Below are 487,587 nucleotides of genomic sequence, written 5' to 3'. Positions count from 1 at the left end.
AACACTCGTTTACTTAGCACTTTCCATCTCGACGGTCTCAATGACTGTTGATATGAGATGTGGGCGACTTACAACACTCACGAGGTCACTATGAGTTAATAAGTGGCAAGTATTGTTTGTAAAGTTATGTATAATATGTGTGTAGTTATGTTTAATGATTATCTTTGTAAATGTTTGATTTGTGGAAACTTTCGTTTGGGGATATAGCTCCAAGTAGGTATGTGGTAGAGTTGACCGCTTGCTATAAGTATATTCCATATCTATTGAACAATTATGTATTTTAAAAATATTATAGAAATAATAATAATAAAAAGTAGTATTAATATACACATACTCGACAGCTTTATAAGCTTTTCAGTACGATGTACAAGAGACGTTGATGTCTTTTTTAAAGACATAATTCGTCTAGACTCTATATTATATTAATAGTTCGACATATTCCCCTACTGCCTCTGAAGAGAAGATAATTCTTATGTAGTAAGTATTACAATAAAAAAGACTTATTTTCTAGGTCACTTTTTCTATCTCCATACTTAATCATAGCGTGACTCTACCATCTGTGAATCACGATTTAAAAACATTTAAGAGAGTGAAAGTCACGTGAAAATTATTATTAAATTTCCCGTATAGAAAACACTTGTTAAATTTGTTAACAATACTTTGAATAGAAATGCTTTGAGGAAAAAAAACTTTTATTTTTGTATAAATTGACGTGCAATATCAAATAGAAAAATTATGTACATAATATTATTATGTATTATTCATTTAACACACGAGGGTTAAATAAAATATAATTTTAATGAAATATAATATCATAGGTATTTATTTTAAAATTTATAATTACATGAATTTTTAAATTAAAAATGTTCGTATTACATTTTTATAAACATCTTAATATTTTAAAACATAAAATTCGAATAATTATTTCTGTAAATTTATTCTATATTAAAAAGCAGTTGGATCAATTTGAGTATCAATCTTAGAATAATTTATGTAGTATTTAATTTTAAAACATACTTTTTTATTGATGGCTCTACATTGCCCCTATTTAATTATTCTACAGGTATATAATATGATATAAATCGTAAATAAATCACTACAAATTAGCCATCCTACAATACAGATACAAAAATTAAGGTCTGGTACTGACTACTGAGTATGTCACCCACTTCGGCGCGGTGGGCAGACAGGTGCGTGTGCGCAAACTAGCGCGATATCCGAAGCCGCTCGCACGTTCCGCGGCTCATCCTCGCGTGTGATACTAATATCGACTTTATAGCCAAGGGCTTAAAGATTAGTTTACTATACCTATTCGAATTTTACACGATTCATTTTTCGACTTTTCTGTGATTTTTCAGTGTGTGTTGTGTGCTGTTTTCTGTGTGTATATTTTTTATAAGGTAAGTTTTTGGTGACTGATTTTTGTGTTACATAAGATAAAATTTATTGAAAACATAACATGAAAATTAAAATAATCTATATTTAGAATTTTTCGTCAAATTTAATAAAAACAATATTTTTTATTAATTAGTTGCGATATTTACAAGAGATAGAGCTCGTAATTAACTTCCGACTTTTTACAGTATTTTTAGATTTTAATTATTTATTAAATGTAGATTCTTTCCCTTTACCTTTTCTTTAATTCATAACTTTTTTATGAACGAGAATTAAACGATAAATTAAATTGATAAATAGAGTAGATCAAATGAATAAAAAAGCTAAGTAAATTAACGTAGAGCCTCATATACAAAATGACATATTATATATATTCGTGTTATAAACACATTATATACAATTATTTTTGTCATAAATTACAAACACACCTATCTCCCAATTGAAAGAAACCTGTTTTGGTTTAAAAACCTTTTTACACTCTTTGGGAACGTATCCACAGTACATTTACAGACATCATAATTTTTTATATCAGTGAAACTAAAATTTGTGAAAATTTTCTTTACGAACACGATTATATTTTATAGCATAAAAAACTTTCCCTTGACCCATCAAAAACCGGCCCTAACATTATAATATTTGTTTGGAATTCCTTAATGTAGGTCAAACATCAAATCATTTTATCTTATTTAAAATTTACATTTTACTTTATTTTCTCTAGTTAAAAAGTCATTAAATTTATCTCGGGAACTTCTGGTCCGATTTAAAAATTCTTTCGGTGTTAGATAGCCCATTTATCGAGGAAGGCTATAATAGGTATATTATCACGCTAAGACCAACAATAGCGATCCACGGGGGTGAAACCGAGGGGGCAGCTAGTTAAAAATAATGATGAGCCCACCTAGCCACTTGATTATGCATTTTAATTATACAAGTTATAAAAGTAAAACAAGACATTATGTGTAGGTAGATACTAAGTTCTTTGTAAGGTGAAATTGCATTTACACGCATTAAAAAAATGTAAAAAGAAGCAAATTGTCTCCTGCTTTGTGACAAAAAATAACAAGGAAGACATTCAGAGATGCGGAAGGACCAACATTTCTCACTTACATAGAAGCATCGACTAACATCTATGCAAATCATCATTATATACGATATTTACATAGAAACATGAAGATGTACTAATACAGAAGGTTGGTTGTTGTGTATGGTAAAAAAATTAAAATTTATTGAGGCCACCTGGCACAGAAATTATAAAAATACCTAGATAGTCCATTGAATAAAAAGTTCTAGAGTGCGTGAGTTAGTAACGTAAGATGTTTCTTCGGAAACATGTCAAGAGTCCCTAGGTAATAAACATACTAAAACCCCGGGCCACTAGGAGGAGCCCCGGAGTGGGGGGAGGGGGGAAATGGGTCCATTTTTTCATTTTTCGCTTAAATCTCAAAAACGGTACATGTTAGAGAAAAACTTTCAATGAAAAGTTGAAAGGCCATAAAATTATCTACAAGTTATACCTTATTCATTTTTTCCTATATCCTACCGTTTCTGAGTTATACGCAGTAAAACATGATTTTGGCTCAAACAATTTCCACATCAATCGATCAAAAAATATTTATTTCTTCCAAAAAACTCAAATGTGCAACTTGTGACCGGTACTGATAGATTTAGGTCTATAATTGGTAAAATAAACACATTCCTCCATGGAAGCCTTTAGGAGGAATCGATTGTCAAAATATTATATTATGGTAGTTTGAGTTACTGAACTTGATCTTTTTATTTTTTTCTTCCAAAAAACTCAAAAGTGCAACTTGTAACCGGTACATATAGATTGCTCATAATTGGGTCTATCATTGATAAAAATACCAGATTCCACCACGGAGGCGTTTACGGGGAATTGAATTTTATTAGGGTAGTTACGATACTTGAACTTTTTATTTTTTTTCTCCAAAAAAACTCAAAAGTGCAACTTGTGACCGATACTGATAGATTGCTCTTAATTAGGTCTATAATTGGTAAAATAAACACATTCCTCCATGGAAGCCTTTAGGAGGAATCGATTGTCAAACTACTATATTAGGGTAGTTTGAGTTACTGAACTTGATCTTTTTATTTTTTTCTTCCAAAAAACTCAAAAGTGCAACTTGTGACCGGTACTGTTAGATTGCTCTTAATTAGGTCTATAATTGGTAAAATAAACACATTCCTCCATGGAAGCCTTTAGGAGGAATCGATTGTCAAAATACTATATTAGGGTAGTTTGAGTTACTGAACTTGATCTTTTTATTTTTTTCTTCCAAAAATCTCAAAAGTGCAACTTGTGACCGGTACAGATAGATTGCTCATAATAAGGTCTATCATTGATAAAAATACTAGATTCCACCACGGAGGCGTTTACGGGGAATTGAATTTTATTAGGGTAGATACGATACTTGAACTTTTTATTTTTTTTCTTCCAAAAAAACTCAAAAGTGCAACTTGTGACTGGTACCGATAGATTGCTCATAATTAGGTCTATCATTGATAAAAAAACCAGATTCCACCATGGAGGCGTTTAGGACGTATTGAATTTTATTAGGGTAGTTACGATACATGAACTTTTTAACTAACTACCCTAATAAAATTCAATTCCCCGTAAACGCCTCCATGGTGGAATCTGGTATTTTTATCAATGATAGACCTTATTATGAGCAATCTATCTGTACCGGTCACAAGTTGCACTTTTGAGCTTTTTGGAAGAAAAAAAATAAAAAGTTCATGTATCGTAACTACCCTGATAAAATTCAATTCCCCGTAAACGCCTCCGTGGTGGAGTCTGGTATTTTTAGCAATGATAGACCTAATTATGAGCAATCTATCTGTACCGGTCACAAGTTGCACCTTTGAGTTTTTTGGAAGAAAAAAATAAAAAGATCAAGTTCAGTAACTCAAACTGCCCTAATATAATATTTTGACAATCGATTCCTCCTAAAGGCTTCCATTGAGGAATGTGTTTATTTTACCAATTATAGACCTAATTAAGAGCAATCTATCAGTACTGGTCAGAAGTTGGACATTTGAGTTTTTTGGAAGAAAGAAATATTTTTTGATCGATTGATGTGGAAATTGTTTGAGCCAAAATCATGTTTTACTGCGTATAACTCAGAAACGGTAGGATATAGGAAATAATGATTCAGGTACAACTTGTAGATAATTTTATGGCCTTTCAATTTTTCCTTGAAAGTTTTTCTCTAACATGTACCGTTTTTAAGATTTAAGCGAAAAATGAAAAAATGGACCCATTTCCCCCCTCCCCCCACTCCGGGGCTCCTCCTAGTGGCCCGGGGTTTTAGTATGTTTATTACCTAGGGACTCTTGACATGTTTCCGAAGAAACATCTTACGTTACTAACTCACGCACTCTAGACCCCCCTTGGAGGGACTCATTCAATGGACTATAGACTCGGTATAGTGAGGTTCTCATCTCCAATCACTATGTCCTTTTATAGATTTAGATCGTCTCTTTGGTATAATGATTAAAGAATCGTCGTAGGATCTAGCTATGTTTGCTAAAGATATCAACGCGAATAAATGGTCCTTATACATAAGAAAATTTATCAATGAAAGAGATGAACATTGCACTTTTTCCCTACATCACAAGGGGATATAGGACTTACAAGATAGTACCACATTATTACAATATTTCGTTTTATGGATATTGTAATACTGTGATATTACAAATATGAATAATAATTAGTTTAATTCATATATATTGTGCTAAAGAACTCTCACTCTTATTAGTCACAGTGCTGTTGAGCTATTTATCGCAAAAATCCATCATTACAACAGATTGATTGCACTATTTAATCCCCACTTATAGGAACCGGGAAGATATTATATTTGTCTTTACGGAATTTTCAACGTAACAGACGAATGACGATTCCTAGAAACACGGCAAAAGGAGCATGAAATTGCATGTGTACAGCATAACTTTCTTTGAATTAAAGTACTTACATATATCTGCGATGAACTATGATTGGCGGTAATTCGAAGAATGGTCAAGTACAATAAGAATTAAGATACATAAGTAAAGAAAGCATAGCGCATCATTACATATATATTTTGTATTAAGGTGATCTACATAAATATCATAATTTTTAGGATAACAAAACAACATTTGAATATTTTCCTTTGTTTTATACAAAAAGAAAATAACATTTTAGCGAATGTATGTATTTATTATTCCGACGGTAACTTTAACCCGATAGACGTGACCTCTAAACCAAATCCGCTTGATGTCACGGCAAATTATTTATCCATATAAAAACTTTTGATATAAAATTTATTTGATATTTATTGGTTCTTTATGAGTATGTAAGATGACTCACATGTAAGTTTTAACTTTTATATATTTGAAAGGTCAATATCAAAAGATTTGAAATATTTACATAATTTGTGATTTATTATTTTACAATTTAGCTTATCTTTTTATACTGTATTGCTCATCTCTATATAAAATACTTATTTATTAGTTTTTATCAGTTCATAACTATTCATTTTTCATTACTATGGCCAAATTAATTAATGCCATAAAGTAAGCTTTGAGCTACACGATAAGGTAAATCATCAAATCACGTAAATATATTTTGTTTAGTAATATTGAGACACATTATAAAATCACATATAGGTGAATGACACACGAGGAAAAAGACTATGATTTTATAATGTTTCCAACAGAAAGAACATCACAACTAATTTAATGAAAAATTGTTCTACATATTATGTAGAATTCAGGTTAATAATTACATATGCTTCCATAATATGATATAAAATGTAAATGTATTATGCAACTATCACTGAATGAATTACAAAATTCAGTGCGGAATTCCGTAGGAAGTAACACTAAAATATTAACTTATTTTAGTTATTTCAGAGAAAGTCAGTTAGATGAATTATATTAATTGTATAATTAGGTAACAGCTTTCTTTACATTTGTTTTATTTTTAAAACGTGTGTGATTTACGCTTATAACTTCGTCACGACATGCTTTTATTACTATTATTCTGTGGCAAAATATTATGTGCTTAATTTTATATTGCTAAATGTAATATTTATTTTAATATGCATAGACAAGATAATTAGCGACTTTCTTTTGAGTTAAATTATAATTTATTTGTGCATAATAAAGCAATAACACATTATCACTACTATACAAACAAAATCGTTGTCGCTGTCCGTCTGTCTCTATGTATGCTTAAATCTTTAAAACTACGCAACGGATTTTGATTAAGTTTCTTTCATTAGATAGAGTGGTTCTTGAGGAAGGTTTAAGTATGTATAATGTATATACTTTGTCAAGTTTTTTTCGAAGCGGGGAAAGCCATGCGCAAGAAGCTGCATCGTTGTTTTACTTATCTACTTAAATATACACTTATTGAATACATATAAGTTATATTTTATACTTTTCACATAATATTTTATGTTTATGTTAAAAGAAGCAATATAAAATGTTATGATTTATGTAAATTACTATATATGTGATGACACTGTTACACAATTTTGTGATAATTTTAATATATTTTATGAATTTAGAGACCGGAAAAGTGATCTCAATCTTCCAATTAATATGTGAAATATGTAATTTATCTGCATTTTATTTCCCAATATTGCTGCAATTTTCGACAAGAGGATGTTAACTTTAGTTTACTTTAGTATATTTTTTTTAATTAGTTTTGTTACACACCTATCTAATGTGATAGCGGCATTTAGTACATTTTGTAACCTAATATATTTTTAAATCGTAACTTAAAAGAACAGAGATGTTCGATTTAGGTTTTCACAGTGTGAATTGCTAATTTGCATGAGATGAAACACAATTCGAATGAGAGTTTTCTAAACTGAAATATATGTAAGTGGGATATTGTAATGAGAGACGGTCACGCTCAAGCGTTCCATGTTTATCATGTGTATTTAATAACGCACCTGTATACAGGGTGGTGTAATTAATATATGGTAAATTCAAGTAGTATTGTGACGGTTGAGAAAAATACATTTTGTGTTATAAGAGTCCCTCGGTTATCGAGATATTCGACATTTTGTGGCGGTCAGAAAAATACACTTTGTGTTGGGAAAAGTCCCTCGGTTTTCGAGATAGGTATTCGACATTTTTGAATTGAAAACATTTACAGCTTTTGCCACTCTTCCTATAAACCCTAAATAAAGTAAAATTTTAATTGTATTTTGCCATAGTATTTCTGGACTGCATAATCTGGCAAATGCAAGTAGAGGATATTGTAGCGGTTGAGAAAAGTTATTTTCTATTGGGATAAGTCCCTCGGTTTTCGAGATATTCGAAATTTTCGTAAGTTCAAAACAATTACTGCCTTTGCCACTCTTTCTAGTGGTAAAAGTTCAAATGAAGGAATATTTCGATCTGTTTGTGGCATAATATTTCTGGATGGATGTGCTATCGGCTATTGAATATTAAAGCATAACTAAATACAAAATATATTTTTCTCAATCGCCACAACGTCCGCTACCCGCTGCAGTATAAGTATCTATAATGTTCATCACGGCACACCCTGTATAAGTATTACTACTCAATTACGAGTATGATCCACTTTCAAGAAAAACGCTTACGTAAGGGAAATTAGCTGTTAATTATTTTGTTTTGGTTTGATTATTGTACCAAATTGGTGTGGTTAATTGAGTATGGTTAACTTGTAACGTTTCTGTTTCTTCGATACGAATTTATCAGGGTGTAGAATTTACACTAAATACCTCACTTTATAATATTATACATTGAAATAAATTATTTTTTTGTCTTTAAATTAATTAAATATATTCCAGGCTTTCTCTATGAATGAACATTTAATATTAGATTGCGTTGGCTTGGATAAAAGGGATTTTCAAATTTTGACCGAATTTTTCATATTAATAGTCGTTCTAGAGATTACATAGATAAAATTAAACGTTTATTATTTTGTCCTCCTTCCTCATTAGAAAAGATTTAAAAATTAATAACTGTCATATAAGCAAGCTATGTAGCTATACAATATAAAAAGCAAACAATGTCGAAGTGGTGAAACCAACTGGTTAACTCCACCTTTGGCAAACAGACTAGAGTTTAATGTTTAGAAATCAAGGTTAAGCTAAGATGTGATTTTGCTAATAGACTTGTGAAGTGACACGTTTATACGTTTATTTTTGACGTGACAACGTCTTATAATTCGATTGAGCCGGCTGCACGCACGAAAAAACATGACTCATGCGGCGTTACCTCGCTCTGAGGCGTTCCATGTAAGGCTTGAAGTGCAAGCGAGAGCGCGGAACGAGCGACAAAGAAGCACAATCGGACGTTGTCACGTCCAACTATCGTCAGTAAACAGACTTTACAGACAACCAATTTTTTTTTTATATGAAAGAAGAGTGAAACAAGTTTTATTATATTGTTAAAAAAAGGCTTCCATGGTCCATGATGCTTCCATGAAAACTATTGTTTTCGTTAATTTTCTAAAAATTTTACATACGTTGTACCTATTTCGCATACTTCATATCGTAAATATTGTTGTAAGTAAGTATGTTTAAAATTTTTAATCAACTAGATAATAATACTGATTTTATTTTATTATCTTAACAGTAAAATAACTCACCTTCAGAAATAATTGAATAATACAAATCATATTCAATATACATTTTCTCTTCACATTTAAACATAATATCTAACCAATTAGGGTGCACTCACACACATCAGTCACCGTCAAGTCACCGATGACTGATCGGTGACGGTTTGTGTACGTATCCACAAACACCAGTCACCGTCATGTTGTCCGTCAGTCACGTCGCCGGTTTGACTGAATCATTGAACACATACATCAGGTTAGTCAGTGATTAGACGTGTGTCACGCTAGAGAACAATCATGTCAATTGACGGTAGCACGACGCTGACTGAACTGAGACGTGACGGCACCGGGTGAGTGGGGATAAAAGTATGATACATGTATGGAAAGATTATTTGACGTGCCTGACCGGGGACGTCACTGATAGATTTCGTGCCGGCGACTGTCGTGTGGGAACAGAGTCATACTAGAACTATTGATACATATTTTTTTTTAATCCTGTCCGGTGACGTGCCGTGACGGTGACTGATGTGTGTGAGTGCACCCTTAAACATCGTCATTTTTACAATTACATAGAAGTGTTATAACTGTAAACATCGTTAATTCTTACTTAGTTTAAGGAAGTGTTAAATAAACCGTATACACATGATACCGTTTCTATAAGGTTTGATGAACACCATCACGAATATTGACCAAGGGTAATTTTCTTGATCGCTCGGAATCCCGTTTGGCGGGAATTGCGCAACGACATCGAAAGTGACCAACGGGAATTTGTAGCGTCAGCAGAAATGATAAAATATTTAAAAGCAAATGATAATATGTGCCGCTCATTATTAGGTGACACGAATAAGTATCATTTTCAGATTAAATTATTTTTAAAATAAAATTTGGCTTTTTATTTCTAATAATATTATGTTTGTGATAAATAAAATATAATCGTGTATTCTGTGTCGTGTATTCTTATTATCTCAACAATACATAATTTATTCTTGTTTGTCAAACGAGCTTAATATGCCAAAAGAAAGGATCTAAAATACATTGGTATTGTTCATTAGGAGTCCATCTCTTATAGTTTATTGTTGTGTTTATAACAATTTACCTTTAAACTTCCATTGCGAGATGCAGGATTGGGGTCGATACATACATATCGACATACTGCAATCATATTTGACGTATTTTTATTGATCTGACGCAATAGTGCGTAGGTAAGATCGTATGGGAACATCTGATTCAAAGATAGTGACGTAATTTGGATGTAATGCAATTGTATCGAGCTCATAATATGTAAAAAATATTGTTCATTTGTTTTTTGGACTTTCATTTGTATTAAATAACTATCTACGTTGGTTCTTACATTTTATTTATACTTTCAGACTTCAGTGGTAAATACTGCACATCCTTCTTTAAGAGATTGAGGTTTAAAAAAAATAGTATTTGTAATAATTTATATACCACTAAACTTAATTTTTGTTAGTGATTCCTTTAACCGACAGCTTTTATTTCTCTTTTAATTTCTGTAATGAATTTTGTACATCTTTTTTGCAATCAGTACATTGAAGTAATGAAATCGTAATTTGACGAGACCGTAGCGATTTATTTGCCATATGGGCATTGTTGGTTCTCTGCATGTGATATTTCGAAAGCAAAAATAAATTGCATCAATAATGCAAAATAGGACGCATTCATATATGTACATATAAATAATTCGCTTGTTTTACTTTTGTTAAAGTTTATCTTCAAAATAGATGGTAATAAAAATATGTACAAGATGATTGATGATTGATGCAATAATATTTTATCAGTACCTACTGCATTTTTACGAAGAATATCACTTTTTAGTAGAGCCATTCATGATTAAGGGAGTTTTCATTAAATTATTGTGCCTACATAAATCAGATAAAAATGTATGAATATAAATTGAAAACTAAACCGATTTTGTATTTCTGGTCTATTGTAGAGCCTCAAATAGGTTGCATATCAGATAAATAATACATACTTATAATTACTGTAACTGTAATACACTGTAAATACTTATAATTAAATTAATAAATAACCTAAGAAAACGAAAACTCAATTCCTAAACTTCTAGCCAAGTAAACTCGACCTACTTCCTACAAATTATAAAACGATCATTAAGCAGCCAATGAATTTCCTTTCTGAAGTACGTTAATTCGTCTCTCTCTCCTTCAGAGGATATAATTATAAATCGTGGACCGACGTTGTGTAATCGTGAAACGTAATAATCCTTATAAAATTATCATCACTTATTTCCCTTCGTGATGCAACGATGCGTCCAATATAAAATGAACTGTAAACGGAATTAATGTTTGCGGCTCTTAGTCTATAATTACCCCTTATAATAGCTCATTCTAAACTGGTTATCACTGGTTATAGATTATTGGTATTCTATCAGTGTGTAGGATTTTGTCACGCACTTCGAATGCTAATTGCGACATACAAAAATGTCCTTATTGGTGGGCACGCGTCACGATACAAAGAAATAAACTGTTTATTATTTCATTATTATAATATGGCCATTCATTTTTGGTCAATGACCTTTTTAGTAAGTTGTATATTGTTTTATGGTCAATAAAGGAGGTTGAAGATATATGGAGGATGTATTTGGTATGTTTGTTTGGAGTAACATAATAAATTGTGATATATTGCCAAAATTATTTAAAAGTATGCCAGTGTGGTACGGGAGCCAGGTGCAAATTTGGTTAATTATTTCCTCTCAAGAGATAATTCGTCAGATGCCTCAGAGTATAGTATTATAAAGCCTCGTGAACGTCAGCTGGCGCTCGGTTGGGGGGGTGAGCGGTTGTAGCCTCCCACGCACGTAGGAAAAAAAATACATTCATTCATTCATTTCCTCTCAGCTAAAAATTTGTCAAATTGTAGCTAACCCAATATCTCAACGAAAAAAAATAATCAGCTGGTTACAACATGGTGTATTATACGTCAGCTGGTATTGTTGATGCATTTTACTAATTACCGCTTGAGAGGAACTTGGTCATAAAATCTGTTCCTGGCTCCCGTACCAGTGGGTTAAGGGGACTAATAGTATTGTATGCTTGTTCTGTAGGTGGTGCAGATAAGTCAAATATTTAATAGGATTATGATGGAAAAAACGTGTAATTACGTTTAGCCTGTAGCGGTTTTAATGCAATTAACAATTTTACGTAATAATGCTTACTTACGTTCATCAAAAATTTCATATAAGACAAGCTGTGCCCCATGGTTTTCCCCGGATGGATCCGCTCCTGTTGGCCTTAGCGTGATGATATAATATAGCCTATAGCGTTCCTCGATAAATGGGCTATCTAACACCGAAATATTTTTTCAAATCGGGCCAGTAGTTTCTGAGATTAGAGCGTTCAAACAAACTCTTCAGCTTTATAATATTAGTATTGATTAACAAATACAATATTTCAAATATTATATTATTAATCCGTACCTACATGTCTGTGCTACTATCTTCATACTAGTGAGGTATGTATACTGTGCCAAGACCACGCAGTAGTCCTTATTTTTACAAAAGTTGTCGATCACGTTATGCATTCAACCTTGCTACTGTGTCAGTTCCTTGGAGATGTTACAAAACATATTAGTCACCCGGTGTTACGTGATTCCTCGAGCAAATGCACGCAAATTTTGTAATAATTGTGCAAAAATGTTCAAGATGAACACGTCATAAATATTGGGATTTTTCATGAGTATGGAGATAATTGTAGTAGCGTGAAAGTTAAATGATGCAATGACATGGAACAGCTATCCTACTTAATATATTAAGTACTAGCTTACCGCCCGCGGCTTCGCCCGCTTTGTCTAAAGCCTAATATATATAAATAAATTATATACTAAAACCTTCCTCTTGAATGACTCGTTCTATTAAAAAAAACCGCATCAAAATCCGTTGCGTAGTTTTAAAGATTTAAGCATACATAAGGACATATAGGGACAGAGAAAACGGCTTTGTTTTATACTATGTAGTGATGATGATACCCAAATGACCAAATGTAAAAATATGTAAGTATGGATGGAATTTTCTTATCCTTTTACGTAAAAACTAAGTACTTACTGCTCGAAGCTGTAAGGTTTAGGTAGATTATTATTTGTAGTAGCGTATTAGCTTCAGAAAAGCTACTAGTAGGCTACATTTTACACACGAGTGATGCCGCGGGCTGCACTCTGCAATTTTTATTAAACATGTAACATAGTTTAAAAAATATGTATCTACAAAAAAAATAAAGCAAATGATTTTAGTGTTCAGTAAATATTATAGTTCTATAAAAAATGGTTAATAGAAGATATCATACAGCAATGAGCAAACTAATTAAAATTCTCATTAATACGATGTTAGGTAAACAAAGATTTATGTTCAATAGATTTTTAAACGTGTACAGAGGTATTGAATTTCGAATCATGAATTGATTAAATGATTAGTTGTTTGCCATTTGTCAAATATCGATACATTAATTGTTTACCACTAGCTTCCGCCCGTGGCTTCGCCCGCGCGGTGTTTTGATAAAAGCCTATGTTCTTTCTCAGGGTCTAAATATTGTCTGTGCCAAATTTCATCAAAATCGGTTGAGAGGTGTAACAGACAGACATACAGAGTTACTTTCGCATTTATAATATTAGTAGGGATTTGCTGGATTCTTGTCATTTGTGTATATACCTGTATATAACAATTTAATAATTAATTATCCGAGTAATTACTTGAAATATTTTCAGAAAACATTATACAATTAAAGTAATTAAATACTTCAGTGATTGGTAACTAATAGCAGCTATGTGTTAACGAGTATTCGATACAAAATGAACATAATCGTTGTAAATCTTTACCAATTTTGTTTTCTAAATAGTTCATAACCGAATAACATGACATGCTTCAGCGGTCGATAAAAATGTGTTATTAATACTTTGAAAATAAATAATATGGATAATATCTTAATAATATAGGTAAAATATCTAAACCTTATTTTGTAAATGAAAATATAGAAAGTAAGGAGAATATTATTATTTATTTATTTAATCAATATTTTCGGAAAGGTACTCTATAGAGTCTCTATAAAGCATATTCAATACAATAGTTGGATAGAACCATTCAAATTTTAATTATTCAATAATTATGACAAATTGTTCTATTAAAAACCTCTTTTTTAGTTTTAATTACAGTTATAATTAATTAATTATTAAAATTTTAATAACGCCCATATAAAGTAATGATTTATGGTCAAATGGAGGTCAACTCTAGGTGCGCAATGTTTACCAGTTTGGTGAGATTTATTGCGCAAAATCTAAGGATTTGATAGTATTTGGAAATACAATCGATTTAAGGCCAAATATATTTGCAGTTTCTTCATACGCAAGATTATAATTTGATGCTCACGAGTTCTATCGATATCATAAGTTTTTATGTCAAATAAAATTTTTAGACGGACTAAGCTCTGGCTGTGGCCTTCATCATGTTGAACAGGATAGATACAAAACAGTTTTTCTTATATATATACTAAAATTATAAAGCTTAAGAGTTTATTTGTTTGCTCGAACACGCTAATTTCAGGAGCTACGGGTCCAATTTGAAAAATTATTTCACTGTAAGTTAGATAGACTATTTATCGAGGAAGGCTATAGGCTATATATTATCACGTCATCAAGATAAGACCAATAAGAGCCTAGCAATTCTGGTAAAAACTCGGGGCACAGCTAGTCAGGAATAAAAATGAAATACAATAAAGGCAAAATAATTGAACCTTGTCTTGGCTGGCACCCATCTCTATGAATGAATGCAGACATATTCCACTGTACAGTACCAAGGGACTTCAGTCAAACATAGTAAATTAATATTTATGACATGTCCGTTCAGTCACGCCGCAGCCAATTCATCGTGGTGTGAATGGGAACTTTCGTCCGGTGAATAGATTCACCTGTCACCAAGAGCGCAGATAATATATAATATATACCTTATATCACCGTGTGTGACGCACTTTATGCTATGCTAATGATTTGTAGCCACAAAACTAATAGTACCGAAATCATTGATAGATGCAGTAAATTATTAATGTAAGTGGTTATCCACTTGGATGATCCAATGGATGAATTTGAAAAAAGCAATATTAAAATAATATTTTAAATAAATTTTGTTTGTACATGTACATACATGTAATGAGGTGATCGGTGTTCCCAAAAACTTCATACTTATTTAGTTTGCATTTTATTTGGCTGTGTGCCATTAGAGTCTCTTTTCTATTGAAATTACTCTGTATGACTTAAATTTTGATACCCTTGGTCCTAGTTCATTTCATAAATCCTAAATCCTAAAAATAGTACATTCATGCGTGATCCATCATTTAAAATTTAACAAGCACGACTTTATTAAATCGACACAAAAATAAATAATGCATGAGCGAAAAGCGAAAACATTTTGCGCTGACATTTATTTGCATTTAATTGTTAGGAAGGAGTCATTAACACCTCGTCTTGATTACAATACATATTTATAAGTAGATTATTTAATATATATTTATGTATGAATTTTACAATTATGTAATATATTGTATCCCCATAGAAATTCATATGGGGATACAATAGATTCGTTTGTCATCATTTTATATTGATAAAGAGGAAATGAGAATTGTTACATCGTATTTCTATATTTCATATTTAAGATAGTCTAAGTGGCACTCATATTTAAAATAAAGATAAAGATTGCATAATTTTTTAAATTCGAATTTATTTTAGTAGATTATGTAAATTTTAAGACACGATAAAATAATAATTACATAAACAATAAATCACAAACGTAACACAAATAATCTCCCAAATTCAAACAGTTTTGCAATATCAAAGAAATCTGAAATACGGTTACATTTCATCAAAATCATGGACCATGAAAACAAAATGATCATTTGGTTTCGTTTATTCGGCGTTAATAAGAAAATTAACATGTTTAGTTTGTATATTTATCTCTAAAATTTCATACAAAGAATTTGTAACTTGCACAATATGAAGGGGAAAGATCATTAGCGGCTAAAAACATTTTATACACTAGTTTCCAAATACAACAAGCTTATATAAATGTGATGTAAGTTATAGAATTGGTTCATATGGAATGCAATAGGTTATTAAGATTGTATATTGTTATTATTAGATAATATCTACCATAAGTTTGTCAACTTTTTGCTGTCAAGTTTAGAAAGCAATAATTTAAATTGTTTCTAATGTTTATTTGATTTCTGATATTTACCTTAATTCTGCTCTGCTGTTTAGCATACTAAATAACAAAGAATATAAATAATCATTTGCCTCGTCTAGTCTAATCAAGTTTAGTAAATAAATACGTATATATCCTACGAGCAAATCATTTACAAAAAACATTGTGAATGAAAGTAGGAAGATAATCAATTTTCACCTAAGGTCGTCGCTCGATCGTCTTCCAGGATGGGTGATTAACCTCAGCCAACATTTTGTGTTTAATTGCTTTTTACTCGCGTGTATAGAGAAAGTATTACTTACACTTTTAAACTGAGAAAATGAAAGCGATTTGCTAAATTGACTCCATCCTATTCGAAATTGATTGGTTTGTTATTTATTTACTTAGGTCTTAGAATATGTTATCTAAATAGTGAATACAAAAGAATTTAAAGGCTTGTTTTTTTTTAAAGATTGAGGAACATGATTTATCCCTACATTTCAACAAACACTTACGCTATTGTCACTACATAGTATAAAACAAAGTCGCTTTTTCTGTCCCTATGTCCCTATGTATGCTTAAATCTTTAAAACTACGCAACGGATTTTGATGCGGTTTTTTTTAATAGAACGAGATATTCAAGAGGAAGGTTTTAGTATATAATATATTAGGCTTTAGACAAAGCGGGCGAAGCCGCGGGCGGTAAGCTAGTTATTTATAAACAAACTGATACCTTTTCAGTAAATTTAATTTCGCAAAACGTTGTTTATTTCGCATTACATTGCTGTTATCTATAACGGACGTATAGAGGACTAGATCGCTGGGTATTTATTTTTGATAACGGTAATAGTAATTGGAGGCTCACCGGTGTTAGTTAGAGCGTGTCTTTTACAATGCCGCTTGACCACTAAGTCTTCAATGAGTCACGAAGTGCAGAATGCGTTTGAATTGGTAGTTGAATGCGTTTTGGGATGGATTTAAGATTGACTACATATTCCTACGACGAAGCAAAATCTACTAAAACTATTATTTCTTAGGCGGGTCCACAGAGAGCCTCGCGAAGCAATTGCTGCGCGAAGCACGAGGCCGAGGAAAGCGAGTGTGGTATCGCTTACGTGTACATGTAAGCTGGTCGTTCTTCATGAACCCGCCTATTTCCTCAAGTGCGTAGTGTCCTATATCTTTAGGTCTGCCCAAACAGTTGTCAAAATTGATCAAACTATTTGAAGGATGTATGACTGCTGAAATATAAAAATCTTTTCCAAGCTAAGCCATTACACTGTAATAAAACACATATAGGGCACCCATTAAGAATCTGATTAGACCTTTAGTTGCTTACTAGCAGCTGTGCCCCGCGGTTTCACCCGCATTTCTCTGCTCCTGCTGCTCTTAGTGAGATTATATATAGTCTATATCCTTCCTCGATAAATAGGCTATCTAACACCGAAATAATTTTTCAAATCGGACCAGTAGTTCTTGAGATTAGCGCGTTCAAACAAACAAACAAACTCTTCAGCTTTATAATATTAGTATAGATTATACCCGTAAATTATTAAACCGAAGTTTAAGGCAACTATCACCAAGAAAGTTAAACGTATAAGCAATATAGAGTCGAATTATTTATTGGTTAGTGTGTCATTGAACCGGTATAATCGCATCTATCGTGGCTACTATCACTGCCCTACTGGCGTTGACACTTATACAAATTGATAGATGGTTTAAAGGAATTTGTTTAGCATTATTAATTGTTCTGCTTAATGCATAGCTTAATTGGACATAGAAATTACTGATTTGGATACTTTCCATTTTTGAGGTTGACCTACGAGTGTTGGGTAAATAAGTAGGTAGCAATCTCAATGTACATTCCATAGCGAATTTGGAAAATTCATATTTAAAAATTTACTGAAAAGGAAAATTAATATTATCATATTAGGTACTAAGGTGATAATATTAATTTTCACCTTTGTATATTTTTTAATACCGCAGTGTACCTATTAAGTAGGTACACTGCGGTATTATAATAAGTTTAAATTCCTTGACCTATTTTATTGCCAATTTTCTACCCATTTATAACATCTACTTATAATTCCTGACGGTAAGAATTTATTTTAAACATATAATACATATAACAGTGTAGTATATATTAATTAATAAATTTTGATTTACAGTTAAACATTTTTTAAACAAGAAATTGCTTCATTCGATAATAAGCAATACAGGCTATTAAAAGGTGGATGCTTTCATAATTAAATTTTAATTATATATATTCAGTATATTTCATACAATGGTCTCTAGATAGAGATACAATACAGTGAAATATATACTGACAGTGTATAAGATCAAATTTAACCGTAATTTTACTTTGAAAATAATTAGTTAAACATTTGGAGGGCACTGTTATCGATACAGAGCATACATCTCAATTTAAAGAAACTGTCTCTTTTTGTATCTTAAAATGTTGATAGGTTGGTGAAACACGCCGAAACTACTTTCGAAACGATTTTATATGAAACCTCATATATTTTAAGTATAATATACTTTGGCATTCTACCCACAGTGATTCTACCCGTCTAGGGTAGAATCACTGTGGGTAGAATGCTAAACTAATAGGAAATTCACACAGCATTTGAATTTTACTGTGAATTCCCAAAACAAGACAACACTAAAGAGGGGTTAGGTGTTACGAATTATCATTAATGCCTTTTAATATTATTCTACTTCTACTGGTTTAGTATACTAACCACAGTTGTATTATTCGTTGCAACTAAGATTATTGTAGAGGGGAGTTATTACATTTTACTATAGTTCTTTTAAAACTTTGGCCGCTTAGGACTTAAGTAGGTACCTATTGTTTTAGCAACAGTTAATTAGTAATTACAATTAATAAAAATGGAAAGGCTCTATAATAAAAGCTCTTAGAAAAAAGGCGAATATACCCATAATACAAATTCAATAAATTTATTAAATGAAAATAAAATTTTTTGCAGGTCCACGCACGTGATTCTTCAAGTGCATGTGTTAGTGTTACTGTGTAAGTGTGAAGTGATTGTGTGTGTCCAAGATGATGACCCTATACCGGACCATTAAGGGGACGAGCACGACAAAACGGAAAAGGCGGGAACGAAGGTGAGTTTTCGTAATAAAAATATTTTTTAAATTTTAATATTTTCGAATTTAATAGAGTTGAAGTTTTGTATGATATGCAGGTTTGAGGTGCTATAACTTTTTTGTTATTATAATAGCTATATAATATGGCGAAAGCTAACTGCGGTATTCTGTTCGTTCGTTTCTGAGTCTCTGAGAATTCAATTTATTATTTACAAGCTCTAGTACGATGCAAACTCATGATTTAATAAGAATTAATTATTATCTTATCTTATAAATAAATGCTCCAACATATTTTAAAGAAATCGCATAGAGAAATTGTATTTTGTATCAACTTCAACACCCGAGAAAAACCACTTTTAATACTGCTACCTAATGATTTTTGGTTTCGCATAAAAGATGCAATAATTTCATAAAATAAAGAATAGAATTCATAAATCAATCACTAGATATTTGTTTGATAAAATATCCTTTAGTTACCTTATATGACTGACAAAGTGGGTTTGAATCTTTTGTATGCAAGATTAACATAATTAGATGCAAATATGAAGGAAGAAGTTTTGTGTTTTTATCGAGTGTATAACGTTGCTATTACAACGGGTCACCATGAAATTTGACTTTGATTGCAAAGCATTAAATTTCGTAGTTTAGGTCGTAATTAGACGGAAAAAAAATATATGGCATGAAAAACTTTGCTTTTGTGTTTAGAAGACTGATTGAAGGAAATTTTTAAAAATCTCGGATTTTAATTTTTTATTGAAAATAAAACTATTGAAATAAAAATGTTTATTATTTTTATTAAGTTTTACTATCAAATTAGCTTACAGAGAAGTGGAAAATAACTTAAAAGTGCACACTTTTACTTTTTCTTTTATGTTCATAGCTACTTTCTCTCTATAAACCCCAAATATAGTCGCCCATCATGTTTTCATTGTATTGGCCTTGATAGCGTTGTTCAAAATTCATGATGTCCTGATGGAAACGTTCTCTTTGCTCTTCGGAATAGGCTCCCATATTGTTTTTAAATTTATCCAAATGAGCATGCAGCTTATGTACTTTTAATGACATCCTGCAGCCCATGGCCTTAAAATTTGTAATTGGAATTTGCCTTTCCTTCCAAACACCTTTTACAATATCTACAAGCAACATGTGGAGCCCATGGCTTATCTTGATTCCGTACAGGACAGTCAAAATATGCTTCATAGGCTTCACAGAGAACGTGAGATGTCTTTAGTTCATATTTCACGTCTCGAACTTTAATAAATTGACCACATATAAAACAAAATGCATCAGCATCGTATTTGCACTTTCGTGACGACATTTTAAGTTATTCTGGGCTTGTAAATAATACCTGATGGTTGTTTATCACTCGGGTGCCATCTAGCGGCACAGTGTAAACGTTAATATCCCACTCTCACCGCGCGGTCTTTTTAAAAATATTAAAATCAATTAAAATTTATGAAAAAATTGAAAAATTAGTATTATTATTATAACTATCACAAAAGCAAACTTTATACCGAAAAAAGGTATTTTCTTTTCGTTTTTGTGCATAACTAACTGGAAAATAATAGTATAAACTTTAGGACAAAGAACGAAAATTTTTTTGTCGAGTCGTGTTATTGATACTTATATCATACTAAGTTAAGTTTTTAGGATGGAGGTTATTTAGCAGATAGTTACCTTTAATTCTTTGTTATTTATTACACCTAAAATAGAAAATCGAGCAAAAGAGTCATCTGATCTGTAGGATAGTTGAGAATTTCACCCACATGCAAAACTATTTTGGAAGAAATATTGGTTTACAAAGTTATTAACGGTATTACTAAACTGTATTTGAAAAGAATGCAGTTCTTCCATAAGAAGTTTTCTTAGCCATGAGGCCAGCTAGTCACAGCGTATTTCTAACAGTATAAAACAGAAATCTTAATCTTAATACTATTATAAAGGCGAAAGTTTGTATGGATGTATGGATGTATGGATGTTTGTTACTCTTTCACGTAAAAACTTCTGAATCGATTACAATGAAATTTAGCACACATATAGAGGGTAACTTGAATTAACACATAGGATAGGTTTTATCCCGGAAATCCCACGGGAACAGGAACTATGCGGGTTTTCCTTTGAAAACGCGGGCGAAGCCGCGGGCGGAAATCTAGTAACATATATTTTCAATCTCACTTTAAACGAGTAACATTGTTTTAAAATTAGCTTCCCAACCGGACCTTAGGTATTTAGAGAATCATAGGTGTATTAAAATATACTGAAACGTTATTGACAGTAAATAAGTATTTAATAATTGTAATATAGATATGATTATATTTTTATCTATTCAGTGTGTTGTTTTTACATCATTACAGATTTTAATAGAAAGTATTATACATACAGTCAGTCATATATCATGTTGCGAATTAATTAAAAATCATTGACTAGTCATCACTAATTGGATTGCGCTAGCGATAATTAGATACACGCGTGACGGTGTAGTGTTTAATTAATTTTACAAGTATACAAGCTATTTAACCTTGTTTTTCTTCAGTTTTTTTACGCTAGCTATAAGTAAGTCAAAAGTTTAAATCAAAAATACAAGCCGCTTTTCGTGGTGTCGCCCTGTTTTCCCGGATACAAGAAAATGTACATTATGTTACTTGCTAAGGATGTTATCATATACACCTTTCATCGTCGTAAACAGATAATCGTGTTTATTCTTTGTTGAACATTTATTAGACTTAGAACATTAAACAATAACAATTTTAATGACTTTCATCACCATCTTCACCCAGAGCTGATATAGGAACACTAGTATTTGGTTCAAATTCAAAATCAAGTTTATGTGTGCGTACAATTTCTTTGTACACATAGGCTGATTTCCTAGGTGTGCGTGTCCGATTAGGGCATGTGTAGTCGACTTCGTATAGGCCAAATCTAATACTGAAAATAAAGTTAATTCGTTAGACTAGGTATAGCTTAGTTAAAGGCAATCGATATAATATTTAAAAGAAAAAGAACAAAACCTAGACAGTGCAAGACGTATCAAAGAAACTACGTCGTATAATGAATAACATAAAATTAATAACACCAATTAATTATTGAAAGATAGCATTATAGCTTCTCCATTTGCATGACTAAGATAAAGACACGAGAGGTCAAGTTCACACACAGTTCCTTTTTACTATTTTAACATAATATTTATCTATACTATACTTTAGGTGTTAATATTATAAAGCTGAAGAGTTTGTTTATTTGTTTGAACGCACTAATCTCAGGAACTACTAGTCCAATTTGAAAAATTCTTTCGCTGTTAGACAGCCCATTTATCGAGGAAGGCGGCTATTTAATATCATCTCGCTAAAACCAACAAGACCGGACTGCGGGTAAAACCGTGGAGAACAGCTAGTTACCTATATCCCTGATTCCACTCAAAATTGTCCATAAGACTCCAAGCAGTATATCCTCTTATGTCAGAACCGTTTTCAATAGCGTCAAGTAAAACAGATAAATAAAGTCTATAGTAGGTGACGCGGTCATTGTCCTCGAGGCCAGTGCTTCCACCAAATCCATTTTCAGTCACAAATATTGGCGGATTGTCGAATTGCTCCTTGATATATGTCAACAGTTTGTGAAATCCCCAGGGTACGGCCTGAAAGATAAAAAAAACTTATTCAATTCAGTGGAAGATTCATTATTTTAATTTTGTTATTAGTTTAACATAAGGGTTTAAGGGTTTATCCATGTCTCATTTCTTTGTCATCATCATGATCATCAGATTTTGTTTTAAATTAAGATGATATACCAAAACGCTATAGTCTCATAATAACATTTAGATTATAGTATATCTTACCTTAGTAATACTTGAATTACTGAGAAGCCATTTATCTAATTGATATATGAGAACCCCAGTATCATCGTACATTGAAGGTATTTTGTAAAAACCCTTCACTGACTCGTTTCTATATATCAATTGGGTGCTATAATGGTTGAGTCCATAGAGATCAGAAGTTCCTCGCACATATTCAATTTCTTCAGGAGTAAACTCAGGTAGTCTTGATCGTAGAAAGCCTTGTTCTTTACTTTTAGCTGCTATAATTTTCTTTATACTGGATGGAAAGTCACCGGATTTTGAAAATATGGGATAAGCGTATTGCATTATCTGCAACATTAATAAGTAATAGTAAAAATATCTTAATACAAAGCAGTTGTTCAATAGAGCTTTCACGAAGAAAATTACAAAACCTTACAAAGAATTGGTTTGCATCATCAGCTGCTTCAACATTATCGTCACCATCTGGTTCATTCCAACGAGCATTTATAGATATGAAAATCTTTCCACCTTGTGTTGGTCTGAATTCTTCATCATATATGTGATATGCTTTAGCATGAGCGACGAGAACATTTTTTGCGCACAAATATTCAGCTATTCCTGTAACATTAACCTGTGGTGCCATTATATCTGCTCCATACCCTTCATAACATATATAGTATGGTTCGTTTATAGTCACCCAGTATTTTACTCTGTCACCAAAGAGTTTGAACACAATCTGTGAAAAGTCTCCAAACCAATCTACGATGTGAGGGTTGCTCCAGCCCCCAAGTTTCTGAAGAGTTTGAGGTAAATCAAAGTGGTATATGGTTACCATTGGTATTATATCGTTTTTAACCAATTCGTTAATTAAATTATTGTAATATTGGACGCCTGCCTCATTGATAATATGTGGGAAACCAGTGGGAAGTATCCTTGACCAGGAAAGTGAGAATCTGTAGAAGTCGAGGCCCAATTCTCTTATCATTTCTACATCACGTTTGTACAGGTGATAGGAATCATCCCCAATGTCACCGGTGTCGCAGTGTTTTATTGAGCAAGGTAATTGATGGCTCATGTGATCCCAAATGCTTTCGGATTTTCCTGTAACAGAAAGGTTTTCATTATTTCTCTTCTTAATATTTATGACAATTAATATTTCAACTAATATATCCGTGAGAATATAATATAAAAATTACACATTTACAAATTGTTTTTTCAACAATTTTTAACTTTTCAGCTTAGTAATAGAAATATAGTATATTTTTGAAATTAAACTTCTTAATTTTAAAAAATACGTACCATCTTCATTCCAAGCACCTTCAGTTTGATAAGATGCTGTAGAAGTACCAAATAGAAATCCTTCGGGGAATTTTCTAACGTGACGATTGCCATTACAACGATATAATAATATACACGCTAATGCTAACCTAAAATTATCAAAATAATATATTAAGGTATGACATATCGATTGAAATAATTAAATTTAAAATAACTATTGCATTATTCAATTTGATTTATTATTTAACTTATATTATTTAAAGAGATAGAAGTAAATTTTGCAATAAATGTTATAATATATGACTCGAGTACAGTACATCAAACGATTGGTAGTCAGTAGCAATTATTGCACGCCTCATAAGCGAAGCGTTGAGGTGGGTACTACTGTCACTTCGCGCAAAACATCTGATTTTTCAAACTTAAAATGTCTTTATGTATCATACATTGCACTTGTAAGATAATACATACACACACATATTAAGAAAAAACACTATTTTTAACGTTCATGATATTTTTGATGCCATTTTTGTTATTTAAACTAGTTAAAAAACAGTTTAAAAAAGTTCTGTCTTGGACGTCCGTGTGTCTGTATGTGCGGATCCTTTTTCTTGTTAACACGATAGCGACCGAAATACTTTACTAATCGAGTCTTTTTTTAGGGTTCCGTAGCCAAAATGGCAAAAACGGAACCCTTATAGTTTCGTCATGTCCGTCTGTCCGTCTGTCCGTCTGTCCGTCTGTCACAGCCGATTTACTCGGAAACTATAAGTACTACAGTGATGAAATTTGATGGGAATATGTGTTGTATGAACCGCTACAAAAATATGACACTAAATAGTAAAAAAAAGAATTGGGGGTGGGGCCCCCCATACATGTAACTGAGGGATGAAATTTTTTTTTTCGATGTACATACCCGTGTGGGGTATCAATGGAAAGGTCTTTTAAAATGATATAAAGTTTTCTAAAAAACATTTTTCTTAAAGTGAACGGTTTTTGAGATATCAGCTCTCAAAGTCGTAAAAAGTATGTCCCCCCCCCTCTATTTTTATAACTACGGGGTATAAAATTCTAAAAAAAATAGAGGTGATGCATGCTAATTAACTCTTTCAACGATTTTTGGTTTGATCAAAGTATCTCTTATAGTTTTTGAGATAGGTTGATTTAACTGTAATTTATTATATTTGCTGCTACGGAACCCTTTGTGCGCGAGCCCGACTCGCACTTGGCCGGTTTTTTTCTCTTACGCTTGAGTATGCTCAGGAATAGAACCCTTTCATTTTTCAGGGTCTGATTCGATGTGGTTTAATTGTTATTAAATAAACAAAAATAATAATTAATAAATATTTATTAAAAAAAAATTATGAGGCGTGCACTTTTGGATTTTCCAAATTATTATTTAATAATTAATTTTGTACAATACCATAGAAATGCTTAAAATTGAACTGTTCTACATTAATAAACGTACACATAATTTAGCTATTATTTAAGAAAATCTCACCATAATTTAAAAGACATGTTTAACCATTATATACCACCAGTAATAGTAAAACTAAAAGAGGAAATATATGTGCAATATTAATGTGAAAGCATCAGGATGGGAGTGCATGAACGGTAATAACTCATAATTTTACCCCAAGAATTAATATAAACCTTACACACGACGATCGAAGAGTCATATTCGCATAAAAGCTATGTGTATTGAAATCAGTGTAGGACAAGAGTCAAGGGCAAAGATAACATAATTATTGCAGAAAAATGCATGTTACTTGGTTAATAACGTAATGGAGCAAGGTTTTTGGTTCGATCCTGGGGAACAAAGATTCGGTCTATAATAAAGCTCTAAAGTTTCACACCGAACTCTACATATTTTGATCGCATTAGATTCTTAAAATTAAACGAATTACCTCACGTAAAAATTACCTTAAATTATACCATAGAGTTTACAAATAAAAATTGATTTGATTTTGATTTGATTTGAAAAACTGTAGGTACTTAAGATTCTCTATGTTTTTGAGCTATCAACGTTAAAAATATTTTTTCAAAAGTGACTGTAAGTTTCAGCGATTGTTATAATGTATTACCTTCCACTTATGCAGTAATAATAATTCGTTTAGCACGTAATACTTTACTTAATAAAATGCACATTTTCTTCTTTTTCAGTTTCGGTTTGTCAATATACAATTTTTGCTTCATTAGTCATCCCAGTCTATTGTGTCCTAAGCTATCTAAAATTTGTTTTAGCTTACTCATTACTACCCATTTATCTTATTGCGAATTTATTTCCTTAATTAACTGGAGCACTTTCGTAACCAAGTCTTGTTATTGTCAATGTTGGACCGGATTCTTAGAACATTATGCCGATTCGTTGATGATAATAGAAATTTGTTACTCATAGAACAAGTTCTGTATTATCAGGTGTAGCCCTTAGCTCCATAAGGAGTGGAAAAATGCAGGTAAAACCACGGGGCACAGCTAGTAAATAATATTTTCTGAACTAGAGATCACAGATAATAATATTATAGTCCTATGCAATTTAGTGAAATAATAAAAAATGCATAAGTTAATTTCAATTTATACGAACCACTAAATATTCTTAACATATTTTATTTTACTATGGAAAAAAAATCTAATAAAAAAGGTATGCACTGCATATCTTTAGATGACTTATTTTCAATATCAGAGTAATTTGATTTCGTTAGTAAAAGCACATTTGCATTAATTTTAATCTAAAATGGGCATGCAATTTCAAATTTATTTAAATTAGTGCTTAGAACATATTATTGTATGGGTAATGGGTATCATGCGTGTGAAGAAAAAAGAATGACGACAGCAGCGCCACTCATATCCAACGGCAATTCACGTAAACTATACAATATACATAACTTCATAATATTATGCGCATGATTGTGAATGTCTTGAACTAGTATATAAGTTTTGTAATAGATGGCGTTGTCGCGTATAGTAATGTGTATGACTTTCATATAAAATACTAGCAATGCCCTGCGGTTTCACCCGCATAGATAGCGATATCGTTACAGTGAAAAGTCTACTATAGGTCGGACTATAGGTTTAATTTTTAATCACATGAAAATCACCTTTACCCCGTCCCGCACTACGGCCTTTTTTTTTGTTTTAGTGGGGAAATCTTTCATAGATACCCACGGCCTCCGGGGTCGTGGGTTATGTCGGATTCCTACTGACCAAAACCCCACTGTGTTCCGTCAAGACGCATATTGGTAGAATTCATAGTAGAATTCCTCCGTGACCCCCGCACTACGGCCTGCTCGATTTTCTGTAGATTGACACTTTTAAAAATTCGTTATATCTTTTGAATGGAATATCCAATTCTTTTCATTTAAAAAGTATTTTGCTGGTATTGAAACAGTCTATAATAAAACATCATTTAATGGGATAAGGATTAATATATGTGTATGGATAACATGGTTTGATTACTGTCGGCACTTCTATTTACTTTGAAAACATAAAAAAGTTGTTGTAGTAACATAACTACTGAAGATGGACATATGGTATCGCGGACTTTCTTGTAGATATTGATCCATTCTATAATACCGTAGAACATTTTTTTGTTCTATCTTCAATAGATTCCGCAGCACACGCGATGACAGAAGTTTTATTGAGGATTTTTTTACACCTTGGGTTACATTATTGCATTTTTGGTAAGGATCTCTAATTTTTTTGAAAATGCAATATAGCCTATGTTGCTCAGTAAAGATGCAGCTTTCTAATGGTGAAAGAATTTTTGAAATCGGTGCAGTAGTTTATGCGTGAAAACCATACATACATACATACATACGTACTTACAAACTTTTCCTCTTTATAATATTAGTATAGATTATGAGCAAATACGTGAAGTAGTGCATTCACTATTTGTTTTTATATATGTAATTTATAGTGAACATTCTTTGTGATTTTACATCGCTTAGTTTTAAGCGATGTAAAAATTTTTCTGTGAGAAGCAAGTTTGGTCCCTTACCTTTTTTTTTCATTTTCACATCGAAAATTTTAAAATCATATAACCTTCTAAATAGCTTGGCTACATAGATTACCAATGGCATTCCTTCCTAAAGTAAAATACCTACTCTTGCTACAGAGCCTAAAAATATGAACTCTATAGGTGCTGGTTCTTTATTTGGTGCGTGCCTTACTAGACTGTTGGTAGGTATTATATCATAACAAGCACATAATTATAGCCTTATTTATCTCGTAAAAACAAAAGCATTTTCTTATATCCATTTCATTGTTGACGTCTTATCAAGATGTTAACTGATTGACAGGAGTAATGGGTTCCACGCAAAAAAATATAATTGAGTAATTAAATTTATGTGTTTTCTAATTAAGACGATGACTTCAGACAGTTAGGATCGATTAGTAAGAGCTAGGCTTACATATATTTTTTGTACGAATTCTTCTTTGTTATTAGTAGCTACTCAGGTAGGTCTGCCAAGTTAGGCTATAGGTACAAAATATGTTTAAGAATGATAGATGGCTTAATATATTAGTATCAGATTTATATTTTTTGTCGTTTTAACTAGACTGATTAATTTATTAGGAAATAGTTTTGACTGCTTGTTCTATGACTATTATCCATACTAATATTATAAATGCGAAAGTAACTCTATCTGTCTGTCTGGTACTCAATCACGCCTTAACTACTGAACCAATTTGCATGAAATTTGGTATAGAGATATTTTGATACCCGAGAAAGGACATAGGATAGGTTTTATCCCGGAAATCCTACGGGAACGGGTTTTTCTTTGAAAACGCGGGCGAAGCCGCGGGCGGAAACCTAGTATTTTTATACATATTATCTTATACTATTATATTATTATCGTATAAACAGAGCAACATAATCCATTTTAGATAAAATCTATTGGGATTATGGTTTAATTAGTTTCATTATGATTTAGTATTATGTCCTTAATTAGATCAACATGTTAATGGTATCACAAGGTCTTTCAATGTTAAGAGATTGGTGTTGTTGATTATTATGTTTTGTTTAATAACTTCCATCAAATGTATAGCATTGTGTGCAATTTTTTGTATTTGTCTATAGAAGCTTGATAAGGAATAAAAAATAAAAAATGGTACACAATATATTATTAGGAATATATTATTAGGAACACTCGACGTTTCAGGCTCCCCGTGACCACGCTCGCTGTAAAGTGTTCGAAACGTCGGGAAAATAATATAATGAATAAATCGCGATTAAAATCCGTTAAAAAGTACTTAATTTCTAAATCTATACAAATATTATAAAGAGGAAAGGTTTGATTTTTTGTTTGTTTGTTTGTTTGTATGAATTGAATAGGCTCCGAAACTACTTGGCAGATTTGAAAAATTCTTTCACTGTTGGAAAGCTACATCATTTCTGAGTGACATAGGCTAGGTTTTATCCCGGAAATCCCACGAGAACGGGAACTATGCGGGTTTTTTTTTAAAACGCGGGCGAAGCCGCAGGCGGAAAGCTAGTTTATAATACTCGCGTAAAATCAAACACTAGAAAATACTATATATTTTCTTTACAATAGCAAAAAAAATGTAATTTTTCTTACCACTAAATTGCATTAAGGCAAGCGAAAGAGTAGGTAATGTTCAAAATACCTTTTACTATGGGACATGCACAGCTTTAAAACACACTATAATTCTAAATAAATCGAGCATTCTACGAGACTATAATTTAAAATGTATTTCGCATACAAAACGAAAGTGAGACGATCAGTTTTACATTACTAACCTTTTAGTTAATCGGAATATCGTCGTGTATTTATTGCTAGAACAAATTTTTAATTGCCACCTCTTATCTGATAGATAAGCCAACAATACAGTCGAGATAAGTGTGAGTTAAGTGAGAACTTATGTTTTATTAACGTTTTTAAATTATGCCTTTAAAATTCCGCGCGTTTGTATTGGTGTGCTTTGTTTGATTTGAATTATAACTTTAGCCCTTGGTCTTCTAGTAGAGCAGCTATGGAGTTAGAAAATTTAATTTTTCTTTTAGGTTCTAAAATTAGGTAAACAACCATTTATATGTTCTGTGTAAACAACTATCATTGTTTTTAAATACCTCTGAGAACCTAAAATGAAATAGTTAGAATTTTTTATTGTTAAGCGTAAATTATGAATCATAGTGATAATATATTTGTTGGGTTAAAATGTTATCTTCTTCACCGTTTTGTGTCATTGGTTTTCCTGCTTCATACCTCAAAAATTGGAATTCCAACGTTAGTTGATGGAGTGGTTATGTTTTATCGAGTCATATGGAAAAAATGATTCAAGTAATTATTGATTATTTGTTTGGAGACTGGCATTGATACAATTTTGCGTATAGAATTTACACACTATTGTAAATGGTAAACTATGTTCTGGCGATTCAAATGTACTTTTAGAACAAATCGTTTTGCACGCCTCATAAGCGAAGCGTTGAGGTGGGTACTACTGTCACTTCGCGCAAAACATCTGATTTTTCAAACTTAAAATGTCTTTATGTATCATACATTGCACTTGTAAGATAATACATACACACACATATTAAGAAAAAACACTATTTTTAACGTTCATGATATTTTTGATGTCATTTTTGTTATTTAAACTAGTTAAAAAACAGTTTAAAAAAGTTCGGTCTTGGACGTCCGTGTGTCTGTATGTGCGGATCCTTTTTCTTGTTAACACGATAGCGACCGAAATACTTTACTAATCGAGTCTTTTTTGCACGCCTCATAAGCGAAGCGTTGAGGTGGGTACTACTGTCACTTCGCGCAAAACATCTGATTTTTCAAACTTAAAATGTCTTTATGTATCATACATTGCACTTGTAAGATAATACATACACACACATATTAAGAAAAAACACTATTTTTAACGTTCATGATATTTTTGATGTCATTTTTGTTATTTAAACTAGTTAAAAAACAGTTTAAAAAAGTTCTGTCTTGGACGTCCGTGTGTCTGTATGTGCGGATCCTTTTTCTTGTTAACACGATAGCGACCGAAATACTTTACTAATCGAGTCTTTTTTTTTTCTCTTACGCTTGAGTATGCTCAGGAATAGAACCCTTTCATTTTTCAGGGTCTGATTCGATGTGGTTTAATTGTTATTAAATAAACAAAAATAATAATTAATAAATATTTATTAAAAAAAAATTATGAGGCGTGCACTTTTGGATTTTCAAAATTATTTTTTTCTCTTACGCTTGAGTATGCTCAGGAATAGAACCCTTTCATTTTTCAGGGTCTGATTCGATGTGGTTTAATTGTTATTAAATAAACAAAAATAATAATTAATAAATATTTATTAAAAAAAATTATGAGGCGTGCACTTTTGGATTTTCCAAATTATTTGTATTTGGATTCAGTTGATCGATATTAAATCATAATAATTTATTACTTATTAGGCATACAAGTTCAAGGTTAGTTGAGACGCTTAATACTGAGAAATGTGTATGAATTATATTTATTCACAAGCAACTAGTAATTGTATCCCGCAGTTTTAATCGCTTTGCTCCGCTTATGTCTATTGGTTTTAGCGTGATAGTATATCTATAGCCTTCCTCGATAAATGGACAACCTAACCGCGAAATATTTTTTTCGGACCCGAGTTTCCTGATATTATCACGTTCAAACAAAGAAACTTCAGCTTTACAATATTAACATCGTAATTAATTTACCACACGTGTGTAATACTGTTCTGTATTTTGTACGGCAAAGAGCAAAAAAATGCGAAGAGAAACGTATCGTGAATAATGTGCTCAATTGTTATTCTATTTCTTCGTGAGAGAATGCGCTTTATAGAAAATTCACTCATCACTTATAATTGTTATATAACAGTAACCGAATATGTTCCTATTAATAACTGTATTGGAAATTGTATGCATATTGCACATTAGATGGAAGTAAGATTTGAGGATTACTTGTGATTATTTTTCCGACCCAAATATCAACCAATAGAATTGCACCATTCGACGTCACGTGGTACAACCTACATGGTATTATACTGATAATTTTTTGAAAATTTTCTCTGGTCGTTGACGTCAAACTGACAGGTTCAATTCAATTGTGAAATTATTGGCCGACATTGGATGGAAAAATAATCTCCCGAATACCACACGAACTTCAAAATTATCTGGCATTTCCCTCAAGGTTCCCTGCAAACAAATAAAGTCGTCAAGTTTTTCAGGAAAAATCACTCGCGCTTCGCGCTCGTGATTTTTTAACCTTGACTAAAAACTTGACTCCTTCATTTGTTTGCAACGAACCTATCGCGAAAATACCCGATAATTTTGTAGCTCTTGTGGTATTATAAGTGATAATTAATATAAGGCATGATACATGTGTTTTTAAATTTTTTATATTAGGTATCTACTTATGTTACCTTGTGATATAGAAAAAAAATCGTAATGGCATTTTGTCAATTTTTTTAATACTTTTCAAACAATATAATAATTATAATTGCTCAACAGATTTAGATGTACCTACGAAGTATATTTTAGAAATTTGAACTACGCATTTATTAAAGTCGTCATTTGTTTTCGTATTTTGTAATTCCAAAAAAGAAACTGGTTTTACTTATTTCTGTACCTAATCTACAGCAAACGAGCGTCCTCATAAACGTCCGAAACCATGTGTTACTGTATCTAGAGGATTTCCCGCAATAGTTAGTATTCTAGTACTGTGCTGAGATACTATCTTATTTGTATCCTAAAATTTAATCAGTTTATAACGGTATCTGTACAAAGTTTAAGGTGACGATGTGCATACTTTTGTCATAATCAAATCTGAAATGGTTGGTAAAGTTTATAACACAGTAATGTTGCGGGGATGAATATAGAAAAAAAGTCTTGATTGTACAGTTATTTGTAGGAATATTGTAAAGGTCAAAAGTAATTTTTTGTGAATGCGCTAATCTCAAGTTATCTCAAGCTCATGTCATCATAGCCCATTTATTGAGGAAAGCTCTACACTAGCATCAACTGAAGAAGCATAATTGAATAAAGTTTCTAATAAGAATTTTACACGAGCGAAGTCACAGCTACTGGTATAAAAAATATCCGCACGGGTTTCATCCATCGCATTTAACAAAGCTTAAATTTTTACTCACTGAAAAATGAAAATAATATTACTGCAGTTAAACATGGAATCAGTCATTACAGTCTCAACAGTGTTATTAGGTCACTTAATGTAATCAACTCTTATAATCGACGGTACATTCAAAATATATTGTTTGTGATTTGCAACCATTTGTTAATATCACACCGAAATGAATGCAATTTGTGCCGTAAAAGAATTTGCGGAGCCGCACGTAATTGAGGTCAGATAAAAGGAAAAAATCTGGCCAAAGAACGCGGGTTGATAAGTCAAGGCTGGCGTTAGGGAATTTTATCAATACAATGCAGTATAAGTGGGCATTATTCGATATCTATACAAATAATAAAATTTGGGTGTCTGTTTGCAATATTTAAATTGTCGCTTTTTACAAAATGCGCATGGATCTATACACGGTACTTATATCAAAATAGTAGTTTTTTTTAATTTTTATCCGTATTTTTTTCGGCTTATCTATGGAACGGCTGAACCGATTTTGATGGCACTTTCACAAACATATAGCCGATGAATTAAGGAATAATTTAGGCTACTTTTTATTCTGATATTCCCACAGGAACATTAAGATTATAAGGGAGAAACTCGTTTACCCGGGTGAAACGGCGGGACGCAGCTAGTATTATTATAAAAGGTCAGCAGGTAAAGTTATTATAGAATTATTTGTTTATTATAGTTGTTATAACATGAGTGACAAACGAGGATTCACATGTGTGGATGTGATGCGAGCTTTTTATAAGCTTCGATCATGACACCAGTCGCAGTTGCATACTGAAATCTATACATAACATTCTAGGGACAAAAATCTTTGACCTATATGAAATGTAATCTTTATTTCTATGAACATAATATCATCTTGAAAGAAGAAAATAGTTCGTTCCAATATTTAGAATACATCCAGAAACATTTCTGAAGATAAACTAATAGTTTTTTTTCTAACAGAATTTAACTAACAGCGTTTTCCAAACTGTGCCTAGGGTCTAGGACCATTGCTGTTTTTACTTACTACCGTCATAGACACATATAACACCAAAAGTAATCCACACATCTACACATAAAACCCCACAAAACCAGATACAGTTACATAATCATGTAATCCATTTAATCGTATCGCCATATTATCGTTATCTCAACATATACCGTTCATTTGAGACAAACATGGTTCATTTGCCAAATGTACCGTTATTCATACGAAATAGCGCCAGTGCAGGGCTAATTGAAGTTATTTAAAGCTGCATTCGACGATATTATTTGCAAGGTTGCAATGAGCTTTATTTATTATCAACGTAAAGATTTTGATGCAAGATTTTTTGGGTGAATAAATGAATGTTATGAAATGTAGTGTACAGACAAGTTTTTATGCTTAAATACATATAATAAATAGCTAGTATGTCAGATATTATAATATGATTTTAGAAAACAATAAAGAGCTCTATGTATGCAGTTCAATTTCATTCATAAAAAGCTTCCTAGGGTTTGTGGGATTATTATTTCCAAAAATAAATTAGTTCGTCAGATCAGATGTCAGTTGCACATCTGCTATATATAGGAATTATCTAATGATTAGATTAGCACCAGTGATCAGCTTTCCATGATCGAAAAAATTTTGACAAAAAAAAATATCAGTCGTGGTAATTATTGCTGCATAAAATTATCTATATGAATAAAAATATAATACATTTATATTATACCACAAACCGAGGAACAACAAAATACACATTTTGTGGATTTTTTGAGGATTTATGTCGCGTCAAATATTTGAATCAGTGAAGCCTTCTTAGAAGCAGACATCTGTTTGCTGCATTTTTCAAGAACAGTACAATTTATTTTATATCACAAAATTCGACTTTAATCTCAGTGAAATACAAGCGTTTTTGAATTGAAATAATATATAGCCCTAATAAAGTGCAAATGCACATCAAAGTCTTTATTCGAGCTTAACTTTCAAATTTAATGGTTTTTATCGTCCATAAAACGGGTAACATATCTACTTAATAGTCAGAAATCTCGGAATTAAATTGGTTTACATAATATGGCACAAAGGGCTTTGAGGTTTTGTTCTAAAAATGTACTATTTTAATAGTTCGTAGATTTTTTTTATTTGAATTAAAGAGTAATTTGGTTGGCAGTCCTTATAAATGTTTATATCTGTAGAACGTATAAATATCTATTTTGATTATATAACAAAATATACGAAACCATGCAATTTAAAACGATGTTCAAATAAATAACTGTCATATAGTTATGATTGAATGGCATAATAAAGCAACCAAAATGACATAGTTCAAGGATCAATTAGACTTTACAGTAAGGTAAAGGTCAACTAATTCGATAAATAACATGATTAATTTTGAAATGTAAAAATAAGGAAGTTGCGTAAATGATACAGTTTATATAATTAATGTTTTAATCAACGGCTTGTCAAGGTTTTTTGTTTGTGTGATATATTGATGATGCGTGAATTGAGTTTTGTATTTTTTTATTTATTTGTATGATATTTTTGTGTATGATTTTTTGGATGATGTAAGAGATAATTACTATTTTATTGACTTGTTTACATTTATTTATATTGTGTTAACAAACGCCTTGATTAGTAATCTGTTAAAGTTATGCTTTATTTTTGTATGGGAGCACGTAAATGTATGTTCATTATTGACTCAATGCATTATTTTATATACATGATTTCTAAATTGTATTAAAAATATTGAAAATTTAATTACTAGGAAGTGAAATACCATTATGTTTTAAGAATAATGAAAAACCCATTACTAAAGAGATTACACAAGGCAAAAAATAAAGAATATTGGAATAATTTCTTTTCCTACTTAATAAAAATTAAAAGAATTTTTTTAAAAGTTCTCTATCTATAAAAAAAATATTATGTATGCTTCTGTCACATTTCGAGTCGACTGCAGTAGCCTTAATTAATAAATCAATGCGAACTTAACAGTTCAATCATACACATTCTCAAAATTTAAACAACATTCATAACCTGTATCTCCCAGTCTTATAAACCATTTCTGAAAGCTCCACTTTGAGCTTTATTTCAAATGGATAGAGTTCATTTTACGAACTTCAAGTTTAGGTCGTGACTAATTTCATTACCACGCGGCTCGTGCGGCGCCTGCGTTGTGAAATAGGAACACCCTCTAGTTGAGATATGTCGGCGAATTTTAGATATAGGCAAAGCGATTGTAATAAATCAGCTGTGAATTTAATGTTGATAACGAGGTGCCGAATATAATGTAAGGCATTTGGAGTTAATTCGGTTTATAATGTCTGGCAGTTGTTGTTATTTTATAATATGTTTTGATTGGTAAACGTGTACCTATATGATATCATTCAATTAACAAGACAGACATAGAAGAATTGATGTAGGTAAAGTACAATTGAAATTGAGAATTATAAGATTTTATTCATTTATATTAAAAGCGATTTGTAAAAAACATCAGCTACCTAAAATTGCATTAAAAAGTTCATCCATACAATAGCTTTTAAACTGTAAAAGCTATTTCAATATATTTACAGAACCACAAATCAGCCATACACAGTATAGCTTTTCGTAAATCTCCCAGTAGATACACGTAGATACAATTCAATCGTAACTTGTCAGAACAAATCTATATTGAATGTACTGTGGCGGTTTTCACATCAAAGCGGCAAAACCTTTAAGTTTAACAATTATTCCGTTTGTAAACCGATATTGTGATATTGTTCGACACACAAGGGCAGGGCATTGGTCTAAATCACTGAAGTTTATTGGTTCAGGCGTATTCAAAGCATTATTTTGTTCAGGAAAACCGATATGTTTTGGTGTTTCGAGAACATTCTCGAAGTTTCTAAAATGTTTTGCAGTCGATATGATGGGATTCATATTCAAGAGCCTTGCATTAAATTTTTAATATGTTCGTTTTGGATAATAATTAGAACTGTGAAATTAGATATTAATATAAGAAGTTTAATTAGCTTTTATGTAGTAGGTACTGTTTAGAAATAAAATATATAATTAAAAATTTATAATAAATTTAATAAGGATGCGTGATGCGTGAAGATTCGTAGAACTAAATTTGCAAAACATAAAATAATGCAGATTTTCGATTATAGATTCGACGAGAGAATTCTCTCATATATTTATGCAAATAGTCTAATTATAATATTAAATGTTGTGCCTTAATTAATATTCAATAACAGCATAGAAGATTAAGATCATAATATCGGTTTTAATCTAGTTATAAAATCAATCCTATCCTTGTAGATTAATGAAAAAATCATCACATTATAAACTTTTGAAAATGTATAGGTATATCACAGATGTATAAAATCAAATAAACTTTTAGTCAACAGATTGTGGATATATTTTTAAGTCAAAACAAACAGAGTGAACACTTTTTTACTTCCAAATAAACGAAGAACGATATAATGCACCGAATAAGGCCATTGCAGGCGGTAGGTTACAGGCAACAGACTACTGAACATTGTGTCCAAAATGGCAATAAATTAAATAGATTGTATGCGAATAAAGCCGTATTATTTATAGAGAGACGAACAAACCGACAGATTGTGGCGGACACGTAGTCTCTTTGACACGATAATAGAGTTGCCGACTGCCCTTTATTTCCCCCTTTTTTTATGTGTTACTAGCTTTACCCCGCGGTTTTGCTCCAGGTTTACGTTTTAGCGCAAAATCCTGATCACAAATCATTTTTTATAGTTTTCAGGATTGAAAGAATGCTATATAGTTCGTTTAGGTATAATATATTTGTATAATATGAAAATTACCTATTTACAAAAGATTCCATCTATCTCTACATAAAAAGTCATGCCAATTCGTTGAGCGGTTATGGTCTTATACAAAACAAACAGACAAAGTTACTCAGATATATTAGTATGCAGTTAAAGGTACATGGCAGGTACAGATGAATGGAGATCGATTGACACTGATGGCTAAATTGTAGTGATCATGTAAGAGATAATAAAATAGATATTAAAAGAAACGTTGATTTAAGGTTTGTTCTTTCAATTTATAATGTCTCGTGTTGGATCTGTCATTCATGCATTGATAGAGTTGTTACTGAATAGTATGCATAAGGCAGGTATTTAAGTTAAGAATTTTTTATGAAAGTTTAGTAATGTAGCTTATCACGAAGAAAACTATATAAAAAAGTTACATATTATTATGAAGTATGAAAGTAATTAAGAAGACCGAAAAAAAATTAGAAATCATTTAAAAGGACACATAAAATATAATGAAATTATATTCTCAGCGAATTGCGCAAATTCTTATGAACTCGCATTTACCTATATTAAATTCGATTCAATTAGTTTTTTTAACATGAAATGTAGGTCCAGTCTCTAAAACAATATTAGATTATAACTGTCTATTTGTGTAAACTACTAATAATAAGTGTAGCAAAAAATAAAAAAAAGCTCAAACTAGAGAGCTTTTAGTATATCTAATAATATGGTAAAAGAAAAACTTTGATCTGAAACCTTCCTTTACTGAAAGTGTCGGTTAAACTACATAATTATGGACTTATAGATATACCTTTACCGATTTTATTTTAACTTATATACTATCATATATATATATTGACCCGTAGACAGAAATATATCATGGGTCTACAAAAAATTTCATTGTCGATCAGCTATGAATGTTGAGCGCGTGACAACGCAATGCGTATTGTATTCAGGTATTGAACTGCCGCCATAAGGATGTGTGGAGTACGGACGGAGTTTTCAGTAGTGTGTTACATACTCGACCAGTTTTTGAGAAGTTTAAGATATTTTTAGGGATTTATTTGATATAAGAAATATGGTAAGCTGAAGTAAATGAACACAATTGCGGGTATTTAATATTTGAATCAAAATTTACAATTTGGAATTCTTTCGACATTTTTGGACACACTAAAAATTTTAAGCAACTGTTAAACTAGAATTAATAAAGGAATAGGTATCTGTTTTATTCAATCACCTAGAGCCTTCACACAATTGAACTCGCGTTACAATAACATAATATTTTTCCCGTTTGCAATATTTTAACTAAGTATATTTCTTCTAATTTGAACCAGTATCTAAGCTAAACTCGTTCAAACTAACTATTCAACCCTACCCTACCATGATATAATAACAGGCGAATATGGACAACACCATGACGGCGAAATGTTCAAAGAATGTACGGACAATATAGCTCTTGTAACCGTCTAATGTTCAACTGTAACCATTGCCTTTTAGCTACCGACGTACAACATGAGCCCTAAAGGAGAACATTTTGTCTCTGTACCAAAGACAATTGACTCAGTACTGTTGTTGACTAGCTTTATTTGCGTAGTAGCGTATACATGGTTTGTATGTTAGGGAAAATAACGGAGGTTTTACTAGTTTAAAATTAAGAAGCGTTATAGCAATATGCTATTTGAAATACTAGAAAAGGAAAGTGCGATATGAAATGTTGTTTCTTTGAATGAATTTCGAGTCTAGTGCTATGTTTTTGATTAGTAACAAATATAAAGAAAGAAAGACAGTAATTCTGATAATTCGCTCTATGCTTTTCGTTGTAATTAATTCTAGGAAACCGATATTTAAAATATAATAATGATACATACTAGTAATTAACTCAAATAACTTTCAAATGTTTTAGTCATATCATTTATATCTATTTACATAATTTATAACTTGATATTAACATACACACACAAAAAACAAGACTACAAAGCGTTTGTAGTATCGGAATGCACATATCATAAACAGTACATTCTCCTACCTAACACGATTACAAGTAGAGCTTGTCGATAAATACAAATCAGATAAAGGTGTCGAAGAGCCGGGGCATATGTCAAAAAAGGGGATCATGCATCACTAGTAACATTGACAATGTATATGCCGTAAATATGATATGTCATCGCACGGCGCCAAGCGGCGAGATTTGATACCCTTTGTGGTGCCATAAATAAGAGGGTGGATATGATAGTATTTAGGGTGGACGTTCGGGAATCTTGGGAATGTTTTATGGAAAGTAAACCTTGGGTGCAAGATATGTCTATGTTAAATGTATTGATTTTTCAGTACTAAATATTGTTTGTTTTAAAAATTATGTTCATAAACGACACGAATCTCGTACATAAAACTTATCTACTCAATAGGAATTTATTGTCATAATAAGTACAATCTAAGGTAAATTTTAGTTTTTGTAACCTTCTCATAAAGACGCTAAAAGGTGAGCACGAGTCACGATGATTAATATTATAAATTCGCAATTAAACCAAATGTGCCATAAAAATATTTGACCTAGTTAATTAATTGATCCATAAAAATTGCCACATTCCATAATTAGTACGATGTCACGATTTTTATTAAATATCTTTAATATTTGTATGTTAATTGTTTACTATTTCAACATCCTTTTGGTATTTTGCTGCAGTTACTAAAAATAAAAAATTAAGATATTGCATAGAAAAAGTGACATATTTCTGAATTGATATTGACATATTATATATCAGATATGAATTGAGGCTCATGATGTACATATTATTAATAAATATTTAACAATAATATTCATAATAAAATATTTCAAATCTTAAAACAAAAGAAAATTATATCGTAGTAGATTACGTCTGCTCTTATGATACCTTAACATCCATATTAATTGAGGTATATGTAAATAAAAAACATCATAAAATTGATAAGTAATTCATAAATCTAAACCTGACCCAAAGTTAGCAACAATATGGTCACACTACAAAAAACGTAACACCTACTTACGCTCTGTTGAAATGCGTTTAAACAACAAAACTCGGCCCATAAACGCAACAATAAAGCATGATATATTCTGCAGCTTCTGGTACTGGCCACGTGAGAACTTTTATGGCCCTGTAAGGTCGTGTCAAAGTCACTTGTTACGGATTCTTGAGATGCACAGAACAATAAAATGGAACCTGTTGTTTTGATGTTTATTTGAGGTCGTATAATAATAGGTGACGCAGCAGTGATGGCTCTGTGGTGAGGACGATTTCAAAATATAAGTCGGGCGTTCGAAACCAGGAGACGTGAAGCAAAAAGATTGATTTTTCAATTTATCTGTGTGTTACAACATCACCACTGCGCGAACGGTGAAATAAAAACATCGTGAGCAAACCAAAATGTCGAATAATCAAAAGTTCGACGAGATGTGACATTCGCCAACCCTGCACCCCTTATAGGAGGCCCTGGGCTGATGATGATGATGATGATGAATAATAAGCTTTGGCTAGGTAGTTAATTGTAGTATAAATTAATTATTAAGCATGTAAATTTGCAATTTAATGCAAGGGAAAGATAAATATTTAAAATGGTTTTCTTTTATGTTAAGTAAAAAATTAGAATTTTCTCTTCTATATATCAAGTTCTAACCTGCATGACCAATTAATGCGTTAAAAGACATTAAATAGATTTAACAAAATTGTACATGTGCCCACTTTCCACAGTTAATTTTCTTATTTATTTTGACCCGGATCCGATAAAAATCTTAAAGTGAATAGAAAGTTTGGTCTAAAGAACAATATGAAACATAATAATGATAAAATTAATAGCACCTATCCCTAAAATACGCCTAATGGTAAGCTACCATTATTAGTAAGCTACAGTTCATAACAAAGCCTCAAAGCTAAGCTTTTGCCTATAATATTATCTTGTCATTTGGTTTAGGGTGAGGTTTACACATTACACTTCTTTATGTAGAAATGAAGAATCTTTCCCATTTTTCGATTGATCTCGATCTTTTCAAATCACCAGTTAAAATATTACATGCATTCTATAATTAAAGTTCATCCTCCTTATAATTTTAATCACAAAAATTGCACCGAAAAGCTCCTCCTCTTTTTACAAAAGTTATCAAGCAGTTCCCGAGAATCTCACTCCAGCAATCATTAAGCCTCTGAATTATGAATTGAACACCGTATCATATACTTCGAGCTGCCAAATAAATCGACACCATGACATTGAGTTTAAATATATGGTGATAAATATTAACAGTATCTTGGTTACGTTTCGCTTTAAATCTTTATTTATTCTTATGTGATACAAAGGTAACGGGATAAGTAATTACTCTTACTAGATTATTGTTCATAGCATGTTTATGAGGTTGAGGCATTGTAAAAGAGTGTATATGGGCTCTATAGTATATTGTCTTATGATAACCGGTATTAAAAACAGTGCTGAAAAGACGATAGTTCCTATGCATAATCAAGTAATTAATTGTTTAAACAACAATACATATAACAAATATAATTATTGTTTATTATATCTTCCAATTATAGTATAAGTAGTGCTTCAAGCGTCGCGTGGTTTCGCCCTTTTATATAGAAAAAAACTACTCTATCTATTTAAAGAGCCTCATCGAAATCCGTTCCGTTGTTTATAAGATTTAAACATACATAGGGACGGACAAACAGCAGTTTTGACTTTGTTTTATACTATGTAGTGAAGATGCACTAAAGTTAACAAACTAACAAAATCCTTAAACGTTAAACGATATTTCTAAAATGCCAATTATCCAATTGGTTAGGGAGCCAGGTGCAAATTTGGTTCATTATTTCCTCTCAAGAGATAATTCGTCAGACGCATGAGAGTATAGTATTATAAAGCCTCGTGAACGTCAGCTGGCGCTCGGTTGGGGGGGGTGAGCGGTTGTAGCCTCCCACGCACATAGGAAAAAAAATACATTCATTCATTCATTTCCTCTCAGCTAAAAATTTGTCAAATTGTAGCTAACCCAATATCTCAACGAAAAAAAATAGTCAGCTGGTTACAACATGGTGTATTATACGTCAGCTGGTGTCTCGAACATGAAAGTTAAATTTAAAGAAAAATTTATTTTCCGTTATTTCCTCTCAAACAAAAATTTACCTGATGATAGCTTATATGTAACTGTGGATAAATATATATGTCAGCTGGCTGTATCTTGGTGGAAAAACCGTCAGCTGATACGGGAGGCTACAACCGCTCTTCCCCCCAACCGAGCTCCAGCTGACGTTCACGAGGCTTCATAATACTATACTTTGATGCATTTTACTAATTACCGCTTGAGAGGAACTTGGTCATAAAATCTGCTGCTGGCTCCCGGACCAAATTAACTACTATTTGAATGTTTGATTACCATCCTCCTTTTGCGTTGGTGTTTATTCGAAAACATTACTGGAACTCCCGAATATGTCCTTCAAGACCTTCAGACTAATGCCAGGTCATTTCTTTAATACTACAACCTAATTAAGGAAAGCTAAAATGTGGATGGAGATAAAATCACTTATTTGGCTGTACTCGTATATGGGAGGAAGGTACAGCATGCATATATTAAGAAAACCTTTAATTGATAAGTCTTAAGGTGTTGGGATAATTAAGAATTACGGGGTATTTAAAATGTGTTTGACTTTTATTTTTATTCTACCCTCAATAAGAAATGTACTTCGGTTACGGATTTTAAAATTAAAATAAGCCTCGGCTGTTGTAATTAAGTATCTAATAAAATATACGTACGATAAGTGTGTAAACTCTGTGAAATATTAATTCTCTTTCTGATAGCGGGCTTTTAAAATCTATAATGATTATTCAACATAAATATGGACATTTTTATGTAATAAAATATTAAAATGTATTCACAAACTACCTTTAAATATATAAATTGGATCCCGTTGCAATGTAGGTTACACTCGAAGAATATATATGACAGGTTCGAATCCTTCCGGTCAGTGGAATTATGTACGTCAAGGATGACCTAAAATTGTACCAAATTAAAAGTATTCATTTCAATGAATTTTATGACTCATCAATAAAATATCTTCGATATTATTGAGTATTTTAATTAACTAGGAAATAGGAAAAAATTATAAGAATTAATTATTTACTATATTAATCGATATACATAGATCAAGGCTTAAAAAATATAAATTAAGTGAAATAGATGATGTCTTATGTGTTTAATTTAAATGTACGTATATTTGTTATTAAATACAGAAAAAATAATAAAAATTGTTTAAAATATGACCTTTTTCCATTTTACATAATACAACTTCACACTTGCACCTTTGGAAAATTTGAAAAAGGTAATCGTATAACTTTTATGATAATTTTTTATTGTTGTTTGTAAAATATAGTACGAAATTAAAAAGTTTTAATGTCTGTGATCGCGAGTGACTATAAACAAATTCCGCACATTAAAATTAACATCAATGGCGTCTTAAATCTGAATCACACCAACCTTAATTCAATTACATCACATTATAAGACGATAAAAGAGAGACAAGTCGGTCAAGCAAGTGTGTCATGCCTCCCGCGGCTCGAAATATGATCCTGTAAGGATTTCGGCTTCCTTGAACGTAACTGTACCGCACAATGTCGAGGCCGAACAATACATTCGTAATATCTTAAATTGGGACACGGGAATTTTGTTTTTTGGAAAGATATCGCTGTGTAAAAATACTACTAGGGTTTAAATGTGTTGTGTGTATGCTTAGCATCTGAAAGGATTATGTGTAATATGTTATTTCACTTACTACTAGGATTAAGCTGTTATTATGAATTAATCTCGTTCCAATTTGACAAAATCAATGCAAAAATGGCTATTGTAAATTTCAAGTGTTAAGGCTGTATTAAGTTAAATAATGTTTTTACTATTTTTATTAAAACCTATGAATATTTCGGTATAAGATGGATAACTAGTAAAACATGAAACTACTTACTATGACTACTCAAATTGACTTCTAAAATAAGTCCATTTGAATTTTTAATATTTGAGTTGAAGGTCCTCACTAGGTCTATTGTTTACGTCAATATTTTCAAGAAAATAACAAACTGAATATGGAAACTAGAAAGCACTTAAGATCAAGCCATAAAACACCATAATCCAAAACATTAACGGTAATCCCAAAAATAAAATAGCATAGAATCACTTACGGTGTAGCGTGTAGCAGAATACTGTGTTACCATATAAAAGAAGTTAAATAACAATGACAAAATTAAACACAGCATCACTGTTATTCAAATTTTAACCTAACTGTTATAGTATTAAGGACTAAATAAATAGCAAGAAAGTTTTCAAGGTTCATAAAAATGCGCCACCTACGTTTTGCCGCCAAAAAATGTTTTTGTCCTGTCCATTAAACATTGAACAATGAACCGTTAAGTATACAATGATGGCCTCTTTTTACGCAATACATGTGCGAAAAGGACATATTACTGTGAGCTTTTTGATAAGCAAAAGAAACGGTTTTACGATGAAAAATTGACTTATAAATAGCTCTGATAAAGGAGCGAGCTTTTGTTGCATGATTTTTCTCATGAGAATTTAAGGTTTTATACCAACTGATTTTTTGTACAAATGTTAAATGTTACCTTTAGAATCTGTCACTTAAGTAGGTATTTTATCTTTTTTATGTTCCTCATACTAAAAGATAAGTGAATTTTTTTGAGCTGGCAATACGAAGCAATATACCCTCCATGTCCATACAACCTCCATACTGAGCAAGACGGTAGGTACTATTTTGACGGTAGGTACAACAATTATGACAAACAGACGTTTTGATCGTATCTATTTACTGTTATCTTTTCAAAATCGGCTATTTTCAGGATGAACTGATTTGTACTAAAACATCCGCTCCTCAAAGAGGATGAATATAAATTACCCAAATAGTAATTATAATCAAATAAAACAAAAACGTATCAATATTGAAACGATATAATATCAATTGGATCTCTTTTCGGCAAGATCTGCGATTCTAAGAAGCCGTTTATAATTTGTTCTGGTTCCTGCATCGACACGAATTACGTTAGGGCTGACACTTATAAGATAATTAAATTCAATTTTTTGATAATACTAAATGACCAGTTTCGGGGTCTTCTTATTAGTCATCTCATAATGTAGGATCTTTAGGATGAGAGGGGCTAATGACTCAACACCCGAGATCCTTCAGATAATTTCAAACTTCGTTGTGGTCATGGAACATGGAGAATTTGAGAACTATAGATCTTTAGATATTCTCCAAATATATAACAAAAAGCAATCAGTCTCCAAATAAGCAATCAGTTTTTCATACGCATTGAATAATGGTAATAATTTATTAAGGTTTTCACGAGATCCTGCAACACTTGACGACTTCCGCACTACCTACAAATAAGTTACAAAACTCTAAAGAAAATTTTTTGTGTATTTCAACATCTATTTTTATTTTATTAAGCTCATTGAGAACTAGAGACTACTAAAGAGAGAAAAAAATAATTATTAAGTTGGCAGCCCTAAAAGTGCGTGTGCAGAGGAAGATAGATAGTCCTCCAAAGACAAGTTGGTCATGTTTGCCCCACAAGTGATTTATATAGCCGGCACTCGGCGCCGCGAGCGATCTCCACAGATATACACAAATTTCATTTAAATTTCAATTATTGCATGATACATTTTTAATTTCCGCCTTGATCGATAATTGGTTTATTCGAAAATAATTGAGTGCCAATTTGTGTGTGATTAAACTGCTGTATTGCAGGGTATATTTTATTTGATTACCTACCTATTAAACTAGGTTTGTACAATATATTTTATTCATTCACGTGTAATATATATAGTGTTTACAATCATAAAACAAGGACCTCATGGAAACAAATTTTAGAGAAGACATATTATGAAGTAACAAAGCTTTGCATAGCTAGCCTTATAAGGTTTCATGTTCCTTAATTTTATACAAAATATTAATAATTCATGAAGCTGAAACAGCTACCTATAGATTAATTTAGATACACAGAATGAATTATTCCATATTGCTTATATGACCTCGCTATTAGTTCATATTTTATTCATCCATTTAGTTGAGATTAGATTTATTATTTGACTTGTTAGTAAGAAGCTTAATAAATTGCTACTGTCATCAATCAACAGTCTCATCTGATTATATGTTTTTTAAACTTCTAACGATCAGATGTAATCTTAAATTATTCATTTGCAAATAATGCCTGTATGAATAACCATCACGTTAAGAACCGTTTAAAAAACCGTTTGATATTTTACCACCCATATGTTTATAATCTTAAATCTCATAAAAAAGCTTCCTTACTTATTACTAGCTGTGCCCGCGGTTTCACCCGCATTGCTCCGCTCCTGTTGGTCTTATCGTGATGATATATAGCCTATAGCCTTCCTCAACAAATGGGCTATCTAACATCGAAAGAATTTTTCTTATCGAACCAGTAGTTCCTGAGATTAGCGCGTTCAAACAAACAAACAAACTCTTCGGCTTTATAATATTAGTATAGATTTGTATCAGTTGAATGATTTATCCATTCAATAGTGAAGATATCTTCTTGATAATTTTCAGATTATGAAATTAAATTTCATGAAAAATAGATTTAAAAATCCCTCTCATACGTATATACCTATCAAGGATTGTGGAAGCATTAATAAATTGCCAATTTACATATTAATGTTTATTGTGCGTGTAAGGAGTTATTGATTATTAAATTGTTTGCATATTGATTTGATAATCATCGCTTTTAAAATACAATTTGTGAAGATATATTTTATTTAATTCAGAAGTTAAATGAGTTAGAGAATAGAATTGTTACCGTTTATAGAGGCGTTTTCTTTTACAAATATTTTATGAAAGAGCAATAGACATGAAAATGTTTTCAGTAGTTAAATATAACACGAGAGATGAGGAATTTTTCTATGCCTACGTTATATCTGGCGACACACGCATCATAGAACGTGACAAAAATAACAAACGACATAATTAAGCTTGCAAAATAATTTAAATATCTTGTACATGCTTGTATCTTTCCAGAGAAAAACAATATGGGTTTTTTTATGAGAATCAGGAGGCACTTTCTAGGTATACGTGACTTACCACCGTAGACATCGTTACCACTTTTCACAGAGGACTGTGGTCCAACGTCAGCCTATCTATGTAAAAAAAAAACAGAGATATATATATATATATAAAAATGAAACCCGTTTTCCTTGGTCACGGCATCACGCGTGAACGGGTGGACCGATTTCGATAATTCTTTTTTATTATATTTCTTGAAGTAGCACGGGCGAAGCCGGGGCGGACCGCCCATATAAGTTAAAAAGTGTTTGATAAATGTCTTCAAAATTAAAGTAAAGAATTTTAAGTTAATTATTTTGCAAACTCAGCGTACGTACAGTTATGATGTAAACGTAATAAAAGCCTGTTAAAAAGACAAAGAAGTTAAAATTTGCGAGTGTTGAACAAATCGATAATATTTGAATATCAAACAAAACCCGTGGGGGGTCTACGGGAAGCATACTTTTTACTAATTGCGAACCGCAGACGCCACGCTTTGTTTTCATATGTTTATTAGTGTGATAAATTAAGATAACGCCTCTGAGAATGATGTCATGAACTCATAAAAGGAAAAATTATATCTAACCGGTGGGTCAATGAACTAGCTAACAGCCTTAAAAGGGACAACTCATTCAATTCTTAGCGGAAATTAAACATGCGCTAAAATGCGCTGTTTGTTTGTTCAAGTGTGTTTCGCAGTGAGTTATGAAAATTTGTCCTCGCAAATTTTTAAGTTGTAAATTTTGAAGTTATTTCTTTTGTCTTTGATTGTTACTTTTGTCACGTATTCACAAAAGTACTAGAATATGAAATAAAATGAATTTAGAACAAAGTTGGGACATCCAACTGTCATTATAGTACTTATAAGTATGAAAATATCTGTCTATCTTCAACACCCTGAACGAATTTTGATAAAAAAATTCTAGGTTAACATTGATTAGGAGATATTCTGTTCTGGTGGGTTTTTTTAAAAAAAAGGCACCCGCCATCACAGGGTGTTCGCGCCACCTCTGGAATATTGTCCAGAGACGTTATTTTCATTTTTTTTTTTTATTTATTTACAATCACAATTTATATCCACATAATAAATTAAAAATAGAATTATTACAAAATAAAAATATTACAAATACAAAATTAAATATTAAAATACTGGTAAATAAAATAAATAAAATAAATTCTACAACAATTGAAACTATCCCTAATATCACAGAATCACATCACACCCCATTATTTCGCTTATTGACTACTTCTACAATATATTTACAATATTTAAAGAAAGTATCCCTAAACTTATCCCCCAGGGCGGAAGGTAGATTCTCACCCGTCATCGCCATGCCTAATTTTTGTTCAATAGCATATCTATTGCTTGCAAAAATAGGGCACTCGAGTAACAGGTGAGGAACCGTCTCCTCTACTCCGGGCTGACATAGACACGACGGATTCTCCTTCAGCTTGAATCTGTTCAAGTAGAAGGCGAATCCGCCGTGACCAGTCAGTACTTGTGTGATGTGGTGTGTGATGTCTATTTTTCCGACTACTTTGTATGCAGCAGCAGCGCTTGGGAAAAAGAGCTTCGTGACTCCGGCCGTTCCTCCTACTTCGTATCTCCTATCCCATTCGCCAATCGTATCCTGTCTCAAGATACGCTTGACGAATGAAACAGGACGTTCTGGTGGGTTCTAAGTGGTTACTTATTAGTACATCTAATTAGTGAATCATATAAATAGTATATTTTGTTGTTGTTAAAATATGTACAAAAGATAATAAAATAATAAATACAATTATCATTAAAAAGCCGCATATAATTCACGTAAATAATCACCACCAATTCGTTGTATTTGCAATACATAATGTAGTTTTCAATGAATATATTATATAATTAGATTAAGATACCGCATAAATATTAATGAATTCCGATACATTAGTGATTGAATTCCGTTTAAACAATAGGTTGTGAAGTGATATATCAAAATGACCTTTTAATATTGTGCGGAATTTTCTTCATTTAAATTAGTTAATTTATGAGGAATATTAACAAAGTAGTTTAATATTGATGTTATTTTATTGATGAGATAAAATCAGTCAGTATTAATACTGTTATAGGCGCGATGTTAAGTTATACTACCTATTTTGACGAAAAATCGATACTTAATATTATAAAGCTGAAGAGTTTGTTTGTTTGTTTGAACGCGCTAATCTCAGGAACTACTGGTCCGATTTCAAAAATGATTTCAGTGTTAGATAGCCCATTTATCGAGGAAGGCTATAGAGTATAGGGCATAGACTATAATATATCAATTATATCATCACGCTAAGACCAACATGAGCGTAGCCACGCGGGTGAAACCGCGGGGCGCAGCTATTTATAAATAATTCTTATTTATACTAAGTTTAAAATAGTACTGCAGACTATAAATAATTATAAGGATACAACTATAGATAACAATAAAATAATTAGTCAATCAACTAATTTACTTATTTTTACGTTTCCGCACCCAAAATATAAAACAGAACGCTGAAGCTAATATAAAATAATCGTTTATTTGTATTTCACATAATTTATTAAAAACATAGGTACTATTTCAATAAATGGAAAACCTGGTTATTATTCATGCCTTAATTAAGATTACATTCTCTAAACTGCATCATAACACCAAGGTCGTTTTTGATTTCGTGCTCAATAAATGATAACTTTAATACCCAGCAATAAGGTTGACAATATCAATACAAATTTCACCGGGGATTGCCCACATCACAAGGATCTATGACTAAAAATAAAATTGAGATGATTGTATCTTTCAAAATTAAAGAAGAACCGATGACTGGTTAGTATTGGTACCTGATATAACCTTCTTTTATGACTTTGGTGGTAGGAAATTGCTTGGGATATCACTTTTTTTATAGTTCTGAAAAATATTGCTTACGAGAAATAAGATGACTCTTTATTTTAACCACGATCGAACGATCAACCTGGTTGGAATGGCAACACTTTCATTATTTACGTATGACCCATATCTCCAATAATCTGCTTACATTTTCACATTTGTACAATTTACTATACAGTCTTTACGTAAAAGTGAGAGATAAACTCCGACCTAGGTACATATTTATAATATCATTATATGGTCATGGGAATGTAACTGACCATAAAAAAGAATGTAGCCTATTTATACGTAGCCCACGTATGAACTTGCAATAACTACTTAAAAATCTAAACTGAAATTTTAAAACGCACTTAGAATAAATATATGAAGCTTGCACATTATTACATATTTATTTCATAATATTACTGAGCAAGAAATAATAATAATTCACATTCACTCTTTCAAAACATTAAATTGGTTAATTTTAATGGTTTTAGTACCGTTGTGGAACACTTTTTTTGACAAATGGTAAATTATGAAATAATTAGAGTATGTTAAAAAGCAGAAATAAAAATAAATAAGTAGGTAGTATTATTATGTGACTATTCTCGAAATTCGTAGAAATAATAAATGAAGTTACTAAGTAAAATTGTAGAGTGCTAAAAATAAATCCATATCCATATTAATCCATACTAATATTATAAATGCGAAAGTAACTCTGTCTGTCTGTCTGTTACTCAATCACGCCTATACTACTGAACCAATTTGCATGAAATTTGGTATGGAGATATTTTGATACCCGAGAAAGGACATAGGTTACTTTTTATCCCGGGAAAATGACAGAATCCCGGAAATCCCACGGGAACGGGAACTATGCGGGTTTTTCTTTGACTGCGCGGGCGAAGCCGCGGGCGGAAACCTAGTATGGTATATATGTAGAATCAAAAGAAGTTAAAAAAATGATCATAATATTAGCAAATTAATAAAGAGAGTTTATTTCATTACAGCATGTAAAATAATATCCTAGGCGATATTTAGCATACAAACGCTAAAGCATATCTTCAAATGTCCATACAGGCTAAAACATAATTACATACAAGCCTAAACAAACACGTCCATCTAAATTCAATAATGCTAGGGGTGTAACTAGTTAATTACACGCAAAAACTCATATTCGTCACCTCTGTTGTAATCGAATATTGAATTGCATCTAGGCCATTGCCACATGTTGACACGATCACATGGCATAAGGCCGTCTATACAAGAATGTGATTCATTTTTAAATACATATTTCATGCAAAGGCTAAGGTCGTTGAGATGCGTTTCCCAAAATCCTTACTCAAGCTTTGAGAGTGGTATGCGGTAATTGGTAAAATAGTTCGTGACGTCACAACGCTTTGGCCTGATCTTTAGCCTATAACCTAGCAATGAATTATTAATACGTCTATATATTGGGAGATTAGCAATTGTTTTAATCGTATTATAAATTTAATGGGTCTTTAATGTTAATTAGGGTGCCAGATTTCAATTTTTTAATGATTTAAATACGTAGTCGCATGTATAAAATTGGATAGGTAATATTTTATTGTTTTAATACTCAAATATTCAAATTCTAGATTTGAGATAAAATAATAATGAAAAAATTATCGACCATATACATTTAAATTTCACATTATTTTTTAATTTATTATATATATAGGAAAATACGAGATAGAAATTAAAATACTGTCCAAGTTTTTATAAGATTTGTAGATTATTTTATCCTATTATATGATTTGAGAATCTTCTTCATTCATAAAAAGACTCAATTTTTCTTTTAGTTTATATGAAAGCGGTTCCCAGCTCCGTATATAATGAGCCTTGCGTCAAATCACACTTGTCGTGAAGCTTGACACAACGCCAGTGTAAATATCTGGTGTCTATAATTGCTGTGGAGTCGTGGGACGAGCCAGGGTCGATCGATGTACAGACATACGTGGTTTTAGGAAGTTATAGTATGGGATAGTTTTAAATTTGATACTGTTATTGTTTCTTGGATTTTATTTTACGTAATACATAAAATAAAAGCTTATGGAAGTTATGATAAATCAGTTCATATAGCTTAGGCTTTTTTATATTACATGGATATAGATACAGGATACGAACTTGTGATTTGAGCTTTATCGTAGCGAAGCTACGCCGTACACAACTTCGCCTACAGACAAATTCCAGAATTCAACAGGGAATTATTCTTTTGAAAGTGCATATAAATATATATTTTATAAATATTTAGAAAGAAAGAAAAATTAAAATTTTTATCTGGATCATCATTTATACATTATACAACTAATTTGAACACACTATCACGGAGCTACGAACACCAAATGCGATACGACACATAATATTTATCTTTTACATAAATTAAAAATTGAAGAAATCCTTTTTTCTTAAATGACTTATTTATTTACTTGGTTTTGTCAAATCATTTAGATATGTTTCCATATTTTATCAGCAGGGATAAAGCTGGTGAGTAGGTTTTTTGATTAAGAAAAAAATCTCTAGTGACTCGAGTTAGATTTCTTTTATAAAGATATCTATTTCCACAGTTTACAAACAATGTTTTTACCTTTAAATAGTATTTGTATAGCCTTGTTGAGAAAACAAGTTTTTATAGTAAATCCTTCTTGGTAAAAAAAGGTAAAAAAATACATTGACTCGTAACGTATTACAGTCACAAGAGTGTTTTTCAAGGATTAAGTTCCGGAAAGGTTTTATGAGGCACTGTGACGTCACAGATCGATTTTAGTTGGGTCACTTTTTGACCTTTGCAGTGCGAGAGAAATGACAAACGTCATTAAGATCCGTGACATACCTATGAGCTGTGGTGTAAGTTAGAAGCTATGAGCGATTATTAAGTTCAGAGGTGAACAAAAGAACATTAAATATTTATTATTTTTATATTTTTGGTTTTTTTTTTGAAATAATGATGAGATTAACACTGGGAACTGGAAGGTCAATCAATGTCTTTCTTCGAAAATTAAAGAGACCTGTATTATGTAGATCACAAACGCTTTGTTCTGTTTAAAGTACCTTAAAAAAATTATTCTATTTCAAAAATGTAATAATTGAACTTCATATCTGGTATAGGCGGCGTTGAAAAAAAATTATCATTCATAGAATATCAACTTGGAAATAATTTTAACGAAATATTTTAGTATGCCTCAATTAACGTAGTTTCAGAACATTCTATGGCCCTAAAACTAAATTCTACAACCAGTGTTCTAGTAGTCGCTTCATCTCATCACTTACGTCCCAATCACCGTCGATAGCAAGGTGATTAGTATTTCGGGCGCGAATGGTGGGAGCGCGCAGTCTCTTGCCGCCAGTCGATCCGTGCGCCCGTCGCCACTGCGCGCACCACACTGACGCGCGTCCCCAACTAACCCATTTTCAAAAATAGAACACTGTGATTTTTTTCCTCTAAATTCTGTGTTTGTGATGTGCCAGTGACGTTTGCGAATAGCTACGTACCATTTCACTTTCACCACCAAAGAGTTTTTGCAAACGGTAAGTTTTACAATTTTCATCCCAATACGCGGAAGTAAATAAGGAACTGAAAATTAGTTACGCGTAAACCACGGAACTGGATTTGAATGATGCTTAGTGGTTAACAAATTGCATGTTAATTAACAAACTTGAGGAATGTTATACAATGTGGTTAAAATTGTAGTTTTAATTATTATATTGTTCATTGTAATGGCGGAAACTGTTGTCATTCTTAGCATAAAAAGACTTCAACGTGCGAACGTAGCTCGTTGAAGTCTTTTCTATGCGTGCGCTCAACGCAAGTTACTGGTTTGCGACAAATAATTATGTTTTACAGCTTTAATTTTATACAACTACCCTTATATATTTATTATTATTTTTTGTGAATATATCCTGTATTGTATTTGTACATATATTATAATATTTGTGAAAGTATGAACTGTAAATAAAAATGTGACGCAAAATAAGCAAACATTTTAAAATTTCTCCTCGATAACGCACGGCCAAATCGTGTAATCTTTAGCAAGAGGAAACTTATTGGGCGTATTATAATAATTTATTTATTTATAGTTTGCATTATTGTCAGTTGATGATATAATCGGAAAAATTTGCAGTTTCCTAATACCTGTCCAGCATGTTTCGTAATCGCCTTGAGAGCCTCGCGACGTGTAATTTGTGTATCTTGAATAATATTAATTTTGAATAATGAATAATTATTCGAACCGCTTCTGTTGTGTAATCGAATGTTTTTAAATAATCTCAAGGACTCTGTAGTGATTTGATCGAATAGTGCCTAGGTAAGGACGACTCAACTTGTTTGGGGATCGATGTTGCAAACAACTTGTAAACTGTTTTTTTTTAATTAAGTATTGCTTTATACAAGTATCAATAACCAAAAAAAAAAATAATAATAAGAAGAAGGCACTTCATATTTTATATATTGAATTACCATCTTGATATTAACCGTTTTAACCTAGAAATCAAAACCCCATATTATATTCATACACATACATTTACTTATCATATTATATCGGTACCCTTCAGTGCAAACAGACTTTCAAAAGTGGGTCATAATCAACTTTTCATACACTTGACGGACGTGCTCGGTTAATTAAAATCTTGGACGTATTTTATAATTTACAATTATCTTGTACATATTATTAAATACATTGAATATATATTAATTGTTTATAAGGCCCATCGCCTCAGGTAACATAATACCTACATGTATATATAAATAGATCAGAAACAATCATATTTAAAAAATATTTTCATTTGTATCCAGTGAAAAAATTTATTGGTTAAATAACTCCTTACAATTTAATTGATGCCTAATTTTACTATCTTTCAATTCAACCCATTGAATTAATCGGCTTAATTGCTATTGATGTAATATTAAAGAATTATACATCTTGTGATATTATACCTATGTACATAACATTATACCTAAGTCGGTATATAAATCTGAAACAGAACGTCGGTCTTGAATCTAGACCAACAATACCTTCAAGTTATTTAATACTAGTTCAAGTCATGCTCCAATAACTATATAACTATTGAACAATGGCACACATAGTATAAACCTTTCCAAAACATTCACATAGAAAATACGCAGTTAGCGAATCGAAAGTCCCACGATAAACCCATCAATATAATTTCATCACACATCACTACCATTCAATGCACATCACTATAATAATACACGTATTATAAGGTATTAAAGTCGATATTTGTGCATCAATCGAATAAAGGATTAACAAAAGAAAGCTAATGGTCCGGGTAACCGTAATGTCTGCTGCATATTGTTGTCAAAAGCTATTTATATTGTTAGCTGTGTTGGTAGTTGGATATGCGTTTTGAACTATGGCAAGGTATGGCATTACAACTATGTGGTAAAGGTTGTAAAATATTGAAATATATAGTTAGATATTTTTTAACGTATACAGTCACCAAACTCTCTTTATGGTACACAAAATTATACCATATAATTCAAGCCTCTATAATCCAACCTATGGTTTAATCATTACAACATTAACACTAAGACAGAGTTACTTCTACATTAATATTAAAAGTATATAAACGTTAGATACGGCTATAACGTTAAATTATAATTCCGTCACTTTTCACTTCCCGATGCAGAAAAAAAGTTAATGAAACACACACGTAAAAACGATAATTTATTCAACGCTACATACATGCGAGTATGAATTCAATTTATTCAAATTGAGGTAAAGCGTTCACATGCTGGTTCGTACGTTTCCGAGTTTTAAGGTCGTCGGAAGAGAATAATTTTAGTAGGTATACTTTATAACAGTAACCATTATCAGTTTAACGATTTGTGTTTGTATCAGATTGTCTTAATCTGATTTGTACTTTATTCACATAAAAATAGGGCCGATTTCTCTGCGTGTTTTGCATATATCCGGCACTTTCAATTTTCCAAATTATCATAAGGTAGTCGTGCACTTAGTTCGCTTCTGTGAATTGAATGCGTTAGACCTCATTCGCACGAGAGTTAAAAAAGCGTTGCGTTAAAACCCGGCGTTGGCGCTTTTTAAACGTTCTCTCTGTGGTTGTTCATACTAACGCTTTAAAATCACTCATGTCTCGTCTCTGGCTTCAGTAAGACGTGGAAATGGTTTCTGATAAAATAATTACGTAATGTCAGTTGCGTAATATCTTTATTATATTTAAATTATTATATTTGCTTAGAATTCCTCGGAAAGTTTGTTCTTAATAAACCACTTGTAGGTACCTACTTAGGTATTTGTTCAAACTCGTCATCGATAAACATGTTTTAAAGGAATATGATAAAAATACCTACTGTTTTAATTTTTATATGTTAGGTATATTTGAAAGAAAGAAAGAAAGAAAGATTGGCACTAGCGATTTGTGTTATTAAAAGACGAAAAAGAAAACAAAAGGCATTCTGGGTACATCCTCTGAATGAACAGAGATACTTAAAGGGCAGTTTGTGACACTGTACGAAGAGTTAAGGCAATACCCCGGAATTTTTTTAATTATTTTCAAATGTCTATAACGATTTTGAATACAGGAACGGACGAGACTCCACATCTATAATTAATAGTTCGGGATCAACAATCCACGACATCGTATCGATTTTCTGATGATTATAAGCACAACAAACACGTGCTACCGCTGAGCGAGCGTGCGGCATACTGAACGCAGCGCCGGCGCTTTTTTAGCGCTCGTCTGAATAATAGTAAGAAGTTTCCTATGGTCTATTTTATTTAACGCCCAACGCCGAGCGTTGAAAATAGAACACTGCGCGATAAAAAAGCGTCGCGCTTTAAAAGCGCTGACGTGTGAACATATACTTGGGAATGCATTTGTTCTATTTGGACGCTTTTTTAACGGACGTTAAAAAAGCTCTCGTGCGAATGAGGTCTTATTGAATTTACTTAAATCGTTGTCTATTATAATGGTTAAAAATGAGATTAGTTTATTTTAGAATTTAGCTGCACATATTAAAGTTTGATACGTAGGTGTTGTAAATGGTTAAGATATGAATAACACGATGTAATATTATGTATAAATAAATATATATGGGTATATTTTGAGTATATTTATATATTTGCACACACTTTATGTGAAGTGAAGTAAAAGCTATTCTTAATCTACCAAAATTTTAATCTTACAAAGTAAAACTAATAATTTGTGTTAGTTTGAAAAAGAAATTGTTTAAATTTAAATTTGTATTGCTACTAGTACATTAACTTTTTTTACTTGAAAATAAACGTGAGTAAAAGTGGTACAAACTAAATCAAACATTCATTGGGCTTAGTATTCGGTAGGTGTATAACCAGTTGCGAAACTTGGATATCTGTTACAACATTTACCAAGTAAAGTAACATGACCTATCAGGCTATAGATACTAGCCACTGGCCCTGGCTTTACTCGTCTATTTTAACCTATCAAATCTATACTAACATTATAAAACTGATGAGTTTGTTTGTTTGTTTGAACGCGCTATTCTCAGGAACTACTGGTCCGATTTGATAAATTATTTTGGTGTGATATAGCCCATATCGAGGAAGGCTACAGGCTATATCATCACGCTAAAACCAACAGGAGCGGAGCACTGGGGGTAAAACCGCGAAGCACAGCTAGTTGTTTATAAATTACACGTGTTATATTTTAGTATTAAAGGTATTAAATAAATTGGATAATAAAACTATTAAAAGCCAAACTAATAGTCTATAAATTTAGTAAAATTACTCGTAATGTGTGATTACGTCATACAATTATCGTAATCTATTGTCATTATTATTTGTAATTAGCTTAACGTTTTGAATAAGTCGTGAATCGTTTATGATACTATGTTTTATTCTAAACTCGTATATAATATTTTACCATAATTTTTAGTAGGTATGTTTTCAAATAAAAACTTGTCAAGCTGGTTACAAGACTATATGATTTTCGTAACATATGCTATATAGCACGTAAACACGATCCAAAATTAATAAATGCTTATTTTTCGTTCACCTTATAATCTTTGTTCAAAAGTGTATGTTATAAAGTAAGGCCAAGCCCATACTAATTTTAGTATTATACTTTAATATAGCCTCAGGATTAAATTTAGGTCTAACCAAAACCGATTTAATGTATATTATCAAATTAAAATTGCAAGATTAAAAATAATCAAATTTAACCAACAAGGTCGTGTGAAATGACCCTAATTTAAAATTAATGTCCATAGTCTTTACAATGTACACTTATGTAACATTTTTTGTGCATTACCTAATATTTACAGAACACGTATGTCACTGAAAGGTGGCAATTTTGTCGATTGTGTCATCAATTGTTCACCTTAAAGAATAGAGAAGACAATGTTTGCTATTATCACAACCTTTAGCCTTCATTGAATCAATAATATGAACCGTATTGTAAAAAAATACTTAATCAACTACTTGGCATTTTGGTACGATCTACTGTCGAAACAAAAATATGCACAGAAGGTACGTATAGGAAATATCGGGGAAGATATGAAATGCATCATAGCAATCTGTACATTACAAGATTTTTGCCCAAAACAATTTAATAGAAAGAACATTAAATATTCATCAACACAAACTTTTAAATCCAAGATATTAGTAGAAATAATAATAAGATATCATACGTCATTATTTTTTACATTTAATTACTTAGTTGCGCGTGGAAAAGGAAATAGATATTAGTGTAATAGTGGTAAAAGAAAATGAATAAAAACAAAAATAAATGGAGACTTTAATTGTAGTCATAAGACATATTATTATATCCTTGACCTTAAGGTGACCGTATAAACTTCAAAAAACACTAAAACGAAGATGTTAGTATGATATATGGTAATAGGCCATTTTGAAAACATAATGAGGACCAATGAACAATATGAGAGAAATAACAATTTATTTCGCAGTCTCCTACATTTTAAATTAATTTAAATGAGCCGGCCGGATCTTTGGGACCAGTTTCTGATTGAGTTTCTTGATTCTGATCGGATTGAAATATTTTCATTCATATTATATTATTGATAGTCTGATTTCGTTATTGATAAAGTCATCATGATTTGAAGTGATATTTCTAAGCTGTATATATGAACAATGTTGTTCAAGGATTAGAAAATGCAACAGTTGAAAACAAAGAATATTTAAATTGATAATAACATAAAACATTTAGGCTCGGTTCGAGCCGTTATAATGATTCGAGTTCAATATAGTTTAAATTTAAGTTCATCTGCCTATTTCGCCTACTACAGATCTCTACTTAGCCTATACTGTACAGGTAGTCTCGACACATTAGTCGACATCGATCTCGACCGAAATCGGTCGGTAACTAACGATTTTCAGTAACTATAGTATAGACCTAAAAAATTTAGTGTTGTTTTTCCAAGAAATTTACCTTGATATTATGTAATATATAGTAAATTAAAATTAGTTACATAAATTTTTCGCACTATTACAAATACAATTGCATATGAAAAAAGCACATGTTATGCACAAAAAACATGGCAGTTAATTTAATTTTAATCACATTCGATATTTTTTTATATCAATCGTTTAATTAATGTTCTATTTATTACATATTCATGGAATCCAAAATTCCATATATGGCAATCTCCTTATTTACTTTTTTGACATTTGACATCAATCAATCAAAATAATATTTCTATCAAAATAAATATAAATTTTGTGTTTTCAAGAGGATAATTTATATAAAAATCCTATAAATCTATTGGATAACAAATATCCTAAGAAAATATCAATCTGCGTTATGTTTTTATATAGTTAAAGCTATTAGTTTTAGTTTAGTAATATTTTGTTGTTTGTGAAGTGCAATAAAATTCTAATCAAAAGACTCTAAAAGCTCTACAAGATAATTCTGCTCAATTCGAAGCCTTTCGAGAAATCTTTAAGACATCATAGAAATTGACGGAACTAAAACTAAGGACGGAACGGATAATTTGTATCACTTGTATTTTTAGCTTGTATTATTATATTATATTATGTGCATCATTGTATATTTTATTACAGTTAATAAGCAAAAGATGAATATATGCAATTGATTTAGCGGTTCACGGGTAATTATTTATGTAATAAATATAAATATTTATCTATAAATTTTATAATTTACAGATGAACAAGTTACTAGAATTATGTTGATGAGAGATGATGGTTTTGAGCCAACTACGCTATTATAAACTGTTAAATTAAATTTTTCTAATAATTTTTTTTCTTAATTCGATCGTTTTTTATTTGTATTCATCTGTATAATTTTATTATCCTAGAAGTTCAGAAAGAAATTAATCGAATATGAATGCAATAATTTAGGCTGAATAAATGCAGACAGCAGTACACTACATATTTTAATATTTATTTAATATAATATAAGAGGCTTCTTAACATTTTCAATAAAATTTTGAAACCATCTTAAAAATAAAACATTATTTGTTTATTTTATTTTAATTGCAATAACATTAAATAAGAGAAAACAATATTGCGTTAAATCGTGTAGCATCGGAAGTGTGAAATATCTTTTTTATTATAAAATTATAATAATCTTTAATTTTTCCGACATTATCAACCGTATCTACACAAAACCCACACAAACCGTAAGGCCCTTCTCCCATTACGATACTTCTAGAATACGATACTCGAGTAGAATACTAGTTAGATATTTGCTCGCTGCCCGATGCTCGCATATTATGCGACTGAAAAATGACTAAATTCATCATTATTGTGCCTCGTTTTTGTAGACGGACGCTATGTCGAACGATTCCAGTGACGACGTAAAAGTAGGAAGTAGGTACTGGATTCATCCATATATTGAAAGAAACATAAATTGTAATAAGATTTTTTTATCTTTCTACCAAAGAGATACGCCCGAAACGCGACGCAAAAGCGACCAATTAAACTAGTCGCGGACGTGTAGGATACCGGTAGCGTAATGGGAGAAGGGCCTTCGAGATCTTGTCGAGATCAAACGTCGGTATCATAACGATTGACAATGTCAAAGAATAATTTGTTTTGACAATATTCGAATGTGTTGCAAAGAAATGATTTTCCAAATCCATGAAATCTATATTTTATTTATTTTTCATATATCTACGGATTTGAAATAATGATGTTATTAATTTAGATAAAAATACATTAATACAAGGCTATTATTATATAAATATTTTGACACATTACGGAAAGTTTTGTGAAGAATAAAAATTATAAACAAATATGTATCCATTGTATACTTCCATCAAATTAGGGAGAGGTATTAAGCGACATCATTTTCATTGCTGAAGACGGGACTATAAATTAGTTGTCGATAATTACCGACTAATGTGTCGAGACTACGCCTACTGGAAACCAGATTAAGGTCTTTACTGTATAGGCGTTTCACCACGCAATGCTAGCCAAAATTTATTGGATAGCTGTCACATGTCAGCACACTTTTTAGTTCTATGACATGCCTGTTTATTCACCATTTTTCCTTATCCGAATTGTTTAGTCGACTGTTGAACGAAGCCTTTACCGTTAAGGCACTATTCAACGAGTAAATATCTGTTATTTTTTAACTGATTCTTCAAAATCAAATGTATGCCAAAGAAAAATATATGAATAAAGTAGAACACAATGCTATTTCTGCAGTATTTTTGTAATATAGTTGCTTAAGGAAAATTAAAATTTTCTTAATATGTATAATGCATATAATAATAAGCAATGTATCGTGAAGCAATAACGACATCCTGTCGTGGAATATTTGTTAATCTGGTTTACATTGAAAGGTCGTTTGCTTATTTTTTATCATTTTATGAAGATGATATCAAGTGCTAAGTATTTTTAATAAAATCTCGGAAATATTTTTTGATCTGGATTTGGGCTTAATTTTAATGCAGGTTTTACATTTGATGTTTAAGTGCATGTTTATGAAAGATACAACAAAGGTGAAATGGAAAAAGTTGAAAACAAATTATCGTATTCCATATTAAAAATGCGATAAAAATATCCAAACATAGTCAGAACGAGTTACTACTTCAATATTTTCTTATGCTTGTTATGTTATAGGTAGATAGTTATTAACCAAATATGTCCAACTGCCTCGGGGCACAATAATTCATATTTTAATTAAAATTAAACTTACACCAGTAGCCTTGAGACAAAGACATGTGCAGGAAACATTTTTCAATATTTTGAAAGTAATACATATATGTATTTATTTGTATTATTTTGACTAGACGTTACCTTCGATGTCGTTTAAGTTTTGATATTTTTTACAGGAAGCTAAAACCTAGGTTAAATTCCGGTCTACAAAGTTAAGATACCAAAAATTGATCAAGATTGAGAATTCTAATGAAACTTCACAAACAAGATTATTTAAAATTTCTTTGATATGCTAATTCAAAAAACTTATTTATTATATATGCGAGAAAAACAACTTCGAGGATATATTAATATTCAAGAATTTTTTTAATTTTACTTTGATAAAAAGCTATCAACAACCTTAATATACTCTTTTTGTGTTTTTAAAGTATAACTATTCTATCTTATCTTCTATATTTTAATATACCTATAGGCTAAGACTAAGCCTACAAAAGTTATTAATGTTTGAATATTGGTATGTATGTATCTCAATAGATGATATGCTGCAACAGAAAAACAAATTCGATTTCATCAGATTAATAAATGTCTTATACGTCAGTTATTTGACGTACGCATATTGGCTGTTAAAAGTACTGTGAAGTCATTTCACAGCAGTAAAACTTTATAAACTTATAAAGATAATGAGATACCGATCGAACAATTCGATCGTGAAAAAGCTATTCTATGCCTTTGATATAAGGCTCTTTTTGCAATTTAAATATGTTTAAAAAAATAAAAATAAAAATAAAAATCATTTATTGATCAATTTGTGGGTTAGGTACAAACATGTAACATTTGGACCCCAAACTAGGACAGCCTGTATTTTGGGGTCCACCTTCCTTAATGACACAATAATAACAGAACTATAACATAATATTAACTTAAATAATGATTTAGGTAATTTAGCTATTTTTATACAAAATTATACAAAATAAAATTTAAATTATACATTTTTTTACTCAAGTTTAGTAGATATACTCATATGTTGTGCGTGCGTGTTTGAATGAGTGCGCGTGTTTGTATGCATGTGTGAGCGTGTCTGTATGTATGAGTGTGTGTGTGTGTGTGTGTGAATGTATGTGTGTATGAGTGTGTTAGCGCGTGAGTGGATGTAGTGGCCATAGATAGAGGTTTGCTAAATTTTTATTTGAACTATGTATTGTTCAGTATCTGAATAATTCTGGGTCAGCAACCACTCTGTAACCTTCTTTTTACATTTTACTAAGGTAAGACTGTGTATAGAAAGGCTTTTATTGACCTTTTTATATAAAAATATACTCATGTATGAAGATTGGCGACGAAGGAAACCAGTACGCGGAATAAGGTTAGAGCATACCAGGTCATTTCTTCTCTTACCAGAAGAGACAGCACAAAGAGGTGTTATTTTATGTTGTCTAAGTGTTATTTGCAATATATATGTCTGCCTTACATTCAGAATTTTAGCTTCCCTATACAGCTGGTCAGTTGGATATCTAAAAGGTTTATGAAGAATGACCTTGAGAATGCCTCTTTGTGCTCTCTCTAGAATTATTAACGACGTTTTGAAAGTGCCACCCCATACCGAAATGCAATATTGGATAATTGAGTGGCAAAGAGCTTTGTAAACCATAAATATGATATTGTGTTCCAGTAATACCCTAAGTCTTTTAAAAATCCACGACAGTTTCCGAACTCTAGTGGTTATAAGTTCAATATGTTGCTTCCATTTACAAAGGTTATCGATTATAACTCCTAGGTATTTAATGTGTGGAACCATTTTTATAGCAGAACAATTGCATAATATATTCGAATTTAATGTATCACAGTTGTGAACTTTTAATATAAAATCATTAGGTGGTTGAGAAGAATTAGTGGGACTAAACGCAATAAAATTAGTTTTTTCCAGATTTAAGGTGAGTAGACTATTTCGCAACCAATTTGAAACAGTTCTAATGCCGTTCTCCGCGTGGAGGCACGCCTCAGCCCAACTCTCTCCATGAAAGATAAGTGAAGTATCATCTGCAAAACTAATAATTGAGCCATTGGCAAGATTTAAGTTACAGAGAGAGTTTATATATATTAAGAAGAGAGTTGGGCCGAGCACACTTCCCTGCGGTACACCGAATAACATAGGACAGTCATCACTAAGATGATCATTTATTTTAACACACTGAAATCTATTTTCGAGGTAGTTTTTAAAAATTTTTAACGGAACATCACGAATACCATACCTTTCCATCCTCTCCAAAAGTATCGGAACAGAAACTGTGTCGAATGCTTTTTTTAAGTCTAAAAAGATACCTAGGACCTTTTGTTTTTTATCGACATGATTACCTATTTGATTAACCAAGTGATTAACTGCATCTTCTGTGCACCTGCCCTTTCGAAAACCAAATTGGAAGTTTGAGAGTAGATTATATTTCTCCAAGAAGTTAACAAGTTGTTTATTAAGAATTTTTTCTAATATTTTCGAAAGGACAGGGAGCACAGAGATAGGTCTATAATTATTAGCATCTTTTCTGTCCCCACTCTTATAAACAGGATGAATAAGCGACTTCTTGAAAACATTAGGAAATATGCCTTTAGCTATACATGAATTGAATATATTAGTTAAATAAGGAATTATTATGTGTTTCGCCTTTTTAATGAACTTGGTTGGGATACCATCCCAACCACATGCACTACTATCTTTTAAATTACTTATAATACCATCGATTTCCAAGTCATTTGTTTCCAAGAGAACCATAGATGTTGATTGATTAGTTTGTTGATTTTCAAGAAAATTAGTACCAGAATTATTATTAGAATTTAGTTTAATATTAGCAGCTAGATTTTTCCCAACCGAACCAAAGAAGTGATTAACTTTATTAATAGAAATTTTAGGATCACTGTTGCACGAGAGTAAATCAATCGGAGGTGTTTTCGTTTGTTTGCAATTAGTTATCTCTTTTAATTTATTCCATATTAACTTATTGTTGTTGCTTGCTTTTGAGAATTCCGATCTCTCATATGCTAATTTCAAATTTTTTAAAGTTTTATTACAAAAATTTCGATATCTTAAATATGTTAATTTTAGGGTCATGTTATTAGGCTGCTTTTTTAATTTTAAATGCATGCGGTCTCGCGTACGTATACATCGTAACATTCCAATAGTTATCCAAGGTTTAATAATTTTCTGACTGCGAGAAAGAGAAATAATTTTGGTATTTATTTTTAAGGAGTTCATGATTGCAGTAGTGAGATATTCAGCAGCTAAATGGGGATTTTTTATATCGAGAATTTTACTGAGGTCTGTATTATATAAATGACTAATGGCACCTTCATAGTTAATTTTATGTATGTTTTTATTTATACTGATATTTGATTTAAAATTTAGGTTAAGAAATACAACTTTATGGTCGGTGATAAATGTGTTAAAGACGAGAGATGTGCCAGTATAATCCGATTTCATAAAAATATGGTCAAGACAATTCATTTCCCTTGTAGGAAGTAAATGAGCGGGTAAAAATCCTTGACCGTGTAAAAAATCAAGATAAGGTGAGCTATTAGGGTCATTATTCTCTGGTTTAATATCGATGTTTATATCTCCAACAATATAGATATTTTTGAATTTATTAAGCTTAATTAATATATTTTCAAGAGAAAGTAGAAAATTATTTATACATTTTATAGAAGGAGAACGGTAAATTGATATAATTGCGGTATTACTGTACGTAACAATCAGGCATGTACCATCTAACAATTCCATCTCGTCCACATTACAAATCAAATGATTTAAACAGTACACAACAATACCATCATTTTGGTTACGGGTTTTTTTAGTCCAAAAAGAATTGTAGTTATTCAGTATAGGAGGTATTTTGTATTTATCCAACCAGCATTCCGTTAGAGTAATAAACATCGGTTCCAAGTTACACCGGTTCAAAAATAGTTCAAATTCATTAAAATTTTTATAAACACTTCTTATATTTAAAGTAATAATGAAGTTTGTAGTATCTTTGTTTGTCAGATAAAGGTGTGACTCATCGGGATTGCATGTGAACGATTGTGTCTTGGAGTAGTTGTCTATTTCAACCGATATTTTATTTAATAAGACATTATCCATAATTTTTATAATATGTTAAGGTTAAAGTGTTATAGGCACATGATCCCATTTTTACGCATATAGTTTGTAAGTTTAATTTAGAGAAAACACATATTTCTAACGCATAAATTATATCTATATAATAAGAAGGCTTCTGATAGGTCATTTTTGATACTTTGGTTAATTGTGTGTATTGGGTTTTGATGTGAATTGAGGTGTATATATGATGTATATGTAAGGATGTTTTTATTTGTATGCAAATTAAAAGATTGTACTTTGATTTGAGTGTGTAAATTTTGTAATAATTGTTGTAAGATATGTAACTTGAGTATATTTGTAGGAATGAGTATTTAAACATTATATTAATTAAAAGTATTATAAAATAATATAAGAAAAAAATTAAAAATAATTTTAGCTTAACATCTAGTCACTTTTTTAGTTTTAGTTGATTCAATTGATCTTCGCTTTTAATCAGAATATACGATGCCCCTTCCTTCTTCCGGAGGTAGACCCTGTCATTGCTCATCCAACAAAATAGATATTCCTCTGTCTTTGCGAATTCCCTTGCTAGGTAAAACAGTCGTCTGTCTTTAGGGGTAAGATATTCGGAGATGTACAATGGTTTTGATTGACCTTTAATGCCCAAATTATTGCTGTTTAATTTTTGTGATGGGTTATTTCTATTAAATTTCTTGATGGCGTCTATAACAGTGTTTCTAGTTAATGTATTAGAAAATTCAACAATCATGGTTGAGTCAGTGGAGTCTTTCTTGCTCGGCAGACGAAAGGCGTCACGTATATTCTTTTGTTCGTCCTCTAGTCCAAGATAACATAACAAATTGGATGCCAGCAGGAACAAATCTTTTTTCTTTTCATTTATCTGTTTGGGTAGTTTACGTATTTCTAAACTAGTTTTACGTGAAATTCTCTGCAGTAAATCTACATTTTCCTCTAATAAACTAATTTTGAAGTTGACATTTTTAAATTCACTTTTTATTGATTCAATTTTCGACTGTAGTTCATTTATTTGTTCGTTCGTAAAATTCAACGACGTTTCTATGTCTTTATTTGTGCGCTGGACATTAGTCATTTTGGTGTCCATTAAAGAAATACGCTTTTCAATAGCCTCCAAGCGACTATTCTGCCTATCAGATAAGTCGGAGAATAATTTCGTAAGCATATCTCGCATCTCGGTTTTAAAATTTAACATTTCATCAGACTTGTCGCCCGATAATCTACGCCTTTTCTCGCTTCTAAAAGTTACATTACTATCATCATCGCCTGCCGTAGTGCATAGTTGTGAGTCAGATAATGTTCTAAAACTTGACGGTGGTGATCGATGCATTTTTTTTTTTTTATAGAGGGTAGATATAAAAAGACGTATGAATAACTTCTTGACAGTAGGATGGCGGGCTTTACGCATGCGCGTTCGATAGATCGTTGTCAAGCGGTGAATGAAATCCGATGATGACTCAGTAGCGGTACAAGGTGCTGAGTGTGAGAGGGATAGCGTATTTAAAGTTTTACTCACGATATTTCTTGTGAAGTACCAGGAGACTAGGATCCGCAAAGAGTTCAGTTTATGAACGTAGTACAGCGCGTTTGAATCTCCTATCGCTTGCTGCTATCCTATTATTATCGGCGTAATTTTTATGTTAAAATGAATTTAATTTACAATAATATCCAGCAACAAAAAACACGACTGTCGTGAATCGATCCAAGAGGGGAAGGCCTTAGTTTTTTTAGTTTAGGTTTGTTTAAATCAGTGGTCTGGTAATATTAGTTAGAAAGTGTTTGTCGGTTCAATTGGAGGTAATTTCTTCTTCGCCTCAGGCTAATATAATTTTGGGGCTAACAAACTTGCATAGAGACAATCACGTCAATATATTATAATTTTATGTGTTTATGTTTACAAAATCGTCGGATAAGATATCTCTTAGATCATAACATAAATATTGTGTTACCAGAACGCAGTACCTAATCGATAGATTCCGAATTGCCTGGACTATCTTTTATGATAAAAACGATTTTTCGATTTTGAATCAATAACTCGTGATAATATTTTCATCACAAGTCTGTGTTAAAATAATCTGGTAAATACCTACTAGCAAATCTTATCTAAATTTATTTATAAAAAAGACAATTCCCGAGCTAATATCCAATGATACTATTGAATATAGGTATAAAAAAAAACATTTCACATGGTAATAAAAGTCCTAGTCGTACGAGTTTTTTTCAGATTAGATATTAAATGTGTCATCGATCTCTAATCATAGTAGAACTAAATTATATAATAAGCTTATTTAAATCTATATATGAACAATGAAAAGTGTTGGTAAGCGCAAAACTCGAGCTGACGATTCGTTAATTCATTTTTTTATGATATTCCTTGAAGTACGACGCTGGTTCTTATGGAAAAAAACGTCAATAGGTACGGGCGAAGCCGGGGCGGACGGCTAGTTTGTTTATAAAGAGATTAGAGTAAATAAAAAATAAATAAGTAAAAAAAATATTTATTCTTTAAGACACGTACATCAGTCATCAGTTCTAATTATGTTTAAAAATGTACATGTACAAAATAGAATAATAATTAATAAATATTATGTAGTTCTTTGTTTTTACTGTAAAGATTGTGACATTTCAAAACAATTATCTTACTAATAATTATTATAAAGTAAGTATATGGATAAGTTATTTAATTAACATTTGCTAGTGTATTTATATAGTATTACATACATTTGCCAGTATATTAAAACATAATAACATGGCATAGTCTTTTAGCATTCTAAAATCACGAATACAACAGATAATAATAAAATCTAGATTGAAAGAAGCTTACACAATTTCTATTTCTACACTTTACATTTAAAATAATTAAGCGAAGCAATCATAGACAATTATACAATATAGCATAAATCACCGTTTTATATATTTTTAATTTTTATATATTTTAGACGCTTGTTACCAGGTGGTACCGCTCCATACAATATATTACGATTCAGTGACATTTGGAAACTCGTTGCTTTGGGTAAAACCGGACGACCTCTACCACCCACTTGATTGAAATACGTATTAAATTGATATTTAAGAAACCTCTAGTATGGACGATTTTAGTAAAAGTCGTGATGGTTGCAGAAACATTTTTTTTTTTTTTTTGGGAAAATAAATAGCGCGGATAGATGATAATTAATATATTTTTTTGAATACTTTTTACCTACCTATTGGAATATTTGTTTATGGGCTGCATTTTCTTACAGAAAAATATAATAATTATTTAATTTGTAATGCATAATATGGTAAATTCATACCTGTCAGTCTGAAAAATCTAATTAAATATTACGGACCACTAGATCGTAATATTTAATTTTAACCTATACACTAGTATAGGTAGCTTAATAGTTCACATAATAACAAAAGAAAAAGTATACAGTAATTTTAGATAAACAATCGATCAGTAATAACATTGTATGTAAATGTATAGACTAGACTGATCTTAAGCTTATTTAGTTTTAATGGAGGTGCGTTTAGTCGAAAGTAGGTCGCTTAAGCCTATGCGAAACTATTCAGTATTATGGTATCTGTTTGTACTTTCTATCGTTATCTGAAAGAGAAACCTTCTACATTTACCTTAAATAATATAATAATACCTCAAAAAAGTTATATCTATACAAAGTAGGGGTTTGTTATAGAGGTTTAGATTTCGTATTTTATTTTCTGATTCTACCTTATCAGATCTTTGTTAACTGAGTAAAACGAAAATATATTAATTCGTTCATAAATCTTCACTATCATCCACATTATAGGCATAATATTATATGAAACAAGAAGGTGGTTGAAATTACAAATTAAAACTTAATTTAAATTAGTCGAAATCCTGAATAGCATTCATATAGATATTTATACATTTCACTAGACAAATGGATCAATTAAATCCAATAATTTATTACGTTTAGATAGGAAATGCAAAAGTAATGGGTGAAACCAATAAATTGCCTATTAAATAAAAGCTAGACTTTCTCGAGTCTAGATTCCAGACCACAAGGTCGATTTGTGGTAACAGACAAGACACAAAGTAATTGTTAGAATAAATTGAGTAAATTTATACTTTAGTTAGTTTAATATGTATATTTTACACTGATTTCAATATATTAATATTTCATAAAACGGTATTAAACCACTGAATTAAAATTATAATTGAAAACAAAACAAATAATTCTCCTATTTAATAAAGTGACCATCGAGTATCTTGTAATATCGCGTGAAACAAAGAAAGTCGTAATGTAATAATAAAGAGTGACAGAATATTTTCTAAGATTAACCCACATAAGTTTAGAAGCATGCGCAAGAAACATTCCTGCCATAAACATTGTTTTGACGTAATTACTCGATGAGTTAAGTGTTAACGCTGGGTTATTCAACTTGGAAAGTCGGAGAGAAATGAGGCGAGATTGTTTGAACGCATGAAAATGGCGGCAAAAACAAACGGTGTGGCGTTTTTGATCTTCTTGAATTGTGGAAATAGTTTATGTATGTTTTAATTTATAGCAATTTGATATAATATGTGTCACTTTTATAACTGGTAGGTAAATATATTTTTAGGAATTGCCATATAAGAAAGATATAACATATTTTTAAATTAAGTAATGCAGATGAAGTTTTAATAGTTTTGTTTATATTTGCATAACATTTTGCACGCCTCATAAGCGAAGCGTTGAGGTAGGTACTACTGTCACTTCGCGCAAAACATCTGATTTTTCAAACTTAAAATGTCTTTATGTATCATACATTGCACTTGTAAGATAATACATACACACACATATTAAGAAAAAACACTATTTTTAACGTTCATGATATTTTTGATGTCATTTTTGTTATTTAAACTAGTTAAAAAACAGTTTAAAAAAGTTCTGTCTTGGACGTCCGTGTGTCTGTATGTGCGGATCCTTTTTCTTGTTAACACGATAGCGACCGAAATACTTTACTAATCGAGTCTTTTTTTTTCTCTTACGCTTGAGTATGCTCAGGAATAGAACCCTTTCATTTTTCAGGGTCTGATTCGATGTGGTTTAATTGTTATTAAATAAACAAAAATAATAATTAATAAATATTTATTAAAAAAAAATTATGAGGCGTGCACTTTTGGATTTTCCAAATTATTTTACTTTATAATGTATGCTAATGTATAGCGTTTCACCTTCTTGTAAGATTTACGAAAACAAACATTTTTAAAGTAACATTCATCTGAGTTAAAATTAAATTTATCACACCAAGATATTACAAAATCGAGCCCATAAAACGTCAAGTTTCACAAAAGTATCACGAATCGTCACGACAATTTCTTTTTTTTGGAACAATCTTATTTGTGGTGACATTTTTTGCGTTTATAGAAAGTGTAGATCGTTTATAACCACAGAGACACGATTGATAGAAGATAGCTATGGTTTATTTGGGCATAGATAATGATATATTTAAAAAATATTTATGTCTCAAAAACAACTTTTACTTTTGTGGTTATGATCCTAATATCCTATATGTAGAGACTAAAGGTATATTTTGTTTCATTTTAATGGAAGTTGAGTGTAAAATACAAATATAGTAGCTAACTTCATTAACCATTAAAATTATGTAAAAAAATGTTTACGAACAAATTACCAAAATAATTGATCTACTTTTTATTAGATTTGTTACACTAATAATTATATGTAAAGTAAAATACATTTAAATTGATGGAAAGGCCATAATGTGGTTGCATTATATCATAACAACAAAAACAAAATATACCTCTTGTTAAAACATCATAACTCAAAACATGATGCAACTGACAAGTTCACTGACGGATAATATCTTCAAACTCTTCCCGATAAGCGGATTAATAAATCATAATGCTTTTCTAATACATATACCAGATTTGTCGGCAAATTCTTTTGGATGTATGTTTGATATCTTTGATGTAGGATTAGACTGAATGTGACGTCAATCTCTTGCTAGAACTGGAATATTCTAGAACCTTCTAGTGTTTTCTGATGGAAAATTGTTTATTGAAATGTATGTAAATTTTGTTTTTAATGTTTTCCGAAGCAGTTGATTAGCTGGGAATTGTAGTACCTATACCTAATGCTTGTTATTTTTAAGAATATAATCATAAAATTTTTAATATCATTCTTGTCTAAAATACGTAACATTGTCATATAAAAACGTTTGTCTCAAAATAATGTAAAAGAATCTGTTTTAAATTAATATAAAAAATAATTTGGAAAATCCAAAAGTGCACGCCTCATAATTTTTTTTTAATAAATATTTATTAATTATTATTTTTGTTTATTTAATAACAATTAAACCACATCGAATCAGACCCTGAAAAATGAAAGGGTTCTATTCCTGAGCATACTCAAGCGTAAGAGAAAAAAAAAGGCTCGATTAGTAAAGTATTTCGGTCGCTATCGTGTTAACAAGAAAAAGGATCCGCACATACAGACACACGGACGTCCAAGACAGAACTTTTTTAAACTGTTTTTTAACTAGTTTAAATAACAAAAATGACATTCAAAATATCATGAACGTTAAAAATAGTGTTTTTTCTTAATATGTGTGTGTATGTATTATCTTACAAGTGCAATGTATGATACATAAAGACATTTTAAGTCTGAAAAATCAGATGTTTTGCGCGAAGTGACAGTAGTACCCACCTCAACGCTTCGCTTATGAGGCGTGCAATAAAGCCTACTTACTACTTATATCCAGTGCAAGTGAATATACCTATAAACTACATTACTATCAAAATTAGTTCTACCAATAAATGATCCTAACGGTATACAAATAAAAGGCATCTAATGTCGGAGTGCGGAAACCATACCATGTTGACCGGAACTGAAGTCGAACAATGCTTTGATTTGAATAAAAATAGATTCTCTATATTTGTTCTATAGTATGGTTCATTGATCTTAAAGTATGAATCAATGAAAGAGCAAAATAGTATGGCTAGATATGATAATGCTGTTGACAAATTGTAACTAGTGATAATTCAAGTTATAATCTCTTATATATAAAATTCTCGTGTCACAATGTTAGTCTGCATACTCCTCCGAAACGGGTGGACCGATTCTCATGAAATTTTCTGTGCATATCGGGTAAGTCTGAGAATCGGCCAACATCTATTTTTCATATGTACCACGGGCGAAGCCGGGGCGGACCGCTAGTTTGAATATAATATTATATATCCAATTAATGTTTACTTAATATTATAAAGTGGCTTAGTTCTTTTATTTGTTTGCTTGCTTGAACACGTTAATTTCAGGAACCACGCTTCCGATTAGAAAAATTATTTCATTATTAGATAGTCTATTTATCCAGGAAGGTTTATAGGCTATATAATATCATCACACTAAGACTAATAGGAGCGAAACAATGCGAATAAAAAAGCGGGGCACATCTAGTCAGTTATATAATTACCTAAAATTAAACGAAGTGATAGTGTAAAACATAACAGATTTACATTGGTGGACAACGTATCTATATTCTCTATATTCTAAAAATATGTGGTCACCTGCTTAAATAACCTGTATGTAATATTTGACTAGATGTGTAAGTGATAATAAGTATTTATTTAGTTCTATTTGCTCTTTTTGAACGTGCTTAATTAAAATTAGTATTCCTAGTATTCTGTTGTATACTTGCATATAAATGGTCATAAGTTATTCAGAGTAAGATGTAGGTATTATTTATATAAGCTAATCATACATTTTAAGAATTTTCCTCCAGTTTTTTAAGCAATAGTTAACATTATGCTATTCAATATAAATCAAATCAAACCCAGTAGGTTTACAATATTCACATTAGGAGCACAACAAAAAAAGCAATGAGAAAAACAAATCTAACTTTCACAATACAAAATTAACTTTTAAAAAGCCATTAACAAATTATATACACACTTGTATCTTATCTACAAACCACAAACAAATTTAAATCGGACAGTTTTAATAACAAAAATCATTATAGGTGCTAGTTTTGAGTTGTTAATCATCTTTTACTTGTTTATCGAGTGATGTGATTGACACCAGTTAAAATTATTACAATAAACAATATACATTTCTTTAAGAATACTGGGACAATTTGTACAAAGAATTACCTACTTCATATAACAGCGTAAATTGCTATTCATAAAGAAATACATTAAAAATACAATACGTATAATTTGTTAAATGTGCAAGTAATTCGCTTAAAAATTCGCTGATTCGGTTCAAAAAAAAATAACAAACATTACCATGTACCTTAAGGCCTTAATAAAATTAAAGTTTGTAGCCATACCTACTAAAAATATTACAAAGACAAGGTTTTTTGTTTATGTTTATCACTCTAGCTTCCAATAAAAATCTCTAAAGTTATGACTACCTACATGAGACTACAAGAAATATAAGTAGGAATTAGTTAAACCAACTACCTGAATCAAAATTAAATTAGAAAAAAGAGGAACAAACTATTTATGAGTAAAAACGCATAAGAACATCTATATAGATCGGGTTGTAATCATAGAAAGTGTGATGATGTAACTTTCATTGAGATGATAAATTGATATTTTACTAGATATATTCAGATCGATTCGATGCATTGATTGGTAACGCTACTGATTTATTTATGTCTGTGTATATTTGATTGGATTGATATTTATGATGTTATTTTTGTTACAGGTATGTATCTGGAATACTTGATGCTTTTGGAATCGTGATAACATTGGAAAGGTAGTAAGTGGAATCGATATGAACAAAATTAAGGCGATTTAGAATGGACAAAATAATATGTTTCATTAGAATTCGAATAAAATTAATAGTTTTAAAATTTTAATGTGTTTTTTATTTTAACTGCTATGAGACTGCTGCTGCTGATATATATCGCCAGAATAATATTTTATATAACTTTTATGTATATTTTAAACTTGATATATTATGTGTTTAATACCTAAAAAGTAATTTTGTATTTGCTTTCAATGATATAACTTTAAAACAACCATCTAAGTTTCTCAATCCTTAAATTACTGCATTTCAAAATATTAATCTTAATACTTTTTGACATTGTCATAGAATATATAAGTTGGTTGAATAACCTGCAGCTGGTTTCCTGCCTAACTGAATGCAATCTATGCATATTGAATTTCAACCGTCGGTATCGGTAAAGTGTAACTTCCCAGAAAACTGTCGATATGTTGTGTATAAATGGAAATGTTATGAGCATAGGCTTGTACATTACAAAGGGTAAAGAATTCTAATGTATGGTTTCGTTATAAAATAATCAGATGATATTTAGAGATTTTTTAAAATGAAAATAGGTACCGAATTTATGTTAAAGTAGGTAGCCAAAGAACAGTCTAGTACTGTAGGCAAACTCAGTACCTAGTATCAATTCCATAACCAGTGATGATATTAAAAAAAAATTATGGAAAATCCAAAAGTGCACGCCTCATAATTTTTTTTTAATAATTATTTATTAATTATTATTTTTGTTATAATAACTATTAATAACTATTAAATATTATACTATTATACTATTAAATATTATACTATTAAAATAACTATTAAAAATAATAACAATTAAACCACATCGAATCAGACCCTGAAAAATGAAAGGGTTCTATTCCTGAGCATACTCAAGCGTAAGAGAAAAAAAAAGACTCGATTAGTAAAGTATTTCGGTCGCTATCGTGTTAACAAGAAAATCCTCCGCACATACAGACACACAGACGTCCAAGACAGAACTTTTTTAAACTGTTTTTTAACTAGTTTAAATAACAAAAATGACATCAAAAATATCATGAATGTTAAAAATAGTGTTTTTTCTTAATATGTGTGTGTGTATGTATTATCTTACAAGTGCAATGTATGATACATAAAGACATTTTAAGTTTGAAAAATCAGATGTTTTGCGCGAAATGACAGTAATACCCACCTCAACGCTTCGCTTATGAGGCGTGCAATACAATTCCATACATCCTATAAGCCTACCGAGCAGAGTCATGCTTCATTAAATTACTTCTTACCTAATTACGCTATGACGTTGCCTCACTGCGGCGCAACGTGAGGGGCATAAACATACGCGTCATAGATTGAATACTAATTGAGTGAAATTGACATTTGGTACTTATTATATCGAACAGGATATTCTAGATCATTCTTTTCATATCGTATTTTGATACAGATTCCGTGATGTCACTATGCTAATTAGAATTAATTACCAAGTTTATGCTGTTTTGCAAATGACCTGATGCATTATGGATTGGATTAATTATTGATTGACATTATTTTTATATCTTATATTTATTGTGGAGGACGTTCAGTAAAGTTTTAATTAAATTAGGCGTCACAACAATTTAGCATATTAATATCAAATTTATGAAGTTTCATAAACGTCATAATATTTGTAAATTATGCATTTAGCGCAATAAAAAATATTTTGAAAATCCATTGAGGAAACTGGACTTATGAATTAAAATTAAGAGATTCGTTTAAATTATAAGCAATCGTGTTGTTCGCATGCTTCATTTCTTAAGAGTCTAGAATTTATTTTGTTTGATTTTTCCTGATCTAAGACAGCTCCTGTACAACATTGTACATTCCGTTGAATACTCACACACCGTTTAAAAGCAATCAATGTTTTGACAGTAATTTTGACGGTTTACATACATAACAAAAAGTCGCAATGAGGTCGATAGCCGCATAGATAATTTCGCGCACATAATGACATTCCTCCATCGAGATTAGCTCATGTCCAGCACGCGTCATTCATTCTACTTAGCGTTATTTTTATCTCGTGCCCACGTAATAAACCCACATTTAAAAGGTTTTGCCTTTTTGTAACAATGAATAGGCGACATGATAATGGATGCAACTGGTATGCTGGCGCGTGTCAGCCTGTTTTGTATTGATTGCTTTTTAGACGGACAGTTTATGAACGTTTACTTTAGATATAGAGATTACAGTAGGCTTTCGAGACAAGGTTTTTTTAATGAATATTTGTCGAGAGATTGGAGGAGCTATTGTTCGTAGTTTTTATAGATGTTTAGGTATTATTTGTAGAATTCATGAAGAGATAACGGTAGGTATATCATAGAACATGAGGCAATACATTATCTAAATATTTATTTTTAACTAGTAGATATTAAGCAAGAAAGTGTTTTAAATTTCACTTTGGACAAATTTATAATGAATATTCAGCGAAATAAGATTAACGATCACTTAATACATTAAACTAATGATCGAATTTCATTAAATTACATAATCTATACTGTAGTTAAAATCTAGCACATTAGAACGACTCAGAGATCCAAGTACACAGATGCAGGTTTCTTTATATTGTATGGGACTTTACATTCTCATAGCTGATTAACTTATCTAAATAAGGGTACGTTGAGTAATAGGAAAATAATAAGTCTCGTGCACTTATGACTTGTTGCCAAGATATGTATTGCGGGAACATAATATGTGACTATGTGAGGTATGACAGCGTGATCACAATGGATGAGCTAATGTTAGGGCTTGGGAAAATTACGCAATTATAGGTCATGTTGTGCGTTGCGAGTTTGGCTCCAATGTACGTCGTGGAAATGGTTCTGGTTCGAAGAATATAGGGTTTTGCTTCCTTTAAATAGTCTGTTTATAGAAGACTAGCTCCGCTCTTGTTGGTCTTAGCGTGATGATATAATATAGCCTATAGCCTTCCTCGATAAATGGGCTATCTAACGCCGAAATATTTTTTCATATCGGACCAGTAGTTCTCGAGATTAGCGCGTTCAAACAAACAAACTCTTCAGCTTTATAATATTAGTATAGATAATACCATAATATCAGTGCCACGAGTATAATGACGTAGATCGAAATAAATTGTACACTCATTCTTTAAATACGTATTTCCTTTACGACTGCTTAAGTCGAATAAGAAAAAAAAAGACGTGTGGCACTCGGGGACTGCCACGGTAAAGCTATTGCATAGCATGCCTTCAAGCCACACCTCCGCGCCCGTCGGAGTGAGGAGCGTGAGGTTTTTTACGTTACGGAATTTCTGGAGTCGGTCCCCGCGCTCGAGGCCCGCGATCGAAGCTGTGCAATAGCTTGATATAATCTATCTAGAATCTTTAATTTGTCTCCTGTCTTAGCAGATATGTTTCGTTAAAGAGGATTGCTAATTAGTAGACGTACTACCTACCTAGTTCCTAGTGTATGTAGTCAATGTAATTAGGTACTATCAGCGGAAAGGGAAACGGAGGTTTCATGCATTTAAGGAATGTAGCCCCTTCATTCCTTACATACAAGACGTAATACGATTAGATCAATGGTTATTTAATAAAAAACAATAATTTATTTTATAAATTAGCACTTGTAAATTTTAAGTGTATACAAAAAATAATACAGTTTTAATTAAAGCTACCCCTAGGCTATTCAAAATAAATATAGAATGAGCAGTCATGCGATTTAAAGGTATTGGAGATCTTGGTAGTCCCAATAATCAAATACTAAATTTGTCCTTTTGGGATTTACTAATTTATTTTAGGGAAATAGGTCCTACCTACCTCTTTTTAATCTCAAAGGTCAAACAGGTAGATTGGGTTTTCGCAACCTTTTGTAAAATATACCACTAATTGACTGTATATTTTTTCGATCATCAACCCAACTACGTGACCTAAAAAGGTTCTCAGACCGCAAATTAATAAAGCACTAAAACTGAAACATAAAATTAGTCTGTTTCTAATTACGTTTTCAGACAATGCAAAAACTAGACCGCAATCTTCTAAGAATTAAGAAACCAGACTTTTAATTTTTGCGAAATATAATTGTTTAAAGATGCGATAAGTGAATACTGATAATTTTTTTACATTTTATTATGATAAATATGTTTTTTAATGCATGAATTGCGCAAAATTTTTTATATAGACATTCCAAGAACTTATTATTTAATTTATTCTACAAAATGTATGTATTTTGCCAAAATTATAAAACATAGTCTTTTATTACAGTAATTATTGCAAGTTTATTTAATTATTATGTTATAAATATGTGTTAATTTTTGAAATTATCATTTACAACATAATCGTGCAATGATGATAAACTATTATAATATTTAAACGTTATTGGGTACTATAAAAAGAAAAAAAGCGAAGTCCCGTGTTCCCGTGGGGTTTGAGGTATTCGTACATCTGTTTCACTGATCGATTGCACTATAATATACCTATAATAATTACTAGATGTCCCGGCAAACTTTGTTCTGCCTTACTCTTATCACTTAGGGGTACCAAAAATATATGTTGGCCGATTCTCAGACCTACCCGTTACGCACACAAAATTTCATGAGAAACGGTCAAGCTCTTTCAGACGAGTAATTAACATTGCGAGAATTTTATACATATATGGAAGATAAAATTATATGCTCAGTATTTTCGTACATAAATGACCAAAAGCATTGAAAGTGACAGCTTCCCACACGGTGGCAGATTTAATTGTTCGTAATCAAAAGTAGGCGGATCGATGTTATCGGTAAAGACACGCGAAATCTCGTTTATTATCTCTCGATTTAACACGTTTACATCTGGCCTACATTTATTGTAATTTCCGAACGAGTTCTTCAAGACATGCCCAGTTTTGTGGGTGGTTAAGGTTGATTACTTGGCACAGATAAGGATCTAATTGCAGTTGCTAGCCTTTAATCTATTGGATTATTTAAACCGTTCATACTCGATTATGAAGACAATCTACAATTTAATAGACAAGGGCTACTAATATTTGTTATCGCTATTATCTTGGATGGTTAAATGTATATTTTACAATACTGCAAAATATTTCGATGTGTTCGGTATTTTAAAATTGGCAAGGTATTGGCAATGGACTTTTATTGAATGGTGGAACCTTTGTTTTAGAGTAATTTGTTTAAAGGTCCTAAAATTGTTTGAGTGTTTGATATTTTACTAATTTTATACATTGACTGGCAAATATTCTTATGGAATGTGCTTTTTAAATAAACAACAATTAAATATGTAAGGACTTGGGTGTACTGAACAGTTAGTTCCGCTTAGTGCGGAGTGCGAAGGATTTTGTATGTACAGCGTATGCGCTGATATAACGGTCTCTTGGTCAAGTGCGGTGATGTAATCATTTAAAATAATAATAACGAGATCCTAACGTTTAATTCTAGAATTATATTTTAGTAATTCACGTATAGTGAAACCATAGATAAGAAATTCAATCAATTAAATGAAAATAGTCATTGAATTGATAGCAAGTTCGTTTATCATGTGATGCAGTTACAGGTTTAAACATATAAGTAATAAATATTTATTTTAAAATATTGTCTCTAATTAAGTTGCTAAGCATTGTATAGCAATAATAAAAAAAATGATCTTATAATATAATTAATATCCAATTATGTCCAACTGAACCCCCTCTATTTTAGCACCATTCACTCTTACGCTAACAGGCAGATTTCGACAATACAAACTTGAATACACCTTTCTCTTTCCCTCACGCGATTATACTAATTCGCTAGAGTGAGATTACCAAATAATTAAACAATGTAATTTACGTCTAATGACGGAGTGTAAGGCTAACTTGAAATTTTTATGTTAATAAGATTGCGATGTTGTTCCAATTATTTTGTTAGTTAAAAGTGGATTTAGTTAGTGTGTGGTCGTGTTTAGTTTTAGTGTTTATGTACATATATATTTAAAGAGGATTCCCCTCGTTTTAGTGATGATATAATTTTAGACCGACCTCGAAGTTTTTACGCAGTAGTTTTCCATTTAGTAAGGTTTATTGAAAGGGAAGCTTGTGAAAATGGATTTGCGACATCACAAGTTGTTCAGGCTGAAGAAAACGAATCTCGCAAGGTCGATGTCAATATCGACTCCAAGGTGGGTGAAAGTTATAAATTGCGAAGTATGAGTAACTTTCTCTATGAATTGCGATACTATAATTCATGATAATTTTTGTCGCCGTGGAAAGCGTTACGTACGAACGTTACTAAATAGGAATTAAAGTATTATCGTATTATCGTAAGTATTTATTAAATAGGGAAAGTATAGGCATGCGGTAGAAATATTGAAATATGTTATTAGTTGATGCGTAAAATGTTTACCTAATATTTATCCTTAACGTACCTATATTTTATTAAGTACCTATTGTAAGGTGTTAGTCATAATTTTATTCTCTGTACTATAATCATAAAAATATCTAAAGTTAAAAGACTAAAACTACTTCCTAACTAATGTTTTCTTCTATCTAACATCGAGAAGGCTATTATGCAGTGGTAATACACACGTGGTATAATTAATTTTCACTCGTAAATAATTAACATACTTATGTAGTTAATGATGTAATTATGGCTGTTACTGCATGGATTACTGAGTTATACTAATTTGCCCACTTTCATTAGGAAAGTCGGTATAAATGAAGAGCATTTCTTTTCCAAATTAACGATAAATATGTTTGAATTGTATTTAATTTATTTAACGTTCATTAACGTTAAATCTTGATATATTAACAAGGCATTTCACACATATCTATATAAAAAATATATTTTGTTTAAAACTATATGAGAAGCGTATAGAAGCTATACATATAAATAATACTACAAAAGTCATAGAAAAATACTCCTTTAGTCGACCTTAACCAATCATTAACGGTTTCAGTAATTTTCTTAATCGCTTCTTATACAAAAAATACATATCATATATGTTATAGTATATATTATTTTTATATCGGTTATATATTGTGTAGCCATTTCACTTAAAACTATATGAGAAGCGTAGAACCTATACATGTAAATAATACTACAAAAATCACAAAAAATACTCTCTTAGTCGTTAAAACTTAAAACCAATATAATTAGAGGTTTCAGTAAGTTTCAAAAACACTTACACACAAAAAACATATCGTATATATCTAATATTAATATATATTTATATCGGTTATATATTGTGTAATCGTATTAGAACTGATAGTTATAGCTAAGTCTGGGTGTTTAATTCGTCGGTGAAAGCGGCCTATTGTGCTTGGAGTTATGTAAAAATCGCTCGGAAGTTCTTTCACAGGTCTTACGTAATAATTACTTAATATCAAACCATTCTAAATAGTTTTGTATAAAAAACCTAATATCTTTCCTACGTTTAATGCCTTTTGCATAAGATTGAAGTTTTAAAATAGTATTGGAGGATAACGATCTTAGATATTTTTTGACGTGACAAGTGACAACGTCTTATAATTCGATAGAGCCGGCTGCACGCACGAAAAAACATGACTCATGCGGCGTTACCTCGCTCTGAGGCGTTCCATGTAAGGCTTGAAGTGCAAGCGAGAGCGTGGAACGAGCGACAAAGAAGTACAATCGGACGTTGTCACGTTCAACTATCTTCAGTAAACGGAGTTTACAGACAACCAATTTTTGCTGTAAAAAAGGAACAACAAAACCGCGTTCTAATATTAACACAAACATTACATGAACTGTAACCTTTTAATACTAACTACAACTTATAAAAATACATTACTTGGGTTTTAATCGTTTTTTGCTGCGCTCGGGTGTCGTTATACACTTAAAAGGAAATTAGTTCTAGATATCTTTGTGTCAGCCTTGAGATAACAATTGATATTTTCTCACGGCTTTATTCGTAAAAAATCACACACCGTGCTACCATTTTTGGTACAATCCTTATATAGACGTGATTTAAAATATAAAATACAGTGCACGTAAATTTGATCAATATATTGCTGTATATAATTGTTAATTTGCTATGATACGTTTAATAAATCAAGCTGATGAGTGAAATAAATTACTCGTGTACTTTCATAAAATAGCGTTATATCACGATACAAATCAACTGCATGACATTTTATGACTGAAAATATGTTAGCAAAAATATATCTACGTTGAGGATAATTGCTACGTTGGTAATTCAATCGAAATTTATACCGGATTATACAAAAATACTTTAAAATTTTGCGGAATATGCATTGATCACCACAAAAGGTATATTATGCAACTCACAAAACTAAAGATAAACATACATAGACGTCATGTATTATCTACAATGTACATTGTATATGATTATATTTTTTACAGTTACATAGTTAATTTTTAAATCTTGATCTCGTAAACTAGCATTGTTCTATCTAAAGTTACACACGAAAAACTCCAACCGGTTTTCGGTCAAAGAGACCGAGTTAACCGTAAAATCTTGTTAGCAAAATTATGGTATACAGATGACCGAGGTCATGATTTAGGAACTTAAAAAATATCTAGACATTTTCTTTGTTCCACGAAACAACAGTGTGTAAATCCCCCATTTGTTTTCTTAAACTGTGCACGAAGTGTTTGTAAAAAATTCTGTTGTTCAAACAGTTATAAAAACATTAGTAATTGAATTATAGCCGTGCAATTTTGTGATATCTGGCAAATTCTTAATCTTATTCACCTACATCAAAACTTTTCAGTTGAGGTCAAGCTAATTTGGCAGTGACGTGCTATCTCTTTCACTCAATACTACTTATGAGCGAGACGAAATTATTCAGTAGCATAGGACTTAACCCGGCGTGTGCTTAGAATCCAAAATTAGTATTTGCGAGATACTAACGGCAGATAACAGACAGCATGTATATTGTATAATATAGCGGATTGCTTGACACCACAGTATATAGTTATTCGGGACGAATAGTCTTCTCAAATAACGTGGGAAACATTATATGTAAGAATTTTAAAATATTTAAACAATTATTTTGGTGTCCCATACACTTATCACTTTGACAGAATCTCAAAAAGATGTAATAGTACCTAATGATTTATTTTATGTTACAGAGTATTTATTGCCGCAAACCTATTTAATATAATGAAGGATTAAAAAATTATAAAAGAAAAATAAGACGGTAAAATTAAAGACATACAAATTGGCATCTATTGGACAAAAGTTTAACACAAGGCACATATCAGTATGTAACATACAATCTAAACATACCAAAATTTACAAATCATAATATAACCTCTCAAACAGGTTTCCTAGGTGCAATCTTGCAAGACATTTGACATTGCACGTCCCGCGATCTCATCTACCGTTTGACCAACGAGTTTTGTTATCATTTCGTCAATAGCGTGTCAACTGTCACCGCTATCAGAATTTTCTCGAAAGTTAGCGAAGTTGACCCGCGCAATCTGCGGACGTTTTATCATTTGTTCTTGGAAGTTTTGGAAGCTTGTACGGGACAATGTTGATGTTAAAGCACACCCCGGACACTCCATAAAAAATTATCGTTTTGACAGTCACACTGTAGAGAGTCTCTACACACATTTGCAGTCTCTACTAGAGACTGCAAATGTGTGTGTTAACGCTATATGGTTGGCACATTTGTGACTAGCGTAAAAAAAAATTCGCGTTTTTCTGATGAAATACATCCGTAAACAGCACAATATCTAACCATTTTCTACGAAAAACGATAATCACAAATCCAAAATAATAAAATTACTTTAAGTCAATTTGATTAATGTTGTCAATCTTCATTAAATGTTGTCAATCTTCGTTAACACACACATTTGCAGTCTCTACTAGAGACTGCAAATGTGTGTGTTAACGCTATATGGTTGGCACATATTTTGTGACTAGCGTAAAAAAAAATTCGCGTTTTCTGATGAAATACATCCGTAAACAGCACAATATCTAACCATTTTCTACGAAAAACGATAATTACAAATCCAAAATAATAAAATTACTTTAAGTCAATTGCACGCCTCATGCGAAGCGTTGAGGTGGGTACTACTGTCACTTCGCGCAAAACATCTGATTTTTCAAACTTAAAATGTCTTTATGTATCATACATTGCACTTGTAAGATAATACATACACACACATATTAAGAAAAAACACTATTTTTAACATTCATGATATTTTTGATGTCATTTTTGTTATTTAAACTAGTTAAAAAACAGTTTAAAAAAGTTCTGTCTTGGACGTCCGTGTGTCTGTATGTGCGGATCCTTTTTCTTGTTAACACGATAGCGACCGAAATACTTTACTAATCGAGTCTTTTTTTTTCTCTTACGCTTGAGTATGCTCAGGAATAGAACCCTTTCATTTTTCAGGGTCTGATTCGATGTGGTTTAATTGTTATTAAATAAACAAAAATAATAATTAATAAATAATTATTTAAAAAAAATTATGGATTTTCCAAACTATTATTTGATTAATGTTGTCAATCTTCGTTGCGTATCGTCCTTGCAGAAAAATACGGACCATTTTTAGGCTTATCGTGCGGGGTGAGGTAAGTGTTTAATTTTGGCGGGAGGCGGAGAGTGTCCGTTCTGTAGCGTTTAGCTACGTATTCTGTGGTTAAAGTTTAAACTAGATGCAGATGTGTACGAATATATTATTATCTGGTTAATTTGTTTCAAAAACAGTCAAAAGAAAGAGATATTCATTTCATATTAGTATACTACTGTCCTCGATAATAAAAAGACGTAATAATGTTTTCGTGAATGATATGGAAAATCAATTTGCTGTCTCAGGGTAAATTTAAATATTCACAGACTAAAAGTTGAAAATTAATCCCACTATAATTTATAAATGTTTTAAAAAGTTTATCGCCATATTGCGATAAATATATTAATATAGAAAACTAATTTTCCGCTTTCGCTTCCGCGGAATGTAAAACTATGATAAATTGAATAATCTTCTATTTCTAACATATTTTTAATGTATTTTATAGACATACTACGATGATTTCATGATGCAGTTAAGCAATACAAATGATAAATTGTTTTAATTTCTTAGCCATAAATCTTCCTACGCTCTACGACCGTTGTGGTAAACTTATATTATGTAGGCTTGCTAATAGCCTAATAGTGTTGTTTATAATGTACGAACACTATAAATGATAGTTATTATAGAAACTATTACATTTCAACATGCAATATTTTGTCAAAGTATCAATTTCAAACCTTGATAATATGGGATATAGATATGTAAAATAAAACTTTGAAACAATTTTAAAATGAGTAAGTACCTATTACTTAACCCATCTGCATATTATAAGGTCACACATTATTTGACTCGTGATATTTATAAAATGTTTAAATTTATTTCATTTCTTTGATGTTTTCGCAAGCCTTTGATATCCTAATGAGTAAGTAACGTCAAAACATTTTATGAGTATTTAACATTCAGACAAATTGATGATGTGTTTAGATTGAGTAAGTAAATAAATGTCATGGCTTCGAGAATCAAGATACTATTAAATAATTTGTAAATCGATTTTTTACTCTTTGATGAGTGTCTAGACTTTAGACACAAAAATAGAGGTCTAGACATATCTTAGTAAATAATATCGAATAAAGTGAATATTAATATGTTTACGGAAGCTAAATATATATATAAATATGTTCATTAAAACTAGACTTTCTGAATGAAGGCTATATCCACGTAAATGTAACAGGTATCACTAGAATCCAAAATTTAATGTTTTAAACACATGAAAAACATCCAAATCCATAAAGAAATAGAGCTAAGAGGCGCCAAATTGAAAAAATGTATAATACCTACTACACCAAAAAAATGCATTAAACCCAATTTAAATAATTCTTATATACAAAAATACAATATGTTTTACACAACACTTTAATTAAGATACCTATTCTACGAGCCAATCGATTCACGAATTAATAATCTATCTACCTCAATACCTACAAACTCTGATTATCAAAACATTTTTAATCTGTCTGGCATATTTTTTATCTATAGTCTGGGTGCGACACTCTAAACCTGCCATCGTAACAGGTATTGTAATATTATTTAAATGAATACAAGTGTACTGAATCTGTTGATTTATTCAAATCAGTTCATTCTCTTCAGGCATTATGCGTAGAGAGTGAAATCACATTGTACTATTTGCTTGAGGTAATGGATTGTTATGGTAATGAAATATGTAATGGTTTAAATTCTACCGGTCTGCAAGTGATATGTGACTAATAATTTGCAAGATTCTGTCGTTTGTTTGAGGAATTTTTGGCGAAAGTTGTTCATTCAAGACATGTTTCAAAGGTTTATGTTTAGTTTATTCACTATGATTTATTAACCATATAGGTATTTATTATAGTGGTAGCACGCATACAGATAATATAATTCTACGCACGAATTAGCTATAACGAAAACCTCAACTGTCTCTCAGAAACTTAACTAGCCTGAATTGAAGTTCTGATACCTCCTTGTGCAGCCAAAACTATTTTTATTTAAACATTATCCATTTCAGAAATTCTCTTCAATAGGTATTATGATTCATTTAAAACTAAACCAATAACTAAAAATTAAGCGAAGAAATACGTTTTACATTCAGACACTTTGTAATTGCAAAAGTGGAACAAAAAGAATCACTGAAAATAGAACGCGACCAATTTTGAAAAAGAATGCTCCTTTGACCGTAAGTAATGACGAAATGGTTTCGTGGTGAAACACAACCTCGTCAAACAATTTTAGCCTTTAAGTCTTGAAGACAAGAATCAGATTAGCGTAACAAATTATATAGCCAATACCCCATTTTTGTGAGACATAATAGAAACATGCAATTAGGATCACAAGCACGTTTTCATTTGACTTGGAAAGTAGGTGGAAAGAATGTGCTTTGGTTATTTTTAAGGAATTTTCAAGTGTTGCAATGTGGACTAGAATACTATTTAACGGTGGTTATATTTTGCCACTAAACTACCATCATTATAATGTAGCTTTTTAATTAATATTATCATTTTATAATTTATCATCATCAGTTTTAGAAAAAAATATTTAAAAAAAAAACCTCGTTTAACACTAAGTAACACAAAACCAGTCTAACAAAACCCAATTTTCTTCATAAATCTAAAACTAACCTAAAATTCGATCACTGTCGTGCTAGAGTAATCTCTCGTACTAAACGATGACGTCACACCACGTGCTATCCTTACCGTAGTAATTGCAGATGCCTCAGTACAAAAAAAAAGGCTTTACCCGCTAGCCGTACGTAACGGGGCTGTGACATGCGTAGATAATTTAAAATATACCGTTTTTTAATATGTAAATAACATTACACACAATTTATGAGATATTTGTATGTGCAGTAATAATTAATGATTTGAACACGTAAGGGCATTTATGAGGCTGTTAAATCGCAGATTATTTTCTTTATTATTTAATTTAGATCGTCACTTATTTATTTTGTATCTGTACAATTCAAAGATGATACACAACATTTTGGAATAATGTGCGATACAATATGCAAACTTTTAGTGTAAAGAACTCTTAATACCAAGGTTAAATTTAATAGTTATAAGAGTAAAAACACAGGTAAAAATAAAATACATATCCAAGGATTACATTATCTGCACGATATGTTTAAGATTTTAATGATAAAAATACACTGATCGTTTATTTTTATTCACGATCGATATTTATTAAAACAATACTCCAATTCATTTCTGTACCATCGTCATCAAAAGCAACATATTTAATATTTAAAAAAAAAACTAGTAAATATTAATTTTATTCACTTTGGACATCCCTAGAGCAAGCGGTCGATATAGGTCAGTACACACGATGTAGCAAACGGGATCTACAGTGCAACATACCCATTATATCCAGCCTACATTTATATGCTATTAAGAGTGATTGATTTTCGTCTATCTGTAGATAAATTATCTTTATTTATGTTATTTTCATTACTGATAAGGCGCGGAAGATTTATATTGATAACTGTGAGCATTTAACTATTCACTGAGATTTTTTTTGATTCGGGAATCAATTTAAGGAAATCAAATTAAGAATTGAAATAAGCATTTACTAAATTGTCAGATAACGTTTACAGGAATTACATTATTTCTATAAATCATGTATGGTTGATCGGAAAATTGCAAATACAATAAAAAAATATGTACTATGTGCCAACATGTCATGTGTTAGTGTAACACAACTGCCAATACTGTCTCTAACAAGCACCTCAAAAAACCAGCATTAACACACAAAGAACATTTCACCAACTAGAGCTTCCTAGTTCCAATAAATCTCTCCAAACACCTGTACCATCAGAACAAAGTTATCTGGGCTTTCACCACAATAGCATTGTAACAACTAACAACATGAATGGGAGGAACTGTGAGATCGGCAGATACGAGCCAATGCCGTATCCAATGTCAGACATTGTTAGCAGTCGGAAGGAAGCGTGGCCAAATTATGCTTTGTTAGTTGGTGTCATGGAGATGTTAATACGGAATGTTTGAAGCAAAAGGAGCTAGGGATTACACCGATTCTTTCTTCTTCTTTTGTCTCTTTCTTCTCTTTTCGGTATTTTTGTTTGTTATTTTTTATCTTTTAATAGTGGATTAGAGTGATTCTTTATTTAAATGGCATCTTTCTCAACGTATAATTTTAAACAATTGTACGTTGAGAAAGATGACATTCTCCAAATAAATTATTTGATTATGTTTCACCCTATCAATAATAATCCTAGTATGTAAATGCTTGTTTATCATATACGAAGACAAAATGCATTGTTTCTGAAGCTTCATTTGAATTAACATATAAATGATCCAACAGATTAGAGTGATAATAAAAACCAAACAGCATCAAATAAATTGATGATACTTTCGACAATCTATTGTTTTATTACAATGCGGGTATATAGTCTTATCCGATATTAGAAAGCTAAACAATTGTTTTATTGTAATAGATAGCAATCATCCATCACAATATAAAGACTGTAATTTTCATCCCTGTTGTATGTTTGTCAATTGCTTATCGTAGGAAAGTCATTAGTTCTGTTAAGTTGTTAATCTTTGACAATTATAACCTTAATTTTCACTTTCACGATCACTTTCTTAGATGTTGATATAAATGCAATTAAATTGATATATGCTGAATATTCTGAGGTAAATTTATGAAATACTCGTATAGAAGTATTAAATAAACAAGTGAAAGTTTTCGCAAACCACAAGTAAGACCTTTAACCTTAGATTTATCTGTAAATCTATCTTCTTTGTCATGACAGTTGCTTGTTTAATAGTAAATATTATTTGTTAAAAATCTTTATACAAACTTATATGGAGAGAAAACAGCTCTACCTTAATTACAATTTAATGCGTTGGCTAGACTGAGCTAGAGTTAAAATATATTGTTTTCTTTTGTTCCATACAATAAGAAAATTATTGGCAATATTATTTCCTCATACCATAACGGCTTATAGAATAACATTTTAGGCTTGCGGTTTTGTTGATAAGTTTACACAGGTTTGTACTAAAAAAGTTCGACGTTCTGTTTTACATCCTACATACCTAATTCCTATTATTTTATGATCGATTACCTCGGCATATACATGAGGAGTTAGTTATAGTAATGTAATATTACACCAATATTAATGATTATTTCTCTTTGTTCCAGCCTAGGACCATTTGAATTGGCGACGGGAGGCGAAATGGTTTCTCGACGGCGGATACTGTCCCGGTCTCGTGATGATCTCTCACAGGCTTTAGCTCAAGAAGAAGAGGAGGATGTGTGGTATCAAAAGGATAAACTTTATAAGGTAAGATTTTTACACTTTATTTGCACCAAGGAAATTAATGTTGAGATTGAAAGTTGAGAAGAAAATAATATGAAAAGAGTATCGTACAAAAGGTCGACCTCAACGCTAAGGGAGCAATCTCTTACAAGTCTTACAGGAAGATCTTTATATTTTGTGTCTATCCCATATGCATATTTCACACTACTGCTGTTTTCAACATAACATAAACATGCTACTTTTCTTTAAAATAGATTGAGCTAACTAATTCATATTACCAAAACATTTAACTCTGATAATACGAAAGCATACAGACATCAAAAGAAGATTAACCAACTCAAACATTAATTAATCGAAGCCAGTTTAATTAAGACTAGATATATCATTATCAAGTAAGTAATTAAGAACATTAATCGAAATCATAACAAACGCTACGATCGCGGTTCAAGCTTTCACAAAACATCAATCAAGCCGGCATATCGTCATGCCTTGGTTCACAGATACCATTAATGACAACTGTCTCATTATCGTAGAGAAAACTGTAACTCGGAGTCAAAAAACTAGAGAAAAAGTAATATAGTGGTGTAATAAACACATGGATAATATTACGGCATATTATTATATATTTAAGAAAACATAATATAGGTACGATCATATTTGGGTGAAACTTGTATGAAAATTTATAAATTCGCTTTCAAAAATTTGTATTTTAAATGAGGACAAGGTCAGAACATGAAAACGTTTCAATTAAAACGAGCTTAATACATACAATTCAAGCACGTCTAAATTGATTTGATTATTTCTTCCACCTGAACAGAAAAAAAACAGTAAATTATTAAAATATGGCCAAAGAATATTTTAAGATTTCCTTTTAAACGACAGTGCGAAGTTTACCGGGTCATCCGTTATCTCCAAATTAAATCTACGTTAAGTTTTACATAATACTTTGCGTAACAGTGGCTTCGGCCAATGGCCTAGCCACATAATTTAATAAACATGAATGTCCCAAAGTCGTTCCGCGTGCATATAACTTTTTCGTTTCCTTTGTCTACGGTTGCGTTTTTGTAACCGTTTCCGACTACACACTTATTAAGGACGTGAGAACATGCTATTGACGACGCAATTCTTACACTCACATTACATTTTACTTCGACAACTATATTTCGACTATCTTATTGGATTTTGTGTACCTACTAGTTAATGAAATGCAAATAGCCATTTTGTTTGCAAAATTTCTACAGTTGTCAAACATAACGGCAATCTTCTGTCCTTTTGTGGGACGATCTCTACATAAGTTTGATTTGGAGAAATTAGAATTCAAACTGGTTGGTTTGTAATTAAGGGTTAAATATAGTACAGAATATGAATTTACAACTTTCACACGATACAATAATGACATTGAGAAGATAATACCACTTATTAAACCTCCTTTTCGTATGGAGAAATCGGAAAATTCTCAATTAAGTGGCTTAGTAGGTCTGAGGTTATTGAATTTGGTGACTGCACAAAAATCATATAACGTTTGGTTTCGTTAACCTTACACGTAATCACGTCAAAGTTGGAACGAATTAACAATGGTCATCCGACGTTTTTCTTTTACGCAGTTCCGTCCTATCCTCATTACGACATCTTAACATTCAACTTTGATTGTATAATACGTAATAGAGGATTGCCTCGTTGGTTTTAATGGGCCTAATTTAGAAAACACGTGAAAAACATTTGTTTTATTATTTGGACAAGTACCTAAAGTGAAAACAATAGCACATCTAGCAGCGAGAGAATTAGCATATTACCAAGATTTCAAATTCTAAGCTAAAATATTCTTGAGTAGTTCAATTTGAAGTCAAAATGCCTCCTTTTATCGGGAGTGACGAAGATTGAAACGCGTACTAGGTATAGGTTTTGTCAATATCAATTCAATACTTTCATATCACATTTTGATACTATCACATTAGCGACACCAAGTCACCAATCACCATATATCTATACCAAAGAGTCACGATCTATCCGCTTGACTCCACGAATCTCTGCAACTATTGTTGTTTCCATCACGACGTTCAATAGGTCAGTGCTGACCGCCCATTTACCCAAGTTTGACATCTACCATGATGGAACCAACTTTCATTGCATTTAAAATAACGGTATCGTAGCAAATTGATGTTTTATGGTCATAGAAATGATAACTGAGGAAAGTAAACCATTGAAAACGTTTCGTATAACAAAACAGATACAAATGGTTGGACCTAATTGAATTTAACATAGAAGAACTATTCAAAGTTGGTTCCTAAAGAAGTCCTTTTTTTTTTTTTTTTTTTTTTTTTTTTTTAAGTGGGGAAATCTTACCTAAGATACCCACGGCTCCCGGGGAAGGAGCCGTGGGTTATGTCGGATTCCTACCGACTAAAACCCCACTGTGTACCAACGCACTGCTTTAGGCGGGATGCGGGGACACTATCGCAATCTTCCGCATGTCCCGCCCAGCAGTTGCCCGTTTCCAGGCCCTCCGCGAATTGCCTGTTTCCAGGCCCTCCACCAAATTACCCACCACGAGGCGGCGCAAGCTGGAACACGAGCTCACACCACCCACTCGCCGACAATGGATTGTTCCCCGTTCCATCATCGGCGTTCCCCAAACCCCCGACCCCAGCACCGACCAGCCGGAGGGCGCGCGCCGAAAGGCCCTACGAAACGTGTTTCACGCGTCGAAGGACCCTCCGGCGCACTTTTATAGAGGTTTCCCTCGCAGCCCCCACCTCACACCAGAGGTGGCGGCCCTCGGTCCGGCCCCACGGACCGGATTACGAGTTGGCAGACGGCTGTCGCAGGACCGCCGCCGCCCCACACCCACCTACAGGAGTCACCGCATGTCACCAAAGTGACGTGTCGGGATCCCGCCCCCTGCTTTGTTGGTAGTCAACACAACACGCGCGGCCTCTGGCCGCCATCCGCCGCCGCAAAAGCGCGGCCCCCTGCCAGTCAGTCGGAACGAGTCCCAAACGAGCCCCGATCGACCTTCCAACCTCATTTTTTCCCAGCCAAATCGCCAGGCCGCGACCGCTGGCCGCCATCCATCGCCGTACCGCAACGGCACCTGAGCCAAACCTGGCCCCCCGGAGGACCCTAGCTAGCTAGCCGGCCATCCAGCCAGCCAGCCAGCCAGCCGGACAACCAGCCGGTGACAACAAGCCAGCCAGCCGCCGCCCAAGGCAGCCGGCCAGCCAACCGGTGGAGCAGCCGGTTTCAGCCAGCCTGCGAGGCAGCCGGTGTGACCAGCCGGTTCCAGCCAGCTCGGCCAGCCGGCCTTCAAGCCAGCCAGCCAGCTATATGGATCCCTGGCCGTCGAGCCAATCGAGTCGTCAGACGACAGACCGGCCGTTCAGCTCCTCCGCGTCCAATTAGCTTCACCCAGAGTACACAGTGCACTCCGAGCTACTGAGCCCCCCCGGCCACGACAAGGCTTGGAACTGATGGGGGGGTCCTAAAGAAGTCCTATTGCAACAATAAATGTAAAAGATAGATACATACAGCATATATTTCAGACATAAACGCATTATTTCATAACCAAACTTGTTATTAATAATTTGTGCTAAAACTAATTAGAAACCAAGTAAATACAACTAAATACATTCTTAAATACGTGTAATTTGTAATGATTACATTATACGAATTCATTTAAATTAATTATTGTTATTAAGGATGATGACCCTACATTACGGTTAAATTATGACCAAGCAAAATCAGCAGATACCTTTTGATTGAGTTGGCCCAAAATTAAATTTCACGCTACGTTTTTCTTCGTCAGAAAGATGAATTGCAGGACATTATAAATTCTAAATCATTTCTCAAACCCTTGTCATTATGATTATATGTTCCATACTAAAATTTCATCAGCACTTAATGTCTTTATTATTGATTAAAATGTAATTGATGTACAAAACACTCTTATTGAATACAAAACTAAAAAGTTTATTTGATAAAGAACTGAAGCTCATGTTTGTTCCTTATCTAATAAAACTTTAATGAACCAATTTGGCAGAAATTCAGAAGGATCATAACTATGTGATACGATTATCATATGGCAGACCGGGACTGATTAAATTAAATAAATAACAAGGTTAACTAAAAGTCTTTATACATAAAATACAACATTCCATTCTCTAACAACTCAATTAATAGGCTTTACAATATAAAATTGTCTAAATATTAACCATTTTTCGTTGATCGTCTTATCCATTAACACTAATTGGTCGTTAATACAAAATCAACTCAAAATCTTTGTTTTAACGAGTCACGACTACGCTTTGAACTTCAGTCTAGATTTTTAAATCAAGGTTTTGAATGTATGCGATTTAAAAATTTGGTACGAGGTCGCCATTTTCATTATCGTAAGCTAAAAGCCGCCTGTCATCAAGACATTTTTTTTAACCGTATTTTCTTGTAATGATCAAACACTTTTGTGAATTTTTTTGCAACGTAATGCATGATATTAATGATGTTTGTTATGTTCTGCATTTTTAACGGATTAATTTTTATTTTTTCATGGATTAATTTGTAAAAAATTTCGTATTTGGTGGTATTATAATTAATTACGAAATTTTGCAATATTAATGTAATAATTTATTTGATCCCATATATTTTAAAGTTAATGTTATGTATACAAAATTTGTAGAATATTTATTAAACTCGTGGCACTATTCGCGAAATGTGATGATAAATAAATCTATCTTGAATTATACATTTGAAAGCGTTATTAAATTGTAACTGTATATTTGAAATAAAACCTCTCCTATTTATTCCTATCCTAGTATTTTTTTATTACAAATTCTTTAAACTAAACTTAATAAAAGTGTCAAAACGTTTCGAAGCAGTCCAACAGGTGTTGGCCAACTGTCGAAGCTTGCGACATTCGCGCTCCGGTGTCAATCATGCAACACTTTGTGAACATAGTGTTGGAATTTATTAAATTTTAGAGAATAACACTGTTAAAATAAATGTTAATTAATCTGTATAATTGAACATTTTGTATAGATTTATGGAAATAAAATAAACATCTAAATCTTACGACATAAAAGTAAAGCGTCCTTGAAGATTTATTTCAATTCATGGTCGATATATAATTTGAAAATCAGATACCAAAGGTGTTGCAAATAATTATTTGGCATAGGTACTATAAGTGATAGCAATATTTTAAAAAATGTAAAAAAATACTGCCCATACTCAATAGAGTTTTAAGACCTTAAGAAGGTTTCATGTATTTTTAAAATAAGCTTTCACCAAAATAAAAATATGTGAAATTGTGTACTTATGTTACAAGCTATAAAAATATTATTGCCAAGGTTATCAAAAGCTTAATTTAGAAATATCTCAGCAAATTACACATTTACAACATTTATATTATCACACTAGCTTTCCGGCCTCGGCTTTGCCCGCGTAGTCAAAAAAATACCTGAAAGTTTGCCGTCCCGTTGGATTTCCGGGATCATTTTATTATATATTCTCTCTAAAGTATCAATCTTTTACTAAATTTCATTCAGACAGATTTATTCTCCTTTATAATATTAGTTAGTATCTAATGCCCAAACATCCAACTATTAAATAGTTAAGATCCCCGGCTATCGTGCGCCGTTAGTTAAAATAACCGCGGTAACGACCTTAGCACGCGACGAAAGTGAAACCGGCTGAATTGAGATAATATTTAATGCTGCACTTTCGTTCTTTTGCGTAATATAATTAAGTATATTTTCGTGAAGAGATAAGAGTAGATATGTTATGTTTTATGCTGCTAATAAGCTTTTAGATTAGGTCTGATTTTAGTGTCTTAATGTTATGCCTCATAAAAATAAAAACATTTTTTTTTGCATAATCTTCTTATATATAAAAATGAATCGCAAAATGTGTTGGTAAGCGCATAACTCGAGAACGGCTAAACCGATTTCGATAATTCTTTTTTTATTATATTCCTTGAAGTACAAGGATGGTTTTTATGTAGAGAAAACGTAAGTACCACGGGCGAAGCCGGGGCGGACCGCTAGTCTTATATATAAAAATGAATCGCAAAATGTGTTGGTAAGCGCATAACTCGAGAACGGTTGAACCGATTTCGATAATTCTTTTTTTATTATATTCCTTGAAGTACGAGGATGGTTCTTATGTAGAGAAAACGTAAACATGTACCACGGGCGAAGCCGGGGCGGACCGCTAGTTCAGAATATTTTTAATAACCATTTCTGATCATTCAATAACTAGTACATGTAACTATTACGTCTCTACATAATATCCTGTAGGCTAATGAAGTCTTAAAAGTAAATATTACTTAATATCATATAACATAGGTTATTCAAGTCTTTCTCAAACTAATTCACAAAAGTGCACAGGAAAACCTTTATATTTACTTTCCAATTAACGATTTGCGACCTAAATTTTAAGTCCATTCATAGGCAATGTTTAGCTCGGTCAGGTGTCATGGGTCAGCTTTTGACATTTAGTAAAATGACGTAACCCGTACCATTATAGGGGCAATGGATGGGTAGTCAAATGACAGCTGCTTGGCTCATCATAATACCACAGATAATATACTCATTAAATCGATAAATATAAATAATTTGTAAAGATCTCTTGTATATTTTGTTAAATTCAATTTACTGTTGGGTCATTTGTCAAACGATTATTTGCACATAATGTAAATTGTAAATATTGCAATTATATTATTTCTATAGAAAAATTTGTCATAATTCAATCCAAATAACCTTCATAAATTGTTTGCACATATTTTTGATTCTATCATCGTATCTTCTTACATTTAAATATGAATAGATTAAAATTTACATTAAAATGAAACACAGACAAATATTATGGTTAGGGAGCCAGGTGCAAATTTGGTTAACTATTTCCTCTCAAGAGATAATTCATCAGACGCATGAGAGTATAGTATTATAAAGCCTCGTGAACGTCAGCTGGCGCTCGGTTGGGGGGGTGAGCGGTTGTAGCCTCCCACGCACATAGGAAAAAAAATACATTCATTCATTCATTTCCTCTCAATTGTAGCTAACCCAATATCTCAACGAAAAAAAATAGTCAGCTGGTTACAACATGGTGTATTATACGTCAGCTGGTGTCTCGAACATGAAAGTTAAATTTAAAGAAAAATTTATTTTCCGTTATTTCCTCTCAAACAAAAATTTACCTGATGATAGCTTATATGTAACTGTGGATAAATATATATGTCAGCTGGCTGTATCTTGGTGGAAAAACCGTCAGCTGATACGGGAGGCTACAACCGCTCTTCCCCCCAACCGAGCTCCAGCTGACGTTCACGAGGCTTCATAATACTATACTTTGATGCATTTTACTAATTACCGCTTGAGAGGAACTTGGTCATAAAATCTGCTGCTGGCTCCCGGACCATTATACATTAAAGTAGTTAATTATTCATATGCTATTTACTCGATAAATAATACTAAGATAAAATACACCAAATTAAAAGGTATTACCAGTATTACGTTTTATAAACGACGATTCTTGACATAAATAGGTACTTAATCTACAAATGATGATATTACATAAAACATGTGGGCGTATAAACGAACGAAGGCAGCAAAATAAAACGCACAGAAAAGAAATCATCGCACAAACTACTATTCCTCTATTTAAATATATATTACGAAAGTTGTTTGTCACTCCAACTGTGCACTTTTGATATTTAGATGCGTGCAGGTAATCGTATGTTAGGAAAGGTCGCCAATGATTAATGATACCTCCAACTATAAATTAAGACTTGGTAACCTACATAGAGTAGGTAGTGTTATTTAGATAAATCATATCCACAGCTCGAAGATTCGCTGTGTAAGTGACAGAGTATGTGTATCTTGCTTTAACTGAATAGGTAAATTAAATTATTCAAATTCAGTCAGGCACAAGTCGAAGATACAGATCAGTATTTGTTCTTGTATTCTCGTGAGATTAAGTTCGTTTCGTACAATTAACAGACCTCAAAGTACAAGTAAACTCGACCATGACCTAAAGCAATTCAAAATTCCCATAGATGGTATTCATACGTAAAATTCTTGCCAGCAACTTCTCTGAATACGCAATAATAAAGTCGTTAAACTGGGCCCGCGGGGAAACGTGTTGCCAGACGTTATTTAAAGTACCCCAAATTCGTATAATGACCTTAATTAGGAGGGCTGTAAGGGCTGTGGGCAATAAGGGCTGGTCCTTCGAGCTGAACACCGTTCCCACATCCGTGATGCCCATAATGAAGATAAGAGTGACATTTACATGACGAAAATAATACAAAAGTTTAAACGCTGCAACTACACCGACACATTTTATTTAATGACGGTTGCCTTTTGTTGTGTTGTTGGTTTTGTAAGGGTTTAAAGATCGCAATATTTTAACGATTAGAATTTCAAGAGTGAATTTAGGTAATTGGGAGTATATTTTAGTTAACTTATTCTATTGATAGATTGTAATGATCAACAGAAAGAACCATTATCAGTAGGTACAATGAATGTTAAGTTTATACAGATAATAGAGTATCATTGTATCAATAATAAAATAAATTCTACAGGAATAGGGATTCTATAAAATCGATCCAAACCAACATATGAACAAGTAGCAAATCCACATCGAAATCCAAGCGACGGCCATAAATCATTCTGTTACAGAAGGACGAAAATTAATTGTTTGTCCAATACCCTTGCCTAAACTTCGAAAACCTTTGTTGAATGTTATTGACACATTAATCGTTGAAAATTACACAAACATGACGTGGTTCTTGACGTCGGTAAATGTCAGCATGCATCTACCTTTGGGTGCATCATGACGATTCGCAACGCATCATTTTAATCGAAAATAAACTCCTTGATACAGATTACCATCAAAAATAAAACTATCCAAGAGTCATCATAAAGAAATTAAATGCTGTTTCGTTGTAGCACGTTGGAATTCGCTGTATTAAGTATGACATTGAAGGACTTCATTGGTATATTACCCGTAGGTTATTGTTAATCGAACTGTCATAGTATACTTACATAGTTTTGCAAATATTTACTGTGTTTTTTTTTGTAGAACATTTATACGAGTAGGTATACGCGCAGTCTTTGTTGTGTTTTTTCAACGACTTTGATTTTGTATTCAGACTGTTGAAACGTTAAGAAAATTAATGTTAATTCTCCAAAATTTTAAATAAAAAAACAACGCTATAAATATAGGAAAAATGGTTTTATTAATTTAAACTTATTACAAAAATAATAAATTTTATTTTTATTTAAGTATCGAACGAGTTATATTCAAGGTTGTTCATAATTAAATTTTTGTATTGTACCTAATATTATTGTCGATACAACAATAAATTCCACTTTATAACATACTAAATTAGGTATTCAAAAATATTGTTAATCGAACACGTTTCTTCGTAATAATTTAACGAGTAGGTACATATTTGAAACCAATAATAACAGGCGTTATTAGATTTCAATCGAGGTTTCATGTATATAAGGTACCTATATTAAAACCTACAAATTAGGAATTTGGTAAGGAATTTGAAGTGATTTTGAAAGTGGCCATGGTCATTTATCAAGTATGCGAAATTTTTTATTCAAGTTGATAACGTAGGTAATAGTGTTTAAAAATTATCTCTCAATAATAAAGCTAATAAATTATATTTTATTGCGTATTTTCAAAAAATATTTCAATGCTAACAAAAATGTTTTTGAGGTAAGTAGGTAACTTTAAACCACTTCAATATTGAAAATCAACATTTCTTATATAAAATTATATCCACAGTTGTAGAATTCGTACCCATTTGTCGAAATGACACATATAAATAGTATTTTCACACCCCAAGCAATTTATTACACTTAAATATACCTATAACGTCTTTGGACATTAACTGATGTCCTTTATCCCTTCAATGTAAAATGACCTTCAAATAAAAATTTACCTGTCTACCAACTGCGAGTCACCTTTCAGATTTCGCTCTGCTCTATTTAAAGTAAATTTGATTTGAATTAACTATTATAGTATATATTCCATGCCATTATGCTTTGTTATATTGAGTGTTGAATTATTTTACTATTTATTAGTTGAGTTGTGTACATCATCATCATCATCATCATTTTCAGCCTACACTCGTCCACTGCTGGACATAGGCCTCAGTCATGGCACGCCACTGAGCCCGGTCGATATACACCACTAGTTTTTAATCAGTACAAAAACTTTAAGGACATATTAGCGAATACATTATTATCATATGTATGATGTAAGAATTACATAATATCGATAAATAGCAAAGATATAACCATTTGTTTATTTAAGAAAGTCTCACTAAAATCATAGACACATTGCAGAGTTCATTGACTTATTCGTTGATAGTATTACCTAACCTCGGACAATAAAATGAAACAAGACATGTAGGTAGTTACTAACTTTATTTAGTTTAATTCCTAAATTCAAATCTCCCCTTCATAGGTACTTCATCCAGGCTTAGGACCGGCATAATTACTTTTTACAATAAATTAAATTGTTATTAAAAATTAAATTAAAAATTAAATTGTACAAAAAAAAATTTGTTTTGTAGTTAATTACAAAAGAAACAATATCAAAATAAAATAAGCTATTCTGTATTGAAAGAAAAAACGATTTTGGCGTATTTAAGAAGTTAGAATCAGCTGTTTTTACAATACCTAATTTGTAATGAAAGAAAAAACGATTTTGGCGTATTTAAGAAGTTAGAATCAGCTGTTTTTACAATACCTAATTTGTAATGAAAGAAAAAACGATTTTGGCGTATTTAAAAAGTTAGAATCAGCTGTTTTTACAATACCTAATTTGTAATGAAAGAAAAAACAATTTTGGCGTATTTAAGAAGTTAGAATCAGCTGTTTTTACAATACCTAATTTGTAATGAAAGAAAAAACGATTTTGGCGTATTTAAGAAGTTAGAATCAGCTGGTATTTACAATAATCTTAACTAACCTTACAAGTATTTCAATTGTCCTTCAAAATTTCCACCACCATTGTCAATACACAGACGTGAACGTTTTATTAAATTGTTTTTTAACGAGAGAAGTACCTACGTTTTTTTGTCTTTTCACTTCATCCAATATGCGCTGTTTTAATTGTTCGACACTAACCGGCTCACTTTTGTTCACTTAATTTCACTCCACAAAAAGAGGTCCAAGGGTGTGAGATCAGGTGAGCGAGGAGCCCAAGCTGCAGGCCCGCCTCGACCGATCCACTGACTTCCAAACTCCGCTGTGAGAAATTCATGAACCGCAGCGTTATTCGACATTCGTACTACGTCGAGGATCCTCTTCAAAATACGCTAGTACATTACACGAAAACATTTTGTGACAACGCCTGCTGGTAAGCATTTACCACGGTTCGTACATTTGGCGATCGAGCGTTCGGGACTCGGGTACTTCTTATCTGTACATACGTACTGCTGCACTCGCATTTTATCCACTCAAAAAGAACGCACGAAGCATAAGTACATAATCCCGTGATGTGAATTGATATGACATCGTACCGGGAAGAACGTAAACAAACGCGACGAAAAAAAACAAGTTTTCACTTCCGCTAACAATTTGGCACTGTTTGTCGCGTTGGGGCGGGGGGCCGTTGGGGTGCGACGCGGGCGCAGGCCGCAGAGGGAAAGGGGGTGGCGGGGTGAGGAATGGGCGAATGGCGAGCTTGGACGCGAGTTTGCCGGGATTTATCAATGGATCTGTGCGGCGGACCTACTCGAAATCGTACGCTAGAAAATTACAACACAATACCTAGTGTGGGTCATTGATTAAATTATAGGTTTAACAATTTTTACATATTTATGTGGACAATTTTGGGACATTTCTGTTTGTTAGTGTTTTTAATTATTTCTTACACAAGTATGATTGGTTAAGGATACTTAACACCCTGTAAAATTTTTTGTACTGATTAAAAACTAGTGGTGTATGTATGTCAGTTGTGTACATATTACGATAAAATTTTATATGAGCAAAATGGGATAAAATTATATTAAACGCATTTTATGTATCAATTATTGTATGATTCTTCATCTTGTTGGTGCCTAAATCACTACATAGTATAAAACAAAGTCGCTTTTTCTGTTCCTATGTCCCTATGTCCCTATGTAATATGTATGCTTAAATCTTTAAAACTACGCAACGGATTTTGATGCGGTTTTTTGTAATAGATAGAGTGATTCAAGAGGAAGGTTTTAGTAAGTATATAATTTATTAGGTTTTAGACAAAGCGGGCGAAGCCGCGGGCGGAAAGCTAGTTCAATATAAACTAACAAATTAAACCGAACTTCGAAAATAGTTCATTATAAGCCACTATTTATTGAACCATTTTCTTCCTTAACATTGTATTTCAAACGAGTCGCGGAAATAACAAATCAAGTCCAGACAGGAACTAGTAAAAGAAAGAAAAATTGTTTAAAAAAACAACATTTCTCCATTTAGTCCCAATTTGGCGCTTGGCTCATACCAGTTTCACTTTTTAGCGTGTTGTGAGTGAAAGTCGTTTATCTGAATTTTCAACTCTTCCTTTCGTCTGGGGCCACAATAAATTTAATAATTTTATTTCCTGAATTTAATTATTAAAGTACATAAATACCAATATAGGATACCTAAATATGTAAGTTCATAAATATATAATTTAAATTTTAAAACAAATTGAAATGGCTTTAGAGTTTTAAAAATAATATTACTTACCTTCTATTATTTTAATTCAATTTATATTCTTATGTAAATGTTATTGAATAATTAATTAATAAGAAAAGCTTATTAACGTCTCAAGAATAATATCCTGGCGCCAATATAAAACTGCATTGATTGTTATTGCATAGCAACTTGCATTAACCTTGATATTTTTGTATGGATTGATTTCTTATTGTATTTATATGCACATTTGTTTTGGTGCATATTATTATTTATTAATACCATTAATTTATAATTAATAAATAAATTATTTGATTGAAATATATAGCTCATATTTTATGTTACATATCTATTGCTTTTTATTATAACCTTATTTATTTCTGGCTTTGCGTGTGCGCAATTTTCATAGTTTCATGCCACTGTTTTTTTAGAAGTCACGTATGGATTAACAATTAATTAATAATATATATTATATACGTATTTATATAAGTTTATAAAACATTAAACTACGAGGTAAACTGGTGAGCAGGAAGAGAACAACTTTCTATTTTGCGCACCTGTCTTGTCCTTATTGATACTTTTGCCAAACTATAATAGACCTTTCTACATGGCATCAAGGTTGGTATTCCATTGACCTGATGCTGCGTCAGAGTATTGTGCGATTCTTGCATCTTTTTGTTGTAAATTCATTAAATTCAAGACATAAGGCACTTTAATCGTATTAAGTCTTTCTAAAATATGTTGCAATAAGAGGCAACTGAGAAAATTTTAGAAAATACCCAACCATTTTTCCGTTATTGGCATACATATTTCTAATACAATACCTAACTGATATTTTTTTCCTGACTGATCAATATTTAGTTAAATTATATTTGCTTTCTATAACATTCACATACAAGACGTAAAAGTAAATTGAAAATGCATATTCACTTCCACATTCTGACGCATTTATTAGAAAATTGGACCAAAATAAAAGAGTCACTTATATAATCTATGACTTTCGGTTTGTGCGTGCGCGTCGATTTTCACGCAAACCGTTCCATATTTTTGTATGTCACTGATCTACTGATCTCTGTCATATCTAGTGTTAAATTATCTACGCTTATATCATCACTAATACGACACTTGTTACACGATGTTACGTGATGATAAATGTCTACATGATCAGAAAGTTGCGCACGCTCTTCATGTAGATATTTAATCTTTTTGTAGAGAACGCTCTCGTTCTTATTATTGTTCTCAATGTTAAATAATTATGACTGTAGTGGATAATTGTATGGAGCTACCAAAGTAGGTACAAACAAGAGGTTCAATTAAATATTTAAAATAGCACACAGTACACTGGTGCATTATTTTCGTCATCAGCGAAGAAAAACGTGAAAGATTTTTGGCTCATTGCTCTCTTATGTATTAAAATTTCAGTTTCGCGAGCAGTATTATACATAGCCGCTATAATAAGTTACCTGGACACTCTATCTAAATAAAATCAAACCTAAAAACGTTAACTGGCCGTTACATTCCTCAATCTTGAATGCATCTATTCATCATAGAACACGCGACAACGTTTGAAGTTTGAAGAATACCCCAAACTGCAAAGTAAATTCGACCTTTATGCATAAAAAATAATGTTCGAAAACGCATAACAATGGCATAAAGAAATCTTGTATTATTGGTTCACGTACAAAACGTCTTACTATTTGTCGGCACAAATGGTGTATATAATTAGACGAGAGATAATTATGCGGTGTTAATGGTTTGTAATTAGAGAACTGAACTTTCAATCTCTAATTAACAACGTGAAGCTTTAGTGCTTTGTTTGTCTCGTCTTGTCGTCAATTAGTATTCTAAGAACCTATCGTAGATTTTGAATTTTTTAACTTGATACTTTTGATTCGCGACTGTAGAAACCAGATATTTATGAAGAAAGAAAATACACTTATATTGATCATAATAATTTTACCGATGTCAGAAATAATAGACGGGGACTATTTATTTTAAAAGATAATAATTTAAATCGTACATAGATAAAAGGACAGCTGAAAATCTGTATATTGAAAACAAAGATGCTAAATGAATAGATAATGAACTAATTTTTATAAAGGTATACGGTTGTAATTTAACCTGTAAAATGTCAATAGCCGCTCGTTACTACAACTGAAAATGTACCAGGTCTAATGCATATAGTTATTAACAACAAATCTCTCAATCGAAAAAAAAGCTATAAGAAACACATTCGCAACACGATTACAATCATAACGACACGCACCTATGACTATCACAAGTGGAGCAACCTTGGTCATCCCTCGCTGACCTTTCTATCGCATGCCGATGAAGTGAACGGATTCATACATCTCATCTTACAGTTACAATTGTATTTACTTCATACAAATAATATATACTTAATATTAAAGTAACAAAAGGCTCGTAGATTTTCTGAAGTGAAACTTCTTTAGGCGTAAAATTTCCAGGTCGCGTCATAGCAATACCGTCACGTCATGGAGTAAGACGATTATGGTATCTTTGAATCTTGCCAAAGAAGTTTCATTTCTGATACGTGTGCCCGGCACACACGCTCTTTTTTTTACATTTTAAACGATTTAAATTTTCAAACTAAATTTTCTTATAAATATATAAAAAATCTGAAATTGTTGTAGATGTAACGTAAAATTGATTATTATATTAATAATTATTTTAAATAATAATCAATTTTAATGTATTTAAAAATATAGGTACAATATTGTTATCAAACTACATACTTACCTACTTATGTGTTGTTTTAGCACTGTTTCTTTTTCAATTATTTTCTATTTCAGTGAAGGCCCTTGTTTATCTTCCATTTTATCTTGTGTAATATCGCACCAATAGAAGTACAAATTGAATGAAACTAATAATAGCTTGAAAATAATATATAATGATTCATCGTGAGAATGATCTGAACTAATGTCGCGTTAATGCCATACAATTTTGATACCTACAATAGCTTTGTGACCTTTGACAAAACTTCGACATAATAACAAATAGGAACATGAGACTTAATACACAGCTTAATAACAAATTTTCTTCTAAATTCAAATGACGTTCTCGAACTATTCCAATATTTTGCTAGCCAAATATAATAAAAAAAAACAAAACTAATGTTCTAAATTTGAAATCCTAATGACAGTCTTGGCGCTTTTAAAGCATTTTCTTTTTCATTTCTGTCTAATTTTGTTTCATCTGCTTTTGGAAAAATTACCTTTCATATTTTAAATAATATAATCTAATTTCAGGTATCGACCTTATAACCATTAAATGTAGCAACAATATTATACTCGAGTGGTTTTAAACTGACTTAAGAAATAATTTCTGTTGTTTGGCACGTCTCATTCTCTTAGTAAAAAATCTACACCAAATATTTTTGAAACAATAACATCCCAAACTTGTTTAACTTTTTTTTTTAGCCATAGACTTATAAAGAAGTTGTTATTAAAATTAAATATTTATTCAGTCCATAATGTCGCTAATACAGGTTCTATCAGAAGAATACTACGGAAACTTGACCACAAGGCCGATACCAGCTGTTTGAATAAGTGGAGCAGCATTGAAGTAATAAAAGTATTATAATATTGAACTCTATTGTGCTATTCAAAAGTGCTATATTTCTTTGTCCATGTTCTAGCGTTTAAAAGAATGCGGAATCGCTTAATACACCTGTGCATGTCTAAGTATTCATTGACTTTCAAAATATGAAAAATTGAAATTGAACATTTTAAATACATATTATAAAAATAAAATATTTTTCGACGCAGTTGATTATAACAAAAATATTTTTAGTAACATTCACTTCAATTAATGAACGCAATTCAAATTGCCGCCATTGTTCGATTTGACATGTATAATTGTTATCTGTGCTTTTTACAAATATGGCGCGAATTCATTTCATTAAAATTAAGATTTTGTTATAAATTTAATTGATATTGTTTTATTACCTAGTGGTTTTGATCATAATATAAATTAATTATTTACTATAGTTATAAATAAATAATTGGTTTAACAATGCAATATATTGATGTGTAAAATTAAAGCCAGTGAATATAGATAAAGGCGAAGGTGAGGCGTTTTTATTTTTTATTTCTAATCATTAAGTTTTGTTCTTGTAAATATAAAAATAGCAACGAATAAAAATAAGATAAATTGTATGTAACTAATCATTATTGTTTTATCAAATAAAATATTAAGTATTTTGACTATTTTCCGCGAAGATATTCATTGGAATTACCTACGTTTACGTATTTTATGCCAAATCGAGTTTATATAATAGGTTCATTAATTTATTAGTTAACTAGCGACCCGCCCCGGCTTCGCACGGGTGCAATGCTGATACTAAAAACACTACAGAAAAACTGTGAACGTTGTATATAAAAACATAGCGGCCCGGCCGGCCGGTACCGCCGCTAACGCTACGTCCCGCAATTTTTAAATCTGTAATATCTTCGAAAATATTCACTTAAATCATACGGTGTAAAGGGCCATATAGATCTATATTAAATGAACAATGTATTCAAGGTATTTAATTGGTTAAGGATTAATGCTGTGTTGGTTAAAATCGCATCGAAAATTAGCCAATATTTTGTCGTTAAAAGTAAATGACAAAAAAAAGTTATTGTGGGTTATCCATAAGAGATAGACATATACCATCGCGGACTTTTCTGTAGACCTTTTCAATGTGTATAATACTTAGTGCATTATTTTGATAAAACTCGTAGGGTTCAGGCTGCGTTTGCAATGTAAGCGGAAAGAATGAAATTTTTTACGACATCACATTAGAAACCTCAAAAATAACAGTACTTCTCCACTATTTAATGGATGTTATTATACATATAAACCTTCCTCTTGAATCACTCTATCTATTAAAAAAAACCGCATCAAAATCCGTTGCGTAGTTTCAAAGATTTAAGCGTACAAAGGGACATAGGGACATAGGGACATAGGGACAGGGAAAGCGACTTTGTTTTATACTATGTAGTGATATTCACAATACATAAAGTACATTGGAAAAGCTTGAAATGTTATTTCCCATATTAAATAAAATATATCTATGCTATGCGCTTTTTACGCAACGCTGTTGAGTAATGCAATGTCTGTAATTACGTAGGTACATTACCTCTAACGTCCTTGCCTTATAAGGATCAAATTCATACATTTTTAATTATCTTTTAATGTCACATATCCGGCTTATGTGTAAAAACTATTTTTGTACTATTACACACTAATAATTGTGTAATCTTGTGATTGATTATTTAATGGATCGAATTGATTTTATGATAAAAAAATAACATGTTTCAATCAACAATATAATGAAAATTAAAATAAAAAAAAACATATAGACAGATAATGAATTGCAACCTTTTATACATAAATGTCATACAGACTAAATACAATCTAATTTTACTGTTGTATGTTATGAATAACTTTTTATAATACAAGTCGTATTCCTCTGTATGGAGACTGAGTTATCACATGCTAAAATTGTATTTACTACCTATCGAATTGAAAGTTCAAAAAAGCTTTTAATTAAAATGTCGCTACAACTGGACCCTAAATAATTTATTGTTTATAATGTGTCGCAAAATGCAATAAAGACCTTTGCTGAGATCCTCCCAAAAACGAAAAGTTTCTTAAGGCAGGTTTGAGGACATTAGTTTTTTTTCTTACAATCAAATTGGAATGCACCGTTTTGTATATTATCCGGTTGTTGACCAAATCATGACTTTGAGGGTATAATTGGGGTTATTTCGACAGTAATACAGCTTTTAATCACGCTAACAGTAGAAGAAAACAGGTGTAATTAAATAATATGACATTTTATTACACGTGTTTAGCTAATCGTTATGATATATAATTAAATATGGTATAGATAAGAGTCATCAAGAGATTGATTTGCGTCATATTTTTTATATTGTTTGTGTTAAAATGCGAAGCGTCCACTTCCTTAGTGTTAAATTATAGAACTAGTTTGAGTTTAGAGTATTTTATAAATAAATTAAGACTGATTTTTTTTAATTAATTAACATTGCCTACATATGATAAACTGTAATCTAAGACCACTACCGCCATCTATCCGCGTATAGGTATTCTAACCACCAATGTACCTAACATTTGCGTAAATAAGTAAATTTAATTTAAATGTAAGTTATAAATATGATAAGTCGCGTAAAATGGTTATTTAAATGTAGCTCAAGAATAAATCAGATAGGTCTTATCGAAGTGGTCAGCCTTGATCAGGCGTTTCTGTTTTTATAATGCACTTTACCGGAGTGCAAGGAAAAGTTTTTTATGATTATGTATAACATTTTATGCATTTATATCGTACCTACGAGTAATCTGAACTGAGCTTTGTTGCTTGTAATTAACCCAGTTATAGATGTGCTATACCTATAAATAATGTTGCAAAGAGCAAATAGCAATGCAGTTTTACGCTCCGCGGTTTCACTCGTGTGGCTCCGCTCCTGTTGGTCTTAGCGTGATGATATAATATAGCGTATAGCCTTCCTCGATGAATGGGCTATCTAACACCGAAAGAATTTTTCAAATCGGACCAGTTGTTCCTGATATTAGCGCATTCAAACAAACAAACAAACTCTTCAGCTTTATAATATTAGTATAGATTATTATGTAAATAGTTAAAGCATCCATCTTTTATGTCGTTAAATAAACTTAATATATTTTACACTTTCTCTGTTATAAATGTTAATTTAAATATTGTACCCTAGAAGTCACCGATATTTCTATCTCAGTATCTTGAATCTTTTTATCACCGTTATTATAACATAATCTCGTGAAAGTTGGTTTACAAACCACAATGAAAGTAATATAATTTGATTTTATGCTTTTACGACAATTTCGTAGTTAAAGTAACAAATTGGTATCGCATTGTAGTCATTTATGTAGTAATAAAAGTGATAGAATCAAATTTTATTGAGTGCTAGAAATCAGAATTGAACAAATATTTTCCTACTACGCTTTAAAAATCTATACTAATATTATAAATGCGAAAGTAACTCTGTCTGTCTGTCTGTTACTCAATCACGCCTTAACTACTGAACCAATTTTCATGAAATTTGGTATAGTGATATTTTGATACCCGAGAAAGGACATAGGCTACTTTTTACCCCGGGAAATAGGATAGGTTTTATCCCGGAAATCCCACGGGAACGGGAACTATGCGGGTTTTTCTTTGACTGCGTGGGCGAAGCTGCGGGTGGAAAGCTAGTATTTTATATTTTCCTTCTGTCATAAAATTAAAGTAAGTAGGTGTACTACTATCTAGTATGTAAATTCTGTTGATTTCGCCGTTCTAAGTTATTTTAAGCTTATCTTTAAACCATGAATTTTATTTTGTTTGTATCATATTGTTTGTCAGAATAATAAATATCGAATATAGGATTATGTATTTTGTTCTCAATCGACTGCATAGCTTGCGGTTCCACAATAAGAGTAATATAACTTTACATAAAGAAAAAGAATACAATACAGCGATATTGTAGCCCAATGAAAAAATATAAAAACATTCGTCCCAAGTAGGAGGTCGCGACTTAAACAGCCCAGCGATCAATAAGTCTATCCTTTGTGTACATCTCGTTGATCTCTTTATAAGCTCATAAAAATTGCAAAATATCCAAGTTATTGATGACCGAGCAATACTTCAACCGTACAAAATAAAGACGTGCACATTGATTACTCGATGTAAACTCCTGACAAGCCAATACAGTGGGCATCATTACGTCGCATGAAAAGCCTACCATATAGAACAACAATATTCCTCGGTCGCATAAATCAGTTCAATGATCAAGCATGACTGACTGTCCAATGCGAAGTACAAAACATTTGACACTAACGAGCAGCATTCACGCTGTATCAATGTGCTAGATTATAGATAGCGAGTGAATCGCACATTAGCAAAAATATTTATCAGAGACCGTTGTCAAATAATACCGGGCCATAATGAGGTCGATTCATGCGAAAGCGGTGTTTGATGATTTGTTACGCTAGCGAAATGGTAATATTAATGTCAATTTCTTTTCTACGATATATTGTGTTCAGACCTCACACGTTAAGAGTTAAGACTCGTGTTTCATGCGGATTTAATCCTCCTCTATGTTATATATAAAAAATGGGGTCTTATACTTAAAATCCTTATAAATTGAAACTTCGAAGAAATCCTTTGAGGGAATTGAATGTAATTTTAGTCTGTTCATGAAAAAAGATATCTTCCATATTTTGAGTTTGCCACTAGGACCTGTTTTAAACAGTCTTTTTACCCTAGTAAGTAAGCCGTGAGAAAATCTTTCTTATTCTCATTTCCAAGTTTCTTTTATTTTTATTTACATCTAACGCAGAAATATTACAAACCAGTATTAATTCATAATTCACCGCGGAATCCATTTCGTTTGTATCATAAAAACCGTAATCAAGATTTTACTTTTACTCAAAGCTCGAGGCGAAGTAAAATTGAAAGTTAATTTGCCGTCAGTTTAGCGAACCGAGGAAACGTATTTATAGACCCACTATAACCTTATTACCGTAGAGCTGAACGAGAGAACCGTTGTTTTATAGTTAAATGTAATTTTACTTTTATAGTTTAAACAACATTAATTACAGTTAATAATTAATAAAACTATACGTTACTAGAAATCAATTTATGAGCGTAGATACTAGATACTATTGTGATTTGTGAACCACATGATTTTCTTCGAGAAAAATGGTTTTCAAACGTGAAAACTAAATAATATGTCTATGTTCATTAAAATCGTAATTAATAATATCAAATATTACAAAAATTAAGTACCTAATGATATAGGTAACAAACGTCTTAAAAATATCTATGGATATGACCAAGAGCAGAAAAATTACTAGAGCGAAACGCGTTGCACGGGCGCAGGTCCGATGTCATCCGATTACGACATCGTTTCCACACTGGGATTAATATCTAACTATTATAAAAAACACTTTGTTTTAGCGCAAGGTCATATTTTTGTAATCCTTAACACTATTTTGTTCACGCATACTTAATTTTGTAATGCATGTTTAAATACAAAATTGGTGGGCAAATGTGTAATACATATTATTCGAGTTAATAGCTTGCTGGCACTGAAATACTTGGATATTGCATACTAATAACAAGACATTATTAGACGCAAATTCTATTCATTATTTAATTTAAATTAATTCAAATGTTTAACAGTTATTTATGAAATTAATTGATTTATAGGAGGAATAATTAATTAAATATAAGTAGTTTAAGTTTTCCAATCCATATCATAGGAAAATATCCTTTTGAAGTGAAACTTCTTTAGGCGTGTTGAGAGCAAAAATTTCAAGGTCGCATCATGGCAATATCGTCACGTCATGGAGTAAGGCGAAGATTTTCGTATCTTTGAATAAAGAAGTTTCACTTCTGATACGTATGATGATACACGCGCTTTTTTTTCAATTTAAGTAAAATCTTATAACTTTTTTCGTTGGTCAACAGGAACACATACAAGAAGTATTGGACAAATGGACACAAATAGACGACGAGATATGGGCCAAAGTCATAGTTTTCGAGAAGAACCGGCGAGTGGCGAAAGCGTATGCGCGCGCGCCTGTACTCACTATCAACGGATCGGACGACGGGTTTGATGGCATGAGGTTAGATACTTTTGTTTATAATACTTAAATATAAGCTATACACTAAACTATAAGCCAAACATAAATTTAATTTTATCTGAATGAAATAATGATGATGAACACTAAATTAACAACAGATTTTGTTGATCCTAGTTCTGCCATATTGTACAGTTGAAATCTTATACTATTTCAATCTACATATGTTTAAATATTGAACACCAATATCTAGTCTAGTCAATACACATTTAATATTATAACAATTGAACTATTTATCGCGTCTAAATATTACAACAAAACTCAACACTCCGACCAATAAATCTATGCAAAAGTCACAAACAGAAACGATTTTAACATTTCAGACCACAATTACTATGATTAATTCGCATTGCAAAATGCCCGCTTCAGTCTAGATCTAGGCTTGGCTGTATCTAGATACGCACGTGGCTGGCCTACATTCCCCTTTAACCATGTACTAAATTAGTTTAATACGAGAGATAATTTTGTATTCATATTTATAGCTCCGGATAAAGATTTACAAATTGTGCACTAAATATGACTGTCAGTCATAAAATGTACCATTTTTCATCTTGGAACATTTCAATACAATTCACAGTTGGGTTTTATTAACTGGTTCATTCTTATAATTATTATGTTATACGCCTTAAATTATATTCGTACGTATTTCTTAATTTCTTTGACACCGCCTGTCAACGGCTGCTATCCAGCAATTAATAGTACCTAATGTATTGTTAAAACGGTTGTCAGTTTCGAAAGAATTTAAATTCTTAGTAATCACTTAACAAGATAACAAATTGTTCATTAATATTAACATCATATCAATTATCTTCTTGTTAATTACGTGTTCGAAGTTATTTCACAATACTTGGGATAATTGTTTTTGCGCAATGCAAATTACGAGTGAGCCTATATTTTTTATTGGTGTCTTGTATAACTTTACTTCACTGTTGGATAGGATTACGCATTTTATGTAGTAGTTCTATAGATAACTTCTTTTCATTACGAGAACAAGCTTCCATTTCAACGTAATATTGATTTGCTAAACAATGCCCTAACAGCATTGTCAAAAGATCTTTTTAACAAACTTAAACCAGCTTTTCAAATTGGCATAATAGCACATTAAATAAAACCATAAAAGCGAGTGATCTTAATCTACTGCAACGCAAGACTTACAAAAAGTTCGGCTATGTACCTGTGTGACACCTACACAAATTCTTACATGTCGCGTTATAAAAGTTTGTATGTCTTTAGTAACCCATACACCTAAAGGACTCTGCCCAGTACCACGTATCATACTATGACCGTAATGGGAACGTGTCACGATCGGAAAGCAACACGATAGAGCGTATAAATAACGTGTCAAAGCCGTATGTATGGTCAATTGTTGAAGCTACGTGCATGCTACGTGACGGTGCTGATCAGTGGCGAAACGATATTCTAGGGGTATAGTTTCGTACTATTCAATACAAAGATTTTTTTTTACCTGGCACCTTACTGTTATGATGGTCATAGTATGTAGAAACGTGTGTGGAAACCTTAAGAATTTTGGTGCACAAGGCCGCCCTAATGCTCCAGTTAAGGGCTCTTATTAGATTTACGATGAAAGTTGGGCGTCACATGTAGCAACAATGCGTGCAAATGCCTCCGTAACTGATTTGATTATAGACGCTTGCTTAACAAAGTTGCGTAAAGAATTTGCATGTCAAAACGGTTAAATTTGACGGCCTGCTGATCGACTTTCTCGGCTAATTGCTGTATCAAATAGTGATCTAAATATAACTTGCATACGCTTTATCAAAATATCCACTCGACATAAAAAAGCTTGCATACATGCTTATGTAAAAATGCTTATGCTTTTTATATTTCTGCTCAGCTTAACTACATTAGCAGAAAAATGTAATTTTGTAAGTCAACTAAGTATCATTTTCTTCCATGCCTTTTGTACCCGTTTTTAACCGAACTTCACGCAGTATTTTACTCGTGAAATAAAGCACAATCCGCAATATCTCAACTAAACTAAATAGAACTAGCATTGCACTCGTAAATCCTACGAATAAAAAATATTAGGATTTCCATTGAGCTCGTACGGCAGAGCGATGACATCGCGACAACCCGAGTACCTAATGACACGGAAGCTGGGACAGATCGCGCGTGCGATTGTTCGCTTTTATTGCTTATTTCACAGCAGAAAACTGGGCGATGCGCTTTTGTTTTAATTTGTGTTGAGACTTGAACGGAATTTAATTTATAGGTATTGGTTTAAAGGTTTTAGACCGGTGGGGCTTGATTTTGTCAACTGTACTCGTGACGACGTTATGTGTGTGATCTTATATTTTCATTAATAAGTAGTAGTGTTAGAATAATTATATTATATTTATTATTTAACCAGGAAATGGGAATTCTTATGATAAATAATATTTTGTATAATAAAATTTAAGATGAAAACATACAAAATCATGCAGTTGAAACTACTTCTACTTAACTTTACCTTTGCCAATTAGCAGACGGTTGTTGGAAAAGGACAGAGAAAGTAAAATTTATTTCTATTTACCCAAACAAAAGTCATACATGATACGTCTCACAAAGCCTACACCCAGAACAGAGAACAAGGAAATGTCGCAGCTGATATCAGATGCACACACACGAATTTCACTATTTTAATGAAACCGCCTTACACCCTCTAATTAGCTACGATCTGTGTATCCCCGGCACAATAAAGATCGAACATTCCCGCTAATAATTGGAATTAAAAGGACTGGTTTCGTCCGATAGGAAACCTGAGCTAGCCTTTGGAACTTTTAATAGGAAGTGCCCACTGACGCTGTTCGTTTGATAAATGGCTAATGGTTAACATAAATGATATTATGCTTGTTATTTATTGTATTTAAATGTAGATATTCTATAAATAGTGAGTTTACTTTGTAACACCTAAGGTTCAAATGTTTAATTTATAAAATTTCAAAGGGCAGTATGTATACGATTTTTGTGGTTTCATTTATTATTATGACGTGTACTTGGCACTAATTAATCTATAGGTCTAGACAAGACAATATCTATAATCCTAGGCTATACAAAGAAGAATACTTTGGTGGGAATTCGTTCATTAGTGCATGTGAATGGGATAACCAGATTAGTGAAAGGGGTTGGCATACAATGATATTATTGAGAATAGCTGACTCAAATGTTAAGTTTTTGCATAGGTACCTACCTACATGTTGATTGAATGATACTTTTAACCAGTTATGTCGTAGGAAGGTCGTAGGATAAACTACCGGGCTAAATAATAAGTGTTTTTATATTGCGCACTTTTATACCTAACTGGTTACAAAAGAAAAATCGCTAAACAATATTTTACAGTCCTGTCTAAGCTCATTGCATACAAATAAATGACATAAATAAACAACACAAAACGTACACCATTAGAAGACAATACAAATTGCCTAAGCAAGCCCACCTGGTACAATTGATCCAATTTGCACACCAGCCCCTTCGATAAAGCCTTATCAAACCCACGCGTCATTTGAATCTGGCACGCGTCGTGTTTGACACAATACGATGACGTAACGATATCGTGTTGTGTAAAATTATTTAGGACTTTTTTAAAAGACGGTTGTTAATAGTGTCTTATGTCATTTTTAATGCAAATATAATCCGCTACATTATTAAGATAGTTTGGAAAATCCAAAAGTGCACGCCTCATAATTTTTTTTAATAATTATTTATTAATTATTATTTTTGTTTATTTAATAACAATTAAACCACATCGAATCAGACCCTGAAAAATGAAAGGGTTCTATTCCTGAGCATACTCAAGCGTAAGAAAAAAAAAAAGACTCGATTAGTAAAGTATTTCGGTCGCTATCGTGTTAACAAGAAAATCCTCCGCACATACAGACACACGGACGTCCAAGACAGAACTTTTTTAAACTGTTTTTTAACTAGTTTAAATAACAAAAATGACATCAAAAATATCATGAATGTTAAAAATAGTGTTTTTTCTTAATATGTGTGTGTATGTATTATCTTACAAGTGCAATGTATGATACATAAAGTTAAAGACATTTTAAGTTTGAAAAATCAGATGTTTTGCGCGAAGTGACAGTAGTACCCACCTCAACGCTTCGCTTATGAGGCGTGCAATTGAATATGGAAAATTAAACTGGAATTTCCCTTTCGAAATTTTTGATCATACGTCTTATTACACCAATATGCAATTTATTTAAAATTGAACACATGAAAAGTAGTTTTTTAACATAATTTTACATTTTTATAAGGTGATATCATTTCTGGAAGCCGAATTAGTCGCAGGTTATCACACAGACCGTTAGTTTATTCCGCTCTTAGCTCTTCTTTTAAGGCTTCCGATACGACATCGCACACTGTAAAACCTCATCCACGGCCACTAGCTGTTGCAATAACTTGAATGTTATTGTTTATTGTCTTCTTATCGATATCTCAGAGCTTTGTTGGATTGTAGGAAACATAGTGTGCCAGTATGTCGTACAATGGCTTGAGGCCTTGCTTTTTGCTAAACGTAGCGCAGTAGCTAGCAATTTGTATGTGATTGGTCGATTGTCATAAAAGAATTGAACGAATGTATCCTTCAAGGTTACACGTAAGACTGTGATTTAAATATAGGCTTGTGGAATGCAAAGCTTTGCAATATGTAGACTGTAGTTTATGAAGCATGTTGTGCTCTAGATATTTGTCCTAAAATTTGCTAGTAAAAGTATCGGTAGGTATCTTTCCTTATATTTACAAATACAAAGATAAAAGTAAATGGAGTTTTTTATATTTGTATCAGGACATTGTTAGACTAATCAGTTAATAAAAAATCAAATAAAGTACGCTTAACTAATACTAATCGTACGAACACAATTACATTAATTTATTACATAATATGTATGTATTACATGTTGCAAATGCTTTTGTAATTTAGCCAATCTAAATAAATATATATAAGAAAAATTGAATACAAACGCTAATGACTGAATGAATAGAATTTCAAATATTTTTGAAAGTAAATAAATTGAAAAATTTACGTATTATCTGCTAAAGCCTTTTTCCGTCTTATAAATGAGGTTGCTCTTATGAAACTTAGCAGATTTTGCAAAAGCGCTACAATACAATTACCAATTCGCTCCTATTGGAGCTGTAAGCTAATCAATCTAGATTTAGCACCCACTGTATCTCTATACAATACATAATATACTTTCAACCTTTCAATACATATCCATATTGTTAAGCGATATCTAACCTTAAATCTTTAGAATCAAGTTTTACAATCGACTAAAAAGAAAAATATCGCATTGAGTAAATCAAGTTACATATTTTAAAAGGATCGATTACGCAGGATTTGTAATACGATAATTACATTCAACTTTGAACTTTATTATGTGCGATTAAGTATTTATATCGGTTGCATGTGTTCGACATAATTATTTGTTATTGTCCACTTATCTTTGGTTACAATTGGAAAGTAGGGCGACATTGAGGTAGGCTTTTGCAAGCGATCTTATTGGTCAGTGTCAATAAATTTGTCTCAGATATTATGAAACCCTTTGTTATTAAAGAATTATAATTGCGTTTTGTCGTAATGATATGTATCTAATGTAGGTGATTTAGTAAAAGTTGCAATAGGTTTGTTGAAAATATTTATTTCGTTGCATTCGGAAAAAAACATCTAATACCGTAAATCTAGATGTTACATAAAAATTAAAAAAGACGTGTGAGTCTGCCGCGGTAAAGCTATTGCATAGCATGCCTTCAAGCCACACCTCCGAGCCCGTCGGAGTGGGGAGCGTGTGGTTTTTTCGTTACGGAATTTCTCGATTCGGTCCCCGCGCTAAAGGCCCGCGATAGAAGCTATGCAATAGCTTAAAAATAAATATTGAATAGAGATACCATAGGCTTCTATGTATGTTTTACTCAAAAAAATATTCTATAAAATATACCTTACGACATGTTTAGCCTTTATTTCTCACAATTAAATTTAATTAGAAAATAAATACAATAAACAAACTTTCCCGCTTTCGATCTTTATAGCCCAAGCGGCTCATTTAGCTACAAACTGTTTTATTACCACGCAATACCAATGAAGACTCTACACCAGATTAATCACTGAACACCTCGCGTGCTTCATCTAATTTATATAAAAAATTCTAACAACTCGTAAGAATTCAATTAAGATCTAACGCAATTTGCGCATGCGACGCTTTCGTGACACTAACACTGGTCGCGCTAACTATTGCTGTATTTTAGCGCTGAAATGCCTTAGTGCTACCGTGCAGTGATCAATTTTGAGCGTTGAGTTATTCTTATAAGAGATTTAGACTGTCAATATATGCAAATATGGTTTTATCTGATGAGTGCTCGCACGTGGGCTAGTTTAAGTTGCTCCCGTGTTTTATTACAGATTACTCGGGTTGATTCGGCCCACGGTCGCGTTCCGTGTTCGCGATTGTTCCTGCATTAGAGGGTTGTCACACGATTCTAATTTTGCACGCCATTGCAATCTTTGTGGTTCTGGACCATTTTGTAACAGTGTCTCACATCGGAATATAAGGGTGCATTTGTATAGATAAATATTTCAATCTATGTTTGTAAATAAAATGAATGAGACAAATAAAACAAAATAGTCATCGTTATAAAATGCAACATGTCGAATTTTTGATACATTATTTTTTTTTAAGGTACCTAGGTTAATATTTAAAAATATACCGATGAAAGTTTCTACATGGAATTCTCACATATTTCAGACAATAGTTGCAAATTCTAAGATTTATATGTGAACAACGAACTGAGTTTAGAATTTCGTAGTACCTACATTTCACGCTCGGACCAGGAAATCATGAATTTTATATGAGCTATGATACCAAACTGTATAGGAATGTTTAACAAAATAAAATATTTATTATTTTTCCCATAATAAAATACTAGTTATATAAAACCACATTAGGAATTTAAAAGCTGTTTTTTTTAAATGCTTACGTACATAAAATTAATATTCATAAATATAGCAAATACATCAGACGCTTGGACTTTAAGAATCAGGTAGTGTAAATCTAAATCAACCTCGATAACACACATAATAAGAAGTTGTTATGGTAACAATAGTTACGTATGAAAAGAGCTTACGTAAATTACATCATCCGTATTAAGCCTAATTCGCACTCCATATAAAATGCTTGTGAAAAGTCTCAGAGAAAGTGTAAGTGGGAAAATCACAGGCCAAGTGTACAAAGCCGTACGTTTTGCTAGTTTCTAATCTTCCCACAGTTATGCCGTTTTCGGTAAACGATTTGTGTATGATTGTCTATAATTTATCCTTTCTCTTGGTGAATGATGAAGTTCATTTTCGATTTCAATGCCTCTCAATCACAATGTAATATTTATTGATCCCATGTTTTGGTAAGTAAGCAGTTAGTAAAATTCATTTTTGGGTAGCGGGAATATGTAGCCTGCCCTATTTGAATAATATACATGTAGCATCTCTATCCATACTAATATTATAAATGCGAAAGTAACTCTGTCTGTCTGTCTGTTACTCAATCACGCCTTAACTACTGAACCAATTTGCATGAAATTTGGTATAGAGATATTTTGATACCGAGAAAGGACATAGGCTACTTTTTATCCCGGGAAAATGACGCAATCCCGGAAATCCCACGGGAACGAGAACTATGTCGGTTTATCTTCTGGTTTTGCATTTCTCTAAAACTTTTTTTAGAACGGTTTCTTTTGAACGGCAATACTATACAACAATTGAATTTTACAATATCATGTTAAAAAAAAAGTTCCCGTACAGGGTCAAATGACCTTACAGCTCTTTATATCAAGAATTCGATGAAATTAAGATGATTATTGGTATACATTTAAAAGAACAATTATTTTTTGACGGCATTGCTTTTAATAGTACTTTTGAGTGCTAGATAATGTTTTGGAACCGAAGCCGTACTTAGTCAAATGACCCCCTGGAGTGGGGAAAGAGAGGGGATTGCAACTCTTGATTTTTTCCCCTTGTCCCCATGATTTTTGTACGGCGTTGCGGAATAATGGATTAAAAGCAGTATAGCAATAGTATGACACAGATGCCGTACAAGGTCAAATGACCAAATTTACCCCCGGTAACTCTCGGAAATTAAATAAAAATTCCGACTTGGTGGACCACCATTTTTGTACGGCACTGAGCGGTTTCTTATTATTTTTAATGGATCTATCGATGGTTAAGAATGCCGTACAAAAATATATGACCAAAATTTACCGAGTCTACCTGTACTTTTCAATTCTCATCTGCACTCAGTTGGACAGCTTACAAGTGACGGCGTAGTGATGAATCTTATTATTTTTTGCTCTGCTATCGATCTAGATATGTCCCCTGGTGGTTCATTTGACCCATATTTTTGTCCTATGCGGGCTTGTAGTCTATTAATCATCATGACCTTAAAATATCTAAAAGACTACTAGGTTTTATTATAAATACGAATTGATTGCAAATCAGTGGTGCATTAAAATTTCCATCAATCATACAAATTCTGTCATTCTTTTAAATGCAGATCGTGACAAGAAACATATTTTAATTACAACATAGATCTAATTTGGAGTGACCCAGAACACATTAGTTGGCCCACATCGATTAAGATAAATCATGGCTAGCATTGTTCGAATATCGATTATATCGAACATCTGTCCTTGTTCAGATAATAGAGAGTATTGCTCCAAAAGATTCATTATAATTGTGTTTTTCATAAGTGCAAAGAGCAAGCATAAACTATAAATTTATAAAGAAGGTAACTGAAAATTCGAATGCCGTAATTATTGACCTAAGTATTTAATCAAAATTCAAATTACTAATCATCCATTCAAATTATCTATTTAAGGCATCGTTTGCAAGCTTAAAGGTCTATAAAGTAACTTGCAACACAAGGTATAAACGATAACCACATACTGCAATCATCATTAAAAAATAGCAAAATTAAAGATTCACTCTACAGTTAAAATATTATCAGTTATTTCGTCAAACAATTAAAGGCTTGTAAATTTTTTTAGTATGATTGGTTCAAAACCGCCTAGGGGCGTAATTCATACAACTAATATTACACATGCATGATAGATCGTCAAAAATGTTAATTAGGATGAACTTTTGGGTGGCTATTGAGACGCTAATTAAAAAGAATTTAAATTAAATACAAATAGGAGATGAAAATAATTGTTTGAAATATCCACAACATTATGCAATCATAAATTATGTTGCATACAAACTGCAAAAAATGGAGATCACAAATATCTCTATTTTTTATTAGCGTTCGTATCATTACTGTTTGTTTTCACTATTTATACAGGAAATTCTAAGCGCATAAAGCGGCATACTATATTATGCATAATTATAAAATTTCATAATTCTCAAATTTCGAAATACTTGCAAGCGTCAAATTGGTCAAGTAACCTTTAGCTCAAGCAGGCGGCAGATGGTTTGAGGTCAATTATATTAATTTGCAAAGATTATTTACAAAGGTCATATTGGGATAAGTATGTAATATACCTCGGTTTTAGTTAAGTATTGAGTTTATCGCTTATATTTGGAATGGTGTCAACGGTTTGACCTTTTATCAAAAATATAATAAATGTTTAGTTCTGAAACTAAAGTTGATCAAAGTCTCATAAATTGTATCTACTACTAGCAGTCCGCCCCGGCTTCGCCCGTGGTAGATGTTTACGTTTTCTCTACTTAAGAACCATCCTCGTACTTCAAGAAATATAATAAAAAAAGAATTATCGAAATCGGTTCAGCCGTTCTCGAGTTATGCGCTTACCAACACATTTTGCGATTCATTTTTATATATAAGACTATAAAAGGATTCGTAAGTTATTATGAAAGACTACGGCATACCAAAATGAGCTTTTGGTATGCCGTAGTTAACCATTGTTTAAAAATAAATTGTTTCCTGTTCAACATACTTTGTTCATTATAAATTTTTAAATTTAATTCCATATCAAATAACATTAATTAATTAATTTATATTAATACAAAAATACAAACAAATACCATACGTCGTGATCAACATATCCTGTTTCACATATCAATGGTTCAGTAGGTGTGGCCAAGGCCAGTGAGATCGATTCTCGGCGAACTCTAGCTATTGTTCCAATCTGATGACAAATACCCAAACAATACAATACTATATGAAATGCTTTGCATTTTTCTGTTTACCGCGCATTTTATTCATGTATTTGCATAACTGATATATCACGAACTTACTGCACTCGTCGCTGACTGCCATATTAACACATATCTGTTATACCTATAGAAGGATTAAAAAGTTTTGATATTTAATGTAAATTATTGAAAAGTTAAAAAGCACCAAAATTTATGGAAATAAATACATTAAGTTAGGTTATTGATATGGTTTACTTACTCCTGTGGCGCTGAAACCCCGAAGTGGGTCTTGGCCTCCGAGACGAGAACTCTCCACCTTCCCCGGTCCTGAGCGGTCTCTTGCCAATTGTCATTGGCTTGGAATTGATATGGTGTATGATGGTTAAATATTGTCTTTTCACGCGATTTATGATCTTACTTTTAAATTCACAATGAAATAAAATTTAATTGAGTGACAACATCTAAGAGTATTTAATAATGTATAGAATTTGTGTTTTTACAGGTACCCACTGTAGTTATAAATTCTATGGAAGCAAACGTATTAAGATTGAACTTTAAAGTTCACCAACTTTGACATAAAGGCAATATAATAATTTGAAACATGTACAATGTACATAACAGTATATCACCTTGTTATTTAACAATTCTTAATTACACATCGAATTAACACATACTCGAGACATTAACAACTTAATTACAACAAAGAAAACGTAAATTAAAAATATGTACGTCTTTTTTACGTAACATGAATCAGTTGCTGTAAAATTTGCAGCTAGATTATTATTAGACTTAATTAGTACATTGAATTAAAATTTTTAGATTACTGATCTTTTTTATAAGCTTTACCTGTATGTTTGTATATTACCGACTCCTTTAGATACACTTTAAATGGACAGATCAATTCAAAATCATACACTTATAAAAGTTCGGTTACATTACAATAGTTTTATAAGTTTGTTTTATTTTAAACTTACGTTGAAGTTTGTTACTTCCTTGTAACATACGTCCCAAAAAACAGTTATTCCGTATTTTCGGGTGTACTTTCCTGAATGTATGTACCTTATTTTAACCTGATTAAAACAGAAGGACACACAATCGCTGATCTCCTTGGCACAAAACTTTGAATTCACGGATCACATCACTTACCCATTGTTCCAAGAGATCGACCTACGTCCGTCTGTATATTGAATTTGTTTGCTTTATTTGACCGACACATCAATGTCGGTATTTCCAATTGTTATAGTAACATCTCTGCGTTATATAATGTATTTGTAAAGCTTTTGCTTCTTTAATGATTCGCATATGTGTGTGGTTCTGTACACGGTACACCATCTGAACTTAGGATTACGAAATATGTTTATGATCGTCATTGTAATCAACTAATTCTTTTAGAAAAATACAAAAACTTCAATTGGAAATAATAAAAGTATATAGGTAACACTTGCCCTATAAATTGGCATGAAAACTTATTAAAAAAATATAAACCTTTCAATGTTCAATGAGTGAACTTTTTGAATATTTATTCGATGTTAAAGATTAGTTTGACCCGGGTTTATTTTAATACCCTATTTAAACAATTGATGTCATGCTATACAAATATAAAATTAACAGCACCTTCTTATAATAACCTGTAACACTTCCAGTGTTACAAGTGTTTATGGGCGGTGGTGACCACTTAACATCAGGTGGCCCACCTGCCCCTTTGCTTGCTCTGTCATAAAAAATAATAATAATAATTAGCAAGATGTAACAATTGCACTGAGCCTATCCAACCTTGGCAATCCATTACGTTACATACAAAGGGTGACCCAGCCTGAACTTTAAGCCACTGAGCAAACAACCTTAGACAAAACAATGTTTACAACACATTGTATTACGCTAATTAGTGTTATGCTAAGTACCCTGTCAAAATACGTTATTTTTTATCAACGAATCGTGTTTAATTCAACTCTTAGTGTACTCAGTATGCAATCATAAAGATAGGAACGTACCTATATTGTATGTTATTATTGTGTCAGATTAAAATGAATGACATAATAAAATTATTAAAAGAATCTAATTTAGATTTTCAGTTATAATACACCTAGTAGGTATCTACGTAAGAAGCTACCGTTATAATAATATAATATTATCTTTGTCTTATTATTGTTACATTCTTCGCGGGTTAATTTTCGAAATCAATCTTGAAAGATCAAACAGCAATTAAAATGACACCAAGGCAACAGAATTTTATCAAAACAAAATGTTCTTGAAATGCTGAAAGAGAAAGTTTGTATCGAAATTAAAAAAAAAACAATTAAAAGTGTTAAAAAAGTAACGTTCAGATCAAGTTCGTTTCAGCAATTATTTGCTATAGGAAGCGTTTAATTTCCAGTTTCACGTAAACTTATCATATAGAGCCGGTACCGTAAGCTTTTACTTTCATCCCAATAGCTTCCGCGAACGAAAGTGTTGTCGCTTTTATCGATATCGATAATTGCTATGGAATAATAGCGTTAAATACGGAATTTTAGTGATTTATATTGCTTAAAATATGCTTTAATAAATCGTTTTTATGCCACTTTTAAAAGCTCACAATTATTGGCTTTTAAACTATCTACGAATACAGGATTTTTCGGAACATTATTAGCAGTCTTGTTTAAAGAACAAAGCTTTTGAGCTATATCATGGCAATTAAATACAAAAGAATGTTTAAATCGCGAAAAGATAATCATAATGACTTGACGTAACATCAACTTGACCGTAAGATTTCAGCTGACTACACATTAAAATCCATATAGGGTAACATCACATCTAGATAACAAAAAATTGGCGAGACTAGATTCTTAGAAGTTCTTCATGCAGCCATTTGAAGACATCTTTATAGTTATAACTTCCGCATTAATGTAATAATACTAAGACATTGTAATTACTTGTATGTATGTCGATGAATATTCATTTTATTAATGACAATGTGAAAAGAAAAATTTTAGAGACTGTATAAACATGAAGAAGATATTTTTCTTTAATTCGAATTATTTTAACGTCTAATAATTATAATTTATAAGCGTGGTAAAAGTAATTAAATATCTAGACAAAACTCAAAACTTGGGGATCGTTTTAGATATAGTCGACCGTCAAGTTACTTTAATACTTTTTACAGACGAGAAAAAAATCGCTTTATGTCTCACGATAAACTATTTAATAAGGCGTGAACATCATCAATTAGCGTGCCGGAATGCTTCCGTTGTTTAATTTACTGTCTCAAATACACTTGCATTTACTGTCACAAATAATTATCCATAATTGTACTCGTTTGTCATGCATTTTGTTCAGAAATCCTTCCGTACACTTTCATGCTAAGCTTTCATATGACATATTGTAGTAATTATACGTTTAAAACGATTTTAAGTGCTCGGACAACTCTTTGTTGGATGTCTTAGTGGCAATATACGTATAACTATTCATCATAGAAAATAGCATAATGTCATTGAAATAAAAATCACAGGAAACACTATTATTTATTTTTCTTTAAGTACCAACAATGGTGTTGTAACACCTCGTGGATATCTAAGCATCTTCTCACATAAAACATTAAATATCAAATATGACGCAAACCTAATTAAAATAAATAAAAGATAAAACACGAATTCTTTAGCACTTCATATACACAAAGGCGCCCCGCGAAGCATCAGATTACGATCGACCATCTCAAGCATTAATTAGGACATATAATCTATCCGTCAAGGCAAAATAAACACTGCTACAATTCCTTTATTTCAACAATCCTAACAATGTAATCGTTTTTAATTTAATGGAATAAGGAATATTATCGTATGACTTAAGTGTCTACATGTATAATTTGCATACCACAATCCGAACCACAATTTCATTAGGTCGTGACTGATAGAGTTAATAACGAAATAATATGTAATTGTGTTAGATAACGGAGCGATATTTTATGAGTGTTGCTTATTAAAGACACCATTTCGTTACGTGACAAAGCCTTGGCTGGAGTCACGCATGCCCATGGTCAAACTTGATTAATTGGTATTGTTGTGTATGCACCTTGCTTACGCTCTATCAGGGCTAAAGGCTTATGGAATACGAGAAATACCTTTTTCTTCGTAATATAGGTCATTTGATTATTGTGCCCTTTTTATCTGAAAAACACAGTTTGATTTGATTTAATTGTGTTAATCTTTCACTACATCGAAAGTTGAACTTTAGAAAACTTACGCTAGTGTTTTGTGAAATTTTAAAATTGTTTCTTTTGTTTTTATTTCTTCATTATTAATTGTTCAAAATTATCATAACGTCTACTACTTCTTCGATGAGTTACCCGCTTACAGACACAACACGACAAATTCAAATTAATTTCAAGTAGGTACAAATTTTCTCAATGTTCTAAGTATAAAGTTCTAACACAAATAATGGTTTAACACTCAATTATTACAATATCTATAAATAACAATTCAACAAACAATCAAACACCGTGGGAAGTAACATCCTCAAAGTTTGACAGCCTTCACTGACACCTATTGCATATCTGATTCATTCATGACTCAACTGACAAAATTCTAATGAAGATTACAATTAGAATTTTAATCTAGAGCCAAAAAAACGCTGGTATTTCCTTTATAAAAATGTCAATGTACACATGACATAGAGGGGAAAATATTTGCCAATTATTTATCGATATAATTTAGTCTAAGTACCTAACCAATGGATTTGTAGGGGAGGAAAAAGAAATAAATATCCAAACTATTGAAAAAATAAACGATAAATTTTGTCAAAAAATGAATCTAGAGACAATATAATATAGGCGGTAATAAAATTTACAACCCAACATTGACATGACCAATCTACTCAGGTACCGATACAGGTGTATAAGAGGTGACCTATAAGAAAAGAAAAATGCTAGTCCAATGCTACACGACTTAGTTTTTATCTCCATATAATTATAAAATACTTTTAGCAAAACTGATAAACGTCGAATATGTGATTTTAATGTATCTAATAATAGTTGTTAACTCTAATAATTTTGTACTTGGCAGCGCGTATATGGACTTGCCAACGAAATTCAATGTCGCTAAGTAAATATTTCACAATTATCATGAATCATAATATTATAATTAATTGCGATGTTATATTAGATTATTCGTTAGAAAATTATGCCCTTATAAAGGAACGTGTTGTGCAATTAATAATTTAAATATTCGTTGCAACAGATTTGTTGTACAGATACCAGAGTATGTTATTACAATGCTATTCTAGAACAATGATGGAGAATTAAATATCTTGGATTAAATATTTTGACAAGTGCATTTACAAATAAATATTTAGGTACCTGGAAACATTATCCAGTTAACAAATGGCCAAAGATCGATAAACGTAGCTGTCTTGAGAAATCATACTAATTGGTAACTCGTGGGATATGCGTCAATGAAAAGTCTTGTTCATAACTTGGCACAAGTAATAACAAATAGTCCACAAATTGGGAATTCGTCCTAATTGGTAACACGTGGCATATGCGTGAATGAAAAGTCCAGTCCATAACTTGGCACAAGTAATAACAAATAGTCCGCGAGGGCGCCACGCGACACCGTCACGCGCCAAGGCCGCCGCTCACCGCTCACCAGCCAGCTGGTTCGACGACCTATCGATGTGTGAAACTTAATTGAACACTCATTGAAATAGCTTGTATAAACGTTATCTCGACGCCCCATTGGTTAGTGTGTGCTACTGTTTTACACAATTATGAATGTGGACTTGCTTTTTTCGTGTACATGTCTTAAAAATTGCAAAACAAATAGTTAGATATAATTTTTATAAATGATTTCATAGGAAAGATAGACGTACAATAATCCTAAGTAGGCACCTTAGTATGCATCTTATTCTGACTAAGTATTTGACCCATATTCGGTACCATAATAAATACCGAGCATTCCACTCAAAGGATTGTTGCGTGTCCCGCCACATAAAGTATCACCTTAATGTCATGTATCTTTATGAGCACCGAATTCACAGATGTTATATTCGATTAATATCTTGTTACAATACCGTTTCTTGGCTTACTTTTGTAAAAATATTTAACGTTGTTCTTTAACCATGATAAAGTTATGTTGTCAGGGATTGTCGCCAGACTTGTCAGTAATATTTTGTAGAGAGACATTCCATAAGTACAACGTGGTGGTACTTGAGTTAAAACTTCTTTAAAACATTATTTACGTCACTGTAAAGCGTCATTGCGGGGAGTACACACACTACTTACCTTTGTTAATAAATTTACATTTGATCTTCAAATTCGTAACAATTAAATTAGAATATCTAAAACGAATCCATATTGAAGTCACTTTGCATTTTTCATTCTTCAAATAATATAGGAAGTTAACTCATTAACATCTTTAAGAGACAAAAATTATTTATAGATAACATGAAAAGAATAATCATATCAAGAACAATATCAAGTCTATCGTCGATTCACATTTAAACAATTCGATCACAAGCTACAACAAACAATATGACCCTAATAAAAACAATATCAAACAAACTTTCAATAGAAAACTAATAGTTTCCACGGTAGTTAGCGCGCCGTCTATTGAATACAAACACAATGTACTTGAACTGTGTATAGCGAAATAGAAATTACCTATCAGTAAGCGCCAGCCGGAGTAAGTCCTCATTCGGAATAATAATGAGAGGCAAATGTTGATTCTCGGAGCGAACAAGAAACGGTTTTGAGAAAACAATATTCCGATACGGTACGTGATGGGGATTTTAATACTTGACAAATTCCTCTGGCGTCATTCTTCAATTTGTTACATGAGAACCGAACAGCGAACATTACCTATTTTACATAATATAGCGAAGCGATTTTGTGCGTAGATGTAACTGCTACAGCGGATTTGCGATCACTTCCTAGTCATAAGATATTGAAAGCAAATATTGTACTTATGTTTGATCGTGTAAGTGAATAACACCTACACAGTGAAAATAATTATTCTAACATTTAAATTTCTATTCGCTCTTGGCTAAGAACAATAAAACAACCCTTTTTATGGCGACTTTTAATTAAATACATATGATACAATAATTATAATGTAATTAAGCATTTGTAAAGGATTTAAAAAAATTATCTATAATCACTCTATTAACTCATTCAACTTATAGATATTATAATTTACTAAAGAAATATTTTTATCTCATCTACTTACAACAAACACATACCAAGAACATGATCACAAGTGAATGTATGATGTAACTTTACTTGTAAATGAAAATACATTGGGACAAAGTAAATTTCCCATACTGGCCCATGTCTATGACACATTATTATCTTCTTTTTATTTAAAATCCTCGAGGATTTTCCACATCACTTTATTCTAATATCATTTGGCGATGCTCCAGAGTCCAGGCAATGCAAAAATCATCACATAAAATTATGTGCTACGTGAACAGAATAACTTTGAAAAACAATATTTCTTTTGTTCCAGAATCGGCCTTTGCGGGTTTGACAACCCCCACAGAGATCAGAAAACAGAAGAATTGAAAAAACACATAGGACAGGTAATATTTTTGATTTATTCATTTTATAGGTATAAGGCTTCTTGGTTCAATTAGTGACTTCGTTCTTAGAACGACGGCTTAGCAACTAAACTGAATTTCAAGCACGATTATTAACATAAACTTGTGCCACAAATCGATTTATAATAAGTTACCAGTAAGTAATCATAATATTTTTGATGCAAAAATATAAAACTACTATTTATTCAAGCCAGCACACAAGCCATTAATGGAGACAATAAAACTGCATTAATGTCCTTTGTGGTCAGAAATGTATAATAAAATGTATGGAATTACTCAAATTAAAATGTTTGCCATTAACTATAAACAAATATGTAAATTGTTGATAACTTTATTAATGATCTTCATATTATGTATTGAGGACTACAACATGTATGATACTACATGCATGGCTAAAAACGGAGGTGACCGAGAATCTTAATCGTAATCACACATCCCATACATGTATACCTTAATGCAGCAACTTACATTAAAGGTATTAAAAATGTGAACAAAATCCGTAGGATGATCCTCACAGCCCCAACAAATAACAAAAAATAACGCACTAGCTTTCTGCTACCAAACCATTTCGAATATCTTCATTTGCCTACTCTTTTATTAATATAACTTTATTCTTCGTCCACAATTTCCATAAACAGAATAATTAACAACACATTTGCTTATAAATATACGTTCATGAATACAAATTACCAATAAAGACTAAATAACTACTAGTTTATTCGAAGGCCTCCTAAATCAAGTATGACGTAACCTCGATGAAGAAGATCTGATGGATGGCTCAGCTATATACTAAAATTGTGAACGCCCACACATTAAAAAGCACCATTAATAAACAACACGGATACATATAATATTAGAGCTAACTCACATGATGGTTAATGAACACCAAATATGCCGTGATATTAATTTTTAACATTGTGAAACCGTAAAGTTCATGGAGGTCTAAAAACAACTCTGTCAGAATTGTGGATACATACAAAGCTTATGTAACTTTGTAGACATGGGCAGAGAGCAAAGGTTTCTAACAAACATAACATTAGCTCTACATTCTAGGAATTTGATTAGAAGTTGCATACAAATAAAAAAATTTGAACCATTGGTAGATTATACTGAAGGGTAATATCATATCATCATATATACGAACCATAGAAATTCAAAGATCCAGCAGATTAAATTATAATATCAAATGCGAAAGAAAATAATTAACTGAAATATGAATGGTACAAAGACTTTTGCCCTGGATGTTCTGGATGTTCTTGCTGATGCCAACTTATTGAGATAGGTCAAAATACACGACAGTATTAGAATGCATAAAAATATCACCCTAATCGATCATAAATGAACTAAATAAATTGATATTAAACTTTATTATTAAATAAAGACGCTTAAAAAATACAAGATGTATTTAATTCGTTCTACGTTATAATGTTTTCATCATCTCGTAATGGGCATTTAGTAAAAACATCGACAATAGTAATCATGCAATCATTTTCGTGTAAACACATCATCGTGTTTTGTTTTTGTTATATGTATAAGAAAAAATATACAAGACAGACGTTTGTATTATAAATTGTTTTAATTGCGCGTTAGAAGTCCTGGAGACTTAGATTTTTTACACTCCGCAGTAAAATATACAAAATGTTTATATGTCTCTATTTCACTCCCCATTAAATAAACCAAATGTTTTTTATGTCCCTAATAAATACAATACGAATTCCAGAATGTATAAAACAGAAAATTTTCGTTACTTCTAAAGAAATTGTGTGAAGTGATATTAACTTAAAATACACAGAACTCAATCCAGAGTCATTATACTCATTGTCTCCGAAACCCCAGTAATAGCATATCTGTGATTCCATATTATATTTTTCTTATAAAATGAGCTTTTAATTACAATCACAAGAAGAACACAGTGTAATCTATACTAACCCACAATGTCAGTAAACGCTGTTTTATTCTTTAAGAAAATGACAATAGTATTATTTTTATTCTCATCGTAATTATAAGTATCGAATGTCCAACGCAAGGCCGAAACATACTCAATACTTTATTTTTTACAATTCAGTTAATTCAAACACAAAGAACTGTTCTTGAATGTATGAATTATTTCAATAACATGTATCTAGTTAATTTTAAAATTAAAACGACATTATATTTCAATTAGCTCTGTCAGTAGAAAATAATATTTACCATTGAACCGCTGCAATTATAGTATTTGAGCCTTAATATACCTACTAGACATATTATTATTACCATATCGACTTCATATTCTAAATTAAACATTCCAAGATCCCACAATTACTCTAATTAAGAAAATTAAAAACATTATTACAAAACGTAGTAGGTATAGTAATTTCAAAAACAATCAGTAAGATAATAAACATTTTATTACCCATGTCTAATATTTGCTCTTGGGCACTGCTTAATTTGAAAAGGTCAGTCAGTAAGTCCGGCCTTATTCTATCTTTGATGAGGTGGAACAAATAGGAGACACGAGAATTTACACAATATTGCTTTATAACTACTGTTATTAATAATAAATAGTTAAGGTCATACAATCAATAAAGCTTAATTCTATTACAAGCACGCGTTTTATGCTCGAAACATTTTGCGAAGTTAAAATAAACATTTCGATTTTATTCGTGTGTTTGTACTTTCAAGGTTTATTATAATGCTTGACATGTATATCCGTAAAGATCAACTACTAGAGTTTCTTGTTACTTGACATTTTCGAACTATTGGAAATTCTCAAGAAATTCTACAACTTTTATGAATGAAAAACTTGATAGAGCGATTTACTCAAATACGCAAATTTTCTGAATCAATTTAGGAATAAAGATAACTAATATTCTGTACTAGACCCTTTTAAATCTAGAAAATGATACAAAAATTATCATCGGCCCGGGGCGTAGCTAGGATTTACGTATAGCAAAACTTGTTCTAGGTATAGTAAAACAAAGTTGTATAAATGTATGTTAGACTCTTAAGAATATTCTTAGATTTACGTCATAGTCTTGTTAAATTAGTGACTAGCCCCTTTAGCCAAACGTCAAAACGCCAAGGAATAGAATACGCTATCGATAGCAATTGACATAAGCGTATGATGTTTTGCCTAAGGATTCGGTCACCCTACCAACGACAACGAAGACCACGAAAAAAATTTTCATCCAGTCGCAATTAAATAAAATTGTGCAAAACACAATTAAAAAAGAAAATTTAAGAATTTCCTGTCGTATTGGTGTTTGGAAAAAAAATTTTTGAGATCAATGGATAAACAAACAGGTTTTTCATAGAAACGGTGGCTCCTAGAAAAAAATGTATTTAACCTTTTTTTATAGATAATTAGATGATCTACAATTTTGGTTCAGGTGATTGTATGATAAACTTACCGTCTCGGCGAAAATCGCAAAAAACCCTATTTCTTTTTATTAATTGACCTCGAATTTTTTTATTTCCGAGTACCAGAATGACGGGAGATTTTGATATTGATTTTGGACAAATTTCGGCAAGATTGGCACTTTGGTCGTGGTCGTCTGCGTCGTTGGTAGTGTGATCGAACCATTACCAAAATGTCATGAGCTTATGTCAATAATTAGCGTTAGCAGTTTCTATTCCATGGCGTTACGTACGTTTGTCTAAAGGCCTCGGGTTATATTTTTATTATCAATGATTTGTGATTAACAATCCTTCTGACATCATCGACATGACGAAATATATAGCTATCGAAATTTTTGTTTAGTTTCCAAATAAAAAATTATCATCCTGGTTGCCATTCCAAAATTCTAATTGAAGCCAAACAAAATAATATCTTCGGTCATATTTACGTATAAAATTTGTAAATTTGTATTGCACGCCTCATAAGCGAAGCGTTGAGGTGGGTACTACTGTCACTTCGCGCAAAACATCTGATTTTTCAAACTTAAAATGTCTTTATGTATCATACATTGCACTTGTAAGATAATACATACACACACATATTAAGAAAAAACACTATTTTTAACGTTCATGATATTTTTGATGTCATTTTTGTTATTTAAACTAGTTAAAAAACAGTTTAAAAAAGTTCTGTCTTGGACGTCCGTGTGTCTGTATGTGCGGATCCTTTTTCTTGTTAACACGATAGCGACCGAAATACTTTACTAATCGAGTCTTTTTTTTTCTCTTACGCTTGAGTATGCTCAGGAATAGAACCCTTTCATTTTTCAGGGTCTGATTCGATGTGGTTTAATTGTTATTAAATAAACAAAAATAATAATTAAAAAAAAATTATGAGGCGTGCACTTTTGGATTTTCCAAACTATGCAGTCATTGTAATGATGCTAAGGAGTAAGGTATTATTATAACTCAGACTATTAAATATTAAGTTATGGCTGGTCTTTTTGAAAAGCAGGATAATTTATAGTTTAAAATTCTTCTTTTATTATAATTTAATATCATTTTTTTGTTATATCAAATAACATATCTGATAATGTAGTGACATCATCGATGTATCTTCGGGTTCGCAGGTTAACCCATTTTAAAATTATTTTTATTAAATACAAAAGGTCGATGATGTCATAGGTCGGGATCATAAAATCTATTGTTAAAGTCTAAGTCAAAGATACCGCTCTTGTAACACAATCTTAATCTTTATATAAAAAGCCAAAATACGTTTTTAAACCGTCTTTATTTTTTACTTATCCTTAAAAACTATGGTCACAACACGGGTGAAACTTTTTGCACATTTGGTCAGTCTCCATGGTGTTAGACGAGGGAAACTTAAAAGGAAAACTTATAAACATTTTATTCGTAGGTATATTCGTTATAATATACCTACGAATAAAATGTTTATAAGTTATACTGTTGGTTACACGTCTATAACATGGCTTATTCTATCTATCTATAATATAAAAATGAATCGCAAAATGTGTTGGTAAGCGCATAACTCGAGAACGGCTGAACCGATTTAAATAATTCTTTTTTTATTATATTCCTTGAAGTACGAGGATGGTTCTTATGTAGACAAAACGTAAATATATACCACGGGCGAAGCCGGGGCGGACCGCTAGTTTCTTATAACAGCGTGTTCTAAGGATTAGTTCAATCATAATATGTCACTAGTGTCACCTTAGTGATACCTTAGATATAAGTACGCATGCAATTTAAATATTCATATATAAATTCTTGTTACAGGGTGTTAAAATAAAAATGGACGACGCTGGCAATATACTCATCAGGCGCTACTCCAAAAGTAGCGTGTTTGTGAAGAGTACAGCCGCAACTGCCAATGAGGAGACGGCGATAGGACAGGATATTGTGAAGCTGCCTGGTTATGCGCTGGAACAAGAGAAAATATTCAAGGTAATATTTTATACTAAGAACGATATTTTTGTACTAAAAAGTTTGTAAGTTTTCCCATAAAAAGGATGCTTGTCGGGAATTGAAAACGCAACCTAATATTTTCATTAACCTTAAATTTTGAACGCTTTACAAGCTTATTATATTTAAAGTTAATCATAATGGTATAAGCTCAGAACATAAGCTTTTAAAGCCCTTGGTACACGACTACGAGTTTGTATAATCGATTCAGTACTTTCCAGTGAATATTTGTGTAAATACATTCACTCGTATTAGACACACATTAAATCAAAATATATTCTTAACATTAAAACACACGCATTAAACTCTAGAAACATTCCACCAAAATGCATTTGCTGTCAATTTATATTTTTTATAAGACGAGTAGGAAAGCATTTCGGCATTAACATTAATTTTCACGGCTATAAAATGCAAGTTCTTTCGTAGCGGGTACTTACCTGTAATCATTTCCGTCAAGAACTCCTTAATGCGAGATGCCGTAGCCCGGTCTATTAATTTCACGGCTACCCGCATAATTACCTTGTATGTTCATTGACGAAAGTAATTAGGGTATGGGAGTAAGTTTGAACCCATCCATCTCGCGAGTATTGTGTAATTTTGAATTATATAGGAGATGTGGGAACGCCCCCTTTCTTTGAAAGTAGCAATGTTAGATCCCAAATTTGGTTTATTGTGAAATAAGCTTTGCTTCAAAACAATTCTTTCATTTATAATAAAATATATTAAATGTCCCAGTAATTGAACAGCATGTATGTGAGAAGATATAAGACAATTAATATATAAAATCAGTAGTATACTTTAGTGTTTATAATAAAGATTTGTGATTTTAGGCACTTTAAGAAAATAGAGTGGTTTGTGTGCTACGTGCTAAAAAAGTGGGAAGAAATATTAAAATTATGTGTTCTCAAGAAAAATTCCTTATTATATGCGCTCGCATTTAAAATATTATACTTGATATCCTTCTTTATTGTCGAAATAACCTTTACCCTCGACTGCTCGAAAACCTGAATAATATATTTCGTAAACTTTTTTACATATTATTTTATTGCACAAAGAATATTACAATGTCAATAAAACGAGTTAGGATTGGCTTTTGCTTTTAAATAGATATATTAATGTCCAACACCAAATCTTTATGTTTTTATGATTAAAAAGCTTTAGAACGTTTTGTTTTAAGGAACCTTTTGGATATAATATTATAAAAGTAGTTTGTATTTGATGATCCAATTTTATGTATGATAATATTATGAACTCTGCATGCTTTGAAAAAATGCCATAATAAAACGCACGTACCTAACGCTATCGAAGAAGTCCCCACACAAATTATCATTTACTTAAAATCCCAAAAAGCTTCTCACTAATACTTAAGTCATCATCATTGCTAACATCACAATTCTGTTGTGCATTACAATAATGTGAGTGCACTGGTCATTTGTACCATCACGATTGTGTGTAGCACGATTCATTTGACCATGACATTGCTTCAACACATTTCTACTTGCTCTTTCGAAATGATTTGGTACTAAATACGTTTGTTTGGCTACCCAATGCTATAAAAGAAATAAATAGTAGCTACTTCTTTATTAAACGTGGTTTTGTAAAGTTATCTCAATAGTTTTTATCGTATAAATAACCGGTGTTTTTTTAAATAAAACAATTAATAACCCTCGTACATTGTTATATAAAACAAACCAATTTTAATTCATAATTATAACTAAGAATATCCAAAATATACAACACAACGATTTTATTATTGATAAACACAAAACAATAGTTATCTCACACCTCAGACGGCAAGTATCGCAATATCTCGATAACATCATCTAGAAACTTCCATCCATATCGCTAATTGGGTCAGTTCGAACAATAGTTACTTCCTAGTACTTAGTAAAATGTTCATTAGTAATTCATACACCATTAACTATGTTTACGTAAGGAGGAACAATGCAAGTGATAGCACTATTATTTGTAAGAATGGTCATTGCCTCACTTGGATCTTTCGATTTTAATTGAGAAATGGATTTGGTAAACAGACTTTAATTTACTTATGTCTATTAGTATATAAGTACTTACCTTACATTTGTCATGTTACTCTTGTTTTGATAGAACATAGATTGTTTCAATAATTTTAACCAATGTTTTCAAATGTTTTTACATTTTATCGGATGTCAGAATACTGGTTTTCTTATAGATAAAATCGAGATATCTTCAGTTTGTCAGATGTCGATACGAGTTTAAATCTAAATCAAGCATTTGATTGGGACGACCACATGTTAAGATGATGCATGTGATAGCGCTCGATAAATATTTGATACACATTAGAAAGTTATACTACATACGACTGTAAAACAAGGGATATCATAGTTAAATTATATCTACCTTATTTAGGTATAATATTCCTTGTGCAATGTGTTCTAAGTTTTTTCAAAGAAAAGCCTACATTTTCCCCAATCATTTATGTGAAATGTTTAATTCAATAGAGTTGCAAAGTCAACGTTTTGTTACCTTAATATCGCAATAAGGTAATTACATCCTACGCAAATAAGTCTTATGTCACAGCATGATGTATACCTTGCATTTGTTCGAGCTGACCCACTTTATAACCGGATTAATGATAAACCCGATATAAACAGAATTAAACCGTTTTTACATTTATAAGGATAAGATTCTAAAGATTATTTATAAAAAACAGTTAAGCCTTGAAACAAGGAATAACAAAAACATTTAAAATAACCTTTAATTCTATGGATCGGTTAAAAATAGATTATCAAGTTGTACTAATGCGCTTGCTTAGACTTTTCGTGTCGGTATTCGAGGGCTTTAAAAAGACATCAAATGGTTTGAAAGCACGATTGTTCTTTCATTACCGACCGCCGAGCAGTTGGGTAATAATAAATCGATAATATCTGATGCATTGATTCGTCGGTCAGCCGATTATGATGTAATTGTAAATAGGTGGTTTATTTCTTGTTATGTATTGTGTTACTGTTAATGATTAACTTTTAAGTACGTAAAGCTTCAATCAGGTAATTAGTTTTGGTAGACTAGAAAACTGTACTTTGAGTATTTTAGGCTCAGTTGTAAGAATATTAGTGGGTGATATGAAGATGAAAAGCATGATGAATAATTGAAATCCACACACATCTTTCTTGCAATTCTATGATATTAAATAGTGATAAATAATGTCTATTTGAAGTCAAACAACGTTCATGGGAACTCATACAAGAATGTTTGTATATTATATAATCTCTAACTATATCATGGGTTTATCATGCGTTTATTCTTCTTTATACTTTTTAAGTACCTACTTACCTAACCAACCTATTCTTTGACTTAAACCAACCTTTGGGTATTCGTTCAAATGGTACATCAAATCCCTTAAGCATAATATCACTTACCCCAAAATATTTGAATACATATTTAATAAAAAAAAATATGTTGGTATTTTGCTTTTTCAACATGTAACATCAAAAAAGCCGCCTTTGCTTTTTTCCCTACTTTATGTATCAAGCTAAGTCTTATTAGTCCGCGCTACACCTCTACATGACTCTACATAATCAAAAAAATCATAATGTATCTTAACTAAAAAAATATTACCCTGCAGCTGTTCGACATGAAGAAATTCCAATCGAATGTGAACCGTGAGCTCCGCCGCGCTTACCCAGACCGGAGGAGACTGGAGACACAATGCCTCAGCGCGGTGGCCTTCGTCAAGTCGGACGGGGACCTGCTGGAGTGCCCCATATGGGTACTAGTGATCAACGTCGTCGCTATGGACATGCTCAAGTCGAAACTGCCGCCAGGTTAGTGATCCTACAGGATAGGTCTCTGGTATAGTGAACTGCGTGCTCGAGCGTGGATACATTGATCAAGGGGGATTGGAGACGCTGTGGATTAGGAACTATGGGCGGGATGGAGTAGAGAAATAATTCATATGATGCAGAATGCTCTATCGTACCTACTTCAGATTTGCAATAAACATAATTCAGATTGGTACCGACTGTGAAATAATTGTATTCTGTCAAATTGTCTAATTAGTTCTTTCTATAGTCTACATTGGTCCAGAACTTCCTCCTTATCTTTAAAATACGTAAACCAAATCATTGATTCAAAGATATTTAATTATTCTGTCTCAAAATCTGCAACATAAGATAAATATCATATTATTTACTAACTTCGCACATAATAAAAACTTCATTCATGACTCGTTAAGGATTTCCTGTTGTCACATGTGTTACGTGGATCCAGATCGACGGATAAACAAAAGTGGCGAACACAATGAGACTAGATACAGGAATGTAGGTACTACACGTGTTAGGTATTGTATCCGGCTGACAAGTTAACTGACCTTCGCGAAATATGCTTTCTATAGCGTTCTTTTGTTTACTTGTTATTTGTTTCTAAGGGCTGCTCTGATTTTATTATTATTTAGCAATTAAATTATTTGGCTACGCTCTCTTTTAATATGAATTCTCTCAACATTTTTCTGTCGTAAGTACCGCATGTACCACTAATACAAAATACCTATAAATTTCAAGAGAGAACTATTCCCATTTTTTACTACAAACAATTTACATAATAAAGGCCTTTGTTCAAATGTTTAAGTACGAGGCTAGTTAAATACATAATATTATGTAGCTGTGTCCTTAATTTGTAGAAATCATTATTTAGAGATTAAACCTTAATCGTATTCCACGTATACGATAATCGTAAATATTAATAAAGCCCAACTAAAACGGTTAGTTGTGAAATCGATCATGCTCATAGATCGAATAAGATAAAAATATTCGATTCTCACAGGCGGCTTTTAAATGCGAGTTCCTTTCACTATTATATTTGTGCATTGATCCAGATTTATTTCATCTGTTTTGATTCGAGCGCAACGCATTTTTAGGGGCCCGTATTCAAAAAAAAATAACAATAAATTTAATAGATTTTAATTAATTTTCAACATAAAATACATGAAGAGGAATCTTTACAACTAAGTCCATTGTTTATTAAGAATTCGAGATTTTTAATGAATTAAAAACATGTCTTTGAATGTAGTGGAACTAATTTCAATTTTAGTAACTATTAAATGGCAAAACACAGACTTCCGCAATAAAAAATAATATAATATTAATTTTAAACTAATGAATATACCTATCGAAGATTTTATACTTAGATGAATTGTAATGGTTTTATACCCATAATCCAATATGGTTTGTTAATTGATTAAAACAATAGGGCAAGGCCAAGCTATACACAAAAATACTTATATTAGGTATTCTGTGGCTATGAGTTGTAAATTCTAATGCTATTGAGCCAATAAACTGCACACATCGAGAAAACATTTTTTTACATCGGAAATAGTTCTTCTAAAAACGTTCAACGCCATAGCTACATTACCTGTATCAAGTTTATATTGCACGCCTCATAAGCGAAGCGTTGAGGTGGGTACTAGTTACTACTGTCACTTCGCGCAAAACATCTGATTTTTCAAACTTAAAATGTCTTTATGTATCATACATTGCACTTGTAAGATAATACATACACACACATATTAAGAAAAAACACTATTTTTAACGTTCATGATATTTTTTATGTCATTTTTGTTATTTCAACTAGTTAAAAAACAGTTTAAAAAAGTTCTGTCTTGGACGTCCGTGTGTCTGTATGTGCGGATCCTTTTTCTTGTTAGGGTTCCGTAGCCAAAATGGCAAAAACGGAACCCTTATAGTTTCGTCATGTCCGTCTGTCCGTCTGTCCGTCTGTCCGTCTGTCACAGCCGATTTACTCGGAAACTATAAGTACTACAGTGATGAAATTTGATGGGAATATGTGTTGTATGAACCGCTACAAAAATATGACACTAAATAGTAAAAAAAAGAATTGGGGGTGGGGCCCCCCATACATGTAACTGAGGGATGAAATTTTTTTTTTCGATGTACATACCCGTGTGGGGTATCAATGGAAAGGTCTTTTAAAATGATATAAAGTTTTCTAAAAAACATTTTTCTTAAAGTGAACGGTTTTTGAGATATCAGCTCTCAAAGTCGTAAAAAGTATGTCCCCCCCCCTCTATTTTTATAACTACGGGGTATAAAATTCTAAAAAAAATAGAGGTGATGCATGCTAATTAACTCTTTCAACGATTTTTGGTTTGATCAAAGTATCTCTTATAGTTTTTGAGATAGGTTGATTTAACTGTAATTTATTATATTTGCTGCTACGGAACCCTTTGTGCGCGAGCCCGACTCGCACTTGGCCGGTTTTATTAACACGATAGCGACCGAAATACTTTACTAATCGAGTCTTTTTTTTCTCTTACGCTTGAGTATGCTCAGGAATAGAACCCTTTCATTTTTCAGGGTCTGATTCGATGTGGTTTAATTGTTATTAAATAAACAAAAATAATAATTAATAAATATTTATTAAAAAAAAATTATGAGGCGTGCACTTTTGGATTTTCCAAATTATTTCTTCTTCTCTAATCAATTCAAGTTTGACAAACACGTAGATCCTTATAAACTTATTTTTAAATTGATTGTCTCAACAAGAAGCCTACTGACCACCAATTTGTCACGGTACTGATTCGACAAAAACTCCAACACCGGGAAGTAAGTTTATTTTAGCCACTGACGTAAAGAACTTTATCAAAACGCGCGTGTAGATTCTATATAGTATTTATTAAAATCAAACGTATTATAAGACAGTTAATTTAATTGTAAATATTAATGTTTGGATTGAGCTTATCAGCTTCGTTTCTTATTGTAGGTGTGTAAATCATATACATATTATTATATTATGTGGCAAACGTATACAAATCAAGTTACAAGGAAATTTATTTTTCAATCAAAAATGCGATTTATTTTGCAAACGATTTCAGACAGGATCATAGATAATATCAATTTTCCTCGCCTTAACCACAACACAATCTATACTTGTTATCTAAACAAAAAGCAATTCTTTTCTTTATTTTCAAGCAAAGATCTAAGTTTACTGGAAAGCCTAGGAAATAAAAACTGTACTTTTTATCTTATCTACGAAAGTGTCTAAATAGGTCATACATATTCCAAAGAACATTTATAGCTTAGAACTTGTGTTATAGATTGTGTACATCCAAATAATAAAAACTGATGCATGTTTCACTTACCTTGTCTCAGACCTCTAGAGACCGCAGCCCCAAACATTATCCAACATAACAATAAGACGACCTTCATTCTTATCATTAAAACCGCTAACGAACAAAACTTAATTCTATAATGCAACGTTCTCACGGAGAACTGCAAAAGACATTTAAAATCCTTGAAACGGACAAAGTTTTCGTAACGAGAGAAAACTTTGTATATAGGTATGTTGAGCTTAATAAAACGTGAACTTCATACAACGACCTTTAAAGCTATTAAACTTTTTCAAGTTAACATTGTAATTGGGCCGTGTAAGTCAACTGGTTTTTGCAACAGCAAGGTGATACGCCGCGTATTGATATTATTGGCTCTTCCAGACTTCCGGAATCTATAATTACAGTAATAACAACTAATGAGATGGGCAGATCAAGTCTTTATTCTGTGGATGTTTATCGGAAACAATAATTGGTATATGTTCAAAACTGATCTGGTTTTTTTTTTTCTTTTTACAAAAAGTTAAGACTAGGAATGAAATATACGGTTCATTTTGTCTCTAAGGCAAGAAGAAGAGATTGTCTTAATCTTAATACTTTATTGCGTTCTCATTGCGCGCAATCAGTCTCACTTGGTTCTCAGTAGCCTCCTTTTATTGTGTTGTGCATCAATGCAATCACTACCATCTTATGATGTATTGCACCTCATTCCGCTAGAATTTATAGCACATTCCTAAACCATATTGCTAACTGAGCAACTATCTACATCCAATATTAGTTTTGTGCAAATCATATAGAAACTATGGGAAAGAAACCGCACGCCGAAGTTCCCGTGATCCCGACTCGATAAGATTTGCTCCTTGATTTCCTGTGGTGGTTTCGCTGACCACTATTTATCGGTTATGAAGCTCAAATAAATTTATTGCTATCTTGTTCCGGGTATGAAAGTCATGACATTGTTATCAGCTTATTATGGTTCGTCCTAACAACAAGTTTTTCTTCATAAACCTTCGATGTATCGGTAAAAAATACATATTCCGTATCCGTGTTATACTTAGGTGTTATACCATAAATGACAATTCTCAAGAATGTTGGTTAGGTTTTGTTTTTATCAGTTGAAAGTTAAAAACATATCCGAAAATCAAAAAATGTTTCGCTCATATGTTCTTGAGACGACCTCGACAAATTTCGATTTCATCATGAAGTTCGAAGTATTCGTGACTCGATATAGCATAACTATATCGCAAAATCCTACATTTACAGACATAGTGCGGTATACTTTGTATTTGAAACGAGTGGCAATTGAAATATTAGTGGTCAGACATAAATCGTGATTGAAGTTATGCAAAACAGCGCCAGTCGTCAATAAGAAGCGTGCTGTGATCGAAAGTGTTTTCGATGATGTAAATCAGTTCAAGTAGTCTAAACCAGATGTTATGACACAGTTTACCAAACCAAATTAGGTCCATTATTCTTTGTTTCTCTCCTTTTTACGGCCTTATTAAAGTTGTTTGTCGGAACTTTTTACGCGACCATATTTCATGTTTATTAAGAAAATTTTCTGGACATTGAAAAATGGTCTTTAAACTTAACATTCAGGTCATCAGCTAGACTAATCTGAATTCTAATCCCGTTGCGTCGTCTGCGGTATTTCCACAAACCACGTATATCTTACGTAGTCAAGATTTGTTCAGCGTTATCTTGTTCGCAACAATCATTATCTAGCATCTAAGGAATAATGCCTTTTAAATCCCTTTGTTGTTTTATCTGTTCTTCGTTTACACTGTAATGTTTACTTTTATCGATGGTGTTAATGTGTGAACCTATCGTTTTTCAATTAGGAATACATTTTTGAATTAAACATTTTTCATTATTTAATATTTTATCGTAGTTTATCTTGCAGGACTGTTTGAAATATAAAACATTAATGTGTCCACAGAGATAGAGATAAATTAAAGCTATAATTTTAATGCTCCAAATCCAATCATTCGAATTCAAATATCGTTAATAAAATACAAGATAATCACGAACCTCACATAATAACAGCAATCGATTGTTTCCAAATTAACTAATTAACAAAGGCCCACCTAGTTACTCCTAGATCGACATTATAATTGGATGGCGCCCCTCAAGGGCCTTTCAATCTATTTCTGCTTGCTCATCCGAAATAATTTAATGTGGCGTAGTAAACAGCGGCATACAAATAACTACCGCATCCTATAAACGTGTTGAAACTTTCAAATCTTACCTTGCAACAAAACAACACGTTTTATTACGTACTGTTAAACGTTTTAATCGTTAATAGACTGATGTTTACAAAAAGAGTAACAAACAGAAATCATTTTAGATGTGTTGGTATGTATGTATAATAGTTATTAAAATTTAGGTGTTTGTACAAAACATTTAGTAAGTATTTTACTAATAATACAGTTTTATAACTTCATCAAGTATTTGCCAAACAACCTTGCGATATACTAAGGCACTAGAAGGCCTAGATAGTGTAGCTGATTAATAATTTATAAAGCTAAGCAACATTTAGTCTGCAGTGTGTGATTGTGTAAGATGCGATTACATTACGTAGATTATACATTGAATCTTCGCTGAATGCATAAAATTGCTTCTACATCTTATAGCATTCGTATAGCATCGGCTTTGAACATGAGCTTATTATTATCCATGTTTGTGAAGTTTTGGTATAAATAATGGTTATAAAAGTCGGGAATTAAAATATCTATACGTAACTGAAGTAGCCCTATTAGATATCCAATTTCGACATTTCAAAGCATCGTTAAGGAAATGGAGAGCATTAGGTACTGCCTACGCAATTCCAGAAATTTAATCGAATAATTGACGCTCTCCAAATAACGTCTTATATTTATAATCGTATGAGCTTTATAAGTAATTTTTATAATATTTGCATAAACAATAGTCACAAAGACGTTATAAATAATGCCTAAACCTTCAACCTTTACCGTCTCAGCTAATATCCAGTCGTGGCTATTGCCATTCGATCTTAGACACGACATCATGCATTGCACAAACACTTAAATGTTACCAATTGCTAGACTTCATGATTGCTTCATATAAATACGATATTTATATGTAAAACGTCTAACAAGTCCTGACTCGGAACGTTCTAGATTTTATTTGACGTCCTATTATAAACGCGTTACTTTTAACGTTAGTTCTATACCCAATATTATTTGCGATTTAATAGCCGTCTTTGTTTGTCGTCATTGTTGAAGTGAAACTTCTTTATTTATTTTTCTGCCATTACTGCATTGGCGAATATTCCAAATTTTCTCAGCCAATTTTCATCAGTATGCTTACGTACTTTTGTATTGACACTAACTTTACAGAAATTGAAATTTAAACTGACAATTGGTATATCATGGTATATCAAGTAACATTCAGCCTTCAACGTTTACGTATTAGCCAAGTATTAGCCTTTAGAATTTCATCAAATTTAAATAAAAAAGCTGTCAGACTATTGTTACGAATTCATATATACCTACCAATGTGACACGGGCGCCATCATTTAGTTGAATTATTACCGCATCCTTATCTATAGAACTGACGATCATAGAAACACTTGAATATAATTTTTATGGAGATAATAACCACATTCTGATGAATCAACAACTGGTATATCTAATGTTGGAATTAATTAAACGAAACCTGCCTTGTTTATGCCCAATTTATTTATTGCTATTACCGAGTAAACTTTATGTTTATTTACATTAATGATTTTCAATAAAATTTTGTTAACTATTAAGCTTGTAACTATTAAGTTACCAATTATTACCTACTAATTTTTAAGTTCCCATACAATTAAAGATTGTTAATTTTCTTGTATTCAACTAATTATAAATTCCAAGTATTAAAATCATAATTTTCTTCGACAGTTCAAAGACCAATGGACATAAAGAACCGTCCTCGAATCCCGATACCTGATGAAGACCCTTACAGCATCGCAAGTTCCAACGCAAACGGATCAGGCTCAAGCGGCAGTTCTGGCGGTTACGGTCACAACGGTCACATTGCTCTCAACGGTCACAATGGTCATAACGGTCACGGTGTTGTGGCCGCGACTAGAGAGCAATTAATGATGCAAATGGGACAGAGGAGGGGAGAGAAGCCGCCGAAACTTCCACCACGGGAGAATGGTTACGGACCAGCTGATATACCTAAAGTACGTATATATTATAGGATTTTCTAAACAGTCTCATTTGATTATTATTTCGACTATTTTTGTTAGTTGGTATTTATTTTAACTTAGTTGTCCAATATTAAATAATGCCTATCAATCACATGGCTCGGTAAATTTCTTGGCAACATACCATAAGTAGAAATATAATAATATTTAATTAAAAGTACGCTACATAAATTAATTTGTTTAAAAAAAATAAGAATGTGAAACATACGGTAACGTTATGAGATGGCAAGCACTGCTATCCGTATGAGGAACAGTTACTAAATCAATGTTAAAATTCCACCATAATCGTACTTATAAACCCATAACCATTACGAACTAAACAACGGCCTACATATCATATTAATGGAATATGATTTAACCATTACTTGAATTATATTGGCTAACTGTTTCACATTATAGGCCTAATTTAATAAATACGGTGTGGTCACAAGCAATCTTGCGAGTGAAAATTGCATTATGAATTCTATTACTGTTTAGCTTGGTTTAGTTTTTTTATAGATTTAAGCAACTCATAATTCGCTGCAATTTTTAACACTTACGCTGTTCGTAACACGGATGAAACTAATTTTTCTAACTATAATTCAACTCACGTGTTTGTGGTGAGAAATGATCTTACTGTTCGCGATTCCCATGCGTTTTATAACGCTATTGCAATAATAATTATATTTTTCCGAATTACATAGGTTTTAATTACACTACCAATACCAATCAAATTTAATAACAAGTTTCATAAGCCTTATCTTACCTTATTTGGTTAATTAAGCACAATATGTCCGAGACGAAAAGTACTTAGTACATTAATCAACTTCCAAATATAATTATAAATCATGCCACGGCGTAATCTTTTACGTGTATCCTTATTAAATCCCTATCAAATTTATTATTCAATTTCGTCCACATTAACTTATCACGGCTGTCAGTCATATCCTCTAAGCTTCCAAAATTTAAATATAACGAAGCCCTAATGGAAAAGTTCTTAATCTCATTTGAAGAAAAATAAACATTAAACACATTATAGTGTGATAAAAGCCAGATTTACGCAAAGTGATTTCAAAATGTCCCTTGACATGAATAATGGAATATTTTCAATCTGCAGCCGAGCTGCCTGCGAAATGTTTTATACCTAATGCAGCGTTATCAGCTAAATAATGATCTTTATTTATTACTGGTTTTTATCACTTTATGTGACTGAATATTAAACACTAATGCGTACTTATAGGTATCGAATTTGAAATTGCAATTAAGAACAAGTGTAACAGGCCTTTATAAATATTTAAGTATTGCTCCAGTTTATCGTTGCCATATAATGATGCATATATTTTAACTGATTTAGATTGCAATCTAATTTTAAGGTCAAACTAAAACGTTGCATCTATTAAAATATTAAATACCCACTTACAGATTTATATAAAAATTCTCAAGTCATCGTCATCTAAAATTGAACAAAAAAAAGCTCCAAAAATATGTATAACAAAAGTTAACTCTAAACTTACATCCGATTGTAAGACAAAACATGTTGGTACGAATGCCTACAGTAAACGTTTATTAAGCAACTATTTCCAACGTCCTTGTAAGAGCTTCCTTGTGAAACATTAATAAACATGCTAATTACATTTCTGTTCATATATTTACATCAACATTATAAGAAATGAGTTTTGATGATATCTCGATTACGTAAGACGACTTTTATGTTTAGAAATGAACTTTTAAAAGTAAAACTTTGCTATAGTTTAGTAGAAATTCGTTACGCTAAAACGACAAACTACTATGCTAATATGTAGACATTTAAAAACAAAATTCCAATTAATGACATAGGTGGAAAAATATTTCGTTAATTTGCGTTGTAATTATAAATTATACAACTAATCCTAGTTGATTTTGGGTTCAGGGTCAGAGGTGTCTTAATTTTCATAATAAACTCATTAAGCTTATGAAGGCTTTATCCGTTTTGGTAATTCTTAAAGGAAGAGGGTAAAAATGTCCTTGAATACACAGAATTATACATTTTTAAGACCATTAGAATATAATTCTACTTACGAATTGAATCGACTCTATTAGTTAAAGTTATGTTACGTTTATTGAAGATTGATTTTTTTTTTCGCACTCTGATCACTTTTTCTAAAGAGCCAGCTTAAATATTTAACACTAAGGAGTTCTATGAAAATGTAACAATGCATACAATTCAATTACGAGCAAATTAATCGTATGCATTCGGTTGTAATTGTATTTATATTATAATTGACCATGTCTATAATGAAGAGACTTAAGTCATTATATATATATAGATAACACATTAAATTTCCTTATCTCAGAACAGAAGTGAAAGTTTCACGTCTGTCTGATCCAATACCATGTCACATTTGTAAGTGAACTTGCTCCGTTCTATCCCACCATGATATGCAATTCTGTTTCACGACAAAACCGACATTTCTGCTCTAACAATAAAGCCCTTTATATAGAAAACCCATTGAATGCGCTGAATATTAAACTGTGCGCTGATGTACACGAATTTACAGCCCATAGTTACACCGGTGAACAATGGTAGAGCAGATATCCACGACGTATCTCAGATATCAGCGCGGCTAAAGATAAATGACAGTCAGCGCCCGAGTAACCTTCGATCTCCTTTTATTGGTTTATCCAAATGCTCTGAGCTTTTGCTATGACATTACAAAGATGAAGAATGTCCTTTGTCCCCTACGTTCACTTTTAACTTGATTTAACGCTTCGCACTTTATCTGGGCATTCGTATGGCTAGCGAGATATCCCCTGACCCACCTTGTCAACCGAACACCACATATTTCATGAAATAAAAGTAAAGGATGAATTTTAGATATCTTTTTAATGCTCGCGCTCGAGCATTTTACGCGACTGTTTTTACAGAAAATAATGTAGAACAGCCGTGAATTATGGTAACACGAGATTCTGTAGCAGGGTGGTGCGCATAATTTCTTTTACTTGATAAAGCCACACGTACTCTATGAGCCGGTATCAATGTTTGTTGTATATCTTAACTTGCAGTGTAACAAGATAAGAATAGTCAAATGCCCACGCACTCTTTGCGGCTCGTGTTTTTTGTTCGTGATTCCAGTTTTTAATATATTTCTATATTCAACCGATAACATAATCGTGTTGACGTGTTTATACTCTTAAGAACCCGAGAAATAAGAGCTGTATTATTGTATGGTATTAAATGCCTCGAGCGATACAATGCGTCGGGTCAATAAAAAAGGAAGGCTGCAGGAACCACCCTAGTGCAATTACGATTTGTGTAATGTAAATAAAATACGATATGTTAAATGTATAACAATGCTATCGTATTCGATATTGTGTTAAGTAACTTCTTTAGTTTATTTTATTCTTAAGGCTACATTTTATTTACGGATATTACAATTGGAAATACAACAATGTATTTGCTGATTCCCTTTCATTTACATTTGCTGTTCTTTTTTATTGTTTAAAGATGAATTTATACCTAAATAATAGTTTGTATTTATAAATAAATTAATATGAAATTTATCAAATTACAGCCGGATTATGATGACATCGACGACCGCGTCCCAACTCAGTTCCCGAGAGGAAAATCTGATAAAGGAAAAGATAACAAGAAATACGGTAAGTAATTTAATAAAAGCTCTCTGTTAATTAATTCCTACTTTTTATTTTACATCCATATATATACCTATAAACCTTAATAATGCCTCTTTATAAAGTAAAAGCACTATATGACTGCCTTAAATTGCTCTTAAATAAGGGCTTGTATACCTCAATATACCTAAATTGTTCGATTCCCAATTAACAATTTAAAGAATATATCTCTTTCACAACCTAGACCTCAGTAATTAAAATACCCTACTTTAAATTAGCTATGCAAAGCGGGTACTTAACCTTAATTAACCAACAGAAATGTAGAACCTAAATGTTTAAACAATTGTCGCATTAATTACTTGATAGCAATAAATTGTAGCATAGGTGTAGCACATTATTTCGTTCAACCCAATGGCTAGGTTTAATACCATATAAGGGATGACAAGGACATACTTAATCGCTTTGTTCGTCGCACTTTAGTAATCAAGATACTGGGTTAATTAATTTTAAACAAAGAAATCTAAAAGACTAAATTTGGATAATGTTTCTTTGAACTAAATTGCAGACCAATCCTTCAAATTTACGATCAAATCACAAATGATCTCACGTATATAAATTGCGCATCAAAACGATATCTTCAGAGCCTTGAACGACTATTAGGTTGCGACAGACAGACATTCAGTCGCGCACGCTTTCCACTTATTTACGACTAGATTTCCGCCCGCGGCTTCGCCCGCGTTTTCAAAGGAAAACCCGCATAGTTCCCGTTTCCGTGGGATTTCCGGGATAAAACCTATCCTATCTGTTAATCCAAGTTACCCTCTATATGTGTGCTAAATTTCATTGTAATCGGTTTAGTAGAATTTGCGTGAAAGAGTAACAAACACACACACATCCTCACAAACTTTCGCATTTATAATATTAGTAGGATATTATTTATGTGGATTGTTGGTTACACTCTGACACCAATGATTTACATACTTTACGACCAATATGAACTACTACTGTTTCTTTAAACTTATTGCTATTTAAATACCTATATTTCAAACTAACGATTTTAGGTACGTAACTATAGGAAGAAAAATATTAGAGAGCGAGTTATTAAGTTCCTCAAGTTCAAATCCATTATTATTTTAATAATATATTTCCTATTTCCTACTTTTAAAATGATTTCTAATTACTATTTAAACTAATTACAGTCATTATTGACCTATTAATGAAAAGGAATAATTGGAATTCCATTATCATGCTTCACTTAACTATAACACTTGTGTAAGTAGGTACACAAAAGATTAACCAGCACACGTGTTAACATTGACCTTCTCAAGACAATGTCAAAAATCTGAGTCAATCACTTAACAGTCGGGTCATGTATGGGAAATAACGTTTACACCCAAATAATGCAAATAAGATCATTTGACAAGAAAATTAAAGCATAGGAGCTTAGGATGGTACTAAAAAACCTATGAGCTCATTACAAAATAACCCGACTAAAGATCTATAATTAAATTGCTGATTATTTTGTGTACTAGATATTTAGTTTCAAATTAAAATGTAACAATATTTAGTTTTTTTTTAAAGGCTTTACAGATTTCCGCCTTTCGCCTGCTTTGTTTAACAAATTATGTACTAACCCCTTAGATCTATTAAAAGTCTGTATGTCAATTCGCTGCATTGTTTTAAAGATCTACACATACGTAGGGATAGACAGAAAGACAGGAAGCAGTTTTGTTTTATACAATGTAGTAAATATTTCCTGAAGTTATTCAGAGTTCACCTATTTGATGACTTATTGGAACCGCTCTCACCCTTTCAAATCCCGCGATTAACGTACAGAGGTTAGCAGACAATACAGTTTCGCAACCTCTAGCTGACATTTGGGCATATCCTTGATATTTGAGCGTCGTGTCGGGCGTAGGACGTGTAGGGAAATGTCTAACAACGTGCTTATTAAGTATTCACTTACAATAGGACCTGTTATTTAAGAAAATTATTAGTATTTTTTATAATAACTACTACTCTCATAATCTCGATGCAGAAGTTTTAGAATTAGGTAGCTAACATGTTTTTTTGTACAATGTCGAAATTTTTAACTACTTCTTTCTATTATATTTTCTCTGTTTCTCTTCTATTCTCATCTCTCTTCTATTTTTTTATTTATTTAAAAATTAACTTGCTTGAAAGAGACTTGAAAATTTCCCTTTGTATTTTCCCAACAATCATACACTTGTCTACATCATATTATACTTAAGTAGACACCATGCTATACAACACATTAACGCATTCCAGACGACCCCTACTACTGCGGTCTCCGCGCACGCGTGCCCAACTTCGTCAAAACGGGCAAGCACGTGCTCCCAGCTATGACGGAACGGCTCTCGCTGAAGGAGGCGCCCGTCCCTAGCAAGCGGTACAGCGTGCACGCGCCGTTGCCGCACTTCGCGCCGCTGTGGGCCGCGCGCTCGTACGACAACGGAATCGGTGCGTACGGTGTGCACAAGCCGGCACTCATGTCGCAATTCTACCCCGACAGGGAGCGGCAACGTCGCCCGCTGCGCATCCACCAGCCGCGCTAGCTCCCGGTATTTATGTTTGTGTTCGCTTCGCTTCGCACGCCTGTCGCCTGGGCTTCTTCACTTGCGAGACATTTAATAAGGGTTGTGTTGGATTTTGGTTGGACTAGATGAGATAATTTCTTGGCCCGTTTGAAATGTTGAAAATGGTATTATTGCATCAATCTGCTCGCTTTTATTTCATACAAAAGTAGATATTTTTTATACTTAATTAAATAATTTCATTTATAAACTTTTTTTTGGTATTCAGATGTTAAATTGACATGCAATCCACCTCGGATAATCGGGATATCGGGATAATTCTTCTCAGATTATTTTCATAAACTTAACTCTCAAAAATTTTCATAACAGAGTAAAACCACAACTCTATTTACATATATCTTGACTCTAGTCCTTCCTATCTCAAATACTTCAAACTCACAAAAATCCTTAATTTTCCTAACAGCAAAACGGTTAAATGTCTCTACTAAATCGACCATTCTAGTCTTGTTTCACCTCTTAGTTTTTCAGTTTGTCATTACAGCCGGGAGCAGCGAAGTGCCGACCATTCGCTGCTACAAGCAAGCTTTGCTTCGAATGTTAGATAAGTCAATGTTGATCTCCTTGTGATCAACATGAGGTTACTGTGATTTTTTTATAGCAGTATTAATTCCAGGGTGGGAAAGTGATGGTGCTGGACGACCTATATAGAGCTGTCTTTTTTCCACGCTGGAAATAATACTGCTTTAAGACGTCATGGTACGGGGGTAGTATGTAGTCACTTGGAGTTTTGTCGATATCATTGGGGCTTCGTAATGAATGATGTTTTCGAGCTTGAGTATGTCTATTTATAGTATTGGCATGCGTAAGTATGATTTTATTTATTATCCATTATTATGTATTTTATATGTTGAAACAACATTTAAACTTCACGAATAGCTTGATCAGTGATGTAAAATTTGTATTCGGATAGTATCTACTAATACGTATTTATTTTGGTTTGTATTTAAATTCAGTTTATATTTATGTCCCCTTAAAAAATGCCGATATGTAATTTAAAATTATTATCCTACTTTTATCCTCATGGATGGAATGAAATGTTCAAATTCCAAACCGATAAATTCTACAAAATAAATAAACAAATACGCAAACAGAAATCGTATTTTCGAATAAAACGTGTGGAAATATTGAACGTTACATGAGCGTGAGCGTGTAACTCCAACATTACATTTTGCTTTTTCTCGCGACCACACATTATCGAAACCTATAAAATATGTTAATAGATAACGTGAAACATTTCTATCGAAGTGTACTTTATTTTTTGTATCAATGTTTATTTATATTTTAGAAATCTTATATAAATCTGGTATTTAATGTGGTAGGATTAGTAATTTTTTGCACTGCAATATTAATATAGCAGGTTAATACTGGAATTTCTAATGAACATTTTTTAATAATTAATAATGCACACTCACGAATAATAATTATTAATATTTTAATATTCACAAAACACGAATAATATTTTAAAGTATTATAAAAAATGTATACTATTTATTGTTTATGAAGACTAGTTTTTTTCTTTTTATATTCATTTATTTAATTAATTTACATATAATTATGGAAGGCATGCAATTATACTCAATCAATTATGATCTAGTATCAGAGTTCACTGAGATTGGTATCGAATGAAAATTTGCATGATTCAACTGGATTATCAATCATTTTATATGACAAATTGATTGATTTATATGATTGGTTATTATCTGACAAATATTTTGAACAATGATCTATTATTGCATTTTTAGTAGTCAATATTCTGCATGTTATTATTCATAATATTTGTTGGAAAATTACGGTGGTTTAGGAGGATTTCTAATGATCATATCTAGATATAATATAACTTTTTGATTTTTTCATTTTCTGGCTAAGTATATAAATACTTTAATTGTATAATCTTTCCTCTTAATAAAAGTATGTGGATTATCAACGTTCATTATTATTATTAATAACTTTAATATTCATGGCGATCGGTAGTTTGTTTTTTGAGCGAATTTCTTGGAATTTCAAACAAACCAATCACCGTAAACAATGGAGTTATCCTAAAGAATTTACATCGCGAAACTTGATTATTTTATAAATTTATAAAGAATAGAAAAAATTCGATCACGAGGCGGGACTCGAACTCGCTTCCTTTCACGCTAATCCGGGGCGGACTGACCAACTCAGCCACCCGTTGATTATTTTGTTTCATCAAGTGAAAGATTATATTTCAAGTATTTACATACTCAGCTAGAAAATGAAAACCAACCATACATAACATTTCCTCCCCGCAGACGGCGAGCACTTCGACCCGTACGCGGTGTACGGGCGCGTCCCGCAGCGCTTCCCGCCGCTCGCCCCGCACCCGCTCCCCCCGCACCCGCTGCCCCTCGCGCACCCGCACGCGAGGCAGATGTACATTGAGGACTGGGACTGAGGTACTGCGCGCACACACATACATATACACGCATAACATAGATGCGCCACATGTCTGTTGCGGTTGAGGTACTCGTGCGCATACACACATGATACACGCGCCCACATTAACTATATGGGCGCGTGACACACACACACACACACATAGATATATCATGCCACATGTCTATTGAGATTGAGGTATTAGCGCGCACTCATAGATGAACACGTGCGTTTACAGACACAAATACATACGTATACATACATAGATACGTCATGCCACATGTCAGTAAGAGCGGGATTGCGGTACTCCCGTATATGTCATGCCACATACCACACATACATAAATACCTACACATAAATACACACATGAGTTTACATACATTGATATGTCATGACACATATTTGTTAGAAGTGAGGTATTCCTACACTACACGCGCGCCCGCATACACGTGCGTACAGACATATATCACAACTCACTAGTATGTAGTGGACTCGTATTGAGGTAGACACACGCATACATACACATAAAAACACACGCGTGCGGATGCATGGATATGCAGACTGAGACACATATAAAAGACTAAGACTGACGCACAAACATCAAAATATGTCCATCAAGAACTATAATGCCACACGCTCAAACACCAATACAAATACTTCACGTCCATTAAGAACTGGGACTGACATATACAAATTCAGACAAACAAACATTCCTCGTGTCCATAAAATCAAAATATGTCCATCAAGAACTATAATGCCACACGCTCAAACACCAATACAAATACTTCACGTCCATTAAGAACTGGGACTGACATATACAAATTCAGACAAACAAACATTCCTCGTGTCCATAAAAACTAACACTATAGTATATACACACACATACATACATACATACACACAAGCGCGCGCGTAATGTACATAAAATGTAATATACATTAGCGAGTTGTTAGCCTAGTTTAGTTTACAAGTCATCACACTGCCTGATACTCGAACTTTTATGTAAGTGTTGCCAGTTTTGAGACGTTAATAGTCACTTTAGAATGTCGATACAACTTTTCAACAAATTATTAATAATAATAGCCATTATTTTGTTCAGAATTATTTATGAGTCATAATAAAGTGAAACTTTTATCGTCTCAAAAGGAACACGTTCGAGTATAAGGACGTTAGATACGTTGATTGTAAATGGTTCAGCTGAACACTGCCACTTAACCGTGTTTCGTTTAAGATCGTGTAACTCTAGATTAGAAATAGGATTCGTTGTTATCGAGTTACATTGTGGTCTTTTGACTTATGTCAATCCTAGTCAATACAGGGTTGGGAAATTTTATGAGTTGACAACTGATAAATTGATTTTGTAGTAGCGCTTTAAATTTGTATACCTACTTCTTTCTATTTTTATACTGTCTTTGTATTCTATTGTAAATATTTCATTTTCTGTAATTAAGGCTTTCATATTTTTTTATTCATATACTGATACATCTGATTAATTACTATAATGTAAGTAGATATATAAATACTCAATTATTATATTATCTTAATATAGGTATTGTTCGTATTGATAATTTTGTACTTTAGGATTTATCCGTATCTAGCTTAATTATGTAATTTAAATAGTTTGGATATCAATTTATTAATAAATCTTTGTTTTATCTCTTGACATGCAACTGTAGAAATTTTATTTCATTAATCGAACAACAAAACTTATACTTATTGTCTATTTCTATGTTCAATTTCAAAATTATTGTATCGGAGGTGCTAGACAGGTTACCATTTCATTTTATCTTATGTGTATAATAGACATAATAATTATGAATAATACCACAGTAACACTTAAATAATTTAATTATCAGTAATGTCGGTATGTTAATTTGTAACAAAACTCGTTTTTGGATAAATTTATGCGATTTTACGAAAAAGTAGATTAAATATTTGAAACAAAAATGTATTTATTTTCGAAAAATGTTTGTTAATTTTATATAGTAAAGTAATTTCGCCATCACACAATCTAGTTTTATTTAATTCGTATTTACACTAACCGTGTTGGCGATTTTACTTTGAGTTAGTGTTAACATCAACAACCCGACTGTATCGCAGGGTGTTGGTTATCAAGTAACCTATTCTAAGGAGAATTTGTATGAATTAAATATACAATTATTTTTAAAACCTTTGTTTTTCTTATATGACCCACATCCTCATGAAATTTGGTAGTACTTGCATTAAATTATAATAATCACTACCTAGATAGTATAAAACAAAGTCGCTTTGTCTGTCCCGATATCCCTATGTAATATGTATGCTTCAATCTTTAAAACTACGCAACGGATTTTAATGCGGTTTTTATAATAGATAGAGTGATTCCAGATGAAGGTTTTAGTATATAATTTATTAGGTTTTAGACAAAGCGGGCGAAGCCGCGGGTGAAAAGCTAGTAAAAAATAATTGAAACAATGATTAATGATGTGCGTTACAATTTTTAGCGAAAAATTTAAACTGTACTGTGAAATAATGCTTATGGTATCATACCGATGGCTTGGTATAATCTCCCAGACCGATCCAATGTTTTATCAAACTTTTTATATGCTGCTGAGCCTCTTTCAACTCTTCAGAAGCATCGCGACCTACATATAGATCAGAACAATGAGTTTCTCTAGGTATCACTACTGCAGGGGCTTTATAAGAAATATCTTCAAGGACACTTATAGTGCTCCAAGGATCCATATCACCATTAACAAATACAACATTAGTAACATTAGGTGTTAGTCCACCGTACATCTCATTAACATTTTCCACACCATTATCAACCCTCGCTTCATCAAAACCGAATAATTGCTTACAAATCTCCAAATAATAGTCAGTTGGTAGAACGTCACCGAATGGTTGCTCTTTAGACGATGTTGTTTGGAAATATCCAAATTCAGTGCACACTTGGTAAAACCATGAATGATAGAAATCGGTCTGATTTAAATACGTAATCAATCCATCGAAAGTCACGTCGTTACAATCATCTCTTGAATCCCAAATAAGTTTTTCAAAAAACTTAATCTGTTGTAAACGTTCAGTTACTTCTATATAATAACAATGTTTTTTTATTTCCCTCTGGCCACCATATTGTGACTTGGTCATGTATGGTGATATCTTTGACATGAAGAAGATCCATTGATTTTTAACATCCGTTAAATCGTTTTCTTTGCATATATTATGTTCTCGTTTCAGTTGTTCAATCCCTTTGGAGCTTTTAAGCATTTCTTTGTATCGTTTGAACATATCTCTAGTAGTTCTCCAACAGTTGAATGTACCATATTGATCATAATTATCATTCACTTTCTCAATATATTCATAAAAATCTTTTTTCGCTAAAACTGGACCGCTACTCGCGATAGCTGCATCGACTAAATGGGGATATTTTAGCCTCATCCAAGCAGCTAAGTTACCTGCGTAAGATCCTCCAACCAGAACAACTTTTGATTTAGTGAATATAGTATTAGACTTTAATTCCTGTATTAGTGTCGCTATATCAGCAAGAGCTTGTCTCGAAGACAGCCATTTCATATTTTCTGTTGTCGAGTCATTGAAAGGTTTACTCTGTCCATAATATCGATGTTCTGTCATAAACATTGCTCCATTCGTTTCTTCTGCCAATTCATAAAGCGTCCCAATTGATAGATAACTTGGATTCGCTTCACCTTCCCCACCAAGAAACACATATATTGGACCACCATGTTTAAAGTGTTCTAACCGCTCAAAGTATCTCATTTTCCATGTCTTTGAATTAGGCTTGAAGTGGTCTAATGGCTGCTCAATCCAACGGATTTCAGTAGAAGCTTCGGAATTTGTGTCCGTATCAGCGTCCGATAGCATATGAAAAATTATTTCAATCAAGTGGTGATATCCTGAATCAAAATCTATACAATGTATATACTGAAGGTTGAAAAGTAATAAAGAAAAAATTAAAAGATTCATTTTACTAAAATTTAACCCGCACTTGTAAATGATAAGTGCTTCGTTGCAATATTTAACGAACAATGAGTTATATAGTGAAATGAGGTTATCATTTTGGTAAAAATACACTTTAATTTATTTAAATTTTATGATTATCATTTGAATATGGTGGCAAATACCACATTTTTCCAGTACTTTGTTCTGAAATGCCTTCATTAATCGATATGTTAATAGGAGTATTAATGATAAAATAGTGAGAATGAAATTAAAGCAGTACTTATAGCATTTCATAAAAATTTAAATGTGCCAATTTTATATTATAATTTTTGAATATAATTCAAAATACTTTTTATCGTCAGTCATTTGATTGATTAAAATTTTAAAGTGCTTATAACGGTTCATTAACCTATTAAGACTGCCTTCTGTCTCTATATTTTAATTAAATTTTTAAAATGTGTAAAGGCAATATCTTATTTTTCTACTAGGTCCGCTATGATAAGAATTTGGACTTGAGTATTGTTTAATTGAATCATTATCTCAATGTACAGTAAAAACTGTTTTTGTTTGAGTTTTTTTAATTGTCCTAGATATTATAGATTCAATACTTCCAGTAGAATTTATGCTATTTGTATATTAATTACTAAAAATATTGTTTATTAAATACTGTGTGAGTAATTTTGCAGACAAACGAAGTCATTTTCTTACATGTTTAATTATTTTAGTAATTTGTAAACGTTTTTGGAATTGACCTTGTAAAACAAAATATAAGACTTCATTTCTGATAATTATTATATTTGTATTTTGGTTGGTTAATAAGTGATCAAACAGGAATATTGCCGACACCAATCCATTTTTTAATATAATGTTTGATGCGCTCGACAGCTCCTTTTAGCTCTTCGCTTGAATCAGGCCTTATTACTATATCTGCACAATGTGTCCCTTTAGGTACCACAATAGCCGGTGCTTCATCAGATAAGTCTTGGAGCACACTTAACGTACTCCAGGGATCGACGTCACCATTAACAAATACAACTTGTTTTACATCTGGTCTTTGTCCACCGTAAGCGCTATTAGTTGTTTGTACAGCATTATCTACCTTGTCTTCATCAAATTCAGGACCAAACAAATTTTTGCAAATTTCTATATACATGTCTTTAGACACAGCATCACCGAATGGTTGAGATCTAGAAGAAGTTGTCTGGAAATATCCAAATTCAGTACATTGTTGATAAAACCACGAATGGTAATTATCACTTCGCTTCATAAAATTAATGAAGCCTTGGAAACTAATATCGTTACAATTTTTAATATTCCAAGGGAGCTTTTGTGATAATTTTTCCATGTGCAAATTGGAACAGTGATCTCTTATTTTGTCTGGGCCCCCATATTGAGATTGTTGCATAAAAGGCGAGATATTTATCATGAAAAATACGAATTGATTTTTCCTATCGCTCATATCAACTTCATCACAAATGTTCTGCTCTTGCTTAAGTTGTTGAATACCTTCGGAGGTTTTAAGCATTTCTTGGAATTTTTGAAACTTAGCTTTTATATTTGACAAACAATCTGGCGTGCCATAGCGTTCATAGTCGTCATTTACTTTCTGAAGATAATCAGAGAAATCCTTCTTTGCTAAAACCGGCCCGCTGCTTGCAATAGCAGCATCAACTAATTCAGGGTACTTCAATTTCATCCATGCCGCTAAACTTCCTGCATAAGATCCACCAATCACAACAACTTTTGAACTTTGAAATTTTGAATCAGATTTGATGTTCTTAATCAAATTCGCTACGTCAGCAAGGGCTTGTTTTGAGGAAAGCCATTTCAAATTTTCCGTGTTTATATCATCAAAAGGCTTACTTTTTCCATAATACCGATGTTCGGTCATATACATTGCACCGTTTGTTTCTTGAGCCAGTTGGTTTATCTCTCCACCAGATAAGAATAGTGGATTTGCTTCACCTTCACCACCTATAAAAATATATATAGGGCCATTGTTCTGAAAGTAATCTAAACTTTCAAAATATCTCATCTGCCAAGTCTGGGAATTTTCACCGAAATGGTCTATGGGCTGTTGGATCGATCGAGCTTCAGCAGATATTATTACACCAAATTTTGATACATCTTCCAATAATTGTTTTGTTAAATAATTGAATCCAGTATTGTACAAGTCAAAACTATACACACATTGAAGAGAGTATAGTATAAAAGAAAGCGTTATTATATTCATTGTTTTTTTTAGAACTTTACTTCGCCACTTGATGAATGTTCTATGGAATAATCCAACAATCAATGCAATATATAGTCTAACGAAGTTGAGGTATTAAATGAAAACATTTGAAATTTTATCAAAATTTTAATTATGTTATCAATATGAAATTGTTGTTCAATTCCAACACTCTTCTACGCAGTTAGCTAATTATTATTTTGCATTCCCGTCATTACCAAAGCAACATTAAAAGATGTTATCTGTAAACATAAACTTTCTTTTTCACTTTAATCTGATTTGCTATAAGCATGATTCACATACATTTTGATTACATTTATCAAGCTACCAGGGAATACTCGCTTATAAAATATACTTACGTTACAGAATTTAAATAATTTAAAGTATCTTCAATCTCGCGCAAATTCACACTCTATTCCATAATTTTCATAGCCCGATGAAAAAAATAGAACAATATGAAGAGTTCAGTCACAGGACCGACAGTAAGACGCTGAACTGGGCTGTTGAAATTAAAAAAAAAATAACAAACATTTTTTTTTCAATCCTTCTCTCATACCAAATCTGATAATCTCTAGACTTTCTCTAGACTTTTAGAGATCTCTAGACCAAATCTGATAATCGAACATGTTCTATCAAGGTTCTATCATCTATCATCTACGTATACATGATTGTGTAAGTATATAAAAATGAAACCCGTTTCGCGTTGTAACGGCATCACGTGTGAACGGCTGAACCGATTTCGATAATTATTTTATTATTATATTCCTTGAAGTACGATGATGGTTCTTATGTAGAGAAAACATAAATATGTACCACGGGTTAAGCTGGGGCGGACCGCTAGTATTGTATAAATAAAAATAAATAAATAAAAATTGCAAGAATGTGAATTAAAAAAATTCGAAAATTCGAAATTCTTTATGAAAAAGTATTTTACAAGTGGAAAGAATGTATTTTTATAAGTATGGAAGTTATTTATTTTTATTAGTGTTTTCTCTAATAATATGAACAGGAAAATCAGTGTCAAGGAAAACATCATAACATTATTGGCAATCGGTTACTGAGGTCTTGTGGAGAAAGAGGGAGAGGTTATTCTACATCTTTTACACTGATTGATTTTTTTATTTGCCACGATAATAATTTTTAATTTCAGAATACTGTAACTTTATTTTTAAACGCGCTTACAAACAAATAAAGCCAAATAAAACATCTCATCAAGGCATTTTGTAAGGTAAGCTTAGGAACCTTTATTTGATTTTTTAATTCATATTATAACATTCTAACTTTTTTTTGCATATTCTCTACTCCAAGCTGGAAATGAGAATTAGAAATAAATAAGGAGTTCACGATATAATATTATATAGTATAAAAACTAATTATATTATTATCCTTTCCAAGATTTTCACCTTAACAATCATAAATTATTCAATATTTGTATTAAATAAATAAATATTGATAGGATACGGATACGATGCAAAAAAAACATCTTAAATGTTCTTCTTTATTTTTATTTATAATTCATTGTAGTTAAGAAAATCATTTATATCCTTCAGTTTATTTAGATCGAGGTTAGACAGGGCAACTTTTTATATTTTTTTGGTCAAAATTATACAGTAAGCGTTTGTACTGCGGCGTCCATCCATCTGGGACCATTTCCCATACCAATCCAAGTTTTTACCATAATTTTAGCATACTTCGTAGCTTGTTTAAGTGTTTCTGGAGAGTTATACGTAGCGCTTAGATCTTGACAATGTATGGTCCAGGTATGACAACAGCTGGCACTTCTGAAGACTGCTTTACAAGGATACTTAAAGTACTCCATGGATCTACATCATCATTAACAAATACTACGCGAGTTACATTAGGTTTTAATCCCCCGTAAACTTGATTAGTTCTTTGCACACCCCTGTCCACTTTTGCTTCATTAAAATCAGTTCCAAATAAATCTTTACATATTTGCAAATAAAATTCTTTATGATTAACGTCACCAAACGGTTGTGATTTAGACGTTGTTGTTTGGAAATATCCGAATTCAGTACAGACCTGATAAAACTACGCATGGAAGTCGCTGCTTCTTCGTATACTGTCAATGAATGTAACGTTATGCCTTCACACGCCTTTCTATTGTTCTTTGAAAAATAGAGTGTACCTATTCTGTTTTTCCAATAGATAACGATGATTCTTAATTTGTATCGGCCCTCCAGATTGTGACGATTGGGTAAATGGGTTGATTTTATTCAAGAAAAAAAATGTCTGCGTGTACTAGAGTACACACGTAAGAAGTGAAACTTCTTTATGATCTTAAAAATGTCACGAGTATGGCGTAACGCAAAAATGTCACGCGTACGGCGTAACGCAAAAATGTCACGCGTACGGCGTAACGCAAAAATGTTACACTAAATTTTTGTCCAACCCCGATAAAGAAGTTTCACTTCAAAAAAACCATTGATTTCTAATATTACTTAAATCACAAGTTTCGCAAATATTATTTTCTCGTTTTATCTGCGCAATGCCTTGTACGCTTTGGAGCTGTGTTTTATACCTTTGAAAAATGGTTTTAACTTAACCAAACAGTTCGTTCGGAACAGGCGTTCCATATTTCTGATAATTTTGATTTACTTTCTCCAAGTACTCATAAAAATCTTTTTTTGCTAAAACTGGACTGCTACTCGCGTAAGCTGCGTCAACTAAATTAGGGAATTTCAGCCTCATCCATGCAGCTAAATTACCAGCGGGATCCTCCGATCAAGACGACTTTTGATCTCATAAATGTAGGATCAGATTTTATGTATGTGATTAATTTCGCTATAACAGCAAGGGCTTGCGCTGATGCTGCCACTTCAAATTTTCCGAATTTAAATTAGGAAACGGTTTACTTAGTCCATAATATCGATGCTCAGTCATGAACATTGCCCCTCCCGTTTCTTGTGCTAATTCTTGTATTACTCCAATCTGTAAGTGTACTGGGTCGGCTACTCCTTCTCCTCCCAAATAGATAAATATAGGACCATTTTGCCGAAAATATTGTAATGTTGAAAAATACCTCAATAAAGTTGGTTAAATAAAGTTGGTCAATACCTAGCTGTAATATTTTACTTAATTGTAATTTTCGATTCGGGTTTTAAACGATCGCTAGGTACATCGTGCCGAGAGCATCTAGAAGGCACCTCACGAGAATCCAGAGGCGGCACTGTATGTTCTACAAGCTACGACCACCTCTCTGTTACCTAGTTACTCTTTGTCCGTAACCATGGCAACGGCTAAACAACAAAGCTTTTGCGCGTGAACGCGACTGTTACATATTATTTTAATTAGTAATTAGTGTGATAAAAAGCTATGGATTTTTCCGAAGGCAGTGAACGTAGCGGGATACGGCGACCGGACGCGCCTCGGCCCGTGTCCAGACGAGGGTTCAGGGAATATACGAATAGTGGATCTGTTGTTTCGAGGTAGGTATTATACTAATAAATCATAAATGTCATAAATTTATTCACGAAATTCATATGTATTTCTTTAGAAGTATTTATGAATAGTCTTATATTTATATTTGAGTAAATACTCGTTAAAATATAATGTACCTACTTAGATAGGAACTTCTACTCCAGTCTTCTAACAAATAATGTTATATCTACCAATACCAGGTAGATAGGGGCTTGACTTTAGATTCTAGACTTTATTTCTCATTGTCATATTTTCGGGAAGAATATGGAATTTTCAATATTAATCTATTAATAGAGTGAAATATGTTTCCTTGATAATTGTGATTTATATCGTACATATTACCTATTACTTATACATTTTTTATATTACTTTAAATATCGTTACTTGAAATATCTACCTAACTAGGTTTTTACTTTATTTGACGAACAATTTCAAGTATGTATTAATATACGGAAACAGCTAATCTTTTTTGTTGCGTTTTTTAAACTATGTTATTTAAACTTATAATTGATAACTGATAAGAAAACAATGCAAGAAACACGTACAAATACCACTAATAATAATTTATTTATTATACCTTAGAAATAACCATCCTCAATTTTTTTATTTGAATCTAAGGAAAATAATTCGCAGAGCTCTTTTCAATTACTTATAGCATTAGGTATGTACCAACTCTTATTTCCTATGTGGAGATAGCTATAAAAACAGGTAAAGTACCTATGTCACACAGGAATTAAAAGAAATGTAGCTTTGCATTCAAAGAATTCTCAAATAGTAGTAGTAGATCGTATAAAATATCCCTATATTTTATACGATTTGGCCAAATGCGAACGACAAAATCGGAAAACATTGACGATTTAACGATCTGGTCAACCTATGTTGGCCACATCATGAAATGTGCAAATCTACGATATGGCCACGACATATCCATTAAAAATGTAGGTACACACGTGCCTAATGCAAATGTAAACAAAACGAATAAACTAGCATTAGGTATATAGCCATATAGGCCAAAGTATCTTCAAAATCGATCGCTAATTTATTAATTTTCCAATTACAACCAAACTATTGAAATAAATAATCTTTCGAATTAAATCTTTTCTGCTTGGTCTTACTATAATGTAGACAGTAAAGCTAATCGGTATTATAGTCGAAGCGGTACAATGCGTCCTACGTCCGCGTACCGTGGTGGTACCGCTCGGCTCTCAACAGCGGGCTTCGGGCCGGCGCCGCCCACCGCCAGCCGACAGCCCACCGCGCTGACGGGCATCTCTATGGTAAGTATACTAACCAGGGGCCTTAGACAAAGTAACAATTAAAAAACGATAACGAAGTTAGAAAAGGAAAAATGTATGGGATTGACATTAGATAGACCACGTGATCTAACGCGGCGTAGGTATGTCAATCCCATACATTTTTGCCTTTTCTAACTTCGTTATCGTTTTTTAATTGTTACTTTGTCTAAGGCCCCAGAATGTTTTAGGAATTTTTCAAATTCGTACAGATCGTGATCACAAATCTAACACTGTTAGAGCGTATACGCACTATGCGGGTAGCCGCATTGCGGGTAGCCGTCCGGCTGACCGCAAGCACAATTATGTACGTAATATTCATTTCTATGCGCACTGCGATGCGGCTACCGCAGACCGCACAGTGCGCATAGAAATGAAGATTACGTACATAATTGTGCTTGCGGTCAGCCGGACGGCTACCCGCAATGCGGCTAACCGCATAGTGCGTATACGCTCTTAGTTCTGACGCCTAATCTCTGCGAATTTGTTGGTCAGATGTAAGCAGCATCGAACTTAATTATGAGTTGATAGAAATATATAGAATTGATATAAAGATATGAAATTATTGATTTTAATGGTTGTATTTTTTTAATTTAGTCCTCATGTTTTAATTCTGTTTATTTTATTATTTTTTTTTATTATTCAGCCATGGCTGTCCCACTGCTGGGCAAAGGCCTCTCTTCCCTTCGTCCATGTCTTCCTATTGTGAGCAATTTTAGCCCATTCCTTACAATGAGAGTCCAGTTCGTCGCGCCATCTGATTTTGGGCCTTCCACGCAGCCTTTTTCCATTGTCGGGGATCCACATAGTGGTGATTTTTGCCCACAACTCTTCGGACATCCGGCAAACATGTCCAGCCCAGTTCCATTTGAGCTCGGCAGCTTTATGGGCTACGTCGACAATCTGTGTTTTTGAGCGCAGCGTTCTATTTTGAATGCGATCAGAAAGCTTTACGCCCAAAATGCTGCGCTCCATTGATCTTTGGCAAACCCCAAGTGCGGACTTTTGGCGATCAGTCAATGACCAGGTCTGTGCACCGTAGGTGAGGATGGGCAAGATGCACATGTCCATGAGCCTTCGCTTTAGTGAAAGAGGCAAGTCTCCTTTCATCAGCTCTTTCATCGACCAAAAGCTTCTCCAAGCGTTTTCAATGCGTTTGGCAACTTCTTGATCCTGCCTGGCTTGAAAAGAAACTATTTGGCCGAGGTAAGTATACTCATCGACATATGCAACCGACCCACCCTCGACAACGATGGTGGTTTTGGTGCTGTTAGTCATAAGCTTTGTTTTGGTCATGTTCATCTGAAGTCCGACCCTGAGGCTTGCATCGCTCAGGTCTTCGAGCATCGTTTGTAGCTCAGAGGCTGTGGAGGAAAAGAGAACAATATCATCAGCAAAGCGAAGATTTGTTAATCGATGCTCACCGATTTTAAAACCTTTGTTCTGCCATCGAGCTGCCAAGCTTCTAAATACTTCTTCCAAGGTAGCATTGAAGAGTTTTGGAGACAATGGGTCACCTTGTTTGACTCCTTTTGTTATTCGGAAGGATGGGCCATTGCTATTAATTTTTACAGAAGCTGTACTGGTACTATAGATATTTTGTATAAGGTGGATGTACGTCGGTTCTATATTTTGTTGTTTGAGGGCTGTGAATATGGCATTGTGTTTCAGGCTATCAAATGCTGTATCAAATGTTACCAACCAATAAATTAAAGGTGCTGGTATTATCAATATTTTACGTTTCTACATCATAAATGTGTGCTAAATTTCATTGTAATCGGTTATATCGGTAGTAGTATTTGCGTGAAAAAGTAACAAACACACACACACATCCATCCCCACAAACTTTCGCATTTATACATAATATTATTAGTAGGATTATATTCCAGATCGACAGACCAATAACGCAACAAGGCATATCGGGTCTACGTACAGGCACCGCCAGAGGGTTCCGCACCCGCCAACTCCAAGACAAGCGATACTGGGAGGAACTAATGCATGTAAAGGTGCGAGAGATGAAAGCGGAGATAGCAAGGTTGTCTGAGAGGGCAGAGGCAGGGGAACGGGAGCGGTCTGCTAAGAAACATTATGAGAAGAGGGTGCGCGAGTTGGCTAAGGAGTTGACAGGTTTGTGGTCATTATATTTTGCCTCTGTTTTGTATGGGAACTAATATAAAACTTTTACAAGTATTATTTCAGATTTGCAAGGGCGATTAGCCGATTACAATACGGCAATAAGAATTGCAAATGGTGAAACGACTAAACAATCAGTCGAAGAACAGACGAAGGAACTCGAAAGAAACAACAAAAAATTACAAGAGGAAGTTGAATTAGTCTTTTTAGAAAAACAGCGAAAGGAAAATCAACTAAGACAGCTTAGAGAACAAATGGACAAGGTAAGAAAAATAATTCATTTAAATTTTAATATTTGGTTGATAATTATAACAAAAACTGTTTCAGGAGCAATCTGCACTGTCACAAATTTTAACAGAAATGACCCAAGAGCAGAAAGATCAATACAACGAATTAAATTCTGCAGCTTTTGCGTTGAGAGAGGAAGTAGAACAAGCAAGATCTCAAATAGACCATTTGAGCAAAGAAAAGGAAGAGTTTTACAAGGAAATATCTTCATCTCAGGTAAAATTAAACAAAAATAATACTTAAGAAATACAAGGTTTAAATTTAATTTCATCTTTTATACCTATTCCCTTATTTTGATTTCAGTTAAAAATGCATCTCCTGGAGTTACACAAACGATTAGCAGCTGCTGAAGAGAAACGTGATAATTTGAAGAATGAAATTAATAATCGTCTTGACCCACAAGAAGAACGCGAAAAATTGCTGTTACAAGTAAAATATACAGAATTTATTTAAAAATATTTTCTTTATTATAAAAATATTACTAAATACTAAACGGATGAAAAATTTTAGGTACGTGAAGATAACGCTGCTATAGCATCTCTAGACAACAATGCGGCCAGTCTGAAGCAACAAATAAAAAAAGTGCAAGAATTGATTGAACAAGCAGAACAAGTACACAAACATTAATTTATTCATACTTAATATTAATTCACACTATTAAGATATTAAGCGATTTAATTGTTGTAGGATTTGGAGGAAGGAAATTCGGAAAGACACCAAAAGTACCGAGAACTTAAAAAGAGAGAAGAAACCATGGATGCTTTTCTGACAACGTACGAAGAAAACGTTAAAAAAGAAACGGAGAAAATAGAACAACTAGAGAAGGATATAGTTTTCGCGCTAGAACATAGTAGTTCCAATATAGATCTGGATCTAAGCGAGATAGACAATCTTAAACAGAAAGAGGGTTATACCTCCACTTATGATGACAGCAAGAAAACTATTGAAATGCTTACTAAGGATTATGAAAGATTTCAAGCCAATTTAAAAAAGGTGGTAAATTGTTAAAATATTATTTGTTGTGTTTCGTTATAGTATACAAAAAGAAATATTATGATGCTTTGTTCGTTGCCATACTCCTCTAAAAACGGCTTGAACGATTTTTATTAAATGTTATGTAGTGTGTAAGTTATAATAACTAAGTATTCGTGTTCTGACAGAATAAAGTTTGTTAGATGAGCTATCAAGCTATAGTAATTCTTTAAAATAGGTCTGCAATGGTTGCAATTATACATTAACTTGAATTATTATTTTCGTAGTTTATTTGTGCTAGGTAATAATAACATTACTCGGACACAATCAATGGAAATAAGTGGTATTTTATCAAATCAATTTGTTTCATAGGCTGAGGCGACACGTGAGCGCCTTGCTACAGAACTGCAAACATTGCCAGAAAAAACACAAGTCATGAAGGAAGAGCTTGTCACATTGTCGGATTTAGAAAAGCTTAGAGATGAAGGTTAGTAGCAAAGAGCAGACTTTAGTTTTGAATCAGTAATACATACTCAGAAAATTAAGAAGGCATTAGTTGATATAAGTAGCGTATCATTATTAAAGATAGTTTAACTAGATATAAAAATGGAGTCTTTTCATTCATAGGAAATTACTATCTTCTTTCTCAATTGCATATGGCTACAATATATAAAATAATTCAATAAATTGTTTTAAGGGCTCTTTCAATTTATGCGTTTCGTATCGGACCGCTGCCGCACGTTTTCCGTGCCGCTAGTTATAACCCGCTGCCGTGCCGTTGCAGTACGGTAGCAGTCCGTTACCAAACGCATAAATTGAAAGCGTATCGGACTGCCGTGCGTTTGTATGCTAGTGCTGTTTTAAATTTATTTGACACCAGTTAAGCCATGGACTCCGACGAAGAAACATTACTGTTAGTGCTCTTGTTGAAAAACATCAAACAAAAACTACTACTCCGTAAAAGAGCATCACCGATGTTTTCGTTAACATGTGATTTTAAGGCTAGCTAAATACACTGTTTTTTAAAACCACAATATTTTTTTATAATTTTGCCGATATATCAACATATCGATAATTTTTCCGCGATATATCAATGCTAATATTGATTTTTTTTAAATATCGATGTATCGATATATCGATATTTTTTTTCATTTTCGACATCCCTAAACTGAACACGTGGGATTTGGGACGTTGCCGTCCTGCTGTCGAGCGTTCGCGGTACGGACGCCGCGCTGTTGCCGCACCGTGCATTTTGTATGAAAACAAACGACCGGCCGTGCGCCGTACGACAAACGCACCGCTTCGGCACTGTAGCGGTCCGATACGAAACGCATAAATTGAAAGAGCCCTAATTGTTAAAGGTGAAGAACAAAAGAAAGCCTTGGAGAGTGAGTTAAGTCAATTGAAAGAAAAGTTAGCGCCTACAGAGAGCGCTGTTGTCGAAGCGTCTAAAAAATTAAAGAAATTGCAAGTAAGTATTATACAATTTCAAAGCATTAAAAGTAAAATATGGAATAGGATATTTGGTGCTTTAGCCTATAGTTCTATGCAAAAATTGATAAATTTTTTTCAAGAATAACATTAATTGTAAAGCCGATAATCATTTGTCGAAATATTAATCTCAATCATAATAAATAAAAAGTTCCTATTTAACGATAAATTATATTTACAGGCAAGTCTTGATGGAAACGAAATGTATGCAAAACTGAACAATTTAGAGGAACAATTAGCGCAACTAGAAAACAGAAAGACTATATTGGAAGAAGATATTGCATCAATTACACTGAAAGCTGATTACGAACCTTTGAAGAAGGAGGCTATGGGCGAACTAACTTTGTTAAATAAAAAGATTATTGCAGATTTGAATAATAAAGCGTTTTAAATTTAATTAAACTGCGTGTTATATTACTTCGTTATAATTAGTAATTGTATTGGAAGACATTCATTATTTTATTTTAGTAGTATATGGTAGTATTAAGTTGTTTCACTATGATCATATTATGCAATTTGATTATGTCTGTACATGGAGAAAAAATAAAAAAAACTTGAAATATTTTCAATTTTTTATTTCACTTATTTACACTAGAATTTTAAAACCTAACACTTACAGAACACTATTAATTACACAATACATTAAGAGCGTATACGCACTATGCGGGTAGCCGCATTGCGGGTAGCCGTCCGGCTGACCGCAAGCACAATTATGTACGTAATATTCATTTCTATGCGCACTGTGCGGTCTGCGGTAGCCGCATCGCAGTGCGCATAGAAATGAATATTACGTACATAATTGTGCTTGCGGTCAGCCGGACGGCTACCCGCAATGCGGCTACCCGCATAGTGCGTATACGCTCTAAGAATTATAAATAATATCACAGATACTACTCTAGTATTTTTTATAATTTTTCCTATATTGTTATTTCTTATACTGCCGCTGATTTTGCCTGTTTATCCAACAGCGCTGATAATTCGGGGGGTAATGATTTATTGTTGGCTTTACAAAGGGAACAGAGGTTGCGTACGAACTTCTGTGAAGGAATAACTTCTGCTTCTTGCATGCGAGTCCATAACGATAGGGCTTTGTCACATTCGTCATCACGTTCTGAAATAATATAGATAAGATTAATTAATAAGAGTGACAAAACATGAGAAATTTTTAGAATCGGTATGGCAAATAGATGCGGGTTCGAATCCCGCCTCGTGATCGATTTTTTTTTTATTTCTTTAAAAATATTTTTTTTATTTTAAACGAAATATTTAATAAGCTACCGCCATTTTTACGAAAAAAGGGAGGGAAAACATTGACGACCACGAACCGACAATGTTTTGCAACTGTTGTCCAACAAATGTTTACCACAAGCTAAATAAGCAATATGTACTCACGATAAACATCCAACATAAGGCTGTATATCTCAGCGGTGTCCACATTTCTCACGCCTCTAGAACATTCTGCGATTGCGTCCAACGCGTCTAGTTTCTTATCGTCGGCGAATCTTTCGCAGTGACGTAGTAACGCTTCCGGGTGGAAACGGAATGTAGGGTCTAGGAACAACTTGCGTAGGGTCTTCTTGTAGCCCACGTCGGCGAGCGCCGCTATGAGGGTAAGCTGAAGATAATATAAAAAATAATTATGATAATACGTATAAAAACATTTCAGATGTATTATTAAGCCAGAAGCTCATATATAAAATTGTTTTGTATGATGTTTTTATATGTTTTTGATAGATTTTATTCATAATAATTATTTAAGAGTTCATTTGTAATTAAAAAAAAATGGTATGCAAAATACCCTAGAACTAAATAGTGTAAGTATTAACACATTTTCACATCTTGATCAATTGTGCACATTTTAATATAAAACAACAAACATAATATCCCATTTTAAATCACTATTCACTTATAACATTTTTACTCTGTATTTAATAAAAAAAAATAAACCTGCACATCACTAGCGCCATGCACTTTCTTGCACGTGTTCAGTATAGTCTGGACCATCTTATTGTAGCTCCCATTCGACTTCTCACTAACAAGGAAGAAATCCTCCGACTTCCCCTCCCCCATGTGACGTAGTATTGTAACTAAGAGTTCATGTTTTAATGGCGTCTTGTTGTATTTGTTCGCCAGACGAACGAATTCGTTGACCGCTTCTTGATGGTTGTTACTATAGAAACAGAGAAACGAATAACATTTTTAAATACGGAGATGATTTGAAGATAAATGGATTAAAATGGGAATAGATACCGGTTAGACATTGTTCTTACTTCTTGGCTTAATGATAAGTTTATAACCAGATAATAATTATTGAGTTTGAATCCCAGTAGAGTAATATAATTTTGTAGTCGTCTAACCTTTTGTATTCTATTTACATCATTATAATTTTATAATTCACGCGGTGGTTTGGATACATGGCACTTGTTTCAAATGCATTATAATAACTCCACAAAATATCTCTACATATTCAGCGGGTTTAGTCCAAATCACCCACTCATCTCTCTAATACATTGTGTCTAAGCCGCAAGGACGCAAATATAACATTACACATTAAAGCAAAAATACCCCAAAAAAGTATAAAAAGCCGCCAAGGAACCGCCAGCAGTTCATTGATATGCGTTACAATAGTCAGTCTATAACTTACCTAAGCACAAACTTGGAATACATTATTTTTTTGGGGAAATCTTGCATAGATTTCCCACGGCCTCCGGGGCGGAAGCTGTGGGTTATTCTGGATTTTTACCAACTTAAACCCACAGTGCTCCGTCGAAACTAGGCAAAAATACCCTAAAATTGGCAAAAAACACCCTAAAATACCCCAAGAAGCCACTTACCTCTTCAGCCACGCCCTGACCACGGGCCCCAGCAGCACGTTGCCCGGCTTGCAGTACCCCAACGTGAGCAGCAGCTCCAGTGCGGTGCGCGCGTGTGCGGGACTGCCGCGAGCTGCTACTGCGTCCAGGAGCCGCCAGCAGTTCATTGATATGCTCTGGCCGCCGGTTATCCGACTGGAAAATGAGACAAAAATATAATAAAATATGAGTTTGTAAGAATATGTGAATGTATGCTCTTTCACGCTAAAACAGCTGATCGGTGCTCGATGATTTGATACAGATATATACATTAGACTGGATAAGCGCCTAAGTTTTTTATCCGGGTATAACGCAAGTAACTTGATAAATATCTGTTATTATCACAATATGCTCAGTGATCTTTACAATAATAAAGTCGACTATCACACCACTCTGCCTAGAATTTCATCATACATACATTTGATTCACACAAAATATGTTTGTTTTTTTTGCATAGATATTATATTTGCATACATAGATTATACGAAAAAAAAATACGATTTTTTGTAAATAAAAACACCGCGATTTTCTTTCTTCACAACAACAGCTATCTAAAACACTTCTACTACAATTCTTTTGTATGATCCACAAAACTTACCGTTTCTTAGACTGTTCCTTGATCAAGTTAAACGCTTGTTCTATCTTATTCCTATACACCATGAGCGTCGCAAAGTCGATCACTTTGTACTCATCCAACACGAAGTTAGGTGTAGATTTGGTTAAATCCGCGAGAGTTAGCTCGGCCAGGTCTAGTTCACCCATTTTGACGTGTAAATCGAAAATGGCCGCTTTCATACCGGCTGATAGGAATACCTGGAAGGATAATTTACAATTAATTGAAGATTAATAGGGAGTTTGGTTAGTCAAAAGGATTACCTGTTCCAAACAAAAATTCTAGGAAAATAAGTTCGAGACATATTGTTTAAAAAAATTTAAACTATGTATAATAAAAAAGAAAAAGTGGAGCACATTTCAGTCGCATTTTTTCTTTTCTTTTTTTCATTTATCTCTATAAACTTTGAGCGGTATTTCTAAGGTATATTTGATTTATCTACAAAAGGCGTAAAATATTTTCATTTTAAAATTGGTTCTGTAATTTATTTAAAAATATAATTTATATTTTTAATCTATAACAAAAAAACTAAATAAATCAAATACGCACCCCTTCTTTCTGACACTTATCAGCGATTTCCCGAGCGGCGGTTAAATTCCCCTCCCTACAGTACTGCTGTAGGAGTTTCCGCAAAACGCCCCGTGTGTTCATGCCCTTAGCTTCAAGTTCGTTCAAGTGCGCTCGTAGTGAACCTTCGTTCATACGTTTCTGTGTGATAATCATAAAAATAAGGTTTTACTACATACATAATATATTATTGATACTATGAAACATATTTAAAAAGTTAAAATAATAACTATTCACAATTTTATCCACCATCAATAGAGAAAAATCTTACACATAAGATAATATAAATAAGAACAAAGTTGAGTATATTGTGAATAAAACAATTTCAGACAATTTGTTTTTTTTTATAAAAATTTGTGTAAAATGACCCTTGTCTTATGAATTAGGACTATAGCCACACTTGAAATATATCTATGCAAGCATTTAGAAAATTTTAACTTCATTTTAAGTAATACATTACCGGATGTTGCATAGCATTCTGCACGATCATATCTTCCTCATCAACTAATCTTTCATCTGTTATATTTATAAGAATTTCCTTTAACGCCTCAGCATTTTTATAACATGCTGGCATGTTCGATATGCAGAAATCGGATGCCGCTGTTGATATTCTCACGTCTGTAGACGATAATGCCTGCGCAAGCGTAAAATAAATTATTAAGGAGGTTTTTTCCAGACAGTAATTTGGAAAGGATTGACGCATCCTGCTAAATAAAATCCAAAGCCTGAATGTAGATTTGTAAATAGATTTTTTTCTTGTGAAAGTTGAAATAACGTTAATTCTAATTTATAATTGGTTTTGGCTACAATGAATTAAAGATTCTATTATCTACTGCACGCTCAACTACGAGCAGAATGTCTAAGAAGTAAGAACCTATAAAATTTGTACCTCAGCTTTGTAACTACATTCAGCAAATAAAGGCAATTTGAATTTGAATTTGAATTTGAATTTACTAATTACAATGTAACAAGTCGTAGAATTTTGACTATAATTTTGGCAATTGTTTGCTTTTGGCCGGTATTACGTTTTGAGTGACATAATATACAAAAATTACGGTAAATTAGTAAAACAGTCTCACCGTCGCAATTTGGAACACATCATTGATATCATCTTTGATTCGTCTACTTTTCATAAACTGGCATAAGAACCTCCCAACCCAATCCTTGTTTTTGTCCAAAGCTCTATTTGACATATCTTCTAATATATGAATGGTTGATTTTAAATCGGAACTCATTAGATACGATTTGTATAGAGGTTTTATTATACGCTCTGCGTCTACTTTGCCTTGAAATAATTCACCTGAAAGAATATTGGAGAAATTAATAATTTTTATTAGTGGGTAGATATGAAAAAAAAAAAATATGTGACAGATTTTGGGAAAATTAAATGGTCTATTTTTATTGTGTTTAGTCGTTATATTTATATTTTCTTAGGACTCCATCAATAATTTTTAATGCTCCATCATATTAATGGGTAATCACTGGAAAAATAAAAGGGCATGTCCACATTTTTCTTGAAAAACCATTATTAAAAAGGTAAACTAAGAAGTTTTTTAAATAATAGAAAAAAATCATCACGGGGAGGGATTCGACCAGCGCCGTGCGTAATCTAATTAAAATTAAAAAAAAATTCATTTATAAAGCATTTAGACACTAGGAAACTAAAAATAAAATAAAAGTTAATAAAGAAACTAAAATACATAAAAATAATAATAGACGGGCATTTCTCCGCAACTCGACGTCAAGCGCCTATTTTGCGTGAGAGGGAGGTGGGGGAAACCAGCTAAAACTGAAACCACCCGAGCTCCTCCATGAAGCCAAGCAGCTTGTGAGGGCTGCCAAAGGCTTCGGGGAGGAACCCAGGAGAACTAAAATACATACATATCTCGCTAGCAGCCCTCGTCTGTCCTGTGCTAAGCAATGTCTCCATCATGGGTGTAAGCACAACGCCCACCGATAGGCCGGTGTCCACGAATTTCTTCATTAAATTCTGCGGAGAAGTGAAACTAACGAATGGCAGAGCGTATTCCTTTATCGTCTCGTAGTCTGGTTTGACGTCCATGGTCACCATTGTTGATATTGTGTTCATTATACCTGTTGGTAAGTAGAGAAAATTAATTTTCTCTTAAATTTCTAATTGAAATTACTCGCATGGATTATCAGCATAATCTGTAAGGTATGTAGGGTCTATTAGACACTATGTAGGTGATGTACAACTTAAATTTTAATAACGAAATAGGTATAGAAGTTTATTATACAAAACTAAAATAAGTAAGTAAATTGCAGCTATCCTAAGTAAATAGCTAGTACATTCGTTTGTGGCTATAGAATAAGCACATCATAAGGAATTAAATATATGATAGAAATCTGACGCCTTATTCATTTAGAATGGCATATTATGAGCTACTAAATTATAAAAACTGTGATCTGTTACATAAATCAACTAATACACAAAAAAAAAGCTAAAACTTTCGCAAAGTAAATTAGAAACATACCTTTCTCTCCATACGTCTTAGAAGAGTGTACTAAAATAGGCCAAAAGTAATGTGGCCGGACGGGCATGCCTAATATCTTCATTCTTGTAAACATATCCAAAGCCAGGGGCACTTTGCCCAACTGCAGGGCACATTCTGAGGCATTTTGCAGTGCTAAAGGATTTCTACCGGATGACATGAGCTCTTGCGTGATTAGGGCTATTACATTTGAAGGCTAAAATTAAGTAAAATTTATTAGGCTTTTACTTCATTTTCAAGGGAAAATTTATCCCACATTGAAAGACAAAGAAAAATACAGCTCTCATTAAATTGGTCCTAGTTATGTACTAAATTAAACCCTTCCAACATGCTATATTTACATTATTTGAAATAAATGTAGACGTTGACTGTATCTTAATTTAAAATCAAAATACTCTTACTTTTTCACTATATGGTTTAAATTTATATCAAAAAAATTAGTTGTCTGTAAAGTCGGTTTACTGACGATAGTTGAATGTGACAACGTCTTAAGGCCGATTGTGCATCTTTTTCGCTCGTGCCGCGCTCTCGCTCGCACTTCAAGCCTTACATGGAACGCCTCAGAGCGAGGTAACGCCGCATGAGTCATGTTTTTTCGTGCGTGCAGCCGGCTCTATCAAATTATAAGACGTTGTCACGTAAAAAATAAGTTGAAAAAAAGGTTACCATTGACGCCTTGACACAATCCCGAACTAAGCTCCTCCCATGCAAGCCCTGGTCATCTTTCGGCCCAAATGAAGGTAACGGCAGACACTTGTATATCTCCAATGCTACGAGTGGATGGTTTTGAAACACTAGTTGTGTACATACACTTTGCATGTACGGTGATATGGATGGTGTTTTTAGTATTTCTTCTGGTAGATATTTTAATACCTGAAAAATAAATAGGTATATTATATAAAAACGTTATATTTGAATTACGTACTGCCCTATTGTTTTTCTTTTCTGTGTTTATACATATATCTTATAAAACACTTAATTTTAATTGGTAATATTTGTTCTATATTGATAAGATAGTTTTTTCGGCAATTTCCATTAAGCAAATAGCAGAAAGTGGACTATGATATGTAATAAATAGTATAATAGTATGTATAAGAAATTACACGGGGTGCCGGGTTAAATATTAGTTTGAATGTAATAAGAATATACTGCGATTCTACACAACTGCCTTACTTAATGTAGGCAGTTGATAACAAATCATAGCAAGTCAACGACTATTAATAAAGTGAGGGTAGTTGGGTCAAACGTCGTATAAACAACTCCGAGCCCATAGGCACAATTCGTACGAATGCGCCACGATTCAAAGAAAGACGGTAATTTATAGTCTCTGACAGCTAAACATGATTTGGCAGGAAATAGTGACAAGTGACAACTATTCATCCATTAAATTATTATATCAAAGTATTGATTTTCATTTGCATTTCATTAATAATTTTTCCACTTCAATTTGGGCTCCACCACTCAAATCCTACCTACAAATAATATTTCATAATATTTGTAATCCCTACTAATATTATAAATGCAAAAGTAACTCTGTCTGTCTGTCTGTCTGTTACGCTTTCCCGCTTAAACCTCTCAACCGATTTTGATGAAATTTGGCACAGACAATCTTTAGACCCTGAGAAAGAACATAGGCTACCTTTAATTCCGAAAAAACACCACGCGGGCGAAGCCGCGGGCGGAAGCTAGTATTATAATATAACTTACTTTTGGTACTAATTCATAATTCCCAACAGCAGCTAAAGTCTTTACAACATCCATAATGTGCAATTCTTCAAAAACAAATCCTTTATCGAGAGCATTTCTAAATTGTTCTATGACTAAGTTATTTTTCTTATTCCAAGCATAAGCTTTAATTAGTGCTGTATATGTATCCACTGTTTTTGGTATTTTCAATGAACTCATCATTGTTAACACCTCTTGTATGCCATCTAGCTTCCTGAAAAAAATGAAAGTATTTAAGTATGCTATGCCTTCACAATAATCAAATATTTTAAACTAGCTTTCCACCCGCGGCATCGCCCGCGCAGTCAAAGAAAAACCCGCATAGTTCCCGTTCCCGTGGGATTTCCGGGATAAAACCTATCCAATGTCCTTTCTCGGGTATCAAAATATCTCTATACCAAATTTCATGCAAATTGGTTCAGTAGTTAAGGTGTGATTGAGTAACAGACAGACAGACAGAGTTACTTTCGCATTTATAATATTAGTATGGATTTATAAATAACTTCAAATAATAGATAATTTCTCTTCTCACAAAATATAATTATATTTGTTTTTTATCTGTGATCAGTAGCTAGACTATAAGCGGATATGTTGTAGGCGGGTATGGCAGGAAGGATGTTGCTCCCATTGGAGTCCACCCTTTATTTTATCGGGTTTGGTTTATTTGACAGTGTTGACTAATCAAAAATGTCGCGTCGCTTTTTGAGACGACACACGTTTTCAGGTTTAAAAGAACTTTTTTGGTTTCACAAATATAAAAGATAAATTGATGATGAAATTGATGATCAGAATAGTTTCTAATTTCCATTCTATGGGATAGAATTCTATGTTCTATATTCCATGTAGTAGTTAAGTAGTAAAATCAGTTATTTTATTAAGAGCAAAGAATCTATCTTTAACAATAGTATTGAATACTAATAAATTGCTACAAAGTTATCTATTCATTCAAACAGCTTCATAACTAGTTTAAATTTAATTAAATCATAATATATGTACTCACCCAGCTTTACCATGACAAATTATGAGTGAATTGAAAATGTTCTCATTGGTTGATAAACCTAAAGTTTTCATATTGGACAACACTTCTGTTGTCTGGTTGATGTTTCCAACCTGAAACATGTTTTATTTATTTATTTGACAATTTAATGTATCACACCAAGTTAAAAATATTTACAAGTATACAATATCAATTAAATAAATACAAAATTTAATAACTGTATTAAATTGTAAGCTAAGTTACCCATATACAAGTTAAAGTTAACAAGTAATATTTGTTTAAAAACTTATACACTTGATAAACAATACATTTTATATATATACTAGCGGTCCGCCCCGGCTTCGCCCGTGGTACCTACATATGAAAAATAGATGTTGGCCGATTCTCAGACTTACCCGATATGCACAGAAAATTTCATGAGAATCGGTCCACCCGTTTCGGAGGAGTATGCAGACTAACATTGTGACACGAGAATTTTATATATAAGATTAAACATTTTATATTTCTATAAACAAATAATTGAAAAAAATATTCAAACATACCTCACTCAAAGCTTTTAGCAGAAGCTCAAATGTTGTATCGTTTGGTTTAACAGGATTCATTTCATTAATAAAGGTGCTCGCTACTATTGTTCTGTTATTAGCTATATATACTCTTAATAATTCATTATAGTGATCAACTTCAAATCTTGCATGAGAGCTGAAATTAAATATTATATTTGTATTATTTTACTAGCTGCATCCCGTGGTTTCACCCGCGTGGCTCTGCTCCTGTTGGTCTTAGCGTGTATAGCCTTCCTCGATAAATGGGCTACCTAACACCGAAATAATTTTACAAATCGAACCAGTAGTTCCTGAGATAAGCATGTTCAAACAAACAAACTCTTCAGCTTTATAAATATTAGTAAAGATTGAACATTTTAAGCTTGAGCATTAAAATTTACAATTTGTGTTAAAATACAAAATTGTTATAGCTTTTGGCTGTACACATTTTATGACTATTCCCATAGACACAATATAAAAATCTTCAAGCTTTTTAAATCATATAAAGTCTCCTGGAAACAGCAGATATGTCAGTAAACATTATGATAGCATTTTTACCTGATAGTGTTCCATACTTCCTTAACTAAAGCCATTCTAGTAGCTGGTGTTTCATCTGGAAGAAGTTCTGAACAACAACGAATAAGAAGCAATTGTTGTTTTTTGCTTGAAAAATTGAACTCCTTAACTTTATCAATTACTCTCATCAAGTCATTTTTATACACTCTATTCTTTTGATATATATCAGCTGATAAACCAGCTATTAACTTTTCCAACAAATCTTCAGAATTTAAAGAATATTTTTCAATTCGTTTGGCATCCTTAGGTATGCCCCCATTGTGTAATATTTTGTTTGAGACTGAAGTTTTTTCAATATTACGCCTGCTGCGTTCTATTCGCAATAACCTGAACAAAGTTATTAATATTTAAAGCATAACAAATACGTAATATGGTTCAATAATATAAGAAATACAACAAATTATAACCTTTTTTGAAAATTGTTACAACAACAATATAGGGGTTCCGATACTTTTCTATTCAAAAGAGTTTTGCTATACAAAACTGCTCTAGCAGTATTTGTAAATTGTATACAATGACGGCTTAACATGTTATATTAATTTATTTATCACAATTCACAAAAATTTATAAAATCGCAAAATTCAAATCCTGATTGCCGTAATGTCACTGTATAGTGTATTGTCACATAAATATGTCATATTATGTCACACTTGATACTTGACGCCGTTATACATGTGTCAAGCATAGACAAAAAAAAAAGAAGAAGGTAATCTAAAATTTTTATTGGTGAGATCTTTATTGCTCTGAGAGCGTTTTCACATTATCCGATCCGATATCGGATATCGGAAGCCGATAGCCGATATCCGATATCGGAGGGAAGTAAAATGTATGAAATATGTGCCTGTCTTTCACATTGTCCGGTCCGATATCGGATATCGGAGCCGACACCGATATGCCCGTGAGCTATCGGACGATAATGTTCAGTGTTGCCAACTCAATTTTCGAAAAGGCAGTATACCAACAGCAAAAAAGCACTAGTTTGTGTATTTTCAGTCTTATAGGGCGCTCAATCTTTAAAAAAATTCTTTGCTTTTAACCTAAAACCCTTTCTATTAAAAGAAACCTTTTTTTATTAAGACAATACACATTTAAGTATTTATAGGCATTTAAAATACGATTTATACGGCAGGTATTTTTATTTGCCGTATTAAAATATACGGCAATTGGCTGAACTGAAGTAAACAATATATATTGCGTTCTTAAATTGAAATATCTATCTTCAAAAACATTAGTGTCTATCATCTTTATTTTATCTCATTCTGCCTCGCTCCTCCTACTCGGATGTTGGTTGTGCTGTTTATTGTATTGTTGTCATTGAGTGCTTTGTTTTTAACCGCCTTCAAAAAAAGGAGGAGATTTCACACCGATTTTATTTTTATTTTGAATTTACAACAAAGAATACAAAGTTTGAAAACTCTTAATTCTAAAATAATTGTTTATGAGAATAAAATAATTTATGTATCTTTACTTACAGGAAATTACAACAATCATATTACAAATATATTTGAACGAGTGACAATATTATTTTAGGATATTACAGTGTAATAAGAAAAAGAAAAGAAAATGTGAACAAAGATTGTATCACTTAATAAATTTATCATAGGTACTACATGAACTTTTAATAAATGTATGTAGTGAAAAAATGACTAAATGACTAGGTACGTCTTGCTAAAAATACATTTAATAGATTTTGAAAGGTATTTACTAATATGTATTACTAAAACTGGAATGGAATGGAATGGATTACTAAAACTATTAACTAATACTAGGTTGTAGTAGGTATTGATATAAATTTATTTAATTTATAATGTGTTAACATATAAAGTATATTATGTTATACAAATGACCGATATCAAAACTATTTAGTAAATAGCACATCTAAATAATATGCAGTAATTTGTGATATCAAATCTTTTTTTACATTTTACTTTTCTTTTTTGAAGTTGTTTTTCTTTATCGTAGTTATTTTTAATGTACATTTACAACTATGATTCTTAACATTTGATTTTTTTTTATTATACCTTTTTTTATCAACTGGCAATTTAGTTTAGTTTTCTCTAAAAATTTCTGGCAACACTCATGATGATATCGGAACGATTTTATCGGACAATGTGAAAGGGCAAATTGTATCCGATATCGGATATCGGCTATCGGCGTCCGATATCCGATATCGGATCGGATAATGTGAAAACGCTCGGGTGAGATGCGCTTCGCAGTTTCACCCGCGTGGCTCCCACAGAACTATATCGAGATAGAAGGAAATAGTTAGTCGATTTATATGAGAACCGAGCGTGTAACATTTTGCGTAGGTACTTTGACGCACGCGAGTCTTTTAGTGATGTTCACAACGTCTAAATAATTGTCTCCTAATAAATAGAAACTAAGTAGGTAGTTAAAACATTTTATGGAATCGAATTGGGAATCGATTTTGACCTTGACAGAAGAATGAGAATAAAAATGTATGTTAATTTTTACAATTTTTATTAACTTAAAGTGTATGTATATGAATGTATGTATGTATGTTCGGATCAAACCTTGCAATTGAATATTAAAGTAGTTTTACTCAACTTATTGAGCTGAAAGTTTGCATACATGTGCATTGTGCAAGTCAGGTGACAATATAAAATTCTAGTATCATGGTGCTGAGCTAATGATGGAGACGGAAGGAACTCCTCAACTACTTAACATTCGCCGAAACTTTGATGGGCCAGTAAACGAATCTTCGTGAAAATGTATAAAACAAATCAGACTGTGTTTCGTAGGAAACCAGTTTTTACGACCCGTTGCTTCAATCCATGTCCTTACTTTTGACAGAAAAATGATAAATCAACCTTAACCGCGTTTCGACAGTTTGGAATGTTTTATTTTGATTGCTGGTTTTCAATGCATGTCCAGTCTGGCGTGTCAAATTAAAGCCGTAATGGAAAAGTAGCATCATTCCGTTACCGTTTACATTAAATTAATACGGAGCACAAAAATAAATTGTTTTATAAGACGTAATAACAGATATTTTAGGGCAAAAAGTACTTACCGGTGAAAGAAAATATTTTCATTGACACCTTCAACTTTTTTGGTGGTGTTTGCACAGTTAATTATCGAGCACGGGGCCATTTTATGTTTGCATTAGTACGTCACACACGTAGAGCGGTCGAGACTCGAGAGCGGACTGAGCATCGTGGCGAGCAAAGACGATGATTAATCGTCTTTTCGCCACGCGAGGTACATACACTCTTTCCTTCTATCTCGATATAGTTCTGTGGTGGCTCCGCTCCTGTTGATCTTAGCGTATTGATACAAAGTCTATAGCTTTCCTCGGTAAATGGGCTATCAAACACCGAAAGAATTTTTCAAATTGGACCAGTAGTTCCTGAGGTTAGCGCATTCAAACAAACAATCTTTTCAGCTGTGGCGTTACCACAGCTTTATAATAATTATTAAGTATAGGCGGCCGGCCAGTCTACTCGACTGGCCGGCCGTGAAGGCCCCAATGGATAATGTCGGAAAGTTGTATATATAGCTCTGTAGCGAAAACATTTCGCTTGCGCGATTCAGAGCGAGGTGTCGCTTCAGCACTCCCCTCCGAGACCGGAGGTCGTAGTACGAGTTGCCTTGCCTGTGCCAGGTGTGTTCCAGTGAGTCGGAACAGGAAGCCGCTAGTTCACGGTGAGTCGGAACTGAGTGCGGTGATGCTGCGTGTAATGCTCCAGTGAGTCGGAGTGTGCAGTGAGGATGGCTGCGGAGCTGACCAAGCATGCGCGATCATACATGGTAGTGGACAGGACTCCATTTGAAGCCGAGTGCGCTGGCTGGCGGGCGGTGATCGTAGGTGGGGAAGGGATAGGTGGGCATGGACATCATGGATGGACAGAAGGAGTTGTGAACTGTCAGGGGTCACCACTGTGGAGGAAGGAAGGTGGAATTCCTCCATCGAAAAAGGGAGGATCCTCGACCAGTCTACTCGACTGGCCGGCCGTGAAGGCCGGCCGATGAATGATGTCGGAAAGTTGCATATATGTATTATGCTCTGTAGCGAAAACATTTCGCTTGCGCGATTCAGAGCGAGGTGTCGCTACAGATATATCCACTATGTAATGCTTAATAATAATTGATTTTGAATATAAGAGAATAATAATGGGCTTCAAATTTGATTAAACTTTAAGACCGAATAAGTCTAGACCAAGTCTAGACTATGTGTATGTTGTATATTTTTATTTTTTGAATAAGTAGCCCATCGTCCGAAAATCACGAAGTTAAGATATAGGAAAACTAAGTACATCCACAATGATAAAGAATAATTAAAATAAGTCGATTATTAAAATTATAAAATTAAGAAAACCTCTTCCTCTTTATTTCACATAATTATTAATTATATTTTTTTACCACCAAGATAAGTTTTTTTTTAAATTAATATTTTTTAATGTCCGAAACGCACGAAACAGTGATCGTTGAACTAAGTCGTTGAAATAATCTTTGAGGTGAACTTTTTTAATTATTATTGTTGAAAGTGTAATTTACTAGAAAATATTTTTTTATTAGTTTATTTATGGATTAGTATTTAATAAATAGATTATTAATAATTATTGTTTATTATGCTTATAATAATTAATGTATATTATAACCAAATAATTGTAACACAAGAACGTAGAACTACGTCTACGTCTACGTCCAGCTGCAGCTGTCAAATGTAATTGTAAAAAATGTATTAATCCATAAGATCCATACTATAATATTAATATTACTATAGCCTGTCCACTATAAGCTCGGAGCAATTAACAAGCCTGGAGAAGTAACAATTAATTGAACGTTTCTTATATAGTGGCTCTCTTTTATTCAATACCCTAATTAATGCGATAGGAAGAGACAACACACTGTTATCTACTTGGCATTCAAATTCACATGTAGCCACTTTTTGTTCTAAAAAGGTAGTGCTTGCCTTTACTTTATCGAATACTAAAATATCGATAAATAAAAAAATTAAGTTATAAAATTGCTTGAAGATAATTTAAGATTCGTTTAATTTTGAATTATGGATAGGTAATTCCAAATTTTAAGATTCGTTTAATTTGGAATTATTCATTTACGCTGCGTATTGACTGCCTTGCATTGTATGGTAGTGGTATTTATAAAAAAATATTATGAGGTATTTTGGTTTAGGTTTTTTTTATGGTTTCGTAAAAAGGTACGTATTTTTTCCTGTTTTCATAGATTCATTCATAGAATTATACGGAACCCTTCGTGCGCGAATCTGACTTCCACCTGGTTGATCTTTTTACAAATCCATAGTCGTATCCTACTAATATTATAAAAGCAAAAATATATAAGAATGGACATATTTTGATACTCTTTCACGTAAAAACTACTGAATGAGTTTTTATGGAACTTCATAATTATATAGTTTAAACATCAGTATAACATATTATAGGCTACAATTTACCGCAGGAAAATAACTCATTCCCACAGGAAAAAATTGGTACAAGTTTAAAATAAATTGCTTCAAATAAAACAAATAAACATTTATTTTTTTTACAACCTTTTAATTTCGATACTTAATTACCAAATTACAATATTTATTATTTAAAATAGATGCCACCTTAAACTTGTGGCACAGCATCTCTGCAAAGCACTTTACTATTCTTCCCGTCTGATTCGAAATGATTTGAACAAGGCCGAGAATGTTTTGAAGGCTTACAATTTTTCCTGTGCTATAGCTTTAACCCAAACATCTTTTAATTGTTCTCAAGCCAGAAACCTGCAAATGACAATAAAATCCATACTTAAATACCTTTTTTTTTCTCCTAACCTAAAGCAGTCATTATCAATGAAGTACTTCGTTCCTACTCAAGTATCGATAATTGCACAACACTATGGAAGTTATATTTTGCATTTTTTCTAAAAACTCAGCTGATTATGATTTCATTTCAATGATTACGGTTAGATAAAACATAGATGATTAAGAAAATAAGGTAAATTAACTTATTTATAATACAATTAACAAAAAAATTGATCAAAACACTAACCTGTGAAATGACAAATTTCTATCTTCGTCTGATTTCACATTACTACGGCTTTTACAGCCGTAAGCAACACAAGCCATGTTATCTTTAGTCAATTGTCTTTTTATAAAATAACAAATTAAACTAAAACACTCGTTTTTCACTTCAAAAAAGATAAGTAAAATAACCAAGCGATGATCACCAGACTGGTGATCAAAACACATTGTAATGGCTACATGTCATTTCAAACTGTCGAACTGACATATATCTGTCCTCTTTTTTCGCATGACATTTTGCCATAAGCTAAAAAGGCCAAACTAGTGCGTTATTGTTCAATTAATTGTTACTTCTCCAGGCTTGTTAATTGCTCCGAGACTATAAGAATTGCTTTTTGACAGCTCGAAGGTTGATACCAGAAGTGATGTCCAAAAGATTATCGATTGTAATACCATTTCAATTATAAATTTAAAATATTATCATAATTCGAATTAGGTACGTAAATAATAAATACAACGTAAACGTACTAATAAGATATGTGATAATAAGACCACATAATATCTATGAATTTTATGTTAAAGCTAACCTAAACTAATATTTTATTATTTATTGGTTTCTATCTTACAATTTGGTTGTCTTTGTGTTTAAATTATATAACTTATTAGAAGAGTTTTTCTGTATCGAATATATTTTACAGAGTATTTCTATCGATTATTATAATCTATCGACCCATCATTGAATAATTCTGTGTAGACATCTCTAAGTGGGCGGGGCATGTCCATGAAGTACAATAATTATTTGTATGACATTTAAACATAGACAATACAATCCTACATAGGCGTGTACTCAGAGCAATACCTAGGCGTGTAGCTGTCAAAAAGCAAATAATATAATGGACAGAGTATATAAAAGCGAAAGTAACTCTGTCTTTCTGTCTGTTACTCAATCACGCCTAAACACCTATTGAACCAATTTTCATGAAATTTGGTATGGTGATATTTTGATACCCGAGAAAGGACAAAGGCTTTTTTTATCCCGGGAAATTGACGCAATCCCGGAAATCCCACGGGAAAGGGAACCATGCGGGTTTTTCTTTGAATGTGCGGGCGAAGCCGCGTGCGGAAACCTAGTATTTTATAAATAAAAAAAATTAAACGTTAGTTTTATTCAGACCCAAACCACAATTTTATTTAGTCTTTGACAAGTCTTTATTTTGTATTTATACTTCTGTCCTCTTCTGTCTATAGACTGTCTCTAATCTGTTCTGTGCATAGAGTAGATTTAATTCGGTTCTGTGTGATGTGTCTGTGAATCAGTCAAGGAATCAGTGTATGTCTGTACTCTGTATGACTCTGTGGTATGACTGTGATTGTCAATTGTGGATGTGGAATGTTTTGTGTTGTGAGTGAATGGTAGTTAAATTTGTTAAAATCTTGTCATGTGGTAAGTTTATATAATTTTATTCTATTAAACGTATTTTTCACAAATCAGTTAATTTATATTTCGAATAAGATGATTAAATTTGAAGTATTTTGACGCTTGACCATCCGGCCGTTATTTGACCGCCATCGTCTCGCTGGCTGATAATCCGAGAGGCTTCACCTTTGATTTCAGGTGACATTACTATTGAAATCACAATTTTTATGATAGCTTCCAAAGCGGTGGATATCGTTGTTGAAAATACGGTAACCTCTTTGAATCACGCAGCCCTAAACATGTTTCTATGGTACGCGTTTCCCTGTTACCGCCTTACTGTTCGGTACCGATGAATCATAACGTTCAAAATTTTTTTGTATTTTTTATTTCTCGTAATTCCTTTACATGTAGGTTTTTCTTTACCAATTGAACAAAAATATTTAAAAATTGAATGATATTATATATTTGGTACAATAATGTTGTGACAATAATCATCTGTTTGGATGTTTAAATATCCTGTTATTAAACATCCAAACAATTTAAGATGGTGATGTCATTATATTGTTTTCCTAGAGTAAATGGGACAAACATTAAAACAATTGGCCTATCAACTTTATTGCAATAAGTAGGTGGATATGACCTATATGTTCCAAATTGCTTAAGGTCAGAATGCTATAAATTGACACTAATTTATCTTATTGGGTTCTTGTTTATGCAGTGCATTGTAACTTTAAAGATAATATATTGTAAATACCTGCCATTTGAGATGCATTAAAGTTGAATAATAGGAATGTGAACTTTCTTTCCTTTTTTGTTACCTAGGTATGTGATATTATTGTCACTTTGAAAACTTTGATGTGATAACTTTGTCTTAATAAAAGCTATGAAAATTTTGTTTCACATTACATTTTAAAGCTTTTATTACTATTTTTTGCTTACAAACAAACATAAACAATTTACTAGCTTTGAATGCCTTCTTACCTTTTGGTAAGGATAAACAGTGTTTAGTTTCCGACTATCAATCTCCAGGCAAAAATCATGTTTATCAGTTAGTCTCAAAAGAAGGACAAAAAACCAAACTTTCATAGTGTTAATATTAGTTAGCATTATATATATATTTTTACATAACAAGACTAGATAATCTTGTCTACATAATGAAATTTTGAATGCATGATGATTACTAATTTTTTATTCAAATATCAATATCCGTCAGGCGTTACATAATTTGTAATGTAGTAGCTAATTATGATGTAGTAGTTTATAAAATTCATTATCACATACATTTTAACCCTTCCAATGGCTTAAACTGATAAAAATGGCCCATTGTAATGCTATGTTATCACTGTTATCAGCTTCTATTTGTAGTTAGTAAAAAAGGAATTGGTGTTAACCTTATTGCTTAATTTGATAACCAGACCGCCTCCTTGGTATAGTGGTTGACGCGTGAGCGTAGCACCGAGGGGTCCTGGGTTCGATTCACGGTGGAGATGAAGAAAAAAAAATGTCTCGGTCTGGCAGCACACAGACGGCTGATCACCTACTTGTCCCTAAAGAAAATCGATCAGTAAAACAGATGTATAATGCATCTGCCCCTTACCCCACTAGGGGACATGGGACTTCACTTTTAAAAGCTTATTTTTATACACTTAGAACCTTATGATACTAATGAAGAGGGTAGAAACTATCAATTGTAAATTGATTTTAAACTAAGAAAACTCAAAAATTGTGCCCAATATAGCATAGCAAAGGATAACCCAGTAAGTTAAGACATCTGTATCTATAGCAAGGCCATAATTATGGTATAAAATCATCAATCACTATTCACTGTTGTGTGTTTGTTTGTTAAAAAAAAACAAAGATTTTTGTCAGAAAATTTAGTACAATTAGTACTAAATTTTCTTAACTTAAAAATGGTGTTAAGTATATAAGTAGTTTATTGATTTGCATTTGACGTAGATTTCTCACTTGTCTACAACAAACAAACAGTAATTTTTTGATAGTAATTTCTTAATTACTTTTCCATGGTTCTATAATGTCCCTTAGAAGTTTGATGGATTGTGACGAAAGTTTTTGAACCACCAACAGCAATTCCTTTCTTATTTTTCCCATTTGGTGTGTAATCCCTAAGTCATAATATTATGTATGAATCAAACATTAAAATGAAAAATATAAATTGAAAATAACACTTTCACATATTACATACAATAAAAACATTTAATTACTATTTTTATAAGTTTGTTTGAATTCGTCTAACTCTTGTAATAATCGTCATTATCACTCAGTTATTTACTTTTAATTTAATTTCTTCTTATCTTCATCCAAATTAATATTATTTTGATGAAATGGGCAATATTTTGACGAAATTTGCGTAAGGTTAATCTTTTTTTAAAATACTATTCTCTCCAACAAAGTCGATAACTCATATCGAAGTAGGTATACATCATAAATGTTTGTAAATGAAAAGAAAATAAAGTTTGGCCTAGAATCGGGTAACTTTCGCTTCTCGTACCATAACGTGGGAGCTCATTGAATCAACTCGTAAACTTGTCCGCGGCTTTTTAGTATGCACGGAAATGTATAAAAAGTATAAACGAAGTAGCTTCATATCTATTGCAATATTATTGTTCAGTGGTTTGAGAGACGACCTTTATGATTGGTATATTGTCTTATTACGAACTAGCTTTATTGTGGCTCGGTTTTCATATCATTACGTAGGTACTATGTACTTAGTTACATCAGAGAAAACATGATTTATTATTTAAAAAAAATTGTTAGCATAGTTCATTGAAAAAAAAACGATTCTTTTCTTGTCCACATAATAACATTTAACATTAATTAATGATTGCTATGTAGATATTAAGATTAGGAGTAGTGAGATTAGAAGAAGTAGCTGTAGTGAACATGGCTCAAATGTTATTTTTATAATAAAAATATATGGGGTTATTTTAAACGAAGACCATACAATTTTCCACCCGTCGTTTACACAACTATTAAATAATATCGAATAACGAACAAAAAAACACCAATTGTATACCTAACTCCCATTTGTATTGTTGTTATGCGCGACGGTTCGTCTGCAACGGATGGCAACTGATTGATGATGATTCCGACGTTATGTATACGATAGTCATACTGTGCATATTTGACATAACTTTTATTGTATTTATAGGTCCTTGTGGTTTGGAATAGTATTGGGTGAAAAGTCTCCTGTAGAAGCTTTTGAAAAATAAATATTTAATGTAATTCAAAAACTTGCTTTTAATTCCATTTGTCGGTGCTTTTACCTAGAATGATTTTTTTAAAATAAAAATTAGCATTAGTTTTAAATCATAAATGAATGTAATTATGTAAAGACTTATCCATATTATTTCCTTTTGAGCAACCGAGCGAAGCGAAGGCGAGCCGCTAAACAAGTCAAAAATAACATTTTTAGCGTGCCATACAGGAAGATGCAGATTATCTGCATCACACTAGAATACAACACGATTGTTCTTCGTTTCTGCGTAATCGTTATACGGTTTATGTTAGAAGCAATTACGTATAATTTAATTACCTACATAGGTGTGTTAGGAAGCGGAACACTTGTCATCTGGTAGCAAGCTACGGAACGTGTTTCTAATGTATAGGTATTCGCATTTATGCACTAGAAAATTTACTTTCACCTGGTGTAGTCTTTCAAAATATCCCTACTATGATCGTAAGAGTCGAGCATATTCAAGCGAAAGACTATGTAGATCGCCAATCCTTTTATTATTTTAATCCTTTTATTCACCAAGATTTAATTTTGAACTGGCATTGAAAACGAACTCATAGATTTTCTAAGGAAAATAAGCTAAAATTAAGATGATATTACTATTAAAATGGTACTTATTTATGAACAGATTTGGTAAAGGAAATAGTTATGACTTATCTGTATTGTCCCCAAGAACAATGCGTCTGGATTTATCTGAGCGAACCTACAAGGTTTAATTAGAAGATGTTAAATGTAATATAAGAAATCGATAAATCTTGACATACATATTGTCTACTCGTAATCATTCTCATACCTGCATTATGTTGTCGTAGCACCATTTATAGCAAACTATTTGCGATTGATTGCTTGTCTTGCAATTTGTACTATTCGGCACTAGTATCTTATTTGTTTATATTAACAAAACAAGAATATATTTTTTTGCAACGCTTAGCTCAATACCTGATTAACATTTATGATAAGTGGGCGTTCCGGACGGAAGCGCTGACGGCGCGTAGGCGATGTACGTCTGTTATGCTATGTTAGATGTTCCGTCGCAAGTAAATGATTGTGAATTGTGATAATATCTCAATTTTGTATGTAATGAGTTGATAAAAAAAGAATTCTTGTTACTACATAAGACGTCAACTAACGTGGCGCGTATCGAGCGAGCTAAAAGTGTTGTAACACGAGTGAAGAGTTCAAGGTAAAAGTTAACAAGAATTCGTGGAATTACAAGAATAACACTAACACTGTTTGTGACATATGGAAAAATACTTCTATTCCAACTTCCAACTTATCTTTATTCAAATATTGTTTGAAAATTCGGTACAAATTTAATACATTAATCGTACAATGGGTAGATACTAGATACTATACATTACGAAGGTTTCAGACAGAAAATTAAAGAATATATCAATCTCCATGTTTACCCATAATTTTACTTACTACTTACTCCTGTGGCGCTGAAACCCCGAAGTTGGTCTTGGCCTCCGAGACGAGAACTCCCCACCTTCCCCGGTCCTGAGCGGTCTCTGCCAATTGTCATTGGCTTGCCTGTGACCCATAACCTTACTTATAAGTTATATGTCACCAGAAGGCAGAAAATAAACGATAATAAAGAGAAATAAAAACCAATTCTACGAATCATTGCAATATAAGATCGCAGATGCCGACGCTTAAAACGTTCCAAAACTGACGTGACTATCACCTACACAAATGGTTTAACACGATGCCCACGACAATAACCCTACAACACCAATCTTATCTTAGTCCAAGCACGTAAATTGTTTTACCAGCCATAAGAGTTGAATAAACCCCGCCGAAGCTAAAGAACATAGAGATAGAACCGTTGGTTGTATTGTTTCGTACTAATTTACGAACAGTATCGAATAATCGTACAATTAGTTGGAATGAATCATTGAGATCGGTCAGATTGTAGCGATATAATATTACTTATTGAGTTTATTGTACACGAGCAATGTAGATAAGGTTCCACCTTTTCGTGGTCAATACTTTGTTGCAACTTCGATAGCTAATGAAAAACATGCGGATAATGTCATTTTAATAATTATTTTCCTTCTAATTCTGGCAAAAAACATGGCATCATTATTATTATGATTAGAATCCGCTTGTCGTGTAGTATAGTTGACATGAAATTAAACTGGCTTAAGTAAATAGATTTTGATACAATAATTTTTATTAATAATTTTAGAATATCATTCTTGTTAAGAAAACGGATGAATAAAATACATTACTCTGCGAGACTGAAACGTAATTTCATTCAGCTCACAGAACTGTGAAATTGATTCCATTTTCCAAACCCATAATGGCACTTCTTTTCTATCATTTTTTATAGTATTTAATATTCACTCGTGTTCGTAATTCGTATTTGACTTATTCATGGGTGATTTGAAATTGAAGTACACCTTTTATTGAAGGGTGAACGATTAATACGATTTATGAAGACGTGTTTAATTTTATCCGGTGATTGGTGATACTTAGAAACACCATCCATGACAGATATCTGGATAAGAACCATGAGATTACTATATTTCCACAATTTGGGTTTACCTACAATTTGGGTTGGTTGCTTCACGAATTCACGATAAATATTTTACGTGCACCGTGCACACATCCCCTTACAATTCTTTTACAACTTACAAGTCAATTTTCATCGACATGTTTTCTAAATTTAGAATTGACAATATGATCAATATCAATACGTGTGAATGAGTTGGAGTGAATGTATGTGCGTACGTCGCGTGTACGCGTGGTATGCCAATAGACTTGCATGTAAACAGTAAATGCGTTTGTCGTTTTAAAGGTTCTTTGCTCTTTGAGGCAATCTCTACTGACTGGATAATCCTACAACGACATCATATTTGAGCAGATAGCTCAATTACTTAGTATTGAATTTTCTAATTATAATCCTACGTAGCATCGTTCATGTATCGTCGTATGCTTCTTCAAGAAACAGAATTGTGTTGCTCTTTACCTAATATATTAATCATTCTATTCTAATTTATTCACATTCATTAATTCCCTTATTGTTATCTGATATCATTGATAACTTACCTAAGCATTAATTGTCAACAATTTATTGATTAAGCATCGTATAAAATGTTATCCTTATTGCCAGATCGTTTCTTAGAATCACGCGATCGAAAATTGGTGGCCGTCGAACGACTTTTATGTCTTCGCTATTTGATTGGTCTTGTTTGAGTTTCAGCAATTTTAGAATTTGATTGCTTTTCGGCTCAGTTTGATTACTTTTATCGAATTGGTTCGATGCTTTCTTGATATTTTGTAAAGTTTTCATGTTTGAATAGATAATGACCAACTAATCGCAGCGATCCAACGAAATACTGAACGTTAAGACGATGTGCACTCGATACTAATGGTTTTGGTTTGCCAAAATATGTTGTTAGCCATATATTGTGTCGTAGTTATTTCCCTATCAAACTTCTAAACAGATTTATTTCAAGGAGCTCATTTAACCGTAAAGGTCGACACAAATGCGTACGTGAAGACGTTTGAATATTGGCAGTTGGTAATAATTTATCAACACGTTGCACGTTATAGGAAGTAAAGGTTGGATTAAAATAATATATCTCTTACGACATACGCGGTTGATAGTCTGGCGTGCTTTCAAGTCGAAAAATGGTTGACCTCTTTTTGGGATGGTCTCGTTATGATTTATAACGTCCGTTATAATTTTTATGTTTCAAATCAAAAATACAATCGTTGTGTAATGTTCACTAATCCAATAATTTGTAACTAATGTTGAAATTATTGTATCTAGAACTGTGTGAAATATAGACTTAGTGGTTCTTGGAAATAGATAATACGATTCACTTTCGCTTGCTTCAACTTAACGAAAATAATATTATCAGAATCATAGTTGTTACTCGACCATGAACTTAATTTGAACCATGAACATTGAACAGTAACAAAAAAAAAATCATAGCTGAATTCTGATTAAAATTTTATTATTTTTATATTTTATCCACATTTTGTAGTAGACACCCCAAAATAGTGACACCAATGTCTTACCCATGATCTTAGGTTCCAGCATGTAACACAACACTCTGTTCCAGGTTATGTCTGCGACGAGCATCCTGATTGGCTAGTGGTCGCGCCACTGTGTGGAATGGTGCCGGTGTGTTGGTGTATCGTCGATGTGAGTGTTGCGCTTTCTATTCGGTTTGATGTGATCTTGGTAGTAATGCGAATGGTTTAGCTTAAGACTTTAGAGTTAAGACCATATGGAAATGAGGAGGGTAGGTTATTAGATAGTGTTTTGATTGGGGTTTAGACATTTGGTAGTTTAAGACGATAGTGAGGAACTTCAGGGCAAAAATTGGTATGGATCTATCTAACTGGATGCCTTTAGTATTCCTTAATATATTATAAACATATTTTAAATCGTCAAGATAATCGTGGTTTACTTCTGTTCAAAGAGCTCAATTTATAATTTCAAATATTTTCATAATATGCCACGTTAAATATGTTACAACTTACAATATTGTAACAGTAATCTTATGTAGGAAAATTAATAAAAATGAGTAATCATTGTACAGCGTTTATCTTAAATGAACTCATTAGTTTACTGTGTTTGACGGTCAATAAATGGAGCCGTAAAATATTATGATTAACAAACAATCAAGGCCAAATTTACGACGTCAGCTCACAGCTTCATATTGATTAAACGAGAGAAATTTTAATAAACGGAAAATTCGAATATTCTATTATAGCAACGACTTTCGCAGTTTCGCAAAAGTGAATGGGTTGTTTAATATAATTTTTATCACTGAGTCGGATTTAGGAAAATACGGTAAAGTAAGTTGGACAGCTATTTCTAATTCTCTTGCTCTAATAAAATTATTTAATTAAATAAGTAATCAGATAAATTATTCAAAACATAATTAATCTAAAATCATGATTAAAATTTAAAATGAAGTAACATAGAGCAATTCAGAGTTCTAATAGTGAAACTGGCCATGGATAAATCCCTGTCACTAATTGGATTACGTATTATTCAACCAATTGACCATAAATCTAGAAATAGACCATAATTCCACAAAAGCACTATACCTACATATCTCATGTTGAATTATTAAGTCCCCAGTTTGTGATCAAAAGCACCTGATATCCTATTAACGAACACGTGATCTTCAAGCCCAATGTAAAGGAATTTAATGTTCATTGAGGTGACGGATTTGTGCCATAAACCAATTAGTATTCACGGTACGTATAGTCCGTTTTCTTATGGGAAAAGGTATACATTTTTGAGTAAAGCAATGAAATTTGGTTCGAATGTTGTACTCGTCCACCTAAGCCCAAATCGCCTGGTAGCCAGTGTCTACTCCCCGGCAGAATGGAGGGAGGGGGGGTTATAGAACAGAGCGCCCGGCGCTCGGAAAAAAAATTCTGGTGGATTCATTTGGCCCTTTGAGTCGAGTTTGGTGTCGTTATTAGGTAACTAGATGATGCCCGATTCATTCCCCATACCAGTTTTTTAGGGTTCCGTAGCAAAATATGTCACAATCTTTAAAATAATAAACTTTTGGCAGTGGCAAAATCCAAACAAACCAGTATATTTTTATATTTTTGTATCAAACTTGGTTGTTAAAAAAATACTGTCTGAAAGGCCATTTCATGCAGATTATAAAAACATTAACATGTAACATATATCTTACCATTTTCAATGTGACATAAATTATAGAAAGTACAGGAACGTTCGTCAGCGCAGCGTAGGGGACGGCTAATAGATCCGAAAAATAAGCAATAACATAAAACAAAAACCAGTCAAGTGCGAATCTGACTCGCCCATCGAGTGTTTCGTACTTATTTGTCATATACCATGTTATCTTGTCTGGTAGGACCTGGTTAACTGATACACACACACTTTCGTCTTTATAAAATTAGTGTGATTTTTAATCATCTTTAAATTATAAATGAAGTCAGGTAACATTGTTAAAAATAAAGAAAGATAATAATAGAACGTTTTTGTATTAATAATAATGACAACCACCTCCACAATTACATAATTCGGTACATTTGAGCTGGCGTATAAAACACTTCAATCTGGAATTGCAAGATTTCACGCACTGACATCTTATCAATTCAAAGTTTCTCTTTTCTTTTTATTTCAGATGGGCAAGGAATATTTTGATTTTTTTAGGTCCCTAAATATATATTATACAGCCTGTTAAACTGCCCTTAAGGTGTGTTGTTTAAGGGCAGCTTCTGTGGGAGGCAAATTTTCGATTTGCCTGTCCGTTTTTGTTAAAAATTTGTTTGCAACCCTCATTTACTGTCTCAGCGGGGTACAATGTGAAAAACAAACATGTACTTAGGTATAATAATTATAAAAAAATATAAGTTCTGGATAAGAGTAGCCTTAAAATATCGTGACCGTCCTTACCTATCATGCATTGTAATCACAAACTTTTCAATTTCACTGTCTGCATATTTGCCACTATAAAGTGCTTCAAATCCTCGTGTGACATTCGGATATGCCTTCCATACCTCAAATGCAGGTGTACCTATAGTTCTTTTAGACCTTCTAGCTTTGGAACACACGATATAGTAGTAGTAGCCAAAATAATGTTAAGAACAGTCGACAGATATGGCTAGTACAGAATATCATGTATTCCAAGCTAGAAGGTCTAAAATAACTATAGGTACACCTGCATTTGAGGTATGGAAGTCATATCCGAATGTCACACGAGGATTTGAAGCACTTTATAGTAGCAAATATGCAGACAGTGAAATGGAAAAGTTTGTGATTACAATGCATGATAGGTAAGGACGGTCACGATATTTTAAGGATACTCTTATCCAGAACTTATATTTTTTTTATAATTATTATACCTAAGTACATGTTTTTTTTTCACATTGTACCCCGCTGAGACAGTAAATGAGGGTTGCAAACAAATTTTTAACAAAAACGGACAGGCAAATCGAAAATTTGCCTCCCACAGAAGCTGCCCTTAAACAACACACCTTAAGGGCAGTTTAACAGGCTGTATAATATATATTTAGGGACCTAAAAACATCAAAATATTCCTTGCCCATCTGAAATAAAAAGAAAAGAGAAGCTTTGAATTGATAAGATGTCGGTGCGTGAAATCTTGCAATTCCAGATTGAAGTGTTTTATACGCCAGCTCAAATGTACCGAATTATGTAATTGTGGAGGTGGTTGTCATTATTATTAATACAAAAACGTTCTATTATTATCTTTCTTTATTTTTAACAATGTTACCTGACTTCATTTATAATTTAAAGATGATTAAAAATCACACTAATTTTATTAAGACGAAAGTGTGTGTGTATCAGTTAACCAGGTCCTACCAGACAAGATAACATGGTATAGGACAAATAAGTACGAAACACTCGATGGGCGAGTCAGACTCGCACTTGACTGGTTTTTGTTTTATGTTATTGCTTATTTTTCGGGTCTATTAGCCGTCCCTTACGCTGCGCTGACGAACGTTCCTGTACTTTCTATAATTTATTTCACATTGAAAATGGTAAGATATATGTTACATGTTAATGTTTTTATAATCTGCATGAAATGGCCTTTCAGACAGTATTTTTTTAACAACCAAGTTTGATACAAAAATATAAAAATATACTGGTTTGTTTGGATTTTGCCACTGCCAAAAGTTTACTATTTTAAAGATTGTGACATATTTTGCTACGGAACCCTAAAAAACTGGTATGAGGAATGAATCGGGCATCATCTAGTTACCTAATAACGACACCAAACTCGACTCAAAGGGCCAAATGAATCCACCAGAATTTTTTTTCCGAGCGCCGGGCGCTCTGTTCTATAACCCCCCCTCCCTCCATTCTGCCGGGGAGTAGACACTGGCTACCAGGCGATTTGGGCTTAGGTGGACGAGTACAACATTCGAACCAAATTTCATTGCTTTACTCAAAAATGTATACCTTTCCATACAAGCATGCCCATAAGAAAACGGACTAGTAGTGATAGTTGTACTGTAAGGACGTTTAGATATGCCTATAAAAGTATTCATTCTGCTATAGTCTGTCTATAAGGTATTTCAAATCCAGATATCTACTTCGATTTTCAATGATTTTGTCCCATAAGTTGTGCACATGTCGATTGAAGATACATTGTTTTAATACTATCGTTTCATTTGAGTTATTTCTATTCAGCTATAGCTCAGTATCTACAGTTAAAATGAACATTGACTAGTTAAGAAATAAATACTAAATATTTAAAATCTGTTTGCACAATTAAAATGATAACACCTGAACTTGAACATTTTATCATTGAGATAAGTGTTGTTCACGAACGCCTATCTATTAAACTTTATTAAATTGTTAATTGATTGTATATTATAACTACGTACCGTTCACACGATAACAATATTGCAGTAAAGTTATGTTTTAGGAAATCGAGTAGTCTTGCGATTTAGAAATGGCCTTCGATTTACTTATCGCATTATCTGATGCGGATCCCCCTTGCATAAGACAAGAAAACGGGATTAGCAAGTTCTTTCGGGTTAATTCCCTAAACAAATAGCTACTGGAAAATCTAAGAGACCTTTCAAGCGTAAATCTATCAACCCGTTTACGCTACAGAACATGCCAAACAAATATTCATACATAGTTATAAGCCTTCTTCAATAATTATAAGCCTTCTTCAATAGCGTCGGATAAAAAAGGTTGAATTGATATTCCTTGACCATTCGGTTGCCTGACTTCTTATTAACAAACAAAAGCTTACCAAGTGACACATTGATAACGTAATTAGTGGCATTGTGTTCCGTACGCAGCTATTAGAAGCTCGTTTACAAAGACCCCACCCCTCCCCTTTTGTCGTCAGGCATAGAGGTAACAAAGCTATTGGTTACGCTTTATACATGCCTTTCTACGTTAGTGATCCAATATTAACTGGATAGGGTTAAAATTAACTGGGTTAATTCACTACGGTGTCAGTTATATTAAGCTCTTTATAGGGGTAGAGTTGTCAGACGTTATTTAGTGAAATTCTTACCAACCATCTTCAAATTAAATCATCAAATATCATTGCATTGGCTAGAGATGTAGAGTTTAAAAAAAGCAGTTCACGATGTTAAAATAGCTTCTGTACTATCTAGTAAAAATTGTACTACACATTAGTCCATTACCATCAATCACGTCGGAAATAGCCATTATCCACGCGGCAAATTAGCAACGCTCGTTCTATTTACATCGTCCTGGCAATAAATAGCGGTTTTACGCTACTAGTATTCGTCTAAAAATAGTGATCGTACCGGCAACCCTGCTAGATCGGACATGTGTTTACTTCGACTGAATGAGCTTGGAGCGACGTTTACGCTAAAGTTTATTGACCTCGCATGCCAAACCGAATATGCAATAGATCCTAGCCAATTTCGTTGGACGGAACCTATCAAATCGAGCGCCGGTCGAAGTTTTCATACATTCAGATCACGCGATCCTTGATGTCATAAAACAGAGGCCGGTGCTAAAATATTAATAGATTCCTTCATCTTCTCGTAAACATATTTGAGACTTAAATGTTTCTGGATTTTAGCATCGCATGTTTCAACACAAACTGGGTCACATTCGCAAGAGGGTGGTTATCAAACGCTTTCAGTGTCAGTGGTAAAGTATTTACGATCACGAGCAAGGAAGAGACCAATGTGCCTCCTTTTTTCTATCGGTAGGTAGTTCTGTTTCGTCCAAATCGAGCCATATGTTGCCAACATGGCAACATATCCGGCTCTTTTGGACGTTTCTACATTTTTAATTGTATCTATGTTCTACCAATATTAATATTGTAAAATTTAAAATAACTGAATGCGACTTTATAAAACTAGATCCAGACACGCCTTGTTCAATATTATGGCTTCTATTATAAATTACAAGCCTGTATTATTATACCAAGGTATTCGGTTGCGACATAATTTCAATTCGTCTTCAATGAGACGGACAATTGCAGCTTCTTAAATGATTTATTCGAATGCTTAGTATTGTAGTCGTGGGAAATTTAAATGAGATGATTATGAGCACATTTAGCTGATTATCATTGATATCGGACTTGTCATCCGAGCTCTTTAACTTTAATTAAACTATACAATGTTGCATTTATATACGCTACAGTTAATAACTAATTAACTGTAGAGGAATTATGGAAACCGGCATGACCATTAACCCAAATGTTCAACGACATGTCACGTGCGCAAACCCGCACTTGATCAGTGCGAGGGATTATTCCCTTATCACTTATCGGCTCAAGGCCTTGAAATGGGAACAAAAATAGAGTGAAAGCCCGAAAGTGAAAGCTGTCAATACTTTCCTCGTTTTGTAATTTATCTAAATTTTTCCTTTTATATCATAAATTCGTCATTCCAATTTCTGCAAACTTAATGAAGTAGATATTAATATAATGTTACTACAATAACTCGCAAAGTCTTTGAATAAGACATGTACCGACGCGACGGTTCGCGAGATATTTTAAGGCATGTTCGTGATATCGTGCCGCTATAACCCTTTTGAGAGCCATTAAGTTCAGGTGATAAAAAATTGAGGGCAACCAGCCGTCTTGCACGATTTCCCGAACATTATTCGTTGCTCCTTGTTGCGTAAAATGCTATTCCTGGAGTTCCTTCAACTCTAGTACGAAATTGTGGCATTTACTTTTTCTACGATTCAGTAATTCGCTCATGACTAAGGTCTTTATAGTTACCATGCAAGTCACATTTGGTCTGTAGAATTGAAGATGTATTATCTTGTGATAAGATTGTATCTAATCTATTTAATTGAATCAATTATTATTCGTTATCTCAAGTACAATATCTTTTAGTTTTAAATGTCATATAACAAGACAATTATATTGAGTACGTAAAGTTTCTATCTGTAATAATAACCGACATCTTTTAATATTGATTAACAAGAGTGTTAAATACATTTTATTCCGAGTGCTTTTAGTTCCAAGTTATCCGATACTAGGAAGCAATAAACTCTAGTCTGCACTCTGATATACGTTTAAGTTTTTGTAAGAGACACCTCGCCAAATGGAACGATATGTTTTTTCTAACGTTTTTCACTATTGACGGACACGAAGACCATTGTTAAAAGGCTATTACGTGCTAATGATATTTTTATTAATAAACTAGGTAGCTGCGAGCTGTTATTCTGCAATGACATTTTCATATTGGGCGCTTTATCAAACACTAGATTTCCGCCCGCGGCTTCGCCCGCGTTTGCAAAGGAAATCCCGCATAGTTCCCGTTCCCGTGGGATTTCCGGGATAAAACCTATCTCTCAAGTTGGATCGAACTGGATAGGATAGTTATCCTATGTGTTAATCCAAGTTACCCTCTATATGTGTGCTAAATTTCATTGTAATCGGTTCAGTAGTTTTTACGTGAAAGAGTAACAAACATCCATACAAACTTTCGCCTTTATAATATATATTATATATTAGATTATTACAATGTTCAGGTACGGTTTTGATTTTAATAGTGTAGATTGGATTTATAACTATGTATGTACTTTTACAGTAGGTACATATGTTATGTGATAATATTCGAAAATTATACGTTCAAACTGTGTGAACTAAATATTTTATCAAAACGGATGGTCCTTTGCGAATTGCGATAGTACAAAGTGGGCTGTTTGCCTGAATGACTACTCGCGAATAAACCATATAATGACGAGCCTACGTTCATACACCGTAGTTGTTAACAAGAAACAATTGGAGTGATTTAAAACAATATAAAGAAGTCAGGAAATACTAATCTAGAAGCTTAGTAGGATATAAAAAAAGTTAGCTGACTATCTAAGGATATAGAGTAATCACATTATGTCCATAAGCAATCAACCAATTTATCTGTTGGTTCTTTCATCCAGATATTAACCAATATGTTTTTTAAGCAACAAAAATCAGCAGTAATGATGATAGAATTAGGTAGAGATTGTCTAATCTAAAAATAAACGCCCCTCCACTGTGTTTACGCTCACATTCAAAGTACGTGTATAGACGCAATACACACAAATTGGTCTGCCTCATCGGTCGTTCAGTCCTCCAGTCCTGTCCATGCCCGAACGACAGGACCAGTTGGCCAACTAGTGCATAAATGACGCGATGCACGACAGAACGGACGTGTCATTCCGTACATAGCGCACTCTCCCCGCCATACAATGCTAGGCACCTGAACTGATCGCCCGATTAGTTGACAAATCAGTGCGCGAAAGTCAAAGTGTGCGTCCACACTGAATGCGCGGTGGCGGCGGCTTAGGCGGGCGCGACGAGCGGGCGCTCGCGGTGGCCACACCGACGCGCGAGCTCAAGTAGCGGTTCGACGTTTTTCGGGTGTTGCAAACTTTTGACGATTTGCTATTTTTACTGGACAGTCCGATTTTGAGATGAGAATATCATTATAGAAGTTGTACACGAAATAAATAAAACAGAGGAATAACGGGTGAATCTTATATGAAGAATTGAGATTATACCCTACAAAATTACTGTGGTGTATATAAGTGTTTTAGATTGAATCGCACTTATAAATAAAGAAGTTTCACTTCACAATGTATTTACCGCTATTTTACGAAAAACAATAAAGGATATAATATAAGAAGTCGAGCGACAAGACCGAACTGGTTTGATACCCCCGCCGTCCGCGCATTGGGTCGCTTACTGACTAGGCCCGTAGTGTGGCCAGAACGCGCGGATAGGAGAGTTTGAAAACTACGCGCGCTGGCTCGCTCATTACCGTCGCACTAGGCTTCCGCCTTAGTCATTTCAATGTGGACGCAAAGGCGCGTTTCATACGTTTGATATTTCGCGCCCGCCGTCGCAACCGCGCTAGGCTCGCAGTGTGGACTTGCACAAAGTTTGCAGTAGAATCGCCGCGCGCACACATATAAAAGTGGTTCAATAATTATTTGTCCTCACACATTGAAACAATTAAGTTTAGTGGAAGGGCGTTCATTTTTAGATTAGACAATCTCTAATAAAGCTTACCCGATACGCCTGAGTGCACGGTACGACTCATTTAATTAAAAGTAGCAAAAAATTATACAACGCGTGCTATCTTTTTGTAACGGTACTAATTCAAATTGAACTATATATTTTATCAAATTACCTTTAATGCCATCGAATACCAATTCGTTTACCTTTAAGATATTTCAGTGTTTATAAGCCGAGAACAGTAACTTTCGGTACAAAAAACTAAAAAGGTCAAAACAAATCAAACAACCTTTAGTAATTAAAACTAACTTTCGTGAAATTATCGCATTTAATATTATACAAGCGTTATGGAATAATTACATTTAGAACCGTAGTAAGTCGACCGTAGTTAGGAAACTGTATCACAGTGTAGGTACGCTTTAACTGAGAACTAATGTAAACTTTGAATGGGTCTAGTAACTTCATTAAGTGTTGTTGTACTTTGGGCACTATTTCTTGTGTAGGCAGGTTGGTTATTCGGTTTGATGTGTTCATTTATGTAATCATATTCCTCCACGTGCATACGAAAGGCACTGAAGTAGTAAATGGTTCTAAAATCTTCGCTATGATGAACAATCTTGCAGGGAAATAAATCTGACATCGAGTTTTGATAAAAAGTTACTTGGATAGTAAGAAATAAGAATACGTGGTAATACGAAACTAAGCTTTGATACTGAATAGATAAGTTCAGCGTATTTAGCAATTTTTCATACATTATAAATAAGTACACTGTACAGTTATATAAATTCTCTTCTTCCTTTGATAAATATTCAATTAGGGAAATATAAAGGTATATTTTAAAAATAGCTCTTAATACCTCTGAGGTATTACAAGGAATTTGATACAGAAAATATAATTTGATATTTAATTTCATCCCACGTTCAATTGGGGTCCCGAATTTCCCTAGCTCCTCGCCTCCATAAGGCATCAGTACATTTAACTCGATTGCGTAGGGGACACATTTTCATTCACGTTACACGATCGATCCCAACTCTAACCTCCTCCAATTATTCCACAGAATATTGAAAAGGAATATTATTTACATTCAATAACTGTGTTTTCTTTCTTTGTAAGCGGCTTATATAATCGTAAATGTTGATCGTGCTCGGAGGCTTACGATACGATTGTACGAGTAATTATTCCGTGTTTGTCGTGTTTCTTTATAAACTCGCCTCAGACATAGTTTTTATGCAAATTCTTGACGTAGGCAAGGTGAACCTTGATTAGGCGTTCGTTCAGGCTCAGGTATAAAGTCTATACGGTTACGAAATGTTGGCGTGCAATTAAATAGGTCTATTGAAATAATTCCCTATAAATTAGGTGCCTTGGTCGGATTGCAGAAGATCTCTGTCAAGGGGCTTATAACTTACGTATGTACTTCAATACCGGTACATTTCATTATATTCATTACTAGCTTTCCGCCCGCGGCTTCGCCCGCGTTTTCAAAGAAAAACCCGCATAGTTCCCGTTTCCATGGGATTTCCGGGATAAAACCTATCCTATGTGTTAATCCAAGTTACCCTCTATATGTGTGCTAAATTTAATTGCAATCGGTTCAGTAGTTTTTGCGTGAAAGAGTAACAAACATCCATACATCCATACTTACAAACTTTCGCCTTTATAATATACTAGATTTCCGCCCGCGGCTTCGCCCGCGTTTTCAAAGGAAAACCCGCATAGTTCCCGTTCCCGTGGGATTTCCGGGATAAAACCTATCCTATGTGTTAATCCAAGTTACCCTCTATATGTGTGCTAAATTTCATTGTAATCGGTTCAGTAGTTTTTACGTGAAAGAGTAACAAACATCCATACATCCATACATCCATACTTACAAACTTTCGCGTTTATAATAGTATTAAGATTAAGATATTAGAAGATAGTGTTCGACCTTAAATTACGATGTTATGGCAGACGACAGGCGGCGGACTGCAGGATATTAAAATTAATGTGTTAGAAATTTTTACCTATGTACTCTCATCGTCGTCATCTAGGTTATAGGAACCGTTATTAATATAAACAATTACGTATTATTGTTTTAATTTCTGGTACAACATACAACAATAGATTGTATAAAGTAAAATAAATAGTAACTAGCAAGAATGCTGACTTGAGAGTACGTTGGAAAATTTACGATTAACGGACTTCCTCTGGAACACTTTGGGTTTCTTTTAAAAATTTAACGCAGTGCGCCGTGTGAGATGGGCTAACTTCTTCAATATTTAATTCTTTGATTTCCGAAAGCAGTTCTAAGTGTAAGTTTTTTTATTGCCCTTATACAAATGGTCCAAAAATATTAGGTAATTTAACTTCCATCGCGGTGTTTTATTTACTTCGGTTGAACTGCAACTATTGAAAGACTAATAAAATTATGAACTACGCGCTAAATACCATATGTTCAACTTCTATACGTTAGATATGTTTAAATGAATACAGTGACATAACACCGGTCCCCACAACGTTATGAGTCATATGTAACGCGTTTCCGTCATTGTGGGGTACTGCAATTTGCGGCGGCTTGTCACAACAATGCTTGATCGTTATATCGGCGAATGGAACATTACGTTTATTCTATGGATATGCCCTGTGGACATGTGTAATGGGAATGTTTAATCGAAGTGTGTATTAGCCGGTTGGTTAGTTTGAAGGGTAAGGTGTCTTTAAACTGCTGGTGATTAGAAATAGGCAAATATGGAAATACACGTATATGGTTGTGAGACAGGGATGGATGTTAACTATGTAAAAACGCCTATAGTTGATCTGAGTTATCATCCATTTTAAATACAATAAAGCTGTTTATGCTTGAGAAATAGGAGACCTTAAATTATAACCGAGGAATAGAGATATAATAAATATAATTCTATATTGTCATGAAAATGAGGTTGCCAAGTATTTAATTAAATTAAAAAACGTGAGTGACTGACTTGAAAAGGTAACTGGAACAGATACGTGTAATGAGTAATCGTTAGCAAAATGTGTATACTGTAATAATCATCTCTGATTGGAACTAGAAATCTGTAGGTCAAGGTTTATAGAATGGACGAGAGTGCATAATTTGCATTGTTTCCAATATGTCGATCCATCACGATTCGCGTGATGCAGCGGTGTTTCTAGAACCAATAAATTTGTGAACATTGTGATATTCGCAAACTCTCTACAAGTTAGATAGTAGATCTGTAAAAGGTAGAATATATATTCTTACCTAAATCTGTGCCTAAATGCTCAGTAAACTCTTTAATATTTTCACAATTGTCACAATTTGCTTTTTGCATTTTGGTTGGTGAATTGGAAAGTTTTTTGTGATGAATTGGAAACTGCATGTTGTGTTGAATGTTATTATCGGCAATTGGTAGCTACCGTGAACAATTATTTGATGTCACAGCACGAAAAAAGATGTTATGGTTAGATGATTTTATCCTATGCCTATCGCATTTTTCGATGGTTATACCTAGATTATTTAGAGGTTATGATTAGGAAGTTTTTTAGTCTTCATAATTAATTGATACGAGTCCTTGCTAACAAAGTTCATATGACACCATAAGCGAGCTATGGTATGCGCCACATAAATAGATTCTCACGTTCCAAGAAGTTATTATGACTTATTGGTATCTTATTTTGTAATGATCGTCTGCTGAGAATCGCTGATGCGTGTATACTTTTTGTCGCATGCCAGTAGGTATTGTAGTTGGAGAGGCAATGGTTGTTATAGTGACTAAAATTCTTATTTTATGAGGCAGCAATTGAATATGAATAGAGCAAATTCTATCCTTTCGTGTACGTTATATAATGCAGTTACCAAACAACGCTATTTAAAATTGCCTCTATTCAATTTTTCACAGCTTAAGTAGGTAGACTAGTTTCAAAGATGATGGATCTTTAAAATTCGCCTTAAAATATGCTTATATTTTCGCTATTCAAAACATTTTTCAAGCTGTAGTATGCTTAAGTATAAATAGTATAACGGATACTACATTGTGGTTAGGTATAGCATACACGTGCAGGTTTTCGAACTAAAAGTTTCAGTAGTACAGGCTTCGCTGGGAACAAATTTGGCATCATTCCATTTTAATGGTTGGAACCTTTGGCACATTTCCTTGCGATAAAAGTTTAGAGTTATATCATGCTACGTAACTAGGGAATGCAATCCGGATTACCCGAAATCCGATAAATCCGGATTTTGCTCGAATTTAAATAGGCTTTTAAATCCGGATTTAAAGAATGGAATCCGGATTTTTCGAACATATTAGCACAGTATTACAATATTTATAGGTTCTAATGTTTCTTGCGTTAGACGATAGATGGCAATTGTAAGTGTATCCCGTTCCTGCGCAAGCAGTCGAATTTGGCGCGAATCGCGACACGTCGCGAAGCGGGCCTAGAAATAATACGTTTGAATTTAGATCTTATCACATTGTATTACTGTTGACTTTTGTTTACACAATTTATCACCATTCGAAGCGTCGACTGGAACGTATTTCAGCTTACGCAGCTTCGAGTATTCGGGTGAAGACAGGCTAAGTAATGGAGTAGCTTCCATTTATAATGTTTTATTTTAGCTATGATTAATAAGTATTTTTTTTTAACTTTGTAGAATCTTGTTTATTGAAGTTATACTTTGTGTGTTCATGAAAATTTGAATTTTGTTATTACTGATTTTGATAAAAATAAGAACTGTGATGGAAAGACTGTCATCATTACTAATAAAGAATGAAAAAGCAAAATAGGATTTTGCTTACTGATTTAGAAAATTGAAGCTGTTTCGTTTTAATATGTTTGTATATGATGAAAACTCTGTTTGCAATTTATGTTGTTTCTATTATCTAAGAAAATATTAAATGTTTCGTTATAATGTTTATGTCTGATGGATGTTACAAGGAGTCTGCTTTATGTTTTTTCTTTACCAAAGTGTAAAAGTTTTTATTTTATTAGAATTTTAGAGTTTGTCTAGTTAATTTCTAGGTATTGAAAAATATAAATACATTTGATTTAACTAAGATTCATGTTTTTTATTGATTTTACATAATAATAAACGTTTCAAACGGAAAAGTCAAATTTTTCATTCAAAATCCGCTAAATCCGGATTCTCCGGATTAGGGCGCTTGTGCACTACAAGGAATTTTACTGTCCGGCATTCCGATTTTTTACGGTCCGGTTTGGCATGAAAAATCCGATGAATTGGCTTGTGCACCTGTCCGTCTTTACTCGGATCAGTGCGGTACAGTTCATGGAAGTTTGACGGTAGGATGCTATCATATTTTTTTGCATTTTACAAGAAACGAGTAAAAAATATAGAAGATGAAATATTATATTACTTCATAAGATATATTATTCTATAAAAAGTAAAGTTCCGTAAGAGATTTAAAATGCGTGTTTCACTTATTTATTTTAATCGGTGACGAGGAGCTAAAGCTATTCCCACTTGAACTTTAACTTACCAACACTTACTTAGATAATAATTATAGGTCAATGCTTGGTCAAATTTTTATAAAAAATAACAATACCGACTTCTCAAATCTCATTGCCAGCTAAAAGAAAGTAAAACAAGAGCTTGCTTTCAATTGGCATATGCAATAAGAGAGTAAAATCCAAGCAAGTGGGCACTCGAAAACAATTATACCTACAGCGACTCGTAAACTCAAAAAACCATCCGGAATAGGGAAAAGTAAAATGTCGGACAGTAAAATTACGTATAGTGCACAAGCTAGTATTTAGATTAATTGCGTGCCATACCGGACCGTAAAAAATCGGAATGCCGGACCGTAAAATTCCTTGTAGTGGACAAACGCCCTTATTGTATAAATCCGTTTTTCAAAATCCGGATTTTGTAAAGTAAACGGATTTGCATTCCCTATACGTAACATTCTGGTAACAATGAATAATAAAAATAAATCTATGGGTTTAAGTAATTAGTAATTTTAAAAGACGAACTCGAAAATATTTTGTGAAAGCTCTTCAAATTACCAAAAACTCAACAACCACATCTCGTAGTTACGAAGCAGTTGCTAATTAATCACGAAAAAAGCCACTGTTTAGTATTAATTGATGTTCCAGTTATAAAAAGAGGTTAAGAGGAGTGCCCTCTTGAGTTCTACTAGACGATGGAGTTTCAAACGGAGTATACGAGTATCGAGACAAATATAGTAGGTACAACAGTTTGACGTGGCATACTATATTTTAGGCCTATAAAATACGGGTACCTACCTAAAATTCGTATTTGGCAAATAAAGACGAGGATGTACAATGAGAATAATAATTACTTAAATAATGAAAGTATTTTGAGAAGTTGCTTCCGCATTAAAATTTACGAGGTGGGATTTTTGTTTGTGCCGCAGATTGATGTGGGTCATTATCTCGGATGAAACGTGAAGTCGCTTGTAAAGATTTTTAAATATGATTTTTTGTAAAATTTAGTATGGAATCTGGCTTTCTTCATTTAAAAAATTATTGGTCTGTGATTAAAAAATGAAATACAATTTAATGAAAAACTTATATACGTAATAAAAAAGAGTTCGATGACACCATGCCAAATTTTTTAGTTATATTTTGTGTTTAGACCAATATTCTACCTAACCTAATTCATAGAAATTTTAATTCGCATTTCCAAAACGACAAATAATAGTTGTTTAGTTCGAAATGCATCGGATAAGGGAAATGGTCACATTGATGGTTGATCATTGATGCCCTCCGCTTTGATCTGGCGGAAGTGGAAGGGTCGCCGGAGCCGTGGTGGGAATATTAGAGTGTAATGCGGCACGGCTTTTGATTGGCCCTTTGTTGAATTAGTAATAAGGTGTTAGTTATGTAGGTAATAGAAACGTAGTTCGGTATAGAGCGGGATCCTTAACACCATAGTGCTCTGGGGCCGTATTTTCAGACAGATTACACCGTGAATGGAACTGACTGGCAACTGACTGGTGTACCTGCCGATATGGTCTAAGTGGCAGATTGACTGAGGAAAGATTGTGAGCTCAAGTTTGTAGGGTCAGTTAATTATTAATAATCTATTTTGAAACTGAATCGCAATCAAATGTTGATGACTAATTGGCAAACTTGTTAACGACATGGATATGACAATAATATGTAGTATACGTACCTAATACAACTGTATGATATTTCATTTATAAGTTTATACATTTGTAGAGGTCATGCTTCGCATACTTTAGAAAATAAATGTGATTGAAAATTTGATAGATTAATAGATTCTACTTCAATATTCAGAGGTATGACGGTGCACTCCTTGTCCATTGTTTTATTATACAGTTAAAATCTCTCCAATTAAATTGAAATCACATGTCATGGTATATGAATACGATACTTACGATAACGAGGTTTTCTATCGCTTTTTTTAATTCTTACATGATATCTAGTGATTTGTCTCGCAATTGAATAATATTTTGTATTTTAATATTTTTTCACTTGAGCAATTCTATATTATGTGAAGTGGGTGTGTTATTACGAGAAATATATTCTTGGAATATGAAATGAGCATTTTCTTTGTGATGTCACAATAGCAAAATAATATCTTGATGAAATTCGTCACATACCTACGCTTAGATGTTTGTTTCATAGCAGTTTTCATAAAACAAGGAGAAGTTATTTTTGTTTGTGGAAATTCAACTTACATTCACTTACAATAACCCGTTAGCGTTACCAAATTAAGATTTTCATGCTTAACTATTAGAATACAATTTATATTATTAGAGGATACCAACGTAATAATATTTAAAATTAAAATGAACATCTAAGTTTACTTATACAAGGCTTATTAATTATGTACAAAGCTTTGGCTTTTATAATATATTTATTATGCCTTCTTATATTTTAAACGCAATGCGAAAAATCTCAATGTTCCCTTTCAATTAACAAAATAAGGTCGACGATCAGAAGTATTTTGTCGCATTCCACTGTTGTGTTTAGTGTTATCTAATTGGTCGGATGTAGTTTTAGCTTATCGTTACGATACTCGCATTATATTTAAGGTCATGTTCATTAAACGTATAGCTTTTGTATGTTATTAATAGGTTAATATAATTAAGAATCCGAAGAAATTTGTTATTCTACCTATGATATATTAACTGAATATATAGCTGTTAAAATGTGAAGGTAATCGACGCTCTTATGAATTTTAAGCGTATATTTTATTTAGAGTTTGAAATAATATTTTTCCTACTATTGAATGAATGATTCAAACAAAAATCAGACGATCACAGAAACACTACGCGTGATTAATACAATGAGTATGATTTTCGTAAAAAATTATCTAGTATAAGATAAGCCGTGTCAAACACAATATGTAATCATTATTTGAAATCTAGCCAGAGCACGATCGTTGAACGTGTTGTAACATCATTTAATTAATTGTTACGTAGTGACGATTTATTATTATTGATTGTAATTAATCGACTTGACATGCCCGTTTATATGTTACTACCTCTCACGAACCGTTCCGTTCTTTTGAAGCTGTAGCTTGTAGGAAATATAAGCTCTAATGGTGAAGTTTTTTTTAGTGGTGACAAGCAAACACAATTAAAACCTTTTTTTCATAATACATATATGTTATGTTATAGTTTAATCTTTATAACTTATAATCGTAAGAAAACCTTAATTACCGTAATGAGTAGGGTATACATTCATTCTATCCTGGTTTATTGCACGTGAATTATTAAATTAGTTAGCATGAGCAAAGTCGTGCCACATTTCTGTACAATTTTGTTATGATCTCACTCAGAAAAAAATTCTTATTGCAATAATAAATCAAGTTTTGTTTCGATTTTTAAAACCATATTTTGTAGTAATATTCGTACGTAAAATTAAATAAGATGCATTAATAATAGCTTATTTGTTTGAATTTCCTTTTCATTATTTCCAAGATTTCATTACAAAGACAGTACAAAGACGGTAAGTAAACTACGAGAACGTTTTACTTTATTATAATATTTTATGTAACATAAAATCACTTCGTGTCTACAAATATAATAAGAATTCTCTTTGAAAGATAAATTTCGATTTCAATATTCGTAATGGAGCGACTTCAATGTAGTTAGACGGAGGGGATCTATGAGTGGCTTCAGATCTTCGATCAATCATAATTCTATTTAGTACGTAACTACTTTTCAAGAAATAGTTTATCAAAAAGGTATTAGGCGTAGTTTTATTTCAGTGGCCATTTATCAATTATTATTATTATTTATTATATTAGTATATATTTCTTTGTATAGGACCTATTTTAAATGTATTGTTATATTTTTCGACGGTTCTTATATTTTGTTTGTGCTGTGAAACGATTTTCGAAGGCCGATAAAACGGTTGAATGGAATTTGTGGTTTTGACAGTGTCTGCAATTTGTGTCGATTTACACACAATTTCCAAAACTTTCTCGGTAAGTATATGTAATGTAACTACTTGTGTAAGTCAAATAATGAACAGTATGTATTGTGATTTGTGATATCTTAAATCGCGTTAAATATATTCTTCTTAATAAAATCCATTACTAATTAGGTACCAACAAAATGGTACTTCTAAAAAATACTACACGCTACTACAAAAACTAAAATCTTGTTGAATGTTTGTGGCAATTCAAAGTGCGAAAGGTTAGGTTTAGAAAATTACATCATTAACAAGTTCTCATAACTATGTGACACCAGCGTACACTTATGAGCCTCATTATCATACAATAACGTTATTCTGTGTTAAATAACGAAAACTGTAAAATTGTTCATTACATCATGGCCGTGTGAAATCGGAAAAGGGAAAATGAGCGCAATTCACACTTTGCGCTCGTTTTATTCACGGAGAGTGAAAGTGTGAAGCTACGCGCTATGATATGTGATGGTTTTAGACGTAATCTATCGTCTTCACTTCGTGTACAGGTATATTAAGAAGAGCTGGAACGTCAACACATTTACACATTGCACATGTTAGGCCGGGAGATACTGACACAAAATTTCGGGTCATTTGTAACAGGATGGCGGTCTAGAGGGGTCTTAGTACGCAATAACAAAAAGAAAAATGATGGTCAGAACGCTGGTACCGGCGGACTAGTCGCGTGGGCGTTAGTCACACTCGTCGGATGAATAGCGAAAGTCCAACGATTTGTAACACAAAAATTTTAGAATTTACCGATAGCCCTTAAAAAAGATGTAGGCGGTAGTGTCATGCCATACTTTTACGATGTGACTTACAGTCCGCCATACCGACGTGAATGCATTGATTTAAAAAAAAACAATTCAACCATTTGTACCGGGCTCACTTTTGCACAGGTAACCATCGTCGTGCAGCCATTTACTAAAATCGCCATGCCATACTTTTCGGACGATTCCAAATGGTCGCCATACCGCGGAAAATCTGCAAATTTTTGAATTTTTTTTTTCTCGCCAAACAATTTGTACCACCCTACATTTTTTTTTCAACAACTCCTGAATGATTATAAATAGAAGTGTGATAATGCCATACTTGTGGGAGGTGGCGAATGTGTATAAGATTTTTTTCTTATTGTAAGATTTTATTCGTAGTTTGAACGATTTGTAGCAGTATGGCACTAATTTTTCCCTCTATTAAAAGTATGGCAAATATAATAATGGTCACGTTGCATCATATACTTTCCAAAAATGCCGTACTGGTACAAATTGCCAATTCTTTTCATTTTTTTTTTACGTCTTGGCTTAAGTCTTACAATCATCCGCCCCATGTTTGCAATCTGCGATATTTTTTTCTAGGTAGAATTATATACAAACAAACAGAATATAATGATCCCATACTGTAAAAAATTATTTAACGTATTGTACAGTCGTATTTTTGAAACGTGACGAATAAATTAATTTTTCAAGTATGGCAGCACTTTTTCCCCCTACTAGAAGTATGGCAAATATAATAATGGTCACATTTTATCAAATACTCTCCAAAAATCCAAATGCAATACTGGTACAAATTGTTTCGCGAAAAAAATTTTTTTTTTGCAGATTTTCGGCGGTATGGTGGCCATTTGGAATCGTCCGAAAAGTATGGCATGGCGATTTTCGTAAATGTCTGCAGGATGATGATTACCTGTGCAAAAGTTAGCCTGGTACAAATGGTTGAATTTTTTTTTTTAAATCAACGCATCGCGTCGGTATGGGGGGCTGTAAGTTACACCGGAAAAGTATGGCATGACACTACCGCCTACATCTTTTTTATGGGCTATCGGTAAATTCTAAAATTTTTGTGTTACAAATCGTTTGACTTTCGCTATTTATCCGACGAGTTCGACTAACGCCCACGCGACTAGTCCGCCGGTACCAGCGTTCTGAGTTCTGACCATCATTTTTCTTTTAGTCATTGCGTAATAAGACCTCTGTAGAACCGACATTCTGTTACAAATGACCCGAAATTTTGTGTCAGTATCTCCCGGCCTATGTATGTGTCATATTTTGCAATTGTTTATAAATACAGGGTGATGTAATTGGTGTAGTACGAATATCTAAAAATCTATGAAGAATCTTGTGATACAGTAAATGGAAGAATTATAGACTATTTTACAGTATTTAATAAAATCATTTAATTTTTTGTTCATTTTCATTAGAAATGTCAATTTTTCTCACCAAGGTGGAAATTTGGATAATAAGGATCTTGTTAGAAAAATATAAATTTTGACTAAAATCGGCATTTTTTTTTTCAAAAATCAAATTACTAATTAATAATCAGAGTTATCACATTATTAAAAAAAATAAGCCAAACTATACACAATTGTTACCTACTTGATGCAATCCTCAAAGATCATGGACATAGTGTATTGTGCCTTCCACCATACCATCCAGAACTCAACCCAATAGAGTTACTATGGGGCATAAAGGGAAAGTAGCATCACAAAATGTGAACTTTAACTTGAAAACTGTGGAAGAATTATTTAGAAAGGAAGCAAATGCTATTAGTCTGGATATGTTTAGTGACGTTTGGAGAAAGACGCGAGAACATGAGGAAAAATATATTCAATTAGAACCAAAAGTAAATAATTACACTGACTCATTTAAATAATAACATTAAGAAATTCCGACGGCGAGTTCTTCGAGCGATGAAAGTTTCAGTGAAGTAGAAGATTACGATTATGATTAAATAGATTCTTCTTCTTCTCTATAGATACTGCTTTTTGAATTGTTGGTAAATGTTAAAACTGTTAAACTGTTATGACGATTCAAAAATGCTTCTAGAAGAAGTCTAATTGTATAAATGTTTGAGTTTGAGTTAAAAACCAATAGTGTGAAAATTATACAATAAACATGTAACACATATTTGTTAGCGCGTATTGGTAGGTATTACGTACTTACTACAAATATAATATTTCTTAGATATCTTTACTCGACCAAAGTCAGGACAAGACTGCTCCGCAACTGCAGAAGACGTCCGTTATTTAACGACAGGTCGACAGTGCGTAATAGCTCTAAATCATTATCAAAACAACCATCCGTGTGTTGGGAGTGAGCGCACGTGTTATTTGTATTGTTTTTATGACCTGAAATTTAATTATTATTTGATAATTGAATGATTATTAATACTTTTATCCAATTGATTATTATTAGAATAAATAATTAACTTCATCAATTGATTTACTTTTAAATTATAATTTTACAGGTAAATTATGAGAGCTTTCATAAGTAATTATATTTGCATATATTTATCTACAACGCACCCATTTTACAATTCAAGTCTAAAATGAAACTAGAGTCGCATTTATTTTTGAACATACTGTAAGTGAAATTGCATAAGTGTGAGTACTGTGAACATGCCAGCTTTCCTTAATTGACCGATATATTAAAGTAAATAAATAAAATTCTTCATTGTCAGGAGTCAGCGCCCTCTTCAGTCTTCCACAGAGTCCATAAAATGTAAAAAAGAAAGTATGAGATCTTTGCGTATATGGATGATAATTAGGTACTCGATTCAATAGACATCTAGTAGGTTTTGCGTAATTTCATCGTAATTAATACATTCCCAAATCCTGATATTTCATTATAGTCTATACTCTATTCTTAGAAGTTTTCTTGTTATGTCACTGTAATTACAAGCTTTAATTATTAAGTAGGTACGTAAGTATTATGGATCGTCTTTTATGGTCTATTGAATACGTTACATAACAATCAGGGTTTGTATCCCGTTGGTGACATGAGCAGGGATTGACACACTTAGATATAGATATATAGGTACTTATTCATAACAAGAAAATCAGTAGTTACAATAAGGGCTCTCTATCTTTATTTATGTAACTATGTTGATAAAATGAATAGTGTAATTATAACATAGGTACACTATGTACGTATATTAATTAGCTTGAAAAATACATATTTAGCCTGGCAGAGATCGCTTATAGCGAAAAGGCCGCCTATTTAACATGTTATGATTTTCTTGTTTTTCTTTGTGTTTATTCTTTTTGTGTGTGTTAAATAAAGAATTTAAATAAAATAAAATATTTACTAATCTTGTTAATAGCAATAAAAATACGTTTATTTTTACTAGTAGCAGCTACTTGAATATGAAAAGTAGAGTTTAATCTATCCAAGTCCACAGAGATAGTTAAAACACAAAAAAAATAAAATTCCACAAATAAAATGCTCGACTGCATCACTGACTTATATTAATTATGTTAAAAAAATAAATGCAGTGAAATCGTGGTTTCTCGTAATGCAAGTCGGTTTCTTTTAAAAATAGACAACATCTCGAGTCTCGACGTTAGGTCACTTCGGCTGTGAGGTTATTTTATGTTTTTTTTTTTTTTTTTTTTTTTTTTTTTATGTCAGAGCAAGCAAAGGGGCAGGTGGGCCACCTGATGGTAAGTGGTCACCACCGCCCATAAACACTTGCAACACTAAGTGTTGCAGGTGCTTTGCCGGCCTTTTAAGGACAAATAAGCTCTTTTCTTGAAGGCCCCAATGTCGTAGTTGTTCGGAAACACCGCAGGTGGCAAACTGTTCCACAGTTTCACCGTACGCGGAAGGAAGTTGCGGGTGAAGCGGACAGTGGTGGAGCGCCAACCATCCAGATGGTGCGGATGGAACAGATTTTTACGGCGTGTGGTCCGGTGGTGGAACTGTGCGGCTGGTAGTAGATGGAACAATTCCTCAGAGCACTCCCCATAGTAGATTCTGTACAGTATACAGAGAGACGCAACGTCTCTTCGCACTGACAGAGGATCGAGCCTATCGGAAAGCCTACGGTCATCGACAATTCGAGCTGCTCGACGTTGGATGCGGTCAAGAGGAAGGAGTTGGTACTGTGGAGCTCCGGCCCAGAGATGAGAACAGTACTCCATATGCGGTCGCACCTGAGCCTTGTACAGCTGAAGTCGGTGGGCCGGCTTGAAGTACTGTCTCGATCTACTGAGCACACCAAGCTTTTTCGAGGCTAATTTAGCCTTCGCTTCCAAATGACTGCGGAATTGAACGTCACTCGAGATTTCAACTCCGAGGATTCCGATTTTCGGCGATATACTAAGGGGAGTACTCTTAAACCGAGGTTCTACGACAAATGGGGTCTTTTTAGCGGTGAACGCGCAAACCTGTGTCTTTTGGGGATTGAACTCGACAAGATTAAGTTCGCCCCAATCCGAGACTTCTTGAAGAGAAGACTCGACTTCAGACACAAGTTTGTTTCGGCTCTCATTAAGGCTTTCCTTTGAAGTGTTTGCACGGCCGGGATAAAGAGCATCCCCCGTACTGTCGTCCGCATAGCAATGAATGTTGCTGATTTGTAACAAATCATTGATATGCAGAAGAAACAGTGTAGGAGATAGCACGCAGCCTTGTGGGACACCAGCATTCACATGAAGAGGCTTAGAGCAAGAACCGTCGATAACGACCTTAATGCTCCTCTCTTCCAGGAAGCTGGCAACCCAATCGCATAACTTCGCAGGAAGTCCGAAAGATGGTAATTTCGCTAGAAGTGCCCTGTGCCAGACCCGATCGAAGGCTTTCGCTACATCCAAACTTACAGCCAATGCCTCCCCTTTACTCTCAACCGCCTCCGCCCATCTGTGAGTGAGGTACACCAAAAGATCACCAGTCGAGCGACCACTACGGAAACCGTATTGCCGGTCGCTTAACAGTTGGTTCTCCTCCAGGTACCTCATGAGCTGGCAGTTAATAATGGATTCCATTATTTTGGAGAGTAAAGAAGTGATGGCGATCGGTCTGTAGTTAGACGGATTTGAGCGATCGCCTTTTTTAGGGATTGGGTGGACAAGAGCAGTCTTCCCTTTCTTTTTATGTACTTATATCTCGGATGTAGGGCAAAGTAAGGTGGACTGTGGGATGTGGTTATATCACGTTATTACTGATGAATGGCGACGATTTATATTATGCCAATATGTATATAATTTTTCATGTCTTTGTAGTGCCTACTTTGATCTTTATAAGAAGCAATTAACACATACATCTAAACATATTTTTATCACATAAAATGTGTTACTTTTATTATGTATTAACACGAATAACGATGTTTTAATGGAGGCTTTTAAAAAGCCAAGAACGTTGAATGTTATTGTTATGATACGGTTGTCGTTCTTTAGAAAATGTTAGCTAAGTTATTCTGCGAAATTTTATTTTTAGGTCATATTTAAACATAATAACAAATTGTGTTTTTTATAGGAAGCATTTTTTTATAAACGATAGAAAATACGTAATGTAATTTTAAATATTGTTTTTAGGTATTATCTGAAAGTTTAATTGTTTGAAAAAGCTTGTTTTTATTCCTTTTCGGTACATAAATAAAGGGCTTTCTTTAATTCTAATGTAATTAATAGTCATTGGACTAAAGATATTTGATCCTTCAGTGGACTTGTACAAGTTTTGAAGTTGTAGAAAGTGTAACAGGATATCTTGAAAGCTGATCACTTGTAGAAATATACTTGCCAATACTTACTAAGTGCTAATGGCTGGTAATTACCTTAAGGGTTATTGACCCCTTGTTTGTAAACATATTCATCATTTTCAGACGTATTTTTTATAGGATATAGAGAAACCTTTCTATCTAATGAAAAAAATAAAGAGCATAGTTTAAAAGGTCAGAACCTTGTCACCTTTCATTAGGAATATTATTAATAAAAAATATAACTACCTACGCTATTTTAGTATTTTTATTAATATTAATTGAGAAGGTAGTGCGAGCAATACGTCATTCGTATATTTTCGACTTTATCCTTCTCATAATTAAAAAAAATAAATAAATTTGGTATGTATTTTTACCAAAGGCACAGTTAAGATCCTTTCAGTCAAACAACTTGAACGGGCAGAAGTATTGATTGAAATTAAAATCAAATGAAAAAAAAATATTTTTTATTAATTATGTCCATGTTTTCATTATAAATTCTTATTACCAAAGACTACGTTCAGAAATATAATATGCATCGTTTTGTTTCCAGTAGTGCGGTTGAGGCGATCTCGACACGATGGGGAAGCTACTGTCCAAGATCTTCGGGAACAAGGAGATGAGGATACTCATGCTGGGACTAGACGCTGCTGGAAAGACTAGTATCCTTTATGAAAAAAACTGCAATTTACATCAATTTAACTGTAGTGGCTAGAAGTAATGTAGACAATAGAATTGTGTCGTAGCGGGGAGCGTGAGGAGTGTGAGGTTTTTCGTTACAGAATTTCTGGATTCGGAGCCCGCGCTCAAGGCCCGCGATAGAAGCTATGCAATAGCTTAAAAAAAAACTGCAATTTACATCAATTTAACTGTAGTGGCTAGAGGTAATGTAGACAATACAAATGATTAATTTAATCACAATAAATAAAATTCGTTTGTTAATATTTTCAATGTTTTAACATGAACATTTGAACCTTATAGAATGGTTTGATATAGAAAACTCAACAAAAATAGTTGAATTTTTTATATATTCTTACCTCCAATAATAATTTATTAGAGCCGAATTAATTAACAAATTGTTGATGTTAAAAAAAAAGTATTTTAGTATCTCAGTTACAAATTAAACATATTATTGATTGATTTTGTGTGCTTGATTATAATTATCCTGAACGTACGGACAGCAATTTTATATAAATTAAAATTAGGTCAGTCAGTAACAACGATACCCACAGTCGGTTTCAATGTAGAAACTGTTACATATAAAAACGTCAAATTCAACGTGTGGGATGTTGGAGGGCAGGACAAAATACGACCGCTATGGAGGCATTATTACACAGGTAAAGCAAATCATTTTGTTCATTTCTCCCTCTCTATTCCTTCATGTATCCATAAACTAATTAGGTAACATTTTTTTCCAGAATGTGGAAAATATTTGATGTAAAATAAACTAGAATCATAATCATGCTCGAAAATTACACGAACAAAAAGTCTGCCTACATATTATGTAGTAGGCAGAGTTTTCTATACAGGATACGATACACTTTTAACATTACTCCCACGGAATAATGTGGTATTTTCAATTAATATTTGATATATTTCATACCTACACAGTCGGGATTTTTTTTTATACGTAGGTATGCCTTTTAATAGTATTTTGTGTAGGAGATTTATAATTTGTGCATCAATTTAGACTGAAACTAAATACATATGTCTTCAAAGGTTCAACTAAAGATATTATATGCTGAAAGGAATACTTCTGGGTATATCACTTACATACGCACATATGTTTTTAGATAGACAAGATTCTTATTCATATCTAAATTTTATCCTTCTTTTAAATACTAATTACGTTTTCCCTTAAAACTATACCAACCAAATAAAACTAATCATACACGTGGTATACATTCCAGGTACCCAAGGTCTGATATTCGTGGTGGACTGCGCGGACCGCGACCGCATCGACGAGGCGCGCCAGGAGCTGCACCGCATCATCAACGATCGCGAGATGCGCGATGCCATCATACTCATATTCGCTAACAAGCAGGACTTGCCAGATGGTTAGTATTTATAAATTTTTGACGTGACAACGTCTTATAATTCGATAGAGCCGGCTGCACGCACGAAAAAACATGACTCATGCGGCGTTACCTCGCTCTGAGGCGTTCCATGTAAGACTTGAAGTGCAAGTAGTCACGTTCAACTATCGTCATTAAACCGATTTTACAGATAACCAATTTTTTTAATTTTGTTACTGGAAGCAATCCTGATTTAGTGCCGAGTGTATGGATTTACAGTTCTCAAGGCACTGGAAATTATCAAGGAAATTACAGATTGCTACGTCATACTTACTAAAAATTGAGTCGCGCGAAGTGTGATTTAATTGTGAAATGCCTCAGACAGTTGACGGATTGAATTCTTTATCATTTTAAATTTCTATGTATTTGAACTGGGCAACGCTTCTACGTGTTCAGTATTGACACATCTGATTGTTTCATCCTTATTCCGCTGCAAAATATACTAAACATTTATTTTAACATTTCCAGCAATGAAACCACATGAGATTCAAGAGAAGCTCGGTCTGACGCGCATCCGCGACCGCAACTGGTACGTGCAGCCGTCGTGCGCGACCTCCGGCGACGGGCTGTACGAGGGGCTCACGTGGCTCACCAGCAACCACAAGTTATGAGCTGCAGAGTAGGCGGCCGCGAGCCGCCTCCACACAACGGTAACCTCTAGCGCGAGCTGCTCTGTGCAAGGGGCTCACGTGGCTCACCAGCAACCACAAGTTATGAGCTGCAGAGTAGGCGGCCGCGAGCCGCCTCCACACAACGGTAACCTCTAGCGCGAGCTGCTCTGTGCAAGGGGCTCACGTGGCTCACCAGCAACCACAAGTTATGAGCTGCAGAGTAGGCGGCCGCGAGCCGCCTCCACACAACGGTAACCTCTAGCGCGAGCTGCTCTGTGCAAGGGGCTCACGTGGCTCACCAGCAACCACAAGTTATGAGCTGCAGAGTAGGCGGCCGCGAGCCGCCTCCACACAACGGTAACCTCTAGCGCGAGCTGCTCTGTGCAAGGGGCTCACGTGGCTCACCAGCAACCACAAGTTATGAGCTGCAGAGTAGGCGGCCGCGAGCCGCCTCCACACAACGGTAACCTCTAGCGCGAGCTGCTCTGTGCAAGGGGCTCACGTGGCTCACCAGCAACCACAAGTTATGAGCTGCAGAGTAGGCGGCCGCGAGCCGCCTCCACACAACGGTAACCTCTAGCGCGAGCTGCTCTGTGCAAGGGGCTCACGTGGCTCACCAGCAACCACAAGTTATGAGCTGCAGAGTAGGCGGCCGCGAGCCGCCTCCACACAACGGTAACCTCTAGCGCGAGCTGCTCTGTGCAAGGGGCTCACGTGGCTCACCAGCAACCACAAGTTATGAGCTGCAGAGTAGGCGGCCGCGTGCCGCCTCCACACAACGGTAACCTCTAGCGCGAGCTGCTCTGTGCAAGTGGTTCTTGCTCTGTGCAAGCGCATTTTTGACGTGACAACGTCTTATAATTCGATAGAGCCGGCTGCACGCACGAAAAAACATGACTCATGCGGCGTTACCTCGCTCTGAGGCGTTCCGTGTAGGCTTGAAGTGCAAGCGAGAGCGCGGAACGAGCGACAAAGAAGCACAATCGGACGTTGTCACGTTCAACTATCGCCAGTAAACCGACTTTACAGACAACCATTTTTTTTTACTAAAACTGACGTGTCTTTATGGAAAATCAAATGAAGTGTTTTTGTTCAATCCACCCAATAATAAAAGTTCTATTGCCAATAAATTACAGTCTAACTCGTAACAGTAATATTACAGCATTAGCACTCTTTATCACCACCGCGCGTGAAATAGTAATATTCCGCAAAGGAGAGCGCGTATAAAGGTAAATTAGAGCACCATGCGTCACGCTCATCAGTCATGATCTCGAAAGACACCTGAACCAATTTTACAAATACAAATTAGTTCAGTTTTGTTTGAAGACATACTTCCTTCATCAGGTGACCATCTGCATCTGATGATGAGATCTTAAAAAAATCGAGAAAACTCTCCAGATTTGAGACTTGAGATAATTCTTTAATTTTCTTTAGTGATATAGGACTTAGGAAGCAATTTTTAGTTTAAGATTGTTAGGTTTATAAAATTGTCAAATAATGGGCAAATATTGGAATGATGTTCTTTATCGCGCGTTGCGAGAGACGGAATAGACCAAAAGTTGACGACACTTTTTGATATATTTGTAAACCGTGAGGCGTGCGCGTTTCTCTGTCTGTCTCACTCTCTCTCTCTTTCATATCGGCTTGCTTTCAACCAGTTATTTTAGCTTCGTTCCATCCCTCAAGTTTTTATATAGAAAATCAGCTTATTCTTTTTAAGATATTTACATAATATATTTATTTCATTTCCAGGTGAGGATATCGATGCCATTTAATTGTAAGTAAGCGCCCGCACCGTCTGTAACAATGTGAACCAGTGTCGAACTATAGCGCAAGTGCAGTGAACCTACCATGGACTTAAATTATAACATTATAGTTAGTTAAAGTGAACTGTTTGTCACACAAAATCAATTATTCCATTATTTAAACGATTAGAGCTTTGTTGTATCGAAATATTTGATTATTTTTTTATGTTATTTAAATGGTGATTACGTAGAGTAAATGACTTTTTTTTTCATATTTTTTACCACCTTTGTATAGTAACGGTAGGTAAAGTTTCTAACACTAGTATACAGAGTGAATGATTCGAGGGTATTTTAATATTTATAAAGCAATATAAGCACGCTATGTACAGTAGGCTCGTCTAAATTATGGTGTATACATAGATGTTACTCGTTGGTGTGGAATTGATTTATATAAGTGATTAAACATAAGATCTTATAATGGCAGTTTTTAACTTTCGCGAAGGCCTTATTGTCCATGCTATGATTTATATAACATTATCAAGAATTTTACAAGAATAACATGTAAAAATTTGAGCATAGTAGGTTACTGACAATATTACCAACAATACTTACTCTAGAATATCTTTATAATATTTGAAGGATATAGACAGTGGAACAAAATGGAATTTTGTACAACTTTCTCTTATAGATGTCATAATATTCTTTGCTAATAATAGCTTTCAGTTTTCATGCTACATATTTCTAACTTGTGTTAATATATTGCGAATGTGTACTCATACAAAAATATAAGGGTCTGTTAGTTATTTGTACACCGTCATTTCATATTATATTGTGGTATTTATTTATGCTCAAATTTTAAGTTTATCAACAATTTAATGATAGTAGTAGAATGTTAAAATTTTTATACATTTGTCTACATCTTAAAGCGTATTGAAGCTGCTTTGCTTGTCGCTTTCGGCTTTGTGTGGTTAATATTTAATGGGACCAGCCGGTTACAATTTTTTAAAACCACAATTAAAACTAACGAAACATTCACTGTATTGACCATTCCGTTATCATATAGATCCTGTTTATTTATTTTTGTACGAATAATCAAATAATTTTGACATCACATTAACTTATTCTTATTTAGTTGCAAATCTTTTTAGGCTGGTCAATTACGACTAAGATGTATGTAGGGATAAAATTTCAATCTCAACTTATTTCGCGAAGCTACAGTTTGTTATCGTTACTTTACATCCATTGTTACGTTTATTTCTAAGGGAATTCTATTTTTTTAATACATGTTTTATGTTACGATGATTTTTATAACCGTTTCACATTTGTAAGCGCTTCTCTAGTTCAAACGGCGCGTGTTCTAATGCGCGTTTTGGAAAGCTCGTTTGAACTACATATTTAATTTAATGTATAAAATTGAGAATAGATATATTATGATTAATTACAATGTAAAGTTCATAGAAACGTATACTTGAGGGCTCAATTATAGAAATTACAGAACTGAGATCGTGACACAGTTTATTTTCGTGCAAGTAAATTGATTTCTATCGTTGATTTAAATGTATTTTTTCACAAAGATATACGTTTTTATGAACTGGTCGCTGATATGTGGCGTAAAAATATTCCTAGATTACAAATGATTCTAGACTATTCGATTGAAGTGCAATTAACTTGATTTAGCATTCGAGATGTAAAATATTTCATAATATAATTTATGTTTTCACTTCAACGATGTATCGGTTGTATGGAGTTACAGTCTGCTGTATAAATATTGTAGAAAGGTTATTCAAATATAAACTCACACTTGACTGGTTGTTTTTATTTATTTCTTTTTAAAGAGATCGTTGATGATCCAATCTAGGTACATGAGCAGTTTGATGAAGGTTTTTCTTGAGTAATGGTAAAGCTTGGTGGCTTTGAGTCGTTTTCGGGTTAGTTTCATTGGCTTTGTATGGGTGCGGTGAGGGAGGGGTCCGCGGTGACGTCATCAGGTCGCGGCGGTAGAATGATCTGCAGCTCCTCGTTCAGTATAATATCGTCTTCGGGGAGCGGCTCGTCGGGAACTGTAGAGTCGTACTCGTCAGGCGTGGATGCGTTGCTGGATAATTGAATTATATCAGTACATAGTAACAATATCGCTTTCCGTAGTCTATGAATGTATGCTTAGATTTTTAAAACTACGCAACATATTTTGATGGGGTCTTCTAATAGATAGAGTGGTTCTTGAGGAAGGTTTTAGTACACATAAATAATTTGATAAGTTTTCCAATTAGTGGTTAAATAGACGATAACACGTTACAAGGAGTCACATATTATTATGATTCTATGTTTCTAACTAGTTACTAGAGTGATAAAGTAAAAACTTAACATTTCATTGAATTTATATTTTTTGGTTTTATGGCATTCAAATGCTTCACAAATATAAATTTATAAAGAATAGAAAAAATTCGATCACGAGGCGGGACTCGAACCCGCATCCTTTCGCGCCATTCCGGGGCGGATGCCTGACCTTTATAAATTTATATTAACATTTCATGGCAAAATCTAGAGCTGGTCGCCGAGCTTGCTAATAGAAGTCTTAATAAAATGAGTTAGAAGACTACAATAATTTATGTTTAACGAAAAAAGTAATTACAAGCACTAGCTGGAGGCCGGACTTGCTCGTGCTAGAATGATTTATTTAACTTTATGAAATGTATGATGTAGGTGTCGTGGCCATATCGTAGATTTGCTCATTTCATGAAATGGCCAACATAGTTTGATCAGATCGTTAAATCGTCAACGTTTTACGATTTGGTCATCGAAATTTGGACAGATCGTATAAAATATCTTAGAGAGTCCATAAAACATTAAAAAATTCAGAATATTTTAAGAACTTGTTTATTGTCATTTAAGTTAGTGCCGCGGTAGCGCCGGCGAATACCAGAAGCGAATGGTTTTTTCAATAGAAAACAGTTAGGTTAGGTTAGGTTAGACTTTAATAAACAACGCACGAGCCGAGCGAGCAAAGCGAGCGTGCCGCGGCAGCGGCCGGCGAGTGCCAGAAGCGAATCGCTTTTTAAAAAAGAAACAAAAATGGTCGCATTTCGTGAAATGGCCATCCACGTTTGGCCAGATCGACGATCTGGCCAAATGTCGATGACCAAATCGTGAAACGTTGACGATTTAACGATCTGGCCAAACTAAATTGGCCATTTCATGAAATGAGCAAATCTACGATATGGCCACGACATAGGTATCACGATGGCTGATCCTGTTATTACTGTATTGATTTAGTAACCTATATTGATAACTACTGCTTTCTAAAATGGAACACATGACCACTTGCACTAGAATTATTAAGTAGACCGTAAATTCAATTCAAAAATATAAAATGCTATATCTTGACTCACTCGAGCTGGTCGCCGGGCGTGGCGCTAGCGAGCACGGAGGTGTAGAGGCGGGCGCGCGCGCCGTGCAGCCGCTTGCCCGCCGGCACGTCCTCCGCGCCGCGACGCGCAACGCTCGAGTGTACCACTGCTACAACACTAGTCATTTATTCCGGATTATGGTTATGATAAACTAGCTGTGCCTCGCGGTTTTACCCGCGTGGCTCCGCTCCTGTTGGTCTTAGCGTGATGATTATATAGCCTATTGCCTTCCTCTGTAAATGGGCTATCTAACACCGAAAGAATTTTTCAAATCGGACCAGTAGTTCCTGAGATTAGCGAGTTCAAACATACAAACAAACTCTTCAGCTTTATAATATTAGTATAGATTAAACATTGTAGGTATCTATTACTTGATACCGAACACTTTCTAAGCTAGGGGACGAAATTGACATGTAGAAATATAAATAAAAAAAGTTCGCAGTTTGCCAGCCTGGTGAATTATGACAAGCATTTTCCTGTCTTCCGATAGACTGATGATGATAAAAACTTTGGTATACCCAAAATAAACTTAGGTTATTTTTTTTAAGATAACTGTTTTAGTAAATACCTATTTAACTAAAATTATGTAACAATTGTAATTAGCAGATAAAAATTACCATCGTTTTGACCAATAGTTGGTGCTTCTTTCGCTTCTTTTTTAAGATTTTCATCTGGTGGCAATGTTTGCGTTACATCTTCCTTAGGATCTAAAGAAGATTCTTAATTATAATGGAGTAGGTAGTTAAGTGCGAGAAATACAAATGGTTTACGAAAGGATTTGCCCGATGTTTTCTTTATAATTTAGGAATAATACGTATCTAAGAAGATATTAGATTCCCTTATTCTGTAATATAAACTTAACGAGGACAGATCTAAATTAAAGATGATGTATTTACCGCAAAACACGTTTGAGGAAGATGATGGCATTGTGTTACCAGTGTCATTTATCAATGTTATCGATAAAATTATCTTCATTTACATTGTTAACTAGCAGTCCGCCCCGGCTTCGCCCGTGGTACATATTTACGTTTTCTCTACATAAGAACCATCCTCGTACTTCAAGGAATATAATAAAAAAAGAATTAACGAAATCGGTTCAGCCGTTCTCAAGTTATGCGCTTACCAACACATTTTGGGATTCATTTTTATATATAAGAAGAAGATTATGTGCTAATCTATCAATAGTTTAACAGTAACTCGATAATATCTTGGCATTTTTAAATCAGATGGAATTAAAAGGGAAGTACATATCTAAAACAAAACTATAAGATCTTTATATTACCATTAATACCTACATAAAATATTCTTATCTTTTATTAAATTTCAACTTATCTTTATCTTTATCTTTTATTAAATTTCAACGGAAAAATTGTCACTGACACGAATCAAATAGCGAATGAATTCAATAGCCACTTTACTAACATAACGCAAACAAGAACTGGATTAGCACCAGACTATAGTTGTGTTCAAACATCGAATTCATCTATATTTCTGACACCCTGTACTACTCTAGAGATATCTTCAATAATAGCATCCCTTAAAAATACTAAAGCCGCTGGGTACGACTCTATTACAACCCACGTTTTAAAGCACTCCAAGACAGAACTGACAGACGTTATTACTCACCTTATAAACCTTTCCTTTGAACAGGGCACTTTTCCAGACTGCCTAAAGATATCTATAGTTAAGCCTGTCTATAAAAAAGGTGATAAACAGATGCTTAACAATTACAGACCCATAACTCTGATCCCGATTCTAGCGAAGGTATTTGAAAAAGCTATGTATAGGAAATTAAATTCATTTTTAGAAAAATTTAACATAATTAAAGAAGAGCAGTGTGGGTTTCAAAGAAACAAATCAACGTCATTGGCTACATTCTATTTAGTAAAAACATTGATCGAGCATATGGACAAGCGAGAAAAGGTTACAGCGATCTTCTTGGATATGAGTCGGGCTTTTGATTTTGTTAATCATAATATTCTTCTCCATAAATGTAATCTGTATGGAATAAGAGGACCAGCACTTGATTGGCTCGAAAGCTATTTAAAAAATCGTCAACAATACGTAGAAATAATTTGGAAAATCCAAAAGTGCACGCCTCATAATTTTTTTTTAATAAATATTTATTAATTATTATTTTTGTTTATTTAATAACAATTAAACCACATCGAATCAGACCCTGAAAAATGAAAGGGTTCTATTCCTGAGCATACTCAAGCGTAAGAGAAAAAAAAAGACTCGATTAGTAAAGTATTTCGGTCGCTATCGTGTTAACAAGAAAAAGGATCCGCACATACAGACACACGGACGTCCAAGACAGAACTTTTTTAAACTGTTTTTTAACTAGTTTAAATAACAAAAATGACATCAAAAATATCATGAACGTTAAAAATAGTGTTTTTTCTTAATATGTGTGTGTATGTATTATCTTACAAGTGCAATGTATGATACATAAAGACATTTTAAGTTTGAAAAATCAGATGTTTTGCGCGAAGTGACAGTAGTACCCACCTCAACGCTTCGCTTATGAGGCGTGCAATAGCCCACGCACACTCGGATCTAAACGTTAGAATGCACAGATCCGCTCCTAAATATAACAGAAGTGGAGTGCCGCAAGGAAGCGTCCTTGGACCTTTATTATTCCTCCTATATATAAACGATTTGCCCAATATAACACCGCATAAATGTGTACTGTTTGCTGATGATGTATCAATTATTATTGCCGATAACAAACTTACTGACTACCAATCCGTTATTAATAACACAATTAAAAATGTAATAGAATGGTTAGAAACTAATGATTTAAATATAAATATAGGTAAAACAAACTTTATTCAATTTCACAATTATAAAAATAAAACAACCCCACTACATTTAACTTTTCGCGGAACATCAATGACCGAGCTTGCAGAAACTAAGTTCTTAGGTGTTATTATTGACAAGAATTGTAATTGGAAATCGCAAATTCAAACAGTTGCATCACGACTTCATAGATTCGTGTATGCTCTAAGAAAATTACGTAATGTGGTTTCAGAAAGGGCCGCTATTGTTGCTTACCACGGCTATGTTGGCTCTATATTGAGATATGGTATTTTAATATGGGGTAATTCTACTGACGTACACCAAGCTTTTCTAGCCCAAAAAAAGTGTGTCAGAGCTATAACAGGAATAGGACCCCTTGATAGTTGCAGACCGATGTTTCGAAGGTTACAGATCCTGACTGTAGCTTGCCTTTATATTCTCGAGATAGCTCTTTTCGTAAAAAAACATACATATCATTTTGTTACTTTTGAAAAAGACTGCCTGTTTCAGACTAGGGATCCCACCCGACTACGCTTCCCCATGTGTAAATCAAAATTATTTTGTGCCAATTGTCAAGGAATGGCTATAAAAATCTATAATCACTTTCCCCCAAATATAAGGAGTTGTAATCTTAATAAATTTAAATGGAGGATTACTTCATTTCTGAAACAAAAATGCTTTTATACGGTGAATGAATTTCTCACATGTAAGATGAACGAGGACTTGGCTTAGGCTTAAATATTGTATTGACTTTTGTATCTTTATTTATTATAATAATATTAAGTAAAAAAAACTAATTTCCGAACCGAATATTCGATCGAAATATTTGTTTGTAAAAATTTATAATAGCTGCTATAATTTAATATATATATAATGTTAATGGGATCTAGTGTTGTGTAATATAAAATTGTTTATTGTAATTTATAATATATTTGCATGCTCAATTAAGAGCCAGAATGTTTAAGAGCCTATGTAATATGTATCTACCTAACATCTTTGTAAATCTACATTCCGCAAATAAAGAAATTTGAATTTGAATTTTGAATTTAATTTGAACTATCACCTAATTATTTGGTTCCTTTGAAAGTTAAACTGGCAGAATTTCATTAATTTATGAAAAAACATTTCTTATAGTAGAGTGACTCTACATAGACAAAAGATATACCATTTCTTATCTTGGGGTTAGTTTTCAAGTGAAATTCGGCATAACCACGGAACAGCGTTTCCAATTCATCGGGAGACATCCGTCGCAAATACGGCACTCGCTTGAGATCCGGCCTGTGGAGGCTTCTGAACGAGTTGCGATGCTGAACATGGAATAATTAACAGCATTTGAATACAAATATATAAGAAAAAAAACACTAGTATTAGGGACGTGTAAAATAATAATTGATATACTTTACTTAATTAAAATCGTAATATGTATAACGTAATTATAAGTACCCGTAGATATTTATACTATACTACTATAGTCATAAATGTAGGTACCTATTGTCAAGTTTGACCTTAGTTTGTAAAAATAAATTATTTTGCCTTAAAATAGCTTTCTGTTTGTACCTTCAAAAGCTTTCGTTGTGTTTAATCCGTTACAACTGGGTATTAAAGCTTTCAATTGCGGATAAATCCGGAATTAACCAGCATATTACATTAAAAGCTAAATACACAATTTTAAAATAATGAAAGCTAATGCTTATATATTTTAGTAATAAATCGAATACTTACGTAGATATGTATTTGATTTTTGACAAAATAATAGTGGAAGCTATCATACATTTACATAATGAGAAAAAAAAATATCAAAAGCTTCACAATAATAATATATACATTCCTACGTAACTATTCTTATACTCTAAAAACCCAAAATACCTTGACAAGTCCTGGCGGCACCTGCATCCTCTCACACGCGCACGACATGCTCATGCAGTGGATGACGCTGTCGTGCTTCACGGATATCGCTGACAGACCGCTGCGTACTATCTCCTCGTTTATCTAAATGAGTAGGTTGGTATAGGCTTTTACTGTTTACCTATATTATATAATTAAGTGTATTCCATGTTAAATGTCTGTAGACCCTGGAAGCTGGATCGCAACTTACTCGCATTTGATTTTTATAGCTCTTAATTTCATTATAACAGAGACTCCATAAAATGATTCAAAGTCGATTAGACACAGGAAAAGGTTCCATTGTCCTGAATAGTATTGTCCTTTTACAGCCTTTTGAAATAACAAGAGCGCAAGAAAATGCCGTAATTGCATTTAGAGTCGATTCATCATTCTTTTCACTAAACGCCCCGCTATATAAATTGCTTTCTGTCAATGGGTCGGCTTACAATCCGTTACTTTTGAAAAATTTCCCCTTTCCTTTTTTCCTTCCCTACTTTTGAAAAGTTTCAATGGGCAATGGATCCTCCATTGCCCATTGAAACACGGTTTATTAACGCCCGTAGCACACCTCCGCTGCGATACTATGACCGCGGAACCGCTAGATGAATTCCGCTGTGATCAAGTGTAGTTTGATTAGTGGAACCGGCATCGGCGAAACCTCATGCGAGTCAGTCAAGAATGTGGTCAAGAAGCAACGATCGAAGCGAAATGTCGTCGTTATCGGAGTCAGAGGAAGAAGAAATATTATTGTGGACTTTAACTTTGAAAAGACATAAAACTCGTAGAATTTGGGTGCATGAGATTAATAAAAAAAGAAAGAAATTAGGAGAAAACCTACTATGTAAAGAACTCGAGTCCCATGAAGATCGTTTCTATACATATATTTTTAGAATGACCCCTCAGAGTTTTGATGATTTACATACTCTTTTACAAAAACAATGTAGTTCCGCGTTTTATTTTTGTCGGTTTTGACAAACACGCGCGAAAACAATGCGGCACCGCAAACAAATAGCGGCGTGAGCGCGGTAGTGTGGCTGGCGTTAGAAGATATCGACGAAACCGCGCGAAGAAAGAGATAAAAAATAGTTCGATGTATGTGTTAGAACAGGCAGATTCGCTACTGTTCCGCTTCTCGTACACGGGACAAGACAGAGCGAAACTACTGCGGTTCCGCTGTTACAGTTCTGCAGCGGAGGTGTGCTACGGGCGTAAATACCCAGACGTCATAGAAAAAGTACTCTTTGTTTGTTAATGACTGTAAGGCCCGTAGCACACCTCCGCTGCAGAACTGTAACAGCGGAACCGCAGTAGTTTCGCTCTGTCTTGTCCCATGTACGAGAAGCGGAACAGTAGCGAAACTGCCTGTTCTAACACATACATCTAACTATTTTTTATCTCTTTCTTCGCGCGGTTTCGCCGATCTCTTCTACAGCCAGCCAAAAGCGGAGGTGTGCTACGGGCGTAAATAATTCTAAAGGATGTTTTAACTTTCTTGTTACAAAGTAAAACTGTGTATATGAAAGGCAGGAAGTATAAGCTTCATATTGTCTGAATAATGATATTTTGATAAGATCACGTGGAAACAAGGAATCAATTAACGGATTTTACAGAAGAGGCTTTTTTAGAAACATATTATTGTGGGTATAAAATAAATGATTAAATATGCTTTGCGATATTAAGAGAAGCTGTTTATATTTATGTTAGGTACCTGCAGTTCCCTTCCTTCGCAGCACGGCACGAGCGGAGGGAGTTCTTCTATCTTTTGCGCTAAATTGATATCGAGTGCCATGTTGTCTCCACTGGCCACAGGATTCATCATCAGCGATGCGTTCGAAGACCTCTTCTCCTTCATCTCAATGTGTGAAGATGCTGGTATAGTGGTGATGTTATTGGTGTCACGTAAAATAGCCATGGTGTGCTCGAAAAGTTGCATATTGTTCGGGAATTTGGAGTCGGATTTGAGTGTTTTGTAGTTTTCTGTAGTTTCACGATCTTACATTTTTACAGGAATTTCAACGCTGACGTGACGTTTCCATTTTTAAATGTTGTTTTTTATTCGTTTGTTCTTTTGGATGAAAAAAGTTTTCACGTGTGGAAGATAATGAAAATATTGTCTATGAAACTAGAAGTTTAGACTATTTTACTATTTAGACTATTAGATTTTAGTTTGTAATTTTATAATATTCATGAGAGTATCTTCCAGACTTAGCAAGCGTAGATAATCCGTTACTGATAGGTTTTGCTTTGGAAAGGGATTACAGGCGTTAACAAAAGCGGAACAGTGTTCTATTGCATACCCAGTTTGAAAACTTTGTTCACTATAAAGCTTCTATAAAGTAAGCTTTAAAGTGTGTATGTAGGTACATACACACACACTTTATAGTGTAGCTTTATACCACAGAATTATATATCGAAGATTATGGGCTATCTTGACTGCTCCGGCGCTGCAGAAGACTGCAAGAGATGCATATATGCGTTGCAAAAATTTATTAAAAAATACTCCCTCCGGATCAGGAGGAAGTAAAAAAAAGGTCTACATATACTTTGAAGAAATGAAATTTATTGACAAAAAACACCAAGCTGAAGCTGAGGACTCCATCGAAAGTAATCAGGCTACACCGAGCGCAATTAATCAGGATATCCCAAACATATCTAATCAAGACGTGCCAAGTACGTCCAGTCAGGACATACCAAGGAGCACAGGACTTGAAGTAAATACAGAATTACAGAAAAGTGTTGCTCAAGAAAATTCTACAGGCTCTAATTTTCCTAATAAACATTCTCAGCGAAAAAGAAAACAAACGGACGCTGATGAATTCGATAAAGAGATGTTAAAGATGTTCAAAGATAATGCAAAACTTTTTAAAAATGATGACATGAATTTTTTCATGTCTCTCCTGCCAATAACAGAAAAGTTTACAACGCATCAAAAACTGATTTTCCGTACAGAAATGCTCAAAAAAGCAATGGAAATTAGTAATATGCACAATCCATATGAAATAACCAGTATAACAGAGTGCCTGGGGGTCTTCACCTCGGAGTAGAGTTATAGTGAATGAATTAATATGATCGATGTGGGATATTGTTTTTTAAACTATAAATTGCAATGTTTACCCAATTTTTTTTTGTGCTCTCCATTGTTTCATTGTTTAAACAAATTATTGTGAAAAATTCATGTTTGACCATAGAGGGTGTCCCAAGAAGTAGTGATATACTGAAGCTGGGAGGTAGAAGACATAAAGGGCTATCCGAATCACCCCCATTAGTCCAGTCTGTGGGGAAATGTAAAAGCCTCTGCTCTACAAAAGGTGGCGTAGAAAATGTTTTGAAACAATATTGTTTAGGTATGAAAGGTTAATAAAAATCCAAGTTTTCGACCTTGACGGACCCAGGCGCTAGCCGCCATCTTGAATTAAAGGTGCTAAAATTAGGTATATTTTAAATAACTACTCAATTGTTTACTAAATCACAAAAGTGTCTATGAGGGGTTCAAAGAAGACAAAATTACCTACATTTTTTTGATACATGATTATTCTGTAAGTCTTAGGGCGCTTGTGCACTACAAGGAATTTTACTGTCCGGCATTCCGATTTTTTACGGTCCGGTGTGGCATGAAAAAACCGATGAATTGCTTGTGCACCTGTCCGTCTTTACTCGGATCAGTGCGGTACAGTTCAAGGAAGTATGGCGGTATAATGCTATCATAAATGATTGTTTTTGTATTTTACAAGAAACGAGTAAAAAATATAGAAGGTGAAATATTATATTACTTCGTTATAATAAAAATAAAGTTCCGTAAGAGATTTAAAATGCGTGTTTCACTTATTTATTTTAATCGGTGACGAGGAGCTAATTAAGCTATTCCCACTTGAACTTTAACTTACCAACACTTACTTAGATAATAATTATAGGCTTGGTCAATGTATATAAAATAACAATACCGACTTCTCAAATCTCATTGCCAGCTAAAAGAAAGTAAAACAAAAGCTTGCTTTCAATTGGCATATGCAATAAAAAGAGTAAAATCCAAGCAAGTGGGCACTCGAAAACAATTATACCTACAGCGACTCGTAAACTCAAAAAACCATCCGGAATAGGGAAAAGTAAAATGTCGGACAGTAAAATTACGTATAGTGCACAAGCTAGTATTTAGATTATTTGCGTGCCATACCGGACCGTAAAAAATCGGAATGCCGGACCGTAAAATTCCTTGTAGTGGACAAACGCCCTTAAAGGTAAAAAGTTACAAGCGACGGAAATAATAATATTTACAGAAATCATATAATTTTAATTTTGTTTAAAAATTGTGCAGCTATAATTTTTTAATTCTTTTTGATGGCCCGGGCTGGTTAATGGTGGCTTCTTCATTATCGTCGCTGAAATTTTCTGTTTCATTGTCTGTATTTTTAGTTTCCAACCATGAAATTTCGTCGTCATCACAGTCTTCGTTATCTATCTGAATCTCTACTGCATTTTCACACAGCTGACCACTACAGAATCCACAAACAATAGAGCATTTTAATCCAGCTTTTCTGCAACTACATGCTTTGCTGCATCCTTTTTTACAGTGGCAAGAAATTAAACTTAAAAGCATCTGAGGTGCTGCTTTCTCTGTCGTTGTTATTGGAGTGAGCCTATTGGTGTCATATCTCCAGCCCCAGTCTTCTGGATTTTTTTCTATTCCATACCACTTTTGGACTTGGTGGTATGTCCTAAACGCATGATACCATGCAGCGTCCTTTGTTGGCGGCAAAGAAGCAAGTTTAAATTTACTTTTTATTGATAACTAAGGATTCCTTATCCATGTCCCCTCTGTACAAAGTTACTAGAAAGCGTGCTCCAGCGTCTTCGATTTCTTCTGGTCATGACGACGAAATTTCATGGTTGGAAACTAAAAATACAGACAATGAAACAGAAAATTTCAGCGACGATAATGAAGAAGCCACCATTAACCAGCCCGGGCCATCAAAGAGAATTAAAAAATGATAGCTGTACAATTTTTAAACAAAATTAAAATTATATGATTTCTGTAAATATTATTATTTCCGTCGCTTGTAACTTTTTACCTTTAAGACTTACAGAATAATCATGTATGCAAAAAATGTAGGTAATTTTGTCTTCTTTGAACCCCTCATAGACACTTTTGTGATTTAGTAAACAATTGAGAAGTTATTTAAAATATACCTAATTTTAGCACCTTTAATTCAAGATGGCGGCTAGCGCCTGGGTCCGTCAAGGTCGAAAACTTGGATTTTTATTAACCTTTCATACCTAAACAATATCGTTTCAAAACATTTTCTACGCCACCTTTTGTAGAGCATAAATACCTACAGACTGGATTACATATATATTATGCGATTTTTTGTATTTTCGGAGTTATGACGTCTTTTTCAAATTTTCACCTATCGCCGAGTACGTAGAGATTTTGATTTATGGTGACGTGAATTATGGCGGTAAATGCTTGATTTTTTTTTGTGTGCTAAGCTGAAAGATAGGCCAATTCAGTATAGTAACATTTACTATCGTTAGATCTTCGAATGGAATAAAAAAAGGAATTTAATGCCAAGAAAGATAAAATTACCCAGTATGTTCATAACTTCAAGGGCCTGTAAATAAAATCACATAAAAATATCCGTTTAGCTTTTTAAAAACTTACTCTATCTATGAGGTAGCTACCCTGAAAATTTCATTTTATTATTCATAAGGCTTCAATCGAAAAATTGAAATCTAAAACTGGTAAGTGCAAAATGACCCCCCCTGTTGCTCACTGCAAGTGCAACATCACCGGAAAAAGTTGTCTTTTAAACGTCTGAATTCCCTTTTATTATATTAAATGGTTTCTTCTGCTACTCTCAATTTCCGGGTTAATTCGTCCAAATTGCGGCATTCTCTCGAGTAGACGAGGTCTTTGTACTTTGTAGTATCTCCATACAAAAAAATGCCGGTGTAGTCAGATTTCATACATCAACACTTCAACTTTGAATGAATCCATCACGAATTTTATAGCCGTCCAGAAAACCGATTATTATCGAGATATCCAGAAAAGGATTTCTGGTATAACCGACTTAGAGACACTTGCAGCAAAATATCATTCGGATTATTATAATTTGCTGAAAAATTCAATTCACCTCAGTAATGTTGAAAAGAAAATTAATCTAAGTAGATGCAGCAATGGAGCAAATATACAAGTACCTACAGTAGTACATAGAAGAAAATGATGATTGCCTATTTACCATGCAAAAGTTGAAAAACGTCAACAGAGCATATCCCGGTAGACAAAACTATTAAAAAACGACTAATAGAACGCTTTCACGATGATATTATCATTTTTCAACTAAATATTTGATGTAGGCAACAATGTAGGTAATTGTAATATATTTAAATAAACAGATTTGGTACTAATATTTTTTTTTCTTTTCATTAGTCGTAATTAGTTACCTTATTTTTTTTAATGTGCTCAATAGAGTACGTTTAATTTATAAAATTCCATTGTACATAGCAGTTGTGGCTCCGCTCTCCCCTCCACGTTTTTCTATCTGTTCGAGATCCCTACTGCTATTTTTATACACAGGTATCTTTGAAAAATATTCCTATAATATGTCTACTCGAATAAAAAAAGGAATACTGTTTAAAGTGAAAATATATGGTCAAACATTAATTTTTCATAACATTTTTTTTAAACAACGAAACAATGGAGTGCACAAAAAAAAATTGGGTAAACATTGCAATTTATAGTTTAAAAAAAAACAATATCCCACATCGATCATATTAATTCATTCACTATAACTCTAATCCGAGGTTATACGGTTTTGAATGCTCCAGGCACTGCACTAGTAGACCGAATTCTTCAGATTCTTATATTTCTCAACAGTCTGAATCGATTTTACGCAGTCAAGATCCGACCAACGCACATGAATATGAAACTTTCCCTGATATTATGTCAAATACCTTTTCACAAGAATGTGTGATGTACGAAGTACTTCCCACTACTTCTTATACATTTAACTCCGGATCCCAAATTAATTCTCAAGGATACAAAACCATTACTAGGAAAGCCAACGAGGACAAGTAAAATGTGTCCTTCAACTAAATAACAATTTTATTCTTTTTTGCAAAAAATAATAAAAAACTAATACAAAAATGGGTATTTCTTTAGAAACTTGCGGCACGAATTAAGGGGGGAGGGGAGGGAAAGGGAGGGGGGAGGTAAGGGAAAACCCCCTATAAATTAGTGTTTTTTTATTTTTTTTGAGATTTGCGCGATTAGCTTGTAGGGGCTGGTTATATGCGGGTGTAATAAAAGATGAAATTACTACGCAAAGGTTATATTTCGTTAACTACATATATTTATTCGTATGTAATTAATATTCGACCTATGCGACCAACCCGCGTCCCGACAAGCCCGTAACTGTCTATGCATAACGCACAAACTGTTTATATACGAGTTACCGTGTGAACCTATGGTGTGAACTTTCTTAGTAGGTACTACACTTGAAATTCGGTAACTCGTAAATTGGCTTGTCGTCGCTACATCATTCCCCCCTTAAAATAAAAAAAGGGTATACAAGTAAAAAAATCTTACAATAAAATTAAACAATAAACAGATGTATATAAAGTGTCGCTATATAAGGTTAGGTACAAAATGTTTACAATATAAAGTATAAAAAATGTTCACAATATAAATCAATCAATACGTATCGTATACAAGTGGTTAACAGTTAACACCTAATTTCGTTAAACTATTTATGTTATTACAAAAACTTGGTTGGTTCTTCTAAGTGGCGTGCGATAATTATTGTTACACGTCATCTAACACTTAGTAACATTAACATTTCAAATCTCAATACGTTTTTTACACTTGTATCGTTTAATATTACAAAGGCTATTACTATACACTCATAAGCCATAAATCAAAAGTACTTAAATTTCTAAGTAGTAAACATTTCAATCAATACTCAACACAAACATAAATTTGAAATACCATACTTAAAACGTTAAACCATTAACAATGAACTCGTTTCAAATTTCACAAGTGCTATTATTTATTAAATACGATGTGTTGATTACTAAGTATTTATTATACATTTCTATACTTATAATCATCGTAATTCTAATAAATATAAAATAGTTGAAACAATTACAAATACAATACTATAATTACCTAAATCGTACTGGTAATCGTATAGCTCTTCCACTACGCGTGGTATGTGTACTAGCATGGAACTAGGCAATTCGCTACTTACTTGGAATCTGTAATGGAACCTCAGTATCTGCCCCAGATGTCGTATCACTATCATCATTCAAATAATATGCAGGTTTTAGACGGTCTACAGATATTCTAACTTTCCTGCCAGTCATTTGAATGTAAAATACCTTTTCCTCTCGACTCAACACACGATAAGGACCGTCGTATGTTGGTTATAAAGGCTTACGTACTGCGTCGTTTCTTACAAAAACATAATCGCACTTTTCTAAATCGGGGTGAATAAATATGTTCCGTCTTACATTCTACCTAATAGCTACTGACTGATATTTCCTAATAGAGTCTCGTAATTTACTTACATACTCAAGACTGCTATCTATTTCTAAACTCGATTTTTTATCGTAATAATAACCTGGTAATCGTAAAGTTGTTCCGTACGTAATTTCTGCTGCGCTTATGCCGGTATCACTTCTTACTGCTGTTCTAAGTCCTAGCAACACAGTTGGTAATTCCGTAACCCAAGATGATGATATATTGCATAAACGAGCCGTAACCCTTCAATTCCCAGTGTCACCTGTAGGTGACAGTAGTTTAACATTTTTTTTCTACCACATGAAAATTTATTTTTTAATTCTACCACGTTTTATAGTAAAGCTTAGTAATTGAACTATTCATGCTTTTTTTCTGGCAAAGCTAACCTTATGATATTTATCAAATTTGTGTAGTTGTTTCGCGCGTACTTGAAGTATTCAGAGTTTGTGTGATTCCTTGAAGTATAAAGTGATATAAAAATGTCCCGACAGTAAGTATTGTTTTTTTTCTTATTATATATAGTAAATGAATGTATTAGCTATAATATAAATATATTTTATGCTAAAAATAACTAATAGAATCTTCACTACAGCACTGAAAATATGCCGTGTCACCTGGAGGTGACACTGGGCATTATAATAACTTTATTATTCCGAATTCATTGTAAGTAATAAAAAGACTGTTGTTTATATTTTGACTTATTGCTATGTGGTGATATTGTTTTAGAGCTTGTTTACGTATTACAGGTTGACGTTAGATGAGATTGCCGAGGAGTTGCACGCCGTAGAAGACCCAGGCGATATTATTTTATTTCCTCCTGATGGTGGTGGTGACTGACGAAAATAGTGGAGACGAAAATGACGCTAGTATTTTTCATTTTTTTGTCGCATGCTTTGGTCACAAGTATACTGTCAAAATAGAAATTCCGTCCCTGGAGAAAATTGTGTACATGACGAGGAAGAACAAGTCGGAATACCGAAGAAAAAAGATATTAGAAAGCTTCTGATGAAATTATTACCGCCAAGTGGCATGACAACAGCATCGTTACCACAGTATCCAACTAACACGGACTGGATCCTATCATAAAAGTAGATCACATTGGATTTGTGGATAAAATACGGGTTTTGGCATAGAAGCAGCTTGCCAAAATGCATGGCTGATCAAAGGGCTGATGGAAACTAACTGGACCTACTACGATTTCCAACGGAATGTGGCAACCATAATTCTGCCTGGGGCGTTTCAGCACAAATGAGAGTGCCCACAGAAGTGAGGAGTGCTGGAACTGTGGACGACCACTCGGCAGTCGATTGCTCACAGCGAAGATGCAGGTACTATCACCAACGCACTAGAAAAATGTGCACCAAGTGCAATATCGTTTGACTTCTAAAGTGTTGGTACATGTTCCACAAAAAATAAGTTATGTATTTTTTTTCTACTTGTTCATAAATAAATATTATTATAATAAAAATCGATATTTTATTCCAACCAAAAACAGAAAAACCTCGTTATTCCTTTAGAGTCCTAAGTTAAAACAATGCCCAGTGTCACCTGTAGGTGACACCCTCATAAAAAAAATGGGGGGTAGAATTAATTTTTTTTTTCTTTGTTTTTGTCTTCGCCAGATATATCTAAACTATTTCAATAAAAGAGAAATGCAAAATTGCTATTATCTTAGACATGGGAATTGAAGAGTTAATGCCGCTTTAAGCGACCTATGCCAACGCTCTACCGCCCCGTTACTCTGTGGGTGGTAAGGTGTCGTACGCAACTTATTAATACCTAATAACTTCATTAGTGTAGCAAATAATTGACTTTCGAATTGGCGTCCTTGATCGCTTGTTAGCTTTTTCGGACAACCAAAACGAGAGATCCATCCTTCATATATTACACGCGAAATCGTTTCAGCAGTTATATCTTTCGTAGGAAAACATTCTGGCCATCGCGTCCCCCTATCACTATGGTTAGGCAATACGTCCTAAAACCTTCGGGTGAAGTGGGTAAAGGTCCAATTAAATCAACATGAATATGTTCAAACCTATCGCACTGCGGAAACGATCCTAAACCTGACACTGTATGTCGATTAACCTTCGATCGTTGACATTCAATGCATGTTTTAGCCCATTGGCCAACGTGACGATTCATATTTGGCCAATAAAAACGATTTTCAATCAATTTGCGTGTAGTCCTTATTCCGGGATGACTTAAATTATGTACACTATCAAAAGCAATACGTCGAAATTTATCAGTCAAATAGGGTCTAATTTTAACATTATCTAAATTACAATAAATCAATGTACCGGTTTCAGGTAACATAATTTTCTTTAACCTATTATTAGCGTCTTTCGAATTAGATAATTGTAACATATAAGAATCTTGTTGTTGTTCCTTAGCAAGTTCCGCGTAATCTATTACAGTGGGACAAATTATTGTTGCGACTCGAGATAACGAATCCGCAACGACATTATCTTGCCCACTAACGTGTCTCAAATCCGTTGTGAACTCACTAATGAATATCAAGTGTCGTGTACGTCTGGGTAACTCTTTCTTGCTATTTACTTTAGAAAACGCGTAAATTAACGGTTTGTGATCCGTATACACCGTTAACTGTCGTCCTTCGACCATATTCCGAAAATGACGAATAGCCAAGTAAATTGCTAATAAGTCCCTATCATACACGTACTATACTTGCGTTCAATCTTAGATAGATTCTTAGAAAAATAACCTACATGAGTATCCGATGCGTCCGTCATAAGTGCGAGCGATGCATCGGCCCTAGGGTGCTAAAAAATCTGCACCTTATAAACAAAACATAGTTTGAGTTACCTCGGCGATAATAAATGACCATTTATACGGTCGCCGTAAACTAAGATCTAAAGTCATTAACTTAGTACCAAATGTCTTAATTACACTACCGTTTGCCGCGTAAGGTTTATAATCACTACACAGTACACTCACTCGCGGATCGGTTATTTTTCGACACTGGTAAAATTAAAAGTCGGCTCTCCTGCTGCTTCTGCCACGCACAAGGTTGAATGTACTTGCTGGCGATATGCTTAAAGCAGTAATGAAAAAACATAACCAATTTGGTTTTCTCTGTTTTGAGCTTCCTGCACGATTGCGACTTCGTGATGCGGAACGATGCGTGCTATTTCCATACCTTCGACCGCTAAACGATTTGCCTCTCGAGCCTGCACATTCCAGCTGGTTTATCCGCTGCTTTAGTTGTGCTAACTGCTCGAGGTTTAACGGTACCGACGAAACTGCTCCAACTGGAACTGCCGGATTCATTTTTAATTTAAACAAACGATATCTATGCAATTCACTATTAATGTTCACTTTTCGTCGGGGTCACCAATGCAGGGGCTTGTTATATGCGGGTGTAATAAAAGATGAAATTACTACGCAAAGGTTATATTTCGTTAACTACATATATTTATTCGTATGTAATTAATATTCGACCTATGCGACCAACCCGCGTCCCGACAAGCCCGTAACTGTCTATGCATAACGCACAAACTGTTTATATACGAGTTACCGTGTGAACCTATGGTGTGAACTTTCTTAGTAGGTACTACACTTGAAATTCGGTAACTCGTAAATTGGCTTGTCGTCGCTACAAGCTCAGTTGTGAATATCAAGCAAAGGTATTTATTATCTTGCATTAAATAAATAAATAAAATAAATAAACAAAATAAATAAACACATTTATTGTCAATATCACGAGATACATTTAAAAAAAAGACGGGTTGCACTCCGGGAGTGCCGGCAGAAGTGAAAACTTGATTATTAACGTTCAGCATGTTTGATATTTTGGAATGGTATCCGTCTTACGCATGGAATATAAGGGCTAAAAAAAAAAGACGTGTGGCACTCGGGGACTGCCGCGGTAAAGCTATTGCATGCTATGCCTTCAAGCCACACCTCCGCGCCCGTCGGAGTGGGGAGCGTGAGGTTTTTCGTTACGGAATTTCTGGATTCGGTCCCCGCGCTCAAGGCCCGCGATAGAAGCTATGCAATAGCTTAAAAAAAATCCGTCTTACGCTTTTTCGATCAGGCCACGTGTCCTGACGCGAGTTTAAGATTTTATACCCAACGCCGCTAAAGAAGTTTTCACTTCAAAAAGCAAAAACAAAAACAAATAAAAGAAAAAAAGACGGGTTGCACTCCGGGAGTGCCGGCAGAAGTGAAAACTTGATTATTAACGTTCAGCATGTTTGATATTTTGGAATGTTATCCGTCTTACGCATGGAATATAAGGGCTAAAAAAAATAAAAAAAATCCGTCTTACGCTTTTTCGATCAGGCCACGTGTCCTGACGCGAGTTTAAGATTTTATACCCAACGCCGCTAAAGAAGTTTTCACTTCAAAAATACTCCCTCCGGATCAGGAGGAAGTAAAAAAAAGGTCTACATATACTTTGAAGAAATGAAATTTATTGACAAAAAACCGGCCAAGTGCGAGTCGGACTCGCGCACCGAGGGTTCCGTACAAACCTGCAAGGTTTTTTATGGTTTTCGTAATTTTTCCTTTATCTATGCTATAAGACGTTGCTTCGTACCAAATTTCAAGATTCTGAGTTCACGGGAAGCACCCTGTAGGTTTTGATTCCCTTGCAAGTGTCGAAAATTTGTGGCATAAACGGCTGTATCTTTTGATTGCGTTGGCTTAGAAGTTTGATTTTGACAGCTTCAAGGGACAGTAGACCTGAATAATTGATATAAATTTCAGCTTCATACCTCCACGCGTTCCTGAGAAAAAGGGTCTTGACAGACGGATGGACGGACGGATGGACGGACAGACGGACAACAAAGTGATCCTATAAGGGTTCCGTTTTTTCCTTTTGAGGTACGGAACCCTAAAAACACCAAGCTGAAGCTGAGGACTCCATCGAAAGTAATCAGGCTACACCGAGCGCAATTAATCAGGATATCCCAAACATATCTAATCAAGACGTGCCAAGTACGTCCAGTCAGGACATACCAAGGAGCACAGGACTTGAAGTAAATACAGAATTACAGAAAAGTGTTGCTCAAGAAAATTCTACAGGCTCTAATTTTCGTAATAAACATTCTCAGCGAAAAAGAAAACAAAAGAAATCATCATCTGAAGATAGTGATGATAGTAGTGAAGATGAAAAGCCTAAAGTACCACCCAAACAAACACCAAAAGCTACACCAGCTAAGCCTGCACCTAAACCACAGGCAAAAGCTGCAGCTAAACAATCATCTTCAGATGACAGTGATAGCAGTGAAGATGAAAAATCAGCACAGAAAAAGGAAAAACCAACACCTGCTACCACACCTGCGAAACCAGCAGCAAAGAAGTCTTCTTCAGAAGACAGTGATGATAGCAGTGATGACGATAAGGCTAAATCAGCTCAAAAACAAGCACCCAAACCTACTCCTGCTAAACCTGCCCCTAGCACAACTAAATCTAAAGCCAAGGAATCATCATCTGATGACAGTGATGATAGTAGTGATGATGATAAGAAAACTTCGCAGAAACAGCCAGCTAAGGCAGCTCCGACACCAGCCAAGAAAAAGCAACACCTGCAAAACCAAAAGCCAAAGAATCATCTTCAGATTCTGACAGCAGTGAAGATGAAAAGCCAAAGCCAGCTCAAAAGCAAGCTGTGAAATCAACACCAGCAAAGCAGAAGGCAAAAGAATCATCTGATGATAGTGATGACAGTGATGATGAGAAGCCTAAACCTGCAGCTAAATCCAAACCAGCTGCAACACCAGCTAAAGGAAAGTCTTCAAAATCATCATCTGATGACAGTGATGAAAGTAGTGATGATGATAAGCCTAAGGCTGCTAAAATGCCGAAGCTCACAGCTACCCCTGCAAAGTCTATAAGCACACCAGCTAAGAAACAGGATGCTTCATCATCTTCAGATGATAGTGATGATGACAAGCCTTCCACAAAAGCAAACAAGGGAAAACCCCCTACCTATAAAGTGTTTTTAGGGTTCCGTAGCCAAAATGGCAAAAACGGAACCCTTATAGTTTCGTCATGTCCGTCTGTCCGTCTGTCCGTCTGTCCGTCTGTCACAGCCGATTTACTCGGAAACTATAAGTACTACAGTGATGAAATTTGATGGGAATATGTGTTGTATGAACCGCTACAAAAATATGACACTAAATAGTAAAAAAAAGAATTGGGGGTGGGGCCCCCCATACATGTAACTGAGGGATGAAATTTTTTTTTTCGATGTACATACCCGTGTGGGGTATCAATGGAAAGGTCTTTTAAAATGATATAAAGTTTTCTAAAAAACATTTTTCTTAAAGTGAACGGTTTTTGAGATATCAGCTCTCAAAGTCGTAAAAAGTATGTCCCCCCCCCTCTATTTTTATAACTACGGGGTATAAAATTCTAAAAAAAATAGAGGTGATGCATGCTAATTAACTCTTTCAACGGTTTTTGGTTTGATCAAAGTATCTCTTATAGTTTTTGAGATAGGTTGATTTAACTGTAATTTATTATATTTGCTGCTACGGAACCCTTTGTGCGCGAGCCCGACTCGCACTTGGCCGGTTTTATTTTTATTTTTTGTTGAGATTATATTTATTAATGTAGTTAGATATATATCGAAGATTATGGGCTATCTTGACTGCTCCGGCGCTGCAGAAGACTGCAAGAGATGCATATATGCGTTGCAAAAATTTATTAAAAAATGCTCCCTCCGGATCAGGAGGAAGTAAAAAAAAGGTCTACATATACTTTGAAGAAATGAAATTTATTGACAAAAAACACCAAGCTGAAGCTGAGGACTCCATCGAAAGTAATCAGGCTACACCGAGCGCAATTAATCAGGATATCCCAAACATATCTAATCAAGACGTGCCAAGTACGTCCAGTCAGGACATACCAAGGAGCACAGGACTTGAAGTAAATACAGAATTACAGAAAAGTGTTGCTCAAGAAAATTCTACAGGCTCTAATTTTCGTAATAAACATTCTCAGCGAAAAAGAAAACAAAAGAAATCATCATCTGAAGATAGTGATGATAGTAGTGAAGATGAAAAGCCTAAAGTACCACCCAAACAAACACCAAAAGCTACACCAGCTAAGCCTGCACCTAAACCACAGGCAAAAGCTGCAGCTAAACAATCATCTTCAGATGACAGTGATAGCAGTGAAGATGAAAAATCAGCACAGAAAAAGGAAAAACCAACACCTGCTACCACACCTGCGAAACCAGCAGCAAAGAAGTCTTCTTCAGAAGACAGTGATGATAGCAGTGATGACGATAAGGCTAAATCAGCTCAAAAACAAGCACCCAAACCTACTCCTGCTAAACCTGCCCCTAGCACAACTAAATCTAAAGCCAAGGAATCATCATCTGATGACAGTGATGATAGTAGTGATGATGATAAGAAAACTTCTCAGAAACAGCCAGCTAAGGCAGCTCCGACACCAGCCAAGAAAAAGCAACACCTGCAAAACCAAAAGCCAAAGAATCATCTTCAGATTCTGACAGCAGTGAAGATGAAAAGCCAAAGCCAGCTCAAAAGCAAGCTGTGAAATCAACACCAGCAAAGCAGAAGGCAAAAGAATCATCTGATGATAGTGATGACAGTGATGATGAGAAGCCTAAACCTGCAGCTAAATCCAAACCAGCTGCAACACCAGCTAAAGGAAAGTCTTCAAAATCATCATCTGATGACAGTGATGAAAGTAGTGATGATGATAAGCCTAAGGCTGCTAAAATGCCGAAGCTCACAGCTACCCCTGCAAAGTCTATAAGCACACCAGCTAAGAAACAGGATGCTTCATCATCTTCAGATGATAGTGATGATGACAAGCCTTCCACAAAAGCAAACAAGGGAAAACCCCCTACCTATAAAGTGTTTTTTTTATTTTTTGTTGAGATTATATTTATTAATGTAGTTAGATATATATCGAAGATTATGGGCTATCTTGACTGCTCCGGCGCTGCAGAAGACTGCAAGAGATGCATATATGCGTTGCAAAAATTTATTAAAAAATACTCCCTCCGGATCAGGAGGAAGTAAAAAAAAGGTCTACATATACTTTGAAGAAATGAAATTTATTGACAAAAAACACCAAGCTGAAGCTGAGGACTCCATCGAAAGTAATCAGGCTACACCGAGCGCAATTAATCAGGATATCCCAAACATATCTAATCAAGACGTGCCAAGTACGTCCAGTCAGGACATACCAAGGAGCACAGGACTTGAAGTAAATACAGAATTACAGAAAAGTGTTGCTCAAGAAAATTCTACAGGCTCTAATTTTCCTAATAAACATTCTCAGCGAAAAAGAAAACAAAAGAAATCATCATCTGAAGATAGTGATGATAGTAGTGAAGATGAAAAGCCTAAAGTACCACCCAAACAAACACAAAAAGCTACACCAGCTAAGCCTGCACCTAAACCACAGGCAAAAGCTGCAGCTAAACAATCATCTTCAGATGACAGTGATAGCAGTGAAGGTGAAAAACCAGCACAGAAAAAGGCAAAACCAACACCTGCTACCACACCTGCGAAACCAGCAGCAAAGAAGTCTTCTTCAGAAGACAGTGATGATAGCAGTGATGACGATAAGGCTAAATCAGCTCAAAAACAAGCACCCAAACCTACTCCTGCTAAACCTGCCCCTAGCACAACTAAATCTAAAGCCAAGGAATCATCATCTGATGACAGTGATGATAGTAGTGATGATGATAAGAAAACTTCTCAGAAACAGCCAGCTAAGGCAGCTCCGACACCAGCCAAGAAAAAGCAACACCTGCAAAACCAAAAGCCAAAGAATCATCTTCAGATTCTGACAGCAGTGAAGATGAAAAGCCAAAGCCAGCTCAAAAGCAAGCTGTGAAATCAACACCAGCTAAATCTAAACAATCAAATAACCAGTAGACCGAATTCTTCAGATTCTTATATTTCTCAACAGTCTGAATCGATTTTACGAAGTCAAGATCCGACCAACGCACATGAATATGAAACTTTCCCTGATATTATGTCAAATACCTTTTCACAAGAATGTGTGATGTACGAAGTACTTCCCACTACTTCTTATACATTTAACTCCGGATCCCAAATTAATTCTCAAGGATACAAAACCATTACTAGGAAAGCCAACGAGGACAAGTAAAATGTGTCCTTCAACTAAATAACAATTTTATTCTTTTTTGCAAAAAATAATAAAAAACTAATACAAAAATGGGTATTTCTTTAGAAACTTGCGGCACGAATTAAGGGGGGGAGGGGAGGGAAAGGGAGGGGGGAGGTGTGATGATGGCAGTGGAGATACTAAAACTTCTGACAAATGGAAGAAGGTATGTCAAGTGTTTTTAAGCTTTCCTATTGCTTAAAACATGGTTACTGTTTGTTGTAGGTGTAGCTTATATTGAAATGTTTCCTTATCTGCATGATTAAAGGTTTGGAGCGATTTCAAAAATAATGCCAAAAAGAAGGCTGCTCGTTTGCATAGAGCAGCAAGTGGAACTGGCGGTGGCCCTGCTGTATTTGCTAAATTGACAGATTTAGAACAGAGAGTTCTAAATCTGATTGGGGTACAAGTAGCTACGGGTTTGCAAGTGGAAGAGGCTGGATTATCACAGGCAAAAACTATATAATATTACACCCAACAAAATAATACCTACCATGTTTTTCATAAATGTACTGTTTTTTAATAAATTGTACCTTTCTCAGGTGATTGACATGCAGCCTAATCTGAGTGTGGGAAATGACCCTAGCCTAGTAACTCAACAACCAAGTCAATCTGTTGAATGTAAGTCAAGAATGTAATATGTATGATTGCCTATATACTACATTGTTAGCTCTATGCACCTGAAATATTCATGATGATTAACTATTAGGTTTCTGTCACAGTATCTCAACATGAGCTAGCGTCACCTCAACGTGCTTCACCAGTGCCACCACAAGTGTCGAGGGCTATATCTTCTCCGCCAAATATATTTACAGAGGAAGAAATTCAACCTAAGGCATAGCTTAATTTGAGATGATACTACATTTAACATGGTACAAAGTTACAGTTTTCATTTATATTCCAGCATCTCAACCATGGTATGAACCTCAACCTGGGCCATCAATAGAAGCTCAGACAAGAGCTGAAACACAGTTTGAAGGTAAGATCCATTTATCTATCAATGTATGTCATAATTATGTATGAACTATTTTGTTATAATATATAAAATATTTTTTTACAGAAACTGGCTTGCATACTCCCACTAGGCCTACCTCTCATGCTCATGTAGTTCGGCCTCACACGGAACCCACACGGTCAGGACAAACGACACCTCGTCGTGCCAGACTGACACGCCCTCGAGGATCACCTCGAAGGCGTGACAGACCGACACATACAGACCAGGCTGCAGTAAACTTTCTCCGAGCAGAGGAGTTTTGGAGAAAGTTTAAAATAGAGCAGCATAAAGACTACATGAGCATGCGGAGAGAGCAAAATAGAATTAGAGACTCAGAAATTCGAATTAGAGACAGAAGTTTTTAAAAAGAGTAATTCAACTCAACAAGAAGTTATTACCAACGGCATCCGCTTTCTTCTTTCTATGTACGGAGCTCCTAAAAAAACTACCTGTTTAGATAAGCATCGATATGCATGTTTCGTAAAAAATACTAAACATAAAAAACAAGTTCAACTAGCTTGTCTTCCTCCAACCTCAGTTGCTGCTCACCAACATCTTTTTCGAGTATATTACTAAGTTCAAGTGTGGCTTGGTTATGATCAGCTAGACCCTACAGACTGGGGTTGGAAGTTGGTCAACAATATATTAGAGCCAGTTCAAACTTTACTTCCACCTGCGCCGGAAAAACTGCTGAACACTATTTTTTGCAACTGCAAAAAGGGATGCAGTGCTAAATGTGGTTGCAAAAAAGTCGGACTGTCTTGTTCTTTGGCATGCACAAATTGTCAAGGCCGGTCGTGCTCTAATATTGAATCACAAACAATGGAGGATTCGTTTGACTCCGACGAAGTATCATGCGATACTTTGTCGGACATTTAGACATTGTAAAAAGTACCAAGCTGTTGCCTAAACCTGAAGATAATACCTAATTAAATGGTTATTAATAAAATATATGTATCAAAAACTTCAATTAAACTGATTTCTTTATGTATTTACTTTATTATTTCGTCACCTAGGAACGTATCCCCTATAACCCCATACAAATTACCATTCCATATTCACGGTTTCGCTATTCGCGGCGCATTTAGAGCGAGCGCCCACGAGCAACTTTGTCTCCGCAACAATTTTGTCTCCGCAACTATTTTGTCTCTCCGCCCATGGGCTAGTATGAAAGTGCGCGCACGTAGCGACGCAACACCCGGGAGACTTTTTTGTCCGCGGGTTCGGAGACAAGCCCGCGACGCAACTGTCGCCCTGTCTATTGGTTTCAATGCAAGTGCGCGCACGGCGACAAAAATGTTGCCAGGCGACGGCCGCCGGCCAGTTGCCGCGTAACCGGCGTAGCGATAATACCTATTTATGTCAACGTATTTATTCTCGTACACAGTAGTTTTAACCGACTTAAAAAAAAGGAGGAGGTTATCAATTCGGCCGGTATATTTTTTTATGTATGGACACCGATTACTCCGAGGTTTCTGAACCGGTTTACGTGATTCTTTTTTTTTTTTTGATGCGGAATGGTGTGGAATTGGTCCCATAAATTTTATTCGGATAAGCCCAGTAGTTTTTATTTTATGAGCATTTTTGTCTGGTCTCGATGACTTAATTGAAATGTAGCAAGTAACTTTGATTTATTTCCAGGTAACCGATTGAGCTGAAATTTTGTATACGCATGTAAATTGGATAGCGATGAAACATTATTATGAGATAGAGCTGATTTGATGATGGAATCGGAAGGTGGCCATATGAACTTAGTAATATATTGACTCAACTTTATAGAGTTTGAGCTCGTTTGATTCGTGTTGAAAAATACACTAAAAAGTATCTATTAAATAAAAACTACTTTACTTTTTACAATTACGATACATATCTATACTAATATTATAAAGAGGAAAGGTTTGTAGGTACATATGTATGGTTTTCAGTTTTCACGCATAAACTACTGAACCGATTACAATGAAATTTAGCACACATATAGAGGGTAACTTGGATTAACACATAGGATAGGTTTTATCCCGGAAATCCCACGGGAATGGGAACTATGCGGGACAAGAGCACAGACCACAACCGTCTCTTCTAAAACTATGTTGATAAATGAAGAAAATTTTAAAGAAAAAGTTGCGTTGCTGTCGCTTTCGTGTGCGCATCGTTCAAAACTTTGCGAGGAGACAGCGACAGAGACAAAATAGTTGCCGGGCAACTAAGTTGCTCGTGGGCGCTCGCTCTTACGGAACCTATCACCAAAGCCTTCAAATAAAGAGCTTTGTATAATATCATTGTTGGCGGGCGACTGTACGCGCGCGTGCCGATGATCGGGAACAGAGTGTGGACGCTCATAGCGTTCTATAGCGCATCAGCCGACCGACGTACGCGGCGCTGACGCGCGAGACCGACGCGCGCCATCAGCGGCGCGTAGCAACTCGCGCGCCGCTGATGTCAGCGTCACAGTGTGGTGCTTCATAGAACACAACGTATATTCGTACGCGCGACCGACATCAGCGACAGAGGAATCCGGGCCATAATTCTAGTCTATTGATCTGTTTTTCTTAATTAATGATCCAATCTAGGTACATGAGCAGTTTGATGAAGGTTTTTCTTGAGTAGTGGTAAAGCTTGGTGGCTTTGAGTCGTTTTCGGGTTAGTTTCATTGGCTTTGTATGGGTGCGGTGAGGGAGGGATCCGCGGTGACGTCATCAGGTCGCGGCGGTAGAATGATCTGCAGCTCCTCGTTCAGTATAATATCGTCTTCGGGGAGCGGCTCGTCGGGAACTGTAGAGTCGTACTCGTCAGGCGTGGATGCGTTGCTGGATAATTGAATTATATCAGTACATAGTAACAATATCGCTTTCCGTAGTCTATGAATGTATGCTTAGATTTTTAAAACTACGCAACATATTTTGATGGGGTCTTCTAATAGATAGAGTGGTTCTTGAGGAAGGCTTTAGTACACATATATAATTTGATAAGTTTTCCAATTAGTGGTTACTGGTTAAGTAGACGATAACACGTTACAAGGAGTCACATATTATTATGATTCTATGTTTCTAACTAGTTACTAGAGTGATAAAGTAAAAAACTTAACATTTCATGGCAAAATCTAGAGCTGGTCGCCGAGCTTGCTAATAGAAGTCTTAATAAAATGAGTTAGAAGACTACAATAATTTATGTTTAACGAAAAAAGTAATAGACTACAAGCCCGCATAGGAAAAAAATATGGGTCAATTGAACCACCAGGGGACATATCTAGAACGATAGAAGAGCATAAAATAATAAGATTCATCACTATGCCGTCACTTGTAAGCTGTCCAACTGAGTGCAGATGAGAATTCAAAAGTACAGGCAGACTCAGTAAATTTTGGTCATATATTTTTGTACGGCATTCTTAAGCATCGATAGATCCATTAAAAATAATAAGGAACCGCTCAGTGCCGTACAAAAATGGTGGTCCACAAAGTCGGAATTTTTATTTAATTTCCGAGAGTTACCGGGGGTAAATTTGGTCATTTGACCATGTACGGCATCTGTGTCATACTATTTCAATACTGCTTATAATCCATTATTCCGCAATGCCGTACAAAAATCATGGGGACAAGGGGAAAAAATCGAGAGTTGCAATCCCCTCTGTTTCCCCACTCCAGAGGGTCATTTGACTAAGTACGGCTTCGGTTCCAAAACATTATCTAGCACTCAAAAGTACAGTATTCCAAAAGTAATAATGCGCATAGAAATCTTCGTCACTGTTCGGCAACTGTCATATTCCCGGAGCGTCCGAAGATGATATTTATATAGAGTGGTTAAATGCATTTTCTTCATGCATAATTTAGTCAAATTATGTGTTTTGTGCAAAAAGAGATTAATAATTGATTTGTAAGTGACGATTTTGTTTCGATAATTCCTTGTAAGTAAATAGCGAGGATAACCCCACGATTGCGAATATATCTTAGTTGGATTAATTTACTTGGAAAATTTTATAGTACTTTTAAAGTGTCTTACTGAAGCTGGTGTAATGATGGAAGAAAAGAAGGTTAAAATAAAACAACATTTATATTGTATAAAATATTGTTTTCAAACACAGGTTTACATTTAAACCATAAAAATCTAATCATTAAAATCTCAGCTCAAAAGTATTTAAAGTACTGATCATTCTTCAAAATTATCACATTAAAAAAAAAATAATAATAAAAACAATAAAGATCAGGGATTATCTTTATTTCTGACATTTTAGATACATCAGAACTTTTATTATGCTCTTCTTCATTTTCACTTTTCCTACTCACCACTCGCCTTCCTATTTGTGAAAATCATTTCATCATTAATTCAATTCATCTTTAAAAACAAAACCAAGAAGGGTATGTAATAGCAGCTCTATATAATTCCACACAGAGGGAACACGTGCAGTCACCACCAATATGTAAAGACGACTGACAGATTTTTCAGTTTTTTGACTGACAGGCTACCGTCACCTACCGCCCGATTTGTTTTTGACCGTGAATTGACTTCTATTTCTTTTGAACAAGGTGTAAAATGCAAGTGCATTGTTTAGGGCTCTTACGATTCAATGATTCGAGTGTTTTCGGAAATACGACAATTAGCGAAGATTTGCATGTGCATTATTAATTTAGGAGTACTGTACTATTAAAAGCAATGCCGTCAAAAAATAATTGTTCTTTTAAATGTACACCAATAATCATCTTAATTTCATCGAATTCTTGATATAAAGAGCTGTAAGGTCATTTGACCCTGTACGGGAACTTTTTTTTAACATGATATTGTAAAATTATTGTTGTATAGTATTGCCGTTAAAAAGAAACCGTTCTAAAAAAACGTAACTTCTAAACTACTTATCAGAATTCGACAAATGACATATCATAAGAAGCGTCTGAATTGATAACTGGATAACCAGCGACCAGCTACCTAAAGGCTATATGGGGTTTCACAAAATCTAATGTGGCGCTCTCTACAACAGAGTAAAAAAATTAAGTTAAGATAAATATGCCGTGTTTGGTATCATTTGAAAGCGCTTTACTTGTACATTTTGAATATGTATATATTACTAGCATTTGCTTGTGACTTTACCTGTATTCATGGGCTGATTGCATATAATTCACATCTTTTCGTTCATAGCTTCTTTATTAGTTCATCAATTTAACGGAGTCCATTCCACCTGACTCCGACTTTCCAAGGTGATAATTAACCACCTCGAGCTTCTTAATATTAATGTATATTTATATTTTATTATCAAAATCTAAAGCAAACATTTCGTTATATGGATTTTTTTCTTTTTCAGATTTTTTCCCTTTGAACCAACGAAAATGTACGGCACATGAAAAAATATTATCTATGCATAAAATACTTTAAAAATAAATTTATTTCGTGTTGTGTCAAATGACCCCCCGGAGTGGTGAAAGAGAGGGGATTGCAACTCTCGATTTTTTCCCCTTGTCCCCATGATTTTTGTACGGCGTTGCGGAATAATGGATTAAAAGCAGTATAGAAATAGTATGACACAGATGCCGTACATGGTCAAATGACCAAATTTACCCCCGGTAACTCTCGGAAATTAAATAAAAATTCCTACTTTGTGGACCACCATTTTTGTACGGCACTGAGTGGTTTCTTATTATTTTTAATGGATCTATCGATGGTTAAGAATGCCGTACAATATATGACCAAAATTTACCGAGTCTACCTGTACTTTTGAATTCTCATCTGCACTCAGTTGGACAGCTTACAAGTGACGGCATAGTGATGAATTTTATTATTTTATGCTCTTCTATCGTTCTAGATATGTCCCCTGGTGGTTCAATTGACCCATATTTTTTTTCCTATGCGGACTTGTAGTCTATAATTACAAGCACTAGCTGGAGGCCGGACTTGCTCGTGCTAGAATGATTTATTTAACTTTATGAAATGTATGATGTAGGTATCGCGATGGCTGATCCTGTTATTACTGTATTGATTTAGTAACCTATATTGATAACTACTGCTTTCTAAAATGGAACACATGACCACTTGCACTAGAATTATTAAGTAGACCGTAAATTCAAATGCTATATCTTGACTCACTCGAGCTGGTCGCCGGGCGTGGCGCTAGCGAGCACGGAGGTGTAGAGGCGGGCGCGCGCGCCGTGCAGCCGCTTGCCCGCCGGCACGTCCTCCGCGCCGCGACGCGCAACGCTCGAGTGTACCACTGCTACAACACTAGTCATTTATTCCGGGTTATGGTGTACGGTAAACATTGTAGGTATCTTGTACTTGAAACCGAAAACGTTGGTGAATTAGGACTTCAACATTTTCCTGTCTTCCCATAGGCTGATGATGATAAAGAGTTTGGTATATCCTATATACAATATATGTACATACTTAGCTTATATCATTTAAGATAACTGTTTTAAGTAAGTATTTAACTAAAATCAATTATTATAAATAGCAGATAAAAAATTACCATCGTTTTGACCAATAGTTGGTGCTTCTTTCACTTCTTTTTTAAGTTTTTCATCTGGTGGCAATGTTTGCGTTACATCTTCCTTAGGATCTAAAGAAAATTCTTAATTATATTGGAGTAGGTAAGTAAGAGAAATACAAATACTAATAAAATATTATCTTCTTGCTACTTTGAAGAGAAATTTAGTACGTATAGATGAAAGGATTTGCCCGATGTTTTCTTTCTATCGTAAAATACCTTTGTGAAAAATATATTAAGGAATAATATGTATCTAAGAAGATATTAAATTCCCTTATTCTGTAATATAAACTTAACGAGATCAGATCTAAATGAAAGATGATGTATTTACCGCAAAACACGTTTGAGGAAGATGATGGCATTGTGTTACCAGTGTCATTTATCAATGTTATCGATATAATTATCTTCATTTACATTGTTAATTATGTGCTAATCTGTCAATAGTTTAATAGTAACTCGATAATATCTTTGCCTTTTTAAATCAGATGGAATTAAAAGGGAAGTAGCTACCTAAGGTAAATTATGTCTCTAAAACAAAACTATAAGATCTTTATATTACCATTACCTACATAAAATATTCTTATCTTTTATTAAATTTCAACTATCACCTAACTATTTGGTTCCTTTGAAAGTAAGACTGGCGGAATTTCATTAATTTATGAAAAAAAAAACATATCTTATAGAAGAGTGACTCTACATAGACAAAAGATATACCATTTCTTATCTTGGGGTTAGTTTTCAAGTGAAATTCGGCATAACCACGGAACAGCGTTTCCAATTCATCGGGAGTCATCCGTCGCAAATACGGCACTCGCTTGAGATCCGGCCTGTGGAGGCTTCTGAACGAGTTGCGATGCTGAACATGGAATAATTAAACGGCTTTTGAATAGAAATATAAGAAAAAATAACTTTGGTGTTAAGACCGGACCTTAGGACGTGTAAAATAAGCTTTGAAAGCAACAAACGTCAAAACACAAACAGCTATGAGCTAGTAATTGATATTTAGTTACGTTTAAAAGTCCCCGTAGATATACTATTTATAGTTATAAATGTACATAGTACATACCTATTGTCGAGTCTGACCTTATTATGTAAAAATAAGTTATTTTGCCTTAAAAAATAGCTTTCTGTTTGTACCTTCAAAAGCTTTCGTTGTTTGAATTAATTAGTCATTTGTTACAACTGGGTATTGAAGCTTTCAATTGCGAATAAATCCGGAATTAACCAGCATTGAAGAGATGTATCTACCTATTCAATCACATTGAAAGCTAAATACACAATTTTAAAATAATGAAAGCTAATGCTAATATTATATAATATTATATTATAGTAATAAATCAAATACATGCGTAGGTAGGTATGTATAAAGTATAAACACTAGGTAGGTACTTTCTTTCTTAGTTATTGTTGACAAAATAATAGTAGAAGCTATCATACATTTAGTTTCATAGTTAATGGAAAAAAAAAAACATCAAAAGTTTGATAATATTCCTACGTAATTATTATTATCCTCTTAAAGCCTGCAATACCTTGACAAGTCCTGGCGGCACTTGCATCCTCTCACACGCGCACGACATGCTCATGCAGTGGATGACGCTGTCGTGCTTCACGGATATCGCTGACAGACCGCTGCGTACTATCTCCTCGTTTATCTAAATTAATTGCAGGTTGATTTAGGATTTAAACTACTTTTTTTCTATATTATGTAATAATTAAGTACCTACCTATAGGTATTTCATGTCTGTAGACCCTGGAAGCTCGCATCGCAACCTACTTGCATTTGATTTTTATAGCTCTTTCATTATAACAGAGACCCTATAAAATGATTCAAAGTCGATTAGACACAGGAAAAGGTTCCATTGTCCTGAATAGTATTGTCTTTTTACAGCCTTTTGAAATAACAAGAGCGCAAGAAAATGCCGTAATTGCATTAAGAGTCGATTCATCATTCTTTTCACTAAACGCCCCGCTATATAAATTGCTTTCTGTCAATGGGTCGGCTTACAATCCGTTACTTTTGAAAAATTTCCCCTTTCAGGATCCATTGCCCATTGAAACAAGGTTTATTAAATACCCAGACGTGATAGAAAAAGTACTCTTTGTTTTTTAATGACTGTAAATAATTCTAAAAGGATTTTTTAACTTTCTTGTTACGAAGTAATGCAGTCTATGAAAGGCAGGAAGTATACCTAAACTTCATATTTCCTTCTTCATATTATGTCCGAATAATGATTCATCAGTCACGTGGAAAATATTATTGTAGGTATAAAATCAATGATTAAACATACTTTACGATTTAAAGAACAGCTGTTTATATTTATGTTAGGTACCTGCAGTTCCCTTCCTTCGCAGCACGGCACCAGCGGAGGGAGTTCTTCTATCTTTTGCGCCAGATTGATATCGAGTGCCATGTTGTCTCCACTGGCCACAGGATTCATCATCAGCGATGCGTTCGAAGACCTCTTCTCCTTCATCTCAATGTGTGAAGATGCTGGTATAGTGGTGATGTTATTGGAGTCGCGTAGCCCTGGTGTACTCGAAAAGTTGCATTTTGTTCGGAAATTTGGAGTCGGATTTGAGTGTTTTGTAGTTTTCTGTAGTTTCACGATCTTACATTTTTACAGGAATTTCAACGCTGACGTGACGTTTCCATTTTTAAATGTTGTTTTTTATTCGTTTGTTCTTTTGAATGAAAAAAGTTTTCACGTGTGAAAGATAATGAAAATATTGTCTATGAAACTAGAAGTTTAGACTAGGTATTTTATTATTTAGACTATTAGACTTTAGTTTGTAATTTTATCAGTTTGAAAACTTTGTTCACTATAAAGCTTCTATAAAGTAAGCTTAAAAGTGTGTATGTCTGTGGTGTATGTACATACACACACACTTTATAGTGTAGCTTTATACCACAGAATACATAATAGTAGCTAAACGCTACTATTATGTATTATACCTACTAGAATTTAATGTCGTTGTACATACACTTATATTGCACGCCTCATAAGCGAAGCGTTGAGGTGGGTACTACTGTCACTTCGCGCAAAACATCAGATTTTTCAAACTTAAAATGTCTTTATGTATCATACATTGCACTTGTAAGATAATACATACACACACATATTAAGAAAAAACACTATTTTTAACGTTCATGATATTTTTGATGTAATTTTTGTTATTTAAACTAGTTAAAAAACAGTTTAAAAAAGTTCTGTCTTGGACGTCCGTGTGTCTGTATGTGCGGATCCTTTTTCTTGTTAACACGATAGCGACCGAAATACTTTACTAATCGAGTCTTTTTTTTTCTCTTACGCTTGAGTATGCTCAGGAATAGAACCCTTTCATTTTTCAGGGTCTGATTCGATGTGGTTTAATTGTTATTAAATAAACAAAAATAATAATTAATAAATATTTAGGTATTAAAAAAAAATTATGAGGCGTGCACTTTTGGATTTTCCAAATTTTGAAGGTGTACTAACATTCTTCAAATCTTTCATTTTTATTTTTGTTCTATGCGAATATATGGATACATCGTAGTCATTTTATATCTACATTCTACATAAAAAGCTCTACATAGGTAAGTTTTAAATAAATTGAAGCTATTAAAAGGAACTACACATTTTGGCCTTTCCTTACGCATTTTTTAATAAACAGTATTATCCATGATAAAAAGTGTGCGGATTTTGTGCTAAGTGTGAGTTTTTGCTCGCAATCGATAGGGTTAAAGTTAACTAGGATTTCTATGAAATTGAAACAGCGCTGCCTAGCGTCCACAAGCGGTAACTTTTTTTGTGAGTGTCAGTTTTTTGCGGGCTCGCTATCGAGCATCGGAAGTCAAGTTTAAGAGCGAGCGCGCACGAGCAACTTTGTCTCCGCAACTATTTTGTCTCTCCCATCAATTTGTATGGGGAGTTGCGTCGCTACGTGCGCGCACTTTCATACTAGCCCATAGGTGGGAGAGACAAAATAGTTGCGGAGACAAAATAGTTGCGGAGACAAAGTTGCTCGTGCGCGCACTGTCTTTCGACAGTGATAACGTGAGCGCTTGTGATTGGTGGTTTTCAATTGCTATGCGAGTGCGAGTCAACATTTTTGACATCTCGACACGTAAGAGCGAGCGCGCACGAGCAACTTTGTCTCCGCAACTATTTTGTCTCCGCAACATTTTTGTCTCTCCTCCCATGGGCTAGTATGAAAGTGCGCGCACGTAGCGACGCAACTCCCGGGAGACTTTTTTGTCCGCGGGTTCGGAGACAAGCCCGCGACGCAACTGTAGCCCTATCTATTGGTTTCAATGCAAGTTCGCGCACGGCGACAAAAATGTTGCCGGACGGAGGCCGCCGGCCAGTTGCCGCGTAACCGGCGTAGCGATAGTACGTGTTTATGTCAACGTATTTATTCTCGTACACGGTAGTTTTTAACCGACTTCAAAAAAAGGAGGAGGTTATCAATTCTGCCGGTATATTTTTTTATGTATGTACACCGATTACTCCGAGGTTTCTGAACCGGTTTACGTGATTCTTTTTTAGTTTGATGCGGAATGGTGTGGAATTGGTCCCATAAATTTTATTCGGATAAACCCAGTAGTTTTTATTATGTGAGCATTTTTGTCTGGTCTCGATGACTTAATTGAAATGTAGCAAGTAACTTTGATTCATTTCCAGGTAACCGATTGAGCTGAAAGTTTGTATACCTACGTATGTAAATTGGATAGCGATGTAACATTATTATGACATAGCGCTGATTTGATGATGGAATCGGAAGGTGGCCATAGGAACTTAGTATTATATTGACTCAACTTTATCGAGTTTGGGCTCGTTTGATTCGTGTTGAAAAATAAACTAAAAAGTATTAAATAAAAATAACTTCGTTAAAAACAACCTACTTCAAAAACGGAAAAGTAAAAAATAAAAAAGGTTTGATATTATTCATTACTACATATTATTTAGATGTGTTATTTACTAATAAGGTTTGATGTCGGTGCACGGGCTTAATACTAAGTTCTTAGTGCTTGGCACCAACTTCAAACCTATTTAATAAATAGCACATCTAAATAATATTATTTTTAATGAAGTTATTTTTATTATTAGTAGTTTTTCTGTCTATAGTAGAGCCATTTTAATAGGCATCATAGACAGTTCAACAAAATTCAGCAACGTAATCTAGTAACGACGCCATAGAAAAATACGTTATTTCGTTTTACTTAACTTTTTTCAATTACGATTACATATCTATACTAATATTATATAAAGAGGAAATGTATGTATGGTTTTCAGTTTTCACGCATAAACTACTGAACCGATTACAATGAAATTCAGCACACATATAGAGGGTAACTTGGATTAACACATAGGATAGGTTTTATCCCGGAAATCCCACGGGAATGGGAACTATGCGGGACAAGCACAGACCACAACCGTCTCTTCAAAATCCATGTTGATAAATGCAGAAAATTTTAAAGAAAAAGTTGCGTTGCTGTCGCTTTCGTGAGCGCATCGTTTAGAGCGAGCGCCCACGAGCAACTTTGTCTCCGCAACAATTTTGTCTCCGCAACTATTTTGTCTCTCCAGCCATGGGCTAGTATGAAAGTGCGCGTACGTAGCGACGCAACTCCCGGGAGACTTTTTTGTCCGCGGGTTCGGAGACAAGCCCGCGACGCAACTGTCGCCCTATCTATTGGTTTCAATGCAAGTGCGCGCACGGCGACAAAAATGTTGCCAGGCGACGGCCGCCGGCCAGTTGCCGCGTAACCGGCGTAGCGATAATACCTATTTATGTCAACGTATTTATTCTCGTACACTGTAGTTTTAACCGACTTAAAAAAAAGGAGGAGGTTATCAATTCGGCCGGTATATTTTTTTATGTATGGACACCGATTACTCCGAGGTTTCTGAACCGGTTTACGTGATTCTTTTTTTTTTTTGATGCGGAATGGTGTGGAATTGGTCCCATAAATTTTATTCGGATAAGCCCAGTAGTTTTTATTTTATGAGCATTTTCGTCTGGTCTCGATGACTTAATTGAAATGTAGCAAGTAACTTTGATTCATTTCCAGGTAACCGATTGAGCTGAAATTTTGTATACGTATGTAAATTGGATAGCGATGAAACATTATTATGACATAGCGCTGATTTGATGATGGAATCGGAAGGTGGCCATAGGAACTTAGTAATATATTGACTCAACTTTATCGAGTTTGGGCTCGTTTGATTCGTGTTGAAAAATAAACTAAAAAGTATTAAATAAAAATAACTTCGTTAAAAACAACCTACTTCAAAAACGGAAAAGTAAAAAATAAAAAAGGTTTGATATTAATCATTACTACATATTATTTAGATGTGTTATTTACTAATAAGGTTTGATGTCGGTGCACGGGCTTAATACTAAGTGCTTAGTGCTTGGCACCAACTTCAAACCTATTTAATAAATAACACATCTAAATAATATTGTTTTTAATGAAGTTATTTTTATTATTAGTAGTTTTTCTGTCTATAGTAGAGCCATTTTAATAGGCATCATAGACAGTTCAACAAAATTCAGCAACGTAATCTAGTAACGACGCCATAGAAAAATATGTTATTTCGTTTTACTTAACTTTTTTCAATTACGATTACATATCTATACTAATATTATATGTATAAAGAGGAAATGTATGTATGGTTTTCAGTTTTCACGCATAAACTACTGAATCGATTACAATGAAATTTAGCACACATATAGAGGGTAACTTGGATTAGCACATAGGATAGGTTTTATCCCGGAAATCCCACGGGAATGTGAACTATGCGGGACAAGAGCACAGACCACAACCGTCTCTTCGAAATTCATGTTGATAAATGCAGAAAATTTTAAAGAAAAAGTTGCGTTGCTGTCGCTTTCGTGAGCGCATCGTTCAAAACTTTGCGAGGAGACAGCGACAGAGACAAAATAGTTGCCGGGCAACTAAGCTGCTCGTGGGCGCTCGCTCTTAAGAGCGAGCGCGCACGAGCAACTTTGTCTCCGCAACTATTTTGTCTCCGCAACTATTTTGTCTCTCCACCCATGGGCTAGTATGAAAGTGCGCGCACGTAGCGACGCAACTCCCGGGAGACTTTTTTGTCCGCGGGTTCGGAGACAAGCCCGCGACGCAACTGTAGCCCTATCTATTGGTTTCAATGCAAGTGCGCGCACGGCGACAAAAATGTTGCCTGTCGGCGGCCGCCGGCCAGTTGCCGCGTAACCGGCGTAGCGATAGTACGTATTTATGTCAACGTATTTATTCTCGTACACAGTAGTTTTTAACCGACTTCGCAAAAAGGAGGAGGTTATCAATTCGGCCGGTATATTTTTTTTATGTATGTACACCGATTACTCCGAGGTTTCTGAACCTATTTACGTGATTCTTTTTTTGTTTGATGCGGAATGGTGTAGAATTGGTCCCATAAATTTTATTCGGATAAGTCCAGTAGTTTTTATTTTGTGAGCGTTTTTGTCTGATCTCGATGACTTAATTGAAATGTAGCAAGTAACTTTCATTCATTTCCAGGTAACCGATTGAGCTGAAATTTTGTATACGCATGTAAAATTGGATAGCGATGAAACATTATTATGACATAGAGCTGATTTGATGATGGAATCGGAAGGTGGCCATAGGAACTTAGTAATATATTGACTCAACTTTACCGAGTTTGGGCTCGTTCGATTCGTGTTGAAAAATACACTAAAAAGTATTAAATAAAAATAACTTCGTTAAAAACAACCGACTTCAAAAACGGAAAAGTAAAAAATAAAAAAGATTGATATTGATATTATTAATTACTACATATTATTTAGATGTATTATTTACTAAAAAGGTTTGATGTCGATGCACGGGCTTAATACTAAGTGCTCAGTGCTTGGCACCGACTTCAAACCTATTTAATAAATTAATAATATTGTTTTTAATTAAGTTATTTTTATTATTAGTAGTTTTCTGTCTATAGTAGAGCCATTTTAATAGGCAACATTGACAGTTCAATAAAATTCAGCAACGTAATCTAGTAACGACGCCATAGAAAAATATGTTATTTCGTTTTGTTGGAACTGCACATTTACTTAACGTTTTTCAATTACGATTACATATCTATACTAATATTATAAAGAGGAAAGGTTTGTATGTATGTATGGTTTTCAGTTTTCACGCATAAACTACTGAACCGATTACAATGAAATTTAGCACACATATAGAGGGTAACTTGGATTAACACAGAAGATAGGTTTTATCCCGGAAATCCCACTGGAATGGGAACTATGCGGGACAAGAGCACAGACCACAACCGCCTCTTCGAAAACCATGTTGATAAATGCAGAAAATTTTAAAGAAAAAGTTGCGTTGCTGTCGCTTTCGTGAGCGCATCGTTCAAAACTTTGCGAGGAGACAGCGACAGAGACAAAATAGTTGCCGGGCAACTAAGTTGCTCGTGCGCGCTCACTCTAAGAGCGAGCGCCCACGAGCAACTTTGTCTCCGCAACAATTTTGTCTCCGCAACTAGTTTGTCTCTCCAGCCATGGGCTAGTATGAAAGTGCGCGTACGTAGCGACGCAACTCCCGGGAGACTTTTTTGTCCGCGGGTTCGGAGACAAGCCCGCGACGCAACTGTCGCCCTATCTATTGGTTTCAATGCAAGTGCGCGCACGGCGACAAAAATGTTGCCAGGCGACGGCCGCCGGCCAGTTGCCGCGTAACCGGCGTAGCGATAATACCTATTTATGTCAACGTATTTATTCTCGTACACTGTAGTTTTAACCGACTTAAAAAAAAAGGAGGAGGTTATCAATTCGGCAATATTTTTTTATGTATGCACCGATTACTCCGAGGTTTCTGAACCGGTTTACGTGATTCTTTTTTAGTTTGATGCGGAATGGTGTGGAATTGGTCCCATAAATTTTATTCGGATAAGCCCAGTAGTTTTTATTTTATGAGCATTTTTGTCTGGTCTCGATGACTTAATTGAAATGTAGCAAGTAACTTTGATTCATTTCCAGGTAACCGATTGAGCTGAAATTTTGTATACGCATGTAAATTGGATAGCGATGAAACATTATTATGAGATAGAGCTGATTTGATGATGGAATCGGAAGGTGGCCATAGGAACTTAGTAATATATTGACTCAACTTTATCGAGGTTGAGCTCGTTTGATTCGTGTTGAAAAATACACTAAAAAGTATTAAATAAAAACTACTTTACTTTTTACAATTACGATTACATATCTATACTAATATTATAAAGAGGAAAGGTTTGTAGGTATGTATGGTTTTCAGTTTTCACGCATAAACTACTGAACCGATTACAATGAAATTTAGCACACATATAGAGAGTAACTTGGATTAACACATAGGATAGGTTTTATCCCGGAAATCTCACGGGAATGGGAACTATGCGGGACAAGAGCACAGACCACAACCGTCTCTTCGAAAACCATGTTGATAAATGAAGAAAATTTTAAAGAAAAAGTTGCGTTGCTGTCGCTTTCGTGAGCGCATCGTTCAAAAGTTTGCGAGGAGACAGCGACAGAGACAAAATAGTTGCCGGGCAACTAAGTTGCTCGTGGGCGCTCGCTCTAAAACTTTGCGAGGAGACAGCGACAGAGACAAAATAGTTGCCGGGCAACTAAGTTGCTCGTGCGCGCTCGCTCTAAATCGAGCAAAGTTTACATTCTCAGTTTACAAGCGAGCGCGCACGAGCAACTTTGTCTCCGCAACTATTTTGTCTCTCCCATCAATTGTATGGGGAGTTGCGTCGCTACGTGCGCGCACTTTCATACTAGCCCATAGGTGGAAGAGACAAAGTTGCTCGTGCGCGCTAGCTCTTAGAGCGAGCGCCCACGAGCAACTTTGTCTCCGCAACAATTTTGTCTCCGCAACTATTTTGTCTCTCCGCCCATGGGCTAGTATGAAAGTGCGCGCACGTAGCGACGCAACACCCGGGAGACTTTTTTGTCCGCGGGTTCGGAGACAAGCCCGCGACGCAACTGTCGCCCTATCTATTGGTTTCAATGCAAGTGCGCGCACGGCGACAAAAATGTTGCCAGGCGACGGCCGCCGGCCAGTTGCCGCGTAACCGGCGTAGCGATAATACCTATTTATGTCAACGTATTTATTCTCGTACACAGTAGTTTTAACCGACTTAAAAAAAAGGAGGAGGTTATCAATTCGGCCGGTATATTTTTTTATGTATGGACACCGATTACTCCGAGGTTTCTGAACCGGTTTACGTGATTCTTTTTTTTTTTTTGATGCGGAATGGTGTGGAATTGGTCCCATAAATTTTATTCGGATAAGCTCAGTAGTTTTTATTTTATGAGCATTTTTGTCTGGTCTCGATGACTTAATTGAAATGTAGCAAGTAACTTTGATTTATTTCCAGGTAACCGATTGAGCTGAAATTTTGTATACGCATGTAAATTGGATAGCGATGAAACATTATTATGAGATAGAGCTGATTTGATGATGGAATCGGAAGGTGGCCATATGAACTTAGTAATATATTGACTCAACTTTATAGAGTTTGAGCTCGTTTGATTCGTGTTGAAAAATACACTAAAAAGTACAGTGCGACACAAAAGAGATGAAAATAAATGAGGGCGCCACCGTCGCTCATATAGCAACACTGATACTGCGACGCAAGCCATCTTGATACTATAGAATAAAAATCCAAAAATCTATATATATAATCTAAAATAAATACCGCGATTTAAACCGTTATAATTGTCTCATTGTAGCAATAGTGTAAATTTAAAACAAAAATACATTAGTATTTTAATTGACCTACCTAGGTCAAATTTTACTTAAATGTATTTCGAATTAGTTATTTTATAAAAATCGGTCAAATGCTTAGACTGCAGAGGCGCACATAGAATCAAACATACAAACAAACAAGCATACATGCAGCTCAAACACATTACCCTCTTTCTGGGTCCGTCGGGTAGAAAAAAACAAGGCGATTTGAAAACCACATATTTTTATTTTTTTTGTAGATAAATTTTGTACATTAATATAATTCATCAAAATCTAAATATTCTACTCCTTCAAAGGACTGATCATCACTCTGTTTCGAAGTACTGGCAAGAGGGTACGGGGCATCTTCAGTATCTGTAAATATGATACAGTAAATATGATTTTTTTTCTTATGGTTTGATTGATTAATAGAGAGATAGCTGTATGAAAGCAGTTATCACTATACTATGTAGTAAAATCTAAACTAGGTACTTTATTTGAGGCTGGTTGGATTGGATATAACTTCTTGACTCAAATTGTGCTGGTCGCACTATAAAAACTAGTTTTTGTTTACATACAAATAACCTCAAATTAAATTGCGAAAACGTAATAATCGCCATACATACATACATTAAACACTCGTCACTAATGGAATATTCTATTTTACGTAGTACTGAGCAAAAATAAATGGAATCTCACCGGTATATTCTGCTGTACGTTTGTAAACGTTTTCCAAATCAGTCAATAAATTTCCAGCTTGAAATTCGGACAAACACCGAATAAAAACTTTATATACCACATCACGGACACCGCTACGTTTATCCTTTTTCATGATGTCTCCTTTTTTATTTAAATTTCTTGTTCTAAATAACAATTTTATCTCAATAATTCTCCACTTCACGAAAAAAACAACAAATTTTTATTCAACTTGACAGCTACATTGCCAATTCAGGGTTGCCAGGTAATGAAAAACGAATTAGTTCCAAAATAATTAATTTCATCTCTTTTATGTCGTACTATATCTATTAAATAAAAACTACTTTACTTTTTACAATTACGATTACATATCTATACTAATATTATAAAGAGGAAAGGTTTGTAGGTACATATGTATGGTTTTCAGTTTTCACGCATAAACTACTGAACCGATTACAATGAAATTTAGCATACATATAGAGGGTAACTTGGATTAACACATAGGATAGGTTTTATCCCGGAAATCCCACGGGAATGGGAACTATGCGGGACAAGAGCACAGACCACAACCGTCTCTTCTAAAACCATGTTGATAAATGAAGAAAATTTTAAAGAAAAAGTTGCGTTGCTGTCGCTTTCGTGTGCGCATCGTTCAAAACTTTGCGAGGAGACAGCGACAGAGACAAAATAGTTGCCGGGCAACTAAGTTGCTCGTGGGCGCTCGCTCTTAGCTTGATCGAAAAGTTGTCAGTACTCAGGTCTCAGTTGTCACTTGGATTTTCGCAGTGGAAGTGTATCGACAATAGTATAATTACTGTATTTCTTTGTTAAAAACAATAAATTAAAATGGCAGGACGTTTATTTTTTGCTTACAGGATGTTTTCGACTGCTCAAGCACAAGAGGATCGTAATTATAACTCCCGAGTTGCAGCAAAAGCTCGTGCATCTTTTGATCCACTACTACACCTTACGGAGAGGGAATTTAGAAATAGATATCGTCTTACGAAGAAAGTGTTCAGACATTTGTGCAAAGACCTAAGGCTTTTAACAAATTTAAGGTCAACTCAACGCGTTTCTATGGAACACAAAGTACCTATGTATGGAATATTAATTGTTTTACATGCTATTTATTAACACTAGTGTCCTATAACTATCATTTCATTTGTTGTTTGTAGGTGCTAACTGCTCTATTATTTTTTGCAACTGGCTCCTATCAAAGGCCAGTTGGAGTTGCAAAACATTGTTCACAAAAGATGTGCAGCGTCTACATAGAACAAGTTACACAGGCTCTTACACACAAACATATAATAAATAATTAATAAATATATCAGGTTTCCTCATACTCCCGCTGCCAGGTAGACAGTTAGTCAAAGGTATGTATATGTTATGTGTAATAAAATGTATATAACTATACTATACTTCAATTTGGTCAATATTAATTAATTTTGAATTGTTCAGGTTTTACAGAAAATATGAAGTGCCTGGAATTGTGGGATGTATTGATGGAAGCCATTTTAAAATAGTTGTTCCACCAAACCACGAGGAACATTGGTAGGTATTATAGTCGTAAGCACTATCATTCCCTCAATGTTCAAATGGTAAATACATTTTGTATAATATAATTATCTTATTGTTGCCTATTTGTTATGTTACAGGTGACAATAGAATTATTTCATAACTACATTTTTTCTTTTCAGGTATGTGATGATGAATATAGAATTTTAAGTGTTAATGCTAAGTTTGGTGGTGCAAATCATGATTCATTTATATGGGAAAATAGTGATTTAAATAACTATATGCAATCATTGCACCAAAATGGAGAAGTGGTCTGGCTTTTAGGTAAGTACCTATGTAGTTGATTTATATGAATAAGTGAATTTTAATAATTGATATACCTTACTGCCTTTCTTGAAATTTACATGAATTTGTGTTCTAGGAGACTCAGGATATCCTCAACGGCCTTGGATAATGACACCAATATTAGATGCTACTCCTGGTACACCAGAAGCTAATTATAATGAGAAGCATATGAAAGCCAGAGTAGTTATCGAAAATACATTTTCACGGCTCAAAAATCGATGGCGTTGTTTACACAAGGATAGAGTTCTCCATTACAGGCCACTCAAGTGTTCCAAAATAGTTTTAGCGTGCTCAGTGCTATATAATCTAATGATTAACTTTGGTATTGAGGACAATCAGGATGATTTGGGTAAATATATATTTAGAGATTGTCTAATCTAAAAATGAACGCCCCTCCACTGTGTTTACGCTCACATTCAAAGTACGTGTATAGACGCAATACACACAAATTGGTCTGCCTCATTGGTCGTTCAGTCCTCCAGTCGTGTCCATGCCCGAACGACAGGACCAGTTGGCCAACTAGTGCATAAATGACGCGATGCACGACAGAGCGGACGTGTCATTCCGTACATAGCGCACTCTCCCCGCCATACAATGCTGCACCTGAACTGATCGCCCGATTAGTTGACAAATCAGTGCGCGAAAGTCAAAGTTTGCAGTAGAATCGCCGCGCGCACACATATAAAAGTGGTTCAATAATTATTTGTCCTCACACATTGAAACAATTAAGTTTAGTGGAAGGGCGTTCATTTTTAGATTAGACAATCTCTACTTATGTATAATACATGTAAATTAATGCTAAGAAAAATGTATGAATATTATTTTATATTTACTATTTACAGACCTGGAATTGGACAGAACCAGGGAAAGTGAGGAAGCCGTCTACATTGAAAGCAGAGAAGCTATCTCTGACCTGTTAAGGGGTAGAATATTGAGGGAGCAATTAGTAAGAAGACTGCAATAGTGATAAAGTTATTTTATATTGTTTTTTAACTAAGTATGTAGTACATTTTGATGTAGGTAATTAATTGTATTGTGTAAATGAAGCTTATTATTTTTGTGTTAGGTATTTCAATTAAAATTAAGTTAGTTAATTAATTAGGTAAGTATATGTATTTACCTCTAAGTACAATTTAAATTATTAGATTTTTAAGTATAAGGTGCTAATGTAATAAAACAATGTAAATAGTAAGTTAAGTTATAAAGGACAATGACCACGGTTGGAATGGGTAAAATTTTAGTTGTGCCACGGATTCGTGATATTGTTAATTCCTATTTGTATTAATAATGATCACATGTATCAACTATTTAGTCTTAATTATACCGGATAAATTGAAATAAAAGTAAAAATTTTATTTTGAAACATGTATGACCACGGATGGAATCGGTAAAATAGTTGTGTCACGTGTTTGTGATATTGTTAATTCTTTTTTATTAGATTGATCATATTTATCACTATTAACTTATTATGCTGTAATTATACCGATTAAATGAAAGTAAAAGTTTTTGTTTCGAAACATTTAACTATCTCTGCAGTATTGCTTGCAGTGTTGCTACTCTCGAATATTACAATAACAATTATATATTGATATGGTCTGCACAAAGCTTGATAGATTTGTTTGTAATAAGGCGGTTAAGACAGACGCTATCAATGGAAGTAGCAATAACGGCTTACTATGGCTATGTATCATCAGTTTTGTCATATGGTATTTAGTCAGTTTTGTCATATGCCAGTTGGAGTTGTATAATTTGGGGCAATTCGGTTGAGTTTTACAGAGCATTTAAATTACAAAAAAGTGCATAAGAGCTACCTATTTATAATGTTGGGCCTACTGTGAGAAGTAGGGAACTTTTAAAAAAATTGAGAATCCTGCCTCTTGTATGAATAAATATCAAAGAAATTTGTATTTTCATAAAAAACATCCTCAATATTTTAAACTTAATAAAGAAATTGGAAAATTAACAAGATATCCAAACAAATTGTTTTTACCGAGGCCTAAATTAACTTTGTACAAAAAAAAAATGTTCCTTACATACAGTGCGACACAAAAGAGATGAAAATAAATGAGGGCGCCACCGTCGCTCATATAGCAACACTGATACTGCGACGCAAGCGATCTTGATACTATAGAATAAAAATCTAAAAATCTATATAATATTATCTAAAATAAATACCGCGATTTAAACCGTTATAATTGTTTCATTGTAGCAATAGTATAAATTTAAGACAAAAGTACATTAGTATTTTAATTGACCTACCTAGGTCAAATTTTACTTAAATGTATTTGGAATTAGTTATTTTATAAAAATCGGTCAAGTGTTTAGACTGCAGAGGCACACATAGAATCAAACATACAAACAAACAAGCATACATGCAGCTCAAACACATTACCCTCTTTCTGGGTCCGTCGCGTCGGGTAGAAAAAAAACAAAGCGATTTGAAAACTACATATTTTTATTTTTTTTTGTAGATAAATTTTGTACATTAATATAATTCATCAAAATCTAAATATTCTACTCCTTCAAAGGACTGATCATCACTCTGTTTCGAAGTACTGGCAAGAGGGTACGGGGCATCTTCAGTATCATCATTTGGTTCTTCAGCACTATAACAGCTATCTGAGTCATCTTCACTGCTCTCATCACCAACGTGAATAATAAATTTCTCTATGTCTTCATACAGGGTTTTGATGGTCTACCTCTCCTATGTTTGGCTGGCGTTGAAAATTTGCCTTCATTTCTACTCCCTTCCTCTACTATCCTGCGTACTGTGCTTTCAGAAACCCCTATAACAAAAGAATTAAGATGAATAAAATCAAATAGTACATTTAACATATTTTTATAGTAGCTTAAAACTAAAACTTCCTTTATTTTATTATTTTTTTTTAATGTAAGTAGGAGGCCAGCGTCCCTGCGCTTCTCTAGTAAGTAGTTAGTAAGCTAAATCTAAAATGTGATTTTTTTTCTTATGGTTTGATTGATTAATAGATAGCTGTATGAAAACAGTTATCACTATACTATGTAGTAAAATCTAAACTAGGTACTTTATTTGAGGCTGGTTGGATTGGATATAACTTCTTGACTCAAATTGTGCTGGTCGCACTATAAAAACTAGTTTTTGTTTACATACAAATAACCTCAAATTAAATTGCGAAAACGTAATAATCGCCATACATACATACATTAAACACTCGTCACTAATGGAATATTCTATTTTACGTAGTACTGAGCAAAAATAAATGGAATCTCACCGGTATATTCTGCAGTACGTTTGTAAACGTTTTCCAAATCAGTCAATAACTTTCCAGCTTGAAATTCGGACAAACACCGAATAAAAACTTTATACACGACATCACGGACACCGCTACGTTTAACCTTTTTCATGATGTCTCCTTTTTTATTTAAATTTCTAGTTCTAAATAACAATTTTATCTCAATAATTCTCCACTTCACGAAAAAAACAACAAATTTTTATTCAACTTGACAGCTACATTGCCAATTCAGGGTTGCCAGGTAATGAAAAACGAATTAGTTCCAAAATAATTAATTTCATCTCTTTTATGTCGTACTATAGGTATTCAGATCTATACTTATAATAAATCTGTAGAGAGGCCAATTCTGTACATGAAATATATTAAAAAAAAACTATGAAGGGGTGATAAGGGATCGCTACTGATGCCAAAAATGCAATCAGTAAAATTTTTGTCTGTCTGTCTGTCTGTCTGTATATTCGTTATAGAAACAAAAACTACGCGACGGATTTTAACCAAATTTGGCACAATTATTCTTCATACTCCTGGGCAGGTTATAGTAAAAGAATCATGTAAATCGGTGTAGAAACACCAAAGTTATACATGAAATACGCGCATATCATCGCGCGTGAATACAGAATCATGCCATAAGGATTATTTTTGTGGATCAGTTGCCGCGTTCGACGCGCTTCGCGGCGGGAGCTATAAAAAGGCGGCGGGTCTGCACCCGTTTCGCGTTGTCACGGCATCACGTGTGAAAGGCTGAACCGATTTCGATAATTCCTTTCTATTATATTCCTTGAAGTTCGAGGATGGTTCTTATGTAGAGAAAACGTAAATATGTACCACGGGCGAAGCCGGGGCGGACCGCTAGTATTTAATAAAATTCCTAAAGACTTGCAAGGGTTTCCTCTTCCAGGATTTAAAAATAAATTAATTAAATACTCGTTAGAGAATTGTTTTTACAACTTAAATGAATTCCTATAATATGAAAAATGTATGAATAATATAAAATAATGATTTTGATATTTGATTGACTGTATGACTAGTGATTTATGTGTAAAACCACAGAACAGTAAAAACATATAGAAGTGCTGTAATGTCTAATTAGTATGAAAACCAGTGTCGCCAAACCCACACATTTAAACCGATAGTTATACAGTACACTACAAGTAAACTATGCCTTTGATTGGACAGCTTAATTTGAGTAAAAACTGACTTAGGTTATAAATTCAGCATTTCAATATGTACCCTAACGCACCATGTTACGGTTTATTTTAGTATAACATCCCTAGGTATATTAGCTGTTTTGTTTCTCATTGCACAGAAATTCCAAATTCGAAAACATTCAGCTACTCCACAACAGAGGGCGTTAGTTTTCGATAGATATAAATTTGAAACGCAATACATAGAGATAAGGTTGAAATTTGTGTCACTCAACATTAATGACATTAACTTGATATTTATCTGATGCTATGCTCTGAGGGATGTCAGCCTTGTTATCGATATCGAGATATCGATAATTCACAAATAAATATTTTTTGTGTATTTTTTTTTCTTTCTATTATACGAGTATAGTATAATGTGTCACATTTTGGAGTATGTTTATTACTACTAAGTACGTCTTTTTATATTATTATTATTAAATAAAAAACGGAATAGAATAGTATAAATCTATATTTACAAAATACAAACAGAAAATATGCATTATTTTAAATCTTGGAACTGCTGTAGGTTTGATGTATCGATGGCCTTTGTTAGACCGCTTAGTACTGTTCGGCATCCAGTTAACTCGTCACGTTGCATTTATCCATTTCTCTTTTAAATTAGCCTCTTTGGGAAATCTATAAATAAATTAGACAAATGAAAGCTAAGGAAAAATAAAATAAAATTTAATATTTATAATGTTTGTCTTTTCTAAAGTATCGATACTGTCGATATGCGCCACAAGCATCACTAAAGCGAAATTCGTTTGTTTATTGCAATAATATTCCAGAAAGTCTTGTTTGCTGTTCAATCTATAATAGTACTAATTTCTTATGGATCAAGGTTCATTTTGACTAGATATTTGTATACAATTTTGACAAATTACGACAAGCGAAGTTATAACATAAAATATAATTAAAATAAATTAAAATAAGACTTACCGACGGTATGAAATGCCTTCATTGCTGATATTATTTCGTCTGCTATCATTTTTGCACTCTTTATACCGAACAACACGTCCTAATTAATGAATAAATATGGAAAAAACCGGCCAAGTGCGAGTCGGGCTCGCGCACAAAGGGTTCCGTAGCAGCAAATATAATAAATTACAGTTAAATCAACCTATCTCAAAAACTATAAGAGATACTTTGATCAAACCAAAAATCGTTGAAAGAGTTAATTAGCATGCATCACCTCTATTTTTTTTAGAATTTTATACCCCGTAGTTATAAAAATAGAGGGGGGGGGACATACTTTTTACGACTTTGAGAGCTGATATCTCAAAAACCGTTCACTTTAAGAAAAATGTTTTTTAGAAAACTTTATATCATTTTAAAAGACCTTTCCATTGATACCCCACACGGGTATGTACATCGAAAAAAAAAATTTCATCCCTCAGTTACATGTATGGGGGGCCCCACCCCCAATTCTTTTTTTTACTATTTAGTGTCATATTTTTGTAGCGGTTCATACAACACATATTCCCATCAAATTTCATCACTGTAGTACTTATAGTTTCCGAGTAAATCGGCTGTGACAGACGGACAGACGGACAGACGGACAGACGGACATGACGAAACTATAAGGGTTCCGTTTTTGCCATTTTGGCTACGGAACCCTAAAAAGGTTTGACAGCTGACAACCGACTCGAATATTTTTCTGCGCACAACTGAGAGCAAGTTAGGTGATCTTACCTTACCAGTGACACGTGGGCCACGCCCACATCACACTTCTATCTACTTTACTGTTCTGTGTGTAAAACTAATTTTAAGTGACAAGACTCGTATTTTTATTGTAACTAATCATTCTCATTCATTTTGTGAATTAATAATAATTATTGTATGCAATGTAGCTATGGTAAAAACATGAATGTTCTTTAATTTTGATCTTAATATCTTTGTATGTACCATGTTTTTATACAATATATGATTTATTTATTTATTTATAGTCATTTGGGCAATCTCCTTTGTTATTTGAAAGTGTATACGTTTTATTGCAATTATGTAAAAAATTAAATTGAGATATTTTATTGTTTTATTTTTATCAGTCTTGGGTTGTAAGAATAAAGTGAAATTATCATTTAACATTATTTATTTGTATGATGTTTGTAGGTTCAAAAGATGGAAAAATTTGCAAAAATTGTACACATTAGCCGAAATAGGCAAATCTATATAACAACATAATTAATACACATATTTAATTTAAAAAATCTTAATTACAAACATAAAAAAATATACAAAAGTCAAAGTTAAACACAGTATTATCATCACAGGAAATCATTTACAAATTAAATAAGTCAGATACAGCATATATTATTATAAACATAACATATAACACTCTCTAGAGAACTCGCCTGTATAATTATTAATCCTTACAAAACTTATCAACTAACTTATCTAATATATTAACAACTCTTAATGCTATAAATTGCCACTGCCTTTGAGTCTCGGAATTTTGGAGAATTTCGGAGTCTCTAATTCGAATTTCTGAGTCTCTGATTCTATTTTGCTCTCTCCGCATGCTCATGTAGTCTTTATGCTGCTCTATTTTAACCTCGTAACGCCCAGGCTATTTTTACCAAACATTGGCTTGCAGCCCAAGTACCTTTTAAAAGGTTCACATGGTGCGGACCCGGAGGTGATGAAATCTAAAAAAAGTGCCTTATTATTTCCGTATGAGCGTGGGATTTTTTCTGCATGTAAATGTATGTCAGTGGAAGGTTTTGAGACACTAAATAACCCCAAATTCGTTATCCTTTATTTAGGTATATGGGCTTTAATGTATTACAAAACCCGAGTTCGCAAAATTCGTATTTTTTAAATTATTGATTAGTAGTAGACAATATAGGGTTTATTTTATATTACAAAAAACAATGAACATAAATATTTGGATTAATACATGTCTTCCAAAATTTTAATGACCAAAAAGATATCTCACACTAACAATCTGAGAAAAATATATCAATTTTTGAACAATATGGTCATTATTTTCTGTACTTATTATTTTTAAAGGCTAGTTTATCACGTGTTTTAGGATTTCTATCAGAAGAAATCCACTTCCAACAGATGACAGAAGCAAAAATTAGCAAGTTTCTAAATTGGACCCAAAAACACTATATAATAGCAACCCATATACCTTTTAAAATCAGAATGATAGTAGGTAAATTGATATATTTCTATAGAAATTTTAAATAATTTCGCAAATAAGAGTTGGTTTTTAATAAAAAAATATTATTTTCAGATTCTTCAGAACTGGAAGAGCTTTCTTGGTTTTGGTTTATGTTGTAATCCTCATCTCCAAATAGTTCATACTCTTCTATATCTGACTGATTTAATACTTCTCTAAAGCTTCTTCGATTTGCTCATCTCTCATTGGGTTACCTGAAAAGGATAGGTACTAAAATATTCTGTAACAGACTAAATAATTTACTTTATATTATGAAGGAGAAAACGGTCTAAATCATAAGTTGCAAAGGCAAATCAAATTGATTAGTGGTTTATTCCCTTATACCTTTTAAAATTCAATAATATGTTAATACTCTTATACCTTCTAAAAGGTATCCAGATTTTACGAGGTTATTTTACACGCATATTCTTTATTTTCGCGTAAATCTAAATGTAATTATAATATTTACTTATTTGTCAACAAGCAGAGTAAGATACTCTCAGTTAAAAACCTAAGATTGCATCAATAATCATGGATTGAACTTACCACGTCCTCTAGTCAGTCAAGATGGCCAGACTTTTCGCCGGAAATTACATATATTTTATTTTTCTATTGGCACTATTGCTTAACCATAGACAAAAACATACTTTCCAGTAGCCGGATAAAAAACAGTAATTAGATTTGGCGCGTAATTTAAAATGTTACGGCGTTTTCAAATCAGATACTGTCAGATACCTTTAAAAAGGTACCGTGGGCGTTTATGTCATAAAGTTGGATAACAGCTTGGGCCGGTACCACTATCGAGCTGCATGCCTTTTAATAGGTATCTGGGCGTTACGAGGTTAAACTTTCTCCAAAACTCCTCTGCTCGGAGAAAGTTTTCCCCAGCCTGGTCTGTATGTGTCAGCCTGCTACGCCTTCGAGGTGATCCTCGAGGGCGTGTCAGTCTGGCACGACGAGGTGTCGTCTGTCCTGACCGTGTGGGTTCCGTGTGGGGCCGAACTACATGAGCATGGGAGGTAGGCCTAGTAGGAGTATGCAAGCCAGTTTCTGTAAAAAAATATTTCATATATAACAAAATAGTTCATACATAATTATGACATACATTGATAGATAAATGGGTTCTATCTTACCTTCAAATTGTGTTTCAACTCTTGTCTGAGCTTCTATTGATGGCCCAGGTATAGGTTCATACCATGGTTGAGATGCTGGAATATAAATGAAAACTGTAACTTTGTACCATGTTAAATGTAGTATCATCTCAAATTAAGCTATGTCTTACGTTGAATTTCTTCCTCTGTAAATATATTTGGCGGAGAAGATATAGTTAGCCCTCGACACTTGTGGATGCACTGGTGAAGCACGTTGAGGTGACGCTAGCTCATGTTGAGATACTGTGACAGAAACCTAATAGTTAATCATCATGAATATTTCAGGTGCATAGAGCCAACAATGTAGTATATAGGTAATCATACATATTACATTCTTGACTTACATTCAACAGATTGACTTGGTTGTTGAGTTACTAGGCTAGGGTCATTTCCCACACTCAGATTAGGCTGCATGTCAATCACCTGAGAAAGGATACAATTTATTAAAAAACAGTACATTTATGAAAAACATGGAAGGTACATCGAGATATATTACTAGAGGGGTTATTCCAAACAAAAACATTGCGCGCGGCCGATGTGGTGGGGTACGTGTGGAACGAGCGAGGCGTGGCTTCAAGTTCAAAGATTAAGCAATGCGTGCAGATGCGACACATTGTGCAATCTGTTTACTCGGTACTATCTGGTGGTACTGATACTAGGGAATTAATAAAACGAGGATTTTATATTAAACTATGTATTTTAATTTCCTTTAAATAATATCAATTTAGTAAGCTTTTGTCGTTTTGTGTAGTAATCAATAGTTTTATCAGTTTTTGCTTCATGATGTAATTTAAATGGATACGATGATTCAATGTTGATGGCGTTTACGTATAAGAAACTCACATTTTGAAAAATCTCACGCGAGATTCGAGGATGGGGGAGGGGTTGAATAAATTCTCACGACATCTCTACAGGGGGGGAGGGAGGTGCAGAAAATTTTAAAAAACACCTCACGTAATTTATGGACGCCCCCTTACTCGATCACAATTTTTGTAACTTTACTATAAACGGAACTACATTTAAAAATATACTTTATTTATTGAGTTATAAGGTTGCTTCCATTCTGTTTATTTACATTCTCAAAAACATCAATCGCTGCAGAGGTGGCTTGCGACAAAGGCGGCTTGTGTCAAAGGCCTCGGCGATATCATTTAAGAACATAATATTATGTACTTTAGGCAAACTTGTTATAAGATCTATTTTACTTTCTTATTAGTCCATTTGACAAGGATATTGGGTAAGATACCTATTGGAATAATTTTATTATTATGTATGTACTTATTAAATCCGCGAATAAAAAAAATTTTTAGTCGTGAATATAGAAATTGGGTCGCATTTTTTTAATCCGCGAATAGTGAAAACACGAATAAAGGAAGCGCGATTAAGGAACTTTTACTGTATTAGTTTCTGTGAATGTTGTGTTTATTTGTAATTTTTGTGCATAATAATTTATAAATCCTATTGGAACAACTATTGATTAGGCTTTTTTTAATAAATAAAAATAGGTAAATAAATAAATATTACTTAATATAACCTACCGTTTTACTTTGCGTAGTCGGGTAAAAGTATAAATATTTAGGTACTACACCACGGTAATCTTTCCTAGTAGATATTGTATATACATAGTTAAAAAAATCCAGTTACATTTTTTTAACAGACTCATCGATAGTGTCACGTCTGTGCTGTTAGTCTATGAAAAATGGCGCGAAACGCAGAACGCGTGGTGATTTTTCGCAAAATGATAACAATATTAGTAAATTGCATGACTTACTCATAATAAGGAAACTTACTGGTGAAAAGTCACTCCTCGGGCTTTGTTTGTATTATGGGAACTGTTAAAACAATATCTAAGCAAACACGAAGGCATTTTGAACAGAGCAATAACACGTGTTGACGCGGCAAGCGGGGGGCACAGTCCGACACAGACTAAAGAGACTTGTGATTCTTACCTCTAGCTCGTGTTAAAGAGAGTGTAGTAGCGATCGCCTCTCTAGTACGTAGTACATTCTATCTCGATGGGAAGGTATTATTTTGTTGGGTGTAATATTACTTATATAGTTTTTGCCTGTGATAATCCAGCCTCTTCCACTTGCAAACCCGTAGCTACTTGTACCCCAATCAGATTTAGAACTCTCTGTTCTAAATCTGTCAATTTAGCAAATACAGCAGGGCCACCACCAGTTCCACTTGCTGCTCTATGCAAACGAGCAGCCTTCTTTTTGGTAGGTATTATTTTTGAAATCGCTCCAAACCTTTAATCATGCAGATAAGAAAACATTTCAATATAAGCAACACCTCAAACAGTAACCATGTTTTAAGCAATAGGAAAGCTTAAAAACACTTGACATACCTTCTTCCATTTGTCAGAAGTTTTAGAATCTCCACTGCCATCGCTATTTAAAAGCTGAGTCAATTCCTCCCAACGCGTCAAAGTGGAAATCCTACCTCTTGCATTGGAGGATGGTTTGCTTAAGTCACCATGTCTTAAATAAAACAAGTTACATTTGTGGTAAGTGGTTAATTGGGTGGATCTTATGTTCATTATATTTATAAGAATACCTGATACCACAGATAAATTGCACTTACTGTTCCACAAACGTCACCATCAAATCAAATTATTGAGCCGAACTTGTCTTCATTTTTAACTTAAAAGAATATTTTAATTCAAAAACACGAACGCCAAGAGCATCAAACAATATATTTTTTAAATATACCTATAGCTTACGAGAGCAAAATAAACGACCAAACGCAAACAAAAACGTCACAAAAAACCACCACGATAGATAGACACTTGCTTCCTTATGTCCACCATATAAAAATGCATTTTTTAAAATGGTTGGTTAGTAAACGTATAGCCAACTTAAGAAAAAAAACGTTCACTATTTACGGTGAGCAAACGCCGATTGAGTAATGAGTAGATAGGATCGAATGTCACTGGCGTCTGGCTGCTGGCACTCGCTCGTTCTCGATAGTCATCGCGATTGGAGTTTATTCGATAAACGCGATGTTGAAGTTACTCGCTTGTTTTTGTTACACTCGCATCCTATATATATAAAAGTACTCTGTGCACTCGCACTAGGCACAGCTTCTATATTCATACGGTATCACGTAGCGTCCCTTCACTGAGAGGTGCTTGTCCGAAAATTGCAGTTAGGTGTTCGTATGTTCACATAGTGAAAGCATTTTTTCACATACCTTTTATGTCACAATGATCTCGATAAAAAATAGAATAGCATTGCGAAAGTTCTTTTTTTTCCTTGGGAGAAAATTATGTTTATAGATAGGGGATTACTCTGTAGGTATTGTTACAACTTGAAGCGCAATCAAAAGCCATTTTATTCAATTTGTACATTCGATCGAGCAGTTGTATCTAGTTATGGATTGACCATACATTTTGTCACAATATTATTGTGATAAGAGTATTCAGTCAAATACGTATAAAAATGAGTATTAATAAATCTGTAAGCTGTTACATAAAAGGAAAAATAAAACCCATTTAAATTGAATACACTTTATTGAAAAAACAATGTCAAAAATAACAAAGCTAAAGACAGATCAACAAAGTGGAATTTCTCAAAAAGCCTTCATATTCAACTACAAAGCTCACCAATTATTTATCAACGTCAAGAACAGCAAGTTATGAAAAATAACTATGTATATTATAAATTATAATATAAACCATTTGACTCCCCCTTACTTCCTTCACGCCGCTTGAACGTTTTCAGGAACATAGAAATCCTTCTTTTCTGCGTCCGATAATATACTGAATTTCTGCAAAGAAAAAATAAGATTTGAAAATTGTACCTATTTAAAAAAAATTGAAGATGATGACGTGTGTTCTGTGACTAAAGATTCTTTTTGCACAATGCAAGGTACGTCTGGGAGATATGAGGTTTAGGTATATTTATGTGTGTGGTGGTCTTAAGACCTAATTCACACGAGAGCTTTTTTAACGTCCCTTAAAAAAGCGTCCAAATAGAACAAATGCATTCCCAAGTATATGTTCACACGTCAGCGATTTTAAAGCGCGACGCTTTTTTATCGCGCAGTGTTCTATTTTCAACGCTCGGCGTTGGGCGTTAAATAAAATAGACCATAGGAAACTTCCTAAGTTCTTACTATTATTCAGACGAGCGCTAAAAAAGCGCCGGCGCTGCGTTCAGTATGCCGCACGCTCGCTCAGCTGCGGTAGCACGTGTTTGTTGTGCTTATAATCATCAGAAAATCGATACGATGTCGTGGATTGTTGATCCCGAACTATTAATTATAGATGTGGAGTCTCGTCCGTTCCTGTATTCAAAATCGTTATAGACATTTGAAAATAATTAAAAAAATTCCGGGGTATTGCCTTAACTCTTCGTACAGTGTCACAAACTGCCCTTTTAAGTATCTCTGTTCATTCAGAGGATGTACCCAGAATGCCTTTTGTTTTCTTTTTCGTCTTTTAATAACACAAATCGCTAGTGCCATTAATTTAGCAGAAACCATTTCCACGTCTTACTGAAGCCAGAGACGAGACATGAGTGATTTTAAAGCGTTAGTATGAACAACCACAGAGAGAACGTTTAAAAAGCGCCAACGCCGGGTTTTAACGCAACGCTTTTTTAACTCTCGTGTGAATGAGGTCTAAGGATCAATGATTTGAAAAATTGGTTATCAAATCATTGATCCGCTCCACTTCATATAGCTGCTGGATCACCATATTAGGAATCTATAGCCTGTTTGCATTACCATAAGAATTACATCAACATTTACGCGGCGCATCTCCTCCCTCATGTCACAGCTAACAACTAAACCTAAAGCAACATCTCACGCACTCGCAGTGCACGCGGTTGTTCACTGCCGCGGCCGCACCGCTAGCGGCTAGACACACAATGACACAACACTCACGCGGCGCATCTTCTCCCGCTTCATGTCCGCACTGAGCGCGAGCAGCACGCGGCGCGCGAGGTACAGCGCGGCGCGGCGCACGTCCCCGCACTCGCTGTGCACGCGGTTGTTCACTACCGCGTCCGATAGACTCTCTACCGCTTCGCCCCACTCCACTGTGGACAGGTTTGTAAATGTGAACGCACACCTATCGGAGCCGAAAGAAGCCTGAAGTTGTAGTCACAGTAAACGCATAAATTAGGTAGCAACTACCTACTAACACATAACTGTAACGATACATTTTCCAATTCCTTAATCTTGACACTTTCACTTGAACAACGATGTATATTATAGGGGGCGATTAAAAAAACAAATTCAAATGTAGTGACAGAATCGTCAAGGTCGTTGAACCGTGTTACAGCCTTAAAGTGACAGATCCCTGGTTTAAAGTTAGACTGTGTTTAAATTGTTGTGTGGTAAGACCATATAAATGTTTTAAATTTTATATTTACTTAAAACAGTACAGAATAGTAATTTTGACGTGACAACGTCTTATAATTCGATAGAGCCGGCTGCACGCACGAAAAAACATGACTCATGCGGCGTTACCTCGCTCTGAGGCGTTCCATGTGCAAGCGAGAGCGCGGAACGAGCGACAAAGAAGCACAATCGGACGTTGTCACGTTCAACTATCGTCAGTGAACCGACTTTACAGACAACCAATTTTTTTAATTTATTTCAGTTTACTAACTGGGCTGTCTCATATGCGGCAACGTGACCATTCCTATAGTAACATCCATTCCCTTGAGCACTTGCTGGCTCACCGATCGGGACAACAGCTTTGCGGCTACGTTTATCATCTATAAATTGAGCTTGTTAAAATTACGAATAAATAAGTTAATTATGTTTAAATTTATAATAGTCCAAGAGTCCGCTTCAGCCAGGCGCACAGTATTTCATAAAACCAGAAAGTTTGTCTGCGCACGTCACCAACACAGGTACAGGTAAATTAGCTTGGAGAAATTTTTGCATATGTAGTGGTGTGTATATTACTCAGATCTTAGAGCGCGTTTCCACTATATCGTTCTGGCCTATACAAAAATGTTTCGATATCCTAACATTACTATTTAACTTTATACTTATTCCTAGCAACACTTTTGTTTTCAATAAAAACAAGTTTTTATTTGAAAGAAAATGGTTTTGACTTTATAAAAAAAAATATATCATTCAATTTTACGTCCTTGAGCAAACGACAAGGCGACTACCGTGAAACAATAAAATATCGTGTCCATAATAATTTGTTTCATAATTAATATTTGACCATAATAATTACGAAACAAAACAAATAAATAAATCGTCACTTGATAGTGGAAAGTGGAAACACGCACAAAACCAGAATAAACCAGTTTACGCTGTCCGCAGGTGCCACGTGCAGTCGTTTGGTAGCGTTAGAACATAAAGCACATTTCATTCAAAAATTATAATTATTATGTACGTAGTTTAATTGATAAATTTTGTATTTGTTGATTGTTGTTATTATTTGTTATTATTGTTATAATATTTGTTGAAGTGAAATACATGTCCCGCAGCCGGAGGCCCCAAATGAAAACTCAGATGTACTTAAAAACTACATTTAATAGCTAAAATGAGACTTTTACACCCATGTCTGCACGATGCAGACCGGAGTTAAAGAATGAATTTATACAGTTTAATAATTATAAAGACGTAAGCTTGGATGCTATAAGGGAAATCGCATCCACATTCTATTCCCGTGCGAACGGCGTATTCAGCAGTTTTGTATGAAGGCAGGGCCATAACTAGTGTTTAATTTGTGTGTAAGTGTTGTAACTTTATATTGTTAATTCAATATGGCTCCAGTGTTAAAACATGGTCGAGGCAAGCCTTTGACTTCTCAAACTAAAGAATTAAACTTTAAATGTCGTTTCTTTTTCAGGTTAGTAAATTTTTCATTTTAGTAACATTGTAAATGTAAAAGTTATATGTATGTTAAATGTGCAAATATTAAAATAAAGTCTCATCTTTTTCAGAGGAGAAACACATATAGTTTAATTTAAAATCCCTTATATATACAGGGTTACTTGTAAAACACCGGCAACCTCGCAGGACAAGATAGCTAACATCATAAGTAACAACATTTCGACTTTTGATAATTTGTTAGATTTTATTTTCATACAAAAATAAATATTCATTTAATTTTCCGTCTGAATATTATAAACTCTACGCCTCCCAAAAATTACGTAAACAAAAAGCGAACGAGAGGGGGAAGGGGGCGTCGCGTCGTCCATCCGATAATTAATAGAACATAGACTTACAAATGTAAGGAGAGTACAATAAAAGTTTAAAAAATCATTTAAAAATAATTTATTGCGTTATGCCAAAAGTCGTAGAACAAATGTTGTTATTTATGATGTTAGCTATCTTGTCCTGCGAGGTTGCTGGTGTTTTACAAGTAACCCTGTATAAAATAAAAACTAAAAATAAAATGTTGTTTTATTTTATTTGCTGACCATACACTACTACAAACGCAAAAATTTCTCCAAGCTAATTTACCTGTAAGAACGATGAGCGACTATGTAGTTTGGGTAGTGGTTACTTTGACAGGTAACAGGCAACAAAGGTGTAAAAAAAAGCACCTCAAATACGTTAAAGCATAAAGCTTGGTTTAAATAAATAAATCTTTATTTGCTCAAATGTGGTTCACAAGTTATTATTTTATGGAAAGTACAGCACATTCGCCAGTTATCAGTATAACGCGGATATAAAATGCGAAATCAGAAAAAAAACAAAAACAATTTTATTACATAAACATTAGGTACATATTATAGTTAAGTTCAAATACTTATTTATTACACACAAACGAACGATTACACACACGAACAACAAAGAATAACATACATGTCAATATTTATGTTTACAATCCAAAAGGTCCCTTACATTATAAAAATTTTTGCTTAATAGCCACATATAAAGTTTTGTCTTAAACTGTTTTGCGTCCAATTTCTTTAAATCGTCTGGAATATTATTATATATTTTAACACACATAGCATGACAGTTTTTTGAGTACAAAGATGTTTTAGGTTTATGGTCAAGTATCAATCTATTGGGATGCCGTAAATTCCCGTACATTTCTTGAGCCGTGGTAAATAATCTTTGATTACCTATTTTTAACAAATTTGCAAATTTCAAATATGTAAAGGCACGGCAAAGTTAATAATTTAAGTTTTATAAAAAGGGGTTTGCATGATTCGAAAGGCCCTACACCACATATAGCTCGGATGCATTTTTTTTGTGATACAAAAGCTTTGTTTATATTTACTCCATTTCCCCATACTATAAGTCCATATCTTAAAATTGATACTACGTATGCGTGGTATGCCGATATTGCTGTCTTTATGTCAGTTATTTTACGAAGACGTCTGAGTACATATATATACTTATTTATTCTATTACATACTTTTTCAATATAAGATGTCCAATTTAAATTCATGTCTATTGTTATGCCTAAAAATTGTGTTTCATGAGTTTTATTTATTATTATATTGTTATGTTCTAGTTTTAAGTCAGATCTAGGTTTATTTAAGAATTGAATAAAATTTGTTTTATTTAGGTTAAATTTGAGATTGTTCAAGGTCAGCCAATTAATTAAATAGTCCATACATATTATAATTTATGTCACGTTGGTAATTTATATGGTCAAAATTTTTAATGTCAGTTTTAAAGATTATGGATATATCGTCAGCAAATAAGATTATCTTGTTGTCCGAAACATCGATTAAGTCATTTATATAAACAAGAAATAGAATTGGCCCTAGTACAGAACCTTGCGGTACTCCATATTCGTTGCAAATGAGATTAGATTGGTACGACTGTTGTTCTTTATTTTTATTTGTTTTTGTGATTATTGTCGAGCCAATTTAATAGGCAACATTTGACGTCTATCAATTTTATCTTCGAAGAGAGGTAACCTGCTTAAAAACATCGATTAAAGTGAATTAATCGATACGGATTTGAAACATTTGTCAATCGAATTTATTGATTTATGATAATTTTTATTCACAAGTAATCAATGCATTCGATTCTAGATGTCATATTTCGATTTTTAGAGTAACGTCTCTGGTATTTAAAAAGAAAAAAGGTTTATTGACACAAAAATGTAGTGACGTCAGTTCTTCAATTCAGAAATTGTTTATTATGTTTAAAATGGTTTATCAGTAAAATGAAATCTTAAAATTACTTGTATCGGTCATTGTTATTATAAATATGTAGTCGTAATTGAAAAAAGTCAAGCAAATGTGCAGTTCTAACAAAACGAAATATCATGTTATTCTATGTCGTCGTTACTAGGTTACGTTCTTGAATTTTGTTGAACTGTCAAATGTTGCCTATTAAAATGGCTCTACTATACAACACATTGTTTTCTATTTTCTAGGTAAGTACGAAACCACTCTAACACAATACCACGTATACCATATATTTCCAGCTTTTCTAATAATATGTTGTGGCACACTCTGTCAAAAGCTTTGGACATGTCAAAAAATATAGCAGTTGTCATAAATTTTAAGTCAATATTTTTAATAATACCATGAGTCAGAGAATATAATGCATTGTTCGTAGATTTATTTTTCTGAAATGCGTATTGATCACTTTTAATTATATTATGTTTATTTAAAAATTCAGTAAGGCGAAGACTCATGCATTTCTCAAAAATTTTTGCGAACATTGATATAAGTGTGATTGGTCTGTAATTTTCCATCACACGTTTATCTCCCTTCTTAAATAATGGTCGAACTATGGAGATTTTGAGGGCATTTGGATAACATCCACTTAAAAAAGACATGTTTATCAAATGCGTTAAAATATGAACTATTTCTACAGCGCATTTTTTTATAATTTTCGTACAAACCTCATCGTAACCTACAGAGTTTGTATTATTTAAGGCTAATATTTGTTTCATAGCTTCATTTTCATTCATGGGTCTAAGAAACATTGAGGATGGATTTTTGTGTGTGTTTTTTATTTTGGAACCATAACAAGAATTTGGTGTGGGCTTACCAATATTAACAAAAAAACTATTAAATTGTGTCGATATTTTGGCTGGGTCAGATAATGTTTCGGATCCTATATCTATTTTATCTATATCAGATGACTTATTATGGGAATTCAGTTCATCATTCTTTATAAGTTTCCATGATGATTTGCATTTGTTTTGACTGTTAGAAATATAAGCAATATTAGAAAGCTTTTGAGCTTATGTTTTTTGATATCTTCTTTAGAATAATATTTAAAATGATGTCATCCATTGCCGGACACTTAGTATGGTTTTAACCCCCTGCCGGACACCCCAAAACTCAAAAAAATAATTGTACTCAAACTTACAATATAGTATAAAAGCTGAATTTTAGATATGTTACTTGGGGGACTATCAAAAGAATTTACCCCAGTAGCCGGACAGTTTTCACGGTTTTTACATATTGCCAGAGGCCTTGAAAGTCTGTGGTAAGTGCGAGCGCGAGGCAATATATTATATTTAGGCAGGTTTGAGTGAGATGGTGAGTTTGCTCTATTGCGATCTTTTACTGCGCATCATCTGTCGTTTACATTGTATTGTGTTCAATTATTATACGTTCACTAATACGTTTTATCGTTTATTTGTGTAGTTTGTGAAATAAATTTGATCGAGTTTTAGTGAAGTGTTATCATGGAAAATAAATTAATTTGTTTTATTTGTAAAGAAAGTACCGGCAAAATAATATTGTCTTCAGAGGAAATTTTCAAAAAACCTAACATTAATTCTTTTAAATGTAGGTATGCAATCCCATTACAAAACTACTTTCTGGCCACAGTGATCCGAAATCAGTGTATTGAGAATATTTTTTTCTAAACAGTTGCAATCACAGTAAACATTATCAATACAAGTTGCAGAACTATATGTACTGTATAAAACTACTACTACTACTACGATACTACTGTATAAAATATAGTTAAGGATATTACCATCTCACTCAAACCTGCCTAAATATATATTGCCTCGCGCTCGCACTTACCACAGACTTTCAAGGCCTCTGGCAATATGTAAAAACCGTGAAAACTGTCCGGCTACTGGGGTAAATTCTTTTGATAGTCCCCCAAGTAACATATCTAAAATTCAGCTTTTATACTACATATATTGTAAGTTTAAGTACAATTATTTTTTTGAGTTTTGGGGTGTCCGGCAGGGACCATATTAAGTGTCCGGCAATGGATGACATCATTTTAAATATTATTCTAAAGAAAATATCAAAAAACCAAGCTTTATGCTTTAACGTATTTGAGGTGCTTTTTTTTACACCTTTGTTACCTGTTACCTGTCAAAGTAACCACTACCCAAACTACATAGTCGCTCATCGTTCTTACCTGTGTTGGTGACGTGCGCAGACAAACTTTCTGGTTTTATGAAATACTGTGCGCCTGGCTGAAGCGGGCTCTTTCTCTATAATAATTCAACACAAAATTATACATTTTATTGATGTTTCAACACATTTCCAAATTGTTATATAGAAGAATATTTCAAATATACAACAATATATAAAATATACGCAGCCTTACACAGCACTCATTCGTAGACACTCCGATTAACAAGTAGGGATTGAATTTATTAGAGAGTAACAAAACTAACTCGGTTTTAAAACAGTATTAATGTCCAAAGCAGATTCAACAATTTTACATACCTATGTAATTTGGAGGGATTAATTGTGATGGTTTAATGAAGGTAACATACGAGCTGTAATTTCAATGTGAATCAAAGAAATGCTAATAACATATTTGCTCATACTTTTAGATGAAATTATGCTTATTATACCTCTAATAACTTCTTCCTTTCAGGTAAATAAGTGCCAACAGCGACTGGATCTGGGAGATCTTCCACTCGGTCTGAGAAAGTCACTTCTGCGAGTTTTGTCTTTGATGGCTGATACCAAATAATTTTGCGATTAAAAGCTTTAGTTTCTCATTATATTTTGTAACTTTTTAATAAATTGAAATTAGAAATTAGGCGGATCAACACAGAGCGAGAAGCCTCTGTGGGACTGTGGAACAGCCTAGCCATTGTTGTAGAAAATTTTTATCGTATCATTTTTTAAAACGTGTCCTAAAGGGAAAGAGGCTAATTTGAAACTTATGTCAAAGGTAACCAAACAAAACATACTATGTTTGTTTGATAACCATTTTCCTACTAGATAAATTCGAAATCCTTCAAAAGCTACTACATACCACAGGCGTAGGCGGTCGGTCCTTGACGCTCTTCATATCAACATCAGTGAATGTGTCTGCAGGTTTGCTCGTGACGTCACCAAACACTATTCCATGCGCGGCTGCAAACTGGCGAGCAAACTCCGTGGCTATTTGCACCGTCCAGCGAGATGCTTTTGGACGCCTGTTAATAGTAGTAAAAATCTTTTATATTTTCAAAATATTTGTACTGTCTATAACTTCATCCTTTTAGACGCCTGTTGATAATAAATAGTACCAATATTTCTTCGATTGCATAATATGAGTACAAAGTTATATTACCTATGTATAAGTTTTAGATAAAAAAATGATAGCATGTTTAATGTTTACCCTATATTGGGAATATCTGTATCCAATATGAGTGTTAGTTAGAAAGAACTTATCGAGCAACGTGTAGATAAGAAGAACGATAAAATAACTAAGTATGTTCTAAAGTTGGAAAAGATTTGATTAGACTTGACTAACTGAAGCCGTAAAGATTCAAGACGGTCTAAATATTAATATGAAGAAAAGACGGTATTTGGTAAAATTAGGTTTCATGAAGTAATGAGAATGTATTTTAGGAAATTTATTTCAGTATATTTTCGTACAACTATTCTGTATAACTACTAACTTCTTCTTAGGTGGGGGTCGGAAGTTCTGGAAGAATACCACCGTGGCTCGTGACTTGACCATCCTTTCGATATCTCGAAGGAGCAAGTTGACTCTTCGGCGAGCAAACTCCATTACCGCTCCTTCTAGCATCTAATACATGACAATAAAATATCAGACATGTAACATATACATTATACGTATCTTTTTATAACATTTGTTGCAAACAACTCAATTATATAAATATTGTGTTCAGTTTATATTTGGTTATTTCTGATTAAATCTTAATAAATCCTCGAGTTCAGAATATTAGAAAATACTACCATGATCATGTGAGCGTAAGTTTAGGACCTCAAAATCGGTATCTGTATACATACTTAGCATAGCATTATCTAGAATGGCATGGGAACGTTGGATGAAGATGGGAACAGAGGATAAACGCACCAATATAACAGTAATTTTGTTAAATAATTTATTACCTCCTCCAATATCCTGATAGGTGCACTCGGTAATATAGTAACAATGTCCATCTTAGCGCGCGCCTGTCCCAGTGTCATCAGCGCATCTCCCTCAGTGGACACAGCCGCCGCCATTGCTTCTTCAGCTAGCGATTGCGCTAGTTCTGGGCTCATGCCTTTGGCGCCGCGTTTCGACTGTTTATTGAGTAAGTTTATAACATTTTTTGGGAAATTTAATGAGGACACTTATTAAAATCTTAAGTAGAAATAACTTTACCTTTTTAGTTCTGTTACCGATACTCTGTAGGTATCTTTTACTTCAATACTGAACTATAGGGAACTACTTTTTCATTGGTCCTTAGCTTTCCCGAGTTATAAAGGCTAAAGCTTATTTTAATATATATATATCTGCCTACACCAATTACGAACACTAAACTGCAAAATGTATACCCAAACCCAATAACATAATCAATATCCATCAATTAGAATCATAAATTCGTTCCCATTAAACCGAGTATATTCAGTAAACTGGAACTACAAAAACCTTTTCAAACTCGATTCCCATTTTCCTCACGAGCTGCGACGCTTTCGCCGTGCCGCCGTGCATTAGCTTCCAATTAGCAAGTCTTATCCGCTGCAGCTCTAAGTCCGTATTGTACGCGTATACCTCCGCTTTCCTGTGAGTCGTGAAAAAATAGAAAAACTGCCAAAGTATTTTTATTGGTTATAATTTAAGATACCTTTCAAATTCAAATACTAAATATATCTCTAACAAATGAAGGATACCAAGCTAGTTGTACTGTTAAGTATTGCTATGTAAATTTGAAAAATAATTTCTGATTACAATAGTCACATAAAATTCATCGTGAGTGTGAGTAGGTACACTAACTTTGCTCTCCTCGTAGCGCCAGCATTCATATCCTCCGTATATAATTTCAGAAGAATCGCTTCTTCTTGTATCTTTTGATTCTGAGCTTCGACGCGCGCTTTCCATTTATTATTAGCCTGAAATATTTTGTGCGAATCAATATGACCTTTGGCGGTTGGCTAAAATATACGTAATTGTTGCATGCCGTGATACAGCATAATAAAAGCTAAAATTTCAGTCAGATTCCTAGAAATCCTATAATGTTTAGGTATATTTGTAATTATTATTAGGTAATGAGACACGACCGCAATATATAACAAATAATTTGATAGAGTTCAAGTAAACACACGTGATTGGAAAACGTAAAAATAAACAAAGTAAGCCCATATAACATTTCGTCCAAATCGATCCAATTGATACAAACAACTAGGGCATCTAACTTTGTACAGTTACAAACCTTAATTTTTATAATATTTAAGTATCCCATAAAAATTCTAATAATAATAATTATTAATTATTAATTCTCATATTCAGAAAAATATAACAAAGATTGAACCTACGAAAGTGTATCTAGAACGACGTAACAAATTCTTCTTCTTATTGGTGTAAGAAAAAACCTATAATAAATTTCGAATAAAACGCATTCTAACCTCGTCCTCCAACCTCTTCTGTTTTGCATCTCTCTCTTGCTTCAGCCTATTCAATCGCTTCTTCTCGTTCGCTCTCCACTGCCTGACCATGGTTATCTTACGTCGTAGCTCCATTTCGGCAGCCGCTTGCACCCTCTGTTTGATTCTGTTCTGTTTCTCGTGCGCTCGCGCAGCGCGCTCTTTACGCTGTTTCTCGTTGTATTCGGCCAAGTATTTCATTCGCGCTTGTATCTTCTTTTCTTGTTCTTTTGCCCTTGTATATAATGTACAAAGAGAAATTAGAGTTAAAAAAGGCACACTACGAAGTATTTTTATTCCTAGTGTGTAGCATAAAAAAATGTATTTCATTATTTCAAGAGGAATCAAAATGGCTGGTAATATTTTATTAAGATTAGTTCACATCATAGATGCAATGTGATGAAAAGCTATGGTTGGTAAATAGAGCTAATGGATATGGATTCTAAAATTAAAGTTCTAAAACAATCAATCACTAAAATATCACCTATGGATGATGGAGTAGATATCAATATATAAATATCTTTAACAATTAACATATAAACACTACACAAGTTTTATGTAAAAATAGCTCCTGCTACGCAGTATGCTAACATTGCAGTCAGTTCTTGTTACTTATTTTCAAAGGAACCTAGAAACTTGTTTAAAACGTAATTATTTGTAGGAAAAGGCAGCCCTTTTAACGTAAAGTTACGTACTTGGAATATGTTATAATTTACTTTCTTAGATTTTCTTTATTTCATTTCTGTTTCTACATTACAATTTCAGGGTAAGTCTCAGATTATTATGAGTATCTATATTAACATGCAAAAGTTGCGCGTACAATATAAAGGAAACGGCAAACTACCTGGTGCCCTACTTCGACAAAATATCACGTTTATTATTAAAGAAGGTTAAGTTGAAATATTCTGAAGTGTGGAGACTGAATTTGTAGTTTCGAATTTCCTTGGCTCTAGACGCATATGCACTCAGCTCGGTTCCTTTTAATTAAAACATGTCGGAAAGCCCTTTGATTCACGTTTCGAACGAGATGAAAGAACGAATCACATGACCTTTCGCTTTTTATCAGGAATTCAACTGACTCGCTGCTGTTTGTAACATACCCCATTTTAATATTGCGAATTCAGGATAGGAGTACGCTATTGGTTTTGTATTCAAATGAAGAGGACTTAGCGATCCAAACATGTCTTAACATTTATTGATGTCTTACACTTACACACTTTTACTAGCTTCATCTATATCTTTGTATATAACCGACAAGTAATTTAAATAATTATGATAGGTACTATACCCGTTTTAAAATAAATTTTTACTACTTATTTCATGTTACAGATATAAGTACTTATCTTCAGCAAATACCCGCTTGATGTTATATTAATATCATTAGCTACGAAGAATTTCTCGTAGAGGACTACGACGAACTATTACAATACCTATGTTTAAGTTAATATTATCATAATTCAGTAAAGGTATTTCAATGAAACATTCATACGCAATGTTTGTTTCAGGGATGTCAAATAGAATGAAACATCTTTGAAGAATCTATTCGTATGACTGTTTTCGGCAACAGTGTATAAATAAAATCCTCAAAGAAAAATTCTCGTTATTTTTTTATTTCACATTGAAGTATTCTTCTGGATCTTTCAAGGATTATTTCTAAGTCTTTATCTAATGTTACTTAAAAGCATATTGTTTGGTTGTCTAATTAGTTATAATTCAATTTATTCTACCTTCCATTTCAGACTGAATACATAATATTGGATGCAATCGTCGCATCCATAACAATGCATCCATACAACATGGTAAAAATATAGAAAATATTGAATGTTGAAATGTTCCATGCATCAGAGAGAGCACTCCAACGGCGCAGCTAAATAGGTTATGCAAATGTGCTTACTAAGTTTGCCGGCTCGATGGGATGTACTGAAGGGATGATTCTGAGGAAATGTGATTTGCTCTTAACGTTGTTACGGGACTTTGATTTGCGGTTGTAAATACACTTAGCGGGCTTTTACGTACATCGTGTAATGGTTTCAACGCAATTGGTTGAAGTGGGTTACCGTCAATCAGGTGGACGTATTGCTTTATATTTATGATATTTATGTGATAAAAATGTTTATTGGTTTGTTGGGGATGATAGCTGTAGGTACAAATTTGAAATATTCTTTTCTGAGAGAGTCCTCTCTTGCTTTAATATTTGTATGCTTATATACATTGGATACGTAGGTAATATTGTATAACATTATCGATTTTCATTAACTATTTTCAAGTAACTACCCGGCTATTTTACCTACTTACTTTATTCAGCATGAATTCTTGCGTAAGTAACATGATTTTTCAATTGTCATCTTATCTTCGGCAGACGCCAGATACCTACTGAACTGTGATAAAATATTAGACTATTTTCGCATATGATATTTTCATAGCTTCTACGGGTTTAACGATAATATTATTTTATAAGAATAACCTATACTATTGATGTTTCCCCAGTACCCACTAAAAGTACATCCTATCCTATCCTACTAATATTATAAATGCGAAAATGAAATGTGAAATTGAAATTGAACGTGAAATGTGAGGATGTATAAATGTATATATAATATGTGTATGTGTATGTATGTGTATGTGTAGTGCGTACGTATACGTGTTGTTACTCTTTCATGCAAATACTACTGAATCGATTACAATTAAATTAAGGACACATATAGAGGGTAACTTGGATTAACACAAAGGATAGGTTTTATCCCGATCGGCGGGCGAAGCCGCGGGCGGAAAGCTAGTATTTTTATAAACTTAAAGCATGCGCCGTTTAACTAGCTACGTCGTAGCCCTATTTATTATACATATGAATAAAGATAAAAATGTAAATATATTATGAAAAATCTATGATTCACAAAGGGAAATATGATATCTTCTTTATATTATATCAATAATAGCAGATATAAATACGAGTATAATATTATGACTGTCATTAGTTCTGAACGACAATCGAGGGACGTCGCTCATTATCTTTGCAAATCCTCGCTAATGGCCCTATTCCCAAAAGGTGATTTTGAGAATAAGGGAACCGATATTATCAACGTCCGAAATATATCAATATTTCAATAATCGTATGGCAGCGTTAATAATTAAGAAGGTCACAGAAAGATATAAAAGTAAGAAAATAAAATTAGTTTTTCATAATATTTAACATTTTTATTTGCATTTACTTCAGGACATTGGTAGGTACGTACGTTATTTAAGGCAGCGAAATAAAGTTAACACACGGAATAATTATAATGCGAACATACAATTTTGTAATAGCATGTAAGTAGACATATTTTGTGAATGTTTATGTCGTGGCCATATCGTACATTTGCTCATTTCATGAAATGATTGGCCATTTCACGAAATGGTCGCATTTCGTGAAATGGCCAATTTAGTTTGGCCACATCATGATGTGGTTTGAGCAGATCAATGATAAGAAATCGTTTCACGATATGGCCAACTTAACGCGCGGTTTTTTCATGAAATGATCAAAATTATTTGATCATATCGTAAAATAATTTGGAAAATCCAAAAGTGCACGCCTCATAATTTTTTTTTAATAAATATTTATTAATTATTATTTTTGTTTATTTAATAACAATTAAACCACATCGAATCAGACCCTGAAAAATGAAAGGGTTCTATTCCTGAGCATACTCAAGCGTAAGAGAAAAAAAAAGACTCGATTAGTAAAGTATTTCGGTCGCTATCGTGTTAACAAGAAAAAGGATCCGCACATACAGACACACGGACGTCCAAGACAGAACTTTTTTAAACTGTTTTTTAACTAGTTTAAATAACAAAAATGACATCAAAAATATCATGAACGTTAAAAATAGTGTTTTTTCTTAATATGTGTGTGTATGTATTATCTTACAAGTGCAATGTATGATACATAAAGACATTTTAAGTTTGAAAAATCAGATGTTTTGCGCGAAGTGACAGTAGTACCCACCTCAACGCTTCGCTTATGAGGCGTGCAATAGTTACATTAATCATTGGTAGAGGCGCTGCAAGCTCTGTGTTTATGTGATAAGATGGCGGCCGCTGGCGAAAATTTAATTATTCGCAGTTAAAAACTTCCTAATTCGTTTAATAACAATATGAAGAAAGCAATAGCAAAGAATTTACGACGAAGAGGTTCGAGTACTATGGAAAATGTGGATATCTTATATGTATTGAAGAAAAAATGCGTCTTAAATAAAATAATTTAAGACGCATTTTTTCTTTTAGGATATATATTTATATATCCTACTATATTATTATAATTGTTTGTTTTTTAAAAAGCGATCCGCTTCTGGCACTCGCCGGCCGCTGCCGCGGCACGCTCGCTTTGCTCGCTCGGCTCGTGCGTTGTTTATCAAAGTCTAACCTAACCTAACCTAACTGTTTTCTATTGCAAAAACGATTCGCTTCTGGCATTCGCCGGCCGCTGCTGCGGCACTAACTTAAATGACATTAAACAAGTTTTTAGAATATTCTGAATTTTTTTAATATTTTATGGACTCTTTATATTTTATACGATCTGGCCAAATGTGGATGACCAAATCGTGAAACGTTGACGATTTAACGATCTGATCAAACTATGTTGGCCATTTCATGAAATGCGACCATTTCGTGAAATGATCGATCATATCATGAAATGAACAAATCTACGATATGGCCACGACATTTATACCATTAAAAATAAGCTACAACAGCTGAGCACCTTGATCGAATCTACGGCGAAGCAAGCTGAACTTTCTTTCAATCGAAGTATACGCGGACAGGAGTACTAAGATATGCATTGTCACTACATAGTATAAAACAAAGTCGCTTTCTCTGTCCCTATTTCCCTATGTCCCTTTGTATGCTTAAATCTTTAAAACTACGCAACGGATTTTGATGCGGTTTTTTTAATAGATAGAGTGATTCAAGAGGAAGGTTTTAGTATAAAATTTATTAGGTTTTTGACAAAGCGGGCGAAGCCGCGGGCGGTAAGCTAGTAGGGTATAAATTAATGTCTGTAGCGTTGCCGGTAAGTAGTAAACATCTGTCAGCTGCGACGATCTGGCGACAAGCCAACAACCCGCTACAAAATAGTGGTGGCACTGTAAAAACTAGGCTTCCTTGAAAGCGCTTATATCGATACCTTTTTTATTCGAGACTCGCAAACGAAAAACGCTCGTACGTTCGGGTCTTATTTTTGCTGCAATAACAAATTTAATTAAGGATAATAACTAGATACTTATTTTTCTGAGTAGATATTTTTGTTACCGTTTTGTTCATTCGAATAAAATCATATATTATGTTCTTGAATTATACAAGTTAGGGCCGATTTTTCAATACCTACTTGGATAAAACTTATCCGTCCAATAAAGAATTACACGATAATATTAAAATGTCACGTAAACTGTCAAATACGGGCAATTAGAATACGTTTTTAAAATGGTAGTTTTATACATTATTCGACGAATAAGTTTTATCCAAGCATTGAAAAATCGGCCCTTAATAGAGTAGGTAGGCAAATATTTATAAAGAAACTAGCTTACCGCCCGCGGCTTCGCCAGCTTGGTCTAAAACCTAATAAATTATTTACCTTCCTCTTAAATCACTCTATCTATTAAAAAAAACCGCATCAAAATCCGTTGCGTAGTTTTAAAGATTTTAGCATACAAAGGGACATAGGGACAGAGAAAGCAACATTGTTTTATACTATGTAGCGATAATTGTCTCAAACAATAGCAAGATAAATGTTAAATTTAAAATGAAAATGCAGATCATATTGTTAAATATTTAAAAGCAAAGAAAGCAAAGCAGTTGTACAATGAAAAAACTCTTCGTTTATAGGTCATAGTTCAATAAAAAAATCGCTTCTCTCTTCTATAAATTCAAAACTGGCAAATGTCCTTTCGACCGTGCAGCTGTAACATTCACGCAGAAACGATCAAACTACGTAACTCTACATTTTATACAAATCGATAGAGCGCTATTTGCAACATTCGAAATAAATTTAGCGTATATTTATACCATAAAAAATATATACTTACATCAAACAATAGGCATGACGACAGTATCAATAAATGATCGAATTAGTGTTTTTAAGGGAAAATGTATTATTGGGGGCACGGTAGTGCCCCCGCCAAGACGAGCCAAGCGAAACGCACGGGCACTACCTACCTTTTCTCGAAGCGCTTCGACGTTTTTTTGAACCCTCATAACTTGGGTTTGGTTTATGCTAGATCAACAAAATTTTCGGGATATATTTTCAATAGCGGACTTATTGAACATATTAAGTTTTAATTACATTAGCTTTTATACTTGAGATTTTATTTATATCTAAAAAACGCTAATTTCGTCACTGACTCACTGATGATCATCAAAATTCTTAAGGCAGTGAAACCTGGTTAAGTGAGACATCAAGGGATCAGCAATGTTGTTTCACTTATAGAGGTATTCCACTTTTTTTTTTATGTTAGGATTAGGCAAGCATTTGACCATCGCTTCGCCTGATGGAAAGCGACAAGCGTGGTCTAGGATGGAGCATGTTTGCCTAATAAGTGTCTATTCACATTTCTCTTGAATAAATCCAGATTGTAGTTTCTGGGGAAAACGGAAGCCGGAAGATTGTTCCACTCCTTACTAGTACGCATAAGAAAAGAAGAAGCGAATCGCTTAGTGCGTATGGGTGGGATGTCGATGACATAAGGGTGGAGACCGGCCCGGCGTCGAGTCCCTCTTACCCAGTGTCTCAGATATACAGGTATAAATAAATATCTGTCTCATTTACAGAGGGTTCCATTAATAGAGGTAAGAATACAGATTATTTCAGTTATACAGGTGCGATCATTAAATAAAATATATGGTAGGGTAGAATAAGAATGAGTAAACAAACAATGTTATCTCAGTTACAGAGGTTTATACATATAAAATTTACTCGCAGTCTCAGTTATAGAGGTAACTATGATGATAAATCAAAAGAACAAATCCCAGATATAGAGGTTTACATCGTCCCACTAACAGAGGTAATTCAGTGCCAAAGTGTTGGGACCTCAGCGTGAGTTCCAGTTATGGAGGTTTCTCACTTATCCAGGTCCCACTTAACCAAGTTTCACTGTATTTCCTAATGTCCTAGAAAGCTGAAATTTTGTATGTAAGCTAGTATTAGCACACAAACCACAAAAAAATTATAAAACTTGTAACTTTCATCCCCCAACCCCTTAAACTAGGGGATGGGAGTTTGTATGAGACCTGTAATTTTAAATTAAATTTTGATGACGCTAGAGGTCTAATCTAATAATCTAAAACTTGGTTCCCCTAGATACATATATATATGTATAGGTACTCCTTGTTAAAAAAAAAATTTGTTACAAACAACCTACAAAAAGAAATGAAATTCCACCAAAAACATTTTCATGTAAAATGTTGCCAAGACGAGCCCATATGACTCGCACTGTCAAAAAGTTATCAGATCTCATGTAGAGCCAAGCTTCTAACACTACACGCCCTAACTCTACAAGGCCTAACTTCACAAACTCTACACCTTAGTCAAAATATGTGGCTTGGCCGTTCGTTACTACAAGAACTATTGTATAACACAAAAGTAATGAACAGTGAATTAATTTTTCACCTTACGCCGATGTGAATGTAGCGAAATGGCCAAGCCACATATTTTGACTAAGGTGTAGAGTTTGTGAAGTTAGGCCTTGTAGAGTTAGGGCGTGTAGTGTTAGAAGCTTGGCTCTACATGAGATTTGATAACTTTTTGACAGTGCGAGTCATATGGGCTCGTCTTGGCAACATTTTACATGAAAATTTTTTTGGTGGGATAAATAAATTAAAAATAGTGACTTAAAAATATTTAAAACATTAAGATTAATGAGATTATCAATAAAATAAAACATTGAAATTCTGCAGTCGGCCATTTTGACTGAAACACGCGTGACGTCACGCCTATATAAACAACTTCACGTCAGGTGTGTTTTGTTGATAAGAATATTTTGAGAATACGCATTTTTATTTATTAAGCTATTGCATAGCTTCTATCGCGGGCCTTGAGCGCGGGGACCGAATCGAGAAATTCCGTAACGAAAAAACCTCATGCTCCCCACTCCGACGTGCTCGGAGGTGTGGCTTGAAGGCATTCTATGCAATAGCTTTACCGTCCCCGAGTGCCACACGTCTTTTTTTCTATTGTTTCACGTATGCTTTATCGACTCAGAACAGAAATATAATTGCAAATTCACGAGTACCTGGTTCGGGTTTCTCCGCGCGAGCTTTATAGAATCATTTCTTATTATTTTCTCGGTTGGAACAATTACTAACATTTTTTGGGCATTAGTTTTATATGACGATATTATATAACGATATATTCACACTGCAATACTGCACACCACTTATAAACTTTGAAATTCGTTTCTATAACACATATTAATTATATAATTTGTTCATTTTCTTCGTTAAGCGTACAGATAATGACGTATTTACTATAGAGTGACGTCACGCCGAGCTGCGACCTTTTTTGGAACAGTTAATAAATATTTTTTTGAAAAAATGGCTTTTATCTTCGTTAAATTTAAGTATATTTCCGAAAAAAAGGTTTTTCTTGTATAGTAAACGTATACACACATTATGAAAGAGGATTTAAAAATCTTTCGTCATGCCTATTCGAAAATATATTATTTTAGTGTGCGGTATGTAGCCATAAACTTACACATCGACACTTAAACTTTGAAATAAAGCTATGCTACAGATATTTTTTAAAGTGAAACTTTTATTACATCGTCTCAAACTTTTTGGTCTGTGTAGCGCATGTCGCGTGACGGTCGGCTGCCGAGTAGGTATAAAGCAGTGTTCGGAAAGTTTCAGTTTTACCGTGGTTTCATAAAACCACACAACATTTTTTATCCTAATATAATAAAAAGAGCTTCCCACTTCATATTTTACTATCTTATTAAAATATCAATCATCATAAAAACTTTTGACAAAGTGTGGCGATACAATACTTGTCTTTCGTCGTCCTTATATTGAGCCTTTTTGCTTTGCTCGACAAATTCATATTCCATAGAACAGATTTATTCGATCGTTGAACGTGAAATAGATTTAAGTGCCATACGAATCACATTAGGCGCACACATGTCAACTTATCCAATCGTAGTTAGCGCAAACTTTGTGTTATGTAATCAATCTAATGGAATGTGTTTAGATCAGCTGCAGTAACATCTGGCTGAATAAATCTATGGCTAGATTGTTTTGAATATATTATCCGTATTAAAGTCTATTTTCTGTAAACTATGCTTAACATTCTACAAATGCGTCTCGTTTATTTTCTTTCATAGAAAAATAAGATAAATAGCTTTCAGTACATAGTACATGACAAATATTAAGTACATTTGAATTACCCTAGCTTCACTCTATTACTGTATACATTATCTAATAATAGTCTTATAGTTACATTGTCTAATACCTACTTAATATTTATATATTAAGTAGGTATAGACAATGTAACTAGGTAGTATAGGTAATAATTGTCTTGCGAATTTTGTATAGTAACAGCAAATAGTGAACGACATTAACGTTACGTATCGCATCAATATTGATAAAATGGGCTCTCTACACAGCAAATTTAAACTCAAATGGGCAAGCAATATATTCAATTATATGCCGGACCAGTCGACCGCTAAAACTAATATTGCGTTAAACGAAATGAAAACAAAGTGTTGCTATTAATCACCCTCTATCTCCTCACGTAGAGGGTAAGCCTGTTAGTCTAGTTTCGCCACAACTTTGCTTTGCGAACGCTTTAATTTATTATAATTTCCATTAGTATTTATGATAGAAACATTCAACAACAACAAACACAAAATAAAGTTTACAAAACAATTCTTTTTAACAATAATACAGGGACTTTATCGCGTAGGTACTTATGGGGACATCATTAATCGTATAAGTATATTCCGCTCTCTTTATGTATTTCTGAAGCTTTTCCTAATTAACCGTACCTATGTTTTATGCAAAAACTTCAATATAATGTTTTTCATATATTAATGTGCGTATACCTTATAATAGGACAAACTTTATTTATTTATTTATTTATTTATCCTTTATTGCTCTTAGATAACTAAAATATGAACTTAATCTAATTATAAATTAAAACAAATGGCGGTCTTATCGCTAAATAGCGATTTCTTCCAGACAACCGGAGTACGGAAGGAAATTAGTTAGAGGAGAGGGATAGGGCAGAGCATAAATATAATATGTAAGAATATAATAGGACAAACTTTACATGTGTGTATATGTTTTAGAATTAATGGCAAAGTTATCATGTCAAAGAAGGTAGGTAATTATTACTTATGAGTTCTTTTATGATTTGTTTTAGTTTGCGTACCTATCTGTCAATATCAAATTTCAATCCCGTAATAGATTTGAACTTTGATATTTGAAACATTATTTGTGAAAAAGATAGGATTATTTTTTGTTTTAAAAGTTTCGCAGTATCTAAAATAGTTTTAAAAGTATGAATGAAAGAATAAATGAAAAAGTATGTACTGCGAACCCAGGTTTAATTGTAGACGTTATGGTGCCTCCAACTGAAATAAATAATAAAAATTCTAGAATTCAACAGCTCTAATCGGTGAAGGGAGATGTCAGACATGTCGAACAACAAATACACCAATGACACCAACCACCATACAAATGGCCGGGATGGGCAATCATGAGCCAACCTTTATCAGAAGCACATTGGAATCAAAATGTCTTAATTAGGACGGTGATGATGATGATAGCAACTCACAGTCGTCTTTTCTCCGCCCATTCATCAGCATGTTCCTGGGCCACTCGCTCCAAGTGTTCTCTCGCCCGCTCCGCTTTAGTGAACACTTGCAGTCGTCGAGCCACATCCACCTCCACTCTCTTTAGAGTCAGATCGTCACGAGCGCGTTCATCCTGAATTTATTTTATGAGCTTAACTTGATCCATTAGTGAAATGAATTTCATTAAAAGGGAATTGCGTGCTGAATATGTAATACAAATTGTTGCTTGGAAAGTAATTCATTAATCCGAATTCTACAATCGGAATTCCAATAGAATTAACATTTAATGGATTTTCTGGATTCTAAATAAAGTTGCATAAGTAATCTGTAATCTATACTAATATTATAAAGGTGAAGAGTTTCATTTTTGTTTGTTTGAAGGCGCTAATCTCAGGAACTACTGGTCCGATTTGAAAAATTGTTTCGGTGTTAGATACCCCATTTATCGACGAAGGCTATATAGGCTATAATATCACTAGATACGCTAAGACCAATTACAGGAGTGGAGCCACGCGGGTGAAACCCCGAAGCGCAGCTAGTCTCTTTTAGATGACAACAATATGATGTCTTAAGTTTTCACTTACAAGTTTCTTCATTTCCATATGAATCCTGTCCATGAATTGGTTGTACAGATACTTCCTGTATTGGTTGAAGTCCTTCAGTGAGCAGACCGCTCTGCCATCCTTCGTGCAATAGCCCAGCTGCTTCATTCTGTTCCTTGCTGGCTTCTGTGCGAAGTGATGGGCCAAGTGCGGGTCGTGTACAGGCACGTAGTCGTATGACACGTTGTTGCAGTAAGGATCTGTGAGGTCGAATGAAGGGCGGGGACCGTCTTTGCCGAGACCTAGACGCCGCACCTGGACATAATTAAAGTTATGTATTTAGCGTTGATGGTTTATTATTTTTTAACAGGTGAGTTGCTTACGCAGCATTTGGGATTTGGGGTATTCAATTTTGATCAGGGATTTGGAAAGGAACACCCACAACAAAGGATTAAGTAATTTTAATAAATGAAATTAAATCTGGGTCTGTAACTGTTTTGTCCCAAAAAACAAGCAGGGTCAATCGGTGAACACCAATTTCCATGGGTTATCGTGCGACATAGTCAAATTTACGCTATTGAGCCCACTGGTGAAAAGTAACTTTAATAATATTATATAATTTTCTTACAAACGATTGCCCATTAGGCCATTAATTATCTACTGCAGCGAATATCCATAAACGATATATGTACTTATTTTTAAAATTTACTATGTAGAAAGATTCTTTCTGTGACCCAATTCAATTAAGTAATTAAGTGAGCATGTAGTAATCCAAGAAAATAATTATTATTCTTTTAATCGAATAACAAATAAAACAATCGTATGAAATAATCTATGATGGACTTCATGGAAATATCTGACGACCAGTTGGAGAATGGTGTTGCAACTCTACATTTTTTAATCTTTTTATAGACCAATATAGGTAGATATTGTTTTTATATTCTGAGGGACTTGCATAATGTTATGCGATCGTTGTGTTTATTAATGTTAAAATATTAGAATTTTAAAAATGATGAAGAACTTTGGCTATACAAAAATGGTTTTAAATATTTTCTATTTAAAAAGCTTAGGAAAATAAAGAATTGTCGTTTACCAGCAATCTAATACAAATGGGATTAGAATTTCTAAGTGTCACTTAGAAAATAAAAAATATAATTCATGTTATTGAAGAGAAATTATAGTAGATTACTGTGAACGTGCCTGAAATCTTTTATAAATAAGACTTCATTTCAATCACGATTAGAATGTTGGAAAGTTTTCTTTGAAAATGAAACTTCAGTAAATGTCTATTATATATCAGCACTGTTGGGTTTCTTACAAGAAGTTTTGATTCCAATATGAAAGAAATAACAAGCAGCTTATATATTATAAGCGGCTCTATTGAAATGGTTTGTTTAGATATACTTAAATATTAAGCCTTTTGTAGTTTACTGTCTTTGAATATAATATGTGTTCATTATGTTTAAAGGACATATTCATAAAAAAAACCATTTCGCAAATGAAGTTTGTATATTTTTTTGGAGGACAAAGTTAAAGTAGCTTCGAAAAAACTTGGGGTGCTCGCCAGGGCGAGACGGTATTTCACGCCTGCTCATCGTCTGCAGCTATATAAGGCACAAGTCAGGCCCCATATGGAGTACTGCTCCCACCTCTGGGCCGGAGCGCCCCAATACCAGCTCCTACCATTAGACCGCGTTCAGCGACGAGCCGTCCGAATTATTGACGACCCTAAGCTTTCCGATTCGCTGGATCCACTCTCACTGCGGAGAGATGTTGCATCTCTATGCGTGTTCTACCGGATTTATAACGGGGACTGTTCTGAGGAACTTTTTGAACTCATTCCAGCTGCTGAGTTTCACAATCGCACTTCTCGCCACAAATTAAAGTTCCACCCCCACCATCTGGATGCATGGCGGTCTACCACAGTGCGCTTTTCTCGACACTTCCTACCAAGAACGACAACCTTGTGGAACGATTTGCCATCCTCAGTGTTCCCAAACGGATTCGACACGGAGACCTTCAAGAAAAGGGCATATTTGTACCTCAAAGGCCGGCAACACATTCGCGGTGGCCCTAACATCGCGACTGCTTATGGGCGGCGGGCATCACTTTCCACCAGTTGACCCGCCAGCTCGTGTGCCTGCTTAAGCGATAAAAAAAAAAAAAAAAAAAAAAAATTGATAATAATAATTTGTAGTATGAAAGAGTTATTTTAGCAAACATTGATGATTTGATTGATCTGATTATATATATTTTTCTCACAACAATTTTGTTGTTATATTTCAATACAAATCAATTAAAACGTTTTTTAGACCTACCATGGATACTTGATCCTTATTTAAAAACTTCAATTAGTAGATACAAGGCCATCCATCAGAATATTAATGGAAGTCAAAGAAAAACGACGTCCGATTTTGCAAAAGACAAATTTCCTGTGCATTAGCAAATGACATTTAAAGTAAAACTGTTTTATGTAAATTTTACATGTTTTCACGGGACAGAAAATAAATAAGTATCACTTTACCTGTTTTTTAATCTATACTATTTATAATACATATAAATAACGTTAAAGTCTTTGGTTCTAACTAACAATACGCAGTGTACGTGCACCAAAACTTAGCGAAAGAAAAAGTATTGTGCGTGGCAGAAATAATTGATAAGTTTGAGAGCTAATGCCGATAGATTCTATTATTGTGTAAATGTTCATTTCAACTGAATCGTAATAATAACATAGAAGTTTAATTTATGCTATTAATGACAATAGGTACCTACTTAAGAATCTATAAGTACTTATAATATTATAAAGCTATTTTGTTTGTTTGAACGCGCTAATCAACTGGTCCGATTTGAAAATTCTTTCGGTGTCGGATAGCCCATTTATCGAAGATCCCATTTACAGAAGTGGAGCCACGTGGATGAAACCGCGGAGCGCAGCTAGTTATTAGTATTAAAGGAATCCCCAACTTACAAGAGCTTTAATCTTATTTACTCAAAACAACATACCTATGTAATATTAGTATTCACCTATATAAACACAAATATTTAAGCCATAAGCTTTATTCAAATCATGTTCAATCCTAATTATCAAATCGGGAGATTACTTCTCTATCTCCAATGACAATTAGAGCCAAACATTTCGCGTGAGAAACACTTATAGTACCATACATTGAATACTCTCGATTATTTGTATAGATCTTTAAATATGAATATGTTATGCGAAAGCTTTCAGTATAACGACTTCCCATTTCACAGCGACGCAATGGAAGGGAAATTGCGGTGTCCTTGTCACCGTGACGAGAATAGATCAAAATATAAATCCGTCTAAGAGTGAGTTTTAATGAATCTTTGTAAGGCATTCTATACAAGACTTCTATGGGACATGCTTTAAAGTTTAACAGGATCCCTTGAATTCTAGAGGTTAATATACATATAGTTAAATGGATGCTGGTTTGGAAATAAAGGAGATAGTGAAAACGTATCGAGCTGTGTTTCATTTAATTATTTTATAATCTATTATTTTTTATGTTGATACTTAGGAAATAACTCTACTATTTGTCTGAATTCTTTAACTTTATCAAAGTAATATAATTGGTTTCAGTTCAATAGTGGATAATAAAGTACAATTACAGATACCTAACTAAAACATAATATTATGTATAAGACACATGAGTTATAATAAGTACGTAGCTCGTAGTATATAATACACTTTTACACTTAATTCATGTGATTTATATGCTTTAAGACATTTAAAAGGTTTTGCGCTCTTCGTATGGATTTAGATCTACTTTACATCTGTATACTTGTAAAGCCATGGCTTATATGAAAATATTGTGTGTATAAGTGAAGCAAGAAATTATGAACACATTTAAATTCTCTCAAGTCCCTGTATGCATATAATTAACATCGAAATTATGGTTGGCGTTTATTTATTTTATTTTATTATAATTTACATATTTTGATAATTTTGAAAGGTTACCTACGTAATACTTAGATAAATTTGTTATTTATTGATGGTATAGTTAATAGTAAATTTAAAATTTAGAGTATTTAAGTTCTTGATTTTCGAAATATAGAGTCCATAAACATTTAATTTCTAAATAAATATTACAATATGTTTTTGCTGTGTCTTACCATAGTATTACGTACTCATTTTATGAAAATACTTCGTACTCACATCTTCACCGATTTTCCCGCGTGAAAATATGATTTTTCCTTCCGGCATTTTTGGTACAGGCAACTTGCTCTCCAAGCCCAATCTGTACCATAATGGAAGCCCATTTTTCGGAACAGCCCTCACTGGTTTGGGTATGGAATCAATCACTTTTTTCAATTCCGTCGGCTTACGCAGAGTCATTAATGTTATATCAACATCTGATAGATCATCTAAACACAAATCAGACGACATTATTGTTTTTTTTTTGTTGTAAAGCGCTAAAAAAATACAAAACACCACCGACGTTTGCCGGGAAAATGCACTAAAAATTTGGCAGTCTGTGACATTCGTTTTTTGAATTATGTCAATCTGTGTTTTTTTTTATTTCATGTAAGATTGTTAGCGGCCAGACTTTTATTTTGAATGTAGCAAAGGGGCTATTACCTAAATTACATGAGAATAGTTTTGTAAAACGGTGTTTTTCTAATTTACGTTTATTTTTAAGTTCTTTTATTCTTAAGGTTTTATAAGGCTTACAGGTACATGATTATATTTTAGCACGTAACAGTGTCACGAACGGACGGTCAACGATCTTTGCTAATTTATTTTCTTGGCTATGAATTCGGTAAAAGGATTTGTAGAGAATCCAAAGAATTTAGAGATTTCTTAAAAAATGGTTAATCAACAAAATTGCATCAAATATGGAAAACTATAAAAATGTTTGTATAAGTATTATATTTTTTAAATCAGTTCTTACCTATTTAATTATGAATAATTATTATTAATTAGTTATGAATTTTCGTTGATTTACTTAAATTAGCCAATTCACAAAATAAAAAGTTCTTTTGGAAAATTAAAATAGAATTAATTATACATATACAATAGTTTAATGCAACAGTAAAGTTTAGCTTCTCCGAATGCGCGACTCATCTACTGAAAGCGTAAAATTAAAATTCATGAATAGAGCTTTTACCACTAAATACAGTTAACACAACAACAGACAACCAACATAAATATATCTTAGCTATTCATTCATATAATGCAGAATACTTCTCAAAGAATAGGTTTTTATACAATATAGAGTATAATATATTTAAATCATTATTAGCGAAAGGCGTGTCACCTGAAATAACAAAAGATTGTCGAAAATGGAAAAAGAGGAAGGCGTCTGTTGTAATGAAGATAATGATGATAAATATTGCTCCTGGGAATGTCTAATACATCGTTAACATTTTGAAGATATCTTTCCTAATTGTAAAAGACTAAACACTTACTACCTACTACTAACTACTAACTATAGCTTAAGGGTATTTTAGTTTGTGTTTTAATTGTTCAGCTTTTGTGAAGGAGGCGCAACCTTATGTCAAAGATGTCGATGTGTTATATTGCAGATTAATATTTGCTTGTATATTATTATTATTTGCTTTTAGATATTTAAATTATATTATACTGGATGTTATATTAAATCAGAACTTAATTTAAACGTGTACCTCGCATGTTCATGTGGTTATTGCTAGTATAATGAAGCGGTATTAATACGACCTTAGAGGTGGTTTAACTATACATCAATAACCTGAGAAAGACATTATAAATATCCTTGTTTACGGAAATCGTAAACCCTTGGTATTATTTGGGAATATAATACTCATAACTGGTACCTATGTAGGTACTAAAATATTATATAAGTACGTAAAATTAGATATAGATTCAACAGATTAGCTCTATTCGTAAAATAGCGTTTAGTTTTATTTTATCTATCAACGATGTATATTTTTTAATTCACACTTTGTTACATCTAGCCCTCTTTCAGTTACTGTTTCCGTATAGTTTTAAATGAAGACCATCTATTATAGTATAAGGCCTTTTTAAGTTCCTTTGGATGCCTCTTTCCGTCTAAGCAACCGCATTGAAGAGATAAAGTGAAGTGGCTTCTTCTGAGGGGTATGGGACAAATGCATTTCACATTTGTTTCACTGATCGATTCTCTTTACAAGTATATGTTTTAAAATTCTGTGCCTTTCTAGATCGAGATTGTTATATTAAAATAAAAAAATGTTGTGTGGTTTTATGAAACCACGGTAAAAGTGAAACTTTTCGAACACTGCTTTATTACTCGGCAGCCGACCGTCACGCGACATGCGCTACACAGACCAAAAAGTTTGAGACGATGTAATAAAAGTTTCACTTTAAAAAAACGAATCCATTAGTTTATATACTTACCACTTTAATTTTGATTAAATTTGTATAATTATTTCATAGCATCACTTATTTGGAAAGCTATATGATAATATTATAACTTTCCAAATTAGTGATACCATTTTTGTACAATAGAGTTTGCTCTGTGACGCAAAAGGAAAAAAATAATAATTACCATTTAATAAAATCCTTTTCATTTATTTATGTTAGTCTTGCTAGTCATTGACTATATTTATTTAAGTTAGATTTTTCCACTTTACCTCATCCTGTAAATGAAGATTTACAGTAAAACCATTGCAACATATTACATAAGTTTCAAATATAACGTGCACTTGACCGATTAGCCTTGTATTGTTTTAGCTCATAACAATATCTAGTTCAAGTGCTTATATCGGTCAAGGGGTGGAGTTATATTGGTAAATGTTTCTAACAATATTAGGTAATATTTGTATCGAAAGTTATTGATCATAATCGCGGAATTGTACTTGATATTTTTAAGCTAGACTTAGAAAGGTTGTGTGATTTTTATCTCCGAAAGTAATAATTGTAGAGACTGTTTTATTAGAACTAGAAAGCTGATATTTTCACAGATGATGTATTTCCCATAGTACGGAACCCTTCGTGCGCGAGTCCGACTTGCACTTGGCCGGTTTTATTTATACGCTTAATGCAGTTTTCTATAGGCATATCTCAGTTGATTTACACACTTTATCAAGTAATTAATTTAAAAATTGTAATGAAATTCCAAATTCCTTTATTACATTTTGACCTAAATTCTGTATTTCTTATTTACTAAACAATTTATTTGCTAAAATGATAAGGTTTTTTATCAAGCAGGCAATTGAATAACATAATATTATATGACTCACCTAGTTATTTAAAAGGTTTATTGAAGAAGGTTTGTAATATCATCATATTCCTTAAGGACATTAAATATGTAAGAAGTAATAAGGTCATGATATCACAGTTTATTAGATTTAAGATTAAAAGCTTGAATTCTCGAAACTATATGATTCCAAGAGCATTTTAAACAAATATTAGCAGACTATGACGTCACGAGCACTCAGACAAAACACTCTATATCGTAAAAAGTAATCACGGTAATTACTTGGTTTTTAATTAAGACTTAGAACGTATAAGGTACAAGGGTCCCTACCCCTTTATATGAGGGTACGCGCCCTTTGAAATAAACGAAAGGGAAGACTAGACGTCTAAATACTTACATAGAGTATAGACTGATAGGCTAACAGTTTGTTATTTTTTGGCCTATTTAAGTATTTAATAACAATGGTATGTCTATATTTAATGTTCCATTGTTTATAATAATAGATATAATAAAGTTTTAAGGACTTTTTTCTTGCTCTACCTGAAACATAGCAAAACTTAAAAAAATAATAAATAAATTGGATAATTTATATGAAGCTAAAATATTCAATTAAATATAAACTCTCCTTTTATTATTTAGCAAGCGCTATGTTTTTTACCGAAAAGACTATGCAACCGACAATTTATTCAGCTAGCAATACTACATGAGCTTTATTTTCGTAAAGGATATTAGAACCTAGAATCACTAACCGCTACTGAAATGATTAGACGCAGTGTTTACATACTACCTGGCATAGGTTTTCATTTATCCAATGCCATTAAGCTATTAGGCTTGGTAATAATAAGCATGTGTAAAACAATCACGCAACCGCAGCCGTTTCAGGTGGCTGCAAGGCGATGCAACGAGCGGAGTCACAGCATGATATAGTCAAATTGCGCAGAGTGCCGGCGCGGTCGGCACTCACACGCCAGACGTGGTTCGGCTGTCGTGCGTCGCACGCGTCTGTTTGCTCCTAGCGACGCTCGGATATCGCGTAATTATTTCTAACTGAAAAACATACGAAATACCCTTCCCAGTTGTACCCCTTCACCCCCAGTGATGCTTATAACTATGTAAAAATACGCAACACAAATCAACAAATAAAAAGTGCATGTAAATAATCGAACGATCGATGTTTATTAAATAATTCCGAATGTTAAGTTTGTTGAACTTTTTCGCACGGGCCGGTATATTGTGACGTTTGTGCATCGAGATTAGGACTAGGTTTACGTATGCGAGTTTCATGGTCGCACGAAATTCATATGTAATTCAAGGTTGAGAATGTAGTTCTTATCAGTGGGCACTGCTGTGATAAAATCAGCTTTATCTACTAAGTTTGCAGTAACGTTTAACTCGTAATGTCTTCTAAGTGGATTTAAAAGATATTAGCGGTAATATCAAGGTGAAAACATGTATAAAATCAATGAAACATGCTTTGCGATATTAAGAACAGCTGCTGTTTCGATTTTTATAAGCACTTATAAAAATTTTGTTGTTTACTTTGTTATTAACGTTTGTGTACAGTGTACCCGTGCGGTCTATAAAAGCTATTGATTTTAATTAATTGCACAATTTATAATAGATAACCAATAAACAGTAATTATTTGTGTCTCGTAGAATATATTGAAACACAACAATAGCGAATGTGTTATTGCTTATTTACATTCATAAATATACAATCCATTAAATTTTATTAACGATACGTTATCTAATAAATAACCAGTCATGTATTTAAAACATAGAGTTCAGATTAAATTTAAACAATACAGTTGATACCATGACTTTGAATGCGTTGTAACTTCATACTTAGTTAAATAACTGGCTGGTTCATATCACAATAATTAGTATAGTACAGTGGGTCTAAAACGGAAGTAAATAGTTATTATGTATTATGAAAACCTATTGTTCACGTGCTTATCTATGAACTAACTTGACCAGTCTTTTAATAGAATAATTAACATATATTATGTTTAAATTTATGTGTTATAGTTAAGGTTATAGGAAACTCTAGCAGACTCTACATTTGTAGAGAGAGATATCTAAAGTAGAACCCATGTATTGATTACAACAGCTAATTACCTATTGTTTTTGTTTGTATTAATGTTAATGAATGGTTGAGAATATGCAAGTGGTCAAGCTAGAGTTGGATTAAAACATAGGGTTCCTTCATACTGTTCTATAATATAATGAATGTTTTCAAATAGCTAAAATAATCACTCTATTACGGATTTTACCATTGATTTATTGTTAAACATATACTTTTTTATTCAATATAGTATAATATAATTTTTAATAGAGCTAAACATTATTTAGGTTAGATTTAACTCTGTTAAGATTTTCTATAGACAAATGGAAAAGCTTACACTTTGGTGTTTCGGAATATTGCTTGGGATTACTTTTGATTGAAAATAAATATTGTTATTATATCAAATTTATATTTATGAACCTTTGTTAAATTCAGAGTATGCTCACTGTAGGTAAATAAAACAAGTAGCAAATTTTAAGATCCGTCGTTATATTTCAAATCTTCGCAAAATAACTTTTTCTAAACCTGGATAATATTATAACCAACCCAAGAGATTAAAAAAGAATTGTATGATTCCCCAATGGACGCTCAATTGTGTATTACAAAAAATGAGCGATTAAGATAATAAATTATTAAGCTTACATTTTATACGTAGTTTTAAAATTTAGAAAAGAACGTGTTAAATGCCCTACAATTTGTTCCAATTTCATGCATGCTATGAATCATTATTATATCTTATCTTTCTATAGCTAATTTTTTTAAATAACTAATTAACTTAAAGTAGGTATATAGAATAATAGTGCTTATTATGAATTCCTAATAATAAACCAGATCATCTTTATGCATTATCTACTGCATAATTCGAAGAAAAAGCTATTCGATTCTTATTGCGTATGTGTGCATATCTTATGCAGAAGAAATAAAATGTACTCGTTCTATATATTTACTTAGTCACTACATAGTATAAAACAAAGTCGCTTTCTCTGTCCCTATGTCCCTATGTCCCTTTGTACGCTTAAATCTTTGAAACTACGCAACGGATTTTGATGCGGTTTTTTTTAATAGATAGAGTGATTCAAGAGGAAGGTATATGTATAATAACATCCATTAAATAGTGGAGAAGTACTGTTATTTTTGAGGTTTCTAATGTGATGTCGTAAAAAATTACATTTTTTCCGCTTACATTGCAAACGCAGGCTGAACCCTACGAGTTTTATCAAAATAATGTACTAAGTATTATACACATTGAAAAGGTCTACAGAAAAGTCCGCGATGGTATATGTCTATCTCTTATGGATAACCCACAATAACTTTTAACGTGATAACGTTTTTAAAATCGTTTTAGTCGGGTGACATGTTCAGAAACTTGTGTCACACCAAAACCTCACGAGCGCGATCGCAGGTATAACGAGAGAGAGACGGACCGATCTCCCGTCTCATCTCGAGCGCTGCCACTGCATTATGTTATCACGTAAACATCTCGATCGTAAACCTACCTTACAAACAACCAATTTTTTTTTTGTCATTTACTTTTTACGACAAATAATGGCTAATTTTCGAAGCGATTTTAACCAATACAGCATTCATCCTTAACCAATTAAATACCTTGAATACATTGCTCATTTAATATAGATCTATATGGCCCTTTACACCGTATGATTTAAGTGAATATTTTCGATGATATTACAGATTTAAAAATTGCGGGACGGAGCGTTTGCGGCGGTACCGGCCGGCCATCCGGCTATATATTTTATACCCGTGCGAAGCCGGAGCGGGCCGCTATGTTTTTATATATGTACAACGTTCACAGTTTTTCTGTAGTGTATTTAGTATCAGCATTGCACCCGTGCGAAGCCGGGGCGGGTCGCTAGTTATATTATAAAGGATCTATCTCTATATGGGACTTGAGAGTAAGAAATTCGTAGTTTTTGTCATATTGTAAAATACTAGGCGGGCGCCTAGGATGTGATGCTCTTGAAATTTTCTGTTCTTTTATATTTATATTTCTTTTATATTTCTTTATAAACTTATTATATAAACATTAAACAACCAGATCCTAAGAATAATAAACAAAACAATCCAATTGATTGCATTCGTAATAAAAAATATGTAATATGGGTACAATACATATATACCTTTAAACTTTGATACTCAAACAATATTATCCAATGATAATAATTCCATAGAAATTCTCCCATACCAATCAAAGATATATTACAATTTATTAAAAAGATTTTCCCTAAGCCAATTTAGTTCTTTGCGAAGTAATTGCATTAAGATGTATTAGATTTAAGCGGTATTAAAACCCATTGACCCGGCGACCTGCCGCAGCCTTGGTAGAGTCAAAATAATTTTGAAACCTAAATTAATTTTTAATCCTTTGTCAATGCTTTAAGTATGAAAATTAAAATTATTTTCATGAATTAATTTAAGCCTTTTTGCTAGTTTGCTATTTCACAAATGGATTAATTTTTAATATTTATTTAGCTTGAAAAAGTACTACATTTCGTCAAATACTTCTCGTGTAGGAAAAAACGGCAATAATGATTATGAAATGCCTTAAGTGGCTTTATGGATGAGATGATTTATGAACGCTCTGAACTCTTTATTCAATTCATCTTTTAAAAACAACTGTTTATTAAAGGAAACGAAATCCTTAAAAAATTATTAATACTGAAAATGTGTTAGAAAACAACTTTATTGTGTAGTCTATATGTCTCCTTCAAGTATAGCAAAGTTTTTCTATCCTCTCAATTTAATTTGGTTTTGGTCAGTATATAACATTATATAATATGTAAGTATATGTGTATATATTATATGTATTGTATATATATTGTATATTTATATGTATATATATATATTGTATATTTATATGTATATATACTTATCTATTTACCATATATGTGTATTATATTTATGTTTAGTTTAGTATCCTAATATTTTTCCGTTTTTTAAGTATTTTTACAATTTTATTTTATCTTTGTGCAATATTTGTACATGTTACGTCTTACTGTAACTTTCACTATTGTACCACGCCTACTCTCCTACTTCCCAGCTCTCCTTTGCTTTTTGGTTGTCTGGTAGAAATCGCTCATGAGCGATTAGACCGCCTACTGTACCTTAACCTCTTGTGCTGATTTTTATTGTCCTTCTGTCAACCTGTGTGTACAATAAAGTGTTTTTATTATTATTATTATTATTTATTGGTGAAAAAAAATTGGTTGTTTGTAAAGTAGGTTTACGATCGAGATGTTTACGTGATAACATAATGCAGTGGCAGCGCTCGAGATGAGACGCGAGATCGGTCCGTCTCTCTCTCGTTATACCTGCGATCGCGCTCGTGAGGTTTTGGTGTGACACAAGTTTCTGAACATGTCACCCGACTAAAACGATTTTAAAGACGTTATCACGTCAAAAATTACTGTATATTGTACTCAGGCTAAAATGGTTAAATTCTTCCTTAATAATGTAAAGTTAAAAAATTGAAAATTAGTTATTTTCCCACTTGTGAGATAGTGTTATAAGTAGTACAGATGTAACAAAATATACCTACATATAAGTCACCTACATATAAGTTAGAATTTGAAGTAGGTACATGTATGAATTTTCTCTACACTAATTTAAAATATGGTCACAGTACAGAGTATGAATTGCATAAATTACGTCTTACAAAGAAAATATTCGAGACTAAATAGAACATTGTTACATACCGCGTTAATTCATTGCCATGTCCATTTGTCGATTTCAATACACATCAATTGGGTGTCATTTGTGTGTTTGTATTACCGGATTGCATCAGTATCGGCCGATTGTTACTTGATATTTATGTTATCAACGATTTCATAATTTTATTTTGAAGTGAAACTTCGTTGGCGCGTTGAGAGTAAAAAAAAGTCATGGAAATACCGTCACGAAATGGATTAAGGCGACGATTATGGTATCTTTGAATCATTTCAAAGAAGTTCCACTTCTGCCACGTGTGCACACACGCTCTTGAATTGTTTTTGACGAAAGGCTTTTTTGTCGTTATTAAATTTTTCTTTTCAATTATGTTGAATATGAAGCAGTCAACATCTTATACGTACATTCAAAGACATCAATCGCTTTTGAGTAGGTAGTATTTAATTGGAAATTATTTGTGAATATTTTAAATTTTACATGAAGTTCTAGATAAGAAACCATTATTTCATAGCATTTCTTAAAGATTGTGTCTCTTATCATACAACTATAATAAAACAAACATTTTATAAAAATACAAATTGTGTTCTATCCAAATTGAAGATTAAATAAAATAAAATTTTATTTTCTCATCACAAATGCACAATCAACGCATACATTGTAAATCTATATATATCTATTCTTTGGATTTGGTTACAAATTACAATACTGTCTTCCAATGCTTTTAAAGTACCCAAAAGCTAATTATGTTTGCCTTTTTAAGCTTTTGATTTGCTAAAGTATCTAACACATAACAGTAGTAACTACTAGATATAACGTCTATTATGTATTGGTTAATAATTAATATGAACAAAGTGAACGAAAGATTCTTCTTTAATATATTATATTATATCGATATTGTAAATTCAGCGTGGTTACATTTGCTTAAATTTTTAATTTATTGTAACTTTACCAAAAAACCTACATGTCATCATTGTCAATTATTAATTACATTTTTTACATAGTTAATTTTATTCGAACATAATGTTCTTAAAATGCAAACCATATAAATTGATTTATACAGATATTTTGTTTTAAACCTAATCAAACATTGTAATTAGCATTTCATTTCCTGCCTCTTATCACTTAGAAATACACAAATTGGCGTTTTTGCGTATGAACTAAATATAGTACAACAGAAGTACAAGTATATTTATTCTTTATATATAAATTATGCCACTTAATCCAACCCATTTGAATTGCTAATGATTTTAAAAATACGCATATTCATTATGTGACGTGTCGTGCATACAATTGCTCTGTAATCCCTAGCTTATTATTGTAGAGCTAGAATTAATTATTATTTTATAAGCTAACTAGCGGTCCGCCCCGGCTTCGCCCGTGGTACATAATATTTACGTTTTCTCTACATAAAAACCATCCTCGTACTTCAAGGAATATAATAAAAAAAGAATTATCGAAATCGGTTCAGCCGTTCTCGATTTATGCGCTTACCAACACATTTTGCGATTCATTTTTATATAAGCTAATTATAATAGTTAATAGAACGTGCTATAATGACACATAAGAATAATCTCTTATATATAAAATTCTCGTGTCACAATGTTAGTCTGCATACTCCTCCGAAACGGGTGGACCGATTCTCATGAAATTTTCTGTGCATATCGGGTAAGTCTGAGAATCGGCCAACATCTATTTTTCATATGTACCACGGGCGAAGCCGGGGCGGACCGCTAGTATTATTATATATTTGACATACATCTCTTCGAAGTGTTTGTTCTCACTTGAATAAAACATGTTATAACGAACTATAAAGATTAAAAAATTATGAAATACATGCTCGTAGTTATAAGTATGATGTGACAATTATAAAAATACATACAGCCTTTTGAGAGAAATTTTAATTAAATATAATTATAATAACGAGTATGTAGTTAGAATATATCGCGACCTTTACGCGCTTGAAAAATGTTTAAAAAAATATACATAAAAATATTCCCTCCGTTTTTTCAAGTCATTAAAACTAAAGCAAATTGTGTATTTAAATCGGAGTTATGGCGAACAATTTCTTGGCTGCAGGGTGCAATTTAGTTGGATGGAGCGCGTTTTAGTAAATGACATCGCATTTTCCAGTCGGAACTGTAAACGACTAGGTTTAGCCACGACATATGTGCATTAGGATTTCAAAGTCCTGAAAGCTCGTCACTATGAGCGTTTTTTACTTTTAAATTAGATTGACGTCTCCGTCTACGAAAATAATTGCCTTTTCCTTAGTAGGATACATTTCACTTGCAAATTTTGATTATTATTTATGCAAATAATAATTCTGGGAGATATCTAATACCTCTAAAGCTGCCGGCTCTTTGTGACCGCGATCTCCGTAGCGCTTCCTCGTGGTTATAATAATAATTCTGTTACAAATTCAATAAATGAAAAGTAGTTAATTATAAAGAATTACATCCATACTAATATTATAAATGCGAAAGTAACTCTGTCTGTCTGTTACTCAATCACGCCTAAACTACTGAACCAATTTGCATGAAATTTGGTATGGAGATATTTTGATACCCGAGAAAGGACATAGGCTACCTTTTATTGCGAAATATGTACCACGGGCGAAGCCGAGGCGGACCTCTAGTATGTCATATTTCTGCGTCCATGAAATTCAGGCATAGAAAGTCATAGCTAATTTTAATGAAAATGTATTTTCAGTGATACATATCGTGTAAAATGAAGTTATAAACAATCGACTGTGGTGTGTTCAATAAACAAACATATCTTCAAGCATATCAGTGTAGTGTGATAGTGAAAATGTCCGAACGCTTCAAGGTGACGAAGTTCGACGAACCTTCGGGTAAGAATTACAAGAACTACGGGGCTACTTCCGCGGAGAGTGATGTGGAGCTGAAAGGAAAGCTGCTGCCTGATCCAGGTTAGTTTATATTATTATGTAAGGCGACGATTTAGGTATCTTTGAATCTACATCACGTAATTATTCTCGTGCACATGTGTACCTACATCACGTTATTGCATGACGCAGTACCTAGAACAAACAAGCCTCCATTGACCATTTCATCCTTACTAAGTCTAAAGTTCTATATGACCGCCTCCTTGGTACAGTGGTTGACGCGTGAGCGTAGAACCGAGGGGTCCTGGGTTCGATTCCCGGTGGAGACGAAGAAAAAAAAATGTCTCGGTCTGGCAGGACACAGAAGGCTGATCACCTACTTGTCCCTAAAGAAAATCGATCAGTGAAACAGATGTATGAATAATGCATCTGCCCCTTACCCCACTAGGGGACACGGGACTTCACTTTTCACTTTTAAGTTTAAAGTTCGCAATTGTTTACATATTATTATGTTTGTTATAAGATCAGTTCAATAAAGTTGAAAATATCTTAGTAATTGTTTATGAAAACTAATTTTAGAATAGATACCTACGAGATTTTATCGTCAATACGACTAAACTTAAAGAGGCCAGCCACCCTTTTCAGTCCTCCTGAAGAAGGAGATAGAATTTAGTATCGAGAAAGGAATTTGGAAGTAATATTAATGGCAATAAAATACATTGTGTTTGGAAGTAGACTAAAAGAGTATTTTTCCACTCCCCATTTAGCCTTGCGTGTATACTACAAATGCCTAAATATAATGATAAATCGGAATGGAAATACCCTGTAGTAAAACGTATGATAAAAAACAATCTGAACAATATTCCCACATTTTGTATGAGTCATCGGATAGTTGGTGAGCCGTAGTGAAGCAATGATGAGTGAAAATGAGGTAAGTAGAGAATTTATTGTATGGGTAGCCGATATTTACGATATTACTTAAGAATTATTATCGTGCTGTATTTATTCCATAAGTAGTAAAAATATGTAGCTATTATAAAATTAAAATTAAAATGTTTAATTGAAAACTATACTTAATACCTACAACAAAAGGATTAAAAATTATGATGAAAGATTTTTGGAAAATGTATTGTATAAAATTTACAAAATTTTGTACTTTCCCTTTTACATAAAATGGGTGAAAATTAATTATAATTTTGTAATATTTGCTGTTACAACTTTTTAAACGAAACTTTTGACGAGCACGACTCGGGATAAAAATCACAGTAGAATTTATGTATTGAAAAATTGACAGAAGTTTCTTCGTATTGTATAAACTTTTCGCTACAAAAATCAATTTCACAAAGTTTCAAACTAATAAACCTTTTCAATTACAGTAACGTTTATCTTATATTTTTTTTAGCTATTGTTGAAAATTTCATCATTTATTAGACTATAAATCATTATGAACTATTGTTTTGAAAGTTTTGTTTTACAATATTATATTTTATACTGTACTTCTTTAAAAAATACAACTGGAATAGAGCAAGATACGGTTCATACACCTGAAAAATATATTTAATTCAGACAAACGAACTTACGCACTATTTCGCTTTTCTTTCCTTAGTAGAGTCATATAATGTAACGGACAAAGTATCAGATTATATCAGTTCCAAGAAACAAGATATCTGAACTGTGTTTGGCTGAAATTTAGAACAAAAATCTTCAGTTTCTCTTTCAGGCTTTCTCTTTTCATCTTTGTCATCAAATTGATATAAGTTATCGAAAGTTTTGCGCCTGTAAACTATGTACATAGTTCATTTAACTAAAGTTAGATCTTAGATAGTTTGTGATTATGATCTGATGAAATTATTGATTTTATTGTTGCTTAAGTTTTCACTATTTTGAATAAGTTGACTTTCAGAAAATTTTAGTACCTTTACTAAAATTTTCTGAAGTGTAGATAATGAATATCGTTGCCGCCTTTTGAAAAAGTATTTCTATTACCGTTAATAATAACTTCAGAATATTTCCGGCTAATTTCAGAAACAGTTAGGTAAGAAATACCTAATTTACTTCTCCAACTAGGTATTAGTTAATACAATTAGTAAATTGGCTTTTTATTTGAAAAATGTTTCAAGTTTCCCACAAAAATAATTAACTAACTAACTAACAAAGTCTTTTCTTCTAAGAATTGTTTAAGTTTAATTCACAAATTAGCCAGACTAATTCGTATTTCTTCAGCAAATCGCCTCAATATTGATGAAGTAGGAATACAATGAAGGTAAAATGAATATTTATTATGTTTAATACTATTGTATTTTATTGCCTATGTAATATTTTTCTCAATCGTATTGATGAATAAACGCTGTTTTATGTTGGATAATAAAATTTTACTCCTGCAGATATTATTAGAAGATTCTATTCTATTTATATTCAGAATATTTTTATTATAGATTCTCTAGCCAAAGACAATATTTCTGAAGAAAAAGTGACTAAAGATTTAGTAAGTGAATGTATCGTACACTATCGTGATTGCCTCTACTAGCCCAACGCTGCCCATTGTGAAGAGGGCCCTATAAACAGTTTTTTTTCACTATTTTTACAGCTAATTTGTGTGCAAATAAATGAGTGGCAGGATGGTGAATATTGCGACTAACCGATTGGCTGTTTGTAGGGACCCTGCCTTCAAAGCCAGAGGTCGTTGGTTTGATTCCCACCCCGAGTAAATATTTGTGTCATGAACATCGATATTTGTTCTGTGTCTGGGTGTTAATTATCTATCTATATAAGAAAAATGATGAATGAAATGAAATGAAATACATATAGGTATGTATATCAGCCATTTGATTTCCAAAATACAAGCAGAAAATTTAGTATGGAATTAGATCGAGCCGCATGTGAAAAATGTCGTGAAATATTTATTTAACAGTTTTCTATAAACAATTTTTACGGGTAATTTGTGTGCGGGGTACCAATAAAATATAAATGTATGTAATATCAGCTGATCGCCAGGCTGTTATGTGGTCAGTGAGCAACCTCAGCGGTTGTAACTGATACGAGCATCGTTTATTCACGTAATCTTTATTGCATTGATACAATTACTCGTATGATTGAATAATATACTTTGTATAGAAAAATATTTGTTTTATATAGAACTGAGATGGTAAAAAATGATGGTTGGAATTATAGTTAGAATTTAAAGCCTAAATAAAACTTTAAAGTCCATTGAGTTATGAGACACAAGTTAGTTAGAAATTTAAACAGAAATGATTTCTCTTATTATAAAAATAGTCATAGTATAAATAAAGTATACAGTACCTAGCTATTTACATACTTAGTAATACTTACTAAACTAACTTTACTTACTTTGGTACACTTTACAGCTTTCCTAATAGTTGTGAATAGAGTTAACAATTTGCGCATTGAAGAATAATACCTACTAGCAGTTCAGCTAAATAAATTAATGAATAGATTAAACTTTCTTTCCTCTTTGAATATTTTATAACAAAAAACAACAAATTTGATTAAAAGTAGGAATCATCTTTACGTAATTAAAATAAAAGACGCCAAGCTGTGGAACAAAATATATATAAAGACTTAATTCAGGATTGATAAATATTTTTTACAAGCGATTTCGCTTGTCGATAAATATAATTAAAGGTGAAAATATAATTAAAGATAAGCTCTTGTTTATATTCTACAGGCTTCACGAACTCAGTATTACATACTTGTTGACAAAATACGAACTATTCTGTTATATATAATACTGTTTACTTAGGTATATAATATTTTTATGATATAACAAACATTCATGTTGTGTGAAGGTCAGAAATGTATTTCAGTTCTGTTTTGTTTACAATATTGTAAAGGTTAGAACGAATGCAAAATGTTGGATTGATTTTCCGATACAAATCAAATAACTTTCCTCGGCTACAAATGTATTTTGCTCCTTGTTTGGTTTATATTTCCCTCGGAAAATTCTGTTTTCTCAGAGGTGGGTAAACAAATTTTAATTTCATAATTCATAGATTTGAATGTTAATGGATTTATTTAATACACTTTTGGTAATGATTTTATCTATATTATTACTTCTATGAGTACCTACCTACTATTTTTATAATAGATACCGCGTTAAATATTCGATAAAAGTATCAGTAAACAAAACTATGTTACTAATTGCAAAAACACACACCATTTGTATCCTTTTAACTAGTATATCGTAGGTGATTACCACGAAAAATACTTATCTCTGAGGAAGTACTGTTCCGGTTTAATATTGTCAATTCGGTCTTTCCTGTATTAAACTAAAAATATTTACAAATTCTTATGCATGTCGCTCGTCCATCTTCGATTCGTTCGTAATCATAGTTACTAGTGATTAGCCATCAATAGTTATAGAAATTGATTATGTTTTTCAAATAATAAGACACACACACACACACATAAACACACACGAACAAGAAACTTTTCATCTAAGACATGAAATCAATGTGTGCGACTCGAAGTAACATAAATACTCTGAAGAATGTTTGCCAATAATACAACACCATGATTCCAGTGAGGAAATTGCAACTATTTGTCGTTGCTTTATTTGCTATTAGTGTAAATATTACTGGCTCTTATGAACATGAAAGGGAGTTATTTTTATATTTTGAACATCAGGATATTTGCTGTGTTCTCAATAAATTTAAAAGTAATTTTAGAATCGTTTCTCATCATAAGTTATATTGATTTGGATGTTGATTGATTCCGTACATCTAGAATACTTTATGATGTGAAATTATATGTCTTAGCTTTTATTTTTATACATAAACTAGCTTTCCATCCGCGGCTTCGCCCGCGCAGTCAAAGAAAACCCGCATAGTTCCCGTTCCCGTGGGATTTCCGGGATAAAATCTATCCTATGTCCTTTCTCGGGTATCAAAATATCTCTATACCAATTTTCACGCAAATTGATTCAGTAGTTAAGGCGTGATTGAGTAACAGACAGACAGACAGAGTTACTTTCGCATTTATAATATGTATTAAGTATTGATTCCTTGATGAAAATATAAGTATCTTGAAACAATCACCCAATACTTGCTTTTATTTATAGAAGCGAAAAGCTTCATCAAACACATACGTAGCTCTAGGTATTACGAGACTCCTAAACCCAGGATTGTCTTGTATTTACGGATTAATGGAGACTATCAGCGTTTGGAATTCTAATCGACGCCTGTGAGAGATGAATGCAATTAATGTTAGCACTTCGGAACTTTACTACATATCTTTTGTCTATAAACTATATAAAGTTATAGTTTAGTGACACGCAACCGTATCATGATTGCCTGAATATGAATGAATGATATCATGATCATCAAGAAATATATTATGCGTATAAACATTTAATGTAGGTAACGCAAAATTTGCTATAAAAAAGTATGATCATTAAAATATTCAGTGCCTTTCAATGCGACGAAAAATTAACATAAAAGAGTCCTCATTAAACACATTGCGGGGAATAATTTCGCACAATATCGATTTCCAATTTCATTCCCAGTCTCTATAAAAAGTGAACGTAAAAGTGTACTTATAATAGGACCCATGAATGTTCACGTAACTTTTAGGACAATTAATGAAAATTTGATTTTTTTTTTAATTGCTATGCTTATATTGCATTGATAGCAATAAAACTAGTAATAAAAAAAAGAAAGCTGACTCTCGTGAAAAGGGTTAGAAAAGTTTATCTTTTATTTATATCTTACTAGCTTTCCGCCCGCGGCTTCTCCCGCTTTGTCTAAAACCTAATAAATTATATACTTAACCCTTCCTCTTCAATCTTTCTACCTAATAAAAAAACCGCAACAAAATCGGTTGCGTAGTTTTCAAGATTTAAGCATGCAAAGGGACATAGGATCAGAGTAAGCGACTTTGTTTTATACTATGTAGTGAAAATAGTATTAGAAATTATGAGCTAGGTATAAGAAACACATAGCTGTGTCATCCATGCGTCATCAGTTATAATTAAATATGGATATAAATTAAGCACAAATAAATAAACATTATTGAAAAATAAAGAAGTATGAAAGCTTACAGTCGAATGGTTACGTAAACTAGGTGGAAAACGTAAGTCATCTATAAAACTGCTCTGAATAAATTTCATTGGAACTTGGAAGAAGCGCTCGATTGGACAGCTTCTGATGTTTTGTGACAATATACAGCAGAATACAACATCAATTTAAAAATGTTTGATGTTTTCTCGTTTGATTTTTAAAACCTGCATCTATTTTAACCCGTTAGAATAAATTCTGTAAGCTTAGACGTATAGAAATAGAGGTATTGTCGCAGTTCTGCTAAGCTTCTGCTTTATAAGTAATAACTTATTAGGTGAAAATTGAGCCATAGCCATATATTATAAAGACTAGATCACAGATGAATTCTACAAACCATCCATCCGTGCCAGTACCACACTATAATTGATAAAATTACGAGATGAAACACATAGTTTAGACAGTAGTTCATTGCTCTGGTCTGTGGAAACTTAACATGTGTAAGCGCATTCTCCTCTGAAAAAAGCTTAGACGTTATTGATGTTAATCATTAACAAAGTCTAGAGATATTTTGTATTGCATCAAATATTTAAAAATCTATAAATATTTATGTCATATTGTTATTGGAAAAATTATTGCTCATTTTAAGATCTTAATCTCTCTAATAAAAAAAAATATGTTTTTTTATTTTGATTAAAACACTGAAACTTAAAGATCTAAGAAGAAATCTAGGTTTAAAGGTAATAATTAATAGATGTTTCACATCAATAAGAGTCTGTGCTTAATTTCTAAGCTCTTTTTTACAAGTATAAATGAGTTTAATGAAGCGGATATATAATCTTTCTATTGAATATTATAATGTATTTATAATAATTGAATTTGCCCACGTCATAGAACTAGTAGCTAGCTAGCCACGTTCCATGCATTATGTAAATATACCTTTAAGAATATATTAAGTATATAATATAAATATCCTGTTTCAATTAAATAGGTGCAATTGTGCCGTTTAATTGAACGAAATGAAATCATTTTTATACCTAAGTATTTTTCCTTATTTTATTTAGGTCATGACAAATTTCTGCTCCTAAGCTCATTCTTGGATAGACCACTCGGTAAATGAATCTTAGGATAGTAAACCAAAACTTGAAGTATTTACCCGCTTAGTCTCACAAAGGAATATTTTGCAACATTTTCATTGCTGCTCTGCTCCGATGATCGAAGCAGGATGTTGACGTGATACTTATTATTTATTATATTATATTATTATATTAAAAACGCTTCGAAAAAATAGCTAAAGATATTATAAAAAGCAATTTTGTAAATAAAATAAGTAGATAATACATTATTTATTATACATAGATTCTTGGATATACAATACCTGGAAAAGATATAAATTGTATTATTTCAAAGATTTATATATTTTGTATTGTATTAAACACAAAAAGTGTCCCAAACTTACAGTATTATGTTTTTATATTTCCCAAATTATTTCAGGTTTAAGGTAAACACTTCGTGGAAATATAATTTCTAGATAAATCGCTCTTTCTTAGTGAATGTCGAGCTAAGATCTCAATACAGTCATTGCTTGAATAAATTGTATTGTGAAGACTCTTTACAGGATTTTCAGTGTTCAAAACGACCTTTACCTTTAACATTTACGTACGGACGGCTGCTTTCAAGCTTGCTATTGAATATTGCGTAATTAGAAACTTTTTATCATAATATTTAAACTTTTTTCGTTACAATTGTTTTAGATACAATTCTCATCATTATTAAGATGTAATAGAAATAAATATAACCTAGCTTCGTATTAAATTGTGCTACAAATTGAGACAAAGTTTCATACAGCTACAGTCTAGACTGCCTGCAGTTGAATGGACGCAAGAAATAGTTGGTATATTTCTTCGTATTTTAAACATGAAAAATAATCTCCTAAACAAGAGAAAAACCTTAACACCAATCAGACTAAAACTTGGAATGTTATTGGCCAAATGATAGATAAAATCGTTCATTTCTCCCAATTTGCGCCGCCTGATTTGAGCCCGCGGCTCTTATACTAGTCGTATTCGTGGAAAAGATACAAGAAATGTAAAAATACGGCTAAGTAATGAGTATTTATATAGCATCAAATATTAAGTCAATAATGTATGGTTATTATTTAATTATAGTTTAGTTACACGTGTGATCAAGAAGGTATAGATACAACATTGAGGCTTATAGGCAGTTGAAAATCAATTTGTTTTATTCTCTTTTATTTTTAAGACACCTCCAAGAAGCGTCTTTTGATCATTATATAAATCAAACTAACGATCTCGTGAACAACTAGGCTTGTTTACTACATGTCTTCAACACGTAAACTACTAAACCAACGTGCCAATTAAGTACGGGCCAAGTAAATGATGAATAAATCGAGTGACATACCGACAGAAACTCAGCACACTCGCTTATTGGATCAGTGGAGCTATTAAGGCAGCTGACCTAATATTTCTTCCTGCCGGGAAACGCCGCACTAATCTGGTTTACTTGGCTACGTAAACTTTGCATTTTCGCTGAGTTTGCAGTTTATACAGCGATATAGTACTTTCTTTTATTCGTTTGAATGCCGCGATAATTAGAAATGTGGACGTGGTTATTTTATTACGTAGAATTTCAATTTACTTCGCCTTTATATAAATGCAATATTAAAAATCTAACTCAGATTTTTAATATTGCATACCTTTATAACTAAACACAAATTTTAAGTACATAGTGTTCTTATGTTAAATGATGGATTATTTAAAATGTATGTTCCTCAATTAGTTCCAAATAATCTCCGTACCGTACTTAATATTTACCATCCATATAGTTAATGTTAAACATTTGCTGTTTTTATATGATTATGTAACACACGCTAATCCATTTATTTGGCTTTGGTTCGTCAATCGCTATGTTAAACATTATATTCTAAACAGAAGTATGCACTATACATACAATATTGTATATAGTTATAATAATTAGCCCAGAAAAGACCTCATAGACCTTATTTACGCAGTTGCTACGAACAACGCGGTGACCATGAAGAATATGGTAATCGAGTCGTCTTCATTACATAACTAAAATATTACTAAGCGTGTCAATATTAAGACGTGATAAGAGCTAGCTTATTAGCTTAAACATTTGCATTTTTACAAGAAATATTTTAAAATAGTTTCGTTACAATGGGGTAATATAATAGTCAGATTACACGACAGTATGCTGTAATATTTTTGAAGTTAGGAACTTAAAAATACGTCGTATTTACTAACTATGTACATGCCAAATGTATATCATCATTATTCTTTAGGGAAAGGTGCCCCATAACTTTGGTAATAATTTAATTTCAAAAGAAGTCTATACAAACTTTTCCCATCCCCCAACATTAAAAGAATTTTCAAATGATTTTCAACATGATAACAATGTCCTATTCATTAACAAAATAGATAGCAGCCCTGTTTAACTTTTATTTTCTTAAAAAACTGAACGTGTTTATGAAAACTTTGGAATAGCTAAAAGCCTTTGGAGGAAATTAGGTTTAACCATGAGTGGAGCTGAAAGGATGTTGTTGTCCGATAATTGGTTAATAACATTTTCAATAAATAGACACGTTATTATAGCTATAGGCTAAAAAAGGCATATACATATATACATATTATGTACTCATTCACGGTTATTCTCCATATAAATGCTGTTGAAGTGAAACTTTTTTAGGCGCATTGACAGTAAAATTTCAAGATCGCGTCAAGGCAATACCGTCACATCATGGAGTAAGATGACTGAAATATTGGTATCTTTGAATCTTGCCAAAGAAGTTTCACTTCTGACACGCTCTTTTTATTTCAGAAAGTACCTCTAATACACACGATGCCTGGTTGGTAAAAATTATTATTCGCACATAGTTAAGATACATGTAAAGAATACATAGGCACCGTTGTAGGTAATAAGCCGTTTATATGAATATTAATTTTATTTATTCATAACCGCAGCCTTTGCGGGTAATTTTCTGTCCACAGACAATAAATTTAATTAATTTATATCAGGTAACATGCAGGTATTATGTTTGAATAAATTTTATATGAAGGTGAGCTTAGATGCATTTATGAAAGTTAAAAAGCCTTAAAGGCTCTATCTATCTTTACATTAAGGGTAATATTATGTTATGTTTATTTGTTATCGTTTGATAATTTATTGTTCGTACATTGAAGGGACCGGTCCCTTCAATATATACAAACGTACCTATTCAATATCCACTCGTAGAAAAAAGAGCGTGTGTGCCGAGCACACGTGTCAGAAGTGAAACTTCTTAACGATTATCCCAAAGTATTTATATTGTATGTTTATTGTATTTGGCTATGCAAAAATAGCAAATGATATGTTTAAGCAAACCTTAGTTCAAACTCCAAATAAATGAATCATCAGTTCTAACAACTAAGTTTTACTTCACCCGCTCCATTCAACGTTTGCTCTATAAATATATGAAAAAAAAGGAAATAAACCCATCTCCAGCAATCACGGCTATTTATACAGTTTTATTGGGTAAATTAAACCCTCCAAGGCGGTATTGGCTCGCCGGGGATCGTAAATGCTTTTACGATTTCTACGTCATGACAGCTCGAACAATTCCATGTTATCCGGATAAAACCTGATTTCAGTTACATTCCCCTTGTACATGTAAATCGTATTACCTGCGTGTAAATGTTCATGTGTACATTGTCACAACACTTTGTGAAACTTTGTGAAAATCCGTTCTTTTCTGGCTATGGAAAACAAAATCTGGTACCTTATATAGGTAGGTATTTTACGGTAAAATTTAAATTAAGTTGACTTAAACTATGAAGGTTTATAATAAAATATGAAGCTTACACTAAAATAAATAAGTGTTAAAAATAGTTATACCTCTGCTGGTGAACCAAAAGATAAATAGAATAAATTGAAACTGTCTTTCGATTTTATCCAAAATGAAAAAATAATACCATTTTTTTCTATTCTCAGAATATTTTGAGAAGAATTATTTTTATATACGAAGTCTTATTATTCCGTTCCGAAAAAATTAGCTAATAATAATTAATGAAAGTCATCTTGGCGAAAGTTTTGACTAGATGTAGCTCGCTGGTTAAATTATTTTTGTTAATTGAATTAATGAGTGGTTCATTAAAAAATAAATAGTGCAAGAATTTTTATCGTGTTATTTTCACATAATAATAATTAATAATTATGTAGAGCTATAATATAAAATTGTCTTTTATTTTTTAATCTACATACTTTTAGCATTTGGTCATAAAAACTCAATCAAAAGATAAGATTAATTTATTATAATAAGTTAAAAAACGTCAATTAATTGAAGTCTCGATTATGTTAACTGTCAAAATAAACAAGTGACGAAAGATAACTTTTAATTAAAATGAAATTTGAGTCCCATTACCCATACCTAAACTCTTGAACTTTATATTATATAGGATTACTCGCAGGCTGCAAATTACTAAGGTTACCTGGAAGCAGTATTCACAAGTTGACATCCAACTACCTCTATGAAACAGTAAATTGGAGATATAGAGCCAAACTATCTTTGTTATCCAGGATCAACAAGAATAATTCATATTGTAACAATAATGTTACTTAATTGCTATCTATAGTTGTAAATAATTAAAATTTTAGAAGAATTAAAATGTTTAATTGAATTTAATGTATCCCCATTAACGTAAAACAGTCTGTAACACTAGCAAAATTTAGTACAGAAAATTATAGTGCTAGCCAAGCAGTTTCTATTTAATAAAGATCGACAAGCGGCCGCCTCAAGGGAGAGTATACCTACTCCATGAAAGCATTTTTCTTACGGTGCATTTAGATCAAACGAGCGAATGCTCATTCTAATCAAACCAAATCGGAGCGTCTGTATAAGCTCTTCCCCACTATGTCAAATTCTTTTAGTGTATGCGTAGAGCATTCTTTCGTTGTTCTTAGTGCGTTGGAAAATATTCTATGCAATATTCTACTACTGAATGACACTGAATACGAGCTTTCGTTTACACTATAAGATCACGAAAGAATGCTCTTGCTCTAGCTGTAGCTGTATGTTCGTTTGGTCTAAATGCACCGTTAACTGAGTACATTTTGATTTCGTTTTTGCTGTAGCTCACAGCGCTATTGGCAGGATTGAGTCGAATGCAACGAGCGAATTAAAATTATGCGCTGACACGGAAACTTCGACACGTCAAAAGCAAAGGAAATGTGCCACTAAGGAAACATGTTTTTAAATATTATAATTAACGTCTTGGTGAGACGGGAACGTGTGATATTTGCTGAGATTTTTACACTCGCGACATTTTAAGTGGGATGATTCTGGTATCGTTATGCAAGCTCTCAAAGTTGAGTTTCAGAAAGAATGAATTAATTTTCAAATGCACATTGTCTCATTTGAACAACGATAACAAAATCTTCAATTTGATAAGAAAGAACAGATCGCTGTCCCGTTTTTATAGTCTGTCCAATATAAGAATTGCTTTTTGACAGTTCGAAGGGTGATACCAGAAGTGTCGATGTACAAAAGATTATCGATTGTGATACCATTTCAATTATAAATTCAAAATATTATCATAAATCGAATCAGGTACGTAAATAATAATTACAACGTAAACATACTAATAAGATATGTAATAATAAGACCACATATCTATGCATTTTATGTTAAAACTAAACTAAACTAATATTTTATTATTTATTGGTTTCTATCTTACAATTTGGTTATCTTTATGTTTAAATTATATAACATAATAGAAGAGTTTTTATGTATCGGATACATTTTACAGAGTATTTCTATCGATTATTATCGACCCATCATTGAATAATTCTGTGTAGACATCACTAAGTGAGCAGGGCCTGTCCATGAAGTACAATAATTATTTGTATGACATTTTAACATAGACAATACAATCCTTCATAGGCATGAAGCTGTCAAAAAGCAAATAATATAATGGACAGAGTGTAGTGAGTGTTATTTACAGAGAATTGTTACTTACCAGCTCCCAACTTCACGCTATATAAAATCAATAAAAATGCCACCATATAATCGTGAACCAGCATGTCTTTTAAATGGTCGTAAGTGGAACTGAATGGCTGTCTGTGTGTGCATTTACGCACACATGGGTAATGAAACCATGAAGTATTGACAGCGATCTTTGTTTTGTATTTTATCATTCTCTATGATTTACACCACGCGTTCTTAACCAAGGTCATTTTGGTATTATTGAGTATGGCCACAGATAATATAATAGTGTACTGAATGGCTATTGATGTGCTATTAATATATCGGACATTCTCCCTTGTGGTCTTCCTTTAGACACGTGTTTTGTGCACGTGTATTTAGTATGAATTTTTATTACAATCGATTAATTAATAATTATATTTGTGGTTTTTATGTCGCATTTAATAATGGTAAAGTTACTTGGATCAATCGTTAATTTGAGTTAAAGTATTTGTAAACATATTTCATTTGTATGTTTTTATTGTCTTTGTAAATATTTTTACTACAGATACCTAGTGTCTGTCTCTGTTCGCATAAACTTCCTGAATCGATGAATCGATACTTTTTCTATTAATAAGAGTTAGATATCTTGTACATTAATTTCTCATTCGAACTAGAATCTTTGTTTGAATAGGTTTTATTTATATTAATTATAAAGTTTGTTTTTAGGTATACGCTTTACTTCATGCACTTTTCAATTTATAGATTGCTTACAAATCAAATTACATTTCCTTTAGTCAAATAAATCACAAATAGTTCTAATAAATGCTTTTTATATAATATTGTAAGGATAAAAACTAACATGAAAGTTCTGAATATAGTAAAAATATTAATTATAACAGCTCTCCATTTATACGTCAAAGCTAACTGCGACGGAAATTTAATTTGGTTGCGTTGTCGCGCATAAAGAATAATCATAAAATGGATTATCTCGTGAAAGATGCTTGAATTTTTAATTTCCGATAAGTAATGACATTTTGCTTTGTTTGATTCTCAGTTTGATAAATCGGCAGATGTCAAGGCTTTTTAAACTTAAAATAATATTTACAGTTGAGAAATGAATTAACGACTGTGCGTGTTGCATAAATCTATGAATTACTATAAGATTATTAGTATCCAATAATCCACGTACATATCAGTTAAGTATTATAAATAAAAAGTTGTGAACGTTTTTTATTAAGCCTTTGAATCTTGAATCTTTTATCTATATATCAACGTGAAAATCATATTATACCTAGATACTTACTAGACTACAATACCTAGAAAAATAAAAATATTATACACGTTATAAGAGTTAATTATTTTTAGCAATATTTATCACAGCATATTATCTGTCTGTGTCGGCTTTTACCCGTACGGGGTCCATATAGAAACCTACCTAGTACTTAATTTAACTTTATTAAATTATATTAAATTGATTAGTATATAAACTGTTCTAATATTGTACTTAAATTGTAATTGAAACTATAACTGTATCTTATGGATCAAATAAAGCTTTATTATTTTATTTATTTATTTTATTTATTATCTGTCTGCTTGCTTATTGATTTTAACACAATTTTTCAAAACATCAATAGTTTATTCTGTTCATTTCACACTAAAAGTATTTCACATACCAACAAGAAAACCAAATATGCTCATTCCTTAGTTTCATGAATATTCATATTTCACATTGCTTTGTCCAATGAGCCCTCAATTTATTTCATGGTCAAAACACAGATTACTTGTAACAGAACGAATATTGTCGCCTGTTGAATGCGATAAAACTGGCTCTTACGAGGGTTGGCTAACAATGCTGTGTCCTTGTCATGTAAGGGGAATTCCAAAATGGTGTGAACGAGAGACAAATATAGTAAAATCCGGGTAAGGAAGCCCTTTGACCGCCGTGTCGTCAAATTTATAAAGCAAGCTGATACGGTACAACATGACCTACAATATGTTTCAAGAAAAACGAGTTTTTATCAGACACCCTAAATAAATACTGTCTGCCTTTATATTATTATCATCTCCATATATTTTAAAATAAACGAGGTATCTATAGAAATATCGATCCGTTTGAAAATGCAAGTAATTAAAACATATTATATTGTTTGTTATCATTGCAGAAATAATAATAAAAGCTCGATAGAACTAGATTGTGTCAAATAACAATACCTAATTAATTACTGAAATTTCTAATGTCTTATTCTTACAAAATAAACATATAGACCGGGAGATACTGACACAAAATTTCGAGTCATTTGTAACAGGATGGCGGTTCTACAGGGGTCTTAGTACGCAATGACAAAAAGAAAAACGATGGTGTGAACGCTGGTACCGGCGGCTTAGTCGCGTGGGCGTTAGTCGAACTCGTCGGAAAATAGCGAAAGTCAAATGATTTGTAACAGTATGGCACTTATTTTTCCTGTAAGTTTGAGGATCAACAAATATAAATACAAAATTTCAAAGATCTATGTGTTGGAAATCTTCACTTATATAAATTAATAATAAATTAAGTTTTCAAGTATGACAGCACTTTTTCCCCCTACTAGAAGTATGGCAAATATAATAATGGTCACATTTTATCAAATACTCTCCAAAAATCCAAATGCAATACTGGTACAAAAAGTTTGGCGAAATAAAAATTTTTTGCAGATTTTCGGCGGTATGGCGACCATTTGGAATCGTCCGAAAAGTATGGCATGGCGATTTTCGTAAATGGCTGCACGACGATAGTTACCTGTGCAAAAGTTAGCCTGGTACAAATGGTTGAATAATTGTTTTATTTAAATCAACACATTCGCGTCGGTATGGCGGGCTGTAAGTCACACCGGAAAAGTATGGCATGACACTACCGCCTACTTCTTTTTTATGGGCTATCAGTAAATTCTAAAATTTTTGTGTTACAAATCGTTTGACTTTCGCTATTTTTCCGACGAGTTCGACAAACGCCCACGCAACTAAGCCACCGGTACCAGCGTTCACACCATCGTTTTTCTTTTTGTCATTGCGTACTAAGACCCCTGTAGAACCGCCATCCTTGTTACAAATGACTCGAAATTTTGTGTCAGTATCTCCCGGTCTAATAGACATGTAACATGGCCTAGCATAGCGGCAAGCACTTTGTTTTAACATTATTATAATTAATCAGAAAAGCTTTTAACAACATAGAATAGGTAAACAGCGTTATATTAAATTGAATTTACCGCAAAATAGACATCGAAAATTGATATTTTGATAAACGTTGGATAAAACCACAATGCCCTTATACCTAGATAGATTATTTACTTTTATTATACACTTTATAGCTTAATATAGAAATCTTTAGTGAGAACAATGATTCTTAAAAATGACTTAAGAACTTAAAACGATGAACTTATTTCTTTTAATTTTAATGCAATACTAGTGCAATACGAAAATCAACGTAGGTAGCAAATAATATCGACATAATATATTAAGGTACATGCACACAGGAAAAATTAGGAAAATAGGTAGGTGGTGCAAATTACGTATTTGTGCTCGGTTGATTAATTAGGTGCAACCATTAACGTGAACCAAAGTACCTACCATTTATTAGAATAATCTTTTATTCAAATGAATTTCTTCTCCTGTGTATTAATTTCCAGTTTACGATACATGGGTCACCTTTTGAATATGTATGATCATTACAAACTAACAAACTAATGTAATTAAGCTTTAGTGACGCGGTTCCTTATTCTTGTATCTTATTCTTTTAGTTATCTAGGCTTTTTGAAAGTGTAGTTGTGTGTGATCTTTTGTGTTGCTGCTATATTATCTTACATACCTTTGAAATAAAGAAAGGAATAGTTCACTGAGGCATGCGGCCATTGCTTGTCACTTTGCGTAAGGGTGCATTTACATCTGGCTAGAGCTAGTGCAAGAACATTTCTTAGTGATCTTCTAGTGTAAACGAAAACTCATATTCAGAATTGTTCAGTATGAGAACATTTCATAGAATCTATTCGAACGCACTAAGAACCAAAAAGAATGCTCTTCGCCTGTTTACACTAAAGGAATTTTACATAGTATGGTTAGAAGGAGCATTCGCTCGTTTGATGTAAATGTACCGTAACTACATGTATATTTTTATTTTTTCAATGCGAATTACCACTATAAACTATCACAAATATTATGGTCGACGTGCTCCTTAACTTCTCAATTAATGAAATAGGGCTCTTGTAACAATTATTTCCTAATTATTAAAAACCGCTACTTTTTTTTTATAATACTATCTATTATACTTATTAACACTCTAGAGAACGTTTTATGATTTATCTCATATATGTATTATTTTTATTATTTATAAGCATATTCATAGCGTACACTTTTAGTAGTACTTAGAGCGGCCGTACACGGACCGCTTCAAGCGGTTGAGACCGACCGCTTGAAGCCGCGACCGCGCGGTGAACTATAGGCATTCATTCACCGCCGTACACGTGACGGCTCGAGCCGTCGCGACCGCTTCAAGCCGTCAACTGCATGACGAAATTCCACCGTGCCGTTGACGGCTCGCGAGCGGTCGTGAGGCATACACTGACTGCTCGAGCCGTTGACTGCGCTAGAGCCGTCGACGGCTCCCTCCCCCCCTGAAAATCAATGACTTGACTAGTCAAAAAAATCAACCGCTCGAGCGGTTGGTAGCGACGGCTCGAGCGGTCAACAACCGACGGCTCAAGCAGTTGACACCGACCGCTTGAGCCGTTCGTGTACGTCGCTCAGCCGTTAACTGCTCGAGCGGTCCGTGTACGGCCGCCTTTAAAGTCACATGATAGATACGTTATCGCAAGGGTTAGTTATGTATGAGCCATGAGGTCATGAACTATCCGATTTCATTCACTTTCGTTTGTTACCATCTGTTTTTATTATTTAATTTACGCAGGTGCCAAAGACCAATGAAACTTTACACTAGTAAAAAAGTTTATGAAAATGTTTGGAGAGGCTAAAATGACGGGATAGGGAAAGGATAGTTTAATAGTTTTATAATGGTTAAAATATTCGATGGTATCTCTATCCAGCTCCACATATACACAGTCTATAAATGATCACAATTTTGGGTTTACCTTCATTTAAATTATTATGATGTGTACCTTTTATCTCTAAGACAAAAGTCATAGGTATAAGTAGTACATTTTTTTAAATTGTCTTTTAAGAACTCGATTTCAAACAATATGTTTAAGTTAAAACCAAAATAGCTATTGCTAAATAGATGTCTTTTAAGTATTAGGTATTTGGTCTGTCCCATATAGCAGTAAATAAGATAACTTTTTATATTCAAAAAGTTATAATGTTCGAGATGTTATCTCTGAAACTAAACGAAACCCATCTTTATCTCATACATATTATAATAACTTTACAGAGTATCTGTTTTTATGTTTTATTTAGTATTGACAAGTCACGTTTTACTATTAAAAGTAAAGTTTTACTATTTCTGGTGTATGAGTGTTCTTTGAAGTTTCCTAAAAATATATTATTATGAGTAAATGGAATATGTGTGTCTACGATTTGATATGTCTTATCCATACTAATATTATAAATGCGAAAGTAACTCTGTCTGTCTGTCTGTCTGTTACTCAATCACGCCTTAACTACTGAACCAATTTGCATGAAATTTGGTATAGAGATATTTTGATACCCGAGAAAGGACATAGGATATGTTTTATCCCGGAAATCCCACGGGAACGGGATTTCTTTGAAAACGCGGGCGAAGCCGCGGGCGGAAAGCTAGTATTGAATACTACTATTCGATCTGGTAATCCATAGTTGAGTTATAATAATTTTGATATATTATTTAAAGTTTTAAAATGTATAATAATATCTTAAATCATAATATGACATTATATACAAACTAGTCTTGCAATACTTTTTTAAATTAACATTAAAACTTCGGTTTCACTACAAAAAGATAAACCTCTGTTATAATAGTGACTATAAAAAAAGCCCTGTTTAAAACTGTTCCAGAATTTTCTATAGATATCATCAAATATATTCTAATAGTTTGTATGTGCAAAATCATATATTCTGCAGTTTAAATTTACGGTTAAATTTACGGTTTGAACGGTACGTTTGAATACACAAAAATAAAATATTTAACAAATTTTAAAGGAGATTTAAATACGAAGATTCTTTTTTGGTGTTATCCTTTATAAGTGCACGTGAGAAATTTCGAAAACATGGGTTTTAATAAACATGCCTTAAAGTTCTGTTGGTCAGCGTCTCATACAATTTATGCAATTTTATGATTTTATCATGTGTCTCGGCTTATAATATAATATAATTTATAATCTACAACCAGTTGCAGTCATGTGACTGGATTACGTAGGAAGTTATACATTAATGTGTACTAATTATGTTCGATTGGTTATGTACAGCTGTTTAAATATGTGCGACATATTGTTCAAAAATTACTGGGCGTTGACTTGTCGTTTATTGATATAAATAATGCAATAGATCATTGCTTTGATTGTATATCTATTTTATTGTTGATATAACTTCTTAAATAATTTGAACATAATGTCAGTCCAAAAATAATTGAAATTTAAATACATGCCATAATAACATAACGATTTAAGTTGCTAATTACGTACATGATTTAGATAGACAAATGTGATTAGAATCGCTTATTATCGCAAGATTTATGAAAAGCACATCCTTAAATTTAATTAAATGAACATAATAATACATATTATATTGTGTGTAATAAGTACAATATAAAACCCAATGTTTCGAGTCATCAACATCAGGTAGATAATAAATTATATTAATGCACTCATTTGAACTACAAACATAAGTGGTAGTGAAGTGAAGTGGTTTGTTTTGTATTCGAAATGCAGTTTCAACAAGTAATAATAACACATTGTAAATCGTATAGAAATCGTTGTTTATTTCGTAGATTACAATGCCATAGAAAAGCCGGCCGAAATCGATAGAACTGAAAAACTGACTAAATATTATGGTGAGTCTATGTACCTACCTACATATAGGCTATATGTAAAAGGTTTCGGTTTTAGACTAGTATCTTTACTTCGATCCACGTAAAACAAATAAACCAAATGTCGAATATTTGATAATTGATATAGATCCTTATAAAAACAAATGAAATGCTGAATAATATTAGGTACTGATTTGGATATATTTTGTGTTTGTTATAAATTCAGTTTATTCAATATCTAGTTAATGGTAAGTATAGTTAAACTGATAAATAGATTTGGCCAAAATAAAGATAATATTGATCTTAAATAATGGCTCATAACATGTCGTACGAAAAAAATATATTTATGTATTATGAATTTTAATCATATTATTGTTTACTTTCTGGTATTAAGTATTAGGAAACCTCAGTTATATTTACGACGCGGGGGCGAGCTTACAGGTTACAGTTTACAAATAAAGTCAAGTTATTGGCACTTGGCCAGCGACCGCGCAATTTCATTCCTATCGATTTTTGTAAGATATTTCTGCAAAATAAACATAATATTTATCCATATCTAACTGTTGATACAGAATCCTGGAAATCTTTAGTGTTTTCTCAGTATTTTCTTTAGTACAGAATGAACCTTTTAGAATGATCTTTTAAAAAGTTTTATTCAAAAATATTAGGTAGGGCAAAACTTGCGAATTCTTTCTCCGGGTGCCACTAATTAAGAGATGAACAAAGGTCCACTTTCCTCAATTTAGTTTGCAAAGAATGTTTCATTATTTCATACTCATTAAAAAATTAAAATAAAATCTACAGTCAATCCAGCTAAGATATTTTCCATTTATAAATCTACGCTACATTCTATATTATATTTCTCTACGCTGCAACTTAAATATATCTACATAAATGCTCAATTGAATTTTTAACACATTTTGTTCCTTTTAACACTATTTAACAACGAAGACAATAGACGGCTTAATAAAAAGATCTTATTCCTAGACCTAGAGAATGAAACATAAAGCGCGGAAGTCATACAACTGCACTGAAATTCAATCTTTTATTTATTTCACTACACTTTTAGATGCACTATATTATTTACAAACTTAGAATTATCCCTGCTTTCATTGTAACATTTGAAAGAATCCATTCCGACCATATCTCTTGGAGCAAAATTGTCGATACTTGGCCTTTTTTCAGGTGGGGAAATCTTCCCTAAGATACCCACGGCTCCTGAAAAAGGAGCCGTGGGTTATGTCAGATTCTTGCAGTCTAATACGCCACTATGTACCAACGCGCTGCTAGACGAGGGTGCGGGAAAACTTCGCAATCTTCCAAGCCGATACTGGGCCTAATTCCACGTACATTGGGCCCACCTGTTGACGGTTGGACCTCTGCCAATTCCACCAGATGTTCAATATCCACACTTGTAACTTGCCATGGATCGTTACATTTTAATGATTATGGCTTTAAGCTTTGTCAAGTTAAATGCGTACGCAATGAAGGGGCCTCCTTTGTCCTAAGGGTCATACAGTCATACTATACGAGCGGTTTTCCCGCCGCAGGAATCCGCTCGCCACAGCTGCCGCAGACCATCAAACTACACGGGACGCGGTTTATCGCTGTCTTCTGTTCATTTGAACATGGACCCGCCAATGATAACTGCGCTTTATTAGCAGGCGTAGCGGGAAACCGCCCGTGTAGTTTAAAGCGCCGGTTTTCAGCGGCCGCGGCGGTTTGACGCGCATGCGGCGGTCGTATTTGTCCCGCCTGTGAACCACGACGGGAAATCGCGCAGTGTAGTATGCAGCATACAACTTTTATATTAAATTGTAACTAGTGCGGTTCAGAAGCGGATTCCCGCGGCGGGAAAACCGCTCGTATAGTATGACCCTAACTTTCATGCTAATATTGTAAGCTTTGCATATTTTATATTTATTATAAGACCTAATAGTATTTATATTTAGATTTTAGATTTAGATAATATTTTGCAAATTGGTTGAAATAATAATTAGTTTAAACATTGATAATACATTTAATAAATAAATAAGAAACATGCACATAATATATTATTCTTCAAATATACAGCTTAGAAATGAGAAAGAACAGTTACAGAGTTTATATGAAGCTATATCGGTTTGATACACATTAATTAATTCCCTAGTAAACCTGGTTAGGCTATACGCTCAACATTTTCAAGGCTTTTTCATATGAATATGCATATTCATAATCCTTGTAACTTGGTTCATACAATATTCTTGAATGATGATTTTGTCGTTATATTTTCAGAATAATTTAAAGTTAAAACTGTGATGTAGAGATAAAATGTAATATTATTTTAATAAATTAAGCAGATTTATGTGTGGCCTACAAAATTATGACTAGGTTATGGGGAAGGGGACGGATAAAAATCTGCTGAAATTTTTATTAATTTGGTTTGCATTAATATTTCAAATTTTCAATATTCAGTGTTAAGTATATTTTTAATTTTTATACTTCAAGTTTATAAAGATTTTCGTTTTATCTTTGTCACTGATACAGATAAAACGACCTTATTCTTATTTAATTTTAAAGTTAATACAAATTTAACATTAAATGAGGTTGGGTACAAATTTACCATCACAAACATCGACAACAATAGGTCCTTTATAAATTACGTTTTGAGGAAAAAAATATCAAACAATGTTCACATAAAATGAACACGACATTCGCGAAACTTCGAATGGAACTCCACGACGCGTTTAGAAATAAAAGTGTCGAAACGAAACAAAACATTGTGAACCAAATACAGCTGACCTATATTCGTGAAGCCATAACATTGTCTTTGGATTACGCGTTAATTATCTGCCTTAAATCTTTGTATGGCACGAACAGTTTGAAATCTATTGAATTAAAGTATAAACCATGACAAAGACTCTTTACGGCGCCAAGAGGTTTACACCTGCTTGTCCGGCTTCTCGCAAGGATAAAAGATTTTCTTGATTTGATATCGACGTCTTTACTATGTATTTGGAACTTTTTTATTTATATTTGATACCATATTCATTATAGTAGATAAACTAAAACGCCGACAACACACACACAATGTCGCCGGCGTTGTGAGTGCATATTATGGGCGACGCTGATCGCTTACCATCAGGCGTCGCGTCTGCTCTGTTGCCTCCTCTCTCATAAAATAAAAAAAATATTTTGACTTTTGATCCAAATTGTTTCCTATTTCCTCATGTTTCGAAAATACACATTACACATCCACAATTAGATTCCTCAGAAACAAAGCGACCAATTAGGCTAATATTTATTTTTAATATTCTTTGAAGTTCAATCAAAAGGTGAATGAATGTTTTGAATTTCTTGTACTAAAAAGAAAATGTAATCATCCCGGAAACGTAAAATAACATCCACAAACAGACGGATATACGTCAGGTACCTTCTTTCAATAAAGAAAAATTGCATTGGTTATAGCGAGAAGTCGTTATCTCTATAAAATATCGACTAATGTAAAAAGAAGAGCATTAAAATACCTGCAAGACTTATTTTTATTTATTTTGTTATCAATGCATTGCTTACAGACCAATTAAAAATATTCAATATTCATATTACATATTATAAGAAATAAATAATAATATAAGTGACTAGCTTTCCGCCCGCGGCTTCACCCGCATTTTCAAAGACAAACCCGTTCCCGTAGGATTTCCGGGATAAAACCTATCGTATGTCCTTTCTCGGGTATCAAAATATCTCTATACCAAATTTCATGCAAATTGGTTTAGCAGTTAAGGCGTGATTGAGTAACAGACAGACAGACAGACAGAGTTACTTTCGCATTTATAATATTAGTATGGATATTTGAAAGAATATAAGTGATGCCCAATTCATTGACATGTATTTACATTGATTGCATAAACCGCAGCTGTTATTGAAGCCGTACATCCCATTGATTTCAAGCTTCATACATTAATTGATTTTAAAATATTCCAAGTCGATTAAGATTTTTAATAAGCTTAGGCTTGTACAAATGTACAGATGAACAATAAAGATTGTGTCTCATATTGAAGACTAGCTATGCTCCGCGGTTTCACCCGCAGTGCTCCGCTCCTTTCTCGATAAATGAGCAATCTAACATCGAAAGAATTTTTCAAATCGGACCAGTAGTTCCCGAGATTAGCGCGTTCAAACAAACAAACAAACTCTTCAGCTTTATAATATTAGTATAGATCTTAATTTCAGCTGTTGTGAATTGCTACGATCACCCAAACTTAATTCAATTAAAACAGAATTAAATTAAATTAATTAATTCAATTTTTTATTATTTCTAGAGTATACATGCCATTTGTCTTGTTTCGTTAAGTTTTATTTTCTATTAACCAGTGCAATTAATTTAATATACTCTATAAAAAAATATCTTGACAATGACAAAAAAGCAAATAAAAACAGATTAGCGAAATCTATCCAGAATTCAAATGTTACCGTCTCGAGAAACAGGGATTCATTTTTAAACAAAATTGTCTGAAACATTTTGGAAGCTTGTTAAATATGAACCCATCATCCTGCGGTTATGAAAACATTTCAACCATTTATTTAACCCTTTCAATAAAGTTATTTAAACGTAACAATCAGTGCCATTACCGCATATAAAGGTCAGGGGTAATTCGATCGAAGACTTGTAGGTCGGGGTAAAGAAGTTAAGAAGTAACCGCTAGTTTATATTATAACTTAGGCTTTGTGGTTTTACTATATTTTATAGTCTGTATTTTAAATACAGAAATAACACGTAAATATTTTGTAGAATTTCACGTAGATGATTTTTTTTAAGCTATTGCATAGCTTCTATCGCGGGCCTTGAGCGCGGGGACCGAATCCAGAAATTCCGTAACGAAAAACCTCACGCTCCCCACTCCGACGGGCGTGGAGTCGTGGCTTGAAGGCACGCTATGCAATAGCTTTACCGCGGCAGTCCCCGAGTGCCACACGTGTTTTTGTTTGTTTAACACCACGAAGGCATAATCCGTATTAATTATTAAAAATTATCTTACAATATTTGGGTCTTGCCCTCCAGTTATCAGATTGTATTCACTAGTTTTAATTGTAAAGTGCCTCGTTTAGGAGTAGGTAAGGTATTTAAAAAAACGTAATGACATCTATTGAATTGTTTATTTGTCTCTTTTGAGAATATTTGAAACATTTTGATTATGATTCAGAGATATAATATTATGATTGGAATGTAAGTAATTTAATTATCTATGCAGTTTGCGAGTATATAAACAAAACAGTGTCTGTTACACTGCTGCAATTTGAGCTAGCCTTTGTTATCTTTAGAATTGAGATTATAACAGAATATTATTACTTATACATAGAAATCTGTTCAGACATTAGAAATTATAGTCATATAGGTAACTTAGATTACCTAAACGGTCTACATTTTCAAACATGAAACCTGAAAAACAAAACGTGACGGCATAGTTGGACAAAGAAACTTCAGGGCCCAATTGATTTCAGGGCAAAATTAATTAATTTTGCCTATTTCAGTGCATCTATACATAAATTATGCAGTAAAGAAATACTTGTTATATTTCAAATTAAATTTGAATGTTATTATTAAAATTAAACATTAAAAAATAAAAAAATAAAATCTATACAAGTTTCTATTGAGAAGCAGCGTTATACATACTCGAAATATAAGTTGCACACTATATAAACACAATACCTGTATAAATACTACAGGCGTCGATCAATAGATTAAAATGTTCTGCAATATAGATTAAAGTTGTATAACATAGATAGTAAACATGTATAAACAGATTGAAATCTTATCTGCATCGAGCATTGAAGGTTCTTCAGCAATATAAAAAGTTTATAAAATTAAGCTCTCTGGATGAAGTTCGATCGATCAAAGGTAAGCTTGAAAATAAACTTTAAAAAAACCGGCCAAGTGCGAGTCGGGCTCGCGCACAAAGGGTTCCGTAGCAGCAAATATAATAAATTACAGTTAAATCAACCTATCTCAAAAACTATAAGAGATACTTTGATCAAACCAAAAATCGTTGAAAGAGTTAATTAGCATGCATCACCTCTATTTTTTTTAGAATTTTATACCCCGTAGTTATAAAAATAGAGGGGGGGGGACATACTTTTTACGACTTTGAGAGCTGATATCTCAAAAACCGTTCACTTTAAGAAAAATGTTTTTTAGAAAACTTTATATCATTTTAAAAGACCTTTCCATTGATACCCCACACGGGTATGTACATCGAAAAAAAAAATTTCATCCCTCAGTTACATGTATGGGGGGCCCCACCCCCAATTCTTTTTTTTACTATTTAGTGTCATATTTTTGTAGCGGTTCATACAACACATATTCCCATCAAATTTCATCACTGTAGTACTTATAGTTTCCGAGTAAATCGGCTGTGACAGACGGACAGACGGACAGACGGACAGACGGACATGACGAAACTATAAGGGTTCCGTTTTTGCCATTTTGGCTACGGAACCCTAAAACAACGTTAAAAGCAAACTGCTGTATGCTGTAGAGATGTGTTGGATGCATGTGGTTGATTGAATAAGATAACATGCCATAAAATTGTATGTGTAACGAGAGTAGAGCATCTAACGAAATTTAATTTTTGCAGTACTATTTTTCTCGTCAATGCAATGAATGTCAATGTGATTTCAGCTAGTCTTAACACTAAATAGTATAAAGCTAAGCCGCTTCCCGCTGTCTGTCTGTCCCTATTTTTGTTTTGTTAGCGGGTTTTTTTAAATGGTAGAGTCGTTACTCTACCTTTTAAAAAACCTGCTAAACTCTCGCGGAAGATTTAAGTAGTGGTATCTGTTAAGTTTTTAAAAACACAAAGTCACGGGCGGAAAGCTATTATATTATAGAAGAAAGTCCTACCACTTTGTGCTAAAGTGAAAAATAAAGTCACAAATTCTACGAAAGATTTCAAAAACTTGTTGAATATTACTTTCATGTAATCGGTAGTAGTTATCTTTTCCCTCACGAATGTGTTGTATAGTGTTACAGGGTGTAGTTTAACTCGTTCAATTTATTAAATGTTAACGTGCACTGCGCAGTTAATTGACTCTCGGCTTCAGACTTAAATAATGAGATGCAGTGCCGTCCTAGTTTTGGTTTTACATGGAGTTTAGTGAAAGTTTAGTGTTATTCGGATGTGAAAACATACATACACACAATATGTCCGAGACTGAAACCACTGACAATTAGGTAAAGTTTGTTAGTGTACGGTATGTCTCTTCTAATTTTCAAGTTTCATTGTGTTCAACCGATTCTCGTGACGAGGTACTCTCTGTAGTCGAAATTCAGCCTGTTCATTTTAAAGACTTTCACCTGTGATTCTCTTTACTGACACTTTACAAGATGCTTCGCTATGAAACATATATTCGGCAAATATGAATTTTAATATGAAAAAGTATTATTAAGTATTAGCTTAGGCTATGTAAGCTTACAAAATAAAAAAAAGACGTGTGGCACTCGGGGACTCGCAGTAAAGCATAGCGTGCCTTCAAGCCACACCTCCGCGCCCGTCGGAGTGGGGAGCGTGAGGTTTTTCGTTACGGAATTTCTGGATTCATCCCCGCGCTCAAGGCCCGCGATAGAAGCTATGCAATAGCTTAAAAAAATAAAACTTCATTTTTATATTTAATTTATTACTAAATTTAACGGCACAAATATAATTTAAAGAATAAAAATCCAATTACATCTGATATGGCGAAAGGAAAATAATAAGACTGTAGGTCTTAACTCGGTACTGTTTGTTTCATGGATTTAAAACAAAAGAATTCATTATAGTGAACGTAACATGACACTAATTGGGTTATAGTCACAAAAGCTTAGAATTTAATTACAGGATGCACTACCTATCCATTTTGTTTTTAAATAGCTTTTTGAAGTGAAAAGTATTTTTTACATGTAGATGAATGTCTAAACACTTACTACTTACTTACTACTACTTACTGACTTACTTACTAGGGTGCCACACTAAATGGGTTATAATTTATATTTATCGTTTCATTATTATAATAAATAAATTAATAAATATATCAGTACAATTTTCACACACGGCACGATCTGATCCCATACTAATCTTTCGCTTGTGTTATGGAAACCAGATGGCTGATAAACATACTTAAATATAATTTTAAATAAACACTTATATAGATAACTAGATTTCGCGCCCGCGGCTTCGCCCGCGTTTTCAAAGGAAAACCCGCATAGTTCCCGTTCCCGTGGGATTTCCGGGATAAAACCTATCCTATCCAAGTGTGTTAATCCAAGTTACCCTCTATATGTGTGCTAAATTTCATTGTAATCGGTTCAGTAGTTTTTACGTGAAAGAGTAACAAACATCCATACATCCATACATCCATAAATCCTTACAAACTTTCGCCTTTATAATAGTATTAAGATTAACACCCAGACACAATAAAATATAATAATGATTTTGCCCGTAATTATCTTCCATTTTAAATGTTTTTACAAAAACCTTAGTTTACCTTTTACTGAAATAGCTCTGTGAATTTAAAAAACACTCTGTATATTGTAATTTGTATATCTACATATTCGTTCGGAAAATAAATTGTCAATTGATATGATTTTTTTGTTACTCAGTTTTATTTCCGGCGTTGTTAAAATGTAATTTTGCGTACACGGGAACGCTTTTGTTATCGTCAATGTTAAAATAACATGCAGAAGATAAAAAAGTACCTACCTTTATTCAATGATTGTGTAAAATATATTCGGAATGTAGATAATTTAATTCTGTGATTTTTATTCTCTATTTAATAACTGTATATAAAAGGTTTTTACTATCAAAATATATAGCTTAAGTTCGTTTTTGGCAAGGTACATTTCACCTGTTTAAACGCTTAATGGTTTTGTCTATAAAAGTATTTAATTATTTTGCAAAGAATAGAGATTAGACGCTATTATTATTATCCCGTTTAAATTGTTGAACTTCAACATAACTTCTCGACGTTTGTCTAGCGTAACTCAAACACACCCCAAGCCTAAGTCCTTGACAGTAGTATTTCATTTGCTAAATAATTAGCTACAGTATATTCGTTCTTCATTAGTAGAGTACCTCAATTAAACATTCTGGAAGCCACTAAAGCTGACTAACGAGTATCTATCGATTATATCAACACGTGATAACGTTATCACGAACACTTAGCTTGTGGCTGTGGGGCTTCAAGCCGCGGCAAATTATACAATACAGACGATACTCGGATTTGTATTTATGGTATAGCTCCGGCTTACAATTAATTAAGAATTTGTTGTCATGCGAATTACGGACTTCGCTGGATATGTTTCCTTCCGAGTATGGTAGCTTTGAAATAGTGTTTATCAGATAGCCTACCTCGCGTTCGTAGAACAGGATCTTTATAGGCGTTCACCTATATCATTTCAGTCTATACCTATAATAATAGATGCTTTCAAAAAAAGTCGTTTTACATGATTAAAAATTTTTTTGAGGAAAATTTTTAATGTTATCTCAATACTTTGACGACGCGGTTGGCGCAGTGGTAAAGTAACTGCCTACTGAGCCGACGGTCCCGGGTTCGATCCCCGGTCAGGGCAAATATTTGTGTGATGAACTCAATTATTTGTTCTTGGGTCTGGGTGTTATCCATACTAATATTATAAATGCGAAAGTAACTCTGTCTGTCTGTCTGTTACTCAATCACGACTAAACTACTGAACCAATTATCATGAAATTTGGTATGGAGATATTTTGATACCCGAGAAAGGACATAGGCTACTTTTTATCCCGGGAAAATGACGCAATCTCGGAAATCCCACGGGAACGGTCCGAACTATGCGGGTTTTTCTTTGACTGCGCGGGCGTAGCCGCGGGCGGAAAGCTAGTTATCTATAGGTATGTATATATGTATTTATTAAATATTATATTTATCGTCACCTTGTACCCACAACACAAGCCTTAATTGAGCTTACTGTGGGACTAGGTCGATTTGTGTAATAATGTCCTATAATATTTATTTATTTATTATTATTTACTACGAAACTTCTTAGTTATCATATTCACACGTGACCACTTTTTGATACGCATGAACGTTTGCTTTATTTCATCTTTTACCAAACCGGTTTCCTTCACCCATTTCACCTCTATAATCATTGACATCATATAACATTTAAATATAATGTAATGGTTAGGGAGCCAGGTGCAAATTTGGTTCATTATTTCCTCTCAAGAGATAATTCGTCAGACGCATGAGAGTATAGTATTATAAAGCCTCGTGAACGTCAGCTGGCGCTCGGTTGGGGGGGTGAGCGGTTGTAGCCTCCCACGCACATAGGAAAAAAAATACATTCATTCATTCATTTCCTCTCAGCTAAAAATTTGTCAAATTGTAGCTAACCCAATATCTCAACGAAAAAAATAGTCAGCTGGTTACAACATGGTGTATTATACGTCAGCTGGTGTCTCGAACATGAAAGTTAAATTTAAAGAAAAATTTATTTTCCGTTATTTCCTCTCAAACAAAAATTTACCTGATGATAGCTTATATGTAACTGTGGATAAATATATATGTCAGCTGGCTGTATCTTGGTGGAAAAACCGTCAGCTGATACGGGAGGCTACAACCGCTCTTCCCCCCAACCGAGCTCCAGCTGACGTTCACGAGGCTTCATAATACTATACTTTGATGCATTTTACTAATTACCGCTTGAGAGGAACTTGGTCATAAAATCTGCTGCTGGCTCCCGGACCATAACTCATATAGATAACTATCCATTTGCCAATTTACTGCCACGTTACGTAATTACTTTTAGAGCACCGTCGATCATCAATTTGTTTGCATCAGCCAGCCATATTATGAAAATGTTTAGTTGCTACGCAGTACGCTAGCTGTAGTCTATTATAAAATGAATTCCTTTACGTGGAGTATGGTTTTGTTCATTAGGGCATATAAATCATTTGTATCTAGTACATGTTTGGTACAAGAATGCAGTGTATCTGGGACTACAATATACTTGGCAACATTGCCAAGTCAGCGTAATGCGATGTCGTTTACACCATGTATTTGAATGGATAACAGACTCAGATAATGTGTTTTATTTTTTAATATCTTTAAACGGTTTCAAAATAAGTTAAAATCAATAAACTACCCACCTAAAAAAGTTAACGGATGTGCAATTTGTGCATAGTCACTACATAGTATAAAACAAAGTCGCTTTCTCGGTCCCTATGTCCCTATGTATGCTTAAATCTTTAAAACTACGCAACTGATTTTGATGCGGTTTTTTTAAATACATAGAGTGGTTCTCGAGGAAGGTTTTAGTATTTATATATAGTTACATTAATTAGTAGGTTTTAGACAAAGCGGGCGAAGCCGAGGGCGGAAAGCTAGTACGGTATATAGTAATATATACTCGTAGCTTATAATATTCAATACAAATAGGAGTTGTCTCTGTATACGTAGATAAAACAACATATAATATTAGTTGAGATTAAAATTTACAGTACTTGTAGAAAGGAAATTATACAAGCAACCATCATTGAACGATTAAATATCAAAAATTACAACTGAACTGTACAATTACGTGTAATATTGCTGTTCGCATGTTAAATTAATAGCGGAATTTAATTAGCCGACTTCAGCCAGCTTGCATCGATTATCGTAGGTACATTCAAATTTTCATTGAACATTTGAACATGAGTCGTGCTGATTGATCCGAAAATGTTTAGGTTTCCAAAGAGCTTGGATTATTGGTTTCATGTTATATTTACAAGTCTACATAAGTTCTATGCTAAAGTAATATTTAGCGAGTTTTATTGTATAAAAGAAGTAGGTGTAATTATTGTGTAAAATAGTCTTCTACTGACTTTCAATTTTTGAAGTAATGAGTTTGTATGGACATAAGTATTTGTTCAGCGCAGAACGTTAATTAATTTATATAATTATATTTAACTGCAGTTAATTAATTTTAAAACATTTACGTTAACTTGAACCTTTGCATGTCAATTTATTAACAAAATACCAGTCCTACTTGATTTTAAGTTATACAGTTTTAAAAATAAATATTTACATACTACAATGATATTTCATTATAAAGTAAGTACGAGATATTATCATCAATACTTTTGTATGAAATACAGCGCTTTTCGAATATTGTTTGAGCATTGTATGCGTATTGCACACACATACACATATTACATACATGCACAGACTTGAGTGTGATTTTGTATGCTTTAATATATTTAATTTACTAGAACAAATTTTATTACAGCAATACGTTCCCAAATGTCATTTATTTTAAAAAAGTTCAGGAAAATACTTCCTTCCATCATTAACAGTCATTTTAAATATAGCAAATATGTACTTACATTTACTTACGTGTTATATGTATACGTATTTTACCAGATGCATTCTAGTTGTTCTAGTAAGATATCAATACTGTTGAAGATTAATTATTATCATTCGTTCAGTTGAAATAATATCCTCAAGTACCAAATCAAAATGGCGCATTTCACTAATAACATCCCCGTTTGTAATAGTCGGATCAAATTAAATTGCGTCTTTATCCTAATTTGGTCCTAAATTGTTCACTGCGTTGTGAATGTCTATTAAATTCGTTACAATAGATCATTATACGTTTATATTTATATAATAACTAGCTTTCCGCCCTCGGCTTCGCCCGCGCAGTCAAAGAAAAACCCGCAAAGTTCCTTTTCCCGTGGGATTTCCGGGATAAAACCTATCCTATGTCCCGGGGTAAAAAGTAGCCTATGTCCTTTCTCGGGTATCAAAATATCTCTATACCAAATTTCATGCACATTGGTTCAGTAGTTAAGGCGTGATTGAGTAACAGACAGACAGACAGAGTTACTTTCGCATTTATAATATTAGTATGGATAAATAAATTAATAAGAAATGCAGTTCATTTGATATTTGATATTCTGAGAAGGAGCATTTTTTTATATAATGTAATACTTCCAAGTTATTTTTTCTATATGAAAAACACAATGAAAAATATTAAATACTGAAAAATGAAATCTTTACCTACCTTTATAACAAATCGTCTTTAAAATATCAATTACCTGTAAGCTACCTTATATTTTGCTAAAAGCGCTTTCCACCGTAAACACTTGGTAAAAAATGTCTCCAATTCAATATAAATGAAGGCATTAATATCAGGCAAACCTCATTTGATACTGTAAGACAATTGTGTGGAAAACGGCGAGGCTGGGTGGAATATCAATTGGATCGAATTACATCCTAATACATATGAATAAGTAAGTATTTCTTCTTTATATTCGTATACTCTCTTACATTAGGCTGAGTTGAGTGAGTTCATTCTCACTCACGTAATGTGACGTTGATTGAATGACGACAGCTATTTTTTTTGTTTTTTTTTTTAGATTGTGGACCTCCAGAATAGATGAAAAGTAAACATTTGAATGGTGCTAAAGCAGCAATACCATTAAGTACAGGTCTCTTATTTTGTTTTAATATTCTCAAAACAAATATTAGTTTCTTTATTCTAGGTGGATATTAAATAAGTGAAACAGAATTAAGCCCATAAACATTTTAATAATGAGCAGATTGCACAAATAAAATTCTAATTGGAACATGCGTAATTATTACTTAGGTACTTTCATAACACTTTCTATTTAAAGTTATATCTTTAGTCGTGAAAAACGCTGAAATTTCCTTATAATCTATTCATATACGAAGTGGATCCGCTGCTTTGCATTTCATATTCTTCCATTGTTATATTAAGAGTCTTTATAAACGAAGACGCAACTACCAGGAAACTGGTACGGTATAAGTGTGGCCTAACAAAACGTCGACAGCGCCTTTGTCTTCTCAAAGACAACTGAAAAATTTATGTCAACTCGCTGGAAAATGCGACCCACCTGTGGTGGTTTTACTTCTTGGTAAGGAGATCACATATTAATGTAGTTCTTTATAATTTGAGAAGTGTATATTGGTACTTGGCTGTAGTGATGAGACAAATATCTCATGTTAAGGTTGCTTTTCCACCAATAATGTGCGAGAAGGTGTAGCGAGGAATGTGTTTATAAATAACCAATAGTATCGCTTCAAACTTCAAACTAAATGAAGCTTGGTTCTTTACAAACACATTCCTCGCTACACATCCTCGCACATTATTGGTGGAAAAGCACCCTTAGATAGAGACATAAATTTATGAAAATCATCTGAATCTAAAATTGATAAAAATGTTTCGATGATGATGATGATGATGGAATAAATGTCCTATAAATTTATCTAATAAACCAATGCGTAAAACTTGTCACTACGACGAAATTAATTTCTAATGATAAACTATTTAAATTGACAAGCACTTTGAAGCTGGTACATAAGAAATTGAGTCCAAATTAACAGTCGAATGTTTCCCAAGCGGTCAATATTGTGTAAGAGATTCAATGAATGGACAGCAATGAACCACCAATACATTTATAACAATTAGTGGATATTAACCGAATGAAGATTTAGATACTAGAGAATAAACTTTTGGGAGGTTCGCGCACTGAGGGAATGGTAATAAATGTAAATGCTGATGTTCAGATCACAATTAAATAAAGGGTGGGTTGACTTATAAATAATAATAACATAAACTAGGCATAGGTTTTTTGAAATGCTTATTGTTTTCATTGCTAGAGTCAATGAGTATAAGTTAGCATTATTTAATACTAACATTGACGTTGATATAAAATTGTTTTTGCGAAATGATTAAACGCCAGATGGTCATAAACAGTCACTAATCGGGCACTAATAGAAAGAAAACGATAAGACGTATGAAGGTCAATTAAATGATAAAGACCAAATATTAAAAATAACAGAATCGCTATACATTTATTTATTTATTTTTATTTAAATTCTTTATTTAACACACAAAAAAAAAAAGAATATACACAAAAATAAAAGAACAAAAAAAGAAAATCATATTAACATGTTAAATAGGCGGCCTTATCGCTATAAGCGATCTCTTCCAGGCAACCTTTGGATAGGATTTGTCATACGAATTAGAATTAGATGGGTGGTGTTTGATTTAAAAGAGAAAAAAAAAATCATGATAATAATAATAAAAAATATGTACATACATATACATATATATATATATATATATTAAAATAGATACCAATACTATAAATACATGCTATAAATACACATACATACATATATACTTACATACATACATACATGATACATAATACATAACTATGTATAAATAAAAATATTACAGCTCGTTGAAGAAATGGTTAAAAATTAGTTTTTTAAATATGTGCAGAGATTTAGCGCGACGTATGGTTATCGGAAGTGCATTCCACAGGAGTATGGCTTGAACATGGAACGAATTATGATAAAATTTGGTCTTGTGAGGTGGAATTTTTAAAAGTACATTTTCAGAGCATCGAAGGTTGAAATCCGTACTCTCACGAAATTGGAATTTTTCCTTAAGGTAACTGGGAGTATTAGGATGGAACAGGACACGGTATAGGAGTTGGAGAAGGTGGGAGTTCCGACGCTGACGTATTGGTAACCACTTGAGCTTTTTCCTGTATTGAGAGACGTGGTCATACTTCCGCAAGCCAAATATGAAGCGTATGCAAACATTTTGGAGTCGCTCAAGTTTGTCCAACTGGATTTCGGTCAGGTCGGGATAACAGGCATCGGCATAATCCAGGATGGGAAGGAGAAGGGACTGTGCAAGAGAAGTTCTGGTGGAAATGGGCAAGAAGTTACGAATTCTCATGAGTGAATGAGATGAGGCAAAGATTTTTTTATTTAACTCATTGATTTGTGGTTGCCAAGATAACGTCCGATCAATGGTGACGCCTAAGCTTTTGATGCTATCACTGAATTTAGAATTAACGATAAATATAGAGACCGGTGGAAACATCTTTAGAAGGCTTTTTCTGCAAAAGCGCTCTTTACACATTGACTTAATTAGACGGTTTATATGTATAGTAAGGTAGGTAAACATCTTATAATACTAACCTTACTTATCCTCCGCATCTTGCCTGTATAACATTTTGCATTTTACAAACAAATTTACAATATTTAATAACCTTTATAATAAGCAATAAGTGCAATAAGCATATTGTATTGAAGGTACAAGGTTACTAGTAAAATTGCACGCCTCATAAGCGAAGCGTTGAGGTGGGTACTACTGTCACTTCGCGCAAAACATCTGATTTTTCAAACTTAAAATGTCTTTATGTATCATACATTGCACTTGTAAGATAATACATACACACACATATTAAGAAAAAACACTATTTTTAACGTTCATGATATTTTTGATGTCATTTTTGTTATTTAAACTAGTTAAAAAACAGTTTAAAAAAGTTCGGTCTTGGACGTCCGTGTGTCTGTATGTGCGGATCCTTTTTCTTGTTAACACGATAGCGCCGAAATACTTTACTAATCGAGTCTTTTTTTTTCTCTTACGCTTGAGTATGCTCAGGAATAGAACCCTTTCATTTTTCAGGGTCTGATTCGATGTGGTTTAATTGTTATTAAATAAACAAAAATAATAATTAATAAATATTTATTAAAAAAAAATTATGAGGCGTGCACTTTTGGATTTTCCAAATTATTTATTAATTATTTCTAACATTCATAATGTGTTAACTAAAGATAATGTGTTCCATAATATTAATTAATTAACTGACAAGCTTCAGACGAACGATGCTGACAGATAATTAGGGTATTTACCCTCTACAGAGATAATTGGATAAATCTAAATAATAAGTATGGTTGAAATGCTGTACATTAAACATAAATCCATCCGTTTATATGAAGTTTAATTTGCTTTAGAACTTTAAATGACAACATATTAAATATTGAAATTAAAGCGATTCGAAGTATTGTATGATGTTATTAGATCTATAATAATTATAAATCTAATATAGCAGATAACTTAGCCTCAAAACCGTAATGAAAATTAAAATGTTTGTGTTTTATTCACGATTTTCAAAGCTCTTACGAAAGATCATGATAATTTCAAAAAGTATAGCCGCCAGGAGAAATCGTAGTGCCTTAAAAAATGTATTTGTAATATATGGACACGAAAAGACGATCTGCAATTTACAACGAATACAAAGTTCCGCTTTTTCGCGATCAAAAGCAACAGTTCCAACGAAATGGTACCAAGCATTTCAGTTTCAAGTTTCATCGTGACAGCATTCACAAAGAACCAAACCACTATTTATTTTTCCCGACATTTAATAACCAAACTTGTGCAATCAATCAATTGATCAAACAAGAGCTTAATAAATGTTTGTGAGACAGATTGAGTTGCAGCAGGACGGAAATGTCATCGAATTGCCAGGCTTCAGTCCGTATTCGAGTGACCTGATTTTGAAATTTGAAGCTACGATAGTTTGATATTTATGAATAACAATAACTAATAAGACCACATGGTCTTATTAGTTATTGTCATGAGGGAAATATTATTAAGAGCGGTTAATTTAAAAATGTGTGACTGCAAATAGTTAGGGAATTAAATCCCTTTTCATATTATTTGTAGGACACAATTCCAAGATATTCTCAATTCTTTTTTCTTCAGACAAGCGAAACGATACATGTGTTTTTCGAAGGTATTCGTATATAATCGCTCGTAAAAAAAACTGATTAACTATAGAGAATGTTTCTGGTGTGAAAGCGTATTATACCGAAAATTAACATATAAAAATATAAAATGATAAATACATCTTGTTTCATAGATGAGAGAACTTTTTAACCTTTCAATTATTTGAGTAGTTTTAAAATATTTAAATTTCATCGTCAAATAATTCAATCGATAGCAATCGAGTAAACTTTCTCTCAAGATAGAAAACATAGCTTCGACATAATAAATCCCAGTTTATCATACACATCTTGTAACGGCAGACGACACGTGGTAGATTTATAGCTAAGCCCCTGGAGGAATTAACATACTTGCAAATTCTTGCTACGACTTGCTACGAACAGGTATGCCTGAATAAAATTCGTCTAATGAGGAAATTTATCAAAGTGTTTCGAAAATTTTAACAGTAAAGCAATTTAAGTTTTTGCCTTACTTCGATATGTTGGGTAATATGTAAATATGGCTTTAATTAAAACCCTGTCTAACTTTTGTACCATGAATTATTTTGTAGTAAGTATATAGGTTTCATACTCATGTACAAAATATTAATTAATAAAGAACTTCTGATATTATGATCATGGTTATCCTATCCTATCCTACTTCCTACTAATATTATAAATACGAAAGTTAGTGAGGATGGATGTGTATGTGTATGTTTGCAACTCTTGCACGCAAATACACTGAACCGATTACAATGAAATTTAGCACACATATACAGGGTAACTTGGATTAACACAAAGGATAGGTTTTATCCCGGAAATCCCAAGGGAACGGGAACTATGCGGGGTTTTCTTTAAAAACGCTTTAAGCCGCGGGCGGAAAGCTAGTAACACAATATTATGAGCTCGTAGCCTTCACATGGTTTCGAACTTTTTAGGTTCTTAGAAATATCGATTCCTCACGATGTTTTCTCAAACCTCCGGCTTTTATAGAAATTAATCCCCATCCTTAAAGCACGCTCCTGGTTCTGGTATTATAATAAAAGATAAAAGATAGAAGAAAGATATAAAGCAAATATTTATTTTGTACAATTCAATGTAGATAGAAAAAGTCGAGCTTCTCCTTAGCTCAATCTGATTGAATCTCGCTGGAGACGTGTCGTTTTACAGAACCGATGAGCTTCGAAGCTTTTAATAATAATTACTATTGATTTATTTCTTAGAATACTTCACGCCTTTTTACCCTATAATATTTCCACGTAATATTTATGAATACTTTAGCTGGAGGGTTGTTCTTAATTAATATTTGGGCTGTTAATTACTTTTTTAAATTAATTACGAATTCACAGAATAATAAATTATTTTACGTTACATCATATTTCATGATTGGAAATCATATCAAGAATGTTGTATCAATATTTTCATTTCAAATTATATCGACGGTAAATGTTGATTATTTGCAAATACGAATTTATCTACGTGTATGTTAACTACGTGGTTTAACCGTTTGCAAATACACAGTAGGCTTGTAAGCAAATAGTAACAATACATATGTTTTTATCTATGTACTACTAAAGTTACATAACTTCGAAATAAATTTTATGTAACAACTAAGAAAATAATAACCGTAACCGGCCCGTAGAACCGATGGCGGTTGGGGCAGAAAGGTTCTGGAATGGAGGCCACGAACGGGAAGACGAAGCGTGGGACGACCTCCCACAAGATGGACAGACGACCTGGTCTGAGTGGCAGGGAGCCGCTGGATGCAGGCCGCCGGTGACCGGTCGTACTGGAAATCCTTGAGGGAGGCCTTTGTCCAGCAGTGGACGTCCCACGGCTGATAAGAAGAAGAAGAAGAACTAAGAAAATTGGTACTTAATTTTGTATTGGGTCTTTGTATAATATGTCTAGAACAAGATAATAATGTATAGAAAACAAATCGTCATGCATGCATGCTTTTACACTTTTCGATAAGTTGTATGTGAGTAGCCATCGTAGCAATCAATGATTTTGTAACTTCAGGATATTAAGATACAAGGTAGCTACATTACATTTTATTTTAATGAACATAATATGTATATTTATTCCAATTAAGTTTATAATTTTTAACTTCTCGTGGATTAAATAGGTTCAAGCTTCTTAATTAGAAATTTAGGAGTATACTAACTAAAATCAGTCTTTAGCGGCATTTGTCATTAACAGAAATGAAAATTTGTTATGTAATACACATTGAAGTCTACACAGAGACATCTAGACTAGTACCTCTCCAAAATTTCATTATGCTCCACTGTTTCTCTATATTTTATATATGATCTCTTGTCTTATGAAATTGCACATGCAACAGCTACAATTACTATTTGACAGACAAACATCGTATTATTTATACACATATTATAATAAATAGCGTTGTTTATCGGGAGCCCGTAAATGTTGAAAATTTTCGTTTAAATTTATCAAAATGATACAAGTATTTTGTTTGGATTATTATCGTAAAGCTTATTATTTGATTTATATCAATAGAGGTTCTGTTATTTGATTTTCGTTATCAAAACTATGTTCTTTCTTAAAACGGATGAAATAATCAAGGTAGGCTGTAGGTAAAATATCATATAAATCAGTTAAATAGTTTCAGATGTTAGTGGCAAATAAATACTAAGAAATTTATGTATTACATGCAATCTATTTCGCGATCTTTTATGTTTTTTAAATAATGTCACGGTAAAATTAATTATATCATAATCCTTTATCTAAAGCTTACAAACAGGCTATAGAAGTTATAAGCAGACAAAATAACATCTCCTCTGTCTACAAAATACAATTTTCATTTTAAAATAGAAGTCTATCAACATTTTCAATTAAATAGTTAAGCTGAAAGTTCTATTCGTAATCTCTATGGAAACCCGTGGAAACCGATATTAATCTACAAAATAACTAAAGCAGAATTTATAATCCAAACTGTTTACCCTTTTATAAAAGTTCTTTACAATTTTGTAACGAATTGATTTATACAATTTAACATTTGTACAATTGAAAAAATATATCAGGAACGTTTGTGATTAAATTTTTTCCTTGGCAATGCTAACCAATTTTAAAAAGTTTGGTTTTTCTTTTTTTTTCAAATTTCGAATAAAATACGTAAGGGATTGAATTGAAATAATTTTTTTAAGTAATGTATTAATTATTATCAGTAAAAAATCATTACATTTGACCTTACAGTGAAAATAATGTAAAGATATTAAATTATTATTATAACAAATAGGTGAAAAATTTAAAAGTTACTTTGTATAAAAGATATGATTTTACATGATTATAACACATATAAAAAATTAAAGTCCCGAGAGTTTTCCCTACCAGTTGCTCAAATAATAATATAGAAAAGTTGCGAACTGATATTAAAATATTAATATGTGGAACATGCGTAACATATTCTCATTACATTAACGTAGTTTGAGCGTGTTTAATGTATTACACTTAGTATAAATGAAGGTTGGATGTGTTGTAATTAAATAAATGTATTCCCGTCTCCGAGCTGATGATATCTACAATTGTTTGAATAGCGAGTACATTTGGAGGAACTTACCGCAGTATTTTAGACACAACATATTGTAAATAATCATGCTGTTATACAAATATTATTGTATTCATTTTTGCTTCAATCAAATTTAACGTGGTATACCTTACAAATAAAATTGTAAGTTTGTATACAAACTAAAGTATTGCAATTGCTAAACCATTATTAAAATTTGATATTGAATGATCACCTCTTTATTCTAATACTTAAGGTTAAATAATATTCAAATGTACAAATATTCACGATCGTTTAATTGAAGCACTACTTCACTAAAGAGGTTTGATTTATATCTTTAATATATTTCCATTAACATCTTTAATTATGTTAAATTTATTTTATCTCTCGATTATTTACAATTAGAAGATAAACAATTTCATCTTATTTTTAAAAGCTTTTAAAACAACATTACAGAAAAACAAGATTCGTATTTTTCTTATCGTAAAATCTTGTTTATCTTCCTATCTCTCTATATAAAACAACATTATACTAAAAGCCCGAGGCCTGTAAAACAATCTATCTGAATTTAATTACTAATTGAAGCGCTGAATGCAAATACAATTTTCCGTTATAAAATGAAAACAAAAGGATTTCCAGACATAAATACAGGGATCACTAAGGCATTGTAATCTGTTTACCTTTGTCCATACATTAATGAATTTAGAACTAAATGTTTTTAAATTATGTTAGGGTTTTTGAGTTTAACATTGGAATGTTTGATCGGTAACAGCGTATTTGCTGACTCATTTTATTTGGTTACAGTTAGAAAGTTCTGGAAATCCATCTGCGCTCTGTACGTTATGTAGATCTTCTGTAGAACATGAAACTTTGTTCAATCGAAGTTTTGATCATGTGAATTCGCAATTTTATGGATTCACGTTACATGGAAATTTTAGTTTATTTTAACTACTTTATAATATTAGGTTGATGTCATGTCTTTTCATGGAAAAATATGCCTTATTTTATAATACCCATAGAAGTTATAGGTACCTACCAACAGAAGTCTGAATATTAGTAGTCTAATGATAAAGGTTCAATAATTATCTTTGACGACGACGACGACGTCTCCTGACGACGACGAAACGACGACGAAACGACGAATCCTGAATTCGACCCTTTGTCGAAATAGTTACGCACACAAGTTACGCAGTTTTCGTACAGGATTTACTATGGTATGTCTTATAAGTATGCTATAATAGACAAGATATCCTTTATGGTCAGTAGTCTTGACCATAAAATATAACATCAACCAGTAACATAGACGAGACATAATATATCTATAACTAACTCCGCAAAGGACCTCAAAACAAGGAATACAAAAGCTGTTGAATTGCAGGCTATCTTCCTGAAACACACAGTTGAGGCTCTGTCCGGTTGGATTATGCTTAAATCTGTGCAAGCAGATTTGTGAAAGCCTGCGAACAAGGGCAGTTTAGTTTATGTTAATTAATAATTTTCGTTTCATAAATTAGAATAATTAGTTTTAACAAAACACCTTAAAAATTTTAAGAACTAGACAAAATTAAATGCTATCAACCGAAAGGCACCAGCTTTCAAATAAAAAAAATATTCATTAAAATCGCTTCACCAAAGTTCTGAGATAAAACACCAAAAAAAAAATACAGTCAAATTGAGAATCTTCCCTTTTTTGAAGTATAGTATCTACTGATATACAAAACAAAAAAAATGCAGTCAACTTGAGGAGGCGAATTGTCGAGAACCTCTCAAAGTCGTTTGAAAATAATTCAATTTGTACAAGTTGAAATTGCTGCATATTTATGATTTTTTATTCTCAGTTCAAGATTGAAATGAAACATTATTTTACAGAGATGTAGCAAGGGCTCGTAATAAGCTAGATAAGTAATGGACTCCGTTTGACACTCGACGATTGATGCGATGTTTTCCTTTGACCCGAACTAGCCTGAACTACTTACTTACTAATAATATGATGGTCACAGTATTTTCAAACATATTATTCCATCCGAAAACGTATTTCCCTAAAATGTGTGACTACAGTCTTGCGAATAAATATAATTTGAACAAAATTAATAATTTTCCATGAGAATACGCAATATCCATTAATAAAGCACTATTCGTAATAAAATGGCAATTATAGGTACAAATTAATTTGATTAATTATTAATAACGAATATTTGTGAGCAATCACCGTTCATTTTTTAGTTAGCGATAAACGAACACGTAATTAAACACTCTCCTAAAGGCTAAAACTTATTGAGATAGATCTGATTGGAAATTTGAGTTTACTGTATTTTATCAGTTTAAAAATCACTTTTGAGAGTTTTTGTCGCGTTAAGTGAATTGATACTGATTCCCTTGAGCTTTTTAGCGGTGGCCAATCTTAGCTGAATCGATCTAAACATTCCATATACCCAGAAGATTGCTGCAGCTTAAAATAAACTTCTTTCTTTCAAACGGTATGAATACGATATGACTTACTCAAGGAATAAAGCAATCTGAAATAATAAATGAACTTTAAAACAATGTTCATTCGATGCGACTCACTTACGTCTCATTAACGACGCTTAACAGGTTTATTTTATTTATTTCTATCTTACATACTTTTACAAGCTCAATTCCATTTAAAACTATATGCACTCCTTAAATCAAGCTTACGAGTGACTCACTAACTAGGATGTTGTAAAAAATACGACATTACTCATTAAAATCAGTTTTTCGCCACAGAATAAATAGGTAAACCTACGTAATAAAGCGAATATGCGAACACAATGTCCGGTCAAGGAAAGTATTTGCGAAGGTTAGGTCACCCTTGGCCGCAAGTCACATTATTTCGGAGAGAGTTAAGGGTCCTAGAGACAAATGACTTAGATCTTATTTCATTTAATTGGGGAAAGGGTGTAATTAATTCGGTATTAAGCGACGATGTCGTTAATATATTATATAGTTTGTGGATATGGTCTTATCAATGGGACATTTATTTTATTTAATTTTTGAAGCTTATCAAAATGGTATTGATGTCTTATTTTATATTTTTAGACAACTGTACAAATGTAAAGATTTATTCTATAACGAGATAAATAAAGACACATTTCTCTTATTTATTCGAACGAAACTTCTTCTAATATATCTACATAGAGAAGTTTTATGAGCTACCTTTGCTTGCGTGTTGATATTTCCTAATGCTTCTTCGAACTATTAGGAACCCCTATAAATGCCTATTTGAGAGATAGACATGACCTGACACTGCTAATGGACTCCGAATATACCTCACCTTTCCCGAAATTCCGATCAACTTATCTGTACATCCAATTAATCTCGCCAGCACTAATTCTATAGTAATTATACTAATTTCTATTAGTACCCATAATATAATGTGTTTACAACTTTGTGTAGCAAAATGACGATAATTCAAAATTCTAAAAAACCTTCTTTGCTAGTTGCTTTCTTGAAAGTTAATGTTTTTGCTGGTTACATTTTAGTGTGTTTTGTTTAAACGTGGAGTTTTTCAGTGAGAATCCGGATGCCCAGTTTTTGGCATACAGATTTATAAATTTTCTGAAGACATTGCTTTAACACTGGAATAGCAAACAAATTAAGCACTGGACAAAGAAAGGATCCTGGAACATGGTACATTTTTATCCGTCCATACTCCATGGTAATATGTATTTTGAGAAGTTGAAATGCATTAGAAGTTACATGTATAAACATTTATCATTACTTAAGACGTGAAATGTGTTCACAGCTCACAACATTCATTAAACCCATGTCATTGAAGATTTTAATTTTAAATACATATTAAAAACATACTTTCCGTTCGACTGGATCACAATCCCACATTGGAGTAAATCAATTAATATCTGTTAAACCTCTTGTCATACAATTGATTTCATTTTACGCATCCCTGGATTGATTTGATTAGAGAATTGATTTCACACGCTCCAATTTACCGGATTCGAATATTTGTTTTATGTATGAATAAATGGAATATATTATTATAGCTTAAGTTAAAATTATTAATAGCTAGCTGACCCTCAACTACGCCAGTTCTCAAAAGCTCTCTTTCGGACAAACAATCGATAAAAGTTTTCTGATTTGAATTAAAATAATAACAAATTAAACAAACTTATTCAGTTTACATAAATATTTTTATTCACATAAGATTTAAGAAGATAGCAGAGAGAAAAGATTGTATCGTTTTGTTCAAAATTCTTCATTATAATTGATTACACCGATATTAATTATTACTAATCAAATAAAAGTTTTTTTTATAAGTGTTTACTTATAAAAAAAAGACGTGTGGCACTCGGGGACTGCCGCGGTAAAGCTATTGCATGCTATGCCTTCAAGCCACACCTCCGTGCCCGTCGGAGTGGAGAGCGTGAGGTTTTTTCGTTACGCAATTTCTGGATTCGATCCCCGCGCTCAAGGTCCACGATAGAAGCTATGCAATAGCTTAAAAACTTTTTATTACAAAAGTAGGTAGCTATCTATATTGTATGCATTAAAACGTGCATGTAGGTATCGTAATAAGAATCCATTTTCCCATAATACTGTAGTGTAGGGTTGTTTGGTTCCCTGAATTAATGTTGGAAGTAGTCTGGAGAAAACAATTACTATAATGCTGACCCCAGATAATAGGATCAAGTTGAAGACATATTTCTTAGTTGATGGTTAATTGCGTAAATATGAAAATGTATTTTTGCTTATTTCTTACATTTCTCATCCATCATAGCTATAAAGAACATCTTACTTCGTAGGAATAATCTAAAATTTTAAGAATATAGTTAATATCTATCTTTAGTAGATTAGAACTTTTATTTAAGCAAATACTCAAACTTAAGGCCGTGTACGCGGTCCGTGCGCTGTTTGGCTCAAATATGTGATTTTTCAAACCAGATTGTCCATCAACCACTTATCTTACAAACATATGAATTACTAATAATTTTAGGAAATTTTATTGTCTATGTAGTTAGTTAAGAGTTTTTGTCAATTAATACAGTATTTGTGAATACCATCAAGATAACTGAGCCGATGATTACTTGATTTCACTTTTAGTGTCTATTTCGAAGCTAAAAATATCTGAAATTGCTGACAGATCTAACACACAATTATTTTTAACTAACTGCAAAGATCCTTATTAAAATAGTTAGTTAAAAGATTTTTTTATTTTGGACTCCTAACTTACGAAATTAAAATCCGAACAATGTGAATTTTTTTAGAAATTATAGTCGACAAAATGATTATTTTCACCAAGATATTTGACTTTATTGAATATAATTTATACATATTTCAATAAAAGAATGTCTTACTTATAAGATAAAATTTAAAAAATCAACTAAGGTACCTCTATTATTTTTCTACATTTTTTTTTAAAGTACTATAAAACACTGCGCGCGACCCGATTAAAATCAGTCGGCAGCGAGCCTTTCCAGAGAGAGGACATGTTGCTCGGCGCTCTACTACGGACCTATGCTGTTCATAGTAAAAGGATAGCGCAAGCCGCGATCTATCGTAATAGATCGCGGAGATTTTGACTTGCGTTAAATTGAATATGCGCTCTTAATAAAAAAGCGTGCCTAGATCGATTTTTTATCTTTATACACGCTATGAGTGTTATAACACTCCTCTTCATCCTATAACCCTCATCTTCTGGCTTCAGGGCTTCATCTGCATTCATTTCTATAAATCAAATGCAAATAAAATGCTTCAGCCTTCATGGAGGATTTGATATTCCCATTTTCTGGCATAAAACTAAAGTGCAGCGTGACCTTGTATTAGGCAAGAGTCTGATGCTTTTTAGATAAGTTTAACTCATTGATTTTTATTTTCAAGAAAGGTGTTAATAAGCTTTTTATATCTGGAATTATTAAAGATAAAGCTCAGAGTAGTCTAGAACTAAGAGTTGATTCAATAAGAGAGTTCAATAAGAGAAATATGGCACATATTAAAGTTACTACTGATCCATACTAATATTATAAATGCGAAAGTAACTCTGTCTGTCTGTCTGTTACTCAATCACGCCTGAACTACTGAACCAATTTGCATGAAATTTGGCATAGATATATTTTGATACCCGAGAAAGGACATAGGATAGGTTTTATCCCGGAAATCCTACGGGAACGGGTTTTTCTCTGAAAACGCGGGCGAAGCCGCGGGCGGAAAGCTAGTATACTATAAGAAACAAAGAAAAAGAAAAAAGAGAAAGATCTTGAAACATGTTTTAATGAGTGCTGAATTACTTTCTGCCTTTATTTCATAAAATTTAGCTTAAAAAATGTCAGCTATCAATAACTCAATTTAAAAAAAAAACGCATGCTCTACACGCTTCAGTGATGTAGCATCATATATATATATATAGCATACTTTGCTGACAGATAAATCTCTCTAATACACATGTTTAAAACAATAATATGAACTAATAACTTATAATTTATACATCGTAAATATAGGGCAAAAGTAAAAATTTATCATAATTTAGATGCCCTTACAAAAAAGTCACTTATATTTTATAGGATGAACCATTAAAATAAAGAGACACATAAAATAGTACTTACTTTATATTCATATTTCTTAAACATTCTACTCGGATTACATTAACTAAGCTTCATATCACGGATATGCATATCAGTTAAGATCAAATATTGGAGTATCGAGTGCAGTTTGTGAACCGATACGAGCGTCGGAGAACGCTATAACTAATTAAAATTGGTTCGATGAGAGAGCTTGGATTTCAGTTATTTTACTGATATTAGCACTAACTATGTTCTTTGAAATTGAATATGTATTGGAGACAGATTAAGACGATTTATAAAAAGAGCAGACTTTTGTTGTTTTGTTGGCTGACATTTTAAAAAGGAAAACATAGCTCTTATAACAATTTTAAATTCTTAATGTGGCTATTTGCTGATAATCGAATATTCCAAAAAGGCTGAAACTGAAATCTTTCCATACATACAAAAACTGAATAGTTATGGACGTGAGTCCCGTTAACAAAGATCATGAAATAAAATTAACAAATAACGTTTTTTGGGACCGTGGTTAAAAATTATTCGATCTTGAATATGAAATACTAGTAAGTTAGTAACAACCCCGACTTTGATCTATACTCTAAAAATAAATAGTGTATGTTATGCCTAATAGATACATCGTCTCATAAAGTAATTTATCATCTCAACTTTCACATGTCTCACACAATTTAGGTAACGGCAAGATCTATTTTTGGACCAATTTACAAGTTTCCGGCCCAACGTAAGTAAGACTAATATACTCAACTCAATATACTACTAACAGAGTTAACTTCAACTTACGGATACGACTATTATACCATTGAAACTCACTCGATCTTATATTGGAGGGACGGGCTTAGAATATAAATAAACTCAAAAGAAACTGTTGAACATCTTGGAGATATTTATTTATTTTAAACGTGGAAGTTATAAATAGATTTATGCCTTAGTCTCTATAAGAGACTTGATTTCTCAATTTTCACCGATGTAAATTCGTATTTATTAAGCGAGATAATTAAGAGTTAATATAAGAGCGTACATTTATAAGGAATCATTAATTTTTCTTATAGCAGAAGACCTATGTGGGTGTTATAACAAAATTGTTTAACTTATGAGTATTATAAATGGATTCAAATTACCTACACTAGCTTTCCGCCCGCGGCTTTGCCCGCTTTGTCTAAAACATAATAAATTATATACTAAAACCTTCCTCTTGAATCACTCTATCTATTAAAAAGACAATAAGCATCAAAATCCGTTGCGCAGTTTTATAGATTTAAGCATACATAGGGACATAGGGACAGAGAAAGCTACTTTGTTTTATACTATATAGTGATGATTGTGTGATGCTACACTACAAATAATGAATATTCAATATTAGTATTGCATTTCTAAAATATATAAACATACGGATCATAATATTTTTATTGAATAGATGCATGCTACATTAAACAATAGATTCCCGGAATTCGTAGAAAAATATGTTCCCATTAATTCTGATGATGCTTGTTAAGCCGGGTATCCACTTAGGTTCGCCGTGGTTTGCGAATGCGCTCGCTCCGCAAACCAAACATTATGGATACGTCGTGATCGCGGAGCGCGACTGGAGCACGATCGGAGCACGGCGGAGCGCTCCGGAAGCGGTTTTTTGCGCGAACTCAAAGGGGAGCGCAGTTTGTTCGTGGACGCGAGCGTGTGTTTGTTAAGTTCGCGAACGTGGAGTGGTCCGATGAAATGATGAATATATGCATTATTTCATTATTTCTTCTTCCCTTATTCAAATTACCTTGCCAAAATTGAGGAGGTTGTTTGTATTCCATCACAATATAATGTTTCAAAAATATATAAGATGCACTTCCTACTAATTTTGGAGGCGGCATGTTTGCACCGACCGTCTGTCGTGTCCGGAGCGCGGAATTTAGCGCTCCGACAGGAGCACTGATGTTGCAGCCTAAGTGTGTACACTATACACGTTCACGTTCGCGGAGCACACATTGTTCGCAATCCACGGCGAACCTAAGTGGATACCCGGCTTAACAATGGACAATGTTGCAACATTAATCAACAAATATAACCAGGGATTATGTTGACTGTATTCGCGTAAATGTTAGATAAAGTCCGTAGAGACGATGATTGATGAACGAAACAATGGCTTCGGAGGTGCTTTACGAATAGGTACCTGCTTTTGTTTGAATGAAACAAGGTAAAACCCGTAAAAAATAAGAGATAAAAGAGTTCTTAATTTATGTGAAGTGTAATTTTTTGTCTTGACTCTTGAGACAATAGAAAGAGGCAAGAAAAGTGGAAGTTTAAAGATAAAAAGAAAATTGTTTGAGAAATAAAACACGGAATATCTCTGGAAAATAGATTTATTATTTAGATGTAATTTTTCATATCTTCCGTAGGATAAATTTGTAAAAGCGCAATGGGTAGTTTCACGTACGTATTTACTGTTTCCTCAACGTATAACGATTTTACATACATAATATTATTGTGTCGTTATTTTCATGCTACAATGCAGATTTACCAATTGTATGTTTGAAGAATGTAGGTGAGAGTCGTTACAATAAGAAGGTAGATTTCAACAACTACATGGTCAACTTAAAAATAATATGTTCATATTTTGATTAAACGTTTATTATAATACTGCATATTATACAAAAGTAGTCGTTACGCCACTACAATATACCTAACTTGAGAATGGATTTTAATTATTTTTGGTTTGGATTTGTCTCCGCTTGTGAACAATATTGTTGTAGGTATTTTTTTTTCCACAGACCATATTCGATCAAAAAATGTTCGATGATATATTAGTAACACTAAATTCTCTATCAAATAATTATTAATATGCATAGCTTTAACAGTGGCTTATTTTGTTCCAGGTAATGCCCGGATTGCCTCGCAGCTCACCCTTTTCATAGCAAGTGATGTTCAATTTATCAGAAAATGGCCGACCTGAAGGAAATATTTACCTGAAATGAGTCTGCGAGAAATTGAACTGATTTTGATGTATGGTTCATGTTTTGGGTAAACGGTATGTAGCGTGAAAGGGTATGATTTATTTGAGCATTTTAGAGCCCTTCTTTTGTATTGTGATTATAATATAATAATTAATTAATAAATATCTATATAGAATATTGTACGTATTATTTTTTTTAGACAAATAATTGCATCTGTGAAAGAAATTGTGTTTTCTTTTATGTTAGTTTATGGTTAACCGGAAAATACATTAAAATTTAAAAGATAAAATATTGAGATTACGGTAAATAAGTTCATAATAAATGGTCAATTTCGATGGTTAGGTGTTAATCTACACTAATATTATAAAGAGGAAAACTTTGTTTGTTTGTTTGTTCGATTGTAATGAATAGGCTCATAAACTACTGGACCGATTTTAAAAATTCTTTCACCATTCGAAAGCTACATTATCCACGAGTAATATAGGCTAGGTTTTATCCAGGAAATCCCACGGGATCGGGAACTATGCGGGTTTTTCTTGGAAAACGCGGGCGAAGCCGCAGGCGGAAAGCTAGTAATTTATAATCTAACTTTTGATTGAGCACCACTGCATGAGTAATTATTTTTTTAAATATTTTTGTCAATGCAAATCTTAAATAGCTTAGTACAAAGCAAAGTTACAGAGAGAAAAATACATAAAACAAAATTGTCTCCAGCATATTGATTAGTTAATTAAAATCTAAATCGGATTGAAACCAGACCAAAACACCGCTAGGTCAGGGGTAGTGTGATCAAGGCCGGTTCTCATCAGATAAATAATATTATAATTAATCCAGGAATGGACTAGATTGCATTTATGATTAGTTTTTAATACCGTTAGTAAGACCTAGGTGATTAATTATACGCATGTCATTAATAATTGCTTATCTATAATTGTTGGAAATTGTACAAAATCAATTCTTTTTCTATATCTTATGTACTTACCTAATCTAGCATATTATGAAATAAACTGTACGTTAATAAATATTATGATGGAATTGAAAGTAACACCACCACAAGTTTTTTATCGTCTAGAATTTAGAATCTATACTCCCATTTTTATATTGAACTAACATAAATAATTTATTTCGGTATTGAAATTAAAGGAAAAGAATTAACCCTTAACTAGAGTCGTGAACAATTGTTACGTGTGTATAGTCGTGGGTCCATTAGACCCATGTATTTTTAAATGGTCATAATTACTTATTTATGCATTTATTTATGTAAATTTAAATAAAATATGATATTTTAGTTTATGAAAAATATATATTATAAAAATTAACAATAAGAACTTTTATTTACTTAACATAATTTCACTTATAAAATCAGTCGTTGTTTTCTTATACAACAAAAAGGCGTCTTACAAAAATTAAAAATCTCAACAAAATTTTTATTTTTTTTTAATCAATTTTTTTTTATCTAACTAAAAAAAGTATGTTGCTTCCTAGAAAAAACAAAAACAAACTAAAAACTCTTATATATAAAAAAATAGCAATCCCTAATTACGTGCAAGATTTACAAATTATATTTGCACAAGTCATGCATATGGGCTCCCTGCATTTAGTGCACAAATGTACAGTTTTTGCTCTTTTGCCAGGCAAACAGAATGAACATCGCTTCCTTTTATTTCTATCTAACAACAAAATCTACATCATCATCGGAAAACTCATTATCTGATTTAGTTTCTGCAATACGGGTAGGTGTTGAGTTTTCATCGGAGTCTTCATCATTTCTTAACAATTCTTCATTTAACCATTGTTCTAACATCTCATCGTAATCAACACATACACTTCTGGGATTCTACATAGCGATAAACTAAATAAAAATATAATAATAAAGGAGAATGGGCAAATTGGGCCTGAAACTTGGGCTAAGACCAATACACACGAAATATTGTTTTTGTGATAGATCATTACACTTACCTTACGAAAAAAATAAAATAAAAAAATAAATCAACCGGGTTCTTGTACAGTCAAGGCAAAAAGTTTTATTTATTTGGCTATTATTTTGCTCACAATAACGGTGTTTTTAATTCGAGTGAAGTAAGTATAAATCTAAATGTCACTGGAGTGACTGAGTTTAACCACAAAGAACGTCTAACTACGTTAAATTATAATAAACACGGTATAGGTACCTGTTACAAAACATAATATTAGTGTATTTCGGTTATTAGAAGGCTTAAGATTAGTACGTATTTGTAAGTGAAAGTGAATTGGAGTAACATAAAGATATTGTCATTGTCTTATAACAGTTATTTATTGCAAAAAATATTATACACAAAGAAATAAAACTTGATGTGACTGTACAAAAACCCGGTTGATTATTTTTTTATATATATTTTTCCCGTTATGTATGTGTTATGATCTATTATAAAAACAATATCTCATGTGTATTGGTCCACCTCAAGGGTTCAGGCCCAACTTCCATAGTAAAATGCCCATTCTCCTTTAATAACGTAAATAAAAAAGATACGTATCTATAGTCGTGGGTCCAGTGGACCCCTGTAAAGGTCAGTACCTACCTAAGGAGTACCGAGCCGAACACGTCTGTCTCACAGGATACACTCCGGCGTATTATAGGAAGGTACTGAGCAGTGGGAGGTTCTGCGGTAAGTGCCGTGGAGTAAACGAGACTTTAAAAACTCAACCTGGGTCCATTGGACCCACGACTCTAGTTAAGGGTTAAATAAATTATAAATGGTGCTGCAATAAAAATACATATTTATGTATTTTTTATTGCAGCGCCATCTTTGAAATATTCGATGAATTAGGATACAACCAAAATTCTTACATACCGGCGGCAGCAAGCAGTGTGAGCAGAATGCACTAGATGGCGTTGCTTTTCATAGTTTCATACTTTTGCGATAGATGGCGTTGTACACAAAGTTTTTTTTGTGGATTAATCTTTACATTTCCGTTATTTATCTAAACCAGTTCCATGGATAACACAGAAGTAAACTATTATATTTTATGGCTAGAATGAGATTAATAACTTAACTAGACGCTAGAATACTTTATTGGTTAAAATAATGTTTTCATATTTTTAATCGATTGTAGATTTGAGATTAGAGTGTAGGTATCTCGAATATTGGAATCTAATATTCATTAACACCAAGATTTTTCAAGTAATACTTTTTAGTAGAATTGTCTTAACAAGTAAAACAATTACAAAGCAAGATCAAGACACAATGTAAATGCAAATCCTATATAACTTTACATCAATAAACCCAAAACTGAATTTGAAATAACAATTTCGTATTCAGATTCGGCTCCGAGTTGCAAACGTCTGCAAAATGTAAACTAGCTATCGCAGATATCAATTCTGATGAATACAGGGAGTACTGAGGAACAGAATAGTACCCAGGTTTATTTGAATTAGCATATGCAAAGTTCAGAGAGGAAATATTGGGCCTCTGAATTTAGAGGATAAAGTTTAACCTTTTTAAAGTACATTTGGCTACAAAAAGATTAGCGATAAAATAATATGATGCAAAAACTAATGCTCAAAAATATCAACCAAAATCTCTTCGTATTTTTTGTGAATTTCATTAGAACTACATATTAAAAAAAATCTAAATCTCATCGTTATATCTAATCCTGTAATTTGAAAGTTCTTTATTGAATTCATATTATAAAGTAAGTATAATATTATTATGTTCTTACAAAATGTAGAACAATGCAATAAATAACTATTGAGAGAATTATTCTACACTAGCGGTCCGCCCCGGCTTCGCCCGTGGTACATATTTACGTTTTCTCTACATAAGAACCATCCTCGTACTTCGAGGAATATAATAGAAAAGAATAATCGAAATCGGTTCAGCCATTCACACGTGATGCCGTGACAACGCGAAACGGGTGCAGACCCGACGCCTTTTTAATTTTTATAGCTCCCGCCGCGAAGCGCGTCGAACGCGGCAACTGATACACAAAAATAATCCTTATGGCATGATTCTGTATTCACGCGCGATGACTTATAACGTATTTCATGTATAACTTTGGTGTTTCTACACCGATTTACATGATTCTTTTACTATAACCTGCCCAGGAGTATGAAGAATAATTGTGCCAAATTTAGTTAAAATCCGTCGGGTAGTTTTTGTTTCTATAACGAATATACAGACAGACAGACAGACAGACAGACAGACAGACAAAAATTTTACTGATTGCATTTTTGGCATCAGTAGCGATCCCTTATAACCCCTTCATAGTTTTTTTTTTAATATATTTCATGTACAGAATTGGCCTCTCTACAGATTTATTATAAGTATAGATTGTAGGTACTTAGTACTTACTAACGCTTACATCAGAGGGGCGTTTTCAAATTCAAATGCATAATTATTATGTATCAATAAAAATGATGAATGTTACTGATGATAAATAAATGCACAACATTAGATTTTATTACTTACCTTCGTCCTTGCTACCTATTATTTATGTAGGTCTGGTATAAGTAGAAGGTATGAATACCTAACTTGTGTTTTTATGACAGTTTGTAAAGAATCACTTTTATCATTCTAATTTTTTACCGCACCATGAATTACATTAATTACTGTATAACCTTTTGAAAATCTTTGCCATCAATTATCAATTACTAACATCAATTTGAAAAAATTCTATAAACAGGAAATGGCCTAAACAACTTTATTATAAAACAAATGAGTCACTCGATGGTAAGCTCGATGGGTATCCTGTCAGACAGATAAGGGTCATCCTATAACAATCTTAAATCCGTAATTTTAACCTTTTATCTTATCTTTGGAATGAATAAAAAATTCCAAATACAGACGCATAGAGATAAACAAAAATAACTTTTTGTACAAACAAGATCGTTACCTAGGTATTTTTATACATACTAGGTAGGTATGTACCTTCTAAATAATATTGTTACTTGTCTTTCTTCGCGACCCACACAGCTAATAGTATGTTTTTTTGTATTTTGTATCTCTTATTGCACGCCTCATAAGCGAAGCGTTGAGGTGGGTACTACTGTCACTTCGCGCAAAACATCTGATTTTTCAAACTTAAAATGTCTTTATGTATCATACATTGCACTTGTAAGATAATACATACACACACATATTAAGAAAAAACACTATTTTTAACGTTCATGATATTTTTGATGTCATTTTTGTTATTTAAACTAGTTAAAAAACAGTTTAAAAAAGTTCTGTCTTGGACGTCCGTGTGTCTGTATGTGCGGATCCTTTTTCTTGTTAACACGATAGCGACCGAAATACTTTACTAATCGAGTCTTTTGCACGCCTCATAAGCGAAGCGTTGAGGTGGGTACTACTGTCACTTCGCGCAAAACATCTGATTTTTCAAACTTAAAATGACTTTATGTATCATACATTGCACTTGTAAGATAATACATACACACACATATTAAGAAAAAACACTATTTTTAACGTTCATGATATTTTTGATGTCATTTTTGTTATTTAAACTAGTTAAAAAACAGTTTAAAAAAGTTCTGTCTTGGACGTCCGTGTGTCTGTATGTGCGGATCCTTTTTCTTGTTAACACGATAGCGACCGAAATACTTTACTAATCGAGTCTTTTTTTTTTCCTACGCTTGAGTATGCTCAGGAATAGAACCCTTTCATTTTTCAGGGTCTGATTCGATGTGGTTTAATTGTTATTAAATAAACAAAAATAATAATTAATAAATATTTATTAAAAAAAATTATGAGGCGTGCACTTTTGGATTTTCCAAATTATTTTTTTCTCTTACGCTTGAGTATGCTCAGGAATAGAACCCTTTCATTTTTCAGGGTCTGATTCGATGTGGTTTAATTGTTATTAAATAAACAAAAATAATAATTAATAAATATTTATTAAAAAAAAATTATGAGGCGTGCACTTTTGGATTTTCCAAATTATTTATATCTATTGGGCTTAAATATGCCAATAGGCTTATTATTATTTTATCTATCGCCACTTAGATTTTTTAAGCAAATTACCTATATAGCGGATGCTGTATTTACGTGAGATACAAATTTATTGGAAAGATAAAAAAAGGAATGATGATTGCCTCAATATTCTGATGACATCGATATTGTATTTAATACTGTAAAGTGAAAACATTAAGTAAATCCGCGTTTTTTTTTCTATTACACCTTTTATTTTATCCGTGTTATTACGCCCTAGGGCCCAGGCCCTATAAGGTATCAATTCGTTCGCCTAATACTAAATTATGCAGCGGCTGCAACTGTGGAGGCCCTTTGTTGTCTGAAGCACGTTGTATGCAGTTAGCGTCTCTCGGGATTGATCAGTTCTAACCATTGTTCTTAAGTCATGTCAATAGGTATTATAAAACTGTATGGTAAAAAATAATTATTTTTATTCTGTTATTAACAATAACACATAGCCTAGAGCTAGAGCATTCTTTCGTGAACTTTTAGTGTAAACGAAAACTCGTATTCAGTGTTGTTCAGTATTAGAACATTGCATAGAATTTTTTCGAACGCACTAACAATAAATGAATGCTCTACGCCTACATTAAAAGAATTTGACACAGTGGGGTTAAAATGAGCATTCGCTCGTTTGATCCAAACCTTACACATAAGTTTGCTCGGAAAATGGTCTCTCTGTTTGGATATTGCAAGAGTAGAGCTTCAAAGAATAATTATGCTGTCGCCGCCATTAAATTTTATTCCTTTTTAGGTTTTTTTAATCCATGATAGATCAAAAAATCAATAGGGAATAGAAGGCTCGTAGAATGGACTCCCATTTCCCACTTCACACATTTTCACAATCGAAAGCATGAATAGATTCAGCAAAACCTACTGAGCCGGGACGTATCTCTGCCATTCCAGCACAATGAAAGGCAAAAATGTTCCAGATTTCTATTCGTGTTTACATTGCTTCTTTTGGAACATTCTCGAACGTTCTGGAGATTACGTTTTCATATGAATAACCGTGGCTGATAACTGAAGCAGTTGAGAAAGTATTAGCTAGATAAGTGTTTATTGAGGTGTGAAATAGACTCACGTAAGTAATAACATAGTTAGTCAACATATAGAGCATTAATATAATAACGTCGAAACAGACAAAGAGGTCAAGTCCAGTCTAGAAAGCTGGGAAGCGGGTCGATACAGCTCAGCCGCCCGGGAGCGAACAATGCCAATTGGGTTATATTTTATTCCAATTTATACTTTTAGATATTACGACGGGAATTGAATTTAAAGTGGCTAAATGTTGACTTTGGGTATTGTGTGACGATGTCGTTTAACAAATCTTGGGTAATTTAGAAATGGATGGAGTATACAGGACTGGAAAGGACTGGGCACGGTACTGATGTGATCATAATGTGTTTACTATTTAACCTTTTGCTTATATATAGCAATATGATGTAGACTGTATGTTATTACCTACCTAATATTAGTTTGTAAATTGTAATTAGGTATGTATTTGAAATTTTTAATGTGAATGAATAATAGTCTAGGTTGAATGAGCTAATAATACTAATTAAAAACGGTGGATAAAGTTCAAGGATAATCACAAAGTGTTCCTATACCTAACAGGTGACCTTAATACTGGTGTCGTCTCAGGAAGAAAGGAGGAAGGCATCCACATATTCGGAGGGCCCAGCCTATTTTATGTTGTAGTATTCATATCATATGTAATTTTCACACTATTGAATTTTTATTAAGTAGTTCAACTTAATATGTTTTATTTACATAACAAGAATAACGACAAATTTTTCCACGCGATTAACTGGTTAAGTGCGTAAACTATGATGAAGAATTTATTTTAGATAAGTAGGTATCTATAAATACTTCCATTATCTATGACTGGATTTGACATAAAAAACTAAACGTTTAAATTTAATAGGAAAACATTCCATTTCCATGAGCCATAAATATTGAATTTATTTTAAAAAATTTACAAAATTTGGCCGCGAACGTGTTTGTTAATGGAGCTTAAAAAAAGCTTACACAAAGATTATTTTTTTCAATACGAAATCCAAAATCAGAATTATCATATTTTATTAATATTTTTATGCAATATGTACCTACTTGATATATATTGAACTGTTTATTGTTGCGGTCACTCTAGTTATAAATCTTGAAATTGAAATGCTATCCTGGCCAGTTTATTTGCTACTAAAACATACATATACAAAACATGTATACATATACATAACTTACAGTGCAAACCAATAATGTACCAATACCCAATAATAACCAATAATATGTGTTTTAAATTTTCATAAATTTCACATTATTGTGTATTTTCTTTTTTATCAGCAATGAGATTCATATTAATAAAAAAATAATCAATTAATAACAATTTTCATTATGTTATTTATTCACCATATTCAATTAAAATAAATAAACTCTACTATTTAAATTCCTGAACGATCATTTTATTAGATAACTAGCTGCGCCGCGCGATTTCACCCGCGTGGATCCGCCCCTGTTGGTCTTAGCGTGATTATATTATATGGCCTATATGGCCTATAGCCTTCCTCGATAATTGAGCTATCTAACACCGAAATAATTTTTTAAATCGGACCAGTAGTTAGCTGAGGTTAGCGCGGTCAAACAAACAAACTCTTCAGCTTTATAATATTAGTACCTATAGATATCTATATTAGATACACAATATTAGATAACCAGTAATTAATTTATCTTTACAAAACTATTATAGCCTTTATTAACGACTATTCTGCCTCGAAACAGTACCTACAATAATTTAATACAGGAATTCGGAAATTCGAGGGCTCGATATCAAGAAATAATATAAATAAATTTTTTGTAAGTGATAATAATAATAATAATTAATCGACCATTTTTATCGGAATATATTAATTAAAATGTACAAGGAAAATATGGGTACATAAAGTACAGAATACTTAATAGTATCTAGCTAACGCTACTTAAAGTATAAAGTTTCTAATTTTGAGTACCTAGTGTAAATCTAAAAAAAGAGAGTTAACAATTTAATAATAATTAGTAAAGTTACAAAAGACGTTAATTTTTTTACTGTTATGACCTAACATATTGGATTAAAATGATGATATAGTATAGTATAATGTAGTTAAGTATTATTTGGGCTTTTTAACGAATCACTTCTTTGTTTACCATTTCCATTTCTTAATTTTACCATAGGTAGTATAAATATTACTCTCGAATTCGAATAGGTGATGACAATATAATATTATAATCTGTTGACTCTCACATTTTTAATCCACAAAGAAATATCAATTGAATTATCTCAATTATTCCGACCTCTAATTTATTTAATGAGTTTTAACAACATAGATACCATTCTTGATTTATGGGGTCATAAAATGATTTATTTTTAACCAAATTTTATGTCTAATTATGTTGAATATTTCATTATAAGTCAATAAAAATGTTATTTGGAAATCGGGAACTTATCAAAGTTCTAAAGGTTTATAATTTATATACATACGTACAAAATCAATCGGAACCTACAGATAAAGTGTTAATGAATAAAAATACTCATAAATAAACGAGTATATTGAAGGCTATTTGTGATCAGGTAACTTTATCTAAATGTGCTTTGGGCTTATAAGGCCCTTAATATATTTCCTCTAACATGATTATGAAACAAAAAAAATGGTACGGATATCAACTATATAAAGAAAGACAATAATATTCATAGTGCTTAGTGATAAAATATTCCAAAATTTCGATCTTAGACATTCTAGACAGATATATTTTAAGAGCAGATATATTTTAAAACAGTTTGGACAATTATTAATGGTGAAATGGGCAAAAGCCGGACAAATAGTACCATAAAACTTGTAAATGCTGGCAGGGTAATTGACAAAAGTGCTGATGTTGCGCTTGCTTTTGAAGATTTCTTTAGTAGTGTCCCTGTTAGTATTACTAAAAAATTAAATTCATCATCAGTGCTTGCGGAGTCCTATTTGAGGGACCATGTTGCGGAGTGTAATGTATTATTTGAATTGCGACATGTGACTGCAGATGAAATTGTTAAAACTTTTAAAACATTAAACTTAAAAAAAACATGTGATCTCTGGGGAATGTCTGTGAATTTAGTAAATAATATTATAGAAAACATTGCCAACCATTTAGCGTTTATATTTAATCAATGTTGTGACTGTGGTATATTCCCTGATTTATTAAAGTTTAGTAAAGTTATTCCTTTATTCAAAAGCGGTGACCAAGAAGACTGTAATAACTATAGGCCTATTTCTATTTTACCAACTTTGAGCAAAGTCTTCGAGAAATTGATTTTAAACCAATTATGTAGTCATTTTGTTTCAAATGGTTTACTGCACGCCAAACAGTTTGGTTTTACAAGGGGGCGCTCTACCACTGATGCTGGAATAGCTCTTTTGTCACATATATATAAAGCATGGGAAAATTCAAAGAATGCTTTGGGGATATTCTGCGACCTTTCTAAGGCTTTCGACTGTGTAGAACATTCCACTCTATTACGGAAACTAAATTTTTATGGTATCAAAGGTTTATCTCAGGACCTCATAGCTTCATATCTTCAGAACAGGGTACAGACCGTTGTTGTTAATGGAGAGAAATCTTGCGGTGCGCCGATTAACATTGGTGTTCCGCAGGGATCTATCTTAGGACCGTTTTTGTTCCTAGTGTATATTAATGACCTACCTTATTATTTGCAGGATATGTGTGAAATAGTACTGTTTGCAGATGATACCTCATTAATATTTAATGTGGATAGATATGACACAAATGTTGACGAAGTAAACTCTGCTCTTTTACGCATATCTAATTGGTTTAATGCTAATAATTTATTATTGAATGCAAAAAAAACAAATTGTGTAGAGTTTATCCTTCCAAATGTAAAAAAGGTCAAAAGGGATATCATTTTAAACGGGGAGGTATTATACCCTGTCGAGTCTACTGTTTTTCTTGGTTTGACACTAGATGAGAAGCTACAATGGGGGACCCATGTTGCCACCACCGCTGCTAAGCTCAGCTCAGCTGCATATGCAGTTCGAAGAATAAGGCATCTCACCGATGAAGATACGGCTAGATTGGTTTATTTTAGTTACTTTCATAGCATTATGTCCTATGGAATTCTACTATGGGGCAGGGCTGCAGATATAGAAACTATATTTATATTACAGAAAAGAGCCATACGCTCTATATATAATTTACGTGCTCGGGACTCACTAAGAGATCTCTTTAAGAATATTGGTATCCTCACTGTACCATCACAGTATATATTTAATAATGTTTTACATGTACACAAAAACGCGGACTTACACACAAAAGTAGGAGATAGACACTGTTATGGCACAAGGAATAGAAATAAAATTGAAATGCCATTTTATAGGTTAGCTAAAGTTAAAAATTCATTTATGGGCCAAGGTATACGTTTTTACAATAGAATTCCTCATAGTATTAAAGAGTTTAGTAGTGTTAAATTTAAAACTTATTTAAAAAATGTATTAGTTCAGAGAGCCTACTACAGCATTAAGGAATATATGGAAGATGAAAATCCATGGAGGGTTGTCGCGTAAGAATAACAGGACAGTTCTTTGGCATATTATGATAATATATAATATTATGTAGTTAGATGTAAGTAACATGTAATGTAAAATTATATTGTATATGGACATGACTTTAAAAGAGCAACTATGGAGTTTCTTGCCGGTTCTTCTCCATAGATACTGCTTTCCGAATCGGTGGTAAATTTAAAGAATGTAATGACGATTCAAAAGTGCTTCTGGAAGAAGTCTAATTGAATAAATAAATGTTTGAGTTTGTTTGAATGTTTGAGCCTGATTATCGATTTTTAAAGCTATCCAAATAAAATAAACCTGAAATATCGAGATTAGAATCTTTATAACAAACTTTTTATTACCATAAGTTGTTATTCACGTCCTATCTCGTTGTTTCGCTATCATCTCATCTGATATAAAACCGCTAACTTTCTGAAATCTATGAATAAAATTTTCCTACGTTCGAATATTTTCTCGCATTTAAAATATCCCAAGAACTCGATTATGGCGAGTTTGCAAGGAATAATTTCGTGAAATGTAGTGTATTTTTCCTTTGAAATAAAACGCAGTGCATGAGGTATACTCAGATGCATATACGATTTTATTTTTCCTCTTTATGACTTTTACTAAAAGAGTTGTTTGGACTGTCTGTTTTATTTGCTACCAAAACATAAACCATTTTGTGTGTATTTTTCGTGCAAGAATGTGTGGTAAAATATAAATGTATGGAAATATGCTACCGAATATTAAATGTGAGTACCCACGTGTTAGTTATTTTGAAGAAAGTACAATAAAGACGACAAGAGAGAATATTTAATTATAAAGATCTCGTGATGAACTAAGTTCAAAACCAATATTTTCTACGGCTACCTGCTAGTAGGTTTTCATTCTTCGTCTCATTGTTTTTATATCGACTCTACATTGAGGGCTCTATCGCATTTATAGTGGAGACTATGGAGACTTTTTAGACAGTTTTCTATTGCAATAATAATGTCTATTTTTTATGCTACATTCTATGCTTGCCTGCATGCTCAAATACTATTAGCCATGATGTCTTTTTGAAATAGCTAATTGGACGACACTATTGGTAATCGATATTGGTAAAACAATTATGTCTTATTCATTATTACAAAGTGTTTGCATGTAAAAGGTCAGGTTGTCATAATATACCTAGCAGTCGTTACACTGTAAATAATTAGTCTTTATGCTTTGAACAGCTAAATCAACTTTGACAACTAACCTTGTGGTTATGAATCTACTGAGTTAGAGAAATTCATCCATATAATATTTCGTTAGTTTGCATGCAAATATTTGCCAATAGCATAGTTTATAAGGCCGAGACATATTAATAAAATGTTTTGGTTTAATAAAGACATAATCAATTTTAAATTGAATTGATTTATTGACATGTTCTTGTAGTTGCGAAAGAAATAAATAAATTGACACTTAATTTCCATCTAGAAAGCGGATTATATTATATTATTGATTTGATATTATTCCAGGTTAAACGCTGCGCAGTTTATGTATCTATGTCAAGATCCCATACACAAAAATATTCCATGAAAAACAACCAAACAAGGACATTCGCATAAAAAATAGACATTATTATTTACAAATATTTTTATATCCTATAATAAAGGCGATTTGTAGCGACCGCGACGTAACTGTTATAAATGTTATAGATTTTCTTTCCCAACCGACATGGTCTACCATAAACTAAATAAACCAGTTACATTGCCATTTTAAAATCTGCCTATTAGACCGTGTAAAATTTATGAGATTTAAATACATCGGGGATAATTTTATTCCTATAATGTATTAATCAAATTATCGTTAGTGTCCAAATACGAGGTAGGAAAGACGTAAATAAAGTCTTATGTTAGTATTTTTGAATATCATTTAGAAATAAAATTATCCATCAACTTGAGACACGTTGATAGTGAAAGTGTATTTTTATTAATGAAATGTAAATTTCCAGATTCTGGAGCGGTTTCAATGGTTATATCATAAAATTATATTAAGTGTTTTAAACACGAAGTATAGAAAAATAAGATGGAAATAATGATCGTACTCATGTTTCTTTATCATCACTACATAGTATAAAACAAAGTCGCTTTCTCTGTCCCTATTTCCCTATGTCCCTTTGTATGCTAAAATCTTTATTACTACGCAACGGATTTTGATGCGGTTTTTTTAAATAGATAGAGTGATTCAAGAGGAAGGTTTTAGTATATAATTTATTAGGTTTTAGACAAAGCGGGCGAAGCCGCGGGCGGTAGCTAGTAGTCAATAAATTATATTCTTCTAAAACTAAATGATATAGTTTTTATTTAGAATCGAACCTAGAACCTTTTCCTTCCTTGCTCGCTTGGTTATCAAGTATGAAGGAATGCCTGTAAAAATTGTAATCATTTCCATGTATTATTGGCGTGCTTATATATTCTGTAAGCCAACATTTAAAGTAAATTGAATAGGGTAAGGTTGGATAAGAGGTAAAGGTTATATTCGACCCTTAAGCGACCTTTAGTGGCTGTCGATTCTATGAATACATCCGTGAAATGGGCAAATTTTTATCTGCCATATCCAAAGGAAGGATGTGTATTTTTTATTCATGCTCATAATGGCTTATCGATCTATGCTGCTGTTGTATGTTATGAAACCGCGAAAAATGCTTAAAAAATTTTTTTAGAATCACCAAGCAGCATAAAACAAAGCTTCCCACAGCTTGTCTGGCCTTATATTATGTGCTTAGATCTGAAAACTACGTATCGGATTTTGATGCGTTTTTTTTTTCATAGATAGGGCGGTTCTCGATGAATGTTTCAAGATCTAAGATTTAGACAAAGCGGGCGAAGATGCGTATACAAATAAGTCTATAATATTATGCTATTTTTAGAAAGTAAGAGTAAGATAGAAAACGTTTGACTTCTTTTACAAATAAAATCTAGTAGATGGCTCATTTTAATTTATTGATATTGGATAACCTTTTAATCTTCTGTTATTGACTCCTAATATGATTTTCATAACACTTTTGATTTCATTGATTAAAAAATAAGGATTTTAAGCTTTTTAGCTAAGGTCAGCTCAAGGAGTATAAATTTAAATAATAAATCGATTCATAATTAATTCAGGTAACATATATTAACTAAATGACAGTGTCATAATAATCAAAATTCTAGGTTTGAATTAAAATACTATAATTTACGTAAAATTCATTTAATATTTTAGTTAAATACTTTTATTATTATTTTTATCACTTTAATGTATTATATCTTAATAATATTTACATACACTATATATTCTTTTAGTTATATAATACTAAGTATAATACAAATTATTTTATAAATAGGTATTCTACAGGCCAAAGGACTAAACAGGGAATACAGCAGAAAGCTAAGGCGTAGAATGAAGGAACGTAGTCTTCGTACAAATCCTTAAGAGATCCTGAAATGATACAAACGACATAAATAAAAACCATGTATGTTCTAGAATCTTTAAAGAAGTAAATATTAAAATGATAGTTCAAATAAAGACAAGACGTAGTTCAGTTCCATTTCAAAATCGATTCATATTATAATATTCATTCTGTCATATCTCCATAGACGAAGTCATAAATTGTAGACTCTCTAGAATAGAAGAATTGAAAGCGATATCTTACACAAACAAGCTTAAAAGAAGCTTGCTGAGGACATATTTGACGCTGTTAATTTATCATCGATGATAAAAAATACTAATAGCGCTGTTTTTTCACTGTAACAACACAACTGCAATTTATCAAAGGGGCTATAAGAACTCGAGACTACGTCTTCGCGTAGGAAACATTCTGAGATGAATTATTCTGTTTATTCCTATGAAAAATGTTAGCTGCGAATTGCTGTGAAGAGAAACGAGAATGAACGCGTGAGAACTGCTTTAAATTGAACTGAGTAAGAAGGTGTATTTCGCATGTTTGTGCTCAATAAATTCATTTTTATTTTCAGACATTTATAGTTCGTAATATTTTATAATGATGTCTGAAAAAACAGATTGTTTTGTTCTTTGAACACTGAAAAGACATATTGTTGGATACAATTTACACTTGAAATATGTAAATGATCGCATCGATGTAGATGTATTAAACAATACCGTATTAAATGGGTTATTTTCAAGGGTGCTTTTCGATCGGAGAAGTGCGAGGAAGCGTTGCGGGGAATATGTTTGTAAAGAACCAATAGTATCGCATCAGACGCTAAATGAATCGCAGATCTCTGGTGGAAACGCAGCCTTAAGGACAATTATTTTGCTCGCAAATATTACCTATAAAAGGTGCTAAAACAACGTTAACCACGCCCGCTGCTAGCATAAATAATGCATATGCACCCGGAAAATCTTCATGGGAAACGTGGTTTGATATGACCAATGGGCTGGCCACATGCAAGCATGCCCGCAATATGCCCAAAGCACCAGTTATTCCAACTATCCAAATGTATTCCTGCACTTGGAGTATTGCTGAAACCAATATTTATTTTTAAAAACTCATTTATCATTAAAATGAGTGTCAAGGGAAGTCTAGTTTTTCCTACTTGTTATTGGGCATCTCACATCTATTTAAGTTATATATTTTTGTTTATGGGGAAGTAGGTTTATGTTTTTGTTTACCCTGGTGGAAAGAGATATTCTTTTTGTGATTTTTTTTTATGTTTTTATTTTAATTTTTACGGTTCTTTATGTCATGTATATAATATGTGTGTGTGTGTGTTGTGATGCCCTTGCTAAATAAATGTTTCTTTCTTTCTTTTCGGTAAGTATTGTGAAGCGAATGTCAGCAAAGTCTGGAAAAGCATATGGGCTTAAAATGTTTCATTTAAATTTGCATTGTCTTATAAAACTAAGATTTACATAATTATGTTGTAGATACTATTGGTAGGATTTCGAGATTCATTTTAAAATATTATCTATACATTGAGGTCAAAAAAAACATCCACATACTTATTAATTTAAAAAGAATGACACATACATTCATAACTTATCAAATTAATGGAATGTGCAATTGTGCAACAATTTTCAAGTTTAGTTTAAGATAATATGAATAGATAGTAATTTATATACCTACCTCAAGTATAATTAGAGCATGCATTTTTACATGGTCATAAATATGTTTCGATACGAAATTAATAGAGGAGGAAGCTGTTTACTTAAACTACACTTGGCTATAAATCAATTTAAATTATATGTAAAATGTCACCTTGGACGACTGTTACTCAATTAATTTGATTTACCTAAATAGTTGTCATTGTTTTGGATGATGTAACTTCTCGTTTGACACTAATTTACAAATATTTCATGTATTTTGAGTTATTCTTGTCGAAGTTAAAAGTTAAGTAGTCGTAAAAAAACATATCCGTTATCTATAGGTACTTAGGTACTAATATTATAATGCCGAAAAGGTTGCTTGACTGATTGAACGTGATAATCTCAGAAATCACAGACCATTAATCGAGGAACTACATATATTCGCTATATATCATCACGTTAAGACAAGAGGAGCGGAGGAATGCGGGTAAAACTGCGGGGCACAGCTAGTACAATATATTGAAACGAAAATTTATGAAATATTAACGATTTATAATTACCTATTCTTGTGATGAGTGTAAAAAGGGTGGCAACATAAAAAAGTATTCTAGTATTGACTGGATAAAGACCGCTGATGAGAGCTAAACCAAATCTCCCTGCGACATCCGCACCAGCCCCGATCGATATACATGTAGCTACTTGACTCTGAAACATTTATTGTTATTATCATAATATGTTTATTCGATAAAATACGATATAGTGCGTTCGGGAATTCCAGACGTGGAGTAATTCGGAAAATTGTGAATATGGGTTAAACTCTACATCGTTGTTCAAACGCGTTTTGAAGACTTTTGTCTTTTATTTTCAAGTTATATAGAATAAAGAAAATATACATCTGCATTAAATCTGTTAAAATGTATGTGCATTGCGCATTCAGAAATAAAATGTAAAAAGAGCACACACACATCAGGTTCAATATCATAAATTAATTCAAAGGAAAAATTGTGTTTTTTTAAAACAATAAATGCAATAAAATTTATTGAAAGTTTAATAAAAATGTATTCTAAATATGAGAATTAAGAAAAAAATCGTAATGTTTACCTTATCGAAACCATACTGGAACAAAAGCATTGGTTGCAAGATAAAAAATGTTAAATCAGAGAAGTTAACGAAACTCTGTCCAAAACAAATATTACAATAGACGAAATCTTTTAAAACCTTCAGATTAAATAGTTCCAGAACTTCAGATCTGAAAATGAGAAAAGGATTTGAATATCAGATTATCAAAAATTTCCTCGGAGATAAAACTAGTAACATACCCAAGCAACAATATTTTGTCTGTTAAAGTACATCTCGGTTTAATAACTTCAATATTCTCATTATTCAACAGTAGATCAAAATTTTCTTCACCGTTTGTTCTCTTTTCTACATCATTAGCTGTAACAGAAATAGGTTTTATAATAAGCACTGATGTGGGGAATTATCCAAAGTATTAAGAATCAACGAATACTTGCTATTCTTTTATTTTTTGAAGTCGTCTGCTTCACTTGCATCGTCAGTATTCCAGGAAATGTGTGCAGTGATACTCCAGTTAATATCAGCAGAGTTCCTCGGAATCCGTAAAACGAAGTAATCAGCTTAATAAATTGTGGATACCACATGATAATTATGCCTTGAAAAGCTTTTATGGAACTCATTACAAATGTTCTCTTCTTCACAAAATAATAATTGATCGACTGGTAACAAACGGGCACCATCATACCGAAACCAATTCCTTGTAGCACACCAAATGTTAGTGTTAACTGATTTGTATTCGAGATAAAAATAGTACAGAAAGATCCCATAGTGAATAAACTGGCGCCAATAAATCCTCCTAATCTCAAGGAATATCTCTTAGACAGCACGCTAAGAAGAAGTCCTAAAATAGATTTAATTAATCTTAATTACAAATTGTATCAATGTTATTTTGTATGTAAATTTTGATCCAAATTGATAAGACTCGTTTGAAATTAAATGAAGATGGACAGCTGATAAACATCTAAACATCTAAAATTTCCAAAATTATATGTAAACAAGGAAAAAAGAAGCACAGTATCAGATTAATTTCTTAAAATATTTCAGTCCCTGTAGCAGAGATGATATCTCTATTCACGCAAATTATATGTACATATTTTTAAAATGTCTCTATCTGTTTTGACTCATCCTCACATGCTTCAATGTTTTGATCTCTATTAACTGTGACCTATATAAATTTGAACTGTCAATAGTACGAATTATTAGAAATGAATTTAATATAGCAGAGATAAATTATTGTTGTTGAAAGTTTTCAGTTATATTCCCGGGCTCAACGAAAATTATCTAAGAATTATTAATAAAGAAATCTAAGATGCGATCATTTTTGTTATTGTGTACAAATGAACAACAGATTATTACTTTTACGTTTCTTAGAAATGTTGTTTCATAAGGACATAAGGACTCGCTACAATTGTAGAGTACATCCCACTCAATGACTTCTTCGATGGTAGACGACTTAAAATAGAAGTAAATAGTTAAAAATAATTACCTCCCACGGACAGCATTATAGCAAATACACCGTGGGCTGTCGTTAAGGACTTCGCAGTAGAATTTGTATCTACGATAAAATCTTTATAAATAAGACCAAATGAATTTACGTGTCCAATTCCAGTGATCTGAAAATGCCAATCGAAAATATTATATTGTAACAAGTTTGCATACAATTTGGGGTATTTCCAGACAATTTTTATGAGAAGTTCCACTAATCCACTTAGCATAGTTAAAATCTAAGCAATAAATAAATCCGCTAATTAGCATAATCGCTGTTATCTGATGAAGACATCTTGTTTTGATTCTGTTGATAAATGTAAATTTTTCATACTGTAGCCATTAAGGCAGAACCAAGCTTATCAGGATAAGATCATTGTAAAAATGGTAATAATTATGCAACGACAATGTATTTTGATCCTTATCAGGCGGTTGCTATGTTTTTATTAATTAGAAAAAAGTATGTGAAATATCTGAGACAAGCTTGATCTGAGACAAAAATAGTCTTATTTGTATCAGGAAATAGTATGAACGTTACAGCATATAATACAGTAGATAATGATGTTATAAACAAACATGGAAATGTGAATGCTGTATACATACGAAAAAGGTACTTACGAAAGTAATAGCTGTGCCAAAGCAAACTGCGTATCCCCACACATCTCTGTCATGCGTAGTTCTAATATTGTGTTTATTTTCCATAGCCATTGCGTTATTTTTGGGAACGACTACACGAGGCGGGGACGCCTGATAACTAAACTCATACGAGCGTACACCCACTGTTAACTATTTCTTTATTTCATTGCGATAAACGTTCTTTGTTCCGTGTTTGTAATGTCATTGCACGGAGTAAATAATACTTTAATATTGCATACGTTTTGTTTTTTATAGGTGTGTAAAATGTGTAATGAAGTGAAATATTGAATCATATTGAAATATGATCCTCTTGAAATTAATTGACGCTTTTGATAAAGAGATATGAGCTCTGATAAGGAAAATGCCGTGTGATTTTTGTTTGGCTGTTTAACATTATCTAAATTTGTAATCGCTCTGTATCATAATTAAATTATTCAATATTTTATTTTCGATATTTTATTATTCAATATTTTTATCTAATCTTAAATATATAAATTCTAAGTAAGGCTGTTTATATTTTGATGATAACGTTTGATATTCACGCTCTTTATCCAATACAATAAATTTGTGATAAGAACTACAGTTATTAATTATTTGCAAATCAAAGATATGTATATCGGTGTCACTAGTTCTAACATTTAGAAGAAATTATATTTTACCCTATAGATATTGAGCTACCTACTTATTTAACCTCAAATATACAGAAAATAACCGTTAGAAATATATAAAAGATATACAAATAAAAATAAAGTGTATGCATATTCTTTATTATTAGACAATGTCACGTTTTAAATATTAATATTTTTATGTTTGTACCTAGTGTATTATTGCCATAATATATTATTTTATGGCACTAAAATATGTTTGATTGATATCTATTATTATTATTTAGCAAAATGTTATTAAAGAAATGAAAAAAAAAATCTCGTAAACTACAATTTATTTTTTATTGATAAAAGTTAAAATAAAAAATAAACGGCTAGAACTACATACACGTAAAATTTACTCTCTAACTTGTAACTAAGGAAATAATAAAATAAAACGAAATATATCTCAGTTTCGTTAGCTTCATTTAATTGATCGTTAACATTGGTAATTAAAGCGTTTTACATATTAGTGTACCATAAATACTCTATTCGTATGAGTATTAACATAATATGATATGTAAGTACATTGAATGCATTTGAATATTATAACAACATTTTTGTATTCGACGACAACGATAAAATTATCATTTTCAACATAGAATATGAACATCTTAACAACTTTTTATCACAAAAATACAGCCATACAGATCAATTTTATATTAAAAAGACATATAACATACATACTTAGATTACAAAATAAAATACAGATGGAGCATGACAACCGCCCGTCGCCCTTGTCAAAGAAAATACGAAATCAAAAGCAAATACGTCGCTGCTCCAGTGCTATAGCGCATATAGTGTCATGCAATACGTCAAAAAGGGTTTGCAATTTTAGTAAAAAAATGCTGTCTTGTGATAATAAAACGCTGTAAAATTAGTTCCCGAAAACAAAAAAAAAGATAAAACATCGTTTCACAGGTTTTCTGTAGATTATTTGGCTGATTCATTTCTTTATACGAATAATAATTTTACAGATACGAAGGAATACAAAACTTCAACGTATGTTGCCAGTATTTTGAAAATGAATTTGCCATTTTTATTGGTAAAACGGTAAAACGGTTAAAAGATCTTCAGGGTAATGCTGTTGGATTTTTCGATCGTGAATGTGATTATTTGTAAAGTGCACTAAAGGTTCATGATCATTATTAAATTATTTTAATAAGCATAATACATTATTTTGTTACTTTTATAAAGCTTAAAAACGCCATGGTCGTTTTCGCTAGCGATTTAATTTATGTGAACTCCATGATGGATATGATGAAAATAAAATGTCCCGTATTCTCGACTAAAAACTACCGCTATTTGCATTCATATATTTTGAAAAATAATACATGTTAATATTGAAAATTTTTGAAGTGAAACTTCTTTATCGGGGTTGGAAAAAAATTTAGTGTAAACTTTTTTCGTTTCGTTACGTGCCATCTTTTTCTTGTCCCTACCACGCGTGATTCAACGTATTTCTGTAAAGTTGCAAATGATTTTTTGAAAAATAAGGTCATAAAAAAGTTTCACTTCTTACGTGTGTACACTAGTACACGCACACATTTTTTTATTTAATTTATTTAATTAAATATTTAATACAATTATTTTGTCCATATACAGGGTGTACCAAAAAGTAGTGATGAACGGAAGCTGAGAGGTAGAGGACCTAGAGGGCTATCCGAATCACCCCCATGTATGTTATGCGATTTTTCGTATTTTCGGAGTTATGACGTTTTTTTCAATTTTTCACCTATCGCCGAGTACGATGATATTTTCACTCATTCTGACGTCAATGATTGCGGAAGATGCTTGATTTTTTTTGTGTGCTAAGCTGAAAGATAGGCCAATTCAGTATGGTAACATTTACTATCGTTAGATCTTTGAATGGAATAAAAAAAAGAATTAAATGGCAAGAAAGGTAAAATTTCCCGGTATGTTCACCACTTCAAGGGCCCGTAAAAAAATAAAATCACATAAAAAAAGTTTTCCGTTTGACTTTTTAAAACTTGCTCTATCTATCAGATAGCTACCCTGAAAATTTCATTTAATTATTCAGAAGGCTTCAATCGAAAAATTTAAATCTAAATGTGGTAAGTGCAAAAATTGAATTAACATGATGATCATTAAAACCAATAAATAGGTGTTTAATTACCAGAAATTTTTAAAATAACCCCGCTGTTGCTCAATGCAAGTGCGACATCACCGTAAAAAGTTGTCTTTTAAATGTCTGAATACCCTTTTATAGTCCGGGATACATCGCCCATTTTTGCAAGTGATTACTATCAAGCTAATTTTTCGTGAGTAGCTTTATTTTGATGAGATGCCCAATAATTTCATGTACGAAACTCTCGATTGTGGTAGCTTACAGAGGTAACAAGGATAAAAATTTTTGATTTGACGGTTCTCAAATATTTATTACGCAATTTGTAGGACAATATGTCTGTTGAATTATATAAGTATTAAATAAGTGAAAATAAAAAAATCAGCTGGTTAGTAATCATTTATGATTACTTCGTTATCGATACACATTGGAAAGGGGGACTCTTTGATCAAACCATAGATTTTGTAGGACAAATATTTTTTCGAATAATTTAGATAATTATCTTGAGATAGAACAAAAAAAAACATTCAGTTAGTAATTAATATTTGAGAACCATCAAATCAAAATATTTTATCCTTGTTTCCTCTGGTAGCTACCACAATCGAGAGTTTTGTACATGAAATTATTGGGCATCTCATCAAAATAACGCTACTCACGAAAAATTAGCTTGATAGTAATCACTTGCAAAAATGGGCGATGTATCCCGGACTATTATCATTTTTAATGGTTTCTTCTGCTACTATGAATTTCCGGGTTATTTCGTCCAAATTGTGGCAGTCTCTCGTCTTTGTAGTATCCCCACGAAAAAAAATCAATAGGGTTTATGTCCGGGGACCGTGCAGGCCAGGCTAAAGGGCAAAGATACCCTGAAAGATGGATTGGTCGTTGCAGCCTGCGCATGCGCCGGTGACGGCTGCCTTAAAGCCTGGCCTCCAGGGTCCCTCGACCTAAACCCTATTGAATTTTTTCCGTGGGGATACTACAAAGACGAGAGACTGCCACAATTTGGACGAAATAACCCGGAAATTCATAGTAGCAGAAGAAACCATTAAAAATGATAAAAGGGTATTCAGACATTTAAAAGACAACTTTTTACGGTGATGTCGCACTTGCATTGAGCAACAGCGGGGTTATTTTAAAAATTTCTGGTAATTAAACACCTATTTATTGGTTTTAATGATCATCATGTTAATTCAATTTTTGCACTTACCACATTTAGATTTAAATTTTTCGATTGAAGCCTTCTGAATAATTAAATGAAATTTTCAGGGTAGCTATCTGATAGATAGAGCAAGTTTTAAAAAGTCAAACGGAAAACTTTTTTTATGTGATTTTATTTTTTTACGGGCCCTTGAAGTGGTGAACATACCGGGAAATTTTACCTTTCTTGCCATTTAATTCTTTTTTTTATTCCATTCAAAGATCTAACGATAGTAAATGTTACCATACTGAATTGGCCTATCTTTCAGCTTAGCACACAAAAAAAATCAAGCATCTTCCGCAATCATTGACGTCAGCATGAGTGAAAATATCATCGTACTCGGCGATAGGTGAAAAATTGAAAAAAACGTCATAACTCCGAAAATACGAAAAATCGCATAACATACATGGGGGTGATTCGGATAGCCCTTTAGGTCCTCTACCTCTCAGCTTCCGTTCATCACTACTTTTTGGTACACCCTGTATAACTTTAGTAGGCAGGTACTTTATGTAATAAAAGATTTTTTACAATATTATAAAAAAAATATATCAACAAACCCGAAATAATATTAAAATAAAAATTAAAACTTGACTGCTAATTTATGTATATATAGCCTACGTCACTACCGCCACTAACATAATAATTCAGATGATTGCAATGAAACCTCACAACTCAAAATCGGTCCAACGGTTTATACTGCAGGGCGTGTCAAAGAAATACATACATAAACTCGAAAAACATAACCCTCTTTTTTCCGTAGTCGGGGAAAAATTTGGGAAATTTTTCAATATCTGGTAACATTACACGCACACAGAAGCACCGTGTACGTACAGTGCAGCGGCGAAATGACAGCACACATAGCTTTATTGAAAATGACGATAAATCATTCGGTTTAGTTCGGCAACGCTCCATCTGTCTTTTATTTTGTAATCTAAGCATACATAATACATGAAATAACAGACAAGAAGTTCAAAAAAGTATGTACATAATAGTCATATTATTATGGGGTAATGTAATTGATTCGAAATAACAATAAAAATATATATAATTACAACAAATTTGATGCTTTAAGTAATCACTTTTAATTAGATACTGGAATCAGTTTTTACGACACTGAATACACTTAATTTTTACTAAATAAATAAATTTTCTTAGTATAAAAATATAATACCTTTGTAACTGAATTTTTATATAGACTCTAGACTATATAGACTCGAATTCGTTATTTTGAAATAATGTCACACACTCTAAAAAACAAAGGACACTTTATAACTAAATTGATGTTGCTCAATATAGAACCTACTGTTATATTACACGGATATAATAAATGACTCTGAATTGTCTCTATTAACCAATAATCTGTTACACTTGCTTGTACCTACGTTGTTGTAATAGAAAAATATATTTTTTTTATATTATAAGCTACACTTAAAGGTTGATTTTGATGCATACTAAAGTATGTTTTTGAAATTCTTTTAGCTGAAGAAAGCTACATTTTTGAGTGATATAGGCTACAATATTATATAGTGTATATATTATATTAAGTAGACAATGAAATAATTGCTTGTAATACTAATTTAATTCAACCGACAACTGACTGAGTATGAGTATGGTAAAATAATAAATGATGGCACGATAATTCTTCCGTTTTTGAACGGTATTTTCTTTTTTTATTCTTGCTTTTGGTATTGTGTAAATAATTTAAGGTTCTCTAATTATTTATAAATTACATACATAGCTATTTTTGGCAGTAATGTTACTTAAAGTACACAGGTAAACTTTTATTTTTAACTGATTCTTATTGACTCGATTTTTTTTATAAAACGATGTTTATAAGCTATTTTTACCTAAATAATAGTAACTTCGTAACTATTTTCTAAAAAAAACTATAACAAACATATTACGTAATATTTTCATATTAAAGGCAGTGATACGACTCATGTATGTTAAAGAAATAGTGAATTAAAAACTAGCCGTGACTTTTGGGAATATAGGTCAAAAGTTATATCTGTTCTAACTTATACATGTTCCAGTTTTACTGTTCATTTTATACATAATTATGATAACACCCAAATTCAACAGTACTACCTTCACTTTTAATATATTTACTTATATTAAAAACAGTAAGCTATTTTTGGTATCCTAAATAGATTTTCTTTACAATTATTATTAACAAATGCACTGAAATAATGTTTTGTATGTCTATTTTTAACATAATAAATAAGCTTAGCGATTAAAGGCCGAGCAATTGTGCGTAGATACATTTCATAGAACAATTAAAGTATCAGGCGCATAGAATTATCGAATGTATACAATATAATATAATATTAACATTAATTTTAATATCATCAACTAATAAAACTTTATAACCGGATCTGTCTTAACATTAAATATTTACAACAATAACATAATCGTATATTATCAATAACTTACTTTAAAATTATGTAACTTACCTTACGACGAATTTAAACTCAACATAAATAACAACATACATACACAGTCTTAATAACATAATCATTTTGCACTTTAAAACGTCAGTCCTATCATAATATATTTGATATATTGAAGGCGTCGTTTCGCCATAACGTACTTATTATATCACTTTATATGACGTAAATAAATTTGAGCACTCAGTTTTGATGTTATTTCTGTCTCATTGTTTGCATATTTGTGAGCTTTCTCGTCTTCGTTGCATGTACCTTATAACAGCCTCTACAGTCCAGGGTATTACGCAGAAGAAGTTGCACATAGCCAACATAATAAATGCAATCTTATAGCTGCCTGTGTAGTCTCGAATGAAACCTAAAACAACATATTTTGTAGTAAGTCGATATGTTATATAAGAACTGCGGCTTAGTGGTCGCGGTTTTGTTCTAGGCTTGATTATTTTAATTTATTGAGTAGTCGCTTGTATAATGTGAAAGTTTGTAATTTTTTTACTGATTGACCTAGTGTTTTTTTGTCACTGTCAAGGGTGTGGTTAATTTCAATATGTACTTAGTTTGGTATTACTGGACTGAGGGTCTTATTTCTTAAATGTAGAAATAGCTTTTTTAAATCTTTTTGAAATTTTAACGATGATGATGAGATTGATATTCTAAATATGTAGAAAAATGGTGCAGCTTAAACTACAAACAATTTTAAAATGTATGTATATGGGTTAAAATATCAAGTGCAAAATTAAACTATTATGCAAAAAAAAACCAACAGAATAAGTAATATTTTATGCTTTTATGCGATTATATTACATATTATCTTGAAAAGTCACATTTCTCTTACGAAACTGTAGCATTTAAAAAGCCATACTGTTGTAAACAATAATAATTGAGAGTAGTAAAAGTTCGCAAGCGGTGCTCAAGTGAAATTTAAACTTGTGCTATCTTTACGAGTAACAGAGCTTATTTCAAAGGATCTTCAAATATTAATAAAGAAGTTGACGCGATATGCCCAACTTCAGAGTGGCTCGCTGGGAAACCTTCCTACAAATAATATTTGTTATTACTTTATATTTAATCTCTGTACTCCATATTTACAATTATTTATTATTTATTATTTTAATTACAGTTTTATTAAGGGTGGCTCTACAAACAAAATCATACTATCAAAAGATCCGTATATGACCTCTTATTCCCTCTGTCAGTTTACGCCGTGAATTGAACTGACTGGCAAATTCATATAATAGGTACCATAATAATTAAGCATGGCCTGTTATTGCGATCATATTATGAATTTGCACGTCAGTTCAATTCACGGCGTAATCTGTCTGGAAATAAGAGGTCATAATACGGCCCCAGAATCTACAATATCATTGAACAAAAATGATGTGGTAAATTGATTCATTTAAACGTTTTAATTTTAATTTTTAAGGGTCTAATACAAGCAGGTTCTGTAATAGATAGAGATAATATCCAATTACTGCCAATCATTATGTAAAAATTTATTGAGCCTTGAATGTTGGTTTTATTCAATTTATTAGGGAAATAATGTATGGTAATGCTTCCATCAAAGTTTAAATTACATCTTTATGGTTCTTAGAAGAAATTCAACATATTATAATAAAGTTTATAGGTATAGTAGGTACTGATAGTACCGAAATTAATTAAACTCTTATTGATCATGTTTAAATCAATAGAGATATTTGTTGAATGCTATAATTTGTATGGGAGATAATATTATAAAGGTAATATGTAGAAAAGCAAAACAAAAACTTGTGTGTAGGAACTTTCTAGAACATTCCCTCGCGTAACTATTATATTACAGTTGATATCTTCTCGAAAATAATTAATCTTAACATCGCAAACAAAGGTAACATTAAATTGTTTGCTGGATAAATTCAAAAACTACTGAACCGATTCTGAAAATCATTCCACCAGCAGAGAGCTACGTTATTCCACATGGCAAGAGAAATGGCTTGGCATGGCTTATTTTTTATTCCAAATCAACCTTAATACCGGTAAGTGCAAAAAATCTATGAAAATTACTCACCAATCATAGGCCCCACAGTTAAACTGATGCCTCCAGCCAACAGCATGTATATTCCATAGGCTGGTGGATACCTCTCTATCGGCACATGCTCCGCCATCACGATAGGCTGGGCTATATGCACTAGAGATCTGAATGCACCCAGTAATCCGGTTAGGATTAGAAGCGGAGTGTATGTTGTGAAGTTTATGATCACTGAAACAAAGGTAGAAAGTTTGTAATGTATGGTTGGTTAAAACGTAGATAAATTTGGGATCCTATCTTTATTTTAAAATTGTCAATAAATTCAGAATAATTATTTAATGGATTATGAAACACAACTGAGAATAAATAAAATTATGTTTATAGTCTGTAATTGATAAGTCCTGTCAATCCATAGAGGTAACTGAAAACTAACCTTTTACAAGCCTTATTACAACATTAAATAAACCAAAGTGTTTATAGACTTAACTAGTATTATAGCATAGAGTATATAGACGGAACTATATGTATATAACATGTTTATAAAAAATATACAGTTAATTTGTAAATTACCCATTCTAAACATAGCAGCCAATAACGCCCCAGAATAGAACATATATCTGCTGTTCATTCGGAAGAACTGTCCAGAGATCCCCAGGAGAAGCCTCGCACACATGTCCGTAGCTCCTCCAACTGCTATTATATTTGCTATTTCTGACTGCAAACAAAAATAAACCAAAATTGAATTACAATAAAGTGTAAATCTGGAAAAAGAAACATTGTTCGGTTGTATAAAAGTTAAATAAATACGTGCCTTCTTGTTAAGTTACATTGTTGTATGTCTCTCATTGGGATATGAAATGAAATACAATTTTTACACCTTAACGTATTCATTACGAACCGAAAGCAATAATTAGTGTCCTAATTTCTATATCCTAGAAAAAGTTAAATAAATAAATAAGCCTTTTATTTCTTGCATCACCGCGCCGTAGAGATTTACAATGTAAAAAAGTGTGTATGAATAATTAATTTATCCAATGTTACAAATGTTACTATTTTGATATCTATGTCGCATTTTTTTTAAATAGAATTAGAGTTATATCTTTGAAAATGGTTTCTTCATTATAACATATTTAAATAATCAATGAAGTTACATCTCAGACAGGCAGGTTTTTGGGTCTTGTTCGTGACGTTTTAAAATATTTTCGCTTAACTTGATACATCTTACACATACTCTGATTATATGTGTAACGTTAAATTAACTGTTATATCATGATCTACTTTTTAACCGTTAAATATTATAAAAAAAATGTATAAAAGGCATGTCAAGTGCGAACATTGCTCCTGCCTTAGGGAGTCTCACTGTTCAAAACAATTAACGAACAATGTAAAAAAAAGACTGCTAATATAATTTTTTTTGACTTACCAAACAATTAGTTCAATGTACTCAAATAACGTGTGTGTATGTATTATAAAAAACAAACGAATTTTTTATATTTCCTGTTTCATACAAAAAACGTACCTGTACATAACAAAAGGAAATTACATATTATATGCTTTCCTTTAAAAATAAAACCTTTTCAAAGTGAGTTTCATATGACGAAAGCAACAAAATCAGAGAACTGCATACAAAACATTTGCCGGCTATTCTCCAAGGCAATTGTCGAATGTTAATTAGTATCTATATTGATTTAATTTTATTAGCTCTACATGCCATATCTTGCTTATTTTATTGTTAAATTCTACATTTTTCTATGTTGTTATTGCATGAATAATAGTTGTAGTTAATGCTGACTGACCCCGGATTTTCATCTTTTACGAGTCGAATTTCATCACAATTGGGACGTCGATTTGTGGAAATTTTATTATACCGCGGTTTCATTCTCAGACGGACGAGAGCTTTAACATCCTATTTACAGCATTTATGGGATAATTTATCAGAAGAAGTTGATTTAAATTGTCATTCCTAAAATTTTGATCTAAATCTATTGTGATTTAGCCGAGAAAACGTACCAAATAGAGACGCAAACTTTCGCATTCATAATATTGGAATGTATTAAAGTTATAACTACTAACACAATTATTGTGAACAATAGAGAACAATAGAGAACGAAACTAAAACATCCCCCTAAATATTTATATTTTTAATTATAAACATAATTTTAATTCCATGTTCATCAAATAGGTAATGAATATTCTCGGTACGTATACCTCGTTAAATGAAACTTGTTAAAGCGTGTGAATCTAATACATTTCAGGCGTTTCCACTAACATGCGGTTTGCAGATTTGGTAATAGCTACACTGAGGTTACAACCTCGCTATACAATTATAATAAATCCTCCAAAGTAGTACAAACAAATTAAAATTAAATGCAAAGAAAACTAATGTGCAATAGATTACACAGAATTTTTCAATAACTTATCGAAAGCGAAAGATGTTAATTTCTTTGTAATGAAGTAAACATCGATTTATTTCATCATTTATACTAATATTAACATTATAAAGCTGAAGAGTTTGTTTGTTTGTTTGTACGTGCTAATCTCAGGTACCTACTACTGGTCCGATTGGAAAAATTATTTCGGTGTTAGATAGTCTTTTTATCGAGGAAGGCTATATATCATAACTCTAAGACCAATAGGAGGCGAACAATGCCGAACCACGGAGCACAGCTAATAATTTATATTCCTCAGGACATTTCGATGGTATAAAATCTAATATTGTGTCGGTATAGTAATAAATTTAAAAACTTTTTATTAGTATTACATAGAATAACAGTGGAATTATTTCAGTATGGAAATGTATCTTGTTTACTATTATGAATGAATTTATAAATTTAAGGTCAAAATTAATGGCCAAATTTTGTTTATCTTTTAGGTGACGAAGCTCGCTATACGGAAGGCTGTTCCAACTTCCAAAGGTTTCTATGACTTATCAACTCAAATTTAATTACTGCTTTAATAAGGCCATATTATAACTACGTCATTCGTATTTATTAGGTTAGAAATTATATTGGGGCGAATTGGGGCAATAAAATATATGAGAGATTTTTTTTTTAATTTAACAAAACTGTTTGGATTCAAGAAAATGTTAATTATATAAGTTTTGTTATTAGCATAATATGTTTCCGAACGTTACAATTGATTCTTATTTTACGTAATGTTAATATCTACTGCTAGAAAAACTTTTAATTCAAAATTAATCGGATGTATCGTAACATTATTTAAAAATATCGTTCGCAAAATTATTATAGATAATATTTAATTAGTTTGCATAACTTGTAACATCTTAGAAATATTTAATCGTGAATATCATTAAATAAGTAGTTTGTGCGCGGTCAGTAACATCAGATGTTCCGAAACATTGCGCAACATTAGATAAATATAACAATTATAACTGTTTTTATACAAAGGCGTATTGACTTGAGAAGGATACAATCTATTTATATGAGATAATTGATTGTTTTATTTATAGAACACGCTGGCGTTCTAAGACCTAATTAATTTGCATAAAAAACACATGACTTCAGGAACTGCAACTATTTGGAGATCATTAGTTACAATGCTTTGATAAACAATACTGTAGATACGCATATATTTAAAAGTCATATTTGCCATACAATAATAATTAATAATTCATTAATAAATAAATTTTAATAAAATACAATAGAACCATCGTATAATTATAAATGTAGATCGCTGAATTTTGTTAATGTGATATTAATTGATCGCTGATTAAAATCTTAACGTTTTTCGTTTGTTTAGATGCAGTAATAGAAATGATAAGCAGATAAATTAATTATTATAAAATGTGACTTAATATTCGGATTAAATGTGTTAAGTTGTTTCGGTTACTAAAACTTGAAAACTATTCACAGTATAATAACTGGTTATTTGTGAATAATATTGCACAATGATTTTCATTGACTGTATCAGGGATGTGCTTTTATAATTTTAACATATTTATCAAACTTTTATCTATGGTTTTTATTATGTTTGAATAACATAAACAAAATTTTTAAATGTTAATTTATGTGAATAAAAACAAAATAATCTGAATTCGTTGAAATAATAAACTTTGTTTATCTTAATGCATTATTGCATTTGATTATAACTTCATTTCCGCATAAAAAGAACCGTGGGACAAAGATTTAGATAAGGTATAAGAGATTTCGTTTTAAAATAATCTCTTATCTGATCTATCTTAATCTATAAAATCAATAACATAAAATATGCTAATTACACATCGTTAAGATAATTTTGGCAACCCTATCTGCATTCCTCGCGGCAAAACCTCCGGAATACTCGATCGTAACCTCGTGTCTACACTTGCTCTGAAGGAGGTCGAACGGAAACTTCAAACCGAAAGAAAGTACCAGATAATGCTCGCAAATTTTGTCGCAGATTTAATATCTTTCATGGGCGTACTTAACCATTGATTGAACGAAATTTGAATATAAGTTTTGTTTATTTTTTTTTGGCCTAATATGGTTCTATTGGTGATTGTTCTATGAAACTGTGTAAGCTGACTCATATGTAGATATATTTGAGTAATTTGTTTTAGTTTGGAATATTGTTAATGACTTTTTAAAGCGTTATTTTGTTCGATACATTTTGTTGATTGTTTGAAGCTTATATACAATTTTCAAGTTGTAACGATTTGTTCTAAGAGTTATTTATTTATTTATTTGTGATTTATAATATTAATGTTACCAGTTGACATCAAACTTCAACATTTAATTAACTGGCGTTTATTTGGATTTTATTTATCTGTTTGATATTTTACGATTTTTTATGAGAATGACGCAAGCACATGAATTAAGTTGGAATATAATTATCTAATCTAACTATCAATAAATGTCAAGTATAGAGTACCTTAATAATATCAGACTTATTAGAAATTTAGATGAAACTATTTTTAAATACCTGCATTGAAATAAAATAAGATAATATCATCGGGTATACTGCATCGTTGTCTGGAATTTTTTGCCCACCAATTATTATAACGATGAACGCCTTGCTGGTTCACCTCTCATTAAAAACAATTCATATTTGAACTTTATTTTTTAGGATTATAATATCATTCGTAGCTTAATATGTACATATATTATACTATTATAGCATTCGCCCGCGGATGCGCCCGCTTTATCTAAAACTTATCAAATTATAAGCTAAGACTTTCCTAGAGAATCCACTGCGTACTTTTTAAGATCTACACATTCAGACACTGGGATTCTGGAAACGACTTTGTTTTTAACTATGTTATGGTAGCGATAGTAGACCTAAAAAACCTACTTAACCTAAAGAACACAATAAAAAAAATAATAAAAAAAATAGTTTTGTGGCAAAGGTCCAGACTCAGCTATGCTGATTGACTCGAAGAAGAGCAACAGCGCTGATTTTCAGTCTGCTCTTCAGGATTGAGGTTCGCCGCCAAAAAATCTGCTTACGTATTTCCCATCAAATCATAGAAAAATATGGCAATTGTTATTTAATATTTATTCACGATCAATACTAATTAATGTAATAACAAAGGGCTGACGAATTATTTGTGCCGTCGTCACGTGTATCGATATGAGATTTTATTATGCAATATTTGGTGAATATTTTAATTATAATGTCATTTAATATTGTTACATGATTATCTTTTAAAGTACCTAGTTAGTCATATGACGTATGACATTCCATTAACTTTGCTGTTAATTCGACTAAATCGGTTAATTTCACATTTAACTGTAATCAAACTTAATAAAAAATGACTAACGTTTCACTAGGTAATATACCTATTGCAAAGCCAAGTCAAAGACCTTTTCTTATTTGTAGCATCGCCGTTCGCACTTAAAATGCCGTTTTATTTTTTCCTCAATGTTACGTAACGAAACTGACCTAAATATTAACCCGAACATAATATCCATTGATATAAAAATATCTAGACACATTCAAGGTGTTTTCTGTTTTATAAATATACTAAGAATCAAGGACATTTCATAAACAAAACGAAAACCCCTGACTGTCTATTGGCCTCACTATTTGTTCATTCATATGTCTAGTTTAATTAATGGATTGATATCAATTAACACTGACTCATGTGGTATAAAAATTTCAAATATTCGCATAAATTTTGCGTCATTTATTCATTTAGTCTAGCGGAAGTTGAGTTCGGAAGGCATTTACTTTCACACTCTGTAGTGTTCTTTCTTTTTATCACTATGGTACAGAATTGATAGTAGTTTGTAATAAGGTTGTTTTGTATTATTCCTTTCTAAGGGATTAGGGAGATATATGTACGTATGCCTACATATTTCCCTTACATGGGAACAATAGTGCTGATATCAAAAGCAAATTTACAAAATAGTCAAAAATTCGTGGAGATTATTTAAATCTGTTTAATTTCTCAACTATCTACGTCATAATATTGTATAATAATACATAGTAATATTTAAAATATTTTTTTTTTGAAACTATCCTTGGTTTATTGTAATATGAGTCTTTCCGTAATTTTAAACCACAACCGAAATATTCGATTTGACTTCTTAATTGTTCCACTCGTGTAAATTGAATGTAATAATATTGCAAATATCAGGTTAGATCAATCACATTTATTTTGGTGTAATGAACTGCTAAATGTGTTTCTAAATCACATGCGAATATTTTTCAAAGTAACAATTTTACGGAATACCTACTTATTTAATTTTCATAAACCTGTTTTTTACATATTAAAGGCTAAATTAATATATATTTTTAATAAAAAAAGTTAACTAGACATTTTAAATTATTAAAAGGTGGCTCTACATTTAACTTTACACGGAATTAAATGGGGATTGTTGTTATATTCTGTCTAATGAAATGTCGAAATAACAGAAATAACCTATTATAATATTCTTGGTGTAACAATTTTTCATATTTTTTCAGTATGTCAGTCTATCCGTCTGTTTGTATTAGTTAATAACTTATTTAGAATTTTTTAATATTTGGAAGGATTCTCACAAACTACTATTACTAACACTATTAGATGTCAGTCTAAGGAGGAACATAGGTACATTATCATTTAGTGCGAATAAAATGTCAGATTGGAGGTATAAATAAATCAATGTAAATAAATGATTGTTTTCATAGAAAGAAGTCGATATGTTTATGGAAAAAAATAATATGTTGATTTTGCCCTTTTGAAAAAATATGTTCATTTATCTATATGTACCTATTGAATAAAATCGTTATGGTATGACATAAAACTCGACCGAAAAATGAAATTCCGATAGACAGACACCAGTGTCAAAGTTAATTATAAACATGTTATCGACGTCAAAAGAAGCAAGTATAAAACGATACATAATTTTTATTGAAATCGTCGGTGAACGTGACTTAATTTAATCTCACGTTTTTTTTCTGTATCGTTAAATTCTTAAATAGTTATGTAGAGTAACATTATAATAAATGCCGTTGTAAAATGACTATATCTTATTCATGAATCAATTATACAAATACACGTGCGTCATTCGTATGCATTTAGATAAATTTTCTGTGCGAAATTAATTTCTAAAAAAAGATCAACAATATGTATCTATAAAATGCGGTGATATTTACAGCAGACATTTAAAATCATGTTCTATAGATTAAAATATTTTGTAAACAACTATATATTAAAGTAAATCAATGCGACTCACCTTTGAGAGATTGTTTTTGTCCAAGAAAAGTGGTTCCAATGTAAAGAATGTAAGGTCAGCGAAAAACGACAGCGCCAGCCCGAAAATTATATTATCGAAGATAGGATCTTTCAGAAGAGTAAGATCAAGGAATTCAGCCACTGTTTGCCTAAAAATATGAAATTTTATTAATATCACACAGTAATTTTACGATTATATTAATCGCTTTATATTAGCTGGGTATGGTAGAAATTAATCTTATTTTTTTATTAATATCCACATTATAAACACACTACTAGAGAATATCTTTGGAATAACATTCTAAAGATACGACATCGGTTATTTGTTAGTGAGAATACATATTAGAAAATGATTCTGAGTTTTTCAAATACTTATGCCTGATTTCGTATTTTGATCTATAAAATCCTACTAGTATTATTTTGTATGATGTCATTGTGTTCATTATAGTTTCATACTTTATCAGCTGTACAAATAAAAACTTGCTTATTCAAACCTTATGCAATGCATAGATATGATAAGAATAAATAAAGAATAAGGATGTCATAATTTCTTACAAATAAATTTGGAATAACGTCGATGTATCTATGCTCACGCTATGCAATAGGCGCGAAGCGGCAACGTCGCAATTCATTCACAAAATTATGAAAAACATTGAAATTGTCTACGGTTAAGCCTTGGTGCTGTCATTTTGACTTCGTCGAATTTGTTGTGAAGTTTCATCATACGATGTTCTGTTTATTTATTTTTTAAATATTTATTGGAAATAATTTAAATATATCATTAAATATGCAAGCAAATGATAGATAACGCTATCAAATATCTGGAGAACAGAAGATAAACCCACCTTGAGATAGAGAGTTGCCAAATAACTGGTACTCAAAACATACAACTCCAGGCTTAGAAGATTTATATTTTCAACGAAAGTGTATATTATTGTGATAAGTTTAGAAATAAGTTTTATGTATGTATGGTTTGGCGCATGTTGTAAATAAATAAATCATTATAAATATCAAAAGGGTTTTTCATAATTTCTTATATTTTGACATTTCATACAAAATTTTCCATTTCAATAGGTACGTAATGAAATTATTAATTTGCTCAACTTTTTCTACTTCTCGTATTACTCTCATTGCTATTATCTCAAATTTAGATTGAAAATTGCTTCTAAAACTTGTAAAACACAGCATAATGTACTAAAAGATATGTTATAACTCGGTTATGTCAGACTTATACTAGGGTGGTAGCCGTAATAAGGACGGAATAGCATTAGTATGAATACTTATTACGAAGTTATACTAGGTTACATTTATTTCGTATTTATTTGTATGATTTTTCCTTATTCTTAGTTTATTCTTTGCATAAAATGTTATAACTCGTTTATTTGTACGGCTGTAAGTGTATACATCACGCAATGCAATAAATAAATAAAAGTAAGAAAACTAGCCATTTATAGTCATCAGATTCACACTTAATAAATTAACCAATAAAATGCTTAGATATAAATGAACAATATTTTAACGCAGTCGCAATAAATTATGTTTTTTAGTACATGTTTCATTTGTTATTTATGTGTCTGCTCAATTTATTTTAACAGTTAAATAAGATAAATAACTCCTAGTTAAATTATTACTTCCAATGAGCATATAAGAATATAAATCATTGATTGTAATTAGCCTAAGAAGAAATAGAAACAAATTATCTTGAGACGAAATTCGAAGACCCTAAAAAGCCTTAATAGATAAATCAACCCTCATTAGATCAGTTTTTGGGACTCTGTCGCATATCTAGGATTCCAATAAAGGGTCTAATAATTTATGGTTATCCGAACTCGTAAAAGGAAATAGATCAAAATAAATACTGGTTTAATGACGTCAATTAATTGATATTCAAAATGAGATACATTATGTAAAAATCGTAGATAGTAATGTAAAAATAGCATCTCGATCAGTGAATGGTGTAGAATCAGTGTCAGTCTATAATATTAGCTATAGTGGACCGTTCCAGTCATGTTCCAGTTATGTCTCGGCGAAACAATTTTATGTCTATACATAATTCAGTTTCTAGGATATATGTGTATCCTTGTTGTTCGTATTTAATATTATTTTTTTGAAAATATCTATGCAGCGTTATTCAGTGTTAGCATCTGCTTATTCAAATTTATTACGATTTAAATAATATTATTATTTGAACTAGTAAAGAGCCTTACCATTTACCTTCCTTATTCTTGATTATAGGCATGGGCGTAGATCCCATGTTGCCGAAGTTGCCCAAACTGGACACGGACGCCGCTTTATAAAGGTTCTCTATATACACATTGTCACTAGAGTTGAACTTGCCATCACTCTTGTCCGCCGGTATCAAAACCACGGGAATACTTAATCTCCTTGAGTCGGTCAACTTGGGAATGAATAAAAGCCCAGATCCTTTGTGGTTCTCTAAGCCTTGCTTTATGTACAAGTTCTCTACGGATCTCGCGTCTTGTTTTGTTCCGTTTATACTCTTCGGGTAGTCGAAACTTTTGCCGTTTTCTATCGCTGGCGTTGGTGGGATCACTGGAATAGAATTGCCAATTTATATCGTATTCATGTGTTAAATAGTTTAAATCTACATAATACATTTTAATGCTATGTGACAAGCAGGAAAAGGTAGTTTTTCTAATTGTAGTGGAGTGCCAGACATGCACGTTGGCCCGAGACTTTTTTATTAAATAATATTCTTACAAACACTTTATAGAGGCTAAGTCTGAATACAATTATTTAATACAGATTGATGATTAATTTACAAGTAATAAAATATACTTACAAACAATTTTTTCGCATGATTTCACTCGCTTCACCATATACCATTGTACTGGGTGCATAACTAATGCCCCGAAAATACTGTGAGAAGATATCGCGCACAAAATAGCTAACGTGCCTCGAAATCCATATTCAGTTATAGTAAATTTTATAAACAATGGATACACCATCGTTATCAATCCAATAGATGCCTTACATAGACTCAAATAAAGCACTTTTTTCCTTGTAAAATAACTGTTAAAGCTGGTATATGACACCGGAATAAGGAGGCCCATCCCTAACCCTTGCAAGAATCCATTTGTTATAATCAGTTGTGTTGTTGACACCACAAAAATGGCTAAAAATGATGCGAAAGTGTAAATAAATGCTCCGATAAGTCCAACTTGTCTTAGTGATAATTTCTTCAGTGCTATATTTGCGGAGAATCCTGAAAATAAACATTTTTTATTGCCCGTTTAAAACCATTGTACCTGCATATTTGGTATAACTTATGTTATTTTAAAATCTTTGTAAAATATGTTTAGTTTGATATATATATGTTTAACGGATTATTATATATTTTCGTTCAGTAACAGTTGCTATGTTAATATTTTAAAAGTTTAAAAAATAAGTTATGATTTATTCCCAATGTGGCCTTAACTCCTAGTATAATGTCATAATAAAAAACGTCAGTATATTAGTATCTAATAATTAATTCAAAGTATGACTAACAAATCAAATTAATTTTATATTTCTTTGAATAAATGTTTCGATTTATAAGATAATCGGTATTTTATAAGCATCTAGGACATAACAATGTGAAAAATGTGTGTAAATGTAAATTTTTATATTTACTTTGTTATGCGCAATTAAATTTTTATAATTATAGCATTTTGGTGACCTTTCCTACTTATTTCAAACTCGAAGTCATTACTTAGCGTAAAATAAATTTCTTTATGTATGTGTAATGTGAATAGTATGAATAAAATGCTCTTAGAATGCATTCATAGCTTAAAATATACGAATACAAAATTTTCATTGATATTTTCATAACATTAGCTTCATATTACTAAAGTGTAACAGCATATTAAATAATTGTTATCAATTTTGAACAAGAATTAGTCTAATCGTTTAATTCGTATGCATCGAGATGATAATACCAGTATAACCCTTCTCATAGTTGTTCCAATTTAAATTTACTTTTTATACACATACATTTGCAACATTCTAGAAACTGATGTGGGTGCAATTATTTGTTTAATGAAATGAAATCTCTAGGTTATAACGTAATGGAATTTTTATTTAAAACAATTTAAAATAAAAAGAAATCATAGACACACAAGATAAAGAATTTAAATGTTTACTAAGAAGCCGCGTCTAAGATAGTATCTCCCACCACAATAACAGACGAAAATAAAATTGCGCAAACAAAGTGCCAAACTAAACAAAAGGAGTGTCTTAATTATGTGATACATAATCTATACTAATATTATAAAGCTGAAGAGTTTGTTTGTTTGTTTGAACGCGCTAATCTCAGGAACTACCTACTGGTCCGATTTGAAAAATTCTTTCGGTGTTAGTTAGCCCATTTATCGAGGAAGGCTAAAGGCATCATTACACTAAGAGCAACCGGAGCGGAGCCACGCGGGTGAAACCGCGAAGCGCAGCTAGTATTAAAATATATCCAGATTCTTTACGACAGTAAGATTTCATAAAACTAAAACGTTACATACATTAATAATCTTAACACAAAAATTTAAAATCGGAAATACATATCGTGTAATTGTATTACAATTTTATTACAAACGCCATTAAATATTTTACTATTAACTACAGAATATAATATATATTAATGGCAGATTTATTATATTCTTCTTACTCTAGAAAATGTGAAAATGTAATGAAAGCAATATTTACCAGCAATAGCGAGCGTGACTTGGAACACTCCATACACAAGGGTGACAGCGCCGGTTCCAACACCGAGTTCGTCTAAAAAATCATTGTATATAAACCCAAATACGGGCTGGTGAGCAGTGCCAGCTATCTGCAACAAAATACTTTATAACTATCCAAAATACAGCCATAAATCATAATGTAATACTGTTTTTTGCGCAACTGAACGTTCGGCTGAATACCGTTACAATAACAAGTATGGAACTTTTTCTACATGTATGGAAAGGTAAACTAATCAAATAGTGAAAACATTTCACGGATATGTAATATTTGTTTATTAAATCATATTGTAATAGGCAGCCGAAAATTAAGGCATTCATACTAATATTATAAATGCGAAAGTAACTCTGTCTGTCTGTCTGTTACTCAATCACGCCTTAACTACTGAAGCAATTTGCATGAAATTTGGTATAGAGATATTTTGATACCCGAGAAAGGACATAGAATAGGTTTTATTCCGGAAATCCTACGGGAACGGGTTTTTTTTTTGAAAACGCGGGCGAAGCCGCGGGCGGAAAGCTAGTAATTATATAAATTCTAGAAGCTTTAGACTTTGTTTGTGTCTGAAATATGCAACATTTGATCACAAAATATTCTCGGGACTTATCTTAAATGATTAACGTGAATAGCAATAAGCAAGCCACTGAAGCATGCATGTAACGTCGACTTTTATTAACCGCTCAATTAATTAAATTAAAATGTAAATTCTAGAATCATATTAATCGTCCTTAATTTAAGAAAAAGCTTCAGCTCAACTAAACTTGTAAAATAGAATGTACTTAATATGCAAAATAAGCTACCGGCCCTAATTTCGTAGTGTACAAAAGTAATACGATAAGTTCAATCAATCGTGCGTCAATTATAGCTTTTTCTTAAATTAAGGCTGCAGTCTAGCAAAATTGCGTTTTCAACAAGTTATTTGACAATTTTTTCCCGGCTAATGAAATGATAAACTGAATTTTTTTTTCTTGTTTATCAATTAGTGTTATATACGCAATGCGCGTGAATTTTTTCACATTTATAAAGTTACTTTATGTTACCTTAATCAGGCCTTCAAGATAAGTCTCTTTCCCCCAAAATCATTTCGAGCTAAGTTTGTGCACTCACTACGTTGCAACCGATTACAATTTACACAATCTGATCAGCGCATTATTATCCTTATATAGTCGTTATTAAAAACTGCTGAATACAATTGCCGAAAAACTTATGATTTTCTTAATTAGAACGTTATAAATTCATTAAATTTCCCATTTTTTGCCTTACAAAATCTATTGATAAATACTGCTAAAAGTTATTTTTTCCATTAATTTATTCGAGTTGGTTGAAGACCAATGAGTATTAATCCTTTAAAAAATTTTTTTTTGAATTTTGATAATTCTTTAAATATTAAAAAAATATTTAAAATAATTAGGAAAAATCCTAGCGAATTTCTTTAGTCGCGCTCCTTGGGCCGGAGCGTTCTGACGTGTGCTCTACGCTCGATTTTCCTTCATACCGAAGTGAAAGTTGCTCTACTTCATTAAATTTAATATTTTTGTTAATTGATTATTTTTATCTTAGTTTTGTGCAAATATTCGTATTTTTAAACATTTGATTTCGATATGGAAAATAAACGAAAAAAATACGCGTGTGACTACTAGAAAAAAAATTATCTTCGAACATAAAGTTAATGAAACCAAATAGATTGCAAAGGTGATTGGCAACAATTTCTTTATTTTACGGGGTGTCAGTAAAGGGATGTATATTTCTTTAAAACTGAAGTAAGCTCATAAATTTTCTTATAATATAATTTTTTTGAAGTTCCAAAAATGTTTATTTTTCGTTTGAGAAATACGAAATATAATATAAACTTGTATTGAGAACTTGAACTTCCTAAGTTCATCCGGGGAAATCCCCATACGGGGAAAATTATTTGTTTACTCCAAAATTGATCCGAGGTGTTTTAATTTTTTCTTCTAGTCATTTTCAATGTAGCGGCATTTTGTTTGATTATTAATTTTGTAACTTAAATACAGGATGTTGGTTTTATATTCTGATCTTACAGACGCGCTGACAAATTTAGTCCGCCATTTCTAGTTTAGTCTACCAACTCTAAGTACCAATATTAAAACGAATGGATTATCATCACATCATCAAAACTCAGATGTAATGGAAGATCACAATAACATAGAAAATTCAGTGGGTGTTGAGAACTAAACAAACAGAAGTAACAGAGACGCGAAGAATAAAAAAAGAGGACGAAACGATAATTCGTTGATGCTTTCCCTTTTCGACGTATTGTTAGGGTACATCACCAATCTGCATAAAACAAAACTGATGATTCCCAATTGCTGATTAAAAATGAAAAACAAATAATCGACAACAGTGGTGAAAATTTGCTGATCACAATGAAACATCCTTCAGTGGTAGCAGATTTACTCATTTAAAATGTATCGGTGAACAGCGTAAAGGAGAGGAGGACAGGAAAACATTATGAATGTGGATGGTGGATTGTATACAGGGTGTAATCGATAAGTATGTGCAGGCGATTATAACGTTATTATTGCAGGTATCAAAAAACTTAAAACTGATATCGAAATTAATTTACCTGATGAGCAAAATGACAATAATAACTTTTTAAAAGTATAACGAGAAATATCTAAAAAATTTACTTTATACACTCCCATATCAAAAAGGGAAAATGGGACTAGTAGAAGTTAAATGTCTAATTCCGGCAAAAGACATGAATGCGGAAGATGCGGTTAAAAAAAATTAATATTTGAAATACAATGCAAAAAATAACACTTTTGTCATAGATAAGAATCATGACTATTTTTTCCAAATTCAGGGACAACTAAACGTTGCAGAAGCAGAAGTCTGCTTATTTGCTGTTTGGACTGGAGTGAATCATTCGTAAAAAATATAATATATAAAAAAGTAGGTATGTAACGTTTAGGCAAAATAAAATGATGGACCATTATCAAGATTTTACATAAATTGCCTACTGTCAGAATTGATTGATTCGAGACTTCAGCATTCGATGTCCATCAAGGACCCATCCTATATCATTCAAGCGATTGAAAAAAAGAGATAAATCCAGTGCAACCGATAAAGCATCAGAATGCTAGCAAAAGATTTATTAGGTTTATCAATATAAATCTATATATTATACATAATATAATAAATCTGTAGAAGACGCGAAGACTGACATCCGCGCGGACGGAGTCGCGGGCGGAAGCTAGTCAGAAATAAATATCTTTTGTTTTCATTTGCGTATTTTTCTATTTAATAATTTTTTAACACAAACATTACATTTTTTTTTATTATATAGGTACAAAATTTGTTTATCCGTTTTATTAGTTAAACTGAACAACTTTCACTAAGAAACTTAGGTCGAAAAAAATGTATAGAGTTATGCATTTTGTATGGAAAGCTTATTTTTTTTTATATTTCGTCCAAATTTCTTTGTAAAAGTTGATCAGTTATATAAACATGAAGTTGAAGATATCAATAGAAAGTATTCGCAAATTTTGTGTACTGATAAAAAAAAATCACCCGGTGTAATTTTCACGAAAATTGTTTCAAATTGTCATTTTTGGTACTTATTACGAATATTAAATTATGCATACGAATGATTTAATTTTTAAAAATTAAGTGGAGCAACTTTCCCTTAGTACATTTGTATTATTTACATATAGGATGACAGGATGCATTTGTTTGCACTACTAGACCAAGCCCTTAAGGACGTTTAATATGATTCTAGAATTTACATTTTAATTTAATTAATTGCGCGGTTAATAAAAGTCGACGTTACATGCATGCTTCAGTGGCTTGCTTATTGCTATTCACGTTAATCATTTAAGATAAGTCCCGAGAATATTTTGTGATCAAATGTTGCATATTTCAGACACAAACCAGGTCTAAAGCTTCTGGAATTTATATAATTATGCCTTAATTTTCGGCTACCTATTACAATATGATTTAATAAACCAACAAAATTTGCAACAATTACAACAGAATTATTCATATTATTTTCAGAAAAACCTTAATAGTAAAAATAAGAAACTAAACGCAGTACGATAAACCCTAGAACATATTATTATTATTGAAGTAGGAACATGACATTTATTTTACACAGTAACAGCTTTTAACAGTTACTCCTCTCCCAATGCTATGTTTAAACTATTAGCATACCAATAAAATACACAAGGCTTATTATAATAATTACAAGCCATTTAGGTATTTACAGAAAATATACACTAGCCTAGCAACTAGTCAACTACCTAGCTTTACACAAGTGTAATGTTATTTTAAGACACGTAGGAATTCCATTATATTTTGTGTTTCATTTTATCTAAATAGAAGACCATCTTATTTTGTTTAATCTGATGGTTCTCAGTTAAAGTATGAGGTAGACTAAGAACCATGTGATGAAATATAATAAGATAAAATAATTTGAGGAAATAAAACATGTGTGGTTATGAACACAAAGCTTATCTTAGCGTGTTGTGATAGTAGTGCGAAATAAATTCTATTTATATTAGAAATCCCTAGAATAAGATGTGCCAAACAACAACTTTGTTTAAATAATGGGTAAGGTATTTGAACATATTTGCAAATCAAATGTTGATAATTTCTATGAGGTGATAATACAAGGAAAAATGACAGTAACATGGCAATTTTTTCAAATGTAGGGAGCTTTATTCTACTCCAAAATATAATAATGTCACAAAATTAAAAACCGAACACTATTCATATATAAATAAAAATTGTAAAAAAAAAACTATGACGTCAAAGAATCAAGTTATACCTATACAACTTAACCAAATACCAATGATATAAAATTAACATTTTAAATTCATATTTTAACTACCTGGAATATGTGAGAGATTTTTCCGTACCATTAAGATTTTAGCTGAAAATAAAAATCGGAATATCTGAGTACATGAATATGGATTTATTATAATCCAAAACTATAATACGCAAATATTAACTAGATTTAATAGAACGAATGTATACTGTTGAAATATATAAAAAAAATTGTAGCAAGATTTGTTTTATATCTTGACGTGACGTCAAGAAAGGGTCCCTTTAATTGATTTTTATAGATACCGTCTAGTGAGCGGGTTTTATAGATAAGTCGCTCTTATACCTGTAATAGATTAGAACATAATTTATGGATTCTTGTATCAAGCTCTCATCTCTATCTCTTCAGCTATCAAGTTCTCAATATAATGTTAAGCAATAGTTAGAGCTAGGAATTTCGCCGCATTCATTAGCATTTTAAACATATTTCACTAATTAATTGGTGTACGATCAATTACTTTATAAATTTCCGTAAATCATTATAAACAAGCGATTGAAATGTATATTTAAACTTATTTGTGTTTTGTTTTTAATTTATAGGTATTGCATTATTATTAGTTTAAACCTTAACTATATTTTTATATAATGTAGATAACTATATTTTGATTAACTGTACTTATTTGAGTGTGACAAAAGCTTGCTACGTGAAAATGTGTCAGGTATAAGAAGTTTATAATCGCAAAACGATTACATCCACGGTATTTATTTTTTGTTTGTTTTACAATTGTATTTATCAACTTAATGGGGCAATTAAACTCATTTGTATTTTCTTTTTTATAGTTAACATATGGAACCACCACTAGGGTAATTCAATTCGTGCTTGTCCAGATTCTATTTAAAGCTCATGTGATGTTACTGGTCTTTTATTTTTATTGCTTGTATCGGCACCGTTATTACTATGTAAATTTGATTAGACCATGTATGGATATTCAATTTCTAAATATTACGTTTTCTTATTAAAGAAAATGTATTTAAAACGTAGGTTGTCATTGTATTAAAAACCTATTCAAATATAGTGTTTAATAATTATAACAGAGTGATTTAAAAAATAAATTAACGCGAGTAAATCCATACTAATATTATAAATGCGAAAGTAACTCTGTCTGTCTGTCTGTTACTCAATCACGCCTTAACTACTGAACCAATTTGCATGAAATTTGGTATAGAGATATTTTGATACCCGAGAAAGGACATAATATTATAGTATATAGATAGGTTTTATTCCGGAAATCCTACGGGAACGGGATTTTCTTTGAAAACGCGGGCGAAGCCGCGGGCGGAAAGCTAGTAGATCTATATATAGGTACAATATATTATTATAATTGTAATTTTATGTATGCTATGTAATACTATTAAAAATCATGTATCTTTTCCGTTGGAATTTTCATAATATATGTGCATACGAAAATTTAATAGACGCGTGCTTTCGATTTTTGAGTATTTATACGGTTATGGAATCAATATTAAGAATTAATAGTGTCCTAATCTAAATGCCGAGTTCTATCTTAATGCATTCATTCAATTTGGCTATGTTAATCTAATAGATATAGTTTTAAAGTGATAGAACTATAACTCTTCATCATTTCTGTAACAAAATAAAGAATCACGCAAGTTCAACGACCCGATATCATATTCGCACTTAGTAATTAAACATACATACACTACTTAATTGCATTTAATAGACCAAGTCATTGCATACAAATAATACAAGTGTAACGAAATAGTTAATACATTCACACCTCACTTCACACTAATCATAATGAATTGGTTAATTAGACGCATAGTTACGAAAATGATGCGGACAGACTGAGTTATTTTCCGCGTGTATTATTTGATAGACATTAATTATGTAGTAATAGAGACTAGTTCTCTATCATTGTCTAGAATCTAGATTAAGACACTAGATTAAGACAGATAATCACGTGATTGGACATTTTAGAATAATTTACATAATATTATGTTTGTGGTGGTAGTACATAGTAACTCAATGGTTTGTGGTTATGGATGGCCCTTACATGTGGTTCGGTGTTTCGTTTTAAACATGTATTATTGCGTCATATTACCTATAGTTTAAATAAGCAATTTCTGGCCAATAGGTATATAAAATATGTATATAAAAAAGAAGACAATTATATAATTTGACGACGCGGTTGGCGCAGTGGTAAAGTAACTGCCTACTGAGCCGACGGTCCCGGGTTCGATCCCCGGTCAGGGCAAATATTTGTGTGATGAACTCAATTATTTGTTCTTGGGTCTGGGTGTTATTATCTATATAATATGTATTTATTAAATATTATATTTATCGTCGCCTAGTACCCACAACACAAGCCTTAATTGAGCTTACTGTGGGACTAGGTCGATTTGTGTAATAATGTCCTATAATATTTATTTATTTATTTATAATTTTCATAAAAATAAATAGTTGAACGTTACTACTTACTATGAATCTATAGATGCCGTTATAAATATAAAGCTAGAAAGGTCTACCTATTTTTTGAATGCGCTAATCAGGAACTACTGTTTCGAATTATATTGAGAAACGCTACAGGCAGGTTACAAAAACGGGAATAAATAATTATTATAAGAGGAGACTAATTTGTGTGGGTCAAAACATCCATAACTAGTTACCAGAATAATGTCTAGAATTTCGTAAAATAAATGAAACTGTTACAAAAAAGTCGCCGAGACTCAACTACTTTTTAGTGTGAGGAAGTCGGTGACCTTTTATTATAAAGTTTTAACAGGATCAGCAAAGTTTTTAACTTCGTTTAGGCCTTTTAGACGAGGATATGACGTTATTCCGTCGCGGTCGTTATGTAACGTAGTTGTCTTAAGGATAGAATATAACATGCGATATATTTTGCGAATACATTTAGAACTAGCGGTCCGCCCGGCTTCGAAAAAAAAAATTATCGAAATCGGTACACCGTTTCACGCATGATGCCGGGACCAATGAAAAGGGGGTTTATTTTTATATATAATATATAGATAAATATGATAATATGAAATTTGGCATAATTGTTATTATTTACTTAAAAGGGACGAATGGAAATAGAATAAACGTTCAAGATAGCAAAGTAATAAGCAAAGTTTTTGTATATTATGTAAGTACATTTATTTCAATGAACAAACATTCGAAACTGGATCGCGTACCCGGAATAAAGTAGCTCATAGATTGGTCTAGAATCTAGACTACAATTTCTGACTAGATATATAATATTCTTATATTAATTACATTTGGTAGTACCTAATTGTTGATAAATACCACAGATCTTCACATATTCAGGATTAATACACATATCTAATGTTTGAAATATGTTACATATTATACACATAGTACCTATTTCACTACATAGTATAAAACAAATTCGCTTTCTCTGTCCCTATGTCCCTTTGTATGCTTAATTTTTTAAAACTACGCAACGGATTTTATTTAATAGAGTAAATGACTAGAGTGATTCAAGAGGATGGTTTTATATAATTTATTAGGTTTTAGACAAAGCGGGAGAAGCCGCAGGCGGTAAGCTAGCTAAATATTTGAATATCGTAAAACAAAAACATCGAACGGGAGTTATTTCAGATGCTCTACAATTAAGACAAGGAATAGTGCGTTTTCGTGTTAAAAGTGATTCAATGAATTGATTCATATTTTATTAATTACTGAAATGTGCATTAAATCTATTATAATTATATATGCAAGCGTTTATATTACATTTATCACTTATCTATCGAGGTAAATTAAGCACGAGATATATTTACATACCAATGGAATTGATATTCATTTCTAAATTAGTTTTAGTTTCTAAATAGGTTCTAGCAATATTGTAATCTAATTAAATCTGACTTACTATGTAATATTAATTGTGTGTTTAGATATTTTTCCTTCTTGAATTTATTTTGTTATGTTCCTACTGCAACGACGATATTTGCATTAATTTAACTGCTGGTTAATCTGATGATTTGAATGGTATAAATTATGTAGGTTTATGATTAAATTATATTTAAACGAAAATTTTTAAAGGAGAATTCTGCTAAATATTCGAAGATTTGAGTAAAACGAACGAATATAACCTCCCGATATTTTCTTTAAAGGCTTAAACTTCCAAAAATGTGATCACTTATAATCACCTTATTCTTAATAAATTATAATCGATATACTATTATACAATAAAAAACGTAAACACAGTGTTAGATAACGAGACTGCATGCATAAATTGTTAACTTAAGTTGATTTAATTTTAATGTAGAGCAAATCGCATAAGGTCGCGCCTATTACGGTATTTCAATTCATTAAACTTCTAAGACATTCCTCAAAAACATGTATCGAACCTTAACCTACATGTTATGATCTAGAAAATTGCTAAAATATTTCGTATTATTTACATAATATAAGGAAATTTGGCAAATAGACTAATCACTTAACATCAGGTTGCCCACCTGCCCCTTTGCTTGCTCTGACATAAAAAAACCTACACCTTAATTCTCCTTGTAGTACCTTTCGTTTGTGTCAAAATAGTAAGCCGCAGATGGATATTACGGGACATTCATTAACACAGAATGTTATTGAACCCGTTAAAATGTATTGAGAATAGTTAATTTTGATATATTTATATAGATAAATGTTTCATAGCTTAATTTTTTTCAAAATTTTTACTCTTTATAAAAATTAATACTTTGCTTTTGTTGTATGATTTTTAAAGCATAAATTGAATTTTAAACAATTAAAAATAACAAGTAAATTCCTTTAAACATCTACATTTAAGCATTGACTATAATAACTGAGATAGTCATTTATTGACTTGATTTTAATATTATTTTAAATTAATAAATTAATTTGGTGCAGAAAAAGGATTACTTCCTCTTAAAGTACAATTGATAATATTCCGCTGTATACGGATATTAATTTAAAGGTTAAATTATAAATTGGATCAATCATTAACCTAGATATCTTTGAGAATATATTCGTTTGAATTATTAAAAAAAAAACTTTACAAACGACATGCAATCCTTGTATTAATGAGGGCTAAAACAATAGAATGCTGATAATATGTATATTTCAATCAAGAACGTTAATATGATAAACAATGTGTTATATTTATATTTTATAACTCGTGAAATTTTAATTTATTTAAAATCGAGATTTAATGAAGGTTTAGTAAGAGGCATTCTTATTTAAATAAAATTGAATAATTTTTGCATTCAGCGATCAAATTTCCGGGGTCATAGTTTCTTGGAGAATTTATTTTTATGCTGATTATTCTTTTTTTAATTATTACTTATTTTAATATTATTCTAGCATGCTATATTTTATGTGAGGAAAATACAATAGCACGTCGTATAAAGAAATGTCGTTTTGCATATAGAGCATTTTTGTAAATTCGCATATAGGCACGCAATAGGCAATATTTACGTAAGTGTAATCTGCTGACATGTAGTAAAAATCCACATTTATCCAATAATACGCCTTATTACCTTAACGTTGAGGATCAATTTTAATTTTAAGAAAATTTAAGAGTATTACTTTCGTTACATATATTACTAAAAACATTGTAATTACTAGTAATCATTTTGTAACCTTTGCGTGTGTTATATTGCAGGAAACACTAGTAATAAAAAATGAAAATCCTAACTAAATGTCATCTAGTAGATGTTAATACATTTTAAAGTATGCTGATTTATTAAAGTTGTTTAACTTGTGAAACATATTTAATTTTAACTGACAGTAAAATAAATGACCACGTCACATTCTTGTATCTTATTTAATTGTAGTGTAAATGTGTTAAAAAAAAACTTACAAATATAACGGAAAGGCCAACACACACAGCGTATCCCCAGCCACCTTCGGGAGGCACCAAATCATATTTCTTCTCACTCTCACAACTTTCTGACCTCCTAGACTCACTCATATTAACAATTCGATACACTCGACCCTAGGAATCAATTGATAACGACAGACATACAACTTCTCTTTTATAACACGCGTGTGGAGGTCTTAAAACCTCTATAAATACAGTATACGTAAACAAATTACTTAAGGCTTAAATTATTACATTTATAACGTAAACAGAATAAGTGTATTTCCCAAACTTAAATAAACACGAGATACGATAGTTTCATTGAACGCGGCGCGCTGCCGGTACGGCGATGTCTTACTACCTTACTGGCTTGAATGACTATAAAAAATCTGTCACTAAGTAATCGAAAAATTCGTTTTGATCGGAATAGGGTGCTGAGATGTGGAGACCGATGATCTAGTTATCGTTCCGTGAATGGTCATTTGTGCATTACATAAAACGCACTCGAGATGGGCGCATGCTTCATTATTTTTATGAATGAATTAAAAATGTATTTTTGCGAAAATTATTAAATCTTTTGAGTTTAATATTGTTTCATTTATTTGATAGTTAAAATTCGAATGTATTTTTAAAGCGTACATTTTTTATACATTTAAAACACGTCATCGACCATCGTGAACAGTTATTGGTTTAATTACGGGTTGAATGGAATGCTTGTTTTTTGTGGACTTCTTTTATGATTGTTATCTTGAACCGATGGTCATTATAAATATTTTCACATTGTTACTAAAAATACACGGTTTATGTTACAGATTTAATTCAATTTTAACTATTTGATCAATGATTTTCATTAATAATTCGGTACATTTGATTCTATATTGAAGTACCTAAGTGCCGCGTGGTCTCAAACTTAACAAATTATATCTGCACTCTAATCAGGTAAAAATCGGTGTAGTAATTTTTGAGTTTATTATACAAATGGACAGACAGACAGACGTAACGAAGTTGTTTTATAATATGAGTGATATTTAAACCAGATTTGTATTTGCTTAGGAACGAATAACAAAACGATAACAGTTTTGGGAAAGTTGATTTACATTGTGATATTTGCTATACATATTTACGTAATAAATTTAATTTATTATCTCAATTTTGCTAAAATATTCTATAGATATTATTACTTTGTAAAAGCAAATTCCTGCACCATCGTTCCACGCAAAAAATTACATAAAACTTAAAAGTAATAAATATAGTTTTTACAATATTGCATTCTTGAGCATTGACTCATTATTATGAATTATGGTTGGATTATCCATTCATATAACATAAATGCTAAGGTTTCTATTTATTTTTGTATTTTCAAGCATTTGTTTGAATTAATGCTAATAGATGGAATCTTTGAGAAGGATAAAGATTATTGTACAACTTAAGGGATTGTGATACAGGTTACCAATAATTTGTAATACGTATAACATGCAAAGGCATATCGTGGATCTATGTCATGATAAATACCTACTGTAACTATACATATGTATACATACTCAAATATGAGTGACTTTTGTAAACGAGGCAGTAAGTATTAAAAGTTTTACATATTATCTCAAACATAGAAATAATCATGAAACTCTCCTGACTAATTTTAAATTTTAACTGATACCTACGCATTTCAAGCCAGTAAGGTAGTTTACACGAATGGTTTGTACTTTTACGTCGAATTGATGGTTTTATATAGTTTTTAATGTAAAATTCTCGTGTTGCAGTGTTTGTGACCAAACTCTACCATTATGATTTTTTGTTAAATTCGCTATGTTGAGATATGTTACGGTCATTTATTATTATTTATATACCAAAACACCGTTTGCCGGGTCAGCTTGTATTTATATCTTATTATCGCATTTAATATTAAACGCCATTTATATTCATTGCATATTTTTATGTCATAGATAAAATAATAATTTATAATATCGCTATTAAGAACCAGATTAGAAATACAGTGAATAATAATGGACACCTACTTTGTAGCGTCAAGTCTTCCATTGTATTCTATAGTGCTAAGTTCGCAAAATATCAAATTATTATTGCATATTACGTACTTTATTTAGGATTTCGAGGGCAGAGAAGGTCATAATTCTATGTATATTATATAAATTATATAAGTACAAATTGTACCGAAATTCTTCGCTCATACTACGTCACGTCAAAAAACTACACCGGGATAAAAACATCATAAAATTAAGCCTATGTTCATCAGTGATAATGTAGGATTCTAATGGTGAAATATTTTTTATATCGGCCACGTAGTTTCGGAGCCTGTTAAATTCAACAAACGAACAATCAAATCTTTCCTCTGAATAATATTAGTGTAGATGTAGATAGATGAAAATTCGTATCCTTTTCTTTACCGTTCCCAGTAATTTCCTTTACTCCCGTTGTACCTTTTTATTATCTTTTTCATTTCAAAAGCTACTTAAGTAGGTACTCTAGTACTGAAGCAAGATCCGTCTTTTTTACCTAGAATAATCTAGTTCCAAATAAATTAAATAAATTAGTAATAATGATCAGATACTTTTGGATCTATATTAATAAAAAAACAATAATCATTGATAAGGAAATCGGCTTCGGTGGTTGCATATATTATCTTCAATTATCCACTAATGATAAAGGAAGATACTTTTTATTACAATACAAATGGATAAAGTAGTTGTGCTTCATTATGTTATTGGCAGGAAAATCATGTTACATTCAATAAACGAAATTATACTTTTTACTCGATGTTTCAACAAAAGGAAATAATAGGGGTGTAAGTAATCATTAATTTACTATGGTTACAACATCCTGTTTTAGGAGTCAGTTTAATTAAAAAAAAAATCTGTTTTGTTTTTTGACGTATTCTTTGAAATATGTAATTGTTTGCTGTAAAATTAAAAGGTTAATAAGACGCTTTATAATGCATATAAATTATTTTCAAATTTTGCGATCAGATAATTCTGAAATTGTTGCTAATAACAACTCTAGTATTTTCACTAATTTTTTGGTATAGAGTTAACAGATTCAACCTTTTTTGTCTACACTATACATCTCGTTGTTTTAAGTAAATAAATAAATAAATAAAATTATGCAGAACCATCGTTGCACAATACATCGTACTTGGTTGGATTTTTCTCATAATGCAACACTGTAGATTAAACGCACTTTACGGAAATAAATAATTATTATGTTCTGCAACAAAGGCCTTATCACCTTGATAAGGATAGTTTTAAAAATATACATTAATATTCATCCTAGACAACTGTTAGTTTTCACCATAAGTTCGTAATCATAGTAAATTCTACCATAAGTTAATGGTTGCGTTCGTGAAAGTTTTTATATTCCTTTTAAACTGTACCGAATTTTCAATATTAATTTAATATAATGGTTTCCCCACATACAAAAATTCCTTCTTTTATCAGTCGCTTATTTATGAATTAACGAGGAAATTTAACGGTCACTGCTCTTGACGTCTCTCCGTACATAGGTTTTAATGTATTTTTTTCTACGGACGATGAAAATATAGGAAGAGTATATTAAGTTCTTTGATATTATAATATGTTTGTATAGCTCCATTGATATGTAGAAAATTTCAGTTAGAAATACTGTTTTAAACAGTTTAATTGCGTGTCCTCTCGTGCAGTAGGATATAAAATGTATGATATAGGTAATTATAACTTGACTGTCTTCTTTAGAGCGAACCATTACTTTATGAGCAAGTCAATGAACAGATATCCTTACATTTGTGACGCTTTCGCACTAATCCCTGCTCTAAAACATATGCCATGTATCCCAGGTCATAAAAACATGTGTAAACAATATTAATAACTTTGTATTACATTAGAATTTAATTAGGAACCCGATACAGCTAACCTTAGAACTTTAATGATCATTATCACTACAGGCCCAAGAACTTGCGAGTCGTAAAAGCGATGACCTTACATGCACTAAAAGAGGGTAAGGACGCTAGATAGTTTAGTTTACTCCAACATTAAGGTTCTTAGGGCGACCACGTGTTTATTTTACGAGAACATAGTTTGCATTAGGTTGTATTACGGGGATACTGATTGTTACGGCCACGGCTTGGTTGTATTTTCTAAGGTGAAATAGCGGAACGTCTGCGAGTACCTACATAGCGGGTTAGTTTACTTTATGTAAGGTGTATTTGAAATGTTTGTAAAGTATTTACTGCAGGTATGCATATTGAGTATTATTATAAAATCATAATAAAACAAAATAAGAAAGGTTCCCAATAGTTCATCCTTGTTATATTATAGGGTGTATATTCCATTACACGTAACTTGATGTTTTACATTATCCGTCATTAGATCTATTTTTGTGCATAGGTATATAATATTGTAATAATTTTATGAATGTGATTTCTCACTGTGAAATTGTGTACTAAGATTTGAATCGAATATTTACATTTGCCATATTATTATTTTTTGCATTAACACTCCGAACGTATGTACAAATCGAAATAAGTTTATAAATAAGACCATACCTACTACCATGATTAAATCTATAATTTAGCATTCTGTTACTAACTTTGGTATAGTCATCATATTTAATGATTTAAATTACTTAAAATACATTATAAATAGACGGCGCCGGGCGCCATGGCTAGCGATAAATATTGTATTTACACTTTATGACAGTCCGTAATTGTTACAACTGTAAATTGTTCAATTAAATTATTTCAACTATGAATTTTCCTCAGCACAATAAGAAGTGATTAAAGATAAATAAACAATAATTATGAACAAAACACTTATTGATACTGTTAAAGGCTAATCTCGGACATTCATTCCTCTAACGAGATCGGGAAGTGTCTTTGAACAAAATAAACATTTTATAAATAAACTAGCTTTCTGCCCGCGGCTTCGCCCGCTTTGTCTAAAACCTAATAAATTATATTCTAAAACCTTCCTCTTGAATCATTCTATCTATTACAAAAAACTGCATCAAAATCCGTTGCGTAGTTTTAAAGATTTAAGCATACATAGGGACATAGGGACAGAAAAAGCGACTTTGTTTTATACTATGTAAATAATTAAAGAGCATTTCAAGCATATAATAACACATTTTGATCCTAAAAAACATTATAAAAATCTCGAAGTATAATTTATGAGATTGAAAAGTATATGCAATATGATAAATTAATTATACCTACAACGGGAAAGTGAATATGAAATTTTAATTTCACAAAATGTTGAAATTATAATTGTTGCTAAGTGGATACGCTGATAATATCTGGAAGTAGAGCTTAATTATTTTTACAAATAATTACATGTTTAATTTCATAGAGGCTTTATTGCATATAAGCATGTTACTGCATAATTAAGATAACATTGATTAAGGAAGGAGTTTGTTCATGTTTGTATATTATTCCGATTAGTGTTATAGTTGCAAAAGTATACAGATACAAAGTTTATATTTTGCTGAACTTTTATCATTTCCTTCCGAGTCTTATCTCTCAAAATTAGTATCGCTGATTTATTGGCTGGAAAATAAGTAGATGGTTAGTGGGTATGGAAGAGTTCAAGTAATGAGAGTATATTTAAGGCTGAAAGTTACTATAACTGTAACCACGACGTAGCTAAAACTTGTATCACTCACGCTAGCAATAGTAACAAAAGAAAGAAGAATGAAGAAGTAAGAAGAAGAAAGCAAAACAGCCGGGACTACACTCTCCAAGAGATCCTTTAACAAACTACTTCGGCTTGATGGTGTTTGCTTTGTTGAAGTCTTGTTTTTAAATATAGCTTAATTTTGTTGCATCCTAAGTGACACTTCTTTGGCAAGATTCCGTGATACCAAAATCGTCGCCTTTAGGGCGCTTGTGCACTACAAGGAATTTTACTGTCCGGCATTCCGATTTTTTACGGTCCGGTGTGGCATGAAAAAACCGATGAATTGCTTGTGCACCTGTCCGTCTTTACTCGGATCAGTGCGGTACAGTTCAAGGATGTTTGGCGGTATAATGCTATCATAAATGATTGTTTTTGCATTTTACAAGAAACGAGTAAAAAATATAGAAGGTGAAATATTATATTATTTCGTTATAATAAAAAGTAAAGTTCCGTAAGAGATTTAAAATGCGTGTTTCACTTATTTATTTTAATCGGTGACGAGGAGCTTAAGCTATTCCCACTTGAACTTTAACTTACCAACACTTACTTAGATAATAATTATAGGTCAATGCTTGGTCAATGTATATAAAAATATAACAACACCGACTTCTCAAATCTCATTGCCAACTAAAAGAAAGTAAAACAAGAGCTTGCTTTCAATTGGCTTACGCAGTAAAAACAGTAAAATCCAAGCAAGTGGGCATTCGAAAACAATTATACCTACAGCGACTCGTAGACACAAAAAACCATCCGGAATAGGGAAAAGTAAAATGTCGGACAGTAAAATTACGTATAGTGCACAAGCTAGTATATAGATTAATGGCGTGCCATACCGGACCGTAAAAAATCGGAATGCCGGACCGTAAAATTCCTTGTAGTGGACAAACGCCCTTAGTCTATGACGTGACGGTATTGTCATGACACAACCTTGAAATTTTACTCTCAATGCGCCTAAAGAAGTTTCACTTCAAAAATTAATTATTTGGTTGACGATGATGTAAAATTTTATCTGATCATCTCTTCCGTTTTTCATTAGAAATTTCTAAACTAAGCCAAACTTATGTTTCCTTACGATCAATAGGTACTATTATTATAAGTGGAGTTAATTCTTGTTTGCTGTAGCGTGACAGGACCGCGATAAGTAATTACAAATAAACACGATTATATTCCAACTGTAATTACTTGTAAACAAGTATCTTTCTTTTTCATAAACAATACCTACTTTGTAGCGAGGGGTCAAAAATTCACTTCTATTTTAGCGTAATGTTTTAACGATAATAAAATTGTATTATTATTAAATATTTAATTATTTTTGAAATTTATTGAAAATTCATTTTTTTATAAAATAAATTACAGCATTCATAAATAATTTGGAAAATCCAAAAGTGCACGCCTCATATTTTTTTTTAATAAATATTTATTAATTATTATTTTTGTTTATTTAATAACAATTAAACCACATCGAATCAGACCCTGAAAAATGAAAGGGTTCTATTCCTGAGCATACTCAAGCGTAAGAGAAAAAAAAAGACTCGATTAGTAAAGTATTTCGGTCGCTATCGTGTTAACAAGAAAAAGGATCCGCACATACAGACACACGGACGTCCAAGACAGAACTTTTTTAAACTGTTTTTTAACTAGTTTAAATAACAAAAATGACATCAAAAATATCATGAACGTTAAAAATAGTGTTTTTTCTAAATATGTGTGTGTATGTATTATCTTACAAGTGCAATGTATGATACATAAAGACATTTTAAGTTTGAAAAATCAGATGTTTTGCGCGAAGTGACAGTAGTACCCACCTCAACGCTTCGCTTATGAGGCGTGCAAAAGAAGTAATAGGCGTCCCTCCATCAAAGCGAACGCGGATTGGAATACCGAATCATGATCGATTTTTTTCTTTAAAAAATTTCGTATCATTAGGTAGCTTTAGTTTTCTGAATGTCTGATTGAGAAACTCGTATATTTTTGAATAATTAAAAAACAGCCTGTATAATTTTTTTTTTCATCGCAGCCTTGACCTACAACAATGCCTTAGAAATTAGTAGAAAACTAATGATCAGAACAAGAAAATAATAAATTATTACAGTTACTTTTTATCGACGGTATATTTAACTGTATACTGTACCTACCTACTGGAGGAAGACTTACCTTCATTATCTACAATCTACTTGAGATTTTTTTTTTGGTTGGTGACACATGTGTTAGTTTTAGATAAGAAAGAAGTGTAGGCGTAGTAGGTGCTCAGTAGGTATACGATTGGCTTTATGTATTATACATTATAGTATTGTAATATTAATTAATTATCTGTGCTTTAGGTAAAGCATGTGTCTATATCGTATATGTAAGTATATGCATGGGTGTATGGTTGTAGACTTGTAGTAAGGAGAAAGATGTTGTTTAAAATCTTACGAATGATAGACTGTGATATAACTTTAAGACATTCGTATACCTACGTTTGAGCGTTACGTAACTAAAGTTTTAAACGTTAATAATAGCAAAGAAACTGGACAGAAGTCGACGGCTGATTAAATTTTTAATAAGGAATGCAAGGACGACCTCACTTTAAATTTTATAGAGAAAACGTAACAAAAGCTTGAACATTTTATACTAAAACATAATAATGTTACGGTTAGGCAATATCGTAAATTAAAAATTCTTTTATTACTTCTATTTTATCGACTTTTATGCTTCAGCATACAAATTGCTTTAGTTTTTTATTAATGTGAAGATTTTGAATGATATATATAATGAAATTATATCATTAATCCGACCAATTTTGTTATTAAAATGTATATTAAACGATGGTTTTATAACATTCAATTAGTAGGTACTAATAAAATTAATTTCTATATTCTATATTCAAATAAATAAAATCAAATTATTTATTTGAATATAGAACAAACTTACATACTAAAACTTTTTTTCTTCTTTACATGTTTAATAACTTGCTTTAATATTAATGATATTAGTGTAGAATATAACATCATAATATATTAAGTTACGGATCAATATTAGAAAGAACTCACAGTTTTTTCAATGCTAAAATATTTTATCCTATACTAACATAATTTTCCTTAATCTAAGTGTATTTCTGTGTCTCTTTAGGCGTCCTTACTCCTTCATACTATGTAAAATAAATAAAATTTTTATTTTATTTAATTTATTTCCAAAATAATTAAACTACATAATTACTGGAAGTAAATAATATTTAAAGTCGCATTTGAAACCGTGAAGCCAGAAAAACAGCGAGTGAAACTAATACTCGATAGAAACATAATAAAATCTTCAATTTTTTTACCACTGAATTTTTCCTTTCAGTAGAAACTATAACTAATTTAAAATTGAATTAATAAATAAAAAAATGCTGCTAAAATTTACATAATATACATAACTATGCAACACACATTTATTCCAAATCAAGTAGGTAGTGAGTAGTATTTAAATATTGAACAGACTGATAAATATTCTGATCTTAGAGCTCCACATTTTTAAGTGTGGGTGTGAAAACATCAAGAACTTAAACTGATATAAATAACTTCAACAAAATCAATGCTAAGGAAAATCATTCTAAGAGGAAAGATTCATACTTTTAATTCTAGTCATTTACATGACAGAGTAATTAAATTCATTCACATTACACCTTTTATTGCGAAGAAAATTTACGGCGCAATATCGAGAGAAATAATAATTTACATATTATTTTTATTATAGGTATGAACACTTTTTATCATTATCTTCACCTCATCTTCACCTGTATGTTTGTATGTAACATTTAGGCTCCATTTTGACCCACTTTTAAAATCAAAGTTTGATGACATTACAATAATTATCTTATTAAATTCACCATCATCATCATCAGCCCATATACGTTCCCACTGCTGGGACACGGGCCTCCTATGAGGGTACAGGCCATAATCCACCACGCTGGCCAAGTGCGTGTTGGCGGATGACACAATGTCGTCGAACTTTTTAATTCTTCGACATGTCGGTTTCCTCACGATGTTCCTTCACCGTTCGAGCAGTGGTGATGTAACAACATGCGCAGATAAATTGAAAAATCAATTTATTTCCTGCGTGCTCGCCTGGTCTCGAACCCCGGACTTATCGATTCGAAGTCCGAGGTCTCACCACTGAGCCACCACTGCTCTTATTAAATTGTCGTGAATAAATTTGGAAGAATCAAACTGATACGTGTTTATATTCCTTGTACAATATCCTCAACAATGTTGCAAAACTTGCAATGATAAGAATGATTAATAATTACCTACACTTGTTGTTATTATTTTGTTCTGTTAAACGACGCAAACACAAATAGTTAATAGATTAAACGCAAAATATAATCCTAGAAAATATTATTATACTAATTGTTTATTATAATAACGAATTCTTCGTATACTTATAATGTTACAAACCACCAACTTACAATTTTGGTTCAGTTTTAAAGCGAAACATCTTTTTAAGATGCAAAATATGCATTTTTATGTTCTAATACTTGTAAGACATTTAATATATTTTAATAACAGATGGTTGTCATTATTTATTTGCATAGTTTATTATGTAACATTATGTTTTCTGTGCTAATGTGTTATTTTCCCAAACTAATGAGCATTAAATGCTCTGAGGTTAGACTCTATTAATTACTCTATCAACAATCAAAACTTAATCAATCGAAGAATTTTTCCAGATATACTGATAAATTTATGGAAGTTTTGTTGAATGTAATTACCTAATTAAAACCACGTTTATATTTTTAGCGTTCTATTAACTAATATAGTTTTAAACAATTATTGTAATCTTAGTTTGTGTTCTAGGCTTTTTATCATTTAAACACACGCTTCTCCAATTTTAGATAATCGTGATACATAACAATGCCTTACTTATCTTCGTGTCCCAGAGATGTGGTAAATCCCAAATGATTTTATAGTGTTTATTTAGTTGTGTTTGTTTACTTAATGAAAATTTCCATTCCATCTCCTAGCATAAACATCAATATATTCACAAATAATATTTGTCAATTCGCAACTGCCAGATATTATGAAACTAAAGACGTATTTCATCTATTATTACTACTAATAATGTATAATTCACGTATTTAATGAAAATATCTATTAATAGCACAAGAAATAGACTCCGTTATATTATGTATTGAGCTTTTTTGTGAAAGATATCAAGTCTTTGAAACAGCAGAATTTTCTAGTCGGACGGAAAAAACACTTTCCTAAGTTTCGGTATTTCTATTTTATGTAATATGTGTACTATGATGTTTATTATCTTTCTTATATATAAAATTCTCGTGTCACAATGTTAGTCTGCATACTCCTCCGAAACGGGTGGACCGATTCTCATGAAATTTTCTGTGCATATCGGGTAAGTCTGAGAATCGGCCAACATCTATTTTTCATATGTACCACGGGCGAAGCCGGGGCGGACCGCTAGTTTGAATATAAAAATATTTTTGGTTTAATCTGTATCTATGTGAGAGTTATTTCAAGACTTTACCTACAGGTTTTAATGTGACCTTACTCTAATTAAGGTTATAATTACAATATAATTAGACACTAAACTACAAAAATATCGTGCTACCTTCTAAAAAGGATGCATTGCAAATTATTTAATGGGGCTGGGGGTAAATGATAGTGTACTTAGTTCGTTAGTGAAAATTCAAAGGAAGTCCGCTTCCGTTTTTTCATACATACAATGTACATATTACGTTGTACAAAATTTAATCATTTCTACTATAATTAATACGCTACCATTTTGATAACCTCCTGCGAATTGTGGTAGCCCGGACGATGTTTAAATTAATTGTAATACACATCATATGTTTGTTTATTTTTCATTTTGTATACAACTAGCTGTTCGCCTGAGTTCAGATGTTTGACTTGGGTTTTCTCTACTTATAATAGGTTCCTAAAATAAAATTAGAGTATCATGAATAAACTTAGTTGTTATAAAAGCTGTTACTTTGACATTACAAACAGGCACATTAGTTTTATTTATTTGAATAGATAACAAGAGAACATCTTGTACCTTTTGTAATGAAACAAGACTAGAATGAGTTTGATTTGGCAATAAAATTAGAATATTATCGATAAATACTCGATATTTTGTCAAATATCCATTTTTATCAACGGATTATCTCATTTTAACTAATATAACAGCTGTTTAAACTCTATTTAACATAAAAAGTATCAACTTATCTTTATGTGTCACATACTGGAAAAATCGTAAAAACCTTTAAATCGTTTAATCGTATAATTTTCATATTCACCATTTTGAACATTATGAAGGAAGAATAAGGCGTTTTATCCAATTTTATAAAGAAGAATATATTATAAACAGTCCTTGAAGTCCTCCGAAAATATAGATAATTTAGCCAATAGTCATATTATTATAAATGTAATTTTATAGAACCATTATGTCCGCTAATTTATTTATTTATTTTATTACATAATAGCTCATATCCGCGGCTTTACCCGCTTGTGTATGTCACTATCAACCGTTAGGGTTTAGGGTTAGGATCAATAAATAAATAAAATGTAATTTCATAAACCTTTATTAACCATAGACTATTGAGAACGAGACAGTTTTTCAGGTATATATCTCTTTGGTTGTCTTTTGTGAGCATTTTTCTTATAAACTAATTCTATTGTCCAAAAAATTACGACGATGGCGAAACAAGATGTTAATATGTAAAACACAGTCGCATAACTGTCCGTCAGCTCGCGGATGGCACCTGAAAATAAATAATATTATTAGCGACTGTTTTATTATCCATTAAGTTGCTTTTCCACCAATAATGTGCGAGGATGTGTAGCGAGGCATGTGTTTGTAAATAACCAATAGTATCGTTTCAAACGCTAAACGCTTCAAACTTCAAATTAAATGAAGTAATATGATTGGTTCTTTACAAACACACTACACGCTACACATCCTCGTATATTATTGGTGGAAAAGCACCCTTAAACTTGCTGAATTTCAAACAATTTCATTTACAAGACTGCGTTGAATAGGCATTTTGTTTCGAATAGATAATTGAAATAATAATAAGATAGGAATGATCAAGGTATAATATTTAAAGGTATAATATTTCTATACATATACTGATATACACTGAGAAGCTTCATCTATGAGACAATCCAAATGCAGTTAAGTATAATTTTCAAAAGAACGATGAAATAATAACAATAGAGCCAGTCTGTAAGTACGTCAGTACCTGAAATATATCAAATTGACAGCTACAAACTTCAGTCGTAAACATAATTAAATTGTGCTATAACTTTAATGTGTATAATAAAACAGATAGTAAATCTATCATTGAATAAACAAGGAAACCGTTATATGGCAAATACGAAACAATTGGTTTTAAAGTACGGAATTTATAACTTACCCATCGTTTTTAATTAAACAAAGATAAATTAATAACATAACTAACCCATAGTTGGTGCCAGAATAACATTAATTATGCCAAAAGATAGCATAGATAATCCCATAGCGTTTGTGAAATGTTCAGGGGGCATTGCATCTGCTATTACCAATGGATGTAACACCATTATACTACATCGAGATATCCCAATAATTGCTATGAAAGACAACATTATCGTCCGATTATCCGACCAGAGCATACCTGAAAGTATTCAGACTATTACATGCATCTTTAGTAAATTAGTGTTAAAGCATTTTACAGAATATAACTTAATCTCAAACTGAGTCCTATGTTATATGTTATCTATGGTCAGAATAAGAATATGGTTATAAGAGTGGCTGAGATAATTTTTTAATAAATAGATACGCTTAAAAATCGCATGTCATTGTGCAATAATTACACATAACTACATTACAATTTACATAGTTATATATCTAAGCTTTGAAAGGTTAGACATTTGGAAAATGCCCCTATTTATTCCTTGGTCCAAAACGTGATTTATAATACTGCAGATCTTTGATTAATATATTTAAAAATTATATTAATAAGTATAAATGAGAAACGAATGCCAAAAAATTATTTAAATGCGAAATTCGATCCTCCATATTTAATATATTTTTAAACAAACAAATTAATTACAGATATTTTGAACTGTTTGACAACAAGACTAATACCTAAGTTTTAATAAGTTGTATGTGATTAATATACAGAGTATGGACGTTATAAATTTTTTATTCAATATTATTATATTAGACACGATTCTATTTCCAATGTCTCTATATCAACTTTAACACCATAATGTTATGGATAATATTTTCATTATTTCTATTAAACCGATCTGATAGTTAAATATATATCAACCTATCGAAACGTCAGTTATTATAATTACAAATAAATTACACGAATAAACATGTATATAATGAAGAAGAAAACAGCAAGATGAATAGGGCAAACACAACAAACAAATGTCAAACACTTCAAACTTAAAATTACCTTACCGAGTCTGGAGAGGCAGGCAAGTAGAGTTCCAACGACGTAAATCTCGTGGGTACCAACTTTAGATAACCATTTGCTACATAATACAAATAGCATTCTTGTTATTATATTACCAATTCCGAACAGACGTAATGCCCAAGCGACCAGAGCCTGCAAATTATTTTCTTAGTTAATACAGCAATTACACATACAAATAGATTTATAAGAGTATTATTTTATTAGATTTTAAGGATTGTTTAAATTGAAAACTGTATACTTTTCAATGAATGCGAATACAGACAAAATATCAAATATTTGTTTATGTTTTAAAACGTATGTTTACACAGTTCTTACAGTGGGAAAACCCATTTCAATTATTTGTTTTTGTTCGTAAAATTCGGAGATTGCACAGAAGCTACTGAAATTGTTTTATAAAAATGTTTAATGATAGAACTCATGTACCAATCATTTGATCGGTTGATTTTTAATTAGGATTACGTAGAAGTATGTTTATGTATGTTTGAAAGGTTTATTGAATTTTTACGTAAATGCCAAACAACGGATATTTGGTATGCACATGGATTATGATCTGGAATTATTTATAAGCTACGGTTTTTTTATAGGGACAGTGCGCGCTACGAATGAAATTCACAATATTTTTCGCTCAATAATTATATACCTAAGTCTGCCTGAAATTGTTAAACTAAACGTAGGTATTCCATAACTCAACTTCTTATTATATTAGCTTTGATTATAGTTCATTGCGAAGAGGTTATTTTATTCTCTGAAATTATTTATTATCGACTGATAGCGTCTGGCCGATGACATTTTATTGATTGTGAAACAGATATACGAAATAGGCCTTCAGCCATATTTTTCTAAAACTTTCGTATTTTCTTTATATATGTTACTTACTTTATTCCACCCCATAAAGTACAAAGCTTGAGGCAGCATGGAAAGAAATATGATATCCGAAAACATACATAATGAAACTCCAAGGCAGGCATTCGATAAAATAAAATTCGTATACAGTTCTTTGTCCACAAAATGGGTGATTATGTTTCTGAAACAAAATTATATTGTATTTTTAGCTCATGATAATATTCCTTTTTTGGACTAAACATATAATTTACGAAATTACTAATTGATATGTTTTTCTTATGAGATTTAAATTTAATATTTCTTATCAATTTTATATGCACTTTTTTCTTAATAGTTTTTACGTAAAATATAAATATCTTAGATAGATATTTATATTTCATTAATGATTCGAATAAATATATTTGTATTAATAAGTAAAAAACTGAAAATAGATTATAACAAACAATCCTACAGAAGATTGCACGAGAAACATTAGATTAACTATATTTCATGTATATATTTTAATGTATTATATTGACTTAATGAACGTAAAATTTAGTATTTTACGTAAAACTAATTGAGACTGATTGCTACAAAGAAAAATAGAATACCATAAATAAACAAGGCATAAATGAAGTCTACTAACCGTCTTCTTTCAACGTCTGAATTTTCAGCATTTTTCCTCTGGGCTATTAAGCGATCGCTGTCTCCGCTTGCAGAACCGACTTGTCTTGAGCAGACGTGTTTATCGTCTCTATTAAATGGCTTTGATTCTAGAAATAAACAGAGGAATATAGGCTTTTAAAACGGATTTAAAACGAGTTTTATTCCTTGTTTTATTTATTCGTTTCGAACATTTTTACAGCGAACGTGTGAACGGGATATATTGAACGTGGATAATATTGAATCGGGATGAATGATATTATGAATAAATCGCATTAAAATCCAATAAAAAGTCTTAATAGTATTGCGTAATAATATTAAGACTCACATAAAATAGGTAAAATATATAAAAGTGTAAATATTTCCATATACATAACATTATTCGGTGATATAAATAGTGATAGTACCTAAGAAATTTACCTATTTGGTAGAGGTTTTTTATTAATTTCATTTTACATCATAACCTTTTTGTTTGCTACTTTACTTATAAATTTCACATACCAAATATTGCAATAATGTTGTTAATTAATTAAGGCGGTACAAGACAAATTTACATATAAATTAATTTTTAATAATGCAACGGTTGAAGGACATTTTGGGCGGCATTTCAGATGTTTTATAATATGTATATATAGAGCGGGATTTCCCACGACATAGTAAACAATACTTCTTTATAAATAAAAACGCATTATAATCGATTTTTATATATATCAAAGCTTATAATTCTTCAAGAGATTGAGTGATAAATGACAATACTCGATATAATATAGATTTCCAGTTTTTTTTTTCTACAATAAGTACGCATGTGATATAACTAATTAATTTGTTTTATGTGACTAAATATATCTTAAATACTTAAATGTATTACCAGTTGCGATAGAACCTTTCTTACTAGTGTCAAAAATGTACAGTTAGTGAGGTGTTAAGTAGTTAGATTTTGATGATATTGGTAGTATGTGCGCATTGTCACTTATGTTACAGCCCATGGTTTCGTCGGCAGGTAAAACCTTGCGGCTCTGCTAGTTTAATATAATCACATAATTATGTTATAAAAACACGGTGTTTTGTAATCACCAGTTAAAACACAGAAAACAACAACCAATTAAAGTTTAATTCAAGGTTCAAATCTAAATTTTATTAGATCGATAATATTGACATAAACGTGTGTAATAAAGCTATAAGTAATTAAAATAAAAATATATTAAAATGGAATAAAATATCCGTTAATGATGGCAGTCTCATTAAACGTATTTGATAACATTATTTACGTTAGTTTTTCTCACGGACATTCATAGGTACGAATGCGGTATTTTTATAACATCAATCGATAAGAATTATGCAATTTTCTAATTGTATTTACGAAGCATCGTCCATTAAACCTGTTTAATTTATATTTTGATTCATTAATGACTCTATGCATGATGAAACGGTGAAAAAATATGACGTAATTTGTTTATTTACTCTATCCAGAAATCGCACAATACTAAGCGGCCAGAATCAGAAGCAGCCAAATTCGAATTTTAAAATTCGCACGCATTTATGTTATGTTTTTTTTTTCTCTGTAGTTCATGGCAAAGACATAATATGTCTATAACATAGACTCTTATAATTTTTTTTATTCTTAATTTATTTACTTTTTTTAATTATAACACACCATTTTCCTTGTTTTCAGGTACTTGCACCCTCTTCAAATGCCACGCAACTGGTTGCATCAAGATAACTGCTACAAAGTTGTGAAGGCTGACTGCAGACAATAGCAGGAGTGACCATAGACTACCGTACCGGTCTAACACCCATTTGACCAGTATTGGTGTTATAAATGTTGCTAGCGCTGAAAAATGAATTGATTTGTAATAAAAAAATTTAAATGTAAATAGATGAAAAAAGTACGTCATACAATTTGAAAACAATTGAAAATGAACAAAAGATTCGTAATAACTTTAATTTTTCAACTTAAAAGAAAAGTATTTACGTCCTGCACGACCAAATAATCTTGAAAAAAAGGAAAAACCACGGTAGAATAACCTCACGTATTTGATATCTTGACAAATAAGTTCAATTCTTTATAACATTAAGTGTAATAGCCTTTTCTTTACCCACTTAAAGAAAATGTCTCTAGTGAGATGAAATCACCCTCTACATATTACCTGAAACTTTTTACAGTAATGTTGCTGCAATTTACTTTATTCGGTGATTGTAGGAGCTTCGTAACACAACGCCTTTCGTATCAAGGTACGCGGATTGCCTATTTTGTATTTTCCTACGTACCTACTACCTACCTAAATTGATGCTATTCTTCATATTTGAATGTATTCTTAACAAGAAAGAATTTAAAAACAACGCCTTAAAATACTTATATAATGCCGAATACAAAATGTAAAATGAATGAGAGAATAAGTGAAGTATTACAAGGATGTTACCTCAAACACTTTCATCTATACTAATACTAGCTTTCCGCCCGCGGCTTCGCCCGCGTTTTCAAAGAAAAACCCGTTCCCGTAGGATTTCCGGGATAAAACCTATCCTATGTCCTTTCTCGGGTATCAAAATATCTCTATACCAAATTTCATGCAAATTGGTTCTGTAGTTAAGGCGTGATTGAGTAACAGACAGACAGACAGACAGAGTTACTTTCGCATTTATAATATTAGTATGGATTATAAAGCTGAAGAGTTTGTTTGTTTGTTTGTTTGAACGCGCTAATCTCGGGAACTACTGGTCCCATTTGAAAAAATTCTTTCGGTGTTAGATGGCTCATTTATCGAGGAAGGCCATCACGCTACGACCAACAGGAGAGGAGCCACGGGAGTGAAACCGCGCGGAGTGGCTAGTATAAAATATGAGAACATTTTCAGTGAAACGTTATTCGGTAAAGAGCAGGCCATGTCTTGATGTTTAAAAATGTAAAAAGACACACCTGTCTCATTTTCGAATATTCTAGAAATACTATGACGTGGAAAACTGCAAGGCTCCTTGAAATATCGTTTATTATTGTGTAGAATACAAAATTCTCATACATTTTGAATTCACTTCGGTTTGTCAGAACTGTTTGCATTGCCTGATACAACTGAATTTTCTTTAAACCGCGAGTGCTTTCAAAAATTAGGGACTTTCGAATAAATTTTATTTATTTAGTTATTATAAAGTTGATTATTTATGCTCTATACCTCGTCAATAGTCAACAACAAATTCAGATAAAATATCGTTGTACATAAATTGAAAACCTTTACCTTACCTACAATAGTTTGAGCGATACTGATCACAAATAGCCTCTTTTGTACGAAATATTGGGTCAATACCGTGTAAGATAAGTTCAACATCAATCCTTGACCAAGGTTCTGGAAAACATAATACGATAAATGTTTTTGTGTGTTGAACGCACAAACACAACCCTTTATGACGAAAGTTTTTGGGTAGAACCTTCGTTGATAGATGTCCTTGCCGTTGTTCTTTCAAACTAAGTTTCCCAACCGATGTAAAGGGTTTTTTCAGTGTCATAGCAATTCTGTCAAGGGATTGTTTCATTTGAATAAACTACGACGTAATTTTGTTGCGTTAAACAATGAAATTAGAGTTAAAGTAAATTCATAAGTTGTTTTTATTAATATAACATCTCATTATTGCTCGTTGGTTTTTTGTTCAACTTATTAAGACATAAAAATATAGACTTTAAAATGTTCATAAATATAAAATATAATCAAATAGCACTTAAATATTCAAAAAAAAATTCAAAAATTCAAAATTATTTATTTCTTTCCTTTACATCAGTTCTTAAACAAATTTGTGATTGGAACACTCCTAGTAAGCAAATAAAATGCTTGTGTCAGGAGGTTCCGCTCTTCCTTAACACTATTACAGAAACAGAAATAAAACAATATGAATGAATACAATGCAAAAACATAAAAGAAAAGAATTTAATAAAATCTCTGTGTGTGTGTATGTGTGTGTGTATGTGTGTGTGTGTGTTTGTGTGTGTGTGTGTGTGTTTGTGTGTGTGAGTGTGTGTGTGTGTGTGTGTGCGACAGCACGTTTATTTTTTATATTGGAGCAAAGCTTCGGTATCTGAGTAGCTTAAAGGTTTCAACCATTCCATTAATACTTTTTTACATTTTTTATTGAGCAATTTACCTACATTTAATTTTTTATTTATTTTATTGTACAAGTTTGAAGATTGAGCAGCGAATTGTGATTTAGCAAAGGATGTTTTAGTATGTGGAATTTTAATAATATCATTTCTTCTATCAAAATCTAGCGAAGGATTAAATAGCAAGTTTTTGTGAGTTTTTAAGACAGAGTTTAAAATATACAATTTTCTAACAGACAAGAGACCGCAATGTTTATATAAATCTTCTGTAGGAAATCTAGTTGGTTTATGGAACATGACCTTCAATAAGCATCGCTGGCCCCTCTCAAGAGATATTAATTTAGATTTATTGGCACCGCCCCATATTGAAATACAATAGGTGAGTATAGATTGAGCCAGAGCAAAATATACTAGATTTAATAGTTTTACTGTAGCCACATCACGCAGTAATTTAAAAACCCATATAAGTTTGCGGAGCCTTCCGTTAACAAAATCAATTTGATCATTAGGGTGGAGTGAAAAATATTTTTTTTCATTTTCGTTTCGGCATACCTGTAAAAAGATGTCATTATTGCTCATAAATACACATGCAAAATTATACTTTGCAGATGATACATTTAGAGGTGCCCCCAACATCATGAACTTTCAGAAATTCAAAAAATTTAGTCGAAAATCAGTAAAGTTTAATTTTGACAAATTAACGCTAAATCAGATTCTGTGTTATCTCGTTGGTTGCCAACAGGAAGACACAGAATACATAATATTTCAATATATAAAAAAGTGGCTATCGCTGGCTACCAGTGGCTCTGGTCGGTGGCCCGTTTGCGCCGACTCTTATTGTAGGAAACGTTGATTTTAAACAGTGCCGTTAAGGAAATAACACTAATGTAAGTAATATTTCTTAATTAAATTTTACACGTAAATACAATTAAGATCATAATTTAATATTTTTGAGGTGAGTTCTATCTATAATTTCACTTTGTTACAGTAAAGTGTTGGAAGTCAAAATACGACAAACGACATGTTGTCCTGTATTTTGTTTGCCAGAGAAGTACCCAGTGTCTCAATTACCAACTTATACTGATGCTAAGAAACTATTACTTATTTATTAGATATGAATTTAAACCTGATAAAATAACAAAATTCATAATTTATCCGAAAGATTAGCTACGGAAATGTTTGATGTGTGGCGAACCGCATCGCTTCCCACTATTAGCTTTAATAGAGTACTACAACTTATTCGATACACCATCTTCGATGAATATAGACGCTTATTAAAACCTTATCAAGACCGACAAACTAACAAAAAAGAACAAGAAAAGATAACTGAAGTATTTTGTCACTCAGTACCAAAGGTTATTCGATATTTGAAGTTGCAAATGCCTTTTTTTTTAACTCTCTTGTACTTGCTCAAAAGATTATACCGACTTAACTATGTGGCAAGAATGTAAGAAAACTGAGCCTCTGACTTCTAATTTATCTGAAGAAACCTTAAAAGACATCGTGAAAAGCGGTTTGACTACGTTTCAGAATATCAAAGATTTTCTATGCCTTGCCCAGGGCGTAAAGCATATTATCAAATTGGTGACATAAGCTTCAAGTGCAGTTTGCTGAAAAAGTAAACAAAATGATTTTATAATGGCAAGAGCATCAGTATCACGACTGCTAATGCCTAATTTTGAAAAAAAATCAGCGTTATCTATACTAATATTATAATCTATACTAATATTATAAAGCTGAAGATATTGTTTATTTGAACGCGTTAATCTCAAGAACTACTGGTCCGATTTGAAAAGTTCTTTCGGTGTTAGATAGCCCATTTATCGAGGAAGGCTATAGGTTACATATCATTACGCTTAGATTAACAGGAGCGGAGCCACGCGGGTGAAAGCGCGAGGCAACCGCGAGCGCAGCTAGTACTAAATAATTACTTATTTCTGATATTTTCATTCCTCTATAATATCATTTTCATTAATGAAATACGTTAAAACAACTAATCAGGCTATTATTTAGTGTATCACAAAGAAGTTTGTTATATAATAGACTTGAAGACCATAAAAATACTGTGATTAAAAAATAAATCAAAGTTTGCGAAAAAATCATATTTTTCTAATTTTCAATTGGGTTGGGGCACCTCAAAACATCAAGACAGGTAAACAATATTTTGTATGCTGAATTCACTCATTAAAAGGCACCTTTCTGTCGCTATGCCGTTTGAAAAAAACAAAAAAAATTTCTTTCATACATTATCACTCCACCCTATTGATCATGCCACGAAAGCCTGTCGTCGATAACGACTCCCAGATACTTAACGGAACGTAATCGCTCAAGGGTATCGCATTTGCAGCTCATTGAGTTTCCTGTACATTCCTGGTGTATTTTTAAAGTTAGGCTACTTTTTGGTTGAGATCTCTTATTTAATGAAAAACATACGTAATTGGTCTTTTTAACATTCAATGTCAAGAGATTTGTTTTTAACCATTTGGCTACTACCAAAAGTCCTTTTTCAGCAGAATTAAAAACTGTCTCCCAACATAAACCTGTAAAAACTATGGCAGTGTCGTCAGCATATGAGAAGACTTGACCTCCTTCTATATTTAGATTTAATAAACTGTTAATATAAATTAAAAACAGCGTTGGACCCAATACGCTTCCTTGTGGAACTCCAAATGTTATGTCTGAATAATTACTTGTTAGATTTTCAATTTTAACACTTTGGCTACGGCCTAGTAGGTAGCTCTTAAAAAGTTTAAGTGGAGTCCCTCTGATACCTATATTTTCAAGTTTGTTTATAAGGGTGGGTAAAGAGACGGTATCAAATGCCTTTTTAAGGTCTAAAAAGACAGATAAACACTTTTTACCATGATCCAGTTGTTTTGAGACTAATGTAGTAAGTGAATCAATGGCATTTTCGGTTGAGACCCCTTTCCTGAAACCAAATTGTCTAGGTGATAAAAGTTTGAATTTAGTGAGATAATTTATTAGACGAGTGTTTATTAATTTTTCAATTACTTTTGAGATTGCAGATAAAACAGAAATGGGCCTATAATTGTTGACATCGTCTCTCGCACCACCCTTATAAATAGGTGTTACTAAAGATCTTTTAAGCATGTCGGGAAATGAGCCAGTTTTAAAACAAAGGTTTGCAAGATATTACCTGCACAATTCCTTGAAATATAAAGAACATTGCAATCGAATTGCACATGGCTGTACCAAATGATCCCGCGCTGTATAAAACTGCAGCTAGTAACCCAAGCTTGCGTAACGTTAAATAATTTAGTAACATGCCCGTTGAGAAACCTAAAACAAAAAAAATATAATGAAATGAGTTGCTTAAATAAAACTATCTCTACTAACGTTTATCTAGCAACACCGATCCTAAACGAATCTGAAATAAAAAATTAATGGTCGTACAAAAACTCATAATAATTTTTAATAATAAATTATTTAATTTTTGCATGATGCATAAATTAATAATTTAAATATCAAGATAAGATATTACTATCGTAATAATCGAAATTATTTTTGGATATTGTAATCGTATACTATTTTTAAATTATCCGTATCATTCCAAGTCCACCATTTATGAATATCATAATATGGCATTATAACCAACATATCAAATGGCTTTACTAAAGCGAGACTCATGTGACGAAGTAAATAAACGTTCTATAACATAAAGATAATAATAACAAAGACATCTTTAAACACAAATTGTTACGAGCAATATGTCATACGTAATTAAGGTCAGGACATTGTCCCGTATTAAGGTGCTGATATATAATTTAATTGTACCTAATCAAACATGTCAAAGGTCAATTAAAATTCAATGAACTATAGCCGCTATAGTTCACTCATAATAAAGAATTAATTGTCTACCAGCTGTTCCCAAATAAAAAACTGGTATTAAGACAAATTATTGAGGCTCGTTATTGGAATAAATCATTGGATTATTTTGCATGTTACCTAAAATAGAAATATAAGTAGCTCGTGATATAAGTAACACGTGGAGTTATGACTTGTGTTTTTCTCGTGAGAAAAGCTTTTAAAGTAGACCGTAAAATGTAATTAACAAGAGACTAATTACAGTCTGGGTGACGCTGGTTCAAAGGGTAAATATTTGCAGACAAAACGATTATGAGTGTTATTTTTAGAACAATTTAATGAGATTCTTATAGAAACTTTAATTTCGCTGATATAAGTGAGTTTTAATAGCTTTGATTTTCAATAACCATATTTATTAATTACAATAAAAGAAGCGCGTTTCAATTTATAATAGGTCATTATTTTTGTCTCTTTCGTTTTCAATATAAAGCACCTATTCATTAATTGCATGTCGAAAAGGAATTAGTTTCATCATAACTACAATAATAATCAAAATATGTGTATCACAACAACAATAAAATTACAAAATAACAATATTTCGAATCATGTAGAATGTGCAAAGTTTTAAATAAGCATAAGCGCTGTCAATTAAACCAGTTTTGATGGCGAAATTCGATATATATTTAGCACTACTTTCTTCTTTATAAACCTATGAAGTGGGCCAAGGAGATTTGGTGAGGTATTTTTAGCAATTTTAACATGTATCATTAATTAAATTTGTTAACCGCAACTGTAGTATCTAAATAAAAAATTAAATAAAAAGGTTAATTGTATCTAACTATTGAATATAGGTAGAGGTTTAATATCATACTCATAATCAATTTTTATTTTCAATAAGTACCTATGCACAAAAAGCGGAAAAGTTTAGACTAGTTCTTATATCGGAATATTTAAAATGAAATTCGTCTATTATAACACGTCTTATGGGTGGCAAATTTCACACTAAAACTAGCCTAAAAATGCAAAGGATTTATATAAGTGTCAATGGAGCTCATTTTGTGTATGCATTATATATTTTTAATGTAATTATATTCATGTATAAACTAATACACGTTACAAAAATGAATTTTTTATGCAAAGAAAATATTTTTCCTTGTAACACTATTTATGTCTAGACTAACTTGGGGTAATTTAAAGTTAAAACCTGTTAACACTTAATAATTCCTATTTAAATTATATAGTTATTATAAATCGTTTTTATTATTTAAGTATAATTTATTGTAAAATTTTCAAAATGGAAATTATGCATGTATTTTGAAATAGTTTAACGATTTTTAAAAGCTTTTTGATGTTAAGATTACGTTTTTAATTTTTAATCAGATGAATGTTGTTAGTGTAGCATTCCCAAATTTCAATTTTTTAATCATATTGAATCCATTAAAATCATATTATGCCATTTATATGCATAGGCTTTTTTCTAAACTGTAGCGACAAAACTAGCCTCCACTATGATGACACTTTTCTGTAGGCAGAGTATTTAATTTATCGTTATATTTAAGGTATGTATTTCCATTATTGTTAGTTATCGCCCCACTTTTATAGCTAAACTCCCTAGACAGTACAGGTACCATGGAATCAAATAGGTAAGGCATTTTTAGCTATAAGGTTTTCATATAAAAGTTATTAAAACAGACAATATTTTGATATCTAAAAGTACACTATATTCATTATTTTATCTTCTACATAGTTTAGAATCTCATTGAAAATGACCGTTGTGGTCGAAATTCGATGAATCTTAAATATAAACCACATTGTCAATGTTTAGACTATTATTCTCATTCGTAGAGGTCATGTAACAATTATTAATAAGTATTTTTGTTATTCAATACACCGAAACTATAATAACTATACTGGAATCTTAAAATAGTTCAGTTCAAAATTTCTGCGAAGTATATTCTCTACAGTGCAATTGCATTGCTCCTAATGTATATGTCTCACATTTCATTGTTACGTATAAGAGTAATGTATGTTAAAATTTATAAAATTACCTGATATTGCAACACACATTACTCCAAGAGAATTGAGTAATGTGACACTTGTTGAACCCATGTTTAATTCAGCAAATCGTTCTTTATATATCATTCCAAAGCAATTTACGAATCCTGTTAACACCACCTGAAAATTAATAAATTAAATCTTTATCTGTATACATAATGATTGTGTGTGTGTGTGTGAGAGATATTGTAGCTTGAATTTGAGTTTTATCTGTAATTAAACAGTAATCTAGGTAATCGGGACTTTTATACATCTATCTATACTAATATTATAAAGAGGAAAGGTTTGTAATTATGTATGTATGTATGTAATGTATGGTTTTCACGCATAAACATCTGGACCGATTTCAAAAATTCTTTCACCATAAGAAATGTGCATCTTCACTAAGCAACATAGGCTATATTGCATTTTCAAAAAAATTTGAGATCCTTACAAAAAATGCAATAATGTAAGCCAAGGTGTAAAAAATTCGAAAAAAATTCTGTCATCGCGTGCGCTGCGGAATCTATTCCTTGAAGTACGAGGATGGTTCTTATGAAAAGCATAGTATGTATTTGAAAATACCATGTGTTTCCTTGGGATAAATTTGTCTTTTTATACTACTTATCTGCCTACAAGGGACAATATAAATAGCCGAATAAAAAAGAGTGCTTTTATACCAAGCCGTGTGATAATTTTCACATGGTGAGATATTATATTTTGCAAATGTATCAGATTTTCTTTTTGTGATCCCTACTTCCATATAACTGTGATATTCTTTATAACGATGACCTCAATAACCTTTGTTACATAAGTAAGATATACATATAAATAAATGCGAATGTTTTATATTTTGATTACTGGTATATCAAAATATGAGCACATTTTCCTTATACAGTGAGGAAATTTTCGATGGGCCCTGGAGGAAAAGTACTTTAAATACTGAAGATAGCAAATTTTGCTGAATGGAAACATTCCTTTATTTAAAAAAAAGACGTGTGGCACTTGGGGACTGCCGCGGTAAAGCTATTACATAGCATGCCTTCAAGCCATACCTCCGTGTCCGTCGGAGTGGGGAGCGTGAGGTTTTTTTCGTTACGGAATTTCTCTATTCGGTCTCCGCGCTCAAGGCCCGCGATAGAAGCTATGCAATAGCTTAAAAATAGAACTGCATTCAAAGATTTTCGAAAATTTTAACTTTTTGCAAAAGCAGTGTGGCAGTATACCTACTTACTCACACTTACTCACACCCACACACATGAATACAAGATAGTCACGTGTTTAATAATGCCCTTGATGAAACATAACACACAAGCAGCTTTTAACTAAGTATATCTATGTATTTTATACAATAACTACCTGTCCCAGCTAACGTTCTGCCTTACTCTTATCACTTACTAGCTTTCCGCCTGCGGCTTCGCCCGCGTTTTCAAAAAAAAACCCGCATAGTTCCCGTTCCCGTGGGATTTCCGGGATAAAACCTAGCCTATGTCACTCAGAATTGATGTAGCTTTCCAACAGTGAAAGAATTTTTCAAATCTGCCAAGTAGTTTCGGAGCCTATTCAATTCATACAAACAAACAAACAAACAAAAAATCAAACCTTTCCTCTTTATAATATTTGTATAGATTAAAAATAGATTAGCTCCGATCCTTAGACCTACCTGATATGCACACAAAATCTCATGAGAATCGGTCAAGCTGTTTCGGCGAAGTATGGTAACTATCATTGTGATCCTAGAATTATATTTATAAGTATAAAGAAGAGAAGATAATATAACTTACCAATGTTATTGATATTGCAATACAAATAACGTAGCCCCATCCTCCATCCGGGGGTACGAATTTACAATTATTCCGTACATTTGCACGCATAATTGTCTAAAGCCGTCGAACATAGCGCGTCTAATGATTGCAGATGAAATTACCTCTGTTGTTTATCTCTTGCCTATATTTCATGTTTAATTTGTATAATAAGATAATTGTCTCGCCTTTTTTGATAACAGTAGCTTTTATGGCACCCGATTAAAACATAATTGATAAAACTTCTATTCATCTTGTGGAATTTCATAATAATTTGTTCATTAATTTAGACTCTAAATAATTTGTGTTAATTAAATTATTGCACAAATTCCAAATTATACAAATCACTCAATATTATACATATTTAATACTCATTTCTTACGATAGTTATCCAAGCAAGCATTTGCGAATATGATGTAATAGGTACAATCTCACTACATGTTATAATAATAAAAATAAGACTAGGTACATTGTACCTTGGTAACTGTTTTCTCTATTGGGAGCAACGCCTTTGATGAATTCACGGCCTAAAGTAACAGCACCTTAGGTAGGTATAGTATCTTTTATTATAGAAAGGCTAGATAGATAGTAGATAGTATGCGATCATCAATGTTCATAACATTTGAGGTAGGGCTTGTACAATTGCGTTACCCGCGTAAAGGGATTAGGAAAGGATGTACCACGGGAAGCAAGGAGTGATGTGGGATGTGTGAGGAAAATAAAAATTGCTATGTACACAAAAAATAAAGTATATTTTTTTGATAATCTCGTTCGTTTTGATGCTGTTACTACCACAGCGTAAGTGATGTAGGTTTATTATTTATTTTTATTTATTACACTTTATTGTAATACAATCACTTAATAATAGGAAACAATAAAAAGAAAATGTGGTACAGGAAAGATGTAGTACAATCTGCGGCCTTATCACTAAGCAGTGATCTCTGCCAGGCAACCAAGGTTTAGTGTGTCAACATCAAAATAATCTTTTAATCCTCGGTTAATAAAAAAATGACTAAACACAATTTCAAATATATATAAGTCGGTACTGTTATGACGACAAAGATAAATCAAAAATTTCATTACATAACGCGGTTATCATATATGCAACATAAAAAATAAGGAACTTCTCTGGTTTTCTCTACATTTTACACTAAAATATGTAAAAAAAATTGGTTACATTTATTTGAAGTAAAACAAAAACAGTATAATCTTTTATTATGGTGTTGAGTAGATGTTAATCGAATAAATTAATTAATTATTGCCTATTTAATAACTTCACCATATTTTAATCAAAATAACAATATCATATGGAAATTTCAATGTACAATAACGGAGCAATATAATTTTAGGAATTTATTTTTGAAATACTGCAGTAAATCTAACAATACAACAATAGTTAATATTATTTACATTTTCTAATAGATGTTATTAATTAAATTATCTACATATCAGTTATTACTTAGAATAAACTATACACACTACATCACAGACTTCATTCGTATCTACATTAATTTAAAATAAAAATTAATTGCAATTTTTGTCTAAACTTTTTTCAGTGGATTTTTTTCTTCTAATTAAAATTATGAACACGGCCCATATCACTCCAAAAATACCTAAAATGGCTGTCGTTATAGAAAACGTTAAATTGTAACTGCCTGTGTAATCTCGTATCAACCCTGAAATAATATGAAATAGAATAAAATTGGTTAAGCTTTACGATAAATGAACATTATTGCGATTGAAGAATAAAATAAAATCTATTAATGTTGTAAGGAATTTTCAATTCTGAAAAGCTTCTTGAAAAGTATTTTATATAATACTATCTTTTCGCCCGCAGCTTGGCCTGCTTTATCTAGGACCTAATAAATTATATACTAAAACCTTCCTTTGAATCACTCTATCTATTAAAAAAAAGATGGGTTGCACTCCGGGAGTGCCGGCAGAAGTGAAAACTTGATTATTAACGTTCAGCATGTTTGATATTTTGGAATGGTATCCGTCTTACGCATGGAACATAAGGACTAAAAAAAAACATCCGTCTTGCGCTTTTTCGATCAGGCCACGTGTCCTGACGCGAGTTTAAGATTTTATACCCAACGCCGCTAAAGAAGTTTTCACTTCAAAAAGACGGGTTGCACTCCGGGAGTGCCGGCAGAAGTGAAAACTTGATTATTAACGTTGAGCATGTTTGATATTTTGGAATGGTATCCGTCTTACGCTTTTTCGATCAGGTCACGTGTCTGGACGCGAGTTTAAGATTTTACACCCATTACAGAAAAAGTGCTCAACGCCGCTAAAGAAGTTTTCACTTCAAAAACCGCATCACAATCCGTTTCGTAGTTTTAAAGATTTAAGCAGACATAGGGACAGAGAAAGTGACTTTGCTTGTAACCAACTTCTACTATGTGTAGGTATACTAATTTGTGTTTATATTATCAATTATATCCCATAAATTTTTTTCTTCACGATGAAAAGAAGTAAAAGAAATCTAATTAGACCTATCTTCACTCATAAATTCCACTGAATAGCTTCATCTCGAAATGAGCCATTTACGCTCAGACCCTTTTACCGTGACAAAATTATAAAAATTACAAACCTAACGCCGGACCGAGGGTTAAATTGAATATTCCAGAAGTCATCATGAACATCCCAAAAGCAGAAGTAAAATGTTCTGGAGCCACAGATTCTGATATTACGAGTATAACAACCACTAAGAATATACAGCGTGCAATTCCCATTAATGTTATAAAGGAAAGTATGATGGTCTTGTTTTCTGACAGAAGCATTCCTGTAAAAACATATTTTAATTTAAGGTTATACCGGGGACGCACTCCTTAGTTAATCAACATTGAATCTGCGGGCGTCACAAAGGTACACTAGCGAAAAGTTGATTAAAACTTTTTAAATGTAAACCAAGAATACCTACATGTTTATTACACTAGCGGTCCGCCCTGGCTTCGCCCGTGGTACATATTTACGTTTTCTCTACATAAGAACCATCCTCGTAGTTCAAGGAATATAATAAAAAAAAAGAATTATCGAAATCGGTTTAGCCGTTCACACGTGATGACTGATGCCGTGACAACGCGAAACGTTGTAGATCCATTCTATAATACCGTAGAACATTTTTTTGTTCTATCTTCAATAGATTCCGCAGCGCACGCGATGACAGAATTTTTATTAAGGAATTTTTTACACCTTGGGTTACATTATTGCATTTTTGGTACGGATCACTAATTTTTTTGAAAATGCAATAAAGCCTATGTTACTCAGTGAAGATGCAGCTTTCTAATGATGAAAGAATTTTTGAAATCGGTCCAGTATCTTATGCGTGAAAACCATACATACATACATAATTACAAACCTTTCCTCTTTATAATATTAGTATAGATGTGATGTTATGGATAGCCACAAATATCTTGAGGTTATTCAATTTTTTGTGTAATTTGTATTCAAAAATAATAACAATACAAAACTAATTTATAAAAAAAATAATAACTATGCAATTTTACAACTAAGATATCATGTGATATGCCATTCATCAAGACTAAAAAGACGAATGACTCTTGTATGCAGTTGATTTAAAAGTCAATAATGTTATTTTCGATCAAAAGTTGCATTAAAATTAGATAATGCACTGACAAAAACGTCAATTCAACACTAATTATACTAATAAGATGCATAATCAAAACAGCTGAATCATTGTGAAATTCCAGACATTAGACGTAGATCTTATCATCTTAATATTCTTGAAATAATTAAAATAGTGAACCAGTTCCAACCGCTTATATATTTTAAATTAAAAACACATAAATATTACCTATTCTCGAAGCCACACCCAGGATGATACCAAAAAGATAAAGTTCACGGCTTCCTAATTTTTTAAGCCATTTGTTCAATAGAATGAGTGACATTCTCATTATCAAGTCTCCAAAGGAAAGTAGTGAAACAGCCCAGGCTATGTCTGACTGCAAGAAATCATTATGTTACTATAATAGTTTAAACATGATAGTTTGTAAGGGTGGATGGTTGTATGTTTGTTGTAAAAGAATTCAATGGTAGAGAAAGTGAATTTTTATAATGGAATTAAATTTTTTAAAATGAAATCTATTTCGAAGGCATCGCTGAAGAATAATGTAAGTTTTACCTTTCATTCATTTATAATATATTCATTTATTTATATATTTCAATATTAATGATATATGTAAATGAAATTAGCATTTAAACAAGAAACAAACAACATTAAAATGCCTTTTTTGCAATACCTTGCAGAATTCTCGAATGAATATTTTGTGGAATCACATGTAAATTTTGATCATGTTTAATATCCTCCTCAACTGAATTAAACTAGTTATTATACTAATGATTTGGAAACAATCCTTAGTTTTTAATGACTTCATTGTTAACTAGTAGGTATCGATGTAGCCTTTATTATTACGATATTTTCAATCATATTGCCGACTCGTAATCTGGCAACGTTACGGCAAACGTACCAAGGCATAGACCTTGCCCATGTAAAATTTACTAAAATGTCATACGCAAACCCGCGTCTTCGCCCGCGTAGTCAAAGAAAAACTGGCATTACCCGCGGTCCTGTGAGTATTCCGGGATAAAACCCCAGTACCAAATTTCATCAAAATAATCAAATTAAGTAGGTAAGATATTGTTTAACTTACATCGTCCCAACCATAAGAATGCAGCGCTTGTGGAATCATCAAAACATACGTCATTTCAGCTGCTACGCATACAGTGGGTACTAAACAATTTATTGACAACACAAAGGATTTTAGTAACTGTAGATTCACCACGCTCCCAATTAACGCTCTGAAAAACAAAGATTTTTTTTAATATAATACTCGTTATATTTAAGAACTGGGATTTATTAGGCGTTAATATATTTTAATAAATATTTAATTCAAACATATTTCTCAGTTTACTGCAAAGTGTATGAAAACAAGCAGGGAAACTTAAAGGACATATGGTGACAAACAAAAGGATTCAGAATATATCCCTACACACTACACGTGTTTGGAAAATTTTACCGATAAATTTATCCTTCATCTATTCAAATGTATTCAATATAGACTCTATTTTGGTATTTGAAATACCAAATATATATTTTAACTGAATTCCAGGAGACTTTACATATAATTTTTTATATCAACTTACGTTAAACTTTTCCTTGTATTAATTTTCTTATCCCCATTTGATTCTATATTCTCATTATCTTCTTTTGTATCTCCGTTGTTTGTTTTAGCTGAAGCTTCTATTGTCTCTTGTAATAAGAGTTTCATTTCTGTAAATAAATATGTGATAACATAATATGAGAAGAGAATTGCAGTAACACTTTGCAATTTTTGTTACTCTAAAATAAGATTAAACAAATCAAAGACGATTGCTGAAAAACAAGATTCCTTATCTTGTTCCAAGAAGTTAAAAATAATGGCAAAGAGCCATAAAAGTAATTCATTTATCACCATGACTACCAGTTTAAACTAACGTAATGCTCCTATCATAAAGATTTAATACACACTCTTTTAGATAAAATTGACTAACGTATAGAATAATTAAACTATTTTAATCTTATACATATTATTAGGTACGCATTGTACAAAGATGCAGACATGGATAAGGGTTAATAATGAAAAATGGACTTTCATGATGTTAATCCTATTACTTAAAGGATTAAGTTCAATTACAAACAAAAAGAAAATTACTACAGGACGATATTTACTTTTTCCTTTGCTTTCATACATAAAATGACTCAGCTATTCTTTAGCTACGTGTAGTGTTTATTAATTGTCATGTCGTTAACTTCATAAAGTATTTATTATATTAGAGTTTATTGCTATTCCTTATTTACTTTACCTCAGGAAATACTTAAAATGTGATAATTTTTTGAATGCTCACAAAACCATAAATTGAAGTAAACAATTTACAAATTTAAATTACACATTAAACAATAGAAATTAGAGATCAAAAATAATAACACACCAAGGAATTGATGTCTAAAATGAAATAGAAGATATTAAATGTAGCAACCATTAACCTTATTTTGGAGTCTAGACAAGGTCCTCATCGTGGTAGAAGGATTTCAGGTGGGAGTAATATCCCGGATTGTTACGAACTTTGAACTAGCTTCAGACCTTGTTTGATATTCAATATAAATATTTGTAGGTTATATTAAAGTTGAGGCAATTTTGAATTTAGCAGTGTCAACAGCTCTGAATTAATAAATGAATGAATGCATGATGCCTGGCAGGAATGACTTCAGACCGCCATTGGTACAATTACTTTCATAAAGTGTTTATTGTAATTTTATAAGACTGATTGTACAATAAAGAATGAATAAATGTTTGAGGGTCAAAGATTTTGAATATATTTTACACAGATACTTACCACTTTCTTTGGGTGAAATTTCAACTTTCTTCATATGCAATGCCACGGGTTGATACAGTGTTACGCCGACAAAAGCATGTATAGAAAATGCTGTCGCCCATAATAAAGCACTTCTGTATCCAAATACTTCGATACACCATTTTAAAATCTGGGGTGTTAATAAACTTACTAATGCTGCAAATAATATTCAATACTTTCATAATTAAAAAAATAACAATATCGTTAAAAAAATAACCAAAAAAGTATAAAAGATCTTTTTTCAGTCTTTGAAAAAAAAAGTGCGATAGCCACATTTCTTAAACCAAATAATTAATTAAATAGATATCATATTTTAATTCTTACCTGTTAATGTTTGAAAAATACTGTTGGCAAGTAAACGTTTTTCAACAAAATAGTCATTAATAATGGATGCTGCAATGTTAAAGATAAGTCCAATTCCAGAGGACTGAAAAAATATAACAATAACTTTTTTAAGGTTTTCTATGTATGAATACAATATTTACCTGCTTAAGACATACAAAGGTATATATTTTAACTCCAAAATAAAACTCTTCGGTGAACAGTAAGAAAACCTTCATATCTAAGAAGAAGCATTTTGACGAGATGTATCCTACCACCTTAAGCTACTTACTTATGGACCCCATAGGAGGCTTATGTATTTGTCGCAAACAAAGACATATTATTTACTGCTGATGATGAGAAGATATATAATAGTATTTAATAGGTATATAAAATTCTCTTGTCACAATGTTAGTTACCATACTCTTCCATAACAGCTCCGATTCAGAACAGACCTTTCTCAAAACAGACCGATTCTCATGAAATTTTGTGGCCCTATTGGGTGATCAGAGTATCGGCCAACATCTCTTTTTCATCCCCGTATTAGTGAAGAGGAAGACATAACAACGGCTGTCCCGCAGCTAGTAGTATGTAATATGTTTATGAAGTTGTAATAATGCTAGGGTAACAGTTATTTAGAAAGTTTTACCTGTATTAGGCTTTGAAAGAAAAAGAATGCAATCTTAGACTTAGCAAAAGCAGTGCAAAATAGGCCGCAATTAAAAAGAAAAGTCGCAAGTAGAGCCGTTTGTCTCTTTGAAAGTACTTTCAACAACGGCGCCGTCATAAAACCTGAAATATAATTATAAATACATGCATGAGTGTTGTATTTTTGATGCAACAATTATGTTACAAAAATAATGTGTTCAAAAAAATTGGGTGATTATTAATTTGTTCTAAATTTGTTCATTAATTTCAACTGTCCGATAAAATATCAATGACACAGATCACAGATGTTAAAGAAAATTTTCAAAAGTAAAAAAAAAATGTTGTGTGGTTTTATGAAACCACGGTAAAAGTGAAACTGTTCGAACGGTTCCGAACACTGCTTTGTGTAGCGCATGTCGCGTGACGGTCGGCTGCCGAGTAGGTATACCTACTCGGCAGCCGCGATACACGCGACATGCGCTACACAGACCAAAAAGTTTGAGACGATGTAATAAAAGTTTCACTTTAAAACAATTAAAAGTGGTTAAATTTAATGTAGCATGGTCACAGGAAATTAACATGAAAATAAAATGTTTATCCGCTGTAAAAAGTAGCCAATATCACTTTCTTACCTCTAAATCGAATAATGAGTGAAGTAATCCAAAAGCGATGTCAGTTAGTCAGTGGCAGTGCAGCTTTATATGTATTACTAGGTTTCCGCCCGCGGCTTCGCCCGCGCAGTCAAAGAAAAACCCGCATAGTTCCCGTTCCCGAGGGATTTCTGGGATTGTGTCATTTTCCCGGAATAAAAAGTAGCCTATGTCCTTTCTCGGGTATCAAAATATCTCCATACCAAATTTCATGAAAATTGGTTCAGTAGTTTAGGCGTGATTGAGTAACAGACAGAGAGAGTTACTTTCGCATTTATAATACTAGCGGTCCTCCCCGGCTTCGCCCGTGGTACATAATATTTACGTTTTCTCTACATAAGAACCATCCTCGTACTTCAAGGAATATAATAAAAAAAGAATTATCGAAATCGGTTCAGTCGTTCTCGAGTTTGACTTTTGCTATTTTTCCGACGAGTTCGACTAACGCCCACGCGACTTAAGCCGCCGGTACAAGCGTTCACACCATCATTTTTCTTTTTGTCATTGCGTACTAAGACCCCTGTAGAACCGCCATCCTGTTACAAATGACTCGAAATTTTGTGTCAATATCAGTGTATACGTTTCAAATTAGAAATTATTATATTAGTTACAACATGTTACTTGATTAATAGTCAAACTATTTCATTTCATATTATAGCGTATTTTATACTTTGCTATTTTGATATTGCACGTACTAATAATAACTAATCTATACGATGATAAACATAATATCATCCACATCTATGAATACGCAGTGGGTGGTCTTTTGATATTTATAAATTCTCCTCCAAGTGGCGATGCATTTAGCCGCATGTGTATTTCACTGCAACACGTGCGCAAAAACGTAAATAAGAATAAGTTGGAATGTGTCGAATTTCGATCACCGGTCAGAACAATATAATTTGATTCTTGTTACTATTATATATTATCTATTCATCCGCATCTTCGTCTACGTGATCAAAGGAAATTTCAATGAGAGGTTAACCGTGTTAAAGAGTACCTCCCCTGAATCATTTACAAGCCTCTTCCTTCTTACCACAAAAATCAATCATAAAGCTGCTCTGTTGTGAAAGGCAAACAACTAAACTCACGTACACATCTATTACTAATATTATAAATAGGAAAGGTTTGTAATTATGTATGTATGGTTTTCACGCATAAACTACTGGACCGATTACAATGAAATTTAGCACACATATAGAGGGTAACTTGGATTAACACATAGGATAGATTTTTCTTTGAAAATGCGGGCGAAGCCGCAGGCGGAAAGCTAGTTTATTATATTATTAAAAATTAACTTACCAGCTAACGCTGCACACATTCCACTTACTCCATTTATAGAAGTGATGTCTGTAGAGCCCATGTGCAATTCCGTGAAAAAGTCCTGGTATAATATTCCATAGCAATTCGAATACGAATTTAAAACGCTCTGAAAGTAAATAAAATCTAGATAATGCATCTGTAGGTAAGGCAACAGTTCATTGACTATGAAAACAAAAATAGCTAAAAATGGCCTATTTATGTAGATACTTGACAATTTTTAGCGTCTGTTTTAGAAATACATTTTATATGCAATATTGAGGTTTAGGAGTTATTAATTAGGAGTTAATTATTATCTCCTCATTTCCTGTTTACACTTATCGGAATGTTTCAAATATTTAGGAGGAATATTGCAGAAAATTTCATGCCGAGCTACAGGTATGTTAATAAAAAAACCGTGGTCCATCATATCAGCTTCGCCTACGTTGAAATAATGCATCATTTGTTTAGATGTTGTAACAAAATCAAGATAGATAACGTGAGTGTCCTCATAAAAATATGAATTCAAAATAAAAGTCAGTTAGAAAACAAAATCTTTTTCTAATAACGTTGCTCGATTCTGTTTCTTCTTTCTAATATATTACTACTTGAATCTTTGAGAATCAGGACATCAACCACAAATAAACACAGAAGGTAGCATAAACGAGAGTTTATAAAAATATACACTACAATTACTGTGAATTTCTTTAAAAAATATGACAGTGAAATTCCTATATTCCTGTACGATTGGACAGGGGTAGCTTTAGCGGTTTTAACCCAGCTCGTAGCCGATGTGCTCCATTTTTTATCTAAATCCCGCCGACAGATCTTAAGATTAAGACGCATTAGATATGGGTGGTAAGAACATTAATAGATTTTAAACAAAATAATGTATTTATTAGGTTTATATCGTTTAATACGTATAATAAAACCACCTTACATGTATAACTTCATTGCTAACTATAATAAACCATTGATATCTGCTTTATATAAGGAAGTATCTAAGTTATAATGGTTTAATGTTTAAAAATCTACCTATTTCTAAAAAAATATCAACATACCATACTTTGAACTCGTAGATTTCATGAAAAAGTAATTAATAATGTTTTATACGTAGTTTGAAATATCCAGTAAACAGATCGTTACAGAAATAAAACAAAGTTTTAAAACTTCTGTTCATCTGCTAGTCCGTCAAGCAAGTCAGTTAAGTCTGACCATAACCCTCATTGTAAATTGCTTCAGTACAGTTAAATAACTAAACGAGTTAATCACTTTTTTATAAAAAGTATTTGACTTTAATTGTATAACAATACGTCATCTCAAACTTCGAAATTTTTTAAATGGTCATAATCCATCTTAAATTGCTCCTACAAAAATATTACAGACTTTGTGAAATATAAAACTCTCTGTTTTATAATTCACAAAGTACGTAGAATCTGTGGATACTTAAATGCTATCTATCCATATCTAGGCGGTAATGTTATCTAGGATTAGACGCGCCTGTGGCACAAGCACTATTAGCTTGAACAGCTCTAGGTTACAGAATGCTGTATTACAGATGTTCCGTCTGTGTCTTGCAATTGTGATTCAGGTTTGCTTTAGATTTGCTTGGATTGATATTTCTACAATATTTTTCTTAAAGTGTCATGGGAAGTAGGTAATGGAAATACGAAGGCTTGGACACTTATTTTAAAAGTTAATAATTCAGATCAATTAAAGTTTGGAATGTAAAGGTATTTTATTGGCTCTGAGCTCATTTTCCCAATATTCAAAATTCTGTGAATAATTTCAATACAAATAAATACTTTAGGTAGGTAATTATTAAAAAAAAATAATTTAAAATTACTCTTTATGAAAACTATATTAGGCTTCAAAACTATTGACACAGTTAAATTTGCGGTTTTGTTCATAAATCAATGGGTAACATCATGCGTAGTGAATGAAATTCTTAGTTTAAATTCGTTTCATGACAATCGAAGCTCTTTGTACTTATTAAAAAATAAATAGATTTAACGTTTATTATATATTTGCAATGTTGTTGATTTATTTGGATAAAATTACAGGCAATCAGATAATCATGATTAAACCTAACATCGTAACTCATGACGCAGCGAACAATTGAAGCCATAATATAATAGACTACAGATATACTGTATCATGTACTACAAGGTTATAATATTGTTCGTACTCACCATATTAAGAACTACCGCAAATAATATAAAATAGCCATATCCACCATCTGGAGCCACCAATTCATAGCTGTTCTTCGACATCTTAAGCAACACTAACTCGAAAAAGTCCCTTGACATACACGCAAGAACATTATTTTGATCAAATATATTCTTTTAAACTTATCTATAGATAATTTGCTTTAACAAATGTTTGGAAAGCTTACAGTTATGTATATTTATTGTTACGTACGTATACAACGTGAGAGCATACGAGGTGGCTTCAAACATTGATCTTTGTAAACAAATGTTCATAAGAGACATTAATCTCTTATGAACATTTGACACGCCTTTTCGGTATAATTATTTACTTTTGGTGAAGTTTATAAAAGTGTTTCGGGTTTTTTAATATGCATAATGTAATATTCTGTGTGCTATCAAACATTATGGTGAGTATAGATATTAGAGCGTTTATACTTGTGGCAGAACATAGAGCATTCTTCGTTTTCAAAAGTTACCGAACAGCGATCATTTTTGTTATGAGCCCGACTTTAAAACCTACGAGCGTATTGGTGCAATATTTTACCATGCAAAATCATGAACACAGGAGACGCGACGCTGTATTCTTCTATCCCTATTTGCCTTTTACTTTGTAACTCTCGTCAAGAGAAAGTGAAGTCCCGTGTCTCCCTAGTAACCCGGGTAAGGGGCAGATGCAGGGGCCTGTAGGTGATCAACCTTTTGTGTGCTGCCAGACCGAGACATTTTTTTTTCGTCTCCACCGAGCAGGGCAGCAGGGCCCCTCGGTTCTACGCTCACGCGTCACTGTACCAAGGAGGCCTAGGCGGTCCGTTTACATGACTATAGACATAACTTTTATCTATTCGCAATTTAGTATAATCCATTAAATAATTATTTAACCCAACCTTTTTTCTGATTCAATTGACAATCTTTGCAAGCAAAAAAGAAGTGCACAAATTCTAAGAACAGAGAGTCGAGTATTCACAGTCCGAACGTTACAATATTACATGGAAATGAATGCTCTAGTATAAAGCCACTATTACACCAATTGCAGAATACGTAAACTTTACAGTTTAGGTATACCTTTTTTAATCTATACCTACTTACTTCTATACTAATATTATAAAGAGGTAAATTTTACGATTTTTAATTTTCGTATGGTGTAATCTACGGAAGTACCTACTGATCCGATCGTGAAAATTATTTCAATAACTGAAATATACATCATTAATGACTAGCATAGGCTGTTTTATCTATACCGTGTCAAGAGCCTAGTACAAGTAGGAAGTACTTAATAAAGTGATGTCGTTTGACCTACTTCGATTTTAGATATTTAGCTGCTGGTCTTTTAGATTTTCGTATTTCCTCAAATGATTATCATATTCTAGCACTTTATTGTAAACACACGAAAACTAAACGAAAGTTTTGCATCATTGAACGAGATTCAACGCTACATAAAATATTAGCATAAAACGGTCTGAAAGATACATAACATTAAAATGTAACGGTATACGTCGTATTGATACCAAGTATACAATTTAATCGATACTATAAATAGTCTAGAACAGATAAGAATAGAAACGAATAGTCGATTAACATCGGCAAATTGAATGTGGCCACAATGTTATTTTCAGCTATGTTACTAAAGAAACATGGTATGGTCAGTCTCTTTTATTTCAATTTTGCGACAAGAACTTAATATTAAAAGTAATTATCAGAAGTTTTCTACTTTTTATAAATATAATTATTTTATAAATTATAAATGAAACGAAACCATACTTACCTCGTTAAACAATCTTCCTTGAGAATGAATTTGCTATTTATATTATCTAACTACAAATACATAATTACGTCAATTAAATAAGGTGTTATTTAAATTAGTAACAGCACATTATCGTAGTATTTGAAGTGATAAAACATTATAATATAATGAGCAATTTTATAGTTTTTCTATAATACGTTTTTAACACTATTTTTATTATAATTAATACATTATGTACATGCTCATATAAACTACCCTTATTTACCCTACCCTTATTTTTTCTTACAGTATTTCTATTACAGTATTTCTGCAGATAAAAATATGAAGTGTCGTGTGAATATGTCATAAAGATCTCTCAATAGCGATTATAATAGATATAGAGTATTCAAGATGTTATATTTATTTAAATACTTATATCTTTATAAAATACTAGCGGTCCGCCCCGGCTACGCCCGTGGTACATATTTCGCAATAAAAGGTAGCCTATGTTCTTTCTCAGGGTCTAAAGATTATCTGTGCCAAATTTCATCAAAATCGGTCCAGTAGTTTATGCGTGAAAACCATACATACATACATACAAACCTTTCCTCTTTATAATATTAGTATAGAAGACCGAAAATTAAATACTGAAAATACCCGTATTGAGTATTGAGAATAATAATTACTATAAGGGTGTGTTTAAAAATCTACTAGTGAGATTAATAATTTATTAACGTTTTAAATTTTGAGAAAACGTTAACACGTCAGCCTTATCTAAGCTTGTTTTATGTCTAGACGAAGCAGTGATATACTATAAGTAATAATAGTGATAACTATATTACGTATTGTATTCCCTTTCAGCAAATAACCTGCAGTTCACCTTCATAAATAACACTCTTCTAATATCACAAAGCTTATACAAAATTTACACTGAAAGCCGAGCTTGCATAATATATTGTGAGACAGCGTCTGCGTAACTCATTTTGATTTATTACACACAATCACAGAATGGGATAAGTAATATGTAAGTATTCTTAGTCCTAAAAGTTTTTGTAAGTCATACAAGTCCCTTTATAGCGCACTTTCATGAAGAAGTTGATGATCTTGTGCTATATTGAAAGAAAGAAGGAGCCTTTTATTACAAAACTAGCGGTCAACCCCGGCTTCGCCCGTGGTACATGTTTACGTTTTCTCTTTATAAAAAACATCCTCGTACTTCAAGGCTTATTATAAAAAAAATAACTAAATCGGTTCAGCCGATCTCGAGTTATGTGCTTACCAACATATTCATTTCTTATTATAAATGAAATAGAGACACCAATGTTCGTTATTATAATAGTAACAAATTCACCAATATTATGCGCTTATGTAAACATAATCGTTACTTTGTTAGTTTTACATACATAAAATTGAAACGTTGTTGAGATAACATGCAAAGATGCAGTCAACAGCATCTATATCTATATATATAAAACTCAAATGTGACTGATATAGTGATCTATCAAGGCACAGCCCAAACCACTGGACGTATCGGGCCGAAATTTGTCATGCAGGTAGATGTTAGGAGTAGGCATCCGCTAAGAAAGGATTTCCCGAAATTCTTGTGCGAACGGGGAAAAACGGGGATGCACATACAAAGTCGTGGGCGGAAGCTAGTCCGATATAAATACATATTAACATTAATAAATAATTCAATTTATCATTTGCATTTTCCTTAAAATTTAAGATAAATAACGTACAAAATATAGTATGTAAGTATAGTCAATATCTATATTTAATTCTAGTCTATAAAGAAACGGCTCAAAATTTAATCCGAACGTTGCAAATTTGTGCCCAGTTCGCCTTTGATGAAACTCAAGCGAACAGTGGAATTTCACGAAGCGAGAATAGAGAGGAATTTAAGGAAAGTGATTTTACAGTTTCACAGATCGAGTGACGAAGTCAGCTCCAAAGTTCCAGCGGGTCAAGTCATATTTACTATTGCCTCCGGTATTTGAATTTTCTCTGTGATGTTCGGAATATGTTGAGATATTGATATCGTGTAGCGATTTACTTTACAATCATATTATTATTTAAAAGAAAGTCGGGTTAGTATACTTATAACTCAAGCACCACTGTACGAATTTTGGTTTGATGGATTTGTTACTACTTTGATTAGGATGATCAAAACGGACAAAAAATTCGTGAATCTCTTGGAGCCGGGATGAACAAAATATATGATTATCGGGTTTTCATGTTAACCACTCGAAGTAAATGACATTTACATTCCACTGACAAATATTGGTTAACAGTCGATAGGTTATCTATATCTATATGTATATCTATATATATATAAAAGAAAGTCGTGTTAGTTACTCCACTTATAACTCAAGAACGGCTGAACCGATTTAGCTGAAAATTGGATGAACTAAATATGTACCACGGGCGAAGCCGGAGCGGACCACTAGTAGAATATATTTTAAACACAATATTGCTAGTTTCTTCGAAGCTTCTTTTCTGAGAATCCGTGATTATGTATAAAAGGCTTTATAAAGCCTACGCTCAGCTCAAGCCAATAATAATCACGGTGGACTTTGCTCTAATACTATCTGCAGGAGCTTAGATTTTTCCGACTCCCTACAGACCCTGTTATTTAATGTCCTATTACTTATTTCAATACATTTTCTTGTCTCTTCTTGTTCTTAACATTTCCAATTAAATTTTCAAAATATTTATATTAGCTTAAGAATACGTTCATTTAAATTGTACCTAGTCAATCAATAAGGAAAACCTTATAGTTATAATCATTGGGCAATAATTTAGAGAAATATTATGTGTGACGAAAAATTACTTTTTGCAAATTGCTCGACCATGAATGTCATACAATAAAAATATTTTTATTATAGTTATCATCGTAGATTATCATATTATGATAATTAAATCTTGAAATATGCTATCATTTAGAAACGGAATTATTATTAATCTTTATTGTAAGCAGCAATTTGTACAGAAAATGACTTGACTCCCACTGTAGCAGACTATAACAAGGAAATACCAGATATATAAATCACTGGTAAATAGTGACAGTGCACATAAAAATAAACTAGAGTCATTGTAAGCTTTTTTGTAGATGCATATAAAATGAAATTCCAAACTTTATATTCGTTTAATAAAGACAAGTTTTGGCATTTGATAAATATTTGATAAATTTAATATTCATAAAGAAGTGACATTAATGATTCAATCAATAAACGAGCAAAACGATTTGAGAATATTATTACCTTAATTCGTTGAAATGAAAAATTTAGAAAGCTTGAATAGCTGTTCTACCTGCGTATTACATAGATTTCTATCTATAAAATGAAATAAGGTACCTGTTATAATATTTTATAATCATTTATTTATGTAACATGCATTAAATGATTGAATAATTAACACTCTTCCAAAGAAGAGTGTACGAGTACCTTCGGAAACGCACTCCATCGTACGCCACACCTCAGCTTTCATCAGGCGAAATCGCTGTCAAGTGATGCCCTAACACCTTATAAAAGAAATAGAGTACCCACAAAGTAAATTTTGTAAAAATTGTTATGACTCTTACGAATCCTACAGGTTTTCCAAATAAAAAAAAATCTAATTAAATTTTTTGTAACACGTAAAATTTAAGTTAATTTCGAAGCCTGAGGATTTTTCTATTTTAAAACAACTCATTCAATTACAAGACACATGATGACTCTTAAAAGCAAGAAAACTTTCAAACAATAAAATCAATATTAGAAACCGTTGTTCACATATATGTAGATACATATAAAAGCTATCTTCTAACAAGTATAGTACGAATATCATTTGGCAGTCCGCCCACAGAGTGCTTACTATCAGAGTACAAGCGAAAATGTCCATCGGCTGAACTAAAAATGTTTTGTCAACACTTTCTAGCCTTTCTTCTGAATAATGTTGTAGGAAGAATGTTATGAGAAAACTTTATCGTCATGCTACACAAACATAATATATAGTTTATCAATCGGATTGTATGAATGAACAGTTTGATAAAGTTGGTAGCAAATCTTAATTATACCTATGCAGCAGATAGCTTCTGAAACATTTTTTATGTTGAAGTATTAACCATTTGTATCTAAACACTTTCTGATAATAATTGGAAGTATCTGGGTAGTAAATGTAAGTAAATGTTTTTGGTGGGATATTTTATTCTTAAAGAATAGCTAGAGCTTAGTTTATTTAAATTATCATTAAAAATTAAAGTATCGTCATTAATTAGACGAATCATCTCTGATCTCACACAAAACTAACAATACACGGAAATGGGGCTAAAATGATTATACAAACATGTTTATAATATGTATCCTACCAAAAACATTTTCATGTAAAATGTTGCCAAGACGAGCCCATATGACTCGCACTGTCAAAAAGTTATCAGATCTCATGTAGAGCCAAGCTTCTAACACTACACGCCCTAACTCTACAAGGCCTTACTTCACAAATTCTACACCTTAGTCAAAATATGTGGCTTTTGTTGATCTAGCATAATCCAAACCCAAGTTATGAGGGTTCAAAAAAACGTCGAAACGCTTCGAGAAAAGGTAGATAGTGCCCGTGCGTTTCGCTTGGCTCGTCTTGGCGGGGGCACTACCGTGCCCCCAGATCTTCGATTGTGTTTATTTATTACGAATTAAAACACAGGTTATTTATGTATTCATCTTCATCTTATTTCTCAGAATGAATAAGAGAGAAACGCATGTAATATAATAGCAACACCTTTTCCCTTCAAAGCTCCATAAAGAACAAATAGCATTTCATCAAACATTAGCATACCATTCCCATAATGATATTTGCAGTACGTCATTGCACGTTGGGTTTATGTAAATTCATTAGACGCATGCTCACATCGCACCTCTATTGTATTCCACGGTACCACCCATATTTGCATTTCAGCACTGTAATAATTAGATACCAACCGTCAAAATTAAACGTTGCTATGTAGCTACTAATTTTAACACGGAAACCGAAAACTATGTTTTGATGTAGGTACGTATTAATAAAATAAATTAAAACTCAAAAACACTCTTTAACTCAAAATTATTGGATTGTCAGTGATTCTTGATTAGTGTGCACTGTACAATTGTACATAATTTACATCTGTCCGTTTAAAATAGATCAAAATCGAGTATAAAGGAGTCGGTTACACACTGATAATAGTAATCTAATAAAAGCGGTTAAAAAGGAAATCTGCAAAAGCTTGTTTGTGTTATTTTTTTAAGTGAAAACTTCTAGCGGCGTTGGGTATAAAATCTTAAACTCGCGTCAGGACTCAGGACACGTGACCTGATCGAAAAAGCGTAAGACGGATGGATATCAAACATGCTCAACGTTAATAATCAAGTTTTCACTTCTCCCGGCACTCCCGGAGTGCAACCCGTCTTTTTTTGTAGTTATCTATATCAAATCGATCTCATAGATATAATAATTGATAATTTTTACATAGTTCTTGCTCAAACGGACTTATGAACGCAATATAGCAATTTAATATTTTCCATAAAAATTAAGATTCTTATATGAGTAGACTTTTTATGAGTATTTCGATGGCTCTCGATTCTAATAATATTCTATCTAATCTTTATCGCAATATTATTAAAATGAACAGAAAGACTAATCTTATCTAAGTATCTTTTTAGCATTAAAATTAAATTAACGGACTGCATTGGCATTTTAAAAGTCATAAAATATTATTTTTGAAATATTTTTTTATTCATGTTATAAAATCTTGATGAAATTCTAGAATAATATAATACCTCTTATTATATTATTCTAGAATTTCATCAAGATTTTATTATTTTCTTTAATACCACTTCGCTGAACACATTTCTAGGTAAAGATAAATTTCCACGACCATCAACATCTAAAGAAGATTAGGATAATGTTATAAAAACTAATCCAAAAGTGGTGAATATTGTTGAAGCATATAAAAAAATGATTCTAATGAAACCACCAATAGCAAATTTTATTTTTACCTCAATTTTATTTTCAGACACTTTTAATTACTTAACAAACAAGCGCTCCACAAAGCTACGCTTGAATTTATATTTTTGGTTTTATGGCATTCAAATGCTTTATAAATATAAATTTATAAAGAATAGAAAAGATTCGATCACGAGGCGGGACTCGAACCCGCATCCTTCGCGCCATTCCGGTCAGCTACGCTTTACAAAAATCTAGGAATTACTTAATTAAATAAAATAAATAAATATTTCAGGACAATTTTCACACACGGCACGATCTGATCCGATACTAATAGTCTACTTGATAAGTTGAAAATGGCGTAAACTAGAGATAAGGCTCTTAAAAATACGTGTGATAGCTCATTTGATTGGGAATGACGTCTAGAAAAATGTATCGGAAATGTTTATTAGCACACAAAAAATTGCAAAAGTTATAGGCAAATTAAGTTTAAAAAAAATAGGTATTTCGTTTATTGTTAATAACTCCGAAATTATTATGGACGGTGTTATGGAAACCAGATGGCTGATAAACATACATATATATAATTTTAAATAAATACTTATATAGATAATTAACCCCCAGACACAGAGCAAACATCTATGTTCATCACATAAATATTTGCCCCGGGTGGGAATCGAACCCACGACCTCTGGCTTTGAAGGCAGGTCTACTACCAACCAAGCCAACCGGTCAGTCAAATTAAATGTTCATTTTTTTAATCAAAAAATTTTCTGGTGTTTACTCGGTTTATACTCAAATTACCATATAGTAAAATAACTAAATATGTTCAGCTTAATTCCTCTCTAAATAAAAATAAAAATATAATTTACATAAAATCATGATTTATTCGAGTTTTCTTTGATTCTTTTTGCAGTATTGTTAAAACAACAAAGTTTTATAATCCATGCTAGTGCGATGATAGCAAAAATTGCGGTCATAATATTTAATGCTATTGTGTAGTTCCCGGTATAATCTCTTATAGCTCCTGAAAAATGAAAATACAAAAAATTAATAATGCTCGTGCTTTCAATAGGTATTTGAAGTCTATAGAACTGATAAATGACAATGTAGTTAAACTATATAATAGTCGTGCATAAATTTTTGTTAGGCTTTTTATTCTTTTACAGATATTTATTATAGTAGCAAACACGTGAGAAAGGAAAATATGACTCAGTCTTTTTTACTAATGACTGACAAATATTTGTTTTGTTGCAATTGTCTTTTTTTAACATTGAAATTTTTGGCAGGGGTGGCCCATTTAGAAATAAACATAATTTAAATCGATTAGTGTTACAAGCTTTCCGCCCGCGCTTTAGCCCGCTTTTCTAAAAGCTAATAAATTATAAACTATAATATAACCTGCCTCTTGAATCACTCTATCTAAAAAAAACTGCAGTAAAATCCGTCGTGTAGTTTTAAAGATTTAAGCATACAAATAGACGCGGTCATTGACTTTACTTTATACTATGTAGTATGGTTTTGTTAAAAGTTATTAAATAATGACAATCAGTCCTTACCAATGATAGGTGCCAATGACAAGTTCTGAATCCCACAAGCCAACATGCAAATTCCGATGGCATCTGAGAACTTATCCGGGCCGACAGCGTCTGACGTCACGAGCACTAATCCTATGAAAACTATCGAGCGAGTCGCACCAATCAGTGTGAATAAAGCCAGCGAGATTGCATAGCTGTCGGATGCTGATATCCCTGGAATTATATATTTTTAATTATTTTTTTAGGATTGATAACTTATGAAAAGAATACTATGATGAAGTAGTAGTCATTGAAAGGATATTGGTAGTTCGGTTTGGTGTTCTTAACTTAAAAATCTTTTAAAATCGATTTTAATATTATCGGAAAACTACATTTACTAGAAAGTTGAAATCTCTGCTTTATCAGAGTATAAAAAATAGATGGCCTTACAGATAAAGGTGAGATGCAAAGGGGGAACGAATTTTTAACACTTCTTCTATCTTTAGAAAAAACTATTAAACTTAAACTTGTCTTAAACTCGAGAACCAGTGCCTATTAATTGGAACTATAAAATATAATAAAAATGTTAAATACCCAATCGAGCTAAAACAGTAACGACCATGCCAGCAATATACATTTTGCTGCTTCCTAATTTATTCAACCATTTGTTCAGTAAAATTAGAAAAATCCTCATCAATAAATCACCGAGTGCGATCAACGAGAAGGCCCACGCCATATTCGCCTGGAAAGTGAAATTAACCCTTATTTCGAATTTGTCCGTACCACCGGACAAGTACTTTAAAAAAATCCACCGCCCCGTCTAATTCTATTTTTGCAACAAAAAAACTACTAAGCTATTGGGAGGTCGATCAAATTTTAGTAGAAAAATAAATTTTGCGTGTAATAACCCAGAGTTTGACAGTTGGCGAAAAAATGTCGGCGAAACTGCGCACTAAGAAAGTCTTTCAGGTAATTTATTAAAAAATATTATTTTTTGCCTATGTTGCGTAGATTTTTTATTTGTGTTTTGTGAATTTAGTCTACTAACGTTCAAATAATACGATTTCATAGCTTTTGCTTACGTTATTCTTAATAATTATCGAGTTTTTCACTTGTCCGCCACACCGGACTTCGTCGAAACACCTGTATTTATTGTGTCTTACAGCTTGTCCGTCACGGCGGACCTTGTCGAAATATGGTATGAAAGGTAAAAGATTTGATTTGTCGGTATTACCAAAACATTACATCTATTCTCAGTACCTATCAACTTGTTAGATACTTCTTATCTATCTAACCTTTACATACGACTTCCCGACGCCTTTGAGTCCAAATATAGAGCAAGTTTTCCCGAACCAGTCGCAGGAACTCAATTTTGCAAACTTACCTTCTATATCGTTTTTACCCTCGTTGCCAACACATGTGCATAGAAAAAGAAGACTCAGAGAACCATCAGTTGTAACAAAAAAGAGACCCAAGCAAATTCAAAAGCTTTCCCTCTCTTACAAATGGAAACAGAGTACCTTTTTGTATAGAGCCCAGATAGAAGATACTGCAGTAGTTGAAGATCCTCCCGTAGTACGTTCACCTTTAGATTACTTTTTTTCACAGTTTCTTTGTACTTTTATAAAAAATAAAGGCTCTTTTACTATTATATTCTTTTACTTTATACTATGCAACTTCTTTCACGTATTCGATTAAGTCCGCTAGGACGGACAAGTCATTTTTACTAAGATTCGATAATGTCCGGTGTGGCGGACATCGCTTTTCTCCATAAGGGTGGGGGGTAGATTTTTTTTTTCTTTTTTTGGAGGTTTAGAAAAACCATGGAAACTAGGTTATACAATAAAATTTTAATAAGTTTACTATCACCTTCTCTGTCGAAATAAGGGTTAAAACAACTTTTAAATTAATACAAATCAATTATATGCTTTATGAATTACCAACTCTTAGGCTAGCTTCAATGTTAGTATGAAGCTTTCGAGGTTCTATTTTCTCCTATTCTTTCTTTGCTAACTAGCGAATTGTTTATACGCGTAACATACTCATAATAAATTCACCTATATCAACATTTTTAATCAATTCCTCTGTTATTCAGCGAAAATATTATGTTCAAATGAAAATTAGGTTCAAAATACAATAGATTATCTTGTTTAAACACAAGTCCAACAGACAACAAAAGCTTGTCTGTGTCTTGATTTCGTATAAAACTCACTTGAAAAATAAATTGTTTTTTCAAATCATAAATATATTTTAATAATGAAAGATACTACTTATACATTTGATAAAGTATAATACTTAATGAAGTATATTGAATTTGATGATTAACAACAAAGTGGTCCCATTATTCAATTTAGTGGAAATGAAAGGCGATTATCATTGGATATTTGAATTCCAATTATTTTGTATTGAATTCATCCACAAAAGAAAATTCCATTAAATTTTCAATTGTGAAACAATGATGCTAAAGTAGATATTTTTAATTATACCACTCAATATTTGCTTAGAGTAACGTTTAATATTTGCACTACATTCGCATTGTGTTTATTAGATAAGATTATTTATATATTGCATAGTCGCAGGGAAATGAGAATATCAGAGATTTCTCGAAATCATAGAAGTTGTCGAATAGTCTTGTATACGTTTTTTTACTAAAAATGTTTATTGATTTATCGTAAAAATACTAAAATTAACCTATGGATTTCATACAATGTCTGATATCCTCATTAACCAGCGACATATATAAATTAATTTAAAAACAAAACTTACTTCGTTCCAACCATATGATTGCAAAGCCTGAGGCAGCATATAGAGATATGTGACATCTATTGCTAAACCCAGAGATGGACCAATGCACTCTATTGATAATGTGAACGTTTTTATCAGTTCAAAATCAAGTAAATTCTTCAATTGGCATCTATGAAAGAAGATTTTTTTTCTGTTTATTTTCTCTTCACTAAATTGCACAGAAGAAACCTTATAACTACTTTGGATTTAAAAAAGAGAGTACAATTAATTGGATTATATAGGAAAAAGAGAGTACAATTAATTGGATTATATAGGAAAAAGAGAGTACAATTAATTGGATTATATAGGAAAAAGAGAGTACAATTAATTGGATTATAATATAATAGGAATAACTACTTTTCTTTGCTCGCTTTTATAAAGTGGTGTTCTTGTTATATTTTTGGAAAAGGAATTCTACAGCTCTAAGTTTTGTATATTTGTAAACTAAATTATGAGTTAGAATAATCAAATATTTGTTCAATAGACTGTCACTTACTTAATTCCATGTTTTTTATCAGATATGAATTCATCGTGCAAAGTTCTGTCTGGTCTTGTTTTATCTATATCATCATCGTTTTGTGATTTTGCCGCCTCGTTGCCCTCTTTTACGAGTAACTTTATTTCTGCAAGGAAAAACAAATCCGTTTCATGTGGAAATTATGGAAATGCTGTGTCTTAGTAAAATTTATACCATAATTATTTGACACATAATATATTTTCTATATTTACGCTGAAGGAAAATTGTCATTTTCCTTACATAATTTCTTGATTGTGTTTCAATGAAATGAACCGGCGTATCCCAGAAGCAAAACTATTAATAAAATGTGACGTCGTTGACTTACATCTGGCCAGTGTCATTCACAAAACCCTATGTACCTGCATTAATAGGTGATATTTAACTATACCATTCTCATCACGAGATACTTCGACTCTTCTCAAATGCCAAGAGATTGGTTGCATAAGAGCACCAGCCGCTATCATATGAACAGACACAGCACACACAAAAATAGCCGAACCTCTGTAGCCATAACTCTGTGATGTCAATTGTAAAATTTGCGGCATTATAAATGATGATAAAGCTGAAACAATATTATTAACATTTTATTATTTGTTTTGTAATCTCAAAATGAAAATAAATTCAAAAATATTTCAAGAACATTTACCAGCCATTGTCTGTGTTATGCTTACAGCAAGGTAGCGTTTCTTCACGAAATATTCGTTCAATACTGTATTTGAAATGATAAATATAAGGCCGATACCAATATTCTAGAAGTAATGGAAATAAATAAAAAATGAAATCATTAAAAACAAAACCTTAATAAATATTAATTAGTAGAATATTTATATTAATTATTCAACGATTTAGTACCTACGTATGTGATAGACAGATAGAGCATACATAATATTATAGTTTTAATTTTATTTTAAAAATATTCTAATCAAATCATTTCCGACAGGTAACTTATGAGTTTAAATAAAAATCATTAATTACTGACCGATTTGTGAGTTAGGTACAGACATGTGACATTTGGACCCCAAACAAGGACAGCCTGTATTTTGGGGTCCACCTTCCTTAATGACACAATGATAATTAATAACAGAACTATAGCATAATATTAACTTAAATATCGATTTAGATAATTTAGCTATTATTTACACAAAATTTTTAATTATATATTTCAAGTTTAATAGATATGAGCGTACGTGCGTGTGTATAATATATGTGTGTGCGTGTGTGTATGCACTCATACACACACGCACACAAGCGTAAGAGCGTGATTGACTAAGGTAAGATTGTGTATTGAAAATCAATAAGTTTATTTAAAATATAGGCAATATTAAATATATTTTTTTATTTAATATAAAAACTCATTTAACTAGCTGTTCTCCGCGGTTTTACCCGCAGTGCTCCGCTCCTGTTGGTCTCAGCGAGATGATTTTAAGCCTTCCTCGATAAATGGGCTATCTAACACTGAAAGAATTTTTCAAATCGGACCAGCAGTTCCCGAGATTAGCGTGTTCAAACAAACAAAAAAACAAACTCTTCAGCTTTATAATATTAGTATAGCATAGATTATTATTAGTTGTTAAGCATGTAGGACTTAATCCGGCTTGGTTAGTATGTAAATACAACCAGATTCACATTTAATACTTTTTCTTATAATATTTTTCGGGATTTCTGTTGTATAATCTGGTTCTAAATTTCGATACATTAATAATTAATATCGTTGCCGTTTGGTTTGCCCACAGATCACAGAAACTAAAGGGGTTTGCCATATTGGAAATATGTATAGGAACTAAGAGCCGTTGTTTTATTTGTACATAATATCTCCTCTCCAATTGATTCTACAGCCAGAACATGTATTAGAGCCATTTTCTCATAAATTGTTATGTAATTATTCTTTTATCTTCCTTTAAAAACAGTCATTGGGTTATATTTATTATCGCAAATATTAGTGTCTCAAATCACAATTTACACATAGCACTTTTTTCTCCTGTATGCAGCTTAAATAACAAAATCTACGATATACGAAGAACAAATGGATAGATATTTGGTGGATAGAGATAGATGGAATTTTCCATGGACATTTTGGTGGACAAAACAACAATACGACAACGTAATTTTGAATTCAAACAACAAATCAACATCAATTTGTCTAATGTCTATGCTTAACCATCGACAAGAATTCGGAGAGACCAACATTAGAAATATGTTTTTTTGTAAATGGTTAATGGTGGCATATTGGACCAATGTTAGCACTTGGAAAAGTATTAAATAATTTGAACTTCAAATCAATGGCATGAAGTTTAAAATTCCTTGATAATGTAAGCATAACCAAAATGATGTTCTAAGTGTCGACCCACTGTCGTCTGCAAAACTAATAATTGAGCCGTTGGCAAGGTTTAAATTGCATAGAGAGTTTATATAAGTCGTCGCTAATATGATCATTTATTTTAATACAATGAAATCTATTTTCAAGGTAGTTTAAAAAAAATAACGGAACATCTCGAATACCATACCTAATATCCATCCTCTCCAAAAGTATCAGGACAGAACGTCGAATGTCTTTTTGCATAACGCATGGTTCCAAAGATATAAATATTTATAATACACTAGCGTTTCGTCCCGGCTTCGCCCGTGATACCTACATGTTTAAACTATCCTATCTTTCAAGTTGGATCAAACTGCACATGGTGTGCGAATTTTATTATAATCGGTTAAGTGGTTTAGAAGTCCATTGAGGACAAACATTGTGACACGAGATTTATATATATATATAAGATAATAATAATTCTCATATAAAAAAATTAAAACTAAATATTTTATGAGTTAACCATTTCGTGGATTTTTTTAACAATATAAAACTTAAAATCTATAGAAATAATATCATTCTATCATTTATTACCTGTATGCTTTTGTACATACCTGAATGATTGCTTGGAATACGAAGAATATAACCTTGCTCCGAGCAAATGCAGTGCAAAACATACCAAAGTTAAAAAAAACCGCTCCTATTAAAAAAGCTTTTCGTGTCGATAACATCCTTAATAATGGCGCTGTAAAGAAACCTAAAACGTCCAAACATAAAATGATTAGTTAATACAAGACTATTTTCAGTAATTTATGTTATTCAAAAGAAGGATGTACTATGTCATATTGTATATTTTTTCCAATAATTTATCAATGATTGTATTAAATAGTTTTATTGATAAAATTATAGTATATCTATTTATATATAGTACTTCAGATTCTCTTAAATATTCCAACAAACCCAATAATATTTCAATTATTGGGTTTTCCACATTGAAATATTTCCTGTTATTTGAATTTTATGTTAGTTAGGACTTTGTTACTTTGTTTTATAACATTCAACTGTATTATAAATGAGAATTTTTTAGAATAGAATAATAGATTCATATGAACATAGGCGAAAGACACTATAGGTTGGAATCCCGCCTCGTGATAGATTTCTTTCTATTATTTAAAAATGTCTCATTAATTAGGATTTGTTAATATTATACTAACATGAAATAGAACAGCATATGGCCGAAACTCCTCCCAAAAGTGTGATATCCGTTGAATTCATGTGCAACTCCGCGAAGTATTCCTTGTATATAAGTCCATAACAGTTTATGAAAATGTTATAAATAGACTGAAATTGAGCAAAAAAATTATATATTATTGATATATTTCTTAGAAAAATTATAGTATTATAATCAAGTAATTGACAAGCAATAAATATAACTAAAAAAAATCGTGAGCTGGAATAAAAAAACACTAAAAGTATCAAAAACAAATTTATTGACTTCTAGATCTTGAGCATCAGGAATTATATTTTTACAGCCAACGAAATAAATTAAGTTTTGTGAAGGTGAAGCAATATCAAGGCTTGAAGACGAAAAAAAAATATTTTGAAGTAGACAAACGAATTTTAATTTTTTTTTTTATTATTTGAGATCGATTCTATTATCTCTCTATTAAATTAAACTTCCAAACACAGTTAACATTGAGTAGAAATGGAATGTTATTTTAAGGAATTTAGTATCTATAAAAACGTTAAGAACAAAAGCCCTGAAGTTCACGATGTACCCTCGCTTCAAAGCACCATTTTAGTAAGCCGAAATCCTTCACACATATGAATATGTGCAGAAAAAACTACTGAATATATTCTAAAACATGAATATTTCTATAACCTCTCATCCCAGGGAAGTTGAAATGTATTTTGGTGAAACTAGTCACGTTTCGCTTTTATCGTTTAAATTATACTGCAGTGTGGATAAATAAAAGTTTCTAGTAAAACAAGCTTTTGTTTCGAAAACTAGAACAGTGAGTAATTTACTATTTAGCATGAGTTGCTTTATTTCATGAAACTTCTCTGGCTAACAAATTATGTTTAGGTACTAAATATAACTGTGTTATGATTTATACTTAATTTGCTTTCATTTAACACATGGGCGTTTAACTCAAGCTACAGGATTAGCAAGTTTTTTTCATTTCAATACAAGCAAGAAAATTTAACCTTTTCTATTATTGAGAAACAGATAAGTAGTGTATAAGGCGACTCTTTCAATGTTGCAATAATCTGCCCATTAGAATGAAAGTTTTTATATATATAATAGCAAAAGGTGTACTGATCCTAGCATAAGTAACAAACTCTACATTTTAATAATATGTCAATTAAATTAACAGTCTTAATCACAAGCAACCAAAGTTATTGAATTATAGTATTTGCATTTGTAAGTTTATCAAAAATATTTTGAGACTGAGACTCACCAAGTTAATCGAAACAGCTATTAAAATAACATATCCAAACCCGCCATCTGGAGCGATCCATTCAAACGTTTTACTTTTCTCCATTTCAGGGTCTACCATTTGCACCATGAAGTCTATTACTACATTCTAGAACCTACTTCTAGACTTCTAAGACGATTTACAAACTAATTCTTGTACAAATGATTGATAACACAATTATGGTAGCAAGATATATCATAAACAAATATAAAACAGCACACACACTAACTATAATTTAATTGATCACGTTTGTGAAATGACTGGCTTACTGATGATGTTTTTTTGTTTTACGTTTAATTTTAATTTCAATTTGTCGCATAGCCGGGGTGGGGGAGGACCACAAAACTGGTTGACAATATCTGTTTATAGGCTGTCTGGTATTTATTCAATATGGCAAAAGTCATATTGAGGTCCGCAATTCTTGCAAATGAAACTCCACTGAGAGTCCGGCCTATTCCGTGAACCGATCTACAATAGGATATTATGAAAAGGTCTTTGTTCTAATTTTGTATGAAAATTCTAATAATCGTTAATTAAAAGAACTACAAAGGGATATGAAAAGGAAAAAGTTTTATTGTGTTTCTATAATGGCGTAGAGGAGAAAATTGAGTAGCTAAATCTTATAGAAATTTCCTTATCATATCCTAATATTATAAAAAAATTCCCCTCCGCATCCCCAATACAATAAACCGCTTTCAGCATAATATTATACAACTATTTCACAAAAACATTCCATGCAATAATGAGGTATTTCACGAATGTGCATTTGAAAATGGCCGTTTAATCAAATATTGGTAACTGAGCTACTTAAGACTTCACAATTTTATGGCGAGTGTTCTCAGCATTACATTTAGTTCCTCGCTCTCTGAAACTACTACAATATTTAACTTTCAAAGAGCTTGTGCGAAACTTTAACGAAGTCGAATTGTAAATTGGTCTGCTAAATGAATAGTACCGCTTGTTTGAGAATGACTCGCAGAAAAGTTTATTTCATAATGACAGCTATATTTTATAGTAGTAGAGAAACATCATAAACTACATGAGTTATTATTTATTTATTTATTAACATCACATAGAACTTACTATCATTACAGGATTCTAACCTAATTCGACAGTGAACTTTTATAAATTAACAAAAGCAAATCTCATATCTACCAAACATCAACATCATTAAAATTAAAAATAAGTACTACTTAACAATTATAATCTTAATTAATAGAATTAACATTAATAATAAATTAATAATTATTATGTGTGCAATACGGTTATACAGGGTGTCCCACTATTGATATAGTAAGCGCGAAGGGACTTGTAGTTTTGCATACACTGATCACGTAAAAAATACTTAAACAACAAAATTACGTCAAAAATTGTTTGCCAAATTTTTCTCGAAAATTCACGTTTTCTTCTAGCTTCGCGCAGCCGGCATATACCGCTTCTCTAATGTGAGCATTTTGCCTATGAAAACATCATCTTAAACGATAGCTCACGTGCGGGTGGCAAAGTTGGGCGGGTTGTTTGTAAGGGGTCGACACATAAGAGTTTTAAGAATTCATCTATTTGAAAAAAACTGCGTCTGGAATTTTATAAGTTTTTTTTTATTTACTCAGCGTATGCAAAACTATAACCTCCTTTGAGCTTAGTATACCAACAGTGGGACACCCTGTAAACATGATAAGATTTTTTAACACGGTTTCCATTCAACATATTGGAAAAAAATATAGCACTGATCTAGCTTATCTGTTAAAAATATTGTAAAAAAACTAGCGCTTAAAACCAGTTTTTTACGTAGATAAAAAGTTAGTTTTTTTCGCTAGTTTTCTTAAGTAAAAAACTTGCTCACATTTAAGCTTTTTGAGACAAATCTAGCTCGTTTGTATAACGTATATCACATTTATCGCCTCCATATACGCAACTAAACTCATGTGAAAACGGTATTTGCAAAACAGATAAATCAATGTTCAGAAATAGAATCGAGATAGCGTTATCAAATATGTATTTGATTTTATTTATAATACAAAAAATAGATTTTTGTTTATCAAATCGTAGTCTATCAAACAGCTGAGAAACAAGTCTTATAAATTCACAACTTATTTCATTCCCGCTATCACCTAGCCTAGCAGATCTCGTTGCAATTAAATTAAATTGAAATTAATATTGTTCGCTTTAAAATTTCCATTCAGAAAATTAATCATTCATTTATATGCTTTCTTAGAATATTCGAGAACATTAACTAAGCATTAGCTGACGATGAATGAAGTATGGAACTAATACAATATCTCTTATTTGATAATACCCCATATGAAGGTGTAAGCGACTAGAACACTCCTGTAACGATGATTAATTAACATTTACTAAGCACTTAAGCGGTGGTATTAAATGTCGCAAATAGCATAAAGATGTAAATCATTGAAACAATGCTAAGAAAAGGGAGCTAACAAATGTCTAATACCAATTAGTAGTCTATAAGTTTTACCATGGAAATATATTTCTTTTTATCAGCCGTGGGACGTCCACTGCTGGACAAAGGCCTCCCTCAAGGATTTCCAGTACGACCGGTCACCGGCGGCCTGCATCCAGCGGCTCCCTGCCACTCGGACCAGGTCGTCTATCCATCTTGTGGGAGGTCGTCCCACGCTTCGTCTTCCCGTTCGTGGCCTCCATTCCAGAACCTTTCTGCCCCAATGGCCATCGGTTCTACGGACTGTGCCCCGCCCATTGCCACTTCAACGTGCTAATCCGGCGAGCTATGTCGGTGACTCCGGTTCTCCCACGGATCTCCTCATTTCTGATTCGATCTCGTAGGGAAACTCCGAGCATAGCCCTTTCCATAGCACGTTGGACGACGCTGAGCTTGTTCACAAGGCCCAGGGTTAGAGGCCACGTCTCTGTTCCGTAGGTCATCACTGGTAACACAACTGGAAATATATTTAGTTGGTATGTATTGAGTGAACTTAAAAAATTACAGAGTTTTTTTTTCGTTTAAGAAAAAAGCAGAATAACGTGGATGACATATCAATCCTGTCTTAATTTCGGGTTGTTAGGTGGCACGCATATTTTTATGGGCAGGTGCGCCCGATGTTAAGTGGTTATCAACAGCTAAACACAAAGCATAACCGCAGATTAGATACTAGTAACTACGCATTACTAGAGATGCGTAGTTACTAGTTTCTAATATAATAATATGTATTATGCAACTTACCTAAATATAACCTCTACACCAAGCATAAAAAACACATTAAGCATACTCTTTTGCATTTATTTGAGGCACATAATGTCACAAACCGGATATTAGGAATCCAATAATCATAAACGTATCGCGTGAGGATCTTCGCCCTTGGCCTGTACGATTCGATTACAAGCGCTTTACCTGTATATTCCAGTACTTTAATAGCGGCACATAAATTTTTAATATCCATAAGTGCTGGAAAGGGTTGGCGTTTAGAAATTGGCATAAGAAAAATAAGTACTTTATGAGGTTAAAGTCATTTGCGTGAATTTAAATTTTATTACTGGAAAAGTATACAGTAAAATTATTTCTAATACATGCCTTCGTGTCATCGAATCAAAACTCTTATTGATTAAGTTGTCTGATATTGTTCTGTAATTATTATTTATAGAAGATGATGAGAGAAGATAATTCATTGATTTATATATTACTAGCTGTCCCGGTAAACGTTCTTCTGCCTTTATCTTATCACTTAGAGGTATGAAAAATATATGTTGGCCGATTCTCAGACCCAGCCGCTATGTACAGAAAATTTCATGAGAATCAGTCCAGCCGCTTTGGAGGAGTATGGAAACTAACATGTGACAGTGACAAGTGATTTTTATATATTAGATTATATTATGTTTAAAATGCCTTTTTCTACTAATTAGTATAATTAGGAAGCGCAGTAACTCATAAAATAAATAGAGCTGCTAAATAAACGATTAGATAGGGGACGTAACATAAACATAATATGATATTAATGCTTACAAAGGCCTCAAAGGAAACTCGAAGCAGTGATAATTAATAATAACGTTTAATGTACTATTACGCACATTTGCCCACTAATTGAAGTTTGCGAGTAGAATATTTAAGTGTGCCTTCCGAAATGCCTTATTTGTTGATGTATTGAAATCCTTATTATGCATTATATACTATACAGGCTGAAAGCCGCGGCATCTCTCGTCGTATGCGTCTATCTCTATACCAAATTTCATACAGATCCGATCAACTGTTTTTTTTGTGACAGAGTAACAAACATTCTTATTAATATTTATATTTATAATATTAGCAACATTGAATTTTCCATTGCTTTATGGAAACATTCATATCATTATTTTCACTGGCCGGCCGGTTGGCTTGGTTGGTAGTGATCCTGCCTTCAAAGCCACTGGTTGTGGATTCGATTCCCACCCAGGGCAAATATTTGTGTGATGAACATAGATGTTTGGGTGTTAATTATCTATATAAGTATTTATTTAAAATTCTTTATGTATATTAATCAGCCATCTGGTTTCCATAGCACAAGCGAAAGCTTAGTATGGGATCAGATCGTGCCGAGTGTGAAAATTGTCTGAAATATTTATTTAATTTATTTCTTTATTATTAGATTATAAAAAAGTTAACGGTCTCACTGACGGTCGATACAACATAATTATGCGCTTTGTTGCGGCTGCCGTAGCCAGAAAATGTCACGTCAATTATTTTGCGTGGGTATCACCAAAAGTTCGTTATAACGAATAATACTGTTAAAATCATTCAGGCATTTTTTAATTAAATGGACATACTAGGGAAAAGTATGAGCATTAAAATATAAAAAGAGCATGTGTGCCGATCACACGTGTCAGAAGTGAAACTTCTTTGGCAAGATTCAAAGATACCAAAATCGTCGCCCTACTCTATGACGCGACCTTGAAGTTTTACTCTAAACGCGCCTAAAGAAGTTTCACTTCAAAAATAAGTAAATGTAATACTCGTGTACCTATGTACTAAATTACCTATATATTTAAAAACAGCAAATATTTATATTACACCGAGAAAAGTCCGCCATTGAAACAGTAAAATGGATCTGCCTCAGTAGGTGACTCGGATATAAAGTACAGTGTAAATGTTCTTTAAACAGAAAGGAGACGTTTTATACAAAAGTTTTAAAATAAAAGTCTCGGGGTCGTAAGAGGAATTTTAAATTTATCCCGGTATGTTACATAGAGCAGAACTAGTGGCTTAACTCCAAAAATAATAAAATTACCATAGTTTCTAAGCCACAGTCGGAACAAACTAAGCGAGATGGTAAGTGAACATAACG

At 32.6% G+C, this 487,587-nt stretch overlaps 16 protein-coding genes, 1 long non-coding RNA gene and 1 pseudogene across 22 annotated transcripts in view; 5 read left to right on the top strand and 13 right to left on the bottom strand.

Annotated features, from left to right (window-relative positions):
* The first annotated feature begins 1,215 nt into the window (after positions 1 to 1,215).
* Positions 1,216 to 157,249, top strand: exp (expansion). The gene is made up of 11 exons (XM_090102620.1): positions 1,216 to 1,400; positions 19,175 to 19,313; positions 91,787 to 91,928; positions 114,081 to 114,238; positions 131,867 to 131,939; positions 137,130 to 137,297; positions 140,920 to 141,118; positions 148,323 to 148,609; positions 152,164 to 152,248; positions 154,511 to 154,702; positions 157,107 to 157,249. Exons 2-11 carry the CDS (start codon positions 19,249 to 19,251, stop codon positions 157,247 to 157,249), a joined length of 1,512 nt encoding a protein of 503 aa, XP_089958746.1. The 5' UTR covers positions 1,216 to 1,400; positions 19,175 to 19,248.
* On the bottom strand, positions 21,991 to 25,954 carry LOC149908008 (myrosinase 1-like). The gene is made up of 6 exons (XM_090103452.1): positions 25,868 to 25,954; positions 24,391 to 24,518; positions 23,528 to 24,192; positions 23,131 to 23,439; positions 22,691 to 22,929; positions 21,991 to 22,220 (listed from the first exon to the last, which is right to left on the bottom strand). The coding sequence occupies exons 1-6, from the start codon at positions 25,882 to 25,884 to the stop codon at positions 22,043 to 22,045; spliced, it is 1,536 nt and encodes a 511-aa protein (XP_089959578.1). The 5' UTR covers positions 25,885 to 25,954; the 3' UTR covers positions 21,991 to 22,042.
* A 2,504-nt stretch (positions 157,250 to 159,753) lies between the features above and the next one.
* Positions 159,754 to 161,224, bottom strand: LOC149908006 (putative serine protease K12H4.7). Its single transcript, XM_090103487.1, has one exon. It carries the CDS (start codon positions 161,194 to 161,196, stop codon positions 159,754 to 159,756), a length of 1,443 nt encoding a protein of 480 aa, XP_089959613.1. The 5' UTR covers positions 161,197 to 161,224.
* Positions 161,225 to 161,995: 771 nt separating this feature from the next.
* LOC149908005 (putative serine protease K12H4.7) lies at positions 161,996 to 163,405 on the bottom strand. The gene has a single exon (XM_090103295.1). It carries the CDS (start codon positions 163,403 to 163,405, stop codon positions 161,996 to 161,998), a length of 1,410 nt encoding a protein of 469 aa, XP_089959421.1.
* Positions 163,406 to 165,136: 1,731 nt separating this feature from the next.
* LOC149908004 (putative serine protease K12H4.7) lies at positions 165,137 to 166,651 on the bottom strand (annotated as a pseudogene).
* An 84-nt stretch (positions 166,652 to 166,735) lies between these two features.
* LOC149908003 (intraflagellar transport protein 74 homolog) lies at positions 166,736 to 173,480 on the top strand. The gene is made up of 11 exons (XM_090103451.1): positions 166,736 to 166,848; positions 167,991 to 168,117; positions 170,022 to 170,259; positions 170,332 to 170,528; positions 170,593 to 170,769; positions 170,857 to 170,982; positions 171,064 to 171,165; positions 171,241 to 171,546; positions 171,898 to 172,012; positions 172,887 to 172,996; positions 173,198 to 173,480. Exons 1-11 carry the CDS (start codon positions 166,736 to 166,738, stop codon positions 173,405 to 173,407), a joined length of 1,821 nt encoding a protein of 606 aa, XP_089959577.1. The 3' UTR covers positions 173,408 to 173,480.
* Positions 173,481 to 173,885: 405 nt separating this feature from the next.
* Positions 173,886 to 193,931, bottom strand: Lrpprc2 (Leucine-rich pentatricopeptide repeat containing 2). 2 transcript variants are annotated; one of them, XM_090103133.1, is made up of 16 exons: positions 193,842 to 193,931; positions 183,384 to 183,728; positions 182,826 to 182,982; positions 182,287 to 182,396; positions 181,269 to 181,500; positions 180,228 to 180,434; positions 179,544 to 179,757; positions 178,930 to 179,142; positions 178,128 to 178,348; positions 177,509 to 177,682; positions 177,031 to 177,189; positions 176,467 to 176,681; positions 175,851 to 176,024; positions 174,964 to 175,186; positions 174,409 to 174,631; positions 173,886 to 174,127 (listed from the first exon to the last, which is right to left on the bottom strand). In XM_090103133.1, exons 1-16 carry the CDS (start codon positions 193,850 to 193,852, stop codon positions 173,949 to 173,951), a joined length of 3,057 nt encoding a protein of 1,018 aa, XP_089959259.1. In that variant the 5' UTR covers positions 193,853 to 193,931; the 3' UTR covers positions 173,886 to 173,948. The 2 variants fall into 2 exon arrangements, with proteins under 2 accessions (XP_089959259.1, XP_089959258.1); XM_090103132.1 differs by lacking the exon at positions 193,842 to 193,931 and adding an exon at positions 183,809 to 184,002.
* On the top strand, positions 190,687 to 229,095 carry Arf6 (ADP-ribosylation factor 6). 2 transcript variants are annotated; one of them, XM_090103136.1, is made up of 7 exons: positions 190,687 to 190,834; positions 198,137 to 198,219; positions 223,416 to 223,521; positions 224,041 to 224,196; positions 224,770 to 224,916; positions 225,403 to 225,584; positions 227,298 to 229,095. In XM_090103136.1, the coding sequence occupies exons 3-6, from the start codon at positions 223,440 to 223,442 to the stop codon at positions 225,543 to 225,545; spliced, it is 528 nt and encodes a 175-aa protein (XP_089959262.1). In that variant the 5' UTR covers positions 190,687 to 190,834; positions 198,137 to 198,219; positions 223,416 to 223,439; the 3' UTR covers positions 225,546 to 225,584; positions 227,298 to 229,095. The 2 variants fall into 2 exon arrangements, with proteins under 2 accessions (XP_089959262.1, XP_089959261.1); XM_090103135.1 differs by having other exon boundaries at positions 223,413 to 223,521.
* LOC149908000 (uncharacterized) lies at positions 229,092 to 237,316 on the bottom strand. Its single transcript, XM_090103134.1, has 6 exons — positions 237,092 to 237,316; positions 235,366 to 235,488; positions 234,665 to 234,806; positions 231,315 to 231,404; positions 230,680 to 230,806; positions 229,092 to 229,385 (listed from the first exon to the last, which is right to left on the bottom strand). Exons 1-6 carry the CDS (start codon positions 237,314 to 237,316, stop codon positions 229,226 to 229,228), a joined length of 867 nt encoding a protein of 288 aa, XP_089959260.1. The 3' UTR covers positions 229,092 to 229,225.
* Positions 237,317 to 244,302: 6,986 nt separating this feature from the next.
* LOC149907999 (uncharacterized) lies at positions 244,303 to 244,743 on the top strand. Its single transcript, XR_016456818.1, has 3 exons — positions 244,303 to 244,388; positions 244,491 to 244,561; positions 244,645 to 244,743. It is a non-coding gene; the product is annotated as an uncharacterized LOC149907999 (long non-coding RNA).
* Positions 244,744 to 256,674: 11,931 nt separating this feature from the next.
* LOC149907997 (uncharacterized) lies at positions 256,675 to 313,056 on the bottom strand. The gene is made up of 17 exons (XM_090102616.1): positions 312,826 to 313,056; positions 308,694 to 308,966; positions 308,091 to 308,242; positions 297,278 to 297,530; positions 296,649 to 296,764; positions 296,304 to 296,436; positions 295,781 to 295,954; positions 295,324 to 295,454; positions 294,693 to 294,855; positions 294,283 to 294,390; positions 288,175 to 288,283; positions 287,445 to 287,599; positions 262,023 to 262,145; positions 261,208 to 261,349; positions 260,476 to 260,565; positions 260,097 to 260,220; positions 256,675 to 256,834 (listed from the first exon to the last, which is right to left on the bottom strand). Exons 1-17 carry the CDS (start codon positions 313,054 to 313,056, stop codon positions 256,675 to 256,677), a joined length of 2,637 nt encoding a protein of 878 aa, XP_089958742.1.
* Positions 280,318 to 285,458, bottom strand: LOC149907998 (uncharacterized). 2 transcript variants are annotated; one of them, XM_090103139.1, is made up of 6 exons: positions 285,141 to 285,458; positions 284,905 to 285,037; positions 282,899 to 282,977; positions 282,686 to 282,797; positions 282,537 to 282,611; positions 282,252 to 282,453 (listed from the first exon to the last, which is right to left on the bottom strand). In XM_090103139.1, the coding sequence occupies exons 1-5, from the start codon at positions 285,158 to 285,160 to the stop codon at positions 282,593 to 282,595; spliced, it is 363 nt and encodes a 120-aa protein (XP_089959265.1). In that variant the 5' UTR covers positions 285,161 to 285,458; the 3' UTR covers positions 282,252 to 282,453; positions 282,537 to 282,592. The 2 variants fall into 2 exon arrangements, with proteins under 2 accessions (XP_089959264.1, XP_089959265.1); XM_090103138.1 differs by lacking the exons at positions 282,686 to 282,797; positions 282,899 to 282,977; positions 284,905 to 285,037; positions 285,141 to 285,458 and adding an exon at positions 280,318 to 280,790 and having other exon boundaries at positions 282,250 to 282,453; positions 282,537 to 282,668.
* A 3,746-nt stretch (positions 313,057 to 316,802) lies between the features above and the next one.
* kcc (solute carrier family 12 member kcc) overlaps positions 316,803 to 487,587 on the top strand; it is a 270,331-nt gene continuing 99,546 nt past the window's right edge. For both annotated transcript variants that reach the window (XM_090103126.1, XM_090103124.1), the window contains exons 1-2: positions 316,803 to 316,859; positions 324,282 to 324,501. In XM_090103126.1, the coding sequence (XP_089959252.1) occupies positions 324,381 to 324,501 (121 nt within the window). In that variant the 5' untranslated portion in view covers positions 316,803 to 316,859; positions 324,282 to 324,380. The remainder of the gene's footprint in view (positions 316,860 to 324,281; positions 324,502 to 487,587) is intronic.
* Positions 389,815 to 394,916, bottom strand: LOC149907996 (monocarboxylate transporter 9-like). 2 transcript variants are annotated; one of them, XM_090103448.1, is made up of 8 exons: positions 394,724 to 394,912; positions 394,107 to 394,233; positions 393,054 to 393,461; positions 392,863 to 392,980; positions 392,645 to 392,792; positions 392,104 to 392,248; positions 390,788 to 390,979; positions 389,815 to 389,935 (listed from the first exon to the last, which is right to left on the bottom strand). In XM_090103448.1, the coding sequence occupies exons 1-8, from the start codon at positions 394,811 to 394,813 to the stop codon at positions 389,826 to 389,828; spliced, it is 1,338 nt and encodes a 445-aa protein (XP_089959574.1). In that variant the 5' UTR covers positions 394,814 to 394,912; the 3' UTR covers positions 389,815 to 389,825. The 2 variants fall into 2 exon arrangements, with proteins under 2 accessions (XP_089959574.1, XP_089959575.1); XM_090103449.1 differs by lacking the exon at positions 390,788 to 390,979 and having other exon boundaries at positions 389,821 to 389,935; positions 394,724 to 394,916.
* Positions 401,232 to 426,501, bottom strand: LOC149907995 (monocarboxylate transporter 9-like). Its single transcript, XM_090103447.1, has 8 exons — positions 426,147 to 426,501; positions 415,471 to 415,597; positions 413,579 to 414,001; positions 412,983 to 413,328; positions 410,777 to 410,924; positions 403,689 to 403,833; positions 403,158 to 403,349; positions 401,232 to 401,474 (listed from the first exon to the last, which is right to left on the bottom strand). The coding sequence occupies exons 1-8, from the start codon at positions 426,255 to 426,257 to the stop codon at positions 401,326 to 401,328; spliced, it is 1,641 nt and encodes a 546-aa protein (XP_089959573.1). The 5' UTR covers positions 426,258 to 426,501; the 3' UTR covers positions 401,232 to 401,325.
* On the bottom strand, positions 438,371 to 453,586 carry LOC149907994 (monocarboxylate transporter 6-like). Its single transcript, XM_090103122.1, has 10 exons — positions 453,465 to 453,586; positions 451,695 to 451,821; positions 448,979 to 449,121; positions 444,973 to 445,075; positions 443,392 to 443,568; positions 441,721 to 441,847; positions 441,129 to 441,276; positions 440,237 to 440,384; positions 439,248 to 439,439; positions 438,371 to 438,548 (listed from the first exon to the last, which is right to left on the bottom strand). The coding sequence occupies exons 1-10, from the start codon at positions 453,552 to 453,554 to the stop codon at positions 438,382 to 438,384; spliced, it is 1,422 nt and encodes a 473-aa protein (XP_089959248.1). The 5' UTR covers positions 453,555 to 453,586; the 3' UTR covers positions 438,371 to 438,381.
* On the bottom strand, positions 454,947 to 465,090 carry LOC149907993 (monocarboxylate transporter 6-like). Its single transcript, XM_090102409.1, has 10 exons — positions 465,010 to 465,090; positions 462,821 to 462,947; positions 460,870 to 461,012; positions 460,224 to 460,326; positions 459,882 to 460,055; positions 458,652 to 458,778; positions 458,159 to 458,306; positions 457,303 to 457,450; positions 456,079 to 456,270; positions 454,947 to 455,158 (listed from the first exon to the last, which is right to left on the bottom strand). Exons 1-10 carry the CDS (start codon positions 465,088 to 465,090, stop codon positions 455,007 to 455,009), a joined length of 1,395 nt encoding a protein of 464 aa, XP_089958535.1. The 3' UTR covers positions 454,947 to 455,006.
* LOC149907992 (monocarboxylate transporter 13-like) lies at positions 473,564 to 482,563 on the bottom strand. Its single transcript, XM_090103120.1, has 10 exons — positions 482,276 to 482,563; positions 481,028 to 481,154; positions 480,428 to 480,570; positions 478,164 to 478,266; positions 477,906 to 478,079; positions 477,497 to 477,623; positions 476,983 to 477,130; positions 474,811 to 474,958; positions 474,259 to 474,450; positions 473,564 to 473,726 (listed from the first exon to the last, which is right to left on the bottom strand). The coding sequence occupies exons 1-10, from the start codon at positions 482,381 to 482,383 to the stop codon at positions 473,578 to 473,580; spliced, it is 1,419 nt and encodes a 472-aa protein (XP_089959246.1). The 5' UTR covers positions 482,384 to 482,563; the 3' UTR covers positions 473,564 to 473,577.

Source organism: Colias eurytheme, chromosome 6, assembly GCF_061535395.1.
Source record: "Colias eurytheme isolate Ceu_HAF_F1 chromosome 6, ilColEury1 Martin Lab GWU primary, whole genome shotgun sequence".
Lineage (NCBI taxonomy): Eukaryota > Metazoa > Arthropoda > Insecta > Lepidoptera > Pieridae > Colias > Colias eurytheme.
The sequence above is the reverse complement of the archived record's forward strand: the minus strand, read 5'-3'. Positions and strand labels throughout refer to the sequence as shown.

What these genes read in the sequence shown, in the direction of transcription:
- exp (XM_090102620.1), top strand. Translation starts at nt 19,249, where the DNA reads ATGATGACCCTATACCGGACCATTAAGGGGACGAGCACGACAAAACGG. An exon ending in GACCAGCTGATATACCTAAA is followed by an intron (nt 148,610 to 152,163) that starts GTACGTATATAT and finishes ATCAAATTACAG; the next exon opens with CCGGATTATGATGACATCGA. An exon ending in AAAAGATAACAAGAAATACG is followed by an intron (nt 152,249 to 154,510) that starts GTAAGTAATTTA and finishes AACGCATTCCAG; the next exon opens with ACGACCCCTACTACTGCGGT.
- LOC149908008 (XM_090103452.1), bottom strand. An exon ending in AGGTGCTTGGAATGAAGATG is followed by an intron (nt 24,193 to 24,390) that starts GTACGTATTTTT and finishes TTTCTGTTACAG; the next exon opens with GAAAATCCGAAAGCATTTGG. An exon ending in ATGATGCAAACCAATTCTTT is followed by an intron (nt 23,440 to 23,527) that starts GTAAGGTTTTGT and finishes TTAATGTTGCAG; the next exon opens with ATAATGCAATACGCTTATCC.
- LOC149908006 (XM_090103487.1), bottom strand. Translation starts at nt 161,196, where the DNA reads ATGAATCTTTTAATTTTTTCTTTATTACTTTTCAACCTTCAGTATATA.
- LOC149908005 (XM_090103295.1), bottom strand. Translation starts at nt 163,405, where the DNA reads ATGAATATAATAACGCTTTCTTTTATACTATACTCTCTTCAATGTGTG.
- LOC149908003 (XM_090103451.1), top strand. Translation starts at nt 166,736, where the DNA reads ATGGATTTTTCCGAAGGCAGTGAACGTAGCGGGATACGGCGACCGGAC. An exon ending in AGTGGATCTGTTGTTTCGAG is followed by an intron (nt 166,849 to 167,990) that starts GTAGGTATTATA and finishes TCGGTATTATAG; the next exon opens with TCGAAGCGGTACAATGCGTC. An exon ending in AGAAAAGCTTAGAGATGAAG is followed by an intron (nt 172,013 to 172,886) that starts GTTAGTAGCAAA and finishes TAATTGTTAAAG; the next exon opens with GTGAAGAACAAAAGAAAGCC.
- Lrpprc2 (XM_090103132.1), bottom strand. Translation starts at nt 183,930, where the DNA reads ATGTTAAGCCGTCATTGTATACAATTTACAAATACTGCTAGAGCAGTT. An exon ending in ATTGTGTCAAGGCGTCAATG is followed by an intron (nt 179,758 to 180,227) that starts GTAACCTTTTTT and finishes ACTTAATTTTAG; the next exon opens with CCTTCAAATGTAATAGCCCT. An exon ending in ATGTGTTCCAAATTGCGACG is followed by an intron (nt 177,683 to 178,127) that starts GTGAGACTGTTT and finishes ACGCTTGCGCAG; the next exon opens with GCATTATCGTCTACAGACGT.
- Arf6 (XM_090103136.1), top strand. Translation starts at nt 223,440, where the DNA reads ATGGGGAAGCTACTGTCCAAGATCTTCGGGAACAAGGAGATGAGGATA. An exon ending in ATGGAGGCATTATTACACAG is followed by an intron (nt 224,197 to 224,769) that starts GTAAAGCAAATC and finishes TATACATTCCAG; the next exon opens with GTACCCAAGGTCTGATATTC. An exon ending in CAAGCAGGACTTGCCAGATG is followed by an intron (nt 224,917 to 225,402) that starts GTTAGTATTTAT and finishes TAACATTTCCAG; the next exon opens with CAATGAAACCACATGAGATT.
- LOC149908000 (XM_090103134.1), bottom strand. Translation starts at nt 237,316, where the DNA reads ATGCAACTTTTCGAGCACACCATGGCTATTTTACGTGACACCAATAAC. An exon ending in GCGAAGGAAGGGAACTGCAG is followed by an intron (nt 235,489 to 237,091) that starts GTACCTAACATA and finishes CTACTCATTTAG; the next exon opens with ATAAACGAGGAGATAGTACG. An exon ending in ACGCCCGGCGACCAGCTCGA is followed by an intron (nt 229,386 to 230,679) that starts GTGAGTCAAGAT and finishes TCAATTATCCAG; the next exon opens with CAACGCATCCACGCCTGACG.
- LOC149907998 (XM_090103138.1), bottom strand. Translation starts at nt 282,663, where the DNA reads ATGATACTACATTTAACATGGTACAAAGTTACAGTTTTCATTTATATT. An exon ending in AGTTGAAACACAATTTGAAG is followed by an intron (nt 282,454 to 282,536) that starts GTAAGATAGAAC and finishes ATTTTTTTACAG; the next exon opens with AAACTGGCTTGCATACTCCT. An exon ending in AGAGGAGTTTTGGAGAAAGT is followed by an intron (nt 280,791 to 282,249) that starts TTAACCTCGTAA and finishes GGCGTTACGAGG; the next exon opens with TTAAAATAGAGCAGCATAAA.
- LOC149907997 (XM_090102616.1), bottom strand. Translation starts at nt 313,056, where the DNA reads ATGTCGTCTGATTTGTGTTTAGATGATCTATCAGATGTTGATATAACA. An exon ending in ATATGGAAATGAAGAAACTT is followed by an intron (nt 308,243 to 308,693) that starts GTAAGTGAAAAC and finishes AAATAAATTCAG; the next exon opens with GATGAACGCGCTCGTGACGA. An exon ending in CTATCAGGATATTGGAGGAG is followed by an intron (nt 295,455 to 295,780) that starts GTAATAAATTAT and finishes GTCATGTATTAG; the next exon opens with ATGCTAGAAGGAGCGGTAAT.
- LOC149907996 (XM_090103448.1), bottom strand. Translation starts at nt 394,813, where the DNA reads ATGGCTATGGAAAATAAACACAATATTAGAACTACGCATGACAGAGAT. An exon ending in GACAAAATATTGTTGCTTGG is followed by an intron (nt 392,793 to 392,862) that starts GTATGTTACTAG and finishes TCTCATTTTCAG; the next exon opens with ATCTGAAGTTCTGGAACTAT. An exon ending in TACACTCATCACAAGAATAG is followed by an intron (nt 390,980 to 392,103) that starts GTAATTATAAAT and finishes TATTGGTTTCAG; the next exon opens with CAATACTCCAAGTGCAGGAA.
- LOC149907995 (XM_090103447.1), bottom strand. Translation starts at nt 426,257, where the DNA reads ATGAGTGAGTCTAGGAGGTCAGAAAGTTGTGAGAGTGAGAAGAAATAT. An exon ending in ACAAAAACAATCTCTCAAAG is followed by an intron (nt 403,834 to 410,776) that starts GTGAGTCGCATT and finishes TTTTGTTTGCAG; the next exon opens with TCAGAAATAGCAAATATAAT. An exon ending in GGCTGCTATGTTTAGAATGG is followed by an intron (nt 403,350 to 403,688) that starts GTAATTTACAAA and finishes CCTTTGTTTCAG; the next exon opens with TGATCATAAACTTCACAACA.
- LOC149907994 (XM_090103122.1), bottom strand. Translation starts at nt 453,554, where the DNA reads ATGCGTGCAAATGTACGGAATAATTGTAAATTCGTACCCCCGGATGGA. An exon ending in TTGCAATATCAATAACATTG is followed by an intron (nt 451,822 to 453,464) that starts GTAAGTTATATT and finishes ATTAATTTTCAG; the next exon opens with GTGGTGTTAACAGGATTCGT. An exon ending in ACCTGAAAACAAGGAAAATG is followed by an intron (nt 441,848 to 443,391) that starts GTGTGTTATAAT and finishes GTTTATTTCTAG; the next exon opens with AATCAAAGCCATTTAATAGA.
- LOC149907993 (XM_090102409.1), bottom strand. Translation starts at nt 465,090, where the DNA reads ATGTCGAAGAACAGCTATGAATTGGTGGCTCCAGATGGTGGATATGGC. An exon ending in AATACAAGGAAAAGTTTAAC is followed by an intron (nt 458,307 to 458,651) that starts GTAAGTTGATAT and finishes TTTGTTTTTCAG; the next exon opens with AGCGTTAATTGGGAGCGTGG. An exon ending in ATTCTTATGGTTGGGACGAT is followed by an intron (nt 457,451 to 458,158) that starts GTAAGTTAAACA and finishes GATTTCTTGCAG; the next exon opens with TCAGACATAGCCTGGGCTGT.
- LOC149907992 (XM_090103120.1), bottom strand. Translation starts at nt 482,383, where the DNA reads ATGGTGCAAATGGTAGACCCTGAAATGGAGAAAAGTAAAACGTTTGAA. An exon ending in TATTCCAAGCAATCATTCAG is followed by an intron (nt 478,267 to 480,427) that starts GTATGTACAAAA and finishes CATTACTTCTAG; the next exon opens with AATATTGGTATCGGCCTTAT. An exon ending in AGTATCTCGTGATGAGAATG is followed by an intron (nt 477,624 to 477,905) that starts GTATAGTTAAAT and finishes TTTTCCTTGCAG; the next exon opens with AAATAAAGTTACTCGTAAAA.